A 576,716-nucleotide genomic window follows, 5' to 3' on the forward strand; every position below is an offset into this window, starting at 1 on the left:
TTGCCCATGCCTATGTCCTGAATGGTAATGCCTAGGTTTTCTTCTAGGGTTTTTATGGTTACTCAAAACCATTTTTAATGGCTTAGATTCTTCTCTGTTGCATAGGATTATAGATTGGATCGTAGAAAAATGAGTTCTTCTCAGCCGGTGATACCTGGATTCCTTTTTCAGTTTTTCCAGTAACAGAAGAGTAAAAGAATTGAAGCACCTCTTTTTTTTTTTTTTTTTTTTAACTTTCCTGTAAAGGTTTTTTGGGAAAATATTCTGGGGCAAGGACTGAGTGACTGTGCTATAACCAGTGTACAGATCTATGTATAATAGAAATTTGATGAATAAGTGTGGCTCATTTGCTGCCACTGTATTTTTTGGCAGATGAATGCATGACATCTCTTGGTAAAATGGCCCAGAAGAAACATAGGAAGGAGTTATGAAAAGATAACACCCGTAAGTGTGACTACACATTTTGTGGTCCAGTCATCATTTCTGTAAGTCTGGAATTTTGTCTTTGCATGCTTCTTTAAGGTTGCCTTTTCCACCTTCCATCCTGTTTCCTTAAAAACACCAAATAACAATCTACAAGGCACTGAGTGTAAGAAACTAGAATTACTACTATAAAACCTCTCTATTGGTGGGCCTCTGCTTGGGATTTTTTTCTTCTTCCCCCTTTTGTGATCACATAAAAATACAATCCCAGAAGAGTTAAGGCAGTTCTTTGTTTGGTATCTGGTTTTGCTTTCATAGGTCTTTTATCTCTGTGTGGCTGGGTGCAACTGAAGCTGGTTTTACAAGAAGCTACCAATAAATCTCAGAATGGGAAGAGATGAGTAAACTCTTACTCTGAAGGCAGAGTTTGTATAAGGGAAGAAAGGGAGATCCCTTTTACATTTTATGAGAATGCATTATTTAGCGAGGCTCTATTTGATAGTTCTCCTGATTCCTTATGTGGGAAGGTATGGCTCAGTCCCTAGCTACTTATACTCCTTAGGAAAATGGGTTTGCTCAGTCATTGATTTTTGAGCATTTCACTTTAATTCTGTTATTTTCTTGAATATAGAGGGTAAAACCTTTTGTAAATAATTTGAAGAAGAATGTGGTAGGCAGAATTCTAAGAGGGCCCCAAGATTCTGGACCCTCCTCCATGTACACATCTCCTGCATAATGGATATGATGCAGGACCATGAGTGTAATGGAGTTCACTCCTGTGATTAGGTCATGTTATATGGCACAGTTTCCTTAAGAAAGGGGGATGATCTGGTGGCCTGACTGAATAACCTAAGCCCTTTAAAATCAGAGAGTTTTCTCCAGCTGGTGGCTGACAAGAAAGGCAGAAATTTGACACAGGAGAATTTGACATATTTTTATTGGCCTAAAAATAGAAAGGGCCACGTGGTAAGGAATGTAGATGACCTCTAAGGGCTGAAAGTTGTTCCCAGCTGGCAGAGTTCAGTCCTACAACTGTAAGGAAATGAATTCTGCCAACAGCCAGAGAGCATGGAAAAGGACCCCAAACCCTAGAGGAGAATGCAGCCCCACCTTGATTTCAGTCAGGGAAGATCCTGAGGAGGGAATTCAGCTACACTATATCCAGACTTCTGAGCTATGAAAATTATGAGATAATAAATTTGTGTTTTAAGTCACTAAGTTTGTGGTTATTTGTGACACAGTAATGGAAAACCAATATGAAGCAGGAGAAAGCTTTTGGGAGAAGAAAGCTATGTAAAATCAATATTCTCATGTTTGGTTCTAAAACAAAGTCATTGTGATGGTCAATTTTGTGTGTCAACTTGGCTAGGCTATGGTGCCCAGTCATTTGGTCAAACCCTAGTTTAGATATTGCTATGAAGGTATTTTGTAGATGTCATCAACATCTATAATCAATTCACTTTAAGCAGGGGTGATTACCCTCCATAATGTGGGTGGGCTTCACCAGTGAGTGCTGGTTTTAAGAGCCAAAACTGAAGTTTCCCAGAGAAGAAGGAATTCTGAGAGACTGTAACATCAAAATCCTGCTTGATTTACCAGCATGCCAGCCTGCCCTGTGGATTTTGGAGATGCCAGCCCCCACAATCCTGTGAGCCAATTCCTTAAAACAAATGCTTTCATGGATAGCCTGTTGGTCCAGTTTTTGTGGAGAACCTGGACTGATACAGTTATAAACTCAGTTTCCTTTGGGGACTACACAAATGGATGAAGTGTGTTGGCAGTTGATTTGACACAATAAGGAATAGCACTTGACACTCGGCTACAACATGGTGCCCTCTCAAAGGCAGCAGCTCATAATCTGGGCCACAAATTGTAACCAGCTAGGAATACACACCAGGCACTGCCAGGTCTTTTGATTTTTTTTTAAGTTTTTAAAGCCAGAAATCCAGAATTTTACACAAAATTGCCTGAATTCTAAATGAGGCTATTTATTCAAAAACATATATATTTTTAAAGCATCATGTGTACCACAAGGAAACAATCAGACATGTTCAGAATATGAGCTGTCTTATAAGACACACTGCCCTGGTCTCTTCAATAAGTCAAAGTCATTAAAAAACAAGAACAATAAGAAACAGACCAGGGCTGGAAGACTGTTGTAGATTAGAAAGATTAAAAGAAACTAAGGTGTGAAGTGTTGAAGTGTGATAATGTCTGTAATTTATTTCAGAATTCCTTTCTCTCCCTTACTCTTTCTCTCTCCACAAAAACACACACAGTAAAATGTTAACAATGATTGAATCTAGATACCAGGTACATGTGTGTTTATTGTACTATTTCTTGTATTTTTTTGTATGTTTGAAGCATTTTATAAGTAATTTTTTTCAGCCACTTAGCAGAGTAGACCACACATATATGCGAGAGGATTCTAGTTTACAATTGTTAGCAAGCTTTACCACATTCTGTGTGGTGAAACAAGGGAATTTCTGGAAGAACCAGTCAAGGAGAACAGGAGGCTTGACCGGTAGCACCCTGCGCACTTGGGCTGGGGAGCAGCTTCTGTGGACTCCACACAGAGCTGAGCCTGGGACACCAGGATCGGGTCACCTAGAGGCCTGTGTGACTTCAGCCGCAGGAGGGATGAACCTGTGATGGCAGGAGCAGCAGAGATCTGTTGTCCATGATTCCCGCACTCTGGGGCAGCCTGACTCAGAGACAGTATGCAGGTGGGTGAGCGCCTCCTTCCTTACTCAAAGCCTCAGGCACCTGCCATTCTGTTCTCCGCTAGCAGCCCTGGGTCCTGTCTGAGCCAGGGGTGATAGTATTTGGCCTCAATGAGTGTTCAATGACTGCCAGAAAGAAGAGCTCAGTTCTCCACCAGCCTGACCCCATGGATCCCCAGCAGGCCATCTCACCAGGCAGTGGGACGCAGACTAATTGTGTTTGTCTCCCACTTAGACAACTGTTCAGGCCCATTTTGAAATCATGCATTACATATTTCTAGAGACATTTGTAAGTGCAGCAAATACACTTAAATGTTTTGTTGTTGGCTGGTTAAGAAAGAGAAAAAAAATTAAAAATGAGCATAGGGACCAGGATCTCCACCAATCTTTTTACTGGAGTTGGTCTTCACCTTGAAACCTTCATTGCAGAGGCACTGGTATCCGACAGTGACCTTCATCCCCTTACCTTGGGTCTTTTCTACTGCAAATGTGGTCTCTTGTACCCATCAGTTCTTCTCCAACTCTTTTCCTTCCACACTTCCTCTAGGCTGCTAGCCCTGTGCTTTTACCCGTCCAGAATACCGTTCCACAAAGCTCTTCACATAGAGAGATGTGACACCCATATGGAGGTTTGTTGTTCAAATGAGTGCAAATGTATTCATTTCACAGATGGCTTGGGCTACACTAATATATTAGTATCCTATTGCCACTGTAACAAATTAGTACAAATTTAGCGGCATTAACAAAACATAGATGTATTGTCTTATGGTTCTGGAGGTCAAAAGCCCAAAATCAGTTTCACTGGGCTAACGTCAAGGTGTTGGCAGGGCTGTACTCCCTCTGGAGGCTCCAGGGGAGAATCCATTTCCTTGCTTTCTGGCTTCTAGAGACCACTTGCATTCCTTGGCTCAAAGCCCCTCCCTCCATTTTCTAAGCCAGTAATGTAACACCTTCAAATCTCTCTCTGACTCTCTGCTTCCAGCATCACATCTCTCACTTGGACCCTTTTGCCTCCTTCTTAGAAGGACCCTTCTCATTACATTTGGCCTGCCTAGATAATACAGATAATATTATAATTTACTATCAATTGTAATGTCACCATCTCAAGATCCTCAATCACATCTGCAAAGTCCCTTCTGCCACATAAAGTAATATATTCACAAGTTCCAGCAAGTAGGAACTGAACATTATCTTTGGGGCTGTTTTTCTGCCCAACACAACTAATGTTTGGACTAGATAGTAACTGTAAAATAAGGGTTTTTATTATTTTGCTTGGAATCTATTTTTAAATGGTGACAAGTCCAGCTGATTTTTAAAGCTATAGCCTAAACAATCATTTTCACTCAGCCTCACAATCTTCCTGTCATAGTTGCTTGGTAACCTAAATGTCTTTTGTTTTTGCTTGTTTTAACAGAACTATTCTTTCCAGTTTCTAAGCTATAACCCTCTCCTCTGCTGCCCGTATTATAAACTGAACTGTTTTCCCATATTTTTCTTTTTTACAAATTTTGGGGACAAAATTCATTAAGAATTTAACTACTTGGATGAAATAAGAGTGAGAATTTAAAAAAATAGTTATACGCTGCATAATGATGTTTTGGTCAATGATAGGCTGCATATATGACAGTAGCCCCATAAGTTTATAATACCATATTTTTACTGTACCTTTTCTATGTTTTGATACATAAATACTTACCATGGTGTTGTAATTGCCTATAGTATTCAGTACAGTCACATGCTGAATGGGTTCGTAGCCTAGGAGCAATAGGCTATACCACATAACCTAGGTGTGTGGTAGGCTATATACCCTTTAGGTTTGTGTAAGTACACTCTATAATGTTTGCATAATGACAAAATCATCTAACAATGCATTTCCCAGAATGTATCCCCATTGTTGTTAAGTGATGCATGACTGTATAATTATTGGTGAAAGACCACTGCTTAATAAAATCTATCAAAGTATGTATATTTGCCAATATGTTTTGATGTAGCCATTTTTTATCATGAGTTAAATAATATAGGAGCTTAAATTTTTTCAGTATAATGAAGGATGCAATAATATCCTTACAAAGATAAAAGCTAACTTGATACTTTAACATTTTTCAAATAAATTAGAATTTTATAATTTTCAGCCCAACCTGTAACTTTAGATCAGCTTCAACAAAGTTAAGTGACACATCCATCTTTTTTAAAAAAATTTTATTTTGTAGAGGTGGGGTTCTATTAATGTTGCCCAGGCTGATTTCAAACTCCTGGGCTCAAGTGATCCTCCTGCCTCGGCCTCCCAAAGTGCTGGGATTATAGGCATGAGCCACTGTACCTGGCCATCCATTCTATATGATAAAATATAAATACCTGTTTTAATAAGTAAAAGGGATTATTTGAAGTGAGACATATCCTTTTATAGAGTATCTTACCTATTTTTAGAAGTGAGATGCAAGGTCTTCCATTTACTGTAAATAGTGATGTCCACATGAAAAGTCTGGCTATTTGTACACTGGGGGAGAGAAGGGAAATTCCTACAAGAGTTGCTTTTCCAAAATTGAGTAGTGACATAAAATTATCTTCAGTTTGTAAATTACTGTTGATTACGTTTTTAGTTTAAATATCTCTTTTTCCTTGTCATAAATCACTTTGGTGTTTTCCTTGGAATTTGAATTAATCTAAGCTGAAGTGTTATCGGAACATTTGGCAGAAATTCAGGAAATGGCCCTTGAGCATTTTGGTATGTGTAAATCCAAGAGGGTTATGGTGAGATAGAATATTTGGGGCATGTGGGCAGAATAGTTTAGTGATTTTTCAGCTGTCTTAAAACAGTGTCTGGAATCTTTGCAGAAATTTAAATGTGTCAATTTTAAGCAGATATAATCTTCATATGGCTTGCCTTCTTTTTTATCACTTTCACCCCTACAAATACACCCATACTCCATAGACTGTCGTCTGAAGACAGCAAGGAATGAATGAGATGCTACTTTATTTCTTCCAGAGTACATTGCCAAAGATCATATCATTGGTCTGGCATTTAGGATGGAAAGAGAGTTGTTCCTTAAGAAAATTATGATAAGACCTTAGTCAGTGCACATTTGAGAAAGTATCTACATATCTCAGAGAAGCTATTTTTCCAATTATGTTATTTTGCTAACTAATTATTATATAGACTCAGGGAAGATATGACAAAATAAGGAGGGAGGTGTAACCTCTGCAGAACGGGAATTCAGTCCCTTACCTTTGTCCTGGATCTGAAGTGGTGGTGAAAAACAGTAAGAGCCCATTCAACTAATTGCCAGTACTATTTTTCACTCTCTCATTCATTCAGCTATTCAGATTGGAGAATGGAGATATAAGAGGTCTTGTAAACTATTTGGAAAGAAAAAAGTTAGATCTTTATATTCAGGCTCTATCTAGATGAATAAATGATTTGCAAAAAGATGACAACAAAACTCCAGAAGAATGAGTATTTTTATCATCATGAGATAGGAAAGGCCTTTCTAAGTATAGTGTAAAACCAAGAAATCCTAAAAGACCAACATATTTGACCACATGAAAATTTAAAATATTTACATGACAGAATATACTCTGAACAAAGTTGAACAAGTGAGAAAGATGGGGAAAAATTTGCAACATACATAGCAGATCAAAGGCTTATACAGAAAAAAATAAGGAAAAAGAAAAACTCAAAGAAGAACACTAATTAGCAATAAACCTGCTAATATTAATAATACAAATTAGGCCGGGTGCAGTGGCTCATGCCTGTAATCCCAGCACTTTGGGAGCCCGAGGCTGGCAGATTACTTGAGGTCAGGAGTTTGAGACCAGCCTGGTCAATGTGGTGAAACCCCTATCTACAAAAATACGAAAATTACCTGGGTATGGTGGTTTGCATCTGTAATCCCAGCTTCTTGGGAGGCTGAGGCAGGAGAATCACTTGAACCCAGGAGGCCGAGGTTGCAGTGAGCCGAGATGGCACAGTGGCACTCCAACCTGTGCGACAGAGTAAGACTCCCTCTCAAAAAAAAAAATTAAAATACCAACTCTATATGAATATAGATATGCATTTATGCAGATACACTATTTGGTAAATCAGATTTGACAAAACTAAATAATCTGATAATGTTGAATGGTGTTAGTGAGAATAGGAGACAACGTAAAACCTAATTGAAGGGAGTATAACTTGTTATAACCTTTTCGGAGTGTGATTTCTTAGTGCCGATAAAGGTAATAATGTGCTTTTCTTCTATCCAGCAATTCTACTTCTACCAATAGATGAGAATTTGACAAGGATGCTGCAGAGGAATTCTCACATCAGGCAAGGAGTCCAACCTGCTCATGTTTATTGTCGTGCAGTGCTGAGAATCTCTAAGGCTAGTATGGAGAGTAACGTCTATTTTCTGGTTGCGAGGCAGATCCCTTCTCCTGTAATACTTGGTTTGGTTCTGTACAACTGAAGTGAATTTTTAGTGACAAGCCCATCAACAGTGAACTTGCTCAGAGGCTCACTGTCTACTTTAGTCCTCAGTTGTCAGGATCCCATGTGGATATGGAATAGGATGCAACTTGCAGTGGAAAAATCATGTCTCCAGTATGCTAGGATTGAGGCAGCACCTCTCTGCCTCTGCTGACAGGGGAGAGACTGAAGGAAGCTTAGCAATTCCCAGGGAAGTGATGTTATCTTGTCTGTGTGGTTTGGTTCATGCCAAGATGCCTTTGTATAACTTTATAAATAGCAGGTTGTACTGAATACTAAATGCAATGCGAGCTAGGAGAAGAAAGTACCTGCCTTTAGGTCTACCTTTATTCTATGATAAACAAGGTAATTTACCTTAGGGCTTTGTGTTACTCTCTTAAGGATTAGAATTTTTTGACCAGGCGCTGTGGCTCACACCTGTAATAGTACTTCGGAAGGCTGAGGTGGGAGGATCGCTGAGGCCAGGAGTTCAAGACCAGCCTGGACAACATAATGGGACACCATCTCTACAAAAAAATTAAAAAAAAAAAAATTAGCGGGGCATGATGGCTTGTGCCTGTAGTCCCAGCTACTTGGGAGGCTGAGGTGGAAAGATCACTTGAGCCTGGGAAGTCAAGGATGCAATGAGCTGTGATTACGTCATTGCATTCCAGCCTGGGCAAAAGAGTGAGACCCTGACTCAAAAAAAAAAAAAAAAAGAAGTTTTTAATATTCTTGGTTTACTTAGGAGAGTAGTTTGTTTTGTGTTATATCAAGAAGAAGCCAACATGTAGCTAAGGGTTTTTGAGAAACTTAATAACCATAGTCAATCTCTCTCTCTTTTGCCTTACTTGCTCACTCTCACTCACTCTCTCACCAGTCCAGGTACAGTTGGTAGTTTAAACCAAAGTAATTTACCATAACTACACAATCAGAAGCTTCCTTCCTAGAATTTATGTTTATTTCTGAGTATTAACCTAAAGGAGATGCGAACAGCCATTACCTCCACCATTCATAGACATACGTAGTTTCTTAGCCACCCCTGATCCAGATCTTTTGGATGACTTCAGAGGGTCAAATGTTCCAGGCAAGGAAAGGGGTGGGAGGTGTACTCAGATCGCATTGCTAACCCCATGGGCAGGGTCTGGAATCCTGTTAGTGCAAAGAAGTGTAGAGGCATTTCTGTAACATAGTTGAATACTTAAAACAATGAACCAATGCCAAATAATATTTCAAAATGAGAGAAAGTAATTTTAGATGAGTTATCTTCTCCATTTGAATTTAATTGGCTCAACTAACTTTTTAATCCAGTTCAAATTCTGCTCATTCTTCTGGTTTGAGTCTATCTTTGCTTATCCCTTCTCGCCAGCCCCAATCAGTGTGCCTCCTGGATTTTCTGTATTAGGTCACATCACCCTTTTGGGCAAAAATAAATCTCATACTACTATTATAGTGCTCTCTCTTCTACCACAGAGCCATTATCATTGTGTTTGGATGAGTGATTCCTTCTGTGTTTCTGTAGCTTCTTTCCAGGGCCTCTGCTAAGACATGAGACACCTTTTTGAGAATGAAATAAAACAGGTTCCCCTCAACGACTGTGCAGCCCCAAGCTGGGGACCTAAAACAAACAGTACTTTATATTTTTTTTACCATTCACCTCCTCAGCCAGGTGCCTTGTGCAGTTAACAACCTTTGTAATGGCATGTGGTCTCCCTGCCCCTTCCTACTTCTGCTCTAGAGTATAAGAAAGATAAATGGTTAGGAAGAAGGATGCTGGAAGGAATAATTTATGAAAGTCAAATGCAATATTAGGCTAACTCTGGCCACAGCAGTGACACTGACTGTTTATGCACTCACCCTCTTTTTATGGATTTCTGTAGAATATTAAAATGAGATTCATTTGCTCTCAGAGTTTTGGCAGGTACCCCAAGTTTGAGAACCAAATATTCCAGTATTCCAAAGGGAGGTATTGAATCATCTAGGCAGGATATGCTTAGAGACAGTGACATCTGTGTTGCTGGCATTAGTCCATTGGCCAGGTCCAGGTGACATAATAGAGAGGATCAGAGATGCCAGGGTGGAGAGCATCTTTGGAGAGAGTTGTCAGTGTGTGGGGGCACTGGGGAGGGAGGGGAGGGAATACATCTGCCATTTCAAACCAACTAAGGAGAGCTGGAAGATAAACTCTCAGAGAAGTTGACATGTGTCCCCTGGAGTATGAAGGAAAACATGAGAAGTTTGAAGAGGGGAGACTGTCTCTAGTTTGCTGCTCTGGAGCCATGGAATAGAGAGTTTCATTGGTCATAAGTTGTACTTCCAGGGTTTGGTGGGGCAAAGGCGTTTCCCCTCAGTCAGATGAGAACCCCCGTGGAAGGGACTAGATTGGATCATTTTGTGGTAGACACCGAGAGAAGGTGACCTCAACAGATGGAGATGAACTGTCAGAAACCATGGGGCAGGGTCCAGCTGATCTCTTTGGGAGATTCTTATCTATTGGAAGTCTTTGAAGAATCTATAAAAGTGCTTCAGAAGAGAGAAAATTAGTATTTAAATTCTGCATCCTGAAAGGGCATCTATGCTGAATTATAACACACCAACTGAATAAGGCCTTTCTTTTACCTTTCTTACCTACTGGATTCCAACCATGGAACTGCCAAAAAAACAAAACAAAACAAAACAAAAACAAACCATCAGGTCAGACTGACCGTGGATGAGGTGAAGCAAGCAGGAAAGGAGAAGCAACTTCTCCTACCCTTCCCTCACTGGTGATTTCCTGGTGTGGCAAAGGCCAGAGCTAGAGGAGAGGAGAAACTTAAAATTAAATTTTGGAATGTTGATAATACACAGGGTGCTAAACGTGACTAATGGATTTTTTTGTTGTTGTTATCTGAGAGTAATTGAAAAAGCCGTGAGATGTTCTGGAGCTTTTGTCCAGGAGCAGGAAAGTACAAGTTGAGAAAGGCAGTTCTGTGGCATGGTGGTGGGAAAGAACACTGGCTTTCTGTTTCTACCTTTTCAAGTTTCAGTTTATTTACTGAGTCAGTGCTGTATTAGACATAAAGGGTCCTGTTTGCAGAGAAGCATGTGTATTTTGTGAATCCGGCCCTTCTCACCTTCTCAAGGGTGTCAATCCTGAAGTTGTCTCCTCTTGTGCACTACTGACTTCTCCTTCACTACTGGATCTTTCCTACTAGCATATATTATAAAAATTACTTAGAATCATCTCTCTCAAAAAAAGTGATCCCATGCTCCCTTTAACTATTGCACAGTTCCCTGTTTCCTTTTACTGAAAAATTTCTGGAGGGAGTCATCCAACCTCAAGGTCTGTGTTTCCTCATCATTCATTCTCATCCTCAGCCCACTCCAATGGGCTTTCATCTCTGCCATACCACTGAATGGGCATTTATCAGTAACAGCAGTTCCCTACCCACATCTTCTTTGATTTCTCAGTTGCGCACAGTAGGAATGGTCGGTTCCCCCTTCTTGAGACATGTTCTTCTCTAGGCTTCTGTGCTATGCATTTATCTGGACTCCTCAACTCTACTGGCCATTTCTCATCTGCTAGCTCTTCCTCCTTCATCAGACCCCCATCCTTGGCCTCTTCTTTTCTTGGTCAACATTCTCTTTCTAGGCACTTTTACCCAGTCCAGGGACTTCACTGGACAGTGCAGATGTAAAACATTTCTATCCCTGCAGAAAGTTTGATTGTTCAGTGCTGGTGTAAAAAAAGAAAACAAAATGCCCTATCTATTAAGTGAAGCATACTTGAATCAGAATCAATAAAAATAAAGAAAAATCAGGGACATCTGTGTGTGTGTGTGTATATGTGTGTATGTTTGTGTATATGTGTGTGTATGTATATGTGTATGTCTGTGTGTACGTATGTATGTGCATGTGTCTGTGTATGTGTGTATGTGTGTCCATATGTGTCTGTGTGTGTGTGTGTGTGTGTGTGTTCATTAAGGAAAACACTTCTTTGGTTGTGACAGAAAATTCAGCCCAAATTCTCACAAAAGAAAAGAATGTATTGGCTGATAGATGCTGAAAAATTGAAAGATCCAGGGGAGCTTCAGGCACAACTTAAATGAGGGCTTAGCCAATGTCCCCAGGATTCCTCTCTCTGCTCCGCATCCTCTGAGCAGCTCCACTTTTAGCTCTATTGACTCCTCATATATAAAATATGTAAATATGTTTATATATGTATAAATATATACATTTATGCAATCTCTTTATATATATGTATATATGTGTGTATATATACATATATAAAGAGATTTATTATGAAGAATTGGCTCCCATGATTATGGAAGCTGACAAAAGTCAAGATCTGCAGAGTGAGTCAGAAATCTAAAGACCCAGGAGAGCTGATGGTGCAAGTCCAAAGTCCAAGTCTTGAAGGCCGGAGAACTGATGGTGTAGTTCCAGTCCAAAGGACCCAGGAAGAGCCGCTGTTTCAGTCTGAAGGTACTCAGACAGGAGGAATTCCATCTTACTTGGGAGAGGGTCAACCATTTTGTTCTAGTCAGGACTTCAACTGAAGGTTGAGGCCCACCCACATGAGGGGGACAATCTGCTTTACTCAGCCTACTGATTGAAATGACAATCTCATCCAAAAACATTGTCACAGAAACACTCAGAATAATGTTTGACCATCCCGTGGCCCAGTCAAATTGATATATAAAATTAACCTTCATGGTTTTATTGGACCTCATTGGTCCAAGGTGCTTTTTGACCGCTAAAGCCCAAATATAGGGTCATCTATATATAGATTGTGAATAGAGGTAAGATAGTCCCTATACAGGAGAATTTGAGGACTATTGCCCAAGAAGATAAGTGGAAGCTAGGGGCAATAAACAAGTGTCTACTATAAGCTGCAGATTTGAAAGTTAAAGTGAGAATGGAACCAAAAAAATGTTGAGTGACTGCTATAAACTAGGCACTGTCCTAAGCACTTGATATTACCACTGAGCTAATGGACTTATTGAAAAAGTTTGCTTGTAGCTTTTTCTTCCCCTGTAGATTTACAATGTAAAAATTCACATCCCTTATCCCCAACCCACAATAAGAAAAACTAGGATTGTGTTTCTAAAGGTGTGAACTCTCCTTGCCCCCTTGGGGAGTAAGCTCTTTTTAAAATGTAGTGTTTCTGGTCAAGAAAGCAAATTTGCTAGGAGGTTGTAGGCCACTTTGGAGACAACTCTAAGAACACTTGTCTTCTTTTTTTCCCCCCTTTTAGACTAAATTCCTGATTTACCTAGCCAAAGATTAAAAAACACAGTAAAGTGAAGAGGAAGAGTTTGTGTAAGATTGATATTATTTATTTCTTAAATATGTGTAAAGATTCACCATTGAAGCCCTTGTGAAAAGAGTTTTAATTTCTTTCAATTCCTTTAATAGATATAAACTATTCAACTTCATAGACATAGAACAATTCAATATGTAGATTCAATTTCTTTAATAGATATAGAACTGTTGAGATTTTCTATTTCTTCTTGTGTCCATTTTGGAGTTTATTTTTAAACAATATTTTATCTATTTTATCTCAATTTTTAAAATTAAGTGACACACAATTGTTTATATTTATTAAATGTCTGTAGTGATAATTTTCCTTTTATTCCTGATATTGATAATTTGTGTTTTCTCTCCCTCTTTTTCTTGATCAGCATTAATAAGGACTTATCAATTGTATTACTATTTTCAAAGAACTAACTTTTGGCTTTGTTTGCTTTCCCTATAATATGTTTTTTAACCTATTAATTCTGCTCATTAATATTTTTTCTTCTGTTTTCCTTGGATTAAATTTGTCTGAATTAGGCTTATTGATTTTCAGTCTTTCTTTTTTCTCTCATCTTAAATATTCGTTTGCATTTGGAACTGTAAATTTCCTTTTTGGCATCACTGTTTAATACGTCAGTTTTATTGTTATTTTGCTCATATTTTCTAATTTTATTTGATTTTTTGATCCTTGAGTTATTTAGAAATATGTTGCATAATTTCCAAATATTTGGAGGATTTTCTAATTATCTTTCTCTGATTTATTTATATTTTAATTCTATTGTAGTCAGAGAACATATTACATATAATTTGAATCCTTTGAAAAAAAAGTTAAGACTTCCTCTTAGGCTAACATACAGTGTATTTGGCAATGTCTGCTATTAGCACAATGACATCAACTCTCTTTTGGTTAGTGTCAAGGTGATATATCATTTACCATCTTTTCATTCTCACCCTTTCTGTGTCTCTCTATATATAGTAATTATTGTTTGTAGCATATAGTCAAGTTTTAAAAATTTAATCTAACAATCTTTAGAAAAATGTTATTGTTTGGCTTATTCATATGGAATGGAATTACTGATATAGTTGGGTTTAGGTCCACTATCTTGCTCTTTATTTTTTATCAGTTCATCTGTTCTTTGCTCATTTATTCTTCTTTTCTAGTCTTCTTTTGGATTAATCAAGCATATTTTATTATTTCATTTCTCTACTTACTATATGGTTAGTAATAAATTATGTTATTATTTTATGATTTCTCTGGAAATCATAGTATGCAAATCATAGTATGCAAACCATAGTATGCATTCTTGACATAATACTCTTCCTCTGGCCTTTGTCATATTGTCACATATTTTGTTTATATGTTATAATTTCAACAAGACATTATTATTCTTGTTACATGAAACAATCAATAATATTTTATTTTTACTCACATATTTACACTTTCTGAAGCTCTTTATTTCTTCTTTCAGTTTCATGCCTTTATATGATTGCTTTAAATTTTTTCTTTAATTGATTTTGTGGTGAAGATCTGTTGGTTAAAAATTCATTTTCATTTGGATGAAAATTTCTTTACTTTTCATTCATTTTTGAATGATATTTTAAATAAGCATAAAATTCTAAATTGACAGTCTTTTATTTCAGCACTCTGAGATACTATCCCATTATCTCCTGGCTTTCATAATTTATGTTGAAAAGTCAGCCATTCATTTTATTGTTGCTCCTTTGAAGTTAATGTATTTTTTCCCTCTGGGTACTTTTAAGACTTCTTTTAATTCTTGATTATTAGAAGTTTGACAAAAATATGTCTAACTGTTGTTTTCCTTTTATTTATCTTGCTTAGAATTTGATGAGCTTCTTGAATCTGTTGAGTAATGTCTTATCAACTTTGGAAACATTTTGGCTGTTGTTTCCACAAATACTGCTCCTGCTCCCATTTATTTCTCCTTTTGTTCCGGAACTTTAAATAAATATGGTATACCTTTTAACTATCTCGTATGCTCAGTTTTCTTTTTATACGTTCTTTTCATCTGTGCTTGGATTTGTATATTTTCTATAATCCTGTCTTAAAGTCTAATAATTTTATCTGCTTCTCTGTCCAATCTGCTGTTAAATGCACCTAATATGTTTTTAAACTCAGGTGTTATATTTGTCAGTTAGAGAATGTACATTTGATTCTTTTACAAAGATTTAAATCTTTCTATATTCATTGTCATTGCATCCATTTCCCCCATTTTCTTCTGTTTCATGTAGTATATTAATGAGTTTTTTAATAAAATTCTCATCTGCCAGCTTCAATATTTGGATTATCTGTGGGTCTGCTTCTATTGTTTATCTTTTCTCTTGATTATAATGATCAGTCACATTTTTCTGCTTCTCTGCATGTCTAGTAATTTTTTTATTATAAACAAGACATTATAAATAGAAGCACTGCAGAGGCTCCAGTTGATGCCCTATACTAGAAAGGGCTTCCACATTCCTCTTTGGAAACACTCTTAGGATGAAGGTTTTATCTTTGAGCTGAATAGGGGCTAAGTTGCAGCTTTAGTAAGACTTAGTCCACTTCTGGTTTTTCTCTGTTCCTCAAACATAGCTATTCTGGACTTTTGATTACAGCCTGCAGGAATTCTGTCTTCTCAGTTCTGAAAGGTTGTGGGGAATTTAGTGCTATACGTTAGAGGTTTTGAACTTAGCTCTTTAGCCTTGCACCCCTTGCCCCATTACAGCTTCAAAATCTGGAAGATGTCCTAAACAGAGTGGCTGGCTGTGTGTTTGAATGGCAAGACTTCTTCCTTTAATTAGACTTTTTCCCCTTAGCACCATGAAACTAGAGGAGATTTTATTATGACTTTTTGAAGTCTTTAAACAAATGCCCCAGCCTTCTTTGCATAGCCCCTGAACCCAGAAGATGTCCCGGGGGAAAACCAGCTATGTGTTTAGCACTTACCAAGTTTCTGGTTTCTCCCACCAGCCCCACGTGACTGCCAAAAACCTCTCTGGTTTCTCTTTCCCCAAGTAGATTCCTTCTTTATAAGTCAAGTCAAATTCTCAGTCCATGCCCAGAACTGTAAAATGTCCCCAGGGAAGAAAACAATTGGTGATTTATGTAGCTAGCCTTCATTGCTTCCTCATTTTCTGAGATTCTTAAAAATGTGACTTTCTTAATTTATCTGGCTCTTTATAATTGTTGCAATGGGAATTGTAGTCTGCTACGATCTTACTACATTTTATTCAGGAACAGAAGTCCCCTGATCCTCATGTTTTAAGAGTAAAAGCCCACTAATATGGGTACGACTTCAAAGATTGAAAAGGGCTATGGCCTGCCTTCAGTACTTGGATTCCTGGAGGAGTGAAGTTACATTGGTGGTCCAGACTTGGGCCCTTAATTGCAGAGGCTCTGAAAAAATAAGTCATATGGCTTCAGGAGATATTGCTAGACTTGATGCAGGGAGGAAAGCTGTCAAAATGAATGGGAGGTTTTGAATGAACCATGTACCCTTGCAGTAACAATTATAGTTAGCGGCAATCAAAACTGATAAAATGACTGAGTCCCTCCATTTTCCTAGATATAAATTCAAATATGATTGAAAGATAAGAAAGGTGTCCTTCCATCTTTTTATGGGTGGTGTTTAAATTAAATTAAATTTGATTCTGAAAATTGAATAAATTTTTACTCTATGTTTCAGAATACTTGTTGTACTGTTATTCTTACAGGTATGACCAGGCAACTGAGTATAAAATTGATTCAGAGTATGGTACTTTGAATATGAAGCTTTATGAGTACCTTAAGTTTATTTTGCTTATTTTGTCCTTTTTTTCCTATACACACACACACACACACACACACACACACACACGTGTGTATATACATATAAATGTATATATTAAATATGTATGTGTGTATATATATATTTTGCTCTACTTTCTATTTTCAATCATTGCTAATATAATATGGAGATTTATTAGTTTCATTAAATTATGTTTTTCATTATATATGTATGTATGTGTGTATATGTATATATGTATAGTTTTTCAATATTAATATATGCATTTTGAACCAGAACCACACCTTTTATACCATAACTTTACTAGTTTTTGTTTCTTTGTTTTATCTCATGTTTTAGTCAGTTGAAGAGTATCTTCAAGTCATTTCTTCTAGAAGATATATTAGTAGTTCGTAAGTACTTGAATGCCTGTTGTCTTCATAAATGAAAAATAACCTAGAAATCCTTAGATTACAGAAGTTTGCCCCCAAAACTCTAGAGCCTTGACCACACATTGGAATCTCCTGGGGAGGTTTAAAAGTTACTGATGCCTCAGTTCCATCCCTAGCAATTCTATTTTAAGTTGTCTGAGATGTGGCATGGATATAAAAATTAAAAATGAACAACATCAACAAAAAATGCTCTAAGGCCCTACTGTAGGTCAACTAAATCAGAGTTTCTGGGTGAGGGCGTTGGGGGTCAATATACTCTTTCTGTTTTGTGTGAAAAATTCCCAGGTTTGCCAGCCATACTGTCAGTTTCCTACAGTGTCAATACTGGTTTTTATTGCCATCAATGTGGATTAAAATTTTGCTTTTACATTTTTAGATTCTTTGTAATTATTTCTTTCCTGTCATCTCCTCTTTCTTCTTATCTTAGTTTTTTTCATGCCACCTGATTCTCTTCTTTTAGCTTTTCCTTGCTTTCTCTATGGAGGTGGTCATTTAACATTTTATAAAACAGTTTTCTGAGATTGTCATCTGTATTTTGTAGGAGATAGTTTTGGGGGCTTTGCTTTTCTTCCTTATCTCCAGAATGATGCTCTCCTTTTTTCATGGTGTTTGTTTTTTGTTAGACTTCTGTTTTTATTGCTGCTATTATGGTTTGGGTTTGTATGTGTTTTCTTCTTTTTACTCATCTCAAATAAGGCAAAGCTAATCTCACTGGCTATAATCTCAGGCAATGTGGAGATAGGTGATTAGTTTTCTCAGATCTCTTTCTGTAGTACTGTTATAAACATTCCCATCTCCCACCCAAATTCCAAAAATCTTGAAGGCTTTTTCTTCATGTTGTTTCCTGTCATGAGGAATCATTTTCTACCTCTACTTGCCTGTCCCTGTGATTCTCCAACTGGGTTCATTGGATTCATCAAGTTCATTGGGTTCATACGTATGAAGGCCTTTCTCGAGCATTTGCTCTTACCACATGTTCTTCCCCATCATCCACCCACAGTGCTTTTCTTGTGGGGACCTTTCTTCTCAGGAAGCAACTCACTAAAGCCAGGACACATCTCCCACCTTACTTCCTGTCCAGTTGTTTTCTGGGGTTTTCCACGTTTGCCAGCTGGTGACATGGGCTGAGGAACAATAGCACTTCAGAGAGTGGCATCAGTAGGCTAGGCAGTAGGTGATTTGCCGCTTTGAGGATGCAGGGCTGAGTCTCTGAGTCAGTGGTCTATCAAAGGGGCAGACTTGAAGTCCCTTCCTATCCTCATTCAAATAAATAAAATAAGTTATGGTGAAAACTGGGTAGGCTATTCTCAATCTGTCTGTGCCTTGTTTATAGACAGGGTAAATCTACAAAGCTCCACAGGTGATTCCAAGGCATATAAGGTAGGGAACCACTGTTTTGGTCAGCAATTGCAAAAGTTGCAGGAGGGACTCAGGGGTACCATTTCCAACTGAAATTCAGGCTGAATTTGAGAGGATAACTCCATGTGCAGGTGAGATTACAAGGGAAGCCAAGAAAACAGGTGAACAAGTGTTGCAGTAATCCATGTGTTGGTGTTACCTGGGACAGTGACCCTAGAAGGGAAGGTGAGGACAGACGTGAGAAGCATTACTCAACACTTGGTGACAGGATTTGGATCATGAATAGAAGAAGCAGGAAGAAAGTGGAAGAGCTGGCAACAATGCTAAAGACTCTACTCCCCTCTGCCCACCCTACCCCTCAGTGTTCCTAGGCCAGAATAAAGAAGTACTCATCTGGTCTTTTTAGAAGTGGCATATTAAGGTTGAACAATAACTTAGTTTTATCCATTTACTAACAAGGATTTATTGAATACATACTCTATACTAGACATTTTGCTAGATCCTGGGGACACTTGATTTAAGAGAAAAGTACAGAGTTCTTGCCCTCACAGAGCCTTTAGTCCAGCAGTGAGACAGTGTCAATCAAATAACTCCCACCCATCCCATGAAGACATGTAATAAAGGAAGCCGGGGAAGGTAGGGATGGGTGTCTGGAACATAACATTCCAGGCTGAGGACAAGTGACAAATTACCGGAGGACCACAATTCAGCTTGAGGAGATGGAAGGGCCCCTGTGTGTCAGGAACTCAGTGTGAGATGAGACCAAGTTCAAGAGGGGACTGGGCAGGTGAACAGGACCTTGCAGGGAAGAAGACAGCTTCCGTCGTTCTGTAAATAGTGCAGTACTAAAGCCTGCTTTGCTCATTTCTCCTGTATATCAGTCAGCCTTGTAAGTTGTTGCTGATCTATTCTGCCTAAGTAAGCAAGTAGGATTTTCTTATTGTATGACCTATGAAATTCTAAAATATATGATGAGTAATAAAATAAAAATATTTTCTTTGCATAAAGCTGCTATGAATATTTAATCTGGGTTGGAAGGTCCAAAGTGGCCCAATAAATCTATTTTACAAACTTGAGCGAAGCCATCTGTTACTGTAAATCCAGTAGATTTTTCCAGTGAGGAAATCACTAGAACAGACATCATCTCTGTCTGCAAATGAACAAATGAGTACTTCTGTGCCATCTGTGCCTCGTGAAATCTCAGGATTTACAGACTCTGTCATCTTAGTCACCAAAAAAATTTATTGTAATCTGTGGTCACAACAGTGATTCCTCCTCACCTGTGTGTTTTGTTGCTGTTGTTGTTTTGCAGATTTTTCACCAAGTCTCATCGTAAACTAGATTATGTGGAAGGTGGAAAAAACATTAAAAATCAGAAAAAAATAAATACCAACCCCTCAGGAAGTACATTCCAGTCCTTAATTCCTCCAGTGTAGTTGATAGCTCTGTCAGAATAACTGCAGGCTAATTTTTCCCTTTATTTTTGAAGTGATTTTTTTTCTACTAAATGACTTCTTTTGTCTATTTTTTTTTTTTTTCTTGAGCCTGACTTATTCCCTAGTTTGGGCCTTTATGTAACTTTAGCTCCAGCAGAACTTCATTTTTCAGTCCATACCCTTGCTAGGTATCCCCAAATCCCAGTACCTTTCTCTTATTCTAATCATCTGATCTCCTCTCTCTTTATCTCCACATCCTTATCCTCCTCCTCCTCTCTCTCGCTCTCTCTGTTTCTCTCTCTCTTTCTCTTTCTCTCTGTTTCTCTCCTCCCCCACTTTTCACTCTTCGCACATGCACAGAGGTACCATCTCTATATTTGCAATTGTGGAGCTCTTTGAGTTGCTAATAACAGAAACCAACTCTGACTGGTTGCAAAAAAGAAGGGGGAATTTATTTGAAGGCTACAGAGACATCTCACAGAACCAAAAGTTGAACAATCATGAGAAGTGTCTCTGGAGTCCACTGCTATTACCTGAACTTAATGCCCAGAATTCCTAATCTCCTAATCTCCTTTTTCTCATTCCTGGTTTCAAATTCCTGGGAGAGAGAATCTGACCAACTCAAATCTATTCCTGGATCACCGGTATGAATAGAGGTGCAGGATTGTGTTGTGAGACAAGACTACTTTTGGTCTGCCCGTGTCTAGTGGGCTGTTCCCAGCATTCATAAACTAGGCAGCAATCCAAATGGTTGTGCAATGAAATGTCAATCCACTCCTGGTCATACCATAGATCTACTTAGGTGAACCATAGTAATGACTGCAATTTTCATCTTCCTTATAATATCCACTGCTCTTCAGTGGGATTCACTGTTACTAAGATGATAGTCTTGCCTGGTGCTCCAGCCTGGCTGTTATCACCAGTCCCTCACCATCCTCATCTCATACTGTACAAGTAAACAGTCACACAAGCCCAAATCTGTGTGTGAGAAAAGAGAGAACCGAACTAGTCAGAAAAAAGAGAGCTCAGGGGATAATTACAAATAATTTACAAAGATTTTTCAACTGTAATTGGTCTTGAATCACAGTAAATAGAACGATATACTTAATAATATGAATTGCTATTTATTTATTTATCCATTTAAAACATTTTCTGAGTCCTGACTTTGCGCTGTTTTCTACTCGGGGCCATGGGAACAATGATGAGCAACATTAGGCAAGTCCCTGATCTTGGATCTTCTGGTCTAGCAGGGATGATCAGAAAGAGTCTCATGGAACTGTATGTAACTTACAACTGTTTTAAGTGCTCCAGGGAGAGGTATGAGGGTCTATGAGCACATTTAATGGGAAGTCCGGGGAGTCTTCCCTGAGGAACTGATGCTTGGTCTGAGATGAGAAGCCTGGGAGTGGGGGTGTCAGGGAGGAGAAATCGAGAGGAGCCTTTCAGGCAGAGAGAGCAGGGTGTGCGTGGGCTCTGAGCCCGCAGGAGCCCTGTATATTTGAGGAACTGGGAATCCGGTGTGCAATTAGAAAGTAGAGTTGAGAGGAGCAGGGTGGGAGGCAGAGGACACAGCAGAAAGGGCCAGCCTTTGAGAGCAGGTTACAGTTTTGGCTGAGAAGCCACAGAGAGGCTTTTAAGCTGCAGCATAAGGGGATCGAATGCAAGCTCTGAAATGATCATTCTGGCTGTTGTGTAGAGAATAAATTGAAAGGGATTGAGAGAGGATATAGGCAGAGTAGGAGATACATTGAGTGAAATCTGGAAACAACTATTGTGAAATGTCTGTATATTCATAGAGTTAGCAGAAAGTCAAAATTTTCTGATAATTTTATGGCTGTTTTCATTTTTGAACCTGCCAACCATTATAGTTTGAGATTATGTGAATAAAATAGCAATAACGTCAAGACAGAAATGTTAAGTGACTAAGATCTGCCCCAGATGGTGAAACAATGATGTCAAGCGTAAGTCCAGGATAATTCCTAGGTTTCTGGTTTGAGCTATTGGGTAAATGTTTGTTGTGACTGCCTAGGCTTTCTCCTTTATTTCTCTTCAAGAGTAGGTTAGCCACTGGGAAGCAGCCATCTTGGTTATGCCTTTTCTTCAGCTGGTCAAGTTCCTAACTCAGCCTACAATAATAGATTTCCCTTGTCATCCACCAAATTGGAGACTGCACATTTTTGTGCTTGCATTTTTTTCTAAAGGCCTGTAAATATTATTTTGGGGACTGCAGGAAATACCAAATTTAGGTACTTAAGTCATTATGAAAAATATCCTTTAAAACTCTGGTAGTTTATGACTCACACTAACAGAATTTTATTAAAAACATCTTCAGACATTTCAAAAGTAGCATTTTAAGCATTGGCTATTGCTTATGATGATGGGGGAGTTTGAGGCAATCTGAGTGTTCAGTATCAAGTGGGAAGACTTTGTGGTGGACACAGAAGCTAGAAGGAATAGGTTAGATGTCCACATAGCAACAAGGATGGGTCTTATTAACACAGACCTGTGTTCATTACACAATTATTTCAATGAGGAAGATGGAGTTCAGGTTTGAGTATTTCAGACTCACAGTACAATTTAATTTCTCTATAAGATTTTAATAATTTATTCCTTCCTCCTTTCCTCCCTTCTTCTCTTCAATCATTTAGTTAGTATTTTTTGATTGCCAGGCACTATGCTGAGCTCCAAGGATTCTGTAAAGAATGGCATAGGTGTTGTTACTCCTCTCATGGAGCAGCAGGACAGGCAATAACAGATAATTATATAAATAAATACATAGTTACGCATGATGATGAATTCCTTGAAGGAAAATTACAGTTTGCTAAATTACAGAGAGGTGGACAATGGTAGGCCTCTTTAAGGAAGTGACGGTTGAGCTGAGACTTAAAGAATGGGATTTCCCCAGAAGAAGCAGGAGAAGAATGTGTCACTCAGCAGGAATAGCACAACAGACTTCAAAGGAAAAGGGCCCAGTGTCCATGAGAAACTGAAAGGAAGCTGATATGGGTGCACATATGAGGGAACCGGGCTGGGATGCAAGATTGTGCTGGAGAAACATGCAGAGACGCCCTCTAAGCCTTGTTACTAATCTAAGATGTTAACCAAAAAACAATTGGTATCTGTTGAAGTGTTTTGAGCTGGGGAATAAAATGATTTGACAATATAAGATTATGTCTTCGCCATAAGGAGAAAGGATTGGAATAGGAACAAAAATGGATGCAGGAAAAACCATTAGGAGGTTTCCCAGGAGTTCAGGAGAGAAGCGACTTGGACAAGGTGGATGGTAGTGGAGATGGAGAGAAGTTGGATGGATTTGAGAGATATTCCAGTGATAGAATAAACAGAACTTTGTGTTATATTGGATATGATGGTGAGAGTGGTGGAATCAAGGCTAACTCCTAGATTTCTGGCTTGAACAATTGGGTAAATGTTGGTATCATTTACTGAATGGGACAGGCTGGAGGAAGGCCACATTTTCAAGAAAGGATATAGAGTTCCATTTTGGACATGTTAAGATTCCTGTATAGTTGTGTGCAGTTGGGTCTAGAGCTGAAAGAGCAATCGAGGTTATATAAATAAATGTGGGAGTGATGTATATAAAGAATGGAAAACATATTTAAAGTCATTAGAATACATCAATTAGCTAAGAAGGAGAGTATATAGTGGGAAGAGAAGGGGCCCCAGGGTGGATCCCTGAGGGATCCAGTGTTAGAAAAGGAAAAGCCAGGGCCAGACGTCGTGGCTCATGCCTGTGATCCCAACATTTAGGAGACTGAGGTGGGAGGATTACTTGAGCCAAGGAGTTTGAGGCCAGCTTAGGCAAGATGGCAAGACCCCATCTCTACAAAACAATAAAAAATTAGCCAACCACAGTGGTGCATTCCTGTAGTCCCAGCTACTCGGGAGGCTGAGGCTAGAGGATTGCTTGAGCCCCAGAGGTCAAGGCTGCAGTGAGCAGCCTTGCAAAGTGAGACCCCATCTCTAAAAAAAAGAAAGAAAAGAAAAGAAAAGGAAGAGCCAGGAAAGGACAGCACGAAGGAGAGTCCAGGAGAAAACCTAGAAGTGTGGTGCCATGAAAGTCAAGAGAAAAGAGTATTTTGTGAAGAAAGTGATTGCTGTGTTGAATGGTGCTGGGATATTGAGTAAACTAAGACTGGAGAAGGTTCAATGGAATTGGCAAGATGGAGATCATTAGTGACCTTGAAAAGAAGTTTGGGAGATAGTAGATGTGGGAGAAGTCAGCTTACAGTTGGATTAGTTGTGAATGGGAGACGAAAAGTGGAGGTAGCATATATACACAAGTCTTTCAGCAAATATGACTGTGAAGGAATATAAGGAAATAAGTTAGCATATGGATGGGACTGTATTGGACACCTCTTGTATGTTACTTTAAATCCTGTTGGCTCTGCTCTTAGCCTAGCCACTGCCTTGCTAAGTTCTGAGCTCCTACGGGCTTAACTTGGCCATGCCTTGCTTTAAGCCCTTGCCTCTCACATACTACTCTAGGGCTTCTTTGTTTTGTGGCTAGGAACATCTGAGGGAACCTTTTCAGCATTCATGCTTATGCAACCCAGAAACCAGGGGAGTTGACAACCAAGGGATGACCTTTGACTAGAGGGCAATAAAAGCTGATAGATAAATGCTATCCTCTTTTCTCTCTTTGGTGGACAGTTTCTAAGACCCATTGCATAAGTTTGCTCAGAAGGTCCCATGGGATTGGTGCCTGTAAAGGTGATTTAAAAAAATGTATCTGTGTATTGGCTTCACTTCATTCTTCACTTTGCCCCTTTTTTTCCCACCTTGGGATCACTTCTAGATAAACCACCTGCGTGCATTCAAGTGTTTGACTCATACTAGAGCATGATAGAAAGGATCCAGTAGAAAAGGAAAAGATGGAGACACAAAAGAGGCAAAGGATAACTAATGGAGCAAGACCTTTGGGAAGGTGAGAGTAAATGGGATCCAGAGTCCTGTGGACAGGAGAGCAGATGAAGATGAATTTGGGGCAGGTCTGTTTGTTTGTGGTTTGGGGGTTGTATAGATGAGAGAGTTTCTGTATTAGAATTTAACCGGAGAAGCAATTGAATATGTATCTCCTACTGAATATCTGTATTCTATATATAGAGAGAGATATATTGCAAGGAATTGGCTTGTGTGATTGTGGGAAACCTCCAAAATTCACAGGGCAGGCTGTGAGGAAGAGCAGGCTGTGAGGAAGAGCTGGCTGGAACTCTCAGGCATAAAATGAAATGTCCACAGGCAGAATTTCTTCTTCATCAGAAACACCTCTGTTCTGTTATTGAGGCCTTCCATCTGATGGGATCTGGCCCACCTGAATAATCTAGGATAATCTTCCTTACTACAGGTCAACTGATTATGCATTTTAATCACACCTACTAAATCACACCTTCACAGCAACACCTAGATTAGTGTTTGATTGAATAACTGGGGACTGTAACCTAGTCGAGTTGACACATCAAAAAACAATCACACTATTTTCACCCCTAGAGCTGGAATATCTAATAAAAAATTTTGTAATAATAGAAATGCTTTATATCTGCATTGTCCAGTACAACAGCCACATGTAGCTATTGAACATGGTCAGTGGTTGGTGCAACTGAGGGACTGAAGTTTGGATTTTATTTAATTTAAATTAATTTAAATGTAAATAGCCATGTGTATCTAGTGGCTACCATATTGGGCAGCACAGTTCTAGAGTATAAGGCAGGGTCATCAGTTGAGAATATTATTGCTAGTTAAAAAGAATACGTTGAAAAAAATAAATTGATTTATCAAAACTAATGAAAAAGACCATAATATGTTCTCATTTGTTTTTCAACTTGCACAGCAGGAATCTCAGTCACAGCTAACATCTTTGATGCTGATCCTGCAATTTGCTTGTATCATAGTTTACAAAGATGAACAGTAATCATGAGATTGTGATTCTAGCTGAGCAGGCTATACCACACGTAGGTGTGTATTCCAGCACGAAGCAAGCAATGGTCTGTTTCCCAGAGGCACAGGCCCTCTTCCAGATGGCAGCCCATTATAAACAGCAGTGCATGTACTGCATCACGTACTCCAATTAATAGCCTGCATTACATCTCATCAGCACTATGAAAACACATGTGATAGGAAACTTGTCCTTTCTATGACAAAGAAAAACTCAGTGATTTCTTAAAAATAGAAAACATATGAGGCATGTTCCCTCAACACACTGCAATGAGACTTAAATTAGCAATGACAATAAAACTACTCATAACACTTAGAAGTGTAAAAACATTATTCTAAATAATTCTTGGGTCAAAAGGAACTCAGAACTGAAATTAAGATTTATTTAGGTAAATTGATGGTAAGACTACTATATATTTAAAAGGGGGTACAGACAAAGGCATGTTAAAATAGTTCCCTCAGATGACTTTAAAATACCTTTTTAGAAAACAGGAGAATAAAATAAACATAATTACACATTCAACTCTAGAAGCTAGAAGAAGAGGATCAAAATTAGGCTGGGTGTGGTGGCTCATGCCTGTAATCCCAGCACTTTGGGAGGCTGAGGCAGGCAGATCACTTGAAGTCAGGAGTTCAAGACCAGCCGGGCCAACATAGTGAAACCCTGTCTCAACTAAAAATACAAAAATTAGTCAGGCATGATGGCACATGCCTGTAATCCCAGCTACTTGGGAGGCTGAGGCAGGAGAATCACTTGAACCTGGGAGGTTGAGGTTGCAGTGAGCCGAGATTGTGCTACTGCACTCCAGTCTGGGTGACAGAGCAAGACTCTGTCTCCAAAAAAACAAACAAAAAGATAAAATTAACTCAAAGAAATAGAACATGGTAATAAAGACAGAAAGAAAACTAAAGTGTAGAATTGATAAATAAAAGCTAGAGTAAAAGCTAGTGTTTATCCTTTATAAAATACACATGTCTGGGAATTTGTACATTAAAAAAAGTATAATACATTTTAGGAGTGAGGAAGTATAAATAAGGAAATATAAAAATATTTCTATGATTATACATAAGAGCCAGTATTTATTGAGAGCTTTCTATGTTTTGGGTACTACTGTTAGATGAATGTGTGGTTAAATAAACTATCCATGCAGTAGAACACTGTGCAAACATCAAATGGAAAGAGGTAAATCTACACAAACAACACTGAAAGTTGTCCATGACATATGAGCAAGTGAGACAGGCAGGTTACAAAATTGAATGCACATATGATCTCATTTAAAAAAATATCTATTTGTATTTCTATTAATATCTACATTTTAAAAATCTAGAATAGTCTAGGGATTGGGACTGAGTCAGAGAAGAGAACTTTTTTACTTTATCCATTTCTGCATTGTTTAATCTTTTTTTACAATGTGCATGAATTACTTTTAATAAGTGCATGATATTTCAAAGTAGCTACGACTTGAAATGTTCCCAACACAGAGATGATAAATACTCAAGGGATGGACACCCCCAAAACTCTGATTTGATCCATGTAACAAAATATCACATGTACCCCATAAATATGTAAAATATTATATGTCGGTTTTTTAAAAGGCAAAAAATAAGTACATGGATGATAGTTTTAATGCCACTAAGTATGTTAAACATAGTTATCAGTTTCCAGGAGACTGCTGTTTGGAGAACATTATTTCACTTAGGGAGTGGTCAAAGCAAGGCCACTCTGACAGTTTTGATTCTGTTCCACACACTTCTCACTCATTCTTAAAGAGGACATGCTTTGTCGTGTGCATGGCATATTTTGTGGTGTGCTCTTCAAGCACGGTCATGACTAATGAATCTTGATAATGGTGCATGTCACAAGGAATGGAAACTTGAGGTGAATTTCAGAGTGCTTGAAGGGGTAAAGTTGAGATATGCAAGGACTGCAGGCTCTTGAGGGCTGTATCGGTGAAGTCCCAGTTGATCAAGACCTTTTGGTATCTGTACCAAAAGAGGGACTGAGGCTGTGGCTGTCTTTGTCCAGTAGGGTACAGGCAGTGGAAGAGGCAGCTTCAGAGCTACTCCATTGCAAAGCATCAGCCAGCCTGGCTTGGCACCCAGACCAGTTTTATAACTTAGCATGTTTTTATTTTTCTTTATACTTTCTTCATGTCTGAATATCTCTTGCTTCTGGCACAGCCATTATATTCATACATTTCTATTGAGAATTTTTAAAGGTGTTCTGATAATGACTTGCAATTCTCCCTGGCTGGTAGTGGCAACTTTTGAAGTTACCAGCGAGCTGTTCTTCCAAGGTTGGGAACGAAGTTTGTTGTTTACTTTCTCTCTCACTGACTGACTGATGGACAGAATAATTTTGAGCTTAAGAGGAACCATCAAGATTAAATCATTTAACAAAACTTATTGAGATCCCGTTATGCTCTGGATCTTATTTTCAGTGCTTTAGAGCTTACCTTCTTGGTGGAGAGCTTAATGTCAGTGTGAGCCAGGACTAGCTGGAGAACTTGTTAGCCACAGATTGCTGGGCCCTACTGGAGTTTCTGACTCAGTAGGTCTGAGCTGGGGTGCGAGGGTTTGCATTTCTAACAAATGCTCTAGAGAGCTGTTCTAGAGCAGCACTGTGCAATAGAAATGTAAGGTGTGCCACAAATGCAAACCGTGTATGTAATTTTAAGTTTTCTAGAAACCATACTAAGAAAGTAAGAAGAGGTGAAATCCATTTTAATGGCATGTTATTTGACCTAATACAAAGTATTATTTCAACATGTAGTCAACGTTACAAAAGTTAATGACTTATTTTACACCCTTTTTTGGAGGAGTAAGTCTTTGAAACCTGATATGAATTTTATACTCATAACACCTCTCAGTTGGGACTAGCTAAATTTCAAGTGCTCTATAGCCTCATGTGGCCAGTAGCCACTGTATTGAACAGTGCAGTTCTGGAGTATCATAGAATCTAGTATGTCTTAACCACTTTTCTTCCCCAGCATACCTGAGGGATAGGATATATTTCCAACCATAACAGTGACTCACTAAGAGTACATTTTCTAGAAAATATATAGGCAGTCCAGCCCCTCATTTACTTGTATTAGGGGGCTGACGAAGGCCATGTGTGAAGACAGAGCAGGTATAACATACTTGACTCAGTAAGAATGCTGCATTTTGGGCAGAAGGGTCAATTCCAAGTAAAGCACAATGCTCTGTTCACATTTACCTAACATTGGAATCCTGTGGCTCCATAGGAGATGGGGCTTGGAGGAATAAGCAGAAAGAACTGTTTTACAGTACCTCAAAGACCATTAGAGCATCAACAGCATTCTTTTGAGACCTCCCTGATAGAGTGGACTCTGACTCCTCAGTAAGGAGGAGTTGCAGGTTCATTCTGCAACTTACTCCAGAACACTGTAAACCTTGACGTGGTAGGAGCTCCCTAGCTGTGTCAGGAGCAATGGTGCCCAGCAGATGCTTGGGGGAAGATGGCAGAGCACTGGCAAGACCTGAAAGAAGTGTCCTTATTCAGGGAGTACATGTGAGGCACCCTGGGAACTTCTAGAGACACTTCTACAATGGAACTTAGACAGGGGCTGAAGGTCATATTGATGTGTGGGACAGAGCTGGCAGCACCTGGTTGATTGTTGTTAGAGTGACCTCATTATGGGAATAAGTTCTATAGGGGTTCAGAAGAAGGATTAGGTAGAGATATCAGGAAAGGCTGCATAGAACAGGCTAAGCTTGAGGTAGCCCTAGCGGTTTTAGATGTGCAGAGATGGAGGAATTGGGGTGAGGGAACTTTAGGCAGAGGAAACAGCTGGAGAAGAGACCCAGGTGGATAAGAGGCATTTTGACAGGAACAGTGCATGTCTAAAGAAAACCAGAGCATGCCCAGGCTGCAAAAGATGAATAGAACCATACTGTTCATAATAGAACTTGGCTGTGGAACATTAGGCTTATGACTTGGTTTTTACTCCATAGGAAATGTAAACCCTTAAAAGTTTTTGAGCAGGGCTGTGTTATGAATAGATTGCTGTTGTAGGGGAAATAACTTGGCAGCTGCATGTAGGATAAAATATTTTGAAAAGAGATTACAGCCCAGAAGCAGCCTTGTCCAGAGGGTGGGGTAAGGAACTACCTGGACCTGGAACTAGGGTTGAGGGCAGAGGTAGAGGGAAGAATGGAGTAGAACTGATAGCACTTTACACAGGATGGTGGCAGGGATAGGAATAAAGAAGGGAAAGGGAAAGGTCAAAAGACAGATGTTGAAAAGGTAGTGGTCAGGGAAGCAAGGAAGGAAAGGAGTTGAGAGATTGGGGAGACAGAAGAGAAAAGGGTGAATGAGAGAGGAAAAGAAGAGAGGGAAGGAAGACACAAATGATACCAAAGATTTGAAGCCAGTGGAACTGTTACCTCTTTAGGACAATGCATTGATACTGAAGGTGAATGGCTAAATTCATTCTGACTGTGACCCTTTCCTGGTAGTTACTGGGAGAAGTGTGGGCAGCAGAATGAGTATCCCTCATAGCAGGGGTCCCCAACCCCCAGGCTACGGATTGGTACTTCCGCACGGTACTGGTCTGTGGCCTGTTTTGAGTGGCGAGCAAGTGAGTGAAGCTTCATCTGTATTTACAGCCACTCCCCATTGCTCACATTACTGCCTGAGCTCCACCTCCACCTTCCACCTCCACCTCCACCTTCCACCTCAGCAGCAGCATAAGATTCTCAAAAGAGCGTGAACCCTACTGTAAACTGCACATGTGAGGGATCTAGGTTGTACACTTCTTATGAGAATCTAATGCCTGATCATCTGTCAGTATCTCCTATCACCCCCCAGATAGAACCATCTAGTTGCAGGAAAACAAGCTCAGGGGTTCCACTGATTCTACATTATGGTGAGTTGTATAATTATTTCATTATATATTACAATGTAATAATAATAGAAATAAAGTACACAATAAACGTAATGCGCATGAGTCATCTTGAAACCATCCCCCCACTTCCCTGTCTGTGGAGAAATCATCTTCCATGAAACTGGTCTCTGGTGCCAAAAAGGCTGGAGACTGCTGCTTTATACAACAGTCCTACCATAAGAGAGTAACACATCTCTGTTGCTAGGAGACACATTCCACAGTCTTCTGCTGAGAAGGGGAGAGACAACTAGTTTCTAATCAAGTCAGCTAATATTCAGAAAAGATTTTAAATTTGATCCAAGGCAGATTCTGCCCAAATTTTAGGTTAAGACAGTAGTTCTCTAACTCTCTTCCCAGCCCCCCAGGGCAGTGACTCCACCTTTTCTTGCCAACAGCCGTCCCAGGGGGTCTTTGCAGTGTTGCTCGGGCACCACTGGAACGTGTCAAGGATGCAACTGTGGCAGGAGCTGGGCCATTTGTTTGATGCTGTCAGCCTCACTTAATACCACCATGGGACAGGCAACTGTATCACTCTCAAGTGACAGATTTGAAGCCCAGACTTAGAGAAATGGCTGGAAATGATTGCAAAACCATCTGCAGGACAAAATCCAAGCCCTTACTTCACATTGTTCAACCAAGAAAGAGGAGAAAATGTACCCTGGAGTAAAATTTAGGGGGGGAAACCATTTGTCCTTCATTTTGTCTACAGATCACGTTTTGACTATATTGTAATTTTTTTTTTGGTATGCTTTGTGGAAGGGAGACATTAAGGAGTTTGAAAAACTTATTTAAAACCCTTGTGTTTGGTAAGAAATTTACCCTTTCATTTCCCCTGGAAGAAATCTAACAACTCTGGACTGTTGACAAACATTCCCTTTTGGTGTCCCAACTCTGCCTGAAGTCAAAATGAGGTAATCAAAATTTTCTAAGCAAATATGTAATCACTATAATTTGCATATTATTTGCATAACCAGAGATGCAGGGATTTTCTCTTCCTTCTGTGGGAGAAATCCAATCACAGAACTTTCTTAGATTTCATCTTATATCTAATTTCCTGCCTTAGACATATGAACATATTATAATCTGACTCATCCTCCCTCCCCATCTTCCAGCGTTTTTTAAATAAGTAAATTAAATTACTGTACTCAAACCTTCATCCTGCACAACAGCAGGAAATCCATTCTCTTCCAGACTCTTCCAGAGGACTCTAGAGAAAGTGATTTCCTACTACCTAGTAACAGCTCCTGAAGGCTTCTGCCTCTCTCCAGGCTACGCCCCAAGAATAACTACAGTTCCTCCTTCATTCTCTAAGGCGTTGCTAATATGACCTAAATTATAGTGGTTAATCAGTTTCCTAAAAGATGAGGATGGCAAAGGGAAATTACAAAGCACAAAGTAAAGCCCTCAGATATAAACGTCCTCTTCAGCAATTCCATTTCATTGAGTCCTTTCTTCTTTTCTCCTCATGTTCTAGCTACTGGCTGGGACCCCGTGCCTCACTCAACCCCAGGCATTCTTTGCTTTTCTCCCAAACTCCCAGGTCCCAAATTCTGTGGAGAAAAATGAAAATACATAAGTTGAAGCAAACTAGCAAAAACTTCTCTTCCTCAGAAACCCAATCCGTGACTCTCTGCTTAAGGAAGACCCCATTTTACTTTATTAAGATGACATTTACCTCCTTTTCTAACAACTTTCCCCATTTCAATGTAGCCTAGGCCTTATCTCAGACAGTCAAAAAGGCTTTTAAAGCCTTTCTAACAAAAGAGATGTTTTCCTCTAAAGACTGATCCACCATCCACCTAGCAAACCACAATCTGTAAGTAGATTTTTGTTCCCACAACAATATCATTCTGAAATATTTACTTTTCTGCTGCTTTGTCCTTACTTATATCCAATGGTACAGTTAAAAATAAAAATGTTTTCTGGGATTAAAGAATCTATGAAGAAGACAAGAGCCAACAAGGGAATTCCCTATAAATATTTAGCAAGCCTGAAGATATTCAAACTCTTTAAAACCATGTGAAGAAAAATGGTGTCATAGAAAATCCACATTTGGAGTTCAGGAAGTTGACAGACCTGCATTCAAATCGAAGTCCATCTAACCATTTTATTCTGTGTTATTGGGCAAGTCACTAATTTCTATAGAGCAGGAATAAACATACCTGCCTCACAGATTGTTGTAAAAAATGAGCAAACTTATATAATGCCCTTGGTATCTAGCAGGTGGCTCAATAAATATTTCTTCTCTTCCCACTCCTCAGGCTAGTGAACTGCTATTGTTAGCCCATATAAACTGGTGCTTTAATACTTTAGGGTAACCAAAGGAATAAGAAAATTGTTCATTAGGTGGGTTGGAAGCCACACCCATTGAATCACCTTTTCTTTTGTATTCTTGTCCCCATTAGTATCTCCCCACCCTACGTCTGTCTTTTCTACTCCCCACTCCCTCTCTCCTCACTGTCATTTATTCCTTGCTATAAAATGGGAAACTGGCCATTGGATGGAGCCAAAATGTAACTAGTGCTTGTTCTAATTAATGAATAATATTTTATCTTCCTTCTTTTTCTTCATCCAAATAATAATTTAAAAGTTGTCTTTCTACGAAACAAAGAAAATGAATAAGCAGGCTTCAAGTATATTGATCTCAGTTGATTTGGGGAGGCGGGGATGGAGGTCTGTTGGTTCTTGATAAGAAAGAGATTCCTTGGTTTAAGTCACTTTGTGTCTTCTTTTGATTTATTATTATTTACTATTTATTATTATTACATCCACACATCTTCAGACTGCAGAATGAACAAACAAGCAGAGAAAACCACAAGCATTCTGCAATTATCACCCCAGGTGTCCAAAACCTAGGAGTCATCCTTGATGCCTCTTCTTTCTTCCTATCCCACAGCAGTCCTTCAGCAAGTACTTTTGGGACTCCCTCCAAAATATATTCTGCATCTACCCACTTTCCAGATCTCCACAGTAATCAGAATAGTGTTGCTAGACTTAGCAAATAAAAATACAGGACACCTAGTTAATACTGAATTTTGGATAAACAATGGGTAATGTTTGGTATATAAAATATTATTAAAAATATTTTTTATTCTCCTTATATTATTCATTGTTTATCTGACAAATTTAACTGGACATCCTGTATTTTATCTGGCAAGTCTAAACTAGAATAATCTCTTTAAAAATATAGATCAGGGCTGAGGTGGGATAATCACTTGAGCCCGGGAAGTTGAGGCTGCAGTGAGCCATGATTGTGGCACTGCACTCCAGCCTGGGCAACAGAGCCAGACCCTATCTCAAAAAAATGTATATCAGATCCCATCAATCCACCAATGACTTTCGATTGCCTTCTAAATAAAAGCCAAACTCCCTGCTCTGGCCTTTCAAGTCTTCCATGGACTGACCCTCATCTTCCTGTCTGGCCTGAGCCATACCACTCTCTTTTTCCTTGCCTCCCTCTTCACATTAGCCATCTTTTTGTTTGTAGGCCAGTCAAGTCTGTTGGATGTGCCTTTTTTTCAGCCTGCAATTTTCTTCCCCAGAGCTTTACCTGGCTGGCTGTGTAACCAAACTCAGGTCCAGGCCACTCGTCACTTGAAAGCCAAAAACTTAAGAGAAGAGCTTCGATGAGAGGAAAGTTATCTTTATTCGAGAAGCCAGCAACCTGGGGGAGGCAGTGAACTAGCGTTCAAAGACCACCTCACCGAGTTGCATCTCCAGATAAGGGGTTTTTAAGGGAAATTAGGGGAAATGATGATCAAAACATTCTTGTGAAATGTGCGCTGTCTCAGGCAGGCCGTTCGTCATTGCTTTCCTGGTCAATGTGCTGCAGCTTCTGCAGATCTGTCACCTATTCTGATCAGGCTTGGCAGCCCGTTTCTAGAGTTGTTTGTTGCACACACTTCCTTTTATCTCTGTTGAAGGTCCTGTTTTCCTGAAGCTGTTTTTAGTAAATAATCTATAAATTCAAGCAAAGTAGTAATTATGTTTAAGTGAGCAAGCATTTCTGTAGCATGGAGTCAGTGCTGTTACAGCTTCTTTCTGTCGATCTGGTCTGAGCCCATTTGTCTCCTTAGTGCAGATTGGTCAGCAGAGAAGGTCCCACTAAGGCCCCTCATCCATCTTTGTCACATCACTTTGTTATTTTCTGTATATCACACATCCCGGGCTGAGATTCTCTTGTCTATTGCCTCCTTTACTGAGCTCCATAAGTTCAGGAAATGTGTGGGACCTTTATCTTGTTACAGCCCTTGTATTTTAGAATAGAGTCTGGCATATAGTAGGTCCTCAGTAAGTACTTTTGAATGAAGACTCTAGTTGAGCAAAGAGGTGGCTTTTAACACTGCTTTGTGAATGCACGTCACCAGTTCAACTAGTGTCTCTATCAGAACAGGCAGACACATCAGCCCAGAGGGAATGACAGAAACCACATTATTGCTTGTTGAATTGTATTTCATACTTTTCTGACTCAATTTTCTGTACTGACAGGCTAAAAATAAAATTTACATGATCCACTATTATGTGAAAAACAATTACAAAATGGTATATGTCATATGACCCTTGTAATACTTATAACTATAAATATTTGTTGAATGAATCATGTTTTTCTAAAAATGCCTATATACAAATGTCTGGAAGATGGCCTGGAAAATAAACACACAAATGCAAAAAAGTAGATATTTCTGGGAATGAGATTATAAATAATACTTAAAAATTTTTTCATTTAATTATTTTTACTATGAGCATATAAGCATAATCACTTTTAGAATCAGAAAAATACAGGCCGCCATGCCTGGCTAATTTTTACTTCAATTTTTTAAAGAAAAAGATTTACCCATAAAAACTTTATATTTTAAGTGAAGTGTATCAAAGTATATAAACTGATGGTTCACAGAGAACTACAAATGGCTTTTAAACATATGAAAATAAGCCCATTCTCAGATAAATACAAATTAAAACTACTCTGAAATACTGTTTTCACCCATTAAACAAAAAATCCGAAAGCTCAATAATACAATTTATTGGCAAGGTTTAGAGGAAAATAGCAACTTATATATTGCTGCTGGAAGTATGAAGTGATACAACCTATATAAAGGTCAATTTGGTAATACTTATCAAAATTTCTATCGCATAAACCAGTGGTTGGCAAACTATAGCCTGTGGGCTGCTGTCTGTCCTTGTATAGCCCATGAGGTAAGAATGGCTTGTGCATTTTTAAATGCTTGCAGCAAAAATCGAGAAATGAATACTATTTCATAACACATGAAAATGATATGAAATTCAAATTTTAGCCTCCATAAATAAAGTTTTATTGGAACACAGCCATGCTCATTCATTTACATGTTGTCTGTGGCTGCTTTTGCACTACTGTGGCAGAGTCGAGAGTTGAGACAGGGACCATATGGCCCACAAAACTAAAATATTTACTATCTGGACCTTTACAGAAAACATTTGCCGATCTACTTTTAGCAGAAATTGTTTGACCAGTAACTACACTTTGAGCAATTCGTTTTATGTACTTGGACAGGTGCAAAATGAAATACTCAGCATTATTTATAAAGCATATAATTAAAATAAACAAAATGTCCATTGTAGGAAATTTAATAAATTATGGTATATCCGTACTATGGCATAGTAGTGGCTGTAAAAAAGGATAAAGATGTATTTTAGGTACTGATATAGAAAGATATCCAAGACTTATTGTTATGTGAAAAAACTGCACATATTGTCAAATTCTTCCATGTTGAACAACTTTGGGGTCACCGTTTCCATTGTATTCTATGCACATGGCACCCCTGGAGTTGTGCAACAGCAGCTGCCCTCATAATATGCCATTGCTGTGTAAATAGGAGGGGGAACACGTATTCATATATGCTGATATGTGTATACACAACCTTTCCTGTGTGAATGTTACATGAGATGCTACTAATAAAGCTTGCCTATTGGAGATGTGGGAGCTGGACTAAATAGAGACAGAAGTAGAAGGGAGGCTTTTGACTATATCTCTTTTTAGTAGCATTTTGATATTTCAACCATAGAATGACTGAATGTCGTAACTTTTTTATGGAGACAGTCTCATTCTGTCTCCCAGGCTGGAGTGCGTTGGCATATTCTTGGCTCATTGCAACCTCAGCCTCCTAGGTTCAAGCGATTCTCCTGCCTCAGCCTCCCGAGTAGCTGGGACTACAGGCTCCTGCCACCACGCCTGGCTAATTTTTATATTTTTAGTAGACATGGAGTTTCACCATGTTGCCCAGGTTGGTCTCGAACTCCTGAGCTCAGGCAATCTGCCTGCCTCAGCCTCCCAAAGTTCTAGGATTACAGGTGTGAGCCACTGTGCTTGGCCAAAAATTAAATACTCTTTTAAGGAATGAAAAATATGTATCTAATTCTTAGGAGAGTCTTGCTGTTTATCTTATTCAGCGAAGGCAATTGTCAGCCCACCAGTGCTGTCCTGCCAGCTGCTCCCTCCTCTTTGCAACCTGCATTCTGATTCTCTGCTTTTTCATAAGCAGTTCACTCCCCAACTTCATGCACACCTCTCTACCCTGTCCTTCTCACCATCTGCTATGTGCCCCGTGCTCTGTGAAACTCCTGCTTTGCAGGGACGAGCTCACCTTAACGCTAACCTGTGCTTGTCCCTTACCTGCCTCTCTTGGCCCTATGGCTCTCAGTCTCCCTAAAGGCCCTGGGCCTCCTGCAGAATTTCCAGGCAGTCTTCACCTCCTCTCAGGCCCCCTTTTCTCCTCAGCAGTGAAGGGGGTTGGGCAGGATTGCCTCACCCTGCAGGGCCATTTCTAGGCCATTTCCCAAGACACAGGTGTCTTCCGTTCTCATTCATCTTTTGGATTCCATGTCATCTAGCCATGCCGTCCTCTTCAGATCAGCGATACTATAGCCTTGTGTCTGCTCATGGCCACCTCCACGTCATCATAGTGTTCTTTCTTCTCCCCATGCAGGTTATCCTCCATCACGCCACATCTTTTTCCTTCTCCTCTACAGTGCCCCTTAGGGGGATCTCCCACTTTTGGATTTCATACCTCAGGCTTCTCTCTGTCGGATCACAGCTCTGAGCTGTCTGCTCTCCCCTTTGCTCAAGTCCATTCTCCCCACTCTGATTACCACAGTAACCTGCCCAATGTCTCAATCCCCTCTGTCTGACCTACCACAAAGCCTGCCACACCAACCAGCAGCCCGTGTGGCATGTCTTCACCATCACCCCTCTATGCTGCTCATGGTGGAAGCTACAGAACAAACCTATTCTGGGGTCCTGCTGTCTTATTTCAACCCCTAACATGCTGTTAATTTTTTTTTTTTTTTTTTTGAGACAGGATCTGTGGTATGGTTTGGCTGGGTCCCCACCCAAATCTCACCTTGAAATGTAATCACCCCACATGTCAAGATGAAGGCCAGGTGGAGATAATTGAATCATGGGGGCAGTTTTCCCCATACTGTTCTCGTGGTAGTGAATAAGTCTCAAAATATCTGATGGTTTTATACATGGGAGTTCCCCTGCACAAGTTCTCTTACCTGCTGCCATGTAAGATGTGACTTTCCTCCTGATTCTTCTTCAGCCATGATTGTAAGGCCTCCCCGGTTATGTGGAACTGTGAGTCAATTAAACCTCTTTCCTTTATAAATTACCCAGTCTCAGGTATGTCTTTATTAGCAGCATGAGAACAGACTAATTCAGTCTTGCTCTGTCATCCAGGCTGGAGTGCAGTAGCACAAACATAGCTCACTGCAGCTTCCACCTCCCAGGCTCAAGTGATCCTTCTGCCTCAACGTTCCAAGTAGCGAGGATCATAGGCATGCAACACCATGCCCAGCTATTTTTTAAAAAGTTGTTATAGAGATGGGATCTGGCCACGTCGCCATCACCCAAATAGTCATTTTATCCCTACTTTCTCCTTCAACTCTAATGAAGTGGTTCTCAAACTTTGCCCTTTGGAATCACCTGCGGAGCTTTTAAAAATCCCAATGCACAGGTTGTACCCTTTACCAACTAAATCAGAATGTTCAAGGATGGGAACCAGACATCAGTATTTTGTGAAGCTCTTCAGCAAAGTTTGGAACCACCACTGTAGTGTTTCTGGTTCATGCTTATTCTTAGGGAGGACCTCAGTGTTGAGAATTGAGACCACCTGCATCGGTGAACAGAGCTTACCCCTCAGAACTAAGCACTATGACCATCTCTGTCAACATGACAACTATTCTTTCCAGGAAATTATTGTCTGTAAATCAGTGAGTAACTTCCCTATTTGTTTTTGGCTGGGCAAATAGTTTGCTCACCTGGGAAAACAGCTGTCTTCTCTGGACAATAGATTGTTTATCTTGGCAAACAGTTCGCTTGTCAAACCACTGTTTGCTTATCCAAAACGTGATTTTTCACCTTGCCCTGTCCACCAAGACTAAACAATCATGTCATGAATTTTGTTGATTCCCAATCAGATCCCCATTTAAAATATTCACCTTGAGAAATCCAAATCAAAACCACAATGAGATACCATATCATACCAGTCAGAATGGCAATTATTAAAAAGTCAAGAAACAACAGATGCTGGCGAGGCTGTGGAGACATAGGAACGCTTTTACATTGTTGATGGAAATGCAAATTAGTTCAACTATTGTGGAAGACAGTGTGGTGATTCCTCAAGGATCTAGAACCAGAAATACCATTTGACCCAGCAATCCCATTACTGGGTATATAGCAAAAGGAATATAAATCATTCTGTTATAAAGATACATGCACATACATGTTTATTGCAGCACTATTCACAATAACAAAGACATGGAACCAACCCAAATGCCCATAATGATAGACTGGATAAAGAAAATGTGATACATATACACCGTGGAATACTATACAGCTACAAAAAGGAATGTGATATCATGTCCTTTGCAGAGACATGGATGAGACTGGAAGCCATCATCCTCAGCAAACTAACACAGGAACAGAAAACCAAACACCACATGTTCTCACTCATGAGTGGGAGTTGAACAATGAGAACACATGGACACAGGGAATGGAATAACACATACTGGGACCTGTCAGGGGTGAGTGAGGGGAGGGAGAGCATCAGGACAAGTGGCTAATGCATGTGGGGCTTAAAACCCAGGTGACAGGTTGATAGGTGCAGCAAACCACCATGGCACACGTGTGTAACAAACCAGCCTGTTCTGCACAGGTATTCCAGAACTTAAAGTAAAAAAATAAAAAATAGAAATATTTATAAGACATAGGAAAAAAAAAGATTTGCCTTAAACCACTTGAACCCAGACCCACAAATCCCTGTAAATATCTACCCCTTAGTTTTGCTTGGTTCTAAGGGTTTTCTGTGGTCATTTGGGGAGCTGGCATTTGACAGTGTAACTTCACTGACCTCATTTCACAACTTTAGGCTAGGATTCTGACCTCAGTCATATGAATCCCATCCTTTCCTAAAAATCTGGATCCCCTAGCCACTCTTCCCTTTGAAACATCCTCTCTCTTCTGATTCTTTTTCTCCTATCATCCTGTGTACTGAGATTTGCCCACATTGACATGATCTTCATTTGAACGTGGTGGCTCTTTTCACTACAGGGCAACATTCTTTCCTATCCAAATATTTGAATACATCAGGCACCACCACTGCCTCACCTTCCTGGGCAGCCACATCTCTCCTGGCTTTCTTCTCACTCATCACATGTCTAAACCTTTTCTTGTACATCTTTCTAATGACCTCTTTATTGCCATATTTAATAGACTTTCATCAGAGTTTGATGACTCTATCAGGATGTGGCACTGTTATTTCATCTCTCTCTCGCTTTTTTGTTTTTGTTTTTGTCTTCCATGACATGTCGCTTTTCTAGTGTCACTACCTCACTCTCATTCTCTCACTTTCTCTCTCTCCTTCCTACCTTTTCTCATTCCTCTTCCCTGCCCTACTTACCAATTGTGAGTACCCTCCAATACTGCAGTCTACTCACATACCCTCCTTGAAGGCATTTATTTTCATGGCTTCAACCCACACCTCGAGAACAACACCCACGTCAGTAAATCAAGCACAGGAGATAGCAGACACTTCACAGACAAACACCCCTGGATTCATTTATCACGTAGCTGATGAGGATGAGCACATCGTTTCCAGGGAATGTCTCATAGGACTAGATGGAATTGCCAATGGAATCTGCATCTGGATGTGAGAAGGGTAGGACTACCCAACAGTGGCTCCATAACCTATAGCAGGGCCTGCCCCCGTGATACCTGGTACATTCCCATGACTGCCAATCCATCCCAATACTGCCTGCAGGACACCAACCTCAGATCTTTGGCTGACACTCAACATAACTGGAATAGAGTTTATAAAAAGAAATGGAAAGAAATGGGAAATGCTCTCTTTTTTTTTTTTTTTTTGAGATGGAGTCTTGCTTAGTCACCCAGGTTGGAGCACGGTGGCACAATCTCAGCTCACTGCAACCTCTGCCTCCCAGGTTCAAGCAATTCTCCCTGCCTCAGCCTCCTGAGTAGCTGGGATTACAGGCGCCTACCACCACACCTGGCTAATTTTTGTATTTTTTAGTAGAGACAGGGTTTCACCATGTTGACCAGGCTGGTCTTGAACTCCTGATCTCAAGTGATCCACCCCCCTTGGCCTCCCAAAGTGCTGGGATTACAGGTGTGAGCCACTGCACCTGGCCAAAATGCCCTCTTTTAAATTTTTGTTTTTAATTTTCGTGGGTACGTAGTAGATATATATATATATTTGTGGGATACATTAGATGTTTTGATACAGGCATGCAGTGTGTAAAATCACATCATGGAAAGGAAATGCCCTCTTGAGAAGAGAGAGGGCAACATGAGTGGTCGGGAAACATGAGTGATCTTTTGTTGTAGCAAGGACACAGTGACTTTCTTGCCCTGAGGTAGTCATATCATAGGAACTGAGTTAGAGATGGAAGAAGAATCGTCAGAGGACATGTTCATGAATTACCCCTGAAATAGTTTTGGAGACATTCATAACTGCCCTTGGGCAAGTCATATTGATGTTTCATCCACCCATCCAGTAATCATTGTTTAACAAATATGTTGACAGTAACTTTTTAGCAGGTACTATACTAAATGTTGGTGATACAACATCAATAAATGTGTCCCCTGCCTCCCAAGAGCTTGCACTCTGGCACTCACACAACCACATGCTAGACAAAGCAGAACCTAGAGTTAGACGGACCAGAGAGATAGAATCAGATGGATTTGCTGGCAGAATCGGCATCCGGATGTGAGCAGTGTAGAACTGCCCAACAGTGGATCCATAACCTGGAGTGGAGACTGTTCCATGATACCTGGTACAAAAAGGTATCGTTAGTTATAATAGCATTTAATGTTTCACAAAGTGTTTTCACATTCATTCTCTCATTTAACATTCATAACAGCCTAATAAGGCAGTCACATAAAATGGTGTTGACTCAGTTTTACAGAAGAGGGTATCAAGGCATAAAGAAGTCATGTGCAAAGTCATGTGTCCAGCATATGGCTGAGAACTGAGCAGGAACCCAGGTGACCAGGTGGAATGTTCTGCTTTTTCTATTACCTCAGGCTGACTTCCAACCTCGGGTTCCTCATCCGTATAAGGAAGGTGCTAGGCTGGTGGTTTTTCTTTTCTTTTCTTTTTTTTCCAATAGTTCCTTTAACTATAAAAATCTGACTCTATAACAAGTTCCTTTCTCCAGGGACTGTAGAGGGACAGATAAACCAAAAACTAACAACATTGTTCCCCTGCCTACTGCACAGGATTGTTGTAAAGATTACATTATACAATCCACTAATCCATTGAAAACACTTTGTGATTCTATAAACTAGATGCAATCTTAGGACTCTGTGTGCATTACTTTATTAAAGGCATTTCTCCAGGTTCTCAGTAGTTTTCCAAGTACCTGCCTCCCCCAGGAGACTACAAGGGCAGAATATGTTATACCTCATCATTAACAATCGTATTATCCACATGAATTGTTGAGAAAACAGTGAATAAAATGAGGCTTAGAAAGGGAGGTCACTAGATCCCTGTGCTGTGTTCTTTTTACCTCAATGCACATTTTTGTGTTTCTCAAAGTACCTAGCTCAGTACGTTGGTGGAAATTCATGGTGGAAGTTCAACAACTGTTTATAAGGTGGGGGTGATGGTGGAGGAGAGGGAGAATGAGGAGGCAGGAGGAGGAAGAAAAAAGAGAAAAAAAGAAGGAAAAGCATCAAAATTCATAAAAATGCTTTTATCTCCATAGATGTGAGTGCCAAGACTTCATTTGTCTTGGCATCCTCATATTTTCTCAGTATCCCAAATGAGCATGCCAGTAGAGCAGGTCTGCCATGGGAGAGGGTGCCTAGGAGTTCTCATGACAACATTGTGTTCCAGAAAATCACAGCAGCAGCGGCAGCGACAGCAATAGCTGCCCCCACATTCCTCTGGAAAGGCTGGAGCTTTGCTTTGTGTTGTTTTAGGCTTCCTTCCCCAGGAAGCATTATTGGAAGGAAACACTCCACCCCGACCCTCCCAGCTCCCAGTGCTGGCTTGTGGTCAGTAAAGTAAATGTAATTTGTACCTCTTAAGAAATGTGGGACAAGAGACTGCATGGAGCACTGCCAACGTGACAGTGGAGGTGCGTCAGTGGGCTCGGTGACAGGTGGCAGAGGCCAAGGGTCTGGGGAGTCACTTACAGTCACGGAGGCTTTCTCTCCCAGCCATTGTCCATTGATGGGAATGAGGTAGTGGGCAGCCAAGCCACACAACGGGAGCCTGGAGAAAGAAGTCTAGGGCAATTTGCATATGAATTTCTTTCTTTAAATAGCTACGCAATAAGTCAATATCCCTAGGAAGAATTTGCTTATTGGCTACCTTATTCTTTTTTTTTTTTTTAAGCGAGTCTCTTAAAGACACTTATTTTGGCCTTGCATGCACTTAATCAGGCTTGTCTTATTCTTTTAATTCTGAAATTCTACTGTTCAACAGTTCGGAAGGAACTGGCTTTGAATCTGGAAACAAGAGCAGGCACAAAGACAATGAGATAGATGGTGGGCTTGTTTTGCGGACGTGTGTTAGAGAGAGAGCACCACTCATGCATAGAAGCGAGGTTTGAAAGATTGGACATACAAAGTGGAGTCTAGGCCAGGCATGGTGGCTCACACCTGTAATCCCAGCTACTCTGGAAGCTGAGGCAAAAAGATTGCTTGAACCTGGGAGGCGGAAGTTGTAGTGAGCTGAGATTGCGCCACTGCACTCCAGCCTGGGCAACAGAGCAAGACTCCGTCTCAAGAAGAAAAGAATGATCCCAGCACTTTGGGAGGATGAGCAGGTGGATCATCTGAGGTCAGGAGTTGAAGACCAGCCTGGCCAACATAGTGAAACATCTCTACTAAAAATACAAAAATTAGCTGGGTGTGGTGGTTCGTTCTTGTAATTCCAGCTACTCGGGAGACTGAGACAGGAAAATTGCTTGAACCGGGAGGTGGAGGTTGCAGTGAGCTGAGATCATACCACTGTACTCCAGCCTGGGCAACAGAGTGAGACTCTGTCTAAAAAAAGAAAGAAAGAAAGAAAGAGAGAAAGAGAGAGAAGAAAGAAAGATAAAATAAAGAGGTCTAGCTGGCAGCACCAGGGCCATCAGCCAATAGTGGGATTAGGGATGGCTACTACTGGAAAAAACTGCACACTGGGATTGCCTCTTGTCCAATATATGACATCTGCATTGATTCTAAATCCTCCCTACATGGAATTAGGCAATGGTGTGCTCGTAAGCTTGCTCTTTGAAAAGAAAGAGAGGAAGAAAAAAGATCCTGGTCTGTAATATTAGCCAATATTTCAGTGTAAATATTCTGACTGTGGCCAACTTCCAGCTACCAAGGTTGACCTGCTCAAAAGATTCCTGAATATTTAACAACCAGCTCTCTGGGGCTGGTACCCACAGCTCCAGCATACCACTGGCTAAGATACAGATTGCTACTCACCACTTCCAGCTTTGGCTTTGCCACTATTAGATGTATGCTCCGTAGCAAGCCCTTAATTTCCTCAAACTGCAGTTCTCGCTTGAAAAATGGGAGCTGAGATGATACAGTAACGCTGCTTAGAGTCTCTGCTGAGCCTACACCACTCTTCTCTGAGAACCGCATCCTTCCTGGTGCTCCCTACTGGTGCCATATTCTGCCTGATTTTTCAACTTCATTTTGGAGTTTGGCAGATATCCCAACTGCTTCTAATAAATGCCTTCTACACTCAGGCCAGTCTGAGTGGGATTTTGTAAGTTGCAACCAATAGCGCTCTAAGTAAGGCAGAAATTATTTCCAAGGCCTTTGTGAGTTCTGATATTGCACCAGTTGTTCTCAGAGTGTGGTCTGCCGACCAGCAGCATCAACTTCACCTGAGGACATGTTGGAAATGTCAGTTCTCAGGGAACCACCGTAGACCTATTAAGTCAGAAACTCTAGGGATGGGACCCAGCAACTTGTGTTTTTACAAGCTTTCCAGGTGATTCCCATGTGTACTCAAGCTTGAGAACTGCTGCATCACTGTTCTAAGGATGGTATGAGTTATTTGAGAAAGGCATTTTCAGACTGATCCAATTTTCTTTTCTGATTAATGAAGGCCAAAAGTTAATGTTTTACTGGTAAAAAAAATTGATTTTTATAAATGAAACATATTACTATTACAACTTGAAAGACATCAATTTCGTTTTCTCCTTTTTTCCTATTTTAGTTTCAGTGGACAGAGACTGACATTTCAAAGACTAGCCTAAAAGATTATAAGGAGAAGAAAAGTGTAGAGAATGAAAATACTGCCAATAAATAAGCAGAAGTAAAAAATATGCACCAGATAATTTCAAGATAGTGAAGGCCAGAAAGAAATACAGAACAGGAAGCCCAGATGCTGTGTGGTTTTTGCATTGGAAAAGATTTCACAAAATGTGCCATTAACACATTGAAGTGACTAATCATTTCTGGCATTAGGAAACCATTTAAGAGTCCACTAATGATTGATTTACATAAGTACAGTAAAAAGTGAAACAGGAAACTTTGACTTAACTTCATCCTGACATATACCAAAGCATAGTTTTCACTGTAAGATTTGGAGAGATGTGGCTAGATAGCAATTTTCACTATAAAATAATCTTGAACAGACCATTCGAATGGATAGAGCTTGTTGGTAAGCTGGTTGTTTGAAACTAACACTTTTTTTCCTATGGAAAATCATGCCTTTGGAGAGCAGACTGCAGACTGGACGATGGAATCCTTAATGGAAGTAAACTGGAGGGCTGGTAATTGGTAATCGTGCAGGTGATTGGGAGGAGAGGGGCCCAGGAGAGGAGCTGCACTGGGTAGAGAGGGTAGAGAGAGAGAGAGAGAGAGAGAGAGAGAGTGTGGAGGAAGGGGAATCGGGGAAGGACAGAGTCCTCTAGTGGGAGGAATGCAGTCTGAAAGGGGCTCCCTTTCCAGAAATGTCAACAGTATGGGGTCTGAGGGTAGACGAAGGTTCTGCAGCTGAGTGACTGAGAAAAACAAACTATTTTTCACCATGCTTACACTCACACTTCACTTCTGGCTGCCAAATGTATAGGGGTTATTCTGTGTGGGAATAATTTTCCAGTTCTCTGCAGACACCAGCTGGATTTCCAATTCCAGGCTGCACTGATGAATACAGAGCGCAGACCCCACAAGACTGCCCCTACTCCAGTGCCAGTAGCAAGTCCCAGCTTGTGATCTGTACTCTGAATCAAGGGTTCCCATGACCCCCTTCTCAGGTTCAGTCATTTACTAGAACAGCTCACAGGGCTCAGGGAAACACTTAATGTTTACTGGTTTATTACAAAGGCTACAGATAAACAGTCAGATTAAGAGATACACAGGGTGAGGTCCGGAATGGTGCAGGGCACGGGAACTTCTGTCCCTGTGGAGCTGGAGTGTGTCAGCCTCCCAGCACATGGACGGATTCTTGTTCACAAACCCAGAAGCTCTTTGAGCCCTGTCCTATTGGGTTTTTATGGAGATTTCACTATGTAGGGCATGATTGATTTAAATCATTGGCTGTGGTGATTAACACAACTTTCAGCCCCTCCCTGAAGATGAGAGGCTGGTGCTGAAAGTTCTAACCCTCTAATTACATACTTGTTTCCCCTGGCAGCTAGCCTCCCTCCAAGGCTCTCCAGGAGGCCCCAGCCATTAGTCATCTCACCTTAGAGTACAAAAGATACCCTTCTGAGATTATATTAAGATTATATTATAATATTTCTTATTATAAATCACAATATCTCAATGACCAAATATGTATGTTATTAGTATGTTGGATAAACAAGTTGGGAACTGCCCTACTTGCAAACCGCTGCTGTGCCCACACTCCATTGTGGTATAGACCTCTGAAGCGAGTTTGAATAGCACAGTGGTTATGACTGTTGGCTTTGCTGTCAGATGGATGTTGGTTGGAATCCCAATTCCTCCAGGTACCTGCTGCGAGACTTTGGGCTAGTTACTAAAACATACTGTGTCTCAGTTTCTTCATCTATAAAATGGTGATGATAAGGTAACAATAAAAATTATATATGGCCCGTGCCACCAAATACGTATATAACTGTGCCACCACCACAGAGTTCCTAAACTTTTTAAATTTCCTGAATGATAGAGGTGCTAGGTACATTATTGTTCTAATATTTAGTCTGTGGTCCTGATTCCTGACACAAAGCTTCTAATTCTTTGGAATTTTCTGGGTAATAGGAGCTTCTTTTGTTCAAATAAGGCAACTCTTGCTAGACTCCTAGAAGGGGGCTGGTCATCAGAAAGATTAAGCCATGATTAGAAGGTTGGAATTTTCAGCCCCATTTTCTATCCTCCAGGGAGGAAAGAGGGGATGGAGACTGAGTTACTAATTGGTCATTCCTACATAAAAATCCCTCAACTATGAGTTTCAGGGAGCTTCTGGGTTGGGAAGCATACACAGAAGCTGAGAGCATGGTGCATTTCAATTCCACAAGGACAGAAGCTCCTGCGCCTGGCCCCTTTTGGACCTCACCCTCTGTATTTCTTCATCTGGCTGTTCATCTATATCCTTTATCCTATTTTTTTTTTAACACAATAAACTGGTAATGGTAAGTTAGTGTTCCTCTGTGTTCTGTGACCCTTCCTAGCAAATGATCAAACCTGAGGAGGGTGTTGTGAGAACTCTGATTAATAGCCAGTCCATCAGAAGTACAGGTGACACCTAGGACTTGTGATTGGCATCTGAAATGGGGAACAGTCTTGTGGGATTAAGTCATTAACTGGTGAGGTCTATGCCAACTCTGATTAAAATCAGAATTGAATGGAATTGTAGGACATCCAATTGATGTCCACAGGAGAATTGAATGTGTGGGGAAAAAACCCACATACCTGGTCACAGAAGTGTGTTGAATGTGAACATACAGAAAAAGTTTATTTTTTCTATACAATAAAAATAACAGGGTTTACCTGACAAAGTTGTTTTGAGAATTCAGTGATATATTGCGTGTAAAACACTCATCACACTGAGCATTTAATATATGTTAGATATTGTCATTTGTAATTAATCATTGAGATGCCTTAGATGATTCTCATTCTTTCTGAAAAAGATAGTGATAGATCAGAGTTTAGTTAGAGAGTTCAATTAGCTAACACATGCATGAAGTATAAAGAAGACTTAGTTAATGGTTGTAAGAAATTGCATCTACTTCTTATGTTAACTGCTGGCCCACATCTCTGAATCTTCACAGAAGATCCTACCAATAAAAATTCATATTAGGAGCATGATTTATAGGCACTTTTATTTTTTATTTATTCCTATTATTTATAGGAATTATAAAGAAAATAAACATAGGAAAAACTTCCATAATAACTTATGATGCAGAAAGAGGTATTTATTATTACAGTGCTTATTTCCTTCAATATGACTGCTGTTTGAAGGAAATAGGAATTGAAAACAAACCCTGCTAGTAATATAGGGAAACTGCCTGGATATATTTAGTCAAGGGCCTAGCTCTTCTGACAGCCCCAAATGCTAAAAATATTCACGAGTGCGGTTTTTGCCTTCACTGTGCTGGGTAAATATACATATACACTGCCCTTTAGGGTTTTTGAAATGCTTTGAAGTACTTACAGAGTTACAGCTCTTTGACTCCAACACAGAGTCTTTGTGGTATGGGGGCAAAGCAATCTTGGTTAGCATGTGAAGCTAACCAAGGGATATGCATTTGAAGCACATCCCTGTGTGGAGCCTCTGGCTTCCATCAGAGACTTGGGGACAGGTTCTGTTGGTGCATCCATGTTTACTACAAACAACTTCATCCCTGTAACACACCCTTAAAGTCCAAGTATCTGCAGAGCAAAGGACCAACTTCAAAGGAACATGAATCCTTATACCAGATGGAGTTTGAGAGCTCTCCCATTCATTTCTCTGGGTCTGTCCCGGCTAGTTGTGCATCCTCAGTCACTGCATGAGTTCCCAGGAGGGCCAAGATGGTGGGTTCACACAAGGAGTAATAAATGGAGAAATTCGGGATATGACTGGGAGATTGGGCCAACAGAATTTGCTAATGGAGTGGATGTGACATTTGAGTAAAAGAAAAGATAAAGGATGACTCCAAGATTTTTGACCTGATCAAGCTGAAGTTTTTTCCTAAGGTGGCATACACAGAGTGAGGAGCAAGTTTTGTGAGGGGAAGTGAAGGACTTGGTCTGGCCACTCTTATAGTGTCCTATTGCTGCCTAAAAAACCACCCCAACAGTGAGTGACTTAAAGCTGCAATTTATTATCTTTCATCTTTCTGTAGGTTGACTGGGCTTAGCTGGGTGATTCTGTTTTTCTCTTGCAGTTACAGTGAGACATCTGGGGCTAACTTATATGGCTCTTGTTTCTACTGGCTCTCTGCTGGGAGCTGAGCAAGGGCCATCCACAGCAGTGCCAACATATGTCGCTTGGCCTTCTTACAGAGGAGTGGCTGAGTTCCAAGAGGGAGTGTCCCAAGCAGCTGCATTCCAAGAAAGTCAGGTGGAAGTTCCAAACATTCCTATGACCTAGCCTAACAAGTGCACAAAGCGACTTCTGCTGTGTTTTATTGGTCAAGCAAGTCACTACGGCCAGACCCTATTCAAAGAAAGGGGAGAAAGGCTTCACTGCCTGATGCGAGAAGCAGGGAGGGAAAGAGTTGTTAACAACCATCTTTGGACAACCTCTATCACTGATGTTGTAAATTTGAAATATGTCTTGATATTCAAGTCTGGAACTCAAGGAGAGATTGGGTCTGGGAAATGGGCAGGAAATTTTGTAATTGTGGGACCAGCCCAAACTGAGCCTACTTTGTTGATAACAAAAGTGTCGAGTTACCTTGTGGGTATAACAGAGCCAAAAAACTGCAAGTCATATAACCTGGGCATGTGCCATAGAAAAAGCTTTGACCTCTAACAACACCCAGAACCAATGATTCCTCCCCTCAGAACCAAGAGGACCGGACCATGACCAGAACATGAACACCAGAACGCACCAGAACGCTTTCAGAAGGAGGGGTCCGTTGGCCTGGAAGATCTGGGGCTAAAGTCTGCCTCAACATACCTTACCGTAAATGGCCAAATTTGAAGCCCTCCAATCAGACCAAACCAACATTCCCAAATCCTTTCCCTTGCCCTTCAGGCCGATAAACTTGCCCCAGACCCCAAATCAAGGAGACAGATTTGAATCCAACCCCTGTCTTTTTGCTGGCAGGTTTTGCAATAAAGCCTTTCTTTTCTCAAAAGCCAGTGCCATAGTTATTGGCCTCTGCACTCAGCAACCCCATTTGCTCCACAACGAGTTCCTCCTCAGAAATTTCTGTTTGGAGCATTAGATCTAATGTTCTTAAATTAGAAACAAATTGCCTTCCTGTGTGTGTGTTTTTTTTTAAGTGATCGAGTTGGAATTATGTTATTCTGTTGGATATCTCTGTGGTAGCTGATAAATGAACTACGTATTTTAATCATACATAATATTTATCAATTGCTTAACACAATGCCTCATGTTAAGCAGCTACTATAGACAAGTGCTGATTATTGTTATTAGCTATATATATATGTTTTGTATGTTATTAGGTATATATATGTTTTATATGTTATCAGCTATATATCTATATATATATATATATGTTTTACATTTCCTTATTCATGTTCTTTCTAAACCAGATAGATGTCCCATGCTGGGGCTCCATGATGCACTAACCTGGCTGTACTCACATTGGGTTGATTGTTCTTGAGGTTGTACATCAGTTCAGATGACCTGAATATTAACGTGTGCACCACTTCTCAACCTGGAGCCTTCTGGCATATCCCCGGAGCCCATTAAATCTATAAAAATTTAAAATATGTTTTCCTATTTATAATACTATTAAAGTAATAAAAATACTTTCTAGAATCCCTGCATTAGAGGAGTCTCTGATTACTAGGCTTTTAGTTTAACAAAACGTGACTAGAGTGACCCCATCTTAAAGCTCGTAGCTAGGCACTCACAAAGCACCTATAAAGTGAATGCTTATGGTCTGCAAATAGCCACATTGTAAGCTGACTGCTCTTATAATTGCAGAATATTATGGCCACACAGAACATCTCCCACCAGGCCTACAGAATGTCCAGATGTCCTGAGAGTACAGCCCACTTTTCTTAAATATAATGTTAATGGGCAGGCTTAGGTTGAAGAATTAATGGTCATTGATAGCACCAATAACCCCTACCTTCAGTGAGCACATCTGTACATTCTAAGTTTAATTATAGCTCTATAGTTTCTTATAAATAGAGACACTAACAAAAGACGGCATTTTTTCGTCCTGCTTTCTGAGGATGCGCTACTCAATAACAGAGTAGTTTCTAATAAACTTGCTTCTTTCATTGTGGTCTGAGATTCGCCCTGAATTCTTTTCTGTGCAAGATCCAAGAACCCTCTCCTGGCATCTAGATGGGGACCCCTTTTTCCGGCAACATCTTGACCACCTCCTTTTACTGAAGTCCCCCATACAGTTTTAGAGGGGCATTTGCATTGAACATATGGTCATGTTAATACCAAGGAAACCCACATTCTATTACAATACACATGCTGAGGTTTTGTGGTCATTGCACAGAGAAAGGCAGTGGGAGAATGAATGGCTAGGAACATCTCTACGTGAAGCCGTAGAGACTGCAGAGCTGGCTGGAGGTACAAATTCAGTCAGTGATTTTGTTGTGAAATCCTGTCTTCATATACACAAATTAGCAATGATCAATTAGCAGTAAATGCTATAGTGAAAAACAAAGAATTTTCTTTTGTTAAACAACATTTTTAAATTTCAATATTGTATTTTGGAGTGTGCTAATTGGCCTTTCAAGATAATGGATCTATTGTTTTAAAACTTTGTTTTTTAAAAAGAAAAACAATAATTACAGTAACAATAATGGTTCCAGGGCCCGGTGTGGTGGCTCACACCTGTAATCCCAGCACTTTGGGAGGCTGAGGCAGGAGAATTGCTTGAGCCCAGCAGTTCAAAACCAGCCTGGGCAACAGAGTCAGACTGTCTCTATAAAAAATAAAAAAATTAGCCCAGCGTGGTGGCATGTCCCTGTGGTCCCAGCTACTCAGGAGGCTGAGATGGGAGAATCTCTTGAGCTGAGGAAATAGAGACTTCATTGAGCCCTGATTGTGCCACTGCACCCAGCCTGGGTGAAAGAGAGAGACCCTGTCTCAAAATAATAATAATAATAGTTCCAATGGCCAACATTCGCAACAAGTAAAACTAAATACATCAGTTTATTTTCTACTATTAAACCAAACATCAACAAGTTAGTGGCAGCAAATAACATCAACAAGTTAGTGGCAGCAAATAACATCAACCATTACTCTGAATTAATATTGATAATTTTCATTGTGTTAGTTTTGTAGTTTAGTTTGTATTTAATTCGTACATTAGGTTTACTCTTAGATTTGCATAAGAGCTATGCATATACAGCATTTATACTTCATTTATCTTAAAGAAACATAATTAAAATGATTTGTCCACACTAATGATTTATAATATTTTTCCATTTAAAGGGTTACTTCATTACTCATGTTTAAGAAACAGTGACTTAATGAATAAGCTCCTATAAACCCAAGAAACATTCTCAACATCTGACTAGTAAGAGGGTTTAGAAAACCCACTATAGGGCCCATTTTTTCCTCCCAAAGATGTTGATAGACTTGGAAAATTCTGGATCTAGTTGGTTTTTGTTGTGGTTGTTTTGCTTTGCAGATATTTAAACAGATGTTTAATGGAGGAATTTGCTCATTGCGCTCCAATGAAACCAATCTACTTTCAATTTTAAGAATATGCCAAGCTCTTTCCCATCTCAGCAACTTTGTACTTACTGTGTCCTCTGCCTGGTCTGGAGCACTGATATGGTTTGGCTATATGTCCCCACCCAAATCTCATCTGGAATTGTACTCTCCTAATTCCCACATGTTGTGGAAGGGACCCAGTGGGGGATAATTGAATAATGAGGGTGGTTTCCTCCATACTGTTCTTGTGGTAGTGAATAAATCTCATGAGATCTGATGGTATTATCAGGGCTGTCTGCTTTTATGTCTTCCTCATTCTCTCTTTGCATGCTGCCATCCATGTAAGACGGCACTTGCTCCTCCTTGCCTTCTGCCATGATTGTGAGGCTTCCCCAGCCACGTGGAATTGTAAGTCCAATTAAACCTCTTTCTTTTGTATGTCACCCAGTCTCAGGTATGTCTTTATCAGCAGCGTGAAAACAGACTAATACAAGCACCTTCCTCTGCTTTTTGCATGGCTGATTCTTTTTAATCCCTGGGTCTCTGCTTCAACATCCTTTCTTCACATGCCCTTCGGTAACCACCCCTGTCTAAAGGAGGTGGTTTGTTATTATCCCTCATCACCTTCTTTATTTCCCCCCAGACACTCGCAGGATCTCTTATTCTTTAAAATGTTCATTTTACTGATTCATTGCTTGCTTCCCTCATCAGGCTTTTCCTCATGGTTTGATGAGGGGATGGGGGAGAAATAATGGTTCCTTAAGGCCCTGTTCTACTAGACAGTAGGCCAGATCATCAGCACCTTAGTCAGGATAAGATCTGTTCAAGTTGATATTCAATTAATAGACTCAGTGATCAAAAGAGTGACTTATTTTTACACCTCAGATTTTTCTCCATTCATTTTTAAATTCTGTTGAGTTATATAGTGAATAATTACCATTTTTATTAATTCTAACATGCATATTTCCTCCATCGTTTAGTATCTCTGAAATTGATCTTAACAATTGATATCATGTCCCATTTTATTTGGTGACTTTCCTTTAAAGCAGTGCATAAAACTATGTGCATCTTACACACAGTGTGGATGGCATTTGGGAGTCCACCAAATAAGATAACTCTATTTCTTTAAGACAATTGACTAATATTAATTTGTCCAGTGAAGGAACTTAGAAACACCGTGCTAGGAGTCAGCCACTGTAGTAGCTTTTCTGCAAAAAATGGCCACCAACAAACCCTGTGTACCATGCAGCTCTTTCATCCAGGAAGTGGAGTCTTTCTTCTCTGCATGATTCTAGGTTGATCCTGAGATTTACTTTGGTCAGGTCAGTAGAATGTGGGAGAAGTGACACTGATTTCTGATCCTTGAGAGCATTTCCAGTTCCTTTGGTGAGCCAGCTACCTCAATGTAAATATGACTGCTGAATGATGAGAGACCACAGAGACAGAGTGAGAGCAAGAGTGAAGGGTGGGGTGGAGGAGTAGGGGGAAAGATAGAGAGAGAGAGAAAAGAGAGAGGTCCTTGGAAGAGAAGTGATGGTGCCGCCATCAGCCAGCACCAATGCCTAAGCCCATGAGTGAGGTCATCTTGGATCTTCCAGCCCCAGGCAACACGATGTGGAGCAGAGGTGAACCATCCCCACTGAGCCCTGTCTGAATTCCTGACCTACAGATTCATGAACAATAACATGGTTTTAGTTTTAAGCTACTAAATTTTAGGGTAGTTTGTTACACAGTAATAAATAACTGAGACATCAACAGAGTTAGAATTTAAGTCCTACTAACTGTTCTCTCGGTTTTCTCCAATTTGGAGCAAGCTCTCTCCCTCAAATAAAGAAATAAACTTTAATGATGTGAGCCTCAGAAAGAGTGCCAGTGTTTCTCCCAGATCAGATTTCCTGGCACTAACAAAACAATCATGAAATGCTATAAGACGTCACAGTTCAAAACCAGATTCCACTGGGGGATTATCACTTCCTCAAATCACCTTCCTACTTGCAGTTATTTCTGTTCAATGTGATGGTGCCTCATTGAGTATCTGGGGCTCCTAAAAGATATTTTGCTGCATAACTTAATGTAAAACCGTATAATCACCATGAAAGCACATCTAAAAGTGTCCAATGTTTCTAAATAAGAAATGATTGCCTAGCCATGGCAATTCCGTAAGAGAGCAACCTTTGAATGACAAATGTTGGCTCAAGACCATTGTAAGTAGAATGATCTGGATCTGATAAGTGTCAGAACTACTACGGCACAGGAGTGCCCCCCAAAGCAACACTCTGGAGAAATACTGAAGACATTTCCCCTGAGAGTTGGCACTTAGAATAGCCAGCCTGCTGACCAAGCAGGATATCCTCAGTGTGTGTGGTAGTTTCTCAATCGGAAGTATGAAAATCAGGAACATTGCAAAAGGGAGGGCAAGAGCTCTGAACGATTAATATCCTGTGAAGTGTGAGAGGGACACTTGAGCTTTTTACTTTGCAGTAACAACCTTGGAATGGAAAGCTATTTCGGTAGCCAAGTGTGGAAAGTGAACATTAACCAAATAAAACCATGGGGTCATAAAGCTAGGAATGTGCAGGAATTCATGAGTCTGGTTTTCCTCAGCATATTTGCTCTTTCAGAAGAAATTTTCCTCTATTGCTCCATGAAATATGAGTGTGTGTTTACATTTTAAAATAAACCACATTATATCATGAGGTCCTGTTATTCCTAATCCACAGCTCAATCCATGTATGTAATCCAATAACTATAATAACTTTAACATTTCTTTAAAAGTAAACACAGGACCTTTTCCTCTGTGTTTGCCCAATCTCCTTTATGGGACACTAAAATTGAGAACAGAATATCTTCTTTAGCCTTTGACTGACACATGAGGCCTTCTCTGGAGATAAGCTGGGGTTATAAAACCTTCCATGAGTGAGAGGCCGAATCCATCAGTCATCTCAGAAAACCTCACGGCCAGTTCTACTCCATATGAAATCTGTTGGGGCATCAATCTACTGATGGATGCAATGAAGACATGGCTCAACACTGTTCTTACTGCGATTCAGTGGAGTTTCGTACTCGGCATTGGATGGCTGCATAACATCCAGGAGAGACATAAACATAAGAAGAAAACTTAGAAATGAAATCATTATCAAGAAAAAACAAACCACAAAGGAAAGGTGAGTGTGTATTGGAAAAGTTCAGCCCGACAGATACTGCCCTAGATTCAGTGATTTGCCAGGAGACAGAAAGAAATGTATCCTTTCCTATCAAGTGTTAAAAGCACAATATCATTTTGTCATTGTTGCAAAAACACAATGACACTCAGGAAGAAACCCCTTTCTGAAGCTCCTGGGCTCTTCCCTGGACCCTGTCAGCAGCCCTGGAGGAAACAATGCCAGATATTATAGGCCATGCTTTACAAATTCTCACCTGAAGCTTGGAGATCACTATTAGTTTTTCTTCAAATACATCTAGAAAAAGTAGGTTTCTTTCAAGCAAAGAAAGTAGGGAAATTCACACCAAATCAAAGACCCAGAGTTGAGTTTTTTTGGGGCATGACCCTTCTGTCTTTTTTTTTTTTTTTTTTTGATGGAGTCTTGCTCTGTCTCCCAGGCTGCAGTGCAGTGGCACGATCTCGGCTCACTACAACTTCCATCTCCTGGGTTCAAGCGATTCTCCTGCCTCAGCTTCCTGAGTAGCTGGGATTACAGGCACCTGCCACCACTCCTGGCCAATTTTTTGTATCTTTAGTAGAGATGGGGTTTCACCATGTTGGCCAGGCTGGTCTCAAACTTCGGACCTCGGGTGATCCACCCGCCTCGGCCTCCCAAAGTGCCGGGATTACAGGTGTGAGCCACCGCACCCGGCCAACCTTCTGTCTTGACAGGAATAGGTTAAGGTAGCTTTGGGGGTAGGAGTGAGAGGTGTCCTTTTGATCTCTCAACAGTCCCCAACATTTCCCCTCATAGTACCTGAGTGTTTTCCCTTCTCTTTGTGACACTCCACTGAAGGACCATCAATGAAGCCTACTACTAAAGATGCAAATATCCCTGGAAAAGGAGATGGAGCGACAGGAACACTGATCCTACACCAGGGCTGAGCACAGAGGATAGAGACAAAGCAGGACCCAGGAAATGTGTATTGCAAGTTTGAAGGTTGAGCCTCTATAGAACAGTGATCTTGCTGGAACACTCAGGTGAGGAATGAGAGTCGATAGTGAGGCTGAGAAGGACAGCTGAGATGGGATGGGGAGGGGGTGGGGAATGTCGTCAGGGGAATCATAGACCTGAGTGAGATAGGACAAGCACAGGGAAAAGCAGCAGGCATTCAAGGAGAGGACCTTTATAGGTTGCAAAAGGTGCCCAAGGTTGTTGGAAGGGGAGCTTACAAAGGTGAATGTGGTGAATCTCTACCTGCAGGAGGAGATGAAGGGGTGCTTCTCTGTTCCCAGGGTCTGAGATTAGGCTGGAACCACTGGCCAGAAACTTAGTTTCATGGCAGGCTTCTTCAGCCTTTCTGGCATCTGCAGACTAATCGCACCAAACTCGGTCACCCTATTCATTAGGTAGTACGTCATATCCTGCAAACCACTAGATTATAAACACAATTTGTGGTCTGCTTTCAGGGTGAGACTGTCGCTATCTCAGGTAAGATGTTTAAGGGTCAGTCTTATGGCTACACCTAGAGCTTTGTCAGAGTCAAGCCCTCTGGGTTAGTTTAGGGAGCCACAGTTTGGTACCCAGAGTTGGGCTTGAAACAGTTGAGCAACAAGTCACTTTTCTTTATCTTCCTATGCATTTTCAGCAGTCATCATGATTCATATGACACAGTTCCTCGAAAGACCGAGAAAAAGTCACACAATACTTCCTATTTCCTGTGGTGCAGGGATACATATTTTCTTTCTTTTTGAAAAAGGCTGTCGCTGTGTCTACTAAGCTGGAATGCAGTGGTGCAATTACAGCTCACTTCAGCCTTGACCTCCTGGGCTCAAGGGATCCTCCCACCTCAGCCTCCTGAGTAGCTGGGACTACAGACACATTGCCACCACACTTGACTAATTTATTTACTGTAGAGATGAGGCGGGAGAGGGGTCTCACTATGTTGCCCAGGCTGGCCTCGAACTCCTTGGCTCAAGCAATCTGCCTGTCATGGCCTCCTAAAGTGCTGGGATTACTGGCGTGAGCCACTGTGCTCCAGCCTTCATATTATTTATAACTACAGTACATAGTTAAGAATGTCTGGGACTTCAGAGTTGGAAGCATTAAGAAATATTTCTGTGATTAAATATAGATACTGGGTAATAGTGTCTGTTTCTAATTTATTTTTTAAACTATTTTTTTTCACCGCAAACAAACTAAAAGATAGTGACTTTTAGGCCTGGTGCAGTGGTTCATGCCCGCAATCCCAGCACTTTGGGAGGCTGAGGCAGGCAAATCACTTGAGGCCAGGAGTTCAAGACCAGCCTGGCCAACATGGCAAAACCCTGTCTCTACTCAAAATACAAATATTAGCCAGGTGTGGTGGTGCGTGCCTGTAATCCCAGCTACTCGGATGGCTGACGCACAAGAATCGCTTGAACCCGGGAGGCAGAGGTTGCAGTGAGCCAAAGTCATCCCACTGTACTGACTTCTTAAATGTGGAGGTAGAAAGAGTTAAGACTTTGCATGTATCTACATGACACTAATCCATATCTAAAATTTCATATTATGGATTAAAATTCTGAAATTTGAGTTTCCGTTTAACGGTATAGTTAGAAAGAGAAATCCAATCAGGATATAACAAGATTATAAAACCACTATTAGTCCAACAATTCTCAAAATATGGCCAGGGGACCACTGGGGGGTCCCTAGGTTCTTTCTGAGAGATCGCAAATCCTGCCTTTTCCAACTGTATACCTAAGACTTGACTTTACTGTGTAAGACTGGATTTTCTTTTTATACTTCAGCCAAAGCAACATAAGTAACAGATTGAAGACAGAAGTAGATATGAGATTTTAGCCATCTTCTCTAAGACCAGACATTAAATAAATTTCTAAAAATATAACACAATGCCAATCTTATCATTACATTTTGTGGGGGTTGGGGGAAATATAGTTACTTTTCATGAAAACCATTATTAGTGTTAAAAAATAAAGAGTTTGTTATAGTTATTTTAAATGAATGAACAAATATTACAACCATTTCTTACTTTTAATTTCTAATGTAGTAAATATTAATACATCTAAGTCACACAAACAAAAGCTCTTTAAGGTCCTCATGAAGTAAGTTTTAAGAGGGTAAAGGGGTCCTGATATTGAGATGTTTGAAAACTCCTGTGTGAATCCTGGTTCATTTTCCTCAAGCTAATTCTGTGGACTTTGTACCCATCCAAATCCCATTTCCTTAGCTTGAGTTTGTTACCACCTCCACCCTCTTCATTTTCCCTCCCAATAGTATGCTTATGTGCAAGGGTAATGTAAAAATAGGTAGCACGTTATATGGCATGGATACCCACCAATGCAAGCATTTGCACAACCGTAAGCAAAGATTCTGACTGAAAGCAAAAAGTTCAGTCCCCCTGTCTCTGAGCTTCTAGGTCTTTTCACTTGTAAATTCCATCTGCCTGTGGATATATGAGAATTCCCTCTGTCATCCAAAAGACTGTCCTGCTTACAGGTGAATCCTGGGGGGCTGGACATAGTACCTAGCACATCGGAGGGACTCAGCTGGAATCTGTGCATGAGTCTATATTTCTCTATCCTGAGTGCAAACTCTGCCTCACTCAGTAGTGTCCCTCACACCAGTGTGGAGGAACACAACATAGGGTTGCGTTATGGCGATGAAACTGAGAACAGTCACCAGCCACTTTCATCACCATCATCATCATTGCCCCAAGGAGATGAAGCTTCAAATGGTCTAATATTATGCAATGTCTTAAACACCTGGATGAGATTTGTTTAGGCTTAAGGAATGGGTGAAATGCCTCAGAGATCTATGTTAACCAAACCAGTTAAACCACCCTAACCACCCAGTTAAGACGTAGTTAGCACATTGCTTAGCGTGCACCAGAATGAGCTTGTCACCAGAAATGCATGGAATGTATTGAGATGCCGTATTTTGGTGAAATGAGATTATGAGAACTGGGAAAACCAGATTTAGGGGATTTCCAAAGGCCTGAGGCTAGGCTATGACCACCAGCTCTGCACGCTTGGAACTCTCCCTGAGCGAGCATGTGATTCCTTGGGCACTTATCCCTTCCTTCTTAACGTTATGGAATGAATTGTGCATCCACCCACCCTGAATTCAGATACTGAGGTCCTAGCCCTCAGTACTAAGAATGTGATCTTATTTGGAGGTAGGGTCTTTACAGAGGTAATCAAGTTAAAGTGAGGGGCAGGGAGCTAACCCAATAGGACTGATTTCCTTATTTTAAAATAGGGAAATTTGGACCCAGAGATACATTCAGAGAGAAGATGATGTGAAGGCACAGGAAGGATGCCCTGTGAACATCAGGACCAAGGCCTGCAAACCTAGGAGAGAGGTCTACAACAGGTCCTTCCCTCGCAGCCCTCAGATCAAACTAACCCTGCAAGTACCTTGATTTTGGACTTCCGGCTTCCAGAATTGAGCAAAAATAACTTTCTGTTGAAGCCGTCCAGTCTTGAAGCCACCTAGTCTGTGGTGCTTGGTTACCGCGGCCCTGGCAAACTTGCCTGAGGCTTTCCGAATTACAGCCCCGTTTTGTCACAGGGGAAGAATTCTAAGAAGTTCTTTATTTGGCCAAGTGAGGGATAGAAGAATAATGAGCATTTCCCTCGTCACCGCTCTGACAACTGCCTCAGCCACACACGGCTTAGGAGATTGGCTACTTCCTCCACCTTCAGCTTACAGGGGGCTTCAGTAATAAATGTGTAGAAGTGTTTGGTCTTCTCAATGCTGGGAATCCAGGGAGTATGGCCTGGCATACATGGAAACCAGTCCCCTAAAGACCTCATTGACACAGGCCTCATTTGGGGGTCTCCTTCTCAGGCACTTCCCCCTTGGCTCCTGAGGCCAGAACCTGACCCTGCTGTGTCTCTCTTCCATGCATCTTTTTGCCATCTCTGCTGTCTGGAATCTGCAACAATATGAGGGTGCTCAGGACTTCGATGTTGCTGCTGACCTCAGCATGCCCCAGTCCAAATCTACCGTTTCCCTCCTGGGCCCACATCCGCTTCTGCTCCCCACTTCCCCAATGTCTTCATTCTTTTCATCACATGCTGACCAAAGAGTCATCTTTAGGCACTCTCTGTGTCCCTTCTGCTACATCCACTCTGTTGCCACATCTCCTAAATTCTTCCGTCTGATTTCTTCTCACTCTTTCTTTCCACCCTGGGTCAGTCCATTGGGGCCCCATGTCAGGACACCGGATGACACTGTTTGGACACCTGGAAGGATCGGGTAAAGGATACAGAGAAGTCTAAGGAGGGATAGGGTGAGTCTGAGATGTGCTGTGGTTTAGGCACCAGGTAAAGCTAATTGGGGGGTGGGTGAGGAATGGGGTGAGGGTATCTATTGCATATATTTTATGGTAATAAAAGGAAGTTGAAAGTTCAGTTGCTTGTTTTGGGGAATTAAAAATGATCATGAATGTCAAAATGTGAGCAACTTTGCACAGAATGGCAGTATCAGAGTGTCATGGGTCATCGCAAAAGCCTTCTCCTTGTTGCCTGCATTTCCTTCCTCTAATATTGTACATACTACCACCATATTTAAATATGCAATTCTGGTTAAATGCACCATTTCCTTTATTCATATAGTCAACAAACATTTACTGAGCACACTTCTCATTATTGAAATTTAGTAGAAAATGAGACTGAGTCGATCCGTGTTATTTTCCTACCATTCCCTCCAAGAGCTCCCACTCCAAATCATTCTTTTAGGCTGACTCTTAGTCTTAGTCACCATATATGTGAGTGTGTGTGTGTGTGTGTGTGCATGTGGTGTGAACATATGGCAAATATATAACTAGGGCCCCAGATATAGATTTGTAACTCATTTATTATAATCAAAATGAAGATACTAAAGGGTACAGATGCTCAGTGGTTACTGTGGTGATGAGCACTCTGCGAATAGCCTTATTCCCCTTTGATGGCATTTTCATTCATAGGATGAAATGGAGAAAACGTGAGAACGTTTCCAAAAGTGCAGGAATTATCCCCTCTGTCATGCCATGCATTTGTTTTCATTTTTCAAATTTTAAGCTTGAGAACTTTTAAGCTGGCTTTTAAAGTTTATGCAAGGAGAACAAACTTAGTTGCTTGGTTTGCTGCTCTTCTAATTCCTTAGATTTGTAATATAAAGCAGCATCCCATTTTAATTTTGAAAGGCAAAGAGCTACGCTGTTGCCTCCATCCTTCTCCCAATTCCCCTTGTTTGATACTCCCCAGCACCAGAGATGCAGGCTGTTCCGCTCTCCTCTCATCCAAGTGCAGGGAAACGTTCTCTCAATTTCTCTCTCTCAACTAATAACCATAAGTTTTTGGAGAAGTCAGTCAGTTCAAAATATATGACATTTTAGGCCGGGTGTGGTGGCTCACATCTGTAATCCCAGCACTTTGGGAGGCTGAGGTGGGCAGATCACTTGAGGCCAGGAGTTCAAGACCAGGCTGGCCAAGATAGCAAAACCCTGTCTCTACTAAAAATACAAAAATTAGCCAGACGTGGTGGTGGGTGCCTGTAATCCCAGCTACTCAGGAGACTGAGGCATGAGAGTGGCTTGGAGTTGAGGGGGTGGAGGTTGCAGTGAGCTGAGATCATACCACTGGACTCCAGTCTGGGTGACAGAGTAATATTTTGTCTCAAAAAAAAAAAGATATAAAAAAATTAATCATACAGACCTCATAGAATGGTCAGAGATAAGTTATAAACTGCTGGGTATTTTCTGGATTTAAACTAACTAAGGCAAAAGTTTGGTTTATATTGGGCAAGCATAAAGATGAATATAATCTGTGACTGAGTGCTCGATTCATCACGCTCTGAGTCTCCTTTCCAAGACACCGTCGGCTGCGTAGACTTGGAGAGGGTCCAAGGGAGGAAGTTGGGGGCAAGGCAACCAGTGGGAAATGCCCAGTTTCATTCTAAAGTCTGCTGAAGGGGTACAACTGCTCTGTACTTCTTTGAAAGATTTTGGAGAAATACCTTGCACATGACAATTAGAGAAGTTCTGGTTATAGTAGCAGGAACTTATTTAGATTGTCCCTGGATCATGGGTAAGAGGGCACAAGAAAGAGAAGCCTCTGGTTAAGATATTTAGAAAGATGGGGTAGAATGATGGGCTCCTGGGTAGTTGGCTATTGTCCCATAAATCAGGGCCCCTCATCTTCTGGTCAAGCCCTGCAGCCTGATGGGCAGAGGGGCATGTGTCAGCTGTACTTGACACATGGTTTTAAAGCCAACACTTACTGAATGAGCAGTTAGCAGGTGCCAGGCCTAGAACTGTGAACTTTGCAATCATTGTCTGGTTTAGCCCTCTTAGGATCCAGAGACTCATCTTAGCCTCATTTGATAGAGGAGAACATAGAAACCCAGAAGAGTTAAAAATTGTTCCCAAAGTCACACCTTGGTCTCTCCGTCTCCCAGAGTTTCTTAGGTACCACCCCCACTACTTCAATGCTATTACTAATTTTGTTTTTTTTTTATGTTCCTCCAAAGCTTTCTGTACTGTACAAGATAAATGCAGAAACTTTCTTATGTGCCATTGATTCAAAATTCAACATGCATTTTTAAAGAATTATTAGGGACTAGGTTTGTACTAAACAGAGATGAAGACATACAGCCCCTGCATTGAAATAGCTCATCCTCATTTATTTATTTATTCGTCCATCCAGCAAACTTTTCCTGAGCACTTTCTATATCCCAGGTACTGTACTAGGTGCTGCGAATAAAAATCCAAATCAGACACTGTGTTTAACATTAATATTAATTAACATTAATAGTAATGATAATAGCAATACTACTAATAATAGCTAACACTTACTGAGCACTTACTGTATGCTCTCCACTGTTTTAAGCACTTTGTACTATCAACTCAATCAATCTTCACCACAAGCCTGTGAGCTGGGTACTATTATCATGATCTTGATTTTACAGATGAAGAAACTGAGGCACAGAGAGAGTAAGAGATTTGTGATGGGCCAGGAGTGGTGGCTCATGCCTGTAATCCCAGTACTTTGGGAGATCAAGGCGGGTGGATGGCTTGAGCTCTGGAGCTCAAGACCAGCTGGGGAAACACAGCAAGACCCCTTTTCTATCAAAAACAAAAACGAAAGCAATTTGCTGGGTGTGATGGCATACCTCTAGTCCCAGCTCCTTGGGAAGGTGAGATAGGAGGATACCTGAGCTGGGGGAGGTCAATCCTGCAGTGAGCCGTGATCACACCACTGCACTTCAGTATGGGTGACAGAATGAGACTCTGTCTCAAAAAAAGATTCAAACTGTTTGAATACTGTATGCACACCAGTGTGGGAAGTAGGTGCAACAACGACAAAATGTTTGCAAGGCAGTGAAATTGGAGACAATTGAGGTCAGTCCATGGTCATGAGGGCCAAGGAGAATCAGCGACCAAATATGCCTATCTCCAGGGTTCCGGTAGGGTCTCTTGTCCTCAAAGTGGGCGTGTGGCTCTTGGCAAGCTAGGTTAGGAGAGTTGCCTAAGTGTGATGAGCTGGATATTCAAGCTGGCAGAAATGAATTTCTTATACCCCTTTTCAGCTTCATTTCAAATATATGGGGCTGTTTCTACAACAATTGAACTCATGGACACATGGACGAGATGGCTTTTGTTGTGTTTGAAAAAGGGTCAGCAGCAAAAAGGCCAAGAACATATATTGGTGAAGGACGGTCTCTTAAATAAATGGTGCTGGAAAAACTGATATCCACATGCAGAAGAATGAAACTAGACCCCTGTCTCTCACCATATACACAAATCAAATCAAGTGGATTAAAGACTTAAATTGAAGACCTGAAACTATGAAACTACTAGAAGAAAACATTGGAAAAACTCTCCAAGACGTTGGTCTGGGCACAGATTTCTTGAATAAGACTCAAATGCACAGGCAACTAAAGCAAGAAATGGACAAGTGGATTACAGCAAGCTAAAAACCTTCTGCAAAGCAAGGGAAACAATCAATGGAGTCAAGATATAACCTACAGAACATAAGAAAATATTTGCAAACTATTCAATTGTCAAGGGATTAATAACTAGAATATCTAAGGAACTCAAACAACTCAATAACAACAAAAAATCCAATTTACGAATAGGCAAAAGATCTGAATAGACATATCTCGAAAGAAGACATGTAAATGGCCAAGAAGTATGTGAAAAATCCTTAACATCACTAATCATCAGGGAAATGCAAATCAAAACCACAATGAGATATCATCTTACACCAATTAAAATAGCAGTTATCAAAAAGACAGAAAGTAACAGATGCTGATGAGGATGAAGAGAAAGGGAACCCTTGTATAGTGTTGGTGGGAATGGAAATTAGTACAACCACTATGGAGAACAGTATGGAGGTTTCTCAAAAAACTAAAAACAGAGTTACTATATGATCCAGGAATCCCATTGCTGGGTATATATCCAAAAGAAGGGAAGTCAGTATATCAGAGATATGTGCATTCCCATGTTTATTGCAGCACTGTTCACAATAGCCAAGATATGGAATCAACCCACAAGTTCATCGATGGATGAATAGGCAAAGAAAATGTGGCAAATATATATAATGGAATATTATTCAGCCATAAAAAATGAAATCCTGTCATTGGCAGCAATGTCAGTGGAATTGGAGGACACTGTTAAGTGAAATAAGCCAGGCGCAGTGAGACAAATATCACATTATCGCTTATATTGTGGGAGCAAAAATCTTGATCTTATGGAGGTAGAGAGTAGAATGATGGTTATCAGGGGCTGGGAATGGTAGTGGGGAGGGGAGATAAGGAGAGATTAGTTAATGGGCACAAAAATATAGTTAGATGGAAGGAATAAGACCTGGTGTTTGGTGTCACAATAGGATGACTATAGTTAACAATAATTTATTGTATATTTCAAAATAACGAGAAGAGTGGCATTGGAATGCTCTTAAGACAAGCAAATGATAAATGCTTGGGGTTCTGGATACCTCAGCCATACACTGTATGGTTGTATCAAACTATCACATGTACCTCAGAAATCTGTACAACTATTTTGTATTCATGAAAATAAAAATTAAATTACTTCAAAAAAAAAAAAAAAAAAAAAGGTCGGCAGGATGCTAGTGGCCTCCCCAGGAGGAATCCTGGGATGGTGTTTTCCCTTATTAAGATTTCACAGGGACAGGCACACCCCGAGTGAAAGCCACATCTATGCCTTACTCAGGGTCCAGGTGTCAGTCAGACAAAACAGCAAGGTGTTCGTGTAGTGTTCATTCATTCAGTAAATATTTATCAACTGCCTACTGTGTGCCTAGAAACTGTTCTAGTCCTTTGGGATACACAGTGAACAAAATGGAAAAAAAAAAACACACTTTCTCTCATGGAGTTTACTTCTTGTGAGTGAGACAGGCAATAAATAATAATCATTATAAATAAGTAAATTACCAAGTATGTTAGAAGGTGATAACCTTCTATATAGAGTCATGGGTTCATATAGAAGGCAAGGAATTGAGAGTACAAGCTTGGGGATCTAGGGCTTCCTTACTCTGGGGTCTGATTCCTGGAGGTGACTAGGCAGGGCTCACCGGGCAGGTGATATTTGACCAAAGTCCTGAGGAGGTGGGAATAGCCAGCGCCAAGGTCCTAAGGTCGGGGGAGGTGCCTGGTGTGTCTGGGGAACAGCCAGGTGGCCAGCGTGGCTGGAGCAGTTAGAAGGAGGAGAGGAGTAGGAGATGAGGTCAGAGGGAAAGTGCCTGGTAGTGCCTTCTAGACCATTGTGGAGACTTTGGCTTTTACTTTGAGTGAAATGAGGAGAGCAATAGTAATGGAGGGATTGAGAAAGAGTCTTGTTCTGCATATATTTTGAAGCCAGCAGATGTCCCAATAGATGATAGGCTGGGTATTAGAGGAGGGGTACCAAGGTCAAAGACTACTCCATGGTGTTTGGCTGGAGCACCTGGGAGGATAGGGATGCTGTTCCCTGCATCTGAGACAGAATAAAGGTTCCTGTGGAAACGTTTGGGGGAAGACCCAGCCCTTCACATTAGACCTAGGAAGTTAGGGGAGGCTGTTGGACACGAAGATGGAGAGGACGCGTCGGGACTTGGAAATGTGGGTAGGGGTGCAGAAGAGAGGTCTGGGCAGGGTTCCTCAGAGGCAGGTGCTATGGAAAGCCAAGAGACTGAATGAAGTCACCAAGGGAGGAAGAGAAAGTAGAGGGTGGAGGACTGCACACTGGCCCTTCAGTGTGAAGATGCTGGGAAGGGGCAGCCGTGGAGACTGGGAAGCAGCAGCCACTGCTACAGGAGGAGAGAGCAGGGTGTGAGCAAGTGGAGAACAGGTGTAGACAGGCAGAGAAGAAACAGCTTGGTCTGTCTGCTGCCCACAGTCACAAGCACAGGCATACCCCAGGGGAAAGTTGCCTCTGTGCCTTACTCAGGCCAGATAAAACAGTTTTAAGGAAGAGAAACAGCTTCTTTTTTCCTGCCATGAGGAGAGGGGGAAAAAAAAAAAAAAAGATTGCCTAAGCAATTTGCATAATTGGGCCTTATGAGAAAGACCCCTGTGAGTCCAGTACTGAAGGGAGTTGATTTTAGCCATAGCAATTAGTCATTCTCCCACTTCATGAGCTGTCTGTGCAGGCAGCATTTGTTTAACAAAATAATCACCATCTCCATTTCCTCCGAATCATCCTTGAATCTAAAGATCATTTGAAAAAATGCTAGGCCATGCTATGGTGCACTCCTAGGGGTGTCTTATTTCCATTTTCCTAATTTCAGAGGGAAAAAAATAGGTAGAGCCTTGATGCACAAATTTGAAAATAAAACCAACATTCACCTGTATGCACTGGCCCCTTCCTGTGCACCCTCCAGCCCTGTGGTCCTTAGAGCTGCTTCCTACAATATTCATGACTTAGAACAGCCCATTCTTAAAGCTGGTCCAACATTCTTCCATCGGCCTGTCCACACTCTCTGGTTTGCGCTGGATCCCCAAGGAAATGGGTTTGGCTGCCTCAGGCTGTGGTCTAGGGACAAAGGAAAACCAAAGTCTGAGTTCAGGGTAGATGTTGTCAAGAGACAGGAAACCACTCATGGCTTAATTCCAGGAGCCTGCAAGGTCAGGCAGTGGGTGAGTGCCTGTGAGCAGAGCCTGGAGAGATCTCTGAAGTAGCAGTGCCCTGGGGGTCTGAGCCTTGGAGGTGCTGAGTCTTTGGATGAGAGGGAACTGACAGAAGCTCCGGTCCATTCAGTCATTCAATATTCATTTACCCAATGACTCCCATGGCTCACGTCCTTTGCTTCTTCATGAATTAATAATGTTTATTTTATGATGTCGCAGAAACCAGACATAGCCTAAGCCTGAGAAGTCTGGGGATGGTAGATGGTATAGTGTCGGGGAAACCGCACTCACTGTTGAGTCAGGCTGGCTTGGGTTCAAATCCTGGCCTGGCCAATTTTACCTTAAAGGGTAGCTTAGCCTCTTTGGGTCCCTGTAGTTGCCTCCAAAGGGACCATTATGATGTGTTCCTTGAGCAGCTGTTGTGAAGATCACGATGATACGTGGAAAACACCTGATACAGTGCTTCTCACATAGTAAGGACTCCATATATTGTAATGGTTATCATTTTTTGTTTGTCGTAGCAAGGTGTGGGTGAACTAAGGAGCCTAAATGAGACTTCCCATGCAGAGGCTGAGAAAATGAAGGGTTACTGCTCTAGAAGAGAGGTGGGGAGGGTGCCACAGGCAGGCTACTGTTCGCAGTATTTTGCCTTGGGCAGACATTGATGCCCTGTCCCCACACTCCTTTCACTCCCGCTGGGAGATGGCTTCCAAGGTGTGGCTCCAGGCCAAGGCCAATTACTGGGGTTTGCCTGTGGGCTGTAACCTCTTTACCACAGTCACCCTGAGCAGAAAGCCAAGCGAGTAATTTCGGAGAGCTTGTGTGCTGACACCCTTTTTGATGAGGTGAAAGGATCTGACTCAAAGCTAGCCCTCGACAGTGAAAATTAAGAAGTGTTTCTAAGCCTGAGAGGCAGCTTTGAGCTGTGTCCTCAGTCAGGAACGCATTTGAAAAGAAGTTTGAAAGGCTCTGAACTCTTCTAGATGGTCCTGAATAGACACTCCCCACGGTCCACGTCCCGGGAGGGGATAGACACAGCTATGAGCAGCCTAGCTTGCCGAAGCAGCAGGGCTTCTGTGCCTGTGCACCCCTGTCATGCCTGGAATGTCCCCGGAAGAGGGAACTTGCCCTGCTCAGCTCCCTCCAGGGAAGTTACCTGCTTCTCTGTCTCCTGCCATCACCCGAAGCCCAGCTCTGCCCTGGCTTAGGAGACAGGAAGGGAGCCCAGTTCTCAGCTTCCTTCTCCAACTGCAATTCAGCCTGTCAGAGCTGGCAGTGAGAACCTGAGAAGTGTATTTTCTGCCTCTTCCAAAGGGGAAGCCCATGGTTTTAGTGCTCAGCAGAGATCCCCATAGGCTAAAAAGTCTTAGCACCGATGGTGTTCACCCCCAGGTGCAGGATACTGAAAATAGATAATAACAAACAAGTACTCTACCTGACAGCAAGTGGGTAAGGGGTGACAGCCAGCGGAGCGTTGGTTTCCGATTCCTTCCTAATGTGGTCGCTGCTGGGCAGCTCTGCTGCTTGTTAGACAATCAGGGTTGCTGCCCTGTTAGTGTACGGTGGGGGGTGGGGAGCACAGCCATGGCGTGTATTTGCTGATAACTCAGCCCAACTCAGGTCCTTTTTAAATGACACTTCCTGATGCACAACCTTTTTCCCTGCAACACCTCTCCTTCAAAGACCCAGAAAACAAACACTGAGAATGAAGCCAGCCTGCTGCTTCCTGACCCTGGATGGATCCTTCCATATTCCAGTATCACAGTCACGTCTGCAAACATCCATTCTATTAAAGCAGTATGCAGTTGTAGGTCAGAATACAGAGCAGCAGATGTGTAGAACAAAGAAGTCTAGGGATCTAATATACAATATGAAGACTAAAAGAAAAAAAAAGCAGTATACATTATGTGAGACATACTTAGAAAAGCAGCAAACCCAGGAAAATGAAGTACGAGGCACACTGGTTTCACTTGATCAAATCAGCTTCTGAAGCTGTATTGTGAGGGGGCAGGGAAGGTTGGAACCCTCAAGCATTATTTGGGGGAGTTCACAGGTTTTAAATAATTCCATAAGACTGATAACACTTTAATGAGTCCCTAACCAAGAATGAGATTAGATAAAATTGTTGTGGATTCACTGAATAATCATGGAAAATAGGTAATTTCTATGAAAAAAAGCGAGCATGCTATGGGAGTAGATAAGGTAACGATGGACACAGCGATACTGTGTAAAGGCTCAGGTTTTTTCTTCTAGCATTTTGGACGCCTCACCTACATGTAACTGATAATAATCTGCTTCTTTGTACCAAGAACCACATGCAGCCTCTTCCATACATTAGCTCATTGATTACCAATAACAATCGTACACAGGATGTATTATTTTCCCCTTCTTCAGATGGCAGAACAGGATCAGAGAAGTTTAGAAACTGCCCTCAGTCACCCAGTAGGGAATGGAGCTCAACTGTGAACCCTGGAACTCCTGACTCCGAAATCTGCTCTTTTTGACTGGCTGACCACACAGCTTCCCAATGACAGCAGACAGGAGAGAGAGGAGGGAGGGAGGGAGGGAGGGAGGGAGGGAGAAAGAGAGAGAGAGAGAAAGAAGAAGAAGAAGGAGGAGGAGGAAGAGGAGAAGGAGCAAAAGGAGGAGGAAGAGGAGGAGGAGGGGGAGGAAGAGGAGGAGGAAGGGGAAAAGAGAACAGAAGAGAAGAGGGAAGAAAAACAGAAAGAGAGAACGAGTGCGCTCAAGCTGGAGCCAACAACTCTCCATACCCTTGGGTCTCCCTTCACAGGGCCTCTTCTTTCTCTGGCTCTGTGGTTCTCTATCTTAGGATGCATTCTCACAATCACCTGGAGGGCTGGTCACAGTCCAGATTGCTGAACTCCACCCCTAGATAGAGTTTCTGATCTCTTAAGTCTGGACTGGAGCCTGATAATTCGAATTTCTTAGCTGTTCCCAGATATTGCAGGTCTGGGGACTCCACTGAAGACCACAGCTAAGTATAAACCTGCCTTTCTTGGAGCACAGTACTAGTATTGCAGAGAAGCTATTTTAACATACTCATTCTTATGTATAAATTAACAACAAACAAACAAATACGGTTTTGTTTAACAATGAACCATCAAGCTTTCCTTTGTTGTAAAAGTAGAGATTTCACCTACTGCACAGGTTCAGTAAGCCCCGAGGCGGTGGGGGGCGGGGGGGACTCCACATACCAGCAACCATCTGCAGGAACCACGTTTTTTTCCTATGTGAAATGCCCTCTGAGAGCCAGCAAGTGACTAACATCCAGTCTGTCTCAGAGCTCAACCTATTTGGAGAGTGGGTGTTCACAGCCAGCATGTGCTCAAGTTGGAACTCTCCCATGGATAAACTGTTATTAAAGCACTGCAGCGGCTGCAGGCTGAAGGACGTTTCTCTTCCAGGCCTGGCTGCCAGGATGTGAGGCCCGGGTGGAGGAATGCGGTTAGAATTCCGTGCGGTCAAGAATTCTTCCCTTGAGCCCTGTTAGGCTCTGCTTCTCCGATTTCCACTTTCCCCTCCATTCTTGCCAAAGCTGTTTACATCCTCTAACCAATGCTGTCTAATAGAAATATATTGTGAGCCACATATATAATTTAATATTTTTAGTAGTCACATTAAAAACATGAAAAGAAGCAGATATTTAAGAATATCTTTTATTTAACCTAATATATTTAAAAAATCATTTCAACATGTAATTAGTATAAAAAGCTAGGAATAAAATATTTTACATTATTTTTCCCTTAACGGAATCTGCGGAATCTGGTGTTATTTAACACTGAGAGCACATCTCAGTGCAGAACAGCGATATTTCAAGTGCCCACTAGCCACGTGTGGCTGGCAGCTACCATATGGGAAAGTGTAGCTCTTTTTGCATTTTAACTGCTTTGCGAGTTCGGAACCTAGAAAGAACCACTATGTGAAAGGCAGAGACAGCCAAATATTCATAGCTAAGCACTGGTTTTATGTTTATTAAACATACAGATGCGGGTAGCCACAACAGGGCTGTGCCTCAGAATCAACTGGGACACCTGTTAAGAAGATAACTGCGGCCGGTGTGGTGGCTCATGCCTGTAATCCCAGCACTTTGGGAGGCCAAGTTGGGCAGATGACTTGAGATCAGGAGTTCGAGACCAGCTGGCCAACATGGTGAAACCTCGTCTCTACTAAAAATACAAAAATTAGTTGGGCGGGGTGGCGTGAGCCTGTAATCCCAGCTACTCAGGAGGCTGAAGCAAGAGAATCACTTGAACTTGAGAGGTGGAGGTTACGGTGAGCTGAGATTGCACCACTGCACTCCGGCCTGGGTGACAGGGCGAGACTCTGTCTCAAAAAAAAAAAAAAAAAAAGAAGATAACTACCTGTACCTAATCGTGTATCTACTTAATCAGAATGGGCTATGAGAGAGGGAATCTGCATTTTTAATAAGCACCTCGGGTAATTTTGCCGCATCCAGCCTAGGACTTTCCACAGAAGAACATTTCTGAATCACCAGACAGAGAAGTATGAAATCCCATCCGCGGTGCCAGGCTAGAGGGGAGAGGCCGCACAGCATCCAGCTCCTCTTCCTGTCTGCCATGCAGTCTAGTTTTACTCATACTTGCAACCTGATTTGCATGGCTATGTGTTCTTAACAGAGAAACATTTTGATCATTTGTCAGGTTTAGGTTACCATCCAATTTATAGAATAAATGCAGTTCACTTGGCTTTCCCATCTTGCTTTTGTGATTGAATTTAAAGTTTACGGGCCCCCTGTTTATATAGAGATTTGTATGCCAGTGCTGCCACCTTGTGCTGGAAGAGACTGTTGACACAGGTTGGAATAAACGTGGACTTGCCCTCTGCTGATAAAGAGGTTAGAAACCCAGTGTATCCCCAGGGTTCTACCCCATTTGGGCCTGCACTGATCATAGCCATGGCTGACCCTTTTTTTTTTTTTTTTTTTTTTTTTTTGAGGCAGGGTCTTGCTCTATCACGCAGGCTGGAGTGCAGTAGTGCAATCTCGGCCAACGGCAACCTCCTCCTCCCGGGTTCAAGCGATCCTCCTACTTCAGCCTCCCAAGTGACTGGGATTGTAAGTGTGCGTCACCACACTCAGCTAATTTTTATATTTTTAGTAGAGACAAGGGTTTCACCATGTTGGCCAGGTTGGTCTTGAACTCCTGACCTCAAGAGATGCACTTGTCTTGACCTCCCAAAGTGCTGGGATTACAGGCATGAGCCACTATGCCCAGCCACAGCTGACATTCTAAAGCAGTGGTTCTCCAAATATCTTCCCTGGGGCAGCAGCAACAGCATCCCCGGGCAACTCATAGAAATGCAGATTCTTAAGCTCTGCTCCAGGCCTACTGAAATAGAAATCCTGAGGGCAGGTTCAGGATCTGTGTATTAACAAGTCCTCCAGATGATTCTAATACATGATAAAGTTTGAGAACCACTGCTGCAAACTAAAACAATGACTTTTGCTCTTTTCAGAGGCACAGATGCAATGAACCTCGTGGACAGTTGCCCTAAAACAAAGTAAAAGCACACGACGTGCCCAGACTTTTGTGACCACTTTTGGAGATTTTATAGACTACATGGGGTTGGACCCCTGCTCCCAATCCTGCCTTAATGGAGCTGGAGGGAAGGGGATGGGATGGGGGTAAAGAACAGGACATCCCCACATATATGCCATCAAGACAGCCTGGTTTAAGGCTCTTGGCGGTTACAAGAGCCACTGATAGCGTGTAAAATGGCTTTGTCCAGATTAGAAAAAGGTGCCTTTGAGTAAAGTTACCTTGAAACATCACACTATATCACACTATATCACTAATATAATCTCTAAAAATTATCCTTGTAACACTGAATGGATTATTAATGGAAAATTATTAATTATTTTTCAATGATTCATCTTACTATATATAGTATAGTATAGAAACTACTATAGATGTAAGCTGAAAGCTTAATAATACCATCTAGGTAAAGTAACAAGTATCAGGTGACATAAATTGTAAGATGGAGAGTAAATTTAGCAGTGTTCTAATACAAAGGGGATGGACTTTTTTTTAATATGCTCACCAATCATGATTATCAGTCAACTCCTCTGTGTTTGGAAGCACAAGTAAACTAAAGCACAATAAAAATAATATGATGTTAATGTACCATGCTCTAATCATTTGTAAGTTGAATAACAATCTGAACCTACCCCATCAGAAAGACACTTTACACTTATCTATCATAATATAGTAATTTTGTAAAGCAAGATATCTTATTGCTATCTGTTTAAAAATCATTATAATAAACATACAGACTGCCCACCTTTGGAGACAACAAAGAAGAACATATTTCAAAGCAGCGAAGATGTCTATGATGTGCGTAGCACTCCCTTTGAACAGCACCTTTGTGCAGTGCACAACTGAACAACTGTACTTGGTGGCCCTGGTGCTTTGCAGGCTACAGGTCTGTTGGTTGTGTCCTCATCAGAGATGAGCTTGTTGTTCTAGATTTCCCCTTATCATTAAGCCTAATAGGAAATTCAAATGAAGATAGTGAAATATGCAAATTGAAGATTTTGTAGTTCCTGTGACTCTCCTTGTAGATATATTCTGAGTGTCAGCAAAGTCTCTAGAGACTTAATGGCTTGCAAATAATACGGTATCAGAAAAAGAATCCATTAGTGGAGTGAACGTGTGTGGCAGGGAGATCAAGCTTCCTTTTTATTTTATAAAATATAACTCTGAAGAAAACCTTTCATTAAGCCAAGATAGATCTAAAAGTATTTATTTCTAAGTCTTGAAAGCGCAGTGACAAAGTGAGAAAGTGGTGAGGAAGGGAGTCAAGGGTCCAGTTAGAGCTCAGTGCTGGTATCTATTGTGTGTTTATGTCAGGTCTTCTTTTTCAGGCATCCCAAAACAGTTTCCCAATGCTAGCCTGAATCTGCCTTTGATTGTAGGTGATTTAATCACCATCCCCAGACCCCAGCAGTAGGCTGACCGAACAGGGAACTCACAGAGCCAGGATGCAGGAGAGCTAGGCCAAGCTTCATCCTCCCCTAATGGTTCCCTAGGTACATTCTTCGGGACTTAATATATTTTTTTCTCCTTACATATTATGCAGTAAAAGGCAACTTCTTCCAAAAGAGTAAGCTTTGTCCCTTGTGGGCTGAGGTCCAGCGACACTCACTTTCTGGGCACCATTGCTTCACCTCCAGACCGCTCAACAAGGCCCTTCCAGCAGGGCTGGCGCAGTCCCTGCTGTTTTACTCAGTGCTCTGGGCATTCTTAGATCCTCCAGGGCACTCTAAATATCCCCTGCCTGGTCTTATCAGAGATGCCAATCATCTGCAAAGACCAACTCAAGTTCCGTGATTTTCTCTTCTCTCATCTCTCCTCCTTCCAACTCTTCAGAGTCACCTCTTACACCCTGCTCAGCAGTGTTAGGGGGCTCCTCTGGGGAGGTACATGTCTATCTCATTTTGTTTTCTGAGGGGCAGAAGAAATGACTTAGTTGCATCTTTACCTCTGAGAATCTCAAGGGAACACATCTTCCTCAGACAGCACAGGGCACAAGGACACCTTTCTTTGGATCTCTTTTGTGATGGGCTCAATTGTGTGTCCCCACATTCATATGCTGAAGGCCTAGCCCCCAGTACCTCAGAATGTGACGGTATTTGGAGACAGGGTCTTTACAGAGGTAATTAAGTTAAAATGAGGTCTGGGATGAGCCCCAGTCCACTATGAGTGGTGTCCATATAAGAGGAGATTGGGACACAGACAGACATAGAGAGGGGATGCCATGTGAACATGAAGATGGCCATTGGCAACCCAAGGAGAGAGGCTGCAGAAGAAACAAACTAACCAATACTTCGATTTGAATGTCAGCCTCCAGAATTGTGAGAAAACAAATTTCTATTGCCTAAGCCCTGAGTCTGGGATACTTGGTGGCAGCCTTCGCAAACGAATACACCTTTGTCCCTAGGATGAGCCTTGTTTTGACCTGTGCAGCCAGAGATCACTGCTAATAAGAGGCTCCCATATGTGGAAAAGAAGACATAGCAAAATAGTAATTGTAGACTGTAGGTAGTTAATGCATGGGTGTGTTCTTCAGAGTCCAGTCAGGAGACAGGAACCACACAGCTGCCTGAACTGGGAAAGTTTTATTTTATTTTATTTTTTATTTTTTTATACTTTATTTTTTCTTGAGACAGAGTCTCGCTCTCTTGCCCAGGCTGGAGTGCAATGGCGCGATCTCAGCTCATGGCAACCTCTGCCTCACGGGTTCAAGTGATTCTCCTACCTCAGCCTCCCCAACAGCTGGGATTACAGGGGCCCCCCACCACGCCCAGCTATTTTTTTTTTTTTTTTTTTTTTTTTGGTATTTTTAGTAGAGACGGGGTTTCACTGTGTTGGCCAGGTTGGTCTGGAACTCCTGACCTCAGGTGATCCACCCGCCTTGGCCTCCCAAAGTGCTGGGATTACAGGCGTGAGCCACCACGGCCAGATGGGAAAGTTTAATATAGGGAATGATGACGAGTAACAAGGGACTAGATACTAACAGGTAGAGACTAAAGAACAGCAAATGCAGGGAGCAGCCTCCACCTACAGGGCTGAGACAGAGCACCAGGCAAGGAACAGACTTGGAAGGGAATCTCCATGGTGGGAGGGCAGGTGTGGCCCACTGGATGGTGGAGACGTTTGCCGAAGTGCCGCCGGCCAGTGCTAGTAAGCAGGGAGCTGTGTCCTGGGATGCTGGTGGAACTCAGTGGGAAGCTGCCCACGGGCTGCTGCTGCAAACTGCTGGGTGGACACCACTGGGTGTCCCTCATACTCCTGGCCAACACGTGTCCCAGGAGCAAATCTGGGAGAGCATTGCAGGACTAGGCACAGAAGCCCCTTGCTCCTCCAGTGTCCTCCAACAGCCTCTGTTGACCAAGCTTAGCATCGTGCCACCTGGCAAGGACACATGTTCACAGGGGACAGCTCCAGGATTACCAAATGTTGCCAAAAGGGGTGAATTTGGAGCTGAGAGACAATACATGGATAACTGGCACGAGGGGTGTTTGATGGACACATGCCTGACACAGTCAGCTCTGGCGAATGCTTTTTAAATGTCTCTGAGGAGGGGAAAGGAGGGCTTTATAGGAAGATATGCTGCCACCACATCCTTTTGTCATTTCAGGTTAGACAGTTTCAGCTTCAGATCCAACCATCTTGAGCATTCTCTGGGTTTCTCAGGAGGACTTTAGCCTTTATCACTAGAGTATTTGAAGGGCCCTTGCTGCACAGTGAACAAAGCTTGCCAGAATATTCCCTTGGCCCTCAAGGCCCCTAGGAAGGGTGAGGTCTACTAGGAGTGGAGGGTCAGGGTGGCATGAGATGTAGATGGGATGGGATAGTCCAGTCGACCTTTTCCTGACATGAGGTCCAAGGTTGGAGCTGTCCTAGGCTCCTTGCTCATGACAGATGGACTCATGGTGCCCCAGAGCCCAAGGAGGGTGGGACACAGACTCCCAGACTCCCAGAATGGCAGGGCTGAGAGAGCCCACAGGAGTAAGCACCTTCCTTTACACACACCCAGGGAGGCCAGTGATGGACTAGAGGGACATATGATCTGAAGATTTCCTTGGAGTTTCTCATAATTAATTTAAGGTTCTGATGATGAGTCAAATATTGTTAGGGTTATGAAGAAATCAAAAGAAAAGGAGTGCTTCTGAAAATATCTTTAAATTTTCTCTTCCTGAGCAAAGTCAGTCTGCATCCAGCCTTTCCTGATGGCCCCCCATCCAGCTGATCCAATTCCGATGTTGTCTCCAGCTTCCTAAAAGTGTGACACAGCTTGTGCTAGTGTACAGCCCAGGGGCCACAAGGCACTTTCTCTCACTCCCCCTGGCTTCAAACGAGACTTCTCCTACCATTCCAGTCTTCAGTTCTTTGCCTTCACCACTATGAGACTTTCTAAATGTCCTAGATAATGGCTAAAAGCAGGGGATTTTCCCACTCAATTTGATCCAGTGAACCTAATTCCATGGCTGCGTAGTTGACCGAATAGTTGGCTGTGACCTCTCACTCACTGATATGGTTTGGCTGTTTGTTCCCACCCAAATCCCATCTCGTATTGTAATCCCGATGTGTCAGGGAGGGATCTGGTGGGAGGTGATTGGATCATGGGAGCAGTTCCCCCATGCTGTTCTCATGATAGTGAAGGGAGTTCTCATGAGATCTGATGGTTTATAAGCGGCAGTTTCCCCTGTGCCCGCTCCTCTCTCCTGCCACCTAGCAAAGAAGGTACTTGCTTCTCCTTCTCCTTCTCCTTCTGCCATGATTGTAAATTTCCTAGGCCTCTCCTGCCATGTGGAACTGTGCGTCAGTTAAACCTCCTTTCTTTATATCTTACCCAGTCTCCAGTATGTCTTTATAGCAGCGTGAAAACAGACGAATACACCCACCTTCTAAGCCGATTCTCAATCCACCTCATCTGCCTCTGGCTTGGGAACCTTATCTCCCTCAGAACCCAGAGCTCAGAGGCAGGGGGCCCATCAGCTGGGAGCTTAGCCATGTGGGTTGAGGTCATCTTAACCCATCCTGAGTCTAAGGAAATCTAAGACCTGGGACTGGTAGTGAAGATCAGATGCTCTCAGGAGGTCATCCTGCCTGTCTCGTTTTCCCCCTTCTCTGTGCTTTTCAGAGACATGGGGCTGAGGCTGGGTAGCTCCATCACCCCTCGGACTCAAACTTTGGTTCTCAAATTTTGGTGAACCTAAGAAACACAGTGGGAGCTTTGCAGCAATGCAGATTCCTGCACTTTTGGTGCTGTGATTTCCATGCCACACATCTGGGATGCGGCCTGGGAATGTCTGTTTCAAAACTTATTTGTCTAACAAACATAAACTGAATATGTACTCTATGCCAAGCAATGGTCTAGCCCTAAGCATATATCCAAGAACAAAACAAAAATTCTTCACCCTCATGAAGCTTCCATTCTAGTGTCAGGGAAGGGCAGGTAATAAACAGAATAAGGATATCAGGTTAAAAGGTGAAAAATGTTATGGGAAAAACTGAGCACAGTGATGGGGATTGGGAGCAGGTGCAATTTTCAATGAGGCCGTGAGAGTAGGCCTGACTGAGAAGGTGATCTTGAAACAAGGTCTCAAAGGAGCGGGGAGCAAGCCTCATGGATACCTGGGTAGAGGCTCTGCGGTAGGGAGGGGGATAGCTCATTCTAGGAGCAGCAAGGACACCAGAGTGACTGATTAGAGTGACCCAGGGAAAAGCTGTAGGAGATGTGGCCAGAGAGGAAACACTGGGCCATTTCCAAGTCTGGTGGCCTTGTTGGCACACCGGCATTAACTCTGAATGATTCAGAGCAGCTTTACCTGAGTTTGCCACCCTGAATCCAGTGCATCAGAGTCCTAGGGAGGGATATGTGTGAACCACATGTTTTAGCCTTCCCATGAGTAGCTTAACCCGGTCCCCATCCTGACACAATTTCTATTATGTTCAAGAGAATCACCAAGGCTACTGTGTTGAGGATAAACTATAATGGATCAAGGACGGCAATGAGGGGAACTTTAGGGGGCCATGGCGGTCACTCAGGGAGACAAATGGGAAGACTGGAGTGGTGGTGAAAGGAGATGAGGAAGACTGAGAATCTGCAGGTGGTTCTCCAGGGGATTCCAAGTTGCTGCACCTGTACACTGGCTTAGAGCTTGTGGAAGCAAACTTTTAGGGATGGGTGCTTCTGCCGGCCTTGACTAAGTTTCCCCTGCTGCATCCAGGGTGTCCTGGGGCAGAGTAGGGAGTGTGGGGATGAAGCAGCATATTTAGCCCTAGCAGAACCCAGGAGCTTACCCCATGCCCAGGCCACCCACATGCTTACAGCAGAGTATTGCTGGCAATTCCTGGTCATGCTGGTGCATTTCCTCTTGGAGCCAGAGATGTGGGTTCTCTGATGATTCTCCGAGTCCACGATTTACCCAGCCCAATGGGTACCTCATTAGCACCCATGTTCTTTTTGGGAAAAGGTAAAGTCAGGAACTGATTTAAAGATAACCAGACCCTCTGTTACAGGTTGAATTGGGTCTCCTCCAAATTCCCAATACCTCAGAATGTGACCTTATTTGGAATAGTCTTTGCAGATTTAATTAGTTAAGATGAGGTCACGCTGGAGTAGGGAGGGTCCCTACTCTGATATGACTGATGTCTTCATATAAAGGGGAAATTTGGAGACAGCCATGCACACAGGGAGAACGCCATGCAAAACAGATAGGGCTGATGCATCTACACCAAGGAACACCAAAGATTGCTAGCAAACCATGAGAAGCCAAGACAGAGGATTGGAACAGATATTCCCTCACAGCCCTCAAGGAAACAAACCTGCAGAGACTTTGATCTGAAACCCCTAACCTCTAGAACTGTGGGACCATAAATTTCTATTGGTTAAACCACCTGGTATGTGGTACTTTGTTGCTAGGCAGCCCTAGCAAACTAATACGCTCTCATTATCTGAGACCAGAAACTCCCCGCACCCCCCACCATCTCCCTGTACTGGTTCCAGATCTGCTGGCTCTTGCAGATGGCAGCCTACCCATCTGAATGAGAGCAGGATGTGGTAGAAGGCTCCAGACTCCGCATCGCTGCTTCAGTGAGAAGGCTGTTCTGTGTTACTTAGAATAGGACTGCTGTGCTCTGGTATTTTATCAACAGCATCTTTCAGGACCCTCTGGAGAACTCTGTGCTTACGCCCCCACTTTGATGTTTTTAGAGATGTGTTTAGCCTATCATTCATGCTTGGGTGGTTGGCTTTCTTCTTTCACTATGTACATATGATGAGCTATAAAAGTATGCATTTGGCATGATGAAAGTAATTTGAGGTTTATCCATTTAAAGATATTTCCAGATGGGTCTCTGCAAGGCTGAGGCCACAATTAACTGACAACTGTCCGCTGGCTGTAAAAATATCCAATGCATTCAGAAGTTTTTGAGGGTATTGCTGGTATCCATTCTCACTTCTCTCTCAATAAGAACACTCCCTCTCATCTGTGTATTAGAACTTTGTTCTACGGTAGCAGCTGCTCAGCATCCTTGGGAGGCCTGAAAGGAAGGTTGCAGCCACAGAGCCTTCTGAGACTTGCCAACTGCTCAGCACCCTTTGTGCTTTTGAAGCAGTGTGGCGGGAACATTCTGCAGTGGGGGTTTCTCTAGACCCTGGACCTGATGGGGTAAAATCAAAAGTGATGGTCAGACATGTCCACTAGAGCAGCTAAGGTTAAAAAGACTGGAGATAGCAAGTGATGCAGAGAAACTGGAACTCTTCTACATTACTGGTGGGAATGTAAAAGGGTTAGCCCTTTTGGAAAACAGTCTGGCAGTACCTCATGAAGTTAACCAGACATTTACCACATCCCCCAGCATTCCCACTCCTTAGGTATTTACCAAAGAGAAATAAAAACCTATGTGCACAAAAATGTATAAAATTGTTCATAGCAACTTTATATGTAAAATTCAAAAACTGGAAACAACCCAAATGTCCACCAATTTGTGAATGAATAAACAACTTGTGGTATCTCCATACCCTGGAACAAGGTAGGAAGACACACAACAACGTGGCTGAATTTCAAAACATTATACTAAGTGAATGATGCCAGACTTAAAAAGACTGATTCCATTTGGAAAATTTTCTGGAAAAGGGAAACCTAGTAACAGAAAGCAGCCGATGAGTTGCCTGGGGCTGTGTAGTCACAGGAGATGTGAAGAACAATGAGGTAGGAGGGAACTTTTAGGATGATAGAACTGTTCCATGTTGTTTATGATGGCAGTTAAATGATTCAATACAATTACCAAAATTTCTCAAACTGTACACTTAACCTTGGTAAATTTTATTCTATGTCAATAATCCCATCAACAAAAAAAGAGGGGTGGAGGATAAAGTGTCAGCCGGCAAAAATAGCGACCAAAATCAGGCTATCAAACCAAGACTCCACCACAGTCCAGGGCTTGAATTCCAAGTGGCGGGAACCCAGTCTCTTCCAGCCTCTCCCGCTGCTGAAAGTGGGAATTCAGCCCACACGCCCCGCTTTTGCCAACCCAGCAGTGCAGATGCGCCTTCCTCTGGCCAAAGCTGCTACCTGCAAATGTGCTGGCGGGGGCCTGGCGCTCTGAAGGTGGCTGCCACCTGTGTCACTGCCATTTCCCTGGGGCTGCGGCACTGGGCCTCACCGCCCACTTCTGGGCGGTGTTTTGGGGGGTGGGGTGGAGATTTCCTTCTCCTATGCCCCACCCAGGTGCCTTGCTGAGTGTTGTACCTACGCTCAGGTGCCAAGCACCGCTGCCCATCGCACAGGTACCTCTCCGATGCCCTCTCTCCTCGCCCCGCTGGAGGGCTAGGGACTAAAGTAGGCTGGGGGGCAACCAGAAGCTTCTCAGGGTTTCGCTCGGGCTCTGTTTGCCACCCACCCCCGCCATCACCACCACTACCTTCCTCCCGACACTAGTCTTGCCCGCCCCTAGCCCTTGCAACGTCCTGCAGATGCAGCGCCATCGCCCCTCTCCATCCCCCACTCAGAGGCCAGCACAGTTTATTTTCCTTCCCTTGCCCAGGGAAGGATCAGCCGCTGTTCTGTCCCTTCTCCCAGGCTGGCTTGCGGATTCCCGCCCCCACGGCAGCAGGCGAGTCCGCTCCTTCGCCCCAGCCCCTTTTGCTCGCTTTCTCCCACTTCCCACCGCTGACGCCTCCTCCGGAAACCCCTCGCTATCCCAGGATGAGAAATGGACGGGCTACAGCCGTGCATATTTTCCTGCAGGAAAATACATTTTCCTCACCCCACGGCCACCACGGCACCACCTGGGAAAGGGGCCTGACGGTCGAGATAGTTTGAGGCTGTGCTTGGTCCCAGGCTCCACAAGGGGGGGCATTCGATAGACATATTTGGGCAGTGCCAGATTCAACCACCTCTTTTACGAATTTTGAATTTGAGACATCATTATTTTATTCTTTTAAGGCAAACATAGGCAGGTGGTACACTGAAGCAGTTTAAACGGGTATTCAACATAGGCCAGTCTCACTCCTTGCCCACTGCCCAGAAAAATCATTCTCAACCTCGCATTTCCTTCCAGCCATTTCCCAAGCATGAATAAGTTTGTCTACGTAAGAAAATGAGACCACTCTATCAGTCTTCCCTTTGTTCCTTTAAGATACTGTGTCTTGGGAAATCTTTCTACATCAATACAGAGAGGGTTGCCGCATGCCTTTAGAGCAAAGGCTCTCTAAGTGTGGTGGCCAGGCCAACTACACCAGCATCTCCAGGGAACTTGTTGGAGATGCGCATTCTTAAGCCCCATTCCAGACCAGTTGAATCAGAAACTGGTGTGAGGCTTGTTGGTCCGTGTTTTAACAAGCACCCCATGCTCAGATTTGGGGTGGGGTGAGGAAAAGATTTGCTCCATTTCTTATTTCATTGTTTTGATGTGCCATAATTTATTTAGCTCCTTTTTTTTTCTGTCTTTCTTTTTTTTTTATTTTTTTATTTTTTGAGACAGAGTCTTGCTCTGTCGCCCAGGCTTGAGTGCAGTGGTGCGATCTCAGCTCACTGCACGCTCCGCCTCCCGGGTTCACGCCATCCTCCTGCCTCAGTCTCCAGAGTAGCTGGGACTACAGGCACCGGCTACCATGCCCGGCTAATTTTTTTGTATTTTTAGTAGAGACGGGGTTTCACTGTTTTAGCCAGGAAGGTCTCGATCTCCCGACCTCGTGATCCGCTCACCTCGGCCTCCCAAAGTGCTGGGATTACAGGCATGAGCCACCGCACCCAGCCTATTTAGCTCTTTAAAAAAGAGTTTTGAATTGTGTTTTAAGTAATGAATCTGACAGTCACACTATTTAAAGATTATTTTATTTACATAAACTAATAAAAGGAGAAAGTCAAAATGAAGAACCATTTTTAACTCCAAGAAAAATTTCACAGGTTTCATGTGGACTTGTTTATTATTACAAGACCCATGAGGTCATATTTAGTGATTAAGTGTATTCAGGTTGATGAGCCATTAAATCTCTTATGCAAACACAGTTTTCAAGAGAAAAAATGAGATCCTTTAAAACAGGCATATGTGCAGTTTCCAATAACAAACATACATGTCCTCAAAGTTATAGGTCAACAGTCTATTAGATAATTGTGAAAACAAACCTTTACATATTAGGAAAGCTTTTGGCTCTTTTTAGTAAACTGATTTTGACAGAAAATTAGCTTCATCTGCACAAGGTACAGAAAAAAGTATAGATTTATTTTAATGTTGCGGTAATTGGTTGGTAAATATTCTCTAACTTTTCCCTTTAATCTTTTTAAACAATGGATCATGGCTAACCAGAAGCCCTACTCACTAAAAGCACTTGTATCCACAATTTTTCATTCAAAGCTGTCATAATACCATTGAAACTTGTGGTCCATAGTTTCAAACTGTAATTTTAACCAAGAATGAATCAAAGTATTCTGGCTTACACTTTTCTACTTCGCTCAGTCCTCTAAATAATGGGCATTTAGACTACTTGCAGTTTTTTGCCTAACGAAGTCATTGCTTCAGTGGTCTCTTTCTACACATGTACAATTATTGTGGAGGATAGGTTCTTAGAAGCGAACTATTGTGTCAAAGGTTATGTGCATTTTACATTTTATGAGTATTGCCAAATTTTTAAAAAGAGGTTGTTGCACTTTACATGATATATTTTAATGTATATTTTCCACATCCTTGCTAACATCTTGTGTTTTTTTAATTTTAAAAACTTTAAAATATTTTGCTTAAGTGCAAGGCAAAGGAGAGTGGTTTCCTATTGTCATCATTTCATTTCTTTAATTATGAGCCATATAGGTGTCTTTTCCCATTTATGCTTCTTTCCCAATCTTCTATGGTACAGGAGGTTTGTTTGTTTGTTTTTTACTAATTTGCAAGTGCTCTTTATATGTTAAGTAAATGAGTCCTCTGACATCTGTGTTGCAAATGACTTTTTTCTTAGTTGTTTTATCTTTTCACTTAATTTTTTCATTCAAAAAACTTTAACTTGTGTATAGTCAAAATGGTCAACCTTTGTCTTCATGGCTTCTGGTTTTTGATGATACTTTGAAAACATTTCCTTTCTCTAAGGTATAGAAAAATTCATTCATATTTTCTCCTGGAACTGGGAGGCTATATGACATAGTGATTAAGTGTATGGGCTTTGGAGTTAGGCTGCCTGTGTTTAAATCACACGTGCTGTGTGATCTTGGCTAACTTAACTTCTCTGGACTCAGATGCGTCATTTGTACCTATCATACATGGATATTGCAAGGTAATGCCTGACATAGGGTAAGTGCTCAATTAATGTTATTGTTATTTTTAATCCAGTGCCCCTATGACTTTACTTAAGTTTTTATTCATTAGGAGTTAGTTTTCATGCAAAGAGTAAGCCAGGGATCTAGCAATTGTTTCCCAAATTAAACAGTGAAAAAGAAGAGGCAACATTATTATTATTTGTAGATGTCACTGTACTCCAAATGAAAAAAACTAAAAAACAAAAACTAAAAAAAAATAAGAGATGGTGGCAATGTGGCTTATTACAATAATTAATAAATTTTCTACTACAAAAAGTAGAAAACTAATGGAAGAAGTGTCTTCCCAATGTCATTTGTTGATTAATCTCTTTTCTCACTGATTTGGAATGCCAGCTTTATCAGACACTAAATTCACATTTGTATTTGAGCCTGTTTATTAACTTTATATTTTTTATTGGCTTAACAATTTCTTATTAAACATTGAACCGTTCAATTATTTAGCTTTATAATTCATTTTAATATGTAGTAGGGTTAGTTCTTTGCATTATTCTTTTGTTTCATAATTTCCTGTCTATTATTACATGTATATTTTTCCATATGAACTTAGGATTTTAGTTAAATTATAAACTAATAGGGACGAATTGACATCTTTACATTATTTGTTTCTTATCTAAGAACAAGATATTTTCCTTAGGCCAGTATTCTTTTATACTGCAGAGGAAACAAATTTTTCTTTATTAAAGGTCTGCACATTTCATGTTAGTTTTTGTTCTTGTGGCTGTTGTCTATTGGTTCTTTTCTTTCATTAGTTTTCTGTCTACTTTTTATATGTAGGAAAACGATTAATTATTGTAATTTAGCCACTTTGCTTAATTCTCTTAATTGTTGGTAGTTTCCCAGTTGATTCTTTTGAAGTTCAATGAGATCTACAAATAATAATGCTGCTTCCTCCTTTCCAATGTTTAAACCTTATTTTGTTTCTTTTGTCTAACTGTATTAATAGAGCCTCCAGAATAATGTTAAATCATGGTAGTGATGGGGGCATTCCATATGGGCTTCTGAATTTATATATCTAGGATTTTGCCATTCAATATGGTGCTGGATTTGGTTTGAGAGATTTCTTTAAATTGTGGGCATTCCCTGGTGGCCTTTCAAGTCTCTATTTCCCTTTTCTGTTGCCAATAGTCCCCAAATCTTGCTTTGGGAGTGACTGTCATTTCTTATTCTCAGTCCTGTGGTTCTGGTAAGAGGGGCCCCACTTGTACCTGTGGAGAAATAAGTCTTCCCTAGATTCCTCAGTACTCCTATCTAGAAGCTGTAGCCTCCTGAGACACAGAAATGTGTATAATATAAAGATAGAGAATGTTTGCCTTCTCCTAGCAATGTTTTACTTTTCATATACTGTGAGGATTAGGTCCGTAGCCATTTGTCTGATTACTTGCTCTGATCAAAAGGGATAATAAAACTTTTCTTATCTCCCTAGGAAGGGCAAATGGTTACAGTCCAGACTATTCCCCTAGGTTAGCCACAAAGAGTGGAGTACTAGCTCCCTAGGGATGCGCTGTTGCTTTTGATTTACAATTTTGGCAAAGAAGTCAGTTCCGGAAGAGTTCATTTGGCCCTTCCTGTTATAATAGCCCTTACTCCACAGATCAGGGAACCAGTGTGGACATTCTGCCAGTTGCAAAGTTTATTCTTTCTACACACCCTGAAATTGAGGGTATAATCGCAGTGAGGGTCCATGTTGGACCCAATATAAGAGGGACTTGGGCAAGGACGATTCAGCACTTGATCTGCAGGAGCTCCCATACTGCAAAGTGGTCTCTGAAGACTCATGTAAATTAAGAGACAGTACCTAATAACTCCTGGGAGATTTGTATATTCCCCTGTCCCACATCACAGTTATCAGGGTAAATGGCCACTGTTTGCTCTGGGAAAACTTTGGGAGAAAATTCTTATCATACGCTATGACTACTTTGCAGGGTCTTCATTCTAGGGTTCCAGGTCTGTGAAAGAGGTTATGCATCTCCCTAGGATGACTTGATTTAGACTTCTGCCCATGAATTATTTTTTTTCTCCTATACATGTCAAGCAACCAGCTGCTTAGTAGGCTACCTGCTTATTCCATTTCTAAGGACACCATAATCAGTCATAACCACAAATTCCTGCAGCACCATTCTGTTCTTGAGGCTTAGTGTAGTAATTATGGCCACCATGTTGCTACTGGGGAAGTGGTGCCACCTGGGCTCTACCACACCAGAATTGTGTTATTCTCCTTAAGATCAGGGAACCTATTCCATCCAGAGCTTTCCAAAGAACTCTGTGCAATTGGCCCATCTCCAATATGTTTTTCAAAGCTTTTGTGTGTGGAGATTACTCCAGGATCCTCCAGTGGGGTCAGTTGAATGGGGATGGTTGGGGAGGGGGCTGAGCAGGTTGCACATAATAGATTCATTCTACTGTTCCTATTTCTCTAAGCCTTTGCGGGAGGTTCTGGGAATGCACTCTAGCTGTAGGCTACTGTGGTAGGCAGAATAGGAGCTGATGGAATTAAGACTGCTAATCAGCGGAGTTATCCAGGTGGTTCCAATGTAACAACAAGACTCCTTAAATGAAGAAGCAGGAGGCAGGAGAGCTAGAATCAAAGAGCTGTCATCAGAAGAAAGACTCAACTGGCCATTGCTGACCCTGAAGATGAAGGAAGGGGACTCAAGCCAAGGAATGTGGGCAACGTCTAGATGCTAGAAAAAGTAAGAAAACAGGTATTTCTCTAGAGCCTCCAGAAAGGAATGCAGTCCTGCTGGCACCTTCATTCTAGCTAAGTGAGACCCATTTTGGACTTCTGACCTCCAGAACTGTAAGATAATAAGTATATGTTGTTTTAAGCCATTTAGTTTGTGGTAACTTGTCACAGCGGCAATAGAAAACCAATACAGCCATCGAGCCCAGGTTTCAAATTAAACATCACTCCCAGGTTTTAGAGCCAATGTTAGATCCTGAATCTCAGATGATATGCTCATGAAAATAAATTTAGCCTTATGAAGCCTTATAGTCAGGGCTATGCTGGTGTTTAACAAGCAGCTCTCCAGGGGTAAAAAAAAAGAATAAAGCCCTAGTTTACAGTACTTTCTTTTTTATGTTGTTCATTTTATTTTTAAAATTTTAAAATTTGTATTTTATTTCAATAGGTTTTTGGGGGAACAGGTGGTGTTTGGTTATATGGATAAGTTCTTTAGTGGTAATTTCTGAGATTTTGATGCACCCATCACTTAGGCAGTGTACACTGTACCCAGTGCGTAGTCTTTTATCCCTTGCCACACCCTACCCTTTCCCCTGAGTCCCCAAATTCCAATGTATCATTCTTATGCCTTTCTGTCTCATAGCTTAGCTCCCACTTATGAGTGAGTTACTTCACTTAGAATAATAGTCTCCAATTCCATCCAGGTTGTCTGACTCACAGCATTTTCTGACTTTAGTTGGCAAATGCTCTCACCACCACTCACTTCAAGCTGTAGACATCTAGCTGAACATGAGTTGAGACCAGAGGCACAGTAGCTACCACTGTGTAGTATTTCCACTATATAGATCCAAGAGGTACATAACCTCAAAAATAGAATAGTGAAAGTAGTGATAATAACTAACAGTGAGTTTGGAGTATTTATTACCTTTATTTTCAGTATACCTACTTACAAGTGTATGCGACTTAAGTTTTAATAAGGGCTATTTTTAACAACTATCTTGCAACATTTCTAAATATTTAATAATCGGCTGTCATGAGCCAGTCCAACCATCTCCAGCACACCACTGCTAATATCTCATCCTCTTCTGTTCGTCACCCTGAGAATGCATTCTCATGTGCTCCTGGACCCCTTCCACACAGATGGATGAGGTCAGAGCAGGCCTGGTGTTTTTTATCTGGGCTACATTGGGATCTAATTCTTGTGGAAGGCCCGGTAGTAGAATGAATTCTGAAAAGAACTGGCACCTCCTTATGAGCAGCTGCCTGGTGGGCAGTCATGGAAAAGTTTTATGCGGATGTAGGTAGTTTCCTGGGATGGGAGAGGAGCTGCCTTTGAAGACAAGGCAGATTTCAGAGGAATTTGGGGATTCAGAATTCCCAGCTTCATTCCTGTCTGCTCAGAGTCCCACCCCTTTCTCAACAGCACTTACTTTAGTGTGGTCATTCTCAAAATCTAGACTGTCAGAATCCCCTGGAGGAATTGCTAAAACACGAGTGCAGAACCCCACCCTAAAATTCTGAATCGGTAGACTGAGAACTTGAATTTCTAACAAGTCCCCAGCGGACATTGTCACTGCTGGTGTGACAACTGCTGTTTGAAACTGTCTTAGTTTGAGAAACCCAGTGGGCTTTCTTATTTGCAGCTGCAATTTTGCAACCCTGAGAACCAGGTGTTGGGCTTGGTTCCCAGCCACATCTGCCTGAGGTTACAGAAGGCGCAGGATTCCCTCAGAGCTGCTTTAAAGGCTGCCACCTTTCCAGTGATGTCCTCGGTTAGACATTCATGGCCTTCAATTTCCTTTTTCCCTAAAGCCAGTCTACCTACCACCTTCATAGTTACTATTGCAGTTTGCATTTGAAGCATAACCAACTGCTCTCAAACATAATAGCTTAAGACAATCACTTTATTTGTCCACAGAATTCTGTGGGTCAGCTGGTCACCTTTCCCCTCTTTTTTTCCTTGCTCAGGCCAGGATCAGGGTGGAGAAATAAACTCCACCTCTTTGTGGGAAGATATGCAACATACTGTGCTCATTTTTTTTTTTTTTTGATGTATCACAATCACTATTGTCGCTATAGCAAAGAAGGGCCATAGTCACTTGGTTTCCCTTTTTTTTTTTTTGAGACGCAGTCTCACTTTGTCACCAGGCTGGAGTGCAGTGGCACGATCTCAGCTCACAGCAACCTCCGCCACCGGGGTTCAAGTGATTCTCCTGCCTCAGCCTCCTGAGTAGCTGGGACTACAGGTGCCCGCCACTACACCCAACTAAGTTTTGTATTTTTAGTACAGACAGGGTTTCACCATGTTGGCCAGGATGGTCTTGATCTCCTGACCTTGTGATCTGCCCGCCTCGGCTGCTGGTTTCCCAATATTTTACACTCTGTCTGGACTTTATCCCATGCAGCCACTGCTAAGTCATTTGGTTAGTCCTGATGCTGCTGCGTGCCGTAAGTTACCTGTATTCTGTTTCCCTCAAAAAAGGAGGTTATCTATGATGTCATCAAATATGAGTGCAAAGTAATCTTACAATTGCATTTTGAGGCTGCTTCTTGGACCACCTCATAAACTAATTACTAAATGAGTCTTGACAGGCAAAAGATGGCTTACTCAAAGTGGGTACTTTGAGGGGTGTTTACTAAAGAGACTGTTTGCCAAGGTGTAGGCAGAATTCAAGCAAATCAGTCATGTTTAGTTCAGTATCTTGGAGTTAGCCCTTCCAGGGAGACTGTTACAACCTAAGCCTGGGAGGTCAAGGAGGCAAGGATTTCTGGAATCTCGATAGGGTAGCTGTATGAGGACAGTTTCCTGGCAGTAGCTGAAGCCTGCTGTAGATGATACAGTCAACTCCTGGTAATCCAATAGGACAGAGCCAGAGGGCACTCTCCTCCCATTGGTGCCTCCTCTTAGCCCATCCTAGTTGGTAGCAAAAGGCCATTGATGTGTCCCTTCCAGATCAACCTTCCAAGGCATAGAGCAAGGTGGTTGTAGGGTCACATAGACTGGGCTTATTCTGGGTAGGTCTGGCCGATCTGTCCCTGCCTGGGAAAAGTCATACTCCTTGTGATAACACTGTGCAATGGCCACCCTTTCAAATGTATAGGACACATTCACATGCACGAGCTCACCGAGGGGCATGTCAACTCTGAGGAGGTTGGTGATGGTCCCATTTTATAGACAAGGTGATTGGGTAACTAAGTTGCTGAGATTCTTTGAGCTCTAAAGTCCCACAGCTGGTATGTGGGATTAGAACCCACTTGTGTTCTTCTGGTGTGTCACAGATGTTTCCAGTTGAGGCTACAATGTAAGTAGACTGCAGCCGTAATTAGTGCCATATTAGTGCCCTAGGACAGCCACAGCAAAGTACCGCACACTGTGGCTTAGAACAACAGAAATCTGTCTTCATTCTAGAGGCTGGAAGTGTGGAATCAAGGCATTGGCAGGGTTGGTCCTTTTGAGGGCTGTGAGGGAGAGCCTGTTCCAGGTCTGTCTCCTGGCTTCTAGTGATTGCTGACAATCTTCAGCATTCCTAGATGCAGCCCCAGTCTCTGCCTTCATGGTCACATGCTGTTCACCTGGGTGCCTGTCCGTCTCTGTGTCCAAAATTCTCCTTTTTATAAGGAAAGCAGTCCTGTGGGCTTGGGGCACACGCTGATGACTTCACGTGAACTTGATCATCTGCAAAGACCCTATCTCCCAGTAAGATCGTGGTCACAGGTACTTGGGCTTATGACTTCAACATCTTTTTGGAGGACTGAATTCAACCCATAATGGTGCCCAATTATCAGACATATCAACTATATTTCTTGAGGGTCTTATACCTTTTTCTATTGCTAAGGAGAGTCCATTTAATATAGTACTGTTTAAGTATGGTGCTTTGACCGTATTATGTTCTCTGAAAACTCATGATACATGAATGTTATAACTACTAGTTACATTATTAGCTAGGACAGTGTCTTCCTTATTTGTACCAGGTAAATGAGGAATCCCAAAACAACCAATAGGAGGACAGACCCTGGGTCTTATGTTCTTTTGTGAAATCACGTGTAGGCGATGCTGCCTCTATGGCGAGAACTCGGGTTTCTGGTTTCTCCCTGCCTGGTTTGAATCTGTTCTGAACAGCAGGTGTCGCTGTTGCCTGCTCTGTGACTGTTCATTCCCAATAAAAAGCCTTGGATAGAAGAGAACTTATCCAAGGGTACTGCATCCAGTCTTTGCAACTCCGAGTCATTTTTATGGCTTCTTCAACAATTTGATCTACGTGGGGACTTGTCCGTGGCAAGATGTAAGACCTTCCTGGCTTATTTCTAAGAGGCTTCTCAGCCTCCACCTTCACATGCACTGGCTCAAAGGCTAGAAAACTGAGGGCTACATGACTCGGGGGTAAGGGACAAGGTCTGTGCAGTTCAGGTCTGCAATTGCATATGTCCCCTGACTGCTTCTGCCCTGCTGGGTGCCAGTCAGCAGTGGTTTCCTCTCAAGGGGCTGTTGGAATTATCATCTGTAGTGATGTGGCTCCTATGAAAACATGCAGAACCTACCAAGAACTTTTGTTTCCATCTTCCCTTTTGTTAGGGCTGAGGTGTTTGTTTTAAATTCCCCACTGGGTCTGCATTTCAAAGTTGACTTTTTCACTTTGAAAGAAGGCCACAGTGCAACACAGCATGGGTGAGGATGAGGGTGGGGTCCACTTATTCAAGCCCTCCCGATTCCCACTGTCCCTGGGCACTCAGCCTCGAGGGTGACTAGGTAGGGCAAGAGCACTCGCCTTCTTCTGGCCCACAGAATGACAGATGGGAGGGAGGTATGTTGTTAAAGGTTGTGGCTTAGATGATAATGCCCTTCCTCTTCTCCTTCCCCAAACACAGAATGCAGGGCTCCCGCAGGAAATCTGGGAAGGTATCCTCTGCCACACTGTGGGAAGGATAGGCGGGGCAGGGAAGAAGAGGAAACAGCATGTGCCCAGGCTAGCAGGTCCTGGAGGCCATGTGGATGGGGCAGTTGCTCCTTGGAGGGGGTGGAGTCACGGGCCAGGAGAGAAGGGACTTGGAGGACTGGGACAATAGCCTGGCCACCTGTTTCAGATGTGGTTGGAGGTATGTGCAGCCACAGCGGTTTCTGGGGCGGCATGTGGGGAAGAGTCACTTTTCAGATTCTCAACCTCACAAATGGGTTAGGATGCCAGTCACCCTTTATTATGGTGTGGATGGGGTTTTCTGGGGGCAGTCCTGATTTCAGTTATTCAGAGATACAGATACTAACATAATTTGCTCAGTTTTATATTTTACTTGTATTCTTTTCTGTTTTGGAAAGGCAATATAGTAAATCTATGTGTGGATTTTTTTTTCTTTTTTTTTTTCTTTTTGAGACGGAGTTTTGCTCTTGTTGCCTAGGCTGGAGTGCAGTGGTGCGATCTTGGTTCATCGTAACCTCCGCCTCCCAGGTTCAAGTGATTTCCCCTGCCTCAGCCTCCAGAGTGCCTGGGATTACAGGCATGCACCACCATGCCTGGCTAATTTTATAATTTTAGTAGAGACAGGGTTTCTCCATGTTGGTCAGGCTGGTCTTGAACTCCTGACCTCAGGTGATCCACTCCCCCCCAACCCTCGACGTCCTAAAGTGCTGGAATTACAGGCATGAGCCACTGTACCCGGCATGTGTTTTAATTTCTATGCCTTTGCAAGACATTTTTTTTCAAACAAATACTCATGTAACTGAAACCTTTTATCTAACTATCAAGTCCTGGTTTTTGTCATTAGGGTTAGACCTGTGATCATAGTGACATTTTAGAAAACTCTCCAGTGAATCAGATGTAAATTTCTCAGAGCAGAGATCATGTCCTCATTTTTATGTTTTTATTGTTTAGAAACAGGGTCTTGGTCTGTCACCCAGGCTGGAGTGCAGTGGTGCAATCACAGCTCATTGCAGCCCCAAACGCCTGGGCTCAAGCGATCCTTCTGCCTTGGTCTCCTAAAGTGCTGGGATTTCAGGCATGAGCCACTGCACCTGGCTGTGTCCTCATTTTTATACCCACATGGCTGAGGAAGAAATAATGGTGACTCTGTAAATAAATGGTAATTTCTTGTTACCAAGAAGACTTTTCACCCTTTGTTTCCTTCCTTCCTCTATCTATGTGAAAAGACAAACCAACATTTGTTAGGATGTCTCTTAACATTTATAGTGACAGCTTTGGGGTGGGGAGTACAGCTTTACGGACACCTTCCTGGGGAAAGCACTGAGTGAGCTGAGAAGGCTGAGCCAGGAGTCCGAGAGTGTGGGATGTCGTCATCCCCAGGGCAGGCTGAGTGAAGGCCCTGAAACAGGGTCCACCAGGAAGGGCTAGTGGCCAGTGTGGCTAGAAAGGAAGGGAGGGAGCCCCTGAAGGGCTTGCATGATAGGGAGTGAGGGCAGTTGACATGTGGTTTAGCAGGATGACCCCTTGGCATGGTGAAAGGTGGACAGGAAGGGATGTGGAGATTGCTTGAGGTAGAGGGACAAGCACAGGAGAAGATGAGAACTGGTCAGGACCAGAGGGGCTTCTCTGAAAACAAGTATCACTTCAGGAGGGAAGAATCAAGCTGTACACTGCAGAAAAGTGGGTGGATGAGGCCTGGAGAAGGGAGCATTTAGGAATCCCTCTGAGAGGGTTGGCATAGGAGGAAGATTAAGGCAACAAAGCCAGGCTGGTTCAGAGGGGGTGCAAACGAGGATGAAGTAGAAGCAAAGGCCTCAGGGCCTTGTTTGCAATAAATCTCTTAAACTGTGTTCTGCCTCTGGCTTTGGTCCTTTCATGAAAGGCCAGGAAGGTTTATTTGGCCTTCCAGACACAGAAGTATACCCCACAGTGCCAATGGAATATCTGGTCCTTTCTAGTCAGTTTCCTTCAGTGGCTGTTAGAAATTAGTGTTCTGTGAACACAAGCGACTTTCTCTCTAAACCACCTCTAAGGCACTGCCTCTAAGCCATGACTGTACACTGAAATCACCTGGGGAGCTTCAAAAAGCAATGATGTGTGTCCTAGCCACTGGGATTCTGCTGTAATTGGTCTAAGGTGCAGAATGAGCATTGGGATTTTTATAAGCTCTCCAGGTAATCTTAATGTGCAACCGAGGTTGAGAACCATTGAGTGTGGCAGGCTTACGTATGCCAGGCAGTACACTAATAGCTGTGTATGTGTATTGTCTCATTCAGGCCTCTTAACCAGTGATTCTTAAAGTGGAACCCCCAAACCAGCAGCATCAGCATCCTCTGGAAACCTGTTAGAAATGCAGTTCTTGGGTTCCTTTTGAATCAAACTCTGGGTTGGGCTCAGCAGTCTATTTTAACAAGGGGAAGGCAGAGGCAGACTCATCTCCAGTTGAGAATCACTGACTTGAAGGAATTTCTCATGGTGGAATTCACGCAAACTATGTAGAGAAATATACAGGCATACCTTGGAAATATTGCTAGTTTGTTTCCAGGCTATTGGAATAAAGTGAGTTGCATGATTTTTTTGTTTCCCAGTGCATATAAAAGTTATGTTTAGCTATTTGGGAGGCCAAGGTGAGAGAATCATTTGAAGTCAGGAGTTTGAGGCTGCAGTGAGCTATGATTATGCTACTGTACTCTAGCCTCAGCAACAGAGTGAGAACCTATCTCTAAAAAAAAAAAAAAAGTTGTTCATACTATACTATAGTCTATTAAGTGTACAATAACATCATGTCTAAAAAATGTACTTAATTTAAAATACTTTATTGCTAAAAAAAATGCTGATAATCATCTGAGCCTTCAGTGAGTCATCTTTTTGCTGGTGGAGGTCTTGCTTCAATGTTGATGGTTGCTGACAGATTAGGATGGAGGTTGCTAAAGGCTAGGTGGCTGTGGCAATTTCTTAAAATAAGACAATAATGAAGTTTGCCACATCAATGGGCTCTTCCTTTCAGGAAAGATTTCTCTGTGACATGTGATGCTGTTTGATAGCATTTTACCCACAGTAGAATTTCTTTAAGAATTGGAATCAATCCTCTCAAACCCTGCTGCTGCTTCATCAGCTACGTTTATGCAATATTTTAAATCCTTTGTCATTTTAACCATCTTCACAGCATCTTCTCCAGGAATAGATTTCATCTCAAGAAACTACTTTCTTTGATCATCTATGAAAAGCAACTCCTCACTTGTTCAAGTTTTATCATGAAATTGCAGCAATTCAGTCACAGCTTCAGGCTGTACTCAGAATTCTAGTTCTCTTGCTGTTATTTCTACACATCTGCATTGACTTCTTCCACTGAAGTCTTGAACCCCTCAAAGTCATCCATGAGGACTGGAATCAACTTCTTCCAAACTCCTATGAATGTTGATAATGTTGATTTCTTCCCACAAATCACAAATGTTTTTAATGGCATCTAAAATGGTAAATCCTTCCAGAAGATTCTCAATTTACTTTGCCCAGATCCATTAAGAGGAATCATTACCTATGGCATCTCTGGCCTTATAAAATATTCTTCAAAAAATAAGACTTGAAAGTTGAAATGACTCCTTGATTTATGGGCTGCAGAATGAATATGGTATTAGCAGGTGTGAAAAACAAAACATTTCTCTCCTTGCATCTCCATCTGAGCTCTTGGGTGACCAGGTGCATTGTCAATGAGGGTAATATTTTGAAAGACATCTTTATTATGAGCAGTAGGTCTCAACAGTGGGCTTAAAATGTTCAGTAAACCATGCTGTAAACAGATGTGTTGTTATCCAGGTTTTGTGCCATTTCTAGAACACAGGCTGAGTAGATTTAGCATAATACTGAAGGACCCCAGGATTTTCAGAATGATAAATGTGCATTGGCTTCCACTTACAGTCACCAGCTGCATTAAACCCTAACAAAAGAGTCAGCCTGTCCTTTGTAGCTTTGGAGGCAGGCATGAACTTCTCCTAGATGGCATCTTCCAAGAGGGCTATTTTTGTCTACATTGAAATTCTGCTTAGTGTAGCCACCTGTTTCAATGGTCCTAGCTAGATATTCTGAGTAACTCACTACAGCTTCTTCATCAGTACTTGCTGCTTCACCTTGCACTTCTACGTTATGGAGATGGCATTTTTTGTTAAACCTCATGAACCAACCTGGTAGCTGCCAACTTTTCTGCAGCTTCCTCACCTCTCTCAGCTTTCATAGAACTGAAGAGCCTTAGGGCCTTGCTCTGGATTAGGCTTTGGCTTAAGAGAATGTGGTGGCTAGTTTGATCTAACAAACTTTGAGCGATCTTTGTTACTATTGTAACTGTTTGGGGACACCATGAATCACACCTGTATGAGACAGTGAAATTAATAAATGTGTGTTCTGACTGCTCCACCCACCAGCCATTTCGTATCTCTCTGCCTCTCCTTGGGCCTCCCTATTCCAAGATCCAACACTGAAATTAGGCCAGTTAGTAACCCTACAATGGTCTCTCAGCCTTTAAGTGGAAGACAGAGTTGTGGTGTCCCAAAACAATTACAGTAGTAACATCAAAGATCATTGATGACAGATCACCATCACAGATATAATAATGATAATGACAAATTTTGAAATATTGAATCAGCAAAATGTGACAGGACATGAAGTGAGCACATGTTGTTGGGAAAATGACACTAATAGACTTGCTTGACAGAGGCTTGCCACAAACATCCAATTTGTTAAAAAACAAAACCAAAAACAAAATGCAATATTTGTAGCAGAAAATGAGGAATGCCTGTGTTGGGGACAGAAAGGCCAGCTCAGTGCCTCTTGAGTCATGCCCATAGGCAACTTCCACATGTTTCCTGCTTTTGTAATCTGAGTAAAAATGAATGTGTGCCTGTACCCCTCATCCATATGTGGAATAACGATCTGTTAAACATAGCAAAACAAAACACTGGCGATTTTTTTTTCTTTTCTAAGATGACTTTTTCTCCCAGATGACAGAATGAGTAGGGTTAATTTTGTCCTTTATCCTCAGTGTGAGGTATAGAGTTGGTTGACATTTTTTCCTAGACAGTTTGTTCTGCTTGGAAGAAGGTGACATGGGCCAAAAGCTTCTCTCCCTACCCCTTTTCCATGCTGGTGAAACAAAGACTGTCCTAGAAGCATGGAAAGAAAATGCCCCATCCAGCTCTCAGAAACACCCAGAGCAAACCAAAGTTGGTGGGATGATGCGCTGGCGGCACAGATCTGGCAGTCAATGGACAAGGTGCACCTCATTTTATTTTTGGAAGCCCTACTTACGAATCTATTCCCAGGGACCTGAGACAAGATCCAGGGCTGTCTCCCCAGTTCAAAGCCACTCATAAACTGCTGTTGACTTCTGAAAGGCCTGAGGATTGCTAGCAGGAGTGTGTGTAGGGTGGGGAGAGGTTGTGGATGACAGCATCCACAACTGTCAGAGCTGACCCCAGAGAGGCCTCACTCTGATTGAATATTGGCTGTCTGCTGCTCCCAGCTGCACTCATTCTCTAGAGAATTGCCCTCAGCCAAATGGGATCCATTCACTTCCTTTGCCCATGAACAGCATCTGCCTCCCACTATGTGCCTGGGGGGCAGATTGGCCAGTGACTGAATGGCACAGGAGTACAGAACGCCAGGCTGCTGGCCCCAGTGTGGAACTACTGTGGTGCACTGTACAATGCTGGGATCCTGGGCTCTGGCTGGGAGATCTCCTTAGCTATCCTCTCTGCCTATCCTTCTTCCCAGGGCTACCAGACTTAGCAAACCAACATAACTAAATCCAGTTAAACTTCAGATAGCCAACAAAACTTTTTTGTATAAATATAACCCATAAAATACTTAGGCCATACTTGTGCTAAGAATTATTCATTGGTTATCTAAAACTTAAATTTAATAGGGCATCCTGTATTTTATCTGGCAAATCTATGTGTGCCCCTTCTCCTGAAAGCATACCCCCAGTAAATCATTGGAACACGAAGCCCAGTCCCAAGCTCTGCTTCTGGGAACCCTTTCAGAAAGTGGGAGGTGGTGGGCAGGAAAGGAAGACAGTTCAAGCTACTCAGTCCCCTTTGTTCAAAGCTACTTGGTGAGATGCCTGTACTCAGCTACCCTTGCAAGCAGGACTCTGGGAATCTGAGGACCAGACCCAGACATGGCTCTGCCTGGCCCCTGTGAGGAGCAGTCAGTTTCCAGAGAGAACACAGTGGCCACCCAGTCTCCCCAGAGCAGGATTCCGGCTTTCGTGGGTTTTACTTAATTAGGCATGAATCTTGATGGGAACACGTGCCAACAGACTCTGTTTTACTTACACGATGCTTCCTCCCCACCCTCAAGGATTACAGGAAACTGCTGCTAATGTTACCTCATTGACTTTAGTCCTAAGAGCAATGATTTAGTTTCATTTCCTTGTCTTTCAACACAATCCTCTGGCTTTATGTGACTGTGTTCATCTGGGGAGCACCTGCAATGGCATAGCCCTCTAAGTGCACTGAAATGTAGACCTGTGATATGTCTGGTTTTATAAAGCAGACCGGTACGTGAGTCTTGTGTGTTTTACAAAATAATTCATCACAGGGCACTATTTTCTGCCATTGGATGGTGCTTTTCAAACTCTAATGTGCAAACCAACCTAGGGATCTTGTTAAAATACAGGTTCTGACTCTGTTGGACTATGGTGGGGCCTGATACTCTGCATTTCTGACAGGTCTCAGGTGATGCCAGGCATCAATATCATTCTCTTCTTATAGAGGTAAAACCAGCCTCCAGGCGTCCCTTACAGAAGAGAAACTGGCTCTGGGGTCTGCTTTCTCTTCTGTAAGAAGAGGGCCAGCAAAAGGCCAGGGTCCTCGGGCACCCAGGGGTTAGCTAAAGGCACACAGGTGGTAATGGCAGAGCTTGGATTTGAATACAGGTGGTCTGGCTCCAGAGGTCTGTGCTCTTCACCATTAAATGTAAATGGGGAAGCTAAGGCTGGGTGGGCTGGACAGGTGTATATGTGAATTGACAGGACCTTGGGCCAAGGGACCCACAGAAACCCATAGCGATGGTCACATCACCTGGATTCAAGGTCAGCCACTACTTGCACCAGCTTGAGATATCACCTAAGTTGTTTACATTACTGTGAAACGAGGACATCCAGTGACCCCCTCACAGAGTTTTTGGATGGATCTGTGGCATTCTTCACATTGAGTGCTTAACACTGAGCCTTAGTGAACACCTAAGTGGTAACCATTATTGAACATAACCTCAGAGGCAGTTGTCCTTGTACAAGCAAGGCATGCACTGTGAAAGACTCATTGTGGTCCCATGGACAGAGAGCTAGACCTGGGCCAGGCTTCTGTTTCTTGAGTGTGGGGCTTAAGTGCTTCTGTTCTGGCCCTGCTGCTTCTAGAAGTCTGTGTAGGCATGCTGTAGCTGGCACCTATTAAAGGTAATGGTTTCTAACGGGAGCTAGCATCATACCCTGAAGCCCAAACATAGCAGCAACAATCCCACTGCACCTAAAGGCACGTCAGCCCTGGGAAAACGGAGGGAAACACCATAGCATGATTGGGATAATTGTTTGATATAGACAGTATGCCTGGAAAATTCAGCTTGGAGCCATTTTTCTCAATAGAGTGGATAGCTTAATGCTTTCATTACCTGCATCCTTATGGCAACTTTCCCTGTCTCTGAGCTTTTGCAGACTGAGTCTCCCTGGGGTGAGCTGTAAATTGCCATAAATTTAATCCATCTTGGCAGCAGGGTATTGTCAGTACCCTCCTTGAGCATGTATCCTCACATTCTTGTCGCCTTTGTGGAATAACCACATCTTGACACAAGGCGCTGTCGCTCAGACTGTGACTACAGTCTCGGAATAGTGTTGGTCCTCAGGAAGCAAATCACTTAAAGCTTTCAAAAGAAAGAAAAATGCTGTGTACGTGGGAAGACTTCACTTTTTACCTTTAGCTGGCAATGATACGTACAATTATGACTCTGTTTACGATTCTGTAGGATTTGGAACAGGATAAAGTTTGTTCTTGTTTTGTAAGTGTAAAATAAATTGTTGCTTATAACGGCCAAAAAAGTAGTCATTTAAAATGCTTTTTCTAGATGTCTAGAATAACCTTCCTTTGTAGAACAACACTGTATGACAGAACTTGCTGCAGTGATGGAGATGTCCTCTGTCTGCTCTGTCCAGCAGGGTTGATACTAGCCCAGGGTGGCTCTTGAGCACTTGAAAAGTGGCTTGTGTGGGTGAGGAGAGAATCTTTAAATTTTAATTCTAATCATTTTATAATGTAAGGAGCTGAGGCCAGGAGTTCAAGACTAGCCTGCCCAACATGACAAAATCCCATCTCTACTAAAAATACTGAAATCAGCTGGGTGTGGCGGTGTGTGCCTGTAACCCCAGCTACTCAGGAGTCTGAGGCAGGAGAATCACTTAAATCCAGGAGGTGGAGGCTGCATTGGGCCAAGATCACGCCACTTTACTTAAGCCTGGGTAACAGAGTGGGAGTCTATCTCAAAAAAAAAAAAAAAAAGCCACACATGACTAGTGGCTACTGTCTTGCACAATGCCACTCTAGGGAGAGAGAAGTTGATGCCTCAGAGCCTCAGGAGGCTTACAGTTAGTATGTGGATGATTAGGGGAGTCTGAAGTCAGCAAGTTACACATAAAATACTGGCCAGCCAGCAAGTTGTTTCCCGTACTTGCCTGCTCCATGGGAGGTTACTCTACAAGGATAATAATGTAATGAATAAAATCTGTCTTCTTTTCTACTTACCTAGCAGAAAGAATTAGTTATTAGAGTTCACAGGCTATTAACAAGCTGCAAATTGTAAAATATTATGCAGCATAATGTGATTCTGTTAAGGGCAGGCAGCGAGGATTCTCGAGTGGGCAAATGGACTGCCTCCTTGCAGCGCCGGCAACACGTTTTGCCCCCCCATCCCTATCTCCTTCTTTTGTTTCTTCCATCTACCTCTCCCTCATTCCCCACCCTGGTTTATGATTCAGTCCCACCCAGGAAGCCCCAGGACTTAGTTATTTCTGGGTGGAAATGATAGTAATAATGTAGGATGGATGACTTCATTTCTCCTTGGGTGTGAAGAAATGTCTTTATTTTCTTGAAATCAAATTGCCAAGTGGAGCGGGAGTTTAATCTAGGGTGCTTTGGCAGGCAGCCTCCTAGGTGCCCCACTGAGCCCTTCTCCTCCCAGGCCTGCCTCTCTGAGAGTGCAGCTGGGAGCTGGGTAAGGACCCCGGGCTGCAGGAGCACCTCCACTTGTACAGTGCACCTCTTCCTTCCACAGTTCCCCTCAGTGAGCTGTTTCCTGAAACCAGACAGAGTGAGGTGGTCTGTCCCTGACATAAGGGAACACAGTGGCCTGACCTCCCTCCTTCAAAGAGAAGCATTTCAGAAAACAAGACCAAAAGTAGTCACATTTTAAGTGCTCAATGGATATATGTGGCAGCTGCCACTGGACTAGACAGTGTGGAGAACATCTTCATTACTGCAGTGATGACTCTGTCTAAGCTCCCCCCCAGGTAAGATTTTTATATGTATAAATTAATTTAGTTCTTATAACGCCAGTGAGTTAAGTATTCTCATTTTAGTGAAGAATACAGACCCAGAGAGGCTTAAGTTAACCAAATGCCCAATGGCCAAGTTGAGGTTTTCTCTGATTTTTGATCACGTATTACCTCAGATCTTGAGAGAACTTGAGAGACTACTTATTCCTGTGATAGCGTGTGGCTATCATAGGACTGTGTTAAAGAAAGGTGCAGAAAATCCTGTGAGAACATTACGATTAGAGCAGACAGATACTATTTAATAACTGGAGGAACCGCTTATCTTGGAGCGGTAGGCTGAGGGCGAGAGCTGGAATCTTTGTTTTCTTAGCAACAAGTCTCAGCGCCAGGGAGATGTGGGAATCTCTGCAGTCTGTCCTCATTGCCTTAAGTAACTGAAGATAAACCCCGGACTTCTTAAACAATGGTGGGATTGTTTGCCTCTGCTTTTGAGAAGAGCAGCAGTTATCCAGCAAATGGAAGACTAATTGTGACCAGGCTCAGGTCTCACCAGTTTGGTGCCTCAGCAGGGACCTGTCTGGGCCTGAGTTTTAGCAACTTCCCCTGAGCCCCCACCCCACTCTCAGGCCACCCATCAGCCCCCAGCTCCAGAGCCTTGCTGATTGACACTGGAGAGGGCTCTGGGTTCAGCAGAGCAGCACAGCACCTTGGCGTGGAGTAGGAAGAGTACTGTGTGCTTTTCCCTATGTTTTTTGAGTAACAAGGGAGTCTGAAAAGACAGCTTGCTTCTCCCAAGGTCAGTAGCTCGCTCATGGGAATCACAGGTCTACATAGGAAATGTGCTAAGACAAAGCAGAAAAGAACAAAGGAAGATTAAAAGGAGATAAAGCCTTTTTAAGTTAACTTTTCTCTATTTGCGTGTGACACATTGGATTACACAAGAAGCATTAAGAAAAAAAAAACCTCTTGTTGATGTCCCACAAACTATGTAAACAAAATTTTGCCCACATGTGTGGTTGTCAAAGGGCAAATGCAAGTGAGGATCCATTAAAAAGCCAAAAATCCATTATTTTAATGAATAAAATTCTTAATATTTGCATAGTACTCTTCCATTTGCAGAGTACTTTCAAGCATTATTTTAGTATCAGTCCTAATAGCTAGGTAAGACTATCACTGCTACACAGGCTAAGCAGATTTATGATTTGTGTGACCTTGGACAAGACACTTAACCTTTCTCAGAATCTGTTTCCTCAGTGGTTAGATAATATGTATTTGTCAGGCTAGATGTCACCAAGAGATTAAACTACATCATTCAAGACCATCTGGAGGGGGAAAGAGTTGGGTGGGGGGATTAATGGGAAGCCATCAGGGATCAATAATAAAAGTTTAGATCAAGTTCAGGTCTGGCAAGAGGGATCAAAGAGGAAATCTTGTAGTCAATGTCAAAACAAGTGGCTGAGTGTGGCAGACACACCATAATGTGACCCACTGGGTCACCCCCTTGTGAATCTCCTTCCCTTGAGTACAGGTGGAACCCATGACTTGCGTCTCACCAATGGAAGATGGCAAAGGCTATGCGTGCCCTCCATTAGGTTCTCTTGTATGGGGAAGGTGAGTGACGTCACTTCCTTGATTAGGTTACTTAGCAGAAAGCTGCAGTCTCGCCCTATGTGGCTTTGAAGGAAGTGCCATGTTAGGGAGAGGGCCACATAGCAAGGAACTGAGTGACCTCTAGGGGCTGAGAGTGGACAACAGCTAGCAAAAGGTCAGCACCCTCAAGCACTGAGCCACAAGGAGATGAATTCTCCCAACGTGAGTGATCTCAGAAACGGATTCCTCCTGAGTCAGATTTTCAGATGAGAACCCAGTGCAGCCATGATGTTCGTTGTAGCCTCTGAGAACCTGAAAATAGGGCCCAATTAAGCCATGCTCAGAAACTTGACCCAGATAATAAATGGGCTGCATGGTAGATGTGCCTGATAACAATAACTCCAGCATACCCTGAGAATGACCCTGTACGGCAGATGCACCTGAATGTGTATTTGGAGTTCCAAGCTAAGGAATCCAGAGTGGCCAACCTGGAGATACATTCCTTATCTTTGAGGAACATCTGAACCCTGTCCCCAGCATCCCATGAAATGTGGACTATACAGGGGATTGAGGCCTTTTGTTTTGGGTTAAATGAAAGTCTCAGGTGGAGTCTGTTATGGTGAAGATGTTAAGTGAAAATGCTCCATAAACTGCGTGCCTCTTGCAAGCCATTGTAGTTCTCCTGTCCAGCCCACCACCCCTGGGCTACATGGTTCTTGTCCAGCCTGCTGCCACTGGGCCATCCCTGTGTATAAGTTTCCTGCTAATAGACCCTATGTCTTGTTTGCTGGCTTTGGGTCTCTTCTTTGGCCTCTCAAACATGGTACCATCCCTATTGAGGTTAATAGGGGTCTGGTACAACATGGGTGTTGCTTAAGCCACTAAGTCTGTGGTAATTTGTGACATGGCAAAGAGAAGTAATACACCGGGGTTTGGGGAGACTCTGTCCCACCAACTGCCTGAAATGGGACATGAAGCCCAGCTCAGACCAGTGCAGTGGCTCACACCTGTAGTTCCGGTGCTTTGGGAGGCTGAGTTGGTGTTGTTCCAAACCCCAATTCACCTCAGTGCGGGTGGCACCAGGTTCAAGAGGCCAAATACTTCAAGAGCCAGCAAATGAGACATGGGGTTTTACTGAAGGCTTACATATGGTGGGCAGAGTCCAGTGGTGGTAGGCTGGACAGGAGAACTGCAACTGCTTACGAAAGGCAGACAGTTTCTATGGCATTTTCACTTAGCACCCTTTCCCTAATAACCTCCTCCTGGCAACATTTATTTGATCCAAAATTTGGGGCCTCAAGTCCCTGGATAGCCTGTGTTCCACAGGACTGGCCAGGGACTCAGATGTTCCTCAGACAAGGAATAAATCTCTGGGTTGGTCACTCCCAGATTTCCTAGCACTGAACACACCTTCAGGTACATCTGCCATGCAGGGTCATTCTCAGGGAATGCTCGTTATTGCTCTCAGGTGTGTTTACCATGCAGGTTGGGGGATGGCTTGAAGCCAGGAGTTTGAGACCAGCCTGGGCAACATAGCAAGGCCCCTTCTCTGCAAAAAATTTAAACTAGCCAGGCATGGTGGCATGTACTTGAAATCCAAGCTACTCGGGAGGCTGAGGCAGGAGGATCACTTTGAGTCCAGGAGTTCAAGGTTACAGTGAGCTGTGATCCTCATTGCACTCCAGCCTGGAGAACAGAACGAGACCCTGAACTCAGAACAAAATCCAGCTCAAGGCCCCACATGGACAGCTGCATGCAGCAGGGACACGGCATTGCCTGGTGCAAGAGAGTGTGTGGCGCCTCTAGTCCTGACTCCAGGCGAATATGACTGTATACCATGCTGTCTGAAAGGTAGGAGCTGCTAATGTACTCACCAGCAGGGAGATGCCAGGTGCCCATTAGGAGCAGCCACACACAGGCCAGGATAGGAAGCTACTTCTTAGGGCAGTGACGTTTTTAGGTGGGAATAAAATCAGATGCAGATGAACCCCTGCCTTCAAGCCTGGAGGGACTCAGGGATGCATTACTTTTCTCTCTGGGAGATGAGGATACTATGAGGCATGTTGGTTAATCAGACAGATATCAGGGAGCTGATCTTCCAAATATATCAGCTCATTCAAAGAACATGTGAGTAGCTGTTGAGTAATCAGGAGATGTTTCTCATTTGGATTCAGGAATTCAGATCTATAATGACGAGCTTTCTGTGGGCAAATGTTCACACAGCTACCTGCCTGGGTCTTAGGCTCACCACTGGAATGGGAGCTGTCCACTCACCACTGGCATGGGTGAGCTATCAGGGAGAGGCGATTGGAGCTCTAGCCAAGTTGAGGGATGCTCAGATGCTACCAATCACACAAAGTTCACAGCCATCTGTAGCAAGTCTAGCTTGTTTGAGCTCATGGCTATAGGGACTTGAGCCCTGCTCCAGCATCTCACCAAGACAGAAGCCCATCAACAGCTGCACCCTGTATATGATGACAGTTTTAGCTTGTCTTTGGTAAGTACCAGGGCAGTGCAACATCAGCTGCATAAATATTTCCCTAAAAGAGCTGTCAATAGACCATTTTGAACCCCTGTAGCTGCCCTTGCTGGCCACACAGGAAGCTGACTCTTCCTGGTTTCCCATAGAAGTTACACAGGACTGTACAACTTGGGGGCTTTAGACTCCAAATAAGGCTGTGGTTCTTAAACTCAGATGCAGACTAGAATGTCCTGGCCATATCTCAGATATGTAATATCAGAATCTCTGCAGGTAGGTACCAGGCATCAGTATTTTTTAGCAAACTCCTCAGATGATTCCCAGGGGCAGCCGAGGATGAGAACCACTGAAGTCAGGGTCTTTACTGCTTTATCATCTCTAGCATGTAGGCCTGAAGTTAAATGACCATGGGACATCTATACATATTTGAATGTAAATATATAGGTATTCATATATACAATGAATGATATATGTAGGTATATGATATATTTATTTCTTTCCCTTCAAAGCAACAGACACTGCCAGGCATATAGGTAGAACTGCAACAACAGAATGTGATGGATTTTAGCATCCCATAACTGTTTATATTACCCCTTTGACCTTTAATAATAAAACAAAGTCATGTTTGGTGACCAATAGGTTAATACACTTACCTTCTGCCTTTGGAGTTGATTCTCAACATACAGCCTCGGGGATGGGCACTAGTCAGTCCCAGGCAGGTTTTTGGCAGCGGAACAGGATTTTACTTTCCTGCTGGATCCTGTCTGCCATCACCACCATCACAGCTCTAGACTGCAACTCCTGGTATGACCTAGTCTACAGAGGCACTTGGGAGTCTGTGGAACCTCTAGCCTAGAGTGATGCAGGAACTATTGCCATGGGTCCCAGCCCTAACTTCACAATCATCTATGGAGCAAAAACATACCATCTTAAAACAGAATCCAGTCTTCCAGAACGACCAGTTCATCCTCTCTGGGGTTGGCAACCAGGCAGTAGAATTTTTGAAGAACTCCAGAAAATCTGGCTGTTTTTGAAAAACTCAACGTGTCTCCTAAATAAATGTCTCAGTCATCATTTCAGCACTCAAGACACAGATTCCACCTTGTCTCATTCCACTTACTGGTTTGTATAAGAAGGTCGATGGTAGTAGAAGTGGCATTGGAAGCTGACACATTAAATTGAAATCCTGTGTGCTTTCTCAGACTCCCTTTTCTGTCTTTCTCCCTTATTTGGCATAACCCACCTGAGTCACTTTCTACATCTAGGCTAAGATGAAATGTAACAATTTGGGATATGCTCTCTGGTTTTCTGAGAGATAGACAGGAGCTAGAGGATGTAATCCTTGATCAACTAGAAATGGTATCCTTCCTCTTTCCCTTCCAAGGGCTGGTTTGAGCTGCAGTTTCTTCTCCTTGCAAAACGTCTAAAGAAAATCCCAGTGTTCCTGGTAAGCATGCCTGCTTAATGACTTGCGGTGTCCTGGTCAGTGCGGTAATGCATCACGTTATATTTTTCATCTTTCTTTCCTCAATTCCACCTTTGCTTTCACTCTCACTGCCCTGGGCTTTCACTGTCACTGAAGGGCCCAATCAAAGACAGCAGCACTAGGCATAGGCACTACAGTACACAGAGGGTGCTCTCAGAGCAGTCGTATGAGGTATGCCCCACCATCATCATCTTCTCCATTTTATGAATGAAGAAACTAAAGTTAGGTGGCAGCTGAAGCCACTGTTAGCACACAGCAAGTCAGACGTAAGTCTCCCGCCTCCATAGCCCATGTCTCTTTCCATTCTCCTGCATAGCCTCCCAACTGCCATGACAGGGAAGGAGGCGGAGGATGGGATGTACATGTGTGAAATGTTTCTGCTGGGAGAGGGGTAGGTGCAAAAAGATCTGGACAGGGAAGGAAGACTGCTGTGAAAAGAGGAGACTCCTTTCACCACTAGAACTCTGGCGAATTCATAGGCATGCCACAAGAAAAGTCAGGAAATTCTGGTTTAGAGCAACGTGTGAAAGGACTGTTTATTTTTTATGGTTAGATTCAGTGTTGAATTACTCTGTCAACTTGCTGTAAAACTTCTAAAGACTTAACTCTCAATCTCTGTTCTTATGTCTTCATGGACAGATAACACATCACTTGCCAATCACATTTTTGAGTAGCACTGACCTGCAGGACATCAAAGACTTCAGGCTGATACTTTTGACATTTGCTATTGGCCTAGGAATGACAAGGAGTGTCCAGCCTGCCTTCACCCTTCTGTGGGGCTCTGGGATTAAGGCACCAGTTCAGACTCGGGAGGCTGGTGGCTGCACATGGGAATGTAAGACTCTCATCATATACCTTCCAGATGTGGGGTTTCAACTTACCACATTTGCACAGATGAACTACCGCAAGCTTAGGTGTGCACTTCTCAGGCCTTAAGTTGGCCTAATGTCTGGAAAGAGGGACAATAATTTAGTTTTCTCATTCCAGAAGTTCCAACAATCCCTTGAGCCTCCAAATATAAATAGTTCCAATATGTCATGAATCTATTAAAGGTGTTTCTACCTAGGTGGTATCTCCCTAAGTACCCAGTTTTTGTTAGTAGCGATGATTTTCCTTTTTTGGTGGTTAACCTGTTCTTCCAATAGCCAGAAACACAGCCTTTTAAGGTACTTACCGCAAATGATTTACGTTAGCAATATGAAAACTTTTTTTTTTTTTTTTCTGAGACAGGTTTGCCCAGGCGGGAGTGCACTGGTGCAATCATAGCTCACTGCAGCCCAAAATTCCTAGTTTCAAGCCATTCTCCTGCCTATGCTTCCTGAGTAGCTGGGACTACAAGTATGTAGCACCACATCTGGCTAACTTTTAAAATATTTTGTGGAGACAGTGTCTCGCTATATTGCCCAGGCTGCTTCGAACTCCTGAACTCAAGTAATCCTACCTCAGCCTCCCAAAGCACTGGGATTACAGGTGTGAGCCACTGTACCTGTCCTTGAAAACAATTTCTGTTAATCAAAATTAGCCTTTACCTTGTGAGCTAATTGAAAAGTCAGGAACAGTCTATTTCTCATACAGTATCTAACACCTTAGTGATGTTAAATATCTGGTGTTAGGTGAAAAACAATTCTGCCTTGTGGGAAGATTGAAGAGGTAGGCAGCGCTATGAAACGTCATAATCTGGCAGCATCTTTGGATGGCAGCAGATGGTTTTTACTTGTTTATTCACCAACAGTTTGTACATTCAGGGATCAGAGTCATTTTCCTAAAAAAAAGATGAGGAAATGGGAGACCCTTAACACCAGGCCTTGCAACTCTTGAGTCAGTGAGCTTCCTCTGCATCACTTTCCTCAGAATTCTAGAAGTGTTTTAGATATTTTAACAGCATATGGCACCTCTAGGGAGCTCGTTTTCCCTTGACCACACTTAGAAAGAGTCAGTACAGTGCTGAGGAGTGCAGCCAACCCACTGGGCCCTGAGCTGTGTGGGAGAGGAAGAGCATCGGCTGCACTCTGTAGGAAATGCTGACTTAGAAGTTTGAAGAAGGAAAGGGGGAAAAATAGGCTCTTTAGGTTTCCTGACTCAATTTAAAGATGAAAGCAGGCCAGGGAAATTGTTTATTGGTACAAACTGTGGAAGCCTGACCCTATTCTTATAGGCCCAAATTGGCTCTTGAATACATTTTTTTCTTTTGCTAGAGTAAGGGATTATGAGGGTGAAATGAGGGTTTTATATTTTTTGGGTGATGGTTTATTTTTAGATAATTTTAGTCTCAGTTGCAGAAATAGTACAGAGTTCTCATTTATGCTTCACCCAGTTCCTGCTTATGTTAACATCTTCAATACCCACAGAATGTTCATGAAAACTAAGAAATTAACCTCGCTACAATAGTACTAATTAAACTGCAGACCCTATTTTTTTCACCAGTTTTTCTATTCCAGGATTCAATCCTGCCTCAGTCTCCCAAGTAGCTGGGACTACAGGCATGCACCACCATACCTGGCTAGTTTTTGTATTTTTAGTAGAGATGGGGTTTTATCATGTTGGCTGGTCTGGAACTCCTGACCTCAAGTGATATGCCCACCTCAGCCTCCCAAAGTGCTGGGATTACTGCCGATTACTGTGGTGTTCTAATAGTGGTTTATTTCCCTTGTTCTTTCTACATTTGTCAATAGGAATTCTTCTGAAGGGGAGACTTGTCAATTCTCTCATTTGAATAAAAGTATATCAATGTAAATTTATATCAATATGGACTCATAGATACTCATCTTACTTTTTGTTACAATCTAATCACTTATTTTTGCCCCCTCAAGTCAACTTTGCCCTTTGGGGATGCTTTCAGGTGGCTCCTGTGCTCTTTCGATATGCCTACATCCTTTATATATTTGTTTTATGGCACTTCTTTACTTCCTGCACCACAAGATACTCCAGGCTCATTTTGTATTTTCTCTACCCCAGCCCTAGAATTAACTGGTTTTCCAAGGAGACTTTAATTGGAGAATGGTATTTAGAAACTAAGATATGGACAATAGATGTACTTATTGCTCCTGGAGTGCAATTGCGTCTAGGCTGTCTCAGTGGAGAGTTAGATAATATAGGTACATGTAATAATTTATGTCTATGCACACCTCTTTTATTTCTGTATTTATCTGAATGTGAGTGTGCATATCTTTTTTTTAAACATGAGTCAGCATGATAACTAACTCCAGTCCAGCACTGGAGTTTATTCTAGCCTTTCTCCTTTCCTTATTTGTAACTTCTTTATCCAATAGTGAGAAACTGGCTCTGCAGTATGCACTCATGCATCACTTAATGATAGGAATGTATTCTGAGAAATGTGTTGTTAGATGTTTTTCATTGTGTAAACATTGTAGAGTGTACTTACACTAACCTAGATGGTAGAGCCTATTACACACATAGGCTATCTGCAAGCCTAGTGCTCCTAGCTACAAACCTGTTGAGCATGCTACTGTATTGAATACTGTAGGCAACTGTATCACGGTGGTAAGTATTTGTCTTTCTAAACAGAAATGAAACAGTAAAAATACAGTAAAAGAGTAAAAATGGTATAAGAAACTTTCCATAAATAGAGCTGGCAGGACTGGAAGCTGCTCTGGGTGAGTTAGTGAGCAAGTGGTGAGTGAAAGTGAAAGGCTAGGACACTCTGTACACTAATATAGACTGCATAAAACACTGTAGACTTAGGTTACACTAAACTTATAAAAAACATTCTTCAATAATTAGCCTTAGCTTTCTGTAACTTACCATATAAACTTTTTTGACTGTTTTATAATAACTCTTAGCTTAAAACATGCTGTACAGCTGTATAACATCATTATATCCCTATTTTACAAGCTTTTTTATATATTAAATTCTTTATTCTTTTTTACTTCTTAAACTTTTTTGTTAAAAATGAAGATACAAACATACACATAGGCCTAGGCCTACACAGGGTCTGGATCATCAATATCACTGCTTTCCACCTCTATATCTTGTCCCACTGAAAGGTCTTCAGGAATAATAACACACACGGAGCTGTGATCTCCCATGATAAAAATTCCTTCTTCTGGAATACCTCCTGAAGTACCTACCTGAGGCTGTTTTACAATTAACCTTTTAAAAAAACTGTAAAATAATAATAAAAAGTATAATATAATAAATAAACCAGTAACATGGTTATTAGCAAGTATTATGTACTGTACATAATTGCATGTGCAATGCTTTTGTATGACTGGCAGTGCAATAGGTTTGTTTATACCAGCATCACAACAAACATGTGAATAATGTGTTGCACTATGACATTACAATGGCTATGATGTCACAAGATGAGAATTTTTCAGCTCCATCATAATCTCATGTTACTGCCATCATATATGCAGTCCATTGTTGTCTGAACATCATTATGCAATGCATGACTGTATTTATTTATTCCTCTCTGGTATACAAAAAATTTCCAAATTTCTAACCTAAGCCCCTGTGAGGATACATATTTATCAGCTAGAATATAGTGTTTGTTTGCAGGTCTTTGTCTTTAGCCTCATCGTATCAAATCAAAACACTTCCAAAAGTGTTTTGGTAGGTGATAAATGGTAGGCAGTGTCTTATGGTAGGTGTATATTCAACTTTTTAAAAAGCTGCCAAATGATTTTCCAAAGTGGCTGTACCATTTTGCATTTCCACCAGCAGTATATGAGAATTCCAGTGGCTCTGCATTTTTGTCAGCACTTGGTATTGTCAGATTTTTTGGGAAAACTACCCAGCCTCCTTTCCTCAGTTTCCTAATCTATAAAATGCAGGTAATAATAGTACCTCCCTTATTCATTTATATGAGGGTTAAATGAATTAATATGTGTAAAGCACTCAGAATAGGTTTGTCAGATAAAATACAGGACACCCAGTTAAATTTGAATTTCAGATAAATTTTTTTTAGTATAAATACATCCCAAATATATATGTTGAACATACTTATACTGTATTCTAAAAGATTTATCTGAAATTTGAATTTAGCAAATAAAAATACAGAATGCCCAAGTTAAATTTGAATTTCAAATAAGCAAAAAATATTCTTTAGCAGAAATATGTCCTAAGTATTACATGGGATATCTTCATACTAAATATTTTATTTATCTGATATGTTAGGGGTCCCATTCTGGGGCTCCCTCTACCTCAGCTTAGTCCCAAGAGGATTGGAACTCTTTGCCAAAGGAAGTTCCAAATATCCATGAAGAAGATGTAGAAGGAATTCAAAGGTTCTTGGATGAGTTTGGACTATATCTCTTGGTAGGGTATTTGTATTAGTCCATTTTCACACTGCTGATAAAGACGCACCCGAGACTGGGCAATTTACAAATAAAGAGGTTTAATAGACTCACAGTTCCATGTGGCTGGGGAGGCCTCACAATCACGGCGGAAGGTAAAAGGCATGTCTCACATGGCAGCAGACAAGAGAAGAGTGAGATCCAAGCAAAAGGGGTTTCCCCTTATAAAACCATCAGATCTTGGGAGACTTGACTCAGTACCACAAGAACAGTATGGGGGAAATCGCCCCCATGATTCAATTATCTCCCACTGGGTCCCTCTCACAACACGAGGGAATTATGGGAGCTACAATTTGAGATGAAATTTGGGTGAGGACACAGCCAAACCATATCAGTATTTAAAGTTTATATTGAAGTTGAACACGCATACACACACGTGCACAGATCACAAGAGCACAGATGGATCAGTGTTCACAGTCAGCACCCCCGGAGAGCCAGCCCTTACTAACCCACTGTTCTGACTTGTAAGACAGCAGACTAATTTGGAGCTGGCAGGCTTTTAAGCAGATTTAAGAAACTGATATCTTTCCCCCTGCAGATTACTTGGGAATTTCCTGAGAGTTTCCTCTCAAAATAGCATCCTTGGGGCTTTCTACTAAAAGTGGGTCATTATCCTTTTAAATAAAATTGGCAAAGGGAGACAAGTCTAAACCAAGAAAGGGATCTAATAAATAAGGGGTCTTCTGGCATGCTGGCAGGTGTAAATCAATTGAAACAACCTTTAATTATATTTCCTCTTAAGTCTTTTTCAAAGACCAGATAAAAACAGCAAATTTGTCCACAGCATTTTTCCATGTGCCAGGTGTTCCATTTGTTAACTTCTGTAATACTTACAGCAGCCCTGGGAGGCAGGTGTTGCTAATGTCCCCATTTTCCAGATGAGAAAATCAAGGCACAGAGAGGCAAAGTAACTTGGTCAAGATCTCATGGCCAGCAAGTGCAGGGCTGGGACCTGAACCCAGGCAGTTTGGCTCTGGAGTCTGCTTTTAGCAACTACACTGCACAGCCTTACAGATCTGGTGGGATGCCCTGTCAACTGCTCCTTATTTTAAGATGGAAATGTAGCTCTCAATCATGTTTTGCTTCCCTGGAATACATCTTGTATTACTTTTAACAATTGTTTGGACAAGTTAGTTTTGCCTGTCCTTGTGCAATTGTTTACTAGGGTTTCCAAAGCAAAATGCCAGACTGGGTGGCTTAACAGAAATTTACTTTCTCGTAGTTCTGGAGGCTGGAAGTCCAAGATCAAGGTGCTGGCAGAGTTGGTTTCCTCTGGGGTCCATAATAGAAGAATCTGTTCCAGGCTTGTACACAGCCCCTCTCTTGCTGCCTCATCACATGGTCATACATGTACATATTTCAAAACAACATGTTGTCATGGACACAAAGAAAACAATAGATACTGCGGCCTACTTGAGGGTGGAGGGTGGGAGGAGGGTGAGGATCAAAAAACTACCTATCAAGTACTATGCTCATTACCTGGGTGATGAAATAATCTGTACACCAAACCGCCACGCCACACAACTTATCCATGTAACAAATCTGAACATTTATCCCCTGAACCTAAAATAAAAGTTGGAAAGGTAGAAAAAAAAAACCTGTTGTACACAAGAAATATATACAACTTTTGTCAATTTAAAACTGGAAAAAAGGATATTTTAGCACTGTGGGCCAAAATGTTCAATTATAGGTGTAACCTAGTGAAGGGTAAATGGAGCTGAGAACAATAACTTCAGCATACCCTGAGAATGAGCCTGTATGGCAGACGCACCTGAATGTGTGTTCTGTACTAGGGAATGAACCTGGAGATTCATTCCTTATCAATGATAAGTGTCTGAGCCCTAGGCCTGTCCCGTGGAACATGAGCCATGCGGGAGATCGAGGCTCTGAGTTTTGGTAAATGAAGACTGCCAGGTGGAGACCATTAGGGGGTGAGTGTTGTGGTTTTCCTGCCCAGCCCACCACCACTAGACAGGCCATGTGGTTATCTCATCCAGCCTGTCAGCACTGGACTATTTCTATACATAAGGCAGTTCTCCTGTCCAGCCTGCTGCCACTGGACTCTCTCCCCCATATGCAAGCCCCTAATAAAGCCCCACGTCTCTTTTGCTGGCTCTGGATCTCCTCTTTGGCCTGTTGAACCTGGTGCCTTCCCTATTGAGGTTAATAGGGGTTGGGCGCAACACCTAGAGAACACCTACCGCATGTGCAAGGAAGGTCATGTTCAGATCGTGCATAACAATAACAAAAGAAATTGAAAATGAGTTGTGGTATTAGTAGGATGGAAATCTACACAACAGAAGAATTACCTAGACCTAGATACATATCAGTATGAACAAATCTAAAAGATATAGTGTTGACTGGAAAAAGCACATTGCAGGTAATCTGTGTACTCCAAAAGTGGTTGCATAAATTTACAAGTTTTTAAAAAAGCAAAAAAATCCATACATTAGTCCACCTTTATCTGAGGTTTTTCTTTCTGTGGTTTCACTTACCCAAGGTCAACCATGGTCTGAAAATATTACATGGAAAATTTCAGAAATAAACAATTCATAAGTTTTACATTGGGGGCCATTCTGAGTAGCAGGATGAAATCTCACACCATCCGGCTCTGGACATGAATTCATCCCTTTGTCCAGTGTCTCCATATTGTCAATGCTACCCACCCATTAGTGGCCTCGTAGCCGTCTGGGTGATCAAATTAACTGTCACAGTGCTTGTGTTCAGGTAACCTTTTTATAAACTGAATAATGGCCCCAGGGTGCAAGAGTAGTGATGCTGGCATATTGTTATAATTGTTCTATTGAATTACTAGTTATTATTGTTAATCTCTTATTGTGCCCATATTTAGGCACAATAAGAGATTAACAATAATAACTAGTAATTCAATAGAACAATTATAACATATATTTTTATGTTATATATAATATATAATATATAATATATATTTATATTATATAATATATAATATATGTATTTATATTATATATATAATATATATTATATATAGTGCCTATATATATTATATATATAGTGCCTATATGGATATTTATTATATATATATATAGTGCCTACATGGATATTTATTATTATATATATATATAGTGCCTACATGGATATTTATTATTATATATATATATATAGCCTACATGCATATTTATTATTATATATATATATAGTGCCTACATGGATATTTATTATTATATATATATGTAGTGCCTACATGGATATTTATTATTATATATATATATATATAGTGCCTACATGGATATTTATTATTTTATATATATATATATAGTGCCTACATGGATATTTATTATTTTATATATATATATATAGTGCCTACATGGATATTTATTATTTTATATATATATAGTGCCTACATGGATATTTATTATTTTTTATATATATATATATATAGTGCCTACATGGATATTTATTATTTTATATATATATATATATATATATAGTGCCTACATGGATATTTATTATTTTATATATATATATAGTGCCTACATGGATATTTATTATTTTTTATATATATATATATATATAGTGCCTACATGGATATTTATTATTTTATATATATATATATAGTGCCTACATGGAGATTTATTTCATATATATATATATATATATATATATAGTGCCTACATGGAGATTTATTATTTTATATATATATATATATAGTGCCTACATGGAGATTTATTATTTTATATATATATATATAGTGCCTACATGGAGATTTATTATTTTATATATATATATATATATATATATATATATATAGTGCCTACATGGAGATTTATTATTTTATATATATATATATATATATAGTGCCTACATGGAGATTTATTATTTTATATATATATATATAGTGCCTACATGGAGATTTATTATTTTTATATATATATATATATATATATATATATAGTGCCTACATGGAGATTTATTATTTTTTATATATATATATATATATATATATATATATATATATAGTGCCTACATGGAGATTTATTATTTTTATATATATATATATATATATATATATATAGTGCCTACATGGAGATTTATTATTTTTTATATATATATATATATATATATATAGTGCCTACATGGAGATTTATTATTTTTTATATATATATATATATAGTGCCTACATGGAGATTTATTATTTTATATATATATATATATATATATAGTGCCTACATGGAGATTTATTATTTTATATATATATATATATATATATATATAGTGCCTACATGGAGATTTATTATTTTTTATATATATATATATATATATATATATATATATATATAGTGCCTACATGGAGATTTATTATTTTATTTATATATTTTTTATATATATATATATATATATATATATATATATATAGCACCTACATGGAGATTTATTATTATATATATATATATATAGTGCCTACATGGAGATTTATTATTTTTTATATATATATATATATATATAGTGCCTACATGGAGATTTATTATTTTATATATATATATATATATATAGTGCCTACATGGAGATTTATTATTTTATATATATATATAGTGCCTACATGGAGATTTATTTTTTTATATATATATATAGTGCCTATATGGAGATTTATTATATATATATAGGCACAATAAGAGATTAACAATATAACAATATAATATTAATGATAATATTAACAATAATAACTAGTAATTCAACAGAACAATTATATATTTTTATGTTATATATATTATATTATATATATATAAAAAATATGGGGTTTGGTACTGTCTGTGGTTTCAGGTATCCACTGGGGGTCTTGGAGCATGTTCTGTGAGGATAAGGAAGGGCTACTATATTAGTTTGCTAGGGTTGCCATAGCAAAATACCAGACTGGTGTCTTAACAGAAATTTATTTCCTCCCAGTTCTGGAGGCTGGAGTTTCAAGACCAAAGTGTCAGCAAGTTTCGTTTCTCCCGAAGCCTCTCTCCTAGGCTTGCAAATAGCTGCCTTCCCTGTGTTCTTCCATGGGTTTTTTCTGTGTGTGTGCGTCTCTGATGTGTCTCTGTGTGTCCAAATTTCCTCCTCTTATAAGGACACCAATCAGATTGGATTAGGGCTCACCCTAATGGCCTCATTTTAACTTAACCACCTCTTAAAGGCCCTGTCTCCAAATATGGTCACTTTCCAAGGTACTGGATTTTGGGCTTCAAGGTAAGAATGACGGGGGCAGGCACAAGTCAGCCCTTAACACCTTGTATTGTTTATTGGCCCTAGCTCAGTGTCTAGACTGATGGTATTAAAGAGTCCCCAGCCAGATGTAGGTCTAAGTTAAAAAGTGAGTTAGTAGAACACACCCTCAGTAAACCCGAACAGCTGTCCAGACAGCAGTCAGGGGACAGAGTGGGGGAGAGGTGATGGGTAATGATCTGAGCCTGAGGTCTGCAAATTCACTGGAGAGGGTTTGTAGCTAATGGAGCACTGATTTCTCATTGCAGGTGATAAATCTTCCTAATGGCATTTCGAACACATTGTTCTAAATTTAAATATTTTAATATTAATTTATTCTAATGCCACCTCAAGTGAATAATGAACAACACTATCAGCTGAATTAAAAAGGGAAAAGAAAAATCATAGGCAAATCCTTGCAAATTCTCTAATCCAGGAGTGAAGCTAGGGGAGAGTAAAAACCCATCAAAACTCATTTCTTTTTTAGTTGGTAGTGATACTCAAAATCATAACAAGTATAAGTGATGGCTAAAATTTTAGTATTGTGAGAAAGGCAACAGCTTAGCTGTCCATTTCTTTGGGAGTCTGAGTTTTGGCCATCAGTAGAGCATAGTAATGGTAACTATTACCAAGTGTTTACTACGTGGCTGGTACGTTTCAAGTGCTTTGCACAGATGATCTCACTTAATCCTAACAGTCACGTGGGCAGGTGCTTTTTATCCCCATTTTGTATGTGAGAAAACTGAGGTTCCAACGACTTAACACACAATTTAAGTAAATGTTGGAATAGGTTATATCTGGTTTAGCACCTGGGCTCTGAACCCCAGCCTCTGGCGATGGGAGCTTGTTTGTACCATGAAGAGAATCAAGCTACCGCAGCAGAGCCTGCTTGTGTTCCCAGAGAGACAGTGGGAAATAGAACACGTGGTGTAATCCAGTATTCTGAAACTGCAGAATTCTGAGCATCTCAGAAAAATGACCTGTAACTGCTTTAGGGAAGGTCAGTCAAACGCTGGAGCAGAACTGCCCAGAGAGTTCCGTCAGTAGGCCAGCCACAGTGGCTCACGCCTATAATCCCAGCACTTTGGGAGGCGGAGGCAGGCAGATCACCTGAGGTCAGGAGTTCAAGACCAGCCTGGCCAACATGGTGAAACCCCTCTCTACTAAAAATACAAAAATTAGCTGGGCGTGGTGGTGGGTGCCTGTAATGCCAGCTATCGGGAGGCTGAGGCAGGGAGAATCACTTGAACCTGGGAGGCAGAGGTTGCAGTGAGCCGAGATCATGCCATTGCACACTAGCCTGGGCAGCAGAGTGAGACTCCTTTGCAAAAGAAAAAAAAAAGTTCCCTCAGTGACTGGAAGGAGTGAATGAGAGTACAGAGCACTGCCACCTTGAAACCTCATCGGAAACTGAAACGACCCTCTTCAGAGCTGCAGTCATAGTCTAGTGTTCCTATTTGACAGCCAGAATGAGTGGTAAGCAATTCCTTGAAGTCCATGGATGGTATGAGCAATCCAACACAGCTAGCTGTTCCGTATTGTGGACCTGACACACCCAGGAAAGCGGCAGTTTTTCAAATGTTGGGCCTCCTGTGTCATTTATCAATGTGTTCCCTCTCAGCCCAAGATGCACCCTTTAACATATGCTCTGTGATAAGCAACAAGATTCTTTTAAGTATTTCTCCTTTAAAGTCAGTAATTCAATCAAAAGATATATCTTACTTACTATATACATGTATACACATGCATATATGTATATAATGAGCTGAAAATGTGAAGCTTTTTCAGTAGAGGGCACAGGAGGGTCACTGCAGGAGGAAGTCTGCTGCTGCCTCTGGGGTTGTTCAGGAGTTGGTGTGAGTGTGATGGCTTTAGAGGGAACCTGCCCCAGCCTCAGGCCCTGAGTGTCATCTCTCTGCAAGCTTGCAGCCTTGGTGTAGCAATGCCCTTTCTGCAGTGGTCTCAAATGAAAACCAGAGCCCTCACTGCCTGTGCGCTCTTAAGAGCTCCTGCCCCTGCTGGCCCTGGACTCCCACAGTATGTCCAGGCCACCAGGCCTGATGGCCAGCTCCCCAACTTGCACACTGGAGAGTGCCTTGATTTACCCAGCAACTCCAGATGAGCTCCATGTCAACCTTCTCTGCTGTCTACTAGGCTGAACCTCACCTAAACTAGGGGAACCCTTTCAAATTTGTCTTTCCTTGACTGCTCTCCCTCAGCCCCAGGGAACCATATAAAGACTTCCCTCTCTCCTTTTTTTTTTTTTTTTTGTTTGTTTTGAAACAGGGTCTCACCCTGTTGCCCAGGCTCGAGTTCAGTGGTGCAATCATAGCTCACTGCAGCCTTGACCTCCTAGGCTCAAGTGATCCTCCCATCTCAGCCTTCTCCCAACCCTACCCCATAGCTAGGATTATGGGCATGCGCCACCATGCCCAGCTAATCTTTTTAAAACACTTTTTTTTAGAGACGGGGTTTCACTATGTTTCCTGGGCTGGTTTCAAATTCCTGGGCTCAAGCAGTCCTCCCACCTTGACTTCCCAGAGTGCTAGGATTATAGGTGTGAGACACCACACCCAGCCTTTCCTCATATCTTACAGTCTTATAAATTCCTCCATTTAATGATTGGACCTAAACCGCTACACATTCCACAGGCCACCAACCTGAACCAAATTACGCTATTGTGGTGGGAAATTGGATAATGAAACTAAATGTTACTAGAAATGAACCAAAATGGAAAGAGAATTGCCTGCAATGCTGAATAGGAAAATTCATGCTGTGCTCACTGAGGGTGTGGGGTGCAGTGTTAATGAGAGTCCTGAGGACAGGACCCATAATGGGGGTAAGGATGGAGTCTGGCATAAGTTTATGACACGAGTTTTAAAAAAGGATGTTGGTAGAAGAATCCTGGCAGGATAATGGCCCAACATAATACTGGCAAGTGAGATACAGACTGGCTCACTTTCTTTGTGCCAGGAGGAGAGGATATGGAAACTGTCATAAACAGGGAAAATACAGAAATCATTTACTATATGTGTAACTTTTGCCGTATTTTGTTGTTTTTGTTAAAATGGACATTTTCATAATAAGTGGAAAATTTAGACATCATTACTTAGGTTTTATGGCCGTGGTACCCATCATAATCTGGGGCCTTTTGCCAACATAAGGTTTAGAATCAAGGTACAAAGTAATTCCTTTAAAGTTGACACTGAAAATGTGGAGCTACATTCAAAACACTGCAAGGAAAGCCAGTGACAGCTTCCTTGTCTTTCAGATGACCCTGTCTTTATCTGTTTTGGCCAGATGCAAAATTAAATAAGAAGTTTATAAGGTAAATAGGTAACAGCCCCAAGCTTAAAACCTGAGGCCTATCCTTTGATAGAATCATGAAATTGAATCAAAGCCTGTGCCTATGCTCTAGAGGAGTGACATTTTCTGCACTAACTAAAGTGCAAATAGCTCAGAGGAACCAGCATGGAGTGTGTCAAACAGGAGTCCCCAACCTCCATGGGTCTGACATGCTGAGAGGCACTGCTGTTGGGCAAGGTGAGCCAAAGTCAATTGCTGGAGGTTTTTTCTTCTTTATTATTTTTGTTCTATTTTTGGCTTTATAGGTGATTTTAGGAACAGATTCTCTTTAATCTCAATTTAGTTTGTATAAGATACTTATTTATTATCAAGGAGAGGTGTTGGTGGTTGTAAACTAGGATGTCTCAAAAAAAAAAAAAAAAGTTAGAGTACCACACCCTAGCTTAAAACTTCTTTGTCCACGCATCCCCTCCAGGATAACAGTAGAAACTCCTTAACATGACATGCAATGCCCTCCACAGTCTAGTCCTTGGCTGTCTTTCTGTTTTATCTCCTGCCATTGCAGCTGTGCACTTTACAGCCTAGAAAAGCTAAAGTCCTATAGTCCCCCTCCAAGCTTCTTGGGGCTTCTATGGCCTGGCTTAGGGTGTACCCTTGTCTAAAATGCTTTGCCTCCATCTGGCTACGGCCTACCCAGTGGTGCGCTGTTTAGTGTTTAACAACTGACGCTAGAGGAGAAAAAAGCTTGATATGTAGTTTGCCTCTGAGGTATAAATATTCATACCACTGCTACTTCAAGCTGCAAATCTGGTCACTGAATGCAGAAATGGGAAAAAATGTGTTGAATATCGCAAGCCAGTATAAGTGGCTTCAGGCCACCTTCAACTCCACCTCTCCTTTAAGATTCCACTGAGGCATCAACTCCTCCTTCTCCCTGGTTACAATCTTCTCTGGCTCCGAGCCTCTCCTGGGTGCTCCCGTGGCCTCCTGTGTCCGAGCCTCTACTGGGTGCTCCCGTGGCCCCCTGTGTATTTCTCTGCCATTGCACTTTAGTACACTAACTAAATATGTTTGTTTCTCTCTCTGGTTCTTCCTCATATTCACCTCCATGGGATCACATTTTTTCCTCTGTGATTTTGGCACCCAGCACTGTGCCTGGCACATAGTTGTCACCTGATATGTTTATTGAATGAAGAAGTAGAGCTCCTCATGGTCAAAATGATGTAACTTTTTCTTCTTCAGCTACGTTATATTGTCTGGTGTTCTTAGAAGTAAGCCTAACCCTAACAACTTATTGGAATGGCTCATCTGGACTTACAATAAATTAAGCTGTTGTATGTTTGGCTGGGTGAGTTTGGCTGGGATGGGAAATGGTGGGAGAGCTGGTTTATCCTGTTGGGGTTTTTTGGGGACAAAGGATCCCCAGTGCAGATTTCAGTGCAGAGTAATGCCAATAATTACAATGTATTTTAACCTCCTTGGTTTTCATTTTCTAATACCATGTCATCATGTGGGCAGGTGAGGACCTTGCAGTTGACTTTGCACTTTCTATCTGAACTTCAGGTTTACAAAGTTTAAAACTTTCCCATAAGTTTTCTAGTTCTCTGTGCTTGGCCCAAGCCCTTCCAGCAACTGCCAGTTGCAGTCACATGGAAAGTGTGACTTAGGAAGGCACGCTGGCATTAGCAAGAAAACTCAGATTCAAAAATAACCATTACTTCACATCTTACAGTGCATATCATAGAACTGTAGAATTTTAAAGGTGAGGCTGACTCACTAGTGAAGCCACTTACCTCAGGAACAAATTTCCTAGCGTGCAGTTATGCTTGGTAGGCAGCTGCTCTCCTAGCCTTGGCACTAAAGGCCCTCCATTTCTCAACCTTAACCTTTTAATTACTACAATGGCTTCACCACAGTGTGTGGCACTCTCAGGGTGCAATTGGGCCACAATTGGCTAATTGTAACAATTATAGCAAAAAAGGAATACAGTTGGCTAATTGTGGCATTTTACTTAAGGTAATCACCTTTTCTGCTTCCTAATTCCTAATTTATTTTTTCTACCCCCAATTAAAAATCAGAACTCCTTTTTACAGCTTTTCTGTTTACAGCGAAAGACAATTAAGTCCTCAGTACCAGAAGCCTAAATCTACCCTGAGATCTAATGCTCACTTTGCAGCACCCAGACCTCTAATTGGTGGATCCTCTGGATTTATCCCAGGACATTTAGAGACTCGGCCTTTTGTTAACACAGACGTCAGGGTTAATGTTTGGAAGACACTGTCCAGCTTCACTTTGCCGTAGAGCAGACATTCTCGATGTTTGTTATGCATCAGAACCACCCAGGATACTTAAAAAAATATATATATATATAGCTGCCTATCCCACCCCCATTCTGAATCAGGTGGTCTGCGGTGCAGCCAGGGTGAATCTTACGTGCAGCTGGGCTTGGCGAGTTCCGCTAAGGGGTTCCTAGATTGGCTGCTACCCTCTGCTTTGCTCTCTCTCCTAGCTAGCCATCCCTGTGGCACTACATCCGATTCCTTCTGTTACCTTTTTGGCCTAAACCAGACTCTCTTTTCTTCCTCTTTATCAGTTTTCTTCCCGAAAGGGTTGGCTTGGGGTTCTAATTTCCCTTTTTTCATGGCTCAAGGAGTCAGACATTTCTTTCAGATTCCCATCTTTTCCCTTATCTATCATCAACACCAACATCCATTCAAAATGGGCATAAGTAAAAATTCAGTTTGTGTCTCAATTCACATCTGGAATAGATGATTACTGTGACTAAATTGAGATATTCAAGGAACATTCACTGAGTACATAGGACACACCAGTTCCTGGGCTAGCCTTAGGGTTATAAAGATGAATAAGAATGGTTGGCCCCTGCTTTCAAGGAGCATAATGGTGAAAAGGAAAACAACCAATAATTATAAAGCACCATGACAGGGAAGGAGAGTTGCCACTGGAATGCTTAGAAGCAGCATTATCACACTGTTGGTTTTTAAGCAGGATTTCTTCCTTGGAAATTGAGGAAGACAATCTGATTCTAACAGAAACTGCCATAATCAATCCAAACCATGAATCTTTTCCTCATTTTCAGAAATCTTTGCAGAAATTGAACTGGTGGAGTAAAAGGAGAACAAATATTTTAAATGGATTAGGAAGTTTTTTTTTTTTTTTTTGAAATGGAGTCTCGCTCTGTTGCCCGGGCTGGAGTGCAGTGGCGCAATCTCGGCTCACTGCAAGCTCTGCCTCCCGGGTTCACGCCATTCTCCGGCCTCAGCCTCACGAGTAGCTGGGACTACAGGCGCTCACCACCACGCCCAGCTAATTTTTTGTATTTTTAGTAGAGATGGAGTTTCACTGTGTTAGCCAGGATGGTCTTGATCTCCTGACCTCGTGATCTGCCCTCCTTGGACTCCCGAAGTGCTGGGATTATAGGCGTGAGCCACTGTGCCCGGCCAGGAAGATTCTTGAAATGCTCATTTGCCTTCTTAGGCAAGTGCACAGATGAATTCCAAAAGATTATTTTATTCCAGTTATATAAGCATGTCACCATGACTCGGTGACCATTGATATGTGAGAAATAGCACATTGGAAGACACAATATTTTGATCTTCTGCCTCTGTGAATATATTTGTTAAGGTAGTATAGGCAAACCACATGTTGGGAAAAGTTATTTGCAGTATATGCATCTGATAAAGGACTGAAATTCAGAATATATATAACTACAAATCAATAAGAAAAAGACAATAAAAAACGGGGAGTGGACTTTAACGAGTTTGCTAAAGAGGGTATCGAAATATCTAACAAGCATATGAAAAGCTGCTCAACATCTTTACTCATTAAGGAAAATGCTAAATAAAATCACAATGAAATGCCACTTCATACTCACCAGAATGTCTAAAATTAGAAAAACTGACAATATCAAGTATTAGCAAGCATATGAAGCAACTGGAATTCTATATTATTTGTGAGATTGTAAATTGGTGCAACTCTTTGGAAAACTGGCAAAATCCATTAACGCTAAATTTGTAACAACTCTGACCCAGCAGTTCCTCTTCTATGTGTATACCTGTGCCAGATCCTGATTTATGGTCTCTCAACAATGACTTGACACTTTCTGACTGCTCTGTGAGCCTTTAAAATATTTTTAAGGCTGGGCACGGTGGCTCACGCCTGTAATCCCAGCACTTTGGGAGGCCGAGGGAGGTGGATCACGAAGTGAAGAGATCGAGACCATCCTGGCCAATGTGGTGAAACCCCGTCTCTACTAAAAATACAAAAAGGGTAGCTGGGTGTGGTGGCGAGCGCCTGTAGTCCCAGCTACTCGGGGCTGAGGCAGGAGAATCACTTGAACCCGGGAGGCGGAGGTTGCAGTGAGCTGAGATCGCACCACTGCACTCCAGCCTGGGTGACAGAGCGAGACTCCGTCTCAAAAAAAAAAAAAAAAATATATATATATATATATATATATATGTATATATGTATATAAAATGTTTTCTTTGCCAGTTGGTACTGAAGCTTGGTCAGGTGAGGTTGCTGATGAGACATTGCAGGAGAAGAGTTTTGCTTCCTGGTTCCACTATGCTCACTCCCCTGGCTCCTGCAAGGTGCTCCTCTAGCATCCAGCTCCTGCAGCACCTGCAGCCTTGGCCATGCACAGCTCCTAAAATACACATGGCTTCTCTAGCAACTGCAGCATGTGCAGCCTCTCCAGCAGCCAGCTCCTGTAGCACTTGGGGCTTCTCCAGTTCTCAGCTCCTGCAGTGCATGGCAGCCAGCAGCATTCAGTGGCTTATAGCTTCTCTGGGTTACTCTTTCAGTCAGTTTTGTAGTAACTGTCTCAGGTACAACAACGCCCTCTGAAGAGCTGTCTCTGGCACCCTAGATGATGAATTACCAGAAACTTCCAGAGGGCATATTTCCAGAAGATTCCACCAGTACAGCACTATAGTGACTTCTCTATTATTTGGTGAACAATGGCCATGCACTCTCCAATAAGATCTTTGCAGTAATTGAACTGGCGGAGTAAAAGGAGAACAAATATTTTAAATGGATTAGGCCTGAGGCAGGAGTTGGAGGTGAGTCTTTCTTGAGAGTTCTCTCTTATCCCTAAGGCTGGTAATTGCTCCTTATCTCTGTTCTTCCTGCATTCTTTAGCTTTCTCTTTACTTCTTACTAGCCAATCCCTTGTTATTCCTGTTATAAACATTTGTTATATTAAACTTTTCCTATTCAAGTTATTACATGGTATTGCTCTTCTGATTGGACTGATACAATACCCAAGAAAAATGTATGTGTCCACCAAAAGACATGTCCAAGAATGTTCATAGAAGCTTTATTCATAATAGCCCCAAACTAGAAACTACCCAAACGTCCATCAACAGCAGAATGGATACATTGCTGTATATTCATACAATGGAATACTACTCAGCAATACAAAGGATGGAACTACTTGTTGATAAATCTCATAGACAGTATTAGGTGAAAGAAGCCAGATACAAAAGGGTATATACTGTAAGACTTCATGTATACGAAGAGATACAATTTGAGAAGGGATACAACAACTCTATGTCAATGGACGTCAGAATAGTGGTTACATCTAGGGACAGGGATGTATATTGACTAAGAAGGGATACAAGGGATCTTTTTGGGTTATTTGATGTTATGTTTTGATCAAAGGTTGTTACATAGGTATATACTTATGCAAAAAGGTCATCAGTTTGTGTATTTTATATTATGTCCTAATTTTAGAACTAAAACTTCAGAAAGTAACATAAATTAAAAGTCACAGAAAAGAGCTTCAGGTGCAGAGCTGTGTAGACATGAGCTGCCCTAACAGATTCCCTTGGTCCTTTCCATCTCAACAACATGAATATGGTACTTTACAGCCTCCCTGAGGTCAATGACTGTAAAAAAGGTCTCTGTAGAGTTCAGGGGGACATGCTGAGGGAGGCAATAAGAAACTGAGTGATTTTTCTCATGCACATAGCACAGTTGGTGCTGGAAATGGAAATGCTTCAGCCTTCTACCCTAAGCCAGTGTACTTTCTGCACATCATGTGGCCTTTCAGAAGGCTTCTTTCTAAAGATGGTTGAGATGGGTAATGGAGTGTTTTATAGAATATGGCAGAGAGTTTCATACAAAGAAAGCCAACAGAATGATTTTTGAAATAAAATCCTGTCGCAATTGGTTGGCACTGACACGAATTTTTTAAAATAATGTCTTCCTGACTGCAGTGAGAAAGACTGCAGGGGAGTTGGTGGAAGGGGGAACATGTGCCAATCTGGGGGCTGTATGAAATTGTTTCCCTTCAAAACAGAGCAGAAATATGAGAAATCAAAATAGTTTATCCCCTGTTCCCTGCCTTCCTACTCTTCTTGGGCAGGATTCAAAGGAGAAAAAGCTCAGCAAAAAAGCAATCTCCAGGGACTGGTATTGGGATGAGCAACTGCCAGGAAGACAGATAAATAATTCTCACCTCAGAAATCCTGGTTGTTCTTCCTGAACACGTGAGAAAACGGGCTCCCTATGCATGCATGGAAAAGTCAAGATTTCTCGAGCTTGGGGTAAGATTCTCAGCCCTGGGCATCACTGCAAGGGAGCAATGTAGTTCCTGCTTACTCTGCAGTTTTTACCCGAGACTGAAGGAGTTCGCTCAGGACCCAGCCTATCAATCTATTGATTTGGGGAGAGGAGAGAGTAAAAGTCATTTATCTTTTCTCTGTAATCCTTTAACTGTACTTTTCTCTTGACGTTTGTTCCAGTTGTTAATTTATTGCCTTGCAGCTCCAAACCGTCCTTTTTGTCTTGCTTTATGATCCTGAAGCTAGAATCTGCACATTACCGCATTACCGGTTCTTCTTTGACCAGCGGGTTTGGGTTTGGTGTATGGCGGGTTCGGGGTGGGGGCGGGGGGGGTTGTCTGCCATTAGAGGGCGCTGCAGGGAGCCTGCAAAGCTGAAAGGGAGGGAAGGGGACACTTTGCGTTTCCCACCCAAGTGTGAGCAAATTGGAGTGTGGAGAGTCTCAGGAGCGTTCATTTCAGTGGTGACAGCTCTCAGGGTGCTGTGACAACCACCCTCTGGCAGTCTGTTTCTTCTTTCCTGCAGTAGCCACGCCCTCGCTTCCAGAGTCTTTCCTTACCTTTCCCTCAGTCAAGGGTGGTAACAGCCTTCTGTAATTTCTACCTCAATTATATCTTAAACTTTTCTTTTATGCTTTTTAGAAGTTAATCATCCTTTGTCTGGTTATCAATTCTTTATACTGGATTTCCCCTGTTTAAATTACTAATGAATCTCAATGAAGAAAAGCCTGGGACCCAGTGGCTTCACTGTTGAATTCTACCAAACATTTAAAGAACCACTAATACCAATCCTACTCAAACTAATGCAAAAAATAGAGAAGGAGTGTACTTCTGAACTCATTCTAAGAGGCCAGTATTACTCTGATACTAAAACCAGACAAAGATACATTTTTAAAAAACCACAAAACACTACAGGCCAATACCTATGAATATTGCTGCAAAAATCCTCAACAAAATAATAGCAAACCAAATTCAACAATATATTAGAAAAATCATTTGTCATGACCAAGTGGGATTTATCCCTGGGATGCAAGGATTGTTCGACATACACAAATCAATCAATATTATATATCAACAGAATGAAGGATAAAAACTGTATCATTTCAATTGATGCTGAAAAATTATTTGATAAAATTCAACATCCCTTCACGATAAAAGTCCTCAAAAAACTGGAGATAAAATATACCTCAACATAATAAAAGCCACATGTGATAGACCAACCCCTATATTATATTAAATGGGGAAAACCAAAACCTTTTCTCTAAGATCTGGAACATGACAAGGATGCCCACTTTCATCACTGTTATTCAACATAATACTGGAAGTCCTAGCTAGAGCAATCAGATAAGAGAAAGAAAGGGCATCCAAATTGGAAAGGCAAAAGTCAAACTATCCTTGTTTGCAGATGATGTGATCTTTTATTTGGAAAAACCTAAAGACTTCACAAAAAAACTATTAAAACTGATAAATTCAGTAAAGCTGTAGGATACAAAATCAACATACGAAATGCCAACAAGGAACACTCTGAAAAAGTAATTTTCTTTCTTTCTTTTTTTTTTTTTTTTGAGACAGTGTCTCTGTCGCCCATGCTGGAGTACAGTGACACAATCTCAGCTCACTGCAACCTCTGCCTCGTGGGTTTAAACAATTCTTGTGCCTCAGCCTCCTGAGTAGCTGGGATTACAGGTATGTGCCACCACGCCTGGCTAATTTTTTTGTATTTGTAGTGGAGACAAGGTTTCACCATGTTAGCCAGGCTGGTCTTGAACTCCTGACCTCAGGTGATCTGCCTACCTTGGCCTCCCAAAGAGCTGGGATTGCAAGCATGAGCCACTGTGCCAGGCCCCCATTTTCAGTCGTCACAAAATTAAATATCTAGGAATTAACCAAAGAAGTGAAAGATCTCTATAATGAAAACTGTAAAACACTGATGAAAGAAATTGAGGAGGACACCCCAAAATAGAAAAATAGTCCATGTTCATGGATAGGAATAATCAATATTGTTAAAATGTCCATACTACCCAAAGCAACCTACAGATTTAATTTAATCCCTATCAAAATACCAATGACATTCTTCACAGAAATAGAAATAAACTAAAATTTATATGGAACCACAAAAGACCTATGGCCAAAGCCATGCTAAGCAAAAAGAACAAAACTACAGGAATCACATTACCTAAGTAACCAAAACAGCATGGTACTTGCATAAAAACAGACACATAGTCCAATGAAACAGAATAGAGAACCCAGAAACAAATTCAGACACCTACAGTGAACTTATTTTCAACAAGGGTGCCAAGAACATATACTGGGAAAAAGTCAGTCTCTTCAATAAATGGTGCTAAGAAAACTGGATATCCATATGCAGAAGAATGAAACTAGACCCCTATCTCTCACCATATACAAAACTCAAATCAAAATGGATTAGACACTTAAATCTAAGATCCCAAGTATGAAACTACTACAAAAAAACATTGAAGAACTTCTCCAGGACATTGGTCTGGGCAAAAGTTTCTTGAGTAATACTCCACAAGCACTTGAGTAATACTCCACAAGCACAGGCAACCAAAGCAAAAATGGACAAATAGGATCACATCAAGTTAAAAAGCTTCTGTACTGCAAAGGAAACAACAAAGAGACAACCCACAGAATGGGAGAAAATATTTGCAAGTTACCTTTCTGACAAGGGGTTAATAACCAGAATATAAAAGGAGCTCAAACAACTCTATAGGAAAAAAATCTAATCCAATTTTCAAATGGGCAAAATATCTGAATAGACATTTCTCAAAAGACACACAAATGGCAGACAGGCATATGAAAAGGTGCTCAACATCATTGATCATCAGAGAAATGCAAATCAAAACTACAGTGAGATGTCAGCTCACCCCAGTTAAAATGGCTTATATCCAAAAGACAGGCAATAACAAATGCTGGCAAAGATATGGAGAAAAGCAAACCCTTGTACACTGTTGGTGGGAATGTAAATTAGTACAACCACTATGAAGAACTGTTTGGCGATTCCTCAAAAAACTAAAAACAGAGCTACCATAGGATCCAGCAATCCCACTGCTGAGTATATACCCAAAAGAAAGGAAATTAGTATATCAAAGAGAGATATCTGCACTCTTATGTTTTTTGAAGCACTGTTCACAATAGCCAAGATTTTGGAAGCAACCTATGAGTCCATCAACAGATGAATGGATAAAATGTGGTGCTTACATACAATGGAGTACTATTCAGCCATAGTAAAGGATGAGATCCTGTCATTTCCAACAGCATGAACGTAACTGGAGATCATTATATTAAGTGAAATAACCTAGTCACAGAAAGACAAACATTGCATATTCTCACTTATTTGTGGGATGTGAAAATCAAAACAATAGAACTCATGGAGATAGAGAGAAGGATGGTTACCAGAGGCTGGGAAGGGTAGTGTTTGGGATGGAGATCAGGGGGTGGGGATGGTTAATGGGTACAATAAAAATAGGAAGAATGAATAAGACCTACTATTTGATAATACAACAGGGTGACTATAGTCAATAATAATTTAATCATTTTAAAAAATCTAAAAGAGTGTAATTGGATTGTTTGTAACACAAAGGATAAATGCTTGGGATGGGTACCCTATTCTCCATTATGTGATTATCACACGTTGCATATCTATATCAAAACATCTCGTGTACTCCATGAATACATACACCTACTATATACCCCTAAATGAAAAACTTAAAAAATTAAAAAAATTACAAATGGTACTTCTCTCTTACCTAGTCCCTACCAGATACAATGCTTGATGTGTCTAACTTGCTCTTGCTTGCTTGTTCATGTGTCCCATGGCCCCTCAAGGACCTTCTGTGTTTTTGGCTCGAGGAAAGCAGCCTTCCAGCTGGGATATGCTAGATTGGGTGTATCTCAGAGAATTAATTTCCATATCCCGGACTTCCACATGTACTCTTTCCTAATAAGATTGGCCTGAGAACATGCCTGCAGGGAGATATCATGAGAAACATTCTTCTTTCCCAGCTTGCTTTCTATGTTCAAAAAAAAAGTATACCTCTCCTTATTTTATGCTGCATTGTCTAAAGTTGTCATATTTATGTTGTTCTGAATAATTTCTTCATAATTTTAATGATAAGCCAATCCAGAAGAAAAATTTTAACATCTGAAGTCTTAAGATTATAGAAATTAAAAAAATCAATTTGACTTATATTATTACTACACAGAATTATAATAGAATGATAACATATTTTTAAGCGTGAGGTCCCTTAAAAATGAGGTAGTATTGGGGAAATGAAATGGAAACATGAGTTCAAGGAAAAAAGTTCTATTAAAAGATCATTCATGTATTTTAAAATTTTAGATGATAAATACATCATTGCTATCTATATTCCTTTGGATAATGGAAAAATATAATTGGTATCTATATTCCTTTGGCCATATAGAAATGCATTCATTAACATTTTGTTGTAAAGTGTCAATATTGACTACATGCCATAATTACATCTTTGCGACTATTTTAACACGGGAAGGGAAACTTGAAGTCTCATCTGAAAAAGGTTCAAGAGGATATGTAGTTTTCTAAAATTGTTTTAGAAGATATGAGAGTAAACAATGTTGCCTCACTATGATAAACCATACATGAATGATGACTAGATGAATGAATAAGCAAACCAGCAATTGAAAGCAAGAAATCCCTTCTAGGGTAAATAAAACCAAAATGGGTTGCATGATGTTTATCCAATGCCTTCATGTCTTTGCATCTCAATTGCTCATCTGTAAAAAAGAAATGGTGATAACTGTTTGTGAGCCTTAGATGAGGTCATGCATGTAAATGTGCTTTGCACCTGGCAGGTCCTCAGTAAGTGTTTGCTGAAGTACTAGGTGGCAGTGCAATTTGGGTATATCCATCTCTTCCTGTCCTAAGGGATGCTGGTCACTGTACCAGAAGTAAAACAAATTGGCTTCTATGGCTGCACACCATGACAGGTCTCGATTACATGAAGGGCCTTACTAAACACCCTTCCATCCTAACAGAAGTATGTGGAGCATTTGACCATTGCACGTGGATGAGTTCCCACTTTACTCCCACAAATGTGATTTGTGTCAACTTTACCCTACAAATGATGTGTTTGTGGACATTCCATCTTTAGAATCTATTAAAGTAGTCATTGTCAAGTATTTATTTAGAGTCAGTAGAACTACTATGTATTATATAAAATACAAAACACAGGCAGCATAGCTTCATGCCAAAGTGGTTACTGAATCTACTCTTTTGTAAACGTACAATATTGACTGATCTTCCAACCAACTGAATTACAAGCTGACCAGTACACACACAAGAAGTGATTTCTTTACAATAGTTGATGACAGGCCTCTGTCACCAAACTGTATTGGAAGTTGGCCTGGCATTTAATAAGCAATGGTGACCAATTAAGGAAGTGAAATGCTTGTGCAAAGTGCCTAATATAATAAGGTTTTTGCCCATTACTGAGACATCAGTGATGTCTCAGAAGAGAAAGTGACTCTGGTTACAAAGTGGAACCAGGCTATGCTAAATTAGAGCTGCTTCTATACTAAGGCTACCAGTCATCTTTAACATCAAGAGTGCTCACTGAGCTCTTCAGACATTTACCCTAAAACAAGAGATGAATTTTAAAATGAGCCTTTTGATGCTCTCTGGAGAGCAAACCCTCAAGCTATATTCCTATAAAAATTAAGAATCTCATTCCAGACCCCAATTAAACTAAAAAATGTTGTAGAGAGAGACAGAAAAATCAAGTTTCTACAGTGTGCCAGCCACTGGCTAAGTGTTTTCCCAGATACTGTCTCATTACTGTTCACAGCACTATTGTGGGGTAGGCAGCATTCCTTCCATTTCCACAGATGAAAACACTGAGGTTCAGGGAGGTTCAACTTGGGACCAGGCTTGAGTCGTTTACCTGAAACAAAACCCACATTCTTTCCCCTTCACCTTATTAACTCTAATCTTGGCTCAAAAATTGAGTGCTCAGAAAAATAAGGGTTATAGACGTGAGATTAGCATTCATATTCCAATGGAAGTGTCCATCAGAGTGGTTCTCAATCTTGGCTACACATTGGAATTGCCAGTATTCCAGGGTTTGCACAACTTGCTTGTAAGAAATCTTAGGGCAGTGTTTATCAACCTATAGCAGGCTTCAGAACCACCTGGAGATTTGTTAAAACAGATTTTTGGGCCCCGTCCCCAAAGTTTCCGATTCTGTCTTTCTGGGGTTGGCCTAAGAATCTGTATTTCTAACAAATTTCCTGTGGCTCCAAGTTGGGGATCTCACTTTGTGAACCACTGGCATAGGGCATTGTCTTGCAAAGTGTAGTCCTATCCCAGAGTATCCAGGTTGGAATTAGGGACTCAAATGCAGGTTCTTGGCCCTGGCCCAAATCTATAGGATCAGATCTCAGGGCGTAGGGACCGGGGATCTGTCTCATAAACAAGTGTTCCAGGTGATTCTTCCACTTGCTGAAGCATGAGAACTGTCATCCAATGGGTCTTTGAACTCCTTCGTCTCATATACAGCCCAGCTTTTAAATACTGTCACATTTTGAATGACAACTACACAGCAGAACTGCATTTACAGTTGACCATTAGCTGCTGTTGTGACTTGCTTCTGGTTATTTAAAATGCCCACAAGGGATCTCTTAGCCCATGCTTCATAAATAAAGCTGAAAAAAGAAATATTTATTCATTGATTTTTTTAAAAACTCTCAAGTTGTCAAGTTTCCGACTCATCGGGGGAAAGACTGATTAGTGTGGTTGTTTCATGCTTCCCCACACAAGTGAAATCAGGAGGAGAAAAGCATTCTATAAAAGATCTTATTTCCCTTCCTCTTCGTCTCTCCTGCCTCCTCATTTACCCTCAGCTATTCAGTTTCATCAGCTCTTGTGAGAATATAGCTCTGACTCTGAGTTTAAAGGGGTTGGGCGGCTTGGAGAGCAGTGCCCTCCCTGCTGCTCATGCATCTGGGAAGCTGGATCACCACAGGGACTTCCCCCAAGCTGGAAAAGGTCGACCAAATCCCCATTCAGAAGTGGAGGGCGGGAAGCCAGGCCCAGGCTCGGATGTGCCCTGAAGAGGTGCAGGTGCTTCCCGCTGGCCTCCGCCCCTCAGCTGTGGGCTCCCAAGTGAAGCTGGCTGCCAAGAGGAGTATTTATAGTTGCCTTTGCTGGCCAGTTCCTGCCCGGTTCTCACAAGGCTGCCGGCAGATCCCAGCACGACTAGCTGACAAGACGAGGGGAGGATGGGAGGCCCGAAGGGGCATGGCCCAGCTGTCCTCCCTGAAGAGTTGCAGATGTCAGTCCTCTTGATCTGAAGTTAGAAATACAATGTGGTTTACACAGGAGGAAGACATGAAGGTCATGTGAAGAGACTTCTCGCTGTTCTTCCACGGTTCCAAATCTGCTGTTGGCCCAAGAGAACCCACCACAAAGAGGTCTGTGCTGTCATCTGCAGAGCTGATTTGTAATCACTCTGCTCGTAATAAATGTGGAAAAGTCTAGAAGCTCCCTCAGCCCCTGCTCCCAATGCCAACCCTGCCCAAAGGCCCTTTAAACTGAAACCAGCGTCATTGTCCAAATTCTTCAGGTGAACTTGTCTGCAGAAACAATGGCCCTTTCTCTTTCTCATCCTCTCACTTAGGCCTCTGGGTTAGAGAAGATGACAGATCTAACAGCTCTCTTTGTGCCATGCGGACAGACCCAGAGCTCGCTCTGGTGACAGCAAATAAATGCACACCTTAAGGGGGTGTCCAATTGTTGGCTTAGTGGGTCCCCAAACTCACGAAAAAGAATATTGGGGAGCCCATGAAATACCTGATTGGTTTTTCACAAGGGTAGGCTCCATACAGAGCACAGCTCATCAGCTAAAACCTCCACGGTGAAATCATTAAATCTCCAGGGGAAAACCAACAAAACAGCAAGTGTTCCGGAAAGGGTTTCACTTCCTAACTGGCGGTGAGCCTGAGATCAAAACCTGTTACTCAGTGACAGATGAAATTCCTGCAAGAGGCACAATCCATGCTATTGTTCTGTCTGAGGCCCTTATTTCTCCTGGGGTTGCTGCGAGTGGCCAAGGCAGAGGCTCCCGGGCAGCCAATGGGACATTTTCTCCGTGGGTTTGAGTAGTGTGTCTGCAAAGAGTCCATGGTCCCTGGAATCCCCATGACGGGTATAATTTCAGAAAATTCATTTCTGAAAGCAGAAGGGAATTTATATTTTCTTTTTACTTTTTTTTTAAAAAAACAGGGAAACAGGCAAAAGTAGAAGGACGCATAGTTAGAGGTGATTGAAGTCAGGGTAACGGCTAGAGCCAGGCAGACAAGAATAGTCCTCACCGATCCTGCTCACGCCCTCTCAAGCTGCCTTGGACAGTGCTGTGTGCTTTCCATATGTTATCTCATTTAGTCCTCACAATAGCCCAATGAGAGAGGTACAGGTACCCTCGCTCCTTTGCAGCAGAGGAAACTGAGGCCTAGAGACATTAAGGGTCTTGCTCTTTGTCCTAGGATGAGGATGGCAGATTTGGAATTCAAACCCACTCCCTCTGCAGGGATCCTTTAACTAAAGCCCTGAGCGTGACTCTGTCGAGAGACAGGCCCACTGGCTCTGGGCTTCTTCAAGAACTCATCAGGCTGTGGTGGTCTCTGGCTTCCTTATATCACACAGATGTGGAGAAACCAGGGGAGTGGGACTCAGCAACCCCTGAGGGTCAGTTTATGGGGAGAGCCTCTTGGGCTGGACATCACCTTCAGCTGGACCTCAGCTCCTTCTCTGGCCCAGAGCTTGTTCAATTGGGTGATTTTTGTGGCACTTTATGTAGATCAAAGTCCTGGTGGCTCCAGCCAAGTGGAAGTGTTTTTGCCTGGCTCTTAGGCGATGGGGGCAGGAGGGAGCTGAATGCAGAAAAAGGAGCTGGCATGTGCCAGCTACCATGACAGCCAGCAATGCTGTGCTGTTGTCCTGCCATCCATGTGCAGTTTCCTTTCTCCGATGACTCCTGGTGGGAGGAACTGAATATGTATAGTGTGCAAAGGGCATAGCAGTGGCGGAAGTTATGTTTCTTGTAATTGGAGATCTTTGTGGTCTGGAATGATCATTTTGCGTGTTTTCTCATCAGATAGGATAGATTGCTTTAATGTTCAGCCACACCCAGAGACAGCTTTTCCTTCCTGGACTCCCCATGGTCTTTCGTTTTCCAAGTTGCTTAGATGGGATTTTCACTTACGTCTTCCTTGTTTACTGTTACAGCTCTAAGGTCCAGCACAGTTCTTGGCATACAGTGGGTGCTTAATTAATACCTATTGAAGTGATTGATTAAATGAATTCCTGAATAAGTGAATCAGTTACCAATTAACCTTGGGTCCTTGATTCCAGAACATACCAAAGAACATGATACTAGGATTTTCTCTGGGTCTTTAAAAAGGAATGTCACTTTTCTTCTTCTTGGGAATCATGTCAGTTTGGGTCCTGCAAGAAGCAGATGGTAGAACAGAGTTGTTCCAGGAGATTTATTGTGGTAAACACCTGTGAAAGATGAGGAGGAAGCAGGATTAGGAAAGGAAGATCACTATGCAGATCTGACACTGGCAAACATGGGAAAGACAGGCAGGAGCGAGTGGGAGGGAAGGAAGGAGCCTCAGACTGAAGTACACTGACTGTCCCCAGGGCGTTCTGGAGCCTCTGGAGCCGTCAGCTTTTTTGATTGCCAGGGAAGGGGGTAGGGGTGAGCCAGGTGTGACAATGGTTGTTGCTATTTCTTCTCCAAGTGATGTCTTCTCATCCTGTGTTCCTTCCGTCCAGGGGGCAAATGTGTCTCCATCACTCCTATTTCTTTCTGGGAACACTGCCAAGTCCTCCTCATTGTCATGGCGGCAACCCAGGACACCCTGCCTCTCTCAGCCTTGCCTCCTTTTCTCTTTTTAACCCCTTTCTCAATGTCTCAAACTCAGCAAGCCCAAAGTCACTGCAATGTGTTCTTTCCCCTGAAAATGTTCTAAGATTCCAACTCTGTCAAAGGCATCATCAGGTCCTTTGCCAGATCAGCACCCAGCATTCCTTTACACCCTCCCCGCAGTTCCTCTGCTGACAGCTCAGCCACTCCATCCCCACCTCCAACCCCAGGTATTTGGGAAAGAGCTCTTCAAGACTTGACTCCTGTCCTTGAGGCCCAACTTGCAGGCCAGGCCTGCCGTCAGGGCCTAATAGGACAGGTACACAACATCCTGGTTTTAGCCAAAGAGAGTATCCGTTTTTTAGTGGCTGAGTAAACAGCCCAGATAAGGAGGCCTCTGTTATTAGCTGGGAGAAACACATTTGTTGTCTTGATTTCTTGCATCTGGCAGTTGGTGTGCTGTGTAAAGAATCATGTTTACTTAACGTCAGTCACTTTCCCTTGAAAACTGCTGGTTCCAACTCAGAATCTTTCAGTCCTGGGGTATGAATATGAAGCTGTGTGGTAGGCACTTCCCCTCACTGCAGTCTTTTTACCCATCATTGTTGCAATGAGCACCATTGCCCTCTTCATCACTCATTCATTCATTTGGGTTTTATTGATTCCACAAGTACTTACAGAGAACATTTACCCAGAAAGGGCCATATGGGGAGTGGGTAGGAGCGTAGGAGCATGGACTGTCCAGCCAAATCCCAGGGTGGCCAAATCCCAGCCAAATCCCAGCCAAATCCCATGGTCTAGAATTTGGGACCTGCTGACTAAAGAAAGAAAAGTCAAGCTTTTAAAGAATTAAAGCTAGTTTTATTCAAAAGTCTTACTGAGGCCTGTAGGCCAGGAGCACATCTGTCAGACTGCTCCAAAGCAATATTCAGTTCACAGTTTATATACAGGTGGTGAAGCTGCAGTATGTGCAAATTCACATCAAAGTTGGGGTGTAAGAGTACGTCTGGTTATAGATTACTGAAGCATATTTGGTTATACATTGTAGAAGCATAATCACTAACCCCATCAGACATTATTTTATGTGTAGGAAAAGGCAAGGACTAAGGCCATTTATTTTAAGGAATAGAGTGACTCAGGCAAGAGATGTGGGGGGCCATGTGTTCTATCCTGTTTTGTCTTCAAAGCGTCTTTTGGAGAGTGGTACAGAGTCAGGGGCTTGTGAAATTATGCTGGCAAACAGAAATGAGCAAACTTCGCTTCTTATATTTGCAACTTTGTCTCACAGACTGTAATTGAATTACTTTACCTCTTCCCCATCTCAATTTTCTCATCTGTAAATGGGGGTAATTGGAATGTTCAACACAGAAGTTAATGAGGATTAAAATAGTTCAACAGTGCCTGGCACATGGTAAGGGCAATTGAAGGGATACACAGTCAGGAAATTGAATCCATGCTCTCAAGGAAGTCCAATAGGGTGGGAAAGAATGATGCATAAACAATCTAACACAGGCTGCTGTGAGCTGTGGCCAGGGTAAACCTAGAATTTATCCATCCTGGGACACTTGAGATAGGAAAGGAATACTAAAATATACAAATTATGGAGTTTTTGAAACCAGGAATTGACTAACAAATTAATTCCAGCATAGTGGTAAATTATAGTTACATTAAAAATACAAAAATAAAACTCTTTTTAAAGATAGAAAATAACATTTTCTATTTAGAAAAAAATTTTCATTAAAAATAATTCAATGTCAAATATACTAAATATTAAAATATAAAATTTAAATAAATTTTAATATATAATTTAATATATATTTTAATATTCTTTTTAAAATAGAATATTAAAGCACAATTTTTAAATGAATAATTTTAAATTAAGAAAATATAAGTGGAATAATTATTAGTATATAGTCACATAGTATAATCAGTTTCTTAGTCATATCTACCTGTAATGCAGTATGTCACTAGCATATTTGAAGAATGTTATTTCAGTGTCTTTTTGCTTTTAATTTTTCTATTTTTAAAATTCCTTTTCTAAGCCACATTCTGAAAACAAGCTTTTAATTTTTTAAATAACTGTCTGCCATATTATTTTTGTATTTTATGATTAATAAACTTGAAATTGACCTTTTTTGTGGTCCAAAATATTTTTAGTTGAGAAAATATTCTCTCTACAGATGCTGAATTATTTAGTAAGCTAAGAGCAAATGCGGCTAAATGGGGAGTATTCTCAATTTTAACATTTTCATATTGAATTGTGTTAATATTTCAGCCTGAATAACTTTACAGGGTATGTATTTGGCCCCCATTTATCTTTATTCAACAAATATTTTTAGAAGATACCCCATCAGACATTACAAAATATGGCTTGTTAAATAATTTCTACTTACGATTATTCTTTTGAATGTTTCACCAAAGTTAAATGTTGTAAAATTGCAGGCCTTTTAATTATATTCCATTTCAGTACAGAATAGAAATTGATCCAATTAAAAGTAGAAACTTCATCAAAAGATCCTTCCCACAAGTCAAGGTAGCATATACCTCTGAGCTCCCACAGTTTAATTTGTTAATTTCCCCCCTCGATCTGGTAGAAACAATTTCAAATTGTCCCTAAGTAAGCTTGTTTTAGATAATTGTAATTCATAAAAAGCTCCACAACCTGAAATTTTTGTACTCCATTTATTGAATAATTTATTAAAATATTCCAACTAATTTTCATCAAAATGCAACCAACATTTAAAGAATTATTTCAAAAGGCATAGGCTGATTTGCCAAGTAGTTATTTAAAGGCTCAAATGTTTCTAAAATCAGATTACTGATGAGCAACAGAAAATGTGTACTCCCAAGCTGAAGTTTCTATTGTTATTGTTGATGCATGGGTTTTTTTCATTTGATTGATACTGGTTTTTTTATTGGGGTGTAGAGCGTGGTTGGATACTTCATATAAGCTCTGCCCCAAGAATTTCATACTATAGTTACTTTATATGTAGAAATATTTGTAATTTTTGATGATGATAGTTTCTATTTCCTTTAGTGGAATATCAATCACAGTGGACTGGACACATTTATGAATTATGTGCCCACAATCACTTCCAAGTTCTGGTCTGTTACTTTATGAATTTAGTAAGAACATTATTTTTCCATGAACCTGTGCTCCCTCAAAATTTTGTATTCCTATTATTACTATAAAAACACGTCTTCAATATTGACCTTTTGAACAATATGGAACTTTTGAACTGAATTTATAGCAGCAGTTCCAACAATGTCAGATGTTTTACCTGAGAATAAGCTTCCAAAAGTTTTACTTTGATTTCATGACTTGTGTGAAAAAAAAAAAATCTTCATTGGAACTAGCTGATAATCTGAAGTATCTGAGGATTCTAATATCAAAGGGCTTCATACAGCTATGTGGCAGCTCTTTTGCTAATGTAGCCATCACATGTGCAGGTATCAGTTCACTTTTTGTATGTACAGACTTGGAATAAGAATAGTCAAAATTAATTTAAAGAATTATTGTTTGATCTAGATGAAAAGTCATGCTTCACAGGATGATATGTAAACACGCCTTCTGCAGCTGCACAAGTGAAACTGTTGTTTAGGGGCACGGCCTTCTTAAAACAGTTCTGATGTGTGAGGTAGAAGCTGGTGCTTCTTTAGTAGATTAGGGTCTGGTTTTCACGTGGTTAGTGATATCACCAGGACCCCCCATGTTGGATAGTAAATGTCATCAAACATTTACTATCATTTACAAGTTACATATTGACCAGATTTCTTATTACATGGAAATTCAGTACTTAGTTTTTCATTTAACATGCACTTTTTTTTTGTTTTATTCAGCTGCTGCTGAAAACATTTATTACCGAATAAAAATGTCGCCAAATAATAAAATCGTTGAGATTTTATCCCATTTTATAAATGAAGGAGAGTATTCAGTTTTCTCATCATACACTTATCACAGGGCTTGTAATTCCCACATACTTTACACAGGCACCAAATGTATCATTTCTCTTCATTTTCTAGGCTATACTGACTGGAAGCCTGGTAGCTTTGTGCAACTTTCAGGCCACTAAACTGGCCAAGACACAACTGGTAGGCACACCAAATTTCTGGCAGGAGCAGCCGTGTGGAATCCATCTCCCACCACCTTCCAAGACTAGGAGTTATATATACTTCATTTTATCAGCAGCAAGGCCTTGAAAGGGAAATGTTAGCTCTCACATGTTTCGGCTTCATCTAGAAAAGCTCAATAAAAAAGACAAGTTATTGCTGATCATCTTTCAGATTTAAGCATGCATTAAAGTGAGAACCTTGGTCCCTGCTCATACATCTTACATACTTGCAGACCAGACCATGGTAGAAGCTGGAAGTACAAAGTGGACATCTACCAAACTTACTCCAATTATTTTAATGCAATCTTCACTAACAGTATTATGTAGAAAAATAAAACATGTGGGACAAGTGCTAAAAACTGCATAGGACACCAAGCATATACTGGAAGTATTTCAGGAGAAGCAGTGCGTATGGCCTTGTTGGCCATGAGAGAGCTCAGGATGCTGTTCCTTGGGAAGGGAACCCAACAACAAGGGAAGAAAACGTGGGGGAGTTTCTCGGGACAGGAAATACCTGAGCAGAACCTTAAAAGATGGGTTGGAAATTGTCAGGTAAAGTAAAAAGCTTCTGCACAGCAAAAGAAACAATTGACAAAATGAAAAAGCAACCTATGGAATGGAAGAAAATATTTGCAAATCATATACACTGATAAAGGGTTCATGTCCGATGTATATTAGAGTGTGCCTACAACTCAATAATGAAATAACAAAATCTGATTAAAAAATGGGCAAAGAAAGTGAATAGACATTTTCCCAAAAAGACGTACACTTGACCAATAGATATATGAAAATATGCTCAATAATCACATCGCTAATTATCAGAGTTACGCAAATTAAAACCACAGTGAGATATTACCTCATGCTAGTTAGGATGGGTATTACCAAAAAAGCAAATGAGAAGTGTTGGCAAGGATGTGCAGAAGAGAAAAACCTTTTACACTGTTGATGGAAATGTAAATTAATACAGCCATCATGGAAAACTGCATAGAGGTTCCTCAGGATTTAAAAAGCAGGACTGTCATATGATCCAGCAATTCTACTTCTGGGTACATATCCAAAGGAAATGAAATCAGTATGTCCAAGAGATATCTGCACTTCTTCCATGTTCATTGCTACATTACTTAAAATAGCCAAGACATAAAAGCAACCTAAATGTCCATTGACAGATGAATGTATAACGAAAATATATATACCCACAATGGAATATTATTCAGTCTTAAGAAAGAAGGAAATCCTGCCATATGTGACAACATGGATGAACCTGGAAGACATTATGCTAAGTGAAGTAAGCCAGACACAGAAAGACAACTACTGCATGATACCACTTGTTTGAGGAATCTAAAATAGTCAAACTCATAGAAACAGAGAATAGAATGGTGGTTATTAGGAACTAGGGAGAGGAGGAAATGGAGAGGTACTAGTGGGTATAAAGTTTCAGTTATGCGAGATGAATAGGTTCTAGGGATTTGTACAGCACAGTGCCTATAGTTTATAACGTATACTTTAAAATTTGCTTGTGAATTTAAGTTCTTTATAGATGCTGGATATTAGACCTTTGTCAGCTATACAGTTTGCAAAAATTTTCTCCCATTCTGTAGGTTGTCTGTTCACTGTGTTGATAGTTTCCTTTGCTGTGCAGAAGCTGTTTAATTAGATCCCATTTGTCAATTTTTGCTTTTGTTGCAATTGCTTTTGTTGTCTTCATCATGAAATCTTTGCCCCAGAAATACCATTTGACCCAGAAATCCCATTACTGGGTATAGACCCAAAGGAATATAAATCGTTCTATTATAAAGACACGTGCACCTGTATGTTCATTGCAGCACTGTTCACAATAGTAAAAACACAGGAACAACCTAAATGCTTGTCAATGATAGACTAGATAAAGAAAATGTGGTATGTATACACCATGGAATACTACGCAGTCTTAAAAAGGAATGAGAGCATGTCCTTTACAGGGACATGAATGGAGCTGGAGGCCATTATCCTTAGTAAACTAACACAGGAACAGAAAACCACATGTTCTCACTTGTAAGTGGGGGCTAAATGATGAGAACACATGGACACGAGGAGGGAAAAACAGACACTGGGGCCTATTGGAGGGTGGAGGGTGGGAAGAGGAAGAGGACCAGGAGAAATAATGCATAGTAGGCTTGATACCTGGGTGATGAAATCATCTGCGTAACGAGTTTACCTATATAACAAACCTGCACGTGTGACCCTGAACTTAAAAGTTAAATTTTAAAAAATGGCCAAAGGATAGATTTTTAATGTTCTCATGACACACACACAAAAATAAGAAATGATGATGGGAGAAATCTTTTTGATGTGATGGATGTTTATGGCTCAGATTGTGTTGATGGTTTCGTGGAGGTATACTTATCTCCAAACTCACCAAGTTGTACACATTACGTATGTACAGCTTTTTGTATGTCAATACCTTAATAAAGTTGATTTTTTTTTTTAAAAGTATGAAAAGCAGAAAAAAATGATTTCTCTGTATAAGCCTTTTATTTATCTAATTTAATTCTCACCAAAAAACCCTATGGCTAGATAATATTATTACTCTCATTTTACACAGTAGGAACAAGGCTTAGAGATGTTAAGGAATTTGTCTGAGTTCAGCCACCTAAGGATTGGTGAGGCTAGAATTCAACACAAGTCTGCACCTCCGGAGTCCGGGCATGCCAGGCGGGTCCACCAGACCATGTTCTGCCTACGCAGTGGCTCAGCTTGAGAGATGGCAGGTACATTAGGAAACTGCAAGTCATTCTGGCAGAAGCAGGAGTAGGGTGGAGCTGATAAAGGATGCTGCTGCAGGCAGATGGAGGCCAGGCTAACTTGAATTGAGTCTTATATCACACCTGCTGGTCTCCATGAAGCCCATCCAGGTGAGAGCAACCTACACTCACTTCTCTCCCTACCTCTCTACCCACGGTGCATATCGTGTACAGGTGAGCTTTAGATGTGGCTAAATAAATACAATTGAGTGCTTTACCGAATACTGTCTTGTCTCAGTTTCTCACGATTTTATGTGTATGCATTTGGTCTCTCAAGCAAATTTTAAGATTCTTTAAGGTGGAGACTGATGTTACTATAGACTTCTTAACCACCCCCCCATGGTGCTGAGCCTACAGAAAATGTTCAGAAAAACATTTATTGATGGACGGTTGTCAATAAATTTTGGATTAGATTCTATTTTATTTTCTAAAATCTCAAGTGTTTAAAAATTGGACTTGAGCTTGAACTTGCTTTTATTTTCCTTTTGACACTCACCAGCTTCGTGCTGTCCCTCCAGCTTTGCTCTGTGGTTTGTTTGTGCCTGGTGCTTCTGTTTGAGCTGCTTGACCTTGCGTTATGGTTACACTTCCCACCTCCTTTCCTGCTGCGTCTAACAGGCTCGTTTTCTTCCGGACATTCAAGGTTGAGTAGGTGCAGGTGGGCAGGCAGGTGATTCTTTCTTGAAAGGTTCATTGGCCATTCACATTGGTGTGTTGCTTGATTTTAATCACAATTGATTAACCTTCACTGGTTTCGGTAAATCTGGCCAGATCTATCTGGGACTAGAACTCTGGAACTATGTTAACCACATGTGGCTATTTACATTGACCTGAGTTAAAATTAAATAAAATTTAAAATTCAGTTCCTCGGTCACACTAGTCACATTTCAAGTACTTCTAGCCACATGTGGCTAGTAGCTACTCCACTGGACAGCATAGATTTAGAATCTTTCCACCATTGCAGAATGATTTGGGCTGAGAATATTGAATAAATTAACAAATTCTAGGGCAAAACTGAGTAGTATAAAAATAAAGTTTTGATAAGACTCTTATCTTGACTATTTATTATTTCTTGTAATATTAGCAGAATTCTCAAGGATAAAATTACATTGTAGAACTTATTATATAATCATTTGTTTAAGTATCCATGACTTCTAACAAATCTATGTGCTCTTAGAGCATAAGGAACATTTTATCTTTCCGTCTCTGGACTTGGAGTTGTGTCTGGCATAGAAGGGGCTCAAAAACATTTAAAGAATAAATACATAAGTGCTTAGAAACCTCATTTAACTTTCTTTATTGCAAACTATAGCTATTAGTCTCACATATTATCTTCTGAGATCTACCAATTTTTTTTTTACCTATTCTTACTAGTCTTAATGTATTTTTTGAGAATATGAAAGAAAGGAAACATTCAAGAATTACGTACAAATCTGTTTAAATGAAAATATGAGAAATCCATGGTGAAGACCTAGAAGGAAAAGCCCCCTAGGGGGCCCATGTGGGATCAGCAGAGTCATGAGTCTGGGGGCGATGTGACACTCATTTGACTTTCTTGTGGAGTTGGCAGGAGACAGCATGGAGCATCATGACTTGATGGCCACAGGTGTCCTATCCTTCCCAAGGAAGGCGGTACAGACACGGAAAGCCGGCTTCCTGTCCCCTTCCTGTCCCTGGAGGGGCCCTTTGCCAGAACCCTGGGATGCTTATCTGGGCTCTGCAGATCTTTGGAATGAGGTCATCCAGGAAGTTGAATCCCTTTGATGCAATTATCTCTGCATCCTTGGCCTTTTGTTCTCATGGAGAGTAACCGGTGACCCTTGTGCTTCTTACGTGGTTAGAACAGCTGTTGTGAGGTGGGTGCCAGATGCACATCCCTGGGTGGCTGGACACATCCCTCCCACCTATCAGGATGGGTCCAGTGGATGTAGGTGCCTCCCTGCTCCCGCCATAACACTGTTGTGAACCTGCAAAGGAGATGAGAGGACAAAGGAGAACGTGATCAGTGGTGGATGATCTTACACACATATGTATACATACATGTTCATCGTGACAAAGCCCAGCAGTTTTGTTCTTTAATTCATCTCAGTTGACAACCAGTTATACCAGTTCAAGGACTCATTCTTTCCTGAATCGGTAGTGGTGGATAACTTTTTGGAATAGCACAGTCCTAAATCTGTCTATCCTTTCACATCTTCCAATATACGCTTCCTAATTGTATACGTATACTTTGCGATCTTTCCTGCCAAATAGAAGTTCTCCTATGTGGCAGGGCCAAATATCCACAATTTGGGTCCCCTTTCCTACATAGATCTCCTCTCATTAAAACTGGTTTGGCCTAACCTGTCTTTGTGCTTTTGTGAGCAGGAAAATCCTCTCTCCCTGGGGTTACAATGAGTCATTATGTGGAGGGGGTGGAAGGGCTTGAAATAGTAAGTTGGGGGAAGGTGTCCTGTGGCTGTTGCAGAAGTCTGGTCAAATTACCAGGTTCTCTGTCTTTTGGGGTGCAATGAATGGGAGCTTGTGAAGTTTGCTTTTTGATTTTGGGTTTTTTTTTTTTTTTTGGTAAAATAACTCATTTAGATTCTGTTAGATTCTGGGATTCTCTTTCTTCTCATTCTTCCCCCTGTGTTTTTCTATTTTTCATTTTCCAGTTGATTACTGAAATGTCCTATGAGCAGTCAGGCGGCATTTGCTGGCAGGAATGGCAGAGTTGAAGGGCTGAGCATTTTTCTACCTGAGGTTGAGTTCATGAAGCAACTGGCAGTTCTTTGCTGTCAGGGAGTGATGAGAGCATTTCTCTAACAAGAGACAAGGCTGCTATTGTATATGTGTGTGCTTTAATATTGCTCACCTATGTAATCCATAGTGGATCATGGTACACATTTGCTGTTTTTTTGGCTACCTAATGTCCGTTCTCCTTTCTTCTGGGTAGTAATTTCTCAATTTTCATTCAGGTATTGTACTAGTCAAGGTCTAGGAAGGAAACAGATGGCAAATCACATAGTTTAACGAAGGGGCTCATTACAGAGATATGGGTAGAATGAAGACTGTCCATTTGTTCAGGCTGCTATCACAAAATACCATAAACTGGGTAACCTGTAAACAATGGAATTTATTTTTCCTTAGAGACAGAGTCTCACTCTGTTGCCCAGGCTGGAGTCAGTGGTATGATCTCAGCTCACTGCAACCTCTGCCTCCAGGGCTCAAGCGATCCTCCCACCTTAGCCTCCCAAGTACCTGGGACTACAAGTGTATGCCACCACAGCTGGCTAACCTTTTTATTTATTTATTTATTTATTGTTTTTGTTTTTGTTTTTAGGTATAGGGTCTCTCTATGTTGCCAAGGCTGGTCTCGAACTCATGGCCTCTAACGATCTTCACACCTCAGCCTCCCAAAGCACTGGGATTAGAAGCATGAGCCATCACATCCAGCCCAGAAATTTGTTTCTCACAGTTCTAGAAGCTTGGAAGTTCAAGATCAAGGCACAAGCAGATTTGGTGTCTTGTGAGGATCTACTTCTCGTAGACAGCCATCTTCTCACTCTAACCTTACATGGCAGAAGGGGTGAGGGGTCTCTTTAGAGTCTCTTTTATAAGGACACCAATCCCACTGATGAAAGTTCTACCCCATGATCTAATCATCTCCCAAAGGCTCCCTCTCCCAATACCATCGCCTTGGAGGCAAAGATTTCAATATATGAATTTTGGAGAGACACAAACATTCAGACCATAGCAAGGACCAGCAAGGAATGCTGGAGCAGCTAGGGACTGGCAAGAGGAGGGAGCTGTTACTACCTCTGGGCCAGATGGGGTAAGGGAGGGAATGATGTTACCAGAGCCTGGCAAGAGCTGGAGGTGGAAGGGTGGCCCAAATGGAGTTGCCCTTCTAGAGGAACACAGCCACTGTCAGAACCACAGCAAGGCAAGGAGCCAGCTGGGGAAATAGTTGTCCTGATCCAGTTCTCTCTCCACCCTCTGATCTTTTGTTGGTGTTCCCAAGATCGAATTCAGCTAGAAGCCAGAAATCAAAAATCTGGAGTGATGCATTCTGAAGAGTTAGCCTCTTAGGGCAGAGAGTGGAGCAAAGGTGAAGGTCAAACAGAGCACAGGTATCATGCCTCTTCTACCAGCCTACATGCTCTGGGAGGAGACCTCACTCCACAGGCATAGTCCTAGGTTCTGATTAGCTGATCTTCAATCAACTACTTCATCGCCAGGCCACAGCGCTTGGTTTAGAACACACAACCCAATTCAGACCAATGAATCAAGAGAAACTCTTTCCAGAGACTTTTGGAAAAAAAGATGGTTCACTTCTGAGAGAGCTGTTGGGAGAGAGATTTTTTTTCCCACTTCCTGCTGGACATAATTGAGGAAACAAGCAGTCCCTAAACCTGCTTCCAGCCGTTTTGCAAACATGAAGAGAGTCAGCCTTAGGGTGAAGCAGGCGCCATAGAAGAGAAGAGGAGGAGAAGCTGTATCTTTGGTGTTGTCGTTGGGTCACCAAACTTCCTCTATCACTGTAGTTTTTCGTTACTGTGCCAATACTGTCTTTGTATTATGTAGGTCAATTTGAGTTCGAGTTTCTGTTACTTGTAGCCAAAAACATCTTAAAGCCACTAGGATTGAGCCTGGAACCAGGAAACATTTTCCCATTCATTGCACCCCAGAAGACAGAGAACCATAGGATGAGACCAGCTATCGTTTGATAGGAATAATTGCAATGTCAGTGATAGGGAGACTAAAGCAGGGTCAAGTCCAAAATGCCTGATGGGAGGGAGACGCTGAGAATCATAGAGCCAAGGGTTCCATGTCTGCTGTAGACCAGATTGGGGAAAATGCAGGTCATGAGCAAATGAGGAAGACTCAAGTCATGGTGAGAAATGTGTCTGTCTGACGGGCTTGGAAGGCCTGAGGCAGGTTGGACAGTCAGTTTTGAATGAGGTAATCACATTCTTTAAGCAGCAGGAAACAGCTTTCTTCACGTTCCTTGAGAAAAATGTGGCTGTTGAGGTAAAACCGTGGGGCTGTGTTCTCAGCATTAGCCATCATGACTCTAACGAAAACAAGCCTTTGGACTCAGCCCAAGGTTCCAGTCAGAACCAAGCCAGCTGCAGGGTGGAGCGAAAAAGATGTACTCACTTTGCTGCAAGCATCTGAATAATGTTGAAACCTAGGAGTCCAACAGTCCAAGGTCCAATGATACAAGATTTTCTTTGACAACTTCTTTCTTTGTTAGGGATTTTAATAATTCCTTGCCTCAATCGTGAGATTAAAGATGCACTTGTGGTAGTCCTGGTGGTATCAAGGAAGAGAATGGTAGTTCTATTAGTTCCATTCATCGAGCACTTCATATATGTCTGGTACAATCCAAGCAGTTTATGTGCCCTAATTAATTTCATCTTTACAAAATCCTGTGAGAACATTATTATTTTCCAATAAGCAGGTGAGAGCAGTGAGAAGTCACACAGGTTGAATTTTAAGCAATAGGAAGGGTTTTAGTTATTTGGTCAACCCACTTTATTTTTAAAACTTTCAAATACAATATTCACAAAAAATAACATAAATATGTATGTCTGTATTATAAAGAATGCATGCCCACATATCCACAACCAGTTTAAGAAGTGCTACACACCTGGCACTGTTGAAGATGCTAGTGGGTCAGTTCCCCAATCTAGTCCCTCATGCCCTCTGCCCTCAAGGGTAAATCCTCAAGGTAATTACCTCCATTACCTCAAGGTAAATCCTTGGCTGAATTTTATTTTTATCATTTATTGTTTTTTTTTTTTTTTGTAAGGTTTTACTACAGATATAGATGCCCAACATGTGTCAGGCCTGTTAAGCCCATTGGACACACTACTTATAATCTTAAACAATATGACCATTTAGATTTATAAGTTTTTGAAGTTTATACAGTCTTTTCCATGGAAAACATCCATGGTTTGTTTTCAGCAGTTTCAAAAACTGGCAGTAAACTGTGGTCTAAAAATATTAAATAGAAATTAAAAAAAATAAACAATTCGTAAGTTTTTAATTGTGCACTGTTCTGAGCAGCATGATGAAATCTTGTGTGGGCCTACTCTGTCTGGCTCAGGACGTAAATCATCCCTTGTACGGCACATCCGCACTGTATACATCACCTGGCCATGAGTCATTTGGTAGTCCTCTTGGTGATCAGATCAAAAAGCTATAGTATATATAGGGTTTAGTAATATCCACTCTTCAGGCATCTACTGGGGGGAACCTATTACCTGTGGATAACAGGAGATTACTGTAAATTGTATCATTCTGTATGTATTCTTCTGAAAAAAATGCAACGTGATGTGAGGTTCATTCATGTTGATACAAGTAGCTCTAGTTTATTCATTTTTCACTGAAATGTGATCTCCTTTGATCAGTGTACCACACTTTATTTTTGTTGTTGTAGTTGTTGGACATTTGGATAGAGTTCTTGCTCTTACAAACTTTGTTTCTATGTATACTCCTGTATTTGTCTTTTAGTGCCCACAGGCAAGAGTTTCTCCAGGGTATAAACCTATGAGTGGAGGGCCAGGGTTGTAGGGTATATGCACCTTCAGTGCCCTGGATAATGATGAGTTGTTTACCAAAGTGATTGTGTCCATTTATATTCCCACAAGCAGTGTATATGGTTTTCTGTTACACCACAGTCTTGCTTACCTTTCATACTGTCAGATCAAAAAAGTTTTGGGGGTCAATTCCGTAGGTTCAAACTGATATTTCCCTGATTTGTTAATGAGTTTGAACATCTTACATATGTTCACCAGTTAAGATTTCTTTGTGGTGGAAGGCCTATTCACACCTTTAATTGAGGTAAATTACATTAAAAGATCTTCTAGCATTAAACTCACCTTAGTCATATGTATTTTATTTTATTTATTTTACATATATATTTTTTGAGACGGATTCTCGCTCTGTCACCAGGCTGGAGTGCAGTGGCTCACTGCAACCTCCCACTCCCGAGTTCAAGTGATTCTCCTGCCTCAGCCTCCCGAGTAGCTGGGACTATAGGTGCGTGCTTTATTTTTTAAATATTAGTAGATTTCATTTGCTAATATTGTATTTAGAATTGTTGCATTTGTGTTAATGAATGAAATTGTTATATAATTTTTCTTGTCTCCGTTTGGTATGTTATGTTTATGAAGTTAGTTGGACCGTTCCATCTTTCCTCCTTTCTCTTTCTCTACCTCATCTTCCTCTCCCTCTTCTTGTCCTTTTTCTTCTCTTAAGAGCTTGTATGATGCATGAATGTTTGTAAGAGCTTACTGATGCTTTCTTTGTGAGAAGACAAAATCTACAACCATTGATCGAATTCATTTTAAGGTAATGAGAACAGTCAAGTTTTCTGTCCTCAAATCAGTTTTGGAAAGTTACGCTTTTGGGGAACTTGTCTATTTTATCAAAGCTTATTGGCATAACACTCGTAATTGATAATGGGTTGTGCTCCCTAGACACTCTCTCAGCACCCCCAGGGCAGAAGCACCCATTCCTTCTGATTCCGGGAGTACTGGTGGCTGACAGCTCTCTCAGGATTGCCCTTGGCTGCCGTGCTAAGTTCAGGCTCACTTCTCAGGGCAGATTACATCCAATGTCTGGCCAGTGCATCAGTTTAAAGACCCAGTTCTTGCCTCAATTCTGGACAATTCTGTCAGGCCAGCCCATCCCTACAGAAGCTCCTTGTAGGACTGGCTGAGGTCAGTGTTGCCACTGTTCCCCAGTTCAGCATACAAACCTGAAAGTGTCAGAATTTGCCTCCCTTAGAGCCAGATTTGCAGTAACATGCATGGCTTTCTTTCAAATCATTTGTTTTGTTCTTTGATTTCTATTATTTCTCTACTCGTATCTTTTCTCATTACCTTGGCAGTCTTGCTGGAGGTTTGCTAATTTTACCAGTTTCTTTTCAAAGACTGAACATTAGTTGGATCGAGCCTCTCAAAGGTACATTTATTACTTACTTCATTCCTTTTGTAAACATTTCCTGCCTTCTACTTGCTTACATTAATTTCCATATCTACCTCTAATCTCTTAGGTTGGATGTTTAGTTCATCTGTTTTTCAGTCTTTCTCCTATGCTAACATGAGCCTTTTAAGACTTTAGATTTTCTTTTAATAATTGTATCTCCAACTGTAGCTCCATGATGCTGTCAAAGTGAATATGTCCACGCCTAAACTAGGAACCTCCACCAAATCATCTACCTATTCTTTTCCACCCTTCCCCATCTCAGAGAAACCGGCTGTATTCCAGTTAGCCAGGCCATGATCCTGAGGTCACCTTTGATCCTTTCCTTCTCTTGAAACCCACTTCCAATCAGTCAGGATGTCCTTTTGGCCCTTCCAGTTAGGCCAGGTTGTCATCTCCATGACATCAAGTTGTGTCAGCCATAAATCATTGCCTCTTGCTTGGCCTATTGTCCATAACTGCTGTTCTGTTTCCTCTCCTGCTCCCCTGCAGTCGGTTTTCCACACAGCATTCAGAGTGAGCCTTCTATATGTTAACTCATCCTGCAAGGTCTTTTCATCTCCTTAGAATAAATTCCAGGTCACTGCATGGCCCACTGGGTCCTCTGTGGCCTGGGCCTCTGCTGTGTCTGTGACCCTCTCTTCCTCCTCTTCTTTGGTTCACTCTGCTCCAGCTACCTCTCTATTCCTCAGGCAGGCCTGGTGTAGGGGTTTTTGTACTTGACGTCCCCTCAACACCTGCATGGATCACTTTCTCACTTCCTTCAAGTCTTACTCAGATGTTACATTATTATCCAGCAGTCCTTCCTTCACCAAACCGTATAAAATTTTACCCCTGCCCAGCCAGTCACTTATTAATAGGCTTACCCTTATTAATGTTTCTTTTTAGCATGCATCATTGCCTGATGTATCTTTTTGTTTACTTCTTGTCTGTCTTCCACTGTTGGAATAACCTCTTTCAAGGCAGGGCTTACTTGCTATGTTCACTGCTCTATGTCCAATGTCTAGCTCACAGACTGGCACTAATAGGTGTTCAATAAATACTTGAGGAATGAATGCACGTGTATTGGCTTGAAGTTCCTAATTCTCCGGGGGACTACTTCCCCTTTTACCCAGAGCCACTGCCCCATGTGACAGTTTTGTTCTTGTTTTTGCTGTTATTTACCTTTTCCCTGAAGCTATAGGTAGTTTTTTTGAAGATCTAACTTAACTTATGAAGTTGGGGTGGAGAAAGGGAGTGTCTGCCTTTTGATTTTCTACCCTTCAGGGGCCCAAGGCCTCATCTTCTGTCTTCCTGCTGAGTGAATACCCTCAAATGTTCCCAGGGCTACCTTGCCTTTAACATTTAAAAAAAATACTGAATTCATGCTTTTACTTCATTTTTTTTTTTTGTCCTTTGAGGATTTACTTTACTTTCTTGTGATGTTAACTATACATTTCAATCAATTATTGCTTTGTTTTATGTTTTATGGAAGAATTTCAGATGATCTGGTTTGCCAAACTACTGAATATTAAACTATTCAAACTTTCCATTTTTTATGCAGTGCCCAGGAGACAAAAGGATTGACTTAACCAAAGTCTTACTGTAAATGAAAGTGCTAAGACCAGACCCTAGGATTGCTCACCTCCAGGGCAGTATTTGATGGCCACATTGGGTTGGTGGCTGCCCCACTTCCTTTAGAGAGTCTGATGGTACAGATGTTCCTAGTCTAATAAGTATCTCTAGGCAGAAAGGACAAAAAAGAAGAAAAACAACCATAACAACATAACAGTCTCCAAGGTTCCAAGGAAACTTTTGTAGCCACTAAGGGCTGTAATAGCCATTTGTAAATATGTAATAGGAAGTAGTTCTGGGAATTGTAGCTGATTTCAGCAGGATAGCGTTTGTCAGAATCTGCCCCTTTGCTATTTTTCTAGAAGTCAAATCCGAAAGGCCTGTTTTCTTAAGGATTTCTGCTGGGTCTAAGGCAGGAGGCCATTTCCCTCCAATTCCTGCAGTTCATTTAGGCTGTACCTTGGGTGGTTGTCAGTTGGAATATAAACATTGGTACCTTGATAATTATAGAAGATTTTTAAAAAGTTATTATTGGCTCTGGTGAGATAGTGTAACAGGAAACAGTCTGTACTTTAAGCAAAATGGCTGCCAGTTACAGTGTTCAGAGCACTATGCAAATCAGTTGAAAACTCAGAAGTTCAGTCAATCAATCAGTTTTGCTTCATATGATGCCAACTGACTGTTTTTTTTATGAACCTTATTTGTCTCATTGGATTGACTGACTTTGGGCCCGAATTGACTTAATTGCAGGGTTGCTTTTGATATATGGTAGCAATTGCTCTGTTGGGCTATCATCAAATGCAACAAATATAGGCCATGGATAATACTGATGGCCCCAGTTGGTGGATGGCTTGCTAACTTTGTCTTGCAAAATAACTTACTGCTGCCAATCTAGCAGTTAGTTGTTTTAAAAAGCATATGAACAATACAGAGTACAGCATTCTGTTCCATGTATTAAATTATAATGTATCATACCAAATCATTGTGACACTTCACCCAGGGCAGATTTTTGATAGGTAAGGTTATGATGACCTTAGAGACACAGGCAATGAGCTATTCTGGAATACCCACCTTTTGGTCTTTTGCTTTGAAGAGTTCCATTTTAAAAAGAGCATTAAATTATGTGTTATGACTGTAAAAATATTATTATAATGAATATTTGAAAATCTCACCTACCAAGAGGTGGTGACAGTTAATACTTTAGTCTAGTTCCTTCCAGCATTTTTTCTACATATTTTTTATTAATTGAAATGATCCTATATCCTAATGTGATTTTTTTTTTTTTTTCACTTAACAATTTGTACTCTGGTGATTTTTTTTCTTTACTGAATATGATAACTCAAGTATTTTCCCATATTATTATCAACTCTTCACAAACATTTTTAATGGTAGTCTTTGGTATGAATGTTGAAGAGTTTACTTAAACATTCTCTGATAATGAGACATGTAGTTCCCTATTATTTATTATTATAAATACTCCTCAATTGAACATCTCTGTACATTGTTTTTTCCACATCCTAAATTATTTTCTTAAGCTAGTGGAATTATTTAGCCAAAGGTGGTAGATATTTTTCAGGTATCTGGGACAAATGGCCAAATTTTATTTCTAAAATGATGTCCTCCTTTATATTTAATCCAACAGCATACAAGTAGATTTGTCCCACCATGCCCAGATGAGTATGAAATAATGTTCTTAAAATATATTTCCTATTTTAATTGGTGACAATTATAGCTCTTTAAATTTACATTTTCTGATTATTCTTAGGGTTGAATATATTTTCATTTGTTTATTAGTCATTTTTCAAAGGGGTGGTGAGTTAGTTTGTTCATGCCCTTTGTTATTTACATACTGAGATCTTACTATGTTTTTATTATAGATTTCTATGAAGTCTTTACAAACTAAGTAAATTAACTTTTTGCCTTATGTATGGCAAATGTTATTGTCAATTTATTCTTTGTGTTTTATTGTATTTTGTGTTACAATGTGTAAAATCTCTATCTTTCATCCCTTTGTTATTTTTCACATTAAATGTAAGTTTGGGAACCAGAGATCGATAGCAGGTAGTCAAGGTATTAGTACTTATTTTTAACAGTGTTATTTAGGTATAACTTGCATGCCATAAATTCACTTATTTTATTATTTTTCATCTTTTAGAGATAGGGTCTCACTCTGCTGCCCAGGCTGGAGTGCAGTTGCATGATCACGGCTCAGTGCAGCCTTGACCTCCTGGGCTCAAGTGATCTTCCCACCTCAGTCTCCTATTTAGCTGGGACTACAGGTGCGTGCCACCACACCCAGCTAATTTTTGTATTTTTTGTACAGACAGGGTCTCCCTATGTTTCCCAGGCTGGTCTTGAACTCCTGGACTCAAGCGATTTGCCCGCCTTGGCCTCCGGAAGTCCTGGGATTACAAGTGTGAGACACTGTGCCTGGCCTATTTTAAATATACAATTCAATGATTTTTAACAAACTTGCACAGTTCTGTAAACTCTACCACAATCTAACTTTAAAACATTTTTATCATCCCCTTCCAAAAAAACCTCATGCCCAATTGAGTAACTACTCTGCATTCCTAACCCCAGCCCTAGGCAAACATCAACTTTCTGTCTCTATGGATTTCTCTATTCCTGGACATTTCATATAAATGGAATCACACAATATAGGGTCTTTTTTGACTGAGTCCTTTTACTTAGTACAGTGTTTTTAAGGTTTAGACATGTTGCAGCATGTATCAGTATGCCATTTCTTTTTATTGCTGAATAATAGTCCACTGACGGATGTGCCATGTTTACTCACTCATCCATTGATGGGCATTTGGGTTGTTTGCACCTTTTGATATTATGAATAAGACTACTATGAGCATTCATGTGCAAGATTTTGAGTGGACATATATTTTTATTTCTCTTAAGTAGATACCTAGGAGTGGAATTGCTGGGACATATGGTAAATTTATGCTTAACGTTTTAAGAAACAGCCAATTATCTTCCGAAGTGGCTGCCCCATTTTACACTCTCATCAGCAATGTTCCAGTTTCTCTATATCCTTGCCAGCACTTGTCATTGTCATTGTAATTTTTCACACTGAGCTCCTTCACTTGTCTCTGTTTTGTTTTGTTCTATAATGTAAGGCAAGGATTTAAAATAATTTCCCCTTATCCCATTTGTTTGTGATGTCTTTTTATTGTATCAAATTCATATTTAAATGAAGTTTTTTATGATCTCTTTTCTCCAAATATCTCCGTTCACACCCTTCACTGTAAGGCTTTGTCTTTTTTCTTCTCATCTGAACAAAAATAAGCATTTCCTAGAGATTTTGTCATATGAAATGCTAGGATAAACTAATGTGACTGATTTAAACTGTCAGTGACTGCTTCAAATCTTTTTGAAATAGTGGGATAAAAATCCCCTTTAAAAAATTACACAAATATTTGGGAGGCCGAGGCAGGTGTATCACCTGAGGTCAGGAGTTCAAGACCAGCCTGGCCAACATGGTGAAACCCTGTCTCTACTAAAAATACAAAAAATTAGCCAGGCCTAGGGGTGGGTGCCTGTAATCCCAGCTACTCAGGAGGCTGAGGCAGGAGAACCACTTGAACCTAGGAGGCAGAAGTTGCAATGAGCCAAGATTGCACCATTGCACTCCAGCCTGGGCAATAAGAGTGAAACTCTATCTCAAAAAACAAACAAACAAAACAAAACAAAAAATTATACAAATAAGCAAGTTTATCTTCCAAGGACTCACCTTGCATATTCCAAGGACTCACCTTGCATATTCCAGTGACGTTGTTGCTCAAGCCATTTGGGGAACTATTCTTTTAGAATTGCCCTGCAGAGCCCGCAGCATGGTATTTTGGCTCTCCTTTGTGGTTACAATATTTGTAGCAGGTGGATTTTACTTTTAGAAAGAGCACAAAGTCATGGGCAACTAAACATACTCAGTAAGGTGGCTGATTGAATAGAACCAGAAATGTGGACTCCACAGTAACAGCCACACACATACAGGCACAGGCACAGGCACAGGCACATACATGTGCACACATGCACACACACTAGGTTGGTTTTTCTGCACATTTCCTAGATTAAACCAGAAAACAACTCTAAAATTAGAGCTATCAATATTTTTAAGTGGTAACACAGTTGAATAAGATAATAATCTTTAATGGTAACATCATTAAAGATAAAAACATTCAAATGAGAAATACAAGTTCTACCATATTTGTTGAAAAGTGCATTCAGCTATTTGATAGTGACGTTTAACTTCAAAGAGGTCCTCACCTCGGTTTTAAGCTCCTTACTGAGTACCTAATGGGTTTCTGGTCTCATTGGCACCATGTGTTAAACTGAATGAATAGCAAGGGTATCTATGGTGGGTAGCCGCCTTCTGAATGCTAATGATTCATGTTTCTTAAAAAAAGTTTAGAAAAATCTTTTTACTTTTGATTTGCTGGGCTTCCCTTTGTTATATCTGTATTCAAAAGGGGTGTTGGATTGACAACACCAAAGCTCTCCTTGAGGCCAAAAAGTAAATATACAGAACTGAGCTAGAACATCCATGGAACTGCTTAGCTCTGCCTGCGGGCAACAGGGAGAAACCCCAAAGGGCCTAACTCTACTGCGTTGCAGACAGTATAGATGAAGCAGCTTCCACTGTGAACTCCTTGACATGCTGTGTGGCTTCTGACACCTCCCCACGCCTCAGTTTCCTCAACTGCCAAATGGGCACAGAAGGACAAATATTTGTCTCACAAGGCATGGCAAAGTTGAAACACAATGGTGCTCAGCACAATGTGTAGCACATATTAAGCATTCAAATAATGATGACATTGCCATCATCGTCATCAACCATCATTATCATTGTCTTTATAGCCCTTTCAGCACCCGCCACAGTGCCTATTTCATAAAAGCACAATAAATGTTCTCTCATATTACTGTCATCCTTGTATCCTTTTCATCACTTAGCACAGAGCTTGGCATGCAGCCAGTGTTCAATAGATGAATATGAAGCAAGGGCAAGAATCCACTTTTAACAATGTGCTTGCCAGACATAACTGATATTGGATATTCAGAAAAGTGACATTTAACATTATTTTTCTAATTAATTAAAACCTTTCTATTCTTCTAGTATGTGCTCTAAGAGAGAGGCAGTAGAGTGTGGTTACAAGTACAGATGTGAGAGCCGGACTACCCGGGTGCAAATCCTGGTTCTGCTTCTTGTTTGCTATGGGGTCTGGGATAATTTCCCTATTCTCTCTGTGCCTCAGTTTCTTCATCCATAAGAGAATAGTGCCTTCTTCACAGGGTTGTTTGAAGGATTAGAAAGTTTATACAGGTAAGTGATTAGAATATGCCAGGCAAATACCAAGTGCCATGTAAGTATGTGCCCAGGAAGAGAAGAACTTTAAAAAGGGTTGAGGCACAGCCCTCCTTCTCAGAGAAGCTCTCAAGTCCTCAAGGATCCAGGTATGCCCACAAGCCATGCAAGAGCGTGAAGGAAAAATCAATCCTATGTGAAGAACTGAGAGCGGAAGCCATGACATGCTGGGAAAGGTTTAATAACCAGCTCTCTGGGAGATCAAAGCAGGATTTGCAGCTTCACCAATTGCTGTGGTGTAATTACTCCTGCCACGGCTGACTTCAAGCCACCCCTGTGACTTCCCTGAATGTGAAGCTGAGAAAAGATGCATATGATTGGTTCTTACAGGCTCATATGAGCAGGCTGCGAGATACTACTGGGTGGAAACTTCAACAGTCCAAGGGAGAACACCATGGATTGAGGATATGGGCTGAGTGCTTTATCATCCCCCAGGCTGGAGGACACCACCTGGTTCTAGGGACAAGATAGTAGGCCAGAGGGAGAAGCCACTTTTACACGCTTTCTTTTACTGTGCCTACTGTTTAAAAGATCCTTTTGTTACCCAATTCACAAGTTAAGCCAGTGAGTCACCATCATTGATCAGTCAATCCTTGCCCCTGAGCTTGCCAGTCAACAACTATGAAGACAATTTAAGTTTGTTGTGTTTGAGACAGAGATAGTAATGGGGTGGGACTCTCATTGCCCCACAATGTAGTCTTCTTTAGATATCTCATGGAGAAAGACCATACCGGAATTCTAGACCTAGCTTTGCCCTGACTCCCTGGTGACTTTAGGAAAGCATGTATACTTGCAATTTCTCATGTTTTCCATAATAAAATGGATGCAAATTAATATAGTGATAGTCACTACTTCTATACATCAACTCTTTCCTGCTGTCTGCCTTCCAGGTACATGGTAGGATCAACTACCTGACCTTGTGACAGATCCTGCCAGTAACATGACAGGAAATGAGAACGACGCTTTGGAGCACAGCATTGGATTGCTCGTGCAGAACACCGCCCAGTGCCCTTTCCCTCTGCCACAATGAACAGCCATGCTGCAGGTGACGGCTGCTCTGTCAACATAGATCCAGCAGGGCAGATGAGTGGATCCCCCAGCATACTCATGAGAGAGCATACAAAAAGTCCATATGTGTTGCGCTAATCCACCGAGATTGCGCTGGTTGTTACAGAACCTAACCTAGCCTATCCCGACAGAGGATCAGACATGAGAATCAAATGTGTTTATAGAGTGTTGGATGGAAATATTCTGACAACATTAAAAGACTCTACCCAAGGAAGGAATTCGCATCTCTTAATTATCAAGTAGGAGCAACAATTTGAGAGAATTCATTCTTTGAAAGTTACTTGCAATTTTATTTCTTTGAAATGCAAACCGAACTCTGAGAAACACATCTGATAGCAAGATTTCACAGTGGGTCACATTTGGTTTTCACTTTCCTGGCACGATGCTGGAGAACAGCCAGGTGCAAGCCCTTGGGGTTGTTTCCAGAAGCGTTAGGAGGGGAGATATTTTTCATTCTTGTTTAGAAAAGGGACAGCTACCATATAGCAAGAGCATCACCTTCCCAGCAACAGTAAGAATGGTCATTTCTTGACTGCCTGTTTACCAGGACTTCAAATGCAAAGAAATTTAACCCCTGTAACACCTCACCCCACTATTCTGAGAGCTAAAGTGTGTCAAATGTCATATGGAATGAAAGCATGGCAGCCAAAATTCAAACCAAGTCCGTCGTGGACTCTTAGTTAGGTTTTCCTGGGAGGACACCCTGAGATAATGATTCAAGTGGAGGCAGTTTCTTGAGCAGTGGGAGGTGACTCAGGAAAGGAAGGCAGCCAGGAAAGGATGCATTGTTATATCAGCTGCATTTATCAGCTACATACAACTGTGCTGAAGTCCCAAGCGAAACAGTACAAAACTCACATCCCAGAATTATTCCACTCAAGTGCTGAGGGAACTGGGGTATTTTTATGCCAACATCTGAGAGTCAGTGGTGGAGGGCTGCCCCAGGGTCACAGTGGCTTCCTGGCTTGGGGAACAAAAGCCCTCAGGCTCAGAGCTGTAGTCTCCGGTGACTGGAGGTCATCTTTTATACATGAATGTCTAAGCGATATAGGTGGGGTTATGACAGCATTTGCTCCAGGTTCCAAAGCCTGTGGTGTCTCCGCCACTCCACGCTGCTCAGCTCCCTCAGTCTCTAGTCATGGCAGGCTCCTGGGCACATTTCCCCACCCACCCCTCTAGGGACAGGAAACCTCCCTGTGGCTCCAGAGGGTACATCTGGAGACCATCTGGTGCCCAGCGAGTAGAGGAGCGAGGTCTTGGGTGAGACCACTTTAAATGGAGATGATGGTGTCCACCTCACAAGGTGGATGGGAGAATTAGATGAGGACACATGGCATTCTTAGAACAGTGTCTAGCACATAGCATACAGACAACACACATTAGCTGAGATGGCATTGAGGACAACATGTTGAGCAGGAGAGGATGAAGGAAAGAAGTCTGAAGCGGGGAGGGAGGGAACACCAGGAAGAGAAGGGGAGAGGGGAACAGAGGAGCAGTTGCAGGACACAGAGATAAGGCTTCTGTCGCAATGCGTCCTTCACACTGGCCAATAGCAGCAACAAACCATTGTTCTCTTCCATTTTTTCAAGGCTTGGGAGTGGTATACCTCCTTATCAACTAGAACAGTCTGAGATAGCTTCCTGCAACATCTATAGCTCTCGTTCCTGCTCAAGGGTGCGTTCCTGATGTTGCCACCACTGAAATGAGAGACGAACAAGCTCCGGCTGCAATTCTGTGCTTCAGAACAGCCTAGGTGGGCTTTCTACATGGCAACTTCCATTAACCCTCAGGCCCAGAATTTAATGTTTGCTTATGTGATCTTGCCTGTTTAGAGAGTCCTGAGAGTGTGTGTGTGTATGCATGCATGTATGTTTAACTTGCAGGATGTATATCATTTCAGATATTCTGGAAAATAATTGCTCTTGATTAGGACAAATGGCAGTCACAATTTCCTACTTTCACTGCAAGTTACAGGAGAAAAGCAATGGCTTAAATCACAGCACAGGTGTTTCAGATTAGGCATAAGGAGAAATTTCTCTTTCAGATGGATTTGATAAACCCTGGAATGGATTGCCCAGGGAAATTTTGAAGCCTCTTTCTCTGGAAGCTTTTAAAAATAGAATAGATGCTCATCTGCCTGAGAGAGTTGAAGTGTAATCCTATCCGAAGTATGGCATGATGGATTGGCTGCGGGGTGGCAATGGAAGAGAAAGGAGATTTCCTTTCTACTGAGATCTGCTGATGAGTATTTCATTTCACTTTTCAGGGCATTTCAACATTACCGGTCTTATCTGATTTTAAAAGTCACTAATGTTCATTATTTAAAATTCAAAGAAATAGAGAAAAATATTAAAAAGTAAAAATTAAACAAATCCTATAATCCACAGGAAACAAATAATGACTTGGTTTTGGTGTACATATTTTTTCCAGACTTTTTATGCAGAAATGCAGATAGAGTATCCAAAAATCGTATCAAACATTGCATGCTTTTGTAATTTAGCTTTCATACTTCATGTATTGTATGCTCATTTTCATGTCAACAAATACTGCTTTACATTATTTTGGGTAGCTAAAGAATATCCCACAGTATGCATGTAGCATAATTTATTTAGCCAGTTTTCTATGGTGGAGGTTTGGCTTGCTTTTCCTGTAAATCCTTGTACATATGTCCTTGCAGAGTTGTCCAATTATTTCTTAAGAATAAGTTTCTAGAAGTGAAGTCGTTGTGTTATGGAACGGCTTTTTAAAATTTTGTTACCTATTGCTAGATTCCCCTGCAGAAAGATCCTATCAATTTACATTCCCATCAGTAACATATGAGAGAGTCTGTTTCCCACTTTCTAAATAACACTGGCTACTGTCTGTGTTCACTGGCTACTCTCAATATTCTAACCTACATTTCTTTAAATTCTGGAAAGGCTGAGTTTTGAAGTATTTCAATCATTTGTATTTGTTTTATTACTTGTCTTTTGTGTCCTTTACCCATTTTTTTATTGAGGATTTTGATATATATGTGTTGATGTATACACACACACACACACACACACACACACACACACACACTTTCCAAGCTGTCTTTTAAATGTACTGATTTTGGATATGTTGTACAGAAGTTTGCTATACAGAAGATTATTCTTAGGGCTACATTAGTTATAACTAGAATACAAGGACCTTTTAGAATCTCGACCATAACTGCATCACCTGCTTCTGGGCCAGATGAGGTCTAAGGTAAAGTCATCACACAGTACAGGACAGAGTATGGGTAGCTAGGAAGGATATACAGACACGGCCAGTGCATATTCTATGGAATCAGGCCAGGGTTCCCTGTCATGAACAAAATCAGAGCCACTGCATTTGACAATAGGTCATGAACCAAGTCTTCCACACATGGAGCACATGGTGGTGGGTACAGGCAGAGATTACAGATGGAGAAAATGTAGAGAAAATGGTCCTTCCAGGCTAGTTTCTTGGTTCCCCTCCATCTAAAGGTAGCAGTGTCTTCCCCTTCTTGGTACCCTCTCCTCCCCTCCCCTTCTCCACACAAAGTGCATATCCTAAGAGGCTTTACTAACCAGGGCTGTTGTTGGTTCTTTCTTTTCCCTTTCTCCAGGCTAAGGAGAAGAGGGTCATGAACATTTTTTATACTTGATGACTTAAGGCAAGACCTAACTGCACATAGCAAAGCAGACAGAGGGGAAGGACCAGGGCATTCTTCCAGGGATGGGGATGATTCTAGGTGGAAGGACTCTGAGGCAGGTGTAGGGGAAATAGAACTTTGCATCATGCTTTGGTTACAAAGATGGATAGAACCAGGACTGCATCCCAGTTTTTGTGACCAGTTTCTTTCTGCTCACCCCTCATCACCTTAGCTGTTTAGATTGCAAATGTTGTGAGTTTTTTAAAATAGCAATTATCTTCTTCATTTCACTCAAAGTAAAATCCAGATTCCTTATCTTAGTCCATTTTGTGTTGCTATAGAAGAGTACCTGAGACTGACCATTTTTAAAGAAAAGAGGTTTACTTAGCTCGTGGTTCTACAGGCTAAGAAGTTTAAGGGCATGCCCCTAGCTTCTGGTGAGAGCTTTTGTGCAGCAGCACAACATAGTAGGAGATGGTCAAAGGAGAAGTGGATGCATGTGAAGAGAGGATGATGGCATCCTGGCTTTATAACAACCCAATGTCATGGGAATAAATCCATTTCCTTGGAAACGAATACAGTCTTATGAGAGCAAGTACTAACCACAGCAAGAACAGCACCAAGACATTCATGAAGGATCCACCCCTGTAGCCCAAATACTTCCCATTAGGCCTCACCTCCCAACACGACCTTGGGAATCAAGTTTTCAACATAAGTTTTGGTGGAGACAAACTGTATCTAAACCACAGCAGGCTCCATGCAGTGTTATCTCGACTACCTCTTCTATCCCATTTCTCATCCCTTGCCCTGGATCATTCTATTCCAGTCTTTCCTTGAATGGGCCAAGTGCATGCTTACCCCTAGGCTTTTGCACTTGCTGTACCTCTTGCTATCTAGGAAGTGTGTTTTAGAAAACAGGTTCCAGATGTCAGGGTGTGTTTTAGAAAACAGGTTCCAGATGTCAGGGTCCAGATGTCCTGAGCTGGACCCCAGGACCAAAACAGGGGTGACTGATGGGAAGGAGTGAACCCAACCTCTAGCAGGGAACGCAGCCAAGCAGCTCACCAGGGCAGGGAGTTGGCACAAGGCCCCAGGTGAGGATTCAGTAACTGGGACTGGATTTTGTTAACTCCTCCAAGTGCACCTGTCCACTGCAAGGCTGGCCCCACCCACAAGTGGCATCCTTTCTCTGTTCCCAGCCTCCCTTCTAAGCTCATGCCCCGAGCCCCACTGTGCCAGCCCCCACACCTGCTCCCTTGATCCTTGTTCCTCCATCTCCCTACTCTGTCCCCTTCCTTAACAATATTCACATCCCTTTTCATCCCATACTAACTCTTGTTGACCAGAGAAAATCTCTGTTCCCTTCTAGGTGTGTGGTGGGCTGTGAAGCACCCAAACTCAGCCAAGTCCCCCAGGCAAGTACATCCACTGGGTACGCCCCCACTCTGGGAGCTGGCTGGGCAGGAACACAGTGTGGGAACTTGGCTTCAGAAACAAGACTGAAAGTTAGTTGCTACAGCTGGACTGCAAGATCAGAGCTGGACTGGGAACAAGTGTGAGCTGATGCTGATTTCGAGAGGGCTGGACAAAATATTGGAAATCCCTGCATCTCCTGTATGGTATTATCCCAGAGCACACGACAGTGTTGAATGGAAGGTGGTGGTCAGATGGCTCCAGGTCTGGATGGAGGAATGAAGTGGACAGGGATGCTAGTCATGATATTTACCAGTCCAGCACAGGCACCGACTAATCCAAATCAATGAAACTTGCCCTGGAGCAGGTCTTAGGGGCCCCCTGTTGAACCAGGCATACTCCTTTATACTATAGGGAAGATTGAGGGTAGCCAGAGCAGTTGCAGAGTGCGGTGCCTGGGGGTGCAGCTATTGACTATGTGGCCTGGAAGCATTTCCCTGTGTGAACATCAGGTTCTGCTGTTCTGGTGTCAGCCCGGGCCGAGGAAAGAGAGTCAGACAGGGAGAGCCACAGCAGCTTCGCCCGTGGGTATGCAGGGCTTCTCAGAATGGAGCAGATTTTTCCTAAATGTAAATGACCAATTTCTTTGCGAAGAATATATGGAAAACCAACAAAAAAATCGCAACCTTGCATAAAGCAAAGCCTTCAAGTATCAAATTCCTGTCTAAAATGTTTTAAGTGAATTAAAGATCTTAGGATGAGGTCTTATTTTCTCAATAAAGTCATAATTAGCAAAACCCAAAGAAACATCTGAGCAAGCACATCTGGGAACACCAAGCCCCACCGTAAACATCCACAGGACTGTGGAAGAAGGCCTGAGGGTGTGATGACGTCCAGCACTGACTGGCTCACAGGGCCACTGTGACTTGCCTGGCCCCATGGCCAGGACTGAACATGAAGCATTTCATGGCTCATCCATCCCCAGCAGTTAAATTTGCTGCAGATATGCTAGGCATTATTGGTTGCTGCTGTTTTAGAAGATCCACCAGGCTCAATTTTTCTGGGGTGCTATTCAGCCAGCCTGTGGACATGCTAAGGGATTTCCCCTTAGGAGCCCACTGGTCAGCCAGGGAAGGATTTTTCAGAGAGCTGCAAATTCCCAAGCCCTAAAACTCCCTGGATATGACATGTTCATTTAGGAGATTAGTTTAGGAAAGGAAGATAAGGAGAGAGAGGCTTATGCAGTACCCCATCTGCCAGGCTACCAGAGGCTTCTCCTCCCCCACTTGAAGAAGAAGAGCGCGAGAGATGGAGTTTACACACACTAGTTTTGTTATTTTGGCTAAAAAACTGACCTCTTCATTCATAGTTGATGGGTCTAATTCCTGGCCCATACCAAATTTTTCTATTTATTTAGTCTAGGATGGGACTGAGAGATTGTTTTAAAAGATCCCTAGGTAATTACTGGCTTTGCTCCTCTTAATATTTGATTGTCCTCTGTGTGCCAGGCACTGTGCTGCGCCTAAGGATACAGGGTGATGACGTGATCGGCACTGATGGGATGGAGCAGTCAATTCAATTAAAACGCCGAAGTTAATAGTGTGTGACGGCTCTTTGAATAGGATATTAAAGTAATTACTTGAAAAGGAGAAAATTCAATTAGTCAACCAGGTGTTATATCTACACAAAGCCAGATAATCAGATTGATCTGCTTTTCCTGAATCGACAAATTAATGTTTTTGTACCATATAGAGATAGTCTCCTGCTTTGGAAAGGTTGTTTCGATATAAATTCCTGGGTCCCCACTCCAGACTTCCTGAATCAGAATCTCTGTCCGCCAGATTTTTCCTAAGCAGTGGTTCTCAACCTTGGCTGCACATTAGAACTACCCAGGGGGCTGTTAAGCAGCCCAGGCTGCACCCCAGACCCACTAAATTAGAATCTCTCAAGAGGAATCTAGGCATCAATAATTTAAAAAGCTCCCCAGGAAGTTCCAATGCGCAGCCAGGGTTAAGAATCACTGAGTTAAGTTGCATGGGAGGAGGCAGGCATCGGGATCTTTGAAAAGCTTCCCACAGGTTTTAATGTGCAGAAATTACAGAGCATGCCCTCGGAGCAGTTACCTGTATGAAGGGTATGTGAGCATTCCGTCTGAGTTCTTGGAGCTTTTGCTGTAGTAGTGATTCATGGTGAGGTTTTGCCCAGCAAATAATTTTTAAGGAGAGGCTAGCAGCCCTGTGCCCATTTATGTTTCTAACAACAGTCAGGAAATCCTCACTGACCAAATGCTTAGTTTCTAATATTTGTCTTGGTTGTATGTCATGATTGATAAGGATGAGTGTTAAATGCTCTCCTCCTCCCAGAGTATCCCCAAGTGCATCCTGCCTCTCTTCTCTCTGCCTCTCTCTCTCTCTTCCCTTGCCCTTTCTCTCTCCCTCTCCCTCTCCCTCTCATCTCCGTTCTCTGCCAGAGCTCAGGCCCTCCTGGGCTTCGCCCTCAGGGCCTTGTGTGAGAGAACCTGCTGTTCAAACCAATCAATCCTTATTCACATAAAACTAAGGGAATCATTGTCTACTTTCCCCAGAAAGTACCTGGGTTTTAGGAGGAGCGTTTGGAGAGAATTGTTTTAAACAGACAAGGCAAATCTTACCTCCAGCCCAGTCTTGGTCTAGAATCTATCTTTATACAGCACTACAGGCAACCGCAAAAAACAGAGCACAGTTCTGTAAGAGTTGAAGCCTTCTTGTCATCACTGCCTTAGAACAAAGCGGGATCTCCCCTGTGATCCTAGTCATTGTGGCAAGTCCAAAGGAAGACAACTGGGAGCTGGTAGGACTTCCGGTGGCCTCAAGCTGTATCCACTGGTGGAGACAACCCTGCTCTACCATTAGAAAATAAAGTCAAAAAGCACAGGATTAACAATGGCAGAGCTGAAAATGAGAAAACTATTCTTGTTTATTTTTCCAACTTCTATCCCTGCTTTTGGTAGAATTCCATCTTTCCTAGATAGACCAGACCTTCTGAAGTTAGTGCCCTGGTCATGCTCTGGAAGGGAATATTCTGAGTCTGTGACATTTCTAAGTCAAAAAGGACCTAACACACTCCTCCTCTACTGTAATTATTTTATTCAAGTCAACCTAATTTGACATTGTTTTGTTTTCTTCTTCTTTTTTTTTTTTTAGCTATGTGATTTATACCTTTCCTGGTCATGGATCTCTTTGAGGAATTTGGTGAAATCCCTGGCCCAGTATCCCCCGAATCTACCAAAATATTTAAAAATCTGCTTTCAATTTCAAAAATTCATGACCTTCCATACCCATCCATGGACCTAAATTAAGAATCCATATATAACAACAGCCCACAGAGAAAAGCAGAGATTCCCACTAGACGCCTATACCCCAGGCTATTCTATCGGTGTTAATTGTCCAGAACACTCCTTGTACTTGCCCACCTCCAATTAAAGAGCACTACAGACAACCCCTAAATAGAACAGACTTTGCACAGGAAATGAAACTTTTTAATCTCCACTATCTTAGCATGGAGGAAAAGGACCCATGGTAGACCAGGCATGGTGACAAGTCCCCTGGGTTTGGAATGGCCTTCTCTACCCCCGCCATCACCCATGATCTCTTCTTATTGAAATGCTACTCATACAAGGCCAGCTGAAATGTCACAACTTCCCAGAGAGTCATCCCAACCCTTCTCTGCATTCCTTGCCTTTCCTTCCTCTTGGAATGGGATGGTCCCCATTGTCTAGCCCTCTTTATTGTAAGATTAATACATTATGGGGAGAGGTTGTCTTACCTTTGTATGCTCTGTAGTACAAACTTTATTGCCTGGACTCTAGCGGAAGTCGTTTGTTGTCATTTAATTAATAAACTTAGAAATGAAATGTGATGTCGCCACTCACTGCCTCCATTCTCTTCTAAATCATGAGACATAAGGAAGCATTCCCCATGCAGCAGGAGCTCTGCCCAACAGTTGAATTGTAGAGTTTGCAAGGCTCAGCTGACTGCACTTGGAAATTGCTGGCCAGAAACAGAAAAGAAGCTTGGAATTCTAACTCATTTGTAGGTGGATCATAGATGAGTGTGTCTGGTCACCTTGGCCTAGTGACTATCTAGGAAGGTTATCACTTAATCATGTTTAGGCTGGTCACTTCAGTGGGTGGGTATTGCAGGTCCTGTTGGTGTACCCGGCATGCTAATGAGTGAACTGACATACATAGAACTGGACCACAAATATCGAGAGTCATTTGCCTAAGAAGGCCTTGTTTCTGGAAGGGACTGAATCCTTTGGAAATAGCCACAAGGATTTAGTAGCTGATTTTAAATGAAAGAATACTTAATACATACCATAACTTGCCTGGTAACTTCTTCTAACTCGTCTTGGCCACAACCCCTTGCTCCTTAACCCCATCTGTATATAATTCATCAGTTGAACAAGCAGTACTCATGGGACAGAACCAGAAAGACAATTTTATTTTTGTTTCCCGCTGTCCCTTTGAAACCTGTTCAATGTGGTTGCTTTCCCCCTGTTCCTTTATGAAAATCCAGAACAATACCACAACTTTTCTGGTCACTCTCAGGTAGAAATCTTGTGGTGACTTTGTCACAAGTAGTCTCAATTCAGACATGAATTTCTTCTGCTCCCTCGGTGACCCAGGAAGGAGCAAAGATTGGTGGTTTGTTTCTTTCTGTGTCTGATATTCCTACTCTTCCTCGGGCCAGCTGAATCTTGTGAACCACATTTTCTGGACTTCCAGGATTGAAGCAGAAGGAAGGTTGGAGGACAGATAAGGTCATACATAACTAGTGTTTTCCTAAGATGGCATCACGTTCTCTAGACCTTTCTTTAGTTGCTTTCCTAGGTTCCCCTGGGCCTTTCTGAATACAATCTCCCTGATTTTGATAGTACCTCTCCTTTGGCTGGCCTCTCCTGATTCCCTTCATTGTTTCTCCGCCTGTTATGACACCCCCTAACCTCTTCCTCTGGGACTCCACCTCCTTAGGCAGAATGCATAAGCCAACATTCCTACTAGTTTTCACTTCTGACCCGCAGGACTCATGGGCCTTGGATGGGCTGATAGAAAGTTACTTCCTAGATGTAGTTGTTTACCCTGCTGCCACAGACCGTGTAGGCTTTTTCAGATGTGACCAGATACCAGTCCTCTGGGACCCTGTAGAGAACACAAGTTAATCTTTCTGAGTAGGGATTATCATATGGCAGCTCCATTTGTAGTTTTTTGAGGAAACTCCATACTCTCCTTCATAGTGGCTGTACTAGTTTACATTTCTACCAACAGTATATAAGAGTTCCTTTCTCTGCATCCTTACCAGCATTTGTTATTTTTTGTCTTTTTGATAATAGCCATCCTAACTGGGGCAAGATTATACCTCATTATGATTTTGATTTCCATTTCCCTGATGACTAGTGATGTTCAGTATTTCTTCATAGATTTCTTGGCCATATGTATATCTTCTTTTAAGAAATGTCTGTTCAGATTATTTGCCCATTTTAAAACCAGATTGTTTATTTTTTTTGCTGCTGAGATGTTTGAGTTTCTCATATGTTCTGAATATTAATCCCTTATCAAATCAATAGTTTGCAAATATTTTCTCCCATTCTGTAATTATCTTTTCACTCTGTTGATTGTTTCCTTTGCTGTGCAGAAAAATTTGTTTTATATAATCCTTCCTAATTATAATCCTTATTAATAATCATATACAGTTCATATATAATAGTTATACTCCTTATTGATAATAAATAATTAAAATAATAATGCTTATTTTTGCTTTTGTTGCCTATGCCTTTGAGGTCTTATTAAAGAAAATCTTTTCCCAGACCAATGTTCTGAAGCATTTCCCCTGTGTTTTCTTCTAATAGTTTTATAGTTTCAGATCTTACATTTAGGTCTTTGATCCATTTTGAGTTGGTTTTTGTATAGGATAAGAGGGGGGTCTAGTTTCATTCTTTTGCATACGGATATCCAGTTTTCCCAACACCGTTTATGAAGAGACTGTCCTTTCCCCAGCAAGTATTCCTGGCACTTTTGTCAAAAATCAGTTGCTGTAGATATGCAGATTAATTTCTGGGCTCTCTATTCTGTTCCGTTGGTCTATATGTCTGTTTTTATTGCCAGTACCATGATATTTTGGTTACCACAGCTTTGAAGCCTGGTAGTATCATGATTCCAGCTTTGTTCTTTTTGCTCAGGGTTGCTTTGGCTATTTGGGGTCTTTTGTGGCTCCACACAAATTTTAGGGTTTTTTTTTTGTTTGTTTCTGTGAAGAATGACATTGGTATTTTGATAGGGATTATATTGAATCTATAGATTGCTTTGGGTAGTATGGCCATTTTAACAATAGCAATTCTTTCTATTTATGAGCATGGAATGTCATTCCATTTGCTGGTATTCTTTTTGATTTCTTTCATCAGTATTTTGTAGCTTTCCTTGTAGATGTCTTTCATCTCCTTGGTTAAATTTATTCTGAGGTAATTTTGTATTTTTTACTTATTGTAAATGACATTGCCTCCTTAATTTCATTTTTAGCTACCTTGTTGTTCATGTATAGAAATGCTGCAGATTTTTGAATATTGATTTTTTATCCTGCAATTTTACTGAATTTTTGTATTAGTTCTAATAGTTTTTTGGGGTAGAGTTCCAAAGAAATACTTTTGCAAAAATCCTGTCTTTACTCTTTTTCCTCCTCAAAGTGAGTCCGAGAATACTCTAGCTGTGCTCAACCACCTGTTTGAAAGTCATGTGCCACATAACAATGTTTAGGGCAACAATAGAACATATATAATGGTGGTTCCATAAGATTATAATACCATATTTTTACTGTACCTTTTCTATGTTTAGATATGTCCAGTAGATAAATGCTTACTGTTGTGTTACAGTTGCCTACAGTATTCAGCACAGTAACATGCTGCACAGATTTGTAGCCTAGGAGCAATAGGCTATACTGTCTAGGTTTTTGTAAGTACACCCTATGATATTCACACAATAACAAAATTGCCTACCAATATATTTCTCAGAATGTATCCCCATCATTAAGCAACGCATGACTGTATAACCACTCATTTTGACATCTAGTATCCATAGTATCTTAGTGTCCCAGTTGGTACTTCCAATGGTTCCGTGTTATGGCCTTTCTTCCTCATCCATAGCTGAAGAGACCAGGAGTAAATTCCTAATCTGAGGCCAGCCAATTTGTTGGTTGATCAAAGACCTATAATTTAGGTGTTCCAGCTCAAATAAAAAAGCAGAGATGATCAAATTTTAGTGAGCTAATTTGAACGAAAGTAAAATATTGCCACCAATTTGTGGTAGGAATTTGAGCCAAGGAGTCTCAATGCCTTGGAAAAAGCAAGCCAGAGGAGGAAGCAAGTGAAACCAGTTGAGAGAGACAATGATTAGATCAAAGGCTCACCGATGAGAGAGGTCGTGTGGAGTCTGGGAGGAGGAGGAAGTCCTCTCTGCTCCTGACTAGCCAGGGGTGTTCTTCCTGTGGTTGTGCTGGGCCTGGCCTCAGGACCTTCCATTTCCACGAGCTTGCCTATTGTATCTTCCTATCCCATCCTCTTTATTTGGGCCCACATAAGCAAGCTCCTGTTTCTTGCAACCCAAATGGAATAAATAGAACAGAAGGCAGCTGAAGTTCTGGGTGTCTTGAGTACCAAAACTCTGAACCTTATTTCTTTCGGGTCCTTCCTCTCCCCTCCCTGCAGCAGATGGGTTAAATGCTGTAGCACATCAGCTGCTCTGTCCATGGCTTGAGTAAAAAATGCACACTGTCAGCCCAGCTGTCATGTCAGCATAATGCAGCCTTGGTTTTTCCCTTGGTAGTTTGAATGCCACCTTCCTGGAGCTAGGAAAGGATATTGGCTTACAAGAATCTCACACCCTGTTTTTGTTGTTACCAGATTTGGGAAAACTTTAGAGTATTAAGCAGGTAAGCATCAATTTGAGGCCAAGTGTGGAAGAGTAGTTCTCAACCCTGGCTGCACGCATTAGACTCACCTGACAAGCATAAGAGCCTGTCCATGCTGGGTCCCACCCAAGCCATGTAAATGAGAAACTAGAGGTACAGCGTGGGCTTGGCTCCTTTTCATATCTCTCCAAGATATTTTAATGTGCAGCCAGCGTTGAGGATCACCCTGGGGAAATCCAGGGGAAAAGGAGAGAGTGGTGGAAAAGGAAACTTACATTTACTGAATATCTAGTATGTGCTTGGCAATGTATCTCATAGTAGCTGCTATTCATCGAGTGCTTACTGTATTAGTTAGCTAGGGCTGGTATAACAAAGTATGACAGACTGGATGGCTTAAACAACAGAAATGCATTTCCTCACAATTCTGGAGGCTAGAAGTCCCACCATAAAGTGTGAACAGGATTTGATTTCTTCTGAGGCCTTTCTGCTTGTAGATGGTTATCTTCTCCCTGTCTTCACTGACCTTTCCTCTAGGTCCGTGTTCTAATCCCCTCTTCTTAAAAAACACCAGTCATGGCCAGGCACAGTGGTTCATGCCTGTAATCCCAGCACTTCAGGAGGCCGAGGTGGGTAGATCACCTGAGGTCGGGAGTTCGAGACCAGCCTGACCAACATGGAGAAACCCCATCTCTGTGCATGCCTGTAATCCCAGCTACTCAGGAGGCTGATGCAGGAGAATTGTTTGAACCTGGGAGGTGGAGATTGTGGTGAGCCAAGATCATGCCTTTGCACTTCAGCCTGGGCAACAAGAGCAAGACTCCATCTCAAAAACAAACAAACAAACAAACAAAAAACAAAAAACCACCAGTCATACTGGATTAGGGCCCACCCATATGACCTCATTTAACCTTCGCTGCCTCTTTAAAGGCCCTAACTCTAGACATAGTAACATTCAGAGGTACTGGGGTTTAGGACTTCGACATAAGAATTTAAGGGGGTGTATACTTTCACCCATAACACTTATGAGTAAGGCATTGTTCTCAGAGCTTTCTATCTATTGATTTAGTATTTATAGCAATCATGTAAGACATTGTCTTCATGTTATAAGTGAGGAAACTGAGGCCCAGGGCAATCAAAAAGCTAATGAATAATGGAGCTCAGTTTCAAATCCAGGCAGTGTGACCCCAGAAACCATGTTCTTTACTGCTACATTTTACCACCTCAAAACAACGCCAATTATTAGTGAAGGTGGGCTACGTTATGCTGAGTGGAGGAAGTAACCTGGAAATCCCTTGACGCAATAAAGACTTTCTTATTCATGCTCTCTATTCATTAAGAGACCATAAGGGTGAGGGGAAGTGAATGCTGTGCTCCACAAAGTCACTCAGGGACCCAAGCTAAAAGAGGAGTCCCCATCTTGTAAACTGCACCATCTGAAAAAATGTGGCCTTTTCAGTCCCTTGGACTAGGGGAGAGAGAGATGGGGTAATCACACATGGGCTTTTCACGGCCTCAGCTGGAAGTGAAGCATCATTTCCACTTATCTTTCATTAGCTAGGCTAGTCACCCAGCCCTGCCTGGCTGGGCATGGTTGGGAAATGCAGGGGAGCAATGGAATGCTTACGGGCTTTAATTTCTTTGCTACCCTCCATAAGGTGGCTGTTATTCCTGGTTTAAGAAGCAGTCTCAGAGAGATTAAGACATGTGCCTAAAGAGACACAAAGTTTAGAGTTGGGCCTCACACTCAGGTGGTCTCACTTGAATTCTTCCGCTCTTTCCACCTCGGTGACTGATTCTGAATGCCTAGAGGGGGTATTCTTTGCACCATTTACCATTTATTTATCCTGGAAAGCATCTAGTAAATGCTAACAACACCAAACATAAGGTGACACTAGAAATTTCCAGGTTGTAAATATAGATAATTGTGCTATTTTTATGAGGTGTGCTCATTAAATTATCAGGTGAAGTATCTAATGCAAATCTGGGAATAAAAGACTCTGATTGGTGACTAAAAATAATGATTGATTGTGAGTTGCTAATAATGTAGTTTCAAAAAAAAAAAAAAGCAGTCACAATGTTCATGTAAAAGACTACATTTACACTGTTAATGGCAGCTTTTTGCTGTTTCTGGAGCTCTGCCATCCCAAATCGCTCCAGGTACAGAGTTGACAGGTTGGAGGAAAGTTGTTTTTATTCCTTCCCGCTCTCTGTGATCAGCTATGACTATCGTTGTTTGTTAACCCTTAGTATCAACAAGAGTAAGGAATTCACTAAGCTGAAAACTCCACACTTGCAACTGAAACTTGGCAAGTGATAAAATTTCTCAACTTATCCAATTGCTTTGGGTCCATTGTTTTGATAATTGCATCTTAAAATATTGGGTATTTTCCAAATGGCCGGTGCTATAGTCTCAATGTTTGTGTCCATGCCCCACCTACAGCCCCCCAAATTTATATGTTGAAACCTAATCACCAATTTGATTGTATTAGGAGGTGGGGGCCTTTAGAAAGTGATTAGATTATCAGGACAGACCTATCAAGATTGAGATTAGTGCCATTACTAAAAGACCCCAGAGAGCTAGCATGCCCCTTTTGCTATGTGAGGACAAAGCTAGAGGGCTCCATGTGTGAACCAGAAGGTGGGTGCTCACCAGACATCGAATCTGCCAGTCCCTTGCTTGGACTTTCCAGCCTCCCTCCAGAACTGTGAAAAATAAATTTCTGTTGTTTAGAAGCCACCTAGTCTATGGTATTTTGTTATATCAGCCAGAATAGGCTAAGACAGCCAGCCCTATAGATGGGAAGAAAGAGTGTGACCTGGGTCAGGTAGCCTCTACATATACTGGCCTTGAGGTGGAACTGTTTTGTCCCTAGTCACCAGCAGTAGACACAATGATAGGACCCAGAGGTGCCCCATGCAGTTGTGTTGTACCACCTCTGCCCTATACCTCTGTGAGGTGCTCACTGGCACATTATCGCCCTCATAACTTACATGCCATGTTAGGCATTGTATCTGAATAAATACTGACAAGCCCATCCTAAATCCCCCTCTCTGGGCAGGTGACAGTGCCTGAAGGATACTGCGCTTCCCTCGGAAAGGGGCACAAGGCAAGAGCCCCTAGGACAGCATAATAGGCCAAAAAAAGTCAAACAATGATAAAATAGCCACCCTTAGTTATCTTTGCCATATGCGGGGTACTCTTCTAAGCACTTTTTATATTTACTCATCTAATCCTCCTGACAGTTCTATGGAGTAGATACTACGAGGATCCTTATTTTATAGATAAGGGAGCTTGAGGCACAGAGAGGTTAAGAAACTTGCCTTGATTCTCACAACTAGAAAGTGGCAGAGGCAAGTTCTGGACGTAGGCAGAATGGTTTCAGAGTTCAGGATCTTAACCAGTGAAGAAAATCAAAAGAAGAAAAACAGCTTTGGAGAAAAGAAAACAACGTGATGAACAAGAGGTAATCCATGAATCTCTCTGCCGTGTCCATCTTGTTGCCTTCCATAAGGCCCAGCTTGAGCCTGGGGTTACCTTCCCAGCAAGATCAGACCCAGGTGCTGGTGGTAGTTCCACAAGGATCTGGTCCCAGATGGGGCTGATCATTAAAAACACTTGGAGAATTTCAAAAGGCAGCTATTCAGATCCTGCTCCTCAGCTACTAAACTGGTCTGGACCCCTGGAAATAATATTTTGCATTCAACTCCTTCAGGTGTTCCTAATGGCAAGGCAGGTTTTGGAGTCCTTGCCATAGCAAAATCAAACTGTTCCCAATCAAAGGGTTAGGCCAGAGCAGGCCTGGGGTGAAGGAGTTGGGCCCAAGGCAAATCACCCAGTAATGCTTTTGTGCATGGGAGGTGTCTTAAAAACAAGCATCAAGGCTAGATTTGAAGGGGTAAAAGTAGTCAGGGTTCCAAATGGGGAGTGTGCAGCTGCAAAGTCTGGTGATCTGTCTTCCCCAATCAAAAAGAAATGATTAAAGGTGTTTTTCAAAGGACCCCAGGCCCATTATTTGCCTTAGAAATGGGACTGGGGTCCTTTGAAAAACACCTTTCATCATTTCTGGGTTTCTTTTTTTTATATACAGTTAATACATACCACTGCAGAAAATGTGCATCAGTGAAAAGAAAATAAAACCACTGGCATTTCTACCACCCAGAATTATACTGCTAATAACTTGAGTGCATAGAACCACTTCCTGCCAAGACAAACTTCCTGTCTGTTTTTAGGACAAGCTGGTGGCACAGAGTTTTGTCATCTTCCCATCTGTGGCCTCACTGAGCGAGGCACCAGCTAGGCACCTTGTTCCTTCAGTAGGGTGAGAGTTACCAGAGCTTGAGGCCCAGCGCCTCCCTCCAATGAGCTGAGCTAGGGTCCGCAGGCCTGAGCAGTGGCTGCATTTGGTTTGCAGAAGCTGTGCCACTAGTTGCCACAACTACTGTCGCATAAGCAGCACCACAACCAACTCACAGTCACAGTGTCCAACTTGGGAGCGACTTTAGAGAGCACCTGGTGGTTTTTTTTTTGGTTTTTGGTTTTTGGTTTTTGTTTTTGAGATGGAGTCTCGCTCTGTCGCCAGGCTGGAGTGCAATGGCGTGATCTCGGCTCACTGCAACCTCCGCCTCCTGGGTTCAAGCGATTCTCCTGCCTCAGCCTCCCTAGTAGCTGGGACTACAGGCCCCCGCCACCAGGCCCAGCTAATTTTTGTATTTTTAGTGGAGATGGGGTTTCACCATGTTGGCCAGGATGGTCTCAATCTCTTGACCTTGTGATCTGCCCACCTCAGCCTCCAAAAGTGCTGGGATTACAGGCGTGAGCCGCCATGCCCTCCCTGGTGGTCGCTTTATAAAGACACTAACACTTTGAAAGATGAATGTCAAGCCCGGAGTGTCTGTCTTCCCTGGCTGTGAGTTCTAATATTCTTGAAACATAACTGTGGTTCTGGCAAAGGAATCGGGTGACTCATAAGGAATATGATTAATGAATGGGCTACAGAAAAACAGATGGGCAAAGCTCAGTAGAGCTTGACTTTGTTGTAAATGCTTTGTGACTACTGGCTCACCTGTTTGTATAACCTAACTGTGGCTTGAGAGAAGTCCATCTAATAGGGCCAATAATGGTTGTATTCCTGGGATTTTTGTGACAACACCCCCCACATGCCCCTTCCTCCCTTTCTGTACTATCTCTCCTTGCAATGTGATTGGTTAGGTTTTGTCAAGCCTGAGACTGTAATTCGAAAGTATCTTAATAATAGCTATTTTAATGAATTTACTTTAGAAAGATATTTGTGGTATACTGCAGTGTTTAGGTTTTGTGAGATACAATGTCTCTGTTGCAATTTCTCAACTCTGCTGTCGTCACACAAAAGCAGCCATAGACAATATGTAAATGAACGAGCATGACTGTGTTCCAATAAAACTTTATTTACAAAAATAGGTGGCCGGGCTGCCAAACCCCTACTTTATTAGTAATCACAGCCTATCTGAAAAGTTTTGATTATTTGGTGAGATGTTGGAAGAGAAATCACTGAATCTTTAGAGTGAGTGTCTAGTCAAATCTATTCATCAAAAAGCTTTGTTCTGAAAACTTTATTTTTTCTGCATTTTAATGACTGCCAGAACAATGTTCTTGCCAAACATATGTCAGTGACTCCATGTGAATATATCCATACTGCAGAATTATTTATGCTCAGACTACACAGTTTATAGGTCTCTAAGACATTCAAACAGATGAAGGATGGAATATCAACCACCAATGCTAAAAGTTCAGTCCATTTAAGCAGAAAATGCTCTCAAAGTAGCTAATTCTTTGCAGGAATGTATTATGGTTGTTTTCTGTATCAGTTCGTTGTGAAAATAAACTATCCCCAAACTAAATGCCTTAAAACAATAATCATTTATTTAGCTCATGAGTGTGTGGATAGCCTGGGTGGTTCTTTCAGTCTTGAAGGACTTAGCCTGGGCTAAGGTCTGCAGTCAGCTGGCAAATCAGTCGGCGGCTGGCTGGTCTAGGATGGCCTTACATGTCTGGCGGTTGGGTGGCTGTCAGCTAGGGCAATGGTGGGTGGAAAAGGAGGTACTGAATCTCCTGGCTCTCATTCTCCAGCAAGCTAGCCCAGGATTGTTGACAATGCAGTGCCAGGGTCGAAGACAGGTGTGGCCAATCATGGCCATTACTGTAATCAACCTACCAGAGTTTCTATGGGAACGGGCAGAATAATTGCATTTCAAAGATAGAACTAAAAATCTTATTGGCAACGTCATTCGCATGGTTGAGATGAAAACAAAACCAGCAGGACCGACATATATTTTCACAGCGTGGAAACCTACTCTTATTGTTGAATGAATCTAAACCAGGTCTCAGGTTTTATTTCCATTCACCTCACAGGCCTGTCTGAATTCCAACATTTTTCCTAGTGTGTGCAGTTGTGCTCTGCCTTAGGAAATCTCTGGGTATGAATGTTCAAACTGTCAAGAGAGAAATTGGAATGTTATTCTTTGATTGGCAAGAATTCTTTTAATTTTTAACAGGAGGTTTTATTATGGAGTTCCTCAAAATAGTGAGTTCTTTATTCACCATGTAATTTACTTCATATAAATTTGACATGAAAATTTTCTGGGCACTGCTATCACATGAAAGCTGACATATCCATATTTCTCTCAGGACTCTTCACATATCAATACTCTTAGTTTTGTTATCACCATGTTTATATATATGAAAATGTCAAATATGCAACTATAGCATCTCTTTTTTTTCTTTTTAGGGGGTCAGTTCACATTGGGGTGGGGAGAAAAAGTCGTGGAGAGTCAAGTTCAGCAGCTGTGAATTGTAGCCTCAGTTCAGCCTCTGGATGGCATGGATACTAGAGAGAACAGCAGGCTTGGAGCCAGGAGATCTGGGTTCGGATCTCATCTACAAATATTTTCTTTGTTACAACGCAGCATTTAACTCTTTTTGGCTTTGGTTCATTAGGGCAGATACCTCCAGCATCTATCAGTACATGATTCTATTCTTTGATTGTGTAGCTTCTCTGGGTCTCAGTTTTCTTATCTGTAAAGTGGGGCTAATTGTACCTACCTTGCCAATTTCACTGGATGCTAAGGATCAATTTTAAAATATCAGAAGTGAGTCTATCATAAAGCTTCTAAATATTGAACTTTAGTTATGCATGATGCTCACTTTTATGGCTTTCTTCTAAATATTCTTTTATATCTAATTTTATATTTATAATTTTGATTTTTTTTCTTAAGGCAGGTCTTCAATATTGACATCAAGGATGCCAAAACCTGGATATGCCTCCAGAAATAGTATATGAAGAAGTACTTTATTAGGGCTCTATACCTCAGAACTGGAGATCCAGTTCTTTCATTTAAGGCTTCAGCTCTAAATGCAAATACTTCTGGAATGGGTAGCATGCAAAGTTTTAGTCATGATTTACACTTTAATGTGAGTGAGTGAGAGCTTTTGCTGGGAAGAGATTTTAACAGACAGGGAAAGAGGAGAGAGCATAAAGTGGGAAACTTTAGAATGAGTGGGAGTGAACTCAGAAAGAGAAAGTAGGGTGACATTCAAGGCAAGACTCAGGCAAAGACCAAACAGAAAGGATGCCAGCCATAGTCCTGGAATAGCATCCTGGAAGACTTTAGTTATTAGATCCTAGGGGAGATCCAGAGATACTAGGGGAAGGGTAGGAAAGTCATCCACCAAAATGTTGACGGAGCATTTATCTTTGGGTGGCATGAGTTTTGTGCATCCTCGACCTCTCAGGCTCAAGCAATCCTCCTACCTCAGTAGCTGGGAGGTTACTGAGGCTACAGGCATGTCCCGCCACGTCCAGCTAATTTTTGTATTTTTTGTAAAGATGGAGTTTCACTATGCTTCCCAGGCTGGTCTCAGCTCCTGGGCTCAAGCAATCAACTGCCTGAGTCTCCAAAAGTGCTTGGATTACAAGCGTGAGCCACTGCGCCTGGCCAGCCACAAGTATTTTAATTTTCTTTTTTGTACATACTTTTATTTTCCCCCAGTCATAAGGTTGACATAAATTCCCTGTATCAGAAGTTTATTTTTTAGAGATGGGGTCCTGCTCTGTCATTCAGGCTGGAGTGCTGTGGCATGATCCTGAATTTTTTAAATATTTGAAAAATTACAAAGCAAAGAGTATTAATGGACCAATGCTAGACTGAGTTGCTTAGGGCTTAGTCAGATGAAGGCATTTTCTACTGGTTTTATATTTCAGACAAACTTACCTATTTGAAAGAAGCATTTGCCTTCTTGAAGCTGATTCAAACTAAATAAAATGTTTTAAAGCTACATAAAATTGAGTCTAGTTTTCTTATAGATGCTATTAAGAAACTATTAGGATAGAAACCTTTCCCAGGTCTCATTTAATTTAACCCAATTGAATTCTACAACCATTATTTATTGAGTGCCAGTATGTGGGAGGTCTCAAGACGAGTAAGACTTGATCCCTGCCCTAAAGATGCTTAAAGCCAAGCGAATGAGACAGGTGCAAAGACAAGAGCCATCAATCTGTCTGTGATAAGTGCTCTAGCCCTATTAACTCCAGCCACCTCAATCTAATGGTCTTAACCTCAGAGACACAAAGAATTTTGGACAGCGTTTCAGATGTAAGGCAACTTCTCTCTATCGCTGTTCATTAATCATCACCACCAACACAGACACAGATCAAATTTTAGCTCTCTTTCCATAACCCTGGATTTTAAAATCTTGGTCCCAGTCTCTGGCTCTCCCATAGAGATCTCATCCCAAAGGATGCTGGAATACGCTGGAACATATTGTCTTCTTCAAACCCACTGGCCTTTCCTGCTTTGCTTCTGCCAGGTTTCAGTCTCACAAAATCACATTCCCTCCTAACAAAACAGGAGTGAAATTCAAAACACCTGTATGTGATTTGCCCTCGTTTCTTCTAATTGCCCCCAGCACCTGCTGCCCTACCACTTCTTTCCCCATCTTCTTTTTTTTTTTTTTTTCTTTGAGATGGAGTCTTGCTCTGTCGCCCAGGCTGGAGTGCAGTGGCGCGATCTCGGCTCACTGCAAGCTCCGCCTTCCGGGTTGACGCCATTCTCCTGCCTCAGCCTCCCGAGTAGCTGGGACTACAGGCGCCAGCCACCACGCCCGGCTAATTTTTTTGTATTTTTAGTGGAGACGGGGTTTCACCGTGTTAGCCAGGATGGTCTCGATCTCCTGACCTCGTGATCCGCCTGCCTCGGCCCTTCCCCATCTTTCTAATAAATCCCACACAATAGAGGCACAGAGTGTGAGGAGACTGGAGGAGGGGAGATGAATTCCGGTTGGGATGGGCCATCTGAGGAGGCTTCCTGGAGAAGATGCCATTTAATTTGTGCCTGGGAAGGTGGGTATGATTATTTTCAGAAGGTGAGAATGATACTTTCCGGTAGTGGGATCTCTGTAAGGAAGGGGCCTGAGGTGGATAAAAAGAAGATGAGTTTGAGGATGGTGGATTTGGGTCTGCTCTGGGATAGGAGCACTGGTCTTGGAGGAATGCCGCTGAAGGGAGCGAATTAAAGAGGGAGAGATGATTGGCAGCTCTTCTGCAAATGGTCTTGCATGCAGTCCAAGGAGTTTTAAATTTATGTGTACAAAGGAGATAACCCTAAAATGTGGTTGACGGGGGAGCAGCCATGGAATGATGTGTTGAAAATGAGCACAGAATCCCTCTTTGAAAACCTCTGCACACAGCCTGTATTCTTAGATACTCTCCATAGACCGGCTTGCCTAGAATGAGGCTTTGAAGGCGATGCTCATATAACACAACTTCATAATCAGCCCCCAGAGGCCTGCAAAGGTATATGCTTCCATAGTAAGAGTTATTTCCTCCTCTTCTGCTCTATAAAGAAATACTTATTGAGACTAGGCAGATAGATCGACGGGAGTGCACTAGTAAGCCTGAAGACATCAAAACTTTCCTAGAATCTCTCCGTGTGCAATTTAAACACAGGAACCCAGGAGCCTGCACTAAGCAAAAACATGTTGTGAAAAGTAGATTTTCCATTTTGTTGCGAAAAAGACTAGGTATTTACACTCACCAACCTCTATCACAAGACTAAGTCAGTCAGATTCAGCTCAAAATGAGGCAAAGAGGCAAGTTCCTCTCAGGGAAGAAAAGCATTAAATAAATAATCCCTCCAGAGTCATTCTGAAAATTGCCTTTGCTGATCCATGATGGAAAAAACAAAGAGCATTGGATGAATTCAGCCAAGTAAAAATCCTGGAAAATTATCTGAATTTTAAAAAATTTCAAAGAAGAGCTTAAAAGCATTTATCTGGGTTTTGTGAGTGGGGAAAGAGCTCACACACGTGTGTGTCTTAATGGTGTCTAAGATAGTGCCTCTAACCTAAAGGAGTATCATTTATTGTTCATTTCCTACAGGGAGAGGGAAGTGGAGGGTTAGTGAGGTGTGCATTTTAAAGCACTCTAGGAGCGAAAGAAATCATATAGTCTTTTTCACTGGAAGGAATCTGAGTCCCTTATGTTTGTCATTATTGAAAAAGTTGAAGTATCAAGCCTTGTGGATGGGATTTAATCTTGAATTTGTATGGCTATGTCTTACGCATAGAGCAAGGACATCTGAGATACCTTTGGGGGGCATGTGCCCGGGAGAACAAGCAGAATTCTTACCATTTTACCTTTATGTGTTGTGTGCTCTCTGTTCTTGGAACAAGCCATGAGAGGTTGGAACAAAGAGAATAATTACCTGCTCATTCCCTCCAGGCCCCTGCACTTCTTGCTGCAACGTCTAGCCCGGGTGTGACACAGATCTTGCACCCATTGGCCCAGGGCTTCATGGAATCCAGGCATGGTAGAGACTTTGGGCATCCATCTCCACAGATGGGGCTTAGATGAGGCTGACCTGCCTGCTGCCCTCCTAGAATCCGGCTCTGCAATAGCTACTGCAGGACAGCAAGCAGCTGAGGGCCTGGGAGACAGGTGAAGCAAAGAGGCATACAGAATGGGTCTGATACAGGGAGGAGCTGAAGGTGATTACACTGGATTATTAGAAAGACCTGCACTTCTGGCCAGATTACATAACAATCTTAGGCAGGTCAGAAAACTGTTGACAATGTTTCTTAGTTGATTGGGTTACAGGTGCATCATCCCATTTGGGAATGTACACAGAGACTGTAATCCAAGTGTATGAAGGTAGGCAATTATTTTTAAGAACTTGCTTGATGTCATCTCTTGCTGGAATGTTGCACCATCAATCTGTCTATGTCCGGAGTTCCACCGGAGTCTTGTTTGGCCCAGAAAAAGAGCCCTAATCAGAGCAGGCCCAAGAGACTGTTCCAGCATATGCACTGGACTTTGAGCAATTACTAAGTATCAGGTTGTGTAAGAGAAGAACATGCAAGGAGAAGAGCACACAGAGCCAGCTTTTCAGGTGCTGGAAACTTTGTAGAGTGGGAGGTCGTTTCCAGACTGACTCACATGGAGGAGGGCCCAGGGCTTACATTCAGTATGCCCAACGTCTACTCCTGGAGGGGGCCTCACTCCCAAGTCCTTTCTCAGATGTCACCTTCTCAAGGAGGCCTACCCTGAGTGTTACTGAGTGTCAGGGGTTCAGTCTAGGTCTCAGGCTCACGACACAGAAAGCCAATTGCTGAGTATTGCCAGGGAAGAAGGCTTTATTCAGGCGACCTCAGCTAGAGGGATGGGAGGCAAGCCTCAAATTCATCCTCCATTTCTCTCCTCTGTTGGCTGTATATATCCAGGAAGGAAAACAGGTGAGGCAAGGAAGAGAATTCGGTCAACAGACAGGAGGTGGTCAAGTGAAGGGTCTGAAGTTTCATTGTAACCACGGGTGGGAAAACAAGAATTAGGGAAGGGGAAGGAAGAGGAGCTGGTCAACGAGCAGCAGGTGTGTTTCATGGTACACGTGTAAGTTGCTCAAGCTTCAGTTCTATGGGCATCTAGCTTGTTGGAAAATTGGGCTGATTTCATGAGCACCCTATTTTTAAATGGCCATTCCCCTGATTCCCTTACCCTACTCTATTTTTTCATTTCCATACATGCTTCTTCTAACGTACCATACAATTTGCTTAGTCTTCTGAATGTTATTTATGAACAGTATCTTCCCCCAAGAATGTCAACTCCACTAGGCAGAGATGTTTGCCTGTTCAGTTCACTATTTTGTTCACCAATGTTCAAGTACCCATTGGTAACCAAGTGATAGAATAACCATGGGTACAGCCCTGGGTGCCCTGGGTCCCTGGGTTACGCTAGACTGGGGCTGGGCTGGACCCCTCCTTGAGCAGGCTCCTGGATTGCACCGAGCAATCTCTGTTTTACAGGTCAGACCACTGCTTTCTTTTCCTCATTTTATGAAAGAATATTGATTACTTTTTAGGAGCAGATAGAGGGATCTGCGGCTAAATCTTGTAAAGCTGTTTCTAGGCTGGGAACAGAAACTGTTTCTCATTTCTGTCTTATCTCTGACCACAGCGCCTGGGATTTCGTAGTGCTCAGTTAATGCTGATGGATTGAAATGTAATGTAGTCCCTCCTTTCTCAAACATAGATAGAGACCTATTGCACACTGTTTTTATCACCCAGGATTCAGCTCTATGTGTCTCCAAACACGGTCATGTGCAGGGAAAGGCTGGTTTGGTGGGGGCCTGGGGGCGGGGAGTAATTCTTGTTCCTCGGTATAAGTTTGTGCCACAGCTTCTCCCTCTTCTGTTCCTAAAATTCCTCCCTGACGAGTTGCCCAAATCCTTGCAGATGTCTGCTCTCCTTGCTGTCCTTGCCTGCCATCTCTGAGTCAGCCTGGATTTAATCATGCCCCCTCCTCGCTGATTGGATCCCAGATCAGAAACTCCACAATCAGAAACATTATTTACATTTGTCAGCTCCTTTCTAGGTTACCCAAGATAAGCAAGGGAAGAAAGTAAAAATAGGGCATAAAGGGCTAGAAATGCTTCAACAGACTCAGGTGGTCTTACTGGGCCAAGAGTCAAGTCTTTCTGATTTTCTCTTGATGGTGGGTTCTCTTGATGGTGGGTTCATTTCCGAGTCAGCAGCCTGCACCCAGCAAGGTGAAGCATTGCAGCAGGAATTCTGTACAGTTGCTTTGGTTCTGGAAGGCTAACTGCAAATCTGTCCATCTGCTTTTCCCCCCTTGTCTGGGGGTTCTAGGAAGTGTGCAGAAAGTCGGTGGTCCTGCACAGAATCTCTCTGTGGCTGTGAGGCAAGAACTTGTGCATGGAGAAGAAACCTTTTTTGCCAAACTAGATCCCTCCTCTGCCCCCCAGACAGGGCCACAGCAGGGGTATCTGGCATGAATTTTTATTTTCTCATTGTTATAACCAAGAGAGGGAGGCCATAAAGAGGAACATCATTTCCTTATACTGTAAAGTATCTTACAGCTAGAGAGCCAGATCAGGTGTGGTTGAACCAGAATGGGAGGGCAAGGAAGGGAATCCAGGTCCTTTTAATGGGAAAACATTCTTCCTGGTACCAGGATTCCCTAGCTTTGGGACTCGTCTGCTGTGGCTATCAATGAGTCTACTGCTTATTTGGAAAGTGGATGGCTGTGGGGGTCTGGATCCCTGTATTAGCTCCTAGCAAGTAATCAGGTCCTTTGAGAGAATGAGATGAAGGCAGTGAGGTAAGGGAACAGGGGCCCTGGTCCAAATGGTGTGCCCTCTGCCTTTTCCTTAAGTTTGCCACCTTGTCAGGACATTGTCCATACCTCTGCCATCCTGCTCACTTCCACCTCAACCTGCCACATACACTTTCTCTAACTCCAACACAATAGGGCAGGAAGAGGTCATAGACTCCACCTGGAGTCTCAGCAGGAAGGGAAGTCAGTTCCCCACCCCTCCATCTGAAGCTGCCCCAAGCACTGCTTTTTGTCATGCCCAAATAGAGGTGTGGCAAGGCTGACCCACTGGCAGCATGATGCTTGGAGTCCTCAGAGACTGTCACCACCATTGGGTAGCCCTGCATAGTCATCATTTTCCTCGCGATTTTTCAGCATCATTGGGATGGGGATGGGGGGAATGGATAGGTGGGTATGACCAATTTAATTTTTGCGAGGGCCATGGTTCAATTGAGCATGCCAATGATAAAGGCCAGTGTTATCTTACTGAGAACTAGGACAGGTTAAAAATCAAAAGAAAATAAGAAAACAAATCCTGAATGCTTCTATTGATGTTTGGCTTTCCATTGTGTCTGGAATGGGGATATTTACCCCTATACCAGGTGCTGGATTTTGGCCTGTGATTTGGTCTGATTCATTAGGGTTGAAATTATTATTATTATTATTATTATTATTATTATTATTATTATTATTATTTTGAGATAGAGTCTCACTCTGTCACCCAGGCTGGAGGGCAGTGGCATGATCACAGTTCACTGTAGCCTTGTCCTCCCAGGCTCAAGCAATCCTCCCACCTCAGCCTCCTGAGTAGCTGGGACCACAGGCGCACAACACCATGCTCGGCTCATTAAATTGTATTATTATTATTATTATTTTGTAGAGACAAGGTCTCTCTATGTTGCCTAGGCTGGTCTTAAACTCCTGAGCTCAGGTGATCATCTTACCTCAGCCTCCCAAAGTGCTGAGATTAACAGGCATGAGCCACTGCACCTGGCTTGTAATTAATTTTTTTTTTTTTTTTTTTTTTTTTTTTTTTGAGATGGAGTCTCGTTCTGTCACCCAGGCTGGAGTGCAGTGGTGCCATCTCGGCTCACCGCAACCTCCACCTTCCCAGGTTCATACCGTTCTCCTGCCTCAGCCTCCCGAGTAGCTGGGACTACAGGCACCCACCACCACGCCTGGCTAATTTTTTTGTATTTTTAGTAGAGACGGGGTTTCACCGTGTTAGCCAGGATGGTCTTGATCTCCTGACCTCGTGATCCACCCGCCTCGGCCTCCCAAAGTGCTGGGATTACAAGTGTGAGCCACCACGCCCAGCCGGAATTAATTTTTTAAATGTCTTGTATGATAGCATAAATAGAGACTCTCACCTATGGGCATAATTGTAAGTTACAACTACCTGCTGTGTCTGGAAAGTCAATAAAATCAATACTAACTGAGGCTTTGCTATACGGTAATATTGTTGTCTATGTATTATGATTGTTTCTAAATATTTGTTGCAGCTCCTGTGAACAATATAAGGAGCTCACAATAGGTAGAAATCATGGCTAAATACTTCTCTTCTTTGTTATTGCCCTGCACTGATTTCAATTCTTGGCCAAGAGGCATATTTAATATGTTTTGCTATTTGTTTCCTACAAGTTCTTTATAAAACAACTGGCTTCTCCATGAGTCATGTTTGGCGATATCACCTGTTTGGAAATGTATGTTCACGCACTTCACGTGGAGAATCTTCCTTCCTAGCAAACATTTTAAAAAGAGAAAGCTGATTGAAAATGTAGGTAAGAACTGACCAGTATTTATAGTATGTTTTCTGAAATGGCCAGCCTTACCCCAGGGAGTGCCCTGCATAGCCTGAGAGGGATTAGAGAGAACAAGTCCTGTTTCATTTGTTTGCTTCCCCTTGGATGGCTGTCCCATGACACTTTGAACATTTGGACTGATGTCTGGGAGAAGAAACATTGAAGGATTGAATGAAATGTCAGTTAATTATCTTATGCCATTTATTGACATCTGGCTAGGCTCAGTCTGTCCCCAAGGAACTCTCTACAGGAGAGCATGTTTGATGGGAAATATAGATTGTGTAGTCCTAACAGTCCAACAAAGGTAATCACAGGTCTTGGGGTTGACAACAGAGGATGTCAATCTGAGAATCGACAGAACTGGATAGAATCTTGTTCTTCCTCTATATGCCATGCTCTGTGAGCTTGGGAAAACACATAAAGACTGGGTTCAGGTTCTGTAATTGGAGGATTATCCACAGGCTGAAAATTACACTGGATAGAAGACCTGAGTTCAGACGCTCTGTTAATCAATTATCAGTTCACAGCTCCCTTTAGCCTGCAGTCTTCCATCATAAAATGGTGATAACCATAGGCACTTCCTGAAAACACTTTAAAAACTGTGAGGTGATATTCAAATGTAAACCATTCTTATGACAATGACAGTGTGCCCTATTATGCTACCTTTCTTCCCTACTCTAAATAGTGCAACAAAAGTCTGTCATTTCCTGAGTTATTTGTTTTCATGCTTCTGCTTCCTCTGGCCTGTTAGAGAGCAGATCTTCTGAGAGCCACGGGAAACTGACCACCTCGGCTACGTCTTTTAGGGATAAGAAGCTAAGGGGACACTGATAGTGCTCAGAAGAGTTGAAGGATTTTCCACGCTTAAAAAAATCTAGATTTGTTACCTGCCTAATAACCCGCTCAAGGTAAATCCCAGCAGGGGTAATTAAAGTAAAATCAACAATAACATTTTTCACTGAACTTCCAGAACTGTATGGAATTTGGTGTGATTTTAAAAGAATCTCACTCAGTGATTACATTCATCCATCAAATAATGTCAATTAAATTATTATGTTCCGTTTTTATAGCTTATTCGGGTAAACAAACCATTCCATCCCAGCCTGAATGTTGGCACATTTATGAAATCGAAGCTTCCTCATTTCATCATATCAATTTTGATAAGTGATAATGAGTTTCACCAGTCCTGCCCCAGGATGCATAGGTGTTGCAGTACCAGGTGGCTAAGGTGAGGCAGTGATCTTGACTTGCAAGGGTTGGACAACCCAGAAGGAAGCACAGGTTGGTTATTGCAGGAAGCTCATACCTGTCTTGGTCATCACAGGTTTTTATGTGATTAAGATCAGTTCAAGGACTTGAAGTTCAAGTCCTGGTAAGCCTGGAATGCAGACTCCTAGATTTAGAGCTGGAAGGTACTTAGTCTAAACTCTCCATACTCAAAAGTGCGGTCTGAGGGTGGGCAGCCTCAGCATCACCTGGGAGTTGGTTAGAGATGCAGAATCCCAGGCCCTGCCCCACACTCCTGAGTCAGAGTCTGCAGGTAACAAAGTTTCCAGGAGATGGGAAGGCACATGAAAGTTTTAGATGCACTGGTGTAACCCATTCCTCTGGTTTTACAGATGACCAAACAAAGTCACAGAAGGTCTAAGTGACCTTTTAAGAGCACATAGCAGGTTACTTACTGGCAGAGCAGGAGCCAACCTATCTCATCTGCTGGTACTTACATCTGTGATTTGAGTAGCAGTGAGTTATGGGCCTGGTCCCAAGATCGAAGGTGGGCTCTTCCAGTGAAATGGGCAATAGTGACAATCAAACAATGCTTATTCAAGGAGTCATTTCTCATGCTTGCTTAAACTAAAAATTCTACATTATTTGTAGAAATGGGTGAGTTTTCACCTAAGGACCACAGCTCTTCTGGCAGCAATTTAATCTGATTGTAGGTTGAGTACTTAAATGCCTTGAACACGGAAATTATTGAAAGGACAGCAAAGAGGCCTGCAGCCTGACATCCACTGCATGTGGTAAGAGGGCTCAGTGTTGAGATGGGGTCTACTCAGGGCCTTTCTCTTACTGTTCCCTCTGCCTGGGTTACTGCACCTCTGCATCTTCACTTGGCAACTCCATCTCACCATCCAATCCCTTCTGGGGAGAAGCTCTCCTTGGTCACTCCATCTAAAGTCAACTTTTCTCCCCATCCGATTCCCCTCAGTCACTCTCTATCCCCACTCTCTCATTTTGTTTTATTTATGACAACCGTTAAAGGAATTATTTAGTTGAACAATGTATTGTGTTTTCCCTTTCAAAGCATGTCCATTTGATGAGAGCAGGGATCTTGGCTCGATTGTACACTGCCACATCCATATTGACTAAAACTGTGCTTGACATATGGTAGGTACTCAATAGTTGTTTGCTAAGTGAATAAGTAATTTAGAATAAAGTTTGTTGTGCTCATAGTTAGAATAATCATAAATAAGAGCTAACATTTATTGACTTTTACAGTGTGCTAGACACAGTGCTTCATGATTTAAGCACACTGTTTTATTTAATTATTATTATTTTTTTTGAGACCGAGTCTCACTCTGTTGCCCAGGTTGGAGTGCAGTGGCGTGATCTCAGCTCACTGCAACCTCCGCCTCCTGGGTTCAAGCAATTCCCCTGAGTAGCTGGGATTACAGGTGCGCAATACCACACTCGGCTAATTTTTGTATTTTTAGTAGAGACGGGGTTTCACCACGTTGGCCAGGCTGGTCTCAAACTCCTGACCTCAGGTGATCTGCCTGCCTTGGCCTCCCAAAGTGCTGGGATTGCAGGGGTGAGCCACTGCGCCTGGCCTTGTCTTATCTAATTTTAATGACTTATTAACATTTTTAAAAGCAGGCAGCTTAGAAGTTGTGGCATTCTGTGCCTCTTCTTAAAACTGAGGAGACTCACTGAAACATGGGCTTGACTTTAGGAACATTTCCTAGACGAAAGCACTGGGTGGCCTTCTTCACAAATTTGTCCACACTGGCTGAGCTTCTCTAGAGTCCAAGCTGAACTGGTCAGACCAAGGAGATCGGTACACTCCATACTATGTTTTGCGCCCCATGCCACTTTTCCTTTGAGTACATGAAAAGGGACAACTAGACTTAGAGGGACAGATTGAAATGAAAGATCCTCATGTAATTTCCAGAGTGACAACAGAAAAATATTAACTCTTGCCCATTACCCTTTATACGACCTGTAAAAACCATTTGTAACAGAAAATAACTGTGCACAGAGGAACGTGATGCCAACCAGAGGACAATCCTTGGTATTCTCATTTTTTTCCAAAGAAACAAAGCAAATAGACCAATTTTGACCTCAATCATCAAATACATTTTGTGATGCCTACAGAGAGCAAATTGCCCTCACAGCAGCAACTCAGTGCTTTCGTTCATTTTTTTTTTTTTTTTTTCCAATTTAAAATTTTCCCAAGTGCTCACTCTCCAGCCTACTCTCCATCCTGGTTTCTACCAGCTCCACATACTCATACTCAACAGCTGCAGCCGGGTGACTCAGTAGGACTGGGCCCACCAACCGATCAGGAAGTCAGCCAGCAAGGCACGTCTATAACAAGAAGCAGGAGGATAGGGAAGAACAACTTGAGTGAATGCATTTCATTCCAGAGAAGAGCTTTTTAAAAAGCTGTTTAACATTCAAGGTTCTATTATTATTTTTGGCAGCAAGTTGAGTCCATGTCTCTTTTTTTGGCTACTTTTCTAGTACTTTATGTATCTAAGATTTGCAACCGATTTCAGTAACACTGGGAAACATTTTTCAGTGTAATTATAGGAGTTACTTAAATGCTATTTAAATGTTATTTTGTATACTCATCAGACAATAAGCATAACATTAAAATGACTATATATAATGACCTATAATATAATTTATGCTTCTATATCATAGACATAGAAATTGCCTTAAGCATTAGACTTTGTAGAATTGTATAATTAAAAAAATTAAATTTAATAACAATTACCCATAGATCTCAAATTAATTACCCAATGCAAAAATAGATGGATAAATAAAACTGTAGGTGGTCCCTTCCATCACACAGTCAGTGGTGAGGCCTGGTATCTTTATCTGAATCAACTTTTTATTATGGAACATTCTAAATGTACATAAAATTAAAGATTATGTAACCCCCCACATCATCCAGTTTCAACAATTATCCATGTATTGACCCTGTGGACTGATGGTGAGAGGAGGGAATTATGGCATGGGACTCATAACTGCTGGAAGGCAAAACAATTGTCTCTCTTGGCAGGGGTGATTCTGTAACTGGTTACCCACATTAACCATTTGAAACTGTAGGTAAAGTAGGTAGTTCACAGGCTTAACCCCAACTTCTGCTTTAATACATCTGGCAAAAATATATTCTAATACATAAGTATTCATTATCTACCATGAGCCCATGATTGTCCTAGATATTGTGATGGATATATAGCAGTTGTTAAAGTATTGGAATGGTGAATAGTTTCCATTTTCTGTTCCAGATATAGTCTCCCTATTACCTCACCCTGACCTGCATCCTGGGATGCTGAGCTGCACTACGCCAAAATCCCCTGCCTCTGTAGGGGTGAGCCAAGGGATGGCAGAGAAAGGCCCCCCCTCAGGAAAGATGGAGAATAGAAAGCTAAGCAGAGAGGGTGCTCATATAGGATGTGAGGCAGTGCTACAGGGCACTGGCTATCCATCCAAGGAGTGTTAGTCAATTCAAAAAGCAATAGAATATTCAATATCACTAATCATTAGGGCAATGCAAATCAAATACCACAATGAGACCACTTCACACCCACCAGAATGACTATTATTGAAAAAATAGAAAATAATAGTGTTAGCAAGGAAATGGAGAAACTGGAATTCTTGTGCATGGCTGTGGAAATGTAAAATGGTACAGCCACTGTGGAAAAGAGTATGGCAGGCAGTTCCTCAAAAAAAAATTAAGCATAAAATTACCATATAAGCCAGCCACTTCACTACTGGATACATAACAAAGAGAATTGAAAGCAAGATCTCAAACAGATATTTGTATACCAATGTTCATAGCAGTATTATTCATAATAGCTAAAAGGCACAGCAACCCAAAAGTCCATCAACAAATAAATAGATTAACAAAATATGGTATACACAGACAGTGGAATATTATTCAGCCTTAAAAGGGGATGAAATTCTGACACATGCTACAACTTGGATGAACCTTGAAGACATTATGCTAATGAGATAAGCTGATCACAAAAAGACAAATACTATACAATTCTACTTTTACGAGACACCTAGACATATTACAGAGAGAGAAAGTAGATTATAGGCTACCAGGGGCTTGGGGGAAGAGGGAAATGGAGAGTTGGGGTTTATGCCCTAATTCAGTTAATGCCACTGAACTGTACACCTAAAAATGGTATACATTGTAAATTTTATGTTATGTGTATTTGACCACAGTAACACAAAAAGCAATAGGTAGACTTTGCACCCACAAGCAAAGCCTTGAAAATTTGACTGGAGAAGTAGTGTAACAGCAGTGCACAGGATTAAACTATGCTTCCTGTCCACCCCCTACCACCTACCCAGTAAAAATATTTTCTTTGTTATAAAATTAGTCTTTTTAAAAAATTAGAACCTTTGTGTATGTAAACATAGTTCAAAAAGGAAGGCAACATCCAGGAAGCTGACCAGAGGGTCGTCTTTTCTGCAGGGAGTTAGGACAGCCCCAAAGAGAGGCAGAGAAGAAAGGGCAGGGAATTGCAGGGCTGTGATCAGACTGTCCCCAGATCTTTTCAAGGCGGGGGAGGGGGCAGTCTAATTTTTACCATCCTGGATACGTCTGCATTTAATTGTGAACTATGGGTTATTTATAGAGTTCTAACTATCAATATTAGTCATAACACTGGTTGCCGTAGGCAAAATTTGCACCAAGAAGAAGACTTGATAACCAAATCGCACAAAAAATCTGCAAGTTATCTCTTCAATAACAACCTGCTACAAGGGTGAGGCCTTCAGAATGATATTTTTGAAAGGCACATACCACTTAATATGCCAAAATAGCAGATATTTTCTCCATACCCATGGGATAAATGTCAAGTTAATCTAATAAGAAGTCTGACTCTGAATAATGAAAAGGGAACTAGATCTGAAATTACAAGACCTGAGTTTGAATCCCAGATCCTCAGAAAACTAATATGTAAATATACATTATCATTATTACTATTACAAATCACTTGCACATCTCAGTTATTCTTTATATTTATCATTCCCATGTGGAGAAACTGGAGCTGAGAGAGACTAACTAACAGGAGGAGTAGTTATCAATTGGAAGACCGATATTGAACCAAAGCTACCTTCTCTAACTCCAGAGCTTTTGGGTTCCATCAGAGCTTCAAAAGGCAGGCAATTATATACATACATTTTCTAGGAGACATGATCAGAACATTCTGGTTCCTTGAGTTGTCTTTAGGGCAGGAATGAGAGTGAAGTATTGTGCCAAGACATCAGTCCAACCACACTATTTATTTCTTACTTATATTTCTTGTTTACCTTATAATTTTTAAAGGTTTTCATATGATGACCATTTCAATTCATTGATTCTCATAGAACACTGGGAAGGAGGTAGAATAGATGGATTTAAACCCATTTTACAAATGCTTAAACTGAGATACAGAGAGACCCTGACTTGTCAAAGGTCACACTGTTAATTTGCTTGTGGCTGTACTGAGGCTGTATCCCAAGATCCTTATCTCTGGGCTGCTGATTTTCATGAGCACATACAGGTAGCTCTATAGTGGATTTTAGGTATAATTACAACACTGACCTAGGCCAAGCACTACAAAAAATACAACCAGGCTGGGTGCAGTGGCTCACGCCTGTAATCCTAACACTTTGGGAGGCTGAGGCAGGTGGATCACTTGAGGTTAGGAATTTGAGACCAGCCTGGCCAACATGGTGAAACCTCGTCTCTACTAAAGATACAAAGATTAGCCAGGCATGGTGGTGGCACCTGTAATCCCAGCTACGTGAGAGGTTGAGGCAGGAGAATTGCTTGAACCCTGGAGATGGAAGTTGCAGTGAGCCGAGATCCCACCATTGCACTGCACTCCAGCCTGGGACAGAGCGAGACTCCATCAAAAAAAAAAAAAAAATCTACAAAAAAAAAAAAAAGACCATTGCATGCTCATATTTCACATACACAAGTTGTAGTTGAAAACAACAATTTTTAAGGAAAAGTTTTTGGAGAAAAACTCAAAATTCTGCAAAGTGGGGAAAGACCATAGTTAACTGAATTTAAGAATAGTTCAGACATGCAGATTAAAACCTCACTGCTTTTGCTTCTACAGCCTTTCCTTTGCCAGCCTGCATTACTGTGAGTCAGTTACACTTAAAAGGGAAATCTCTTTTGAAAAGCAAACCCTCCCAAGAGATTAATATCTATTAGGAGTCAACAGCATGTCTTTTAACAGTTGATTCTAACTGCCTCTTTATTCCCACTTCCCAAACACAAATGTCTAATGCACACAGATGAACCTTGTCTTCTAACTTTATTCAATCAACAAATATTCATTGAGCATTTAACACATGCATGCACTACCCTGGTCTCTTGGGATATGTCAGTGAACAAACAGATAAGAATCCCTGTCCTCTAGAAACTTACATTCTAGCAACTTAAACGAAACTTACTATTCAGATATTAATGTCATTAAATATGTTGATTTCTAAGGAAAGTCGAGTCCACTACAGTATTCTGATATGGTGTCGGTTTCTTTTTTTCTTTTTTTTTCTTTTGAGAGGGAGTCTTGCTCTGTCTCCTGGGCTGGAGTGCAGTGGCACAATCTCAGTTCACTGTGACCGCCGCCTCCTGGGTTCAAGCAATTCTCCCACCTCAGCCTCCTGAGTAGCTGGGACTACTCTGGCATGCACCATTATGCCTGGCTAATTTTTGTATTTTTAGCAGAGATGGAGTTTCGCTATGTTGACCAGGCTGGTCTCAACCTCCTGACCTCAAGTGATCCACCTGCCTTGGCCTCCCAAAGTTCTGGGATTACAGGCGAGAGCCACTGCGCTCAGCCTATAGTGCTATAGTGCCAGTTTCTAATTACAGCTTTTCAATGACCACATCTGCTGGCAAATAATCTGAGTAAGGAATATTGAAAGGAAATATTCTTATAAACTCAACATGTGCTTTGAATGCTTCTGACATTTGGGCCTTACCTCAAATGAGACAGCTAGGAGCCTGATAGAAGTTATGGGATAGCATGTCCCATAACTTATGGGAACCCTTAAGCAAGTAATCTTTCTGTAGTGAGGCACTGGGTTAAGATTAAACCAGATTCAGAGAAGTACCTCCTTTATAGCAGCCAACTCCAAAGAAATATTTCTTTCACCTCCTTACTGTAAGCATTATACTAACTATTCATTGCTTGTGAATTTCTGACATATATCTCGTTTTTCTGCACAGAGCTCAGTAATGATAGAGAAACAAATGGTTCCAGGTGAAAATAAGGCAGAATGATGAGGGAGAGGAAGGGATGACAGAAAAGCTTAGTGGCTTGTATCCTAAGAAGTGTCAACAAGTACAAAACTGCATCGTTTCATTGTCTTCCACATTGCTTCCCAATCTAGCCTGATCTTTTTGAAAAGTAATGCAGCCTTGAAACTTTCAAGAGACTATTTACAATTCAAGGGAACCAACAATCTCAAAGTGTTAGGTGATGGGGGAGTAGTATGGCTTATTATTTCCTTTAGAAAATGTCTTAAAGTGCAGATATAAATGAATTCAGTATGTTCATTTTAATAAGCAAATGTGAAAAGTGTTGAGCTTATATATTTATAGCTTTAAGTTCATGAAACTCTGGCTAGTAAATTAGGGTGTTATGTTTTTTTTTAATTAAAATTGTTATTTTGATATAATTGTAGATTCTACGTATTTTTTAATTTACAAATTCAGCATATTCCATGGGTATTTGGCACTTCCCCTTTTGCCCATCATTTATTTATTTATTTTGGGGGGACAGGGTCTCACTTTGTTGCCCAGGCTCAGCCTCCTGAGTAGCTGAGACTACAGGCACAAGGCACCACACCTGGCTAATTTTTTTCATGTATTTTTTGTAGAGATAGGGTTTTGCCATGTTGCCCAGGATGGTCTCAAACTCCTGGGCTCAAATAATCCACCTGAATCGGCCTCCCAAAGTGCTGGGACTACAGGTGTGAGCCTGCCATCATTTAAATTGTAAAAAATTTGCTGTTCATTAGGCCCAGCTATCCTAAGGAGTTATAATATCTTGGTTTTCTTTAAAAAAAAAAAAAGACATTTGACATTTTGTGACTTTAAACGTGGGTGGGAAGATGACAAATAGTTGAGTAAAGATCATTAGGAGCCATCAAAGAGGTTGAGTTAAACTCTGGAATGTGTCTTGGGGATGGGAGCAGGAATGAGGAGGAAGATTTCTTAGTAGAGCAACTGCTGAGCAGAAAGCCCTTTGCTGACTTGCTGAAGTGCTTAAAAAGTGCTTCTATTCTGCTGTATGATTAAAAGGATTGCCCTTGCTCAAGGTAAGGGAAAAAAAGAAGATACCTAATTAGGATGAACAAAATAGGGACCTCCTGTGTGAAAATCTCCATTATTGTAACTGTTTACCCTAAAAATTACATTTTTAAATGAAATTATGCTTCATGCTTTCCTCATTGATGAAGACTTTTCCTGTCATGAAACTTCTTGCTTTAATCTAGATAGGCACTTCAATTTAATTAGTGTACAATCTCTTTAGCTATACAGGAGAAGTATAGCCCTTCCCAGATTACATTTTAGAGAGGTTTGCTTAACCTTTGTTAAATGCAAATTGGGAAGATTATTGTCTGCCTGCAATGCTGAGATGTGTGTGGATAGAAGTTATATTCATAAAGAGATAGAAAGGCAGAGAGTTAGCCTGAGTTATCTTATTCAGACAAGCTTAATTTGTGTGTGTGTGCTTTTTGTTGGGGGGATGGAATTGTTCAGATGAAAAATCAGCGAGCAGTGGAACTACAAGTCCTCCATTCCATGTATAAGTTTGGAAAATTGAGTTTAAGGAGGTATTGAGTGGATGCAAAAAGGGTGAATTATGGATCATCAAGACCCCTTCTTTAATTAGTAGCCTTGCCAAGGGCCTTGGTCTGGACTCCAAGGGACAAATTAGGGGACAATTTTGTCCACAGTGAAGCCTTGTGCTCAGTCCCTTGCCACCTTCCTATGCAGACCCTCAACCCTCTGGGCCAATAAATAAGGTTGCTCCATCACACTCTGAAGTAGATCAGCTCCATTTTAAATTCACTACTGTCCCTTCTCAAGACACTGTCCTACATATAAATCAGTAATGCCCTGACATTTCTGCATGGATGGAGAACAAATAGTACTAATTTGAGTGGTATATTAGGTACGCCACAAAAACTTTCTGGATCTCCTTTAGGAGCCTGACATTAACATAATTAAAATTCAAACATTACTGTAAATGTACATGCAGATCCCTAGTTTTAGTCTACCATTTATTACGTACTCTCATACTGGAAAAGCATCAAATGTCAAAAGACATAGATTTTTTTTTTAACAATATAGAAAAGATGCATGAAAAGCCTAAATCTTCATGAGACCTGAGATTAAAATCTTTGGTCAGGAAATGATTTACGATATTCTGTGGGAATAATAATTGGTTGACGTTGAATACTCTTCCCTTGAGTCTAACACGAAATCATTGATTGAACCCCCTTTATTTGGTAAATTGTAGAGATTCCCTGCTCATCCCACCCAGCAACCCTTGAAAGCTCGCAGAGCCTAAGGGCTGGGAAGGTTTATGAGCCAAACAGTCCCTCCCGATAGAGGCCATGGTGTGGGAATGCAAGAGGGCACTGAAGTCCTGGTAGGTCAATCTAACACCAGGGGCATAGTAGAACTGATTCAGCAGCTGTCCAAGGACAAACATTGTCATGGCTGTCCTTCTTGTCTATTTGGAGATAGGCCCACCTGAATCTCCATCTTCTGAGAAGCCCCAAGCCTTGTGTGCCTTCACTGAGAACCCAATATAGACAATGCATAGTTGGAAATGACTGGCCACAAATTAGATTGTAGAGATATATTGGTGGGGTGGGGTGGTTAGTTGAGAATATGCAGAATGCTTTTCAGAAATATTGCCTCCTAACTAGGCTTGATATCAGGGTTTATCAAGAATTCAGGATCTCTATTGATGGATGTAATTATGATTTATGTATGGCAGGCTCTTTTTTTTTTTTTGAGACAAGGTCTTGCTCTGTTGCCCAGGCTAGAGTGTAGTGGCATGATCTCAGCTCACTGCAACCTCCACCTCCCAGGCTCAAGCCATCCTCCCACCTCAGCCTCCCAAGTAGCTGGGACTACAGGCACTAGCCACCATGCCTGGTTAATTTTTATTTTTTTTCTCTTTGCAGAGGCGAGGGTCTTGCCATGTTGCCAGGCTGGTCTCAAACTCTTGAGCTCAAGCGATCCACCCTCCTCAGCCTCCCAAAGGCATGAGCTACTGTGCCCAGCCAAGCTCTCTTTAAAGCTCTGTATTTTCTCTGGGGGTTTACTGTGTAATGGGTATTATGAATAACTCACACACCAGAGGTCCCACGCCTTCGGAGAGAAGAATCTACTGTCCTTTTCCCCTAAAAGCTTTGAGGTGTAATCTGAAACAATGAATGAGATGCACACAAGCATCACAGATGAATCTTAAAAACACGATGCCAAGCAAAAATAGTTTGCAGTGAAAAAGAATGAACTGAAATGAGATTTACAGTACAATATAATTTATGTACATTAAAAACATGAACATACAACTAACAACCACATTTTATAAGAATACATGCATATCAAGCACTTTAGAGTAACATGCCTAAGCAGGGAAGTGAAGGAAGCTGGAGAGGAAGAGGTCAAATGAAATAAAGCAAAATAAGCAAGCATTGGCCGGGCGCAGGGGCTCACGCCAGTAATCCCAGCACTTTGGGACGCCGAAGCAGGTGGATCATGAGGTCAGGAGATCAAGACCATCCTGGCTAACACAGGATGGTTTAATCCTGTCTCTACTAAAAATACAAAAAATTAGCCAGGTGTAGTGACATGCACCTGTAGTCTCAGCTACATGGGAGGCTGAGGCAGGAGAATCGCTTGAACCTGGGAGGCGGAGGTTGCAGTGAGCCAAGATCACACCACTGTACTCCAGCCTGGGCAACAGAGTGAGACTGTGTCTCAAAAAAAAAAAAGCAAGCATTGGTCCCAATCATATTGCACCATGGACTAAGGAATATAATTTATTGACCTCTGTGCACCCGAAGGTCAAAGGTAAAAGAAGGATAAAAGAAACTTTCTAATTCCTGTGGTAGGAGTGAGGAGGGATCCCTTTGCACAGAGAAGAGTAAATGAACCCAATTAGGTTATGCTTCCTCCTCCATCCTACTCTCTACCAGGCTTCCCAGTGAAGTCTGGTGAGGGAGCCATACCCCATGACAGGGCCAGCAAACTTCTTTTATAGAGGACCACATAGGAAATATTCTAGGCTGTGCAGGCCAGGCTGTCTCTCTAGCAACTACTCAACTCTGCACTGTGGCATAAAAACAGCCAGAGACAATCTGTAAATAAAACTTTATTTAAAAAAAAAAAAAAGCAGGCTGGAGTTGGCCTATGAGCTGGAATTTGCTGACTCTTGGCCTCAAGAGCTGGCTTCCCAGAGCAGAGCCTCTCAGATGGTTCTGTCATTCAAAAAAAAAAAAAAAAAACACACAATATGACATATGAGGACAAATGCAAAGGTACCAGGCTTATTTACATTCAGAGAAAAAGAGCCCAAGGCCCACGGGGACTTCATGGTAAGAGAAACTCAGACACTCGGAGCATTCACTGCTGGGTAAATAACACATGGGCAGAGTTCACATCGTTTTTCATTTGATAAAGTCGAGAGCATGTTTCATAAGCAAATGCAATGCTCAGGACCTTTTCAGAGTTTGTAGTGAGTGGCATGAATTTACATTCCCAGTCTCCCAGTAGAACTGTGGAAAGGGCTCCCTCTCTGCCTTTCTCAGACATCCTGGTTAAGTCTTAGGAGGTTCCTTCCAAGAACCCCCATGCTGGACAGGAGGCTGCCCAGGCAATAACTAAACCTATGCCTGCCACTTATGTTACAGAACTTAAGACAAAAGTATAAAGCCCTCAAGACTGTAATTGCTAGATGAATAGGCCAATCAAGCCCTGTAGATTCAAGTACAATGATCATCAGTGTGATTTTCAGATAACAATAGGAAAAGGTAAGCAAAATCAAGTGCCTGGGCTATTTTTTCCTCTTCCCTGGTCTGTTCACTTCTAGTTGCTAATTATTGTCTCTACAGGTGCCTGCTTCCCATCTTGCTGTCCAGCAAGCGTCTCAGCCTCTCTCTCATTACTGAATCGCTGGCTATTTCCCAGCAGAGGGATAGCTTCCTCTGGCAGGGGAAGGACAGCCTGTACCCAGATTCAGCTGACATCTTAATTCAGTCCCGTAACAATGCCCTTATCTAAGATGATCCATTTGTTCCAAGTTAGATTTCCCAAGGCACCTCTCCCCTGCATTTTACTCAAGTCTATACCGCCACAGCCCCGATGCTCCAGTCTCCTGACAAGAGGCTGTAAGGCAGAAAAGGACCTTTTTAAAGCCTGTATAAATTAGTGTCAGTCATAAAATTTACCCACCAAATTGCCCAGGAGTCCTCAGGTTAAGAGAGAGGTGAGCAGAATCATTAGCTAGGCATGTATGTCTGTTGGGGCCCATCAAGATATCAGCTCCAGGTTCTGTACCTCCTGATCATGACAGGGAGGGAGTTCTTCAAGCTGACTTCGGGAAAAAAAAATTAGCAAAGTCTCCATGGACCTATTATTCCCATGTCTGGTTATAAATCCAGAATATTGAGATATTGAAACTTGCTCACGAATGAAATACATTTTGTTAATTTCCCCCTAAGTCATAGGAAATCGTCCTCGGTAGGGTTAACTTTACCTGATTTGAAAATGCTGAAATGTTAATCTGACTGCATATGTTCCTACAAATAAATGTTACCTCAATAATTCAAAATGATGCTAAAAATGTTCATCTTTGCTCACCCATATGAAGCTTTGGGTACCTGATAATGACTACAACATTTGCATCTTCTACATTTGCTGGGATGAAAGGAATGACTAACATAATTACTGAGTTTCCTCTGTCTTCTCTCTCTCTCTCTTCCTTTCTCTCTCTCTCTCTCGAGGTCAACCATTGCTGTCATTTTCTTAATTCTGCAACTTTGCCTTTTTTTGTAGCAGTTCCCATATCTGGACGCTCCAAGCTAAACCCATATGTACCCTTTTAATCTTTGTAAACATGCATTTCACTGAGAAGGAAAAACAAATGTTCCTCCTCCTTTCCAGGCACAAAGGTGATAGCTCAGGGGAGAAACAGAAAGACGCAGAATTCCTTCCAGTTCTGGTGAACACTCTGGGCATTTTGTTTAAAGGGGTGATCAATTGACCTTTAATTAATAACAATATAAAGGGCTAACATTGAGTGCTTACTATATGTCAGGTACTGTGCCAAGCACTCTGTATTTTATCATCACAACAGCCCAGTGCAAGAGATAATCACTGAATGCCTTTTTTAGGTGAGGAAACAGAGGTATAGATAAGTTAAGGGACTTGCCCAGGACACACAGCTAACAGAAGGAGTGGAAGTTGAAACCTGGCCCCTACTTTCAGCCCATGTACTACAGCAGCAAAAGGAACAGAGGAGGGTACCCTCCACAGTCTGGCCACTTTTGGTTATGTAACTTCTTAAGGGAGACCAGTCCTCATCATCCCATGTAGGATTTATTCAGTGCAAATTTAAAATGCCTGGTAGATTAATCTGGCAGCCAACACCTTATCACCTGCCTCCCCTGATCGTGAAATCAGTCCCCGTCTGTGTATAAACTCAGGTTATTCTTAGCTGAGGAAAATTATGAATATATGTGATTCATGTATGTAACTGTTAAAAGTATTACTGTAATGCCCTTTTCCTATTTTTAATCTTGTCTAAAGTGTTATCACTAGGGGCATTTTGATGTCTGCCACCTAATCTCTTAGAGTTTTATTTGTTCTGATTAAGTGTGCATGTTGCATAAATCCATATTTTAATAAAGACTGGATATGTTTTTGACTTTTTTTTTAAGAGAAATGTTTGTGCCTGGTCTGATAAAAAGATGCCACTCACCTCTTCAACAATGAGATGCTTTTTTGGACTATTTTTCCTGGTGTCTATTGGGAGTAATGATGCATATATGAAATGGCTTGGCTGAGTGGGAGTTGTAGAACTGCTTTTGGAACAGTGCAAAACTAACTCTCCTAAATATGCTCCAAACTGAAAACCTGGGCTCACTGGCATTTTTCTCTAATGGAGGTAATTATCAAAACCCTGGAACAACAACAGTGGTTAAGACCCCACCTCTATTTAGAGCTCTCAAAGATTCAGATGCTGTGCTAAGCAATCTACACATGTGAAGTGGTTCCTGTAGATTTGGTACTCTATTATACCCACTTAACTGATGAGAAAACTGAGGTATAGAGAGGCAAATCATACAGCTAGAGCCAAGATTTAGACAGATTCCATTCAGTTTTCAGTCCTCTGAATCACCATGATGCCCAGTCAAGTGACACAACCTCAGCTGCTACAGGGGCCTGCAGACAATTTAAGTGAGTGAGGTCAGCTGGTGCAAGAAAATGGGGAGTGGTGGGGCTGTAGCAAATGGAGAGAGCCTAACCTAATGAAAGAGAAGCTGCTACTCACATCTGGCAGGCAAGCAGGCCCAGGGCAGCCAGATCTTTTGATTTTCCACAGCAGCCAAAAATCTAGAGTTCAATGAGAAACCTTCCAATTTTTAAATGTTGGCATATAATTTTATAAAATCCTTCTGCATGTCGACAGCACATACTTATAGTTCATGCTGAGCCCATGGGCTGCTGTCTTCCACCTCCACTACACTGGCTCCCACCACACAGAGCCTCAGCTGCAATGTGCTTGTTCTTAAATGTCACTTTCTCCATGGAAGTGCTCCTGGGTTCTGAGCTCTACTTCTTGATTCAGCTTTGTGAGCACATGCTGTTGAAGCCTGGAGGAGTGGGTGAACCCACCCGGGTCAGTGCCCCATACTGTACTTTACATGCTCAAGTGCCAATTGCCTCTTTAAGCTTTCCTATACTCTCCCTGCTGTGACTTAGACCTTCTTTGCCTGAGTTCTCGTGAAGCCATGAACTGCAGTTGGTTGTATTATATCTCCCTCTTACCTAGGACATTTCTGCTTTCTCTCTATTACAGTCTATTGGCCTATTTCTCCCTATTACAGTCTAGAGGCCTATTAGAGTCAGCCTCTTGGAGGCAGATCCAAAGTCTTATATATTACCCCATTTTTCCTGCCTTCCTCCAAGGCTGAGCTCATTTCTTAACAGGTTCACCTTAAATATTTATTGAATTAAACATAAAAATTGCAGTATATGTAAAGCTTGTGTTTCTATTACTGTGAGATAGGAGACAAGTTTAGTTGCTTTAATAAAGACCTAAACATTCAGTTACTTTGCCTCTGCAAAACTCAGTTTTCTCATCTGTTAAATATTAATTATTTAATACCCAAGTAAAAGAATCACTTAATCGATGTAGATTGCTTAGCACAGCACCTGAGCATCAGAGGCACTCAATAGAGGTTAGTTCTTGCTGTTACTGAACTTTCACAAATCACACATGAGATTTAATAGAGTAGAGCCAGGAGTAACTGAACATCAGAGGGTCTTATTACAGATGGTCCTCACATCATGGATTGGGGTCTTCAGGAGCTCATAAAAGGTTTCTTTCAACTTAAGACAACAGCTAGAGTTCTGTATATATTTTTACTGTCAACTCTAATTGTTTATTTGGACCTAGTTAATACACATTTTTCTTTCATCACAGAAATATACATGAATCTAAATATGCATGAATCCAAATCTAAATGCATGAATGAATGTGCTAATTACTCTCTGTTATGGACTGAATTGTATCCCTCCCAAATTTATATATTGAAGTTCTAACCCCCAGTACCTCTGAATGTGACTGTATTTGGAAATGGGGCCTTTAAAGAGGTAATTCAGGTTAAACGAGGTCATATGAGTGGGCCCCAGTCCAATCTGATAGCCGTCTATATAAGAAGAGGAAATTTGGACATACATAGAAACACCAGGGTAAGGGTCATGTGAGGAGATGGTGAGAAGGTGCTCATTGGCAAGCCAAGAAGAGTGGCTTCCAGAGAAATCAAACCTGCTGATACCTTAATCTGTACTTCTAGCATCCAGAACTATGAGAAAATAAATTTCTGTTGCTTAAGTCACCCCATCTGTAATATTTTGCTATATAGGGAAGGAAAAAAAACCCTTTTCTTTCTACCCCTCCAAGCTCTCAGCTATACCCCCATAGCAAAAGACAGAATAACAAGAGAGAAACATTTTATTTACAATATATAAATATTTATGTTTTATGAAAGAGGAACCTTCATAAGGAAATGACCCCGAAAAGCAGTTAGAATTGAATGCTTATATACTGAATTGGACAAAGAGTAGTAAATTATAAAAAGGTGATAAGACAAAGGGGCTTAGAAGAGGGTAGTTAATCACAGGGAAATGGCTAGGAAGATAACAGTTAGTTTAAAAAGGTTTGTTTGTGCCGATTTCTCTCAGTTTAAACTTCCGGTCCTTGAGGATGAGAATGTTACTTTCCTTCTGGTATAGGCAGGACAATTTTCATGTGGGAGTTTTATCTCCTGCTTTCAGGAAGAAAAAGGGGAGGGCCAGAGAGCCCTTCTTGTACACGCTGGTTTTGAAAGTGTCTTTAGCTTAAAATAATCCTTATGCCCAAGGGGCATATTGTGGCGTGGCATATTCTGCTGTCCACAAATGATTACACCTTTCTTCCTTTGGACCTTAGCCTCTTTTCAGTCATGCAAATTCAGAAAATTGGAAGTGGGTATCTGCCAGAAGTAAATGGGAGAAAAATATGCTTTGGAGAAAGAGCGTGTTTCTCCCTGCCTCACCTCTGTCTCCTAGCCTGATACCTAGGGGATTTTCTGAGGAAGACCTGTGTGTAGATCCTGTCAGTGTCCTGTCCATATCCCTTTGGGGCCCATCTCTGTAGCACATCCCAGCCAGACTTTAAACTGCCAGCATCGCATCTCTGCATGTGGAAGGATTTTTTCTGGTGGCTGAAACCTGCTCTACCAGTGCTCAGAGCAGGCTGGATGTGCCAGAGAATTGATGCCCAATGACAGATGGGCGTGGAATATAAACACCTCAGCTCCCCCACCCTCAAATGGGGTAGCTCTGATAACCCTACAATGGCTTCCAGTGTTCTCTAGCAGGCTTAAGCTTCTTTTACCCAAGTTGTAGCTTTCTTAATAATGAAACTTTTATTGGCTTCCCTCTCTAATCATGTTGAAGTCCACTCTTCTATTGGTGTTCTTAGGAGCACCTCCCAAGTAAACTACTAGCTCTGAAATTCTTATTTCAGGGTGTGAAAATGCTGGAGGAACTAGAACTAAGAAACCTGCTTTCTGGCTACCAATATGTGTACACAAAGCTTCCATTTTAAAGATGCTGCTCTTAGCTGGGTGCAGTGGCTCAGGCCTGTAATCCCAGCACTTGGGAGGCCGAGGAGGGTGGATCATTTGAGCTCAGGAGTTCAAGACCAGCCTGGCCAACACGGCAAAACCCCATCTCTACTAAAAATACAAAAAAATAGCACACCAGTGGTCCCAGCAATTTGGGAGGCTGAGGTAGGAGGTTTGCTTGAGCCCAGGGGTCGGGGGGGGCGGGTGGGGTGGTGCGGAGGTTGTAGGGTTATAGTGGTTATAGTGAGCCATGATTGTGCCACTGCATTCCAGCCTAGGTGACAGAGCGAGACCCTGCCTAAAAATAATTTAAAAAATAAAATAAAATAAAAAGAAAGAAAGAAAGAAAAACCATGCAGCTCTTGCTCCTGCTATTTCTAATTTAATGAGTTGATACACTGCACTGTGTTCTTTCTATAGTAAGTAGTCTATCCTCTGGTGAACTCTTGTAGCCTCTACCTGCAGGGAAGGGTGCTCTGACAGTCCTGTTCTTTGCCTTATGTAAATATCTTCGCCTCAAATCCACCATTCTGCATTTTTTTCTTCTATAAACCTGAAAGCCTAATCCCTTCAATGCCTATTGACTTTCATTAGCTCATACTCTTGCATCATATCTATATTTTGGGTAAATGTGTTTGCATCAGTGTTGTATGATTTTAATAGGTTGCCTTGTGGCTGAGCTGTATATTTCTTTATGGAGCTGCCCAATAACTTTTGTGAAGTTTGGTTTGTCCAGAGGTTGATTCTGTCACTGGACTGTGATAGACAACACTTCTTAGGAATGATACAAGCTGTCCTATGTGTGCAGTAAAGCTCTGGCTAAGCATCACTGTCCCTCAACCTGTTCTCCTTTGAGTTTGACATAGTGAATGTCAGAAGGTTTAGGTCTTCTCAGAGACCACTCAGAACAATGCTATGGACACTCCAAGTTAGGTAACTTTCAGCATTCTGGGCTACCTTAACCCTCTGCAAACTATTTACACCCGAGCCCTGGAGTTTTGGAATGAGGACAGCTCTGGGTGAAACCTCCAGAGAAGTGCATTAGTGAAACCTAACCTGACCACGCATTTAACCTCTTCAGAGGTTTTGCCAGGAAGATCACTCATCTTTGCCTCTTCTGGAAAGGTTTTATCACAGAAGCTCTCTGTTGTGTCTTTTGTGAATCTCTTATATTAGTGTGTAAATCCTAAGAAGTATTGCCGGCTTAGGGGATTTACAGGAAAGGTTCAGGGCTCCACCATCTTAGTTTTTAATCAGCAGTTAGCACTGCATGGCCTTCAGCATAGGGATAAAAGCCAGAACCACAATTTAAGGGCTGTGGCGGACTCACTCCGTGTATCTCAGCCAACCTATTTGCCTTCTGCTCATTTACCAGTAAAAAGGAAATAAAAGTGCATGTTACTCTATTATTCTCCCTCTAATAATTCAGAAAAGCTTATGCATTGATTAAAATATTATATGGAGGGAAGATTTCAAATAGGCCCTGGGTAAATCTACTAACCCATGTAAATCCAGCTATTACATTTGAATGGGCTTCCTTTGAAGTAGGCCACTCTGTGAAAAGATGATGGTCTTAATCCTGTCTGTCTTTGAAACATGTTCAGTAGGATAATTTCACCTATCAACCTGTTGGGGTATTAGTTTGGACCTAATGCAAAAGGAGTCAGCAGTGAATGCTGAAGCACAAAATTCCTTGTTCAGTTTTCCAGTTTGTTTTCCAAAATTTAAAAGTGTTTATTTGTTTTTGTTTTATTTTAATGATGTCAAATGAGTTTGTTGAGACGGAGGATTTGATTTGATCTAATTATTCTTGACAAAAGCACTGAACACCAGGACTGCATTGGGCAGCTTGTGGAGAGCTAGTATCACCTTCGCCTGAATCCTTTCTTTCATCTCCTCTGTCCCATATCATCATCTTCTGGGATTTTGCTTCATTAGGTCTCAGCTCTGCCTTTCCTTTCCATTCCTGTTTTCACTATTTTGTAGCCTAGGTTGTTTCACAGCCTGTCACTGTGATACCTCCAAGTTGTCCTGATCTTAGTTCTTAATATTCCAGGCAACTCTGCCTCCTGTTTCCTGATGCTCTATAAATATTGATTATTTGATTACAAGGCATGATCGATGAATATCGATTATTTGATTACAAGGCATGATCGATGATTAAACCAGAAAGGAAAACAAAAGAACATTAAATATTGATATCTTCCATAAGGCAAAATCAGCATCATATTTAATTTGATTCTATAGATATCTAATGTGGACCAACAGTGAGATTTTCAAGCACATAAGGCCCATTTCAGGAAGTTGTCTAAATTGTCCAGGGAAAATAATTAATCTTTTTTTCTTTTTCTTTTCTTTCCTTTTCTCTTTTTTTCTTTTTTTGAGATGGAGTCTCGCTCTGTTGCCCAGGCTGGAGTGCAGCAGCATGATCTTGGCTCACTGCAACCTCCACCTCCCAGGTTCAGGGGGATTTGCCTGCTTCAGCCTCCCGAGTAGCTGGGACTACAGGCGCCTGTCACCATGCCCGGCTAGTTTTTGTATTTTTTTAGTAGAGATGGGGTTGCACCATGCTGGCCAGGTTGGTCTCGAACTCCTGACCTCAGGTGATCCACCTACTTCGGCCTCCCAAAGTGCTGGGATTACAGGCATGAGCCACTGTGCCCTGCCAAGAATTAGTCATTTTTAAAGCAACAATCATAAAGTAGATATTAAGCAAAGCAGTTTCAATTATTTAGAACACTGAGTAGCTATTCAAGGCTATTAATATGCAAACTCAAAGGCAGAAAGGCTAGAAAAGCAACATCTCTGCCCTCTTGTTAGGGACTGACATTTTATGAGGATTACCTGTTGTCATGGCAGAAAATTCATCCAAATGCATACCCATCAGTAACTATAAGGAGCCGTGAATTCTCTAGTAAATGCTCCAGAAGACAGCCACAAAATGCTGCCATCCCATCTGTTTTTCTTCTCATGAAGGATCTGTGCTGCCTTAGAAATACAAATGCAAAATTCAAACAAAAAATAAAGTTGCCTCCTGCAAATGTTTTATTTGGGTATTTTCTCCTCTCCCATTTTACCTCTCACATCTGATCCTGTGCTGATTGTCTCTTCTTCCGGGTATTTTTAAGATTTGAGCATAAACAGATATGTTGGAATTCCATTAGAATTGTCCCTTCCCAAGATGACTGCCTCCAATCCCTCCCAAAATCCCCTTGCCAGAAGATATTGGTTCACCTCACAAACACTGGTGTGGAATGTGACCTTTGTTCATTTTCAGATTTGTGTCTTTTGGTGGTGGTGGGGAATGTCCATTTCTATTAGTTAGATATCCCCTAAAATAAAGAGCAATCCTTTGCATTGTAGTTGAATTCACAATAAACGCCTCGTAGTGTAAACGAGGCAGCTTACATCTGTCTTGTTTTTGGTCTGTCTGTGCATGCTCACATTTAGGAAGTTAGGCTCTGCCCCAATTACTGTAGGTCTTAGAAGATTTCCTTATTAGATTGCTTACTTTGAAAGTCTGATGAAGCCTGTGTCTTTTCGCCAGAAAAGACATATAAGGAGGCTCCCAGCCCCTGTAAAGCCTATGGACTCCAGACTGTAAAGAATGATGAAGATAATCTCTAACACACCTATACTGACTTTGCCAGCTCCATTCTAAGTGCTTGACAGATAATGACCCATTTATTCCCACAATGATTCTGTGAGGCAGCTCCTAAAATCATTCCAATTTTACAAACGAGAGAACTGATTCCAAAGATGTGGCCCATTAAACATCTCATGACTGGTTAAAGGCAGAAGGAGGATTTGAATCCAGCCGGTATGGCTCCAGAGACCACCATACAATAGTGCTGCTCATTTAGAATTAGAAACTATAAGGAAATATGGTAAGAAAGAAGAGAAATAAGATAAAACAATGATGTTTCCAAGTCTTTTCTATGATTTCATGGACCCTTGAATTTATTTCATGTTCTCTTCTAATGCCAACACTATAGAGACCTAAAAATGTATCTTGTCCATATACTCTGAGAAAAACTATTAAAACTTTATAAACAATTAAGTCCTGAGTCTCCTGTTTAAATAAGTACAAAATTCTATTGTTGCCATTATAAAAAGTATTTGAAAGAATGTTTCAATCTACATATTAGAAAAGTGAAACTATCAGTTTTTATCTGGAATCATATAATTACAATTCCATGTAATGCCCACTATGCAGAAAACTATTCTATAAAGTAATATTCAGAAAGGATGACATCAGTCCCCAAGAAGTTTACAGCCAAAGAGGAATCAAAGATAACAAATATGCAGATACCCCAGGGGACTAGCTCTCCCTGAATGGACTGGAGAAATGAGTCAAACTCTGTCAGCCTTAACCATGAAGGTTTTGACATTTCACCTGGAATAAACAGAAACTTTATGACTAACATCTTTTCCCACTTTTCTTTTTTTTCCGAGACAGAGTCTCACTCTATTGCCCAGGCTGGAGTGCAGTGATATGATCTTGGCTCACTGCAGCCTCTGCCTCCCAGGCTCAAGTGATCCTCCCACCTCAGCCTCCTGAGTAGCTGGGACTATAGGTGCATGCCACCACACCTGGCTAATTTTTGTATTTTTAGTAGAGATAGGGTTTCACCATGTTGGCCAGGCTGGTCTCAAACTCCTGACCTCAAGTGATACGCCCACCTAGGCCTCCCAAAGTTCTGGGAGCCACTCACAGGCGTGAGCCACTGTGCCCAGCCAGCTTTTCCCATTTCTGAATGAATGGACATAATAGAGCACCTGAAGATAACAGATTCAGCTCTGTTAATAGCAGTTAGGAATTATTACCCCTTCAAGTGTCTCTTCTTTTAACCCTCCCTCTCTAGGTACCTGGTTGTAGAGACAGAATCAGAAGAGTGTCACATTTAAATTTTTAAAAAGAAAGTTATTCTTTTTAAAGTTATGCTCCTCTTATCAATATTACCTCTTTCAAATAGGTTTATTTATAAATAAAGCATTTACATAAGCCTTAGTGTTTCACTTTATTGGGCTTGATATGAAGCTTAAGAATAGGAAAACAAATTTGGGAGATTGACCAAAACCATTTACAGAGTTTGTGTGCTTGTAAAAATATATGCAAATTTCATATGACTATCCGATAAATGTGTATGTATGTGTGTTTGTATGGAGATAATTTTGATTAAATATTCATTGTGGATTCTTTTTTTCATTTCCACCACTTCTGAACATAAAAGAGGTGAGATTTATTAATAGCCACTGACACTTATGCATATTCTGATGGTTAACAAGGTTAACTATCATAGACATTCATAGGCATCGTTTAGCCTTCAGAACCACCTGAAGGTTGGATTTTATTATCTCTATTTTACAGATAAAGAAACAGGCTCAGAGAGGTGAAGTGTTTGGCTAAAGTCACAGAGCTAATAAATCATAAATGTAAGACTTAATTCAGGGTTTTCAACTCTATGTTCAATGTCTGTTCAACTTCCCTACAACTGTATTTAGAGTATAAAGGATGAAAAAGTTATTCTTTCATTGTTGGCAGTAAACAAGGTGCTTCAAGAATAACCCATCTGAAGATGTGGAGTTTGCCTAGAGTGGGGAATATGTGGCAAAAGAAAGTTGATGAAAATCCTATCTGGACCGTGGTTTATTCATCAGGTTATGTGGCTTCCCTGGGACTCACTGGGAATTAAGTAACTACAGCACCAGCAGTATGGAGACAACACGGTGCCAAAAAGAGCACTGGCTATAGTTTACAAGCCACCTCACTGATTAGAGTCTTCGCACATATTTGGTCTAATCTTCTCAACAACCTGGTTGTGTAGGTATTAGAACAGAAGGTAGAAGCTCAGACCAAGTAACTTGAGGGCTCATACCTAGAAGGTGGAAAGACCTGGTTTTGAACCTAGGCCTATCTGATGCCAGAGCATGGGTGTTCTATTTTACCACCCTAGGTCTGCAGAGTACCCACCTTTGAGGAAGTCACTAGTTCTGTGTCAGGATAAAGGTGATATTAGCTCCATGAATGTAGCTGGGAAGCAGGGAAGGCAGAAAGCTTTTCAGCCTGTTCAGATCTCCCTCCTTTCCTAGTATCAGAGATAATTTTTTTAACCATGCCCTATAATAGCAGTTCTCAAATTTTTTGGTTTCAAGACCCCTCTATCTCTTAAATTATATAGAACCCCAAAGACCTTTTATCTACGTGGGTTACAGCTATATCTATGAATGCTTATCATATTAAAGTTTAAAACTCAGAAATTTCTTCAAAATATTTATATAATAAATGAACTGATTGTATGTTGTTATAAATATGTTTTATGAAAAATAACTGTTTTCCAAGTCAAAACAAAATTTAGTGAGAGGGCTGGCATTGTTTTACATTTTTGCTAATTTCTTTAAATGTCTAGCTTAAGAGAAGCAGCTAGATTCTCGCATCTGGTCCTACATTCTGTCTTTTGCCACATCCAACATCTTTAGCCTCTGGAAAACACCAACGTATCCTTACGAGAGAATGAGAGAAAAGGGGGAAAGTAACATTTTAGTATTATTAGGACCCTTGGGAAACCCCTGAAAGGGTTTTGAGCAAGTCCAGAATCCTCAGATCACTGTCTGAGAATCCCTGCCCTATAGCCACTTCATTATGTACTAGGGCCAGTGAAATTACTGAATCTTTGATTAGAAAAGGACATTACAGGTCATTTAGTCCAATTCTCCATGTGATGAAACAAAATCCCACCAAATCCTGCCTAAGCTCCTCATTTTGCAAGGACAGGGACCACTCCAGGTTTAAAAAGGACTTTAAATGGATAGAAGAACACTTATTATGTTGAGAAGAAATTTTTTCTCTGTAGTTTCCCACTTTGGTCTTAACTCTGCATAGAATGAGTCCAATTCTTTTTCAACATGTTCAAAATATTTGAAAACAACTCCCTTGTCATTCCTTGAGTGCTGTCATTTTCTCTAAGCTAAAGGTTTCTTTATGTTTAAGAACTTGGGACACCTTCTGCTGCTTTCAGTGTACTTCGGCCCAGATTTATATCTTCTGATCAAGATCTTCAAAAGCCAGTCTGAGCTCATATAATGTTGCCAGTACCCTCTAAGACAGGTTTGCTCACAGCTCATTCTGTATTTAGCTTGGATCAATGCTACAAATGCTTAACATTCACAGACAGAGGAGAAGCATATTCTTAAAGGTTTCTAATTTCTGTGTGGGCATGACTTTGAATCCTTGTTTCCTTTTCCACTCTCTTCTCTCCTATTTTCCTGGTCCAGGCCCTGATTTATCCAGGGTATCATTTCATTTGCCCCTTCTCTTTCAATCCTATAAGAAAGGCAATGCTATCTGTGCAGAGCTTTAAAGTGTGCAAACAGTGTTACAAACACCACTTCATTTAATTAGCACAGAAATTCTGCACACAGAATGTACTGATACAAATAGCAAAAGAAAGCACAGAAGAAGCTTCCATGAACTTGATCTTATGGATTACCATTTTAATACTTCATGCCTGGGATCCTGTAACCTGCTTTGCTGGCTGCCCAGCTTTCAGTGTCTCCCTATTCTAAAGCACTTTACATATTGATGCTAAAATCATCTTCCTTCCCTGCTGATCTGAACATGCCACCATCTGGTGTCCATTTATAGCCTCCCATCACCCATGGGATAATGTACTTTCCTACAACCTCAGAGACTCTGCATCTGCTGAGACCTCTGTCTTGCTTTCCTTAACTTAGGATTGCAGTGTTTAGCTAATCATGATTTTGTTCATTCATTTGTTCATCCATCCAGCATTCATTCATGCATGCATTTATTTGCTTATAATCTACTATATGGTAGCCACTGTATTAGATGCTAGAGGAGAATACAAAAAAGAATAATTTCTGCCCTCAAAGGGTTTATGATCTTGCATACGTGAGATGGGCCAATCTGACTTAATTCAAATGCAGAGATAGACTATGATAACACGGGTGGTAAATGTGGAATCATAATTTTAGGTAAACACTGAGGTTTACCAAGGAAGGATTAATCCCAAATGGAAAGAACAGAGAGGGCTTCTAGGAGGAGATACTGTTTGACCTGTGTAAGGATGAGTAGATTTCCACAAGCAAAGAAGGGACATGATTGTCTTGGCTTTCTTGCTGTCTGTTGGTTAAGGTAGTTCTCTTATCGCCCTTTTCTTCTGTCTTCTTGGGCATTCAACCATATAGATTTTTTTTTTTTTTTCAAAAATGTCCTAAGTACTAAAGGGCCTGGTGAATTTGCACAACTGACTTTAAAAAAGAAATTTCCGGGATGGTGATAGTAAACAGCATATGAAATGGCATGAACAGACAGATTTTTTTTCAAGATTATTAGTGAATGAATAGAAGATGAACTTATAGGGAGGAGCCCCCATCTGGCACCCATGCCCATCAGCCACTGTCTCTGGCTGGAGCCACCAATGCAAATAATATAAAGAAGGTTTATCATCCCCAAGGGGGATATTTGCATGATGCGTAGGGCGTGATGTACTACAAAAATAATAGCACAGTGTCACACAGGTTTGTCACGAACAGTCTGATAGCAGATAGTTACATTTATGATTCTTGAAAACGGAAATAAAATGAATAAGGCTTAACATTTTTAGGTTGGAAACATGTTTCTTTATTTTGCTACATTTCTCTCAATTGCATATTCATTCCATAAGATAACATAAAAATAGAGTTAGTATCAAGTACTCAAACCGTTCTGTCTGGCATTCTCAGCAGAGGCAGCACGGGAAGACTTGGGTTTCTCCTGCAAGGATCTGCTTTTTGCTCTCTTAAAATTAAATGAGAGAAGCCATAAGAGTCACTGCCTGAAATTCCATACAAATGGGGATGGAAAGTCACCTGCAGCATGTTCTTCAAGCTTAGCAAGGACAGAGTGTCTCTGCTACTTCTCTATTCCCTGAGCACCCTGATCTAGCTCCACTGTTTACCATCATGATTTTGAACACTGGCATCTCTCTCTCTCCAGTCCTTTCTCTTCAGTTCTAGCTCACCTCCTCTTCTTGCTGGTTGAAGTTTCATCTGGGCACCCTTTAGTTTAGTTGGTATAACTGCTATATATATATATATATATATACATACACACATATATATACATATATTTTTATATATATATATAAAAATATACATTATTTATATATATAAATATATATAAATATATATATATATATATATATATATATATATATATATAAAACTAAACCCTCAAAAACTAGCTTAGCCCTTGGGAAGGTTGTGCTCATATTTAATCCATTATGGTGATTACATTCTGGAGGGTTGGCAGGGTTGAATAGGGAAACAAAATTACATGCAAGTTTTCTGGTTTTGAGAGCTGTTAAACCAGTGCAAAACATCTTCAATGGGGGTAAATTTAAAAATGGGAGATGTTGGGAAGAGATGGATTCCAAAGAGGACTTATCAAAGTCCTAACAGCTGTGGTGTTGGGAGACTCATTAGGCTGATGTGCATTCTATACATTTAAAAGAAGACAGGTAGGCAGGGCATGGAATGACACAAGGGAAAGACCAGCTCACAGATGATTTCCTCGGCATCCTTAGTAATTGTATAGGAACACAAAAATTAAATGAGAGAAGCCATAAGAGTCAGTGCCCCAAATTCCATACAACTGGGGATGGAAAGTCACCTGCAGCATGTTCTTCAAGCTTAGCAAGGGACAGAGTGTCCCTGCTACTCCTCTATCCCCTGAGCACCCTGGTCTAGCTCCACTGTTTACCATTGTGATTTGGAACACATGGCTAGCAGAGAAGGGAAGATGGAGCCGCCATCTTGAACATGTCTAGACCCTAGTTCCTGCTGGCATTCACTCGTGCAAGCTCCCAGCTTGCTTGGCTTTCTCCAGTCCTTTTTTTTCAGTTCTAGCTGAACACTGGCATCTCTCTCTCTCCAGTCCTTTCTCTTTCCAGTCTCTTGCTGGTGGGGATTTCATCTGAGCACCCTTTTGTTGGTATAACTGCTATATAAAACTAAACCCTCAAAACCGGCTTCCCCTACCTCTTTGACTTCTCTAAATCTGGAGCCATTTTAAAAATTTTTATTTTTAAAAATAGGTAATATATTCACATGTTCTAAAAAACAAAAAAAATAAAAAGTGGTACATGAAAAATCTCCCACCTTTCCTTTCCCCATGTGCCCAATTCCAACGACTTGAAAAAGTTTCCAGAGTTTCTTCATGCATGTACAAAAATGGATATAAATTTCCATCCTTTTCATTCACAACGGAGTATGTTCTTCACATTTTTTGAGCCATGTGTCCTGGTCATCTATTGTTATGTAACAAATACCTCTAGACTTAGTGGCTTCAAACACTTTATCATCTCTCACAGTTTGGTGGGTTGATGGGGCTTAGCTAGGTAGTTTTTTCTTGAGCTCCTTACCTACGATTGCAGTCAGACATCACTAGTACAGGAGTCATCTGAAGGCTCAGCTGGACTGTGTCCAAAGTAACTCCCAAATTGGCAGCAATTCATGTTGGTTGTTTACTGGGAGCTCAGCTGCCAGATCACCTCCACAGGGCTTCCATGTGGCTTGGGCTTCTCCCTGCAAGGAGCCTGCGTTCTGAGTAGGCATATCCCAAGACCAAGCAATCCAAGAAAGCAGGAAGTGGAAGCTGCCAGGCCAACCAAGGGCTATTTACAGTACAGGTGAAGTCACCTCTATTTATTCTATTGGCCAGATCATTCACAAATGAAATGGCTACATGGTCTGGGGTATATACCCAGGGTTCATCCTCCTGTGCCAGGAAAATTTAGGACACGAACACACATGAGGGGTTTAGGAGTGGAGGTTTAATAGGCAGGAGAGAAGAGAAAGAAAAACACCTCTCTCTATAGAGAGAAGGGGGGTCTTCCCAGCAGAAAAGACTGGCTGGCGGTGGATGTGCTGGATTTTATAGTTCGGCTTGAGGAGGCAGCATCTGATTTACCTAGGGCTCACAGATTGGTTCGATCAGGTGTGACGTTTACATAGCACGTGGGGAAGACTGGTCGCCCCATGCTAATCTTATTATGCAAATAAATTCTCCCTTTGGCCTGCACCATCTTGTCTGCTCCTCACTGTACACATGGCTAGGAGAAAAGGGAAGATGGAGCCACCATCTTGAATATGTTTAGACCCTAGTTCCTGCTGGCATTCACCTGTGCAAGCTCCCAGCTTGCTTGTCTATATCTGCAGCTCGACTTTACAGGCTGCTCTTTGTTAGAAAATGATTTGGTACTGCTTTTCATTATAAAGGAAAGTCTTTCCAAGGACTCCCGTACTCTTACTATTTGCCTAAGTGATTTCTTCTTAACTCCTGTATCACAAAGTCTGCTCGAATTCAAAGAGATGGAGAAAGAAACTCCATCTCTTTACGGGGGAGTGGCAAGATCACACTGCAGAAGAGCTTGGAAGATAGGAGATGCTGAACTGTCCATCTTTGGACAATACAATCCACAACACTATCTGAAGTATTTTTCTACTGCTCCTATGCCCAAGGAGCCTTCTTTTGTACTGTCTAACATCTAACCCCTCATTTCTGTTTCCATTGCCACAATGAATTCAGGCCCTCATCACTTTGTAGCTAGCTCATTGTCAGAGCTATCTTCCTGTTCTTCAATTTCCCTATCCTGCCAATAGCCCTTAAAATTTGTGTTTTCTCACCATGGGTCTTTACGCACACTTTGACTTTAATGATCTCATTCTCTTAAGTAAAATTCAGCTCTGGTACCCCATCCTGTAGGAAAAATTGCAAGTGGCTGGCAAGTGGTCTCGTTGACTTGTGTGGTTGGCACAAATATGATTTACATTAAAAGAAATTTTTTTGGTCAGGCGCAGTGGCTCACGCCTGTAATCCCAGCACTTTGGGAGGCCAAAGCGGGTGGATCATGAGGTCAGGAGATCGAGACCATCCTGGCCAATATGATGAAACCCCATCTCTACTAAAAATACAAAAATTAGCTGGGTGTGGTGGTGTGTGCCTGTAATCCCAGCTACTCGGGAGGCTGAGGCACGAGAATCGCTTGAACCCAGGAGGCAGAGGGTTGCAGTGAACCAAGATCATGCCACTGCACTTCAGCCTGGTGACAGAACAAGACTCCATCTCAAAAAAAATTTATTATTATTATGGGTAAATCATAGTTGTATATATTTATGGGGTACATGCAATGTTTTGATACAGGCATAGAATATGTAATGAGCAAATCAAGGTAATTGGGCTATCCATCACCTGAAGCATTTATCATTTCTTTGTGTTAGGAACATTCCAATTCCACTCCTTTAGTTATTTAAAAATATACAGTAAATTATTTTTAACTATAGTCACCCTATTGTGCTACCAACAGTAGATCTTATTCATTCTAATGTATTTTTATATGATTTACATTTTTATAAGCTTTCATATGGCAAAATCAGATTTTGTATAGAAATCCAGATTAAGCTGTTTGAAAAACTTAGTTCTTATATATGAAATAATTCAATTATTCAACTCATGTGTTTTAGATACTGAACAAAAGAGAAAAGAAGCCCTGTCCTTATGTCATATACATTTTAGTTGTAGGGAGGCAGACAATAGGCAAAATAAATAAGTAAAATATATAGAATATGGATGGTGGTAAGCTCTGTGGGGCATTGAGAAGGGGATGAAGAAAGGAATGGATAGGCAAGACTGCAATTTAAAATCACATGGTCATGGAAGGCCTCACTGAAATGGTGACATTTGAATTTAAAAACTGAAGACATTGACTGAGAGAAATGTGGATTTCTAGAACTGCACTATCCAACATGGTAGCCACTAGCCATATGCTGCTATCTAAATTTATATGAATTAAAATTAAACAAAGTTAAAAATTCAGTTCCTCAATCACCCTAGCCATGTTTCAAGTGCTCAGCAGTCACATGTGGCTAGTAGCTGCAAAACAGATACAGAAAATGTGCATCATTGTAGAAAGTTCTGTTGGACAGCATTGCAGAGGACTCTCATTCCAGACAGGGCACAGCGAGTGTAAAGGTTGCTTGATTTGAGTTAAACAGTGACGTGGCTCTTCTGTGTACACATCCTACTATTCCCTGTTGTTTGCCTGTTTTTATCCTGAAGCTAAATGGCTTCATTTGTCATTTATCACCTTAACCTAAACCAGTTTTCCAAAGGCCCTTCTTGAACTTTAGATGCTTGGTCTGTCCCATAGAATCTAAGGAATGTTGGCCTTGCATTGAGCAACTGTGTGAACGGGTTTGAAGACCAGGAACCTGGACCAGGAGACGGAACATGTATTCTATTTTGGAGTACAGTAAGTTCATGGTATGATTCAATGTTGTCATCAGGGGTGATAGGGCACAAGCACCCACTAATCTGAGTGTCCTGGAGGGCTTCTAGTGGGCCAGGTGTTCACCCTTTAGTTGTATGTCATGGGGAAGTTGGAGGTATGGGGGTGACTGGCACTCTGGGGCTCAAGACAATGACCAATTACCAACTGGAGCTGCAATATCTTAACACTGTAAAAACGGATAGAGTCTGACATGGTAACATACAAATGCAATTTCAGCCTTGGATAAATGCATGTGATAGGTATTTGGAAACTGTAATGGACTATGGAGTCCTATTATAAAGTCCTTTCTGGTTAACACACACAGCTTAAGGTGACAGGGTTTAAGGCCTTCTGCAGTGCGTTACTAGCATCCATTCTGGTATTTTCTCTTACTTCTTCATTATGTCATCTTTCCCTTCACTAGCATGACATATTTTCAGTGCCCAGTGAGTTCTGTGTGATACCACCTTTGTGTTTTTCTCATGTCTTTCTCTTTTTTTTTTCTTTTTTGAGACAGAGTCTCACTCTGTCCCGCAGTGGCGCAATCTTGGCTCACTGCAAGCTCCGCCTCCCAGGTTCACGCCATTCTCCTGCCTCAGCCTCCCGAGTAGCTGGAACTACAGGTGCCCGCCACCACGCCCGGCTAATTTTTGTATTTTTAGTAGAGACAGGGTTTCACCTTGTTAGCCAGGATGGTCTCGATCTCCTAACCTCGTGATCCACCCACCTCGGCCTCCCAACGTGCTGGGATTACAGGCGTGAGCCACCGCGCCCAGCCTCATGTCTTTCTTCCTTACTTGAAGGACACCTACCCTCCTTCTGCCTGGTTGAATCTTCCCCACTCACCCTTAAGGTGCAGTTTAAACTTCCTTCCTTTCGTGGATTTAGCTTTGCCCATCCCAGGCCAGAAGCATTTCTCTCTCCTGTGGCCTGAAGTGGTCTTACCTACACTTACTTGGCAATTAGCAAGAGTACAAGTGCAATATCTTTGTTTTTCTGGATGTTTATCTACTCCTAGGTTAAATCTTACCTTCCTTAAGGGCGGAGGTCACAGTTCGTTCCTCCTTTTTTGTTACATGGCATGTTTTTATACATATTTGCCAAGCACCTACCATGTGAATGGCTGAGGGCACAATGGTAAACCAACTCTGGACCCTGACCTCCTACGATTCTTGTCACTTTTAAAAAATGTGAATAAGCTTATTCAACTTTTGTAAGTCTTAGACAAAGATGGGGATCCCAGCGCCCCACTGAAGAGAAGTCAAAACCCTGGCTGGCACTTGTTGAAGACAGATTGAGCTGGGATGTGAACATTCACACTCCCTGGAGTTTAAGGCACTGCTGGAATAGTTTCACTCTCAATGATCCACAATTCCTGCCTCCTGGAAGGGTGTAAACAATGATTCACACCACGGCAGGCCTTTACAGTTCACCAAGCACATTCATCACAGCAGCGGGCTTTCAGGGAAGGTCAGGTTCTGACATGCTAACAGAGATTCACCTTCAGGTCACCAGACTTGCAGCTACTCTGCTCAACACCTATCATAACCAACAAAAGTTTTCTCCCTTCGTCCGTTAAGGATGCGTATGCTAAGAAGGGTCGGCGCAAAGCAATTCTGCCTCATGGTGTTTGCCTTGTAGCGTGTCTATTTTGAAGTTCCTTGGCCAAAACGGTTCCTAGGAGTAAAGATTACGATGAGGGGCCAGGCTGTGCAAAACGCGCGGGAGGGCTGACGACTCTCCAGCACACTTGGTTGAAGTCCAAGTCAATCCCTGGCTATTCGAAGAAGTGAAGCAGGACTTTTCAGCCTAAGGGGTAGGGGGACAGGGACAGGACAGAAGAGCGGGTTTGCCGGAGATTCTGGGAATTCTGCACCTGTGGGTGAGCCGGTGCCCAAGGTGCCCTCTTCCTCCCGGGTCCCGAGTGGGAGATCCGAGGTGGACAGGTCCCAGGCAGCTTTCGCAGGCGAAAGGGCGAGGCGGGGCGGGGCGGGGCGGGGCGGGGCCGGCGCACCTGGGCGGGGATGGGAGGAGAGAGGAGGGGAGGGGAGGCGCGCGGGGCTGAGCCTCGCGGGGGCCGCGGCGCGCGCCAATGGGCAGCGGCTGGCAGCGCGCCCCGCGCCCGAGCCGCAGTCGCGCCCTCTCGCTTCCTGGCGAAGGCGCGGACGGCGCGCGGAGGCGAGCGCGGTGGAGAGGAGCCGCCGGCGCCGCAGCGCCGTCAGGGCATGAGGATGGCCGTGGGCTCCGTCAAGATGCAGCCGCCGTGCGAGAGCCCGGCCCTGGCCGCCGCGGCGGCGGTAGTGGCGGCAGACGGCCCCCTGCGCCGCAGCCCCAGCGCCCGGGAGCCCGAGCGTGAGCAGCCGCCGGCGTCGCTGCGGCCGCGGCTGAGGGACCTGCCCGCGCTGCTGCGGAGCGGGCTCACGCTGCGGAGGAAGCGGAGCGCCGCGGGGGGCCGGGTGAGTGGCCCGGCCCTGTCCGAGTGGGCACGGGCGGCGCGCACGTGGAGCCCGCGCCCACTACCCCGGGCCGCTGAGGGGGGCGTCTGGAAGTTGGGGAGGTGGCGGAAGGGACGCCCTTCTGCCGGACTCGGCTGAAGAGGGGCCCGGGACGGCGGGTTTTGAGGTGCCACCCCTTGAGCGACGGCTTCCCCCGCCCCCACACCCCCCCCCCCCGCAAGCTGCACCTGACTTAACCCTAGGGCCCCCGGATTCAGGCTGCGGGACCGGGCATCGGCGGAAGACGAGCTGTTTGCCTCTTCTCGGAGGGGAAGCTGCAGGTGTCCAGCGTCCAACAGCCAGCCAGCCCTGTCCCAACCGCAAGCTTCAGGCCCCACGAGAGGCATCCCTGTTTGCAGGACGCATGCGACGTGTGTGCTTGTTTTGGAGGTCCTGTTGCAAGCTCTGGGCATCGAGACTGGTTTTGGTGGTCTCCACCGCCGAGGGGGAGACCCAGGAGTCGGAAGCTCTTGGGTGAGCTTCCAGTTCCTGGGTTCCGGTGTCTCCAGCACTTAATTCTTCTGGATACCCTCTTGAGCAGGAGGGTGCACGCCCCCAAGGACCTTCAATATTGACTTCCTGATGGTGTGTTCAGATATGATTTCCTGGTGAAGGAGTGTCCCTCATTGAGTTCTAAGTGCATCTAATGACCTCAGCAGGTCAGGCATGTTTTGTATTTTTAAGAGAAGCAGGAAGGTCTGCTGATTGTCTCCTGGGATCTTTAAGAAGCCACCTAGGAGGCCCCGCCAGGGCCTCAGGACACAGAGCTGACTTACTCAGATTTCCCTGCTCACCAGGGTTTGGCGGCACCTTTGGTGGGTTCTACTCATCTTTTAAACATTTATTATTAAGTGGTCTTTAATGAGAAGCTGCATCAATGTGGTTTTTCTTTCTCGTTTGGCTGTAATTTTTAAAATGCAGTCTTGTCTGACTTAAAACAAGACCTTACTAGGAGACTTCTAGCTCTTTCAGAGATGGGTTTGTGTAAACTTGAGAGTGAGGGATAACCACTTGTTTTGATGCACCCTCCTTTGGGTAGGGAAGGGTCTGAACTGATGTAGGTCTTCAGCTTCTCGAGGCTGCATCTCTCTTTTCCTAGGCATTTTCCATCTCAGGTGGAAAATGGTCTATCCCAGGTCCATCTCAGAAGATGTTCTGAGGACTCTCAGTGTGTGATGGGACATTCTTAAAGTCGGTGACCCAGAGAGTTTAGGAATTGTCCACAAGTGACCTTAATGTGTGGCATTTAGGATTGCCTGCAAAGTAAGTGAGGAAATGTGTCCCCAAGATGTGGTGTCGAAATAAACAAGAACTGGAGTTATAGACTTTGCAGGAGTCTAGGGAAAAGTAGGTCAAATTATGTTTCTGTTATCCTTGACGGTTACTTTTTCATGGCACAGAATACTGAAGACATGAGGGCTGCCAGGCAGTCTGCGACAAGAATTGCGGAGGGTTTCTGTATAAATAGATCTATAGTATTTATTTGCGTTCATACTCATGTTTCTTGCTGCCTGGGATGGTGTTGTATGCCTTGTCAATATACCTATTTATTTTTATTTTTTAATTACTCCAAATGTGGTTACCTCAAAGAATGTGTGCTTTATTAACTGTCTTTGATTCTAATACTGTATTATTTCTTTTTGGGACTTTCCAAACATATTTCTTAAGTGCATGGCCAGTTTTTATTGAAGGAAGATTGATTGTCAGTTTTTCCAATGTTGGAAACCTATACTTTTTGACTATTTATTTGACTGTTTTTTTCCCCTTTCTTCTGCCTTGGAAGCACCTTTGTGATTTTGGAATCTTCCCCATCAAAGGAGTAGGAAGGGGGTTGAAAGAAGGAGAAAAACAAGTGAAATATGAACTTGTCTTAGGCAGCTCAGGCTGTCATAACAAAATACCACAGACTGGGTGGTTTAAACAACAGGAATTTATTTTCTCACAGTTCAGGATGCTGGGAAGCCTGAGATCCATGTGTAGGCTGATGAGGTTTCTGGTGAGGGCTCTCTTCCTGTCCTGCAGATGACCACTTTCTCGTATATCCTCTCATGGCCTTCCCTGGGTAAATGCAGAGGAAGAGAGGGCTCCCTCTTCTCATAAGGCCACTAATTCCATCATGAGGGCCCCACCATCATGACCTAGTCTAACCCTAAATAATTCTCAACAGCCTCATCTCCAAATAATGTCACATTCGGGGTTAGGGCTTCAACATAAGAATTTTGTAGGGGTCATACACTTAACAGTCCAAAACACATGGGGTTTGAAAGAAAGAGATACAAGTAGAATATGTATCAGACTGGTTGGTTGGTGACTTGTTAGCATCTGGGATTGTCTGGTTAACCACCTTGGATTGGGCAGTGATGCTAATGCAAACAAATCATGGCTTAGATCTTTTTGTAGACCTTCAGCTTTGTGTCTCATGGGCCATACCTCCAGACTGGAGCTGTGTGACTTCAGGGATAAGTTAACAGAAATCCATTACCACTAGTAAAGACACAGCTTTGTGCATTACATAAGTTGGTTAAGTTTTCATCTCCTATATTGACCAAGATCTGATTTAGGAATATGTGCGGTCCTTATCCATGCTGCCCTGGGCTCCCACAAACCTGGACAATCTGACATCAACTGACATTAACAAAGTTCTTTGTGGGTTGTGTTGCTCAACCCAGATGCATTATAGGCTTTTTTTTTTTTTTTCTTCTGAGACAGGGTTTTGCTCTGTCACCTAGGCTGGAGTGCAGTGGTGTGATCACAGCTCACTGTACCCTTGACCTTCTGGGCTCAAGCGGTCCTCCCACCTCAGCCTCCTGAGGAGCTGGGATACAGGCACACACCACCATGCCTGGCTGATTTTTTTTTCCTATTTCTTTTAGAGACTGGGGGTCTCACTATGTTGTAGGCTATCTGTTACTAGGAAAAAATCCAACTGTCATTTGGTTAATATGCCTGAGTTCCTTGGTTCCTCAGTTCAGTCACTTCTAGTTGTGTTGAATTCAGCATGCATACTGGTTAAGACTCTTTGCACTTCTTTAAGACAAATGAGGGAAAGACTAAGTTGTACATTGTGGGAGGGCCCTAATTACCTCTTAAAAATCAGTAGCAAAGTAATGCACAACCTGAGTTCCTGACAAAACCCTTTAATTTTTTTAATTGTATAACAGAGATTATGAGAGAATGGTATAATGAACACCTATGCTTCAGCAGTTATTAGCATTTTGCCAGTCTTGTTTCATTTATTTTCCCCCTCCATACACTTTTGTAGGGGCTAGTGCATTTTAAAACAAAATACTATACATCATGTTGTCTTACTCACAAATTTTTCAGTTTATGGTCCTGATAAAGGCATTAAAAACAACAGCCAAACTTTGCCTTTTTCACACCTAAAATATTAATAATTTAAAAATATAATTTCCATATTCAAATTTTCTCAAAGTTGTCTTTTTACTTATGATTGTTGGAAACAGGAGCTAAACGAGGTCCACATATTGCATTTAGTTGTTAGGATTTTAAATCTATTTTATTTTGTAACAGCTTCCCCTCCCTTTTTTCATGCCAGTGATTTGCAGAAGAGAGTGGTTCATTTGTGCTGTAGAACATCCTACTGTCTGGACTGATTCCTTGTGGTGATGTTTAGCTTGTTCCTCTATTCTCTGTTTCCTGTGATCTGGCAGTTAGATATAGAGGTTTGATTAGATTCAGGTTCAAAGACAAGTAACCTTCATTGATGGTGCTGTGTAAAATCTATTGCATCACATCATGAGACACATAATGTCTGGATATCTCTCTTTTTTGAGATGGAAAGATTGATTCGTGAGTTTAGGTAGTGTCACTTAGCTGTCTGCCTTCTACTTAATGATTTTAGTATTACAGATCGTTGTAGCCTAGATCCTTTTCATTAGGGGTTGCAAAATGGCAATGATCTAAATCCATCATTCTTCTTGCATTTATTAATTGGAATTTGGTCTATAAAGAACTTTCCCTCATAAATTATTTAGGTCTCCTGAAATTCACAATGTGCAGGATAGACAGGGAAAAGTCCTAATTTTTTCCTTTTATCAACTATCAGAGTAATGATTTGGTGCTTTAACAACCTCCAGTGAGAACCAGTGAGTTTTTCTTTTTTAAGTGTCATTAAGAACTTATGAATCTTAATGTATTTGTTTCTGTCACTTCAGTCAATATCCTTTTTGGTGCTTGGTTTATCTTTGTCTCCTGTATACTTTTTAAATGGCCAGTAAACTCAAATACCTTTCTTACTTTTCTGGCACAAGATATTCTAAGTGTATCTTGGCCATACTCTGCTGCTCCCGACCTGAAACCCTGAAATCAGCCATTTTCCCAAGGAGCACTGATGAATTTTTTTTTTTTTTTTAAACTGACAATCGTTCATTTCCCCATCTTTTACCTCTCTTAGTGGTTGCATTATTTTTCTCTTGGTCTTAAGCCTCCTACCTTACTTTTTTGTTTCTTTTTAAATCTTTCTCAGCAGGTAGTTTCTAAGACTGATATTTTCCCCCTAATGAAATCTTTCTCATCAGGTAGTTTCTAAGACTGATTCCCCCTGATAACAGCTATTCCCTTTTTCTATATGTACTGTCAAAATGCTGGGACTGAGTTATTCTGGGCTTTGGCTGCTGTGATGTTTTCTGCAGCCTCTGCCACTGTCTTCAGCGTCTTGATATCTGTTTCATTTACAGCAGCCAGCATGATTCACCAATTGTGCCAAATTGCTCACCAAAGACCTTCAGTGATTCTCAGCTTTTGGATTGGTCATCAGAAGGGCCTAATTCTCTTTAACCACCCTTCACTTGCCAGGGTTCTTATGGCCTGTGCTCTTCAAAATTGAGAAACTGGGAAGAACAGCTGGTAGCCCTCTGAATGAGGTTCTCTCTTTTTCTTTGCCCAGATGATTCCCTCTCAGAAAGGAACAAAATATCCCTTTCCCTTTGTCCAAGCTAGAGTGCTTTAGCTCTGACTCAATACCCTCCTCTGCTAGAAACTTGACTTTGTTGATTGAGAAATAGAAACCGATCCAAATTATATACCAGTATGGCCAATGTATCACCATTTTAGGCACCTGTTTTACAGGCAAAGCATGTCATTTATTCTTTGTATTTAAATTGAAATCAATGGCTAACATCATAGGACTTAATTATGTACCATGCATATTCTGATATAAACTCCAACTCTCACTACAAGCCTCTGAGTTAGATGCTGCTATTTGCATTCTACAGATGAAGAAACTGAAACACAGGTGTAATTTGCCCAAGGTTACAGAGTGTGTGCCAGAAGGGAGGTTTGCATCTCGGTATCCTGTTTCCGTAGAGCCAAGTCCATGCTCTGAATTAACTTTAGTTTTCCTCAAATGCATTGAGAGGGCAAAGGGTCTATTTACTCTAAACTATGGTAGCCTTATAGTACCTGCTGATATTATCTTACCACTCTGAGAGAGGTAAATAAATGCTATTAATAATGTCAGACTTTTAACTTTTGTTTGAGCACACAGAAGCTTATTATTGACATATTGGGTTTAGGGGAAGTGGGGAGAAGCATTGTGGTTATAGGTGAAAGGTAACTAATATTTACTTAAATTAAAAATAGCTCAAGATCAGCCTGGGCAACAAAGCAAGACCATGTCTCTACAAAAAAAAAAAAACAAAAAACAAAAAACTAAAATACAAAACAAAACAGCATCCATGTGTCATAAGCAAAATCAGCCATGCTCACTTGATCAAGGTCTATCCAAAAACCTTGTGAATTCACCCAGCTTACTTTGTTCTCATCTGCTTATGGCAGCCAGAAGATAAAGGCCATTAAGAGAGGCATGCATCTGCCAGGAAGGGTGAGTCAGATCAGATATGAGGGACACATTCTGAACTTATTTGAGAAATATTGACTTCGCTGCCTCTGCTTGCTGACAAACTACTATCCTGATCCTTGGTGTAAAATTATGTTAGCTATGGCTACAGATAAAATAAAGCTCTGTGGATGCCAACTTCAAAAATATTTATTTGGGAAGAAGGAAAAGAAACTGTAAATCCATTTAATTTCATGTGAATTCTAGCAAAGGAACTCAATGGCAAGTTAATATTTTATTTGCTTATTTCTTCCTTTCCCTCCCAACCCCCACACTTTGGTGACATAATTAGATCCCAGGAAAAGACACAGGCTGTGGCTTCAGAGTGGATTTGAATCCCAGTGCTATCACTTATTATCTTTGCATTAGTTATTCTCTGAGCATTTGAGCCTCAGTTTCTTCCACAAGAAGAATACAAGAATACACAGTGGATCAGGTTTTTCCATGAATAGAGATAATATAAAGTGTTGGGTACATTGGAACTTAAATAGTTATCCCCCTGGCAGGATGCTTACTCTAGGCAAAAGGACTTTCATGGACATATTTATAGAAATCTAGACACAAACATTTTTCTTTCATATGCAATGTTGGATTCTATTTTTTAAAAGCACATGATATCCTAACATATAGTGAGTATTTTAGGTGGTGTCTAAATACTGATACCGTAACAAATAGGCTTCATTTCATACTTGCACTTTCTCTTAAATTGATGTGGCAATAATTGGCAACTTGTGTAGCTAGCAATAGATGGAAAGGTAGGAAATAAGTCATTGTTAGTGACTTTGAGCACTTGTGATTTTTTTGCCTCAATACTGCATAACAATCTTTGTTAGGAGTATAGATAATTCCAGTAATGATACGTGATCTGGAAGTACTTTTTGAGAGATCATAAGATTTTATATGAAGATAAAACAGTTGAAATCAATGACTTAATTTGTTGTGGCAAATCATTATTATGATAAATCATTCATTAATGGGTATGGACGAGGGAAAATCCACAGATGCCACTGTGGTAGGTCTTCTTCAGATTGAAACCTCCATAGTCCCCTGAAGGGAAGAGGTATTTTCACCTCTGAGGAAATTACAATCCAGAGAGGTTAAAAGCTTTCCCATGGCTAACCATCTAGGAAATAGCAGAGAAAGAATGGAGCCCAGAACTACCTGATTTCAAAGACTGTAGCCTGTCTGCAATATCGTGTCTGAAACTTTGAAAGGATAACAACATACGGTATATTGAAACAATGGATGCAGGAAACATTTCAAATCTTAGTGTAAAGCACAGCTCATTCTCTTTCCACTCTCTTCAGTAATGGCTTCCGGGATCAGTCATTTATTTATTTTTATTGATACATATTTTCAGGGTACATGTGATAATTTGATACATTAATATAATCAAGGGTAATTGGGATATTGATCATCTTAAATATTTTTCTTTTCTTTACACTAGTAACATTTAAATTATTCTCTTGAAGCTACTTTGAAATGAAATGCACAATCAATTAATGTTAAATTATAGTCATCCAGTCATCCTATTTTTTTTTTTTTTTTTGGATGGAGTCTCACTCTTATCGCCCAGGTTGGAATGTATTGGTGGGATCTCAGCTCACTGCAACCTCTACCTCTTGGGTTCAAGTGGTTCTCCTGCCTCAGCCTCCTGAGTAGCTGGTATTACAGGCATCCACTACCATGCCTGGCTAATTTTTGTATTTTTAGTAAAGATGGGGTTTCACCATGTTGGCCAGGCTGGTCTTGAACTGCTGACCTCAAGTGATCTGCCTGCCTCAGCCTCCCAAAGTGCTGGGATTACAGGTGTGAGCCACTGCTCCTGGCCCCTACTGATCTGTGGAACATTGGGTCTTATTACTTTTTTTTTTTTTTTGAGACAAAGTCTTGCTCTTTCACCCCGCCTGGAGTACGATGGCACCATTTTGGCTCATGCAATGTCCACCTCTGGGTTCAAGCGATTCTTGTGCCTCAGCCTCCCTCCCAAGTAGCTGGGATTAGAGGCATGTGCCACCACACCTGGCTAATTTTTGTATTTTTAGTAGAGATGGGGTTTTGTCATGTTGGCCAGGCTGGTCTCGAACTCCTGGCCTCACGTGATCCGCATGCCTCGCCCTCCAAAAGTGTTGGGATTACAGGCGTGAACCACCGTACCCAATCCATCACTTATATCTAAGTGTATATTTGTACCTGTTAATCAAACTGTCTTCATCCCCTCCTCTCCACTACCCTTCCTGGCCTCTGGTAACCACCAATGTACCCTCTATCTTCATGAGAAGGGATCAGTCTTTACTCACAAGCTTTGGCCATGGCTTGAGCAGAGTAGCTGTCAGTCATCTTCCAGCAATACCAGCCATTGGACAAGAAACATGAAGGTTTGGGATGACTCATCCTAGAAGTCATTGTTTTCTCAGCTTCATAGTACACATCTACTTGGAGATTTATAAGGCATGCAAGCTCCTTTTCTGGCCTGTATGGAAAACTGGAAGAGGTAGAATGAGTTCCTTGTAACCCAGGATTTATGTTTCTGATGGTAACATGCTTGATATTTAAGCAACTTGAGATTAGGAAGTTGGAAGTACACATACCTGTCAAAGTAACTGAACCTATTTACAATAGAATAAAATCATTGAGAATACACAGTATCTTTTAATGAAATTAAATTTTGGTATATTTACCTTTTAATGCAGTATGATTTACCTGCATGGAATTACTCTTAATTGTTTTTGTTTTGGATGGGGGGATTCCAGGCCTTTTTAAGAATCAAAAGATATCACAGCAAAAGAAATGCACATTCAGACATAATTTTGCATCTCATTTCAGAGGGCTTGTGGATGTTCTGAAGCCTGTGCCACAAGACCCCTGGTTAGAAAGTGCTTCTCTAACTTGCCTTCCAGAAAGCAGCATCATGGTTTTACAATTATTTTACCTTTTCTCTCCTTTTCCTCTAAAAATTTGATATAAGTACTCATTCAGTTGCTAGTAAATTTTTTTTTAATCAAAATATTTTACTGGTGTTGAATTGGAAATCATTCACCTCCAAATATAGCAAATGCTTCGGTAAGCCCTGGTAGGTGGTGGTGCTGAAAATGATAATAACTATTAATACTTAACAAATTCTAATATAACATTTATCATGTCAGGTTGTTTGAAGTACTTTAAGAACAGTAACTCATTTAGACCTGGTAACAACAATCTTATGTCACAGATGGTCTCATGGTCTTCTTTTCCCAAAGAGAAAAATGAGGCACAGGTTGAGTTGCCTAAGATCACCCAATAAGAGAAGGAGCCAAATTTGAACCCAAGAAGGCTGACTCCATATTATACAGTATAACACTTCTTCTGCATCCTCTCTCTAAATAAGATCATTAATGTATGTCCTTGATTAGAGTCTCTTTTTTTTCATTTTGACACTCTCTAAATTGAGATGTATCTTATGGTTGCTGTGATCATTTGAAGAACTACTTACTGTTTTGCTCCCTATAAAGCTATTATTAAATTGATGGTATATCTTAAAATTGTTGGTGTCCTTGAATAAAGGAACTATGGTAAGCCATGTTTTTTATTTTAAAAATATAGCTACATAGTTTATAGAAATATCATAGTAAATCACAGCTGTAACATGGGGTGTACAAACAATCCCAATTTATGAAGTGTGAAAAATGTAAATTAAGATTATATTAACAATCTATATGAACACTGATATTGCTTAGGTAATGATTTAAATGTCAGAAGAGAATAAATTTAAGTTTTTTCCTACAAAAAGCATTAATAGCCTTAGAGTAATGTTGAAGGTGGAAGAAACCAAAATTGTAAGTGGGGGGGGTTGTTAAAATATATATGTGTGTGTGTCTGTGTGTGTATATACATAATTATCAGTTTTCTTACAGCTTTTTTTAGGAAAGCAAAATTTAAAAGTTAAACTTTCCATATAAATTTCCTAAAACTGAGAACGATGAATACAACTAAATGACATTAGATATAGACATGCCTTTGAGTCACCGTAATTTGTATAGTGAGTTGGCAGATCTTACCTTCTGTGACTCAGTTAATCTGTTTTGTATTCATCTGCTTTGTTCATGGGACATTAACTTCTTGCTTATAAAATCCTTTTCATTTTGTACTGTTTATATTATCTGTAGAGAAAATATCATTCAGGATTTCTAACAAGGCAAAACAAATCTTTACTGAAGTTACAATTCTGAAAACCAGGGTTTTTGCATTCTAGTTGGTTGTCTTCCTGTATTTTTTTCCAACTGGTCTAGCAACTTAAACTTAGTCCATTGGTGGTTTTGTTGTTCAGTTGAATTTGGCCTTGTCAAATCATTTACCTGCAGCTGTTATGAGGTGTACAGGCAAATACTTGTGATTGCCTAACACTTAGGACTTTGGTGCTGACGGTAAATTTATTTTATCTCTCGTTACTGTTGAGGGAAGTGAACAGCTTATTGCTTCTGCTTGCTTTGACACTCTAAATGTTGACTGTAATGAACAAACACTGCAAATGGTTGACTCATTATATTGTACTGTGAATTTGTACATAGGAATGAAATCTTTGCAAAAAAAAATTTTTTACGTTGAGAAGAGGATATAATAATAACTTTTGGAGATTAGGGAAAGTATGATGCCTGTTTCAATCTATTAAAATGCAATTTGGCTGTGGGTGTAAGAGAACATTTTTTAAAATGAGTTTACCACTTAAGAGCTGTATGACCTGGAGTAAATCAAATAACCTCTGTGAGTCTCTGTCTCTAAAATGGAATACCAGTATTCTATCATGGGAACCAATGGTGGGATAGGGAATCAGGTTTTATTTCTTGTTCCTTGTCTGGCCAAGGTCCAAGCAGTGTTCTGTGTTGAGATGACAACTCAACCAGTAGGACACTTTGGGCCAAATCTTAGACAAATGGAAAGGTGGGTCTTTAATATTAACCACATCTCTTTAGTTGGAGAGGGAGAAGTTAATGCATTAGCAGAGGGAGCATTTGAAAATGGGAAAGGGATCTAATTAAATCAAGAATCTGTCATATCAAAAGAGTAAAAAGAACACATCTATAAATCTGTTTCTAGAAGATTAAATGGTTTGTTTGGCCATAAACAGAATTCTGGGAGAGGTGTCAGAAGAGTACTTAGCGGCAGCAACCCTATGTGTCTGTCAGAGATCTTACCAGGTGGTTTTCTCTTCTTTTGGATACTGTTTAAGCATTCAAATTTCCCACTGCTCTTGGCACATAACTCTCTTAAAAAAAAAAAAAAAAAAAAAAAAAAGCTGCCTAGACATATTCTAATCTACCTTGAGTATCTCAAATGAAGCTAGATCTTAAAAAAGCCCATCTGTAGTTGTGTGTTCACTCTGTTGTGATTTATATAATGCTTTACCTTCACAAAGCACTTTCATATACATTGTTATTTTACTATTTTCATAACTGGAATAAAGTCTTTTTTTTTATAGACTCAAAAGTTACTGAGCTTTTCTATATGCTGCGGCCTCACTGTCTGAATCACAGGCAGTGCCCACCTAGTTATGTAGAGGATGCTCAGTAAGCCTGAGCTGCTGCTGTTGTCATTGCTCTCATCATCATCAGTGCCTGAAATTGCAGATCTGAGCGATTCCAGAGTTAGTCTCTCTGAAGAGCTGAAAGAGATCTTACTGGTTATATTGGTAGAAATTAAGTAAGGAAACTGAGGCTCCACAATTGGTATCCTGCTGAAGGTCATCATGAGGAAGTTAAGAGTCAGGAGCCCCTTAGGCTGAGCGTCTCAGTCCAGGGTCTCTGAGAGGTTAGCCTCAGGCTGCAGTGAAGGGTGGGGCTAAAGCAGAACTTCTCAAACTGAAGCCTGCATCAGAATCCTTGGAGGGCTTGTTAAAACACATATTCCAGGGCCTCAGCCTTAGAACCAAAGTTCAACAGCTCATGGACAGGGCCCAACCATCTGCATTTTTATCAAGTTTTAGGGTATGCTGTTGCTGCATCCACAGACCACACTTCGTAACACTGGACTAGAAGGCCTCAAAAGTTTTGTGACTGTCATCATCAGAACATTGCTTAGGTCAGGAGTCTGCCTGGCTATTTACCACCTCCATGATGAAGGCCAGACCCAAATAGAGGACTCTGACTATAAGAACTTTATTGAATGAATAATTTTGGAAACTCCCCCTTGGTGGTTTCTACAGAGTAACTGGCAGTTTAAAAAAAGAAAAAAGAGGGGAGGATTTGGAGCATCATCGCCCATGGCAGCTATGCTGGCTATTCTGTTTGTCCATCCTGAGTCCTCTCTGCCCTTCCCTGTTCTGGTCTGCACCGTGGAGGCTGCCTTTGTGGACGTTCATCACCAGGACTCTGTTGCCCTCTGGCCTAGGTTTGGGTTCAGTCAGTGGTAGGTCAGGAGGAGCAAGAGGCCAGGAGTATCTATTCTTCCTGCTTGCTCTCTTTTTCTCTGTGGTGCTTATAGTGTCTGTGACCACCTATAATGGCAGTTGCCCCTGGGCAGTCCCTCCTCAATCGTGTCACCTCTCTCCAGCCTCCAGTACAGCTGTGTCTCCCCTTGGCTGCCAGGCCTCAGACTGTTTCAAGGCTTGTCATGACTGGTCCCTTTGTGCTGTAGCATCTCCTTGGGCCTCTGAACCTTGCCCACACGTCTTTGATAGGCTCTTTTCTAGAGGACCCTTGATGGATGGAGGAGCCCAGGTAAGAGCCATGCTGGGAAATGTGACAGTGTGAGGTGTAGCCATGGTGAGAAGAAACTCGTGAACAGAATGGGCACTGGCAAGTATGATGGCAAGGCAGAGGCCCAATCCCTCTTTGGGTGGAGGATAGAGGTAGAGGCAAGGGAAGGCCTGGCCTTGAAAGTGACGCTGGGCTTCACCGTAGAGGGTCCTGAGGGGTCCCTGGACCTCTGGTTAGAAGCTAGGACTACTTGAATGTGAATCAAGGGCCATTTCTGTGCATAAACCTGGGTGGCTAGAGTTTGGAATCGGAGAAGCTGTTATATGAGGAGTTGGCATTCCTTCTCTGCAGTTGCCTAGCAATGTTTTTTCTGCCCCTGCTTTTTTTTTCCGCAGACACCCTCAGCATCGTCAGCTTATACACAGGAATTATAAAACCTTTATGTGGGACTTTGATCTTGCTAAATTTTCTCACCGTGTATTGAACGTGTTCTGAAATGCCTGCCAAAACTACGTTCATGAAGTAACAAATAGTCCAATAGGATAATTACACCTTTGGTTCCTTTGCCCATAGGTTCCAGCAATGGGCGTGTTGGTGAGATAAAACACATTTTTCATGGTTTGGGGGGTCAACCAGATCATCTTCTACAGTAACCTCACCATGAAGCAGGACTACCACACATACTAATACCAATTCTGTGTGTTTATTAGTTCTTTTATATTGAAATGTCATGCTAGGTTGAAACTATTTCGGAGCTTTTATAAATAATATTGGGGTGGTAAAGATTGGGTATCAACATCTGAATACCTTGTCTTAATAAATATATAAAGAGAAAACAAGCCCCCAATCTCAAATTTTCTGTTGTTACAATTCTTTAGGTGTAAGAAAAATTCTCTATGAGGAAAAATCAACCCTGGAATTTTTTTCCCTCTCTTTCTGGGTAATTGGATAGATACCTACCCATATCTCATCTTGAATTACCATGTGTTGTAGGAGGAACCCAGTGGGAGGTAACCGAATCATGGGGGCAGATCTTTCCTGTGCTGTTCTTGTGATAGTGAATAAATTTTATGAGATCTGATGGTTTTAAAAAGGGGAGTTTCCCTGCAGAAGCTCTTTTCCCTTGTCTGCCACCATGTGAGACGTGCATTTTACCTTCCTCCATGATTGTGAGGCCTCTCCAGCCATGCGGACTGTAAGTCCATTAAACCTCTTTCTTTTGTAAATTGCCCAGTCCAAGGTATGTCTTTATCAGCAGCATGAAAACGGACTAATACAGTAAATTGATACCAGTAGAGTGGGGTACTACTGAAAAGATACCTGAAAATGTGGAAGCGACTTTGGAACTGGGTAACAGGCAGATGTTGGAACAGTTTGCAGGGCTCAGAAGAAGACAGGAAAATTTGGGAAAGTTTGGAACTTCCTAGAGACTTGTTGAATGATTTTGCCCAAGATATTTGTAGTGATGTGGACAGTAAAGTCCAGGCTGAGGTGGTCTCAGATGGAGACGAGCAATATGTTGGGAACTGGAGCAAAGGTGACTCTTGTTATGTTTTAGTAAAGAACTGGTGGCATTTTGCCCCTGTCCTAGAGATTTGTGGAACTTTGAACTTGAGAGAGATGATTTAGGATATCTGGCAGAAGAAATTTCTAAGCAGCAAAGCATTCAAGAGGTGACTTGGGTGGTGTTAAAGGCATTCAGTTTTATAAGTGAAGCAGAGCATAAACGTTTGGAAAATTTGCAGCCTGACAATGTGATAGAAAAGAAAATCCCATTTTCTGAGGAGAAATTCAAGCCAGCTACAGAAATTTGCATAAGTAATGCGGAGCCTAATGTTAATCACCAAGACAATGGGAAAAATATCTCCAGGGTTTTTCTGTTGTTAAACAGAAAAAGGTCCAAGGTGTCAGAGACCTTTACTGCAGCCCCTCCCATCACAAGCTCAGAGGCCTAGGAAGAAAACGTGGTTTGGTGGGCAGGGCCCAGGGTCCATGTGCTGTGTGCAGCCTAAGGAACTTGGTGCCCTGTGTCCCAGCTGCTCCAGCCATGGCTGAAAGGGGCCAACACAGAGCTCAGGCTTTGGCTTCAGAGGGTGGAAGCGCCAAGCCTTGGCAGCTTCCATGTTGTGTTGAGTCTGTGAGTGCACAGAAGTCAAGAATTGGGGTTTGAGAACCTCTGCCTAGATTTTAGAAGATGTATGGAAATGCCTGGATGCCCAGGCAGAGGTTTGCTGCAGGAGCAGGGACCTCATGGAGAACCTCTGCTAGGGCATTGTGGAAGGGGAATGTGGGGTGGGAGCCCCTAAACAGAGTCCCTACTGGGGGACAGCTCTCTACCACCTGGTGGAGCTGTGAGAAGAAGGCCACTGTCTTCCAGACCCCAGAATGGTAGATCCACTAACAGCTTACACTGTGCCCCTGGAAAAGCCATAGACATTCAACACCAGCCCATGAAAGCAGCCTGGAGGGGAATATACCCTGCAAAGCCACAGGGGTGGAGCTGCCCAAGGCTGTGGGAGCCCTTGTCTTGCATCAGCATGACCTGGATATGAGACATGGATTCAAAAGAGATCATTTTGGACCTTTAAGATTTGACAGCCCTGCTGGATTTTGGACTTATGTGGGGCCTGTAGCCCCTTTGTTTTGGCCAATTCTCCCATTTGGAATGGCTGTATTTACTCAATGCCTGCACCCCTATTGTATTTAGGAAGTAACTAACTTGCTTTTGATTTTACAGGCTCACAGGCAGAAGGGATTTTCCTTGTCTCAGATGAGACTTTGGACTGTGGACTTTTGAGTTAATGCTGAAATGAGCTAATGTTTTGGGGGACTGTTGGGAAGGAAAGATTGGTTTTGAAATGTGAGGACATGAGATTTGGGAGGGGCCAGGTGGAATTATATGGTTTGGCTGTGTCCCCACCCAAATCTCATCTTGAATTCTCACGTGTTGTGGGAGGAACCCAGTGGGAGGTAATTGAATCATAGGGCAGGTCTTTCCTGTGCTGTTCTCATGATAGTGAATAAGTCTCATGAGATCTGATGGTTTTAAAAAGGGGAGTTTCCCTGCACAAGTTCTTTTCTCTTGTCTGCTGCCATGTGAGATGTGCCTTTCACCTTCTGCCATGATTGTGAGGCCTCCCCAGCCACATGGAACAAGTCCATTAAACCTATTTCTTTTGTAAATTGCCCAGTCCTGGGTATGTCTTTATCAGCAGTGTGAAAACAGAGTAATACACTGGGTTTTCTTATATTTATATGTCAGAAAACGTGGATGTGTGAGGGAGTCAAGGGATGACCTCATGCAGCTGAGGCCATCATGATAAGTCACCTCGTGTTACTCAGTGTGGCACAAGTTCAAGTGTATGAATCCTTTGGTTTTGCTCCATTTTCTCTTCTTTCTGGTCATTTCTCCAATAAAGCTTGATTGCTGGGTACCTGGAGAAGACAAGCAAATGGAAGCCCAGAGGACAGGAGTCCAAATCTGCCAGGAAGGAGGTAGAGCGTTCCTAGTTGAAGGCTTCCAGGAAGTGGCCATGCCTGTGCATCACCTCTTAGTGGGAACAGACCAGAGGGAAGAGGAGAGGGGTTCTAGTGCAGAATACCCTGGTAAGAGAATCCAAGCCCTGGTCAGGGAACAAGGAGGAGCTCAGTGTGGAGGAGGGGCTGTGGGGGCTGGGGGACCCAGACATGCAGGAATCCCTTTTCCAGCCTCAGACCCTGGGGCAAGGATGGTTCCCGCAAATCCATCTTGTTTTCACCTCCATTGTAGAGTGAATGTTCTCCCTATCCCCCTAGCTGGGAAAGGAGTTTTTCCTGTTCAGAGACTCAGGTCCACTTTCTGTGCTTACCATCTCCTTCTCTGGTTTGGCCTTCAGAAGTCTCTGATCGGCCTTCTTCCTGGTTTGTGAAGATTCATTTCCTTACTTCCCCTTGGATGAGCTATCCATCTTCACTTTGGGTTAGGTTTCCTTTGGCTTTGTGGTCCCTGTTGTCTTGTTCTCCTCTCCCGAGCTTTTTTCCTGGAGGCTTCTCTGGTGGGCTGTTTTCCCAGTCTCTCTTCTCTGAATCAGCTCAGCCGCTTGTTTGCTGTCATTGTTTCCCAGCACAGCACTCCTGTTTCTTCATCCTGGCACCAAACCATCAGTTTGCCTGGCCCCAGCTGAGGGCTCCATTTGGAATGGGAGAGGGTGCTTGATGCCCTTTTCAGGAGTTTGGATGATTGAAGCACACCTCTGCATGTTAAAACCGTCAGAGAAGCCCTCACCCCACCCAATCTATTAATTTTTTTTAGAATATTTAAGTTCTCACATTCCCCACTTCCCATAAGAAGAAAAGGGGAACTGTTGCAAAGGCTTGAGTAACCATCCACCTGGTCTGCTTTAGGGGGTGGAGAGTTACAAATGTGTTGATTGCTGATTAGCATAATATTTCCAAAACTACCTGCTTTAAATAGTGACCTCTGCCTTGGTCAAAGGATACATATGAGAAGGTATTGCTCAGGTGAGAAGTGAAATTGTGAAAGTCAAAACCAGTTTCATTTCGTAATGATTGTAATAAATGTAGAAGCTTCTATTTAAACAATTATAATAGCTTTGGGAATATAAGGCTAAACACAAGACAAAGGAAAGTGGATTAATGATTTTAGTTGTTGTGTGTACTGCAGGCAGCACCTGTCCCTCACATCCCAGACTGCCGTTTGATGCAGTCACCCTCTTTTGCATTTCCTGGTATCTTTTCTTCCTTCTAAAATCTGTATCATGCACTTACTCTCTGATGTGTCCATCAGGATAGTCTAGCTTTTGCTGCAATAACAAAACCCCAACAAAAACTTTGTAGTTTAACACAACACTTTATTTCTTTCTTACTAAAACATTTTGCATCCGGGCGCTCTCCAGGGGAGCTGTCTTCTATGTGGCAATGTTACTGGCCGTGAATCTGTACAGGTCTTCAGCAACCTCAGTTCTTGCCTCCTCAGAAGAAAGAATTCAACTGAGAGGCATAAGGCAGAGTGAGAGACCGAAGCAAGTTTTAGAGCAGGAGTGAAGGTTTATTGAACAGTTGCATCCTTTCTCCGCTGATTCTTCCTCTGGGGTGGAGTGTCTGCAGTTGCTTGCTAGCAGTTTGGAGGGGCCGCATGCACGCAGTGTTTACTGAAGTTATATGCATGCTCACTTGAGGCGTTCTTCCCTTACCAGTCGAGTGTTCCTGTAAGGTCATACACCATTTAAACTCCATCATTTTGCCTCTTAGTGCGCATGCTTGAGCCCACTCATCCACCTCCTGAAATCTTATCTGGAAGCTGCTGATCACCAGCTTCAGGTTTTTTCTATGAATTTGGAGACTGCCTTTCCCTGGTGCTGGCTCTGATCAATTATTATTTTAGAGAGACAGTTAACAAACGCCTGACCCTCACCTGATGGTCTTCTGACATTCCTGGTGGTGGGGGTGCCTCTTCTGCCCTGCTCATGTCTGACTAGCTACCAGCTATAACAGCAGCTCTGTGTGTATGTTTCCCTGTCACCATCTTCCTCCACAATGAATGCAGCATGTGAAGAAATAATGGAGAATTGCACATGGGCTTTTAAGTACTCTGGCCAAGGTGACTTTTGCTTGTATTTCATTGGTCAAAGCATGTTACATGGTCTTAGTCATTTAAGGGACCAACAAAGTGTCATCCTCCCAGGAGTCTTGAAGGATAAAAGAAGCACAAATGTTAGGAATGTCTACCTTAGCCATTAGACGTTGACAATACACAAATGACTAAAGGAATTATCCCAGTCCTTAGCTACTCAAGGTCCAGTGGGGAAGGTAAACATGTTGATTGTATTATGGTTTAGTTTTATAAAATTTTACAAATTTCAAAATGCATAGTATAACTACAATGTTAGAACATAAAATAACAGAAAATACTTTGGGGAGTGCAAAGGTATAGAATCTACCTCTCTGAGTTTGGAATGAGAGCAAAACTTCAGTGTGGAGGTGATTTAAGAGCTGGGAGTTGTCTACCCACCAGATTTAGAGCTACATTACCTTGGTAAGGTTGGTGTCTGACTTATTTTATGTGCTGCATAACAGGTAAACTAATAATTTGGGTTGCAACTCTAAGAAATAGGCTTACCTGCTCTTTGAGACCTCAAGGAAGAAATTAAAGCAATCTGTCAGCAGTAGAATAGATCCGCTAGTTCAAATGAAATGCAGCAGGTAAGTATCCTTCTAATGAAGACTTGCTAAAAATACTTTTACTGAGCAATTATGCTACTGACAGTTCTTTGATCTCAAAAAATTAAACTTGCTGCTACAGTATGAAAAGAACAAAGCCAAGTGTAAAATAACAATCAGGGTTAGTTATTAGGCAACAGAGGTTGCATATAGGTACTTTGATTTGCCCAGAGATTTCTGACATATTTTACATTAGATATAAATGTGAGTGGTGTGTTGACATTGCAAACAATGTGCTTTATAAACAAAAGACAGTCTCTTCTTCAGATCTAAGAGCCACGGTATTGTCCTCTTACACTGCTGTACTCCCCACTGGCTTTGCCCATCACACTGGACATGGTCCCACTGAAAGCACCTTTGTAAAAATTGTAACAGAAAATTATGACAGTGAAAGAGATCTGACCTAACCAACTCTATCTTGCCTTTAACAGACTGCCTTTGGTCATTCCTGGCCGTGGGCCAAGCTAACTTTGGGAGAATTTAGTTTATAGTTTAAATGATAATAGCTCTTCCCCAAACTAAACTGCCTTTATAAAACTAATAAAAGGCCACAAGTTTAGGATTATGAGGGGGTCCTGAATTCTGCTAAGATGTAGGTATAGTTAACCAATTATCAGCCATTTTGGAGGTCACAAGATTTGCAACTTCCTCAGTTATTCCTGTAAATAACATTACTATTGTAGAACCTAAGATTGGCCTTTTAAGATGTCTTTTAAAACTTTTGCATTTCTAATGACCTGATGGCCCCACTTGGACCCACAACACTTGACAACTGGTCCTGTTATCCCCAGCCAGAAGCGGAGTCAGCACTAGAGGACTGTTTTCCACACCTCTATGATTGCGATTACATCCCCAACCAAACCAGCAGCACCCATACCCTAGCCCCTGCCCAACAAACTGTCTTTGAAAAAGTCTAGCCTTTAAGTTTTCAGGGAGGCTGGTTTGAGTAATAACAAAATTCTAGTCTCCCATTTAGCCAGCTTGATGTGTATTATACTCTTTCTGTATTGCAGTTCCCCTGTCTTGACAATTTGGCTCTATCTGGGCAGCAGGCAAGATGAACACGTTGGGCAGTGACACCACCTCAGGGCCTGTGCACTTGTTTTCTCGGTCTGAAGCCCTTTCTCAAGATATCCATTCACCTCTCTGCTCAAAGGCTATTTTCTCTGTGAGCCTGTTGTAGGATTCTTTCCTTAGCTCAGCTAAAGATGGGGGTCCTTGTCACACAGCCACGAAAAATTAGGCTCACAGACAATTTGAAAGGTGAGGGGGGCAGGGTTTATTGGGTAAAAAGAGAAACAGGAATCCTCTGCAAAGCCTGAGTTCTGCTTGTGCACTTCCCACCTGGCAGATTGAATCCCAGGTTCCACCCAGGAAGAGGAGAAGCCAGGCTCCTCCCCGCTGCAGATGGCACAAACTTCTGTGGCTCCATCCCAGTGTACACTCCTCTCAGTGCACAGGCTGGTTGGAGTTTCTCTGGGGACCCCTTCCCAGCTGGCTGTCTGAAGACCCCTTGGCCACTGTACTTAAAATTGTAACATCAACCTCCTCTCCATGCCCTGTTCCTCTACCACTGTCTAGCATACATAATTGATAATTAACTTCTTTATTTTGCTTAAGTTCAGTCTTCTCCCAGTAGGGTATAGCCTGTTTCTGTACCACCAGAATAAAGGACTCTTCTTCATAATTAAGTAAATTTAATTTTATGAAATTAAATTTCATTGCCCTTATTCGTATTGTGCCTCACATGAGCATTTTGGAACTACTTCATGTAGTAGATACATGGTTTGGGGCAGAATAAAGGTGAGACTATATGTGGACATGATGTAACAGATGTAAGGTGGCAGTCACCGTCAGTTGACAAAAGCATTTCTTTAGAAAGATTGGTCTCTTTGTGAAGAGTGTGCAGAGTGGGGAAAGGAGAGGTTGAGGCAGGGAAGTCACTTAGGGATTGTTGCCCAGGTGATAGGGCTTGAGGGCCTGATCTAAGATGGAGGCATTGGGAATAAGAAGTCTGGGCGTTGGGAAGGAAGGGATCCTAGGATTCAGTAATTTGCTTTCTGTTTGAACAAAAAACTAAAAGTCATCAAGAACACCAAATAGGTTTCTGGTGTTGAGAGGACTAGAAGTCTGTCAGAAATATGACCAAAGGTTGTCTTTTCTGTACAGAAAGTCTCTTAGATTCCCGATATTCTTATTTAAGAAATTATAAGTATGGTTGTTTGCATGTTTGTATGAAAAGTTGTTTCTGTTGTACAAGTTACCTTATGTGACAGAGAAGGAAAGGAGTTGCTTTTTAAATGACTAAATGGTGGTATTTGCCTCCAGGACAGCTTTGGAAGTTTCGTTTTTGTTTTTGTTTTTGTTTTTTTTCTTGTTTCTTGTTTTGGTTCAGGGAAGGAGAACTAGATGGCAGTCTGACCATTCTGTGTATCCTCCCACCCTAGAGTTGATAAGGCTTTGTGGCCTCCCGGAAAATGGAAGTAGATGCCCCATCCACCCCACCTTGTCCCCAGGCTGCATCTGCCCAGTGCCAGGTCTCCACCTTCATTGCCCAGTCAGCATGGTGCCAGTTGTCCTCAAGCCCAGCCTTGGGGTAGGTGTGGGAAGATGAGGTAGAAGATAGCTCTTGTGGGAAGAGAGGGAACTGACTGGATATAAAGGAGAGAGTTTACTCCCTTTATCTACCTCTGCTTTTCCCATTTCTTAAATTTCTATGTGTGTGAAGTCCAGGGAATTGTGGCTTAAAGATACTCACAGCTGTTTGTCAGAGTAGACTCTGGTAGAAAACCATGAACTTGTGTAGCTGATCACATGAAATTCACTTGCCTCATTGAAACTGAGAATGAACACCACTATTTCTTGCTTTCGTAAATTTTGCAAGTGCTCTTGATTGTAAGGTAAGGATTTGGCTCGTTTATAAACATGCATGCCCCTGCCTATCCCCACCCATTGCCTCTTCTCAGTGTTCCTCACGTAATTGACTTGCTATTGGGGCAGGATACAGTGGAGGCTTTTGTGTTCACATAATACTCTTCTTTGTAACTGGATTTGGGACTGAATCAGTCAGGGGTCTTAATTGCAAACAAGAGACCAACTCTGAAATTACTGGAAGGATGTTGAGATGCAGGTTGGCTTGCAGAATAACTGGACGGCTGGAGAGGTAGGCTTCAAATGGAGCAGGAACCAAGAGCATTCTTCAGAGAAGGATAGGAAGAATGTAGAGATTACGAATGTAAAAGCTGGATCCAGCTAGCCAGAGTTTCCCTGACCCTCACCCACTGAATGACTGTGGGCAAGTGACTTAACCTCTCTGTGTTTCCAAAGATAGTTATGAATAATAAATGCATTAATATTTATAAAAAGGGCTTAGAACAGTGAGTGGAAAATAATAAGCAGTACATCAGTGGTTGGTAAATACATATTGCTAAGTGATCTTATATGTATACATACGTATGTTAGCAGTGCTGCTAAATAAATGCCAGGCTGCTGTCCAGGATGCAGGTGTTCCTTCTATGCCACAATCTCTTCTTTGCTTGCCTTAGCTTTTCCCTTATCAGAAATTGCCAATCTTTGTTTAAGGACTTTGTTTCAGTTCTTCATGGTTCTCTCAGAAACATTGATTCTGGAACATGATTAACAACAGAGGATACATAAAGACCTCATTGTCTACATTTTGGGCTTTAGTTTTACACTGCTGCCCTTAGGAATAGTGTATTCATTTTTTTTCTGCCACCTTGTGTGTGTGTGTTATTAATACTATGTTTTCATGATCATTTTTAACACTTCTCTTTCTCTTTCCTCCTATTGTTTTGTTGAATGAGAAGAAGCCAAGATGGAAACTCTTGTGGTAGACAAACCCATCTGTCAGGTCCACGACTAACCCAAATGTCATGCTTAGGGTCAGGCTCGGGCCCATGCTGAGGTCCGTGGGGTGTGGGTGGATTGGTGATACCTGAAAGAACACTCGGAGCGCTGTAGGCAGGTGAAATGTGGTTTTATTCAGCAGCTCTCTCATTAGCAGCTCTCTTAACACTGTCCGCTCTGTCTCGGCTGCTTGAGCCAGCCGCTCCCATGCACAACTGCGCAGCTGACTCTCCTTTGCCTTCAGGGTCAGTAGTTTAACCTTTTCTTGGGGCACAAGCATGAGCCATGTCAAGCCATGCCGTGCCCTGGCTCCCCTCTGTCCATCTGCAAGACAGACAGCTCTGGTTCTCTCTCTGTTTCTCTGGGTGCCAGCACAAGAGCACCTATACAGTGCCAGCAGGGCAGTTATACCTTTTCCAAACAATAGTGGCTCCAAGCCAAATATGAGCTTACACAAACAGGTTATATAACAAGTGGAGGTGTGTGCCTGTGCACCAATCCCACCAAGTCATGCAGGCCTGGATGTGTGCCTCAGCCTATTCCTTGACCAAAGCACATTCATATACCTTACACCATCCTACCCCATGAAGGTTTTTAGAGGTCCCCCTCCTTTTAAAAACTGCAGCATTAATATTTAGAAATAAAAAAGAATGGGAGATTCCTGTAATAAATACTCTTTTCATTCTTTAAGTTTGGCTCAAAGAAAACTACAGCTGTCCATTCTTTTGTTGAAATAATCTTTCCCTTCAGGTAAGATTGTTAAGACTGTTGGTTATCCTGGCAAACCTAGATCAGAGTCTGTTTGTAGGGAAGCTTTACTTAAAAAAACATTAATGACTAAGTATATCCCATGCACTGAATATGCTGTTTTGGGTCCCAAGGTTGGTTAGTGTTGCCCTCTCTTTCTTTTTCACCTCCTCCCCCCGACCCCCCACTATATCTGGGTATATAGTCATGCAGTTCAACCTGATTTTAAATATGTAAATACTTAAATATTTATCTACTGAAGATCTGAAGACTCAAAGTAACTTTTAAAAAGTTTTTTTATGACAGTTTAACATGAGAATTATAGAATCACTACAGTGAAATGTTAGCGTTTAATGTGAATATATATCTGTATCACATAATGAGCTCAGAGTTGATCTCACTTGGTAGGCAGAGTAACAGATGATTAAAAGCATTTTATTTTGGCTATGTACCTACATACATATGTTTGTGTGACCTGGGTAACCATATAAAATATACTCCTTACAGTGGGTTGCAGTAAAAAAAAAGTTTGAAAGCCAGTGATTTACGAAAACAGCCACAGGTTCTTCCAATTGTGTGTCTGTGTACCCTGTAGTGGGTTGCTCCCTCAGGCGTAAAACGGCGTAAGAAAGCCAGAGAGAAGGTGGCTAAAGATTTAATGTGCCACCTGACGGTTAATAGGACTGTGATTGTGAGAAGTGTTTGCTGTCCAGCTTGAGATACATAGGACTTACTTAGGTGAGGACTATGTGAAAGAAATTGCCTCCCATGTGTCATGGAATTAATTTATAACTGGAAAGCTTTCAAAAACAAGTTTCCTGTGTGTGTCAAATCTCATCCATAATAAGAAATGGGAACCAGTTGTTGAAAACCGCTCGTTAGCATGGAATCTTTACTACAGAAATGTGGGTGAGAGTGGAGGGAGAAAGTGCTTTTCACAGAAAGAAGAACATCCTGTTCTCTGTAGGTGGAACACTCCTCATTTTACCTTTGTATTTAGGGCTTTATTTATATGATAACTTTTTTACTGCATTTAAGTACATATAAAAAAATAAAACATGGGGATACAATTGTGCTAATTAACTCCTGGAGCTTCATTTGCTCATGATTACCTTTCTAACATTGCCATTGAAAACCTTACTGAAATGAAGAAGGTTTGACAGGGCATTAAATCTCCCCAGGGCATGGAGGCACAGCAATTTACAGGCAAAGTTCGAGTGCCCTGGCAGAGAACCTTCAACCAGGAGGCTTTAGTTTTGTTTTTAGTTAGCTTTGGAGATTATCATTTGCAAGTAAATTTGTAATTTCAGAATCTGTCAAATATAGTTAAAACTTTTTTGCTTTTAATTGTCATAAAATACACATAAAATTTTTCATCATAACCGTTTTTCAGTGTACAGCTAAGTATTGTTAAGTACATTCATGTTGTGCAACCAATCTCCAGAATCATGTGGTTTTCAAGCTGGAAGGATATAATGTTTTTACCCTAGAATTTTAACATTACTTTAATGTTCTAAGTTTTTCTATTACTTTCAACAAGTTTCCTCTAAGTCATGATTCTTGGATTATGTAATAGAAATAGAAGGAAATCCCTGGTAACCTGCTCACTGCTGTCCCTGTTCTGAATGTACTCCTTCTTTCTTGAATGTTCTTGGTCAACTCGGTACCTCCTGTAACTTTTTCTTTTTTTTTTTTTTTTTTGAGATGAAGTCTCGCTCTGTCACCCAGGCTGGAGTGCAGTGGTGCGATCTCCACTCACTACAAGCTCCGCCTCCCGGGTTCACGCTCTTCTCCTGCCTCAGCATCCTGAGTAGCTGGGACTACGGGTGCCCACCACCATGCATGGCTAATTTTTTGTATTTTGAGTAGAGACAGGGTTTCACCATGTTAGCCAGGATGGTCTCGATCTCCTGACCTCGTGATCCGCCTGCCTCAGCCTCCCAAAGTGCTGGGATTACAGGCGTGACCCACCGTGCTTGGCCCACCTCCTGTAACTTTTTAAAGGGGTGTTGACCTTTTATTTCAAGGACACGCATAATATCAGACTTAAGAGGGTATAGAAAGATCGAGCTTCTGTGGGCCTTCCACCTTGGAGAGGGGCATATCTTAGAAAAAAGAAATAGGATTCAATCATTCCATTTTATGTTCCATCTACAACTTTTAAAATAGTTTCAGTCCAGCTTAGGAACTGCTTTAAAAACAACTATGTTGGTGATTTAATCTTACCCTCAATGGAAGATCTGTGTGGAAAAGTAGTTAATTGAATCTGTATTTCAGGGTTCTTTAAAACCCCGTTTCCTCCCACGGGTTGCTATCTGTGTCGCAGTTTGCATGCTGAAGCCTGAGTACTGACATTCTCTGGTGTCGAACTGGAGAGTTGGCACTCGGGACTCAGGAAGGAATGTGGTGGACAGTGGAGGGCTGTGGGGCAGGGATCAAAGCTGAAATCCTTGCTTATGGAGCTCTAATGAAGCTAGCGTCCTATATGTGAGGATCATGATTTCAATTTAAAAATTGATATGTGGTTTACATACCCCAGAGTGAGTAGCTAATGCAATACCTGTATTCTGGGTCAGAGAGGGAGTTTGGATTTTACTAAAAATGACATTGACCATGTGCCTTCAGATCAGGTATTAAATGTAGCTGTTGTCTTATAACCCATTGCACATATCACACTCCTGTTTCGGAAGCTGATATAGAACCTGGTTGCGTATGGACATAATTAAATCTAAACATGGGGAACTCCTGAGTTACTGATATTTGACTTTGCAGTATTTACTTTCTGAATTGTTTTCTTCAGATGTTGTTAGATTTGATTATTCAGAGGTTAATGGCAAGAGAAAGTGATCCTAAGCACTTTAGCAAATGGGCCACAAGACACTCCGAACAGTGATGTTCTTAGAACAGGAACTTGGGCAGAGCCTAGTTTGTATCCTTTACCTACAAAGGGCCATTTAGAAATGGAAGGGCTGCCTCATCTCTTCTTGCTTTGCTGTTTGAAATTTCCCTACCATAGGTTATCACTGTCTTCTGTCTGCCTTTACACTTGCAGAGGGCTCCTTCCCTTACATCCATGGTCTCCTCTGTGCTTATGTCTCTTCAGGATGGGCAGAAAGCCAAATGGACTTCACTGGGCAGAAAGGGAGCATTAATGCCAACATCCTTCCCAGCAGACCCCAGCCTTGTCCCGCTTTCTCAGCTCTTTACCTAGAGGTTTAACTCACTTTCCCCCATCCATAACTGCACTTACATGAGAGCTAACTTACCTGTGGATTTCTTCCTGTCTGTAGACTTGTTCTTAATCCTTTATGTGTCGAGTCATAATTTTTATCTGTGAACTTTGTCTTTCCTTTATAGGGTTGGAGGTGACAGGGCTGTGAGAGTGGAAATGTTATCTTGCTTTATAGCTTTTTTATATATTGTTTTATAGCTGTCTTGTAGACAGACCGGGGGGAGCCAGGACACAGCTCTGTTTGCTTGTGCCCAGAGGGAAAGAGTGAAGTTGCTGACCCTGAAGAGAGAGCCGGCCATGCAGCTGTGTGTGGGAGCTGCAGGAGCAGTTAGCAGAGACAGAGACAGTCTAAGACAGCTGCTGAATAAAACTATCTTTTACCTGCCTATGGCCCCCCGAGTGTTCTTTCACCTGTCTGCCACTCATCCACCCATTGCCTTTGGACCTCAGCATGGGCTGGATCCTGACCCTGGACCTGATAATATCCAACATCAAAAATGTGGAAGTTTGGGAAGAGGGAAAAACAACAATCTAGCTATGACACAGAACCCATTCTGTTAGCATTTTGGTGTATTCCATTCTGTTTGTTTATTGGGTATTGTTGATCTTATACTGTCTCTTTACTTTTACTTATTTTTATTTTTCTCTTTTCATCAAAATATTTCCATGTGTTAAGGCTCTTTAAAACATCTGAAATGGCTGCATAATGTTTCATCATGTATCTGGACTAGACTGCGGGAAGGGAGGAGGAACCAGAGTGAGGGGAATCCTTTTAAGTAGTAAACATACCCTAGCAACAGGTGCCTTCCTCTGTAATTCATATATATTTTGTTGACTGATTCCCTAGTTATCTACTTTTGGAGTGGAGGACACTTCATTAACTTTAGGTCTTTCATCTAGAAACAGATTATCAATCAGTATAAACACAGTTTTAAAAGGGGCCTCTTTGAAAAAAATTAGGGCTGTGATTTACTCTAGCTTAGCTGAATAAAAGAGAAGAAATTAAGTTTGCTACCTTATTTCATGCAGATTGAAAGCAGAAAGAGTGCAGTTGTTGGTGTTTAAAATGAAGTTTGATTAAAATTAAAAATTGAGAGCGTTCTAAAAATAGAACCCCTTATGAAGTACCTCTTACAGTAATTATGCTTAAACAGGAGAGGTAAACACAAATAACTTTAAGTTGCTCTTGGAGCTTACAGAGCAGAATACATGTAAATTGGAACCTGAATATGACTTTCCCCCTATATAGTGAAAAAAGTTAGAGAGGAGGCAAAAATACATCCAGTAAGTTTGAGGCAATCAGGTTGCTTCAGTCTGAAGATCAGGTGACTCTTTTGTTGGCCTTTTTGCCCTGTTGTTCATCTTGGCTGTACAGCATCCTGCTTTTGGGGTCAGGGCTTGTGTCTGCTTGACCTCCCCCACCAAAAAGTAAGAGGCAACATCACATCTGATAAGTCATTGGTGGGAGGCCAGTAGAGAAGACTGTGGGAGCAGTGTTTTGGAATTGTCAAGTGGAGATTACACATTGGGATAGCTTTTTAATTTACTGTTTTCTGTTAACACCAGTAAATGTGCTTTGAGTTGGTAACAGATGTTTAGATAAATAATGTATATATGTAGGTATGTATGTAGGTATAGTATACGTTTAGTGTCAATTACAGGATTTCCATTTGTCACTGTCCAGGTAAAATGTTTGTATATATAAAAATTGACTGTACTTAGGGTTCTAAACAGTGGTGATGGCAGGTTGTTACACTGGCAGAAGCCCTTAGAAATTCTGTACCTATTTGGGAAAGGACTCTGGTCCCAAGAAGCTAATAACAGTTGAATAGTTCCAGTTTAGCTCTTCCAGACTCCCAGGTGTGGGAAATGGGACCTAACCCTCAGGGCTCAAGCCGGTGAATGAAATAGCCCATGTCCAAAAGATGCTTGATGGGAAATGCCTGGGAATTTTCCAGGAGGAGGATTTTCTTTCTCACACATCCTATTTTCCCTTCTGACCAGGAGGAACCTTGGGTAAGAGGATTCTCTCTTGGTATGTAGAGAATTCTATTAGGGTCCCACTGGCCTTGCTTTGTGACAGGCACTCTGCCACATCCTAGGGATGTGGGTGAAAAATATATAATCCTGTCCCTTGAAAAGCTTACAGTCTAGTAGGGGAGACCCACATTCATGTATGTAGTAATACTAAAATTTCCAAATTTCCTGAGTGCTCAACAATAACAATAGGTAACATTCACCAAGCACTTGTTACATAGCAGGTGTTGTTCTAAGCTCTTTATATAATTTTACATTAGTGGTTGATCCTTTGGGAACTTGTTATAATTGGAGACTCTGAGGCTTCACCCCAGACCTATTGAACCAAAATCCATGGGTTGGAGCCCAGCAATCTTTTAAATAAGCTCTCCAGGTGTCTCTGATGTCTGATGCATGCTGAAGTTTGGGAATCACAATTTTAAGTCATTTAGTTTTTACAACAACCTTAAAAGCAGATTTTATTTCACTCATTTAAAGAGGTAGAAACAGAGGGACAAAGAAGTTAAATAACTTGTCCAAGGACACAACTTTTTAGTGGTGCTGATGAGCTTTGAATCCAAGCAAGGTGAACCCAGAGCTCCACTCTTGCCAGTGACGCAAGGCTGCTTCCCGGGAGGAGAGGATGCAGTGCACAGAGGAAGGAACTGGAAACTCTGGAAGGTGAAGAGCGTTAAGGAAGGTATTAAAAGGGCTAGATTTTTTTCCTTTATAAACATTTAATGATAATTAACTACACAGAATGCATCATGTTGGACACTGTGGACCATTTATAAGTATGAGCACAATATAGATCCTATCTTTAAGATTCGTGTAATGAATCAGGGGAAATTCAAATGAAAATAAGAATCTGGAATCCAAAATACTTTAGAAACACATAAATTCTAACAGGAGATTTGAACATATGAATGCACTTTTACAATCTATATGAAAATTTAAACGTGAGTAGAAAGGCATTCTAGGCGGAGAGAGTATTATGTGCAAGATTCAGATATTTGAAACAACACTTTATACTTAAGGATTTACTAGTACTTCTGTATATTTGACCTTTAGCATCAGTTTTCTGGAGTCAAGCGTTGTCTAGATTATTTATAGATTGAAAATTCCCAATTTAAAAGGAGTTAGTGAAACTAATTGCTCCTTTTTCATTTGCTTTTTTAACCGCTTTATTAAGGTATGATTGACATACAAAAAGCTATACATATGTAATGTATACAACTTGAGTTTGGAAATAAACTTTGCCACGAACCTATCCATTACCTGCAAAAGTTTCCTGTCATCGCCTTTAATATTTTTTTTGTGGTAAGAACACTTAACATAAGATCTACTCTCTCAGCAGACTTTTTAAGTGTCCGATACAGTGTTGTTAACCATAGGTGCTTTGCTTTATAGTGTATCTGGGATTTACTCATCTTGTATAATTAGAACTTTGTACCCTTTACTAGTACTTCTACTTTTTGTTTTAATCTTAGGTCAAAACAACTTTTAGCTACCACTTCTTGCTTTTATGTAACCTAAGTAGAGGTGGAATTGTGCCTTAAATAGTTTGGGAGGAAATAGTCTTAAATTGCAATGGGAGATAATTTTGATTCAAAATTAAGAGTTCTTACTAATAACTGGTTAAGCACTAGAATATATTGCCTGGGAGATTATACAGCTCTTCCTGTTCTTTAAAGTTTGATAATCCAGACCAGGATTGGCCAGCCTTTTCTGTAAAGGTCCAGATAGTGAATACTTTTGGCTTTGCTGGCCACTATGTAACTCTGCTGTTGTAGCAGTAAAGCAGCCAGAGTTGATATGTAAACACACAGTGTTCCAATAAAACTTTATTTGTGAAACAGGTGGCAACAGGGTTTGGTCTGTGGACTCCTTATCTCCATCCCCACTGTCTCACATCATTTAGAGGAAGGCCTGGTGGCCCCCGGAGGTCCATTCTGCTGCTACATTTCTGAAGCTCTTCATATATCCTAGTTGAGTAATTGAAAAATAAAAAGTGGAACAAGTATCCTGAATTCTTCCTTTCATCAGAAGACCCTACACTATCACCTTTATTGTTCTACAGCTTTCAAAAATCTATGTAAAAATTGAAAAGACACATTTAAGACAGTAGTTTATGTCCAGATGCCAAAGAAGAGAAGAAAGGTGGCTACTCCAAGGTTTATTTCTTTCACTCATTTCTGACTTGTGAGTAATGTGGGAATTGAAAAGAGAACATTTTTCCTGTTGACGACCCCACACAAACAATTTCCATGTTTTTCACTACAAAGGAATAATTGGTATTCAAGTGGATCATTAAGTTTTCAAATAAGCTCATAAGTTATTCAGTATATAAAATTTAGCCAGGTGCAGTGACTCATATAATCCCAGTACTTTGGAAGCCTGTGGTGTGAGGATTGCTTGATCTCAGGAGTTTGAGACTAGCCTGGGCAACATAGTGAGACCTCGTCTCTACTAAAAATAAAAAATTAGCCAGGCATGGTGGTGTGCACCTGTAGTCCCAGCTACTTGTGGGTCTGAGGTGGAAGGATCGCTTGAGTCTGGGAAATAAAGGCTGCAGTGAGCCATGATTGTGCCACTGCACTCCAGCCTGGGAGACAGAGCAAGACCCTGTCTTTAAAAAATTATATATATATAATTTATAGAGTCATATCTACTCCCTCTCTGTATACTCAGCTAGCTCTGTATGCACACTCTGCACTCTCTATGCATGACCACTTTAAGGCAGGGATGGAAATGAGGGAAAAGGATAGGTGGTGATTGGAGTGGGGCAGTGGTGGCAATGGGTTTCATAGCTTTTGAGGTGGTGATATCATGCTTTACCACTGGGCAGGTTATCAGACAGTGTGACATTGGAAATAAATCACTATTGGCCGGTCAGCGGTTAGCTCCTACTCCACACTGATGGTCCTAGATCTGTAGAAGGCATGACTCCCTCTGGTGGGTTAGGTTGGTTGAAAGAGATGGCATATACCTGCAAATGGGGCCAGGAGGCACTATATTTCAGTGGCAAATATGGAAAGTTCTAGAATGTTTGGGGGAAGAGATTAATCATGGGAGGCTCAGGGCTTGGTTGGGCTTCGTGCAGCATTTGTGTGGATTGACTGTAGGGCAGAATGTAGAAATACAGGAAAGTGCACAGAGCAGAAATCATGGCAAGGGCTCAGGCATGGAGGGGGAATGCATGTGGTTTGTCTCATAAAAAGGAGACAACCTGCCTGGCTGAAGCAGAGTGTCTGTAGAGAAGTGCAGCAGGAACTTTGTAGACAGGTAAGGAAGGTGTGGACCACTAGGTTAAAGACTTGGAACACTGTGAGCACTCAGGGAGAGTAAACTTACAAATATATATTTGTTGTATTAAAAATAAGGTGACATGTAGGGAGGTGTTTTCGGGAGATTAATTCGTGCGAAGATGCCAGAGACCTGAGTGGGCAGGAAAGCCATGAGGGTCATTCTGTTGTGCAGCCCAAGGAAGTTATGGAGGGGCGGTGCAGCTTTCAGAAAAGAAATAAATGTTGTATTTTGAGATAATATTTGAATAATTTTTGAGACCACATTTGTGGGGAGGAAGAAGGTCATTATTCTTTTTTTAAAGAACCTTTTTATTTTGAAGTAATTTTAGACTTAAAAGTTGCAAAACTAGTACAAAGGGAGTTCACTTATAAGCATCACTCAGCTTTTCCAAATGTTAACATTTCTACGTAACCACAGCACAATTGTCAAAACCAGCACTGATCCACACGATTAACTAAAATATAGACCTCATTCACATTTGCCACGTGTCCTGCTAAGTTCCTTATTCTAGTCCAGGATCACATAATGCCTTTAATTGTCTGGCTCCTTTGGTCTCCTCCCATCTGGGATAGCTCCTTAGTTTTTATTGGTCCCTGTTAACCTTGACAATTTTAGCAAAGTACAGGCCAGTTACTTTGAAGAATGCCCCGCAATTTGAGTTTGTCTGATGTTTCATCATTATATTCAGGTATGCATTTTGACAAAAATAGCATAAAAGTGCCTTTCTCTGTTCATTATATCAGGAGGCAGATGATGTCAACATGTCTCATGATAGGCGATAATTTTTATCATTTGTTTAAAGTGGTGTGAGCTAAACTCCACTGTAAAGTTGTTATTTTTTCCTGTGTACTTACTAAGTATTTCGGCGGGAGATGCTTTGATACTTATGCAAACATCCTATGTCTCATCATAGGTTTGTCCACTAATGTTAGCATCTGTTGATGATTTTTGCCTGCAACATTTATTACTATGGTGTTTGCGTAGTGGTGGTTTTCTGTTTTCTTCTTTTTACTGCATTTAGTAATTAAAATAATCCCATGAGGAAGGGCTGTCCTTTCTTCCTGATCCTCATTTATTTATTTATTCAATTGCTTGTATCACTATGGACTCATGGTTATTCATTTTATGAATTATAATTCAGTAATTCATTTATTTGCTGCTCAAATCATCCTAGATTTGGCCAGTGGGAGCTTCTTCACGTTGGTTGCTGTAGGGAGGGTCCATCTTGGAGTCCAGGTATGACTGGATGAGTTCTTGTTAATAAAACTAGGAAATTCAGTGACAAGTGGAGACAAGTAAGCTCGCTAATTAAACCATTTTTCCTAAATCTTTAGTTACTTAATTCTCAAATTTTAAAGGTTTCTCTGTGATTGCATTAACCAGGGAGGCCCATCTTGGTAGGCAAAACTATTCTCTTGTTTGTAAACACAGCCCAAAAGAAATTTTCCCAAGAACTAAATAAAACCAAATTGATGAAGCTTTGGGGTTTGTTTCTGTTGTATCTGTTGTGTATATTTTCCCAGAAGCTATTGGTTCTTGCTGATTTATCTCCCTAGCAGTGAAAGGTTTGTGAAATGTTTATAAGTACTCCTTGAACCCACTTTCATTTTCTACTTAGCTTTTAAGTAGGGAAACATGTTTCTACTAGAATAGAGCCCTTTAACAATGGGAAGTCAAAATTAAGTGTAGTGCCATGGATGCCATTAAAAGGGTAGATTCTTTCCTAAGGTATGTAGGTACTATGCTACTGTGCAGACATGAAGATACTTCAGCTTAGGGCTATGTCTAGGTGTGGAAAACACATACCACATGAGCAGGTGCAGGACGGGATTTGCTGAAACAGTGGCTTTTTGTTCTACATAAGCCACTTGGAGGTTCAGCCACGGATCCCCTTGCTGTTGGTAAATGACAGTACCTCTTCTTCATTCAGCAAGGCATGTGCAGGAGGCGATGTCTGAGCAGTGCTCCAAGCCCCATAGCTGAAGTGGATGAGGAGAGGTTCAATTTGCCATTCCCAATCACTTATTTTTACAGTTCTCCTGAAACCTGGCTGCACCTTAGAACCACCTGGGAAATCTGAGGAAAGACTGCCCAGGTCTCCTCGTAGAGATTCTAATTCAGTATGTTTGGGGTGAGTCCTTAGTACCTGTTTTGTTTTTCTTCAGCTTCCCAGATGGTTCTATTTACATCCAGGGTTGAGAACTGCTGGGTCTAGCAGATACTATTTGTGACTTCTTACTGCGGTTAGATGCACTTATTTGTCACATTACTCTTAAATTATCACATTCTATGTTAAGAGACATGTATGGGACAATAACTGCAGCTAGGTTGCAAACTTGGGCAGATTTCTTAACCTCTTTAAGTCTAGTTTTGTCATCTACAAAACAGGATTAATTATAGTACTTACCTCATAGTTTTTCAAGTATTAAGTAATGTGATGCATGCAAAATATTCAATATAGGCTGGGTGCGGTAGCTCATGCCTGTAATCCCAGCACTTTGGGAGGCTGAGGCGGGCGGATTGCTTGAGCCCAGGAGTTTGAGACCAACTTGGGCAATAGGGCGAAATCCTGTCTCTCCAAAAAAAAACGAAAATCAGCTGGACATGGTGGTGGTGTGTGCCTGTAGTCCCAGCTACTCAGGGGGCTGAGGTGGGAGGATCAATTGAGCCTGGGAGGTTGAGGCTGCAGTGAGCTGGGCTTGTGCTACTGCACTCCAGCCTGGATGACACGGTGAGAACCTGTCTCAAAAAAAAAAAAAAAAAAAGAAGAAAGAAAAAAGAAAAAGAAAAAACCCCAAAAACTTGGTGTAGTCTCTGGCACACAGCAGAAACTCAGTTACTATTACTTAATAACATGCAGCATGTTCTCATAGAGTGATGTGAGCCACCGCACCGGACCCATTATCCCCAACTTTGATGACTGGATAATTCTCAAGCCTATATTGTGGCTGGGATTCGGTCCTTATAATCTTGACCAAGCTTTGGTTGAGATGTAAGTTTATTTGGGGGCTGAAGAAGGGCCCACAGGTTCTTCTCGTGTTAAAAATCCACTGGGCAGCTTAATAGATCATAGCCTTTATTATTTTATTGTATAATCACTTTACATATGTGCCTGCTAGTTATACGGCTTTTTATCTTCCTGGGTTTGTAAGAAATTCAAGTGTATTTATCCCATCGTTTCATCTTCATATTCTGCCTGGTCACCCAGAATAGGAAAAGGGATGGTGGCTGGAGTTGGCAGAAAGTTGTGTCATGAACTTAATTCTTGCATTATCAATAAATTTGGTAGTTCTTGTTGGTTCATGTTAGTAAAAGGGCAGGTAGTGCTTCTGTAGTGACTGAAGTGATTCAGTCTTTTTCCTTTATTTCTCTCACCCCTTAGTAGCCTAAGTACTTTAACTGAGTCTAAGGAGAGTATTAAGGCATCTCCTTTAAAAACTGATGAAAACTGTGCCTATCTCTTTTAAGGACTAATGAAAAATATGCCTTAAGTCTATTACACTGTTCAGCAAGGTATTTTTAGCAACTCTGGAATGAGTTCCATGCCTGCTTCAGACTCAGCTTCATGAACTATTACACTTTAATTTTAATATATACCTGACTTAAAAAATGTAATATATGGTTGCTAACCAATTATTTCTGGAGTTATGCTATTGTTTTTTTCTGGAAGTCCATTTATTAATATTAAAGGATTGCAATTTCCTAGTTTACATTTAAAATATGAGGTTTGCCTGTAGTTAGGGAAACATTTTCCATGATTCATTAAAATGGAAAGGAGAAATACATTTGACTTAAAAATCTATTTTGATTTATGTTATTAGTATTTTCATCTCTCTGGGATATATATGTCTTTCATGAAAGAATCATTGCATCCAACTTAAGTAATTCTAGGAAATTTAAAATACACAGGATAAAGGAATCATCACTTTGGGCATTATATTTATGAGAGATTATGGTGGGAGCCATTTAAGAGAGGATACCCTGCATCGAGTGACCGGCCATCTAAGATTGCAGAGAAAATTGATAAGGAGATTAGGATCAAGAAAAAGAATTCATGGGCTTAATAGGTTCTTTAGATCCTATGCCTTCTGGCAAATGGGTTTTCTAAATTAGGGATGGTATCTTGTCCATGTGTGTGTTTCTGGAAGTTCCCACAGTGCCGGGTGCTCAGCTGAGTAAGTGCTTCAAAAATGAAATGAATGGAAGTGAGTTGCCACAGGAGTGATGAGATGAAGCCCTGGGATGCTGAGAGGAAAAGTAAAACCAAGGGATTCCAAGATGGGATGAAAACAGCTGAGTGATTGTGTATCAGGGAAAGAATGTTAAAATGGAAAGAGGGAGGTGCATTTTCAAGGGTGCTTTTGCGGTACTCTTGCTGATAAATGCTGGGAGGGCAGTTCTTGAGTGATTTACAGCAGCAGTAAGATGGCCCATGGTGTTTCTCTGATAAAATTAAGTAACAGTCCTTTCCCAGTACCTGCTAAAAATGAGGTAATGGATGGAATATTCCCCATGTTCTTTTTCCCTTAAGCTTTTGGCCCTTGCTATTTTGGGTCAGTACTGAAAACTAACATAAAGTGGTCTCTGCGGAAGTACAGTTATGATCGTCGTTTTAAGTTTAGGGAGTCAGTGCTTGACTGAGTTCCACAAAGCTCTCTGGCTCCCCATGCTCAGCTAACAAGTTTGAGAACAGCTGTCCTAGAGTGTTAATGAAACAAGGCTCTCCTAGGACCAGTGAAGAGAGGGTTTCAAGGGAGTTCCCGACAGCCAACCTAGGAATTGTGTCCTGTAAAAGACAGTTATTATGTTGAGCTTGTTGAGTTCCTGGGGCCAGCAGCTTATCTAACGCTGCTATCTATTCAGTACAGAAGAACCCCATTGCTTTATTTACTCACCTTACCTACCTTTTGAAGCAAGCCATCCATGGGGGAGGTTTCTGTTAAGTGGAATTGTGTGAGTGTAACACGAGTGTGTAGACAGCCAGATTCCGGTTGGCAGTGGCCAGGAAGGCAAGTGGCTTGTTTTCTTTTGTGAAAATGCCCCTGCCCAGGTTTTTTTTTTAGAGCTTGTTTCTGCTTAAAAGCTTTTTCTTTAACTAGATTATATAAACTATTTGCTTTTCTTAGCTGATTCAGGCAATTAGATGAGTAATAAAGACTGTCATTTCTGGTCTGCCATAGTGATTTTAAAAGTCTACCTGTTTGGAGAAAAAAATAAATTATGATGATTCATCTTCATATAATCTGGTGCATTTAAAACTTTTAAATTGTTCAGTATATCAATAAGGGACTATATTACATAGGCTCATGGTACATGAGGCCTAGGAGGGGCTGATTGGTAGTACATTTGGACAAGACCAGAAGGCTGGGAATTAAAAATGGGCTCTCTACCTTATAAAATTTATTTTCTTTGAATCAAGCTACACATCTTTAACTGGGTATCAATTGGCATTTCTGGATAAAGAGTTGATACATTTTATTTTAGTTTAAGTAGGAGTAATGTGAGGGCCATGTGGCCTGGGGAAGGGGCAGAATGGGAATTCTCTTTTTAGACTAAAGTTTAGTAGAAGGTTCAGATGCTGGAAAGTGATGACTGGTAGGGTATGTTTTGTACATTTAGCAAATTATTCTAAGACATGGAGGCGGCAGGCTGAAAACTATAGGATCTCAAAAGATAGCAAGACTTAGAATAGAGATGGAAAGAGCTTTTAAACATAGGTTAGAAGTTCAATAAATGTTAGTTTCTCTGTCCTTTTTTTAATACTGCAATAGGAAATGATAATAGTTCTGTATTGTGCTTAAGCATATGTGGGTGATGGTGCTGTTTCCTGGATCATTAGGCAGGAAAAATTAGCTCCTACAATTCAAATCATTCAGCAAATACTTATTAAGTTCATACAGTTATATAAATATCTAAATAAATGAATAGAAAAAATAAACATCTTTATGCACAATTGTGTGCTAGATGCCATGAAAGCAAAGCAGTATAAGCTGCCAGCCCTCCCTCAAGGAGCTTATGGATTCCTTGGGGCAAATGCACACACAGAAAAACAGTCAACAATGCTGAGCACCCAGGTGCTGCACCTGAATAGTAGCAAAAACAGAGCTCTAAAGAGAAACATACCCCAGCAGGAGGAACTTCATGCAGGAGCCGACTCCACAAAACTGGACTTCGAGTCTGGTGGGATTCTGGGAAGCATTGAGGAAGATGGAAGGCTTTTAACATGAAGACTGAGGTGACTAAAGGCAGGGTTATGAGTGGCAAGTTCTTCTGACAAGTAGGTCTTGCTAAACTGAAGAAGCTTTGCTGGGAGTTGGAAAGAGAATACTGGAAATCTGTTGGAGGCAGACTGTGGTGAGCCAAGGGGGCATGGATTAACTCAGATAAGCAATAAGGGATCCTCTGTAAGTCAAAGGGGTGATTTAGGGAGATTTGCTCAGTTGTGGTTTGAAGGATGGCCTGAAGGGGATGTGACTAGAGAGCAGGAAAATCCACTGGGAAGCTGAAGCAGACAGTTGAGGGTATAGGGATGAAGGCCTGAGTTAGGGTGAGGAAAAGGAAAGGAGAAATGGAATCCAAAACACACCAAGAATAAAGTGACTGATCCAAGAAAATCCCAGTCTTTTTATTGTACTTCTCTTGGGAGCCACTGAAGTGGAATATCCTGTCCTGTTGTTACGAATGTTGACCAGATATTTACATTGAGTGAAAATAAGGATGCTAAGCCCATAGGGACCATGATTTGAGATTTAAGCTCATTTTTTTTTTTTTTTTTTTTTCATAGCAGGGGCCTGCCCCGGCCACTGTTGCTTATGTTTTCCTTTTTTGGTACAAAGTTTATTTGGTTCTAACTATTTTTTTTTTGTTGTTTAAAATAGACTCTATCAAGAAGAATATCTAATCCATACCTTGAACATACGCCTTCCCAGGTATGATTCTTTTCTCTTTTACTGCATTTTCTGAAATAGTGATTGACAAATTCTGATGTACAATTCTCAAGTTACAGTTCTTCCCTTTGCTCCTGACCGCATAGAGTTTTGCAGGGATGCTGCAGTGATCACATTATCTTCACCACCTGGGATGACACAGCAAAAGTGTTTGAGATGCTCTGATCATTGTCATGATTCAAGATGTTCACGAACTAGGGAAAAAAATTATTTTCCCATCTTCCAGGTTCTTTACATGAATGAATCAATGTGGCAGAGCATGTATATAATATAAATATGATATAAATATATCTATTGTTAAAAACACCGTATTTTACAAATAGCGTATATTTTACACTGAGTTTTGTATAAAAGGAGATTTACTTCCTCATTATTTATCATTGTGTTGCGGTAAAGAATCAGTCAATAAAGAGTTGCATTTTTTGGCTGGGCGTGGTGGCTCACGCCTGTAATCCCTGCACTTTGGGAGGCTGAGGCGGACGGATCACGAGGTCAGGAGATTGAAACCATCCTGGCCAACACGGTGAAACCCCGTCTCTACGAAACATACAAAAAATTAGCCGGGCGTGGTGGCGGATGCCAGTAGTTCCAGCTACTTGGGAAGCCGAGGCAGGAGAATGGCGTGAACCCGGGAAGCGGAGCTTGTAGTGAGCTGAGATCGCACCACTGCACACCAGCCTGGGCAACAGAGCAAGGCTCCATCTCAAAAAAAAAAAAAAGAAAAAAAAAGTTTGCATTTTTTAGGCTAACAGGTGACTGTGAGCTTTGTGAGGGCTGGGACCTTCTCTACCTTCTCCACCACTGTATCCCCACCATCAGGAACAGATCTGACACTTGACAGTTGCTCATTATGTACTTTTTGAATGACTGAGTGAATGAACATTGTATGCTTTCAGGACTAGTCAAGTGTCAGCTTACTCACACCGCTTCCTCGGTAATACTTTCTGTCATCTGGCTTGTTCAAGCTTTGTTTTGTTTTGTTTTGTTTTTTTTAATAGTTTTAACATGTTAAAAAATAATTTGCTTCCCTTCCTACTTCCTTATCAGTTTGTGTTTAGGAGATGATATTAGGAAAATTAAAGAAATATAAGGATGGGGTTGATGTTCCCGGTCAAATCATAATCATTATATTATCAATTTGTTTGCCTTGAGAGAAGATGTCAAATATTTCGGCCAGGTGCAGTTGCTTACACCTGTAATTCCAGCTCTTTGGAAGGTTGAGGTGGGCAGATTGTGTGAACCCAGGAGTTCAAGACCAGCCTGAGCAGCACAGGGAGACCTGTCTCTACAAAAAAAAAAAAAAACAAAAAAAACACAAATATTAGCTGGGCTTGATGGTGTATGCTTGTAGTTCCAGCTACTTGGGAGGCTGAGGTGGGAGGATCGATTGAGCCTGAGAAGCCTAGGCTGCAGTGAGCCATGATCTTGTCACTGAACTCCAGCTTGGGTGACAGAGCAAGACCCTGTCTCAAAAAAAAAAAAAAAAAAAAAAATATATATATATATATATATATATATGTCTATGTATATATATACATGTGTATATGTATATATGTATATATGTGTATGTGTGTGTGTGTGTGTGTGTGTGTATATAGTAGGTACATAAAAAGTTTACCAAGAAAAAAGTAAAACTATGTAGGCGTGTACCCCGAATATATATTAATTTTCATAAACGTTATGAAGACAGCTTATTTTCATTTAGCCCCCTTTGCTTGTGAAACAGCATTGTGCTTTGGAAGAAGGTGCTGGTTATGGAGAAGGTGGTAGTATTATAAAGTAGGACCTAGCCCCCTCTAGATCTAAGAACTACCCTTCTTCATCCTCCAAGAACCAGAGACTCATATGGAGGAATTAGAATATTTAAAAAAATAAGTTAAATGAAATTTTTATCTGATAGTTGGAGTTGTGAAGTAGATGAAACCGGATGCTTGGAATTGACTATGAACTCTGCAGTTGAATGAAGCTTAAGAGTAAAGCAGCCTGCTGTCAAATTGTGTCATGGTTCGAGATCTTCACTAGAGAGGGAAGAAAATTGTTTTTCCATCTTCCAAGACCTGTGTATGTTTGCATTATCAATATGCAGACTTAATACATAATATAAATTCTTCAATTTGCTGTATTGATATAAATATTGTATTTAAAAAATAGTGGATGTTTTACACTGAAAACTTTGTGTAAAAGAAAATTATTTATAACTGTAGTTAAATAAAGCAGGTTAGCATTTGGAGAATAGTTACAGCTTAGTAGTATAAGTGGACCAGTAGCTAAAATAAAGTAAGATAGTTGTAGGTTTATAGCTATATTGGCTAAAATATGTCTCAACCTTATGGACTTGGTTATGATTTTATATACAAATATATGAATATATATAAATATATATATATAGAGTATGCTATTGGTAGCTCACAAATTGTCACATTATTGTTCTATATTTACAGTGACTGTTGGTCTTTTCCATTTAGATTTATGGAGAGAATTCTTCTTGTGCAGGAAGAGCATTGAGGAATATTATTATCGTTCAAGCAGCTGACCTGATAAAGGACAGAGTAAACCTCAAGGGGTTTTACAGGTAACACAGTTTTCTAACACCTTGTCAGAAATTCTCTTTGAGGAAAAAAAAACCACCCTGTGTTAAAATTGTAACCTTGATCAAAGAGAGGTGGACAATATCAGTAGTAGGAGGGTTTGTTTGTTCTATTGGGGAAACTGGTGGTGACTTTTCATTAAACTTAATCATGCATTTGTTTACAGTTTGACTCCTGTTCTGAAGTTAGGGTATGGAATTTCCAGCCCCAAGTGTGGATGGGCTCCTGAGAGAGTCTCTGCTCTGCTTCCTCTGAGATGTGATATTTTGCAGCGGGTGAGGGGGTGGTGCTACATTAGGGTCTTTAATAAATATAGATCCCCTCTTTAGGGACCTTATTGAGGCCCTGAAAGGATGCCTTGGGCAGAGACATGCTCTAACTCGCCAGGTGAGAGTGGGCCTCCTCCTTGAGTGCATAAGAAGCAGGGAGAGACAGGTTGGCATAGGGATGGCAGGTGTCTACCTTGACAGAAGTATGAGAGTAAACAGGTAGGTAAATGGCCAGTTTTAAAGTACAGCTGGACCAAGGGCATGGTCACTTAGAAAACTTGATGTGCATGTTTTCATTTTATGGAACAATTTAAAGAAAAAACCAAAAGTAAATTATTAGCTTTTTGTTTTGCCAGATAAAGATATTAAGCCACACCAAATGATACCAAAACTATGAAAGAAAACAAAAAGAAAAACCACTACCATTTGTTATCACTATTCTATTTCAAAGAAATGACATGTAATACCCATCAAGAGTGAGAAGAGGACTCAGGATTCATGACACCCAAAAAGCAGGAAGTTCTCAGAATAAAGGATGTTCCTTTATGTTAAATAAACTTACCTTTATGATAAACTCATTATAATATTTCTGTTTTTTCTGTTTGCTGGAGATGGAAAAAATTTTATCATGGCTTGGGTTTTTGGGATAGTAATTCCCAGACTATCAGAGTGAGACCACCGACCCACTTTGTACTGAGGCTTAATTTTTGTGTAGTAAAATGTGCAAATCTTAAATGTACAGCTTGAACTTTTATTTATTACACACCTGTGTAATCATTATCCATTTAGCCACTATCCAGATATAGTGGATTTTCATACCTCAGAAAGTTCCTTCATGCTTCTCTTCAGTCAGTAACCATTCCCTGCAACCATTTTTTTAACATCACAAAATTGGCAGAATCTATATTCTTCTGAGCCATTAATTGAGCAAATCCAAAGTGTGGTGAGAAACCCCAGTGAATTAACACTTTAATTAAGCACATTTAATCAATCACATTAGCATTTACATAGGTTTTGAAAAATATGCCATAGCTAGACATGCCTATTCTGTTTACAAACAATGCTTTTGTGTATATGGACTCATGGAGCTCTTTAAAAATCTCCAAGATCTACTGTTTTCCTCCCATTATGGATTCGTAGCCCAAGGTCTGAGAACCATGAGGTTAGAGCCCAGACCAAGTAGACAGGACAGGGAGTAAAAGGGCTGTGGTGGTTGGACTACTTCACATAGAAACTCACTTTAAAAAATAGATGATGGCATCACCTTTAGAAACATCTGACTTCTCCTTTTTTAAAAAACTAAATTTATATGTGTAAGTCTTTGAGTATAGTCGTGAGCAAGCTCACAGTATTCATTTTATTTACATGAGGCCATGTGTAACATTGATCATTATTCTCATTTTTTCCCCCTTGATTGGATCTCCGTGGATAGAGATTGAAAAAGGATTGGAAGATGAACATTAATCGGGTTCATGGAAAAAAAAAGCCATCTATCCAAATTAGAACAGATTTAGGATTTAACGGGAATAGAATGGGGAGAGAGCATGTGTTTTCCTGTGATCTGGCCAGGACCACCATTCTTTTCTAATCTAAGGACTCATTAATATTCTGGGTTTAAACATGAAGTGCTTATGTGATTACCTAGGGATGAATCATTTTCATTTGTCTGGTAGTAAATTGAGGTAAAGTATTGCCCACATACCATGTGAGAACTCACTTTCAAAACTTTGAAATGCTTTCTATTCACTTTGTACTGTAGGAAGAATCACACTGGTTTCTGAGACGTCATTTCTTTTGCACGAATACGTCACTAAATACCATCACCCGATTTATTTTAAAGATTAGTGTCACATTACTATGAATTAATTGCTAAAGATCTAACTAGAGACAGGAGGATGCTAAGATAAATCAAATTTTCAACTCTGGAGATTGGGTAAATTCATGTTTTGTTAAGCAGTCACATGGGCTTTGAGCTGATCACCTCCATATCACAATGTTCCTACCTAGTATTGAAACTGGAGTCAGATCTGCATGTACTTGGAGCAGTTTCTGGATTGAGTACAAGACTGAAAATACACTGTGGGTAGGAACTGCTGTCTGTGTTTAGATTGTTCTGTTCCAACCATCTCTCTTTTCTTCCTCACTGCTCTCCCCTAAGTCCTGTGGATTTAGGTATTTTAACCAGATTGTAGCAGACATGGGGACAAGGCATTAAATGCAGAGACAACGCCACCTCATTTTGTATGCTTTGGTGATATTAATGATAGTGTTTACTTTTACTCCTAATGTTTGCCCTGGGGTAGGTGGATCCTTATAAGTGATTTAAAACATAACGATAAAGTCAGTGGGGGAAATAGAAAGGGATCATGTGCAATAGAAACGGTAGTTTGCTCTGAGAGTGGGGCTCAGTTTTTAATTAATATTGTCACGACAGTACTGTGTTCTAGCATATTGAGTCAGAGCCCTGCCTCCCCAAAACAGAGTGAGCCCTTCCCAATGAGAAGGGAGATCTGGGGGATTGGGGCTTTGTGGTCACCAGCATCACCTGAGAGCCTGTTAGGAATGTGGAATCTGGCCAGGCATGGTAGCTCATGCCTGTAATCCCAGCACTTTGGGAGGCCGAGGCTGGTGGATCACCTGAGGCCAGGAGTTTGAGACCAACCTGGCCAACATGATGAAACCCCAGCTCTACTAAAAATATAAGAATTAGCTGGGCGTGGTGGCAGATGCCTGTAATCCTAGCTACTTGGGGGGCTGAGGCAGGAGAATCGCTTGAACCTGGGAGGCAGAGTTTGCAGTGAGCGGAGATCGCACTATTGCACTCCAGCCTGGGCGACATGAGTGAAACTCAGTCTCAAAAAAAAAAAAGGAATGCGGAATCTGAGGTCCCACCCAGTCTTACCGCATCAGAATCTATACTTTAAGAAGATCACCCAGTGTTTTGAGAAGCCCTGTTCTAAGAAGCTTCTTCCTTATCACCTGTGAACAAACAAGCAGCTGTATCCATCTAGCCACCTTTGCAGTTTGACAGTTTAGTTTGTTTAGTAAATGCTTTATTGTGTGCTTTCATAGTCCAGGTGATGTCAGACACTCGGAGCAGGCTAAGGAGCTGCATTGTTTTGAGAATATGAATTAAGATGATACAGTATTTAATCCATGAGATAAAAGTGCTTTCAAAGCCCTGAGATGCTGGCTAATTGGCAGAGGTGTTGAGGAATTAATTAGTTAATTAACACTTTGAACCTTTAACATGAAAGATATCCTATAGAATTAGAAGTTAAGTCTTGACTGTTTGGTCTAATTGCCTGTTTTGTTGCCATCTGTTTTCTCATTTTCTCTACAAAAAGAAATCCATATATTTGACTGTTAATCTTTATGCTGTCTTATGCTAACCTGCAAGTGAACATGTCTAGAATTGGCTTAATTGCCTTAGAGTATCTTTCAAATAGTGACACTTTACCAAATATATTCTAGCTTTTGATGAAAAGCTAGGATGTTTGATCAAATATCTCAGCAGAAAAGTTTACTACTTTATTTTTCTTCACCCCAGAAAATGTAGCATCCATGGCAGTTCATATTGTTGGTTATGGTGTGATGCTAGGGTATTTGTAACTATGCCAATCACAAGAGACAGCAAAATAGGCAATATTTTTCTACTTTAGAAATACAAATAAATGTTGGCATCTCTTGGTCCTTCAGTACTGCATATAAAGATAGTCATTATATGATACATTATTTTAGAAAAACATTTTGGCCAGGTGCTTGGCTCATACCTGTAATCTCCGGAGTTTGGGCAGCTGAGGCAGGTGGATCACTTGAGCTCAGGAGTTCGAGACCAGTCTGGGCAACATGGCAAAACTCAGTCTCTACAAAAAACAAAAATTAGCCAGTGGTGAGCACCTGTACTCCCAGCTACTCAGGAGGCTTAGGTGGGAGGATCTCTCAAGTCTAGGAGGCAGAGGTTGCAGTAAGCCGAGTTTGCACCACAGCACTCCACCCTGGGCGATAGAGTATGACCCTGTCTCAAAAAAAATTTTTTTTCATGATCTTTTCTCATAAGGGAGAGTGAAATTTGATGAAATTTCTGCAAATGACAAAACACTTCAGAAGTTTTTCTTTTTGTTTTCCCCCTGAGGCTCATATGTATTTGAAAAGTAGGCGTGATGATACCGCCTGTAATACCCAGGTTATGACATTTTTTTGAATATAGTTGTGTGTTTTAAGACAGATTACAAAGATAATTTTTCATGTGTGGTTAGTGGAATCCAACACATCTGGGTTTATGGTTATGTGACCTTGGCTGCTTAACTAGTTACACTGATTATATTAAAAAGATTGACAATCAAATTTATTGTTCTTGGAGTAAATTTTAGGGTTCAATCTTTGTTTGAAGAGTAGCAAACAAAACTCTATACCACTGACTATGGTCCCAATTTTGTCTAATCTTGGAATTATTTTGTTCTCAAAAGGACTAGATAAAAATCTATAAATAGTTGAACCAAAGTTTATCACCACCAACTTGAGGTATGTAGCTTACCAAGGTAAAAGCATTATCTCTATATAAAAGGCTGCTAAATTTATTCCTTCATTTTTCAAACAAATATATTTTGAGAACTTACTGTGTATTGTGGGCTGTTCTAATTGTTGGGAATTAATAGTGAGTTATATAAAGTCCCTGCTCTCCTGAAAATTATTCTCTAGTGGGAGAAGCAGATATTGTTCATTTGTAAAGATATATACTTACTAAATGTTAGGTGATTTGATGAAAAAGTAGAAGACAATTTGACTCTTGTTTCCCTAAGGAAGTGATATTTGAGCTTTAATCTGAAAGATGAATAAGAGGTATATGCCATTTATTCTTGGGTTGCTTGTTTAAAAAAAGCAAGCATATGAAAGGAAAGGTATTATATATCTTTTTTTTTGGCAAACGGATGTCAGCAATATCTTACTGTGAATGGCTTTGCTTTTGTTCAGGAGGAGCTGCGTTGGGTCAGAACTGGTAGACTGGCTTCTAGAACACTGTCCTTTCGTCCAGTGCAGATCTATGGCCATAGGAGTCTGGCAACTCCTACTGGACATGGGAATTATGTTATCAGGTTAGTATTACGTCTTGAAGGCACAGCATCATTATTTTATTAAGCTATCAGACGAAAATACACTTGATTTTCTAGAGGATGTTACAGTCTGGATGGAAATTATTTTTGAAGATAAATATTTGTATTCTCTCTTATTTTCTAAGTGACAGGTCATCTTTTGATTCACTTATTTCTCTTACAATTCTTGTAAAAATTATTAGATACTTGCTGATTCATAGACTAATATTACCTGTAGGAGTCCTTCCTCTACTTCCTTTCTTCTGAACTCAATATGCTGCTTACAAACTTTTTTCAAAATCGGTGACATCTTTAGTTGCTCAAAGTGTGTGATTTATCTTGTACTTAGGATAATCATCAGAAGCTGATTTTATGAGTGGGATGTTATGCCATTTTAATTGACTAAGTAATCATGAACACTTTGATATATGACCTATGAAAATCAGCTGTTTAGACTGAACAGAAAGTAGATGTTAACTGGCAACTAAAATAGATGTCAGATATCTCTTTTCTTAGTTGAGCCCAGAGAACTGAAGGATTAGAAACCGAGCAATCTGGATTATTTATTTAGCCCAGTCTCTCAGCTGCTAGTTGGTCACTGAAAAGCCCTTTTTTCCTATGGGTAATAAATATCAAGGGCATACCCCTGGTCCTGTTGTGAAAGAATGGTACAGATATGGACGTGGGTGTAATCTCAGATAGTCAATAGTACCTAGAACCTAATACTCTTATTTATAAAATGAGTTAACTACCTTTGAGGAATGGAGGTATTATTAGGATACTTGATAGTTTCAGGCTTTTGGTTAGCAAAGTATTTTGTACTAATACCTTTTGGAAAAATCTCTAGCTCTTGATTCCTTTAAAACAGGGTTTCCCCACCTTGGTAGTATTGACATTTGGGTTAGATAATTCTTTATTGTGAAGGGCTGTCCTGTACATTGTAGAGTTTTTTTTATTTAACAGCATCCCTTTTTTTCTACCCTCCAATACTAATAGCACTCTGCTCCCCAAATGTAACAACCAAAAATGTCTAGACATCACCAAATGTCTCCTGGGGGAGGCACAGTCACCCTAAGTTGAGAACCATTGATCTAAAAGTTGCCATTGTGTTGTATTTCTGTATTACTAAATTAATTAAATATACTAATTTGCTTTGGGACACTAAAAAAGATTTCTCCCCATCCTCTTTGAATTGTTATTGATTTTATCTGCACCTGTCTCCAAAGCAGAAAAAATATAAATACATGTGAATATGCTGGCCAAAGCTTCTAGTAGTAAAAATAGACTAGTCAGTAAGTCCTTTCCAATTCAATGGGATTATAAACATGAATGAGCTTAGAATGTATAATTATAGTCTTAACCCTGATTGCTCCCAATTATTAGGGCTTTCAGTTTATCATATGAGTTATTACTCTCTGAGTAACATCCTTTAAAAAATTGATCTGTACATTTTTTTGTTTCAAACAGTGGACCAGCATCTATACTTTCAAGATACTTATGTTTTCTACCAGTTTTCCTCTGATGAATGTAGCTACTTGTACTGTGAATTTGAAAGAGAAGAAGAATGGCAAAATGGTGTCAAGCTTTTACTGCAACTTGTGCCTCTCATTCCTGCTAGAGGTGGCATCTGTGAACTGTAAGTAGATGCTCTCTTGTGCCATTGTATTCTTACACTTAGACAACATTTACCATGTCTAGGGACTATATTCTGCTCTTTAAGATCACTGTCTCATTTAAGAGGGAGTTACTATCCCCATTTTTCAGATGCACATTTAGAAAGATAAAATAAATTGCAGAAAATTAAATCCAGCTAATAAATAACTGGTATTCAAATCCCAGAAGCCCATGCCTCACCATCTGTACCATGTGGTTTCTAAATTATCATCGTTATAGGAGTAGAAGATCTAAATTAAGAAAAAACATATGATTGGGCTTAAGTTGGAATAAAATAGTAACTCCCATCCTATTCGCTATCCAAGTCGTGACTTTCCTAAGAGCTCAACAGAATGTTTCTGAAAATAATCTAGAAGCAACATTTGGCAAATTAAAACACGTGAATCATCACATGAAGATACTGAATCACTATATGATTAAAATGAATTAAAATTAATTAGGGAAGGCTTGGGAACAGGACTTGAGTCATGATATGGTTCTGACATGACTTTGTTTATCTATGGTGATAGCTTATTTTAGAATTAGGAGTTATGGATTAAAATTTCAGTTAAAAACTTTTACATATGCAGAACACTTCAGTGTCCAGAATGCTTTCCCATATTGTTGACTCTTTTCACTTCTATGATATTAGTGGGCCAAGCAGTATGGTCTTTATGTCATAGATAAGAAAGTAGGTTCAGAGAGAAATACCTGTATAACCATAACAAGGGTAACTCTTATTAGTTAAAAAAATGACAATTGACTGTTGAGAAGGAGGTGGAGCAAGATTAGGGAATTGAAGTCTCCACCAGTTGTCTCCCAGGCAACGACCCTAATTTAACAACTATCTACACAGAAAAAACACCTTCATAAGAACCAAAAATCAGGTGAGCACTCATAATACCTGGTTATAGTTCCATATTGCTGAAAGGAGCACTGAAGAAATAGAAAAAAGAGTACTGAATCACTGATACCACCTCACCCCCACCATTTACACCAGTGTGTGCAATAGACACAAATAAAATTAAATACCTAGGAACTAACCAAAGAAATGAAAGATCTCTATAATGAAAATTGTAAACACTGATGAAAGAAATTCAAGAGGACACCACAAATGGAAAAAATATTTCATGTTCATGGATTAGAATAATCAACATTGTTAAAATATCCATATTACCCAAAGCAATCTACAGATTCAATGCAATCCCAACCAAAATACCAATGACATTCTTCCCAGAAATAGAAAAAACAATCCTAAAATTTATATGAAACCACAAAAGATCCAGAATAGTCAAGGCTACCCTAAGCAAAAACAACCAAACTGGAGGAATCACATTACCTGACTTCAAATTATGCTACAGAGCTATAGTAACCCAAACAGCATGGTAATTGCATGAAAACAGACACATAGACCAATGGAACAGAATGGAGAACCCAGAAACAAACCCACACACCTACAGTGAACTCGTTTTCAACAAGGTGCCAAGACATGCACCGAGGAAGACACAGTCTCTTTAATAAATGGTGCTGGGAAAACTGGCTATCCGTATGCAGAAGAATGAAACTAGACCCCTATCTCTCACCATATAAAAAATCTAATCAAAATGGTTTAAAGACTTTTAGAGCTCAAACTATGAAACTACAAGATTGGGGAAAATTTTCAGGAAATTGATCTGGGTAAAAATTTCTTAAGCAATACTCCACAAGCACAGGCAACTAATGCAAAAATGGACAAATGAGATCACATTAAGTTGAAAATCTTCCTGCACAGCAAGGATACAATGAACAAAGTGAAGAGACAACCCACAGAATGGGAGAAAATATTTATAAGCTACGCATCTGGCAAGGGATTAATAACCAGAATATATAAGGAACTCAACTCTATAGGAAAAAATCTAATGATTCAATTCAAAAATGGGCAAAAGATCTGAATAGACATTTCTCAAAAAGAGACATACAAATGACAAAACAGGTTTATGAAAAGGTGTTCAACACCACTGATCATCAGAGAAATGCAAATCAAAACTACAGTGAGATATCATTTCACCCCAGTTAAAATGGCTTATATTCAAAAGACAGTGGCTTATGTTCAAAAGACAGCAATTACAAAAGCTGGGGAGGATGCAGAGAAAAGGGAACCCTTGTACACTGTTGGTGGGGATGTAAATTAGTACAACCATTATGGAGAACAGTTTGAAATTTCTCTAAAAAGTAAAAATTGAGCAACCATAGTATCCAGTAATCCCACTGCTGAGTGTATAACCAAAAGAAAGGTTATATATCAAAAAGATACCTGCACTCCTATGTTTTTTGCATCACTGTCCACAATAGCTGAGATTTGGAAGCAACCTCAGTGTCTATCAACAGATGAATGGATAAAGAAAACGTGGTACATATACACAATGGAATACTATTCAGCCATAAAAAAGAATGAGAGATAGTCATTTGTAACGACATGGATGGAACTGGAGGGCATTATGTTGAATGACATAAGCCAGGCACAGAAAGACAAACATTGCATGTTCTTATCTGTGGGGTCTAAAAATGAAAGCAATTGAACTCATGAACACAGTAGAAGGATGGTTACGGGAGGCTAGGAAGGGTAATTGGGGATTAGTGGGGAGGTGTGGATGGTTAATGGGTACCAAAAAAAAGTTAGAAAGAATGAATAAGGCCCGCTCTTTGATAGCACAACGGGGTAACTATACCAATAATAACCTAATTGTACATTTTAAAATAGCTTAAAGAGTGCAATTGGATTTTCTGTAACTCAAAGGATAAATGTTTGAGAGGATAGGTACCCCATTCTCTATTTCACACTGCATGCCTGTATCGAAACATCTCATGTACCCCATAAATATATATACCTACTCTGTACCCAGAAAAATAAAAAAAGAGAAAAAATAAATAAAATCTCCTGTTAAATGACAATACTGAATAGTTAATATGGACTGTTTTTAGGAGAATAAGCTTCAGAATATTAATGAGACTGTGCTAATAGAAAGGTTGATTGCAGAGAATGAATTTTAGGTCAGGCACTGTGCTAAATGCTTTATATTCATTATTCTACTTTCAGAAGAATGTTATAAGACAGGTACTATTATTATCTCTATTAAATAAGAGAGGAAATTAGGTACAGAGATCGGGTAACCCGTCCAAGGTCACACAAGGATTAAGTGGAGTTTTAGTGTTTGAATCTGTGTGTGTCTGGCTTTAATGACTGTGCTTTTAATACCTGATATTATGTGTCCTTCCCCAGAAGTTATGGGGATCATTCTAGGACCTCTTCCTATAAAATTATAAACAGAAGCTATAAAAGTGTTAGACTTAGCTCTGGTGAAATGATTATGGATTTCCCGTCACTGCTGTCTATAAAGGGCTTTGCAATAGAAAAAGAATTCAGATATCATTCGATTGGTCTGACTCTAGGAAATGTCCTGTATTGTGATATGCTCTTAATATAGGTCAGAGCGTTCTGAGAAAAGTCAAGGAGCAGTTCAATGAACCTTAACAAGCTTCCTAAAAAGGAGTGGCATGATTTTAAACCAGAGATGGCTGTGGGTAGCTGTGACTGTTTGGGACCGGCGTTCTTCAGCAGCTCCTTTCAGCCTTTCCTGTCCTGCACACAAGATGGAGGTGTGCATAATCCCATGTGCGTGCCCAGATTCACCGGGGCATAGGACTGTGGAAATAAACTTGCAAGCTGTCCTCGTGTTTTAACTCCACCTCCTTCTCCGCCACTTGGAAAACAAATTGGAATGCCAGTGAAATGACCTTGTTATAGAGAAACCTTGGGTCTACTCTAATTTCTAAAAATGACAATTTTTAAAATTTGCATCCTAATAGTAACTCCAGATTACTTGCAGTCTTTTGTCGTACTGGTCACTATAAACACAAATCTTAGGCTCTGGAGTTGAGAATTGCTATATAGCATGCCATGTTTATCAGCAAGTTTTTTCTGTTGGTGTGAATGTGTGCATTTGGGAGTAGTAACTGACTCATACAGCAAAATTGTCATTGGGGAACCTATGGACCTGTCTGTTCTAAAGTACTAAATATATGAAGATAAAATTATTAAACCATTGCAGGTCTCTTCTAGAGAGAGACAGTATATACCTTTTTCTTTTTTTCAATACTACAATCATAAGCCAACTTTTATGTTATGGTAGAATGTTTTCGGCCTAAATTTGGAGATCTAAGCTTTAGCTTATCTAGACTTGGAATCTACTGTGATCAGAGAAAAGATGTCCGTGGACATTGTCCTCATTCAGTTGCACTGTCCCAATACTTTCTATGGTTGCACATGCATGATCCTATCCCATTCTTTTCACCCCAGCCCACACCTCTTTACTTCCTCATGCCAGTGTGATACTCTTGCTCTTTCCTCTGCTCTTCTTGCCTTTTTCCAGTCAAATTCTACCTAACGCTGAAGGGGAAGCCCCAGTCCTGCCTTGACCACAAAACTTCCATGATGTCTCTAGTCCATGTTGCTACTGCTTTCAGTAACTTACTGCTCTTGCATTTTGTATTTAAAAAAATTCCATGCTTCCATGTCATTCTTAGTTCTATGATGCTTTGTTTCTATCCATTTTATTCAAGTGCCCTGTTGATTCTTACATTGTCCATTCATTTGCTGAAAACCCAATTTTGTGTTCCTTTTAATAACCTTTTTGACGTTTAAAGGCTGCTGATACCTACCTGTGTGAACCTATCTACATTAGGCCTCTCTAATTTGCTGTCTTCTAAGTGTCTTCAAAATAATGCAAGGAAACCATTTAATGTCTCTACGTAAACACAATTTTTTTCCATACAAATGCATTTCTAAAAATAGTAAAGGGGATTTTTCTCATTTAAAAAAGAATCTTTAAAGCAGGAGGGGAAATGAAGCTGTTGCAAGGTTTCTAAGCTAGTTTGAAGAAACAGAATTTTATACAAAATAACTTTTATACCTAAACTGAATAGATAATTAGAAAAAAAAAAGTGACTGAATCAGTTGTCAAGGGCACTATCTCTGGGGGAAAAAAGAACAGTTATGGTATCTCCTTCCAACAGACAGCCAAATCAAGTTATCCAGAATGTACTGTTTCTAGCTCTTTTATTTTAAGCAGAGAGTCGGGGAAGAATCGGTGAAGAATGATGAAATAACAGCGTAGGAAAAGGCAGTCTAATAATTCCCTTGGGACTGGTAAGATGCTTCTAACACTACCTTGTTTGGGCCTTTAGGCTGTGAGGGAACTTGACTATTTCAATTCAGCTGTGGTTATAGCAGCTCCCAGCTTGCCAGGGGTGGGAGTGGATAGGGCTTTGAATAGACAGTCTGTGAAGCTTGAATGCATAAAACTGTATCCTACCACTTACACAATAGTTAACATTTATGCTGTGATTAAGACATAGAGGACTGCTAAAATTTAACTCATATTACACTCAAATATGGAAAGAAAATGTAGCTTCTTTGTTTTTCTCTAAGTGATCTGATGTTTGTCTACATGAACCGCCATCCTGCAGAATGGCCAAAAAAAAGGGGGTGGGGGTGGGGGGAAGAAGCACCCTTTAGTAAAGTTATTCTAATATAGGAATTTAAAAAGTCTCTAGTTAACTTTTTAGTGTCTTTTAGTAAAAGAGCCGAGTCTCTGTATTTCTCCCTGTTTCTCAAGGTAGCCTCTGGGTACATGGCGAGTGGTCTGGGCGCCTTGACCTTGGCAGAGGAGGACAGGGGAGTCTCTCCTGTCAGAGTAGGCATTTTTTCGTCCTCACTGGTCTTGCGAGTGGATGGGCAGCCAGCTCCTTTGTGCCACTGAGATATAATTGTTCTTGGCATTCTCTTGGCGTCTGCTGTTGGAGCATGAGGCTGGTGTAAGTTGGGTGTCAGCTTCATTAATGCCTGGTGGTCCTGCCTGGCTGATTGGCTTTCCTAGATGTCTGTTGGCATTGCTGATACTCCTAAGGTCTGGCTGTGGCTCCCATATACACCCTGTTCAGCCACACGCCTTCTGCTGAAACAGCCCCCTCTCTGTCCTGACTGGCTAATATTACTATGATAAAAAGATTTTACCAAATATGCTGCCTGTCGCCACTTGGCTGACACTTCTGAAAAGTCCACAGATTTAGCTTCATACATATTTGTATCCAAAAGGGATTACAAGATCATGGAATTTGCTTCTCTTAATGTTTAGGTGAGGAAGAGGAACAGGGAGCAGAGGGTCTGGGAAAAGACAACCACTTGTCACCAGCACTCTGCGGAGTGACTTACTCACCAGGCATCTACTGATCTTAAGCTTCCGTGTTTGGCCTTGTGAGGGATATGACGATATGTCAATAATGTAAGGCCTTCAGCAACTAACAGGGGCTGAGCTCAGTTCATACAGATAACAAGCTGGGAAGTCGTGTGCCACAAGTGATACTTGGGAGCTTATCACGAAGATTCTGAAGCTGTGGGAAAAAAAAACAAATTATTTCCTGAGAAATGAAAATATTTCGTACAGTTAATTTCTAAATTCATAAAAAAATCTGTAATTACTGTGTGGAATATTCAGCACTTCCCAACTATTGAAAATGAGTTTTTGTTATAGGTTATTCCTGTCTTTTGTGTTTTCTACATTTTCATTATCTTATTACATTTAACAATAGAACTGAAATGCATATTTTCAGCCTATCTACTCTTAATTTTTTTTTTTTTTTTTTTTTGAGACTGAGTCTCACTCCGTCACCCAGGCTGGAGTGCAGTGGCACGATCTTGGCTCACTGCAAGCTCCACCTCCTGGGTTCACGCCATTCTCCTGCCTCAGCCTCTCAAGTAGCTGGGACTACAGGCGCCTACCACCACGCCCAGCTAATTTTTTGTATTTTTAGTAGAGATGGGGTTTCACTGTGTTAGCCAGGATGGTCTTGATCTCCTGACCTTGTGATCCACCCGCCTTGGCCTCCCAAAGTGCGGGGATTACAGGCGTGAGCCACCGTGCCCGGCCCTACTCTTAATTTTTTTGCTGCAAACCTTGACTTTTTGGCCTCTTGTTTATGAGACGTTAACTATGGCAAGATAATAACGAATTCCACTGAAGAGTCTTACGAAGAATAATCTATTGATGGAGCTACAGGTTCAGGCCAAGATGGAGCAAGTCTACTACAGCCTATCTCTTGTATTGATTACAGCTGAAACCTCTAGATAAAATACAAACAATAACTACCCGAGGTCTCTCAAAAGTAAACAAAAGCAGGCAGATTATGGAACGAAGTGAAACTTTGGAGAAGTGACCTACACAGGTGTGAGTTTTCCCTTTTTGTTTCTTTTATTTCCCAGCATTGCCTCAAAGGCAGGCCTCAGATGTAGACAGGGAGATCAGTGGTGGCACAGTTGTCAAAATCTACAGTAGAAACCCCATCTTTCTGGCAAGAAGAATCAGGAAAATGGGTCCCTGTAGTTTTGAAGAGTGTGATGGGGTGGGGTGGATGGAGAAATCCTTGTCTTGATTCTCCTTTTTTCTTATAGGTTTGTCCCAGGTTCAAAGCTCTGTGGTGGTAGCAGTGCAGGCAAATAATAGGCAAGGAGTGTTTGGTTTTGGTCAGAACTGGGCAGAGGAGCCCCAGCTAGTCTGACAGTGTAGGGGAATCCAGGAGAGGGGAAACCTAGGGAAGGGATTCATTAATTTTGTGTATGAACTACACAAATGTGAGTTTCCTGAGCTGGACATCTGTGGGACAGACCCAAGGTACCACAGAAGAGGCATTGAAAACTGAACTGCAGCTGGAATCATTGAGGCTGTATAGCATTATGTTCAAAATGGCCAGGATATAATACAGAATTACTTGACACAAAATAATCAGGAAAATATGACCATTTGTCAAAGAAAAAGCAATTAATGTTAACCCTGAGATGACTCAGATATTGAAATTATTAAAGACTTGATAACAGCTATTTTAACTATGCCCTATTAGGTAAACACATTTCCAATGAATAGAGGGATAGAAGTTGTTAGTCAAGAAATAGAAAATAAAAAATAAAAAAAGAACCAAATGTAGTTTTAGAACTGAAAAACATACTTGAAATTAAAAATTTGTTGAATTGGCTCAATAGCAAGATAGAGGTGACCTGAAGATAGATCATTATAAATTATCCAGTGTGCAGGACAAGAAAAAAAAAAACATTGAAAAATATGAATAGTCTCAGGGACTTGGTGGACACTGTAGTAAAGTCTAACACATGTTGGCATCCCAGGAGGAGAGGTCAAAGAGATTGGTGCAGAAAAAAACTTTTAAATAATGACCAAAAGCTTCCCAAATTGAGTGAGAGACAAATCTATAGATTCAAGAGGTCCAGTGAACCCCAAACAGGAGCACTCAGAGAAACACACTCCTAGATACTTAAAACCAACTAAGAAACAAATAATGAAAATATCTTGGAGGCAGCTAGAGTAAAATGACATATTACCTACAGGAGGAGTAATGATTCCAATAATTAGAGGTTTTATGTTAGAAACCATGGAGGCCAGAAGACAGTGGAAGAAAGTCTTTAAGGTGTGGGGGGGGTGGGGGTGGGGAGGAATAACTCTCAATCCTCTACAATGAAAATAGTTTTTAAAAATGGAGGTGAAATAGACATTCTCAGATGAAGGAAAACTAACAGGATTTTTTGCTAGCTGACCTTTTCTAAAAGAAATCTAAAGGAAAAATTTCAGGTTGAATAGAAACAATATCAGAGGGAAAGTTGGAAATTCAGGAATAAAGGAAAAGCTACATAAGTGGTAGATATTTAGATAAAAATCAAAAGCATTTTTATTTTTATTTCTTTAAAATATATATGACTATTGAAAGGAAACATTTGGTGGGCTTTTCAGTGTATGTAGATGTAATACACATTATGATTATAACAAAAAATAATTGGGGAAGGATAAAGAGGCATATACAATAATATATTTAAAGGTAAAATGATATTTGTAAAATCTCCTACTATTTGGAAATCATCATACTTTGAAGTAACTCATGGGTGAAAGAGGAAGTCCCAAAGGAAATAAGGAATATTTAGTATAGAATGTATATTAAAACATAATGTGCTCAAAATTATGGGATGCAGCTAAAGCAATACTTAGAGGAAAATCGATAGCTTTTAATCCTTATATTAGGAAAGAATAAATGTCTTAGATCAATGATCAGGGCTTCCACCTCAGAAAGCTAGCCAAAGAAAAACAAACTACAAAGAACGAATTAATAAAGATAACAAAAATCGATGTAAGTGAAAAGAAATTAGAAAAAAAACTAATGAAACTAAGTTGGTTCTCTGAAAAAAAAAAAAAGTACGAAATCTCTCACCAGTGTTGAAGAAAACAAAAAGACAAATTGCCAATATCAGGAAAAAAGAAGGAATATCACTGCAGACTTACATTTGAAAGCTAACAAATGAATATTATGAACAACTATATGATTATTAATTTGAAAACTTAGGTGGAATGGACAAATTCTTCGAAAGACATTAACTACCTATGGTCCTTCAACAAGAATCTGAATAGAATTATGTATACTAAAGTAATTGAATTTGTAATTGATGCCCTTCAAACAAGGAAACAATGGGTTTATATAAGTTTACTGGCAGATTTAACTAAACATTTAAAAAATAAGTTAATGTCATTTCTCCCATCCAAGTAGGAACCAGGCCCAATCCTGCTTAGCCTCTAAGATAGCACAAGATCGGGCACCTTCAGAGTTGTATGACCATAGACAAATTATGTCATTTCTATACAGTCTGTTTCAGAAAATTAAAGAGGAGTAACTGTTTCACATTCATTTTATGAGGCCAGCACTGTCATGACAAATTTCAGAGAAAGAAAACAATAAGGCCAGGTGCGGTGGCTCATGTCTGTAATCCCTACACTTTGGGAGTCTGAGGCGGGCGGATCACATGAGGACAAGTTTGAGACCAGCCTGATCAATATGGAGAAACCCCATCTCTACTAAAATACAAAAAAATTAGCCAGGCATGGTGGTGCATGCCTGTAATCCCAGCTACTCGGGAGGCTGAAGCAGGAGAATCGCTTGAACTGGGGTGGCGGAGGTTGCAGTGAGCCGAGATCAAGCCATTGCACTCCAGCCTGGGCAACAAGAGTGAAACTCCGTCTCAAAAAAAAAAAAAAAACAAAAAAAACAGAACAAAACAATATGACTCATTAGTATAGACACAATCTTCCTCACATATAAAAATTATAAATACATTATGAAAAAGGGGAGTTTACCCTAGGAATACAAGGATGGCTCAACACTCAAAAATCATTGAATATAATTCACCATATTCACAAATTATATGATAAATTTTATAGATGCAGAGAAAGAATTAGAGAAAATTTACCCCTTCAAGATAAAAATTCTCAGAAAAATAGAAATGTAAGAGAACTTCCTCAATCTGATAAGACTTTATACAAAACCGATAGCTTGCATCATACTTAATGGTAAGAGACTAAATGCTTTCCTACTAAGATCAGAACAAGGCTAATATATCTTCTCTTAGTACACCTCTTCCACTCAGGCCAGTGCAAGCAGTCAAGAAAAAGAGATAAAAGGCATATATTTGGAGGAAAACATAAAGCCATCTCTCTTTGCAGATGACAAAGATATATACATAGAAAAATCACAGGATCAATACTTCCTCTCTCTTCAGCCATCACTGGCCATGGCCATCTAGCGTCTTGTTCTGTCAGATTTTAAAGGTAGATGGAAGAGGTGGTTCGTTAAGGAGTCTAAGGATGATCAGTCTCATTTTATATTCATGGCCTTTAATCTTGAGTGGGTCTTCAATGCTGTGGGGTGGTCCTGTTCATTTCTTGGTATATTCAGTCTCCTAGAAAACTGTATCACAATTGTTCCCCTCTTACCTCTTTGTCCTTGCTTTTTATTTCATTGAAAGGAACATTTTAAAAACTATCTTTCTCATGTTTTATTTACCAAATCTGTCAACCTGCCTGCATCTATATTGGCGGACTCTATCTTTGCTTCTGATAAAAATGGATGCATGGTCCACATTCTTATTCAAGGTCAGTTTCCTCACATTGTGCACTGATCCCATCTCTGCACCCCTACTCAAGGATCTCATTTCTGAAATCTCATTTTTTTCCTGCTTCAATCAGCTTTTTCCTCTACTGGATTGTTCTTTTCAGCATGTGTTGATATTTCCCTATATCTCCCTCTAGCTGCTGCACAATGTCTCTGTTCCCTTTTACAGCAAAACTCTTCAAAAGATATATTTATGGTTACTTTCTCTACCTTTTCTGTTCTTTTCTGAATCTGCTCCATTCAGGCTTTCAATAGTACCACTCCACTGAAGGCAACCTTGTCAAGGTTACAGAAGTCTTCCATGTTGCCAAATGCCAAAATGTTGATTTTTCAGTCCTCATCTTACTTGACATGACAGCAGCATTTGGCACAATTGATCACGTCCTGGAAGCAGTTTTTCCAGTTGACCCCTGGGATAACATCTCTTGGCCCTTCTGTCTCACTAGCTGCTGCTTTTAAGGCTCCTTTGTTAATTCTTCCTTTTCCTGATTGTATTAACTGTGTTTCAGTGCTTTGACATCTGGGGCCTTGCTGACCCTGGAGAGACTGCCTAACCCAGGAATAGTCCGTTCCTAGAGATAGTAGAGAACTTACTTGCTAGCTTTGCTGGGAGCACACCTTTCATAGGTAAGCCAGCCATTCCAGAGCTCATAACATAACCACTTTTTTTATTGGGCTTTCACCTTCTGGGCTACTTTTCACCTGCCCTAATCACCCCAGCTCCAGGTACCAAACAGTTAGGGGCAGTCCCTATGCTTTTGGTCCTGCTGAAGTTAATCAAACAATCTATCCTCAGCCTGTTTACCCTGCCTTACCTGTTCTATTCTGGGGAAACCACAATAAAGGTTATTTCCCACATTTTCCCCCATGTTCTCTGCCTCCTGACTGACACTGGTGCCTCCCTGTGTGGCCCCTCCTTGTGTGTCATCCCCCTTCCTCTTGGGAACTGTGAGTAAAAAACTGTCTTTTTAATGCCAGTCATCTCTTGAGCTGTTTGCCTCAGATTATTCAGACTGGCTGTCCCTAAACAATGAAACCTACATTTTGAAGCAGTGACCTTTAAACACAGTAGAGGTCAGTCTTGGACTTCTCTTATTTTTTCTGCTCTCACTTTGGATGTGCCCTCACTCAGTCATGTACTTAATATCGTCTCACAGTGATGGTTTCCAAAATTCAGGTCCCTGTCTCCTCTTACCACCCTATACAAAATAGCACCTCCACCACCCCCTCACTTCTGCCTCATTTGTTCTCCTTATCCTGCCTGGTTTTTTCTTACTACCTGACATTTATTAGCAACATGAGACATCCCTTGGCCTCCTTAGTTTCTGAAATGGTGATGGATTCACACTCTCTGGCCAGAGAGCTTAAGTTCAAGTCTGCTATTCCGATGTCTGAAGCCCACCCTTTGTATTCCTAACTTAACTTTTCCTAATTAGATCCTCATGACACTTGGAGAGGAGGAAATACCGTGTGGGTAAACAAACTTTTTTTTTTTTTTTTTTTAGTGTTTTTCAAAAAATTTTTGTGATGGAACTTGGCGTAAGATTTGTATTGGCATCGTAAGTGAACAAAATTTCCACTTATTACTTTAAACTGTTTTTGTAAAAAGTGTTATGAAGTCAGCTAGTCCTAGTCTTTGTGATTACTCATTACCTCCTCTCCCAAGGAAACACTAAGTCCTTCAAAATTTCCATTGTTTATAGACAAGGCTTATTCCAGGTGTGGGAACAGATTGCTTATTTTTATCAGAGTACATTTATATTTAAGAGTAGTACAGGAATTTTGCAAAAATTGGACATCTAGGCCTGATTATATTAGCATTTGAAATTGAGCCATCTAATTAAATATTAAACATTAATACTAAAATCCTCAAAATCAAATGTGAAAAATCTAATTTTATTCAGTTTAAATTAATATATAACTATACACTGTGGACTCTTAATGAAACCTTTCCCATTCATAATTCCCGTTTAGTACATTTTTTCTATAAGCATAACTAGTAGCCAGATGCTATGAAAAATTATCTTCTCTTGAGAAGGTGAACAGTGTTTGTATTCATGATATCAAAGATCTCAAGAAAAATCTAATTCTCATTCTTCCACCATCCTACTTCTTTTTTCATAGGAATTTGCCTTGTTAAGCAAAACATACTTGTCTAGAATATAGACATCATGGGTAGGGGAAATGGGGAGATGTTGATCAAAGCATACAAACTTGCATTTATTAAATTGAGCAAGTTATGGAGGTCTAATGTACAGCATGAGTGGTGATGGGTGTTAATAAATTTGATTGTACTAATCACAGTGTATTCACAGATAATCATGTGGCACACCTTGAATAGATATCTTTGTTAATATATTTGATTGTGCTAATCACAGTGTATTCACAGATAATCATGTGGCACACCTTGAATAGATATCTTTGTTAATTACATATTTTTAAGTATAAAAAGATTTTGGCTTTATGCTAAGTGAGATGGGAAGTCATTCAAGGATTTTGAGTAGAGGGACATGAACTAACTTACATTTTAGCAAGACTACGCTGGCTCCTGGGTCCAGGTGAAAGATGTTGTGGCTGGGACCACAGTGGCAGTGATGGAGGCGGTAAGAAGTGGTCAGGTGAGAGGTATGTCTTGAAGAGCCAATAGGATTTCAGGGTGGATACAAGGCAGAGTATGAGAGGAAGAGGTTCAAGGATGACTTCCAATTGGAAGGATGGAGTTGCCGTCAATTAAGGTGAGGAGGACTATAGGAAGGGCAGGGCTTTTTGTTATTTTCCTTTTGGGTAGGAGTGGGCATAATGATAATGCATCCAGTTTGATGGTTAGAGGGATGAGGGTGGAGGACCATAGGTTTTTGTCATCTCTGCATCCTCACAGTGACACCCTTAGATATTGCAGACCTCTTGAACTTACAGAGACATCTGCCTAGAGCACCAAGACTCAGCACTCTCCCCTGGAGAGTTACCAGGTCTGGCTTGGGGTATTGGTAAGCAGAGACCTTGAAAGGTAACCCAGGGAATTCCTAAAGGAGAGCATCTGTTGGCATAAACCCTCAGGGAGGGATCTTCCTTCCAGGGGTCACTCTGTTTCTCTTCTCTTTCTGTCTTATGTCACTTGTCACTGTCATTACCTGCTGATTCCAGTAAGAGTTTCTTTATTTTCTTTCTCTAATCACTGACAAACTAGACCCACAGCTTCTCTCTCTCTGTCATTCACGAGCAGCACAGCCCCCTTTAGTAATAATGGAAAACATGCAAATATTATACTTGCTTTTCCTCTGCTGCATCTGTTTCCTTATTTATTTTGATTGCATAAGTGAGAACTTTGTCTTTCCTGGGTTGCACTGAAAAGTATTTACACACATTAAAACAGAATGTGTTTAAATTTTGTAAAAGATACATTTGCTGGAGAAAAGAGAGTCTGGTATTTTTGGGCGACTTAGTCTAGAGCTGAGGAGGAGGTTTAAGGTAAAAAGTGACCGTAGTGGTGAAAGAAAGGAGAGTGGCCGAGTATTGCCTTCTCTCTTCTTTCCCCCTTTTCAGGCTCTCCCGCTGTTGCCTGTTGCTACCAGTCCTGCCTTCGTGACCTTCCTTTATACCAGGTGAGGGACAGGTGCGTGCTGGTGCAGCGGGGCATGGGGCATGTTAGCAGGGAAGGAAGAGCATTTCCGAATTCTAGAGCTCTCAGTGGGCATTGAGGAAAATCCCTGAAGGTTTGGAGTCTGGAGAAGAGCAGGACCAGATCTGGGTTTCAGAAAGGTGATCCTGGTATCTTTAGGCATCTGGGTACAAGAAGAGAAGCCAGAGACAAGCTTGTTAGAAGGTGGTTAAAATAATTTGTTAAAGCGAAGTTGAGAGCCTAGACTGTTGAAGAGGCTTGGCAGGGAAGGAAGGGAAGTGAGAGGATCTGGTGACTTCCCAAAGGCCGGAGTGAGGAGGGAAGGGATGGCTCTAGGGTGAACAGGACCTGTGATTCCAAGGGGAGAGCTGAGGGCAGGAGGTAAGAGAGGAGTTCAGTGTGAGTTAGGTTGAGTTAGCCTGTAAGGTACCCATGTGGGTGAAAATAAAGTTCCTGGAATTGCCACATAGAGCCACTTTGAAGGCAGATGGAAAAACAAGGCAAGCTCAGGGGAGAGCCAGAAGCTAGAGAGATACTTGGGAGTTCTGGGCTTAAATCTTGGTGATTGAGGTGATAACAGTGGGATATGGGCTGTGGGACAGCTCTTGGGAGATCATCACTCTGTCCCTCTTACACATATTTCCTTAAGAAATGTTTTTGCTAAGGCATGGTTTGTGCTGGAAGATCAATGAAAGACAGTTTTGCTTCCAAACGGGGACTAAATTATTTGTCACTAAAACAGCAGCAGCTCAACCGTTAGTTACCAGTCTCGTATACAAGAGCTTCTCTTGGAATTTTGAGTTCCTTTCAGCAGCTTGTTGAAAACAGATTCATGAGAGAATCTGCTAGTGCAAAATACCTCATGCCCATTAACTAATACTTCGGGTATCTGTTGGGGTCTGAGAAACATGAAAAGGCACGACAAGCCCATGTGTCACTACAGACACAGACAAAGCAACAGAAGCCCTTGTTTGGTTCTCTTGCCTCTAGTGCCTTTGGTTCTTAATTTCCTGTCTGTTCAGTCGCCTCAGCTTAATCATATAAATCTGGTTTGGTGGTTGAGATTATAAAGCGTTTCCAGTCTCTTCTCATTATAACCACAGAAGCCTTGTGAATGGAGAATCTTAATAATAAAGCTTATTCAAAATACTCATCATCCAGGTAACCCTATTTAAAAAAGATCCCAAGTTATAATGCTCAGTTCCCACAGTTTTTATTCGGCAGATTGTTAGCAAGCATCTCAAACACTTTGCTGCATGAGCGCTTAAGTTATTTGACAACATCGGCACTGCTTCATACCTCTATCTTGCAATTTTTGTAAAGGCAGTGGTTTGTAATGCATTGCTGTGATTTGAAGGGTGGGACTTTCTTTCTGGAAAAGGGTTTAATAACATTTACAGAAACAAGAGGGCAATGCCAGAATTGATCCAACTGGCTTTTCCCTTCTTAAAGAGCTGCTTCTCAGCTGTCCCGTGAGCTGGGAGAAGCCCTCCTGCCCCATAAGGCTGGCGTTCCAGCTGACACACTGTAGTTACTGAGATTGAAATCAATCACTGGACTGTGATGCTGATAATGCTGCTCTGCAGGGCAGTTACCTCCAATACCCCCTCCGCCCCCCGCCCACAGCATACATTGAAAGGGATTGCTGTGGAAATAGATCTTGGAGACAATTTTACATATTCAATTGCATTAGTCAATTTTATTCTTTGACCAAACTAGGAAAAAATGTAGTTTGTAAGATTGTTCTTAAGAAGTAGATAATTTTGTCTGTTAGAATATACATTTGGTGAAGCCTTTTTTCATGAATTAAGTTAAAAAGATCATTTTCCCCAAACAAACAAACAAACAAACAAACTGATCTTACATTGTTACACATCTCATTAGTTATTTAACATGTGCATAATATTCTTAGCTTCTTAGTTGGGCGGTAATCTCTTGAGAAAGCAAATACAGAGCTATACAAAACTTCTGCGTTTTTGTATTCCTCATAATTCCCATAGTGGTATTAGGCCTATAATAATACCATTTTATAGTAAGTTTGTTTTGACTAAAACTCAATTTTCGTGGAAAGTTCACATTTCATATTTTCAAAATCTAGATTTCATTTAGATTTAGAGGAAATTTCAGCACTTAACCACCTTTTATTTGCATCTACCTTCTGTGTAAGCCCATGTATTTTACAACCGGCATGTCAGGGTTATTCTGCTATATCATGGGGTGAGTAATACCCCATCCTCAGGATTCAACTGGTGCATTGTAAACAGGTTCTTGCTAATTGATTTTGTGAGAACATTTGGCCTGCAAGAGGATTATGTTCCTATGGCGTTATTGTCACAATCTTTGTTATTTTCATGAGTACTTTTGCTAATATAATAACAATGACATTATTTGCCCTTTATTCCTCCTAACTTGGTAGATAAATTTGAGCAACTAAAACTGAAAAGTAATTTGTTCTTTTTTTTTTTTTTCAAAGGTCTCATCAGAAAATTGAAGACTCCGAAGAAAGCAGTGATGAAATTCTCGTGCGTCTAACATCTGCGGTAAGACCATGCAATTTTCCTGCCTAGGGGTGCAGAAATAATGAAGCTGGGGTCCTAGAAGGGAAGTTGTTTGGGTGATGGTATAGAGATTTTCCCTGTGGCTGCTCATCATTGTGGGAGGTAATGAGGCAAGGCAGAGGGAGACGGTGGCTTTGACTTTCTATATGTGGCTGGAGCCTCCCTTCACGAGATCATAGATATTTCTGGTGGAAAGTTCCTGCAACCTTTGTGGAGGTGGAGGTGTAGTATCTGATTTTTTAAATACAGTATGAGTTAACCTAGGAAAGTTGTGACCTGCTGCACAAAGGAGAAAAGACTCTTTCATTAGGGAAAAAAAAGAACTACTTCAGCCAAAAAAGGCCAGTTTGCTAGTTTTTAATGTACCATATTGCAACATTTTCATTGTGGTTTTTAAAGCTATTGATTAGACTTTGTTATAGCCTTGTTGGTTGAAGGAAAGTTCATGGCTTTCTTCATAGGAAAAGCTGACTGTGGTCACTAATCCTTGAGTTTCAGTTTTTGACAGGCTCTAGCAATCCTATGTCACCAAACCTGTACCTATTGACTTGGCTATTTGGAAACTTTTCTAGCCTTCCCCAAAAATTATTTAGTTCTGCTTTAACTCCATTATTAAAATGGTAATTGCTGAAAATCATGGTTGATTGGGTTATGTGTAAGGATGAAACTGGTCTGTGCAGAGTTTTATACACTAGGTCTTGTCAACTGGGCACAGCTTGAAGATTGAAAGTGTCTTTCCTACTCTTCTGGAATGCAGCTTAGAAAAGTAATTTTTTATTAAATATGTGTGTTCATTTGTTCTCACACTGCTTTAAAGAACTACCTGAGACTGGGTAATTTATCAAGGAAAGAGGTTTAATTGACTTACAGTTCCACATGGCTGGGGAGGCCTCAGGAAACTTACAATCATGGTGGAAGGGGAACCAGGTATGTCTTGTATGGCAGCAGGAGAGAGAGTGAGAGTGTCTAGGAGGAAGTGTCACACACTTATAAAACCATCAGATCTTGTGAGAACTCACTCACTATCATGAGAACAGCATGGGAAACTGCCCCCATAATACAATCACTTCCCCCAAGGTCTCTCCCTAAACACCTGGGGATTACAATCCAAGATGAGATTTGGGTGGGACTCAAAGCCTAACGATATCAATATGATAATCAATGGTGTAAAAAACATGAAATGAAATCTTGACAGCATATTATGAAAACATATTTAGAACTTTTTGGTTTAAAATATTGACCAAAAAGGAGTGCCTGTGGTGTGCAGAATTATAATTAGCCATCTGTTTAAAAAGCATTCACTATGGGCCAGAAACTGTGTTAAACGTTGTGTGTTTGTGTGTACACACACATACATACACATTCTGCTAAGCTGTACCGTACAACAGCGCTATGAAATAGGTGGTATTATGTCTATTTTATAGATATGAAAGCTTACAGAGTATGAGTAGCTTGCCTAAAGTCACCCAGCAAGAAAGAACAAAACAAGAGTCAGAACTCAGAATTTTTATCTCCAATATTCTCCTAACTACTATGCCTCATTTAAAAATATATAATAAATAATGTAATATAGTTATTGGGATAGTTTCAGAAGTGATAAAGACACGTATGATTTGGTTCCTATAGCCACACCAAGAAGATAAGACAGATATATTCAGAAAGCTAATATATAAAGGAGTTGGAAATTGTGCACAAAGAAAGGTGGTGAATAAAGAAAGGTGGTGAATAAGTAAAATCATAAATTCAAGGACCATAACAGAAAGCTTCACTGCAGACACTGGACTTGAACCACCATTGAAAACAGTCAGGATTTGGAGATGATAATTAGGAGGATGTGTATTCTAGCTGTGGAATTTATTGTGGGCAAGCATAGGAATGAGAAAGTACAATGGAAAAATCTAAGTAGACCCACCAAGTTAGAGAAGAAGGTCTTAGTTAAGAAAAATGAAAGATTTTTTTTGAACAACAGATTAATGCCATGAAATAGATGTTCAAGAGTGAAGATAAGTTGAAGATAGGGAGATTGGTTAGAGGCTGATGAAAACCTAGTTTATGGTGGTTTTTGTGGGAACCAAAAGAAAGATGACTTCAAAAAGGAACACAAAGAAATTGATTTTTTTAAGATCGAGACATCCTGGCTAACACGGTGAAACCCCGTCTCTACTAAAAATACAAAAAATTAACCAGGCGTGGTGGCAGGCACCTGTAGTCCCAGCTACTCGGGAGGCTGAGGCAGCAGAATGGTGTGAATCCAGGAGGCGGAGCTTGCAGTGAGCTGAGATAGCGCCACTGCAGTCTGGCCTGGGTGAAAGAGCGAGACTCCATCTCAAAAAAAAAAAAAAAAATTGATTAAAAAAAAATCATTATGAGTGGGTAAAGGTGGAGGAGTGAGATAACTGAAGTTCTGAACTTGCATGACTGGGGGCATGATGATATTCTTAGGAAGTTGAGTAAATTATGCAGTAAGGTAGGTGATTTTGGGGGATATGTTGCATTTGAGGAGATAAGAACATAGAAATATGCAGGAAACACCTGGAGACAAGAGTCTGAAGCTCAGAGAGCTTCTGGAAGCCAGTCACAGAGAAGTTGCAGATTGAAGACCTGAGTAGAAGATAGAGTCTGGGGAACAGCCATAGGCAGAGGGCAGTAGGGAGATGAGAGGACAGTGAGAGGAAATGGAAATAACTGAATGGTTTATACCATGAAGGTCACATTCAAAAGACCCTCTGAAAAGGAATGGGTGGACAGCAAAGTGTTCACTGTGGATTTAGTTGACATAATCTTGCTGGAAAAATCCCCAGGCTAAAAGACTGAAGAAAATGAGGTAAGATGCTGGAGTGGTATTTAGAAATGAAAATAAACAGCAGAGAGGAAAATTTCATCTCTTCAATTGATGGGCAATCGGCCTGCAATATTGAAAATATCCTGTACTAAGATTAAGGGCCTTGATTCTTATTTCTTCCAACAATGTGACCTTGGCCAAGATGAGTGGTTGGACTAGATAGTTGCTAAGTTCCTTCAAGTTCTAAAATTCCATTGTTCATTCTAGAAGCATTTGTTAATGGACAGTGGGACTCAGTCTACCTCTTCATAACATAGTTGTTCCTGTTGACAATGGCATGTAAACTTTGTTACCTAGGTGATAGTGTGTGCAGAAAGATATTTACATACATCACTGAAGGAACAGTTCTCATCTACTGTGACCCCTAATCATGATAAAGGAAAGCAGAAGTGATGTCTGTAATGTAGAGTTGCCACTGTACTCTTTGAGAGTCTGTGTTTTGGGGGTATTGGAATGGGACAGTGGTTTCCAGCAGTACAGTCAACTGTGCCCTCTTGTATATTCACCATTTTTATTCAAATGTGGGATTTTTGCTTGTGACTATCTTAGAAAATTTCTCATTTCTTTAACCCCAGTAGTTTATTTCCTGGTTCCCTCTTAGGTTCATCAGGAGGAAAAATCCTGTCATCTAAAAATATATTATCTGAAATTTTACTCTGGAAGAGGATACACATGAATTTTCATATTGAAGGAACATGAGAAGATGGTGCATGTGTAGAAATAAGAATGTCTTTATAATTCAGTCAAATGTATGGCTGTTAAATGTACATAAACATGAGCAATTAAAATGTTCCAGCCATGTTTCTAGTGGTCTTCAGGAAAGAGCCATCTTTCCAAGTGTCAGACATACAGAAACCTAAACAGTGAAACTCTGTAAGAAGTTTTCAGTTTAAGGAAAAAGGACATGGCTATAATGGACCCTTTCCATTACATAAAGTCTACAAAAACACTGTAGGAATTATCTGGAAGCAGTGTGATTTTCCGCATTCTAACTTACCACCTTAGCCTCCTTTCTAATATCTTCTGGTGCTACACATTTTGTTAACTTGAAAACCTCTTTTCATCGACTGCAAGTCTATGTTGCTGTGATAAAGCTGGCAGGCCAAGAAGGGCCTTTGAATGACACAGCTCATCAGTTTCCACCCTTGAAGTTCTGAGCATTGTTTTATTTTTAAACATGAATTCTTCCAGTGTTTGTGACAAATAGAGTACTCAGAATTGATCAGACAAATTTAAAATATTCATATTACAACCCAGGGGTCTGCTTGCTCAAACCTAAAGTAAATATGGGAAAATTTTTATGGTGAATTCTGTATTACTTTCAAAGCCGCAGTTCTTAAGGATGTAAATTTAGGAAATCAGCTAAACTTTGAAGCATTTAAAAGATCTGAGAAGTACTTGGGAAGCGTCCAAAGACAGGAAATAGAAACATGAACATTCTTAAATAGGAGATAAAAATGTATTCTAGACTTCCATCTCATATTTACTTAAAATCAACAACCAGAACAAAACCTATTAGGTTGTTTCTGTTTTTTAAGGCTAAGTTTTTATGTTGGAAATTGTAGAAATAGAAAATACAAACATCTCATCTGGGTTTGAATGAAATTTGTGATTTTTGTTCATAGTCTAATTGTCAAACACCTGAGGTGATGTGAGTTAGGCTAAGTTGTGCATTGTTTATATTAGATGCCTATTTGGTAAAATGGGTATGTGGGAGGTCCTTATAAAGGGACAGGGAGCATGTGATGTGTCCTCTATGCTGCTAGATTCAATGAAGTCAGCCATCACATGGATGGGGAAAGAGAAGAGGGTCTGAGTGTCTGGAATAAAACATTAACCTGGTGGTGGTGGTGGGGAATTTATGGCTGTCTCTTAAGAGATAAATTAAATTTACAAATTGGGCGTTCAGAATTTAGGAGGAGAGATCCATGGGGTTGAGAAAAACACTTGATACTCTTGGATCATGTAACTGGGCACTCTTACACCCTTGTGTTCCATGTCAGCTCACCCAGTTTATAACTTTTATCCATTTAGATGTTTCTATTTGTATGGTTCTTCTCTATCTTCTCGCTCATTTTCTTTGGTTCTTCCAACTTTCTTGTGGGATCTCTGCCTTGGATGCATTTAGTGGTGTTTTTTAAATTCCTTTTCATAAGGGCTTCAGGTATAAGTCATCCCTCCTCTGAGAAATACCACTGGACTAAAATCTTACTTGCCAGTCAAGTCCTGTCTCTTCTTTCACCTGAAACTTCAGTCATTTTCTTCGAAGGGTGTATCTTTCACAGTACTCTATCTATAGCCTTTCTTCGTCCAGAGAGATTATAAAATGACAAGGATTCCTTTAGTTTGTCCTTCTTGGTGACTCTACAATTTGGATTTGATATATTGGAGAAATTCCTCTTTGAACAAGAATTGTTATTTTGGACAGGAATTTGTTATTCAGTAGCTGAATAACATTGACAATTTCTTTGATTGGAAACTTTTAAATTGATACTGGTTCAGTAATAGCATGAGGTTTGGGTTTTGATGAATCTTTAAAAAGAGAAGTTTAGAGACTTAAGAGATTGTGTGCCAAGTTAGCAAGGTCTGGGAGTAATCTTAGTTGAATGAAAGTTGGGGGGATTTGTCATGTTGAATACAGATGGTCCTGACCATGATGGTCCGATGTAACGATTTTTCAACTTTGTGATGCTATAAAAATGAGACGCATTTGGTAGAAACTGTACTTCAAATTTTGAATTTTGATTTTTTCCAAGGCTAGCGATATATGATAGGATACCCTCTTGAGATGCTGGGCAGCAGCCGTGAGCCATGGCTCCGGGTCAGCCTCATGGTCACCAGGATAAACGACTGGTACTCCACAGTGCTCTGTGTTGCCAAATGAGTTAGCCCAGCTATATGCTGATGTGAGCATTCTGAGCACATTTAAGGCAGGCTAGGCTAAACTAAGATGTTTGGTAGCTTAGGTGTATTAAACAAATTTTTGACTTACAATCGTTTTAATTTATGATGGGTTTATTGGGATGTAACCCCATCATAAGTCAAGGATCATCTGTATGTGATAAGCACAATTGAGTGATGAATTTCTATCACATTTAGAAATATGTTTTTCTAAAAATGCAAAAAAATGGGTTTCTACTCACCCTTTTTCCTGGCTATCTGCCTTTTTCTTCCTGGAGAATGCAGAAATGGAGTGTAGGTAATCCCTTCCCTTAGACTATCGCAGCCTGATCAGACATGGCTGTTCAAAGAATAAAAGTTACACCCCCAGTGAACGACAAGCCTTCTTTTTGGCTGCCACAGGATCATGAACATCTTGTTACCTTATATTTCTTATTTGTAGGGAACATAAAATTCCTACTTGGAATCCTTAGGCTGGCTCCAGTCCTTCCAGTGGCTTAAGAGCTACTATATGATTTGGGGAAGGGCCAGGCAGATTGCGTTTTGAGGGAAAGTGTCAAGTGAGACCAGAGAAGACGGATCTAGTTCCAAGGAGCATTAAGGAAATACCAGTGGAATTGTAGCATATTCTGGTAGCAACTTTTTTCTGTGGTTTATGCGGAGCCATAGGACTTGATACTACCTTCTCTCCTTGTGTTTCAATCTGTCCTCATCCAATGGGCCTTGGGCTATGGACTGTCAGTCTCTAGGACCAAGTGGAATGCTGGTTAAAGCTCCTTCTGTTTCCTTCAGTAGGATCTCAGAGTAACACGTCACAAACCTATACCTGTCAATACCTGAATAGATTGCTGAACAGTGTATTTCTATTGCTTGTCAATAAAAAATTCTTATATGTTCTGTCTATTACATATCTTCGTCCTGGTAATAGATCCCCAAATACCATAATATACAGGTTTGCACATGCACACACACACACACACACACACATACAACTTTTTAAAATTAATTATTCAGCCATCATCTCTAATTCCAAAGAAACTATCAAAATCTACCCAGATTGTGTGGTAACTTAATTTTTAACTCTAGCCCTGAGAGTTTGGTTTTGGTAAGCAGCATGATACATACTGGATTGCCTATTGAAATGAAGCAATGCAGGGCAGGGGGAAATTTATCTTCATGTGTTCAGAAAGGTGTAAGTGTACCCAACTCATTTAAGGGTAAAATGTCTCAATGAATCTCTTAGGAATAGGGAAAGAGGATTGAGAGGATTGTGCGTGTTTGCATACATGTATGTTATGATATTTGAATATCTGTTTCTGAGATGAAAATCACTTTGATATGCAATACTCATGGAAAATATAGGCTTTTTATTGACAAGAAATAGAAATATACCATTCGACTCTCAATTTGGATATTGAGAGTCATGGGTTTGTGAAGTGTTAATGTGAAATCTTCTCTGAAAGAAGCCAATGGAGCTTTAAAAGGATGATCCATGAATGTTTCATATTTGGCTTCTTCTTTGTGCATTTCTTTAAAATAGAACTTCTTATAGATGCTTTATATGAAATGTAAGTTTTGCATACTTCAGTCAGTGTTATAGCTTTGTATGGTATGCCCATATATAGAGGAGAACCAGGAGGCATATAAAACAGTGAAAATTACTTGAATTTTTTGGTGGTGATGGAATAAGACAAATTTTAAATTAGTTTCTGTTATTTTATATTGTTGTAAAAATTATAATATAATGACATTTTATGTGGATACTGGGTGGAAATAGTGTGAATTCATTTCCTATGTTTGTAAATGTCAAATGAGAAGTCTGACAGTGAGATAACCGTACTGTGGATTATGCTTTGCAGTTTCCTTTTTATTTAGTTGACATTTGTATTATTTAACTTGAATATAAAGACTTTATCATTTTTTTAAATGCAGATTAGAAAAGTGCCTATAATGAAATGACCCAGAAATAAATTATTATTACTTGCTAGGTTATTTTTCGTGTGTGTGTGTGTGTATTTGTTTTTACAGAATAATTTTTTTTTGCAGAAAAACTCTAAATATTTTATTTTGTGTTCTATACTTTTTATTTAATATGTTCTGGGAGCTAAAAGCACTGGCCACAACATATTTAGTGATTCTATAGTATCCCATTACACAGATTTAAAATCATTTTCTTCTATTTTGAACATTGTGATTTTATTTTCACTCTTTTGCTGTTATGAACAGCTCAGAGATGAACTTCTTTGTGGGGAAAACTTTGAAGAGACTTGTTTGCAGTTGTTAACGCATTATCCTGCATTAATGCATTAGACCAAGTGAGAAATGGGTAAGAGGCTAAGAATGGCTAATATTTGTCGAGTTCTTACCTTGCATAGGCATTTTGATACTGTTTGTCATACGCTGTCACATTTCAGTCTCACATGACAGGGTGTATTACCATTGCATTGGAAAGATGAAGCATTTGAGACAGACATTATTAATTATTTAATTAAGAGTCTATATTAAAAATAATATCTATGTGGGTTGAAAGCACAGTTTTCCACATTATCATCACTTAAAACATTTTATATTTACTGAATAAATTTTAACAAGTTGGGCAGGGAATGTGATTGTGGAATTCTCTCCTAATTTGAAGGATTTTATGAAATGATGCCCACGGAATTATATTAAATAGCATTTTAATTTTTAACCTATTAGAAATTATAAAATAGTGGTAAACATGGCTAAATGATTTAGCAGTTTAGAAGTTTATTCAGACTGGTTATCAGGTTTTGTGATTCCATTGTGTGAATTCAGAGGAAAAAAAATACAGCTTGGTCCACGTCTGCAAGGAGCTTACCATATAGAGGTGAATAGCTATAAAGGTTCTCTGTGGTGAATACAAAGTACTGTGAAGGTCAAAGTAAAAAGTCATTGTGCTCAGTTAGGGTTTTAAAATAGGTCCCCTGGAGAGGGGGGAATGGCTTGAATGATATGTTGAATATAAAGGATAGTATGAATGAATAGAAAATATTAATAGCAATCTGATTAGAAAGAATAGCATGAATGAAAAAGCCGAGATGGGATATGTTTGAGGAATGGCCATCATTTCTGTTCAGCAGAAGTCTATGATGCATAGAAGGCAGTAATAAAGAATCCGTGTATCCAGTGGGCAGAGTGAAGTGTCTACTAAGGTCTAGAATTGCAGAGGGAGAGGCTAAGATTTTATGTGGTAGGCAGAAATAGCCAGTGAGGCTCTTGAGAGGATTGGAATGTGCTATAAGAAGCTTTATGTAGTAACATCTTTGTCGGATGCGTTAGAATATCGAAAGAGAATGAGGTTCGTAAGTTAACCCAGGAAACCCTGTTGGCTATCTTGGTTTCATTGAACTCATCTCAGTTCAGCTGAACAGATATCCACATTGTATCTCCTCACCACAGGTTCTGCAGTGTACCTCAGTAATTAAAATGAGGAATTATTACAGTTAATTGGAATTCTTCAGTTTGAGAACATCGTGGTTGGTTTATTTGGAACAAGGCTAGAAGGGAAGACAGCTTTAGATATTATCTTCTTCACCAGGTGCAGTGTGGATCACACTTGTAATCCCAGCACTTTGGGTGGCTGAGGCAGGCAGATTACTTGAGCCCAGGAATTTGAGAGCAGCCTGGGCAACAAAGTGAGAACCTGTCTCTACAAAAAATACAGAAATTAGTCCGATGAGGTGGCGTGCACCTGTGGTCCCAGCTACTCAGGAGGCTGAGGTGGGAGGATGGCTTGAGCTCGGAAAGCAGAGGTAGCAGTAAGCTGAGCTCGTACCACTGCTCTCTAACCTGAGTGACAGAGCCAGACCATGCCTCAAAAGAAAAAGAAAGAAATCATCTTCTCTAATTCCCTTGTATTACGGATAAGAATAGGAAGACCCAAGGCAATTAAAAGAATTGCTCAGAGACCCCAGAACCCTATTTGTGTTTAGAGAGCAAGAGAGAAGAAGGGGTCTGTCAGGTAAAAATGTAGACTATAATTTTATTCATGTTTTTCACATTTGCTCTCTCTCCCAATCCTAAGCCAAAAGAGGAAGTTATGGAACCACTCTTAAAGTCAGAAGTTTATGTTCAGGCAATATTCTTTTCTTCTTCTTCACTAAATTTTGAATTTCACGCTGCCTAAGATTACCCCAGCATTGGACATGAGCAGGCACTGCTTCCTCACCTAGATTGTTTAAATGAAATTTAGTTAGGCTGACATTCTAGATGTCAGAGATTAAACCCATACTGCAGCATCAGCTCAGGATGTAAGAGAAACATTCCCAGACACAAAACAAGGAAAAGGGGATAAAGTTAAGAGGGAAAAAAGAAATAAATGGCTTTTGTACCTACATGTTTCCAGTCTCATTATAAAACCAAGTAGATACATATCAATGATTCATTAAATGAACTAGTCTCAACAAGATAAGAGCAGGAAAAAATTTACCCTTTTTTTCCAGTTTCCTCGAATAAGTTCTGACTGGTTCATTCCCACTCCCGGGTGAATCTTTGTGCAGATCCATAGCTTTTTTCAGCTTTCTCAGAGCAGTCTCCATTTCTTCAGATATTTAAAAATCCATTTGAGTCCAGTATCAGAGCTTCAATCTTCCATCCACTTCAAAGCATCTCCTTTCCCCCAACCTGAGCCTGGGAAAAGGGCCAGGGTTGGTTTTGTTGACATTTCCCATCATATTTTTCTGTTTTTTCTCTTCCCTGCCTCCTCCTCTGCTACACTGTGCTGCTTCTGGCTCAGCCAGGGTTTGAGAGGCTAGGGAGAAGAGATGCCATGTCAAGAAAGGTCTTTCTTGACTGCTACAGTTACAATTTGGCCTCAGGGTTCTCTGTGTGAGAGTTGTAGAAATCTCTTTTATTTCCTGTATGAGGCCATTGTGTGGATTGGTGGATATTCCTGTGTCTAAAGAGTCCGGATTATAATTCCATGGCCCTGTCATTTCCTCTTCTTCTGAAACTTTAGGACTGTCCCTCCAGCCTCTGGCTTCCTTCTCACAGTTTTATTCTATTGGGGTCACCCTACCTTTTCAGGAGACCTGTTTCCAAAATGACCTATACCCAACCCTCTACTGGCACATAGGAAGCACGAGGGCATTATTGTCCTGTCAAACCCTGGAAATGGAGGCCATCCCAACACAGCACAGCTTTTCTCTCTTCCTCTGCCTCTATATGCCCCATTTGCCAGCCCTCTTGGACTTTTACAGATGAGAGCAGTCCCTAAACTTTAGGAACAAATGCCAGCCAATTCAAGTGATTAAGACCCCTGTCATTTGACTTGAAGTCTGTACGTATGTATAATATTTATCCTTGTAGCACTCCAGCAACTCCCTTTAAATAAATGGTCTTTGTTGATCCCTACTGAATAATCTTCAAGTCTCCCTCATAATTCCTTAAAGTGGGTGAAGGGATGAGGGTTGCCAACATGGTTTTACAGAATTTTGCTGCTTCAGGACTAATGGAATCTGTGGGGGGTGCACCTAGCTCTATCTTTCGGAGGTCTGAGCACTTTTCACCAATTGTTCTTGACTTTGGGTTTCAGTGAAAATGCTAAGACCACAGGACAAATCTCATTTAATATCCTCTTGCCTATAATACTAATATGAAACTATGCATAAGAATATATTATGTCTTAGTAGATAACAGAGCAAGTTTTCAAACTTAATAGATCCTATGCCAATCATGAAAAATTAAAGCACCGTTTTAATTTAATTTGAATTTGGATTAGAAGAAATATCAAGGAATAAAGTTCAACTTTTTAAAAAGCATCTACAGGTAGGAAAGTTCTTTAAGTAGATTAACAATTAATCTACTTAAAACTGTGTATTGAGAGTGAGGACAAACACATGTGGGGTTCTGAGAATTGAATGGGCAAAAGACAGATTTAAAAATAGATACTAAAACCTTCCAAAAAACTATTACTGGGCTCTTCTAGTTGTATAACAAAAATTTCCTCTTTAAAACAAAAGAGCCTATGGATTCAGTGGAATATTAGTAGCAGGTTTCAGTGGTTTGTAAAGAGGTTTGAATAGGCTATGTAGCTGGGTAAGGAATTATAAACACATATATGAGATCTGTGTGCATATATGAACTTAATTCATTCTAGATTATCTTCATAAAAGTTACAGAACTTCTTCAAGAGCTTATTTATGCAGGTTACTACAGGTCAGATACAAAAGGCATTATGCATATAAATTAAGCCAGTGAATACATGGAAAATAGTTGGAATGGTGCCCAGGTACATAATAAGTTCTATGGAAGTGTGTGTTTTGTTGTTTTATTATTTTATATTCTGTACTCTGTGTAGAGGATTAAGGCATCTAGTATAGAACTGAAGTAGGTGACCTTTTTATTATTTCTGGCCTGCAATTCTGTGATACCAATACTTTTCCTAAAACCAACATTATTGGCATGAACCATCTATTGACAATAGATAAAATAATATGGTAAATAAATCAATTTTTTTGGCTCATAGCTAACAATTAGTATCATGTTACATGCAGTGAGTGAATTTAGGATTAGCTCTTTGGACACTGGGACTGGAGATGATTTTTCCTCATCTACTTTTGTTCATTTTCTGAATTTCAAAAATAAACCTACATTACTATAAATTACCCAACAAAAACCACAAAAAAAGTGATTTTGTTTAAAAATTAACATAAGTGTAAATTATAGATTTTCCAGATAACACACATTGTGTGGTGGTGATGAGATGTGAAAAATCAGAAAAGTTATGGACGTCTTGATAATTAAAGTTAGCTCCATGCAGAAACTGGAATGCAGGCTTTGTCTAGATAAGGGAAAGAAAAGAACATTCTAGATAGATTGTAAGACTTGAGAGACATCTCAAGGGGTGAAAATGGAAGCAAATAAATGAGTTAATTTGAGATGAATTTGGGGCACTGGTTGGGACTTTGGGGTACAACAGGAGAAAGGTGTAAAGAGAAAGAGAGTTTGGTGTAATCTAGTGAAGATTTTATAGCAAGTAAATCATGTTCCGGAGCTAGGCTGTATTAGCAAGTGACTTTAAGGCCCTAACGAGGTGTTGAGGGATAGTTTTTCAGGATATGTGTCATTCTGTAAGGGGTAAAATGGTCCCCCAAACATGAATACCCCACTTGGTATCTGCACATATTACATTACAGGGCAAAAGGTGCTTTACAGATATAATTAGGGCTACAGACCTAGATTGTCTGTGTGGACTCTGTCTAATCATATGAGCTTTTAAAATAAAGGAGAGAACTTGCTTTTGTGGGAGTCAAAGTGATATGGCAGAAGTCAAGGTGAAAGAAATTCTAAGCCTAAGAAGGGGTCATCATGTCATTGCTGGTGGCTCTGAGATGTAGGAGCCCATGTGCAAAAACCAGAAAGAGGGCCCTAGGAGCTATGGGCAGCTTCTGGGTGATAACCAGCAAGGAAACAGGTACCTCAGCCCTACAGACATAAGAACTGGATTCTGTCAATGACCTGCATGAGCATGGAAGAACCTGCTCCCCCTAGAACTTCCAGTTAGGAGTGCAGCCCAGCAGGTACTTTGCTTTGGGCCTTACAAGAGGCCTTGTGAGAAGCAGAGAACCCAGTTGAGCCACGCTGTACCTGGACTTTTGACCTATACAAATATGAAATAATAAGCGGATATTAAGCAGTAAAATGGGTGATAATTTGCTATGGAAGAGATACTAAACTAATGCACATTTCTTGTTGAATACAAGAATTTGAATTTGGATTTGAATTTGAATTTGAACCCATAATCTCCTGATTCATAATACAGCAGTTCTCTTTTGAACGTCAGAAGCTGCCAGGGCACAGCTCCTTAAGTTGATTGATACCTCTGACATTTCAAAGTGAATTTTGATGTGCTGCTGGATTCGGTTTGCCAGTATTTTATTGAGGATTTTTGCATCAATGTTCATCAAGGATATTGGTCTAAAATTCTCTTTTTTGGTTGTGTCTCTGCCCGGCTTTGGTATCAGGATGATGCTGGCCTCATAAAATGAGTTAGGGAGGATTCCCTCTTTTTCTATTGATTGGAATAGTTTCAGAAGGAATGGTACCAGTTCCTCCTTGTACCTCTGGTAGAATTCGGCTGTGAATCCATCTGGTCCTGGACTCTTTTTGGTTGGTAAGCTATTGATTATTGCCGCAATTTCAGATCCTGTTATTGGTCTATTCAGAGATTCAACTTCTTCCTGGTTTAGTCTTGGGAGAGTGTATGTGTTGAGGAATTTATCCATTTCTTCTAGATTTTCTAGTTTATTTGCGTAGAGGTGTTTGTAGTATTCTCTGATGGTAGTTTGGATTTCTGTGGGATCGGTGGTGATATCCCCTTTATCATTTTTTATTGTGTCTATTTGATTCTTCTCTCTTTTTTTCTTTATTAGTCTTGCTAGCGGTCTATCAATTTTGTTGATCCTTTCAAAAAACCAGCTCCTGGATTCATTAATTTTTTGAAGGGTTTTTTGTGTCTCTATTTCCTTCAGTTCTGCTCTGATTTTAGTTATTTCTTGCCTTCTGCTAGCTTTTGAATGTGTTTGCTCTTGCTTTTCTAGTTCTTTTAATTGTGATGTTAGGGTGTCAATTTTGGATCTTTCCTGCTTTCTCTTGTGGGCATTTAGTGCTATAAATTTCCCTCTACACACTGCTTTGAATGTGTCCCAGAGATTCTGGTACGTTGTGTCTTTGTTCTCGTTGGTTTTAAAGAACATCTTTATTTCTGCCTTCATTTCGTTATGTACCCAGTAGTCATTCAGGAGCAGGTTGTTCAGTTTCCATGTAGTTGAGCGGTTTTGAGTGAGTTTCTTAATCCTGAGTTCTAGTTTGATTGCACTGTGGTGTGAGAGACAGTTTGTTATAATTTCTGTTCTTTTACATTTGCTGAGGAGAGCTTTACTTCCAAGTATGTGGTCAATTTTGGAATAGGTGTGGTGTGGTGCTGAAAAAAATGTATATTCTGTTGATTTGGGGCGGAGAGTTCTGTAGATGTCTATTAGGTCTGCTTGGTGCAGAGCTGAGTTCAATTCCTGGGTATCCTTGTTAACTTTCTGTCTCGTTGATCTGTCTAATGTTGACAGTGGGGTGTTAAAGTCTCCTATTATTATCGTGTAGGAGTCTAAGTCTCTTTGTAGGTCACTCAGGACTTGCTTTATGAATCTGGGTGCTCCTGTATTGGGTGCATATATATTTAGGATAGTTAGCTCTTCTTGTTGAATTGATCCCTTTACCATTAGGTAATGGCCTTCTAACCTGAAGTCTGTCCTTCATACATTTATAAAGGCTTCAGAATTCTATAGAAATCTAAAAGTTCATTTTTAAAGTGAAGTCTGAAAGTAAAGTCTGAAAAAGCACTTTAAGCACTGTTTACACATTTTCGCTGAAATGCTTCAGCCTCTTTTATTCTAGTTGCAATGGGACTGGGCTAGGTAGGTGACATATAATAAATGGAGGAAATACTGATTGTGAAAGAGTTTATAATTTAGGTGGAAGAAGGGGCTTAAACATATGCAATATTAAATCAGTTAAAGACTGGATATGTCCTTTCTTCTGTCATTCAGCTCAACTATGTTCTAATAATGTGATGAGGATGATAATACCTAACACTCAAATAGCACTTACTCTGTGTCAGATCAATCAGTCCCGATGATTTATACATGTTAATTCGTCTAAATCTCACAACAATCCTATGAGGTAAAGGACTGTGACTCCACCCCACCATCAGGAAACTACAGCTTCTCTCAAGGTTGGCATAAAATAATTAGAGATTTCCTACTCTTGTTTTAGATTTTTGGATCTCGGGTTCTGAATCTTGTTCTTCTAGGAGGCTTCACTTGTTAACAGTTTTTATGTGTAGAATTTCTAGCTGGAAACAGTCTTTACCAATCTGAGTTTATCCCAATATCAGTCTTTGTAATGTAACATCCCTACACGGTTCTACAGGAATCTGTCCCTACAAATAAGAGATTGCTACCATAGAAGATCCCTAGAATATCTGGGACTTGACTGTTGATGTAGTTACAGAATTGCTACAGTTTATAATCTTACCTCCAAAGGGCATGATGATTGAGAAAAGATATGTATGGAATGGTGTGTAACGTAGAATAAAAGACATAGTAAGGCATGAGTTTAAAAATTATATTATGGCTTTGGAGATGCTTTGTTAAATAAACTGTATCATGAAAATCCACTTGAGAATCATTTATGAGCTTTTTGTAGATTGAATAATACACTGGGTCTACCAGAAAACACCAAAAAAAGTAACTTGAGACATAAAAATTAAAATTTTAATGATGTAAACATAATGTTTTATTTCATTATTACAACAAAAATTAAAATGTCTAACATAGACTTATTTCCTTAAAATACATTTTATATACAAATTTTTATTTATCAGGAAATTCAGGTAGATCAGCAGTTAGGGCTTCAGAGAAATTACCAATCAGAGGTTGTAAGAGCAGCTTTGAAAACTGAAGACACAGATACACCTGCTCTTTTGAAAAGATGTTGGTGTCGTTAGCTTGCTCTTCTGAGTTCTTGTAAACATCTATAGTTTCTCCTGTTGTTTGTACCATGAAATTCATGAGATTTCCATGACAAGAAATGGTTTCCAACAGTTATTTTTTATCTATTCGTTCAGATTTGTACCACCTCTATTTCTGTCAGGTGGATTAGATGGCCATAACATCACCAACTGTTCAACTGCAGGCTAACAGATGTCACCAACTCCCATGTGACATGAACAACCCCCGTGGTCTCCAAAGAGAACATGCTTGTTCTCTTTTGGTAGTGGGGTGATTAGGAAATGAGACATTCTTAAAACAAATCTTTAGAACAATCCTTAGGGCACTTCTGATATACACCTTCCCTTGTAAAACATCTCCTGTAGAATGTCACAAATTCAATAGACCATTTCCACTGTGGACAGTTCTGGGTATTTGAAAGTTCTTACACTGAGCTAAAACATGTCCTTTTGCAGCTTCTCTCCATTGGTCTGAATTTCAGCCTCAGACTTTGAAACACTTGAAGTTAATGATCATGTTCCCCCTACACCTTCTCAGTAACAACTGTAAACATTTTACTTGTGTTCTTGATCACAAACATATGTACCAGGAATGGTGCCAGGAGTCAGTTTCATAATGATGAATAAAGAAGTCCATTTCAGTGGGCTTATAAACTAGTTTTGGAGCCCTCCAGCTAAAGAGGAGATTTCATTAGAGTGTGATAAGTGCTATAATTGAAACAAGTATAGAGTGCTATTGGAGAATAAACAGGACTTCACACAGGAGAGGTGAGTGGCACTCAGGAGAAGATGGTACCTAAGTTGGGATCTGAAGGGTAAGTAAGTGACAGCCATACAAGGTGGGGAGGTGGGGAGGCATTCCGGACAGAATACGTGAAAAGGCCTGGGGCAAAGAGAGAGCATAGTCCATCCAGGGAATAGCAAATGCCATATTTTAATAAGCTTTGAGCATGGATTTTGGAAGGAGGAATGGAGATAGAGATGATACTGAAGACCCGATCAGAAGAACACTATATATGCAGTATCAGACATTGGACTCTGTCATAGTGTCATGCAGAAATTTTGAAGAGTTTTTTGGGAAAAGATATAATATTATAAAATTTATATTTTAGGATGATTTAGTCTGACTGCAGAGTAGAGGATGATGTGGGATGGAGAGAGAAAAATTAGAGACAGAGGCCTGAGTAGGAGACAGTGATGGGCTGAGCTAAATCAGGGATACCTTACTTCCTGGCTTGGGACTATGCTGTCTGATGGTGTCATTCATGGAGCAGATTTGTGGAGTGCAGCGGAATTGGTAAAAAAGTGACTTCAGTCTAGCTTCAGTGGCTCACTCCTGTAATCCCAGTACTTTAGGAGGTTGAGGCAGGAGGATTGCTTGAGCTCAGGAATTTAAGACCAGCCTGGGCAACATAACAAGATGTCATCTCTAAAAATAATTTAAAAATTAGCCAGGCATGGTGGTGTGTGCCTGTCCTCTCAGGTACTCGGGGGGCTGAGGCAGGAGAATTGCTTGAGCCCTGGTCATGGAGGCTGCAGTGAGCCATGATTGGACCACTACACTCCAGCCTGGGTGACAGAGTGAGACCCAGTCTCAAAAAAAGAAAAAGTGAATTCATCTTTGGAAATGTTGAGTTTGAGCCACCAAGTGGGACTTTCAGGTCCAGAAGGTAGATGGCTGTGGGGATCTAGGGCCCAGGAAATATGGGCTGGAAATGCAAACATAATTGAAGTAGTGTGAGTGAATGGAAAGAGAAGAAGGTCAAGAGGGTTGAGGATAAATCACTAAGGGACATCAAAGTCTTTATAAAAGGCAGAAGAAGGGGAGCCTTTGGAGAAGAGAAGCAGTAGCCAGAGAGGAAGGAGAAAACCTGGAGCATGGGATGCCATGGAATCCCAGTGGTTAAGAAAAAGGGAGTGAGTGATAGTCAAGTTGTGCAGAGACGACAAGGTAAATGAGGATGGCTGTGTTCGTCAAGTAGAACTACAGGGAGGTGACTATCTCCTGGTCATTCTCCTGTGGATACTATCTACTCCTCATGGACCTTAACAAAACCAAATACAATCCAGATGTTGATCTTTCTGGAGTCCATTTTTTTGTGTGACCTGAATGTCATACCTCTAGTAATATTCCTAAAAACACTGTTATCCATTCTAAGTAATCCAGCTCCCATTAACTCAAAGTATGCTTGTACTCAACTATCAGATCTTTTTAATGTGAACCTCTATCACATTAGGTGTATGTGTAGCAGACTTAACAGACGTTTAAAATCGTAGAAGACTTTATTCTAGTTCATTTTGTTAGTTTCAGATCACTTCTACATATATTAGTCTTTAAATGGCCAGCTATTATCTCAGTTACAATAAAGTTAATATGCATATTTGTTTGCATTAAACAAGTCTATTTAAGTGATTTAAAAATACCCCTAAGTGCCTTGAAACAGATGAGTAAGGATAGATACATTTTATCATCACAGCATGCTTAACAAACCCCTCTTTGATGTGATGACAGCAGTTATTGGGGAAATAACTATCTGTTAAATAAACTATTTGGTGGAGAACAGTAGTTTCTTGGCTGGGCATGGTGGCTCACGCCTGCAATCCCAGCACTTTGGGAAGCTGAGGTGGGCAGATCACTTGAGGTCAGGGGTTCAAGATCAGCCTGGACAACATGGTGAAACCCCATCTGTACAAAAACATACAAACAAATTAGCTGGGCATGGTGGCAGGCGCCTGTAGTCCCAGCTACTCAGGAGGCTGAGGTGGGAGGATTGCTTGACCCCAGAAGGCAGAGGTTGCAGTGAGCTGAGATCATACCACTGCACTCCAGCCTGGGCAACAAAGCGAAACCTTGTCTCAAAAAAATAAGAAAATAAAAAATAAAAGTGCAGTTATTAAGAAGCATATTTATTTATTTTTTCTAGAATTCCTAAAGTCCATACTAGCTTAACATTATATAATGGCTTAAAAGTTATATGTTTTTTGGGAATAAAACATGGAAGGATATTAGATTATGTTTCTTCTTACATTTAGTTTAGGAAATTGAGAAAAATGGGCTCTGTATTTTAAAAACATTTCCATCATGGCATCAAAATTTAAATGTTTCTAAGATTAATAGATTTACTAAAAGCCTTTAGGGAATTTGTGAATTGGCAATTCTATTAAAAATTAATTTGTGAGGACAACCCTTTGGTAACTAAGACCTTTGCCAATATTGCTCTGTCCTCTCAAAATGACGTTCCTTGATTTATTTTTTCTTTTCTTTTCTTTTTTTTTGAGACGGAGTCTTGCTCTGTTGCCCAGGCTGGAGTGCAATGGCGTGATCTCGGCTCACTGCAGCCTCCGCCTCCCGGGTTCAAGTGATTCTCCTGCCTAGGCCTCCCGAGTAGCTGAGATTACAGGTGCGCACACCATACTCGGCTAATTTTTTTGTATTTTTAGTAGACACGGAGTTTCCTCATGTTGGTCAGGCTGGTCTCGAACTCCTGACCATCATGATCTGCCCACCTCCCAAAGTGCTGGGCTTACAGGCATGAGCCACCGCGCCCGGCCCGACTTTCCTTGACTTTATGATTGAGCTTCATACCTTGCTTTCAAGGGCTTCCTCTTCCAGGAAACCTGCTCATGTCTTCTCAGTTAACCTCTCCCATGGAGAAACTCTCTGTCACTCAGAGTTTGCTTGAGTCTTAGCTTTGATGCAAAACAGGTCTGGGAGCCTTTGGATTTTAAGACCGAAGGCACTATTAAAGTGCCAGAGGAAAAAGAAGACAGAATGCTGGACATAAGACTGACTCTGATTCTCACTGAATGTCAAGGCTGTTTTGTGAACAGCCATGTTGGTTATCCAAGATAGAAAGCCAAAACATTTCGACATGTTTCTGACTGGTTTCTGATGGGTAACTAGGGGAGAGGGAAAAATTTGGGATATGTTTTATCAGTCCTTTAATCATCCTCTATTTAGACATTTACAAGGCCAAATATAACTGTCAGCTGCAAGTATTTTGAATTGCATAGTTGTTTTATATTGAGTAAACTATATTTTAAATTAAACTTGAAGGTTCTTAAAAAGCCTCATTGCAATTTTCTTTGTACTTGAATAAATCTTGTCTGTCGAACTGCTACTATAGTAAGTGAATCTTATTTGATTGGATTATAGCATAATTTTATATCTAAATACAGTGAAGGCCACGTTCCTTTACAAATGAATTAAATTAGAGGAGGACAAAGTACAGACTAAAAATTTTCAGTTGAAATGAAGGTTGATATATGGGGCCTTGGAGAAAGTAAGATACTCGTTGAATAGAGCGGTGATTTCTCACCCTGGATGCAATAGAATCACCTAGGAAGCTTGGAAACAACAATGCACACTGATGCCTGGTTCTCTCCCGAGATTCTGATTTAGTTGGGGCCCGAATATCAGTATTTTTTTTAAACCTCTCCAAATGATTCTAATATGCAGTCAAGTTTGAGAACTGCTGAACTAGATGAAAACTCAAGCTATTTAAAGAAAGCATTTCCCAGTAAGCAGACAAAAAGTAGTGACCAAATAACAATTGGAAAAGAAGAAACATGAGAGAAAGATGAGGGAGGGAAACTTTAATGTAAAACTGGTAGAGGTTTACAGTCCATTATTCACAGTCCTACATCAGAAAAACTCTGAAAAACAAAAGTTCTTCATAACTAACTTGGTGGCAAAATCCAACCCAAACGGAATGTATTTGGTGGCAAAACTAGGCTTTTTCTAGTCTTCCTTTATCCCATTTGGTTTGAATAGTAATGCATTTCATAGAAGAAATATTAATGTATCTGACTACAAGTTGCTGCCCCAGACCTCACTGAAGATACCTTTCTGAAATGTGTAAAATTTTGAATTCTGAAATACATTTAGTCCCAGGGGGTTCCGAAAAGGAGTTAAGGATTATAGTAGGGAAGGGTTATGATAGGAAAAGCCAAGCTAATGATTTACTGTTTCTGTCAGAGTAAGAACAATGCATTTTTTTCTAATGACCTAGGCAGTGGTTTTGTATCCTCAGTGGATAAAAACCATGGCCAGTATCAGAACATGGTTCTACTACATTTGGTACATTTCTCAAGCCTAACCCAACAGTGGCTCTATTTCGGGCATGGTGAGAGGAACTCAGGTTAGCCAACAACACAGTTAGATTACAGTAGAAAAATCATCATTGTCCTATAAAAGACTCTTCAGCATAACAAATGACTCCAGAATCTACAGATTTGAAACAACGTGTATTTATTATGTTAGTACCGGGTCTGTCTCACAGACCCTGGCGGATGGATGAAATGAGTACTCAGACACAGGTAAGCAGTGTGAGAGCACCTAGGTGACTGCCTGGCTCTAGTGGCCAGAGAGCAGCCCTGAGAAGCTGGAGCTGCTTGCTTTTATTCAGTGCAGGCGCAGTGCCGAAAACCTGGAGCCAACACTACCTGTAGGTAATTAACATTCATTGTTCCCCTTTCAGGGAACGTTAGGTGTACATAGATGATCAAAGGTCAGTTCCTGGTCAACATAAGTAAGCAAGCTTGTTTAAGATAAATTCCCCCACTCTTTTGTACCTACTCCTTGCCCTCTGCCTCAGTTTTATAGAACAGCTGCCTTCACCTGTTCTCCCCCGGGGCTCTGCAGAACCTTCCGACCTTTCAGAAGGTTTGTGTCCTTTCCCTATAGTTTTTCCCACCAATCTGACCGATCCCCCACATGTTAGGAGTTGGGAAGCACCTTAGCTAGGTAGTTCCTGCTCAGGGTGTCTCAGGAGGTTGTGGTCAGAATGTCAACCAGAGCCTCAGTTATTTGAAGGCTCAACTGGCACTGGAGCATGACATTTCTTTTCCAGTGCCAACAGGTCCCTTATTAGCACACAAAGAAAAGTGTAGTCCCTGTTTATGTAATTGCTCAGAGTTTTAGTTTTCAGTTCAGTTTCATATAAACCTAACAATTATTTGCAAAGGCCAGCTTTGAATCCTTCTGACATGTTCTGAAGATTTCTGCTGGGAGTAGCTTATGACAGGGGAATGCCTTCTCTGAATTTTCATTGTCCTCCCTCGGGAAGTTTTTTCTCTCCCCTGAGTTCCTTCTGTGTTTGTATAAATAGGGTTGTCTCTTTAACCACTTCTTGTGGGCTAATGAGTGAGTGTCAATTGCCCAGGATAATGTGAAGAAAAGGCAAACAGGTTCCTGCCTCAGTGGAGTTTCCAGCCAAAATATAGGCATTAGTCACACAACTTTAAATGATTAATTGATTGCTAGGTCATTTAAAAAAAACAAAAAAGAACTGTGAAGATGCTGTAGCAGCATAAAAGGGATCTTACCCAGTGTGTGCTCTGCTTGATCAGCACTTTCCCCTTTGTGTCTTGTAGGAAGACTAACCTATCTTTGGGTTTCTTTTTTTTTTTTTGTCAAAACCTTTTTCCCTCCCAGTGCAGAAACACGGAAGGTATTGTACATCCTACTTTGCATAAAATACACGTATCCTCCCATGGCAGAGGTTCAGTTGATGTAGTGTAGTACAGTACAGTAATCTCATTTATTTTATGTAAAAAAGCAGCCTAGGTTCTAAGTTGAACTGTGAAGTTCTTCGTGCCTTTCTCACTGCCTGTCTCTCACCCTCCCAAGTGCCCCGGAAATGCTCCATTTTTTGCTTGCTCATCTCATTCCTTTCTTTCTCTGTCAATTCTTTGAAAAGCTGTGGTGTTATACAATGGTGGGAATATAATCCTTTCCTTTTCTGAGCTGTTTCTATTTTGGGCATCATTTTCTAATTGGAAAAGGAAAAACTGAGAATCCCATAAAGGGAATTCAGGAAAATTAAAAGCGGAAGCTGGAGATGACCGGTTTTGATCCTTTGTGAGCAAATTAAGTGATCCACCTCATGCATGATTTTCCATCTCCGCCTTCTCCGTGTGTGTGTGTGCCATAGTGGGGTTTTCCCTTGGAGGTCATAGAATTTAGAAACCATTGACAAGACCCTTGTGAATGTTTATAATTTGCCTCTTTGTCCCAACTCCAAATATTTGTGACACTGTGAATGAAGAAAATCCTAAAAAGAACTGGTAATACTACAATAAACCTTACAAATGACTTAAAATGTGTAAAATATGCAGTAATTGATATTTTTACTTTGATGCTTTTTAAATTTATTTGAGTATGCATACCAGTACTTACGAAGGTTTTCTTGTGGTCATTCATCACTTCTGTCTGCCTCAGTACTCTTCCCGCTAAGTTCTTTAACTGTAAACTTTCCAACTGTGAGCATTTTCAGAGCTCAAACTCCTAAGGTTGGAGAGGGACTGATTGTCTTCTCACTGCTGTGTAATTTTCCTGAGAGAATCTTACGGTGTCAAAGAATCAGCTAAATCAAGACTATGCATTTTTGAATGGCTTTCACCTAACCCATCAAGGAAAGTGCGGCAATAAAGACAGTACATGGGACAAGCTGCCTTCTGCAGGAGTGATGATGCCCTGGCCGTTGAGAAAGCCAGTCCTAGGTGGAGTCTCAGGGTCTAGCATATTGCTACATTTGCCTTCCAGTAAATGTATGTAGATTACGTTAATTTGAATAGCAAATCTGCAATTTAACCTTGAACTCCCTTTAAAGTGTCATTACTGCAATATATTCTGCTGCCTGATACCCCCACCCCCCGAAAAAAAACCCCACCATCACCAGTTCCAAACACCTGAACACACAAACTTCTGAGTTTAAGAGATTGTGTCCTGAAGGGGAGAGAGCTTCCTCATTATGGAATTTTTATTGATACCTTCATGTTATCTTTGAAAGTGACTGTGCTTATCATTTTTGTCACTGTTTCGTGTTCTGCTTTGAAAATGTTTTCAAGGAAGGATTTAAGTGTTCAAAGTGGGAAGGATGAGAGTGAGATTAAGTGCTAAAAACTTTGGACAAGTAAGTAGGGTTTAAGACATTTAGGATTTTAAAGGTCATCTAGTATATTCCCATTTCACCTGCCCTGTGCATTGATGATGCTTCTTTTATGTGGCATATTATCCAAAATGGTTGCTGGAAACTTGTCAGACTTGCAGTGAACATTCATTATATTTGAGCAGAGGTCCAATTAAACCAGGATTACCTACATCAACTTTACTAGAATTTCTGTATAAACTAGCATCTTTGAGGGATAAATAATATTTAATCTTTATTATGGTATCATGTATATTTTAATAATTCATAATTGCATTATATCTGAATATTATATAGTTTTTTTAATGTACTTCCCATCATCACAGGGTAAATACCAGTGTTTTACAATGTATACATTCTGGCAATTGTCTGACTTTTAAAAAAGTAATTCAATATGATTCTTCTAAAAGTTTCTATGCAGAGGTTTTTCCATGTACTAAAAACAAGCAAAAATCAAAAAAGTGCTGGCAGCAAACTTAGGTTTAATTGCAACAGCTCTGAATTTGGGTTGGATATCTAAGAACAAAGTACTGCTTTTGATGGCTACATTTTTCTTCTTCTAATTTGATTTTCCCCCCTAATATTTTATTAGGTGCAGAGAGAGCTAGCAGCTGTTATTGCTTTGAAAGCAAGGAAGTCTGGTAAGTCGTCTTTTATGGGGCTGGAGGAAGATTCTAATTCTTTGGGGGTATTTCACATATCATCTGGTAGTGTGCAGTTGAGTGTATCTCAGGAAGTTGTGGTGTAGAATGCAAAGAATTATACCATTTGTTTTTAAAAATCATTTGTTCTGCCATCAGAATAGTACAGGATGTTATATGTAGTTCTTTAAGATAAAATGTCACTGCTTTGCTCTAATCTATTTTTGATTTCAAGAAAAAATGAAATTTAAAGTTAAAAATATGTTTGAAGTCCATTGCAACCATATAAGGATCTAGGTACATGACAAAGTAAGCCGATCACCTTGGAATTATGTATCTTGATGACAAAGGACAATGGGTACTATAGAGGTGGTCTTTTTTTATAAGGCTTTAAAAAAATCTCAAAGTAGTTTCTTCTAAAAATAATTGAATTGCTTAATGAGATTTCAAAGCAAACATTATTTCTAGGATTGATTGATAGGTCTGATTCCTCATACCTATAGGATATAATCTGTGGAAGTAACATGTGGAAAGGAAAAGGGGGCTTTCAAATACATTTTAAAGGAGAAAATAATCTGCTAGAATTCAATATGAAATGGAGACTCACTGAAGTAGAAAAATGCTTGCTTAGATGGGAGGAATGTCAGTAGGAGGCATCCTTTGCTGCGAGAGGAGGTCAATGCTGAATGGAATGAAAATCAGAAGGGAGGTACTTCTTGGATGATGTTAAACTAGAATAAGACGTTTCAGGTGGAAAGACTATGACAAAATCAAAGTGATGACCAAACTTGAAGAAATAAAAGGGAATGGAAATGTCTCAGGAACACAAACTGTACATTTTATATTTTTCTTTTTCCAGTTAGAAACCCTAAGAATTTGATTTTTTCTCAGTTACTATTTGAACCAAAAGACCTTAGTGTGAATTAGCTTATTACATTCATATTACTTTCTTTGTTGGTTTGGCAGATGTTGAGGACATAGAGACTGGAAGCTATAAAGGTAGTGGGGAGGAGGATGCAAGGAATAGCAATCTTGGGTATTGAACAGAGGGCGGCATGAATAAGGCTCCCCAGTGAACAGCATTATATTTGCAGAGGTGGAGGCCAATGTAGAGAAAGGACATCAATAAAGATTGCAGGAGGGAAATGCAAATCAAAATCACATTGAGATTTCTCCTCATCCCAGCTAGAATGGCTGTTATCAAAAACACAAAAAATAATAGATGCTGGCAAGAATGTGGAAAAAGGGAAACTCTCATACACTGTCGGTGGGAATGTATGACACTATGGGAAATAGAAATAGTACAGCCACTATGGGAAATAGTATGTAGGTTCTTCAAAAATGTAAAAATAGAACTACCATAGGATTCAGCAGTCCCATGGAAATCAGTGTATCAAAGAGATATCTGCACTCCCATATTTATTGCAGTGCTATTCACAATAGGCAAGATGTGGAATCAACTTAAGTATGTATCAACAGATAAATGGATAAAGAAAATTTGGCACATATACACAATGAAATATTATTCAGCCATGAAAAAGAATAAAGCCTGTCATTTGTAGCATCATGGACAAGCCTGGAGGACATTATGTTAAGTGAAATAAGCTAGGCACAGAAAGAAAAATACTGCATGTTTTCACTCATATGTGGCAGCGAGAAAAGTTGATCTCATTGAGATACAAAATAGAATGATGGTTGCTAGGCTGGCAAGGGTAGGAGGGATGAAGAGTTGGTTAATGGGTACAAAAATACAGTTAGAGGAGTAAATTGTCTACTGTTCAATAGCACAGTATTGTGGCTATAGTTATCAATAATCTATTGTATATTGCAAAATAGCTAGAAAAGAAGATTTGAAATGTTCTCAATACAAACGACATATGTTTGAGGTGATGGATATCCCAACTACCCTGATTTGATTATTACACAATATTTGCATGTATTAAAATATTGTGTACCATACAAATATGTACAATCATTATTTATCAAAAAAGTAACTCTAAAAAAAAGATTGTAGGAGGGAGGGCCTAGAAATAAATCGTGCTGGAGCTGATCTTGATTCTTGTCACGATAAAGAGACAAATGTACAGTCCGTACAAGTCGGGATGACAGTGTCTTGAAGGATAGAATTTGATTTTTTAAAATTTCAGAATAAAGTAGAGAAGTAATAAAAAAGTTATAGCATGTCATTGCCAGAGAAAGAGCAAGTAAATACAGATAGAGAGGCTGGAGAAGGGGTGGCTGATTTACACGAAGTGGGATTGGAAAGCCTCTGATTTAGAGATTTTTGAGCCAAGACCTGAAGCTGGTGAGGGAGTGAGTCCTGTGGCTATCCACAGAGTATTTGGGTGGACACATTGTGCCAGATGGGTTTGAGAGACTGCAAGGAGGCAAGTGAATGAGGCTGAGAGAGGTAGCTTTGCAATGTCAGATGAAGTTTCAACTTTCTGGAGGTGGAGGGAGGGAGATGAAGATGAGCAAGCAAGAACCATACATGTTAGATTGCATAATGTCAAAGACTGGTATGAAGTCAATTTTATTATGTTGTGATGTCACTGTATGAGATTAGCATGTCTGTTTTCCTTACTTGTTTGATCAATGGAGTTTGGAATGTGAATACAATTTTGGCAACTTCTCAGGGACAGAGTAAAGTGATCTCATACACTTATACTAATGATGGGGACATAAATTCATAGTTTTTCAGGAAAGCAGTTGTTCAGTATATTCCAGTAACTCTATAATCCAATAGGTTCATATGACTGGAGGTCTGGCTGTAGGACATAATCAGACATGCATGTGAAGATTAAGATAGAAGAATATTTGTTGCATTTTTTTTAACAGAAAGTAGAAACAATCCTTAATTCCTTATGATAAGGAAATGATAAAATTGATAGATCAGTGCATTGGAATATTAAACAGCTTTTAAAATGATGTTTGGAAGAATTAATATAGTAATTTTTTCAGTGAAAAAAGTTGTATACAGTAGCATGTATTCTCTTTTTCATGATGAAAATAGCTTTATTTTTTCTTGCTATCATAGTAGAGCATGTTCATTGAAAAGAACTTTTATAATACATGAATGTATGAAGAAGAAATTTGAAAGTTATGTATCATCTCACCAATATAACCACTAATACTCTTATTTTATTTCCAAACATTTTTTAATTTTTAACTTTAATTTTAATTCTTTGTATTTTGGCTATTTCCAATTCTTTTTTCTTTTTTCTTTTTCTTTTTTTGTTTTTTGTTTTTTTAAGATGGAGTCTCGCTTTGTCACCCAGAATGGAGTGCAGTGGCGCAATTTCGGCTCACTGCAACCTCCGCCTCCCAGGTTCAAACAATTCTCCTGCTTCAGCCTCCCTAGTAGCTGGGAATACAGGCATGTACCGCCACACCCGGCTAATTTTTGTATTTTTAATAGAGACGGGGTTTCGCCATGTTGGCCAGGTTGGTTTTGAACTCCTGACCTCAGGTGATCCACCCGCCTCTGTCTCCCAAACTGCTGGGATTATAGGCGTAAGCCACCGTACCCAGCCACCAAATTTTTAAAATTAATATGCAGATATTATATATTATGTATTAATATGCTGCTGATTTAGTAAAAGGATCATCTTATATATGCTCTTTTGAGATAACTGTAGATTTGCACACAATTGTAATAAATAATACAGACAGATCCAGAGTATCTTTTATGCAAGTTCCCCCAATGATAACATTTTGCAAAACTACAGTACAGTATCACAACCAGAACGTTAACATTTTCATCAACACAGCGATCCCTCATGTTGCTCCTTTATAGCTACACTGACTTTCCACTACCTCTTTTCTCTTCTTAATTCCTGGCAATCACTAATCTGTTCTCTATTTCTGTCATTTCAAAAATATTATATAAATAGAATCAGACAGTATGTAACCTATTGAAATGGGCTCTTTTCACATGGCATGATTTTCTGAAGCTTCATTCAGGTTGTTGGATATATCAGTAGCTTTTTCCTTGTTTTTGTTTGTTTGTTTGTTTTGAGACAGGGTCTCACTCTGTCACCCAGGCTGCAGTGCAGTGGCACGATACTGGCTCACTACAGCCTTGACCAAGGAAATCTAAAGCAGTCTTCCCACCTCAGTCTCCTGAGTGGCTGGGACTACAAATGCACACCACTACACCCAGCTAATTTTGTTTATTTTTTATAGAGACAAGGTCTCACTACGTTGCTCAGGCTGAGTGCTCTCTTTTTTATTGCTGAATAGTGTTCCGTGGCATGAATGTACCGTAATACTTTTAACCATTCACCAATTGAAGGATATCTGGGTTGTTTCCAGTTCTTTGGCTATTTTGAATGAAGCTACTACAAACATTCCTATTTAGGGTTTTTTGTATATGTGAGCCTATCTTCATTTCTCTAAATACTCAGGAGTACAATTGCTGTGTTCTGTGTTTATATGTTTAGTTTTTTGAGAAACAGCTAAACTATCTTTCACAGTAGCTGTGCCATTTTTACATTCTCACTAGCCATGTATAAGTGCTCCAAATTCTCTCAGATTCCCTGCATCCTTGCCAGCATTTGGTATCATTATTATTATTTTTTTTAATTTTAGTCATTCTGATAGGTGTGTAGTGATATCTCGTTGTCGTTTTTATTTGCATTTCCCTGATGGCTAATAACGTTGATCTTCTCAAGTGCTTATTTGCCATCTGAATGTTGTTTTTGGTGAATTGTTTGTTGATGCCTTTTGCCCATTTTTTAATTGAATTGCTTGTTTTTTTGTTTTTTATTGTTGCGTTTTGAGAGTTCTTTATGTATTCTAGGTAGTAGTCCTTTGTTGATAAGGACTGGTTGGCAAATATTTTCTTCTAGTCTGTAGCTTGTCTTTTTCATCCTCTCAACAGAGTCTTTCACAGATCAAAGGGTTTTAATTTTGAAAAAGTCCAATTTATTAATTTTTAATGAGTCTTTTAATGCTTTGGGGTTAAATCAAAGAACTATTTACCTAGCTCTAGAGTCCAAATATTTTCTATGCCTTTTCTTCCCCTAAAAGTTTTAGTTTTATGTTTTACATTTAAGTCCATGATCACTTTTGAGTTAGTTTTGATATAAGGTATGAGACTTAGGTCAAGTTTCTCTTTTTTTTTAGCCTATGAATGTTCAGTCACCTCAGCACCATTTGTTGGAAAGACCATCTTTCCTCCAGTTGCTTTTGCACCTTTGTCAAAAGTCATGTGGGCATATTTGTATGGGAGTATTTCTGAGTTCTTTGTTCTGTTCCATTGAACAGATTCCATTGGTATCCATCAATACTACAATATTGATTACCGTAGCTATATGTAAAATCCATTTTTATAGGATTAATATTATTGTTATTATTTTTGAGACAGGGTCTCACTCTGTTGCCTAGGCTGGAGTGTAGTGGCGCAATCACAGCTCACAGCTCACTGCAGCTCTGACCTCCCAGGCTCAAGCAGTCTTCCTACTTCAGCTTCCTGAGTAGCTGGGGCTACATGCAGGCATGTGCCACCACATCTGCCTAATTTTTTTAATTTTTTTATTTTTGGTAGAGAGGGGTTTTGCTATGTTGTTCAGGCTGGTCTTAAACTCCTGAGCTCAAGGTGCGTGATGATCCTCTCACCTTGGCTTCCTGCACCCAGCCTAAATTTTAAATAAGTAATATAGTTTTACATCATTTTTATTAATTGTATATACTAGCAGTTTAATTCTCGGTTGTACATTTAGGTTTTTAGTTTTTTTTTTCCATTGTAAATAATAATAGAAGAACCTGAATGTACATTTTTGTACATATCTCTTTGTGCCCTTTTCCAATTATTCCCTTATAACAAATTACTAAATGTGGAATAGCTAGGTGTGGACAGCGTTAAGGTTTTATTTTTCACATTTAGGACTTTAAGTCCTCTAAAATTAATTTTATGTGTATGGTGTGATGTGGAAATCAAAATGTTTTCCTTATGTTAAGCCAGTTACCCTATTAGCATTCATTGAATTCTTTGCTCACTGATCTATAATGCTTACTCCATTATATATGAAGTTTATATATACGCTGTGCTTGGATTTATTTCTGGTCTCTGTGTTCCACTGATCTATTTACCTTTCCTTGTGCCTACACTATCCTGTTTTAATTACCAATGCTTTATAATAAGACTTCAGGGGAGAGTGGGGCATTGGGCGGGTAAGGCAAGTCTCTTCTTACTTTTCTTGTTCTCTTCAAAGTTTTAATTTGTCAAGTTCCATGAAAGTCTCTATAGGGATTTTTTTAATGTGTATTTACTTTATAGATTATTATATAAATCTGATATTTTTGAGATAATGTGTTTCTATCAATGAATATAGGGTATCTTTCCCTGTACAAGTCTTCGACATTTTTGTTGGATGTATTTTTAGGTACCTTGTAGTTTTGATTACTATTGTAAATGAACTATTTTTGGTAATATCTTTTTTTTTTTTTACTGGTCCTAATCTCTGCATTGTGTGATGGTTCCTCAGTCTTTTTCTTTAATGAAATTTCTCTTTTTTTTTTGATAGACTTAATTTTTTAGAGCAGTTTTAGGTTCATAGCAAAATTGAATGCAAAGTGCAGAGAGTTGCTTTATACCTCCTGCCCCACACATGTACAGTCTCTCCACTATCAGCATCCTACTCTGGTTTGGAATGTTATGTTTTTTACAATAACGGAACCTCCATTGACATGTGGTTATCACCCAAAGTCCATAGTTTAGGGCTCACTCTTGATGTTGTACATTCTATGGGTTTGGAGAAATGTATAATGACATGTATCCACCATTATAGTGTCATACAGAGTAGTTTTACTGCCCTAAAAAATTCTATGTGCTCCACTTATTCAACTCCATGTTCCTCTAACCCACTACAACCATTAATTTTTTTTTTTTTTTTTGAGACGGAGTTTTTGCTTTTGTTGCCCAGGTTGAAGTGAGTGCAGTGGCACGATCTCCACTCACTGCAACCTCTGCCTTCCGATTTCAAGCAATTCTCCTGCCTCAGCCTCCCAAGTAGCTGGGATTACAGGCACCTGCCACCACACCCGGGTAATTTTTGTATTTTTGGTAGACGGGCTTTCACCATGTTGGGCCAGGCGTGGTAGCTCACGCCTGTAATCCTAGCGCTTTGGGAGGCCAAGGTGGGTGGATCACGAGGTCAGGAGTTTGAGACAACCATTAATCTTTTTACTCTCTCCGTAGTTGTTGTCTTTTCCATAATGTCATATGGTTGGAATCGTACCATACGTAGCCTTTTCAGACTGGCTTCTTTCACTTAGTAATATGCATGCAGAGTCTTTTCATGGTTTCAGAGCTCCTTGGTTTTTAGTGCTGCATAATATTCCATTGTCTGGATGAACCAGTTTATCCATTTACTTACTGAAAGACATCTTGGTTGTTTTCAAGTTTTGGCAATTATGAATAAAGCTTTGGATATGCAGATTTTTGTGTGAATGTAAATTTTCATCTCTTTTGGGTAAGTACCAAGGAGTTTGATTGCTAGATCGTGTGTTAAGAGTATGTTAAATTTTATTAGAAACTACCAAGTTGTCTTCCAAAGTGGCTATACTGTTTTGCATTCTTACCAGCATAATTGAGAGGTCCTCTTGCTCCACATCCTCACCAGCATTTGATGTAGTCAGTGTTCTAGATTTTGGCCATTCTAATAGGCCATTTTAATAGATGTGTAGTGATATCTTGTTGTTTTCATTCACAGTTCCCTAATGACATATGATGTTGAGCATCTTTTCATGTGCTTATTGTATGTCTTCTTCATTGAGGTATGCGTTCAGGTCTTTTGCTCATTTTTTAATTGGTATGTTTATTTTCTTATTGTTGAGTTTGAGTTCTTTGTATATTTTGGATAACAGTTCTTTATCAGATATGTCTTTTGTAAAATATTTTCTCTCCGTAGCTTGCCTTTTTATTTTCTTTAGTGTCTTTGCAAAACAGAAATGTTTTTATTTTAATGAAGTCTAGCTTATCAATTTTTTCTTGCATGAGTCATGCCTTCGATGTTATATTTACAAAGTCATCACCAAATCTAAGGTCATCTAGATTTTCTCCTGTGTTATAGTCTAGGAGTTTTATAATTTCACATTTTACATGTAGGTCTGGGGCCCATTTTGAGTTCATTTTCAAGGGAGTAATGTCTGTGTCTAGGTTCTATTTTTATTTTATTTTATCTTTTGCATGTGGATATCCAGTTGTTTCTGAACCACTTGTTGAAAAGACAGTCTTTTCCCCATTATATTGCCTTTGCTCCTTGTCAAAGATCAATTGACTATATTTGGATCTATTTCTGGGCTCTCTATTCTGTTCCATTGATCTATTTGTCTATTCTTTTTTTTTTTTTTTTTTTTTTGAGATGGAGTTTCACTCTTGTTGCCCAGGCTGGAGTGCAACGGCGCGATCTTGGCTCACCACAACCTCCGCCTCCCCAGTTCAAGTGATTCTCCTGCCTCAGCCTCCTGAGTAGCTAGGATTGCAGGCATGCAGGTGCCACCATGCCCGGCTAATTTTGTATTTTTAGTAGAGACAGGGTTTCTCCATGTTGGTCAGGCTGGTCTCGAACTCCCAACCTCAGGTGATTTGCCTGCCTTGGCCTCCCAAAGTGCTGGAATTACAGGCGTGAGCCACCGCATCTGACCTATTTGTCTGTTCTTTCAACGATACCACACTGTCTTGATTGCTGTACCTTTACGTTAAGTATTGAAATTGGGTAGTGTCTGCCTTCCAACTTTGTTCTTCACTTTCAATCTTGTGTTGACTATTCTCAGTTTTTTCTCTCTCCATAAAAACTTCATAATCAGTTTATCTGTATCGACATCTATTATCTCTTCTAGTTGGCTCTTTTTTTGTTGTATGAGAATTTTCGATTTTGTGTCCCTTAAAATTGTTTAACTCCAATGAGTTCTAATAGCTTCCTTAAAAATTATCTTGGATTTTCCACATGGACAAATTCATCATCTGTCAATGATGACTGTTTTGTCTATGTTTACCAATGCGTATAATTCCTTTTTCCCCATATTATAATATTTCATTAGAGCCTTGCAGTATAAGTTTGAATAATATCAGTGATAGTTGTCATTCTTATTTTGCCCCTGACTTTAATTAAATATAATGTTTTCTGATTAGAAGAGCAATATAAATGAAGAAGATTTTATTAGGAAAAAACAGAGACATTTCTTTCTTACAACCCCTCCCCACCCTGAACTACAATAAATTTGGGAAACAATCTAGGGGTAAAAATAACCAACAAGATATATATTACTGTATTCAAAGAATTCAAATATGGAAATATTAGAGATACCTGACTGATTCACTGTGCATTCTCAATGCTTGAGTTGGCATTGAGTGTGGATGTAAAGGAACAATGGCAAGGTACAAAAGAGCCTAAGTCATAGGTGTTGTATTCATTCGTTCCTTTATCAAACTCTAGCTGGGCACAAACTATATGCTGAATGCATATAGTAAGTCACAGGATACAATAGTGAGCAAGGACAAGTATGGCCCCTGCTGTTTTAAAATCATAGCATATGTTTCATAAATAGAATGCATTAATGAGTCAGTGACTGTCAGAGAAAGGTAAACTTATTATTGTGATTTTAGGAGGTGATCAAACGCGGAACCATTAAACATGGCCTTAATTAAGTAGAGTTCCAGCTGCAGAATGGTGTCTTCTATGTATGCTTCTTATTTTTAAAACTATTTTGAATATTTTTTAAAGGAGAAGAAAAATAAGCTAATATACATCAAATAAAAAAGTATTTAAAATGATAGCTGGCACATCTGGAGCTTGACAGAAGGAATTGATTACTATCTTATGTCTTATAGTAAAACTGTTAATTAGGGCTCAGGTGGTCCTGCCAGATTTATGTCTAACAGCAAGAGGTTATTAAAATGAGCAGTAATGTAAAAAATTTTTGTTTCAGCCCACTGTACAAACAGAAATAAAAGTAACTGCCAATCAATGTAGGTTTTATAAATAATTAAAGGCTGTAGCTTAGTAAAAAATCTATTTGTTGTAATTTTCTAAAAGGCCATTAGGATGTGCCTTTGAACAGTTTTCTACCCTAAGAGCGAACCTTAGTGGATGTGAATAGCATTTTAAGGCTTCATAAGATTTGCAGAAATTTGCACAGATATCCTTGCACTTCTTTCTCGTTGTTGGATTGCTTATTCTCCTGCTAATGTTGGCTCATTAGTGTCTTGGGAGATGTGTTACTTCTCTTTTCCAGGGAATCCAAAGCACTTTTAGCTCTCATTATCTTTAGATCATATGAAATTTGTGCCATGGTGGGCTTCTATTTCTGGAAAGCCAGAAATCTCATAGTAAATCTCCTTCGCAGTGTTTAAATTTCTCTCTCTGTCCTTAGCCCGTAGCTAGTTAAGTGTTTAAAACTGAAGTATCTGGGATTTTAAAGTTTGAAAAGGAAAGAAAGGGCTCCAGGCTCTGTTTTATTTTTGCCATTACATGTCTTTGCGACCTTAGCTTTGTGATTTCAATTTGTATCTTGCAGGGGCTGGTGTGAAATCTGGTAACCTCAGTGATTCCTTCCAGCTCTAATATTTAAAAATCCTGTTCTACAATGTTTTCACTTTTTACATTCATTCACCTCAGTCACAACCTTGGGACTATTTTATTCAGGATTATTTTAGATGCATGTGACAGAAAAACTAACTGAAAACCAAAAAGGGAATTTTTTGCCTCAAGGACTTTGTAGAGTTTAACAGTCTCAGCGAGGGATTGTCCTGATAGCCCCAAAAGAAGCTTTGCTAAGCGATCTTGTTGGAAGGATGAAGTGCCCACCTCTGGAGCAGCAGGAGAATGGCAGGGGGAGGTAGACAGGTCAAGTCAACCCCGCACAAGCAAAATACATGGCTCTACAAAGAACACCAGCAGAGGGGAGAATGGCTGCTGGGCAGGCAAGAGTAATGTGATCACCCCAGAAGGAATTGTTTGCACTGTCTCAATCACAAGATTTAGAGAGGAGGTGCCACCCTGAGACTCACACAGGCTAGAAAGTCTGCAGGCAGAATGCAAACTCAGGTTTTCCAACACCTGGTCTCTGGCATTTCCAGCCACACTCCCACTCTTGGTTAGTAATTTTCAAGATAATGAGAGTAAATATGTAACTTGTGAAAAGGCATTCTTATTCTGCTTTTGTTCCTGGAAATCGAAAGGAATGAATTGAAAACTCATAAACTCTTCAAGTTGTGAGTAATAGCATTTTTTCCCTCTTTCTAGGATAAACCAGCCAGGAATTCAGGTTAAAGTGTTCTTCATGTACCAAAATATTTTACTAAGATATTACAATATATATGATATATCAAAGTGTATAAAATGGTTTAGGCTATTGTGTTTTTGGTTTTGGTTCTGGTTTTGTTTTGAGACAGTCTCATTCTGTCACCCAGGCTGGGGTACAGTGGTGTGATCATGGCTCACTGCAATCTTTACCTCCCAGAGTCAGGTGATCCTCCCACCTCAGCCTCCCGAGTCACTGGGACTACAGTCATGTGCCACCATGCCCAGATAATTTTTAATTTTTTTTTTTGGTAGAAATGGGGTCTTGCTATGTTGCCCAGGCTGGTCTCAAGCTCCTGGGCTCAAGCAGTCCTCCCGCCTCGATCTCTCAAAGTGCTGGGATTACAGATGTGAGCCATGGTGCCCAGCTAGCTTATTGTGTTTAGCTTTTTAAAACATTATTATTTTTAAGAGGCTAGAACGGATAAGAGAGAAGCCAATGTTTTACGTTAAATTGTTTTTTCTAAGATCATATAGGATACATCTTTGATTCCTATGTTCAAAGAATGTATCCTATATGACCTTAGAATCCTACATTCAAGCTTAAATAGGCATTTGGGGTGGGCATATGGTTTCAACAACCTGGTAACTCTTATTTGCCATGACAGTGAACTCCAGGTAAAACATTCAAGTAGGAAACCCCAGGATCTGGTAATCAAGGTGGACCTGTTAGACTCGGGGTCCCCAATCCCTGGGCCATGGACTGGTGCCTGTCGGTGGCATATTAGGAACTGGGCTGCACAGTAGGAGGTGAGTGGCAGCAAGCAAGCATTACCCTCTGAGTTCCACCACCTGTCAGATCAGTGGCAGCATTCAGTTTTCACAGGAGCGTGACCCCTGTTGTGAACTGTACATGCAAGGGATCTAGGTTGCATGCTCCTTATGATAATCTAGTGCCTGATGATCTGAGGTGGAACAATTTTATCCCAAAACCATCCCATCTCCCCCTTCCTCTCCAAGTCCATGGAAAAATTGTCTTCCATGAAACTGGTCCCTGGTGCCAGAAAGGTTGAGGACTGCTCTATGAGACAATCTGAAGGGTTTGATTTTTTTTTTTTTTTTTTTTGAGACGGAGTTTTGCTCTTGTCACCCAGGCTGGAGTGCAATGGCACGATCTCAGCTCACTGCAACCTCCGCCTCCTGAGTTCAAGCGATTCTCCTGCCTTAGCCTCCCAAGTAGCTGGGATTACAGGCATGTGTCACCACACCTGGCTAATTTTTTTTTTCAGTAGAGACTGGGTTTCTCCACATTGGTCAGGCTGGTCTCAAACACCCCACCTCAGGTGATCCGCCTGCCTCGTCCTCCTAAAGTGCTGGGATTACAGGTGTGAGCCACCACGCCTGGCCTTTTTTTTTTTTTTCCTTTTAATTACTCTTTGTCTAAAGTCCCAGCTTTCCAGATCTACTGTGAGTAACAATCACATCACCAGTAACACGATTTTGGAAGACTTAGAGGTTTTAAGCCCCCTTTTCAAGTATATGTATGTAATATTGGGAGCAGTCACATGTTAGCAGGACTCACCATGTGAGGCATTTGTGAGGTTTGAAACTGGACACCAGTGAAAAGGCATATTCTCCTTTGGAGCAGAATATTCCAAAGACAAGATATTCATGTTGCTTTGTCACAAGAAATGAAATTGATGATAGAATATTTTTAACAGTATAAATAAGGCTTTCCCTTTTCCATGTGTAGAAGAAAAAAATAACCTTTATACCTGTGGAATAGCTTCTGCTTTTGTGGTCTTATAAATTTTTACTTTTTATTTTTAGTTGACAGGTTCTTCTTTTAACGTAGCACCATATTAGACTTTACCTTGATCCTTTGGTAAATACATAGCTAATATTTAGGAGAATGCGTGACAAATGGGATTTTAGAATGGATGTTAGTAATAAAATTAAGGGCCAGCAAAGACAGGCTGACTTGTTTAGTATAATTATTGCCATCTCAGATTTCCTTTACCTTTCTGATAATATGTGTTTAATTTTTTTTGGAAGAAATTTAAGTTATCTTAAAAAGTTATAGAGATATTATTTTGAATGATCTCCTTTTGATCTTCTTTCCATCTAACTGCTGAGTGTTCTAATACAGAGTGTTTACGCTAAAAAATGCTACATTATAAGAGGAGTCTGTTGGCTGTATTTAAGTAATTAAAAGTTTATGCTTATTTTTTGGTGATATTTTCAACCAAGTACATTTCCCAAGACTTTCACAGCCTCTCAAAGGATGGACCAGGATCCTCTCAGAATTGATTTTTCCAGATGGTTTGTTTCTGTTCTTTTCTTTTCTTTTGCCACATCCTCGATACTGTGTCCGGCAGCGCCCATCACTATCATTTGTGGTCAGCACAGGCCAACACCGATTGTCTGATAACCCCACTGAATGTGTTGTTTAGCATTTGTCAGCCAAGAGGAAAGAAGTGTCATGTGTTTTCCCCTAAAATAATCAACACAACATTCTTGTCTTCCTAATTGGTTGATGATTCCTAGCATGTTTTCCCCAAAAGAGAGAGCTTTGCCTAACACCATGCTGATTGTTGAAGTTTGTAAAATCTGTCTCCTTCTCCAGTGCTATAATAACTCCTTGTTCTAACATTTTCAGAGATAGTTCTTCTGTCCCTGCTTGCTGACAAATTTTGTATATTCACATCCTGTCTCCACCGGTGCATGTTCCTGTTGATCAGTGATCAATTCAATGTTTGATGGGTTGTATCTTTCTTTTTTTTTTTTTAAGTGAGGTAAAACCATCATAAGAATCTTAAAACAGTAATTCTTAATGCATTATAAAGTTAAAGCATATTTGAAAATGTAAAATTCTTACAATCAAGAAAGTAATAGCACTGGTAAAGCCCAGGAATAATTGAAAATGCATTCAGCAGATGCTTTGTAAATTTTTTCTAACTCTCCCACTGGGATACAAAGAAAATTGCCTTTAAAAAAAGTCCCATGACACTATCTTTTGTAATTAGAGCTATTAAGTCGAAATGATAAATAACCATTCAGTGGCATACTATAAAAGAAAATAGCCCTTTTCACAGATTTCTCCTGATGAGCAGGAGATCTGAGAGTAGTGAGTATAAGAAGTTAGATTCCTTTAACCCTGAGAATTGTTTAGAATTAAGAAAATCAGAAAGCAAGGGAAGATGATTTTCTTTTTAATCCTTCAATATGGTCATGTCCATTAAGATAGTAAACGAAACAGATTTGCCAAGGAGGTGAATAATTATAACTATAGCAGCGCATACTCCAGAATCCAAGGTTTTTGAGGTCTTGGTTTTCAGAAATACGTGGGGCACTTCAGTCAAGCTGTGTAACACTTAGTAGACAAAGCTAATTGCATTGCTGTAAGTGGAAGCTTGTTCCTATTGTAGGGAATTTGATCCTGGGAAGAAGAACTGAACGCTGATGGTGCCAGTAAGGTGATGTTGCCCAGAGCAAGTTACTGTCTGGTCTTGAGTGGTCCAGGACAATGATTTTAAGCTCTTCAGAGTCCTACTTCTTCTTGCTCATGTTTTATACACATTGCTAAGCCTGGAGAAACAGTTTCCTGAGACATTGAGCAGAGAGGTGGGTGTAAGGCGGGGAAGAGGCATTAAAGAGAGAATCAAGTTTTCTAGTTGAGAGGTAAGAAGCAGCTTCCAGCATTGCAGCTCCTGGGAACATGTTTTTTTTGTGAGGAAACTAGATGAGCATAATGAGTGTACCCTGTGCATAAATCCAATATTAGTTCTGTACCCAAGGTCAAATGAAAGTTAATGACCATTTACACACCAGAGATCTGAAACCCACATTTTATTTCCTACTCATAATGACAAAAGGGGAGAGCAATTTATATTTAAATTGATTTAAATTTCAAAGCATAAACACAGAGGTCTCCCTGGCACCTCCACTTTTTTTTTTTGTCAATGAAACTTCCTGGCAGGGCTCAACTTTCATGAAAATGAAATCCCATCCCGTATCATTTTCCCAATGTGGACAGGTTTTTGTTTTTTGTGGAACTACTTCATTCTCACCCTGCTTGGTTAGTGACACCAAATCAGAAGTCAGCAGTGCAATCAGGGCCACTTTATTTAATGATTTAGGTTTTGCATTTGTTGAGCTAATTAGCTGATTGTGGCAACTAATGGCTGTCCTTAATACACTGTTGACTGGGCAGCTACTCCCCTGAAGCCTGCCAGCTCCTTTGTCCTTGGTTCCCTGGTGAGTGGAAGCTGCTTCCCAGATGAATCTGTGATACATGCCACCCAGCATTCTGAGGCAGGGCCCAAGAGGCCATTATGCTAATTACCAGGTGCCCTAAACGGGACATGCATCCACTTATAACCCTGTATCTGAAAAATTCTGTGTATTTGAGTAAATAAAGGTTTGCATTGGAGGGTGCATGAGTGGTTGCTGGGGGGGTGGCATTGTCTATGATTTATTTTTAGAATTTACAATTCTGTGACTGCTTCTCTGTAAGGTACAACATTTTTATATTATATTTTGCTTTCGCAATCTGTAGATGTTTTAAAATATTAAATATTAAAATATTGGAGGAAATATTGGGAGATGATCACATAATTAAATGGAAAACTTTAATGGCTAAAATCATGTCTCTTATATACTAAAATATTCCTTAAGAAGAAAAATCCTTGCCACATGCTGTTCTTATAGAGTTATGAAATTCTGTGGAAAACATGGGCTTCTACCAAAATTTAGCAGTTCTGGGGGCGTGGGCAGGAAATTGGACTCCTACACTGGATGTGTTCCCCCTGATTAATCACTGTCTTTTTTCAGCCTCAGTTTCCATTCTTTTATAAAATGCATTGGTAGGCTTGGTCGATGACTAGAGTACCATGCTGGAGGTCATGTCCTAAGTACCAAGTACTAGGAAGCTCCCCTTCTCTCAATTATACATTGCTGTCTATTCCACAAGAATATGAGAATAATAATTACTAATCATTTATTTTCCTTCCTAAACTTTTTTCATTTTATCGACTTTTTTCCTAGTAAAAATCTACTGAAAGCCTTCTTTTTTCCCCCTGGGGACATTTTCTTCTGTCATTTGTATTGACAAGTAAGAGCTATCAAGGGAAATCTTTGTCCTGGCCATATGACCCAGCTAGTGTCCATCATTCGTCACATTAAAAGTCTAATTGGATAAACAGACATGCAAATGGAACTGTTCTCAGTAAAACTGGAAATGATATGAACATGGTATGTGAATAAAAGTAAATAATATTCCATAGTAAGTGATGCAAAGTGCGTAATTTGCTACAGCTGAATTCCACCAGGATAAGTGATGCTTATGACAAAAGTGAAATTTATATACTATTCTTTTCACTCATGTAATAAAAAATACTTAACACTTGAGAGTTTCTAAATCAGACATTGTCTTTGTAAGCAGATAAGCAAGCCCTGGTTCTAGCTATTTGCATTTTTCAGATAGGTTATAAAAATACTGTATTTTAAATACTGTCATATAGTGATTAAGATTTGTCTTGGGGATAAGATTAGTGATAGACATTTTCACCCTGGAGTCAATGAAGGCACGTATTGTACAATTTCAGCTTAAGTGGTACATTTTATTGTGAAGTGTTTTTGTTTGGAGATAAGGAAACATAGATAGATAGATACTTTATAAAATAATCCTAGGTCCCTTTCTGATAGCCGCATCAAAGTCCCCCCTTGACTAAATAAAATTTTGTTTTTCTAATACAGTGGTTGTCAAATTTAATTTGCATAGCAGTTACCTGCAGCACTTTTTAATAGTGCTAATTCCTGGGCTCTACCTCATGGGGCTTTATTTAAGTATAGACTGAGGCCCTGACATCTAAATTTTAACCAGCCGTTAGCCCTCAGTGATTTAGATGCCAGACTTTGACAATCACATTCAAAAGTTTGTATGACCCGCAGAGTTAGGGAATGAGCTGGTGTTTTATAAAGGGTGTTTGGTGGTCTAAGAAACCAATCACAATAGAATAAAACAAACGTTATAGTTCTGCGACTAACTTATTTATTGGAGAATTGCCTAACTTTTAGTGTTTCTCTACGAGTAAAAGCTTTATAAAAGGAGAATTATTACCAAGCTTTGTTTGGTGGACAGTCAGGAATAAGCAAATATTCTAACTAAAGTTTCTATACTAAACTTGTCAAGGCTTTTCTTTTTTTTGAGCGGATTTGCACTAGTTTAAAGGATAAGATGGGGTGCAGTGGCTCATGCCTATAATCCCAGCACTTTGGGAAGCCGAGGTGGAGAGATCACTTGAGGTCTGGGGTTTGAGACCAGCCTGGCCAACATAATGAAGCCCCACCTCTACCAAAAAAAAAATACAAAAATTAGCCAAGTATGGTGGTGCATGCCTGTAGCTACTCAGGAGGCTGAGGTGGGAGAATTGCTTGAAACCTGGGATGCTGGGGTTGCAGTGAGCCAAGATCGCACCGCTGCACTTCAGCCTGGGTGACAGAGTGAGATTCCATCTTAAAAAACAAAACAAAACAAAACAAAAAAGGGTAAATAACTTTAAGCCTGGCTCCAATTAAGTGTATCTGAACTAAGCCATATCCTTGTAAACGGTGTGCAGGTCCCAAGGGCTTGTCTGGTTCTCCTTTTGCCAAGAAGTAGCTAACTTTCATTTAATAAAAATGAAGCATTTGCTTTAAGACTTATTACAATCAATTCAGGAAGTTTACACCTTATCCTGTTATTGTTTTCTGGTAGAAGAATGACTGTGAGAAATTTCAGTTGAGGTTGTCTTTGTAGGCTTAGGAATAGATGGTAGTATTTAGAAATGTTGCCGATTTTCTTCCACCCTGGCTACAATAGGGAGCAAAGCATGACCAATACAATTTGCCATCTTCTTTTATAGGTTCTAGTCTTCTTCACTTTGATTTTTAGTATTGTTTTAGCATGTTTAAAAGGCTCATTTCCTACCTCCTAGTTCTGGAGGTAGAGCTAAGTACGAGTTCTTCCCCTCTGTGTGAGAGGCCTTACAGAGCAGACACACATTTATCACTTATGCCTAAGAAAGCAAGCTTCCCTGCCCTGCTGGGGATTAGTGAGGAAGATTAAGGAAATAAGAGATTATCAATAATCTCTGGCTGGGAATACTTCTTGCTGACAGTGGAGGAGTTGGGGGCATTGTCCCAGCAGCCTGTGGTCCTCAGGGAAGTGGTGTGTCCATCTGGTCTGGTTAGTAGGGAAGGGGCAGATTCCATCACTGGGCCTCACAAGTATTGGAGCAACACACCCAGTCTGGAAGTTTGGACACTGGGCACCTCACATCTCTAGTTCTCAGCTTCATCACTGAAACTAACCCAAGACTTAGAATTCAAGCTTAGCATTGGCACCTAAATCCAAGTTAGTTGAAGTTGATATGTTTTGTTTATAACAGGCCTCCATGAGTCAACTAATTTCATGGTTAGCCTTGTAACCAAATGGACAGTGTCATCAAAAGATCACATTTATTGGAATGATCCGGGCCCCTCTAAGGGAATTTTTCTAGGGCCTACTCTAGCACAGGGTTTTTGTTTTTTGTTTCTTTTTACTTTGATGATTTTAAAAAATAATTTCAACTTTAATTTTAGATTCAAAGGGTACACGTGCAGGTTTTTTACCTAGGTATATTGCGTGATGCTAAGGTTTGGGGTATGCATGATCCCGTTACCCAGGTACTGAGCATGGTACCCAATAGTTTTTCGGCCCTTGCCCTCCCTCTTTCCCTCATCCAGTAGTCTACAGTGTCTATTGTTGCCATCTTTTTGTCCGTAAGTACCCATTGTTTAGCTCCCACTTATAAGTAAGAACGTGCAGTATTTGGTTTTCCGTTCCTGCGTTAATTCACATAGTATAATGGCCTCCAGCTGCAACCATATTGCTACAAAGGACATTATTTCATTATTTTTATGGCTGCATAGTATTTCATGGTATATATGTACCACATTTTCTTTATCCAGTCCACCATTAATGGGTCTCTGGGTTGGTTTTATGTATATTAGTGCATTTTCATACTGCTATGAAGAAATACCCTAGACAGGGTAATTTATAAAGAAAAAGAGGTTTAATGGACTCACAGTTCCACATGAATGGAGAGGCCTCACAATCATGGCAGAAGGTGAAGGAGAAGCAAATGCATGTCCTAGATGGCAGCAGGCAAGAGAGTGTGTGTGAACTGCCCTTTATAAAACCATCAGATCTCTTGAGATTTATTTACTATCACAAAGAGCAGCACATGAAAAACCCACCCCCATGATTTAATTACCTCCTACTGGGTCCCTCCCATGACACGTGGGGATTATAGGAGCTACAATTCAAGATGAGATTTGGGCGGGGATGCAGCAAAACCACATCACCATGTCTTTGCTACTGTGAATACTGCTGCAGTAAACATATGAGTGCATGTGTCTTTTTGGCAGAACGATTTATTTTCTTTTGGAAATATACCTAGTAATGGGATTGCTGGGTCAAGTGGTAGTTCTATTTTAAGTTCTTTGAGAAGTCTTCAAACTGCTTTCCACAGTGGCTGAACTAATTTATATTCTCACCAACAGTGTACAAGCATTCCCTTTTCTCTGCAGTCTTGCCAGCGTCTGTTGTCTTTTGACTTTTTAATAATAGCCATTCTGAGTGGTGTCAGATGATAACTCATTGGAGTTTTGATTTACATTTCTTGGATGATTAGTGATGTTGAGCATTTCTTCATATGTTTATTGGCTGCTTGTGTGTCTTCTTTTGAAAAGTGTCTGTTCACGTATTTTCCCATTTTTTAATGGGGTTGTTTTGTTTTTCTTGTTCAATTGTTTAAGTTCCTTATAGATTCTGTATATTAGACCTTTGTCAGATGCACTGTTTGCAGATATTTTCCCCCATGTTGTAGTTTGTCTCTTTACTCTGTTGATAATTTATTTTACTGTCCAGAAACTCTTTAGTTTAATTAGGTCCCACTTGTCAGTTTTTGTTTTTGCTGCAATTGCTTTTGAAGGCCTAGTAATAATTTTTTTTGCCAAGGCTAATGTCCACAATGGTGCTTCCTAGGTTTTCTTCTAGTATTCTTATATTTTGAGGTCTTACATTTAAATATTTAATCAATCTTGAGTTGGTTTTTATAAATGGTAAAAGGTAGGGGTAGGTTTCATTCTTCTGTATATTGTCTAGGCAGTTATCCCAGCACCATTTATTTAATAGGGAGTCCTTTCCCCATTGCTTATTTTTGTTGATTTTGTCAGAGATCAAATGGGTGTGGGTGTGCAGCTTTATTTCTAGGTTATCTATTCTGTTCCGTTGGTCTTCGTGTCTATTTTTGTAACAGTAACATGCTGTTTTGGTAACTGTAGCCTTATAATATAGTTTGAAGTCAGTGAATATGATGCCTCTGGCTTTGTTCCTTTTACTTAGGATTGCTTTGGCTATTTGGGCTCTTTTTTTTATTCCATATGAATTTTAGAATAGTTTTTTTCTAGTTCTGTGAAAAATGACAATGATAGCTTGATAGGAATGGCACTGCATCTGTAGATTGCTTTGGGCAGTATGGCCATTTTAACGATATTCATTCTTCCAATCCATGTTTTTCCGTTTTTTTGTGTGTGTCATCTATGATTTCTTTCAGCAGTGTTTTGTAGTTGTCCTTGTAGATACCTTTCACCTCTCTAGTTAGATGTATTCCTAGGTATTTTGTTTTTTGTGTGGCTGTTGTAAATTTGATTGCATTCTTGATTTGGCTCTCTTCCTGAACATTATTGGTGTATAGAAATGCTACTGATTTATGTACATCAATTTTGTATCCTGAAACTCTACTGAAGCCACTTATCAGTCCCAGGAGCCTTTGAGATTTTCTAGGTATAGAATCGTATCAGTGAAGAGAGAGAGTTTTCCTAATTGGATGCCTTTTATTTCTTTCTCTTTCCTGATTGCTTGGCATGGACTACCAGTACTATTTTGAATAAGGGTGTGTTATGTTGATATTTTAAGAAGAAAAGCCAAATAGTTGAAGTAGCCTATGGTTTTGTCAGTTTATGTGGAAATTCAAAATACATGTACTTTTATTTATTTGAGAGGAAATATGGCTTAGTGCCTTCAACATGGACTTGAAAAATATACAAAATGGGCAGTCTTTAAATGGTGCTGGGAAACTGGATATCCTCAAGCAGAAGAATGAAATTGGACCCCCTATCTCACACCATATACAAAAACAAATGAAAAATAGATTAAAGACTTAAATGTGTGAATTTACACTGTACACTTCTAGAAGAAAACATAGGGGGAAATCTGTATAACATTGATCTAGGCAATGATTTTTATGGAAATGACCCCAAAAGCACAAGCAATAAAAGCAAAAAAAGACAAATGAGATTACATCAAAGATTACATCAAACTAAGAAGCTTCTGCACAAGAAAGGAAATAATTAACCGAATGAAGAGACAACACACAGAGTGGTAAAAATTATTTATAAACCACACATTTGATAAGGTGTTAATAGCCAACATATATAAAGAATTGAAACAACATGATAGGAAGAAAATCTGATTTTAAAATAGCCAAAGAACTTAGACATTTGTCAAAGGCATACAAATAGCCAACAGGTTTCTGCAAAAAGTGGTCAATATTACTATTCATGAGAGAAATGCAAATTAAAATCACAGTCAGCTGTCACCTGCTACTTGTTAGAATGGCTGTTAGCAAAAAGATGAAAGATAAGTATTGATGAGGATATGAAGAAAAGATAACCTTTGTACTTTGCTGGTGGAAATGTAAATTAGTACAGCCATACGACAATATGGAGTTCCCTCAAAAAACTAGAAATATAATTACCATATGACCTAGCAATCCTACTTCAGGTATCTATCCAAAAGAATTGAAATTAGTATGTTGAAGAGATATCTGCACTCTCATGTTAATTTTATCAGTGGTCCCCTACCATTTTGGCACCAGGGACCTGTTTCATGGAAGACAGCTTTTCTATGGACTTGGGTAGGGGAATGGTTTCAGGATGATTCAAGCACATTATTTATTGTGCACTTTATTATTATTACATTGTAATATATAATGAAATAATTATACAACTCACCATAATGTAGAATCAGTGGGAGACCTGAGCTTGTTTTCCTGCAACTAGACAGTTCCATCTGGGGGTGATGGGAGACAGTGACAAATCATTGGGCATTAGATTTTCACAAGGAGCACGCAACCTTGATCACATGTGCAGTTCACAATAGGGTTCACGCTCCTGTGAGAATCTAATGCCACTACTGATCTGACAGGAGTTGGAGCTCAGGTGGTAATGTTCACTCACCCATCGCTGACCTCCTACTGTGTGGCCTGGTTCTTAACAGGCCATGGATCAGCACCAGTCCGTGGCGTGGGGGTTGAAGACCCCTGCATTACAGTATTCACAATAGCTGAGATATGGAATCAACGGAAGTGTCCATCAACAGATGAATGAATAAAATATGGTATGTGTATATATATACACACACACACACATATGTGTATATATGTGTGTATATATATACACACACACACACACGTGTATATATGTGTGTATATATATACACACACACGTGTATATATGTATATATACACACACACGTGTATATATGTATATATACACACACACGTGTATATATGTATATATACACACACACGTGTATATATGTGTATATACACACACGTGTATATATGTGTATATACACACACGTGTATATATGTGTATATACGCACACACGTGTATATATGTGTATATACACACACGTGTATATATGTGTATATATACACACACACGTGTATATGTGTGTATATATATGTATATATATACACACACACAATAGAATACTATTCAGTCTTGAAAAAGAAGGAAATAATGTCATTTGCAACAACATGGATAAACTTGGAGGACATTTCGTTAAGTGAAATATGCCAGGCACAGAAAGAGAAATACTACATGATCTCACTTACATGTGGGAATCTTAGAAAGTGGAACTTACGGAAGTAGAGAGTAGAAAGGTGGTAACCACAGGCTTGGCGGGTAGCAGTGGGAGAGGACTAGGGAGATGGTGACCAAAGGGTACAAAATTTCAGTTAGATAAGAGGACTAACTTTTCCATATTGATTGCACAGCACAATGACTATAGTTAATAATAATGTAGTATCTCTTTCAAAATTACTAAAAGAATAGATTCTCAGTGTTTTCACTGTAAAAAAATGGTAAGTATGGAAGGTGATGTATATATTAGTTTGATATGATCACTTGACAATGTAAACATAGTCATTCTAAAATCATTCCACAATGTATGCATATATCAAAGCATCCTATTGTATCCCATAAATATATACAATTCTTATTTGTCAATTAAAAATTAAAACTTAAGAAATAGATTGGGCTGATAACTGATGCTGTATCAAAACTTTTTTTTTGGCCGAGCACAGTGGCTCATGCCTGTAATCCTAGCACTTTGGGAGGCCGAGACAGGTGGATCACCTGAGGTCAGGAGTTCAAGACCAGCCTAGCCAACATGGTGAAACCCCGTCTCTATTAAAATACAAAAATTAGCTGGGCATGATGGTGGGTTCCTGTAATCCCAGCTACTTGGGGGGCTGATTTGGGAGAATCACTTGAATGCGGGAGACAGTTGTTGCAGTGAGCTGAGATCTCACCACTGTACTCCAGCCTGGGCGGCTGAGTGAGACTCTGTCTCAAGAACAAAACAAAAACAAACAAACTAAAAAAACTTTTTTATCCCCAAATATATTTTGGCTTAGTTTCATTATTTGACAATCTTATGAGATTGCTTTCTTTTGTGAGCCGTAAGTACTTACATTGATATTCAAAAATGGTAGTATAGAGGCTTTCAGAATTATTAACTGCACTTAAATGTAGAGGGGAAATGCTGTGTTCTTTATTTTTGGCAGTGGCTCTGTCGTCCTTACAAGTTGCTACCCACTGTCACTGAGCAATATTTTAGTTGTTTCTGATTTGAACTCTTTTCTTTTCTTTCTTTCTTTTTTTTTGAGACGGAGTTTCACTCTTGTTGCCTAGGCTGGAGTGCAATGGCGTGATCTTGGCTCACTGCAATCTCTGCCTCCCGGATTCAAGTGATTCTCCTGCCTCAGCCTCCCAAATAGCGACCATGCCCCGGCCAGTTTTGTATTTTTAGTAGAGATGGGGTTTCTCCATGTTGGTCAGGCTGGTCTCGAACTCCTGACCTCAGATGATCCGCCCGCCTCGGCCTCCCAAAGCGCTAGGATTACAGGCGTGAGCCACCGCGTCTGGCAATTTGAACTCTTTTCATAATGAAAAGTCTGTTTAAGATGTAGCTGCCTCCTGGGGCTGGTTTCAGTCCCCGCTTTTGGATCACTCATTCCCTGGCATGCAGGGATTGTTGGAGCCACATGGGCCATGCCAGTCACTCTGCCCTAGTGAATTCGAAGTGGTGATCAGTGGCCCTTCTCAGCTGGGTCAGGGTCTCTAGGCCTTTCTGGCTGCCCCACCCCATATTGCCAGAACTTAAACCCTATGGCTTCCCTGCCACATGCTCCATCTGGACCTTTGCCTTTTATAAGGGGAGGCTCCATAGCAAGTCCCTATCCCCAGGGCATGTGGAAACTGCTAAGTGCTAGGAACCTTCCCATCCTGGGAAAGAAGAGCTACTCAGGAAAAATAGCTGCTGACTTGCTGTGACTCTGCTAACTTCCAGAGGTGCTGGGGGCAGACTTTGGGGCAGTCTTCTCTGTGTGCCAAGACTGATCTGTGTGCAAACCAGCACCCCTGCCCACAGTTTACCCTCGGCCATCTCTCTGGCCTCACCCTCTCAGACCTAGCCCAGCCATGGGAGATCAAGCCCATAGCTTTTTACCTGCCCTTTCTGTTGCCTTGTCACCCTTCTTCCCACAGTCTACTTGATGCAATATGGGGACAGCCTTGAGCTTTTCCAACCTGTCACTTCCTGACTTCCTCCTTTAGGGGAGGAGCCTGCAACTTAGCATCACAGGAGAGAAGGTCAAGATCTGGGACTTAAAGAGTTGGTTCATGATATGCAAAGAAAGGTAACAGAATCTCTACAGATTCTGCTATTTCAAGTCTTTTGTCTTGCCACAAAGTTCTGCTTTGGGTGTTGGAATATAAATATTAATGACTTTGTTTTTACATTCCTTATCTTCTACTCTACCCCAGTGGTAGGTGGGTCTGACTAGGAAAACCATCCCATCCACAGATAACAATGCAAAAAAGCATATCACCATGTTTTGTATAATAATATAAAGTCACTACCATTGATTAAGTAGTTTAAATCCATCCCTCCTTCCACACATCCATCCCATAGGTTTTTATCATCTCCCATTTACAAGCAATGAAATTGAAACTTGGTGAGTTGATGTAATTTCACAAACAGTTGTATAAGAAGTATTGTAGGAATAATGCTTTATTTTCCCCCAATGTATAATAAAAGGAAGTTCCTTTAAATTCTAGCAGGACAGGTTTTGATGAGGGTTAAGGCAAATTTTCCAGTCTTATTTCCTGGGCTTCTCTTGGACTGCCCCTGCCACCTCTATTTATTTAGTGGCTCATTTGGTGTCACTGCTTGTATTTGCAAACACAAGGACACCTGGGGAATTCTTGGTGGCTCCACTGTATGTTTTAAAATTCCACTGTAATGTCACTGGGAAGATTTAGCAGTAAAATTACTGACAATTCAGAAACAAAAAAAAACTTAATGAGCATAATATAAGTGGCAAAAAGTTGCAATAAATGTTTTTAAAATGTAGATGTCTGCCATAAACTTTAGTTAACAAGAATGTCCTTTAGACCTGACCTGTTGAGTTTTCTGGTTTACAATCCCCATGGCAGGATCAAGTAGCTGTGAAAAGCAAATCAAAAGACTCAGGTTCAGTCCTGGCTTAGCCACTTGGCATGACTTAGTGACTTCTAGAGGCTCATTTTCTTATTCTGGACAATGGAGCTAATGGCACGTACTTCTGGGGCTTGTTGGAGGGGCTAAATGAGATGGCCTAAAGCACACAGAGTTTTGTACTGACACATAGGTAGGCTCAGAGTCGTTTTTCTTTTGCTGGCTGAAATAAATCTTTTACAATTTAATTTCTGAGAGAAATTGTGTAGAGTATTGGAGTACACTAGGATCTTTTTAAATGAATGAACATTTTGCAATATCTGGGAATCATTGCTGCTCAATATTTTACTGTGTGATGATAGCAGATTGACCTGAATCTGTATTGTCACCAGAACACAACCTTGAAAGGCACAAAAAAAAGTAAAGCCGGCTAGTCGTGGTGGCTCACTCCTGTAATCCCAGCACTTTGAGAGGCTGAGGCAGGCGGATCACTTGAGGTCAGGAGTCCGAGACCAGCCTGGCCAACATGGTGAAACCCTGTCTCTACTAAAAATACAAAACATTAGCCGAGCGTGGTGGTGGGCACCTCTAATCCCAGCTACTTGGGAGGCTGAGGCAGGAGAATTGCTTGAACCCGGAAGGTGGAGGTTACAGTGAGCCGAGATGGCGCAACTGCATGCCAGCCTGTGTGACAGAGCAAGATTCTGTCTCAAAAAACAAACAACCGAAAAAAGTAAAGCCTTTCTGCCTCCCAAGAAAAATATTGAAAAAAAAAAAAACAACACCCAAACCTATTGCTAAGGTTAACTTGATTTTTGTTCATCAAGGTTTTATTTTAGTTGGATAATGCACAAGCCACCTTTGCATTAAAAGAAAACGTTTTTTGTTTTTTGTTTTTTGTTTTTGAGATGGAGTCTTGCTCTGATGCCCAGGCTGGAGTGCAGTGGCGTGATTTTGGCTCACTGCAACCTCTGCCTCCCAGGTTCAAGTGATTCTCCTGCCTCAGCCTCCTGAGTAGCTGGGATTATAGGCATTCACCACCACTCCTGGCTAATTTTTTGTATTTTTAGTAGAGACAGGGTTTTGCCATGTTGGGCAGGCTGGTCTCGAACTCTTGACCTCAGGTGATCCGCCTACCTCACCCTCCCAAAGTGCTGGGATTACAAGCATGAGCCACCACACCCGGCCAAAGAAAAACTTTTTTCCAGTACATTTCCTTATAAGAATAGCAATGAAACGGGCTACTGGTATCAATTACTGATTACGTCTGTATTACCCCAAGCCAGTGGGATAAGTATTTATACTCTAATTAAAGGAACCGATATGAGATACCTTCTGCTCTAATGATATTATCATTGTTTTCTGTTGAATAACTTTTCCATTGAATGGACGTATGTTAAATCTTAATCAAAAGAAAACATTGTAAAAACCTATTAGGAAGTAGAAGAGAAGCTTGGAGAGTCTTAGCTATTAAAAAAAAAGATGTAAGAGTTGAAATGGAGTGGGGCAGAGATAAATCATGCAATCAGTAAGGCAGCAGGGAGGGTGGAGCGAGGCCACCCAGAACTCTCTCAGTGGCTTGAGTTGCCCCTGGTCAAGTGTGCTGAGCATGGAGCATCTGATGGGGGAGATGGGAGCTTTTCAGCCACCTCTGCTTTCAGTCTCCCCACAGTAGATTTATTGTGCTGTCTGAGTGCTGTGGCTTTCCTGAACATACAGCACGCCTATATTCAAATGTTAATAAAAATAATACATTTCTTTCATGTAGCAAACATTTATTATCTTTTTCTATAGAACCGTGGGCTGGAAGGCATAGGGAGGATTTGGGGGGAAGGCAATGGGTAGGAACACTTAAAATTGTGTAAGTCATTACGGCCTTAATGACAGAGCTGCCAGTGACCACTCCTGCCTCCACTCTCCCAGCACAGGCCCACCTGGGCACATCTCCGTAGCAGGACCCTGGGAACTGAAAGGCAGCCAGCTTCCATTCCAATCCCAGCGCCATCCCTCACTGACATCAAACATCACTTCTTTAAACATCAGATTCCTTAGTTCTTAGTAGGAAATCTAAGTCAGTTCATGCTTACACTGTTTGAAGTAAAGCTCCTGCTTTTGTTTGTTTGTTTTCAGCCTCATTTCTGTTCAATTTATTTTAGGCTGTTTAATCTTTAAAACATATTGGTATAGATAGTGTCAGACCTAAGTGTACTTAACTGTCTCCTTTACTCACTTCCTGTATAATTCTGGGCAAACTATGTGACATCTCTCAGCCTCAGTTTTTCCATCTGTAAAGTGAGTATAATCTTGGAATCTGATTAAGGAGAGGACCAACCACACACCTGCCTTACAACATCACTGGTATAATGGCTATATGCTCCCATTTAACTCAGATTTTTTAAATGAAGAATCATATAACTGTCAAATGTAAATGGATTCTGCTTTGGCCAAGGAAGTTGGTCTTATCTACTGAAAAGTTATAAATACTCCTTGTTGAGCTTGTGTAATGACTGAGGAATTCTTTTTCAGTGAGCATAATGTCATCACTCAAGGCCCAATAAGGCAACGCCACCAACCTATAGACTAGTTGGCTTTGGTTGGTGAGTAGTGACAGTTCTGAAACCAGATCGTGCATGGGGTGTTGCTGGGTCTGGGCAATGTGATTTCATCCATGTACATGCTTTACCTCTCTCCTTAGTGTGTTGGAAAAATTATGAGTGTCAGAAAATAAACACAACTACAATTTGTCAATTTACAATTTACAAAATAACTTTTAAAGTATCAGAAAAATTCCTAATTGAGATAATTCAAGAAAAGTGAATTGCTAAATTCCAAGAAATGCTATTCACCTTTTATTAATAGAAATTTGATTTTTCACTAGCCCTACTAAGTAAATGCTGAACAGATATTTAACAAATGTTGGCACAAAGAGGCATCAAATTATTGCCCTCAATGGCCACATGGCTCAGTGCAGTCTTGCCAGGACGTCTACCAGAGGTTTTCTAACATTTTCCTGCTCCCATGTCAGATCCCAGGGGTTTCTTCAGTTGACGTTTGTTTATGCCAGCTCTCCACCTTGACTGCATTTCTCCCCTTTTCTCATCCACCTACCAGAATCCACATTTTCCTGGATGTCTTCCATGATGTTAACCCCCTCCCCACAAACTGCATTGACATTTTGTTCTATTTATATCTGTCTTATAATTATTACTGTTCTGAATTGACTACCTTTGTTCAGTTCAGTAGACCGTTACTTAGTACCTCTGTGTTCTAGAAATTATTCCAGGTGCTGGTATTACTGAAACATGAGGGGTTTAATCTAGGTCCTGCTGCTCACCACACAGAAAGCCAATCTCTGAGACGAGGATTATTGCCAAGGTAGAAGGCTTTAATTAGGTGCTGCAGCCGAGGAGATGGGAGCTCAGTCTCAAATCCATTTCCCTGACCAACTAAAACTAGGGGCTAATGTAGCAGGGAAGAAGTGTAACAGGTATAAGAAAGCAGGAACTAGGGAGGGGAAAGGAAGCAATCAGGATGAATGAAGGGTCTGGCCTGTCATGTCTGGATGCAGTGATCTGGTGAGTTTCAATTCTTTTGATTTTTTTTTTTTTTTTTTGAGAAGCCTAAAGGTTGTTTCCTGAGGAAAGAACTCAGATAAAACAAATATAAGTCTCAAGCTTTAAGACCAGAAGGGTCAATCTCTATGTTTATCCAAAAAAAAAAAAAAAAACTATCTATGGGACTACTGGGTCAGTTTCACCGGGAATATGAAAATATACACTCTGTCCTCTCGAAGAACACATAATGTAAGTTAGCAAAGACAGATATTTGTGTTGCTGGCGAAAAGATATCAAGTGTACAGAAAAAGAGCTTTGTTTGGCTAGGAGGAAGCACTCTTCATTTTGTCAGGGGCCGTAGATGCAGAGAATGAGGACTCAGAGGACTCTTCATTAAGGAGCTGGTGTTTGGGCTGGGGAGCCCGGTGGACAAGAGTAATTTCACCTGGTGAAGGCAGGGACAAAGGCATTCCAGGTTAGAGACAAAGAAATGTACAAAGGAAGAGATGCACCTGGGGAGAGGGTCCAAGACCTAATGGCCTGGCCTTTGAGGCCAGGTTGAGGGCTTCCACCTGAACATTGGCCAGTGCTCAATAGAGTGGGGATCACAGGTATCAGAGCTTTCAAACCTGCACATCCCTGAGCTAAGTCCCATGGCATCAGAGACACTGGGGATGGGGCTGTGGAGCCTGAATTGGTATTTATCTCCCTGTGTGACTCTCATGTGCTGTAAGCAGGCATAGGCAGGATAGGGGGATGGCTAGATCAGACTTCCATTCTGGGGATGGAACTCCAGCAATTGTGTGGAGAATGGATGGAGAGAGAGGCCATGCCGTAGCAGCCTACATGAGATGTGACCATGGCAGAGAGGATGACAGGTGGAATCATTCCAGAGGTAGAAGTGACAGGATTTAGGGTGAGATTGAGGTGAAGGCTTAGGGGAAGGAGGACCATGAAGGTGCCTGAGATTTGCAGCTTCAGTACTTGGTGGTGATCTAAACTGAAATACCCCAGGAGCAGGAAGATGCTTGTGATTTCAGACCTTCGTGTCCTCACGCCATATGAAATCAATTACCCTTTCTTGAGGTGCAGATTGTGCCACTACACCTATCACAGCAGTTTATATGTAGCAGACATGTTACCATATGTGAAATGAAAATATTCAACTTGTGACTGGAAATGTGGGCCTGGAACTCAGAGAAGTGGGCAGAAATGGAGACAGATTTGAGAATAAACTGTATTGCAGTGAAAGTTGAAACCCTAGTAACAGATAAGATCACCAAGGAAAGAGGCAAAGAGAGAAAAGAGAGCCTGGGGAAAGCTTGCAGTTTTAGAAGATTTGAGGATGATAAGGACACAGAAAAGAGAGTTTTAAGTCAACAGTCTCAAGTTCAGCTGAACAGATTGGGGTTGAGAAAAAATGCTGGAGCAGAGATGTAGTGGTCATTGGTCCACCTTCAAAGAGAAGTTCAATGGCACTGGATGAGCCAGGTTATAATACCATATGGAGTGGCTTGATGGTGAACGCTGACCCCTACTTTTCTAATTTTAACGCTAAAAAAATACAGTGATGAGGCAGAAAGGTTACAATTACCATTTTTCTTCCTTTTTAAAGAATGGAAGAGATTTGAGTATTTGGAAGCATTTATGATTATATATTGATAACAAAAATGAGTATAGTGTCTAAGCATTTCTCACTGCAGGCTTGTTTCTGTCCCATCTCCCAGGGCTGAATGTGGTTGGAGTATTGTTGAAGGGCCTCCAAAAGTAAATATTGTGACCCCACTCCAGGATGGTACAAAAAATAGCTGATTATTTAGATAATGAAGAACTGGGCTCTGCCTCCTGTGGCCTGGAAACACTATGGTGTTTTCCTAACATTTTTATGTCCACAACCCACAGAACATGTAAAAGATTCCGACCTAGTACACCTCTCATCCATACTTGTGAAAAATACTTTACTAGTTGCAATACATTTTGACCTTTATTTTTCTATTCTTCCTATGATATTCTGTTCTATTTCATTAAGAGGGAAAAGAAACCCTAGTCAGGATCCATGTGAATGGATTTGCTGATGTGCAGTTTGACCAGCCCTGTTCTGTTCCATCGTTGACTGTAGCAGTGATGAACTGTTACCAACACATACATTTTATGTGTAAGGCCTAAGGCAGATTACTTCACCTCACTAGTCTCAGTTTCCTCATCTATAAAATGGGGGTGTTTTTATCTGCCCGGCATTTCAGGTTGAACATCAGATGAGACCCTTAATGAAAGAGTTTTCTCTCTGTAAAAATGCTACACAGGTGAAAGATTATATTATTGCCAAAACTTTAGTTCTTGTCAGAGTACCCAATAAGTTATTTTTCTTAACTATTTGCTGATGTCTCACATTGAGGCTTGAAATGCTCAGTTTCTATCTGTAGTCATCTTTGGGGTTGGTTTGTAAGATTTTTTTAAAGAAATGGGTTGGTTGATTTTTAAATAATAGTCCTGATGAGAGTCAGCACATGACAGTCATTGTGTGTTTAATGTTTTCTTGTTAGTGGGGCTCTTTACAAAGTTGATCAGCAGAAATTAAATAAGCATCATTTAGAAAGGACATCAGTCCCCTTTGTGTTTAAGTATTATTATTATAATAGAGTTACTGACAGAGTTTTTTGTTGTTGTTGTTTGTTTGTATTTTAGCACCCATCCTAGTAAGTCCTGGGGAGAGAAAACCTGTTTTGTCCCCAAAGCAACAAGAAAGCACTATCAAGTTAAGCCCCACAATCCTAGGAGGCTTTCAACAGTCATTCACCTTGAATCCCTCTTGGCTAATTTACAAATAGATACATTTAAACTAGATACCCTTAATGAATCAGTGTTAATTAATCCACATACATGCTTAGTTCTCCTGTGGGCACTAATGCTCACCACTCAAAGTATATGCTTTAGATCTTGCACTTGTATCTTTTGTTATGGTAAGTTATTTTCAAAGGCCATTACTTGCTTTTAGACTCTGTGTTGAGAGATAAGGAGATGGTTTGTGTTGGCAGAGAGTGAAGCTGCTAGCCTCCCTCGGTTCCAGAAGCTGTCATTCCTGTGTACGTGTTTCGCTGGAGGGAACTGTCCCAGAATCAATATTTGCATAGGAAATTTTCCCCAACCAACTCTTATTCTGACCAGATAAAAGAAAAATTGAACTCAAAAATCTAAATAACTCCTTCCTCCTTTTCCCACCACATGAGCCACACCACTAGAAGGCATAAAGAGAAAAATTGTGTTTTTATTTATTTTTTGACATTAATCTATGCATTAAGGGTCAACAGAGTTCTCCCTTTTAGGGGACCATATATATTTTATGCATGCAGCTTCATAGGATAATCATAAATCCTTGTTTAGGATAAACGCTTTTGCTCCCAAGATGCATTCTTGGAATTATAATTTTTCATATTTCCAAGAAAATAATGTTATTTATGCTGTCTTCTCTGTCATTAGGGGGTTGAGGTTGAGTCCAGCAGAACTTTGAGAGTTTGTCCATTATGCAGATTTAGCTTACGGAGTTAGCTTTGCCAAGTCCCTTAACTTGCTTGTGTTTCTAATTCTCAGCCTGTTAGTTCTGGCGTAATGCTAGGCAGCCGATTTTGAGGTCTTTAAAGATGTGACAATAAACATAGCTTATTGTTGGGGATAAGCTAGAAATAAATACAGGACCGACACTTTATCCTAGGTTTGCTTTTGTGTTCATCTATTCCTCCTTTAGTTCTATTTCTATGTATTAAGAATTATTCCTAAAGCTTAAAAAGTAGTGTGAGGCCAGGTGAGGTGGCTCACACCTGTAATTTCAGCATTTTTGGGAGGCCGAGACGGGAGGATCACTTGAGCCCAGGAAATCCAGGATGCAGTGAGGCATGATCGTGCAACTGTACTCCAGCCTGGGTGACAGAGGGAGAACCTGCCTCAAAAAAAATGTGTTAACTCTCAATCTGAAATTATTATTTAGTGTCCTGCATGTTCTATGTTCTAGTATAATAAGGTAAGAAAAAGAAATGCCTACACCCTAGAGCATTGTTGTTTTAAAACCAAAAACATGAATTCAGTAGGCTAAAATATTCTGAAATTTAATTTTCTTCATTTTCATTGAAATTAGCACTTTAAAGAGCAAAAATTCAAATAAAGCACAAATGAAGTGCTAAAGTATGGTTGCTCTTTATGTGAAGTTGTTTCGCATTAGTATATGATCAGCTTGCCCTCCAAGAAAATTACTCTGCATTCCAGGATGAGGAGAGGCTTCTTCTGTTATTTCAATTGGTTAAGTGGAGTTCCTTGCTTCTATAGCCCATTGCATTTTTAAGTGGAATTTAGGATGTTATTCTATGTTTTATTTTTCCATTTATAGTCTTGCCTCTAGTTTTTCAGAGAAAACAAGAATGTTTTTCTTTGTTCTTAAGTTTCCTCCTAGCTGGGCAACAGTAGCAACAGGGAACCCCCTTTGAACAGGCATGAACGGAACTTTTCTCTGAAAAATAGAAGAAAAGCTTCTACCCTCTTCACCTCTTCCTACCTTGCCTTTAGGTGCTCAGCTGGTCAGAGTTATCCTAGTTATCCAAAGAGTGAACAGAAGAATTTCTCTCTTTTCTTCTTTCATAAATAGTTAGAAAAGAAGTAGCTTATTATGTAAGTAGGCACAGTCAAGCAGTGCCGTTTTGATCACTTGGGGATACATTGTTCATGCCAGTTAGCATTTGCAGAGCCCTCCTGTATGCACAGCATTATAGGTAGGCTCCATGGTGGGCGCCACACAGCAGGCATGAATAGCATACAAAAGCAAAAAGTACATGAAATGATATTTTTAAAAATACAGAGCAGAGAGCACAATATTTAAAAGTACACAGGCCGAGCGTGGTGGCTCACACCTTGTAATCCCAGCACTTTGGGAGGCCAAGGCGGGCAAATCACTTGAGGTCAGGAGTTTGAGACCAGCCTGGCCAACATGGTGAAACCCTGTCTCTATTAAAAATACAAAACTTAGTTGGGCATGGTAGTGCACGCCTGTAATCCCAGCTACTCGGGAGGCTAAGTGAGGCAGGAGGATCGCTTGAACCCGGGAGGTGGAGGTTGCAGTGAGCCAAGATTGTGCCACTGCACTCCAGCCTGGGCAAAAAGAGTGAAGACTTCATCTCAAAAAAAAAAAAAAAAAAAAAAAGTACACAGAATAATGCAAACTGAGTCAATAAGTGCAGTGGGTGACCTCACTGTCAGCTAGGCTGGTATGCTTTGGCCTACTTCTGATGAAGAGGGCAAAAAGGATAAATGGCATGATGGATACAAGAAATAACTATTTAGGAGTCATCCTTGATTGCTTCTCCTTCATCTCCTCTTTTTTCTCTCTCCATATTCAATTCATTGGCAAGTTGTGTCCATTTTGTCTAAAAAAATACAGCTGCAGTGTTCCATGTTTCTCCTGCTCATTGCCACTTCCCTGATCTGAGTCATTGTCATCTGCAGGCAACATTACAGCAACAGTCACCTAACTGGTCTCCCTGTTTCTGCTCTTGTTTCTCTCAAGTCTGCTCTCCCAAAGAAGCAAAAAAGAACTTTTGAAAGTATACATCAAATCATGGACTTCCCAATTTAAAATTATTTTGTGGTTCCCCATGTTCTTAGGCTTAGATTTGAAATTATCGTGGTCTCTGCTCTCTCCAGGCTTGTTGAATGTCACATCTCCTGCTATGGACATAATAGCTGCTCCATAAATATTTGTTAAAACAGAAGAACAAGTTATCTAAAGAGAAAAGTAATCCAGTCATTATGTGTGGATCCCAGTTATGTAAAATACATTTTGGTGTTGAATGTCAGTGTGAAATTGGACATTTGGAGGAAGCTAGAGAGTTCAGAGAAGCCCTTCAGTGATGAGCAGGAGAAGTTCAGATGCCATGATAAGCAATACATAAGCCAAAGTCTGGCACTTGTTGTTTTTATATGTTCTGAGACTGATTATTTTAGCATTGTTCCCAAGCTGGATTGGATTAGTGAGAGGCTGGAGTCAGGGGCTTTGTGTAAGAGGTAGTACCCATGAAGAAAGGGTGATAAGGGCTTGGATAGGGAGATGCTGGGAAGGGAGAGATGGATTCAAGGCTCCACGGTATGGAATTTTGTGGTAATAACGCACTGAGCAACCCAGATATAAATACTGTGCTTCCTTTATTATATGACATTTAAACTGCCAGCCAGAAAGCCACATTAAAAATACATATATGGCTGTTCTCACATGAACTGAATAGAAGTCTTCATCTTATACCCCAACTGCCCTTTTGGTAAAGCGCAATGCTGATATGATGACGTCTGGATGGGTTTAGGTGAAGAACAGAATTAAGATTGAATTTTCTCTCTGCCATTGATTTAATACATGAGATAATATGCAGGAGAAGTACCCAGTGCTATTAGCTAACTTCACATTTGATTAACAAAAAATAATGCCAATGTTTACATTTTGTGAATCTATCTAACATTCTTCCTGCTAAATTGCGATCTGAAAGAAAATTATCTGAAGCATTTTTTGTATGATGATACATTTTTTTAATGGTGTTCTTTTTTTTAAGCAATTGAACAAGATGAAGAAAACAATGACAAACATGTAGCTGTAACAGAAGCCGAAAGTGTTCCAGATTCTCAGGTATGATCAATTCTGTGACAGCCCCTCATCATACCCTTCTGTGTTGAGGGTGGTGAGACAGTGCAGGTGTTAAAAAATGATATAGGTTTTACCTTTTATGTTTTGTAAATAGCCATGTTACTGGGAATAAAGTGCTCATTTTTGATATAAAGGTATCTCACACAAAGGGTCCTAAATTGGTAATTATATTTATAATTTGATTCATGGGAGAGGGTGAGATAGACACACTTTACTTCCCAGAGGAAGCAAGGGAAATGAGTGAAGGGCAGACGTTCCCCTGAAGAAGGCAGTGGAGAATGGGCCAGCTGACAGCACCAGCCTGCTAGAGGTTCTGTGCTACCTCCCAGTAGCTAAATCATGGCATGAATATGCTTTAGGTAGCATACCTCCAAATACTATTGCACCATAAAAACTTTGGACACCCTAGTGCTGCCAGCTGTTAACTTTATATAACAGTGGAGCATTTTAAAATTCTGACTTAGCCTAGTTGACTCATCTCACTTCACCTTCAAGGTTACAAATCTGTTGATTCTGGTCAGAAGAATCACATTAACTTTTTCAATAAAGATTGCATGGACAGTAATGTTTTAATAAGGTCACATTGTTTTGCTGTGGTAATATTAAACATGCAGCAGTCCTCAAGTTCATATTAAAATTATACTGCAGGCTTCCAAGCAAACCTGTGCAGGGATTCCCCAGCTCAGTGTATTTACCACTTTCTTCAAGATTTCTTAAATCCTTAAATTACTAGTGGGACAAGGTTTTCTAAATTTAAAATACTGTTATTCTTTATTTGTTCTGAACTTATTCTATGGGTAAATGTCTGTTTGAATGCAATTTTATTTCTCAAAAGGATACACAGACCTTACTGTTCAGGATTTTGTGATTTTTATTCAGCAATGATTATATAACTGTATATCTATAGGACATACAGAGGGATGAAATCATGAAACTAGTAGATTGATAATTAGATCAGGAACAGATTCTACTTAGGTTTGAAAGTTGAATTAAGTTCACTGGGCAGCATGGCATCATTATGAGTGTTATGGGCCTAAGCTGGTTAGGAAGGAAGGCAGTTGTCACCTCCTTTGGTGTGTCTAAGAAAGCTTGATCTGTTACCATAGTGGAAAAACCAGTTTTACTGGTTTAATTCTACAGGCCCATCTATATAAATTCTCTGGATAGAATAAGTAGTTCAAGTCATGCAAGATAAGTTTAAAGAAAACTTAGAATTTTGCCATCAGATACATAGGCAGAATTAGAAATAAAAATGTATGCTCATTGGTATGTATGTATGTGTGTAATTTATATGTACAATTTATTTGATTGATGTATATACATATAATGGCTTGAGCACCTATTTGCCAGGCTTCACAGTATTTCAAATTACTTCAATCTTCATTCCAGAGTGTATTTTAAGCAAGTTAAGTGGATTCTTATTCCTTCTTCCCCATGCATGATGAAATATGTTACCGTGGGGAATGTGCCTCTAGGCTGATGAAAACTTTGGGTCTATAAAGGGTTAAGATGGTCACTAAGCCCAGAGAGACTTGGCCTTGTTGTACACAGGCTTCCCATCTACCAGAGATCTCTCATATGTTGGCTGCTTTTTTCTTACTCTCACTAAAAATACCTTTTTTGCTTAAGAAACTCCCTGTTTCAATGCTGTCACATGTGGGTGGAGTGAAGAGAGCATTTAGAGTTGGGTTTACATCCCAGCCCTTCTTCCTTAAGGGATATTCCTTAGTGGCTATAAACCTGGAAGATCCTGTAGGGCGCCTAAGTCTTTGTCCCCATGGTGTCCCCACTATGCTAGGCAGTACCTAGCTAGCATGCATGGTTTTCATCTCTGCGAAATGGAGCTATTATAAGCTTGTCCTGAGGTTGAAATGAAGCAACATAAAACACTCCCGGCAATCCTGACACATAGGAGAGTTTCAGTAAATGTTGGGCAGCATAAGGTAAAGACTAGGGGCACTGCCTCTGGGGCCACACTGCCTGGATTCTTTTCCTGACTGGCACAGTAACCTTGGGCGAGTAACGGGCGGGGTGGCTCACACCTGTAATCCCAGCACTTTGGGAGCCAAGGCAGGTGGATCGTGAAGTCAGGAGTTTGAGACCAGCCTGGACAACATGGTGAAACCCTGTCTCTACTAAAAAAAAAAAAAAAAAAAAAAATTAGCTGGGCATGGTAGCGGGCACCTGTAATCCCAGCTACTTGGGAGACTGAAGCAGGAGAATCATTTGAACCCGGGAGGCGGAGGTTTCAGTGAGCCAAAATCCTGCCATTGCACTCCAGCCTGGGTGACAGGGCGAGACTCCATCTCAAAAAAGAAAACAAAGCAAAACAAAAAACCTTTGGGTGAGTTAACTCTCTTGTGCTCCTACCCTCCTTTTCTGTAATAATACTGGGAGCAGTATTATTGTATATAACACTTAGGCAGCACTTCATATATATTAGACACTCTAAGGTTCTTTGTTTTTATTAATGTATTTAAACATCACAGCAAACCCTCCAGGATAGATAGTTTAATTACTACCACTTTATAGATGTGCCGGTAAGGGACGGGGCCAGGTCTGAAACCAGGGCAGTCTGGTTCTGATGTCCTTGCTTTAAACAGCATGCAAACTGCCTTTCTGACCTCTGTAAAATGGAAATAATTGTTAGATTGTTCCGAAGATTAAAGGACTACATGTGAAGCAATTAGAACAGCGCCTGACACACAGTAAGCACCCAGCAAAGTCAGCCTCTGTCAGTTATTGTCACTCTGACCATCTATCTCATTGCTTTTTGGTTGGAATATTTAAAGTATCTAACTGGGCCGAGTTGCAGCATTACTCTCTGCCAGATGGTATCTTTGCAGACACAAAATATTCTAGTCCCTTCACTCTATTACAGGATAAAAGGATTTAAGAATCTTTGTCAAAATGTACTGAAAATTTGCCTGGTTCTAGCTTTTAAGAATTCTAATGAGATCTTTAATTAGTTATTAATTGACTGATTGATTGATTGCGACAGGGTCTTACTCTGTCACCCAGGCTGGAGTGCAGTGGCACAATCATGGCTCGCTGCAGCCTCAACCTCCTGGGCTCAAGTGATCCTCCCATCTCAGCCTCTTGAGTAGCTGGGACAACAGGTGCACACCACCACATCCAGCTAATTTTTTGTATTTTTTGTAGAGACATGGTTTTGCTATGTTGCCCAGGCTGACCTCAAACTCCTGGGCTCAAGCAGTCTGCCCACCTCAGCCTCCCCAGGTACCGAGATTACAGGCGTGAGCCACCACACTTGGCCTTGAGTAATTTATAATGTGTTGAACTTTGGAAATTCTTGCTTTGATTCCATTAGCCATTGGCCACTGGATTTAGTGACTATTTTCATTGTCTCCTATCCTGCATTTGAATCATTCTATTATTAAGTGATAATAATTATTTATTATACAAATTAACTGCTAAATATTTGGTAACTAATTTATCAGTAGTCAGACTATAACTTTTAAAAATATGCATTCTAAAGAAAGCTCTTATTTAATACTGTCAAAGAAAATTGATTATCCTGTTAAATCTTTTATGTTTGATATTATTCGAGTTTGCTTATTCTCTTTTTTAACTTTTTAATTTTTTTTTTTTACTTTGCTACCCTGCTTACCAGTGTGGTCAAGAATGTATACAAGTCTGAGCTATAATTTCTCTTAGGTCAAAACAAGAGAAAATATTGGTGGCCCCCCTACTTTAGTCTGAACGTTAAAGGAATCAAGCATGTGAAATGAATGAACCCCTTACTTTTTCAATTATATAAATTTATAATACTATATGTTATGTAAATTTTTAATGCTATATTTTGATTTTAATCAGAAGGGATAATTTTCTAAATACAAAAGATTAAGAAAGTACTTGAGGGAAATAACAGCATAAATTTCATGTAAGTGTGGTTTCTGCCTTATTCCTAGCTCTCAGCATGCTCTGGCAGGATGCAGCATTACACAGTATTTCTTTTTTTTTTTTTTTTTCTGTTTTTTTTTTTTTAATTTTGTCCTTTTTATTATTATTATTATACTTTAAGTTTTAGGGTACATGTGCATAATGTGCAGGTTAGTTACATATGTATACATGTGCCATGCTGGTGTGCTGCACCCATTAACTCGTCATTTAGCATTAGGTATATCTCCTAAAGTTATCCCTCCCCCCTCCCCCAACCCCACAACAGTCCCCAGAGCATGATGTTCCCCTTCCTGTGTGCATGTGTTCTCATTGTTCAATTCCCACCTATGAGTGAGAATATGCGGTGTTTGGTTTTTTATTCTTGCGATAGTTTACTGAGAATGATGATTTCCAATTTCATCCATGTCCCTACAAAGGACATGAACTCATCATTTTTTATGGCTGCATAGTATTCCATGGTGTATATGTGCCACATTTTCTTAATCCAGTCTATCATTGTTGGACATTTGGGTTGGTTCCAAGTCTTTGCTATTGTGAATAGTGTATTTCTATAGGATGGGTCTGTCCATCCTATACAAAGGTGATGTTTTAACACAAGGAATTCCACAAAGGAGTAGAACCAGAGAAACTAAATGTCCATTGCCCTGCCTGGACAGTGAGGGGCTAGGAATTATGAAATGATTTCTAAAGCTCCCTGATGCCCCAGCATGGTTTTCAAGGCCCATACCGGTGACTCCCTAGGGATTCCTCACCTGCCTTGACTATCACGCTTTCCATTAGATACATTTCTCACTGTGGATGCTTCATGGTTCTTTTCCCAGTTCTCAAGGGGGCATATTCTTCTATCCCTAACAGGGAGAGCTTTTTCATAGTCTAACTTTTTTCTCTGAAGAAATTTGAGAAAATGAGTATTTGTTGCCCTAAAATTATTATTATTTTTTGACTATGAACTGTTTTCTGAATTTTCCTGGAAAAAAATTCTTAATATTTTCTGTTTTCAAAATAAGGTGCATACAGTAGAATAATTTATCATCTAAGCTCATCAGTGTTTTATTCTGTCATTTATATTTCTGTTTAAAATAGCAAAAAAATTATATGAACTTCTAGGCTTAATTTTTAATGAAATTAAGATATTACATAGTAATCAATAAGAATTTATCTGAATATCCTGAATTTGAACTGAATAGCATTCTGTTATTGAAAAAGTGCTTTCATGAAAGGTGGATTCTTTCTTTCTGGTTTCCCTGACCTTGATAAGCAATTTTTGCAGGATGTTTTACCTAGGTGTTTTAGAAAAAGTGGTTGTTAAAGTTAAGATAATGCAAAGAATGTTTTAATACAAAGAATTGTGTTTTGTCCCAGTAAGATGCTCATTTATCATCCATGTGGCCTTTCCCACAGGAATCTTGTCCACGCTTCATTCTACCATTGAGGGGATGGACCCAACATTTTTATGACTCCATTTATAAAGGAAACAGGCTTTTCCTTTACATTCATAACATTTCTCTCCTCAAAGGCTGAAAATCCTATGAATAACTTTAATTATACATTATGGAGACTTTTTTTCAAAACAGACCTTGAAATAAAGCTCCTAAATAACTCTTCTGACAGTTATACATTAATCTTTTATTTTTTTTTCTGGCTTAGCAGTGTTAGGTAAATGTTTATAATTAATTTTACACAGAGAAATTAAATAGACCAGGGATGTGAAAGTCTAGATCAAGGACTGTTAGTTATCTTGCTTCTCCTGCCATAACAAAGCTCCCACAATATATTAATAAATTCATGGGTTTCTTGAATTAAATCACTAAATTATGGAGCTCTGAAAGGGACCCTGAGGAACATCTAGTTTGGCATGATGCTTCTGCATAGCACTGCCTTATAAATCATCTGGGATATATGGGTTTAAAGTCTCCCAGTGAATGAAGAAGCATTCATAACCTCCTTGAAAATCTTTTTTGATAGTTGTTATGTAAGGAATGCTATAGAATTGATTACCTTGTGAAAATGCATCTAGAAGTTATTTGGAAACCAGAAAATCAAAACAGCAATATTCTCTCTTTAATTATAAGATGTGGAATTAAAGAAATAAGTTAGTCTGAAGCCCACTTTAAAAAGTAAGAGCATTTTGCCTTTAAAATACATATTTGCTTCGTGGGCCCAAGTATCTGGTTGTAATGAAAATGTTTCCTCCTGAAAGGAAAGTTCATTTTATTTACATATTTATTTATTATTATTTTTAGAGAGAAACAGAGTCTCACTCTTTTTGCCCAGGCTGGAGTGCATTGGTGATCATAGCTCACTGCAGCCTCTAACTCCTGGGTTCAAGCAATCCTCCTGCTTTGGCCTCCCAAAACACAGGGATTATAAGCATGTGCCACTGCACTTGGCTGAGAGAAAAGTTTATATTTAGGATTCTAATAATATGTGAAAAATGTTTAGAGTTCCTTGAAAAATCATGTTCACACAGAAATCCAAAAAATAGTGAAGACCTCTTATATTTCCTCTATTTAATTTCGGCCTTTTATTGGTGATGCTAATCAGCTGATTAAAAAAAAAAAACCAAAACACTATACTTGGGACCTACAGATAGAAGGACAGACTGTCTCCAAATCGAGTCTGTGGGAGCTTAGCTGAGTTGCTTTGGAGCTAGTGCTGGTGAAAGGAGGGAACAGGCTCCCCGTGGTGACGAGTTAGTTATAGCTATCCAGTACTCTCATCTGTGTCCCACCACTTCCTGGGCCTCCATTCCCCACGTGCTGTCTTTTGTATGGGAGGGCCATATTGGGGAGCAGAGGAAGATCGGGGCTAAATCCATCACACCACTGATTAAACCACAGAACAGCTTTCCAGATTGGCATTTTGGAGGGTCATTAGCATCCTCCCTCCACCGCCAGGACAGTATATTAAACACTGTGCAGATGACGTGGAAGGAGAGAGAAGAAATCCTCACTGGTTGACATACGCTGGTTGACGTACATGAATTTTCTGGATAACAGAAACGTATTTAAGTGTCAAAGCATTTAAGTAATGTTTAAGTAATGTTTATTTGTAAGTAGAAATTGCCCCAGTTTCCCTGCATTCATAGTTATTTTATAACACCATTGAAACTTTTTTACCCTTCTTAGTGTAGATTAAAAGAGCATCTTAATGATAAGCCCATATATTTACCATTGTCTCAGATTATGGACTGCATTAAAATCCTGACAAACAGAAATATGCCCTAAGGAGGATGGCTAGGAGCATAAAAGGATCTAAAAATAAAATCAAGTGGGCCTTTAGTAGTGCTTGGCAATCTTTATTCTACTTCCCTTGCCCAGTTTCCCCTTCTCTTAGGCCATGAGTTGACAAACCACAGCCTACTGTTTGTTTTTATAAATAAAATGTCATTGGAATGTAGCTGTGTTCATTCATTTACGTTTTATCTCTTGCAGAATTGGGCAGTTGCAACAGAGACCCCATGACCTACAAAGCCTAGAATATTTATTGTTTGGCCCTTTACAAAATAATTTGCCAGTGCTTGTAACCTAAGTGACTATTAACATGCCTTCTTTTCTTATGCCTCCAGCAGCATCTCCCCACAATTTCTTATTTTCAGATCATAACTCGCTTCTTATTTTTCTGGGAAATAGAAGCCTTCAGAAAGGAATTTCTGCATGTCCCTACCACCAAATATGCCAATGTACCTGCATATTTACCCCTGTATTTCACTGTCTCTCCTGTTTCACTGGATGAAATATTTAGATTCATATTTCTTCCTGAGAGTAGATCTTTATCTTCTTTCCTACTCAAGAACATTACTCTTGAAAATGCCCCCATCTCCCTCCTTCATCATCAAATTTTGCTGTCTACTGGAATTCTAATAAATGTAAACATCCTGGAATAGCCCTCATGTTAAAGCAAATAAGCAAGCGAAACTCTTCAAGGACACTCTTCAGCTAGTGCCTCATTTCTTGTTACAAACCTCTTTGGAAGAATTGTGTCCTATTTACTGTTGAACTCATGTTAATAAAGCTTTTGTCCCTATCAGTTCAAACAGAAATTGCTCCACTCAAAGTTACCAATTACTTTTGTCAAATTCAGTGTCAGTTATTTTGAGCCCATCTTGTTTGACATTTTAGCAACATTTGATAGAGTTTTTCACTCCTTCCTCCTTGAAGCAACTTCACTACTCTCCAGATTCTCTTCTTGGAGCCACTCCTCCTCAGAGTCCTTTTCTGATTGATTACTCCTCATCTTCCCAGTATCGAAACACTAGACTCAATTCCTGGATTTACACCATTCCATTGGTAAAACCAGAGGAATACCATCTGTATTCTGATGACTCTGGAATTCATATCTTCAGTCTGGACTTCCCCTGAACCTCCAGACTTCCAACCCAGCAACTCCACTTGGGTGTCAATAGCCATTTTCCTTCCCAGACCAACCCCTGCCTCCCCCATGACAACTCCATCCTTCCAGTTACTGAGACCAAATATTTTGGAGACTCCCAAACAGCAAAATCTGCTGGCTCTACCTTTGAAGTATATCCAGTGGTTAGAACCACATGTACCGTCTTCACCACTAGCACAAGTTCCAAGCCATGTCTTATGTGAAAACCAGGCTCATAACTGGTCTTCTAGCATCAACTACTTCCCCCAGTCCAACCCAGGACATACAATGATCCTGCTAAAATGTCAATCATATTTTGCTAATTCTCTGTTCAAAACCTTCCAAAGGATTTCTGTCTTATTCAGAAAAAGAATCCAAACTCCTTATACAGCCTATAAGGAAATTGTGTATTGGGCTTCTGCATTACCTCTCAACCAGTGCCACCAGTCTACTCCCTACAGCTCTTTTCTAGCCCTGCTGCTCTCTCTGCCTATCCTTGAGCATGCCAAACACACTTGAGCATTAGAGCCCTTGTACTTGCTGTTCCTCTGCCCGAAACACACTTCCTTCTGGATATCCACATCACCTCTTCCTCATTTCCTTTAGGTCACAATTCAGATGTCATTTTACTAGAAAACCCTTCCTTGACATTTTTATCTTAATAATGCCTTCAATTATTTATCTGTCCCCTTACCCTGCTTCATTGTTTTTTCTGTCATATATTACCACTCAATATTTCCTATTGGTATGTTACATTATGAATGTATGCTCCATGATGTAAGGAACTTTGTTTTTGTTTTTGTTTTGAGACAGACTCTCGCTCTGTCGTCCAGTGCAGTGGCGTGATCTCAGCTCACTGCAACCTCCACCTCCGGGTTCAAGTAATTCTCCTGCCTCAGCCCTCTGAGTAGCTGGGATTACAGGTGCACACCACCACGCCCGGCTAATTTTTTGTATTTTTAGTAGAGACGGGGTTTCACCATGTTGGCCAGGCTGGTCTCAAACTCCTGACCTCAGGTGATCCACCCTCCTCAGCCTCCCAAAGTGCTGGGATCGTAGGTGTGAGCCACCACACCCGGCTAGAACGTTATTTGTTTTTTATGTTCACTACTGTATTCTCAGAACTTATAGTAGGTTCTTGCTCAAATAAATCCTTTACTCTGTTGAGTGAATGAATGAATAAAATAATTTAGGGAACTAGGGATATTGTATTAGTCTGCTCTCATGCTGCTAATAAAGACATACCTGAGATTGGGTAATTTATAAAGGAAAGAGGTTTAATTGACTCACAGTTCAGCATGGCTGGGAGGCCTTACAATCATGGCAAAAGGCGAAGGAAGAGCAAAGGCATGTCTTACATGGTGGCAGGCAAGAGAGCTTGTGCAGGGGAGCTCCCCTTTATAAAACCATCAGATCTCATGAGACTTATTCAATACTACGAGAACAGCACCGGAAAATCCTGCCCCTATGATTAAATTACCTCTATCTGGTTCCTCCCACAACATGTGGGGATTATGGGAACTACAATTTGAGATGAGATTTGGGTGGGGACACTGCCAAACCGTATCAGATGTATATCTGGAGAATATTAAAATGAGAATATAATAAATGTTTGTATTTAAATATTTGAAAGATTGTCACATTGGATAAAGAATAGGCCGAGTTTCCATTGCTTTAAAAGGCAAAACTAGTCCTCACAGATTGAAGTTAAATGGTTTCAGTTTTGTCTAGTGTGATAAGAATAAGGGACTTTCCAACAATCCTGGCTGTCCAACAGAGTACATACTGTCTTAAGATAAACTTAGGTCCCTGTCCAAGGAAACTTTAGAAAGGAACTGAAAAGCCACTTGTGAGGGATGTTATAAAAATCTCTGACTTTCGTGGAGGAATTCCACTTGCTGTCCTCTAGGAGTCTGCGATGTGGGCCACGTCAGAAATTTTTTGTTTATTTCCTTCCTAGTTGGACAAACTGTTACATAAAGAGATACCGTGCCCCTGGGAATAAAGATTTAGTCATTGCTTTGCGTGGATAGTTCTATTTCTCTGCTGTCCACTCAACAACATGGGTATCTTTAGCACAAACCGTTAAGATCATGAAGTTTGGATTCTTTGCTGGCCCCTTTGCTGTATTTGGTCATGTTATGGAGTATATTAAAATCCTGTAGGTTATGTTGAGGAAAACGGATTCCATAGTTTTGACTACTCCTGCCAAGTATAACTTTGGATTTCTTTATTAGATCATGTCTTGGTATGTCAGTATGAACCATTTTGGAAAGAATTTGAGCAGAAACACTTCATAATTAGTGTGTTAGAATGAACTTTTTTTTTTTTTTCCTATTTCAAAGTCTTAGATTCACCTTCCTCCTCCTATTATTATTTAGGCACTTTGACCTAATGTAAAATATGATGCTTTATGGATCATTTCCAAACCCCAATGAATGAAATTTCGAGCTTTCTTTTTCCAGTGTCTTATTTTTAGCAAAATATTTCACCATCTTTTATGCACTATTAGTGGTATTTTACTAATGCCCCATAGTAACTTTCCAACTGTGAAAAAAATTATCTTGTGATCTTCTTGTTAAGGGTTTATTTATATACAGAATAATTTGTTGTGGAGCTAAAGAATTGGGGTGTTGTATATTGTTATTTTTAGGGCTCTGTATCACTTCACCCTTTCACCAGTGTGGTTCCTGGCTAACTTTCCCATGAGTTTTTAACCTCTTGCTAGGCTCTGCTTATGTAACAGGAAACAGGCTGTCAGGAACAAACAAACAGGAGCCTATCAGGCGCACACTTAGTAGCAAATGATTTAGTTTGCTCTGTCCTTCACCCTCTTAAAGTAGAGTGATACGCAGACTCAACTTTAAGTCTTTTGGCATGGTGCTCTTAGATTATAATAATGTAACTTCAATTTTTGAAAAGCAAAATATTTTACCAAGACCATGATTTAATCCAGGCAGTGGAAAAGATGAGCTTATTATAAGGTGAACTTTGCGGTGGTGTCATGTCCTGGGACTGTGGTTTTAAGTATATCTTCGCTTTTTCTCCAACTCTTAAGGCAGGGGTGATGTGCAAGCTTCAGGAAAGAGATGAAATCGGACGAATTGAACTAGTCCAGAAGCTGGCAAAAGAAAACTATCAGTTTTTGCAGACGGACAAAAAAGAACAGGAGAAGTCTGAACACGTAAGCCTTTTGCCTCTTGGGGATGCAGGTTTGAAGGGGTGGAAAATGTTTTTCCCTGATTGCATGTTTGAACGAAAGACTATTTTAAATTCTTTAGGTTTTGGGGTTTTTTTCCCCCCAAGAGCATCCTCCTTAGTAAAAATGACAGCTGCTCCTAGCTCTAAGCAAGTGGCTTATGACACTGGATTTATAAGAGACTCTTCTCAAAAGTAAATTATGTAGAAATATGAGAATACATTTAAGCAAATATGAATCCTTATCTATTTATGATCCTGCTTGGGTGGCTTTCAAGTTTGATTTTGGAAGTTTTGCCGTATCATATAGTTTGTAGAACATGAATTTTGAAAAAACATTTCAACATATTTTTATGTTTAGTACAGAGGTGGATCTAGTTGCCAAATGAATGTGTCCTAAGTCACTAGAAATAGATAAAAACACAAAAAGAGATTATAGATGCTCTCACCAAGTGGGAGGGTCAGAGGGGAGTTTTCCCAGTATCTTATGAAGGCTTGTGTTCTAACAAGAGTTATATTGTTTGAATATAGTTAAAGCTGGAGGAAAGGGACGTTCCGCTTGGTCCTCCTGAAAGCAGTTATTCAGATTGAGCCTTAGAACTGAGAATGCTGCCGTCATGCTGGGAAGACAATGGGACCACTTTCTTGTGCCACACATTGTTATCTGTTGACTTGGTTGTTGTTGGTTATAAGACTTCACTCTCAGTGCTGCACTATCCAGGATTGCTCATGAAGGGGAACATTCCTCTGTGCTTATACATGTGTCTTTCTCTGACTTTAATTTTTCCTTGAGATTTTGTTTTCAACCCTTTCCAAGGGGGAAAACATTGCTTCATGCTTTTTCTGCTCCAAGTCTATTAATACAAATGGCAGGGTTTTACTGAGAAGGAGAGGAGTTAAGATGCTCAAGGCTGGCTGGCTGCTTAGTTTAATAACATAGCACTTCTCTAACAGTGAGACATCGAATTGTAACAGTTGGTGTCTCAAGAAAGAGAATAATTAGGCAGTTTCAAAGCCTTGTGATTGAACTGTTTCAGAGGTGACTATTGCCTAAGTGTGGATGTAGGTCTCAGGCAACCTTCACTTTGCTTGGAACTATTGAAAACTTTAGCACCTTGTTCAAGTTGTTAAAAGCACCCTGAAGTTTGACTAAATCATAGACTGACTCCTAACCTCTGCTCTGTCCTTAGGATATTTGAGTATCCTAGTGTGCAGCTTAAATTTTTCAAAAAATTTCGTTTTGATTCATTTTAATTAGATGAGCAACAGTTTTCATATGCCATATTTTATTGATTTCAAGATGCACATTTCCCCCACAATAGTCTTAACAATTGATGATATGAAAACATGTCATAGTTTAATTGTGAGCATTTTTCTTTCCTTATGGTTCTTAAAATTAATGCTGTATCTTACAACTGATTGCAAATTAGGTGCAGTAAACCAGTAACAACTTCAGGTATGGTAAGATCTTTCAAAAATCAAACAGTAGAACAGTAGGGTACCACTTCACCAAAGTTAGAGATCATAAGCTTTAGGCTTATGATTAAGGCTTATGACAAAACAACTTTGCACTTATTAAAAAGATACCTGTGTGTTGTCTTTGTTGTATATTTAGTTCAGTCCAGAATATTATAAGTAGTCACAGCCAATAAGATTATAATACTCTTCACATCTGTAACTATAGAAATCTACACTTCCTGTGTCCTTGTGTTCTCATTGGGTGAGGGGAGGGGGGAGGGATAGCATTAGGAGATATACCTCATGTTAAATGACGAGTTAATGGGTGCAGCACACCAACATGGCACATGTATATATGTAACAAACCTGCACGTTGTGCACATGTACCCTAAAACTTAAAGTATAATAAAAAAAAAAGAAATCTATACTTGGGGCTGATAATTGTAAAGGCTTTTAACATGAGGCAGAAATTTAGTGATTGAAGATTTGCAGCTTTGCTCTGGTTTTCTGCTCTGTCACCTTTAAACCTTCATTTCACTTGTAAAACAGAACACTAACATTTTTTACTTCTTGCGTGACTGTCATATGATGGGTGCATTAACAGCTCTGAAACGTTTTTGTTTCTGAGAGGAAAGATGGTGTGTAAATAAACATTGGAATTATGACTTTTTCTATGTAGACTTTCCTGTGAAGCTTAAAATAAGGAAAGAAATATTAGGGATCTTTCTTTCTAGTGATAAATATAAACAAAGCCATTCTGTCATCTCCCTTCTGCAGGATGACACCCAGTGGAATCTCTCAACTCTCAAGGCTGATATTGATGTGGTCCTCCACTAAATGAATTATTTGGTACTAGATGATTACACTTTTTGCAGTAATTTATTAGGAATAAAAACCACCTGCTAATTCACTTCAATCTTTTATGTCTTGGGCATTTGATGTGCCTATACCTTTGCTTACCCCTTGAGTTCACAGTGTTCATGAAGGTGGTGCAGCGTTTTCACTTTTCCTGTCCTCGCTTTCTTTACAATAGCAGTCATCTGCTCTTCATAGAAACTCAGTTCCGACACACAGCATGGACAGAGGAAACTGCAGTTTACTTAACGTAAACCTAGGTCTGCAGTTTCCTCTTCTTGTAATAACAATAATGACCAAACCCTGAAGTTACATACAGATTTCCTTTCTTTTATGATTTTAAAATGCTTCATCAACCTCATCCACCATTCCTGGGCCAAAGCTAGTTAAGTAGATAGTGATAAAATTTGAGTTAGAATCCAAGTTGCCTATTGAGTCATTCTTTTGACTAACCTTCATTACTTTTCCAGTTCTAGAATGCCACATAGATGCCAAAGAGAGCTAATTTCTAGCACTACTGCATAGGCAAAGACATAAATTTGATAGAATAAAGCCTTTGTTGCTGGTACATCTTGTTACAAATTGAAGGGGATTACAGCTTTCTCAGTAGGCATTTCTAATATTTTCTTAACTGCTAAATGCTATGATTATAAATTCATGCCATTAGAGAAATGCTTCACTCTATGCTTTTGCCAAGGTGTTTCTGAAATTTAAAAAGTTAAATGTATAATTATCGCAAGCTTCTCAGGAAGCACTCCATTTTTCTATTTTCTGTTAACTAGCTGTAGGCACAATTAGCAAGCACTCATGCCTATGTGTTGAAAATTATTATGGGAGGACTTTCAGAAGGGGAAAGAAATGGGCTGTGTCTTCTAAACATTATGATAGTAGAGTTAACATTGAGTTGTTGGTTCTTTAAAGGAATTATCTCTCATGTAGGCATTGTATTTCCTAGCCTTAATTCTGTGACTGTGCCGATAGAGCAAGGGACATGTGTTATCAGATGGGGACCTTTGAGCTTGACCCTGAAGAATGACTAATGGTCATAGAAGAAGGCAGGGGACAGCATTTCAGGCAGAGGGACCCACGGGAAGACACATGACTGCAGTCCTGGTGGTTCCTAGGGAATGGAGAGGGGTGGGCTGGGAGTCAGCCTAAAATTCCATTATGAAAGACTGGTAAGCTAAAAAAGTTTACCAGCTACCCTAAGGAGCTTAAACTTGCCTTTTGGCAAAGGAAAGCCATCAAAGAAGGGAAGTGGCATAATCAGATGTGGCCTTTGTAAGATCTCTCTGGTATTGCTTTAGAGGAAGAATTGAGTGAAGAAGAGGGAAATGTTGGAAAGAACCTTTAAAAAGCTACCGTAGTGAGTCAAGTGAGATGTGCCAGCCTGAACTGGGGCAATGACCATAAGAACTGAGGAGGGAGTAAATGTGGAAAGTCATTTACCCAGTAAAATTGACAGAATTCGGTGACTAGTAATGGGGATGTGCATGCTATTTTATATTAGGCAATTTTTAAGGATTCTTTGGTATAGTGGCAGACATAAGAATGTTCTGTTTCTTACCACCTTTGCCAAAAAGCTGCATAAGCCATTTCCCTTGCTTTGTTTGCCTGCAGTTTGCTTCAGGTCGCTGAGATGTTAGTATTTATCTCACTGACAGATTGTTAGGTGGGGTTCCGGCAAACACTATGGGGACTACACAAACTTTTCTTTCCAGAACCCTTTGAAAATACCTTAAACAGAGAGAATCTCTGGTAGCTCCCAAATAAACTGACATATTTGGCCAGAGCTTTGGCATTTGCTGCAATATGTGTGCCTTCCTCAGAATTAACTGGGATTTTAGCGTTGCTCTCCTGATCTCTGTAGTCTGAGTTGGTGTTACTATACTTCTATTCTAGAATACTCTCTGTAGTCTGAGTTGGTGTTACTATACTTCTATTCTAGAATACTCTCTGTCATCCATTCATTTGCTAACTTTTGTTTAAGCTGATGTCATAGAGGAGCCAGACTAACTATGGTGGCTCCCAACTATGGTGGCTCCTGCCCTCAAGAAGTATAGTCTAGTGTGGAGAAAAGATATCAACACAAATAACTGAGATACAGGGAAGCAGTGAAAAGAATCCCAAGAGAGATACATAGGAGTTTGAAGAAGAATTTACATCTCAGAAAGCAGGATTCTTTCATAGGGCAGAAGGACAGTTTGACCTGGACCTTAAATTAGGTTTTGGGTTGGATTTAAAGAATCCACATTGAAGAAGAGTATTCCTCGTAGGAAGAATAGCATTAGAAAATGCACGGAGATACCGAAATATTAGACGTTTTTTGGAACTCTGAAACGATTTCATGTTGCCAGAATACCAAGAGTTGGGGGTGTGGGAGGGGAGGCGGGAGAAGGAAGATTTCATGAGAAATGAGATTGGGACCAGACTGTGGAGGATTTTGAGGGCTAAGAAGTTTTACTTCATTCTAGAAATAATGAGGACCGACTGAGCATTTGCTTGTCTGCAGTTTGCTTCAGGTAGCTGAAATGTTAGTATTTATCTCACTGACAGATTGTTGGGTGGGGTTCTAACTTTTCTTAAGGAAGACGGTTGAGGCAGGGCCTTCGTGAGATAAATTATATTATTTCAGTCTGACTGAATAGTGACTGAATAGTGAGGGAGCTGAAGAGTGATTAAGCAGACTTGGGTCCAGAGTGAATTCAAGTCTGATTGCCTCTGGAGGGTGTCTCCTTCAGGCTTCATCACTGGAGTGAGGACTGATAGGTGGCCCAGAAGCCAAGGTAACCGGAACCACAGCAGTCCTTCGAAAGAGGACATGCACTCAGAGGGCAGCCCTGGAGGACAGAGACAGAAAGAATATGTAGGGAGGGATGGGGGTTGGGGGGCGGGGATGCAGAAAAAGAAAAGGTGCTTGCCCAGTCGTAACTTAGATTTGAAAAGCTTATAAACTTTTCATATTTTATTTTCAGTAAAATAGTTACATCAAAGTATATGTCTAGATGGATGTGGGTCCTATTTTCAGGAATGTAGCTGCACTATTTACCAGAAAACTGAACCTGCATTTTTCCTGAAATGTAGTTTATGCTTTGTAGTGTATTAAATTGTAGACTAGAAATACCAACAATAGCTCCTAACCTGACTTCCTGACTTCCAACTGTAGAAATGAGCAGTATCTGTAAAATGTATGTGAAAACTTTGTTCAGCAATACTTTCCCTAGGGATCCTGTCTGTATCCCTCCCTTGCCCCACCCCATTTTCTTCTGTTCCTTTGTTAAGTCTGGGGACCCACCCTACTTCCTTCCCCTTTTCTAATTCACTCATGAAATATGGATGGGTGGGAAGGGGATTTTGCACACTCTGAAACTGCATCTTGGCACAGTCTGCTGCCAGGGTAGGGTCTCTATCACTGAGCCTCAACCGGAATTTCCTTTTCCCTGTTTCCTGCAGCCTCATCCTGGAATTCTGCCTACGTCAAAGGGTTCCTTGTTTAAGGATTACGAGGGGAGAAGTGGTTTGGAGTATTCTGGCTACTGTCACACTTATTTACATATTAAAAGTTGGTCTCTACCTTTTCCCAAATTTGATTTTGTCTCTTTTTTTAAGCAGTTAAATATAAGGTGAAAATCCTCTTTTTACTCTTTTTACTCTGTATGAAATACTAAAAGGAAAAGAGGTTTTATCATTGTTTTCAAACTTATAATTGTACATCTAGGTGAGTAGTTTCGAGCAATCCCAGCATTATTTGAAGTTTATCAGTAATTTAGTTTAACCAAGAAACTACTTATTAAAGAGAAATAGAACTTTCTAACATTACTGTAATAGAATTGAAAGTCACAACTAGGGTATAATAGGCAATTCATAATACATTAAGTTGCCCGATTATAAACTGAGAAATCACCTCATTGAAACCAGGTTATTTTTCTTAATAACAAAATCCTGACTTTGTGTTGGATTGGTATTAAAGTATCTTTTCATTGGAATTAGGCTTCCTGGAGTGAGTTATTATAGTCCATTTTTAATAGGGAATAATATGGCCACAGAGTAACAAAAAAGTAGAAGTAGCTAGTTCTTGCCTCCAAGAAGTTTACAGTCTAGCTGGGGAAAGAATTTATACATGGAAAACAGTTAACCATTCAAGACAGCATTTAATGAAGTGTCTAAATAAGACATTTAGAGGGAAGTAAAATCTGGCAAACACATTTCACAACTGCGGCAAACCATGCTCTTCTCATTTACTTAGAAACAAGGTTTACAAGTTTGGTTCACTGTGTGTGCTCTTTAAATTCTAGCTTTTCCTCCAGAAAAATAGCAGTTAACTGCCAGTGAAAGTCAGTGGTGTGCTCCTGCTGTCTGGTGGAACCATCTGCTCATTAGCTGTATTTTTAGGTTTTCACAAGAAGCCCACTGCAAGTCCTAACATTTTTAAAAAATTAGTTTGAGCAGTTTTGAAGAGAGAGGAATTTGTCATTATGCTATTTTTTGACGGTGCTCAAGTTTATTTTAAAAGGCTCAATCAAGAACATTGATATTGGCTCAGTTTGTTTGATTTATCAAACTCATGTTATCAAAGGGTCCTTTTAGTCTCTGCTGTACAAATGCTGCTCCTAGCTTTATTAGGTTCTTATTCTTGTAAAATTAAAATAGCCATATCATCTGCAATATGGTTGAAAAATCATTAAAGTGAAGTATTGAAAAACAGGTTATTTGCCACTGTTGTTTTGCCCTCACCCTCCTCCCCCAGTGGTATATCTCACTCCAGACCCCAGGTGATCTTATATTCTTTTCTTCTCTACCCCCATCAAGGCCTGATCTGCATTAATATAACAGTCTTACTACCATGTAGACTGGTGTCTGATCAGGCAACAATAGAAACTTTTGCCAGGCTAGTGTTATTTGGGTTTATAATGAATGTTTTAAGACAAAAAGTTTAGGGAAAGGATGCACAGACAGATGGAGAGTTGTTCATGATAACTGTGTACTGCCAAGGTTTGGAAAAATAAAAAGAAGAGATATCAAGAAGTAAAGAGACATAGGCAGCAATTTACAGTGTGGCTTGGTTCCCGAAGGACTGCCCTGATACGTCTCTGACCTCATGAACTGATGCTCTGCGAGAAACTCAGAGACTGAATTCAGTTTACCACCTATGTGGTCAGCATCCAAGTGCTGTGGAAGCATTTAACAGGGACCTTGGCTAGTCTAGGGAGTCATGCACATTTCCCTGAGAGAGAGAAAGAGACAGAATCTGAAGGGTCAGGAGAGCTATGAAAAGTGAGGAGGGATGGGTATTCCAGGCAGAGGAAAGAACACATGTGAGGCCAGGTGCGGTGGCTCACGCCTGTAATCCCAGCACTTTGGGAGGCCGAGGCGGGTGGATCACGAGGTCAAGAGATTAAGACCATCCTGGCTAACACGCTGAAACTCCGTCTCTACTAAAAATACAAAAAATTAGCCGGGCGTGGTGGCGGGTGCCTGTAGTCCCAGCTACTCGGGAGGCTGAGGTAGGAGAATGGCGTGAATCCGGGAGGCGGTGCTTGTGGTGAGCCGAGATTGTGCCACTGCATTCCAGCCTGGGCAACAGTGCGAGACTCTGTCTAAAAAAAACAACAACAACAACAAAAACACATGTGATAACACGAGGGGCCTGATGTGGAGAAGAGGGCAGCTTTAGAAACAGAACCAACCAGCTGGAGCCTAAGTGTGGACTGTGGATGGGAGAGGTAGGTGCAGGTGAAGAAGGTGCAGGAGCTGGAGGATGCAGGACCTGTGGGTTTATCCAAACATTGTGTGCTAAGAGCAATAGCAAGCTTTTGTGTAGAATTTAAGCAAGAGGGAAAAATGATTAGATTTAATTTTTTAACATTCCTCCGTTGCAGTGTGGGAACAGATTTGAAGGAGGAGAATGGGTCACACTCACTCCTTCAAAGCTTCCTGGTCCCACTTTCCTCACAGTCCTCTCTGTCAATTTCACATTAAGTAGTAACCAGCATACATGCAAAGGATTTGCTGTGGGCAGCTCAAGTCAGAGGACTTCAGTTCCAGTGAAGACAGAATGTCCAGTGATAGTTCACTTCTAATTTGTTACCTTTTCCTTAAAATATACTGTTATATCACCATTTTTCTTTAACAAGTTGGCTTGGAGTCAGTCCTGTTTTTGTAGAAATGAATTTTGTGCATGCATATAATGTGAATATCTTTTGTTAATAAACACCATGCAGGCAGATATGTTCGCTTTAAATACAACTTACTGTGCTGTATATTTGCCTCATATTGATTCAGCCAAAGTTTGGTGATTTCTGAGTCATTCATATACTTTGGTTGCTAAAGATGAGGAAAATAAATTTATAAAAGATCTCCATGTAGGGTGCAAAGAACCTTTTTTTCCTTTTGCAGTGGGAAGTGGGTGGAAAGGAAAAATTCCATCTGGCATCCAGCAGTCCTAAATGTTGTTTTAAGATAGCAAAAATAGAAGATTGCTGAAAATATCATAACAGAACATAACAGACTGTGGGCAAGTGTACAGTACATTTTTTCTAATAAATCATGTTAATATGCATATTTTACTTAAAACATGACCAAGTTCTTGTTTGCTGTTACATAAAAATTTGTCTTTATTTTTTGTATTAAAATTATCTGCTCTCTTTTTGAAGCAAAAAGGATGATTGTTTTGGTCTGAAGAGATCAATATTGCAGTACTTAGGTTTAACTGGAATAGGTTTTTGAATTTTGCAGTTTTCCCCTCTTTTTCCAGCATTTCCCTCCTACATTTAAAAAAAATGGAGAAATAAGATATGGCATGTATGTTCATTTATTGCACATTTGTACATAAGTAAGTGAACAAGCCTCAACCATTTTAACAAATCCTTGTAAATGTCCTCTTTGTTCAGGTTCCAGGAATGACTGGGCACGACTGAGGCAAAGTGAGTCAGAGTAAAGGATTAGGGGCACCTCAAGATCCAAGAAACACATAATAGGAGAGAATAATGGTGATAATGAGACAATTAAGATGTCAGAAAGTGGCTTGGAGGTATGGATTCACAAGAAGGCTCAAAAAACTTAATGAGTCATAAAGCATATCTGGGTGACCTCAGAGGTGGGAGTCGGGGTGGAATGTGTCAAGGTAAAATTTTTGCCCTCCACCATCAAAGAGAGGAGAGAGTGGTACTTCATACAGATAGTTCTTAAAACCTTTCGTGATCTTGCCTTGGCTAGGATTTATAGAAGTAGAACAAGCTTTATGTTGACACCCCTGTGAATAAAGAATTCTAACATTCCCTAAATGGCACAATGCATAATAAAATCCCAAAGTGAGTTTTATGGTTGATGGATGCTATCACTTTCTCCCTGCTCAGTCAACTTATTGTTATTACAAATTGGGGGTTTGTGATGATGCATTATTTTTCACCATCAATCTGAGTAGTCTGGAGTTTTCCTCTGAGAGTCATAGGCATTAGAAAGAACTTTAGATATCATGTGTCTTGATGGCTTGGGGAAGGAAAACTTTATTTCTAAAACTGGCACCTGCTAAATAGGATTATAAGCAGTTTCCTCTAAAAAGGGGAAAATATATTCTATGACCATTAGTTCTTTTGGAAGTGCATTAGTCACAAGAAAATGTTAAAACATTTCCATTGATAATATCTTCTAGTAAAAGTAGATACCTTTTAGCCTCTGTAATCAGAAGCAATTTTGTTAATAGTTTGTTGACAAAAAGTGTAGTTCTTTAGTTTGTTAGAGAACTTCTTAATTCAGGCTTTGTGCTTTTTTTTTATCTCTTTGTGTTTCTGAAGTTAGATTTTGTGGGGCCCTAAAGTGAGGCTGGGCTGATTGACGTGACCCTTGCCCTAAGACAACACTTCTTTAGAACTACTCCTCCCCTACCTATTAGCAGTTAGCCCATCAAAAATTAGTGACTCATGAAAGTGGGCACAAACAATTTGGCCAGCAAAAAATAAATGGGATCATTCAGTTCTTCTCATTAAACACCCATCTGGAAGCACATGTCTAAAAATTATCTCAGTATTAAAACAACACTCTAAAACACTCTAAAAATGGTGGGGGGGAAGGATAATTGAAGCTACAGACATAATACTGTCCTCTCTAATAATATGTGTGGGTGGAGTTTTAAAAGATATGTAAGTAAAAACTGTAGGATATGAAATGGAGAGATGAGAGCACACACGGCCCAAGTTGGTATTGATTTACACCTACAGGTTTGTGATTAAAGGATAAGCCAAGAAAGGGATAAAAGGAAGATCTTGAGCCTGGACAAGGCAGACTTCTTCCTATTCCTTAAAATCTGAGAAAAGAAACTTTGGAACAAAAGAGAGAGCCAATTTTATTCTGATTGTCTTTAAGGAATATACTTGAATGCCAGATGTTTGTGCACAGAAGCCTTTCATGACTTGTTGAACTATTAAATGTCATTTCCATTATAATTTGGCAATCACATCTGACCTTTATCTCAATTGTCAGTAGATCCCATTTCCATCCCAAGTCAGTAAATCTAAGTTCCTCTCCTTTAGTATTACTCATAATCTTGGCACATAGAGGAGATGTGCACAGACCTGACAAAATTCACCACACCCTGGGAAGAACCTTATTAATAATGATCAGAGTGGCTGTAGGTACCTTCAGCATCTGCAGCTGCACCAATAATGGTGCCCCACCCTTTGTGGTGTGTGATTTTTGCATCTTAGCTCTGACTTCTACTTTACATTCCATATCTGGCTAGTCCAGTTCTTCCCTAGAATCTTTGGAGAAGAACGTAGCAAAAGACTGTCTTGGTCTCATTTTGGTCCAAACCCAAGTTTTTAGATTGCTTCAATCCAGACTAGAGAAGCAAAAAATGGTGACTTTTCCTTCTGAGTGACTGATGATAGTAGGCCGCAGACATCTTAGTCTAGGAGACCCTATAAAGAAAGAAGAGTTGGGCAGTACAGGCCTGTGGAAGACCCAGTGAAGGGAATTATTCCTTAGCTGAGTGTGATGAGCCAGGGACACAGGGATTTTGGTCACACTGGTTATTGCACTGAGGTCTTCAGACAGAGGCCAGCATCCCTTATGATCATTCCTAATGGTCTGTGCTGAGCTGATCAGACAGTTTCTCCACCATTAGCAGCTTAATTCAGATTCCTTCATCTGAACTCACAGAGATGATTAGAAAGAGTTACACTAGTGAAGATAGAAGACAACCAAATAGCTATTTAGCTTGTTGCCACCAGTGTAGTCATTCAGTGACAATACATAAAGTTAACTTTGTTGATGGCCTAAATAATTTTAATGTCAGTACAACCTTTTTTTTAGAAGTAGAGCAAAATTTTAAAATATCTGGCTAAGATTAATTTATTCTTACCTTCATTCACTGAGAAAAGCATTTGTTGAGCACCTATGAACAAGACATCACATGAAGTAGAACAGAGACAGAAATGAGCAAGGTGTGATGTGAGCCCCAAAGATACCAGCATTTAATGAGACAGAAGCATGTGAAATGAGACAGAAGCATGTGAAAACCCAGACAGGAAAACCCAGTAAAGAAGAAGTGCAAAAACACACAAAAGAGAGGGCCAGGAAAGGCTTCCAGATGGGAGGAAAGAGTGCACTTTGAATAAGGTATTTGTTTCCAGAAAATTGTTTTCTCACATTCCTGTAAGGCATTTGCTAAATTAAGCATCATCTTTTTTACTTCCTGGGTTATGGCCAGGTCAGGACACAAATAATAAATGACAAAGATTATAAATCTCAAATCTAAAGGAGGTTGCATATTGGAGTTTACAATTCATTCCGTTCCCTATTTTCTAGCTACAAAATATACTTGTCAAAAAAAATTTAGTATATTATACATAGTCCTTGGCCTGTTTCACTGATTGAATTTGTTTTTGAAAACAGGCTTCATCTGGAAGAGGTTTACAGGTGTTTAACAGTCCAGAGTAAAGTAGCAGGCAACTTGCAGGAATTTATAGCACGTTTCTGTTAAAGAATTTTTGTTGTTTAAAGTTGTTCTACTACTGTAAAAGTAATATATGCCCTTCATAGAGAATTTAGAAATAATAGAAAGCTACAAGGAAGAAAATGAAAATTTAATGATAAACCACTATTTCCTCCCCCCACCCCCTGGCTGTCCCCAGTCTTTGTATTCTGAGGCTTTCCTCATATTTTCATAACATGCTTTACTTAGCTACCCTTCCCTGGGGGAATTTTGCTATTATAAACTATAATGCACAACTCTCCAAAAATCTTTACCTAAGTTTATATTCTTAAGGATAAATTCCTAGCAGCAGAATTACTACTTATAAATATAAACTGCATTACTATCTTTTATGTTTTTACCCAACCACTTTCCATAAAGCTTGTGCTAGTTTTTACTTAAATCAGCAATATATGAAATTACTTGTTTTGTAATCCCTTCATCCTAGCTTTCACCTTCATTGAGTGGTACAGTTTTGAGTAGGAGAAACTATGTATCTTTGTCAGGTCGATGGTGGGCAAGGGAGAAGGAGGAAAATACTATCTTGTTCAAATGTACATCTCTAGTGAAGTTGAACATTTGCAACTTATCTCAACCTATTTCTCTTTCTTCTGTAAGTAATTTATTTTTCTCCTCATTTTTCTCACTGAAATTTTCTTATTGATTTGGACAAGTTGTTTACATATGAAGGATATAAAATTTTGTCATATTTGTTGCATATTGTTTTCCTGTTTGTTTTCTACTTAGTTTCCTAATTAGTTATTTTTATACACATGAGTGAAACTGGTTTTTATTTTTAAAATTGTCTTTAAAATGAGAAATCCCTTCCTCATTCAGTAAAATTTTATTTTATTTTTTCTATTCCTTTTGGAGTTGCACTTTTCACTCAGATCTTTTTTTTTTTTTTTTTTTCTTGTAACATGGGTCTCACTCTGTTGCCCAGGCTGGAGTGTGATGAAAAAATCACAACTCACTGCAGCCACAATCCTCCCACCTCAGCCTCCAGAGTAGCTGAGACTACAGGCATGCACTACCACGCCCAGCTAATTTTTTGGCATTTTTGTAGAGACAAGGCCTCACTATGTTGCCCAGGCTGGTCTTCAACTCCTTAGCTCTAGAAATCCTCCCAACTCACCCTCCTAAAGTGCTGGGACTATAAGCATTAACCACTGAGATTGGCTTCACTTGGAATTTTTAATATAGCTGTGATTTATTTTTGTAATGTAAGATTTCTTGATCAACTATCACATGCATAATTTTTCTTCAGTTAATTTACTATTTTATTACTAGCATCAAAGACGTTCATTTTATTTCTGGAAGAATTGAAATTCTGTGATGAACAAACTACCTCCCAAGTTAATATGTTGAGTGCTGATTTAGTAAATCACTTTACCTCTCTGAGCTTCAGTCTTCTCATCTAATACATTAGGATATTAGAGGTCTAAGATTTCTTCTAGCTCTAAAATTCCTTTCTAACTTGAAGACAGCCTTCCCCCCCAAATTCTGCAATATCCATGCTTTTGAGTGTTGAACTCTTTCTGGGAAAATGTCACCATTTTATAAAGGATACCAATTGATTACTCAGGAAGTTCTGAGTAGCTCTTTTTTCACTCTGATAGAATATGTCTATCAATGCCAAGAATCATTCTGTTCTTTTTTGTTCTAAAAATATTCCAGTGGATAGAACTTCTAAAAATTTACCCTGTGAAATGGTGTTGATACAGGACAGATGGCTGATCTAGCATATCCAGCTAGAAGTGTCTGTTATCAGGACACTAAAATGATATTTCAAGTCAAGTCATTAAATATTTGGAATTGTTTTTCTGAGATCAGAATGTCCTGAGGAGGATCAAAATCTGGAATTCCCAAATCTCTGCAATGAAGGAAATGCTAACTCTTACTGCCCTGAACCCTTAGAAATACCAAGAAAGTAACCTAGTTCTTGATGTTGGCTAGGTTCATTAGCTGCTACCCACAGCCTAGCTCCAAATTACTGTTTTTAAAACATGCAGATTTTTGTCTCTTACATGTCTATCTGTCACGTGAAGAATTTACTCTTTGAGAGCATGCGTATGTTTTATTTGAACTTTTATCCCCAGTGTTTAGCACTAGGCTTTCAGTCAGTGTTTGTGGAACTGGAGCTGATAGAGAAGGAAATTGTGGGTGGTTTGAAATGTTTCCCACAGTCAAGTACTTCAAATCACATCTGTAAAAATCCCAAGTTGTACCAGCTTCAGGATTCCAGTTCATTGGATATTTAAAGTCTTAAATTAGAAGTTTTCTACCTTAGAGAATTAACCTGGAAATGATAAGCAGAAAAGGCAGGAAGGTTTATCACCGGTAGTCACTTTGTAATACAGAAAAGTCTTTGGAAGAATCCATCCCTGGTAAAGAGTGGATGCAGACGTTCAGACTTTAATGGATCACAGGTTGTGGAGCAAAGATCTTACCTGGGCAGGTTTGTATGTGAGGATTTTGACCTCCTTTGGCACTCCAGGTGCACATTAATATTCACGAAAACAGAATTTGTTTTTCATATGTGTTATCACTTTAATACTAATTCCTCACTTAAATACTAATTCCTTTTTTGTTCCCTCAGTCTGTCCTCCTCTTCTCTCCACACCTATTCCCTCCCTTAGAAAAAAAGGCAGGAGAGATCTACCACTATGCAAGCAAATTCATCTTTGTCTTATTTTAACCTTCTCTCTTCCTTTTTACCTTCTGGTTTTTTGTTTAATTTTTTGCTTGCCTCTCAAATCATTTTAGCAATATTTCATTACATCTTACATTCTCTTAACCTATTTTTAATACCAACTTCCTGTTACTGTTCCATGCACCAAGAGTGACACTTTGTCTACCTTTATCCCAACCTTGTTTCAAACTGTGAAATGAAGTTTCTGAGATGGCTACAGCAGAGACTAAAGGCGTGCCTCCCAAAAAACACCAAGGAATGTACAAAACATGAAAAAACAAGAGTGTTTACTTAAGATGCTTTGTATCTCCTCACTCCCATTCCATGTGATCTGGCAGCTGCTACAGTAGCTAGAAATTTTTCATTCCATAACTTGCATAAATACTGAAACTCCCCTTTTGATTGCTGCTTTGCCCTCACAGAAGTTCCACAGGCATGTGCGCACACACACACACACAAGCATTTCCTCATGTACACACATGCAGATGCACATTGACACACACACACAGGAAATTTGGGAAGAGTGATAGAGTTCTTTGACTTGCAGCCTTTCAATTTTTTAGAGTTTATTTCCTTTTTAAGTTTGAAGAATACTTCTGCTGGGTCTGCTCAGAGGTAAGAACTAGCTTTTTCAAATAATTTCAGTTTATGAATTAGTTCTTCACTGAGTCAGGAGGTATCAAACACAACTAAGTTTCAGATCCTATGGGAGGAATTTGAGAGGAGAAGTCAAAGCCATAGGAACCAGTCAGGGCTAGCTATTTTATGCTGCTCTGAAAAGTCATGTTATCCTCTTGTTATTCAGTTGTAAAGGCTTCTGTAAAACTGCTGCCGTGGATTATTCAAACCCCACAGGACAAATATATCTGCAACCAGAATGTAGAAACTTTAATCATAATTTAGTGTAGGTTTCTGTCCTACCTTTGGGCTGCTAGTGAAAAGCAGTGATTCTGGTCACTGACAATTTTTTTCCCTTTCTTCTACATTTCAGGAAATGCTTAAGGATCTAATTTAGATTTCTGCATCCTCATTTCTTCTGACGTAATCTCAAATAGGCCTCTATCAGGTCATGTGTGCACACTGTACCATGCCTCAGTTGCCCGTTGACCTGGGCTGCTTGGTTTCAGGGAACTGAGGCACTGCTGAGGAGCCCTGGTCCACAGCATGCAGGTGGTAAGTGGCTCAGAAAATCTCAGTGGTTTCCTAGTTTGGCTGACCCTTCGCCTATTCCCTCGGGGCTTCTAACCAGGGCGAGTGGATGTACCTCCGAGTCTCTGCAGAAGGAAATAACCACCATATCTGGAACGGAGGAGCAGCAGAAAGCAGTTCCAGCTGGCTCACTTCAGGTGACCATGGCTGGCATCACACCTTGTTTGTCATTGCTGTGTTTTCTCTTGTGTATACTCCAGTCATGCCAACAATGAAGGATGCAACTGTGCCTTTGCAGATCATCAGTAACCCTGACCAAAGACCAAGAGCCCATAGAGCATTAGCTATCTCTTGATATTCTGTGTTTAAAAATGTAAGAGTCAGAGAGACAACTGAACTTCCTTGTCTCCCTTCTTTTAGTTTTTGGTCGCCAGAGGTGTACACTTCTTGGCGAGTGAGATTTGCGGGGAGGTGAGTACCAGAAAGAAACAGCCCCACACGCCCATGAAAATGATCAATTTCATCATCCTTAGTCCTCCTCTGGCAGAGGGGCTTGGAACCTCCTTTTCTGCAGGTTCCATGAGCTCTGTAGTTAACTCCTGTGATGCCCTCTGCCTCTCAGTAGCACGTACAGCACCATAGGCAGCAGTTTGCATTGCAGTGGAAAAAATTTTATGTTATTTGTGTGTGTTTTTAAAATTTGGATGATATTTATATACACATACACATAAACAAAATCATAGCAAGACCCTGATACAAATTCAATTTTGTAATACTTCAGTGTTAGTATACTTGGATGGCATACAGTTACAATATAGTTTGTATATTTTTCTGCCCTCTATTTACTGAGGGCTTTCTCTGTGTCCAGTATTCATTTGGGTCTATAAGGTAGGGATTATCCCTTTTCACAGGCAAGAAAGCTGATGCTTGGAGAGATAGACCACCCAGCTAGAAAGTGGCAACTCTAGGATTTGAACCAGGTCTGTCTTTGCTTTGGTGGATATCAGTTTAATTTGATTTAGGCTGTAAGTTCTTTGAAGGGCTGCCATCATCTGAGTTTAAGTTTTATGCTATTAAGAATTGGTTATTACCCATGAAATAGACAGAAATGGACGATATCCCTGGCTTGCGGCTTGGTGGAAGGGTTCTTGGTAAGATGTGTACATTGTTAAACAAATTAGATTTATCTAGTCATTGGTGATTGAACTATAGTTGGGGTGGCAGGGGACTGTGCTGGGCCTTTATCGTCTTTTTTAGTGCCTAAAAGTCCCGGAAGATGCATAATACCCTTATTTTTTTAGATGATGCTTTGGAATTTGGGGAGTGTATTTTTATTCTCCCAGCAAAACAGCTATTGGATGGCTGCCAGGATTTGGCTCTAGATAAGGCAAGCCCTGTAACCCATGTCCTCTCAGTATAGGTTGAGGCCTTGTCTGCAGCTGTGAACTCAGCCATTCTTTGAGGACAGGCCTCTTCCTGGGTGAGAACTGGCTCCAAAGACCCTGGAGTCAGAATCAAGCTCCATTTCTGCTGCCAGAGTGCTATGCCCATTACTCAGACTTAGCCTAGGTCTGACTTTAGAGCTTTGGTTCCTAGCTACAGTGGACTAGATTTTGTCCTTTCGTTTTGCAGACTTCAGGCTTGAATTTCCCTTTTCTACCCAAGCCTACCCCTTGGACTTAGTTCCTCTGAGACTGAACCTCTGCCTCTTTGCCTTTGCTGACCTCTCTGTCCTTGACCTTGAGCCATTCTGATTTACAGTATCTGTCCACTTATCCATCATTTGCCAGGCCATGCATTCATTTAACAGACCTTGTTCTGGATGTAAAACCAAACCAAACCAGCCACTGTTCTCATGCAGCTGTCATCAGAGTGGAACTGACCCTGCCATTTCTCCTCCTTCTTCTACCCTCCATCCCACTCCCAAACCTGGTCATCAGCCAAGAACTTTTATATTGGAACTAGAAGCCTGCCGGAAAATATTTAATAAAATTTAAGCTTTTATGATAAACAGTAACACCTGTGTGATTGACTAGCCACTCTCAAAGGTCACATGGGAAGTGTAGAGTGTGAAGCAAGCTGTAGAAGCTAAATTACAGTAAACTGATGTAGGCACTAGACAAGAAAGACTGTTAAGACCATAAAGCATGTAGAAATTGGATTCGGTCAAGTAGGAGAATGCTAACACACCCTACCCTAAAGCTTTTAGATTTTTGAGTTGTTCTCTGGACAGCAAGAAGATGAAATACATGACCAATATGGTGTAGTCTAAGTTAATGAAAACTTAACACAAGCGTCTCTGGAAACTGTGAAATGTGAAGCATGCTGGGCTGTCTCTATTTGCATCCCTTTCTCCATTCTCACGTCTGCCCTGTGCTGGGACAGCGAGTCCTCACCACACATTGTGGAATGCATCACCCTGGATTTCTTGTCCTCCTGCTTTGAATGGGATGCAGCCAGTGGGAAGCATCGGCAAGAGATCAGAGGGTGGAAGGAGAGAAAGGTCATGATATTCCTCCTACCTCTGTCTGGCTTCCTTCTGTAGTTCTGGCAGTGACTGCAGCTCCTCCTTGGTAGCTTCTCATTTATGCCTCCAGCTCCCAAAGTGATCCAGTACTTACTTTTCACCTCCCCTTACCCCTTCCAGCCCAGGGCTAGTTAAGATCTCCCTCTTTTCTAGTCCTGGTTATCTCTCACCATTTTTGCTTAGTTTCATCAAACCTACCTGCACAGCTGTAAATAGCCCCTTCATTAAACACTTTCAAAACCCTTGCTGAGTGTGCATTTTCCTGCCAGTATCCAGAATGATCTGTCAAGCTAATATAGCATGTTGAAATATATTCATAATAAAAAGACATTGACTTTATATTTCAAGATGCTACAGTCTATCCCATCTTTTCTGCCCTATTGTGCAGTAGGTCACTAGCTGAAGTTGGCCCTGGGATCAAATTCCTAGGCTTGCTCTGGTTTTAGGGTTATTAGACAAGTTGTTTTGTATGATGATATTTTTAGAGGCAATGAGATTTAATACATACAGTTTTTCTCTAGTAGCCAGAAGCTTTCTGTTTAATCATGCGTATTGGTTTTCTGTTGGAGTTTGGTCAAGTTCCGTAATAAATATATGTTTATTTTCATAGCTATAAAAGTCAGACTTTACCTAGATTTTATAAATGATGATGAATCCTATTAATCTTGTTTAGGCTTTCATTAGAGTTATTAATCTTAATATGTGTGGGATTAAAAAAAGGAAAGAACTAATTATCGTTATCTAAATACTCTCCTTCTGCCAGAGTATCCTGTACAAAGACATATTTGTTAGGCTAGCTCCTTTGTGGTCGGGTGAGTCTAAGTGGCTCACCTTGACATACATCTGCTAACTTAATCTCTCTCTTAATCATTTTTTGACCTTTTTTAAAAACATCTGTTTACTTTTTTTTTCATGAGAAAAAGAATCATGAGATACATTGTCAGCAAATTATCTAAGGGTTGTTCTCAAATAAAATTCTTTTTGGCTAGAGGAGATTTTTTTTCAGATAAGTATTATAATTCTGCGGTACCCACATTTATAGAACAGAAACAGATGTGGGCATTGATGGCTTGGTCAGCTAGGCTTTATGTGAATTTCCATAGTACAAGATGGGAAGAGATACCAAACTGCTAAATCATGTGCCTTCTTCCTATTTAGGAGAGCCAACACTTTGGGCTTCTGTGAGAAAAGTGGAATCAAGATTATTAGTTTTGTAGAATCTTTGTGTTGGAAAGGGTGCAGAGCATAGCCCTGACTCTTGATCCAGAATCGTCTTCATTTGTTCTGTGATATTGTTGATACACTCCGCTTCAGCTTGAGAGAGAGCTGAGTCCATCTCTGCTGTTAGCACTGCTTTAAATTGGTCCCCAGTCAGCCACTTTTATCTCGTCACCCACTAGTGGAAAGTCGCCTTTCTAGAATGTCATAAGTAATTCCAGGGCTTCCTCTCCCACAGGGTAGAGTGGCTTAGAAAGTGCAAATAATCTGCTATTTATCCTCCTGAACTCTTCTTTCTCGGACCTTCCAGCTACCTGAACTGTACCTCTCAGGACATATTTCTCAGAGCCCTCTGTGGCTCCCTGGGGCAGATTCAGGTGTCCCCTGGCCAACAAATTCTGTGTCCACAGACTCATCTCTGCTCAGTTCTTTCTTTTTTTTTTTTTTTTTTTTCAATTTTAAGGTAAAACTTACATAACATAAAATTAGCCATTTTAAAGTCTATATAATTCATGTCTACCCAGTTCTTGAGCCCATCAGGCCTGAGGCAGCTTATATACCGGGAGCCCCATCTCCACCAGCCTTAACCTGCATGTCTCTGTGTCCCAAGTTGCATAGACAGAGGTGCCCACAAATACAGCCTTCCTCTAAAGCTGGTCCCTGCCGTGTTTAGCTCTGTTCCTGCCTTAGTCACTGATTTGGGTCTGGTCGGCACTTCATTTTCCCCTTGCTGGGTCTCGAGCGCTGCCTGATCTGAGCTGGTTGAGCTGTGGTCACACCACTGCATTCAGCTCCTGCCAACTTTCTTCCTCTCTTAGAATGAAAGTCCTTGTATGGCTTTCCCAAACCAGACAGGCCATCCAGAACTAAAAACCGGCTATGCTAGAACTTTTGACTCTCACTTTGGCCTAGACCTCCCTGTTGCCCGATGCACCAACAGATTGCCCTGCACTGGCAGTCAGCATGAGGGAAAGTGACATCTCCTTTGATAGTTGTCATCTATAATATAGAGCATTGGCCATCTTAGGGGACATCTGTGGTTCTGATTAAGGGTACTGGTGTCAACCCTGTCTGGGTTCAATCTCAGCTTCGCCATCTGTCTGCTCTGTGATCTTTCTTATTTAATCTCTGGGCTCCTGTCTCCATTTGTAAAATGGGAATTTTCATAGCATTAGTTTCATAGGATGATTATAGTGATTAGGTAAGGTAGTGGATCTTCAGCCCTTAGCTTTGCCTGCTGTATGGTAAGCCCTCAGTAAGTGTTAGTTGTCATAGGTTTATCTGCCTGGTTGTGGCTGATTCCTCCCCAGTTGCCCGTTCCTGGTGGTTCTGTTTGTTGCATATGGCAGTGTTGTCTCCTTAGTTCTTGAGTTGTCGTTACCTCTACCATTATGGAATAAAATTATATTAGGTATTAATGGTCCAGTAACTAATAATTGCATGAAGTTTTTTACACTTCACAAAATACTTATATTATCTTAAGTAGTGGCCAAGTCTCGGTGCTGTCTCATGTGAGCTACTCTCATGCTAAGACCCTGAATTAGAGCAGTCTTCTGATCTGACGTATGTGTAACTCCTTAGAGCCTAGCTTTGACATTGTCCAACGTAACAAGCATGCCAGCTGTTCTTCTCGGGTTAGCCCAGTCCGTTTGAGTGCCTCAGCTAAACTGATGGTCAGGATGCAAAGCAGGGCAGGCCAGTGCCCTGTGGAGTTTGATGACCAGCAGCAGAATTTGATGATCCCTCCTTAGGAAGAGCGCCTCTCAGCAAAATGTCCCTTCTCTCTGGGCTGTATCACAGTTCACCAATTGAAATGTATTCTTAGAGATTTAAGGTGTTCTCTGGGAGACTGAGGTAGGCAGATTGCTTGAGCTCAGAAGTTCAAGACCAGCCTAGGCAACATGGTGAAACCCTGTCTCTACAAAATAAAATTAAAAATTAGTTGGGCCTCATAGTGTGTGCCTGTAGTCCCAGGTACTCAGGAGGCTGAGATGGGAGGATCGCTTGAGCCCAAGAGGCAGAGGTGGCAGTGAGTTGAGATTGTGCTCCTGTACTCCAGCCTGGGTGACAGAGTGAGAATGTCCTCCCACCCCACCCCCCACCCCCAAAAAAAAAAGAAAAAAGAGATTTAATATGTTGCTCTCTAAACCTCCACTTTAAAATGCAAATGCATTCATTCATCCTTTGTTTATAAACGTATTCAGTAAATGTTCATTGAGTGTCTGTGAAATGTCAAGACCTGGCTAACTATTGGGAATTGAAAATCAAAGAAGATAGGGTACTTGCCTACAAGTGAGCTTGGGCAAGGCGGGGACAGAAAGTGCATCAGTAAGTGCTCCTGAGAGTGCTGAATTAGAAGGATACAATGTGGTGCTGTGAAGTCACACAGAAGGGCCAACGAGATCAAACTGAAGACCAAGGGGCTTCCTGGAGGAGGTGATTCTTGAAGTGAACTTTGTGGGATAAATAAGAGTTAGGCCAAGAAAGTTGTGAGATGAAAAGAGGTATAACAAGCCATTGGCTACAAATGCCTTCCTATCAGTTAACATCTTCAGTTAATGTGTTCATAGACCTAAGGGCAAACAGCATTGGAACTCGTGCTACTTGTATGACTTCTTGAGTGTCGTAGTGTCAAGCTAGATGATTCTCCGCGTTTGCCATCTGAAAGGTTCTCTGGTACTGCCTGTTTCAGACAGGTTTGATTTTGGAGGAATGGGTCTCTTCAAGCTGACATCTTTCCTTTATAATGAAATTTCCAAGATGTAGTCTTTTCTCCTCCTTGTTCACTCACAGTTTAACACACTTATCTTCCCCACTCCTGACCTAAAGTGACCTCATCATCACTTTTTCTTAGACTTACCATCTTTGTAAATGTTACAGTGTCAGGCAGGCTTTCTCCTGGGGTCTCCTGACACAGCGCTCTCCTGGCTCTCCTCCTGGCTCATCTTGGTAGTGGTCTTCATGGTCTCTCTGTAAGTAGGTTCCCCCATGTCTCGAATATTCTCCCACTTTACTTCTTCCCCTTACTGTGTTTTTAGCTCCTTTAATCCCCAATATTCATAGTTCTGCCTCTTTGCTGCTCCTCCTTAACAATCTCATCCATTACCGAAGCTTAAATAATTCATAAATTTGTCTGTACCCTTGACCTTTGTCCAGAGGCCTAGTTCTTTATTTCTAACTGCTTGCTAAACGTCTGTGGCAGGCAGGCTGTCTTAGTACGAAACATCAGCGTTTTAAATCAGAAGCATCGGTCTCACCAAAGCCTCTCCTTCATACACGTTCTCCCCTATTTAATGGTATTTCCGTTCTCTCAGTCACCCATAGTTATCTTTGATTGTCAGATCCCATGGATTCTACTTTTGCATTGTCTCTTGCATTTGGCCACATCTGAGGGTGCTGACCCAGTTATACTTATGTTGTCATGGAGCCTATTAACTTGTCAGTTAAGAGCAGGGTACTTGCCTCACTCATTTTCACTTGCCGCTTGGTGTCCAGAACAGTGCCTTATGCAAAGGAAGCAAGCCCTCACTATTTGTTGAATGAATGTCAATTAAGTGTTTTAATACTTTACCTGCATTTCATGAACTATTTGTCATTGAATATATTTTCTGTTATTAGTTCTCTTAATACTTTTAATCTTAACCAATCAAGCACAAGAATAAAACTTCATACCTAGAAGCTCAACTATGGTACTTCTGTTCCTTCTCAGGATGAGAAATTAGTTAAGCATGCATGGGTCAGGAAACATTAATTTACCTTTCCTTCTTGAGAGCCAGATGTAATTCGTAGGATTATTACATTTTTATGGCAATTTTAGATAACATATTTCCCTTTGTATATTAATTTTTCTGCTTTTTCTCTTCTTTATTTTTAATAGGTCTTCAAAATGGAAAACTATCACAATGACATAGATGCTATTGATAGTACATCAGTATGATTCAGCTCTTCCCCTGCCTGGCAGAGTGTGGCTGCTGTGTGCACAGCCATGTAATATATATTAGTTACACAGGCATTAGAGAAGCCCTTCCCATCCATATGTATGTGCATGGCCTGTGGAAGTTAATAATGCCATATATCACATGCACATAGAATGTAAAACGTACTTCAGAATGACAGCAAGCTCATATAAAATGAGTATTGGCGCATGATTAAAGGAAACCAGGGAAAGATTTTTATCCTTTCAGAGAACAGAATTATTTGTTTGTTCTGTGTGTCTCAGCATCTCAGACCCTCATTCTGCCTTTTTCTTTTTTTCATTTTTTGGGGATTTTTTTTGGTCAATATATGCACTTCTCTCCAGCCACCTTATTTCACTTCAGCCACATAGATAACAAAGGAACCCCTTTGGAGAAATGAAAGATAGCAATTACACATTGGTATTCATGTTACGGGAGTCCCACTGTCGTCCTCAGGGAGTTTAACAATGAATATCCAGCATTAATTGCCACAGTAACTGCACGCGTCTGACCTTGCTGAAATGTAATACATCGGTTTTACATAGTGAAATTATTTACCACTAAAAGATTAAAAAAGAATGATCATAAAATTATATTGCTGTTTAGAATGACAAATATTTTTTTGTTTTTAAGAAAATCCTGGAGGACTTAAATTATTAGCTTATTGCATTTTCTTAGGAATCAGAATACCAGGAGGTAAAGTCACAATTTTTATCAGTGATTTGGCTGGCAGTTAGGGCAAGATTAGTGCCTTGCTATTCTTGTGAAAGGTGAATCAAATACATTGACATCCCTGATTAGCCTGTAGAACCAATTAATAAGGCACAATGGATATTTTTTTCTCTGTTGGGGTTGGGGATATCCTCTTCATGTTTGTACCTGACCGTAGGTAGGTAGGATTTTCTGTAAGTAGGGGAACCGTGCTAGGAGCCCTAAGCACATAGTGCTTTTTTTAAAGAGGTGACATCATCTTTAAGGTGAAACCTACTTACTGTCAACTTTTATTCCTTTAATCTTTTGCTCAAATCCTCAGAAATAGGGAAGCTAGATTTTCTGACATGCATCTTATAGTTCCTTTCTCCCGGGCTACCTTACGCTTACTGGGTATTGCACATCAGGAGAATTTCACACTAAACACTCTGAAAGTGTTCATGGCTCCGAGTTGGAGGCCACCCTGCTGGGTCAGCAGCAAGCTGTCCTCTGTGACAGAGCCACGTCAGCGGGCCACACTCACTCTGGGCTGTGGAAGCTGTGTGTGCAGAAATGAATGATGGTTCAGCCATCTCTCCTTTTTAAAAAGGGACTGAGGTGAAGAAAGTCTGTGCAGTCATCCATGACATCCGAATTTCAGCCTAGATGAGATTCTAACTAGAGATCCATTTTTGCTTATATTCTGGCAAAACAAGTACGTGATAAATTTGAAGGCCATCTCAAGTCTGAAAAAAATTGAATTGAATGATGGAGTGGGTAGTTTTTTTTTCTTGCCCGCCTTTTAAACTAAGGGTGTAAAGTAAATGAATATATGTATTGATTACAACTACTGAATAGGGCTTACTCATTGTCTTAATGTTTAAATAATGTATATTTTGTATGATTCAACTTTAATAGAGTGTTTAATAAACATCTACCAGGTAAAAGATAATATAGTATACATGCAATTAGTATGTTGTGCTTTTTGAAACTTTGAACTTTGTAGTCCCTAAATTGTTTAGGTAGTTTTAAAAATAAACTCTGAATTCCACCTCCACTTTGTTTTCTATTTCCTTTAAAGTATTTATGTCTGTCTAATGTTTTAAGTTTTCGTAGCACTTGAGCCTGGATACTTTAATATTAGAGGGAGATTTTTGACCAGACTCCTAATTTATTCTGAATCTTTAAAGAGATGATACTGTAAAGCAACTCTAGAAAATACAGCTTTAGTTAGCTCCATTTTCCCCCCACTTTTAATTTTCTCTCTCTTTTTCCTTCTCTCATCCATCATCCCTGTCCACAATTAAAGCAAGATGATGAAGTGACGACTGTTCAGGTTAAAGAGCAAGACCAGAGTGTCCTGGTGCTGAAGAAAGTGCAGTGCTGTGGCCCAGCCCCCACAGCTGGGAGTGCGGAGAGCCATTGGAGGTGAGAGTTTCCCTGCAGCCACAGAGGCACGCGCTCCCGTTTCCTTTTCCCTGCCTGCCTTCCCTTCCCTTGCTCCATCTCACTCGCTCTCTGCCTCCTCTACCCTCCCTCCCTCTCTTTTCTCTCCGCCTCTCCAGCGTTCTAGCTGACTGCAGAGCTCTTAGCAGCCAGATGGACTCAGTTCCCAGTGAAAGGACAGGGATGGCAAGATCTTTTAGCATTTAGGGGATGCCTTTGTTAGTAACTGTTCACAATGGGCAGCTCCCGGCTGAGGGTCTTTGACCCTCATTTGGAGAGGAAAGATTCTGCCGCGGCGCTCTCAGACCGAGAGCTGCCCTTGCCTACCTTCGATGTGCCTTATTTCAAATACATCGATGAGGAGGATGAGGACGATGAATGGAGCAGCCGCTCTCAGTCTTCCACCGAGGATGACTCAGTGGACTCTCTGCTTTCTGACAGATATGTGGTGGTGTCCGGGACCCCGGAGAAAATTTTGGAGCACCTTTTGAATGACTTGCACCTGGAAGAAGTCCAGGACAAAGAAACAGGTAAGGCTCTGAGTAGCTCATGCTTCCAGACTCACAGCAGCTGATGCCCTTGTCAGTACCCTCAGGGGCAAGGTTCCCACTGTTAGCTGAAACCGGGGTAGGGAGAAATAGCATATGCTTTGTGCGACTCGTCCCTTGCCTTGTGCTGATTTGTTTAAATCCAGTAAATGGACACATGTAGATCCCAAGCAGCTCCCTGGGAAGTAGCTGTACAAAGAAAATGATATGAAGGCAGCTGTTCTTGTTTCTTTGGCAGTTTTTCCTAAATCTCACCTAAAGGCAGTTGGCAAGAGACCAACATTCAATAGCCCATGTTCAATGGAAAGAAATACGAGGGGGAGGAGGGTTAGCAGGCGTTCACCTGCCATGTAAGCAGTGCTGAGCTGGGGGGAGCAGCCTCCGTGCTGAAATGTCAACAATTAATGCAACTACTCAGCAGCTACATGCTTAGTGGCAACTTCTGCCTTTTTCCAAGTGGTTTACAAACTGCCTGGTCAGAACAAGCCCCGAGGTGCAGACTATGATACTCACAGCTTTTCAGAGCAGAAATTGTAATGCACTAAAGCCTTATTGGTCAGACGTCTTGTATTTTAAATTTAATCTGAGAGTAAAACACTCATTTTGCTTTTTCACCCATGCACTTTTGGAAACACTACTATTCCACTTACAAAATGACTTATCTGTAACTTCCTTTATCTCAGAAGGGAGAGTACTTGCTTCTCTTAACCAGAATTTGTAATTTGTTCCATGCTGGAGCAGTTATTCCAATGAATAGGCCTCTGACTGTAGCCTGCATTTTGCAACTTGATCCCTTTACTAAAATGCACTTTTTGCTCCTACCATAGCACCTGTGAGACCCACAGTTTCCTTAGGGTTTTACCGTGCAAGAAGGATTGTGAAATGACAGCTTAGGTGGGAACAAGAATTTCATTGTGTCCCTGGAGTTTTGTCTGAACATAGGTGATGTCTGGGTCTATATTGCATTCTAAAGGACAATAAGAGAAACAAGGATGTGTGAAATACATAAGTGGGCAAAAAAACAGTATCAAAATGACCTAATCATGTATACTACAGTAAAGTTATTGTGTAATTTTAAAATTCCGATAGATACCTTATTTTGCATATGTTTGAAGACAAAATCAGTAGTTGTCATTTATATGCACTAAACAAACAGCTAAAAGAAAAACATATTCTCTTGGCATTTGCTAGGTTGATTTTGTATGTCTATAGATTAATATTTTGTGCATTTGAGCACTATTCCCATGTTCTGCTTCATCAAATATAATCATCATGGAAGGTGGGTCTAATTTTCAGTCTACTGATTACCAGACTGCTTTACACAGGTGTTTTGAACTAGAATACAGACAAATTATCTGTCACGGAAAAGACACTTTAGTAGAGGTTTGGAAAGATTGAATACTTCCTTCTTCTTAATAACACTACAGTTCTGTAGTGCACGACTTTGTGTCTGGGTCACATTAGTAAGCAGGGAAATTATTATAACCTGCCCAGGCCTAGCTTGATTTCATTTTCTTTTTAATTGTCATTAGTTTGTGTTCTCTTTACTTTTGAGAAAATGGCTCAGGTGCTCACAGGTTCCCACTACTTAACACTGAAAATGACAAATCACTCTTATTATTGTTGCTAATGTCAGATTTTGCCTGCTATTGGGAAATATAGTGGTTTGCATCCTGTCTAGTGACTTATTCTTTCTTCTTAGTTATACCAACCCCTGGGATCACATGTGTCACTTCTGCCATGTACTCACAAAGCCAAGCGGACCAGGACTTCATGGCTTGACTCTCCTAGCACCAACCTAAGTGGGGAAGAAGGGGTTGGTTGGGGTCACCTCACCTAATTCCTGCTCATTTCCTTAGAGTTTGGGGGAAGGACACAAATGAAACTTTAGAGTTTTGCAGAGACATCTGAGTGGCAAAAATGGTAACAACTTTCACCAAAGATTTTATGAAAATGGAAAAGTCAACTTTGGAGAAAATGATTAACGTGTATATAAAAGAGATGCCTAAGTGGAAGTCAGTGTAGCTCTTCCAAACTTCAAGAATGGCACTTGGAGAAAACACAACAGAAAATCCACCATGTGGTTTCTGTTAATAAGATTATAAGAAATATAATAAATATAAAATAAATGTCATGTGCAAATTGAAGAAAAGGAGATATTAATAGCTCGAATACTAAGCAAATCAGATATTTAAAGTAACAGGACCCCTTGTCGCTGACAAAGGAGAATTCTAGTTCTTTATCTCGGTCAGGTAAGCAACCCTCATTATCAAAGGCCCGGGTGTGCAGGAGCTGAAGAGAGTTGCATAAACCATATGGAGGACAGATGGAGGAAAATGAGAAGGGGCTGCAATCAAAGTACACAGCAGCATTTTTATGTTCTTGAGCGCCCCTTTTAGGGAGATGGAGCCATCTGGGGCCACGTGCAGCCATATGGTGGCCCTCCACACGGCCCAATAGCAGTGAGGAGGAGAGGGTCCATGGGAGAAAAGGAATGGTCCTGGAGGCTGGGATGAGCCTGTTCTGGATTCTTACATTTTTGGACCCACCAGAGGCTGGGGAAGATAACTGAACAAGAGATGTGAGTAATTTCTCATCCCTTTCCCACAAAAGTCACTAATTTGTGAAAATGTAGGTGCAGGACCCAATAGAGGAGGCCCTCTGTGCTCTCATAGGACAAGTGGAAGTGATTACTGATTGATGTTAACATACAAATAGATAAAGTTTACTCCATTGAATATAGCCAGGAGGAGAATGCCAGGGCTATTAAGATAAGGCATTTCTGTTGTTACTGGACTCAAGAATAGAATAGGAAACAACTAAATTCATATAGTATTCTATCAGCAAATCAAGCTTTTTAAAGGAAAAATAATTCTAGAGATGCTTAAAAGCAACTTACTAATGATTTTCTTAAATGAGTTGACTCGCACACACCTACTATGTATACTATTTTCATAATCCCTCAAGTACATATCTTTCCTCCTTTGTAGTGAAAGGCACAAGAAGTCATCCAGTATGATATCTATGGAATGAAAGAATGCATAAGTGAATGAGTGAATTTCTTTCTTTCTTTTTTTTTCTTTTTTTTTGAGACGGAGTCTCTGTCTGTCACCCAGGCTGGAGTATGATCTTGGCTCACTGCAACCTCTGACTCTCGGGTTCAAGTGATTCTCCTCTCTCAGCCTCCAGAGTAGCTGGGATTACAAGGGCCCACCACCACGCCTGGCTAATTTTCGTATTTTTGGTAGGGACAGAGTTTCACCATGTTGGTCAGGCTGGTCTCGAACTCCTGACCTCGTGATCCGCCTGCCTCGGCCTCCCAAAGTGCTGGGATTACAGGCGTGAGCCGCCGTGCCTAGCCGAGTGAATTTCCTAAACTCTTAAAGAGAAGATCAATGGGAAGTGCAGATAAGGAACAAGCAAACCAACCAGGCATTTGGGTCTTTATTTGCAGCCAGTTTTGAAATGTTCATTCATCTGTGACAAGCTCCCTTTTTGTTTACTAAGTTAGGAATAACACTCCCTGAGAGCAAGCAGCAATGAAATTCATTGTCATCTAAAATTTTCAACATTTCTTCTTTTGTCTGATAGTTCTTCATTGTTTAAAGTAGGAAAACTATTAATCTGGTAACTGGATATTTGTGAACCTGGACAGTGATTGAAGCTGTTTTCAAAGATTTCCTTTTTTTTTCCAAGGTTCAGGTTTTGACTTGAAATATTTTGAAATGTTAGAGGAAAATCAAGTTGTTTCTGGAGCTTTATCTTTTCCCAGAAATGGGGCAAACATCATTGGGCATGAGATTTACATGAGAGAATTACAAGGAAGGTAAGAAAGAAAAAAAACAAGGAGCTGTGAGTTAGGGGAGTTGAAGGGATGGGGTAGCAGGTTTGGGCCCAGCCAGTCCTGTTCTGTTGTGGTCCTGCTGGTGACTGTAGCTAGTTAACCCTTTCTCCCTAGAGAGGATAAAGTGTGTTTTGCTTACAGATACTTCTGTAGTGAATGATGATTTCTGTTTCAAAGCAGGGGGAAAACTGTGGATTATATGGAGAAACCCCTTCTTACTGATTTTTCTTTCTGAATCTGTGTTATGACAGGTCTACTTTAGGGAAAACATAGGAAATATGTTATTTCCCATTTCCTTATTCATCTTTTTGAAGAAAATGTACTTATGATTACAAGTTTCCAAGAAAAAAAAAGCCAACAGAGAATAGAATAGTAGGAATAGGTAAAGCCTACCAGCTGATTCTCATTAGGCCTGACCTGATTTCTTTTAGGTATGGCTGCTTTTTTTTTTTTTTTTAAATTTCATGAGGTTATCATTCAGTATATTCTGTTAACATGCCTCTGTGTGGAAATGTCTACACAGCCTGCCTTGATTCTTTCAGAGATACCTCAGTGTTGGGGGGTTGGCGTTTAGCAGCACATAGTAGGTTGAGCCTGTGATTGAAAAAGTGAGTTCATTACTGTTCTAAAGAGGAAACAACCTTTGTGAAAGTGCCTGTTTTATATTATAGGAGTGTCTCACTCAACTGATAGAGTCCAGAAGCTCTTGATGGTCAACCTAGTGACTTTTTTTTTTTTTTTTTTTGAGACGGAGTCTCACTCTCTCACCAGGCTGGAGTGCAGTGGTGCGATCTTGGCTCACTGCAACCTCCACCTCCCAAGTTCAAGCGACTCTCCTGCCTTAGCCTCCCAAGTAGCTGGGACTACGGATGCGCACCACCACACCCAGCTAATTTTTGTATTTTCAGTAGAGACAGGGTTTCACCATGTTGGCCAGGATGGTCTCAATCTCTCGACCTCATGATCCACCCGCCTCGGCCTCTCAAAGTGCTGGGATTACAGATGTGAACCACTGCGCCCGGCTGTGATGTTTTTTAAGCATTGCACTGATAAAACATTAAATAAAGTGAGGGCAGGCACCTCATTTTCTATTAACTTTTTAATCTTGTCTCCTGCCAACACCAAGCTCATGATAGTCCCTTGATATTATGTAATTTTCATGGAGGAAAATTAAGAATATCTTTCTTCTTCCCCTTGGAAAGATAGAAGACAACGTAAGTGAACTTCTTCCTTGCTTACCTTGCCTTTTAGCATTCCTGGAATGATCCTGGGTGCCTCTCTTCCAGGCTTTTTCTCCCAGGTTGCCAGACCATAATAACCCTGAAGCAGCATGGCTTTTGCTGTACTAAAAATGTTTGAGGGTAGGTAAATATTTAGATGGCGGTAAGTCTTTTCATGATTTTGTACCATTGATACGCACATGGCATTATCTTGCATTTATGTCTTTTTATTTCTGTAAGGTCATGTAATAAACAGACCAGTGTAGCTTATCTGTAGCTGCACATTAGCAGCACCTGGGATGCTTTTTAACAAAACAGCAATGTCCAGAGATCCTAATTCAGTTGGGCTGAGTTGGGGCCTAGGCCTTAAGGCCTTTAAAAGTTCCCCAGGTGATGCAATCCACAGCCAAGTTGAAAGACACTGAAATAGAACATTGTCTCACTTCCATGTTTTGAAAGACCAATTCCAGGTTTCTATTGGTTATAAATATACAGAGAGTTAGGAACAACGTTCCCCCTTTCCGACCCCTCTGACAGGACTGTATATCCAGCCTCATGTCCGCTGGCCCCTGTCCTGGAGTTCTGCAGCCTGAGAAGTTCATAACTGACAAACCTACACTGCCAGTCCTTCCATTAAAGTGGTTTTGGATAAAAGGACACCATCAGAGGGAACAGAGGTACTGGACACACAAAATGTTTGGTTTCTCATCTCTTGGAATGAGAAGGTGTGACTATAGTGAAAAGCCATTTGGATTTTTGTGTGGGTTCTGTCACACGACACAAATTCCTGGATGGTCCTTAGGTTTCACAGCCAAGAATGCTTCTGAGAGAAATAATGTTTTAAGAAAGGAGAAAATGCATATAGCAGAGTAGAAGGGTTACTAAAATGAGATTCTGAAGTCTTGAGTACCGAATCTGGGCTCCATTAAAAAAACAGCCCGAGACTTTGAGCAAGTAATAAATGAAATGATCTCTGAAGTATCTTTCATCACTAAAACCCTTTGATTCAAAGGGATCTATATTTTCTTTCCTTGCAAAATATGTTACAGAACCATAGAATTATAGGTGGGAGGGAGACCTGAGAATTGGTGTAGATGACCTCCAAAGTCATTTTATGCTGAAAACACCATCACATAGCCCTTGCACGAGGGCTTAGGAAATTTGGTCTAACTTCTTATTACTGCTACATTTCTTCAGCCTCGTAGAGCTGTTAGAATGTTAACGGGGTATTAAGCTTAGAATCCAAGGCTCAATGGCCATACCTGGTGATGATTTAAGTGTGTTTTTATATAACTTTGTCCAATGGGAAACTTTTTAAGTTCCTTTGAGAAATTATGCCATAACATTTCTAAAGAATAGCTTTGATTTATCACCCTACTACTAAATTCCATTTGCAGAATTTTATTACCAAGCCATTTTGGGATATTCAGAAATAATGTTGCAGGAGAAAAGCAGCAGTTTTCCCTCAGTGATGAAATATACTACATCGTATCTCTTCTACTAGCCATCTCCCAGCAATTCCTTAACTTTTAGCTTTATACGCTGCTTCTGTAAAAAATGTAACTGTGCATTTTTAGTTATTGAGTTTCTGAATACCTTAGAAAAATTTAGTTCCTTTATTTAATTCCTTTAAATATCTTTGACCTCTACTTGCATAGGCACTGTTCTAAATGCCAGGGATACAAAATAGACAAACTCCTTACCCTCCTGAAGGCTTATATTCTATTGGAGAGAATCAGACAATAAACAAAATAAGTAGGAAAATATTGTATATTAGATGATGGGTTGCTAAATAAGCAATATCATTATAGGCACTAATTTGGGATAACTATACCCATGTTTTAAAAAATAAAAAAGCTGGAGGATATTTTAATGTATTTAAAGTATTTTAAGAATTAATGTGAAACTTCTGGTCAAATGCAACGAAGTTCAGAATCAAAAGAAATACACTTAATTGAAATTTTGAAAATAACATAAAAGAAATTTGAAGTATGCATAGGTATCCCCAGTTGGTAAATCACTATTGTTAGAACCCATAGAATCTGCATTTGTGGAAATGTTTGATAAGGATATCAGCCTTTTACCATCTTAAACTGTGAAAATCGCTTTATCCAAGGCAAATAACTGGACTGGGCTGCTACTTAGTCTTTTTCAGCTTTATGAAACTGTCACTTCAAAATCTTAGATTAAGCACTTTGGGAGGCCAAGGTAGGCAGATGACTTGAGGTCAGGAGTTCGAGACCAGCCTGGCCAACATGGTAAAACTCCGCCTCTATTAAAAATACAAAAATTAGCCAGAAGTGGTGGCACTGAGGCATGAGAATTGCTTGAATGCTGGAGGGGGAGGTTTCAGTGAGCTGAGATCGCACCACTGCAGTACAGCTTGGGCGACAGAGTAAGACTCTGTCTCAAAAAAAAAAAAATTAGATTAATTTGTTTGCATACATGCTAATAAAAAAAAAATCAGTGAGAGACTGAATTCATTAGCACAAACTCCAGCTGCCCTGGGTGTGCCTCAGATGCAGATGAAGAGTACCACTGTTTGGTAAGGGCTTGTTTTTCCAGATAAAGCAAAGACTTGAAACAGCTGTCCACAGTGACAGTACAAATCCCCAAAATGGTGTCAAGAGAGAAAAAGTGCTCAAGTTAGAATATGATTTCTGTTCTACTTTATAATGTGTGTGCTGTGGTTTTTGTTTTGGTTTGGTTTGGATTTTGGTAGTTCCTTGAGCTTCTCTCCTAATTACTGGTATGGAGAATATAATGTACGGTATTTGTTGACCATAATTGAAGCATTGGAAGGCTTTATAAATTAGTGTTGACAAAGTGATGAGATAATTAGAATTGTGTAGAAATTTTCTCAGTTGTTTCACTTATAAAAGCAGAGGCTTTAGGCCACATGACATTTGAGGACCCTTCTAGCTATGAGAACCAGGTTCGAAGATTACTCCAGACACCAGTTTATTTATTCAAACCTTGTCCCCTTAGATGGATCCTTTTGCAAGATAATTATCCCCATTTAATGGACATAGAAGCCAAGGTAGAAGTTAATTCAGTTGCTTAGTGATTGAGCCACCATTTGAATTGGGAAATGAGCCCAAATATATTCCGAGTTTTATCCCAAAGATTATTTTTGCTAGAGACTGGAATCATGGATGAAAGGCATAATTGAAGTAAAAATCTACATTCAACTCAAGCTATAAGCCCCAAATCAGGTGCTTCAGTACCCACTTAAGAGCGTTCTAATCTCCAGCACAAAGACCTGCTTCTTGGATTCCAGCTGTGAGCAGAATGGCCACTGGATGGGCTAACTGCTTCAAAAAGGTTGAGAGAGAGAGAGAGGAGAGACAAAGAGAGAGAGGTCCTAGTTCCAGCTGACACTGTATCAGTCTACTCACATGAGAAGTGATTAAAAATTAAATTTTGACTGTGGATTTCATTTGAGGTGCTCCTCTTCTGGGTTAATCTATTCTCACCACCTTTGAACATGCAATATTATGTATGATAACAAGGGAATTGATGCTTTTACACTGCCAGTAGATTGTGGGTTAATTAATACCCTTGTTGTTAATGAAGCAAGGTGAAGTGAAGTGAGACCCAGCTGAAGCATAAGATCATTAACATACACTGATTAATCATGGAAATGTGGAAGTTTTCATTACAACACAACCAATGGGCAAAGGAAGATATATAATGGATAAGGATATATTTAATAGGAGTATAGCATACCTTTCAGGGAAACAATCTCGATTTAGAATGAGAATGGATCATTGGAATGCATTTTTTAATTGCATCATTTTCATGTTTATACCACATTTGAGCTGTAGTTTATTATCTGAATTTTAATTTTGCAAACAATTTCAGCATGAAAGGTTATGCAAATGTTACACTTTTCCAAATAAAAAAGTATTCAGAAAAATGTAGAGTAGTTTATTCAATGATTACCTAATATTTCTAGTGAACTATGTGGAGAGATGAATACTTTCATTAAACTTTTAATTTTATGATTTGCTTTCATCCTCCACCCTTGTTTATTCTGTGTCCACTGTTAGAATTTACTATGATAAATGCATAGGAATGTATATGTATGTTTATTTATAAAGTAGAAAATAAGACATTGGGTAACTAAACTTGTAATACTTAATTAAAGGGAAACTACAGTTGGCTTCGCAATTGTGGCTTTTGCCACAAAAGGTTGACCATTTTACAGTAGACTTTGTAAACGGAAAGTTCAAGTGTAAGTCTAGAGCATGCCAGAAACAAACCAAAGTATTATAGGGTTCTAGGAAATTAATTTCAAGAGGATCCGAAGATAGGAAATGGAAAAAGGAGTACATGAGGGGGAAAGAATGACCTTAGAAATTAGATCCTTAGCTTCCAGACTATAAGAATTATGGAAAACTTGGGCATCTTAGCAGTTTATGGACTTTCTTTAAATACTTTGAAGGAAAATGTCAACCACTTTCTGACAGGTTAGAGTGGAGGTTTTGTCCTAGAGGCTGAAGGTGAGCTATCTGGAGGTTCCTGCACACGGTGTTCTATCTAAATGACATATGCATGTGACTGCTTATTTCCTCGAAGTCAGTTTCAGTGCTGACCTCAACCCCTGAACCCCGGTTTTCCTGTGTAAACTGCAGCCAGCATGGAAGATGGAGAAGTCAGTGGACTTTCCACTTTATTCATATTTGCATATGTTGTTTTCTTTTTATCCTTTATTTACATTTATTTGCTTCACCTGAAATACTTTACCTCAAATGCCCAGCTTGATACTCATCTTTTTAGCTAGACTTCCATAGAGAACTTTGGTTCTTTCTTTGTAGTTAAGTAAATTTCTAATTTTCTAGAACAACTGGAGGATAAATTATTACAAGTAATAAAATATTCTGCTCTACTGAGAGTTGCCATAAGTATGTACACGAATTGTCAAGTTTCAGAGAATCAAATATCTAAAATTACAATCTGTTTTCAAATATAAAATCTTTTTTTTTTTTTTTTGTGATGGAGTGTTACTCAGGCTGGAGTGCAGTGGCACCGTCTCGACTCACTGCAACCTCCCCCTCCCGGGTTCAAGAGATTCTCCTACCTCAGCCTCTCGAGTAGCTGGGACTACAGGTGTGTGCCACCATGCCCAATTTTTGTATTTTTACTAGAGACAGGGGTTCACTATGTTGGCCAGACTGGTCTTGAGCTCCTGACCTCAGGTGATCCACCCTCCTCGTCCTCCCAAAATGCTGGGATTATAGGCGTGAGCCACTGCTCCTGGCCTCAAATATAAAATCTAATGGCAAACTATGAGGACCTAATAATAGCCCTTGCTTTCACTGTTATATGGATAAGATATTGGCTTACATCTATATAATCTCTTTGACATAGGATGAAGGCTGCATTTGAAACATAAATCCTCAATATAACTTGTTTTTTCTCATAAAAATAAATTTGAGACAGATAATACCTTGTTTAATATTCTCTTGATATCCTGTCTCCCTAATAGGGTGTACCCTTTAAGGAAGAAGGCTACATATATTACTTTTCTATTTCTTTGGGAAAATAATTTCTACAGCATCATTTCCCAGTTCAGTTAGTGCTAACTGGGGTTTTATTTCTTTTGAAAGGAAATTTCTGTTCTAAAACCTTTAAAAATGTGTAAATTGCCATATTTTCTCAGTAAGTTTTGTGTCTATTGGCATATTTAATATTGCGCTTTAGTAGAAACGCATGTGGTTTTGTTAGTGTCTGGCTGTATTTCCAGGAACTTGTTTAAATGTGTGATTTAAGTGGGGCATTTCTGGAGCAGCAAATTGAAGGGAACAAGAGATACTGAAATTCATGAAGACAAGATATTGTGTCAGTTGTGGGTTTGACAACCTAGTAATTTTAGCAAAATGATAGTTTCACTCTAACATCGGCAGCTGAAATTACTTGAAACTGTGTTTAAGACAATGTCAATGGTTGAAAAACCTCTGTCTCCTTCTTTCTCTTTCTGTGTTTCTCTCTCTCAGAGATCCTGTGTCATCTCCCCAGACGGTTGTTGGATTTAGAGAGATAATCAGATGTCCTTGTCTGAATTTTAAAATGTTTATGACATCTTCCTCAAGTAAAATTTAGCATTCTATCAGAAAATGGGGGAACAAAGTGTTTTTTTGTGTAAGAGTGTGTACTTCAGATAGTCGTATAAAGTGTGAGGAAGGAGTATTAGTGGATAGCAATTTGTTGATTACAATCACTGCATGTTAATCTCTCACAGCATGTTTCAATCAATTATTGCTTCATTGAAAGGGTGTAATGTCATAGAATTGCTCTGACAAGCCCATGTCTAAAAGAGATATTCTTTGTGTGGGAGAATGTTTGCTTTTAACCTACCTATAATTGAGCTTCTCTTCATTTTTCCTATCAGCCTTTTGGCACTATAACCTTCCCCTCCCATTTCCCATTATCCTCATTTTCTGCCTCAGGCTTTCTTACTCTACAATTGAAACCTTTTCTTTCATTCAGTTTGCAGCTTTTTTGCCTTGTACTTAAGGCTGCTACTTGGCTGGCAGTCCTTCCCTTGAATCTCGAAAATAAATATGAAATTACAGTTGTTAAATACGGGTGACAGAAACGTGGGAAACTAAACAACAACAACCAAAATCCCAGAACATCTTGTCATAATCTAAATAGTGACAGAAAATAATTTTCAGAACAATTCTGTAGCCTTTTCTGCTTCAGACTTGGACTTGGCGTTCTTGTCTGGCATTTAGGATATTTGGTGAATCTTCTGACTCTGAAATATTTTAATCCTTTAAATGAGCTTCATTTAGTGGGAACATGAAAAGTACAATTTAAAATTCTCCATTGCATACCTGGCTGGATATTGCTACCTAAATTCTCAGTCTAAAAACGAATATGGTTTTAGATGAATGGGTATATGTAAGCTTCTGCTATTTTTTTCTTATTATATCCCTTTCAATATTCTTCACCTGTTATGAAGAAGAATTTATGTAGTACTGACAGCAAGTGAACATTTTCCCCCTAAGTTTTCTTTGAGTCTTGCTTGATATCACATATTTTCTTTTGTGTAGCAGTTTACAGATTTTAAATCTACTGTCATGTCGTATGTTTTGTTAAGAAAAAAAGAGACAGCAGAGTGATCTTTTCATCCTAATTTTGGTTCTAATTCTCAGAGTTGGATATATAAAATGTGACCTTTGATGTCTTGGTTCAGTTTAATCTGTATTTGAAGGCATTGCAAGCCATTTTCATTTACCGATGGCTTCTGTAGAACAATTTTAGTTAACCCAAGTTCTGCCAATGCTGATTGGCATAGTGTGCATATCTCAGAATTATTATGACAATTTGCACTGTTTGATAGTCTCCCAGGGAGGGTGTTTGTTCTTCCAAACAAACCAACAAACAAACATCCAAGGCAATGTGTATTCGTCAGCACATTCTAGAAATCTACATAGTGAAATCAGGATGAATTAACAATACTTAACACTCCTTGAATGTACCTTTCCTACTTTTGATAATTGAGAAAATTGAGAACCAGATCATATTGCAGATCATGTACTTGAGCTTCTGAAAATTTTCAGTGTATATGTGTTATTTGTGAGTAGGCATGGCTGCATGTAACAGAAAAGCTCTAATGATGATTTAAACATGGTATACATGTATTTCTCTGTCATGTGAAAATAAGTATGGAGAAATACAGTCAGCAGCTGGTAAGGCCACTCTGATGTCAGTCAGTCCTGAGATTCCTTATTTGAACTTGATTTCCTGGGCCCTGATGGACACTAGCATAACTGTCCAGGCAGCAGGATGAAGAAAGTCATGAAGAGCACACTTGTCCATCACACACGGCTTCTGCTTTTACCTCGTGGACCAAAACTTAGTCTTGTGGCCACATCTAGCTGCAAGTGAAGCTGGCAAATATATTGTATATTGTTTTGTTGTGACTTTAAAATATCAGGGGAGCAACATGCCCAGGAAAAAAAAAATCAAACTTTGATTCCCAAAAAAGGGGCAAATGGCATGTAATTTTGTAAATAGAAGCTTACGTTAAGTTTGTTTTGATACTGTAGACCCAATGCCATAATTATATATTTGTTTCTTCAAAGAAATATGGACACACTATGATTTAATGCATTGTATAATTGTCACGGGAAAGGGGTCCTGATTCAGACCCCAAGAGAGGGTCTTTGTATCTCACGCAAGAAGTAATTCAAGGCGAATCCATAGAGTAAAGTAAAAGCAAGTTTATTAGAGAAGTACAGAAACAAAAGAATGGCTACTCCATAGGCAGAGCAGCAGCTTGAGCTGCTGGACTAAAGATACTTATAGTTATTTCTTGATTATATGATAAACAAGGGGTGGGTTATTCATGAGTTTTTCTGGGACTCAAGGTTCCTCCCCTTTTTAGAACATACATGGTAACTTTCTGATTGTTGCCATGGCATTTGTAAATTGTCATAGTGCTGGTGGGAGTGTCTTTTAGTATGCGATTGTATTACAATTAGCATATGATGAGCAGTGAGAACGACTAGAGGTCACTTTTGTCACTACCTTGGTTTTGGTGGGATTTGGCTGGCTTCTTTACCACATGTTGTTTTATCAGCAAGATCTTTGTGACCTGTACCTTGTGCAGACCTACTATCTCACCCTGTGGTTTAGGATGCCTTAACCTTCTGGGAATGCAGCCCAGTAGGTATCAGCCTTATTTTACCCAGCCCCTGTTCAAGATGGAGTCACTCTGGCTCAAATGCCTCTGACATAGTCATTTTTTTAAAAAGCCTGTGAAGTGGTTTGGATTATCTCTTATATCCTCCTCAACAAGTGAATATTTAGAATAATCTTATATATGCTTAGCATGCAAGGTTTAGTTAGCTATAAGTACTTTTCTCATGTCTGATTTAAGCTGTTGATTTAGTGTTTGAGAATTATACATCATTCACTCTAAATTCTTGTCACTGTTAGAAACATTTTTCATATAAGAAATGAAACATGAACTAAGAAATATTCCATATATTATGGCTTGGAAGAAATATTATTTAAACAATGGCACAAATTAAATTTGTGCTTATAAGAGTAGATTTTACTATCTAATTGTATATAATATTCTATTATTGTGACATAATAAGAAATACATACTTGGTCTCTGCCACTGGTATGGAGCTCTTAAAACCATGGAATTTCGTGAGTGATAGAGGTGATAGGAGCATCTTTTGTTTTAGTATTTGGTTTTAATCACTTATTCTTAACACAAGAGTTTCTAAGACCTTTGGAATCTCTAGAGTGATAGGAAAATTTTTTTGTATGCTAATATGATGACTGGTGACTGGGGTCCCTAGATAGCTTCAGGATGGGAGCTGGTTGCCAGAAAGACAAGGTATGACTATAGGGATAGAACTTTTGGTCCCAACCCTCAACCTCTGGGGAGGGGAGGGAGATGGAGATTGACTTAATCACCAGTGGTCCATGATTTAATCAATCATGCCTACCTAATGAAGTTTCTATAAAAACTCTAAAAAATGAAATTCAGAGAGCTTCCAGGTAGGTGAACACATCCATGTGCCATGAAGATAGTGATCCCAAACCCCACGGAAACAGAGGCTTCTGTGCTCAGGACCTTTTTAGACCTCATGCTGTGTAACTACTCACCTGACTGTTCATCTTCATCTCCTTTATAATAAAACAGTAAGTATAAGTAAATGTTTCCCTGAGTTTAGTGAGCCCTTAACAGGTACTTGTCAGACCACAGAGGGTGGTTGTGAGAACCCTGATATACAGCCCACTGGTCAGAAGTACAGGTGACAACCTGAGACTTGTGATTGGCATCTGAAGTGAGATGCAGTCTTGTAGGATTGAGCCCCTAGTCTGTGAGGTCTGTGCTATCTCCAGGTAGTGGCAGAATTGAATTATAGGAAACTCAGTTGATGTGTTGAGAGTAGAAAAATGGTTTTTTCAGTATGATCTTTCATATAGAGAATTTATCTAGAAAGGAGGGAAGAATTTTATGATTTGGCCTTTTGTAAACAATTTTTTTAGTTTTTGCCTTTACATTTCGATTTTAAAAAATATAAATATGTATAATTGGCCAATCTTAAAAGCATTAGGAATTTGTGGACCATTTCAATCCTTCCATGTGATTGTCAGTTCTACCTTTTGAAAAGCAAATTGGCTGATCTCGTATCTATTTGCTATGGCCAGGTATCCACTAGAAAATAAAAAACAAAATAAAGTTTGAGTAGGAATAAAGGAACTCCAGCATCCTAGCACTTAGAAAACAACTTTATAGGGGCATCTTTGGTGATTTAAGACCAATAAAAGACCACCTTCTTGTGTCTATGACTCTACTCCTGCTTCCAAACCTGGAGATTCCGTTACTTTCCTGCATTTTCTTTTCCCATAAACCGGATGGGTTATTTGGGTCCACACTCTCGGGAGAGCATAGTGTCATGAAACAACCAGGGCTGGGACTTAGGCCCTTCAGACATCATCTTGCTGAGGACCCTTGGGTGGTTATTCACTTTATTCATCTCAGCCTCAGTGCTGTCACCTCAAAAAAGATAATGTGCAACCTACCTTCTAGGGTGGACATGAGGGGCGCAGGTCATGTAGGTAAAGCCCTTAGTGTTAACAGGTGTGGAATGTTGGGTGGTGATTTGGTGATTATCATTAGCACTGGCACACAGTTTGTGGTCAATAAAGGGTGGCTGTTGTGAGTATATTTAACTAGCGAGGCCGCTATCATTTTCCTCACTTACTTTTTCTCCTTGCCCATTGAAGCCACTCTGGCTTCCTGGTGCATGGCCACATAGATATGGTTCAAAACAAATTTGGGGCTCCTTAGAAAATAAAGACAAAATAAAATTTGAGTAGGAATAAAGGAACTTCAGCATCCTAGCACTTACATGGAAAACAACTTGATAGGAACATCTTAGGTGACTCAAGGCCAATGACATGTGCTGGGTAGGGGTTGGGGTGTGGAGGACTGCCCAGACATTCACAGGAGTGTGATATTCATCAGCCTGGGGTGTAGAGGATGCCTTATGTGGTCATTTAATTATCTCACCAATCAGATTCCCAAGCTCTGTGGACAACTTTCCATTCTCCATGGCAGAGGGTACAGTGGTCATCCCTTAGTCACAGAAGTTCAGTAAATGGTTGCTGACCAAACCTTTCTCTGTGACCCAAAAACATGAGTCTTCCTTTCACCTGTGTGAGAAAGAAAGCAGCTGTGTGTTATTGAAAAGAACACTAATAACAGCTCTGGAACCAGAACACAGAGGCATGTCTGCTGTCAGCCACTGGTTGATATATTTGTCCTAGCAGTATTTTTAAATACAGGCAATACATTAAAGTAAATTTTCTTGTGTTGAAAATTGTTGGTAAATGTAAGATCCTGTGCCAGATTATTTCGAAAGAGCCTCAATTGGCCAGGTGCAGTGGCTCACGCGTGTAATCCCAGCACTGGGAGGCCGAGGTGGGTGGATCATTTGAGGTCAGGAATTTGAGACCAGCCTGACTGACTTGGTAAAACCCCACCTCTGCTAAAAATAGAAAAAAATTAGCCGGGCATGGTGGTGGGCTCCTGTAGTCCCAGCTATTCAGGAGGCTGAGACAGGAGAATTGCCTGAACCCAATAAGTGGAAGCTGCGGTGAGCAGAGATCGCACCACTGCACTCCGTCCAGCCTGGGCGACAGAGCAAGACTCTATCTCAAAAATAAACAAACAAAAAGCCTTAATTGTGCTTACTTATGTTTAATTTAAATTAGTTTTGTAGAATATCTTCTTATCTTTAATATAATCTAGCTATCCTGCTAATCCTTAGTCTTAACAGAGGCAGTTGACTATTCATTGCTAAACTTGGAAGAAAATAAGTCTGTCTAGAATTCCTAGAATTTCTGTTAACCAGCTGATATGGTTTGGCTGTGTCCCCACCCATATCTCATCTTGAATTGTAGCTCCTATAATTCCTGCATGTCATGGGAGGGACCTGGTAGGAGGGAATTGAATCGTGGGGCAAGTCTTTCCCCTGCAGTTCTCATGATAGTGAATAAGTCTCATGAAATCTGATGGTTTTATAAAGGGGAGTTCCCCTGCACACGCTCTTTTGCCTGCCACCATGTAAGACATGCCTTTGTTCTTCTTTCGTCCCCAACTGTGATTGTGAGGCCTCCCGAGCCATGTGGAACTGTGAGTCCTTTAAACGTCTTTCCTTTACAGATTACCCAGTCTCTGGTACATCTTTATTAGCAGCATGAGAACGTACTAATACATAAAAAAAAGTAAATAAAATGTTATTTTTCTGAAATTTAATGCTAATATTAACATTCGGAATGATGATGTATTTCAGGTTTTGAAAAAAGTTGATAATACAGAACCTTTTGGTGCTTGACAGGTAAAAACATTACATGTGTCCTAAGTTGATTCAGTTGTTAGAATGACTATTAATTTGCTTATAATAACCATGTCTCAGGCTTCTAATTTAGGATATTATGTTTAAATTAATTTTCTTTTTTTCCTGAAAGTTAAGAACGTTTAATGGACAAACACTAAGGAACACAGCTTGTATGTTTAGAACACGTGTGTGATGTTAATCAGACAACCATGCAGCAACTCTGAGAGGTCCGAGTTGGACCGAGTGAATCTTAGAGCCAGATATTAATTTTTGTTGGTAGATGCTGGCAGATTGGTGCTGAAGGCTTCATGCCCATGACAATTCCCACATTCTAATCTATACAGTTAAATAAATGATAATTGTATTGATTATTGAGAAATTTTTCATCCCAGCTCCTTGTGAGAGCAACTGCTCTTTCTAAACAATGAGCTCTACAACTTTAAGAGGAGTCTTTGGGGAAAAAAAGAAAAAACAGTGTGATATATGGTGTGAGCACTGATTATCAGAATATCCTTCGTTCCTTTTAACTAGAGTATGCCCCCACCATTCACCAAGGGGCATCTCTCTAAGGTCATCAAACCAGGGACTGTCCACATAACAAATCCAGTGCTCTTTGAGTCCTGAGCCCGATAAAGCCTCTTCAAGCAGCATTTAACACTCTCATTTCCAATCCTTTTTTTTCTTGTTGGTTATTACGTTTGTGTCCCGTTTGTTTACAGAAAGGAGGCTATTGACTGTACATTCGTTTCTCTTTATTCTGTTTCTCTCCTCCTTCTCTTTCCCCTTCCTTAACTCATCTTTCCCTTACCATCGCCCAAACATGAATATTCCACTCCCTTAGACTGCTGCTTATTTTTCTGAGAAATCATGTTGGCCATAGCCATCCTCTTTAGGTACTGGCTCCCACAATCATAACTGTAACCCTCTTTGGCAAGCTCTGGTCTTTGATATTTTTTCCTAATAGCTTTCCTTAGAGTAACCTGGGGAACCCAAGCTCAGCAAGTTTAAAAGCAAACTCACCTCCCTCCCCTTATCCTTCCCTTATCCAGTCTGACTTCCCTGATGAAGCAAGCTTAACTCATATCTCTCTTGTCACTTCTGGTCTTGAAAATCTCCCTTCACTTCCCTTTTCCTGTGGAATAAGCCCCAGGCTCCTTAGTTTAGCATTCAAAGATCCTTCTGGAATTGCCTCCAACCTATTTCTCTAGCTTTACTTTTCAATTATACTATGTGATCTCTTCTATTACTACTACACAACTGTGCTGTAGACCAAGACTTACCAACTTGCATGTCCACAGGCAGTAAAAGTGAGTGAGTGAAGACTGCCAGAGCAGAAGGGTGATGAACTGGAGAGTGCCTCCTGCATAAAGCAGGCAAGTTGGCTCTAAACATGGTTGCCATAGGAGATGTGGCCCTGGTGTTGCCAGATCTTCTGACTTTTAAATTTTGTCAACTCACAGAAAGCATCTCTAGGGACTAAACAAGACCTACAAGTCACAAAATCACAGGTTTGTGACTCAGCCACAGACCCACCCACATCCATTGCTTTGCTCACATTTACTTCTTTTCCTCCTCCAATTCTTCTTGGAAATTCATAGTTCTCAAGTTTTTGTTGGCGGATTGGTAGCACTTGGAGAATTGGAACAAGGTTGAAATAATTTTATTTTATAAAAATAAATAATAGGTAGTATTTATCTAGAGTGCCTAGGGTATACCAGGCTCTCTGCTAGTTGCTTCAGATATACTGTCTTATTTAATCCTCACTATAACTCTGCTAGGTATAGATATGATAGCCATTTTACAGGTGACTTAACTAAGGCCTGGAGAGATTAAGGACTATGCGTTAGGCTACCCTGTTAGATTTCCAGCTCTCTGTTTCCATAGTATTCTTTATACTGTTTTCTGAGCTTCCCAGCATACTTGGCAGATACATGCATATGCCATGAATGGGCTGTAATTGTACCTAGACACTGAGAGCAGCTGATTGGGGATGTAACAACAAGAGCTATGAGGCCGCTCACCGCTCTTAGTCCCAGGGTGACCTGCACCCTTTCTCTGAGTGCCGCAGCCTGGAGAAGGTAGACAAGCCCCCCTGTTTATTACTCTATGCTCCTCCTAGTAACATTTTTAAAAGGCAGTGTATAGAATTAAGCATAGCTAAGAATGGAATACCTGTTGTATTCAAATCATTCTTTCTTGAAGAAGGAATGATAGGATTCTAAAACTGAATTTTACAAGTTAAAATAAAAACAGATTTGATTATTTGAAGAGTGTCCCCAAGCTCTGTCTGTAGTAAGTTCCTGTCATTTAAAGGGGTGACTTTTAAGATTTGATATTCAAACAGCATTAAATAAATAAGCACTTTTTTTCTGCCACAAATACCTAAAAATAAAGCTAGATCTCAAGATTTGGTTGTGTTAGAATGGCTAAAGAAAACGCTAGGGTGAGCCTGTAAGAATTGGCAGGGATTAAGTGAATTTAAGAGCTGTAGTAAAAAGCTGTGTTTGAGGTCATTAATATCACTTTCAGAAATATAAGATACACAGGGAAAGAAGCATTGCTTTTAATGGCATAGCACTTTAATCTATTATTCCAACCTGAACATGAAAAAAATTTTATTTGTGCTTAATCAAATTACATGGTACATTTTGGCACTGCTTCTCAAAAAATAATGGCAAGTTGTAACATTCCAGGACCAGAAATGGGCCCTTTCATGTTCAAAGCTTTTCTTGGCTTCTTGAAATAAAGGTTAAGTAGAATATATTTTAGAGTGCCTTAAATTCCATTACATCTGAAGTAGAAATACAGGTGAAACAAAACTGCTAATAGTACTTCAGGGAATATGAGTTAATACAGAAATGTTGAATATTCACATTACCATGCTTGGATTAAATGGCTACTATAGGCAGTTGCCTGTCAAAATTTCTTTTAATTTGCTTTCTTGGTAATTCACTTTAACAGATGAGTGGTTTCATTATCTCAGTGCATTTTGCTTATGAGTGTTGAAAAAATAACCAAGGTAGATTTATATAATTTTTCCTACATAACGCTATACTTCTAGTGATTTTTAGACTTCAGGGTCTTGTTTTTGTTTTTTGTTTTTATGTTACAAAGAAAGCATTAAGCTTAGACCTTTTGGTAACATATGGATCAATTTTTAAAATTTGATTACATTTATATATAACAGAACTCCATGAAAATTGTCTGTACCAAACCTCTTACTATTCCACCTTGACACAACTCTAGCATGCTCTAGGGATACTTGTGTTTTGCAGAAATAAAATGGGAATTTTTAGAGCTTCATATACTTAAAATGAGACAGAGAAAAATGTTTTAATTGGTACATACAAGAGAAATACATTCAAATAAAATTAAATCAAAATAGATAATTGTTTTTATATGACCTAAAAATTAAAATAGGCCAAGCACGGTGGCTCATGCCTGCAATCCCAGAAATTTGGGAGCCCGAGGCAGGCAGATCACCTGAGGTCAGGAGTTCGAGACCAACCTGGCCAACATGGTGAAACCCCAGTCTCTACTAAAAATACAAAAATTAACCGGGCGTGGTGGTGTGTGCCTGTACTCCCAGTTGTTCCAGAGGCTGAGGCAGGAGAATAGCTTGAACCCAGGAGGCAGAGATTGCAGTGAGCTGAGATCATGCCACTGTACTCCAGCCTGGGTACCAGAGTGAGACTCCATCTCAAAAAAAAACCCCAAAAATTAAAATAGTAGCAGATGATAGGGAAAAGTCTTATATGACATCAGTATAGCTAATTACATGCATGGATTTCAGAACCATTTCTATATATATTTTATTTCAAGTTTTATAATAGTTAAAACTATAGAAGTATTTACCTTCCAATTTCAATGATTATCAAGATGTTACTTTTTTACTTGCAAGGATGTTTCTTGTATTCAAAAAGCCACTACAAAAGTATTATTTTATTTTAGAGTGGGGAGGATAGTCCCAAAAATTTATTGATAAGCCAATAATTTAGGATTAGGTTTAGAAATTTACTTAGTGCATAGAATATCAAAGAAAATGGCTGGCACCGTGGCTCACTCCCAGCACTTTGGGAGGCTGAGGCGGGCAGATCACCTGAGGTCAGAAGTTTGAGACCAGCCTGGCCAGCATGGTGAAACCCCCATCTCTACTACAAATACAAAAATTAGCCGGGCGTGGTAGTGCACACCTGTAGTCCCAACTATTCAGGAGGCTGAGGCCGGAGAATCACTTGAACCTGGGAAGTGGAGGGTGCAGTGAGCTGAGATCGTGCCACTGTACTCCAGCCTAGGCAACAAGAGCAAAACTCCATCTCAAAAAAAAAAGAAAGGATATCAAAGAAAAAGTTTTTGTATATTAATGTATGCATATTAATATGCTTAGGTATTCACAAAGTTAGAAATCAAAATGAATACTTTTTTATTCAGAATGTTAATATATATGGCAACTATGAATTTGTTTAAATGAAAGATACTTTTATGTATACAAACATGCTTTTCTGCCTGTTGTCTTAAATTATTATTAAGTACTATGTAGTGTAATAGATAATTATAGTGTTTTAATTTGGATGCCAGTGGATTTGTAAGTCTTTCTAAATGGCTATTGTCGGCTAATAGTCTTCAGGGGATCATTCATATAACCATCATGGTTCTAAAAATATCTCTAAATACCAGTGGGACAGCCTCTTTTTTGGAAGCATGGCTGTTATAAATTGCACTTTTATTTGAAGTGCATCATTTTGATTATAGTATTTTCATTCATACCACTCAATTACTTTCAGAATCTGTACAGCAGAAAAAAAAAAAACATGAATGCTGGAAAAGAATAAAGGAAAGTGCTTTGTATAGAAAAATTTAGAGCAATATAGTAGTTAAATAGAGAGATATTTGAGTTAGGAGTATTGGGAATCTGTTCTATTCATTAGAATTTTTAACTATTTTCTTTATTAGGACTTCAACTGGAGCTGTTTTTATATAGCCTCATTGTTTTTATTTTAATTAATATTTCTATGACAGATAATTAGGTAAATGCTGTTGAATTTTAAATATATTAGCTTAGGAGAAAATAAGCATTTCTGGGTCAAAGCCCTTAACAAAATATTGTCATATGTGAGCTGATTAATTGAATTGAATGCCAAATGGGTTTGCCACCATCCAGCCAGACTCTGGTAGTCAGTTCATTATCTAAGGTTGTTCTAGAATGGAATGACTGGTTATGTCAAACTTAATGGTTTAATGGTGTTCTTTTTAATCTCAGCTACTAATGAAGTAAATCTTGATTAGAGAATAGTTCTAACCTCATTAAATGCAGCTAAGTGTAAGAACATCCCAAAGTGTCTGAACCTCTCTGTCACATCCAGCATTTTAAATGCCAACTCCCTCTCAGTGCTGTCACCCAGTGGTTTCTGCACACTGGCGGCTCCTATCTACAAGAGCCATTGAAAACCCTAAACTAGATTCAAAGCTACTCTGTTGGCCAGGCTCAGTGGCTCACACCTGTAATCCCAGCACTTTGGGAGGCCAATGCCGGCAGATCACCTGAGGCCAGGAGTTTGAGACCAGCCCAGCCAATATGGTGAAACCCCATCTCTACTCAAACTACAAAAATTAGCTGGACATGGTGGTGCATGCCAGTAGTCCCAGCTACTTGGGAGGCTGAGGCACAAGAATCACTTGAACCTGGGAAGCAAAGTTTGCACTCCAGCCTGGGTGACAGTCTCAAAACAAAACAAAACAAAACAAAAAAACAAAAAAAAACCCTACTCTGTTGTCCTTGCTGCTTGTGTCTAACATTGAGTGCAAAAAAGAATCAGCGTAATTTTTTTTTTTTTTTTGAGACAGAGTCTCTCTGTGTCGCCCAGGCTAAAGTGCAGTGGCATAATCTTGGCTCACTTGCAACCTCTGCCACCTGGGTTCAAGCCATCCTCCTACCCTACCTCAGCCTCCTGAGTATCTGGGAAGATTCAGCTTTTTTTTTTTTGACACAGAGTCTCGCTCTGTTGCGCAGGCTAGAGGTCAGTGACATGATCTTGGCTCACTGCAACTTCCACCACCTGAGTTCAAGCCATCCTCCCACCTCAGGCCTCCTGAGTAGCTGGGATTATAGGTGTGCGCCACCACACCCAGCTTTTTTTTTTTTTTTTTTTTTAACAGTAGAGATGGAGTTTTGCGATGTTGGCCAGGCTGGTCTCTAGCTCCTGGCTTCAAGCAATCTACTCACCTCGGCCTCTCAAAGTGCTGGGATTACAGGCATGAGCCACCACACCTGGCCAGATTCAGCTTAATTTCTAATCAGACCTGAAAGGTTGAGGATTTCCATCAATCACATTTAACACAGAGAAATGTTGTAATTTGTAAACATTACTCTTCAACAGGCCCAGAGGGATAGTTTTCAAATTGTATTTCCAAAATATCCTTGGTTTCCAGCTAATATACAAGTGATTGATTTTAATTGAAACTATTTTTAAAAACTGTAATGAAAGGCACACATTATATATTCCAAGTTTCTCATTAGGATGACCAGTGATTAACTTGAGCTGCCAGGTTAACTTGTTTGGAGACAAGTAAAGTAAACCTTCCCATGCCCTGTTCATATATTTGAAACTTCCATAAACAGAGACTTTAGTAGGGGGCCCCTGGCTCTTCTGTGTACACAGGCTGTGCATGTCCATTCATGTGACATTGTCGGATCAGGCACGCCACCACAGCTTTTTTGTGCTAGGTCTAATTTATGCCCAGCAAGGCCCAGGTATATCTGTTTAGGAATTTGCTTTTGCCATAGAGTAATAGTAAGTTAGACTAGTGATTGCTAACATATTGCAGTGTGATACAACAATGTAAGTTTAGACTTTTAAAAACATGTTTTAAATCAAGTAAGAAAATTTTTCATATTTATTATTTTGACAGGGAATACCATGAACTTATAAATAAAATATCTTTCAGATAAATTCCATTAATACTCTTCATTAACACCCTTGGTTCATTTTAATTACAGGCATCTTGAAATTAAAAAGCAAACTTTTGAAAAAACTACCATTTGCAACCACTTACCTATGTGGATTAGGATTTCCTTGTTATTCTGCAACCAAGCAGAAATAAGTTATGCCCTGCAGCTAATATAGAACTGTAGATGTCATCCACAACCTCGTATATCAGAGTTTTGTGTTCATAAATATAACCTTGTTTTTCTGATTAACTTTTAAAGTAAATATTACTGGTTATTCCTAAAAATTCTGGAGATTTTCTTTCATCCAGCCTTCAATGTAGAGCTATAGGGCTCTATACTGGGCAGTTATTTTTACTTACACATCATCATTATAAGGTGTAGATCTTGGAGACCATAAGCACTATTGAGTGTATGTCTTAGTCAGCTCAAGCTGCTATAACAAAATACCATAGCCTGGGAAGCTTAAACAACAGACATTTATTTCTCACAGCCTAGAGGCTGGGGAGTCCAAGATCAAGGTGCTAGCAGATTCAGTGTCTGGTGAGGACCTGCTTCCTGGTTCATAGACCACAGTCTCCTCGATCCTTGTGTGGTAGAGAGAGGAAAGGAGCTTCTTCAGGACTCTTATAAAGATAGCAATGCCATTCATGAGGGCTCCACCCTCATGGCCTTATACAATCCTAATTACCTCTCAAATACCCTCACTAATACATCATACTAGGGGTAAAGTTTCAACATATAAAGTGGCAGAGGTGGGGGTGTTGCAGAGGACATAAGCATTCAGTCCATAACAACAGTACACAAGCTAATTACTCTAATAATTTATTACTGTTTTATATAACTAAAAATGTGATGTCTGGAATGTAAAAGATGAAAATTAAATCATATTGTAAAATGAATTTTAAGTTAAGGAGACTAGATAAAGACTATTGTGGCAAAATCACCACTTTACATTTTGCATATAATCTTTTGTACGATATTAGAAATTACATTGAAGGTCAGAGTTTGCCTCTTTAGCAATTCCATATTGTATACAAACTGAACTCTTCCAAGAACACTCAAAGCACAAAGATGATAACAATGTAACCTGGTTTGGTTGGTAGAAAAAAGAAATTAGGAAGAAGTATGTTGTAATACATTGTACCTGCTCTCCAATTTTAACTGGACTCAGTTCTGTCTCTCTTCAAGACTAAGAAAATCACTCATCACTTTCCCAGCTTCTTAAAGATGCGTTTAAGAGATAAAGGTGAATGGCCTTAGAACCTGATACATGTCTTCTGGGTTATATTATTCATTGTTCTTGCCCTAGACTTAAGTAAATGGCTTTGGAAAAAACCTTAATTTATTAACACATGAAGGCTTTATTCCCTGTAGGACTTGAGTGTACACCTCAGAAGTCTTGTAAAATTTATTTTTTTAAAGCACATCATTTATGCATTTGTTTTCTGTATCATCTTTACCCACAAATATAAATGAGGTTTCAGGAAAACAAGATGATAACAAAATTGTATGTTTAGAGAGCTCTGCAACAAAAATATCTTATTGCTTGAGGCATTTGATATAAGGAGTTTTTCATATCTTAATTTTAATAAATAATGTCTTTCCTGGCTAAAATTCTCCTATTCTAATCCCTCCCACGGCTATCAATATTTATCGTATTTCTGCCATGCGCATGGCTCTGGGGCCCAGATAAGCAGCTGCTCTTCTTATCCACCTCTTTGCTTACCTTGTATTTGTTTTTTTTTTTCTTTGCAGAGACCCTCCTGGATGACTTCCTTCTCACGTACACTGTCTTCATGACAACTGATGACTTGTGCCAGGCTCTGTTAAGGCAATATCCTTCATTATCTTCAGGCTGCTGTGTCCGCTTCCTCTCAGACAGATGTCCCACATTAGGAATTAACTGCCTTCCTTAATTTATTCAACCCCATAGTAGAGTGTGGATATGTTAAATATTAATGTAATGATATCCAAGGTAGAATATGAAATGAGACAGACAGGGGAAACTGGAAATGTGAACGGCTGTTTTCACATCCTATGTTGTGGCTATATTATACTGTTTATATTACGTTCGCTTCACATCTGTGCCTCATGATTGCTTAGAAATCTGGAGGCAAAATTGGCCTGCTGGGTAAACCCCAGAGTCAAGAGATTGTGTGGAATGGCAAGATCATGGAATAAATGGACTTAAAGGAGAATCAGTTAAGTGTCAGACCACTTGTGAAGGAAAATGCACATATGTGATATCATGTTCCTGGCAAGTGTCTCAGGGGAGACAGGCCATTCCCCCACATGGGAGGTTGAACCTAACCCCTGGAATCAACTGTCATCTTTTCACAGCTTTGTCGCTGCATGCTCTCTTAGAATGATGGATGTGATTAGAAGGTTAATGACCAGTTAAGGAAGCCTTATAATTTTATATACTAACTAGAAGAGATGCAACATAGGATCATTGAAAGACCACAAAACAAATCCATGTAAACTTACTGAAAGTCTCCAAATAGTCTTCTTGCTTCACAGTATTTAATGTATTCAAATGCATTTAAGTGTTTAAATAGGCTGTTGCTGTACTGTTTTTATTAAATGAAACTGAAGATTCCACTCTAAACCACATGAAAATTTTAAGGAAAATGGATTGCTTTTGTATATATTAAAGTTCTATTAAGACCTAATGATGGCTGGATGTGGTGGCTCACACCTGTAATTCCAGCACTTTGGGAGGCCAAGGTGGGAGGATTGCTTGGGTCCAGGAGTTCAAGAGCAGCCTGGGCAACATTGTGAGACCCCATCTCTAAAATATATATATGAGATATATATATATATATTTGGTATATAGATAGATAGATATTTGCTATATATATATATAGGTATACCAAAACTAGCTGGGCATGATGGCATGTGCCTGTGGTCCCAGCTACATGGGATGCTGAGGGAGGGGGATTACTTAAGCCCAGGTGGTTGAAGCTGCAGTGAGCCGAGACCGCGCCACTGCTCTCCAGTTTAGATGACAGAGGGACACTGCCTTCAAAAACAAACAAAAGACCTAATGATAATGCTTATTTAATATCCTTTCTCTGTTAAATAATTGTTATATGTCTCCCAACTTTACAGCATTTTCCCACCTAAAAGAATACTTTAAAGTTTCATGAAGGACATAAAGTAACATCTCTCTTAAAAAAATATATAACTGGAAATGATGATTACTTTTAATGCTTTACTATAGCCTATGACCAAACAAAGCTATAATAGATATTTTGACACTTTTTAGAACCAGTTCATAAAATTGATCTTGAAACGTTATTTAGTTTTGAATTTGGAAAGTTTCAGTAATATGTGCAGATTTCCTTCACAGCTTTGAAGTGGAGTGTTGCGAAGACATTTAGCAATAGCGATAAGATATTGAACATCTTTCTTCAAAAGTGTTTTGGAAAAATATCTGTGAGCTAATTTCATTTACATTTTAATGCTAACATATTTCTAAAACAATTACCACCCATTAAGTAATATAAAATATACTTATAACAAATGAGATGCCTTTCAACTACATTCTTTAACTATGATCCTAATATTATTTGTGATTGTCATTTAATAATTTAATGTCCTATAGGATGTCCCTAAACAATCTCTAGAACTTAACTTGGATATATATGTTTTGAGTCTTTGACTAAGACATTATATACAAAAATTTAGTTCAGATTTTTATGAGCCTTTTTACCAATAATCAAAACCCATGAACTCTAAAACATTTTAAGCCAGAAGTCTTTCTTTATGATTGTTTCTGTATATTTGCACTCTGCCTTTTATGAAATAATACCACAAACACAAAGGGAATCTATATTTAACGTGAGATATTTTTATGCACATCTTAGTGAAGATGTGTTACATATTCCACTACAACCAACTTCTTAGAAGTGGTCTAAATTATTTGTTTTTTTCCAGTGGTTTTAAAACATTATTTATAGATTAAAGCTATTTGTGCTGGTTTTAGATATTTTAGATAAGTATTTTTATTGTAATAGTATTTAATAGCATCATAAAGAGCATTAAATTCATAGCTCTGAGCCAGCTAATATTCTGTGCATTGCATAGAAGTTATAACTCTCACCACATGCCTTCCCACTATTTCCATGAGCAGCTAAATTTATAAATCAGTGTAATCTAGCATAGACAAAATGTAAAAGAATGTCTGTATCCTAATATTGGAAATCAGATTAATACAAATGCAAATTTAACCGGTAAATATATTTTAAATATATATCTTGCAGGGAGGAAAACAAGGTAAAGCAGATAACTATGAATGGAAAATGGTTAAGTGTTGCTTCTTGAAATTATTTTATTCTGCTAGTCCATAATTGTAGAACATATATATGCAGCTTGACTACAAAGTTCATATCTTCATTTACATATGATGACCTAAAAAATTGCATTTCTTAATTTTCTTGATTTCTTTTCTTTATATTAGTGAAGGTATTATATTCACAGGAAAAGAAGAGAAGAACATTTGTTTAAGGGGAAATAATGTAAGATAAATCTTTGAGACAGGTCTTGCTCTGTTGCCTAGGCTGGAGTAGAGTGGCTCGATCATGGCTCACTGCAGCCTCAACCTCCCAGGCTCAAGTGACCCTCCTGTCTCTGCCCCCCAACTAGCTGGCTATACAGATGTGCATCACCATACCCAGTTAATTTTTTTCTTTGTAGAGATGAGGTCTCACTTTCTTTCCTGGGCTGGCCTTAAACTCCTGGGCTCAAGCAGTCCTCCTGCCTCAGCCTCCCAAAGTGCTGGGATTATAGTCTTCAGCCACCATGGTTGGCCTAGATAAATTGTTATTATATTTTGCCTTTCAAGAGAAAAACTAAAAGAAGTAGAAACAGATTTTTTTTGTGTTTGCCTGAGTTTATTTCACAGGTGGAAATCAAAGATGGTCTTAATGTATTTTTGCAGGATGGGGAGACATTGACTAAATTATATTTTAAAATATTAGCAAAGCCTGAAATAAAGTTTATTCCAATTTTGCAATTGTATATCAGTGTTAGAGAATATATAATCCTGTCCAACAACCCTAAAGTGTTTGATGTCATAGCATTCCCTATTCCTAGTCATCTTTTTAATGTGTCCAAGACACTCAGAACTTACCATTTTGGAGACAACAAGAATAGATTGGTTTAGAATATGCCAAGCTGCTGTTGCATTCCTAGTCATTTAAACACTTTGCCTTTGAGGTTGTTATTTTTATGTAATTTTAACAGCATAGTTTACATACGGTCATCGTGTATAAATTAGGAAATGCTAATAAGTACAATAAAAATAATTCATGTGCTCTAAAATCTCATTACCTTGAGAAGCCACTGTTAACTATTCAGTATATATCCCTCCAGATAGTGACATTAATCATATAAATAAACATTGTTAACAGAAGTAGATCGTCCTAACATATTCTTTTCTTACTTGCTTTTCTACTCAAAGATACATTGTGCATATTCTCTGTCAGTAAATGTACTGCTGGGCCATCATTTTTCTGGCTGCTGAATAGTCCATTAAATGCATATATAATAACTTAGTCGACTATTCTCAGTTGCTGAGGCATTTAGGTTATTTCTTTTTTTTATTTTAAATGAAATAATTTTCATTTTATTTTAAAATGAAAGTTAGCAGTCCCTTTTACCTCTGTGTTCACACATGTACCCAATGTTTTCTTCAAGTAAGTTCCTAGGAGTGGGCATTTGAATTATGTTACAAATTGTGTTGCAGAAATCTATACTCATTTGGAACTACTTTAGAATCACCTGGTTTTACAGAATGTGAATTTCTGAGGACTAGACAGCATCTGGCCTCATTCTGACCTAAAATGTATTGAAATAGTATTCACCTGTGTAGTGAGGCTAGCTCTCTTCTTGGAGTCACTGTTGAAATTAATGGGCCACCTAGTAGCTCATTGGGCTGGCATTAACTGCATGTTGCCTATGAAACCATGTCAGCAGCTGTCAGTGAAATGGTCCAACCCCTCACTTCCTGGCTGCCCACCGAGTATACTTCAGTCATTTTCCTCAGTTTACTTTTGCTCTTTTCATTGCACACCTTTTGCTCTCCCTACGCATATTCTATTCTTCCTGCATGTTTGTACGCTTGTATGCCTTCACATATTTTGTAAAAATAAGAGTAAATGGATGTCTTCATATTTTAAATTTTTCAACAATATAATTTTTTCTTAACCATTTGCACCTATTCTGCTAAGAAGTATCAAGGCAAAGAGGAAAACTCAGATGTTCCTTGTAGGAAACGTAAAGTCTTGCATCTTGTTTCCCAGTGGATTGCTCTGTACAAAGATTGGTTACATGAAGATGAACATTCAAAAATGTTTTTAAAGGTAATCCAACATTTCCAGATATTCTTTGATGCCAAATAACTGATTTTATTTTTAGTTATGCATTTTAAAAATCTCATTTGTAGGTAACAGTCATTCAGCTTTCTTGGTGATAGTCAAGTTGTGATTCAGAGAATATATGTTTATTTTGACTTCTGAAGCTTGATATTCTCTATCTAAAAGTCATGGAAATTTTGATTGCTAATGAAATAATTAAGGAAGGTAAACCAAAACATTCAAAATTTGATATAGCTTAATATGTTGATATTCATTATAAGTTTAAAGTAACCAGTTCTCTATATATAATATTTGCATAAAACATTATTTATCATTTAAAAACTATATTGACAATATATGTTTTATGAAACATTTGTCAGACGTGGTATACTTTGAGAATTTTAAGCAATAATTTGTAAAATATATATAATCTAGTTTTACATTTAGAGTGAGACAAACTGATTTATTTTTTTCTAATTAACAGGCTTCAATATCTTTTCAACACAGATGATTATCTGGAGAGATGATTAGTAAGACAGTTGGACTCCTTTGGCCACCAAAATCATGTTAAGTCTGCAGGTTAGGACAGAGAAGGAATACAATGGAATTCTAGCAAGGAAGAGTTCTAGTTCAGAGTAGGCAACTGCCTAAATAGACTCAGCCTTTCATGAAGGAAACCACTTTGAATTCAACATTCAGTTGTCATTTAGGCATCCAGTTAAAAACGAGTCTAACCAACTCTTTAAACTCATGTTGTTTTCAAAGCAACTGCTTAATTTAATTCAATTGACTTTTTTTTCCCAAATGATTATGTGGAATTGTGTGTGTGTGTGCGTGCGTGCGTGTGCGTGTGCGTGTGTGTGTGCGTGTGTGTGTGTGTGTGTGTGTGTGTTGAGACAGGGTCTTCCTCTGCTACCCAGGCTGCAGTGCAGTGATGCGGTCATAGTTCACTGCAACCTCAAATTCTTGAGCTTGAGAGATCCTTGCACCTCAGCCTCCTGACTATCTGGGACTAAAGGCATGCACTACCACACTCAGCTAATTTTTTCTTTTTAGTAGAGATGGAGTCTTGCTTTGTTGCCCAGGCTGGTCTCGTACTCAGCTCAAGCAATCCACCCTACTCAGCCTCCCAAAGTGTTGGGATTACAGCCTGAGCCACCACACCCAACCTATATTATTACTATTATTATTTTTTTTTTTTTTTTTTGAGACGGAGTCTCACTCTGTCACCTAGGCTGGAGTGCAGCGGCGCGATCTCGGCTCACTGCAAGCTCCGCCTCCTGGGTTCACGCCATTCTCCTGCCTCAGCCTCCCGAGTAGCTGGGGATTACAGGTGCCCGCTACCACGCGTGGCTAATTTTTTTTTTTTTTTTTTTGTATTTTTAGTAGACACGGGGTTTCACTGTGTTAGACATGATGGTCTTGATCTCCTGAACTCATGATCTGCCTGCCTCGGCCTCCCAAAGTGTTGGGATTGCAGGCGTGAGCCACCACACCCGGCCTATTATTTTTTAAGATATAGAATGGGCTGGAAATCTCTAGTAGCCAGCCAGCTAGGGATCTCTAGAATTCTCTTTCCAGAATTTCCACCTATGGCCCTGAAAGCGGATAGAAAGCCATGGCAGTTGAGAGAGGAGCTATGAGTTATGATCCCACTCTGGATCTCATTGGCACCTGGTGAAACCCGTACATTGTCCTGAATCCCTCCTTATTTCCTGTGTTAGGATAGCCATGGTATGAGTCTTAATCCCAACAAAATGGGCATTCAGCCACTGAGCTGTCATTTGTCTTTTTTCTCCAGACCATATATAGGAATGTACTGGATGATGTTTATGAATATCCAATACTTGAAAAAGAATTGAAAGAATTTCAAAAGATACTTGGAATGCACCGTCGTCAGTAAGTATTTCATTTTCCTAATTATAGTTAATGAAAGAAAACAGCAGCAAATATGATAGAATTTGGAATGCCTTACACATAAAAGTTGATTTTGAACATTTTGACTCAGATTCATCTTGATGCCTTAGCTTTTCTAGTAGTAAATTGTGTGTTTTGTTCTTATAACTCAAAATGAAAGAACACAGAATTCAGCTGATTGACTATTGTTTTAACCCTGTTCTATATAGTAAAAATAACCTGGGCCATAACAACCCGGTGCATAAAAACAATTAGTAAATTATTACTTAATTTTAAAAGTCTGTTTAACTTGTCATTTTGGGGCTTGTAACTATCTCTATGGAATAGGGAGGAAAAGTTTTATAAATAGGTCCCAGGGAGTTGTGGAACATTTTATTTTATTTTATTTTTTGAGACATAGTCTCACTCTGCTGCTCAGGCTGGAATGCAGCAGCGCAATCTCGGCTCACTGCAACCTCCACCTCCTGGGTTCGAGTGATTTTTGTGCCTCAGCCTCCTAAGTAGCTGGGATTACAGACGTGCACCACCACACCTGGCTACTTTTTGTATTTTTAGTAGAGATGGGATTTAGCTGTGTTGGCCAAGCTGGTCTTGAACTCCCAACCTCAGGTGATTCGCCCACCTCAGCCTCCCAAAATGCTGGGATTACAGGTGTGAGTCACCACACCCGGCCTGTGGAGCATTTTAAAAGCTCAATTTTATGGGTTCCCTGAGGTTTCTTTATCAATTTAGAAAGACTTTAAAAAGCCATTTACTCAATGACTCTTGGCAGGTCTAAGTGTCCCCTAGGTATCTGTCATTAATCTTTCAGATTGGCAACACCCAACTTTACTATTAGTGATATTACCGTTAAGTCCCCTTACTAATTTTGGTAAAAGAAAACATCAAGTCATTCAGTTTTCAGATTTAGCCACAGAGTTCATCTAAAAGGAAAAATTGTTATCTGATTTACAGTGTAGTTTATATTTCATAAACATAAAACACATATATTGTCAAGTTGTGAAAAGCTTCTGTTAAGATTTCAACAGTCACAAATTGCACCTCTCATAGAAAATGTTAATTCAAGCCTTTCAGATTACTAATTTGTGATTTAAAGCTTGACTTAATTTTAGTAAAGGGAGACCTCATTGCAAATTAATCTGAGGTAGCAAACCATGTATATAGACCTGAATCATCAAAATCTTACATTGAGAGATTTAAAAGTAAAGTGCGAGTTAGCACTGTACCTTAGAGATGAATGTTGTAAATGTTGGTGGTCTTCTTTTGTTACAGTCTACATTATGTTTCCATAGCCTAAGACTTATATGAAAATATGAACTAATAAATGAAATCAAAAAAAGAAAAAAGGACAACCTTGTCCTCAAAATAATTCCCCATATGGAAATTGCTCTGTGCTGTGAGGCAGACCTGTTACAGCTGGGAAACTTTAATTCATGGTTTAATACATGTAAACACATTTCATCAAATACATTAATGGAAATTTAATACATTCCATTTTAAAAACCTACACAAAAATGGTAAATAATAAAGTAAAATAAGAAAATTATATTAAGAAATGATTCTTGGTAGGCACAGTGACTCACACCTGTAATCCCAGCACTTTGGGAGTCAGAGGTGGGAGAATCACTTGTGTCCAAGAGTTTAGGAGTTTAAGGCCACCCTGGGCAACATAGTGAGACCCCGCCTCTTCAAAAAATAGAAACTTAGCTGGGCATGGTGGCACATGCCTGTAGTTCCAGCTACTTGGGAGGCTGAGGCAGGAGGATCACTTGAGCCCTGGAGGTCAAGGCTGCAGTGAACAGTGATCACGCCACTGCACTCTAGCCTGTGTGAGAGAGTGAGACTCTGTCTCAAAAAAAAAAAAAAAAATGATTCTTGTCTATTTTGATAAGATTATGAAATAGCTTTAGATTCTAGAGTAAGATTCAAGCCCTAAATGTAAAACTCATGACTTTTTTTTCTCTAGCCCCAGTACACAAATAGAGGAGAAAGTGTTTCTTTCTGAGAGCAAGATCGATACCTTTAATTTATAGTTCACCTAATGATGTATGAAATTGGCCCCAGTACTGGCTCCTTCATAAGTGCAGGTGGCCTTCAGAGGGCACTTGAAGGTGGGCATCTGCGGAGATGATTGGAGATGGGCAGAGTGTTCCCAGTTCCACCACACAGAGACACATCCTGGAGAAGACATGCCTTAGCTGAATGACTTAGCTATCTAAATAGCAATAATTTCACCTAAAATCTGTCACTATCACTGTATGAGAAAACTTATTTATATGGACTGAATATTGCAATTTTTAAAAATCCTTATTTCTGTGGACTGAGTTCCCATGGACTGAGCAGATCCAGTTCCTCTCTCACTTCTGAGCTTCACTTTCTATGGGTAGAAGGCAAAGTATATCTGTTGAATCATAACTTCTTTACTTCCTGGCTTATTTCAAATTCAGAGCCCAATGTCAAATGTGTTGTACATAGTGAATTAATGAATACTGTGTTTTATTTTTTTAAAGAGCAAAATCCTCTGCCTAGTGCTGGAAAATTAGTCTTCCATAATAATAACTGCATTATTCTGGGTTTGGGACAAAGACTGACTTCTTGCCATTTTTCCTTTCAGCACTGTAGATGAATATTCACCACAAAAAAAGGTAAGCAGATGCTTCTATACCTAAAATTAGGTGATCCGGTTTGGAGACCTTGTCTTGCCTCCCTTGGCGTGTTTCATAATTAAAATGAATACTGCCTCGAGCAGAACACGACAAGGTGGGGCGCCTGGGGCTGCAGCTTCCCTGCGCTTTCCTGCTTTGCTTTAGTTATCCCTGTGCTGGTGCAGATCCGATTTTAGCTGTGTACCCTTGGCTTTTTGACATTCTGCTGATTTTGTGGTGCATTTTAGAGTCTTGGGACTCCCTGCTATCCCTGGAGTGATATAAATTTGAATTTTAAAATGTTTATGTCAAAAAACAAAATGCAGGTAGGAGGAATCTTGACTCTAAGAGGAAAGAAGTCTTGTAAAGAAAATATTTGCACTTTTAATACAACCAAAAGAGAAGGTAGTAAGTGGGAATGTGTTCTCAGTCCAATTTGATGAGGGGGAAATATGGACTGAGATGTCAGGCACAAGTTTGGGAGACACAGCTATATCAGGTGGATAATCATAATGAACAGTATGCCTGTGTCCCTTAGGAAAATCATTGTACTACAGCAGAGACATTGAAACCATCTCAAAGTTGCTTCTGTGAAAAATGTAATAGCAGAGGATCGGATTGTGATAACTTATACCTTATAGGTTAATGTTGGAATGGGGAAATGATGTTTATCTCAGGAGACTCTATGGATGTTTGTAATAGCCAGATGTGAAAAATCATGCTGCAGGGAATAAATATAGGGGATTTTGGCCTGCTGCTGGCCTTAGCCCAGGCCCATCAGATTGCTCAGAATCTCCACCACCCCTTGCATTAGTTGAGGCGACTCCCAGTTTATTTCTCCAAGATTGGATGGGTGGATTTCATATTAAAAAAAAAAATTGGCTAGCTCTTTTGGAGCATGTTGTAAACAGCTATGATTTTCCAAAGGGCAGGAATGCATTCATTCATTGTTCTCTTTCTCCCATCTCACAGAATAAAGCCCTTTTCCACCAATTCAGTCTTAAGGAGAACTGGCTCCAGCATAGAGGGACTGTGACTGAAACGGAGGAAAGTGAGTATGGTTTGAAGTGAGGGTTTGGGGGTGGGTAGCAGTTAGCCACCATTTTTCTCCTACATTGGCATATCAGCTTGACTAACCTTCATTTCCAGCCGTCACCCCTCAGATAAGCATGTTAGCATCAAATAGCATGGTTTTTCTTTTCTTTCTTTGAGCATTATGGTTTTCTTAGATCACTTAATACTGTACCAAGCACCAAGGATACTTACAATTTGGGAAGCAAGGAAAGGAGACAATGCCTAGAGCCTCCTTGCATTCTTGAGAGGAGGTAAAAATGAACAGGAAACTCAGCCTTTTCCTCCTAGAACCATCTCCTCCCTGCCTTCATCAGCCCATTGCCTATGACTAACTGGAAGGATCACCAAAGTCAATGTACAGATTTGGGCTGAGTCAGTCCATGACTCAGTCCACAAGAAGAAACTCTTATGGAGAGAAGGCTGTACGGTAGAAGCTCCTTGCAAGGCCAGGCTGTGTGGGCAGTGCTGCCCATCTACTGTGTCCTCAGTCACTGCTTATTTGCTTGAAATAAGAAATATTAACAGTGGTTTTCTCCTTTTAGATAAAGGTTGAGTCAAGTGCAGAGCTGGAAAACACAGCAAATTAAAATTTTAATGCAATTGTGACTCACAGACTCTCTCTTTTGACTCATCTTTCTTCATATGCTGAAATTCTGAGTGTGATCATTTAATATTTGCTCAATTACTGGAACTTGAAAAGAAGTCACAAGGATGCTTATTACATTAGATAGTGTTTGCATATAATGCTGCTGATAGATGGTTCTGTTGGCTCATATTAAGTGTCATCCATACCAAGTGAAAGAGAAAATAAAATTATCTAACTTCCTAATTCATTCGTTGCTGACCTTCCTTGCCCATTTGTCTTAAAGTTTGATCGTATAGTTTTCCAAGCTGAGCTGCAAAGAGGCAAAGTATTCAAGGCCCCCAGCCTCTTTTTGTTTATCAGTTTATTTAGCAAGATGTAAACTTACCCTGCATATAGTGGTTTATAGACCAGATTTTGCCTTGCTTAAAAATTCCATCTTCCTATGGAAGGAGGAAAGCCTTTTTCTCTCTCACTAGTCTATTGGCAAAACACAAAACAACTATTTGTTACATGCTGTTGTTTTAGTGACGTACCCAACCAAACCAAATATGTCAAGTGTCTCCTGGTGGTGTGTTTACTTTGAGGTTCTATACATATAAACTCATAGTTAGACTCTTGCTTCATTTGTATTTCTATGAAAACATTCCTGGGTTTATTTTTGTGGTGCCATTTAAACTGCATATAAAATTTCTCCAGAAGCTTCACTCTCAATTTTTTTGCAACACCAAAGAGTAGAATATCTAGGTGTATTATTGTCCTTCTGTCTATTTGAAAGAAGCTAGTGCATTTTATACATTTATAGTAGCTGATATAAGAGGCAATGTGTCAGTTACTTCCATTGCTATTAAAACAGCTTCTGCTATTAATATCATAAAGAAAACATTTTTCAGGACCCATTCACCCTGATAGTGATAATGTCCTAGTAATAATTGTTAGCACCACAGACAATAAAAAGGAAATTAAAAAGGCTAGAAATGTGACCTCCATTTGGAAACTAAATTCATCACTACCTTGATGGGAGAAATGGAGTCATTCTTAAATGAGTGAGAAAGCTGAACTCAAAAACCAAGGCAGATAACAGATTTTTAGATAAGCTTATGAGAATTCTAATAGCAAAATACGGTGTTCTTGATTGAGCCACTGAGATTGTCCTGAAATGGAGTGTAAAGGAAAAATTTATGAATTGGACATTTTAATATGCAGCTTTGGGAGATCTCAGCAACTGTCAAAGAAGGGATTTAAAAATACAGTCTGTGTACCACAGATTCCACTGTATTATGGTCAGATGGTTTCTACAATGAGTACACACTTGTGTGACTCGGGTCTCTACATAATGAAAAGATTAAATACTACTTGTGCTTGTTAGCTGGCTTTATAACGTCTGAGTTTCATGTGTTTGCAAGCACACATTTATAGACATATACCCTCAGGTGCTCATGTACATATATAAAAAATCTAACTCTATATGTGTTATACTGAAGAGAATAGCAAGGTGGGTGGATTTAGAAAAGTTGATCAAGGTGCCTTGATTTGGAAAAGTCTATACCTCGTGACCACTGTTCTCTGTTTCCAAACAATTCTTTTCACTTGTGCAGTTTTCTGCCATGTGTATATAACAGAGCACTCCTATGTCAGTGTGAAGGCAAAAGTTTCCAGTATAGCCCAAGAGATCCTAAAAGTCGTGGCAGAAAAGATCCAGTATGCAGAAGAGGATCTGGCTCTGGTGGCCATCACATTCTCTGGGGGTAAGTTGTTTTCTACCCTTGAATATTAATCTTTCACTGATCTCCTTCAAAAGGAGGGAGTTGGCATTTTTGTAGAGTAAAAGTGCAGCTCCTCCCTTCTGGGCCCGCAGCTGGATGACCACAGTAACAATAAGAAGCTGCCTACCAGAAGTGTTTCCATGACAACAGTTGGGTACTGTGGGATACTGAATTTCCTCCCCAAGAACTGAATAGAGAGGCATGCCAGTGTTTTGAAATACATTATAAAGCTTTTCATATTTTGTACTCTAGATAAGCCTTCTATTTTCCTATTTAAATTAACCTGGGAAATTGCTAAAGAGTGAAATTACTTTGGGGGGGAGAAAAAAGGAAAGATGGCCTTGAACCAGTCCTATTGCGGGCTGACAATTTAATAGTTAAAGACTCCCTATTGAAAGACAAACTGTACAATAAGCTGAAAGCTCACACGGCAATATTCCTTTAGGTGGACGTGGGGAGTGAGGCCTGGTTACAGCTTCTCCTTCTGTTGGGCCTTATTTATCCTCAGAGAATGGTTTATTGTCTGTTTTGAATAAGATCACACAGATTACAAGCTGACACTATTGATCTATGCGGCTTGAACAGACCCCTTCGTTTTCACTGGAGCCTGTGAGATCTCAATGTTGCTGGCCTCCTTTTTTGGTTTGCAATCTTTATTTAATATCTCCTTAACCCTGAGAAAAAAGTACAAAGAAAGTGACTTAGCATCAGTAGTTGAAAAATGTGAGCACTGTGTGGGCTAATTAACCAGAGATGCGGGCAGGGGAGGGAAGCAGATTAACCGCATTCCTGTTTACCCTTTGTTATATTCTGCAGTTGGGAGATGAATATCAGAATATACTTGAGGGTAAAGTATCTTGTTCCTATGGCTTTGTTGCTCACAGGCAGGTAAAATGGTCCTACAAGCTAGTTGATTACATATGCAAATGAAGCCCTTCTCCCTGGGCCTAATACATAAGAATCCCTGCCCCTCTCCCAGGGCTCTAATTGTATGTCTTAGCAAAACGTGTTCTAGAAAAAAGAATTTGAGAAACATATGGGCTAAATGAATTTTAATCAGAGAGTGGTTCGATTTTTAATAATATATTTCAAATAGGTATGATAAATGTATGTTATGTTTAATTTTCAAGTGACCAAAAATATAAAAGGATTTTAAACAGTATTAAGCTTTATCAATACTGCTTAATTAAGCAGTATTAAGCTTAAGCATCCGCCTCTCAAGGTAGTACCACTACAGAGAGTGATCCTGGGGTCCCCATTCAGACAGAAGGTGCCAGAGAAGGAAGAGCTGAATGAACCCTGCAGCAAAACTGAGACCTGTCTCCTTTGGGAGCTGACTGAGAGTCAACCCAGGGCCTCATCAGGATGGGCAATAGCGTTGTAATGTGTATAGACCCATTGCTAATCATCCCTAGAAATATCAGCATATCTCTTGAATTATCCCACAGATTTGGCAGTGTGCCATTATTTTCCATCCTCTACTTTTTTCTGTAGAGAACCTTTCTGCCTGCATCTTTTTATCGCCCAAACAATAATGTTTTAACAAAGAAAACAAACTCAAGAGCTTAATGCATTCCTTGTTCTAGTTACATAATTTTTAATAAATTATATTTTAGTCCTACTTCAAAAAGAAATGGTGAGTTTTTTCTTTGTTTTTGTCAAAAAAAAAGTTTTAAGATATCAGAGATGTTAGAGGTTTTATGGATTTTTCTAAAAGGAACAATAGTGTCATTCTCATAGCTTTAGTAGGTCTTTAGCTGTTTTTTACCCAGGGTAGTTATACATATGTAGTAACAATAAACTACCCAGTTATTCAGAAGTTAAAATTCTATCAGTTTTAATCTTTCATAGTATAGTGACAAACCTGAAAATAAGGGGAAAAATGTTTCTCAGCAAATGGAAAAATGCTATCAGAAAGCCATGACATTTTATTCTATAAAGTGTGAATGGCTCTCGTAAATTCAGATTTAAGGTATACATAGGCACAGAAAGGGCTGCAAGAAGTTATAGCTGAACAAAGAAGGAGCAGATGGAACCCAGGAGATGGAACTTCAGAACCCAGCTGTGTGAGACCATCCGCTATACATGTCACCAGCCCAACATTATAGTACTGTGGATCTTTATAATGCTGGGCCATAAAGAATATATTAGATTATTATTTGTGTACTCTGCATTAAACAGAAATGTTCAAAACAACACTTTGCATTTGGGCCAATTATCTAGAAAAGGCATATGGAATATTGCATTTCCCAATCATGCTGCATAACTGAACAGCTACCTTAGGAGAAGTTGATTGTGTCACAGTGAAATAAACTTTAATATGACTTTAGTCTACTCCCATATGCATTTTGTAGTTAGGAGGAGGGCATTTTCTAGGAAGAAAGCTATTATGTTATAAGACGGCTCCAATTGTGGTAGAAAATGGTCAAAGGATAGGAACAATTTGCAACAAGAGAAATAAGATAGAGAAGGAATATATGAAAAATATTCAACCTACTAGTTAAGAAACACAAAGTAAACAGAGAATCTACTTTTTGTTTTAGCAAAATAGTAAACTTACCAAAAGTAATGATCAGACTGGGTGCAGTGGCTCCCGCCTGTAATCCCAGCACTCTGGGAGGCCAAGGCAGGCGGATCACTTGAGGTCAGGAGTCTAAGATCAGCCTAGACAACATGGTGAAACTCCATCTGTACTAAAAATACAAAATTAGCCAGGCGTGGTAGCAGGCACCTGTAATCTCAGCTACTCGGGAGGCTGAGGTGGGAGAATCACTTGAACCCAGGAGGCAGAGGTTGTGGTGAGCCAAGATTGCACTAGTGCACTCCAGCCTGGGTGACAGAGTGCAACTCTGTCTCAAAAAAAAAAAAGTAATGATCAGTGTTGGTCAGTGTGCAAGTTTTATACCTATTTTTTAGGAAAATATATTGTCTTTCTTTTTTAAAAAATAAAAATCAGAAAACAATTTGGTAGTTTATATCAAAAACTTTAAAAATATTCTTTCCCTTTGACCTAGTAATTCTAATACTGGGAGTCTGTCTTAAGAAAATCATTTATAAGCAGACAAAGATTTAAACATAAGGATATTGACTTCAGCAATATATATTATGACTGCTATAATAATAGATCCCATTTACCAAACCCCAGTTATGTGCCAGGCCCCATTCCAGTACTTAGCATACATCATGCCATCTAATTTATATGACCAAAAAAATTAACCATTAAATGTTCAACAGTAGAGGAAAGATTAAATGATGGTATAATGAACTATTATATAACCAATTAAACATGACATATGTAAATAATTTTGGTAAGTGGATAAAGTGCTTATAAGAATATCAGAATATAAAACTATGGAATAATTGCAAATGTATATGTGTATCCACAATAGTTATAAATGCATATGTATAAATCATTGCAAATCAATGCAATTATTTATGTGTGTATATATACACATGGTTATATAAAAATCAGAACAAAAATAGACCTAAATGTAACCAGTGTTAACATGGTATTGTTATCTTAGATGAGTAAATTTTACTTTTTCTCTTAAACTGTTCTGTGTTCCAAACAACGACTAAATGTTATAGGAAACAACTGCAAGAGGACTCCACTTTCTGGCCACTGAGCAGTGAGAGCTGTTTGTGATGCCACTGGTATCATTGTATAGAGTGTGCAGAACTTAATTAATCCACTTTAAGTTCTATTTACTTTTAAGTATTTTTCTTTGGCAAGTTTCACTTTTTAAGTGTACTGTGTAGGCCTACTGCTGCTACTGTTGTATTTCTGATTATTCCTTTTTTTTTTTTTTTTTTTGCAAATAAAGAAAAGCATGAACTTCAGCCGAATGACTTAGTCATCTCCAAATCCCTCGAGGCATCTGGTCGAATATATGTCTACCGGAAAGACCTGGCGGACACTTTGGTAAGGACCTTCAGCCTTGTATTTGAAACAAACAGGCCAGGTGAGGTGGCTCATACCTGTAATCTGAGCACTTTGGGAGGCCAAGGCAGGAAGATGGCTTGAGCTTAGAAGTTTGAGACCAGCTTAGAAGTTTGCGACCCTGTCTCTACAAAAAATTTAAGAATTAACTGGGCATAGTAGTACACACCTGTTGTCCCTAGGTGTGTGCTGAGGTGGGAGGATCTCTTGAGCCCAGGAGGTCGAGGCTGCAGTGAGTTGTGATCTCATCATTGCACTCCAGCCTGGGTGATAGGGTAGGACCTTGTCTCAAAAAAAAAGGAACACACATACCCCATAAATGTCAGATCAAAGCATAGGTTTTATGTGTTTATAATGAATGTTAAAAAAAATTAAATTATTTCTTCCCTTATCCAATGATACGATTCCCAAGTAACAGTACTTTTACAAATCAAAAAGGGGTTGAGCAATTCAATTCAATCCAATCCAACTTGAGGAATTCTAAACCCTGCCTAAGTGAAACCCTTTCTAAGACCCTGAAATAAGGGATTTGAGACAGGTGACTCCTTCTCCCATCGAATTTTAATTTCATTTCTTCTTTTTTGGTGAGTATATGAAGATGAGGCTGAGAAATGCATCCTAGGTGGATTTAAGGAGAAAGAGACCTTTGTTTCAGTACGTTTGGTACACTTCATTCCATTCCCTTGAATAAAAGCATGGATGACCTGCCTTCTCTGTGTAGAATGGGGTCATGGTGATGGGGCATCAGCTGCCACTGAAGATAAAGAGTCTGGAGAAATGTAGAACCCACACTTTAAGTTACTTTCAGTCCAAAATTTAAGAACACATATGCCTAAGTGGGTGATTTCATTGCTGCTGTGGTTCCTAAAGACCTCAGTCCTGGGATTGGCTTCTGAATAGCAGGACCAGGCTTCAGATCTGTCATCTAGAAAAAGTGGGCTCTAGCAGATTGCGATTGTGTCTGGAACTCAGAGTCCCCATCTCTTCCTGGAGCCATCGCTGGAGCGGGTCTTTCTTGCTGGCTCCTGTTGTATGTATAATTGAGAAATCTGCATACCACGTGGGTTAACCCAAACTACTGATAATAGTTTTATGTCCAGATATATGTCTACTGGAAAGACATTTTATGTAATGTTGTCTGCAGGATATTAAGCTATCATAATAATGTTCATCACTTATTACCAGATCTGTATGTGCTGAGTAATTTACATACGGCATCTCATTTAACACTTCCAGTAACCCTACGAGAGAGGCTGAGTAACCACTCGAGTGCTTGGATTTTTAAATGCAATTATGTGTTTGACTCTGAAGCCCCTGCACATTCCTTCCATTTGTGCATGGCTGACTTGGACCTTTCCTGTGCTGTCCTTCAGCAGGCCACAGTCCTGTGTAATTCCGTCAGTGAAACATAACCAACTGGGTGCTGCACAGCATTTTTGAGTGAATAATGACATTGATTTTACTGCTCCCCATGAAGGAGGACGATCTGACATGTAGCTACTGTGGGGCTTGTTGCGGTAGAGGAAACCCCCACTCTGAATATCCTCCATGCCTCCTCTGCCACCCATACGTGGCCTTCTCAGGTAGCTCCCTCCTGTGCATCCCCACGGCTCAATCTACCACTGTCCAGGGCCACCTTCAGAAAAGAAGGCAGGCCCGGGCAATGCCTTGATGGAATAAATAGGTGCTGTGAAATATGTTCCTAGAGAAGCCAGACTCCATCCTACCCTCAAAAGCTTCCCCTGCCAACTCTTGACACCACCTAAAATTGTCCTACTGGAATCATAGATTTATATATTTCATCACCAAAAGATGTCAGTTAAAATCTAGCATTGTAAGGGAAGAATAACACATGAAAACACCAGTACCTACTATCACTTTCAGATAGATTAATCTTAGAAAACACGAATTAGAGCACTGAAGGAATGAGATAGAAAAATTTAATGTTCCTTGGCAAGGGCAATGGACAACCTTGAATAAATAGGTTATTCAACCTTGAATAACTAGAGTTAATAACTCGAGTTGGGTAAGAGACCCAATTAGGGAGAAAATAGGGACAAAAAGCCAAGTAGAAATATCCTGACACCTCCAAATTATTAAGCAGGTATGTGTGTTACTTCCTCACTCCGGGTCTTTCTTTGAAAGTCGGCAGTAGAGTCTGTCTGGTCTTAGCCTAGCCAGATCAATCCCTGAGAAACCTCAGCTTTTCCTCCACCTCAACACCTCTAAATTTGTTAGCTGGTTCGTTTGGTCATTGCTTTCCGAGCACCACACTGTGCCCTACACTGGGGATACAGAGACAAAGTGAACCTTGACCTGCTGCTGAGAGGACTGAGTCTGTGGGAAAGCTCTGTGAAGATCTTCAGTCATTAGGTTTTTTAAAAAAATAGGAAACCTTTTCATCAATGTAAAACTTCTAAAATGCAAATAATTTATTTTTCAGTTTAGAAATATGGATTAATATTTGGCACCTGGAATATTCCCTTTATCCTACTATGTCATTTATTTTTGCAAGGTTCCTTCTGTTTGTTTTAAAGTTATTATTCAAATCTAACGCTTCAAATGGGAGAATTTATATTTTCATTAGAAAACATCAACTATTTTGGAAAGATGCCAAATAATCTTTTTAATAACTTTGGTGGTGAAATAGATTGAGAGTTGTGATGGCATCTAATACTTTTATGCCATATCTTAAGGAAATACTGTTACCAGCCTCATAGTTGTTAGGCCCTATTTACATAGGGAAAGCAGTTGATACTTAAAATAATAATCTACCATGGGATATAAATGAAATAATTTCTATTTTTTATTTCATGTTAAAATTTTTTTACTTTCTGTGGGCACTTTAATAAAATGTGTAAATGTGTGTCTGGGATGAGACTTGCTAAACATATTTCCTGTAAACGCCATGTCTGTCTTTATTGAAGTGCACCATGACATTTCTTTTGTTTGTTTTTATACTAACCCTGCCGGCACATTAATTCTTACCAGAAGCCAAAGTGATTTCGGGGCTTTCGCTTTCATTATGCTGTCTGCCAGGGCAGTGTTTTATAATCAGATTTGTGCGTGCGTGTGTGCGTGTGGGGGCAGGGGAGAGAGATGGGGGAGGAGCGGGCGAACTCACTGAAGTATCATTGATCACATTCCACTGTTCTCAAGACCATTTCCTAAATTGGCTGTAACTCACTGAAGGTGAACAGACCAGGGAAAATATTAAGTGCACTCAGAAAAGATTACTTTGCTAATCTGAGTTTCTAGTGCCTTTCTACAGCTGGCCAATGCAGTGCAAAACATTTGGGAATTACTGAGGATCTTTTTGCTTCTGTTGGTTTAGAACCCATTTGCAGAAAATGAGGAATCACAGCAAAGGTCGATGAGGATTTTGGGAATGAACACTTGGGATCTTGCTCTGGAATTAATGAATTTTGATTGGAGTCTATTCAATTCAATTCACGAGGTAAGTGAGGAGTGAAAAGATAAAGTACAAATGCTGTTTTAACTGTGACTTCTTTGTGAAGAATATCAATGCATGCAGTGATGAAATTATGCTAGAATAACGTGGTCCAAAAGATATTTGGGGACTTGAAATATATTGAAAGACTGACTCAATTCTAAAAAAATCAGAATATGTGAGCATGCTTTTATTTGCCCCTAGTGTGAGCATATGCTTGTGTAATGTATAAATATGCTGTATTTCATGCATATAAATATATATATGTATTTGGAGATGAGGCTGTAATGGGGTTGATGAACCATTTTATCTTCGATATTGATAGGTTTATTTTTTCCATGAAGTTTATGATAGTTGTACAAGAATCATATTCATATTTATGTATGTACACACATATTCATCTTTTTACTTAAGAACATTCTACAAATTTAGACTGCATTGTAAGACTTCAAGTAATTTTTTGAAAATTTTGGATATATTTCAAGTTTTTAGGTCCATCAATTTTTCACTTGAGGACAGATTATAACATTTTTAAAAGAATAGATTGGGAAATAGCAAAATGCTACTGACGATTCATGAGTACATTTGTCCAGAGGAAACCCTCACAGGAATCAAGAGATGAAAAATGTTAGAGCCCTCTGCAACCATATGTTGCATTTGCTTCGTCATGTAGTGAAATTTTTCATTCTGAAGTGGCCTTTCCTTCTGAAGAAGGAACCTCATGCCCAATTTAGAGACCCAAATGTCCTCATATTTTCTCATTAAACAGATTTCAATATTATGATCAGAATGTGAGCAAGTAGTGAATTCCTTCAGGCTAAATGACTTGTGTCTTTGAAAGTGTTAGTAGACTGGGATATATCCCTGCTTATGCAGTGGAAGAATGTAGATTACCTCTGTAAAACACACACACACACACACACACACATGCACACAAACACATTTAAAAACAAACCTCTTCTATTGCTTTGCATATGATCCATCTATATAAATAGTTACTGGTCTTGTTTGCTTTCGTAAATTATTAGACCTTGCCCTAATCTCATTCTCTTTCCATTTATGGTTTGACAATGTTTTATATCAGTGGTTTTTAAAGAGCAGATACTCAGACCAGCATCATCAGCGGGACTTGGGCACTTGTTAGAAATGCAGATTTCTGGCCCTTCCACACCCCCACAGGATCAGAAGTTCTAGGGGTGGGATCCGGCAATCTGTGCTTCAGCAGTCCTCCAGGTGATCCTGATTCACACTAAAATTTGAGGACCACTGTCTTAGAGAACAGACCTGTGAGGGTCTGATGTGCACCTTAACAAATACTAGTAGTACTAGCGTTCATTTTCACTTGAATTTTTCAACGTGACAAGTTTGGGAAATTTGGGGATTCCTTTTATCCTATGATTTAAACTTCAGGATATCTTAGATTTGTATATAAAGATGTCTTCCTTACATTCTGAAAAATCACTTATATAAGGATTCTAGGTGAACATTATTGAATGAGGCACCTCTAAAACTAACTCATTTTGAATTTAATGTATTACTATTCACCATATTCTCTGTTAGCATATTAATAATATGGGAGGGACTACCTGAAGTAGCTCTTAAAATCTGACCGAGCTTTGTATCAACCATACTTTGCTATAAATAAACCCTGGCATGAATACATTTTCTTTCAGCAAGAGCTGATCTACTTCACATTCAGCAGACAGGGAAGTGGGGAACACACTGCAAACCTCAGCCTTCTACTCCAGAGATGCAATGAGGTCCAGCTTTGGGTGGCCACGGAGATTCTGCTCTGCAGCCAGCTGGGCAAGCGAGTGCAGCTGGTGAAAAAATTCATCAAAATTGCGGCTCAGTAAGTTTCTAGTGTGAGAAGTGCCATTCCTCTAGTCTTCTTGAGAGAGTACATTGTTTTTCTTTCTTTTTTTCTTATGTGATAAGGGTTGGGATATAAGCGTATAATATGGAGTTAAATGACCAAATGGCTGAAAAGGTCCATTTTTGAATATTTATGTCTTTGCATTTCAAGTATTTATACCTTAAAGTAAATGTCAAAATATCAGACAGAAGCACTATGCTCTCTGCCTCAGCACTAATAAGCAGGCAGTACACATATCCTTCATCCTGCAGCTGAACTACAGTGTGCCTGGGTGAGCTACAGGAGGCAAGAAAAAAGGGGATGATGATTTGCAGAAGTGGCAATCAGGACCTGCTCATTGCTCCTTGAGGCCCACAGTATGAACTTTTGCGAACTCGTTCATTAGAAGGCCCTGCACTGGCTGGCCCCACCCCCTGAGCCTCATCCCTGGGTGCACCCCATGCCCTAGCCACTCTAAATGTCTGTCTCTCCCATGAGCACCATCTTCCAACCCTGAACACTTGTTGGCTTTGCCAAGAATGGCCACTTGCACCCAGCAAAATTGCTGCCATTCTTCAAGACCTCAGTCAAATATTACTTCCTTCCTGAAGTTACCCCTGATTTTCAAATGCAGGGGTACTACTTCTGCTACTGCCTCTACTTCCCCTCTGCACAGATATGCTTTTTACCTTCTGAAAACTTATTATATTTATTAAATTTATCTGTTTATATAGGATTTCTTCACTAGGCTGTGTTCGCTTTCAAAGAACAGGGGCTTATTTCTTATCAATCATTATACCTGGGTGCGTGGTACAGAACTTGGTAAATAGCAATGACTCAGTTAATGTTGAATGAAATTTTAGTAACTTGCTAGGAGCGTCTCTTAAAATACCAGATTCATATCAAGGGTCTGTTCTTTGGACAGCTCCCCAGCAGAAGCAGGGAGCATGAATCAAAATCTTCCCCAGCTCCTTTTACTTCCTGGGCTTCCAGTTTTATTTCTCCTTTGTCTTCCAAAGTAGTTTTTATATCAAACAGTTTTCAAGTACATGTCAGTGCAGCATATTCAGAAACTATATATTGATCACTTATATCTACAGATGTGTACAAGGTAGTGTGGGGAAATCAGACTGAGTCTACACACAGTTCCTGCCTTTGTGAGGCTTGCAGTGTGTCAGTGGGTAATTCTATATCTCAGCTGGCTCCTGTGCAAAATAGAATGGGAGAATGCCCTAGAAGAAGATCTAAGTCTGTTGAGGCTTTAGAGGAGCGAGAGCTCATACCCCAAGGGTGTGGGAAGCAGGATCAGGAAAACATTGGTGAAGGAAGTTGCCTTTGAATCTATTTGAATTCTGGGTGGGATGTGACAGGTAGGAATTCAAAAGACTACACTCTCTGTGGGAGGCCAACTCAGTGGAGACAGTGAAGCAGAGCCTGTGGTTAGAGACAGTAACCTCTTCTGATTTAGAGTGGAGGGGGATTTGTAAGAAAGTTGTGGGAGAATGATCTGCAAAGACAGAGGGGACCACACTGTAAAATATCTTGAATTTCAGATTGAAGGGTTTGAACTGAATTGAGAAGGGAGAAGGGATTTTTTGAAAGTTTTTGGGTGGGAGACATGATCAGAGTTATCTTTCAGGAAGGTTGGTCTGAAACTAGTACATTGAACTATAGCAAAGAGACCCCAAGAGTAGGATAATTTTTCTTAGGCAAGAAGAGACCATGGAGATTCCTGACCTGGTATTTGGTGTGACTGGGCATGGAAGGATAGATAACAAGATATGCCTAAATCTTATTGATTGCTTTTATGGTGAATGCTTTTTTAAAAAAAATTGGCCATTGTGTTCCAAAATGACTTGTAAAATTCCTAAAGGTGAGGCTCTTTTGGGTAAAAAGCTTTCTTATAAATGCTAATTATGTGGATAAGTGGGAAATTAATGTTCCAAGGAGTAAGATGACACCACCCAGCTCAGTTCCCACTATAAGATTATATCTATCCTCAGGGAAATGAAATATATTCACATCTTCTCCATATGGCCCCATGCTCTTGAATGCTTTATGGTAGTGGTCTCTATCCCTAACCCGTGGAATAGAATGCCAACAGAAACATAAAGTTAAATTCCCTGTAATCATGCTAGTAGGAATAACCAAGGGAAAATAGGAATTTCCACAATCATGAAGCGTTTTTCCTGCCTGAGGCATCCTATTTGCATATTCATGTTTCCCCTCCTCCTCACCATCCCCATCCCCCACCTCTGTGAATTGAGTGGATTTTATTTCCTCACACAAAGACAAAAGGAGTGTTTGCTGAACTGGAATGTTTAGTGTCAGACAGTCTGTTCTTATCATGGAATGAATGACCCTCCTTAACAGAGGATTCCAGCCTGGAATGGCATCTAATATTTGCACTGTATCAATTTGTCTTCTCCAGAAAGTATGTCTGTATGAATTCCTTTTTTTTCTTAACAGATTTAGATGTTAGTTATATGTGTGTTTTTATGGGTTTTTTTCCTTAAAATATGACTAAAAGAGAAAGCTATATGGACCAGGAAAATTGTTCATGAGGAGCTAAAAGATAAAAAGATGGGAATTCTAAGATTTCACATAGATAAATTAAGCTCAATAAAAAGTAGAATAATAGACATCTTTATAATGAATAATGATAAAACCATTTCTCCAGAAGTTCTTGTTTTCTACTTCAGCAAATGCTGTTTAAAAGGTTTGTTGTGTACTAGGAACCTGGGTGATGGGCAGAATATAAAAATGATTAGACATATGCTGTAGCCTTAAGGAACCTACTATCTAGCAGAGATTGCATAAGCAGTGGGGCCTCCATCATATCCTAAGGTGAAGGGACCCAGGGGTAAGAGAGACTTCCAACTGGAGCTTCCAGCAGGGGGATGGAGCAGTTCTCACTGACCACAAGAGCCTCTGCAGAGGAGGCTGGTATTTCAAAACATCAACTGAGGAGAGGGCACTAACTCAAGTCTGTTCTAGCTGGTGGGAACGTTCAGGGTTGTGAAGAGTCAGAAAAAGTAAAATGAGGCAAGTGAACAGCAGGAGGAAGGGCAGTCACCATGTGAAAGCAGTGATTCTCAAATGCAGGTAGGTTTCCCAGTCACAGACTGGGAGGTATCTTATTATAGTTTATTCATGGAATATACCAAGCAGGGTCTACCCAGGAGAAAGTTGGCAAAAAACCACGTAAGGGGTCACTTGGATGAAGGTACAGGGCCTCACAATTACCAAGGAACTGATGGCAGAGCCAAAAGCTGGACAGGAGGACCATGAGAGGGACAGACCATGCCCAGTGGAGGCTCAGCAGCAAGCTGCCTGCGAGATGTGTGTCCACCCCAGATACCTTCGGCATGAGGTGTGGAGGCAACACGGCCTTTCTAGGTTCCACTGTTCTGGGGATGGAACTTCTAGAATGCCCCCAGGCCTGAGCCTTCCTTGCTTGGAGCCATGTGCAGCTGGACTCAGGCAGTACCTAACCTGTGAGGCCGGCTCTGGGCAGGCCAGTGTAGGCAGGGCCTGCCAGAGCACAGCTGCTGTGGGTCTCCCTACTTACTCCACAGCTCAGCTTATTCTCCTGATTCTGAACTAGGTGATCTCATACACTATGTATGCAACTGGGAATCGGTATAGCTTTAGGGGACAGCGGTTTGTAATATGTATCGAGAACCTTTAATGTCTTCACAGCTTTTGACCAATCATGGAATGACTGGAAGTCCAACGTAATGGGAAAAAAATCACAAATACAGTAAAAAGTTGTATATACAAGAAATTTATTCCAGCATTCTGTGTAACAGGGAAAATTGAAAATCATTGTCCACAATAGAGGAATAAATTATGTACTATGCTCTTTTGATAAAATATTACATAGCTGTTAATGATAGTAAATAATCCATAGTATATAATATAACATGGTATTTAACTGAAGAAGCAGGCAAGATCTGCACTATTCCCAGATTCCATGTGAGACATTGGTGGAGAGGTCAGAAGGGATGGCATCTGAGGGAAGCTAAACAAACATCACAAGTCCCCTGATACACACTCTGCTTACTGCTAAGTACTTCATATTTTTTCATAGTAAACGATCAAGGGAGGGTAATTTTTTTTTATTATTTTAAAGCCCTATCTCAGAGAGGTTGTTTTCTAATGCTCTCCAGATAAAGGAGTGCCTGGAATTCACAGGCTATTCTGGCTGCCCTGAAATCCCGAGCTCCCGCTGCCACTCCAAGCCCTTTTAGCTGGCTTTGGAAATTAGTGGAATATTGACCAGTTAAGTCTCTGGGCATGATTGATGTTATGCAGAGTGGATAGCCTCATGAAGTGAATGGAGCTCAACATGATCTTATTTTGCATTTCATTTCCTTGTTTAACTGAGAAATGTGGAACAGTATTCCCATTAATATATGCCATATTTAAAATATATACATATTATAGTAGCTGTTTTGTTGGTAGCAAAGAAAATGTGCCTAAATATAATGGGAGGGGGAGCTTAGACCTGTGAGGTGAGAAGGGCTTGTCTGTCAAAAAATGAAAAAACGTGTTTTGATGAAGGAGTCGGGACTAGTGAACTGTTAAAAGGAGAGTGGGGCATATATAAAGAAACATGAATTTAAAAGAGTGCTCAGCTGAAATTGTAAATGCACACAACATAGGTAAAAAAGGAGGAATCTTGTGAAATATGAGGAGGGTGTCAAGAGTACAGATCTTTTCCTTTAGGTAAGGGTGAGCTGAGGTGTTTGGCATCATTTCTTTGGCATTAGAGACAGCTGAAGGGCAGTAAGAGGTACGTAGGCTGTAGAGCAGAATTCTTGAGCTCTGTGGCCTAGGAGAGTCTTTTCAGCTTTATCTTTTGTGATTATCTGGGGAAAGAATGTTTCCTCAAAGTGTCCTCTACTCTCTTTTATTTTATAGCTGCAAAGCCCAGAGAAACCTGAATTCTTTCTTTGCCATTGTGATGGGTCTCAACACTGCTTCTGTCAGTCGACTGTCGCAGACCTGGGAGGTGAGCCTTGGAGTCCCATGGTGAGGGGCACATAAAATGGAAATAAAGTAACTTACATGGATTAAATGAGATAAGTACTACTAAACTAAAAATGTTTGAAAGTCATATGTCAAGGTGGTAGGGATCTTTTTGATCAAATGGTCTTTAAACGGTTGTATAATGTGTCTGAACTAGATAAAAATGGTAACGTGCTCCCCAGCTAGAATTAGTCTTCCCCTCTGTCCTGCCTGATAGTGCAGTTCTCGTTCCAGGCTGGTCCCCGCAGTCTCCCTGCATGATGATGTGTGCTCAGAAGTGCGTTTGCTGTGATGCTAATGAGTTTAAGCTTCAAGGCCTCTCACTTGCAGGGCCCCTGGCAATGTGTTCACGTGGATGATGTGTATTTTTGTAAAATTTGTGAAAGCAAAGTAATTTTATATTCTTTTTCTTAAAGAGGATCCACAAAACGTTCTAAAGTTTCAGACCTCCCACATCCTGGCTCTGCATGCTGAAGGCTGTTTGGGTTCTGAGATGCAGAGGCCCACTCAAGTTCGCACAAGGTCTGACGTGTGGACTGTGACATTCATGTGGGAAGACCTGAAACTGGGGATACCCCTAAACTTAGCCAGACACAGACGCAGGACTCTGCCTCACTCATGGTCCCCTCACCATCCTTCCTTGGGCTTTTGTTTCCTTTGCTCTCCTTTCCTTCCTGACTGGCTACCTCCCTATGTACCATTTCTCCCCTCATCATTGCTCTTTAAGCATCATGCCTCTCCCTCTAGCCTGCGTGTGGCTCACTGTGGTCTCCTCAGCCTCCCTCACAGTCCTCTCAGATTTAGTTCCTACCACTGACTGTGCCATTCTCTTCATGGTTCCCAACTCAAACTCCTACAAGAGAAAAGCTGATAGGCCAGCTGTCTTTTTCTCGGAATAGGTCTCTGGGCAACCTGTGTATTCGCTTTCTTTCAGTCAGGGGTCATACCCTGAAAGAATGCACTGTGCTGACCCAAGGGTCAGAGTCAGTCCCCCTTAAAGGGACCCAAAAGAAAAAAAATGAAAGCCCCGCCTGCTCTGCTTAAGCAAACAAGACCTTCACACACAAAGCAAGATGAAAGACATGGGTGACAGATGCCACGATTCATTAGAGTAGGAGGAAAACAAATGGCTGGCAAGGGTCAGTGGGGAGTGAATTTGAATTAAACCTTGAATGAAACTGATTTGGAAAAATTGAGAGGAGAAATAACTCAATTAGATTCAACCAGCTTATGTTTAATCTGTGCATTGACTGCCTGCTACGTGCAGAACACTGCATCAGTGCCATGGCAGACAGGAGATGGCTACATGAGAACTGAGCATGCCTGTGATGACAGAAGTCTTGGACCAGGGCAGAGCAAGTGGAGGGACTCATTCTGCCTCTGGGTAGCTGAGAAAACTCGAATGAGAAGCCTCAAGCTGCAGGGCCTTCGAGGTCCTGCAGTTACTGGAGTTACTGGAGTGTGGGGATGGGCATCTCAGGCAGAGGTGACCACAGGATCTCCAGGTCTGGTGACTGGATGAATGGAAAGTGATCACACTTCCCAAATAGATAATACAGGAAAAGAAATAGATCAGAGGTCAGCAAACTGCTTTAGTAAAGGGCCAGCGAGGAAAAATGTTTAGGTTGTGCAGGCCACATGGTCTCTGTTGCAGCTGCTCAACTCTGCCATTGGAGTGAAAGAGCAGCTGTAGTATGTGCCTGAATGAAGGGGCATGGCAGCAATCCAATAAAACTTGACCTCCTAAAAGTAGCTCATGGCTAGATTTGTTCCATGGCTGATCTCTGATCACTTAGTTCGACTTCGGACATGTTGGATTTGAGGTGCCACTGGGACATTTGTGAGGGATGTCCCACAGACTAAGGTGGGCAGCTTAGAAAAAGATTGGAATCAGTTGCAAATATCTCCATTTTGTGTCTTCTCATTTAATTTGTCCTCTGTTCATTGGGGGGTGTGTGTGTGCGTGCATGTGTGTGTGTGTGTGTGTGTGTGTGTGTGTGTAGTTTCCAAACAGATTAAACTACCCATTTCCTGAGATAAACTGAGTCCAGATTCAAAATTATCACATTGAAAAAAATCTATCTCTAAATAATGTAAAAGTCTAATTATTGTAGGAGTTGCCTCATTGTTTTGATTCCTTTTAGAAACAAAAAATCCCAGAAATATCTTCTTATACTTTGTTGTTGGTGTTAATAGCTGGCATTTGTTAAGTACCAGCCAAGGACCATGTACTTTTCATGAGTGGTCTCTACATCCTCAGCTGAAGAAACAGATCCGAGAGCTTGCTGACTCACACCAAACCACATAGCTAGAAAGGGCAGTCAGAGTTCAAACTCAGGCTGCCTTTAAATATGTGCTGTTTACCACAAAAGATTACTAAGTCAATATTGAAAGGCACCCAATTTTTTACTTAGCCATGTTAAAAGCAGGCTGGAACATTCCAGGCCCTTCTTCCTTAGGCCTGAATTTTTATTTGGGAGGATGGCCTGTTTCCATCCCCTGTCACTTTGCATGGTACCTGTTATGGCTGAGCTCTTCAGTTCATTGATTCCACTCATTAAAGTGCAGGCTTCGTCACTTAAGGTCTTCCTGGCCCTTCGCTATTTAGCCCAATGCTGTGAAATAAAATTACATCATCTATGCTAAAAATGTCAGCCAACATAATTATTTCCCACTCAGGAAGACTATTAAGAAGATGAGAGCATTTGTCAAAGGTAGGATATGGAACTGAAGTCTAAGTTTTTATTAAATGACCGACCAGTATGTGGAATATCTAACCAACTAGATTCCTGAATCATGTGGCTGTTATTTTAAGCTGTTTTAAGCAGCATTCCTAAGGAAGATCACATTAAAGGGATGATGAAAATTGTATAATGAGAAGCCATCAGGATAGAACAGATGATAGAGGTATTTATGTTCAGAAGTGTGACACAGATAAACAACGTAATGAAAACTCCCTTCGATGCCTCTGAAAATAACCAACTTCTGTGACCTTCTGTTTTTTGTTTGTGTTTGTTTTTTAGAAAATCCCTGGGAAGTTTAAGAAACTTTTCTCTGAACTTGAAAGTTTAACAGTAAGTAGTTGAGCCAAAGGGGACTTATTCTTTAAAATAATTGCTAGGGTCTAGTTTCTTTCTACATTATAGTGGTTGGTATTTGTACTCTACCGTGTCAGGTAGCCTAGACTAGTTTACTTGTATATGAAACTGTAGCTTTGCTTCTTATGGAGGGAAGCAAGTTGACAGTTAATGCTTCTTCCTCTCCTTCTAAAAAGGTAGTGAAAATAATCCTTTTAGTGTGATTTTTTTAGAAGGCAGACTTTTAAGTATAGTCCATTTCAAAGCCTGCAAAATTAATCAGTATAAATTTAGCATGCAATTAGTGTCTCATGCATTATTCTTTTTCCCTTTTCTCCTTTTTATGATTTCTTAGATTGAAATTTTTAAAAATTATAGTTTCTTTTTAGAATACAATAAAACAGTATCCTCTTGTTTTTTCTGCATTGTCTGTGCGTTACAAGGACAGATTTTCTTGGTGGTGTATCTAACAAGAGACTTTGGGTTAACTCATGATATAAATTATGCAGAAGAAACTGTACTTAAAGGATCTCTTTGAGGAAAATAATAGGACAATCAAAAGATGTCTCTCATGTGCGGTCATTTCCCTTTATTGTAAACCAATAACTTGAGTTTCATTCATTGCTTAGATTTCCTGCCCTAATTTAGTGAGTTTATTCTCCTAGGAAACCTTTATCTACTTTGTTCTTAGGAGGAATCTCTCTATATCTAAGTCATGTTCAAATTGTGTAGCAAAAGTGGATTTAGAATTGTTTCTATAGCACATTGATTTTTCTTTCTCTTTGTAATCTGCTTGGTTCGGCAGGATCCTTCCCTAAATCACAAAGCCTACAGAGATGCATTCAAAAAGATGAAGCCACCAAAAATCCCTTTCATGCCCTTATTGCTTAAAGGTAATGATTTTCTATCTCTTATGCCATGTAATTTCATCTTTCAGAAATTTATTACTCTAACTATTGAGGGCAAAAAAGGGACTCTCATTTTGTCTCTTTACAGTTATTTTGACATTCAGACCTAATTGTGTTTCCTTGTGATTGTTTTTCAAATAGCCGATTATTTTTGAGATACCTAGAATACGTAATTGTGTTTGAGCAGACACCAAAGCATTTTCACTTGACTCACAAAACTTGGCACTGGAAACATTTGTGTTTTTATTTTACTTTACTTCTAAGCCCTGTATTATTTTCTTTGAGCCAACAATCCACCAAATTCAACCAAGAATAAGGCTGGCATAAAGAACCCAAATGGTGATCAATCATGTTCTATTTTTGCAACCTAAACTTAAGAGACGCAGCCCACAATTTGCTGTTGTATGAGAAGTACCTTTGGTCAATACAAGCAATATAGCTTTTGAAAAGTGTTGTTGGAGAAGTGTACTTCCTTGCTTCAGGAGTGGAATTGAGTTGGGAAAGTATTTGATAGCTGCAAGTTACTCCACTGACTACTCGCCACTAAGCACCAAATAATTCATCATGAAACATGTTAGTTAAATTTATTGATGAGATCTCAGTGATCTCTCTTTCAAACCGAGGGGATTAATAAAAGGAAACTCTTTTTAATCTGGTGTATACCCCTGACATTCAGTGTAAATCTTTACCTGTATGCTTCCAGGGAAAGGGGGTTTGGGCATTATCATTGGCCATATTTTGATTCCTTCAAGGGGTTTTGTAGGAATACTCTTTCATCCAGCCTCTTCTCTTCAGAGGCTTGTAACTTCTGCTGAGCCAGGCCCCGATAGCTGGACCCATACACGTGATTCTGGAAATGAGCTGTGTGGGAACTGAATTGCTGGTTGGCCTGGCCATCCTCATTCCCCACTTCCTTCCATTGCCACCACCCCCCACGCCCCTCGAATACCCAATAAAGCTGGCATTTCCTCTTCAGCTTCTCTCAAGAACAGCCAGAGCTTGGAAAATTATTGTGAGTTGCTGTACATCATGCAGCTACTCACTGAGTCTTCCTTCATCAAATATGAAGCAGGAATCTCTGTGAAACAAGAATATAATATTAGGACAATGGAGATAGATATGCATAGATGCTTCATCCAAGCCGAAAATATTCTGTTAAATACAAATGTGTGAAATAAAGAGACACTGTGGTGCCCAAATAATAATTTAAAAGTTTATTTGACTCTTCATATTTATTTGCTTTTAAGAGAAGGTCTGTGCTTTTTATTTGTGGAATAAAATATCTTCAATTAGAGGGTGGGAGGTGGCAGGTGGGAAGTAACACTTGGGATCATTTAGACACAAATAAAGACAATAGAAAGCAGGACCGAGGTAGGAAGGAATTGATTGTAGGAAGAAAAAATTTTGAAACAACACATACTTTTAAGGTAATGAGAAATTAGTTGACAATATTTCTTTAACTTAATTAGATATGAACAGAGCCTTCTGCCATATATTAGTGGTTTCCCCCCAAAATATTTAGTGCAGTCAAGTGTCTCACATTTTAGCTCAGATGCAATTTTCTGCTCTGCTGAGTTTATCGAGACCTCTGTTGGCAGCAAGACAAATTTCCCTTTTTCTACTGAAAACACATTTACTCATTTCAAAAGAATAAGAAATAAACATTTGTTATTTTCTTATTAGAAGCTTCCTTGAATTTAAATAAGCACTTAGTTTTCCTTTGTCTTAATTTTTTGTCATTATAAAAACATATAGTATTAGTACTTCATTGTACTTAAAGTTACTGTTTTTGTCTGAAATAATTTCCAAGGAAAATGTGATGAAAATATAAAACATGTATATTATGCCTAAGATGAGACATTTTGGCAAAAATATACAACATTAATTCTTAGGCTTTTTTAATCACATAATTTAAAGTTTCAATGAACTATTTTAGAACAACCAACTTAGTTTTTAATGAAAGCTCTTTGTCTCCCCCTCTCTTGTGCCTCCTACTTTGAGTAGCTTTTAATTAGAAAAATGGGACCAAATTGAACTCCTTGGTGTTTAGGAAGGATTAGGACCCCCATATTGCGTTTTTTGAAAGTCAGTTCCCAGTAAGCCTGCAGATTATCAATTAAGTGGATTACCCGAGGATCCTTCCAGCCCTCAATCTTCCTCTTTCTTATTTGAATTTCTTGCCTTTTGATGTACTTTCCCCTTACTGTGGTGTGGAATCTTGGTCAGAAAGGGATGAATGGGAAACACTAAGTGCTGGGGAGAAGACCCAGCTGAGCTAAGGATCTAAGGAGTCGTAGATCATGTGCTGTTTTTGGAGACGGAGTGAATCATCTAGTTGTTTGAGGATAAACTGGGGTTCCTGTGGTGGGTTTCATGTATGTGTCTTAGAGTGGAGTTTATTGTTGCAGATTTGTGTGGGGCTCTGAAGGGAAGGAATTTTGGGACTCTTGGATGTTTCTTCCTCCTCTTCCACTTGCCATCTCTTCAAAGTCATTTCATTGAGCAGTTCTATTTCAGGAGATGTTTGGGGTGTGTTCAGGTGTCTCCAGGTGAAAGAGGTCTGGCAGTTGCTCATTTCTCATACCCCAAAACTACTTCTTGTCCCATGACTTAAATTCTGACATCTTAGTTTTTTTCAGCCCAACCTCTCATTTGTTTCTCTCTCATACCTTCCGTGTCATGCACCTGCCATTCAACTGCATCGAAACCTGTAGCCAGTTGAACTCTTCCCTTTCTCCCGGGCTGCAGCACCTTCCAGCCTGTCTCCCCTCTCACCTGGCCAGCACCCTTGGCACCTTCCCTGCCTTATGCTTAGACAGTACCAGCCTGACAGGCCCTGGCCCCTCAGTAGAGCCGCCACACACTCTACTGAGAGCTAAGAGTGAGAGGGACTACCTAGGAAGAGGAGAGATTGACAGCAGGAGGGACTGCCTGAAGGGAGTGAGGAGGGAAGCACTTTCAGTGTTGCAGGGGCAGCTCATGTGTTATAAATTGAGCAGGTTGACTGCACCTGATAGCAAGAAAAGCCAAGTCCTTTCCACTTGAGGTGCCTGGAAAGGCACAGTGGTGAGGGGGAGTCAGCCTCCCTTTGTTTGAATCCTGGCTCTGACACATATAGCTGTGAGCATGGGTTAGCCATAGACGTCCTTGAGGCCTTAGTTTCTTCACAGGCTTACCTCCTAGAATTTACCTTATGAGTTAATGCAGCTAAAGCTCTTTAGAGCCATGTCTAACACTGTTAATAAATGTAAGATGTCATTATTGCCACTGCCCTCCTCATCATCCCTAGGAAGAGGGGTGAGGGGCAGGTGAGGGATAAACCTGTAATGCAGGGGAAATGGACTAAGCCACTCTGAGAAGCTGTTTGAAATCTGGAATTCTTGGAGAGTTAGTAGAGGCCAGACCTTCAGGTGGTGTTTAATGTAGACAGAGTGTGCACAGGTTTGCATTTGCTACACAGAAAAGGTAAAACCTGTGTTGACTTCTCTTTTCTAAATACCGTGTCACGGAATGAAAGCTTGTAATTATTTTCTGAAAGCAAAATTTCAAAAGATAATAAAATAACCAGAGAGTTTGTCAGGAGACTGTGTAATTAGTTGTGAATCATTTTCCTACTAGGACATCAGTTTACAAGCAAAAAAAAAAAAAAAAAAATAGGAAAAGGAAAAGAAGCTTATGAAAACATTTCAGTCCACACTGGAAGCTGTGTATAACACCTTGAGGAGAGGGTTGCATCAGTGTGTGCTGGAACTGTGTAACTAGTGTCACCTCCTGGTGATAGTAAAAGCTTTGTGGCCCAGAGTTTTGGTGGCAGGTTTTAGGAGCACCTATGTCATAATTACCCTGTAGGCACCAGCAGAATAAAAGTCCTGATTAAAAGCAAATACGTTCATTTTGTATTTATAGGAGTTTTTAAGACAGTCTTTTCCCCTCTTTTCTATCAGGTTATTTTTACAAGATTTTTGAAGGCTGTTTTTATTTGGTTGGTTCTCCATGTCTGTAATATAACATGATTATTTGCACATGCTTTAAATTTTAGTGTATTTCTTTTTGTGATACTTGTCTGTGAGGATTCCCTGATACTCAGTCATCCACCCTCTGATCCGATTATGGCTAAGTCATCCACTCTCAGAGCTTCAGTTGCTACTTTATTTAATGTAACTAATTTCCAAATCTATATGTCTTGAGGAGGCACTCTTTTGTTTACTGCAGCCAACAGGAGATATTTAATGAATATCCTCACTCATTTAAATGCAGTGAGCCTCAAACCAAATTTAACTTTCTCTTCCTCTGAAAATGCACTTTCATTGTACTTTCCTCCTTTTATTTTCGTCAGTGATGCTTGCTTTCTACTAGTCGAATGGGGCCAGACATCTTGATATTTTCAAGCCTGCCTCTTTCCTCACTTATTTCTGGTACACAATCAGACATCAACTTTGGGAACCAAAAATTTAAATTTAAACATCTAAATCTATATCTTAACTAGTAGTTTTAAGTAAAGCAGGTCCCATACACTTTGCCAGGGATTTGTAAAAAGCAAACACATACTTAATAAAATCCTGTTGTTTCTGGGTATTCAGTCCTTTTCTGCTCAGTCTTCTGACTTAAACACATAATGGAATAATTAAGTTATAGACTAACTTTAGTTTATATTAAGCAGATTGAAGTCAAACACTTCATTATGAGTGCAAAATATATACTTTCAGTAAGGTTACACTGTTTTTCCACACACACATATACACACACATAAATTATGCATTTTTACATCAAATAACACATAAATCCAATTTCAAATTGCCTCTCCAAGTGCATGGAATGATCCATAATGTTTAGGAAAAATGAATAAGTTGCATTGTACCTAGACCTCTTCAGCCCTGACTCATGATCCATTCCTAATGATACATACATCTTTTTGTTTTTAATTTTCAGATGTAACATTTATTCATGAAGGAAATAAAACTTTTTTGGATAATCTTGTCAATTTTGAAAAGCTGGTACGTAAATTTCATTACCTCTCCCTTTTTTACAGTAACAGAAATGTATGCTTTTCTTTCCTGCTCTAGGAAACAAATAGTTTTAGTACTTTTCTCCATTGGATGCATGGCGAATTCAAGGAGCTTATTTGCTTCATTCAAGGAGCTTATTTGCTGCATGTTGTACGCTGCCAATAAAATGTATTCCAATTAACAAGTATGTTAGCAAGGTTTTTGTGAACCAAATATGAAAATCTGCTTTTTGTTTTTAAAAATGGAATATGATAAGATGAAGAATTGAGGGTATATTATTGAACCACAGCTAAAACTGTAAGGCTGCTGTCAGGAGGAATCCACACTCAGGATATTATGTTTTACTGCTTTACAGGCATCTCTCAGTGTCTCAGCCTGCGTGCTTTCAAGGCACAGAGGGAGAAAGTTCCTCTTCTGGGGATACATGTTTGTCTCTCAGGACTGCAAGCTTTAATGTGAGGCTGGAATTTGCAGGGTCTTGTGTGAAGGGAAGGGCCACTCCTTTATCAGCCTATGGACAAAGGGTGCCACCCCTGAGCACCATGGCCAGAGCGGCTCAGGCAAAGTACCCTCCCTCCTCACAAGCAAGAGGTTCCCAGGGCAGTCCTCTCTAAATGTTTCTGAACCACTGCTTCCTGAATGATTTCCAGGGCATTCCTAGGTGCTTTGTAAGACAGTGGGCCCCTCCAAGCCTTTCTGACTTGCCCTTGAGCAAAGGAGGGGTTACCCATAAGAACTGAGCAACTGTAAAATAGAAGTACTCCAAAGAGACCCACTTGCCTGCAAGAGGAATGGATTTATCTGACAGATGAACTTTAGTGTCATAGAGTAAACTGTCCTTCGTGGTTAAAGACGATACCAGTAACCCTGCTCCACAGATCCTGACCTTTGAGTGACCTTTTCAGTAATGGTGATGGATTTGTGTGAACTCTTGCAGAAACTGACCCTGGTTCCCTGTGAGGCTGAGTCAGGCACTTGAGAGGAGGTTAAGTGAGGCAGGGACCACAGACCATGATCAAAGAACAGTAGGAACTGATGAGTCCCGCTGAGGCTTGGCACCTGACCTTTGCCTCAGAAGTACATTGCTCTGCTCACCCAGCCAACTCCCCACATGTAGGGTGAGGCAGCTCGGGAACAGTGTAGTCGGCTCTTATACAACCCCCAAAACCCAAGCATCTGGAATATAGAATACAGTCTTAGAATATCTTGCTTTATCTCCATTTTAACCACACCGAAGACCATCACTTCACAGCTAGTGCTTTTCTAAGTGGCTATGTCAATACATTTTCAAGTCTGTCTCTGCAGTAAGTGTTTTGGAATCAGAGCTCAGTTATTTTAGATGCTACAGTCAAACCAACAGAGCCAGAAATGGATAAAGTGTTATTTTTTTGTACGTGTTTTGTGTTGCTGTGTGATATTCTGAAGATCACAGGGCACTTACTAGCAATGAAAGGCTGCAGGCACTAGAATTCTTGCCTCTAAGCAGGTTAATCCCTGGCGTTTGGGATTAGTGAAACAGTTGCGGGAATATGAAGCCTTTGGTCAATATTTACTTCGCTTCCTGGCCAACACATCTCCCTAAGAACAACACATGAGCTTTGTGGAGCATCTGTGAAGATGTGGGATGAGGTGTGTCATGCCAAGTGGAATTCCCTGGAAAGGCCTAGTAATCCTTTCCCCTGACTAGTCCAAGGGGCCGTGAGAGAACAACTAAACTCTTTATCAGCTGGCTGTTGCCTGTTGTTAAGGGCAGACATGAGGTTGACCTCCCTAAAGTGAACCAGTGAATTTGTTAAGTTCATTATGTCATTTCCCCCTCAGATAGTGCCACCAAAGTGACAAGATAATAAAAAAAAAACCTGAACAAGTCCGTAAAGTCACAAATGGGAACAAGCTGTGGAAAGCTTGTTCCCACCTTCCTTCTGACCCGCTCTCTCCAGTAATCCAGCAGAAGCCTCTTAACGCCAGCTCTCAAATATGCCAAGACTGCCAACTAACCATAGGGCTGGAAATGAAGGAAGTCTAAATGATATGACTTCTATTAGGGTCAATCATCATACCCTTAATTCTTTGAGAAAGTTTAAGGGAGTAGCATGGCATAAATAATATTTTAAATTCCTAAAGAGAAATTTTATTTTATAAAAGAATGAAGAAATGGGTGCAGTTCAGCATGCACACAGCAGGCACATAGCGCACACACAAGCCTGTCAGGCAGGCATGGGCTCTTCATTTCCTCAGAGGGCAGGCTCCGCACATGGGACTAGTGAGCTCCTGGTCCACAGCACGCCCCATGCTGACCCCTCCTTACACAGAGTAGACAGGATAAAACTGTGTCCAGGACAAAAAGCAGTTTTATGTCATATATAGCCCTGTGTTACACTTGGATGCTGGAGAATGAGACTGACCTTTCTAGGAGAAACACTATTTTCAAGGAATATTTCTTAGCAAAGGGCTGGGTTTCTCTAAAGGTAAAACAGGATCATCTTTCACAATAATGAACCAGTAGAACCTAAGTGAATTAACTTGTGAAAAGTCAATTCCTCATGATGGACCATTAACTTAAGCCAGCTAACAGATAATTCAGTGTATTATCTTTATCTGGCTGATGCAGGCCAGTACACTGAGTCAGACCCCATGAAAATCCAGAAGCCCTCATCAGGTCTAATGAGATTTCTGTTCTTTATGCTACATTCCTTGCTGCCTCAGCGACTGGAAATGTTTTCATCTCAAACTGTTTCATAAAAAGAAACAAATGATTTCTTTTTTCTCTTTATCCCTCGATGTTAAGAGCATCATCTTTTACCCTGTCTACCCCCTCCCCCTTTAGAAAGCCTAAAGATGAAGACCAGAACTCAGGTTTCAATGCCACACCCAGTACCGAGCCTTACATCAGTCTGAGCCTCGCACAAGCTACGCAAATGGCATATGATAGAAATCAATGTGACGCCAGAGCTTAAAATGAGAAAACTGACCTGGGAAAAGTGGTAAAATTTGGGGAAGGAAACTGAACAATACATGCACAGACATGAGTCAGGTCTCATTTCCTTTACAAATGCAGCTTGAGCTACTGCAATAATCACTGTCCTATTCAATTTTCCACTATCAAATAGAAGTGCATTAGAAATATGGTTATGACAACAATTCAATCAGTAGGTCATATTCAAATAATATTTGTGTATTCTGAATTTTAAGTAAGAACATATTTTAGTGTTTAATATTCTTTCAGCAATAATTCATTGAGGGTTTGGTGTATATGGTGATCCTATGCTCAATGTGTATAGTCGGGACATGAAAGATGTTGACCCAAATTGGAGGCCCAGATAATGAATGATATTAATTCTTGAATAATAGGATGATGTTTGTATTGTGATATGAAACACAGTAGAGAGCTACTGTTGATTCTCAGGAGAACTAGAACATGAAAACAATAGTATTTAGAGATTATTCTGGCAATTAAGTCAGCTAGCATAGCATTTTGGAAGAGAACATACTGCATTCTAGTTCCTCCTGTGGCATATACGTATATGCTTCCAAAATGCTACTTCCTTCAACATGAAAAACTAAAAGTGGTAGAGACAGCTAGAAGACTCTTGTAAGTACACAAGTATAAGATGATGGGATCTTGTCCAAAGCAGCTGTACATTTAAGAAGACTTTTACCGGCCAGGCGGGGTGGCTGACGCCTGTAATCCCAGCCCTTTGGGAGGCCAAGGTGGGTGGATCCTGAGGTCAGGAGTTGAAGACCAGCCTGACCAACATGGTGAAACCCCGTCTTTACTAAAAATATAAAAATTAGCTGGGTGTGGTGGTGTGCCTCTGTAATCCCAGCTACTCAGGAGGCTGGGGCAGGAGAATCACTTGAACCTAGGGAGTAGAGGGTGCAGTGAGCTGAGATCGCGCCATTGCACTTCAGCCTGGGTGACAGAGTAAGACTCCATCTCAAAAAAAAAAAAAAAAAAAGAAGAAGACTTTTGCCTGGAAATCAGTGAGGACTTCAAGGAAAGAAATTAAATTAGAATATTGAAGACTGTACGTGAATATAAACTATGAACAGAAAACGGTCTCTAAAGATATTGATGTTGGCCGGCCTCAGTGGCTCACACCTATAATCTCAGCATTCTGGGAGGCCAATTTGGTTGGATTACCTGAGGTCAGGAGTTCGAGACCAGCCTAGCCAACATGGGGAAACCCCGTCTCTACTAAAAATACAAAAATTAGCCAAAATTAGCCAATATTAGCCGGGTGTGATGGCATATGCCAGTAATCCCAGCTACTCAGGAGGCTGAGGCAGGAGAATTGCTTGAACCCGTGAGGCAGAGGTTGCAGTGAGCTAAGATCACACCACTGCACTCCAGCCTGGGTGACAGAGCAAGACTCCGTCTCAAAAAACAAAAAAAAATGATGTTAATGTTTTAGAAAATGTTCATCTTTTGTAAGTATCTCATTTCCAGTTACAATTTAAGATACTTGAACCTTTGAATCTACAAAAATTCCTACCTCCATTCAGCCCATATGTGTAAGTCAATGTGTCTGACATAGTAGGCTCTGCACATGCAAAGCCCTCTGGTGGTACTTGGTCTAGAGAAGGAGAAAAGTTCAACAGCAATGACAATGACACAAAGCCAATAGGTGCTGTACGAAGAGCAGTGGGAATGTTGAGATTGGAACCTCTAAGTCCAGGAGGGACATCTCAGAAAGGCTTCATGGAGAGGAGGTGACACATACCCTGAAGTGAAACACATGTGCAAATGTGAACAGGGTGATTGGGGCTGGGAGTGCTGCACTTCTCTACAATGTATTTTCTCATGGCTCAGTAAGAAGCTGTGCAATTCAGATTGGGTGCTACTGTTTTTTTGTTTGTTTGTTTTTGAGACGGAGTCTCACTCTGTCACCCAGGCTGGAGTGTAGTGGTGTGATCTCGGCTCACTGCACCTCCGCCTCCCAGGTTCAAGCAATTCTCCTGTCTCAGCCTCCCGAGTAGCTGGGATTACAAGCACCTGCTACCACCCCTGGCTAATTTTTTTGTATTTTTAGTAGAGATGGGGTTTCGCCATATTGGCCAGGCTGGTCTCAAACTCCTGACCTCAAGTGATTCGCCCACCTCAGCCTCCCAAAGTGCTGGGATTACAGGTAAGAGCCACCTCACCCATTCTGGTGCTACTGTTTTTGCAGACAAGGACTAAATATTCTTTGATAATCCAAACTCCATAGAATCAAAGCTACGTCCAGCTCCAAATACAGTTCTTCTGTTTACAGCCAAGAGTGCTAGATTATCCTTCCATCATAGCAGGCACTGCTTCTTCAGTAACACCTTCAGCGACCCTTCCATTGATGTGTTTCCTGTTCTACTTTACAGCATATGATCGCAGACACTGTCCGAACCCTGAGACACTGCAGGACTAACCAGTTTGGTGAGTAATTGAAGTCAGGTGTGGAATGTAAATTGACTCTACGTTGATACCAACTGTGGTCACAAGTATTGGGTGGTAATCAATTTAAACAGATTGAAAAGTATCATATGTATATACATATGCATATTGTATATACATAGTAGATTGTCTCTTTGTTTCCTCACTGCATGTTTGGGATGCAGAGGAAGACAAGATATGGCAGATTATTATCCCCTCATGGCAGCAAGTTTATGCTGTGAAGAGTGACTTTACACACTCAGAAACCTCCTCCCCGCAACTCCTGCTGACTCCTGTCCCCACAGTGTCTTGCTTTGCTTGCCCATTGGCTCAAAATCACTGGTGAGTTTAGCAGGGGTGACCTTGTCCCTAACCTCTTTGCGTGGAGCCTTCCTGGAATAGGACTATAGCTTGTAAAAGTGCCTAAAGCAGCCTTCCAGAATCTTTTCTCCTCTCCAACAAAAACTTCCTGTCTGGAGCTGCCTTTCAGCTGCAGAAGTGTGGTTCTGAGCACTTTTGTAGAATCCCCACTGAGACTAATGTATGTAGGAATATTTGTTCCATTTCAAATCTCAGTCATAATTTATACTATGTTTAAATGGTGTTAGAACATTGCAGGAAGGAAGGAAATCAACTTTATTGAGTTGAAGGAGCTTTCACATGGGCAGTGGAATCCTGACATCAGTCCTAGCAAATGGGGATTATTAACCCTGTAGGTGTAGAACAAAAAGCAGAGACTCAGAGAGATTCACTTATTTAGCCATTATTCAGACTGAGTCTGCCTTACCTCCTTGCCCTCTCCTTTACCCTCTACAGATCCTATGGATACAAAGGGTAATAAAAAATAGAAAATAGAGTTCAATAATTATAAATTAATCAAAGGCAACCACTCAGTTCAACTTCATTTTTTAAGTAAGACATGCCCATTGTAAAACAATTTTTTCAACAATATAGAAGTATATATAAAGTAGAAAATCAGAGTCCTACTTCTCAAGAAAAGTACTACTAACAATTGAGTACACCTGCTTAAGAATTCTTTTCTGTTCAGTGCTGGTCTAGGCTGGCAATATTGTCCCCCAACAAAGTAAGTGAGGAACTGGACTTCTGTGTGGATTATGTTTTCTCTTTGAAAAGGAGACTTATAAATACAGGACCTAATTTTCTAAATATTCACATCAATTAGTACCACTTTAATATACCTATGTAATTCTTCATCAAGCATACAAGTGCAATGCAGTTACAATAAAAATAGTAATCATAACATCATCACAGAGATTCACTGAAATGTACAAGCATAATGCTGATGAGTACAGCTTCATACTGCTTTTATCCTCCTTTGCTTCCCAAGTGTTTACTGGGGATTCAGCTAATTCTAAGATATCAGTCTCACTTAACCAAGGAAATCAAGTTTATATATGCTCCAAGTATAGACAGGAAGGTGATAGTTATACTAGCTTGTGTGGCCTTGAACCTGCCTTGAACCTCCCACTCATCAGAGAGCAACCCTCTGTGTACTAAGCAAAGGAGAAATTTAAGTAACTATCAAGCCAGTTTATGTTCTAATATTTATATACAGTATCTTTAAAAATTGGTTTGGGAACTGAATTATCCGAGTTCATTTTAACAGTTTATATGAGCATAGTAAACCAATGTCAGCATTTGGGATAAAATATGAAAATGTTAGTCAAGTCACTTATGCATTATAAAGTGTCATGCAAATGTCAGTTGCCATGGTTAGAACCATTTATTGTGCCATCTTTTTAAGGCTTGAAAATTAACATAAAATTACCTTTGTAGCATCATGTTATCCAAACCAATGTTTAACTTTCTCAGCGTCTTCCAGAGAAGGCATTCTGGAATAAAACAGCTTTTTGTTACTTTCAAACAGGTGGGATGGTATAAACTTTAACTCCTAGTGTGTTTACTTGCTAAAACCAGGAAGCCTTGTTTCTATTAACCCTAAGAATTATAAGCCACCCATGTCATACAGGTCTTAAATTATTTCCTCATAAAATGCATCTGTTATAGAGGAGAAAAAAGGGGATTTCACCAAGAGAAAAAAATGCTATAAGAAAATGCTCAGCCTCCTGCATTTCCCTTCCCTCTGCTCAAACTGAGATCCAGCAGCTCACCCTGCCTGTCCCATGCATAATCTACAAAGCAACAGGATATGATGTCTTCGCCACTCACCTTTCCATTGTTTTACTGTAGTGCAGTTTGGCCAGTGTTCCCCAGCCTCAAATGGTTTGCTTGTGTGTGTGTGTGTTTGACTATGGTGCATGGGTTTGCCCTTGGTTCATGCTGCTTCATCCTGATTCCTTATCAGCACGGACGCTAGCAGGGTGTGGATGTGTTCACAGTGCACTAAAGCCTCCTTTGGCCCCTCGATTCCTTGACTGCCCTAGATATGTGAGTGGAAAAGCCCCTTGTCTTATCCTTCTCTGGATAGACTTTAGTTATACACATACTTTCTGAAGCTATTTCATATGTTAACCACATCTTAGAGTCTGTTCTGTTGTATCTGTTCATTCAATTGCTCCATTAAATTTTTTTTCCCAAAAAATGAGAATACCGAAGAATTGTACAAAATCTAAACAACAAAAAAAGAGTGATTGCATTCATATGCTAAATACATTATCAGCGATTTTCAACGCTTTCTAGACTGAGATATAGGAGCCAGTGCTGGCCATTTAAACAGGTAACTGCCATAAAAGCCTACCTAGAAGGACTCAGGAACCATCTGGCCTGGGTCCGAATCCTGGCTGTGACACTTAACTTGCTGCGTGACTGTGCTCAGTTTCCCCATCTGTGGAATGAGATAATAACGTAATTTCTAAATAATATACAATGTTAGGTAATAAATGCTATAAATATCCTGCCGGTCTGATTGCCTGACCTGAGGAATCCATTCTGAGCTGAAAAAGCATTTCTACTGTAGGACAAGGACACCTCTTATGGGATTCTGACTAATGAGAACCCACCTGGTACATTTTCTCAGCCTTAGTGTGGGGTTTTGTTGGTATGTAGATACAGCATTACTGCTCTCCTGAGATTGTCTTTTTTTCCCCCTCTAAACAACAGGTGACCTGTCTCCAAAAGATCATCAAGAGTTAAAGTCCTATGTTAATCACCTGTATGTCATTGACAGCCAGCAGGCTCTGTTTGAGCTCTCACACAGGATCGAGCCTCGGGTGTGAGCCCCACTGCCTCACCTCCCCTGTATCTGCAGCACTTTGAGCTATGGGAATGTCTATGCCAAGCACGTTGCTTTCCTGTGAGAAAAGAAGTTGCTGAGTTTTATCAGTATAACCCAAGACATTCACAGGAAAGCCAGCCAAAGCGTGTTCAGGAAGTGACGTCAGCCACCAGAGAGGGGGAGAGGTTTCTCCATGCTACTCTCGGGACAAGAAGGCAGAAGGAGAGTCAGAAGCATTCTTGAGATGGAGAAGCCTGGTTTCTTATGATCACATTGTTGATCCAGTCCAGTTTTCAATATGAGATGTGCCAGCATCAAGACAAGACAACGTCTTGACATGCAATGACCAAATATTTCATTAAGAGCGTGCATGAAACAGGAAGGAGTTTTTACTTTGCATAGTCTTAGATTACTGTCCATAAGCTGTCAAAGAAGTCATTCTTTTGAACACCTGATGACAGAGACAGCATCTCTAGATCTCCAGGGAGGAGAGGTTTCTGTTGATACAACTTATGATGTCACCAAAAGCCACTTGTGTCTAGGGAGTTAGTGAAGACTGCAGCTAGCGTCCATGCTGTGATGGGCAGATGAACAATGTCAAGGTGTGCATCACTTTGCACCACAATCAACTATTGACACATGCTTGCAGGTGAAATTAGTTTCTGTACAACTGATTTGCAGCTATAGGCAAGGTAGATGAAGTTGCTTTGCCAATAAGGAAAAATAGTAATCTTTAAGAAATTGACTCATTGTTTAATTTCTGGGGATTTTCTTTATACTTGTAAGCAGGCTCTTATCTTTTATTGGACATAATATGATTTTGAAAAAGCACAGTGCCTGACACATTGTAAACACTCACTAACTGCTTACTGAGGTGACAGAGTCACAAAAGTCTGCATTCTTGTGCCTGATGATGCATTTTGCGTACCTCATACAGGCTCCTTGCCCACACTATGGAATGACAGCAGCCAGTGCAGGGAGGTTAAGTGACATTTAATGAGTGAAGCACTTCGCACTCTCTAGGTAATAAGATAGTGGTAATTACCAGTGTTTTGGCAAATGAAAAATGCCCTGAAATAGCCAAATGTCTGATTAATGTTGGTGACTTAGAAGTCCTATAGTCCAACTACCAGCCAAAGCAGGGAGCCTTTCTATAATTTGCCTTTTTTTTTTTTTTTCCAAAATCTGAGTCTTGTAAAATCTTTTCTTATTATTCCCATTTTTACCAGTTGAGGCTCCTGTAGCAAATAAGACCTCTTGATATTTTCAAGGACTGGTTAGAGGATTTCTTTCAACCTTCACATGAACAAAACAGCCTATGGGTCAAAATAATGAAATCCACCCCTGCCTGCTAGATACTTGTCACCTTGCTAAAATGCAAGGGCCTGGTCCATTCATTTTCCAAATGCAGGAGTCTTGGTGCACTTCTCACTCTTCCTGCCTGTTCATCTCTTTCATGCCCACACAGACCTGTTTCCTTTTTGTCTCATCAACACCTCATTCATCCTCATTACTGAGGCGTGTCCAATGCTTTTTAACATCTTTATAGCAGTGCTATTTCCTGGGCTCAGGAACCACACTGAGCTTGAGATACTGCTGGAAGGAACCATGTGGAGAGAAGGTTTGAGAGAACTTTGAGAGAGACTTAGTTTGGCCCAGCATGTAAAACTTCAGTCCTGAACATTTACAGGGTTTTATAGAAGGGCATACTCCAGGGCTGGTCCATTCAGAGAAATGCTGCATGCTGCCATCATGGAATGTGGCCCACAGGAGGACACCAGAGCCGTGAGAACCGGAGAGCAGACTTCCCTCATGGCTGGGCTGAGCAAACCCTCCACAGCCCTCCTCACGCAGTTACTAACGATAGCATGGGCTTACAGCACAAGAGCATGTTCTCACCTTTTTCCTATGCCCTGGACTAAGGTTTGGCCAATGTAATCATATAAGGCCATCCTGACATTGTTTCTGTGTTTCAAAATTCAAATTTTTATTTACATTAGAACTACATTGCTCCTAGCAGAACATTACCTTTAGAGGACTAATTTTCCGTGGAGAACTATTTTAGCATATTGCATGTTGCTTAGACCCCAAGTCAGATATGCACACGGAGCCAGATGAAGCTACACAAATGTTGTGTTTAAATGCATTTTGTACAGTGACTTCAGAGTATCTCACATGACATGGGTAGAAACTGGCTGGGGAGAAAATGATGCTTGTTCACCTCTTCCTCCAGCCATGGTTAAGTGGTCCTAGGGGTAGCAGAGGGAAGGGAGGATTTTGTGCAGTCGAGATTTGCTTTTCCATCCTTGTCTTCTGAATGTCTAAAATCTCTGCATCTTTCTGAAGTTTAACAACTGTCTCCAGAGGTTTGCCAGGCAGCAGCTCTCAGAAGTTTCCAAAGCTTTGCAGAATTTTAGATCTGGAATTAAAAATTCAAGCCTGAATTGGGAGAACCAGATTTTACTCAACAGAAAGCTCTTTCTAAGGAATCTGAGCTGTTCACTGGTGGACAGTGGTGGGGCTTGAGTGCTCCTTGTTAATAGGATGGGCCATGCACCCCCTCTGGATATTCACCAAGGCCTCTTCAGAATAGAGTTTGTTCTGGCTAGAAGTGTGGTCTCGAAGATGGCTAAGCTCTTTGCCAGCTCTTATTTGGAGTTTTATTATTGCATAAAGTCTTCGCTCACTCTGCAAATCTTACGTAATCTGCCACCTTTGGCACCAGGTGGTGCGGGGGCACTTCTAAGTGGGCCCTTTTTGTTACAGCACAACTCTCAGACAGTCCTATGGGTCTTTGGATTCGTCAGCGTTCCAGCAAACTAGCCCTGCTTAGAAGTTAGCACAAGACAGCAGAATGCAGGACCCCGTAGGCAAAATCACAACCTTGCCATTAAAAAAAAATTTTTTTACATACACATTTGCAGGTGTTCCCTAGAGTGTGGTGTTTTGAATTTGCTCTTTGTCATCTGTATAATTGCCAAATGATTATAGTGATACACATGACCTGCTTTCACTTTTTTCTAGTTTCCTTAATTATGTTTAGAATAAATTCATTTCCCTAGACCGAGAACCACAAACAGGTAGTGTGGAGCATACACCGAATTTAGAAGCATGTGGATAAGGTCAGTGCTCACACTGCCTAGTCCACAGGGAGAGGATGCTGCATGAATATATACTCGCCTCTGAGTGGAGGAGAAATCGCGGCATGAAAGAGAGAGTACCAGTGATGACTTCTTATCCCTGGGGCTGGGCTTTCACTGCTACCCATATCCCAGCCCTGCAAGTCTGTTCTAGCCAGGACAGACACCGCAGATCCAGAACTGAATGTTCCTAAATGGCGCAGCCAATCCAGGCTTCTCAGAAACTGGGCAAAAACATTAAAATGGGGACGATCAGGTCTTCTGCAGTGGTCCAACACAAGATTTCTTTTAAATGTTTCAAAAACATGTCCTTAAAATTTCAGCCTGCTTCTTAGTGAGTGGGCCAGTTCTGCTTAAAACTGGTGGGGAGGGGGAAGTTTTTAAAAATTGCCAAAAAGTTAGATGAAAATGTATTACTGTATAAAGCAAAGCTGTATATACTAAACATTTTTTAGCAGAGTAATATTTATTTGCATAGTCTATTTATTGTATTCGTATTACACTGTTATTAAATACTGGGATGAAATCAGTGACCTGAAGCAAGAAATCTTGCCTTTTAATGTATCATTAATTAGGGCTGCTGTGATATTGTCAGCTTGCATTAACAATTAGAAGATAGAGAACCCGCCATCAGGGTGTCTACCTAACTTCTCAGGGACTACACTTGGTAGTTTTCCACCATTTAAAGAACTGGTAAATATGAAACATTTGTTGAGTTACCAGAATTGCCATTAACAGTGTTTTCTTTCCCATATTCCATGCTTTCTGCCTCTGTGTATATATATAATATATATATATATATGACTGTGCTGTGTATTTATCGAAGCTAGTAAGCAATAATTTATATGTAAAAATGGCCAAGCAATATAAGGTTAAAACATAAGTAACCCTTACCTTATCTTGTATTTTCAATTGTTTTTTTAAAACTGCTTTTCCAAATATGAGACTATGTTAAAGACACTATTCATGCCTCTTAGTTTCTTGCTTTCTCTGTGATGTGTGTGGATTAAATAGCTCTGTTCTGGCAGCATATGATGCTCAGGGGGTTGGAACTCAGAAGTCATTTGCTCACTGAAAGAGCTACAAGTAGGTGAAGAGGTTCTCAGGCAGCCCATAGAAGCCTAAATCACTTATCCTGCCATTGGGTTATTGCAGAACCTAAACACCCTATTTTGGGAATTTCATCAGTGTTCTCAGAGCCTGAAATTTGGGGAATCTGGCAACGATTGTCATTGCCTCACCCCACTTGAGCAGGACCAGGAACTGTCCCTCACCAGCCCAGATACTGAGTGCAGCTACCAGCCCAGTGGTGATACCCGGGGCCCAGGATAGAGGTCCTGAGAGCGGAAGAGCCATGAGTGGATGGTACAGCACAGGGATAATAAGGATGCTCTGGAGCAGTGGGATGCCAGGCGGTATATACACTAGCACAGACTGCATGAGTGTTCAGCATCTTCTCTCTGTATAAACAGGAAATTTGTACATCTTGCCCATCAAGGTCAAGTTTGGCCTTTGGCATGTGTCCGTCTCCCCCTTGCAGGGGGATTATAAACCTCACCTTGTTGAACCCAGGAGTGGCCGTGTCTTGCTCTGTCCAGTGAAAAATGGGGAGACATGTCTGTGGAAGCTTTATGAGGTAGCCTGCATCTGCCATGTCTGCTGTGCTGTGAGACCTGCACTGCTCCAGATGAAGGCACCCCTATCAGCCTGGGTCCTGGATCATAGGAAACATGGAGCAGAGCCCTGGCTTGTGAACGACGTATAACTTGAGTGAGAAATCAGACATCATCACTAGAAGTCCCTGAGGTCTGGTAGTGGTTTCTTACTCAGCAGAATGTAGCCTCAGCTGACTAATACAGTCTCTCAGGACAGTCTTTTCTTGACAAATCGCCCTTTGCCTCCATCCACTTGTGGGCAGCAGTATATTGGCTCAGCACAGTACCTCGTGGATGAAGCACCTGTTGTCACACATCCGTGCAAAGGGCTTGGCTTTTTATGAGAAATGGGAAAGAAGACCTGAAGATAATTTTCTTGGGTTTTAATCACCAGGAAGTGGCACTTCCGTGAAACAAGGGGAAATGGGAAGAGAAAACACAAGGGGATTGTCTCTAAGGCAGCCACTGGAAGCAGAGAGCAGCCACTGGAAGCAGAGAGAAGTCCTGATCCCTAAATCACTTCATCTGTAGGGGCTGACCCCACGGGGTCCTCCTGGAACCTGGAGAACGCAGGAGATGAAGGGAGAATGGGAAGCCCTAGGCTCCAGCTTGGGAAGGGAATAGGAAGGAAAGGGAAATACCCATTGCTAAGGACGCGATGAGATTTTCTTCAACTTCGAGTGGGATAGCTGGTACTGGGAAGATGCACAGGGCTCCCGTGAACTCAGAAGCCTGTTCTTGTTAGCAAAACTCAAAATGAATTAGCAAAACTCAAAAATGAAACTTCTGGTCCTGGCCCTGGTGCACTAGCAACAGAATCCTACTCAAGGCATGAGGTTGCATATGAGGTTTTTTGTCTGAGGTCTTCTGAATACCCCATGAGCCTTTGCTCTTCATTCACTACTTTCAACAAATGAGATTCCTAAAGCGTTAGACTTGCTGACGTTCTTTACTGAAGTACTACTGTTACCGAAGGCAGCAGGAATTTCTCTTGCCTAAACAGAGCCATAGCAGTTCCCCTTCCCAGCACCTAAGCAGCAGGGCTGACTTACTAGGCAGAAAGTGGCGTCCTGAGGACTGAGCTAGTGCAGGGCTCCTGGGGAACGCGCTCAGATCCCTGATCCAGCCAGACTCAGAGCTGGGTCCAGTCGCATTTCTTTATTTTGTTTCTCTTGCCCAGGAGAAACTCGGCCTGTGTTTGGCCCCACTGTGGCTTCTAATCATCCATCCTTATCCTAGGGATGGGGGTCTTCCAAGTGTTGGGAATTCAGACAGTACCCTATGGTTAGCTTTATGGGCATTTTTGCCACAAGGTCATGTCACTGCTCACCGCGGCAGTCCCATAGTAAACTCTGTAGCCACCTTCTGAGTCCACTGTTCTCCCTCCAGCCTGGAGTTTAGGAACTTCCAAATTCTCCTCATGTGACACTTGTGCACCAGGGTAAACCAAGCCCCCCCTGTCTAGCCATATCATGTCACCATTATTTTCTGCTACAGCCACACCATGTAGAAGATCTCAACAGGTCTGGAAATCTTCCCCTAAAAGAACAAGCTCCCCTGTTGGGGATTCACCCCATTATATCTGGGTGGTTCCTATATTCCCAGGTTTCCAACCTGGAAATGGGTGGGTAGAAATGCCAAGCTCTCCTGGTTGGACTTTTCCTCTCCCTGGAAGACCCTGAACAGCAGTCCCAGCTTCAGAGGCTGGCTTACCTGAAATGCCACCATGGGAAGTAATAGTGTACCCTCCTCTCTGGAAGGCCCCTCTTACTCACAGACATCTGGAAGTTCCCAAGTTGTGTGAAAGTTCCCAACTTAAGTGAAAATCACTTCCTGAGAAAATCCCTCTACTGGTCACCTTGTTCTTGGAGTCCCGACCAAAAAACAAAACAACAACATCAACAAATGGCAAAGACATTGAAGTCTCAAAAGCAATTAAAGCAGTTAGCCCACCTGGAAGCCTTGAGACAGCGGCAAGAGCTGCTGCCCAAGTTCTTCAAGTTCTTTTTTTTTTTTTTTTTTTTTGAGATAGGGTCTCACTCTGTCACTTAGGCTGGAGTGCAGTGACATGATCACAGCTCATGCCTCACTGCAGCCTCAACCTCCCCAGGCTCAGGTGATCTTCCCACCTCAGCCCCCTAAGTAGCTGGGACTACAGGTGTGTACCACCATGCGTGGCTAATTTTTGTATTTTTTGTAGAGATGGGGTCTTGCCATGTTGCCCAGGCTGGTCACAAACTCCTGGGCTCAAGCAATCCTCCCGCCTCAGCCTCCCAAAGTGCTGGGATTACAGGCTTGAGCCACTCACTGTGCCCTGCCCTTCCCAAGTTCTACAGCAACAACAGGGCTGTGGTGTCTCAACTCTCACGTCCCTTTCAAGGTGGGAAATCTTGAGGCCAGACTGAGAAGGATGCATATATACCTTTGTGTAAGTGTGTGTGTGTGTGTGTTTGTGTGTGTGTGTGTGTGTGTGTGTGTGTGTCTTGGCCCTAACTAGAGGAGCCCAGGCCACCAGAATTGCCTTCAGGACAACGAGCTCTTCCCCATCAGAGATGTGCAAACAGACCCGAAATCAACCAGCAGAGATGGTTGCAAGGGCAATCCAGTAATCACTGAGAGCCGTCTCAGGAGACTTTTAAGACCCTTTCAGCTCATGGCGGTTAGGAAAGCTGGTGTAGACCTGTAGTTGCCAGAACTAATTAGTTTTTTGGTGTGTTTTTTTTTAAGTGACTTGACTAATGTAGGAAATAAGAACTGTTCATGCTTCTTTGTATTCAGTTGACCTGGGCTGGGCCTCAGAAGCTGGAAGGGAAAAGGCCGGGGGAGGATGCCGGAAAGGAACACCTCACCCCTTCCCTGTCCTGTGCCCACTGCTGACTCCACAGTCCTACCAGGGATGAATGCCTGCAATAAACAAACAGAAAAGCCCCTGGAATCAATGCATCAGGGCATGCTGCCAAGTGCCAAGCTGGCTACTGCTTCCTTAATGGGAGGGACTTGGTCTGCCTGGCTCCTCACTGTACTCCTGGCCTCCAGCTGTCCAGCCCCATCCTGCCTCATCTCCCAGCCTCCCTACCGGGCCCCAGCACTCAGGTCTGGCCTGTCCCTTTTCTGCCCACTCAACACAGTGTGCCCAGAACTCCTTCTTTACCTACCAAATAAGGATTGGTGCACTCTGAAGCCCTCCTGGATGACCCATCTGACATCGAGCCCCCGCCCCCATCTCTTATCTGAATTCCTGCAGCCGATTGCACCTGCTACTCTTTCAGGAACCACCTTCCATTATCAAGAGCTGGGAGAACTGGCGAAAGTTTCTACCTTGCTCTTGACTGCGGTTTCTGAATCTCATAAAATGCTCCCTACCTCACAAGGTTGTGTGAAAAGTAAAATGAGAAAGTGCATATTAAGTGCTAAATACACTGCCTGGTACATAGTTCACATGCAATTAATGATACTTTTTGTTAGTGTGTGTGTGTGTGTGTGTGTGTTTAAAAACAAGTTCTCACTGTCACCCAGAGTGGAGTTCAGCAGCATGATCTTAGCTCACTGCAGCCTTGAACTCATGGACTCAAGAGATCTTCCAGCTTCAGCCTCCTGAGTAGCTAGGACTACAGGTGAGCACCACCACACTGGGCTTATATGTATGTATGTGTGTGTGTGTGTGTGTGTGTGTGTATATATATATATAATTTTTTTTAAGAGATGAGATCTCGCAATGTTGCTCTGGATGGTCTCAAACTCCTGTGCTCAAGCGATCCTCCAGTCTCAGACTCCTAAAGTGCTGGGATTACAGGCGTAAGCCACCACACCCGGCCTGTTATTATTATTAATACAGGATGCATGCCAGAAGATGTGTACCCACATTTTTCCTCAATCATTGAATATACATGGCTGTGGGTAAGTCATTTGACTTCTCTTATCCTCATTCCCCTTCTTGTCAAACAAGATAATAGAACGTCTCTATCACAGGGCAGTTGTGAGAATGAAATGGACAATGCATGTGCGAGTTCTTTGTTCATGCTAAAGTGAAATACGAATATGAGAGATTTCCTTTTGGAATCCCCTCATGCCTTGCACGATGCCAGGACAAAGCAATGGCTCCTTAAGTATTGGCTGATTTATCTGAATGAAGGTATCTTCCTATAGCTTGCCAAGTTGGCATAATACTCCTGTTAGTATTCATGTTATTATTATTCCTGTGTTAGGAAGCAAAAATGCTGACTAGACCTTGGGCCACAACTTCTCTGAGGACTGGGCAAAGCGCTCTTGCTAGATGCCACCCCATTCCTTTCCCTGCTGCCCCTCTGCAGGGACTCCAGGCCAGGAATCCCTGAATAGCAGCTCCCCTTCCAAACCTTGAGCTGCCGGTTTGCCACATGGAAGTGTCATCATTTCTGACAAGCGCCTGAAAACAGCAGGCTGTTCACTGTGCTCTGTGACATGCTCTGTGCTTGGGGGAAATCTCTGCTTTCATTTAGAACTCAGTCTGCAAGCTAAAGGGCAGAGCCTGCACTCTGAGGCCTGGGTTGAGATGAAGTCCCCTTTGTAAAAGCAGGAGAGGCCAAAAAAGGGATGGTTCACCCTGGGCCCCATGTTACACTTGCATGGTGTTTTTCTTCCTTAAATCAACCAATAGCTGACCCCCCTCCCAACTCTCTCTACCTGGTAATATTAGCTCATTAACATTAGTCTACAGCGGCCCTCATCAGCTCCATCTTCTATCCTATGTACTGATCATCTACTGTGTGCCAGGTACTATTCTAGGTGATGGAAAAACAACTATGAACAAAGACCCCCCGACTTTTTTTTTTTTTTTTTGAGTCAGAGTCTCACTCTGTTGCTCAGGCTGGAGTGCAATGGTGCCATCTTAGCTCACTGTGACCTCCACCTCCTGAGTTCAAGCAATTCTCCTGCCTCAGCCCCCCGAGCAGCCGGAACTACAGGCACCTGCCACCGTGCTCGGCTAATTTTTGTATTTTTAGTAGAGACGGAGTTTCACCATATTGGCCAGACTGGTCTCTTGGCCAGGCTGGTCTCAAACTCCTGACCTCGTGATCTGCCCACCTCGGCCTCCCAAAGTGCTGGGATTACAAGCGTGAGCCACCGCGCCTGGCAAAGACCTCTTCTTCATGGAGCTTTGATCCAAGGAAAAAGAAAGATAGGCCATAAACAAAACAGGTAAGTAACATGTAGCAGCACATTAGATGGTAATAAGGTTCTCAAGAGCAAAAAAGCTAAGGCAGGGAAGGGCGTTAGGGAGTGCCAGTCTCCCTAACTGGGTGGGATTTTAAGTAGGGTAACTAGGGAAGGTATTTATTTTGAGTTTAACTGTGTCCCCCTAGAATTTAATATTTAAAGTCCTAATCTCTAATACCTCAGAATATTACCTTTTTTGAGATAGGGTCTTCACAGAGGTAATCAACTGAAAATGAGGTTTTAGGGTGAGCCTGAATCCAATGTGACTGGTGTTCTCCTAACAGGGAAATTTGGAGACAGACACAGGCAGGGAGAACACCCATGTGAGCATGAAGGTGGCCACTCATGCTGGGGGCGGGGGATGGAGGGGAGTACCTGGAGCAGACCTTTCCTTCACAGCCTTCAAAAGCAACAGACGCTGCCAGCACCTTGATCTCAGACTTTCAGCCTCCAAAACTGTGAAGCAATACATTTCTGTTGTTTGAGCCACCCAGCCTGTGGTATTTTGTTACAGTATCCCCGAGAAACTCATGTAGCTTTGCTGGGAAGACCTGAAGGAAGTGAGGGACCCAGCCATGCAAATCCCTGGGGAAAAAGCATTCCGCGCAGAGGGAACATCAAGTACAAAGGTGTCGAGGGTGCCCCTTGGAGTTCAACAACCAACGAGGATCCTGGTGCAGCTGGAGCCAGTCAGGAAAGGAAGAGAAGCAGAGGAGGTCAGAGATAACTGGGGCCAGATCATGTGGAGACTTGATGTTTACCTTAAGTCAGATGAGAAACCACCGGAAGATTTTAAGCAGAGAAGGACATGACCACTCTGGCTACTGAATTTCGGACCAAATAGGGGCAAAGGTGGAAGTAGGGAAATCAGTGAGCTTATTGCAATAATACAAGCAAATACAATGGTGACTTCCACCAGGTGGTGGCATGGGGTGATATGACATAGAGTAATTCTGGATATATTTAGGAAGATACATCTGATATCATTTGCTGATAAATTAGATATGGAGAAAGAGAACAGTTAAGAGTTGACCGCAAGATTTTTGGTTTGACCAGCTGAAACCATGGAATTGCAACCAATTGGAATGAAAAAGATCTTGGAGATGGCAGGTTTGAAGGAGAATAGCAGGAACTCAGTTCTGGACATATTTGGTTTGAGATGTCCATTAGATGGACATGGATTGGAACTAACAATAGTCTCTTTGTACCAAGTCTGACTTGTACGCTTGATTTAGGGGCCCTTCTACATCATCCACATCTGGGATTTCACCAGAGTCAAAGCCATTCTATGAGCTGGGGTGTTGTGCTGGATGAATACTTGCTAAATAATGATGCTTCAAACCTCCAGGTCCAAGCTCCAAGCATTGTCAGCACAGCCATGTGGAGCAACTTTGATGCATAGAACCACTTCAAGTCCAACCAAATAGACACCACCCACTTGGGCAACAAGCCATCTCAGGGGGCAACCACCTCATGGGGCTCTCGACACTCTTCCTCTAGCAACCATACTTTCAACTTTGACTTCACAGTTTGTTTAGTGCTGCCTTCTCATTTAGGCTTTCCTTCCCAGAAGAAATGTAGAAATATGAATCACACTTCTGTCGTTAGAGATTCCAGAGGCTTCAGTTAGCCAAGCTGAAATAAAATCTGTCTAAAAGACATGTAGTAATAGGCCTTTGAAACAAGCTTTGAGGTGGCCCCAGACATTCGATTCCAATTTCACATTGCATAGCCAGAAACAAACTTGTACCTCAATGGGAAAGAACTTTTCAGACAGTCCATTATTTTTTTATGTTACCTTCTTTTGTCATCAAAAAATGACCTGGATCTCTTCTCTCCTCCTCACTTAAGTAACTTTTCTTCTGTCCTGGGTCATGCCCCCAGGAATTTTTATCTACAAAGTGCTCAGCCTGGCGCACAATGCACATTTGCTGCTTAATAAATATTTGTTGACTGAGATGCCTGCTGCTGTCATGACCAAAATGTGAGACATTAGCGACATCTGCTGGGGATACGGTGATGCTGTGCAGAATTTAAGTTGGAAATGCATGTTCTTGAAGGGCTGAGTTAAATCAAATGCCACAATGGGGCACTGTTGGAAGCTTGTGTCTACAGTGATGAGGCCATGGCTTTGCAGCTCTTCCTTACCAGGACGTGGTCCAGTGGGTTATTGTTCTCCTACAATATAATGCAGCCTTGTTTTTTTTAAATACAGAAATCAAGAAGATGGAAAAGGAGCTGAACTGGGGAAAGCTGAGGTTTGCACAGGTCTGTTGGCTCCTAAGAAAATGAAGAAAGTGAGGGCAGGGAAAGGATGGAGAAGCAGGTCTCCAGTCTTCCCCCATTCCGACCCCTGGCCCTCAGGAGAAAATGCAAGTGCCCAAAAGCGACTTTCCAGCCACTGCCCTTCCCCAGCCTCACCTGTGGCTTCTGCTCCCTGTCCCTGCCCCACGCCCCAGGGGACACATTCCTCAGCTCCACTCCAGCCCAGCTAAAACATTCAGGCACTCACCTCCAAGCCTTTGAGCTTATTTGTTCAACAGCCAAGTATCAAGTGGGGACTTGGGAACACTAGGAGGCGCTGTGCTAAACACGGGTATACATTCCAGAGCCAGTCCAGGGAGTGTGGTTCCGGAACGGGTGGAGCTTCTGGTGTAGTGGATGTGGACCTTCTGGCCTGGATCTCCTCTCTGCTTCTCACGTAAGTAACTCTTCTTCATGCCCCAGGTCTCAGCACCCCCAGAAAACCTGCACTGGCCCCTCTAGCCTACACCAGATTACCCCCAACCAAGCACCCTCCTAACACCTGGCTTTACCCCTTTCTAACCAAGTCAGAGCCTCTGGACTAGTTGGCCTCCTCCTCACCTCCCAATACACTAGATGTCCCCTCAAGCACCGGCTGCCTTCTTTACATTTATGTTATCAGTGTTCATCACAAAACCAGAACAAGGTAGGTACTTCTGTGGTCCTGGAAGAGCTATGGTAACTGTCATAGACCCAGGAAAGATGCCATTTACTACCCAGAGGTGCTGCAGTGAGTGACAAGAGACTCAGCAGCATTGTCACATCACAGAGCAAACCCTGCCTGCTGGGCTTCCAGACCATGTGAAGGTGGAGATAACCAACGACCTGCTTGATTGAGTGTGGAGCCCATGGGGCTGGTAGGGGTGCCAAGGCTTCAGATCTCTTCCAGTGTTCTGGGGTCTGCCTGTCCCAGGAACTGGCAGCAATTCCAACGCATTCCTGAGCACTTATTGCTAAGGTGAATCCAAGTTCACGTTCCCAGAACAGGTTCCGAGCCAACCATGCCAGAGGTCTGCACCACCTGCACTTGGTCTAGGAGGCCTGGGACCACCATCAGCCCATTCTTCCTTGAGGCTCTGGAACAGCGTGGGTCATTAGCTGAGCTGTGCTCAGAAGCAACACTCTTGCTGATGAGGGCTGCCGAGAGTCCCATCCTCTGCTCACCTGTCAATCAATCAGGCCTCTTCACTGCCACCCTGACCGTCCTGCCAGGGCTGATCACTTTGGCTGCCCACAGAACCCATGAGGACTGACAATTTCCCAGATTCTCACAATGACTGAGCAGCCCTGCTTCCCTGGACCTTTATAAGCATCTGGAACATGCCCAGGTGTGCCAGGTGTGGCCTCCATGGCCTGCCAGAGGAGGGGGCAGGGGGAGTGCAAAGACTGAATCAGACAAAGACTAAGCTTTGTTTCTGCCCCTTCTCCACCCTTTTTTCCCATGCAAGAGTCTCAAAGGCAGATCCAGAAGGAAAAGTCAGCAACATTCCACCAGTTCCTTTTCTTGGCCCCAATGTGTGCCCTGGGGCCCTTTTGTTCTTTGGCCTGGGTAGAGTGTGTGGCCACACGCTGCTGAAAAGGTCAGGGTCAAGATGCTGGGAGCTGCCAGTGGTGCTAGAGGAACCCATGTTTTCCATTGCGGATCAAAATACCCATTTGCCTGCGGCTGAGCTTCCCCTCCGAATCCAATAGGTCAATAAGGACCAAAGACAAAGCACAAACAGGGCCTGGAAGCCAAGAGATGTCGATAAAAATGGAGATAAATAGGCATTTCAGTGCGGGCAGGCCGTGGGTGTGGGGCATTGTCCTTTCTCTGGCTGGCAGTGCCTGGCCACTTTGTCTCCAAACAGTGCTTCCATTTTAGAGATGCCAGATTGGTTTGGACCCAAAGCTTGACTGTTGCGGGGTGGGCTGAGGTGGGAGTGGGGAGGATTCACACAGAAAAAAAAAAAAAAAAAAAAAAAGGCATCCTCCTGGGTGCCAAATGTGGCAGTTCCTCCATTTCTTTCCTGTACAAAGCCCTCCCAATGTGGAAAACACTACTTTTTGACCGTGTTACTCTTCTTTCCTTTTAAGAAAATAAGTTCCCAATCTTTGGGTTTTTTAAACAGTGCAAATGCTGGCGTTTCAGAGCTGCTTTAGTGTCTTCAGCTAGATGTTGAAAAGAGCCCAGTCTTCTCTCATTATTTCCTCTGCCCCTCAGTTTATTTCATGTAGAGCTCTAATTGAAAGATCCCAGCCGGGTGCAGTGGCTCATGCCTGTAATCCCAGCACTTTTGGAGGCCGAGGCGGGTGGATCACGAGGTCAGGAGATCGAGACCATCCTGGCTAACACGGTGAAACCCCATCTCTACTAAAAATACAAAAAATTAGCCGGGCGTGGTGGCAGACGCCTGTAGTCCCAGCTGCTTGGGAGGCTGAGGCAGGAGAATGGCGTGAACCGGAGAGGCGGAGCTTGTAGTGAGCCGAGATCGCACCACTGCACTCCCGCCTGGGCGACTGAGCGAGACTCCATCTCCAAAAAAAAGAAAAAAAGGAAAGAAAGATCCCTGGAGTATGAGTCAGGAAACACAGGTTCTGCTCCCACTCTACCATCTTTCTGGCACTGTGACCTTGGGCAAGTCATCATCTCTGAGTTGGATTTTCTAACATTTCTAACATGCAGAATCACAGGATGGGAGGAGGCATGGCTTAGTTAGTTCACGGGGTCGCTATGTAATGTTTTGTTATGTATTGGTGACCTCATTCATGCATTCATCAGATATGCCAAGGATCACAGCAGGCATGAAGATACAAAGTGAAATGAGACCAGTCCCTGCCCGCGAACAGGCAGCATGGCAACATGATGGACAGAGCACAGATTTTCTGAGGGATACAGCCAGGTCCTACCCCTAATTAGCTTCATGAGCTCAGCTAAGTTTTTATAACTTCTCTGAGCCTTGACTTTCTCATCTGCATGATGGATTATTTTGTAGATTGACCACTCGTCCTGGTTTGCCTGAGACTGAAGGGTTTCCTGGGACACAGAACTTCCAGTGCTAAAACCTAGAAAATCCCAGGCATATCAAGATGAGTTGGTCACTTAGAGGACAGATGAATTGAAATGACATATAGAAATGGACTCACAGTGTGTCCTGCATCTAGTAGCTGCTTTATAAATGTAGTCACACACAAACGTGCTCCTCACAACATGGTAAAGGAAAAATAAAATGAAACAAATAGGTGAGTGCAAAATAATTGCAGTTTTTGGATTGTTGGAATTTGCTGTTTAATACTGGAATACATTCTTAAATAAATGTGGTTATGTTATACATCATTTTAATGGGCATTTCTCGCTTTATGTTTGCTAATGATTTATCACTTGCTGTTTATTTTATGTGTATTTTAGACTATAGAAATGATGTTAGACATAAAGCAAATTCAAGTGATTTTCTTATTCGAGTTCAAAATGGGTCGTAAAATAGCAGAGACAACTCGTAACATCAACAACGCATTTGGCCCAGGAACTGCTAACGAACGTACAGTGCAGTGGCAGTTCAAGGAGACAAGGAGCGTAGTGGTGGGCCATTGGAAGTTGACAATGACAAACTAAGAGCAATCATCGAAGCTGATCCTCTTACAACCACACAAGAAGTTGCTGAAGAACTCAACATCAGCATTTGACGCATATTGGAAAGGTGACAAAGCCCGATAAGTGGGTGCCTCATGAGCTGATCGAAAATCAAGAAAATCATCATTTTGAAGTGTCTTCTCTTATTCAATGCAACGGCAAACCATTTCTCAATTGGATTGCCACGTGCGACAAAAAGTGGCTTTTATACAACAATTGGTGATGACCAGCTCAGTGACTGGACCCACAAGAAGTTTCAAAGCACTTCCCAAAGCCAAACCTGCACCAAAAAACATCCTGGTCACTGTTTGGTGGTCTACGGCCGGTCTGATCCACTGCAGCTTTCTGAATCCCAGCGAAACCATTACATCTGAAAAGTATGCTCAACAAACTGATGAGATGCACTGAAAACTGCAATGCCTGCAGCCAGCATTGGTCAACAGAAAGGGCCCAATTATTCTTCATGACAATGCACAACCAAAGCTTCAAAAGTTGAACAAACTGGGCTACAAAGTTTTGCCTCATCTGCCACATTCACCGGACTTCTCGCCAACTGACTACCACTTCTTCAAGCATCTCGATAACTTTTTGCAGGGAAAATGCTTCCCCAACCAGCAGGATGCAGAAAATGCATTTCAAGAGTTCGTCAAATCCCAAAGCATGGATTTTTACACTACAGGAATAAACAAACTTATTAATCATTGGCAAAAATGTGTTGATTGCAATGGTTCCTGTTTTGATTAATGAAGATGTGTTTGAGGCTAGTTCTAATTATTTAAAATTCACCGTCTAAAACTGCAATGACTTTTGCGCCAACCTACGCTAAGGCAGCTAAGGCAGCACACAGGAGAGAGGAACTCTGAGAGGATCCTAGGGAGCTGGATGGTGAAGGAGGAGTTGGAGTTGATTAGGTGAGGAATGATGATTGGGGAGGTGCATTCTGTGTATGGAATGTTCATAAATGCGTGAAAGCTTAAGAGCTTACAGCCTGGGGTGTCCTGTGTGGCTAGAACTAAGCAGGTAAGATCTCAAAGGTAAATCTGATTCATATCAGAGAGGCCTATTGTAATTCTAATGAATTTGGACATAATTCTTAAGGTCTCCAAACACTTTTGATGATACATCCTTTTGGTGAAGAAAAAAACAAAGGTACCCGTACCTTTCCCAATATAATACATGTTATATTTATGAATAATGTACATGTATTGTGTAAATAAATAAAGCATACAAAAAAATAAGTGTTTAAAGGATCAAATTAAAGGTAAATACAAACAAGAGTTCTGTTTTTCTTCTACGCTCCCAAGAGGACACACACCTTACCTGCTTCCTCGAGGACACACACCCTACCTCAGAAACAGCCACTTTAGGCAGCAAAGAGTCGCAGAGAGTTTTAAAGCAAAAAACTGACATGAGCAGATTTGATTTTTAGAAGATTGCCTTGGATATATATGTAGAAGACAAGGCTGGAAACAAAACGCCCAACAGGAAGCTATTGTAAAAGTCCAGGAGAAACGTACCAGTGGCCTGAATGAAGGTGGCCACAGTGGATTTACAGAGAAGGTGACAGATTGGAGAGACATTTAGGAAGTAGAATCAAAAGGACATGTGGGGCTGGGCACAGTGGCTCACGACTATAATCCCAACACTCTGGGAGACCAAGATGGGTGGATCACTTGAGCTCAGGAGTTGGAGACCAGCCTGGGCAACATGACAAAGCCACTTCTCTTAAAAAAAAAAAAAAAAAATTAGCTAATTAGCTGGGTGTGGTGGCGCATGCCTGTAGTCCCAGCTACTTGGGAGGCTAGGGTGGGAGGATCACCTGAGCCTGGGAGGCAGAGGTTGAAGTGAGCCAAGATCACACTTCACTCCAGCCTGGGCAACAGAAAGAGACCTGGTCTCAAAAAACAAAAACAAACAAACAAACAAAGGACATGTGACTGAAAAGGGACCTATTGAGTTAAATAAATACATGAATGCATACAATTGAAAGATGTCCACAAAGGGAGACACGCCTAGACCTGACATGAAATTCACTGACACTTTTGATCCACATCCCACGTATGATACAGAAAAACAACCAGGCCAGGTCCCCATTATTACTTTCCTGAGTACTTTGGCTCCTTGAGCCCCTGCCTCTATACACACACACACACACTTTTTAAAAGTATATGTATGAAAGTAGGGCCGGGCACAGTGGCTCACGCCTGTAATCCCAGCACTTTGGGAGGCTGAGGCGGGCGGATCACAAGGTCAGGAGATCGAGACCATCCTGGCTAACATAGTGAAACCCCGTCTCTACTAAAAACCCAAAAAATTAGCCGGGCATGGTGGCAGGCGCCTGTAGTCCCAGCTACTCAGGAGGCTGAGGCAGGAGAATGGCGTGAACCCGGGAGGCGGAGCTTGCAGTGAGCCGAGGTCGCGCCACTGCACTCCAGCCTGGGCGACAGAGCGAGACTCCGTCTCAAAAAAAAAAAAAAGAAAGAAAGTATATTTAATGATTGCATCAGTAGAAAGGTGAATATAATCCAGGAGTATTATATTCACTTTTTTTCTTCTGATTTTAAAATAAATGAAAACACTTTTGTGGGTCCCCAAGATTATCATGCCTTCAGGGCCTGAAAGAGACACACCAGTCTCTTTTCTTATTGAGGATTCAGCGCCATCTGGTGGTTCTCATCTGGCAAGGGTGCCCAGCCACTTCTGCTCTGCAGAAAAAGGTTCATCTGCAAAATTTTCATTCAGAGAATACAGACCAAGCCCAACCGCTCTGATTACTGCTTGACTCAGATCCAAACTGCCCGACACTGGGCTTTGAAGCTGTCTGATTGGCAGGAGCTAAAGTGAGACTTTAAGAAGACAACGAGTGCCCAGTGGTGACCACAAATCAGCTGAGGAAAGCCAACAGCCCAACTTTTTCATCAGATTGTTAGTGCTGTAGTTTTCCTCATTTTTGTACTTGAGGCAACACATCGAAGAGAATTTAAAAAGAAGACAAGTTTAACAAAGCATCTTTTTAAAATACTAAAACAAATCACAGTTTATCAATATTCATTAATCATTTCCTGCTCTCGTCTTGCCTGTACTTCATTCTATACCTGCAGATGTCACCCACGTGGGTCCATCCTCCAAGAAGCTGGAGGCTTGCCCGTGTGTCCTGTAGTACAGGATGTGGGGGTATGTGGGCCACTGCCACTGGGGTAATGTTCCCTGCGTCCCAAAACTGGGATTCGAGAGCTCTTCCTTTGAAGTCATGAATTTATAAAAGGTGTTTAATAATCGTTGCTACCATACATATTGTTATGTATGAATTGTGTCCTCCAAAATCCATATGTTGAGGTCCTAACCCGCAGCACCTCAGAATGTGATCTTATTTGGAAACAAGGCCTTTGCAGATGTAATTAGTGAAGTAAAGGTGAGGTCATCCTGGAGCTGAGTAGGGTTCCTAATCCAATATTACCGGTGTTCTTTTAAGAAGGGAAAATTTGGCCGGGCGCAGTGGCTCACACCTGTAATCCTAGCACTTTGGGAGGCTGATGCAGGCAGATCACGAGGTCAGGAGATCGAGACCATCCTGGCTAACATGGTGAAACCCCGTCTCTACTAAAAATACAAAACATTATCCAGGCATGGTGGCGGGCGCCTATAATCCCAGCTACTCAGGAGGCTGAGGCAGGAGAACGGCGTGAACCCGGGAGGTGGAGCTTGTAGTGAGCTGAGATCGCGCCACTGCACTCCAGCCTGGGCGACAGAGCAAGACTCCGTCTCAAAAAAAAAAAAGGAAGGGAAAATTCGAAGAGAGATGCATAGAGGGATGATGCTGTGAAGACGCAGGGAGAAGACCACCATCCACAGGCCAAGGAGAGTGGCCCAGAACAAACCCTTCACTCAGAGCTCTCAGAAGGAGCCAGGCCTCTGACACCTTCATCTCACACTTTTAGCCTCCAGAGTTGTGAGATGATACATTTCTGTAGTTTGAGCCACCTAGTTTGTGGCAGTTTGTGACAGCAGCCCTGGAAAATGAACTGAGATTTGTGGTGGTTTGCTGGCAATCTTTGGCGCTTCTTGGCATGTAGAAGCATCACCCTGTGCATGCTGCAGTGGGTCCACTATTAGCCCAGAAAACCCCCCAGAAGACTGCTCTGGAGGAGGACCTGAAGAACACACCTTTCAGCAAAGCGATGAAGAATGCACTGGTGTTGGGACCATCCTCCACAGCCAAGGGATGATGATAAAATAGAACATCACAAAACTGAATTCACGGACAACAGTGAGGCCAACAGGTGCCCCAAACAATGGAGAAGGTGGTTGTGGTCAATCGTCACAAAAGCTAGGTGGTTACTAATACAGTGACAGCAGAGTCTGAACATTAATAGAGACGGGTGACAGGACACAGTAACCCTAGGGACAGAATGAATGGACAGCTATCAAAGGTACTGACCAACATGTACAATCAAACAAAATCGAAGATGGCTAAGGGCAGTCATCCCAGTGAAAAGGTCCTCATCCTTTACCCAGTTGCTAGACCCGAACAAGTTTTCAAAGTCAGATCCCACCAACTGACAGAGAGGTTGAGTTCCCAGGATGAAGACCCTGTGACAACAAGTCAAGCGCACATGATAACAATTCCACAGTCTTCCTCAAAGAGATTTACTGCCATTTACTCAGGTAAACATGCACTGGGGGCAGGGGAAAACCCAAACATATCAAGGACTGGTAGATGCAGGGTCCAAATTTGGCACTGAGAGGCAAAGCTCCAGAGCTTCATCCTCAGCCCCAAGTTAGAGGTGGGATATGGAGGGCAGGAAACCAATGGACTCCTGGGCCAGGGCTGGCTCACAGTAGATCCACTGGGTCTGTGGGCCCACCGGGTAGCCATTTTCCTCATTGTTGACTATGTGATTGGAATCGCTATCCTTTATTTTATTTATTTTTTTAACTTTAATTTCCGGGATACAAGTGCAGAATGTGTAGGTTTGTTACATAGGTATATGTGTGTCATGGTGGTTTGATGCACCTATCAACCCATCATCTAGGTTTTAAGCCCCTCACGTATTAGCTGTTTGCCCTAATGCTCTCCCTTCTCTCACCTCCCACCCCCTGACTGGCCCCAGTGTGTGTTGTTCCCCTCCTTGTGTCCGTGTGTTCTCATTGTTCAACTCCCACTTATGAGTGAGAACATGTGGTGTTTGGTTTTCTGTTCCTGTGTTAGTTTGCTGAGGATGATGGATTCCAGCTTCATCTATGTCCCTGCAAAGGACATGATCTCATTTCTTTTTATGGATGCACAGTGGAATCACCATTCTTAATAATGAGCAAAAGCCCCACGTTCGTGCTTTGGCCTCTGTGATAAGAGTTATTGCACTGGGGAGAACCAATGGAAACATATAAAACTATACCCCACCCTGGCCAAGATAGCAAATTAAAGACAATTTCACATCCTGGGGGAAATAGTAGAAATTATAGCCACTCTTAAAAATTTGAAAGGTGCAGTTTTTACCTAATTTACCAGTTCTGGTCCCTACAACAAACAAACAAATCCTATGATAACAGTGGGATGCCACAAACTCAACTAAATAGTAGCCCCAGTTGCAGGGACTGGACCAGATATGGCACCTTTGCTAGGAAGACTCAGGTCCACCACATCAGAAAAATATTAAAGGCCCATTGGTCTGGGATTTCTACAACTTCTTCTCCAAAATAAAGAATGAATTATTGCATGTTGAGCCTCTAATCACTAGAAAGAACCCTGGTTGGAGCCTTGGAGTTCTGGAGATGCCAGCTTCCATAACTATGGTTACTGTTCCAAACTATGTCATGGAGAACACAAACAGCTGCCAGCTTGGAGGGAGGTTCAAAGCAGGAAGGAACTCTGCCAGAGATTCCAGCTTCTGCGGTGCAAATAGCTCTGTTGTTGGGACTGCAGCACCCATCAGAGCCTATGATTTCCGTGGTAGGAAAATATGCTGTGTGGTGTTAATGGTGAGCTCCAATGGGAGAACCAAACTTAGATCCCCAAGGTTCTGGAGTATGGCCATGACATTTTCAGCAGAGAACTAAATGCTCTTTAATAAACAGCTCCTGGTGTGCTACTGAGGCTTGGTTGAGAAGGGGCACACAGGATGCCCTGTTAACATGACCAGAGCAAGCCATTATGAGCTGGGTTCTGTCCAACCCGCCAAGCATAATGTAGGGTGAAGCCCGCAGGAATTCATCCTGAGGTGGAAGGAGATACCCATGCAATGATGCATGAACAGGTTGAGTACCCAAACAAGCCAAAAGAGCAGGTAGCCCAACTCTCACGTCCCCCACCACTTCACCTCACCATCTCTCCCTCTGACCAGCTGGCAGAAGAGGAAAACGTCCAAGCTGTTTTTACAAATGGGCCAGGTCGGTATGTGAGAGCAAGCTGAAAATGGACAGCAACAGCATCACAGCCCCATTCACGGGTGGCCTTGAAGGACAGTGGTGATGAAAAATCCTCCTTGTGGGAAACACTTTAAGAAGTGCACTTGTTTTTCCACTTTATGTGGAAAGAAGACGGGCCCAAAATAAGAGTATCATTGCATTCATGGCAATGACAAATGGCTGACTGGTCAGGGGCCTGGAAGGAGAAAGGTTGAAACAATGGAGACAGCAAGATAGAAGGATATGGGTAGACACGTGGAACTTGGCACAAAGTGTGACTATCTTTATATTACACATTCATACCCACCAGAGAGAAGCCATTAAAGATGAGACACTAAACAACAAAAGGGGTCCTTGGGAAGTTTTTGTTTATATTACACATTCACATACAGAGAAAATGACAGCCAGCCTCTGTCTTGGCATCCCTGGGCAAGTGCTGCAGATTCATGAATGGAGGAGCTGTTGTAGCATACAGAAGCTGTGCATAAGCCCAACAGTGTGCCCTCCCACCCACCCAGGCTGAACTCTGCCACCTCTCAACACCCAACCTGCCTAGATGAGAAACCAGTGTTCAGTCCCCATTATGGCACCACCCTTTGAGAAGACCAACCAGCCATGTGGTGGCAAGTTATATTAAACCCTTAGCACCCTGTGGGGACAGAGATTCAACTTGACAGAATATACATACTGCAGGTATGGATTTGTGTTTTCTGCCCACAGGGCCTCAGACAGCACTATTATCAGACGACTTTGCAGCAAAGGAGGTGGGCACATTATCAGAAGATCCATGTGTCATAGCGCAAACCACATTATTCCTCAGCTGCCCGCTGACAAGGCAATGGAATGGCTTAAGTTCCAGCTCAGAGGTGACACCATGTGAAGATGAGGTGCCTTCCTCTGGGGCCCAGGGCACATTCTAAACAAGGGTGTTTGTGTGGTGCTGCATCCCCCTTAGGTGGAATACGTGGACCCAAGGGCCAGAAGCAGTGGACCCTGTTACCACCATCCCATCCCATGACCCACTTGGGGAATTTATGCCCTTATCCTACCACTCTGGGCTCTGTGGTTTTAGAGACTAAGGAGATGACTCCATCCCACTTGTCTCTCATTTATAAAGAAGGTAATCTTTATGCAGCTCAAATATAGCCAGGGCCACCCTGCCCCACTCTGCAGACTGGGGAAGAAAGCTCAAGCCCACTCTGAGATCTTTGCTAATTCCCAGGGTGCCTGCGATCTCACACCCATTCCCTCTAGTTCCAGTTAAATAGTTTCTAGCTCTCGTTAACTAGTTTCTCCTGAGGGTCATTGTTAAGAAGACGAGAAGGCTCTGGGTGTATTTAAGAAAGGCTACTTTTCCCCCTTCCCCTGTCAGAAGTGCTGGGGGATTTTCTCTAATCTTCACTGTGAGAACCTGGTTTGGCTCCCCGAGGAAACACTCACAGGAAGTATAGGACACTACCTGGAGTTGTAACTCTCAAAGTTGTTCCCAGCCGCAATTTGTCAATTACACATTACGTTTCCTGGTCTCCAGGAGGTTTCTGCTTCTGAGCGTCTCTTCTGGTAAGTTGAGATTCTCTGAATCTACCTGTTTGTCTAATTTTGGAGGGCAGCAGCTTGTCCTGTTGCCCCAGTCCTGTGGTGGACCTATGAAGAGTTGATTTTCAGTTTGGTCAGCTTTTTTTCTTACTGCAGGGATGGGAGAGATCACTTCCAAGCTTCTTTATATGCCAAATGGGAACTGAAAGTCCACTAATAGAATTTTTAAATTTTCCCTACAGTTTATTATATGGGAAGTAGTATAGTTCTGGAAAAGAGCTTTGGAGACCTGGATTGTGATGTTACCTGTCCCACCTCTCCTGACTAGATCTCGTAAAGCCTTGCTGGTCCATGAACTGGCAGCATCCTCCATGCTCAGGAGCTTGTTAGAAAAACAGCATCTCGGGTGTCCTACCCCAGACCTACTGAATTAGAATCCACATTAAAACAAGACCCCAGATCACTCAGGGGCTTATTAAAGTTTTAAAGCTATGATAGAAAGTTACTTCCAAGCTTTGAGCATTAGTTTACTACCTCAGTTCCCAAACTGTGCACTGAGGCAGCTGGTGTATTTTGAGATATTTTAAATGTTTAAGGGAAACACAGCAATATCTGCCAACACAATGTGAACTGAACTATCTCCCTACTAGCCTGAGATAGCTCCGTGTCCTGCCTCTGCCCAGTTAGCACAGTTTAGGGATCCTTTTGGTCCCACATGTGCTGATTCTCGTTTATACTGTGTCTAGTCACATGCTGGTTCCACCCTCTTAACTCCCACCAGAAATAATAATTAAATGAATAATAATAACAAACTAGTAACACACAAGTCATTTGGTGAGTAGCAGACAGATTCATATTGTGATGTGCTCGACTTCACTGAGGCATCTCAAATGGTAAGGCACCAAAAGACACTTGTTTTCAGTGACTCCTCCTACTGGGCTGGGTGAAGGCATCGGGCCGGCTCTTCCCACAGCTCAGGCTGACTTACTTTCCAGCTACTTTCACTGTAACAGCCTGATTTTGATTATAAAAATTTCTTAATTTTTTATTGATACATAATGTGTATATTTCTGAAGTATATGTGACAATTTAACACATTCATATAATTTGTAAAGATCAAAGCAGTGTAATTGGGATATCCATCACCTTAAATATTTTTGAAACTTCACTGTTACATTCAGTATCCCCCCTTTCAAGGAAGGGCAGGGTCCCACGATCTGGGCCTGTGAAACCAAGAGGGGTGGGGCTGTTGTGTTCTCCCCACCCTTTCTTTCCTCGGAGCTCATCTGGTGGGAAGAAGAGACAGGCTGCAGTTCAGGGGGTCCCCAAGACCACCGTCAACTTCCGTGATTCTCTCGAAGGATTCACAGAACTCAGAAGGGTTGCTATACTTGCAGTTACAATTCGTTACAATGGAGGAACACAGACTAAACTCAGCAGAGGAAATGCTACTGCTCCGATGAGTGGAGGAACACCAGGGTTCTTCTTCTCAAGTCGAATTGGATAAAACAACACGGATGCAGTGGTTTTAAGGCGTGGAGAGTTTAATAGGCAAGAAAGAAGGAAGAAAGAAGAAAACAGCTCCCCTGTACAGAGACGGGGGATCCAAACAAAGAGAAAACCCCCTGTGTGGCAGAAAAGTGGTTGCTTATATGGGGAGGCTGCAGGAGGCGGTGCCTGATTTCCATAGGGCTTAGGGGATTGGTTTGACCAGGCATGTCATTTACGTAGCCCACGAAAAAATTGTCCGTCCCACCCTAGCCTTTTAATGTGCAAATACAGGGCGCCATGATGTTCTACATACCTGGGGATATGTGGGGGCGGCCATGTTTCCAGGCACATGTCAGGGCAAGCAAGGGCAAGAGGACCACCGTGGGAATCGCCATGTTTGGGTGGACCCAGTTTCTAATGGCCAGCATTTGCATATCAAAGGTTGCCTGCCCGGCTCTAAGAACCAGGGCTTTTCTGCTAGACAAGAAATGTTTCTGGAGCTGCTTTAAAAGAAACAAAAACTTCCTAAGGACCCCTTTTCCTCTCTATCTGCCTAAAATAATCTCTTAATAACTCCTATAATAGGAAGAGGTGTGCAGAGCAGAGTCCATGAGAGACCAGGCGTGAGCTTCTGGTTGTCCTTTCCCAGTGGACTCATGGAGCAGCACTTCCTTCTAGGAATGACATGCGGCAACGTGCACAGAGCATTACTAACCAGGGCAGCTGACCCAAGCCTTGGCATCCATGGTTTTTGTTGGGGGCCAGTCATGTAGGCATGGCTGACAGCCCACATGGCTGACTTCAGTGTCCAGCTGTTAGAGGTTAAGCTGATACTACCTGGCCCAAGACTCCCAGATAAACAAAGACACTCTTATCAGGTAGAATATTTCTAAGACACAGAGGTTAACTCCCAGGAGTTTAGCAAGGGACACACCTTTCCCTTAGACTAGGTTAATCCTTTACTGCCCACGGGCCTATCTTGATGCAACTGCTCATGGCAAGAGTTGGTCACCCTGCTAGGCTAGCTCATTGTCAACACAGATTCCATATCAATGCCAGTAGCCTTAATGAGCCTGGAGAATCTGGGTACTTTGTTCTCTATAGTGCCCTGTACCTATTGTTATCCCCGTACCATTTTGTAACCTCTGGGGTCAAGAATGAATCTCAATCAGTATTTCTGTATCATCCTGTTACTATAGCAACAGACACAACTTAATATTACATTCAGGACATCCCTGTTTCAAAAAAAAAAAAAGAAAAACCCTTGGCATTTGTCTATAATGCAGGCTCCAGCTTTTCACCCAATGCCTCTGCTGTCTCCCCTCTTGGGAGCAAAACCAAATTCTTCCAATTTCAGTTTCTTCTGTCCCTTCCACCAAAGTTTAGCTCCAGGTGAAACTCTGCATATCCAAGTCCATTTAAGAATTTGGCAGAAGCAAAAAGCCTTTCATTCTCCCAGGATCCACTCTCCTAGAAGGCATTTTTGATTATAGATGGCAATTTTTTAAATGTTACAATTACTGCCACATTATTAGTCATCAGTCGTGGATGATTCCCTTTTTTAACTGAACCCTCTGCTGCTTCCAACCTGCTACAAGAACTATGGTGCCTACATTCTGGTGGTTGACAGGAACACTTAGCGAGACCAAAGCACTGCTGAATTTTTACTGAATCATCTCATGTTCTTATTGGCATGGGAGTGTGTCAGCGGTGTTGAGGTAACTCTTCTTAGCAAGGAAGTAACCTGATTTGTTTTATGCCCTACTGAATAGCTTTGACTTGCCTTAAATAAATACCTTATGAGGACTGTGACATTCAATTGAATTGCTTTCATGGATGAAATTCAATTTCATGCATACTGAGTTTCCTCCTAAAAAGAACTGAGTGTATGTGCTTTGCATGGTGATATGGTTTGGCTCTGTGTCCCCACCCAAATCTTATCTCGCACTGTAATCCCCACATGTCGGGGGAGGGGCCTGGTGGGAGGTGATTGAATCATGGGGGCAGACATCCCCCTTGCTGTTCTCATGACAGTGAGTGAGTTCTCACAAGATCTGGTTGCTTTAAAAGTGTTGCACTTCCCACTTCGATCACCTTCTCTCTCTCCTGCTCTGCCATGGTAAGACGTTCTTGCTCACCTTCACCTATGATTGTAAGTTTCTTGAGGCTCCCTAGTCATGTTTCCTGTTAAGCCTGTGACACTGTAAATTAATTAAATCTCTCTTCTTCATATATTACCCAGTCTCAGGTAGTTTTTTAGAGCAGTGTGAAAATGGACTAATACTCATGAACATCACTGCCTTGTGGAAATGGAACACCACAGGTGCACTGTAGGGAAGGGGCTTTGTCTCCTGCTGGCCAGGCAGTGGGTCTGCTCTCTAGGCCAAGGCATGCGTCTGGTGTGAAAGCACAAGGGCCACCATGGCTCGTTAAGCGTGAAGTGGCCCTAGGGACACTGCTGATTTGAAGGGAAGCAGAGTTGGTGGAGTAAGACTGGCTGCTCAAACCTCATCCTTTCCAGAGCTTAGTTCCTGGGCAGGATCTTAAGCAGATGAAGTACAGCTGTGAGCAACCACGGAGTTACATGTGCTGACGAGACTTCATCCTGGCATGCAGGGTGGCTTTGTGGCTGTGTGACCAGTGCAGTCACACGGGGCCCTGTGCTCAGAATGACCTGTGTGTGGGGTATAATGCTTTGTGACTTCCGTATCGAAACTTTTAATAATTTTAGCTTTGAATTTGTTTCGTAACAGACATTTATGCGACCATGGAGTATGTGCTGAGGGCTTGAAGGCTCAGCTCAAGTGCAGTCCTTCCTGCCACTGCCTTCCCTGTCTCCCCTGGATGAGCTCTCAGCTTCCTGTGTCCCATGCCCTGGCTCTCCAAGCCCCACATGGCTTTCTCTTCCTTACCCTCCTACTTTGTGAATGCTGCTCCCCGCCATTCCCGGCAGTGCCTGGACCTGGACAAGGCAGGGGGTTGGGCTGGACACATGTACTTCATGGTACTGGGGGCCAGGGCATGGGTGCACCCCCACTCTGGGCTTCCAGCACCACAGCACAACTGGAAGGGACTTGGCAAGAATGAGCCTTTTATTCACCCCCTATCCAGTTATCTAGGGCATCCCAATGTGGAAGCTGCAATACCCTTGGGAGTCACCCATCCACAATGGCTTAGGGCAGCTGGCCCCTGGGAAGGGGAAATGCCTGACTCTACTTCTCTGTCCCAAGCTATAACATGCTGCATTGGTCCAGTAACTGACAAGAAAACAGAGGAACCCAGCAGCCAGGGGACACATACACCAATTCTCCTAGGGGCCTGTGAGAGTCCTCACTCACTTCTCCACTATCCCCCACGTCCAAGGATCTGCAACATTAAAAATACAAAATTTTAAAACACAACACAGACACATATATATAAATATATATTTATAGTATTTATTTTAATAATATAATTTTAAATTCACTGGACCTTGAAAATTATGTAGCCAGTTTTGCTGGCATGAAAGCAGTCATTTTTGTAGGTCATAGTTGTAACTACTTAAAAATTTTTAACAGTGTTTCTCTAGCTCCTGCCTGGATTTTGTTGATAGTCAGTATAATGGGCCAAATAATTACCCTAATTCCTGGAACCCATGAATATGTTTTGTCACATGGCAAAGGAGATTTTGCAGATAAAATTAAGGTAATAGACCTTAGGACAGGGAGAGCATCTGGGACTATCCAGGTGGACGCAATGCAATCACATGGGCCCTTAAAAGTGGAAGAGTGAGAAGAGAGTTAGAGATGTGGTAGGGAAGGGAAATCCAGAGGAAATTCAAAGTCGACCATTGTTGCTGGCTTTGAAGATGGAAGAAGGGAGCCATGAGCCAAGGAATGTGGGCAGCCTCTAGAATGAGAACAATCTTCAGCCTCTATCAGCAAGAAAGGGGGACCCTATGGAACATACAACCTCATACAGCCAAATGGAACTCAGTTCTGCCAACAACCTGCATGCTCTTGCAGGTAGACTCTCCCCCAGAGTTCCAGAAAGGAATGAAACCCTGTTTCCAGTGCGATTGCAGCCTTGAGAGACTCAGGCAGAGAAATCAGCTGAGCCCACTAAACATCAGACATACACACTGTGATACAAATCTGTGTTGTTTAAAATTTCTAGATTTGTGGTCATCAGTTACAGTAACAATTAGAAAACTAATACGATTGATTGATCCAGTGGCAACAAGAATCTGGCAAGGTCACACCAAGAGAGAAATGAGAGAGAAACCTCCAGAGGCAGGCCCCAGAGGTTAGGCTCTGGTTAAATAGTTTCTCCTGAGGGGCATTGTTAAGAAGACCAGAAGGCTCTGGGTGTATTTAAGAAAGGCTACTTTTCCCCTTCCCCTGTCAGAAGGGCTGGGGGATTTTCTCTAATCTTCATTGTGAGAACCTGGTTTGGCTCGTTGAGGAAACACTCACGGAAGTGTAGGAGGTGAGTTGTAACTCCCAAAATTGTTCCCAGTCGCAATTTGTCAATTACACATTACGTTTCCTGGTCTCCAGGAGGTTTCTGCTTCTGAGCGTCTCTTCCGGTAAGTTGAGATTCTCTGAATCTACCTGTTTGTCTAATTTTGGAGGGCAGCAGCTTGTCCTGTTGCCCCAGTCCTGTGGTGGACCTATGAAGAGTTGATTTTCAGTTTGGTCAGCTTTTTTTCTTACTGCAGGGATGGGAGAGATCACTTCCAAGCTTCTTTATATGCCAAATGGGAACTGAAAATCCACTAATAGAATTTTTAAATTTTCCCTACAGTTTATTATATGGGAAGTAGTATAGTTCTGGAAAAGAGCTTTGGAGACCTGGATTGTGATGTTACCTGTCCCACCTCTCCTGACTAGATCTCGTAAAGCCTTGCTGGTCCATGAACTGGCAGCATCCTCCATGCTCAGGAGCTTGTTAGAAAAACAGCATCTCGGGTGTCCTACCCCAGACCTACTGAATTAGAATCCACATTAAAACAAGACCCCAGATCACTCAGGGGCTTATTAAAGTTTTAAAACTATGATAGAAAGTTACTTCCAAGCTTTGAGCATTAGTTTACTACCTCAGTTCCCAAACTGTGCACTGAGGTGCCTGGGGACACCCTGAGGAACCCACAGGGGCATTTTGAGATACTTTAAATGTTTAAGGTAAACACATCTGTCCAACACAATGTGAACTGAAGTATATCACTACTAGCTTGAGATAGTTAAGTTACATCTGAAATTGCTGCATTCTTTTTGATGATGTTGTCAGAGGCGTTTGCACCACAGCAACTCCATTTTGAATGAGGGCTAGGAAAATGAGGCTGGGACTTACTGGGTTGCATTCTCAGAAGGTTAGGCATTCCTAGCCTCTAGACGTTTATGGTGAAGGTGCGTCCGGAATTGGTGGGTTCTTGGTCTCGCTGACTTCAAGAACAAAACCACCCTCGCGGTGAGTGTTACAGTTCTTAAAGATGGTGTGTCCAGAGTTTGTTCCTTCAGATGTGTCTGCAGTTTTTTCCTTCTGGTGGGTTCGTGGTCTTGTTGACTTCAGGCGTGAAGCTGCAGACCTTTGCAGTGAGTGTCACAGCTCTTAAAGGCGGCATGTCTGGAGTTGTTTGTTCCTTCCGGTGGGTTCACAGTCTCGCTGGCCTCAGAAGTGAAGCTGCAGACCTTCGTGGTGAGTGTTACAGCTCATAAAGGCAGCGTGGACCCAAAGAGTGAGCAGCAGCAAGATTTATTGCAAAGAGTGAAAGAACAAAGCTTCCACAGCATGGGAGGGGACCCAAGCTGGTTGCCACTGCTGGCTGGGGCAGCCAGCTTTTATTCCCTTATCTGACCCTACCTACATCCTGCTGATTGGTCCATTTTACAGAGAGCTGATTGGTCCATTTTGACAGGGTGCTGCTTGGTGCCTTTACAATCCCTGAGCTAGACACAGAGTGCTGATTGGTGCATTCACAATCCTTTAGCTAGACTTTTGAGTTCTCCAAGTCCCCACTAGATTAGCTAGACACAGAGCACTGATTGGTGCACTTACAAACCTTGAGCTAGACACAGGGTGCTGATTGGTGCATTTACAAACCTTGAGCTAGACACAGAGTGCTGATTGGTGCATTTACAGTCTTCCAGCTAGACATAAAAGTTCTCCAAGTCCCCACCCAACTCAGAAGCCCAGCTGGCTTCGCCTAGTGGATCCTGCACCACTGCCACGGGCAGAGCTGCCTGCTACTGCCATGCCACACGCCTGCACTCCTCAGCCCTTGGGTGTTCGATAGGACCGAGTGCCAAGGAGCAGGGGGCAGTGCCCGTCGGGGAGGCTCGAGCTGCGTGGGAGCCCATGGGGGCAGGGGTGAGGGGGCACTCAGGCATGGCAGGCTGCAGGTCCCGAGCCCTGCCCCACAGGGAGGCGGCTGAGGCCTGGCAAGAATTCGAGTGCAGCGCGGATGGGCCAGCAGTGCTGGGGGACCCTGCGCACCCTCCTTAGCTGCTGGCCCAGGTGCTAATCCCCTCACTGCCCAGGGCCAGTGGTGCCGGCCGACTGCTCTGAGTGCGGGCCCACTGAGCCCACAACTGATCCCAGAGAAGCTGGCGGGAGCCCCGGGGAGAGTTTTCTTTGTGAAGGGCAGGGTGCCCTGGAATGAGTTTGCTGAGCCTTTGCCCACCCTGAAGTTGCGCTGGCCCGAAAGCAGCCCCTGTTCCTGCCCACGCCTCTCCCTCCACACCTCCCTGCAAGCAGAGGGAGCTGGCTCCGGCCTCAGCCTCCCAGAGAGGGGCTCCCGCGGCGCAGCGGTGGGCTGAAGGGCTCCTCAAGCACAGCCAGAGTGGACACCAAGGCCGAGGAGGCGCGGAGAGCAAGCGAGGGCTGCTAGCACGTTGTCACCTCTCAAAGGGAACAAATTAATAATGTTTACTAAAGAGACCCAGGCTTGGGAGTGTCCAGATACCCTGATATCTGGACAATAAAGGCATTCCTAATTTTGCTTTAAAGATAATAATATTGATTCTTGCAAAATATAGTAATTAAGAAAATTAATCCTTTATCACAAACCCTTGTAACAGAGCACATCTCCCCATATATACAGGTATTGTACCTAGGGTCGACATGTTCCTTCTAACTTTCAGGAATGCCCTACTCTGTCTATGGAGTAGCTGTACTTTCACCACTTTACTTTCTTAATGAACTTGCTTTTACTTTGCACTGCAGACTCGCCCTGAATTCTTTCTTGCGTGAGATCCAAGAACCCTCTCTTGGAGTCTGGATTGGGACCCCTGTCCTGTAACAATGTCATATCAATGAGAAGCTAGTATTTTAATTGTAATAAAATATTAGTGCTGTGCGAAAATCAATATGGAACAACAAACGAAGTGCCAGTGTCCTATCTGATTCCAAAATCTGAGAAGCTATGCAGGGACCAATAGGGGCCAAGTTGTTAGGATATCAATATCTATTAAATAGTTTGAATCTGGTTACATAATACATAGAATGGTTAGGTTTTCCTTTTGGCCTAGGAATGCTGACACTAAGAGCACCGTGAACTAAGAAAGTCTAGAAACCTCTGGTTTAACATTTAGCTAATTACTTCCCTCTCACTTGATTTTTGAATGGATTAAATGAGATAAGGTGTGGTCAGTTCCTGTCCATTGACTGTTAGTTCACTTCATATAGCTGTTATTCGATCTATTTTTTCTGTTGCACTTCATCTGCATTCTTTAAAGACTTGTACAGAACCATCATACCAAGCTCAAGGAACCCTGCAGATACAATCACAGCACCATAATCACTTTCCTTACCTGCGCATCCCTCCCTGCTGTTTACAAACCATTTCACATACACAAGCTCCTTGGATTTTCACAACCTCACGAGGAAAGCCATGAAAGGTATTATTAAATTCATTTTAAATAAGAAAACTCCAAACACTGAATTTCAGAGAGGTTGCATAATTGCACAAGGTCACACAGTAGAGTCTTTCTGCTCCTCTAAGACTAATGCCTTTTATTTCCTTTACTGCCTGGGGAGAAAGGAAGATATTTGAGAGCTGAGTGGGGCTGGAAATTTTAATCTAAACTGTGCTGCTGGTTGGAGGGCTAGCTTCCTGCTGGAGCCCACAGCCTCACACTTTAGAAACAGGTCAGCTGGCCTGAGAGTCACACTTGTGATGCCATGGTATGATGGGAGCCCAGTTGACTTCCCCAGATTGCCAAGAAATTGCACAGGTCCTACCTAGGGCAGCAGCAGAAGTCAGCCCTGCCTCCTGGGATGAGTTCACTTGGCACTGAGCAGCTGCTGCAGCAAAACAATCCCACAGATGACCTCTACCTCCTCCACAAATTGAAAATAGTACAGTCTTTATAATGGAAAAGAGCTTCTGACACTGTGTAATATCCCACTCTCCTGATCAACCTGGTTTGCCACCCACCTTGGGAAACTACAAAATAGGCTTTCTGTCCCCTTACTGCCTGCATGGTGTATGCTGGAGTTGGGAAGAAATAAGTGGATTCCTGATTGCGCAGGTAGCATGCACAGAAGGGCGTTTTGGGACAATCCAGCCCCTTGCCTCTCTCTGGAGGACAAGTAGAGGTGAAGGAAGTTACTTGCTTGCAGGGGTTGGGTTTCTGTTCCAAGGTGGCAGTGTCTAACTGGCAGCCAGATGACTATGCTGTGAGGGTTGAGGGAAGGGAACTTTCTATTCTGCTTCATTTATTTCCATTTCAGGTGATTTAATGAACCTTAAACACACACATTCACGAAGGCAGTTTTGAAGGTCTGAGGAGATCAGGAGCCTGGTAATGGATTCTGGTCCCTGTGACAGGGATGCTTATGACCAGGAAGGACTGAGACAATTCATGGAAGGCAACTGAGGCCTCTGCAGAGGGCTTTAGAGAGGAGGAAAGCTACATCAGAGCTGAACACGCCATTGCCTCTGGATCCCTCATTTGGTTCTTGTCCAGATCAGGGCGACCTGAAATGATGACCATCTGTCCACTGTTTCTTAGCCTCCAGCCAGGGCCAAGCAGGCCTGGCGTGCACCAATGCTACTGCTCGGACTGTCTGAGTCTACTGGGTGCAATGTCCTGCTTTGGTCCTTTTCCTACTTCTCAGATTTCATCCCTACTTAAAGAGGCAGTGTACAGGATCACTGTTTTTTTGTTTTTTTTCTTTTTTTAATAAAAATCTAATATTTACTGAGAAATCTCTAGTAGAGATTGCTTACATTGTGCTGTGTGCTTTTAGATATAGAATCTCACACAGTCCTCCCAAATGCCTCCATATTAGTTTGCTATGACTGCCAAACCCAGCAACCTGGATGGCATAAAAAACAGAAATTTGTTGTCCCCCAGTTCTGGCAACCAGAAGTTTGAAATCAAGGTGAGAGCAGAATTGTGCCCCATCTGAAAACACTAGGAAACATTTGGTTCCAGATCTCTCTCCTAGTTTCTGGTAGTTCCCTGGCTTCTTGAAGCACAGCTCCAGTCTTCACATGGTATTATTTCAGTGTACATGTCTGTCTCCACGTTTCCCTTTATTATGAAGACACTAGTCACATTGGACAGGACCTACCCTATTCCAGTATGACCTCATTTTAACTAATAACATCTGCAATAACCCTATCTACAAAAAAGGTCACATTTTAAGGTACTAAGAATTAGGACCTCAATATGTGAATTTTGTTCAACCAAATAACAACCCCTCCAACTAACAAATAAAGAAATTGAAGCATAGGGAAGTCAAATAACCTGCACAGAGTCACAAGGCTAGCAATATGGTTTGCCTGTCTCCACATCGAAATCTTATCTTGAATTGTAGTTCCCATAATCCCCTCATGTTTAGGGAGGGACCCAGTGGGAGGTAATTGAATCATGGCGGAGGTTCTCCCCATGCTATTTTCATGATAGTGAGTGAGTTCTCATGAGATCTGATGGGTTTATAGGGGGCCTTTCCCTCCTTCACTCTGTACTTTTTCTTCCTGCTGTTAACTGAAGGATGCCTTTGCTTCCCCATCCGCCATGATTGTGAGTTTCCTGAGGCCTCCCCAGCACTGCAGAACCATGAGTCTATTAAACCTTTTTCCTTTATAAATTACACAGTCTTACATATGTCCTTATAGCAGCATCACAGCAGACTAATACATTAAATTGGTACCACAGAGAGTGGGGTGCTCCTATAAGGATACCCGAAAATGTGGAAGCAACTTTGGAACTGGGTAACAGGAAGAGGTTGAAACAATTTGGAGGGATCAGAAGAAGACAGGAAAATGTGGGGAAATTTGGAACTTCCTAAAGACCTGTTGAATGACTTTGACCAAAATGCTGATTGTGATACAGAAAATGAAGTCCAGGCTGAGGTGGTCTCAGATGGAAATGAGGAACTTGTTGGGAGCTGCAATAAGAGTGATTCTTGCTATGTTTTAGCAAAGTGACTGGCAGCATTTTGCCCCTGCCCTAGAGATCTGTGGAACTTCAAACTTGAGAGAGATGATTTAGGGTATCTGGTGGAAGAAATTTCTAAGCAGCAAAGCATTCATGAGGAAGCAGAGCATAGAGGTTTGGAAAGTTTGCAGCCTAAACATGGAATAGAAGAGAAAAACCCATTTTCTGGGGAGAAATTCAAGCCTGCTGCAGAAATTTGCATAAGTAATGAGGAGCCAAATTTTAACCTCCGAAACAATGGGGAAAGGTCTCCACAGTATATCAAAAACCTTCATGGCAGTCCCTCCCATCACAGGTCCAGAGGCCTAGGAGGGAAAAATCGTTTCCTGGGCTGGGTCCAGGGACCCCTGCTGTGTGCAACCTAGGGACTTGGTGCCCTACATCCCAGCCACTTCAGCTGTGGCTAAAAGGGGCCAGAGTACAGCTCAGGCTGTGGCTTCAGAGGGTGCAAGCCCCAAGCCTTGGCAGCTTCCACGTGGTGTTGAGCATGCAGGTACACAGAAGTCAAGAATTGCGGTTTTTAAACCTCTGCCTAGATTTCAGAGGATGTATGGAAATGCCAGGATGTTCAGGCACAAGTTTGCTGCAGTGGTGGAGCCCTCATGGAGAACCTCTGCTAGGGCAGTGAGGAAGGGAAATGTGGGGTCAGAGCCTCCACACAGAGTCCTTACTAGGGCACTGTCTAGTGGAGCTGTGAGAAGACCACCACCATCATCCAGACTCCAGAATGGTAGAGCCACCAACAGCTTGCACCATGTACCTGGAAAAGCCACAGATACTGAGCACCAGTCTGTGAGAACAGCCAGGAGGAGGGGGCGATACCCTGTAAAGCCACACAGGTGGAGCTGCCCAAGGCTGTGGGAACCCACCTTTTTCATCAGTGTGACCTGGATGTGAGACATGGAGTCAAAGGAGATCATTTTGGAACTTTAAGGTTTAATGACTGCCCTATTGGATTTCAGATTTGCATGGTGTCTGTAGCCCCTTTGTTTTGGCCAATTTCTCTCATTTGGTATGGGTATAATTACCCAGTGCCTGTACCCCCATTGTATCTAGGAAGTAACTAACTTGCTTTTGATTTTAAGGCTCATAGGAGGAAGAAACTTACCTTGTCTCAGATGAGACTTTGGACTTGGACTTTTAGGTTAATTCTGGAAGGAGCTAAGACTTTGGGGTACTGTTGGAAAGGCATGATTGTGTTTTAAAATGTGAGGACATGTGATTTGGGAGGGGCCAGGGGTGGAATGATATGGTTTGGCTTTGTCCCCACTCAAATCTCATCTTGAATTGTAGTTCCTGTAATCCCCATGTGTTGTGGGAGGGATGCAGTGAGAGGTAATCGAATCATCAGGGTGGTTTCTCCTATGCTGTTCTTGTGATAGTAAGTGAGTTCTCACGAGATCTGGTGGTTTTATAAGGACCATCCCTTATAAGGGATTTCCCCCTTTGTTCAGCACTTCTCTTTCATGCCACATGTGAAGAAGGATGTGTTTGCTTCCCCATCCACCGTGATTATAAGCTTCCTGAGGCCTCCCCAGCCCTGCAGAATCATGAGACAATTAAACCTCTTTCTCTTATAAATTAGTCAGTCTTGGATATGTCCTTATAGCAGCGCAGGAACAGACTAATACAGCTAGTGAGTGACCAGGCTGGAATTTGAACCCAGGGCTATATGATTCCAGAGGCCTGTTACCGGTTTTCAAACTTTGGCACCCAAGGTCACCTGCAGGGCTTATTAAACACAGATTGCTGGACCCCACTCCCAGAGTTTCTGGTGCAGCAGGTCTGGGTGGGGCCAGAGCATCTGCCTTTCTAGCAAGTTCCAGGTGCTGCTGCTGGTGCAACACCAGACTTTGAAAGCAGTTTTCCCAGCAGCTCTTGGACTTTCATGGCCATAAAAATCACCTGGGAACTTTTGTTTGTTCATTTGAGCAGATCTTCTGGCCCATTCCAGATCTGGATTTGGTAAATCCAAAGCAGGGCCCAGGGATCTGCATTGCAAACCAGCAAACCCAGTGATTCTCAGAGGATCGGTGGCCACCCTTTGAGAAAGAATGTAGTTCCCGCTTACCTGAAGACCCATGAGGTGCTCAGCTTTGATGGCACATTGGAACCACCCGGGAAAATTTCAGAAATTTGAAGCTGAACTGATGTCTGGGATTCACCCTGAAAGATTCTAATTTCCAGTAGTGTGGGGAGGGGGTGACCTGAGCCACTGGGTTTAAAGAAAATCTCATCAGGGTGACTCTAACATGTAGACAAATTTGAGAACCACCAGCACTGCTCAAAGTAATAAGCTACCAGAGGCTGGTGACCATGTGCAAAATTCTGCAGCACTTAGGTAGCAGAGCCTGGGGGCCCCAGGAGTTCTAGTTCTTCGCCAGCACTCTATCAGAAAGGGTCCCCCTCATGACTAAGACCTTTTCCAGCCCCAAAACCTGTACATTTTCCCAGGCAGCTCACCAAAATTAGCATACACTCATTCATTCACTTATTCATTTATTCATGGACAAAATGGCCCTGTGGAGGCCGGATGAGCTGTAAGGGCACTGGGCCAGGTTGCCTGAATCTGACCCCAGCTTCGGCACTTGCTGGTAATGTGACACCGTGCACGTTCGTTACGGGGTGCCTGGCTTTCCGTATTGGAAAACCTTACCTCCTAGGCTTGTTGTGAGGAATAAGTAACTGCAGATGGAGATCTTATAACATAGTAAGCTCTAAATTAGTGTGTTTTATAATCAATCATTGAAGAAATCTCTATCCAGCAGCTACCATGTGTCAGGCACGTGGTACAACGGAATAAAACACAAGGTCCCTTATCTAATTGAGCTCACAATCAGGAGCGGAAAGTGAAAATATATCATGTGAGGGTAATAAGTTACTGCGTTTCTCTCTCTGAACCCCTCAAATGCCCAGGGGCACGCTAAGTGAGGGCAGCTGGACATCCTGTCCTGTGGGGTATCGCGGATGAGGGGTGTCGGTGAGGGAAGTGTGGGGGGTCAGGACGCCCATTCACCAGCTCGCTGCTTTGCTACCCGTCGCCTTCAAGCTGTCAGGTTAAACCTTTCTAAGAAGGCTCCCTTGATCTGTCTCTCTCTCTTCCTCTTCCCCTTTGCTCCTTCCTTCTCTACCTCCCGCAACTGCTCCCGGGGATATGTCCCACTGTCGCTAGTGTTGCAGTTTCTCCTGCAGGATTTCCGTTTGGGGGTGGGGTGGGGTGCACCGGGGCGGGGCGTAGAAGCACACATCATGGGGCGGCAGCGGTGGCAGGAGCTCCGTCCGTAGGGCCTGTCTGACAGGGAGAATGGAGCAGATTGAAGGTCGCATCTTTTCTCTTCGAACTCTGAAGGCATCTCCCAGCCGGCACTGGGGGGCGCTGGCCGCTTGATTTCCTAAAAGACAGCCAGTCCCCCTGCGAGACCTCGCTGGCCATTCCCGCAGCGTCCCCTCTGGCAGCGCACGGTGGTCACGGAGGGAGTGGGGAGCCACCTCTCCCCATTTCCCGGCCCCAGGCCACTTCCCCCGCCGCGCCTGGAGCTCCGGGTTGCAGTGCAGCGCGGTTCCGCGGGGCCTCGGCAGGTGTCACTGTGGTCTGGAGAGTGAGCGTCTGCGAGCCCCCGGGAGGCTGGGCGTCGCCTGACGCGGTGTTGGGGGACAGGAGTGCTGAGGAGCAAACCGAGGCTTAAGCAACCGCGGTTCCCAGACAGAGACTGTTCCTGTTGCGATGGAGGCAGGGGGCCTTTTGGCGAAGCAGGGAGAGACCTGGATTTGACTCTTCCCGGTCCGGTGGGATCCCAGGTGCCGCTGCTCCCTCTACCTACTTGGAGCAGGCAGGTGGATGGTTCTCGAAAGGCAGTGTGATCCTAAGGACGCAGATCCCGCGTCTCCACCCTAGAGTTTCTGATTAGGAACTAGTGGGTTGAGGCCCAGAAATTTGCAGCTTTAGCGCCTCTGCTGTCACAATGGGTGCAGTTCCTGCTTCGAAAAACACAAAATAAGAAAATCAATCAGATTAAGTCAATTTGCTGGAGGTTTTCCCAAACATCTGTGTTCTAGTTCAAAATATGTTTCACTGGGTAATTAGGAAATTACATTCGTAATTTTACCTCTAAAGGGCAGAAAGTGGCCATTCTCTCTCCTGATCCTATGGCACACTCCCCCTCATCTCGGCAGGGCCTGCTGTCCACTCACTCAGGCCTCCACTCAAATGTCATTTCCCAATAATCTCTGATCACACTACCCAAGAAAAGCGCTCCCTCTCCATCAATTCCCACCACCTTACTTTGCTATTAAATATTATTGTTATGTATAACACTCATCAATATTTTGTCACCCGTTGTCCTTTTAAGTTCTTCCCTCTAATAAAGACTTTTTGGTCACATTTAGGTTTTCTAAAAAATGAAAATAATCACTTCTAATAACGAAACAATGTCAGTGTGGCAATTGAAAGGCAAGTCCTATAGTCAAAATTTCAGTGTTGACTTTAAATTGAGGCATGTCTTCCTCGCCTTGATCTTGAGTCTTGGGGGTGGGGTTTAGACAGGGAAGGGGTCCCGGTAGCTTCTCCCCTTCTGTCCTTGACCCTGTCCTCCTCCTTTCCCTTCTTGCTTTCCCAGGTTTCTGACTTTTCCAGAAGGCAGCCCCGGGTGGGAGCACTGGTGACAAAGCTGGAAAGTTCTGCCACTTCAGTGGTGACCCCATACCACGTGCTGGTTGTGGTTACCTACAAGAAGTCCCATAACAAAAAAGTATTATGGCGGTGCAAAAGTAATTGCTGTTTTGGCCCTTAAAAGTAATGGGCAAATCGCAACTACTTTTGCATCAACGTAATACTAAAGATCTGCCACATGCAGCAAGTGCCAGTGTTGGGTCACGGGAGTATATACTAACCCCTGTGTAGTCCTTTCACGGGGAGTGTGAACTCTCAGGGGGAAAGGCTTGGGAAACTGAGTCCTTCCTTACCTCCCTCAGCCCCTAGAAATGTAGTCATCCTCCAGCCAAGAACACTCCAGTTACTCCTGGCTATCCTCCCAGACAGGACCCAAGGTGACCCTACAAAAATTCTTCCTCTCCTGTGTTCCCTCCCCACTCTGGTTCACAGAAAATATTCATGGAATCTTGTCCAGGCTGGGTTTGCAGACCAGTCCCCGAGTCACCCATCCCTTGGATTTATCACTGTGGGCCAGTGCGTTGTGTCCCCTAAGCACAGGACATCCAGAGTAAGCCCTTAGAGTAATCTTACTGAAGCTTCTTTAAGTGTCTGGGCTTTCCCTGGTGGGAGGTAGAGGAGGTAGGAGCCACAGCACGGTTGCAGCTTCTTCTGAAGAAATCTGCCTACTCTCAACTTCAGAACCATTTCATACTGTGGATACGTATATTAGGCAGTAATCAGGATAAATTATGTTTTAATATGTTGTTTTTTAAAAAAACAATCCACATTAATGCAAAAAACCATTATAAGCAAAATATCAAAATTATAAATAAAGACAATAGCAGTACTCAGGGTTTTAGAGGCACACAAGCAAGTAGGCTTTCTTTCCTCTCCTTTTTCCACGACTCCTTCCCACTTGGGATGTATTTTCTACTGTCTCGGAGCCTTGGCCAAAACTTCCATATAAAGACCATGAGGGCAGGGACTTTGCCCTGAAAATTGCTAAATCTTCAGTGTTGGCATTTGGCAAATATCTGTGAATGAATATATGAGTTGTGGTTTTTGATTCTTGGATGTTCTTTTATTAGGGAATTTACAGTGGAAAATAGCTGTGGGAAAAAAAGCTTGGCGATGCTACATTTCACTTCTACATGTTGACTTTACCTTTATGACATAGCTTTATTTATTTTTTAACATTTATTTTAGGTTTGAGAGTAATGTGAAGGTTCATTATATAGGTAAACTCATGTCATGGGGGTTTGTCATACAGGTTATCTCATCACCCTGGTATTAAGCCATAGTTATTAACAACTTAAGCCAACAGGTATTTTTTTCTGCTCGTTTTCCTCTTCCCACCCTCTACCCTCAAGTAGACCCCAGTGTCTGTTGTTCCCTTGAGTTCATGAGTTCTCATCCTTCAGCTCCCACTTATAGGTGAGAACATGTGGTATTTGGTTTTCTGTTCCTGCATTAGTTTGCTAAGGTTGATAGCCACCAACTCCATCCATATTCCCACAGAAGACATGATCTCATTCTTTTTTATGGCTGCATAGTATTCCATGGTATATGTGTACCACATTTTCTTTATCTAGTCTATCATTGTTGGGCGATTAGGTTGATTCCATGTGTTTGTTATTGTGAATGGTGCTGCAATGAACACTGTGCATGTGTCTTTATGGTAGGATGATTTATATTCCTCTGGGTATATACCCAATAATGGGATTTCTGGGTCGAATGGTAGTTCTGCTTTTAGCTCTTTGAGGAATCACCATATTGCTTTCCACAATGGCTGAACTAATTTACACTCCCACCAACAGTGTATAAGTGTTCCCCCTTCTCCGGAACCTCACCAGCTTCTGTTTTTTTTATTTTATTTTTAATAATAGCCATTCTGACTAGTGTGAGATGCTATCTCATTGTGGTTTTGATTTGCATTTCTCTAATGCCCAGTAATATTGAGCTTTTCTCATATGCTTTTTGGCTGCATGTGTGTCTTTTGAAAAGTGCCTGTTCATGTATGACACAGATTTAAAATATAGGTGTGGCTTGCACCTATAAACTCAGCTACTGCAGAGGCTGAGGCAGGAGGATAACTTGAGGCCAGACTTTTGAGACCAGCCTGGACAACATAGCAAGACACTATCCTAAAAATAAAACAAATTAGCTGGGTGCAGTGGCATGCACCTGTAGTCCCAGCTACTTGGGAGGCTGAGGAAGGAGGATGTTTTTTTCCAAATGTGTTTTTGTTGTAGGTGGCGTTTGGTTTTCTTTGTCATTTTATAGAATTAAACAGTTGTAGAAGAGTCGTAATCATATGCTAGACCACTGTCTATTTTAGGTTTTGTTCCTGGCTATTTATTTTACCTTTTATTATTTAAAATTCAACTTATAGTAGGATTAAAAATATTTGGCAACCAAATCTCTATTTCTGTGCATCAGTACAATAAGGTAAGTATAAAGTCACATGGTGCAATAAAATTTCTCTTCTTAAAAGGTGAAAACTTTCCTTTCTTGGTGTGTTTATTAATCTCTTATAATACAGTTGCATTATAAATCACTCCTTAAAATACTGATATCTTATACACCTTAGCTGTTCTATAACTGTAACTTATTTACATTGAGCTCCATTGCTTCCGGAGTTGGTTCCTTCCAGTGGGTTCTTGGTCTCGCTGACTTAAAGAATGAAGCTGCGGACCTTTGCGGTGAGTGTCACAGCTCTTAAAGGTGGTGTGGACCCAAAGAGTGAGCAGCAGCAAGATTTATTGTGAAGAGCGAAAGAACAAAGTTTCCACAGCGTGGAAGGGGACCCCTGCTGGCTGGGGTGGCGAGGTTTTAGGCCCTTATTTGTCCCCGCCCACATCCTGCTGATTGGTCCATTTTTACAGAGAACTGATTTTTGCCTTTGACAAACCTCTAGCTAGCTACAGAGTGCTGATTGGCGTGTTTTACAATCCTAGCTACAGAGTGCTGATTGGTGCATTTTATAATCCTCTTGTAAGACAGAAAAGTTCTCCAAGTCCCCATTCGACCCAGGAAGTCCAGCTGGCTTCACCTCTCACCATCTTAAAGTATCAGATTTAAAGATTTTACATTTGGATTAGATTTAGAAATTACTAGAACTTCGAATAATTTGGAACTTATTCATAATTAACTCACAAAAATTAACACCAACATTTTCCCTGTACACCATTCACCCTCATAGACATACAAAATTTAATAGATATTTTCAGTGTTTCCAAATCAGAGGCATCCTGGAAGCAGATTTCTAGATCATAAAATTACAAAACTGGAATTCAAAGGGATCTCAAAGTTCCAGAGGAACTTCTCAAGAATATAAAATCTCTTCTCCTAAGCCTGTTGGTTTGTCCTACAGTATTTCAGTCTCATAAAGTTCAGAGAATAACCTGGGCAGAGCTATTTTCAGCAGAAAAAAAAGATTGAGTAATTAAATAGCACAATACAGTGCTACAGTTGCCTGGAAGATATTTAAGAATGTTCTCCATGAAGCCTTGGCTCCAGGCGTAGAGATATGGATGTCTTCAGCTCAAATTCCAAGCAAGAGGTTAATCCTTCAGTCAGTATGTTTTTGGGGCTCTTCTTTCTACTTTCTAGGTGAAAACATGCAAAGAGTACAGTTACTGAAGGGAGGAAACACACTCATCTGAGCAAAGGGGTGTGCATCTCCCTCCTTCCCACCACAGCCCCATGTTGTCATGGGTCACTGGGTAAGGATTCATCGTGAGTTAGCCCACGTGTCTGAACCTGCTGTGGAAGTGTTTTCACTGGTTTCTTAGTGTGACAACACCAGAGACACATCAGAACCCATTACGAAAGTCATGTCAAATAAAAATGAACTCCAAAGCTGAGGCTGATGTACCTTTCCACCCACTGAACAACAAAAAAGAACTCTCACTTCTCCTACCAACTGGTTCAATAAATTTGACAAAGAAAGAATGATGTTTTGGGGTGAGATGGAAGAGAAGAGAAGTTGCTGTTTTTGTTTTTGTTGTTGTTGTTGTTTGTTTTGTTTTGAAGGAAATTGTTTGCCAAGGATCAGATGGTGGTTATGGCAACATTGTGGGTGATGTTGGGGAAGGGCTTCCAAAGAGGCTCAGAGCAAAGCTGGAATTGCCGGAAGTCTGAACCATGGCTGATTCCCAGCTGCTCAGGTCTGCCTCATCAATGCCCTGGTCTAACAAGCTCCCCTCTCCCCCACGGCCATCTCACGTACCTCTCATAGTCCATGGGCCTGAATTATTACTCAATAGCCACATCTGTACAAACAGCTACTGTATAAAAGTTATGATTTTTGCCTACACAAATATGTGGACTCAACAAAATTTAGTTTTCTCTACAAAATAAGATTTCTGCCATTCTTAAAGCTTTTTTCCGTTTCTAAAAAAAAACCCAAGTTAAATGTTTTCACAGCATAAGTAGATTTATACTGAAGCAAATAAATAATAAAGCTTAAGGTTCAGAGGTATGCATTTGTACAGCTTCTTCCAAGAACTGTTTTTGTAAAATTCGAAAAAATAAGATATTTTAACTGTAGTCAGTTAAGACCACTGTCTTTTCTGCTTTAACTTTCCCTTTAATGACTTCTTATATCTGGTGGCATTGGAGTAGCCAAAGTCATTTTTGGGACCCAGTTAAGGGAAAGTTGAATGACAGATACATTTTGTTTGGGTTTTATGAGATTGTATTTATTTTGTTCCCAATTATTTCATGTAGGAAGAGCTTAGGCTGAGTTATATTGACTGTCCCAGTGTGGGAAGGGTTTTTATTCATAAAAACCCTGCGGTCCACATCCACGGTGTTTCTTCTCCTGGGAGTGTGAGCCAAAGGTGCCCCAAACCAAAATATGCAAGCAATGAAGGAGAAATAAGGTTTAAAATGTACGAAGTCAGAAGCTAGTCTGCATGAAATGTGTAGTCATCAGAAATGTAATATTTAAGTAGCAGATTTAGTGCTCATTGACGCTGGGTCAAAGCAGTCCTATCTTGTCAGGAAATAAAAATTTGAAAAAATTCATAATGAGCCTCCACAACAATGATATCTATGACAAACTGATTCTTAAGTGTTTTCGATTTACAGTATTTAAAATTAATCACTCCCTAAAATCATAAACTCACATTAGAAAAAAACAATAGAGGTTTTCCTAAATTTGATGTCAATCTGAAAACTTTACATGACATTAAGGATATTGACACAGAAATTATCATATAAAAAGTGTGCAGGCAAAATGTAGACAAAAATAATGTTGGGCTGGTCAATTACTATGTTTGTATATACAGTAATATATTTATTAATATTTTAATAATTATATACAAATTATGTGATGCCATGTTTCTGGATGTTGTGACATTTGTGATATTTGTCAACTTTTAAAAATTTATGACTAGGTGTGGTGGCTCACGCCTGTAATCCCAGTACTTTGGGAGGCTGAGGTGGGAGGATCACTTGAGGTCAGGAGATCGAGACCAGCCTGACCAACGTGGTGAAACCCCATCTGTACTAAAAATACAAAATTAACCAGACGTGGTGGTGCATGCCAGTAATCCCAGCTACTTGGGAGGCTGAGGCAGGAGAATCGCTTGAATCTGGGTGGTGGAAGTTGCAGTGAGTCAAGATTGTACCATTGCATTCCAACCTGGGCAACAAGAGCGAAACTCCGTCTCAAAAAACAACAAAAAAAAATTGTCCTTGGTTATGATCTCATTTCTCATTCTAAATCATCACTTTTATAAACCCACCCCCCACCTATGTATTAAGATTCCACTGTCTGTCCAGGTTGGACAAAAACAGGTAAGCAACTCCTCCTACAGGAACCTTTCTTAGCAAGCCTAAGATAGGCGGCAACACCATCCTACTAGCTAATCAGAATGGGAAAGAAAAAATAGATCAAAAGAAGGAGAAACTAGAGAGAAAAGGAAAAAGTACAGAAACTCAAGCTAAACAGGTGAAAGAGGGCCAGGAGAAAGATGAAGACCCAATAATAGCTACTAACTAGAGGGAGACATATAAAGCAAAATATTAGGAAAATGTAGAGTAAAACAGACTAAACATTTTAGAGGGTTTTCTAACTCTCTGCCAGGCCTTTCGCAGATGGTAACTGAACCATTTGTTTAAATTAAGTCTTGCCTAAATTATAAGGAGCTGAGCTAATTTTCAATGTCAAGAATTCTTGGAATAGAGCCACAGGAGGTGGGAAAATGTACAGTAATGTGGAGGGGTTGGGGGAGAAGCGAAACATTTGTCAGCTGAGGGTTTCTGGGATCCTTCACTCATGTTTAAAACAATGGCCACCCTCCAGAAGCCAGCCACTTCATCATTATTATAGTGTTGAAGCCTAGTTGCATGAAATATTCGGTGTCTTGAATGGAAAACTTCTTTTTAAAAAATCACCTGAAATAAATGTCAGGGAGGAAAAGTGAAGGCTCGGGTAGCAGCCTCGTAGGTGGCTTTCTCTTCTCACTTCCTTGTTTTATAGATTTTATAAAGTTCTTTGAATTAGAAATAATTTTTAAAACAAATAGGCAACCTATAAGGTTAAAAATTGAGATAAAATTGACATGATTTTTCTTAAAGTGTCCTAAACAGCCATGTAGAAATAAGAATTTCCTGGCCTTACAAAATAGATTCCTAAATTTCTATGTTGATGGCACAGGATTTGAGATGAGCTATTAAAAGAGAGTGAAGAAAACACCCTGGAAATGGGCAGAAACCACAGGGGCTACTTCTGAACATCCATGAAAGAGAAGCACCTGCTGGATAAGGACAAATGATCAGATTTCACCCTCTTTAAACTGTCTGTTCCTTTGCCCCTGAAAACAGCTCTTGGGGCTGTCCCCACACCCTTCCCAGCATCCCCAGCTCATCTGAGTCCTTGGTCAGATGGCTTCCTTCACACCCTCCTGCCCCAGCTGTGTCTTTCAAAAACACTTAGCTGCTGCAGCCAAGCTGTTTTTTTTTTTTTTTTTTTAACTTTCAGTTTTTATTGAGAGGTAAATTAGGAGTTGGGAACAATCCCAACTTAACTTTCCTAAATACTGTCACTAAGTGGCCACGGGTAATTGCTTGAAAGCTGCAGCCGCCAGATGACAGGTCTGCACTGAACAACCCGGGGTGGTCGGCAAACCTCAAAAGGGTCAGCCATTAGGCGCCACTCCACTGCCACACCAAACCTCCTGGATCTGTGAAATTTGGATCAGAACTACCTGAACAGCTTCTCTATCGGCTTTTCTGGGCTAAAGGGACAAGAATTGTAATTGTTGAAAGCTAATGATGATGATGATGTCTAACAGAAAAGCACCTGCCCATGTACACATCAGGTTGGATCAAGTGCTGGGGACTGTTCACCTAGTGCCAACGACTTTTAGAGTATCTCAGTGCCATAGGCAGGGGCATTTCAGCTCTTTAAATTCCTGCAGGGCATACGAAGGTAGTGTGACATATTGAAAGGAAACTGAACCCAGTTTCAGGTCTGCCTCTATTGCCTACCTGCAAGCAGTGCAAAGGTCAGGAAGTCACTCCATCTCTGGGAGCCTCACTATACCCATCTGTAAAAGTGGGGGAAGACATAGCAACATATGCACTTCAAAGGGTAAAGACATCAAAGTCAATAATGTTAACAGAGGATTTTGAGATTTCTATATAAATTTAAGTAGAACATATTACACAAATGAAAGGTTCTCTATTATTAATGCCTGGAGTTACGGTCTTGATCTCCAGACCCTGCTGAAGCAGCCATATCTGCTCTTGCCAAAGGCATTTCAGCAGGTCAGGAGCTATGCTGTGGAATTCCTTGGATCAATGAGATTCCTTCAGTTAAAGTAAGAGTCAGTACTATTATTTGCAAAGTCCTTTAAGACTTTGAAAGAACTTTGGAGGTCTCTGATTTGCCACAAGTTTGGCCTGAATCTCAACCAGCCTCAAACGCAAGCATCATAATTGATAAGCATGTGTTGATAATGCATGAGTGATGGAATGAATGAACATACATGAATGGACAGAAAATCTTAGCCAGCCTGCAGGGTTGGCTGTCAGCCCTCTTAGTTTTTACTCCATAATTATAATGAAGTAAATGACAGGAGAGCATCACTAACCTATGGAAGTGTCATCATTTCCTACTCTCAGGACAGATTTTCCTTGTTTAATTGTTTGTTCCTATTAGATTGTTATTAAGCCTAATTGTAGTTTTCTGTTAAGTTCTATCTTGCTTACCTGACTTTAAACCTTCCAAGCAAATGGGCATCTGTTTCCTCATTCTTACTTGGATCAGTTGCTGGAGACTGTTCGCTTAGTGCCAATGACTTTTAGAGTATCGCAGTGCCATAGGCAGGGGCATTTCAGCTCCTTAAATTCCTGCAGGGAATATAAAGGCAGTGTGGCATATTGAAAGGAAATTGAACCCAGTTTCAGGTCTGCCTCTATTGCCTACCTGCAAACCGTGCAAAGGAAGTTGCTCCATCTCTGGGAGCCTCAATATACCCATCTCTAAAAGGGAGAAGATATAGCAATGTATGCACTTCAAAGGGTAGTTAAATACATCAAAGTCAATAATGCTGAACATTCCTTCATGGGGTGAAATAAGAAAGTAATTGCCAGCAATAGGGAAACAGACCACAAAGCTCTCAGGCGGGGAAAACTGAGGAATTAGAAAACAAGGAGACCTTGTTTATTTTTGTATTTATTTGTCTTTTTGAATTGTAAAAGTAATACATGTTACATAAAATCTGTAGGAAAAGTAAAGTAAAAGAGACAGAAATCACTGTTAACATATGGGCACTTCCCTTCCAGTTTTTTTTTCCCCCACAATGCCTTTGTCATCGCTCAAGTTAGTTGTTTATTCATTTAGTAAATAATTTTGTTGTGGCACCTATGTAACAGGCACCATGCTGGGCGGGCACTTATATGGAAGACACTGGTGAACAGGACAGTTTGACCCAATGTTGTATTACTTTCTTTTTTTCTTTTTTCTTTTTTTTGAGATGGAGTCTTGCTCTGTTGCCCAGGCTGGAGTGCAGTGGCGCGATCTCGGCTCACTGCAAGCTCTGCCTCCCGGGTTCATGCCATTCTCCTGCCTCAGCCTCCCAAGTAGCTGGGACTACAGGTGCCCGCCACCACACCTGGCTAATTTTTTGTATTTTCAGTAGAGATGGGGTTTCATGTGTTAGCCAGGATGGTCTCGATCTCCTGACCTCGTGATCTGCCCACCTCAGCCTCCCAAAGTGCTGGGATTATAGGGATGAGCCACTGTGCCCGGCCTGTATTACTTTCTTCAGGGCTTCTCCCAGAGTATCATGAGCTCTGTCTGCAAAGTTTTGCTCAATTGTCTTCCTATGTGGATTGTTTACTAAGAATCGCATCCCTCTCTGAGGCACATGAAAGTCTCTGTTCATTTGTTCCTTATGATAAAGCTATAATCATCTTAATACATCCAGTCCATGATGGATAAGACCCCTGAATTCTGACAGTTTACCATTGCCTTGGCCTAGCTGGCTCATCTTTTTCTGTGGAAGAGACAGAGAGACAGAGACAGGGAGGGAAGGAGGGAGGGAAAAGGCATTGTTTTTATCCTTGCTCACACAACATGGAATTGTTCTCTACAGTATTCCCTCAGTCCTAGTCTCAGAATTTTATAGGCTTTCCTATTAGAATATTCCTGCAAATGGTGAATCAAAGAAGAGAATGAAAGAGAAGTATTTTCTCCCTAAATTATTCATGTCTAAGAGTATGGGTACAGATCAGACTGCAACACCATTAAAAATGACTCTCCCTAGGATGTAGCAAATACCTCCACCCCCAGTCAAAAGTCAATTAACTTCCCACTGACTTAAGTGGCCTCCCCAGCCACAGAAATGGCTCTACTTCATTTTCCTTTGTATCCAGGCCTCCCTCCAGCCCTTGAATGAAATGGTCTAAACATTTGTACACAATCAAGCTCTGAGTACAGTGTTCACAGCAGGGAGGGCTGAACAGAGGAGAGGCACGAGACGCACAACGACCATCTCAATGCCAGGAATCCATCCTGGGAAATATCTGAAAGTTCCCCAGTTTTTTAGAAAATAAGTCCCCTTTTGCAGTACAAAGGCACCTTTTGAGATCAGATTTTCAAAAAGTTATATTCAGTCTTTTCATATTACAGATGTCAATGGACACATGTATTGAGATGAAAATTTCCAGTATGTGGATGATTTGCTGCTCAAATTTTAAAGAGATTTATTGTCTTCTGTCACTCATTTTAGTTCAGGATAGCAATTTAGTAATGCTTATAAGACAAGTTTAAAAAAAAAAAAAAAGTCTTACTCCCTGAGAAGCAGTTACTGGAAATTAAAAATATACATATACATATATATAGATATAGATATAGTTGACCCTTGAACAATGCAGAGGTTAGGGTTGCCCACCTACACACAATTTAAAATCCATGTATAACTTTTGACTCCCTGAAAACTGATAGCCTACTATTGACTGAAAGCCTTACCAATAACATAAACAGTCAACCCATGTTGTGTATGTTATACATATTGTAGATTGTATTCTTAAAATAAGCTAGAGAAAAAGTTAAGAATATCATAAGGAAGATAAAATGTCATTACTATTTATTAAGTGGATTGTCATAAAAGTCTTCATTGTCATCTTCATGTTGAGTAGGTTGAGGAAGAGGAAGAAAAAAAGAAGGGATTGGTCTTGCTGTCTCAAGCATGGGAGAGGCAGACAAAAATCTACATATAAGTGGACCCTCATGGTTCAAACCCCTGTTATTTAAAGATCAACTATATGTGTATATACACATTATAGATAGGTAGATAGATAGATACATAGATAGATAGACACATATATATATACTATATATATATACACACACATACATATACTATGTGTAAAAGTATACAATTATACATATGTGTAATATATGTAATATATACGTAGCACATATTACACACATGCATAATTGTATACTTTTTTCTTTTTGATAAAATATAATAGATTCTTGATATTTCAAGTTTTTAATGAAAAATCTCCTAAGGCAATGGAATGGCTCCCTGTGCAAGTCCATGGGCCATCTACATCAGATTCACCTGGGAAGATTTTTTTCTTTAATGAAGAGTCAGGGTTTTTCATTTCTAGAGACTGACTTAGGGAGGTCTGGAATCTGTATTTTAAACATCAGCTCATTTTCATGCCCAGCTTGATTTGAGAACCACGATTTAATGAAATATATTTACCCAATCATGAAAAAAAAAAGCAATACCATATGTCAGACTTTAGTTTTTTAAAATAATAGTGACAATGGCTACCACTGAGTTACTGTTATGTTCCCGGCCCTGTGCTAGGCATTTCCATTATATTATATTGAATTAAATGCTTGTTGAGAACCTATTATTGCTTTGATTTGAGCTCATCCGACCTAAGTCAAGCGTTTTTCTCTGGCTTTAGGAGAATGGTTTTTAAATTAGAGCATATCTGAACAGTCTATTAAAGTGTGCCTTGCTCTCTTTACTTTGGGTTTCTTTTGGTAAGGTGCACAAAGAAGAGTTGTGATAGACTGAAAGACTCTCAAATATGTAGCCAATAAATAACATTGAAAATGATAGAAAGTACATTGTTAAGACACAAAAGAGTGGAGTACAGTTTTGATAGGTGAGCTGATAGTCTATCTTTAGTAGTATTATAGATTCCTTCTGTGATGCTGATAGCAAGCCTAGTAGACAAATGCCTTACTGGACAGATATAGAAATATATTTAGCTAGACCAATCCCTTCTCTTTTCCTATAGAGATCTATAAATTTATATATTAAAATATATTTTTCCTTGTTCATTTCATTAATGTAACTATGTAACTGTGCTGATTTTGGTGGTTAGAACTGTTATTATTTTTATATCTAAGGTAGAGTCATTTGCAAGTTGGTTTATTCTTAATTATAAGCTATATTCCAAAGACCAATTTCAGGGCATGGTCTTTACCTTTTTGAGAATAACCCAGTTTGCTAAAGGTGACATTAGCTGTTACTGGAAGTAGAATTAGAATATAAGTCCATCCTTACACTGTCTCAATCACCTTGTTGGAACCAATGTGATTTTTTGGTCTAAGACATGAATGCTACCCTCCATCCTGACTGTCATGTCAAAGCATTTGAGAATAGATAGAAAAAACTGCCATACCCAGTTTGCCCTTTCAACCCCAATAATGCAGTATAGAAACTATTTACTTTTAAAAGGTTTAGCAAGCTTTGGTTTTTAGAATGTCTGATCTCAGCACCTTTGGATTGTAAAAGAATGGATTTTCAGTCTGTGTGACTCTAAAGACTCTTAACATCCCCCATATGGTCTGCGTTGTTTTGAGTACATCTTCTATGAATGTTGCTCAAAGGGAGAACATCCAAATTCATGGGTCCTGGGCAATTTCTCGCCGGTGAAATAGAGAACTGGGATCTATTCAAAAGCTTCAAAGGTTTTCAGCCATTATAATCATGGCTAAATGTTAAGCATGAGGAAATCAGAACGATCTTCCTCTGAACAATCTTCCTCTTATCTATTCAGACAGCTAAACTAATGGTCACAAAGTTCTTTTCTGATAATGAAGAAGTACTGTCTCTTGGACAGTGGGTAGTAATTCACTCAACAAACACTGATGGCGTGGCTACTATGTGCCAGCAACTGGTCTAGACACTTGGGCCATGTCAAGGAATAAAAAGACAAAGATCTTTTTTTTTTTTTTTTTTTTTTCAGACGGCATATAAGCTCCACCTCCTGGGTTCACGCCATTCTCCTGCCTCAGACTCCCGAGTAGCTGAGACTACAGGTGCCTGCCACCACGCCCCACTAATTTTTTGTATATTTAGTAGAGATGGGGTTTCACCATGTTAGCCAGGAAGGTCTCGGTCTCCTGACCTCATGATCCGCCTGCCTCAGCCTCCCAAAGTGCTGGGATTACAGGCGTGAGCCGCCGTGCCCAGCCGACAAAGATCCTTTGTCTCTAGAGCTTTTATACTAAAAGCTTTTATGTATTAAACCCTATCGCATTCTTGGCTATTTGGAAATATCAATGGAATATAAATATTCCATTGGTCTATAAGTTGCAAACCAGTAACCAGAATTGTTAGTATAAACTTTCTTCCCTTGCCTCAAAGAACTCAGATACATTGAATGTATTCAGAGCTATATGTGAAATGTTTTGTTGTTCATGGGATGTCAACTCCTAAGAGTTGAAATCACTTTGTACTCACTTTGCCTAACAAAGAGTATTCAAAGAAACCAGTGGTTAGTAATAGCTAAGGAGATTCTAAAACTGACTCTATCATTCCTTTCTCTTACACTAAAAAACTCAATTTTTTTATTTTTTGTTTTTTTGTTGGCAAAACTGTATGTGGTGTGATTACTATTGCACTGTCTGACTCCCACACTCATGTTATTCTTCTAAAATGGAAAGCTCCTCGGCCGGGCGCGGTGGCTCACGCCTGTAATCCCAGCACTCTGGGAGGCCGAGGCAGGTGGATCACGAGGTCAGGAGATCGAGACTATCCTGGCTAACACAGTGAAACCCTGTCTCTACTAAAAATACAAAAAAATTAGCCGGGCGTGGTGGCGGGCACCTGTAGTCCCAGCTACTCGGAAGGCTGGGCAGGAGAATGGTGTGAACCCGGGAGGAGGAGCTTGCAGTGAGCGGAGTTTGCGCCACTGCACTCCAGAGCCTAGGTGACAGAGCGAGACTTCGTCTCAAAATAAATAAATAAATAAATAAACAAATAAATAAATAAATAAAATGGAAAGCTCCTCTCCCACCCCATCCACCCCCATAAATCCCCCCTAAATTCAACCTATCCTCCCCTCAAAGTTCTCACCTCATCCATGATAACAACCCATTCTATGCTAACCCTTGTTCATTTCCCCTTCTCTGAATCCATCACACATTTAGAGTAGTCAATGATAGTCATCCATTTATTTATTCAATATTTATTGATTGGCTACCCTGATCTGCTCCAGACACTCCAGTTAGATTTAATCATATATTGTCTTGTGGGGTTTAACGATAATTGTGATATGTTCATCTTGTCTTTTCAACAAAATGTGCATTTTCCAATATGACAAACCATGTCTGAGGCCACCGTTAGCCACACAGTGCTCTGTGTGAGTTGGAAAAGGAGCCTCTTCTGTGTGTGTGCTATGGAGAGGGAGCTCCCAGCCCCTGCTTACCCCTCCCCTGTGCACCCTCTGTCTGCACTGGAACACCGAAACAACCGTATGAGAGAGCCCAAGCATTGAACACTGCCGCAGCTAAGGGAAGGCACCTCAAAGCTTGACAACTAACTCATTTTGTCTAAGATGTAGATAGTCCTCAATTATCATTAATAACAGAATGAATCTTCCTAGCTTTGGATTAGCTAGGCTCTCAATTTCAATTCCTATATTACAAATCCGATGTAAGGACACAGTATCGAGTCTTTGTTAAGCACTCAGTTTTTGTTGGGGTGATAATAAAATTTTCCTTCCAAACCTGGACACTTGTGAGAGGAGGTGAACACCAAGACACCAAGAATTAACGGGGACTGTCACAGGCAAACTGGGATGTATGTATCCTAATGTCTACAGTAGTAAAATAAGGAGTACCTCTCGCTGCCCACTGTTTAAGAAGGTATCAGCTCTAGTCTCTGACAGTACAGGGCAAAGGAGGACAACCTGCCTCCTACGTTAGGACAGGATAGGAGATCATCAAGGACTGTAGCCAAGTGTTCATTCAGTTTTAGAGTCGAGTGGGCTGTGATGAGTCTAACATGTAGTCCTAAATAGTCATCGTGCTCTCTACTACCCTGGCCCTTTTGGGTAAGTACTAGGACTTTCTGCCCCAGTAAGAGGCTGCCCACCCACCCCTTGCAAATCCTCCCTTGTGATCCCATTTTCAGTCCTGATCACTACAATCCACCATGGTCATTTTAACAGCTCAACACCCACAGAGGTGTGGTGATATAACTCTCCAGAGAAAGAACCTCAGAGCAAAAGTCCTCTTCAGCCAATGAAGCAGCCCTTGGTACTCACCTGATAAATACTAATTGGATATCTGACTGTGAGAGAAAAACCCAGCTTCTTTCCATCCCATACTGGAGGTGGAAAGGGACTGGAACTACAGAGATCCTGTGATTTCTCTCTCCAAGGCAAAGGAAGAAGCTCCACCTTAAGATGTCATGAAAGAAGCTTGGAAGAAAGTCAGGATTATCTCTTTCTTAGGAGCTTCTTTGATCTCAAGATCAAGAGATTTTCACTCAATTCCAGCTTCCTTCTAAGAAATTTTCACTCTCTAAGTCTTTCAAACATGGAGGATGTCTTTCAGGAACTTTGAATCTATTTAAGGACATGCCAAAGTATTTCTGACCCAGAACCTTTTTAGACTAAGAAACTCACATGCAATACACATACACAAGGTCCTCTATATTTATGCCTATATGTGTATCTCCTCTCTATAAAAATAGACAAACACCTTTTATCTTGATAGAGAAAGCACATTCTATTCATAGGAAAATGGTTGGGTCAGGCTTTCTGGGCTTTTTGTTGTGCGCCACAGGGTGCCTAATAGCACTGCAGGGGCAGGCATCCAGTGTCACGCCAACCACCTACAGCATGCGTGGTGCCAGAGGCAGCAATGAGAGCACTAATTAGAGGGTGTCAGGAAACAGGAGAGAAGGAAGGGACACACACACACACACAAAAGCATGAAACTTTCCATAAAGATGGAAAGTAAAGGGGGGTGGGGTTCTCCTTTTTATTTTTGGTGGGAATTCTCTGCTTTTGGACTGTGCTTCCTTCAAAAGAGTACTTTCTCATTTTACAGTTTACAGCAGAGCTGTATTTGTAGAAATTGCTGGATGATCTTTTGAACGTTGGCTACCTGCTTAAAATAAACATTGTTTCAATCTGCTTTTATCTACATGTGCATCACGATGACACCTTCTACTCTATAGCAGTCATTGCTGACAGAACATATATTCAAGAGTCTTCATGAAGATCCCCTGGTGTTGTAAAATTTGTCCTATGGTCTAGCACTGACTGTCTTCCTAGGGACCATTTGTAGCTTTGTGTTTTCATAGACATTACATTTTTATTTAAGTGGTCCAAACCCCCTCACCCTGGATGGTTATGTTGATGGACAAAGTAGATACTACCTGTTATAAAGGTATCATTACTAATGCTACTAATAAATTGCAATGACTTCCAGCATCTAAAGATTTGGATGGTTCCAGTTATACACTTGACATTATTTTCCTGGATCTGATATTGCCTATTTTCCCCTACCAACAGTTGTCGTCTTTTCTAGTTGAGCCTTTTACAACCCTATTTGAATATAAAAATCATTTAGGAATGTTAAAAAAAAATACCAGTGCGTAAGTCTCACTCTAGACCAGTGAAATCAGAGCCTGTGGAGGGGATGTCAGAGAATTGGTTTCTTTACGAGTTATCCAGATAATTCTAGTATTCAGTGGAGGCCGAGAACCACTAGCTGTCCTCATCACATCTGTGAGTGGCCTGCTTGGCCCCACTGTCTCCTCCTTTGCACAAAATGCCACCCACTGCTTAATCAGCCTCTTTATGATTCTTAATCAGATCACCAGGGCCAGGACAAGGGGGACCTGAATGAGACAAAATTTAATGAGACACTCACTCTCTTGCCTCATCCTAGTCCTGGCCTGCAAACCAACTGACCTTCACAGAACCTTGCACTTTTTTGTCCTTGAACTAAAAGCATTTACCTCCTAATTTATCTCCCGCCATCTCCATCGAAACCTGCCTTATTTCCTCTACCTGATTTGACAGTCCTGTGCAGCAAATGTCACTTTAAGGAAAAAGACTTTTTTTTTTTAATTGCCTTTGGAGCCAGCACCAAACTATAACTAAAAACATTGTTTTCTTTTTGTTCTTTAATTTCATTTTAGGTTCAGGGGCACATGCACAGGTTTGTTATAAAGGTAAACTGGTGTCATGGGGGTTTGTTGTACAGATTATTTTGTCACCCAGTACTAAGCCTGCTACCCAATAGTTATTTTCTCTGATCCTCTCCCTCCTCCCACCCTCACTCCCAAGTAGGCCCCAGTGTGTGTCATTCCCCTCTAGGTGTCCATGTGCTCCTACTTATAAGTGAGAACATTCTGTACTTGGTTTTCTGTTTCTGTGTTAGTTTGCTAAGGATAATGGCCTTCAGCTCCATCCATGTTCCCAAAAAGGACATGATCTCATTATTATTTATGGCTGCATAGTATTTCATGGTGTATACATACCACATTTTCTTTATCCAATCTGCCATTGATGGGCATTTAGCTTGATTCCATGTCATTGATATTGTGAATAGTATTGCAATGAAAACATGTGTGCATGTGTCTTTACAATAGAATATACCCAGTAATGGGATTTCTGGGTCATATGTTAGTTTTGCTTTTAGCTCTTTGAGGAATCATCACTTACAGTTCCACGATGGTTGAACTAATTTACACTCCTACCAATGGTGTATAAGCATTCCTTTTTCTCTGCAACCTCGCTAGCATCTCTTATGTTTTTGACTTTTTAATCATAGCCATTCTGACTGATGTGAGATGGTATCTCATTGTGGTTTTGGTTTGCATTTCTCTAATGATAATGATATTGAGCTTTTTTCATATGCCTGTTGGCCGCATGTGTATCTTCTTCTGAAAAGTGTCTGTTCATGTCCTTTGCCCACTTTTTAATGGGGTTGTTTGGTTTTCTGGTGCTAATTTGTTTAAGTTCCATATAGACGCTGGATATTATTATAGAACCTTGGTCAAATGCACAGTTTGCAAATATTTCTCCCATTCTATAGGCTGTCTGTTAACTTTGTTGATAGTTTCTTTTGCTGTATAGCAGCTCTTAAGTTGAACTAAATTCCGTTTGTCAACTTTTGCTTTTGTCGAGATTGCTTTTGGCATCTTCTTCATGAAATCTTTGCCAGTTCCTATGTCCAGAATAGTCCTGCCTCAGTTGTATTCCAGGGTTTTTATAGTTTTGGATTTTACATTTAAGTCTTTAATCCATCTTGAGTTTATTTTTATATATGGTGTAAGGAAGGGCTCCAGTTTCAATCTCTTGCCTATGGCTAGCCAGTTCTCCCAACAACATTTATTGAACAGGGAATCCTTTTCCCATTGCTTCTTTTTATCAGTTTTGTCAAAAAGCAGATGGTTGTAGGTGTGTAGCCTTATATCTGGGCTCTCTATTCTGTCTGTTTGTCTATGTGTCTGTTTTTGTACCAGTACGATGCTGTTTTGGTTACTGTAGCCTTGTAGTATAGTTTGAAGTTAGGTGCTTCCAGCTTTGTTGTTTTTGCTTAGGATTGCCTTGGCTATTCAGACTCTTTCTTGGTTCCGTATGAATTTTAAAATAGTTTTTTCTAATTCTGTGAAGAATGCCACTGGTAGTTTGATAGGAAAAGCATTAAGTCTGTAAATTGCTTTGGGTAGTAAGGCCATTTTAATGATATTGAGTCTTCCTATCCGTGAGCATGGAATGTTTTTTCCATTTGTTTGTGTCATCTTTGATTTCTTTGAGTAGTGTTTTGTAATTCTCATTGTAGCAATCTTTTACCTCCCTGATTAGCTGTATTCACAGGTATTTTGTTCTTTTTGTGGCAACTATGAATGAGAATATGTTCCTGATTTGGCTCTCCACTTGCCTGTTGTTGGTATATAGAAATGCTAGTGATTTTTGTGCATTGATTTTTGTATCCTGAAACTTTGCTGAAGTTGTTTTCCAGCTGAAGTAGCTTTTGGGCCAAGACTGGGGTTTTCTAGATATAGAATCATGTTGTCTGCAAACAGGGATAGTTTAACTGCTTCTCTTCCTATGTGAATACCTTTCATTTCTTTCTCTTGCCTAATTGCTCTGGCCAGGACTTCCAACACTATGTTGAAAAGGAGTGGTGAGAGAAGGTATCCTTGTCTTGTGCCAGTTTTCAAGGGGAATGCTTCCAGATTTTGCCTATTCAGTATGATGTTGGCTGTGGGTTTGCCACAGATGGCTCTTATTATTTTGAGGTATGGTCCTTCAGTACCTAGTTTATTGAGAGTTCTTAACACGAGGGGATGTTGGATTTTATTGAAAGCTTTTACTGCGTCTATTGAGATAATCATATGGTTTTTGTCTTTAATTCTGTTTATGTGATTAATCACATTTATTGATTTGTGTGTATTGAACCAAACTTGCATCCCAGGGATAAAGCCTATTTGATCATAGTGGGTTAGGTTTTTGATGTGCTGCTGGATTCGGTTTGCAGGTATTTTGCTGAGGACTTTTGCATCAATGTTCAAGGATATTGGCCTGAAGTTTTCTTTTTTTGTTGTCTCTCCCAGGTTTGGTATCAGGATGATGTTGACCTTACAAAATGAGTTGGGGAGGAGTACCTCCTCCTCGATTTTTTGGAATGGTTTCAGCAGGAATGGTACTAGCTCTTCTTTGTACAACTGATAGAATTTAGCTGTGAATCCGTCTGGTCTTAGGCTTTTTTTGGTTGGTAGGCTATTACTGCCTCAATCTCAGAGCTCATTATTGGTCTATTCAGGGGTTCAATTTCTACCTGGTTCAGTCTTGGGAGGGTATATTTGTCCAGGAATTTACCCATTGTTTTCTTGGAAAAACATTGTTTTCTTCTCATTAGAGGTAAAAATTATTTTTTGCCAAAGTATTTTATCATGAGTAATTTGCTTTACTTTTTCCAAATACAAATTCTTCCTCAGAAGACCAAATCCCAAAACTATTGTTCTATTTCTGAGAAAATGTCTGATGGAATTCCAAGGGCTTTTGTACCATATATCATACATTGACACCCCAAAACACCTTCTACGGGTAGAGTTGTTTTACTTCCATGATGATTAAATGATATAATTTACTTTGGATGGCTGTTACAGACCCTGGATATTGTAACAGATGTCAGTTTTCTTTCCTTTAGACCCTCATTTCCAATTGCTTACTGCCTTCCCCTCCACACAGAGGCCCCACCCCTACCTCAGACGAACATGTCTGAAACTCACCTCATTAGCCTTCCCTCCAGACCTCCCGCTTCTAAATCCTCCTCTCTCCCATTCCCTATCCTGGTGACTCACTCTTTTTTCTACCCCACTACACCAGACCAGAATTCTAGAAGACATTCTGTTATGCATCCAACCAATCCAACTCCAACACCTGCTAATGCTACCCTCTCAACATTCTTCTGAGCTGTTTTCATAAGTAATACCACCCATTTCCTGAACCTACCATGTTCTCTCATGCCCCTTTGCAAATGTTACGTTCTTGCCCAGTGAGTTCTTTCAATGCTTGTCAGACAAGTGCATAGTCTTTCTGACCTAGTTAATGGCCACCTCCCATGGGAAACCGTCTTTGAACCCTCTAGTCAATAATCTCTCCAGTTCTGAGTCCCCATTGCCCCAAGTGGATGCCTCCAGTAGAGCTTTTATCATATTTACTGTAATTGTCTGTGATATGACTCTCTCTTCTCCCTGAAACCCTGGATTCCTTGGAGACAAGAGCCACTTTTCATTTATCTCTGTAGCCCCAGTCTTTAGCCCAGTTAATGACAGCTAACAAATTTACAGTGGATGTTTCTTAAGTTGGAGAATAGTTTAGTGGCGGTAAAGAGTAAGTACCCTTTAACAGTGAGTTAAACTACCTGAAATCAAACACTTCAGGACCACTATTTGCTAGTTGCATGAATCTAGGCAAGTTACTAAATTTAACTCTCTCTGCTATAGTTTTTTTAACCTATAAATTGATATAATAATAGAACCTACCTCATGGGATTATTGTGAACATTAAATGAGCTAATAACTTTAAAGCACTTTCCAATCCTGAGATTTAAGAACTCTATAAAAATACTCCCTCTCTCCCCATCCCCAGCAAATGTACTTATGTAGTTATGGACTATGAGAGCCTTTTTGAGATCACTTGCAGCACCTAACCCCATGTGGTGCTTAAGATCAACTATTTCATAGGATAGTTGTGAGGATGAATGTAATACTACATCTAAAGAACTTAGAACAGTGCCTGATACATTACATAGTAAGTGCTCAATAAACAACAGCTATTCTTATTATCATTATTGCCACTTCCCTCCCTAATTCCTTCAATAGCTCTCCAATGTTAACTTAATTAAGTCCAAATTCTGCAGCCCAAGAATATGACTGATATACCTGCTTCTCATTTATAACCAGCATTTACTACTTTCACAAATGCTGTTCCCTTGACCCAGTATTCTTTTCCAATCCCACTCAGTTTTTCACTTGTTAGAATCCAGTCATCCTTTAAGGCATGTCTCAGATATTAACTTCTTAATAAAACTTGTTTTTTGAAGTTTGAAATTATGTATAAACTTCTTGTCCTGAATGCCCTGTGAACTTCCTTTGTCTGTACTATTATTATTTTTTACTACTACTTTTATTGAGCACATAGTATGTACCAGGACCCTGATATGCACAAAATACACACATCATATCATTTAACTGAAGTAAGTAGGATGTTGTATTAGCCCATTTTCACACTGCTGTAAAGAATTACCTGAGACTGGCTAATTTATAAAGGAAAGAGGTTTAATTGACTTGTAGTTCTGCATGGCTGGGGAGGCCTCAGGAAACTTACAGTCATGGCAGAAGATGAAGAGGAAGCAAGGCATATCTTACATGCTGGCAGGAGAGAGAGAGAGAGAGAGAGCAAGCAGGGAACTGCCAAACACTTTTAAACCATCAGATCTCACGAGAACCCACTCATTATCATGAGAACAGCATAGGGGAAACTGCCCCCATGATCCAGTCACCTCCTACCCAGGTCCCTCCCTTGACACACGGGGATTATAATTCAAGATGAGATTTGGGTGGGGACACAGAGCCAAACCATATCAGAAGTTTATGCGGAAAAGTATTCAGGCAGAGTTGGAAAGGAGGTGCAGTGGTTGGGGTATGGCTGTGTTTCTGCCTGTGTCTGGCCTTGGGTTTATCCAGCTTTATGGAAAGCATATTCTTTGCTGGTTAGCAGAATAGGACCATTTGTTTCTGTCTTAAGTGACAGGGATTGTGCTTTTTTAATCTTACACCTCTAGTATAAAAATAAGATATTTTACAACTTTTTTTCAAATCTGTATCTTAGTTAATAAATATGAATTTTATTTAATCTTAACATTAGAAAGAACATAGTATGTTTTCTCTTTGATGATCCAGATGTCTCCTCTGTCAATAGGAAGATACACTATCAATGCTTTACATAACACCAAAGTACAAAAAGAGGTTTTTCTCTTGATGTGAGAAATCAGCTATGATATCCATTGCATTTGTTTTTATTTTAATACAGTCCTGTTCAGTACAAAGCATGCTGCCTTTTCCAGCAATGAATCATTTGCATTTATACACTCAAAGCATAATGTTGAGCCTGCTGATTTTTAGACCCCACTAGTGGACTAATTTGGGAATCAGAGCATCTCCATAAATTGTCTGAGGAGTTTGACTCCGCTACCTGCCAAAAATGGAGAATATATTATCCTTGGAATAATTTTTAATATACATTAGCTCATGTGGAATATTAAGCATGTGGATATGTAGTGCATTGATAGAACTTTTGTGGACAGCCTGGTGTGTTGATATCCACTCTGACATTTAGTCAGCACTGCTGTGTGCTCTCCTGAAATCAAGGAGCTTCCTTACTCTCTGGGTCTAGTTGGGTTTGTCCAGTGGGAAGCACCAATAAGAGAATGGAGGGAGAGTGGAAAGTAATTGAAGTATTTAGTCCCTGGCCCCTCCCTGGCACAGTGCCTTGGTCATGGCTCCCATCAGGCTACCTTTTCCACACAGCTCCCTCTGGCAGTAAACCTCTTCTCCCCTTGCTGGTTGAAGCCAAGGGGTGGTAACAGTTCTAGGGTCACTAGTCTTGTGGTGTCCTTTACTTTGATGATATCTTTGTAAACAGTCCCTGTATGAAACTTCTTCAAATTTCCAAATTTGGGTCTGCTACCTGCTCCCCAGATACTGGCTGAGAAACCACCATTATCATATCTCTATCTCTTAAAGTAACTTAGTGTCCAAGTTCAGGCAGGCAATAAAAAGACATACAGGTGCAGCCAGGAGGTCTTTCTAAATCTAAAATAAGTTCTAACTTGAGGTCTTACCAAAGCTCTCGAGGAAAGGCCCTGAATGAGGGAGGAATTTCTCATATGGTTTTCATATAAGACCACTCATACATATCACTGTTCCTTCTTAGAATCGGATCTAGAGCAAAAATGCCAGTGAATTCCAGAGATGACTTGTCAACTTAAATCCATGTTTACTTGCCAGGCTGGAAATTCATTGCAGCAGGCTTTGAACAGAAAATATTTGTCTTAAGTAAAAACTTGGAAGCTAGCAATGCATGATTCACAAATGGAAAGTGTCATTTTTTTAAATTGGGGAAGATGGCTGTAAAGTGGAAGATTCTGTTATATCCTTAATTATGTGGCTGGTTCTTCATAAACTCTTAGTCTAATCTGCATAGATACAAAAATTACACAGCAATCTGGAAGCTTTAAAAAAAGAAAGAACGAGAGAAAAGAAAAAAATGGCAGTAATTAAATGACAAAACTATATTCAAATAAAATTAAGGGGTTGACTTAAAGCCATGGGGGGCATCTCCCTTTGTTTCCTTCTCTGTAGCGTTTAAAGGAGAATGAAACAAAAAGAGCATTCTGGAAGTGTCTAAGCACTGACTTGTAGCCCTAGCCTGAGGAGAGGTTCGTTGGCCCAAAGTGCCCTCTGAGTCCAGCACACAGTTTTACTACTTTGGCTTCATCGTTGTGCTTCATGTCAAAGCCCCAAAGAAGAGGACCAAAATCCAGAAAGAAGGAAGGATCTTGAGTTTAGTTGTTAGGTTTATCTGTCATATCAAGGGCTTAAAGGATCCATTCTTGAGTAAAATGGAAGTTATTATAATATTAATGAAAAAAGAGGAGTATTTTAGATACAAAGAAAAGCACCCATATGCCCAACTATATTTAATATATATATGAACATTTTGCTTCATTTTTTAAAGGAATACAATAGTTTTGGATATAGTCGAAGTCCCTAGAGTATTCCTTCCTCTTCCCGTTCCTCATACTCTCTCCAGAGTCACTACAATACGGAATCTGATGCTCACCTTTTCTATCATTTAATGCTCTGACTACAAAGGTATATATTTAGAAATAGTATGCATAGTCATCATTTTTTTTACTTTTAAGTCTAGATAAATTGTGTTATACTGCATTGGGTTTTCCAGAATTATCCATGTTGATACATTGTAACTTTTAGATCACTCATTTTAGGTGCTGGGTACTATTCCATTATATGAGTATACACCATGGTTTATTTCTCCATTTACTACTGACAAATATTTAGAATGTATCTATTTTTTTCAATGGTTTGATGAACATCTTGGTAAACATCTTCTTATATACACTTGCAAAAGATTCTCTAGGATTCTTACTTTGGAAAAAAATGTTGGGCCGTGTGTCATGTACACTAGCAATGTCCCTGCACATTGATATATTGTCTCCAAAGGGGTTGAACAATTTGCATTCTTACCAGAAGGCTCTGAGAGTATTCATTCCCCCATCAGCCTTGTTTATATTTTATATGATCAAACTTTAAGGTTTTGCTAATCCAATGGTGGTTTTATTTGCATTTCCCTGAGTGCTCGTGAGGCTGAGTTTCTTCTCAAGGGTTTATTGGCTGTTCAGGTTTTCTCTTTTTCAATGATCCTTTCATGGAGATTATTGCTCCTTTTTCTTTTGTATTGTTTGTCTTTCATAACTGATTTGTATGGCTTCTTTATGCTGGGTTCTTATCTTTTGTCAGTTATTAACATAATTTGTCTCAGGGAAATTCCAGGTTCTGTCTACTAAGCAGCAAATATTGCAGATGCCTGTTGCAATTGACACATTATTCCAGGGTTGACTCTAGGTTTTGTCAAAAGGAAGAAGCAAGCCTGTTATGATATATATTCTCAGATGAATATGATAGCAGAGCAAGTCACCATCCTTTGTGGATTTAGGACCTGAGTTATTAGGGAGAAAGATCCTGGGAACACACCCAAAGCAGGGAATTAAGGATCTGTTGGAGAATAAGTCAAAGCTCATACGAGAGAGGCCAGCCTGGAAATTTACAGAAGGACAGGAGTGAAGGGTTTCCAAGAAAATGTGTTAAAAGACGGGTTAGTGGTAAGTGCTCTGTGGTGGATAGGATGACTCTAATGGTCTCTGTGACCTAGAGGAAGAGGCATCCCAATTCCCCACTGTCAGTCCAGTGTCACAGCATGCCGAGGTGGGTGGGCAGCAGGGAGAAAAACCAAAAGGGATTTGAGAAGGAAAAGCTTGCAGTTAGCTGGTATTCCTCACTGTCAGAGCCACTGATAACTTTGCAGTGATTAGTCAGTGATTTTGCCAGTGAGGATGGCCAAAACCCAACCAGGCTGTCTCCATTGCAATGTAATATCCATGGTGGCGCCAGAGCTCAGATCTGTCACCAAATTGTAATTTAACTTCGGACAGTCAAGCTCTATTTTATGCTGACTCCAACCTAGAACTAGCAAATAACAAAACTAGATGGTTTGCATTTTACCTCCTTGGTCTTCCCTTCCTCCCTGCCTAGTAGAGGTTGTGTAACTGACAAAATGACCCTCACTGAGGTGGAGGCAGGTACAAGCACATCCTTGGCATGAATGGCTGGACACAGAGTAAGAGGATTGATGGTAACATAGTAGCCAAACTGACCCTATCTTCTGCTCTGGAGTATAGCAACCTGTGTGATATTCAAGAAGGTAAGCAAAGGCTGATATGGTTTGGCTGTGTCCCCACCCAAATCTCATCTTGAATTGTAGTTCCCATAATCCCCACATGTCATGGGAGGGACCCAGTGGGAGGTAATTGAATCATGGGGGCAGTTTCCCCCATGCTGTTCTCATGATCGTGAGTGAGTTTTCGCAACATCTGATGGTTTTATAAGGGGCTTCCCCCCTTTTGCTTGGCACTTCTTCCTGCTGCCACGTAAAGAAGGACATATTTGCTTCCCCTTCCACCATGATTGTAGGTTTCCTGAGGCCTCCCCGGCCATGCTGAACTGTGAGTCAATTAAACTTTTTTCCTTTGTAAATTACCCAGTCTCAGGTATGCCTTTATTAGCAGCTGAGAATAGACTAATACAAGGCTGAAAAGCAATAAAACTTAGAAATCCCCCCAATCGAACATCTCTTTGGTTTCTAACTATTTCAGGTCCAAATAAATAAAACTAATTGAAAAACTTGTTTCACTTGGGTGGTGAAACACTGTCTCATAAATCACCAAGTGAGGAAACTGAATCAACCCCAGCACCTTGGGCACAATTAGCTGTATTAGAGAAGAAATTAAGAAGCACTCCTACCTTACTGCTTAAGCTAAGCACAGCCTTTCCCTGTAAAGCCAGACATCAATCTTTGTTGCTGTTTTTTGTTGTCTTCTTGCTAGCACGTGTGAGAGTTGGTGTTCTCACCTGAATGTAGACTGCAGAGCAATGAAATATAATGTATAGCAGACATAGTAAGGCTTGCTGTAAGCATACAGATAAGTATTCCAATAAATAAACAAACTAGTCCTGCAGTGTTGATTAATTCCAAGCCTAATTTCCTTTTGTTTTGTTTCATTCACCAAAGTCTACATCCTCTAAATCTACCTTCATGATCCATCAGAACCAATTCTACATGTCCTCAAAGCAGATTTGGAAAACAAGCAAAAGCAGATCAGAAACTCCTAGATTTCTTTTTGGCAGTTATCAGTGGTTATTACCACAGAGTCATGCAATGTTGTCAGAGACTTTAAAAAATAATAATAAGGGGCCGGGCGCAGTGGTTCACGCTTGTAATCCCAGCACTTTGGGAGGCCGAGGCGGGCGAATCACGAGGTCAGGAAATCGAGAACATCCTGGCTAATACAGGGAAACCTCGTCTCTACTAAAAATACAAAAAAATTAGCCGGGTGTGGTGGCGGGCACCTGTAGTCCCAGCTACTCAGGAGGCTGAGGCAGGAGAATGGTGTGAACCCAGGAGGTGGAGTTTGCAGTGAACTGAGATCACGCCACTGCACTCCAGCCTGGGTGACAGGGCAAGACTCCTTCTCAAAATAATAATAGTAATAAGAAGAAGAAGAAGAAGAAGGAAGAATCAAATCAGTCTGGTGTCACAGATGGCCAGGGAGTGAATTAACATGTTAGAGGATGTCCCTTGCCTTTTCCAGAATTTAGGAATATCAGACAAACAAAATCTTGAGTTAACATAAAATTTCAAACAAAGTCTAGCCCACCTTTAACATTCATCTTTACAATTCTGTTAAAAGGTTTTTAAAACAAGAGTAGGTTATTGGGTTTCCAGTCATAAATGACAATCATCATTCATAAATATCTTTTCTAAGTTTATCATCTGGTTGTGAAGTCTCTGGAATTTCTCCTTCGTTGCAATTTTAAGGAAATTTACTTTTGAACAGTGCTATCCTCCAAATTAAGTGATAGCCCATTGAAAATTCTCTATATCCATTTAATTAGGAACCCAACTTTCTGTTTCCAATTTATTTGTGCTTCTAAGCTTAAAGAAAGTTTTTTGTTTTGTTTTGTTTTTTTTTTTGAGATAGAGTTTCGCTCTGTTGCCCAGGCTGGAGTGCAATGGCGTGATAATCGGCTCACTGCAACCTCCACCTCCAAGGTTCAAGCTATTTTCCTGCCTCAGCCTCCCGAGCAGCTGGGACTACAGCGTGCACCACCACACCCAGCTAATTTTTGTATTTTTTGTGGAGACAGGGTTTTACCATGTTGGTGAGGCTGGTCTCGAACTCCTGACCTCAGGTGATCCACCCACCTCAGCCTCCCAAAGTGCTGGGATTACAGGCAGGAGCCACCGCGCCCAGCCAAAAAGGTGTACTTTAAAATTAAATTTCATCTAAAATTCCCTAATCTTGTTTCCAGTCAAATCTCTATATCCTTTTTATCTGTGTACCTAGAAAATATTTCTCCTCAAAAAAGTGATTTTACCTCTTTCTCCACAGTCGTATGAGGACCCTTATCCTCTTTGATAAACTACTGAAGATGTGAAGGAGGCTGAGGAACATCTCATTACTGTATGGGAGAAAAAAGTGGGACCTGTTGGTCAGGTAGCGTAGGAAGTCTCCTTCCCATGTTCCTCTTTCCTGGCGTGGCCCTCCAGCCAGGCTGCATGTTAGATTCTCCTGGGAACTCTGAAAGATGAAGAATGCTTAAGACCCACCTTACACTAATTAAATCAAGATCTCAAAGCGATGTCCCCAGATCATCAGCAGCAGCAGCATCACCTGGGAATTTGATAGAAATGCACGTTCTCACCCCCCATCCCCTAAGACCTGCTGAATCAGAAACTCCAAGGCTGGGCCCAGTAACCTATGTTTTAATCAGCACTTCCAGTGATTCTGGTCACATTCCAGCGTGAGAGGAAATTCCCTTGAAGTTGATATTTTATAAGTTCCCTAGACGACTCTGATGTGAAACCTAGGTTGAGAACATTTAGGGTTTTCTTCTCTTCCTATTTATTTGCTTCTGTTTGATTTCAGTGAAGAAAAGACCAACTGCCTATTTCATTTACAGTTATTTAGCTTAAACAGCTGTAGCTGAGAGAGTTCTGGCTTTCTATACTATGGGTCTAAAAATCTCAGCCTAAAATGTGCCTGGGAGAGTCTATCTCCGGGACCTGCCCTTTGGACAGAAATGAAACCTCATCCCAGAGTACTAAGAAGTACTCTTGAAGAAATGAAGAAACATTATTTTAATTATTAGAATACTAGTCATCTTTTTTATATTCGTAATGTTCAAAATCTCAAGACTTTTCAGGTTTGTTTTGTTTTCAGGGGATCTGAGTGACTTTCTGATTGCTAGTCACTTAATAAAATCTCAGGCCTGATATCACTGAACTTGGTTTGATTGATAGAAATCCTCACAGCTTTAAATAGGAAGAGTCCACGAAACCATTTCCTCCTCTTTTTTTTTTTTTTGGAGACGGAGTCTCTCTCTGTCGCCCAGGCTGGAGTGCAGTGGTACGATCTCGGCTCACTGCAAGCTCCGCCTCCCGGGGTCACACCATTCTCCTGCCTCAGCCTCCCGTTCTCCTGCCTCAGCCTCCCGTTCTCCTGCCTCAGCCTCCCGAGTAGCTGGGACTACAGGCGCCTGCCACTACGCCCGGCTAATTTTTTTTGTATTTTTAGTAGAGATGGGGTTTCACCGTGTTAGCCAGGATGGTCTCGATTTCCTGACCTCGTGATCCGCCCCTCTTGGCCTCCCAAAGTGCTGGGATTACAGGCGTGAGCCACCATGCCCGGCCCCATTTCCTCCTGTTAACTGCAGTTTCTCAAAATGTTCATCTTCTGCCTCCTCCTTCTTCCTTTTTTCCATTAACTCTCACCATACTCCATTCTTCTCCTTTTATTAGCAAGTTTTCTGCTTCTCTGTAAGATAATCGCTCTTACTAGAGCCACAATCTTCTTTCCAAAATCCTTGGGACCAGATGTTTTTTCAATTCATACCTATTTTCCATTTCTAAGGAATAATGCATTGTTCATACTGTATATACAGAGGTCTGGAGAAAAGGTAGAGATATTCAGATGAAGTGGAATAGAGGCTATGCATAGCCTTATGATGGGTAAGGTTAGGTTTGCCATCAAATCACTTGAGAAACATTTGCAGGCTTTCAGAGCTTTTTGCGTTTCAGCATTCTGAATATGAGATTGTGGATGGTGTTCTATCCTTGAACCCAAGGGTAAGCCAGCACCAGCAGCATTGAAAAGTCACAGAATCCTGTAACGAGCTTAACATCTTGATGGTGTTAAATTTAGATTGTTGACATTTAAAGGGAAGAACTTGTGAATACGTAGCTTTGAGTGCTTAGCGCCTAGACGGTGTGATGAAGGCAGCCTGGCTTAAAACATGATTTTCTATATGATGACAGTCTGGGATGGTCATGTTACTCCTTAAGATGGACTACTAAATAATCACGCTGCATCTCTCACCTATTTTTATCTACAATACAGTCCAGGTGGCTCAAGTTATAAACATTCTTTAAAAACATAAAGGAATGAATATGTTTACAATACTACAGTCTGGAGGACTTTTCAAACATAATGAAACCCCCAAAAGTCATAAAGTTAAGAGCTGTTAAATTGCACAAACATCAAACATTTCTTTAGAGCAAACATTACTATGGAAGTGTCAAAGTGTCAACAAGTATTTGCAAGATATACTGGATAAACATCTTGGATAAACATGCCTTAAAGAGTGATTTTATAAATCAAAAAGGAAAAGACCACCAGCCTAACTGAAAAATGGGCAAATAAGCAAGCCACAGACAAAAAGAATTACAAATTTCTTTGAAACATGAAGAGATTCTCCAACTTATTTTTAGTTTAATAAGATTAAATGTGAAAAACAACCCCCTGTCAAATTGCTAAGGATTAAGCCATTTGGTAATTCTGTTTTTAGAAATTCACCCTACAATTATACACACATAAATGAATGAAGAGGTACCTACAAGGATTTTCACTGCAGTGTTATTTTCAATAGATTAAGAATTAGAAACAACCTAATTGTCCTTCAGTAGAAAGATTGATTGAATAAAATGCATCCACATGCCAAAATATTCTGTTGATGTTAAAACAAATGAAATTAATTTGCTTGTGCTGACACGAAAAGGTGTCCACTGTGTCTTGATCAGTGAAGAAAACCAGTTGCAGAACAAGATATGGAGAATGATTACACCTCTGTGTAGGCTGGTATCAACATAGAAAATGAGATAATGCACACCACACTTAGAACAGTGGTTACCCCTAGTGAAAGTAAGCATAGAGGGAGGGAGTGTTTTATACAATTTGATATACAATTTGATTTATTTATAATAAGCATGTATTAATTCAATAATATATTTTGGAAAACTTTAAAAATCTGTGCACCCTTCCTGCAAGTCAAAGACAGCTTTGAGTCAGTCTTATTTTGGTAGACTTATAGTGGGGCATAGGTGGAGGTATGGTTGAAGGGATCGTCTTTCATCATTTTGTAGGAACTTCTAATTTGCAGTGGATGCCTTACTGTCCATTTGCAAGAATGCCTTATATCAGCATTTGTTGAGAATCTTAGCTATTTCGAGACAATCCCCAATGGGATCTCAGACTAAAGATATTAGCCTCATACTAAAGGAACTTCATGGCATTCAAATTTTCTTGACTGATGAACATTCTTCCTTTCACTCCTTATAAATACATTGACTGTTAACCAGTGTGTCAGGGGCCAGAAAGGTGCTATGGACACTAATGTAGTCAGCAAGTGTCCAGGAAGGTCCAAGTGCAAGCCCAGCCCTGGGTGATGCCAGAGCCCGGGCCCACAGACATCCTGCTTTGTTGCCTTTTGTAGCTGTGCAGTATATATGTATCATGTGGGTTCCAGTCAAGCCGGACTGTTCAGGTTCACTTCTGGAAGCTTTTACCAGCTGCCTAAGAGGACATGATGAGTAAGTCTGAAGCTGAAATCAGGATGACCAGAGACAGGAAAAATTGGTGCCAAATGTGAGACCCTGTTTCGTTTTGTTCTTTTTTTTTTTTTTTTTTTTAGATGGAATTTTGCTCTTGTGGCCCAGGCTGGAGTGCAATGGCACAATCTCGGCTCACTACAACCTCCGCCTCCCGGGTTCAAGCGAGTCTCCTGCCTCAGCATCTGAGTAGCTGGGATTACAGGCATGTGCCACCACGCCTGGCTAATTTTTGTATTTTTAGTAGAGACGTGGTTTCACCATGTTGGTCAGGCTGGTCTTGAACTCCTGACCTCAGGTGATCCACCCGCCTCAGCCTCCCAAAGTGCTGGGATTACAGGCGTGAGCCACCGTGCCTGGCCTAGTTTTGTTCTTGACGGTGTGGAAAGAAAAGAGCTGATGCGGCCCTCATAGTTCCAAGCTGTCCTCCCACAACCCCACGTCATTGCTACAAAAGGCTCAGAACATACTTTCAACCAAAAGCAGTTCATCTCCCTATCAGCCAGGACCTCAGGCAAAAGAGAAACAGTGGGGTTGATGTGAGTGAAACCTGCTGGAGACCTCAGTCCCCAGAAAGCAGCCCCTCTCCGTATCCCAGCCAGCTTAGCCTGAGATCAGCTAGCCAGAGGCCTGAAGGCAAAAGTTTGGGACTACAAAGAACTTGACATCACCCTCTCTCATTTTACCTTTTTTTATTGTTTTTCAAGCTAATCTAATGCATTTTAAGCTTTAGCACGCAAGTGGGATTTCTATTAGCAGCCAAGTCTGCACTGTTCACAAAATAATTAAAGAACCAAAAGGGGATCCACTGTGAAAATAAAAGCCATGAAGCTTTTTATCACTGTGATTTGCATCACTAACTTCCTAGCAGTCCATCTGATTTACAATGACGTCTTCATGACTCCAAATTTAGAGCATTTATTTGGGAACTTTCCTTCAGTCTCTTAACAGCTACCTCCTGACAGGCACATTGAAATGTATGCTGTATGTTTTGGGTTTGCTAATCCAACAGTCATTTCTGAGATCCATGCAAATGAAAAACATACCAATAAGACACGAAACCCTTAATTACTCTAATGTATGTACCAAGGCTCTCCTCCCAGCTCCTCTCTCCCTTCCTCCCTCCACCCCAACCTTTCTTAACTCCTCCGGGCACAATCCACTAGCTGAAGCATCCAGCCCACCGCAGCTCACTTAAAACGGCTGCAGGAAATTTGTTTTACAAGGCTGGTTTTAACTGAACTACCTGCTGTGCACCACATTGCTACTGTTTGTGAAATGAATGATGGGAAAGGCAAGTCTGTGATTTCATTTGTTCAGACCGATTACTCACACGTTGCACACGGTATCATTTGCTTGTCACTTAATGACTGACCAGCCTGCCTGAATCATTAGTGCTGCAGTGCAGTGAAAAGAAGACCTCACGGCATAATGAGGAGCTGAAGGAAGTGGAGTGCTGTTTTACCTAAAAGAAATGGTGCGCAGAAATCCAGCACAGCTGCAGGTGTTCCGATGACAATGTGGGAAGCAGTTAGCTTCCAATTTAGCAGAAAATTAAGAGCGAAAAAACTGTTATTTGTGAGAGAAGATACTCATGGCAAGCAATCATCCTCGCTCTGCATCCACAAGATGAGCATTCAGCTGTCTTTGTCGTGACTTAAAACAATTGGTATCTTGGGCTGCATTCAACACCAGATTGGTGCTTATTATCTGCAGTTTATTCTTTCTTGGAATATTTTGTTCCCCCCCTCCTCTATTTTATGGTTAATTTGCTTGCTTGAATGTAAAGCCATTTAAGCTGAAAAATCTGGATTGTGGCTGATCATTGTGCCAGGGCTCTGAGCTGTATGATACAAGATAATTGGCAATTTTCAAATTCATAATCTATTTTGTTTCACTCTCTTCCCCCTCCCTCTTCGTCCCTTCTGCTAGTTTTTCTACCCCGTTCTTTGGCATAGTCTTCGAAACTGGCCACAGAGGGAAGGTGAGAGCATGCAAATTCCTCCAGTCGAGACCCCAAACTCCCACGATGTCTCTTTGGGGAAATGGCAAAGCTCTGTGATGTGAATCCACATACCTCCAGGGAAGGCAGTCACAAAACACACACACACACACACACACACACACGTTTTCCCATGGAAAGATTTCATTCCATTTGGAACCAACGCTCAAAGTCATGTCAGTAGGATAATAAAAAGATTTTTACTTTATTTGAGGTTTTGGTTTGAGGCAGGCAAGAAAAACCTGAGATTCTATAAACCAACTGAAATGTTCCCATTTGGTTGTGGTCCAGTGGATAGCTCAAACATAGCACATTATATTCCTATTACCCCTTGCTATGCTAATCAGGGTGATGATAAAGATGCCCATATCCATGCTGACCAATACCATTTTCTACTTAAAACAAGTCTAGCCCATTTACTCCTAATAGTGTGATCTCTTCGTGTTTTATTCTTTTCTGTTTTTCTGATAGGTTATCAGAGTTCACGCATTTCAGTCAAGTAATTTGGGACCTGCCACGTTTCTCTCAGATATCTTTGGAGATGAAGTAGCGCACTCCTGTTGTTCTACCTGAACCTGAACGCAGAATGATGGTAGTACTCTATGTACAATTTCTCAGTGGAATTTGCAGGGGTGATAGCAATATGTTAAGCAGACCAGAGAGTTGTCAACAGCGATCCTGTTGCCTCAGCTCAACAGAATAGGCAGAGATTCTCTCTGATTAAGAGGGTTCAATTTTCAATGAAATTTTCTATTCTTGCAAATGGCCAGGCCTCATTTCCTTGAAAGCAGGAAAGTAATGTCCTGGTTCACTTTTCTTCGGCTTATTGATTCTAACGTATTTATTTTTCCATTCTGTCACTCTATTATGTCTATGGACACAGCTGCTAATAACATCAGTTAAAACTGTAAAACATCATGTTTCCCATTTTTGCAATAATTTTCCACTTGAATTGTATTTTTCATGTACATTTGGGTAAATTCACAGAAAGAAAACACAAAAGAGAAAGAATAGAAAGCACAAGTATGGTGACCAATCATAGGCAAAACAAGCAACAAATTAGCAGACGGAGGAGAAAAACGAGCAGAGGGGGATAGAAGGGTTTCCACCTGCAGATCCTATTTTATGTTCTGTTTTTATCTTTCATGACTGTGTCTTTTATGTTACTCCCCAACTCAGACACTCAAATTCCCTTTCACCGTAGCCGTATTTATTTTTCAAAATACTGGCAGGCCGAAATTTCCAACTGATGCGCTGCTTTCTGTGGTATAACTTGGATTTCCAAGTACTCCCCATCCCATGTGGGTTTCATTTTACTACTTCCTCACGCGGATATTCTGCTGTCACCAGCTGGCCTGAGAAAACACTCAGGCACACTCTATGTTTGTGTCCACTAATAGTCACTCCGTCTTCGGTTCTGCCAATTTGGTGCATAATATTTTCATTTTCTCTATATTCATTTCCAATACTGCTGTCAGGTTCCAGCGTCTCCTTCATTAAGCTTCTCCTCTGGTTTCATAGCAATCAGCAATGAAGGATCTTTTGTGAGGCTGAGGGAGAATTGATCTTGTTCTCCCACCACACTTGTGGAGCTGCCAGAGCAGGAGGATTTACTGCGTGTCACGCACATTGCCTGGAGGATGCTCTGTGTCCCCATTTGTCACACGGCTCCCATTGCTCACCAGGCGTGTGGGCTTGTAAACTTATTTCTGAAAACGTGAAAGGATTATCCTCGCTCATAAAATGCAAAATTTGCTTAACTGCCTTAGAAGATTTAAGGCTGTTCCACTTGTTTTTAAAGAAAGGCTTATTTGAATTACAAAGTATGACTGCTGTTGTGGTCGGAGAGAGGGAGGGGATGGCTACAGGCTGGCCAGAAAGACTCACTGTCAATGGTGCATAAAGGAAGCAATCATGTTGACTTCCATGCTCTTCTACACTGTGAAACAAAGTCCTGGCGCAAGGCATCTATTTCTTTAAGGGTTCCTGGTCCAATCTGCCTAATTATCCTAACGGGCAAAAATGCCAATGCAGAAGAGCATTGATAAATAATTAAACTCCAGTTGGCTATTTAACTTTTATTTAGCTCCTAAGGAATGGTAGGTTTGCAATAGCAGATACAAAGGCCTAGACCAAGGGTAGCATCTCCATATTTGGTAAGTCTAGTAACATCCTAAATATGCACATGAAAGCCTTTGTGTTTTTTATCATTTACAGAATCCCATAGTTATTTTTATACCCAATCCAGACATAAACCGACTCCTACAAACTGAGTTGTATGTGACATTTATAACGGAATCCAGATATGACTATACTTTTGTAAAAACATCAATAAACAACACCACCACCAACAAAAAAAACCTTTGTTCCCTTGTTAAATCTAGATCCTGCAGAGAAAACACCATCTAGGACTAGCAATAAAATAAAATCACCTGTGAGAGGGGGCAGCTGTATCTCTTGACAATCCTTCCCCAAGGCCAACCTAGAAAGCCAGTCTTACCCTATCCATTGCTCTCTGCAGATCCCTTGGCAATGATGACTATGTCTTACTGGATTTTGTATCCCCCACACCCATATTGGTGATTGGTACATGTCAGTGCTTAGTAGATGGGTATCTGGGTAAATGGATGAGGTGTGTAGTTTTGTGGCCATTTATTTCTTCTTCATTCTCAATGAATAATTTCAACTCAGATCTGTTCATTCAAAGCAATTCATAAATTTACAAATTTATAAATGGATGTGATATTTCTGGTGGAGAGAAAACTTCTTGAGGAAGCCTCAAAATGTGAAGTTAAAGGAGATTTATAAAAGAGAATATCAAAGAGAATGTTCAAATGTAACCAACCCCATGGAATGGATGAAATAAATGATAGATACAGAGATAGAAGAAAGAAATAAGGGCTGTTATGCAACCAGCTGAGCCAAATGCCCATCTTCTTCAGAGGTGAGTAACAGGAGACTGATTTTAGCACCTGCAGAAAGGGGCATTTCATGAGCAGCCTTCACCATACTTGTGAGTCAGGAAAAGTTTGCTACTCTTTTTCTGTCACCCCACTTCTTGTCCTCACTCCCAGGTAACTATGCTACATTACTCTGTCACAGAGGGAACTGTGGTACGCTTCACCAATTCTTACTAAGGCAGGACAACAGAAAGAAGTTCTGTTGTGACTCCCTGCAGAAATTAAACAGGGTATACAAGGAAAGTCTCTGGGGATATAGAAACACACAAGTGTTCTACCTAAATATAATTGAGCACCTCCTCTTAGCCCCACATTGGCTGTATTTGACAATGGAATTTTTTCCCCTTCACATCCTCCATTTTTCCATTTTGGTGCCATTGGCTTCACTGTTTTTGTTTTCTTCTGCCGGCTCCTTTGAGTGGCTCTCTCCCGACTATGAAATAGGCCTCAGCCTCCCATTTGGAGATCAGGTGCTCTCTCTCAGGTCCTCCCTGGGCTGGTTCCCTGTGGGTGTCACCATCGGGCTCTATGCGCCGCCTGTCTGTGCCTTCCCATTTATGGCAATGGCAGTACCCTTATCCTGGCCCCCAACGCTGCACTTAGGACACCACTCTGACTCCTCTGTCTTTTTGCCTATCATCTACTCAGTCCGGCCAAGGGATATCAAGAGTTCATTCTAAAGCTCTTTTCCATTTTTCTCATTTTCACTGTTACTACCTCAATCTAGGCCTTCATAGCTTTGGGGCTGAATTATTGTATTAGCTTAAATTTTATTTTTCTCATTACCACCCCTCACAAACACACGCCCACACCTTCACCTTCTCATGCATCTCACATGCAGTTGCTAGATTACTACTACAAAAATACCATTTCTATTAGGCTTATCTCCTTTAAAAAAAAACCTTTGATTTTTTTTTAATTCACAAATAAACATTATATATATTCATGTGTACAACATGAAGTTTTCATATATGTATACATTGTGGAAAGATTTAAGCAAATTAACATATTCATTACCTCACATACTTATCCTATTTTTTGTAGTGAGAACATTTAAAATTTACTCTCCTAGCAATTTTCAAGTGTACAATGCATTGTTATTAACTATAGTCACCATGTTGTACAATGATCCCCTGGACTGATCTCTATCTTAAGAGCTAAAAATTGTCTCTTTTTTGGGGGAACAGCATAGATTTTATGTAATTTTTAAAAATACTATATCTTAATATAAGTCTAAATGTGACAATTTTTTTGTACCTTATTACCAGGAGTATTACTCTCTACAGTTTGGAATGCGACTAAAATGCCCCAGGACAACTACCTGTATTCAAAAATCTCTCTTTAGTTTCATGGATCTCCAAACTCTGATTCCACTTCATTAAAAGATGCCTTTGACCACAATTAACTCCTTCTGCATCTTTGATATTTCTCCTCAAAGATAAAAGGTTTTCTTTTATCCTTAGAGATGGTTTTAAACAGAAAGAAGGGGAATATAGATATACTCCGAGGGTATGATGTTACATAAACACCTATATGCATTCCTTTTCACTTAGGACAAGCTTACCCTGACACCCAGCAGATTCTTTCCGAATTCTGTCCCTCACCCTGTGCCTTACAGAGCCTACATTTATTGAAAATTTGCTTTGCATATATTATTTAATACTATATTTAAGATTATATTTGAATTGTCCTCACTTATCCAAGGACAATTGGATATCCAAGGGCACTGGATATCTTTCAGTAGACGGACTATGGATATTTTTTGCTTTAATTATTTTAAAGCACATCTGGACAAAACAAGTTTTAAACTATAACTTTTTTCATAATTTTGCATGGACGAGAGGTGCTAGGGAAGAAGTAGGGCAGGGGTCCCCAACTCCTGGGCCACAGACCAGTACCAGTCCCTGGCCTGTGAGGAACCTGGCCACACAACAAGAGAAGAGTGATGGGTGAGCAAGCATTACCGCCTGAGCTCCGCCTCCTGTCAGATCAACAATGGCATTAGATTCTCACAGGAGAGTGAACCCTATTGTGAACTGCACATGTGAGCATCTAGGCTGTGTGGCCCTTATGAGAATCTAATGCCTGATGATCTAAGGTGGAACAGTTTTATTCTCAAGCCATCCCCACCACTCCCCCATCCGTGAAAAAATTGTCTTCCATAAAACTGGTCGCTAGTGTCAAAAAGGTTGGGGACCGCTGAAGCAGAGGACTTCTTTGTTCAGCTAAAATCTTTGTAGCTATGCAGAGGTAGGTTGCTATGCAGAGGTAGGTTGGGACTTGCATTTGTGAGAAGGGACAAGAAAGCTGAGCAGCTGTACATGAGAAGAGAAGACTTCAGAGCTCTAGAGGCCAATCTGAGGGGAAGGTGATAAGGAGGGAAGTGGAAGGGGCGGGAGGAGTCAGGCAGCCAGACTAAGATGCAGAGTGTTGTGTGGAATGAGTTAGCCAGTGAGAAATCCCTGTCTGGGCAGACAAAGGCAAATAAAAGGACTTCAACTACAGGAATGACAGAACACCCTACAGGTCCATCAGAGGGATCAATATATTTGAGTATATTCATACAATGGAAGACTTGGTAGAAGAGAAAATAAATGAATTAGAACTACATAAACTAGTATGACTCTCATAAGCATAATAGTGAATCAAACATTTTCCAAAGCAGATGTAATAAGATGCAATTGACATGAAATTTAAACACATCAAAACAACATATCATAAAAATATCAGTAAGTTCATGAGAATAATAAATTCCAAATTCAGGATAGTAGTTACCTCTAAAAGGGAGGTGAGAGTATAACTGATAGAGGAGTATGCAAGGGACTTCAACTCTATCAATAAGCATCACTTTCTAAGCTGAGGAGTGGACACATGGTGTTCATTTTACTTTTTTAACCTTGTGTATTAGTCAGGGTTGTCTAGAGGTACAGAACTAATAGGATATATTTATATACATAGGTGAGTTTATTAAGGAGTATTGACTCACATGATCACCAGGTGAGGTCCCACAGTAGGCCATCTGCAAGCTGAGGAGCAAGGAAGCCAGAGTCCCAAAACCTCAAAAGTAGAGAAGCTGACAGTGCAGCCTTCAGTCTGTGGTGGAAGCTCCAAGAGTCCCAAAGCTGTAGAACTTGGAAAGATGTAGGCCAGAAGACTAAACCAATCTAGTCTTTCCACGTTCTTCTGCCTGCTTTTATTCTGGTCCTGCTGGCAGCCCATTAGACTGTGCCCACCCAGATTAAGGGTGGGTCTTCCTCTCCCAGTCCACTGACTCAAATGTCAATCTCCTCTGGCAACACCCTCACAGACACACCCAGGGACAATACTTTGCATCCTTCAATCCAGTCAAGTTGACACTCGATATTAACCATCACACCTTGTTTGTATATCTCTTAAATACCTCATAATACGCTTTTTAGAATAAATTTTATTTTTCGTAAGTTTCAGATTCATTGAAAAATTACAAAGATAATATGGAGAATTCCCATATACCCCAAAGACACCCACTTTTCTCTATTACTAATATCCTAATATGGCACACTTCTTATAATTAATGAACCAATATTGAGCCATTATTATAAACTAAGGTCCATACTGTATTCAGATTTCCTTAGTTTTAACTTAACATCCTTTTTCTATTCCAAGATCCCACTCAGTATACCATGTTACATTTAGCCATCATGTCTCCTTAAGCTCCTTTTGGCTGTGACTGTTTATCAGACTTTCCCTGTTTTTTTTTTTCTTTGAGATGAAGTCTTGCTCTGTCGCCAAGCTGGAGTGCAGTGCCACGATCTGCAAGCTCCGCCTCCCGGGTTCACGCCATTCTCCTGCCTCAGCCTCCTGAGTAGCTGGGACTAAAGGCGTGTGCCACTATGTCCAGCTAATTTTTGTATTTTTAGTAGAGACGGGGTTTCACCATATTGGCCAGGATGGTCTCAATCTTTTGACCTCATGATCTGCCCACTTTGGTCTCCCAAAGTGCTGGGATTACAGGCAGAGCCACTGCGCCTGGCCAACTTTCCCTGTTTTTGATGATCCTGATAGTTTTGAGAGTACTGGTAGGTATTTTGCAGAATGTGCCTCTTTTGCAATTTGTCTAATGTATGTTTTATGATTGGACTGGGGTTATGGGTTTGGGAAGGAAGACCACAGATAAAGTGCCATTCTTGTCACATCATATCAAATGCATATGTTGACATGCTGTCAACATAACTTATCACTATTGATGTTGACCTTGATCACCTGGCTGAGACAGTGTTTTTTTAAGTTTTTCCCCTACAAGTTTACTTATTTTATTTTTATTTTTTTGAGACAGAGTCTTGCTCTGTCGCCCAGGCTGGTGTGCAGTGGTGCGATCTCGGCTCACTGCAAGCTCCGCCTCCCGGGTTCACACCATTCTCCTGCTTCAGCCTCCCGGGTAGCTGGGACTACAGGCGCCCACCACCATGCCCAGCTGATTTTTTGTATTTTTAGTAGAGACGGGGTTTCACCATGTTAGCCAGGATGGTCTCGATCTCCTGACCTCATGATCCGCCCACTTCGGCCTCCCAAAGTGCTGAGATTACAGGTGTGAACCACCGTGCCCAGCCAAGTTTACTTTTTTAGCCTCTTTCTATAAAGGGGTAAAAAAAAACTTCTTTCTTTTGTTTTACAGCAAAACAAAAGCCCCACCTTATCCACGGGGGATACTTCCAAGCCCCCCAGTGATCACCTGAAACCTCATACACTACGGAACCTGATTGCCATCGATTGAAACACATTTCTCTTCATGTCTTCCACTCACAAATTTAATGCCTTTTTCATTATAGCTAAGCAGTTTTTAAAATCATTCACTATGACTATAACTTTTGTAGTTTGAAGACAGCAAAATTAGCATGAATTTCTTTTTTCTTCTTCACAATTTCACAGATAGAAGATTCATTTTTACCAGATAATTTAGCAACCTGAACATATGGTTTTTTTCTTTGTTAGGTTGAGAACTTTCACATTTTCATTTAAAAGAAGCACTTTATGGCCCCTCTTGGGCATAGATGAATTGCTGGCATCACCACTGTTGTGCTTCAGGCCATGATTATATAAAATAAAGGCTATTAAAACACAAGCATGCTGCGATACTGCAACAGCCTAACTGATAACTGAGATGGCTGCTAAGTGAGTACTAGGCCGGTAGCTTTTGGAGCATGGATACTCTGGACAAAGGGATGACTCACGTCCCAGGCAGGATGGCAGAAGATTTCATCACATCATTCAGAATGGTGTGCAATTTAAACCTTATGAATTGCTTATTTCTGAAAGTTTCCATTTAATGTTTTCAAATCACAGTTGACCGCAGGTAGCTGAAACCTCAGATTCAACACCACGAATAAGAGGGGACTATTGTAATCACTTCCTCACTTTTTGGCACATGAGATGCTCCGGATTCACCTACGTCCTAGAATCAACCATTTCACCAAGGAACCCTGGTTGCTTTTACTGACAAATGGGACTAGACACCAAGATTTGGATGTTAGATGTGCTTATTGCTATTGGGGTGTTGTTGCTTCTATGCTCTCTCCACAGACAAAACAAGGAAATTATATATGTGTCTATATGTATGCATACTAACCCATACATATATACATTTCTATGTATAACCATCTCTATTAAGCTAAATAAGAGTTCATGTTTATATCTCCAACTCTAATCATTACCATATGGGTCGTTCTGGTCTTTTCCCCTTGCTTATCTGTAAATTTTCACTCCAACAGTGAGAAACTTGGCTCCCACAATAATACACTTAAGTCAGTCTAAAATTTGGAAAAAGAGAAAAAGCTGTATATAAATGAGGAGTATGCTAATAGTTTTTCTGTTACAGAAAGTGAATTCTGCCTATCTTGTGTACACTGAGAAGTGAAAATACAGCAACTGAGTTGTAATAAAAGTGTTCATAGCCCAGAAACAGAATATATGTGTACATTCTACATTAATATACAAACTACACACACATAATTTTAATATAGGACAGTAAAACTGAAACATACATATATATGTAACATATTTACAAAAGAAGAAATTCATAAAACAAGGAAGCCTAAACATTTACAAATCAAGTTTTATAAAATATTCAAATTCAAAGTAATATAATATTATTTTTCTCCTAAATCATTGTGTGTGTGTGTGTGTATGTGTGTGGCACTACTGGTGAGTAAATGGTGAGCTAGGCATTCTATTAATACATAACTGACAATGATCTAAAATTGTAATTACTTTCCCAGAAAGAAATCTGAGAATAAGAATAAAAAATCTTAAATATATTCTTAGCTTTGGGCTCAATAATTTCTTTTTTCAAAGCCTATTCTAGGAGTTAATACTCAGAAAAGTAGACAAATATTTTTGTTCCAAAATATTTATCACAGGATTACTTAAGACAGCAAAAGATAGAAATGACTACATTAGCAACTAGAAAACAATTAACTAATTTATGGCATCTTCATAGAAAAATATTGAAGTCATTGAAAATAATGTATATAAAGTATTTTGAATAATATGAGGAAAGGATAACATAAAATCAGTTAAGTGAAAAAATTTGGAAACTAAAATTGTTTTATAGTATGATCTCACCTATATTAAAAATTATATAGCACAATTTTATAATATCTAGCAAAAACTTTTAAATGTGCATGTCCTTAAACACTTCTTAATCCAAGAATTCATCCTATAGATATACTGACTTAAGTGTCAAATACATATGTGCAAATACACATCCCAATATTGTGATAGAAGATTGGCAACAACTTAAATGTTCACAAAATAGGACTGGTTAAATAAATTATAATGCATCAAGACAATGAATAGCATGCATTTAGGCAGTGCTGTATGATTATATGCTATCTTGAAGATATAGCATTTAATGAAGAAAGTTGCAGGATAGTATTTTTATTTTCTTAAAAGATAATATATTCACATAATTTTTTATACTTACAGGATAGCTCTGGATGCACAAGAAACTAGTAACAGTAGCTGCCTCTGTGGGATGGGGAACATGGTAACTAGAGGATTGGAGGTGGGAGGAAGAATTTTCACTTTTTTAGGTCTTGCATGTTTTGAATATGTTACTAAGTGCATTCATTGTCTTTTGAAATTAAATCAATATTTTAATTTCAAAGAAAAGTACAAGAATACATAGTAAATTCGTTTCAGTTAAGTAATAAGTGGTTTGCTATGTGTTGCAGTCTTTTAAAAGCTGCAACAGTCTTTAAAAGGCTCCCAATCTCTTCCTAACATTCAAGTCAAGGCTTCATACAAGGGCTTTCTGGGAGTAGGGCTTTTGTTTTTCGGTTTTTGGGTTTTGAGGTTTTTTTGGCAATCAAAGAAAGCAGTTGAATTTCACATTTTGTTTGAAGCCAATTAGGAAAAGAACAGCAGTTCTGAGACAGTAAAATCATCCTCAAAATCAACTAAAGCCACAGAAGAAGCAGCTCAGAAAACCAAGGGTAACTCTAAATATATATTATGGTTATAATATAACCATAAAAATGTAAATATAAATGTAAAAATTGATATACATTTTATACACTTATATAAATACATAATTCCCCAGAATTGCAGACATTATGGGGAAGTCATCAGAATTCATAGAGGACATGAAAATAGATGGAAGGGTGGCTGAGCCTGTTTTATCTAGATGTTAAGGAGAAGTGTGACTCCATCTGGCAAGGAAATCTACATTTCTACGTGAAAACTGTGACACTTTCATTGACAGTTTCTCAACGAAAACTGAGCAGAGAAAAACGACCAGCAGAAAATATTAATTACCAACCAATCTTAAGAAAAATCAAACAATAAATTCAGCTGGGTTGAAAAGGTCTTTTAAAATTCCAGGCAATGTTTAAGACTAACTCACTCATTAGAATTATTCAATGCTTTTTTTTTTTAGCAGGTGGGAAAGTTCCTTTCATGGATGAATACGTGGATCATATGAATGCACAATTCTAACAGAGGTGTCACAAAATCTTATATACCCATTCGACTGCCAAGTAAAATATTTACGTCTATGTTATTTAAAAAAAAAAAACTGGATGTAGGCCAGGTGTGGTGGCCCATGCCTGTAATCCCAGCACTTTGGAAGGCCGAAGCGGGCGAATCACGACGTCAGGAGTTCGAGCCCACCCTGGCCAATATGGTGAAACTCCGTCTGTACTAAAAATACAAACATTAGCCAGGTGTGGTGGCTGGCACCTGTAGTCCCAGCTACTCGGGAGGCTGAGGCAGAAGCATCTCTTGAACCCAGGAGACAGAGGTTGCAATGAGCCGAGATCGTGCCACTGCACTCCAGCCAGCCTGGGTGACAAAGCAAGACTCCATCTCAACAAAAAAAGGACGTATATCCCAACAAAAGATTTATCATGAATAGGCTCCTAGAAGATAACAAAAGAAATTTAATGCACGACCATTAAGTTTTGATAGGTTGTCAATTCTTCCTAGCAAATATCAGTAATAGAAGCTAGAAAAAATCATCAATTGCTTATGAGTGGTTACTTTTTTAAAAGTTGTGATTTCAAGAAAACGTATTCCAGTCGCTAACACTTTGCAATGGGACCTAAAGCACACAAAAATAATAAATAACCATTTGCTTTTGGAATTTCCATCAAGGGGATAGGAGACTTGTGAACATTGCAACAGTCTTCTTTTCTCTTCAGTGGAGCCACTAACAGTTGTTATAATGGTTAGAACATTATGATTCAATATAAGGCATCATGCTTGGTAATGTCATGCAGGTATTAGTCTATTTGCAGACGGTGTTTTATTACAGCGCTCTTAGAGTAATAAACAATGCTCTGTGTTATTTGTAGGATTTTGAAACTGTCAGAAGCTCTTATATTTGTCACCACTGCAGAGAAAAGGCAAAAGGCAGCCTGTTGTTTCCAATGAGTTCACAATGTATTAGAGAACAGGGGGCTTGCTTGAGGCAGAAAAAAATAAAAGTAAGTTCATTTGCAGTTCAGTTATGTCTGAACTGATTAACGGTAAGTATAATTTGTGAACTATTACTGTTTCCTACCACAGGCAGGTTTTATGATTTTCCATAATTATCTGAAACATATTTTACAAACTTTTGACAGCAATAAAAATATAAAGGTCTACAATTTAAGTGGCTCAAGACAAGTTCTGTAGAAATTTGACAAGTTTCTTGCCAACACAGAGAAGGAATTTACAACATAATAACTCAAAAAAAAAAAAAAACAAAAACAAAGTGATCTTAGATCCATGGAGATTAGTTTACAGTCTTTCTTTAATTAGAAGTTGAATTCCTTCTTAAATGGAGATTTGTATTTCTGATTTTGTATTATCCTTACTAAAAGAGGGGATTTATATAATTTTTAACACACTGTCAAATTTACTGTTAAAAATTTAGATGCTTAAAATTTTTTCTATCCAGTGGCTGCAAATCTCAGATTATAAAGTCAATGATAACAACTCAGAATTTGTAGCAATGCATTTAGTTAACAGCCTTCTTTTTTTATCTCTAGTTATGAAAATATGTAATTGTGGAAATCACTACAAGTAATGTGTCCCCTTCAATCTCCAGTTGGGTCACAGGCTTTTTACACAAAATTATTTTATTGAATCAAAAAGCCTTATTATATTGAACAAATCTCTGAATATCATTAACTAGAAATATAGTTATATTGCCTTTGATTTTATTTATCTTTTAAACAACTGCATCATGTTTGTATTGCTGCCTAGCAACCAACCCCAAAACTTCATAGCTTGAAATTCCCTTCATTTGAGGTGATTTATTAATTCCCCTGATTCTGTAGGTTGCCTGGCAAGTTATCCTGCAGGGTTCATCTGAGCTCACCCATTCAGCTGCATTTACCTGGTGAGCCAACTTGGGCTAAGCTTAGCTATGACAGGATGGAGGGCCATTCTCTCCATGGCTGACAATCACCTGGACATGTCAGCTGGGACCCTTCCATTCTCCTTCAGGTTGGACTGGACTTCTTCATAGAAGAGTAGAAGAGTTCCAGAGCTTCTGCCTCAAAAGAAGAAGCTGCAAGGCCATTTGAAACCTATACTCCTCAAATTGGAGAATGTCACTTCTACCACATTCTTGGTCAAACCAAGTCACAAGCTAACACAGATTCAAGAAGTGGAGAAATAGATTCTATCTCTTTATAGGGGTAGCTACAAAAATATTCTGGCCATGTTTTCCAATCTACCTTGCCCATATAATTAGAGATACCAAAATTCAGTCCCCACTGATAGCTATGCAGATTATGTCTTTTCTCAAGACATTTTACTACCATCTTCTAGAAAACTGTAATAACTACATAGATCTAGGAGGATTACTAATTAGAATGATATCTCCTGCAGTCATGCAGAGCACACATACATAATTGTAAATGGTTGTTCTGCTTAATTTCATACTGATTACTATATTAAAGGCAAGAAGGGGCTGGGCTTAGTGGATACTGCCTGTAATCCCAACATTTTAGGAGGCTGAGGCAGGAGGAAGTCTTCATAGTTAGACTTCAACTTTACAAAAAATATTAATATTTAAAAATAGCTGGATATGGTGGTGTACATCTGTGGTCCCAGCTACTCAGGAGGCTGAGGTGGGAGGATTTCTTGAACCCAGGAAGTGGAGGCTGCAGTGAGCCATGATCACACCACTGCACTCCAGCCTGGGCAACAGAGCGAGACCCTGTCTCAAGCAAACAAACAAACAAAAAGGTAATAAGGCTGGAATATCAGTAGGTACTTAGAGATGATAATGAAATAAAGGGGTATTGGAAACCAGAAATCTAGGCTCAAATATTTATGATGATAGTAGACTGTAATAGTCAAGAGGTTAGACTGCAGAATCAGATGGTTTGAAATGAAATTCTGGCTCCTTGTTCATAAGCTGTGTGATCTTAGGCAAAGTACTTACTTCCCTGTGCTTCAGTTTCCTCATTTGTAAAATGGGGATAATTATGCCACTTCTCACATCGACTTGTGGTAAGGATTGATTGATATAAAGCACTTGAAAAGTGTCTGGCATCTAGTAAGTGGTGAATAAGTATTCATCGTCATCATTGGTAAAAGAAGGAGTCCATCAAATTGGGTACACGATTAGAAAGGAGAAGAAAGATTTTTTTCCTAAGTGAAATTATTCTGAGAACCAAAACAATAATCATATTAGATCAGATCCCATCTTCCAATGCAAGCTGAATGTTTGGGACAAATAGAAGAAAATTTAAGAAGATGATAACTTACAACATTTCTGAAATAGAATTTTAACCAGACATTTATCTAGAAAACTTCAAAATCTGGAAAAACGTGTTACTTCATCCAATAGGAATGTCACAATGCTAACAAGGATAGAACTAAACGATGAAAAGCAGAAATTGTCCAAGGACTTTTGTTGGGTATTTTATTAAAATACCTGAAGTCTGTAAGGAGCCTCTGGGTAATTTCTTAGAAACTGGGGAATTCAGGCCAAGTACAGGGGCACACATTTGTAATCCCAGCACTTTGGAAGGCCAAAGTAGGAGGATTGCTTGAGCTTACGAGTTCGAGGTTACGGTGAGCTATGATCTTGCCACTGCACTCTAGCCTGGGTGACAGAGTGAGACCTTGCCTTCTAAAGAAAAAAAAAAAAGAAATTTAGTAATTCACACGAATATCAGTGAGTTTCCATAGGAAATGTATCTATGTGTCTAATACATATTTGTATATTACAAGATGAACATCCCAAATTCAAGTTTGAAATGCTCCAAAATCCAAACCTTTTTGAGCACCAACATGATGTTCAAAAGAAATGCTTATTGGAGCATTTTGAATTTCAAATTTGTGGCTTTGGTATGTTCAGCCAGTAAGTATAATGCAAATATTCCAAAATTTGAAAAAATCCAAAGTCCTAAAAATTCCAAAATCTGAAACACTTCTGGTCCCAAGCATTTCTGATAGGGAATACTCAACCTGTAGACGTTAGTAACCTTCTAAGTCCCCAGAGTTCTGTTCCATGAACACAGGTGTGTGTGTGTGTGTGTGTGTGTGTGTGTGTGTGTGGTGGAGGGTCAAGGTAGTGAGGTGTTTACACTTGGGAGAGTCCAGGAATCCATGTTCCTAATAAGCATCCTAAGAGATTCTTACCATTAATCAGGATTGTGATACACTGCTCCCACTGAAATCTGGTCAATGGGCCAGCAGCATCAGCATCACATGGGATCTTATTAACATGCAGAGGGCTGGCCTGGTGGCTCATACTTGTAATCACTTCTGGAGGCCAAGGTAGGCGGACTGCTTGAGGTTAGGTGTTTGAGACCAGCCTGGCCAACATGGTGAAACCCCATCTCTACTAAAAATACAAAAAATTAGCCAAGTGTGGTGGCAGACACCTGTAATCTCAGCTACTCGGGAGGCTGAGGCAGGAGAATCACTTGAACTGGGAGGTGGAGGTTGCAGTGAGCCAAGATCGCACCACTGCACTCCAGCCTAGGCGACAGAGAAAAACTCTGGCTCAAATAAATAAATAAAATGCAGGATCTCAGGCCCCATTCCAGACCTTGGAATCTGCATTTTAATAAGATCATATGATTCCTATGCACATTAAAGTTTGAAAATAACCAGATGACAACCTTTGGTCACAGTTGCATTGTGGTTCCATTTTCCAAATCATTTTCAAACATTGCCAAGTTGGCATTTAAATTACTAGCTATGTAATTACTAGTAGTGTTCTCTTAAATAACGCCATTTCAATAAATTCTACAAGAAGATAAACCAAAGGTTCGTTTTTGTCACACCTGGTGTTTATGTCTCAAGGTATTAAGTCTTGAAATAAAGGCTTTAAAATAACAATTGTATATGTAGAATAACAGAATCATTTTACTAATTCAAAAGAGATAATAATAACCACAACAACAATAGCTACCATTTGACAGTGTCTTTGTCTGACAATAGGCTCTATTATGTGTTGCTGTGGCTTACATATGTTATCTTACAGAATCTTCAAACTTCTCATTATAAAACCACAACATTATTTTATCATTATATGGTAATAATTTAGATTCTTTTGCTTAAGGTCCAGGTAAAATCTCTTGTAGCTATGCTTTTTTCCTTCTACCTTTTAAGAAACATTAAAAACTTCACTACTTTGAAGCCAATTCCCCTTTAATTAAATTGCTCAGTTGTGAATCACTTCACTAGTAAATAGAGTAAGCCAGTGGGTAAGGCATAGTGCAAACTCTTTTTGTGACTTTTGCCCATTCATTCATTCATTCATTCATTCATTCATTCATCTAACAAATAGTTATTGAGCTCAACATGTTTTGGGCTTTATACTCATACAAGAGATACAGAGGAAAACAAAATACAATCTGTCTTTAAGAAACATAAATCTAATAGAAAAGATAGATGAGGCCAGGTGCAGTGGCTCACGCCTGTAATCCCAACACTTTGGGAGGCTGAGGCAGGAAGATGCTTTGAGCCCAGGAGTTTGCAACCAGCCTTGGCAACACAGCGAGAACCTGTCTCTACAAAAAAAAAAAAAAAAAAAATTAGGTTTGCCAGCCATGTTGGTATGCACCTGTAGCCCTAGCTGCTCAAGAGGCTGAGGTGGGAGGACCAGTTGAACCCAGGAGTTCAGGGCTGCAGTGAGCTATAGTCGTGTCACTGTACTCCAGCCGGGGTGACAGATTAAGACCCTGTCTCTAAATGATAGATAGATAGATAGATAGATAACCAGCAATCATAACTAGATTCAATACATAGTTTTAATAGCATTTTAAGGGATGCATAGGAGAGGCTCAGCGACCACTTACACAGAATTAATGGCCTGTGAGTTGTCATAATAGACAAGGGGACTTGATGAGGAAAGGTGCTACATACAGACAGTGGAAACATGATGAGGAAAGGTGCTACATACAGACAGTGGAAACAACAAGCAAAGGAGTGAAATCGCCTGATGTGTTTGGGGGAACGTTCTAGTTCACTATGGTTGTGGAGTGAACTAGGTGCATGTGTTTAGACATCTGGTTTGAAATGTTGGCAGAGGCTACATTGAGAATGTCAGGCTAAAGAGTTTGAATGAATATTGTGCTGATGGCAATAGGGATCCTTTGAAAGATTTATTCAGGGGAGTGAGATCATCAGAAGTACAGTTTGGAAAGATCACACTGGCAGACATGTGGAAGATAGAATTGAGACAGTGGAGACAGCATTGAAAAATAAATGTATAGGCCAAAGCAGTGGGCATAGGGAAAAGAAGACAAATTAGAAGTGTAAAGTGCAAATGGACATGGCTTGATGTCCAGTTGAATATAAGGGATGCTGAAGACAGCAGCCTCCTGGATGCTGCTTGGCTTTCTGGCATGGATCCTAGGTGGATGATGGTGTCAGTCACTTCAGTGGAGAACACCTTAGGACAAACAAGTTTGGGGCAAGAGAATAAGACATGCCATTTGGAGCAGGTTGAGTTTGAGTAAGTTTGTACATTATCCATTGGAAGTGTGCAGTGCATGGCTAGTCTGGGGCCCAGAGGAAAGGCCTCAAATTATTTATGAAGTGTCTATCATAATGGACCATTTATGGAGTGACTGACCATAAGTCGTCATTATTCTCTTATATGACCATGTTAGCTGTCGCATGCTGGGAAGGGATTTTCTTCCCTCTGCATGACATTTTTCTTCTTAAGCAATGCTGTACAATGGAAGTTCTCTTTGTTGACCTCCATTTGGACAATATATAGAACTAAGCAAGATTCTGCATTCCCTCTTGTAAATCATAAACACTAACCTCACTGAACACTCCCAGGTAGTAGGTTTCTCTCAAATATAACCTCATACATCCCCTCACACCAGTTGAGTTGAATACTTACCAGGAGTTAACTTGATTGGTTCCCAGACCTATTTCATACCAGTGTAGTTGCTACTGTAATTACATCATTTAAATAAATATTATATAGAACCATGAAATATGAATGTGAAAGTAAAGATGTGGTTTCTATGAAGACAATAAAAATAAGTTTGCTAAAAAAATTGCTGTCAAATGAGTGGGTAAGACAAGTATGATAGATCAGGGAAAATCATCAGAGCTTGGAAGAACTCATGTATTCAGATTGCTTTGCATACGTATTAATTTCTCACTCCACTTTGAGGAAAAAAAGCTGGAAACTGTGCAAAAGGATTGTGGCTATAGTTAATGTAAGAAAGATGTTGAGAGATTCTAACCAGAGGACCCATTTTCAAAAAGTCTTGACTCTCCATAGTAAAGTTAAATTGTCAATGTCCATTTGTAATTTTACACTGAAATAAAACGTATAAACTAAGAACCTTTTAAAAAATATTTTTCTACTTTAAATGACTTTTTTGATTAAGTAACCAATATTGGTCCTGATCTCTCAGTTAAGAGAGTTTCTATGATCTGTGATAAATGTGTCAAATGTTGTCTATAGCTTGAACTTTTGAAGAAACAAAGTGACCACAAACAGCCTAATTCTGAAGCCCTCATAAAGCACAGGAGATGGGATCCTCTGATTGTAGCTCTGACTTTAGTTTGTGTTTGGCCGCAAACAAGTTTTCCTCCTCTCTACACCAGTTGTTCTCTTGGAAAATGGTCATTTTAAGGCAACTGAACTACATTTGAAAAAAAAAAAAAAGGCCGGGTGCAGTGGCTCATGCCTGTAATCCCAGCACTTTTGGAGGCCAAGGCAGGTGGAACACCAGGTCAGGAGATTGAGACAATCCTGGCCAACATGGTGAAAACCTATCTCTACTAAAAATACAAAAATTAGCTGGACGTGTTGGTGTGCACTTGTAATCCCAGTTACTTGGGAGGCTGAGGCAGGAGAATCACCTGAAACTGAGAGCTGACAGCATGGTGGCAGCCCTCACAGCCCTCTCTCACTCTTGGCGCCTCCTTTGCCTGGGCTCCCACTTTGGCGGCACTTGAGGAGCCCTTCAGCCCGCCGCTGCACTGTGGGAGCCCCTCTCTGGGTTGGCCAAGGCTGGAGCCGGCTCCCTCAGCTTGCAGGGAGGTGTGGAGGGAGAGGCGCGGGCAGAACCCCGGCTGCGCGCGGTGCTTGCTGGCCAGCGCGAGTTCCGGGTGGGTGTGGGCTAGGCGGGCCCGCACTGGGAGTGGCCAGCCTGCCCCGCTGGCGCCTGGCACTGAGGGGCTTAGCACCTGGGCCAGCAGCTGCTGTGCTCAATTTCTCCCTGGGCCTTAGCTGCCTTCCCGCGGGGCAGGGCTCGGGACCTGCAGCCCGCCATGCCTGAGCCTCCCCCCGTTCCGTGGGCTCCTGTGCGGCCCGAGCCTCCCTGACGAGCCGCCCCCTGCTCCAGGGTGCCCAGTCCCATCGACCACCCAAGGGCTGAGAAGTGCGGGCACACGGCGCGGGACTGGCAGGCAGCTCCACCTGCGGCCCTGGTGCGGGATCCACTGGGTGAAGCTAGCTGGGCTCCTGAGTCCGGTGGGGACTTGGAGAACCTTTATGTCTAGCTAAGGGATTGTAAATACACCAGTTGGCACTCTGTATCTAGCTCAAGGTTTGTAAACACACCAATCAGCACCCTGTGTCTAGCTCAGGGTTTGTGCATGCACCAATCGACACTCTGTATCTAGCTACTCCAGTGGGGACTTGGAGAACCTTTGTGTCCACACTCTGTGTCTAGCTAATCTAGTGGGGATGTGGAGAACCTTTGTGTCTAGCTCAGGGATTGTAAACGCACCAATCAGCACCCTGTCCAAACAGACCACTGGGGTCTCTGTAAAATGGACCAAGCAGCAGGATGTGGGTGGGGCCAGATAAGAGAATAAAAGCAGGCTGCCCGAGTCAGCAGTGGCAACCCGCTCGGGTCCCCTTCCACACTGTGGGAGCTTTGTTCTTTCACTCTTTGCAATAAATCTTGCTGCTGCTCACTCTTTGGGTCCACACTGCCTTTATGAGCTGTAACACTCACCGTGAAGGTCTGCAGCTTCACTCTCAAAGCCAGCGAGACCGAACCCACCGGGAGGAACGAAGAACTCCAGACGCACCTCCTTAGGAGCTGTAACACTCACCGCGAAGGTCCGCAGCTTCACTCCTGAGCCCGCGAGACCACGAACCCCACCAGAAGGAAGAAACTCCGAACACATCCGAACATCGGAAGGAAAAAACTCCGGACACGCCGCCTTTAAGAACTGTAACACTCACCGCGAGGGTGCGCGGCTTCATTCTTGGTCAGTGAGACCAAGAACCCACCAATTCCGGACACAAAACTGAGAGGCGGAGGTTGCAGTGAGCCGAGATTGCGCCACTGCACTCCAGCCTAGCGACAGAGCGAGACTCTGTCTCAAAAAAAAAAAAAAAAAAAAGGAAAAACACACACACAGAGTGAGAGTTTTGCTTTACAAAACACAGCAACAAATTTTACAATCTCTTGCTCCAACACAACTGAAAGGGATGATGTCAGTCAGTATCATTTAGGACTTTCTGTTGCCATGTAGATGTTGGGCATCTAGGGATCCTCTAAAACATGTTCCTGCTATCTTATTTACTTTGGCTTTTTAAAAAATGTATAGGCCAGGCGCAGTGGCTCACACCTGTTATCTCAGCACTTTGCGAGGCCGAGGCGGACGGATCACTTAAGGTCAGGAGTCCGAGACCAGCCTGACCAATGGTGAAACTCTGTCTCTACCAAGAAATAAAAAAAATTAGCCAGGTGTGGCAGTGTATAGCTGTAATCCTAGCTACTCAGGACTCGGGAGGCTGAGGGAGGAGAATCACTTGAACCCAGGAGGCAGATGTTGCAGTGAGCCAACATCTGCACTCCAGCCTGGGCGAGAGAGTGAGACCCCTTCTCAAAAATAAATTAAATAAATAAAAGTGTGTGTGTGTGTGTGTGTGCATATATACACATAAATAAACAAATATATAGCTATTTGTTCAAGTGAAAGCAATTAAAGCCGCCAGTAAATGTTTCCTGAGTTTCATGCATCATGCCACATTACACCAGCCTGCAGTGAGGGGACTAATGGGCTTAAGTGACACCCCAATGGGTAATCCCTTAGCTACATTTGGAAAAACATGGGAAAAATACCGAACGTATTTTTGCAACCGAACGTATTTTGCAACCGAACGTATCTGAAAAGCAAGCCTCCCTAGAAGCAGTATCCTTAACGATTTAAGAAAATCAGCAAAGAAAATATTCTCTTTCTTTTCTTGTTCTTTTGCTTAAAAAAACCTTTATGAAGTTCACGTAGCACAAAACGATTTAAGCACAAACTGGTAGCTCGTGGATCCAGTTTTGCTTACATTGCTCTGTAGGATCGACTGATTTTACGTTTAAAAATTGGGAGATTTCATACAAGACTCTGAATCAGGATTTGGAGCTTTTTCACGAAATCAGAAAGGCTGACAAGAATCAGCTAGATTCAGCCATTGTGGCAGAGTATAGAATATTCCCCAAACAGGTGCCTGTATGCTGCCTGTTTGCTATAAACGTTTAAGTTTGTTAACTCCTAAATTTTAGAAAGTAACAATATAAAATCAGCGACTGATATAAAACTCTGGCCCAAACTTCACATTCATTCAGTTATGCTCCTTCAATTATTTTCAGTTTACCTCTATCAATAATTGGTGTCTATCTGTATTTAGCCATATATCAAATTCTGTCTTTTCTAATTAATACTATCCATTGCTGTCTATATTCATCTGTATAGCTGCTACATTGCTGCTGTGTCCAGAATTGGTGGGTTCTCGGTCTCACTGACCAAGAATGAAGCCGCGCACCCTCGCGGTGAGTGTTACAGTTCTTAAAGGCGGCGTGTCCGGAGTTTTTTCCTTCCGATGTTCGGATGTGTTCGGAGTTTCTTCCTTCTGGTGGAGTTCGTGGTCTCGCGGGCTCAGGAGTAAAGCTGCGGACCTTCGCAGTGAGTGTTACAGCTCCTAAGGAGGCGCGTCTGGAGTTCTTCGTTCCTCCCGGTGGGTTCGGTCTCGCTGGCTTTAGGAGTGAAGCTGCAGACCTTCACGGTGAGTGTTACAGCTCATAAAGGCAGTGTGGACCCAAAGAGTGAGCAGCAGCAAGATTTATTGCAAAGAGTGAAAGAACAAAGCTCCCACAGTGTGGAAGGGGACCCGAGCGGGTTGCCACTGCTGGCGCGGGCAGCCTGCTTTTATTCTCTTATCTGGCCCCACCCACATCCTGCTGCTTGGTCCATTTTACAGAGACCCCAGTGGTCTGTTTGGACAGGGTGCTGATTGGTGCGTTTACAATCCCTGAGCTAGACACAAAGGTTCTCCACATCCCCACTAGATTAGCTAGACACAGAGTGTGGACACAAAGGTTCTCCAAGTCCCCACCGGAGTAGCTAGATACAGTGTCGATTGGTGCATTCACAAACCCTGAGCTAGACACAGGGTGCTGATTGGTGTGTTTACAAACCTTGAGCTAGATACAGAGTGCCAACTGGTGTATTTACAATCCCTTAGCTAGACATAAAGGTTCTCCAAGTCCCCACCGGACTCAGGAGCCCAGCTAGCTTCACCCAGTGGATCCCGCACCAGGGCCGCAGGTGGAGCTGCCTGCCAGTCCCGCGCCGTGTGCCCGCACTCCTCAGCCCTTGGGTGGTCGATGGGACTGGGCACCCTGGAGCAGGGGGCGGCTCGTCAGGGAGGCTCGGGCCGCACAGGAGCCCACGGAACGGGGGGAGGCTCAGGCATGGCGGGCTGCAGGTCCCGAGCCCTGCCCCGCGGGAAGGCAGCTAAGGCCCAGGGAGAAATTGAGCACAGCAGCTGCTGGCCCAGGTGCTAAGCCCCTCAGTGCCAGGCGCCAGCGGGGCAGGCTGGCCACTCCCATTGCGGGCCCGCCTAGCCCACACCCACCCGGAACTCGTGCTGGCCCGCAAGCACCGCGCGCAGCCCCGGTTCCGCCCGCCCCTCTCCCTCCACACCTCCCTGCAAGCTGAGGGAGCCGGCTCCAGCCTTGGCCAACCCAGAGAGGGGCTCCCACAGTGCAGCGGCGGGCTGAAGGGCTCCTCAAGTGACGCCAAAGTGGGAGCCCAGGTAGAGGAGGCCCCGAGAGCGAGCGAGGGCTATGAGGACTGCCAGCACGCTGTCACCTCTCACTACCTGCCTCTAATATGTCTTGAGGGCTTTTCTCCCCTCTTTAAATAAGAGTCTTATTCTCTATATATGGTTTTGGAGGCTGGAGTTCTTTATCAGGCATCAACAAACTTTTGCTGTAAAAGGCAAGATAGTAAATATTTCTGGTTTTGTTTGTGACAGTTTCTATCCAACTGCTCAAATCTGCCATAGCCCAAGAGAGGCCACAGACAATGTCTTAGTCGGATTAGGCTGCCGTAACAAAACACCATAGACTGGGTGGTTTAAACAACAGAAATTTATTTTCTCACAGTTCTGGAGGCTGTAACTCCGAGATCAAAGTGCCAGCAGGGTCAGGTTCTGGTAAGGGTCCTCTTCCTGGCTTGCAGACTGTCCCCTTCCTGCTTAGCGCTCTCATGGCCTTTCCTCAATGCACACATAGAGAGGCCCCTATCTCTTCCTTCTCCTGTAAGGCCACCAATCCTATCAAATTAAGACCCCACCCTCAGGAACTCATATAACCTTAATACTTCCTGAAAGTTCTGTCTCCAAATACAGTCACACTGGGAGTTAAGGCTTCAACATATGCATTTTGAGGGACACAATTCAGTCCATAGCAGATAGTCGGTGAGTGAATGAGCATGACAATATTCCAATAAGACATTATTTCCAAAAGCAGGCAGCAGACTGGATTTGGTCTGTGTGCTGCACTTTACCAGCCCCTGTTCGAAATCATTTCTTGATTTATTTTGAAAGTATATTTTTAGGTTAAGTTTTTTCTTTCCATCTCTTCTTGCTGTTGAAATCAGTCTCTCCCTAGTAAGCTAAATGGAATGTGGTTTTTGAATTGCAAAGATAGCTCAGCATGTGCAATGTGTATTGTTTAGCCTTGGAGAAAAACCGAAGAGGCCAAGATGTGGGGCTGCTCATTAACCTAACTGGCTTAACTGTCCCATTCAGGTAAGTTGCATATGAGGTGCTGAAGGACCTAGGCTTATCTAAAATGAACCTGAAGGTCACATCAAAATCATTGACATCCAGATCCCTACAGCACTGGCGGCCATGACCACAGTTTAACAGAAATTGTTCTTGCCTTACAAGCTTGGTCTTTAAAAAAATGATGTTGGTACACTTAAAATGAAAACTGGCCAAGAAATTAGCTGTACAAAATAACAAAACAAACCTTAGTTTAATATCCCAAAACGGAATCTTTTAATCTGATAGGATTGTTGCTTGGGAAAAAAAAAATGATTTCATTTCCCAAAAACCCAGAGCACTTCACAAATTTCAGGACTTGCTTGGTAGATGAGTTGAGAATATATGTTTTAACCCTTGGCAGCAATGTTGCAGCCTTGACAAGGAGGGAAGGAAACGGATCCATCTCATTCCATGGCTGGGAGCCATGTTTCCTTCCCAGTGAAATGCCCCACAGCCTGATGCTGAGTGGAGCACCCCCAGCCTCATCCTCTCCTTGTTTACATTCTACCCACACGACCTTTGGCAGTCAGCATCAACAGTGTCAAAGTAATATTCTCTGTTGTTTTCATGGAAGGGATGTGTTGACATGAACTCCCTAGCTGTGAACGTAAACACGATGCTGACAGCAGTGAGGCAGATGGGTTAGCAGGTACCTCTGCTTACCAGGGGCAGATGTTTAACCTTGACATGAATAGCAATTAAGCAGAACCTCAGAAACCAGAGCCTCCCCAGGAGCCAATTAATAATTTGGTGGGGGAAATGCCATATGCAAGTTTCCCCCACAAACCACTCCAGAGTGGGCTTTCACCCTCCACTCAGTGGATTGAGCAGGGGAGTCATTTGTAACAAAGCCCTGTGGTATGGGTGTGAACAACTTGTAATTAGGCAAATTAAATGAGTGTTGCATGTACATCAATTAATCCCTGGTATGAGATATTCAGTGATTGGTACTACCTGTGTTGTATGTCGAAGGCTTAATCTTGACAGCAGCCTTTACCCACCTCCCCTCCCTCCTGTCGCTTCTTCACCCGCTCCCAACAGAAGCCTCACCCTCACTTAATTTTCCTTGAGTTGCTTCTTCCCAGTTTACTTTTACTTTGTAACAACTAAGTATCAATGCACACACTCCAAGCAGTCTTCTAAAAAGAAAAAAGCATCCCGTCCCCCACTTCAAGTGATGTTTATAAAATGCACGGATCTAGCATATATTGCACTTTCTGGGCACAACAATGATAACATCCATTTCCCCTCCCACTGAGGCAAACAAAATAAAATAAGCCTTCTGTGAAAGGATGGCAGGCACAAGTTGGGGACTTCCCCACAGAGTAAATTGTTTGGGGAAGGCACATGATTCAACATAATTGTCCCAAGTTAGGTCCCCCTACTGTGGATTTATGTGGGACTGAGTCATCCCACTAAGAAAAGAGCCTTAGAGGAAATGTAGTTAAATAATCGGCCTCACAGTTCTCACTGCTTAGACAGACTGTGCGGCGTTAAACCCCCTCAATGCTGTAGTCGTGCCCCTGTAGGGCCGTCTAAATTTGCACGCTAAAATTTTATGGAAGGAAAAACAAAATAATGTCTCTATTGTATAGGGCCTCGACAGGAAAAGAATATATAAAAGCAAAGTTTAGACCTCCACTGTAATTTAGTCCTAATGCTTCCTTCATCTTGGACTGAAGGTCCCTGATGCTAAACCCTCATTCGCCATCATTGTTTAGTTTTCTACAGAAGGTGTTATCTATTTTTTGTCCTGGTAGAACTGACCATTCAAGAGGTAAGGGATTTCCAAGTAAAAAGGCCAACTGAAATGGAGCAATGGTGAGCTGGTGGGCTCTGGCAGGCCAGGTGTATCTATACTGGTAAATCAGCACTCCCTGAAGGGGAGGAGGGTCCAAGGCCAAGAGGAAGCAGCTGGGAGTGGGATGAGTGCCCAGTGGGCACACGGCATAGGACACCTCAGCTCTGGAGGCTGAAGCTTGGGTTGACTCTTTGGGCCTATATGATTTGGGGCAAAGTATTGTATGGACCATGAGCAAAAGGACCCAAGGACATTCTGTTGAGCACTCATAGAAGAACCGATGCTCCTCCCCAAATCAAAGCCCCAGATTCAGCAAAATACTCAGATTCAATTTGGGAATGTTTTTTATAGCTAACTGTTTTTCATTTATATTTATTATATATAATATATAGTTCATATATATTTATTATATATTCATTTATATTTATAATATATTTATCATTTGTATATTATATATTTCATCTATATTTATAATATATATTTCATTTATAATTAATATATATTATACTTACAATAAATTATATATTTATATAATAAACTATTTATATTTATAAAATAAAATTGATTTTATTATACAGCTGGCTGGCTGGGTAGATGAGTATTTATTGAAATTTTTTCCACCCCCCTGTCATGCATCCCATCTGCAGCACTGACTTTGTTCCGTCATTCTACACTAGACACTGTTGTCTCCATGCAAACGTAAGCTCTTCAAAAGTAGACCCTGGGCCTTTTTTCTCTTTTCCACCACTTCCCCCAGTTGCACTGTTGGGCAGTGCTGAGCACAGCATGGCATGGGTGCTCAGAATACATCCTCAAGTATATATTCAATAGATCCAATATCCTCAAATTGAACCTAGCAAAGGAAAATAAAACCCTTAAGAATTTCATGAGTCGGGAGCCAGGGAATTGCCTTAGAAAGCACTGAAAAGGAACAAAAAAAAAAAAAAAGAAAGAAAAAAGAATTTCAAGAGTCAAGGGACTAGAGGCACATTCATAGATATTGGGATGAAGCTCCAGCTGCTGGGTGTACCCCACCTGGCTTCTGCCAGCATCACCAGCACTTCCTCTGACTACTCCCCACCCCTCCTCTCTGCTCCAATCATATCTGTTTTTCAGTTTTTCAGAAAACACCAAGTTCTTTCCTGATGCTATGCCTTTTCTTTCCTGTTATCCCTTTATTCTTGTCACACCAGCTGATGAGCAACTTCCAGTTGTTCTTTCTGTCTCAGCTTAAAACTCCCCTCCTTTGGTAACCTCCATCACCCTTTCAGAGAGAATTTAGATTCTGTTTTACAAACTCCCATATCAGCCTACTCTCCTCCTTTGTAATTCTCATCCCATAAGTAATGTTCAATAGCCATCCTTACGATAGGCTTTGGGTTTGAGGAGAGGAAAGGGACTGGGGTTGTCATGCCCATTATTTAATTCCCAAGCATCTAACATAGTAGACATATGTGTTGAAGGCATGGGTAGATGGATGTGTAGATGGATGGAAGGATGAGTGAATGAGAGGATGAATTGGTACATGGGTAGGTGGACAGATGGACAGATGAGTGAATAGATGAGCAGATGGATGGGTGAATGGATGGTTGGATGAATGGATAGATTTTTCTTTCCTTCCCTGACTTTTAGGGTTAGAAACCGAGGCCTCTGCTGTGGGCTGGGCTCTCTGGGGCTGAGCTGAGAAGGGACTAGGGTTATGGAGGCCAGCCACAGCAGGAGGTAAATCAAAGAGCAGAACCAAAGATGTTAATCAGAGGTAGGGGCCAAAGGAAAAACCAGAAGACTATCTGAAGAGAAGACCCAGGGGAAGACAGACAGGTATGTTGTGGGGATGAGAGGCTGCAGCCAGTTTCCCCAAGGCAAGAAGAAAAAAGAAGCCTGGAAACTGTCATCAGAGGGGCTATAGTTTGTGTAAGCCTTGTTAAATGGCGTTTTCCTGGTAGGTCGGCACTCCCTGAAGGGGAGGAGGGTCCAAGGCACGGAGGAAGCAGCTGGGGGTAGAATGGGTGCCCAGTGGGCACATGGTATAGAATGCCTCAGCCCTGGAGGCTAGAGCTTCTTCTGATGGTTTCCCAGCTTCTAATGATGAGGAAGGAGCTGTTGACCATGCTGAACTGTTTAAAACAAGCATAAAAACTTGGGAAAAGGGTCATCATTTCCAATATTTTCTCCCAGAAGTTTAACACAGGGATATGCTTTGTTGTTCCACATTTCTGATTTCCTCAAGTCAGTAGCCCAATGATGAAATATAAATCTCAAATGGGTCATGCCTAGCTCAGTGGTTCTCAAACGTAGCTGGAGATTAGAATCACTGGAGAGTTTCTGAAAAATATTAATGCCCAGGTCCTGCCCACAGAGATTCCAATATATTACATTGCAAAGTTATTCTCAGTGAGTGATTCTAACGTGAAGCCAGAATCGAGAAGCCCCTTGCTACTCAAGAGTGCTGTGATCATGCTACTCACAGTGTGGTCTATGAACCAGTAGCATTGGCATCACACAGGAGCTCACCAGAAATGCAGAATCTGGCCGGGTGCGGTGGCTTGCGCCTGTAATCCCAGCACTTTGGGAAGCCAAGGCGGGCAGATCACCAGAGCTCAGGAGTTCAAGACCAGCCTGGCCAGCATGGCAAAACCCCGTCTCTACTAAAAATACAAAAATTAGCCAGGCATGGTGGCGTGTGCCTGTAATCCCAGCTACTTGGGAGGCTGAGGCAGGAGAATCGCTTGAACCCAGGAAGCAGAGGTTGCAGTGAGCCAAAATCACGCCACTGCACTCCAGCCTGGGTGACAGAGCAAGACTTTGTCAAAAAAAAACAAAAACAAAAACAGAAATGCAGAATCTCAGATCTCACCTACTCTATTGGAATTTGCATTTCAGCAAGATCCCTGGGAGATTCACATGCACATTAAAGCTTGAAAAACACAGCTCTAGTTAACCCAGACATTATGAGAATCCAAAGAACATTCACCAAGGACTGGACCAAGAGACATGGGCGCCTGTGTGAGTTTGCTAGGGCTGCTGTCACAAAGCACCACACCCTGAGTGCCTTAAAAAACAGGAATTTATTTTCTCACAGTTCCGCAGGCTAGAAGTCTGAGGTCACGGTGTTGGCAGGGTTGATTCCTTCTGAGAGCTGTGAGGGAAGGATCTGTCCCAGGCCCTTTTCCTTGGCCTGTAGGTGGCCATCTTCATGCTCACATATGTCCTCACTGTATGAGTGTCTGTGTCTAAATTGTGCCTTTTTAGAAGGACACCAGTCAGATTCAATTAGAGGCCCACGCTACTCCAGTATGGCTCATCCAACAACTTAACTAATTCCATTTGCAATAAACTGAGTTCCAAATAAGATCACATTCTCTTGGGGTTTAAGATTTCTACATATGAATTTTGAGGGGACAAAATTCAGCCTATAACAATTGCCCAAGATTTTCCACACAGTTTAATCTAAAAAAACTGTTCTAAGAATAAAGACAAAATAAGGAATTTGAAGTTCTCCTTCCACAGGATGAAGTGGGCATCCCGCTTCCATTCCTAGTCTCTTTATTTGCTTTCATTCCCAGCACAAAAGAATTGCAAAATGCTATCTTTCCTTAGCAGAGACTTGAGTAAATCAGCAGCCAAATCTAAATTTCTACCTTGTCCAGATGAAATCCAGGGGCACTCCTGAAAAGATATGGCTGCCACCTTTTGACTTCATCATTTAGAAAATTATCTTCCCAAATGTCCTTTAAAATACCCAGGCAGCTTTAGTCCACTAAAGGATCAGCAACATTTCAAATGAAAAATAGCAAGCAATTTTACCTGGTGTGGCCAAATAGATGGTTGGCAACAAATTCAAATTTTGTAAAACATGACTTGACAGAAAGTCGCTTTCTCTCCATACTCATAGGTCTCCCAGACTTTGAAGGAGATGGGCAGATGAGGTTCCAGTGTGCCAAAGTAACAATCTCTTCCCTCCTGGTGGTCTCCTAGGGTGGACTTTGAAAATAAAATAATGATAATGTGTGAGACTTTTAATCATAGGGAGAGGTTTTGTACTGTTAAACCGGGGTTTCTCAACCTCAGACTATTGACATTTGAGGCCAGATAACCCTTTTTTGTAGAGACTGTCCCATGCTTTGTGGGTTTAGCAGCATCCCTGGCCTCTACCCACAAATGCCAGTAGCATGTCACACCCTTATTGGGGGTGACAACCAAAAATATCTCCAGTCATTGCCAAATGCCCCTTGAAAACTGAGCAGCTCTAACCCAAAAAACCCTGTCTTAATTATCCTAATATAGTATATTGTTCTTATTTTTCAGTTCATGTAACAGTCCTGCTTTGATTAAAATAAGATTTACATAGATGATAGGGCTCAACTTTCTCTTCTTCCTTGTAGCAACCACCACTGTTCTGAACTTTAGAGAGATGATAAGAAATAAACGACAATGTGATCAATAATTTTAAAACTGCTGACATAAGAACATCTTAAATTTGCCAAAATGCACCATAGTCTAATAATACTGTTTCTTAAGATGCAGCCAAAAAGCATCCTTAAGCCCAAGTGAATCTCATAGGAAAAACAAAGTCAAGTCAACAGTTTCTTAAGTTTCTTAATTTAATGGGTTCTAAAATCTATCTAAATACAACAGAGAGATTTGGGAGGCTGAGGTGGGTGGATCACTTGAGGTCAGGAGTTTGAGAACAGCCTGGTCAACATGGTGAAATCCTTTCTCTAATGATAATACAAAATTAGCCGGGTGTGGTGCTGGGCGCCTGTAATCTCAGCTACTCCCAGTGGAGGCTGAGGCAGGAGAATTGCTTCAACCTGGGAAGTGGAGGTTGCAGTGAGCCGAGATCCGACCACTGCACTCCAGCATGGGCGAGAGAGACTCCATCAATCAATCAACCAATCAATACAACAGTGAGAAAGTTAAAAAACTGCATTAAAAGCATATTTTTGGCTGGGCGTGGTGCCTCACACCTGTAATTTCAGCACTTTGGGAGGCCGAGGCCAGTGGATCACCTGAGGTCAGGAGTTCAAGACCAGCCTGGCCAACATGGTGAAACCCCGTCTCTACTAAAAATACAAAATTTAGCCGGGCGTTGTAGCACGCACCTGTAATCCCAGCTACTTGGGAGCTAAGGCAGGACAATTGCTTGAATCCAGCAAGTGGAGGTTACAGTGAACTGAGATCGTGCCGCTGCACTCCAGCCTGGGTAACAGAGTAATACTTTGTCTCAAAAAAAAACAAAAAACAAAAACAAACAAAAAAAAACCTAGCATATTTTGGGATTCTTTGGGTCAGAGTGAACCAGCAGTCATTAGACCAAGTAAGTAATAAAACAGGACCAGCTCTTGTTAAGCATGGAAAGCAAAAATGATGGCTTTAATCAAAATTTCATTTAAAAAACAGTTAGTTAAAAGTCTATAGCTTTGCTCTCTCAGAATTTTCTTAAAACAAAATTTCACACTAAATTATGCGTTATCACAAATGATGGAACATTTTTCTGCAGTTAAAAAATACATGTAAATGCATATGTGTGTGGGTACACAGATGGTCCTCAACTTATGATGGAGTTACATCCAGTAAACCCACCATAAAGTTGATAAATCACAAGTCAAACCATTGTAAGCCAAGGGTGTGTGTGTGTGTGTGTGTGTGTGTGTGCGTGTGTGATATCTTTCTCTGTTTCAGTTTTATGTTGCCTCAAATCCCGTGGAATGTTATGTTATAAAAAGGAATGTGCAATAATATCTCTCTATATGGATAGATACTTTTTTCTTGTTTTAACTTTTAGTTTAAGTTCAGGGGTACATGTGCAGGTTTGTTACATAGGTTTGTTACATTATCCAGGTATTAAGTCTAGTACCCATTAGTTATTTTTCCTGATCGTCTCCCTCCTCCCACTCTCCACCCTCTGAAAGGCCCCAGTGTGTGTTGTTCCCCCTATGTGTCCGTGTGTTCTCATCATTTAGCTCCCACGTATAAGTTAGAACATGTGGTATTTGGTTTTCCGTTCCTGCGTTAGTTGACTGAGGATAAGGGCCTCCAGCTCCATCCGTGTCCCTGCAAAGGACATGATCTCATTCTTGTTTATGGCTGCATAATATTCCATCGTGTATATGTACTACATTTTCTTTATCCAGTCTATCAGTGGTGGACATTTAGGTTGTTTCCATGTCTTTGCTATTGCAAATAGTACTGCAATGAATGTATGTGTGCATATGTCTTTATAATAGAATGATTTGGCCAGGCGTGGTGGCTCACCCCTGCAATCCCAGCACTTTGGGAGGCCGAGGCGGGCGGATCACAAGATCAGGAGATTGAGACCATTCTGGCTAACATGGTAAAACCCCGTCTCTACTAAAAATACAAAAAATTAGCCGGGCATGGTGGCAGGCGCCTGTAGTCTCAGCTACTCAGGAGGCAGAGGCAGGAGAATGGCGTGAACCCAGGAGGCAGAGCTTGCAGTGAGCCGAGATGGTGCCACTGCACTCCAGCCTTGGTGACAGAGCAAGACTGTCTCAAAAAATAAATAAATAATTAAATAAAGAATGATTTATAGTCCTCTGGGTATATACCGAGTAACGGGATTGCTGGGTCAAATGGAAGTTCTGTCTTTAGGACTCTGAGGACTCACCACACTGTCTTCCACAATTGAACGAATTTACACTCCCACCAACAGTGTATAAGCGTTCGTTTACAACCTCACATTTTTTTTTTTACTTTTTAATAATAGTCATTCTGACTGGTGTGAGATGCTATCTCATTTGGTTTTGGTTTGCATTTCTCTAATGATCAGTGATGTGAGCTTTTCTCATATGCTTGTTGGCCACATGTATGTCTTCTTTTGAAAAGTGTCTGTTTATGTCTTTTTCCCACTTTTTAATGGGGTCTTTTTTTCCTTCTTGTAAATTTGTCTAAGTTCCTTATGAATGCTGGATATTATACCTTTGGCAGATGCGTGGTTTGCAAAAAATTTTCTCCCATTCTGTAGGTTGTCTGTTTACTCCGTTGACAGTTTCCTTTGCTGTGAGGAAGCTCTTTAGTTTAACAGACAGTGTATCTTCCACATGTGTTGCACATAGCAGGTGCTTAATAAATGGCTTCAGAAGAACAAAAGGAAGAGGTTTAATTTCCCAGCTGGCAGGACTAAGGATCAGATTCAGAAATTAAATCAATTTTAAGAAAATACAGCATGTGATATTCTTGTGCATGTGAATCTGTGGACTGAGATTCATGCTAGTTATGTACATTTATGCTGCAAGATGTAACAAAACCAGCGTGTTAGCATTTGCCATCTGGGAGCCTGTCACCTACAGACTACTTAATGCTATGGGGTTGCAGAGATAAAGTGCTCCAGGAAAGACCAGACCCTACTTACTGTCTACTGTAAATAGACACAAGCTGTTTTGTGTAGCCTTCATCATCAATGCCCACCCAGCAACATGGATGAATGAACCCCTACAGGAGATTGTGTTCTAGGCATTACAGTCAGAGATGATGAAGACACAACTCCTGCCCTTGGGGAGCTCATAGTCTCAAAGGGGAGATGGATTTAAATAAGAAATATTCAGCGACTGCATAAAGAAGTAAATAATAAATTGTTGGCAAGGACCAAGGGGAGGTCAGAGATGTTTTGCATGAGAGATGACTTTTTATTGAATCTAGCAAGATGTGTTTGTGTTCATCTGGGTGGAATGATGAAGGGGAAGGGAAAATATCACGCATAAGAAAGAATGCACGCAAAGACAGAGGATCATAAAATCAAGCTCAGGAAACAATGATGAGAAGTTCAGGGTTGCGTAGGGCTCTGGCAAGGCAAGACGTCATACACAGGAAAGGATCAGATAATAAAGGCCTTCTATCCCCATGAAGAAATGTGGATTATATTCTGAAGGCAGCAGGAAGCCACTAAAGGAGAGGAGAAAAGTAATAAAACCCTCATATTGATTTTAGAAGATGAGGCAACAAAGAATCCATGGTCAAGAGTAGCTCTCAGAGACAGTGAGAACTTTCATTTCCATGAAAATGATGGGAGCACAATTATAGCAATTTTAGACCTAGGACATACAGCACTAAGTGTACTTTCAAATCAATAAGAGTCCAGGTCAGGAAGAAGAAAGAAGGAGTGCCCCAGGCTGGTGTCTTCCAGCTCTTGACCTTAGGTCTTAACTGGCAACTGGGCAGCCCTGGGGTCCAGGGACAGCTTGTAACGAGAGTGGAGTGCAGAGCAGAAGAACATTGTAGAAGACAACGACGAGGTGATTTATAGCTGCAGTGAGTGCCCTTCTTCTGGAATGCTCTAACACACGGGAGAGGGCCCGTGGTCAGCCTGTGCTGTGCCCCAGGCCACCACTGACCAATGGAGAGGTGGACACCTCACTGCAGCTGAGCCTGGAATATGGGCATCATCTAAGACTCTTGCAGGCAAGGGGGTTGGAGCCGAATCTCATCAACGTCAGGGCTCCACAGAGCAAGTCTACGTGCTTTATCATGTGACATCCTGGGAGAAGGCCCTGTTCTGACCCCAGGATTCTTCATTCATTCTTTCCGTAGATACTGAGAGCTTCTCAAATATCTTTCCAATAAATCTCTACCTTTTTGAAGGAAAGTGGGGGGAGCAGAGTTGTTTTCAGCTACCTTGTGAAAAGAACCCAAAACCAAAAAAAAAAAAAAAAACCCACTTAACTAGTATAGAGGATTTATATGTTGCAAATGCTTTAATTGTTTTAAATCGTGGCCCCCTCTACATTCAGAGCCATGTTTCCAGATAGACCTCTCATGCTGGGAGTGGACAGTGCCTTATGTGGCAACAGCCCTGGTACCTTGACAATCCCAGCCCAGTGCTTGGTGAACCAGGACACCCAGGTGAGAGATGTGACACAGTCTTTTAGGTCTCCCTCTTTCACAGTCACTGGGATCCCCAGTCCTGCAGAAAAAGCTGTGGTCACAGAGCTAATGCTGGTACAAAGCCCTGTTCAATGAGGCAGAACGAACCCAGCTGTCAGCAGGATGGCACGGTCTCTCTTAGCTCTTTTCCTTCTTTAAAGCTTCCGCTAAGATTTCCAGGAAACGTCAAGTTGCTTTTCTGCCCAGTCTCCCTGTTACTAATACTTGAGCACAAAGAGACGAAACACTTGGAGCAGGACAGACTAGAAGTAGGAGAAAATCCGAAGTGAATTACAAAGTAGATGGGCTTTTCTTTTTATGTGTGGCCTTAACACTGTTTATAAAATTTCATGACATGGAAAAAGCTGGGAGGTTGGGGATACCCATAGCCTCTCCACTAGTAATTTGTTTCAGTTAGGTAGAATCGTATTCAGATTCCGAATTTCAGATGAATTCTTGTTTAATATGTATTTCTATTATATATAGAACCTAATTAAAATGCTTAATGTTAATGTATCTTAACGTATATTTCTATAATGTGTAGAACTACTTAATTTAGCATAATTATCAAAATGAACCATATCAAACCTTACAAGGAAATTGCAACCTGTTATAAAATAAGAGGGCCCGTATTATAGCAGAGCCCTCACCCTGTGAGATACCCTGTTAGAAAAGCCAGATAGTGCAAATAAATCCTCACTCCCCAATTTGATGCTGCTTTGGTGATTTGATTAATTATTGTGAAGTGAAACAGCTAACAAAGAAGGATAAATAAAAATAACTTCTTGTATCCAAAAAAGGGTGTAAATTTTAACTCCAATGCATGACAGCAAATGTAAGCAAGAATTATAAACAATGGAGCCTGCTGAATGAATTAATATGCATCAGCCTCTGTTGCTAGAAATAGGCCCCTGTATTGTACTGGTAAACTGTAGTTCCACTCAACCACAAATCTGGCTTTTCTTCTCTACTCTCCTGGGAATTCAGAAACTGTCTTCTTATTAACAACAATGAGGAAACACCACAGCCGAGAGGATCCTGAAAGTGTCTTGTCTGTGAGCTTTACCCTTTTTCCTAGACCTTACTATTTTTATAAAGCATTTCTGGGTTTGGTTTGGCTTCCATTTATCTTAATTCTTTAATATGGATTAGATAACTCTGCCGATATTCAAGTCCCACTACAAATTCCTGCTGGTCCATTTCCACTAGACTCTCACTGATCTACCTTCTGATTCATTGTTTTTTTTTTGTTGTTGTTGTTTTTCTTTTTCTTTCTTTCCTTTTTTTTTGGAGATGGAGTTTCGTTCTTGTTGCCCAGGCTGGAGTGCAATGGCGCAATCTTGGCTCACTTGCAACCTCTGCCTCCCAGTTGGTTTCAGGCGATTCTCCTGCCTCAGCATCCAAGTAGCTGGGATTACAGGCATGTGCCACCACGCCTGGCTACTTTTTGTATTTTTAGTAGAGACGGGGTTTCACCATGTTGGCCAGGCTGGTCTCGAACTCCTGACCTCAGGTAATCCGCCCACCTTGGCCTCCCAACGTGCTGGGATTACAGGCGTGAGCCACTGCACCCAGGCCTGATTCATTGTTGAAAGTCAAATCCCAACCCCAAAAGTTACTGTAAATATCTTACTTTTCTACAAGCCCCCAGCACAAGCTGGTTTCTAAGCACCTACTTTATCGAGCTTAAGACAAGAGGCAAACACTGACCCAGCGACTACTAGGCACATAATGGTTGTACATGGAGCAAGAGACCACCCTGACAATGTGTATCACATCCATCAGCACACTGTCTTCCCTTCATGCTCCATCCTCAATCCTATACTTTCCTGTTTCCTGAGTAACCTTCCTCCCACATATTTGCTTCTTCCACAGCTTCTTCAACTGCTCTTTCCTAACTGCTTCCTTTCTGCTTCTCAACATGTTGCAAAAAAAATCTTTTTTTTTTTTTAACCAAAACAACCACAAAAGCCAACCAACCAACTGACTAAATAAACCAAAAGACATCATAACCTTACCCTTAGGACTCTGAATTCCTGGAAACCTGGGCAGATCCAGTCCATCACAAAATAGGCCTACCCTCCTAGTGGTGAGATATGTATACAGTCAGGTCCAGAGGAGGCCGTACACTTTTCTTGACTGAAACTTTCAGCCCAGAAAACCCCACTTTCCATGAGTGTCCAAGAATCCCCTTGCCCTGAGTCTCCATTATCCCTTTACCTCCCATGTGGGTGCAGCAAACATTCCCTTTCTTGCACTTCTTAGATCCATGCAGCAACCCCCATTTGTCCTAGGTTGTCAAATTCTTCCATTAGAACACCTTCAATACCAACAGCCCTCCCACTGCTCATCACATAGCTTTGATGTGTGTCCTTGCCCGAAAGCCCCATCCTACACAGCTGGATGCTAGGGAGGGATAATAGGAGGGGGGTGGGTTCACCTGATACAACTGTCCCTTCTGGCCAATACTACCCTTTGCCCCTGCCTTCCTGGGGCCATGCTCCAGGGCCCTTCTGAGTGTATAGTTTCCTTGGCTTCCCTTTTGTCTGACTCCCTGGGCACCCCTTCCAGATATGCTCCTGGGCTCTTAGTCATCCCTTCTTCCTCACCCCCTAAACATTTCCAGTGCTTGTGACTTTAAAAATTCTCCTTTCTTCTCCCCATAAAAACTTCCATTCCCATTTCCTTGGAGAGGCTGATCTCAGCTACATGTTTGACTTAAAAGGAGATTCTGTGTGCTTTATGGCACAGAAATGGCTGAGCTGCAAATTCTAACTATTCATATTTAATAGCTTCTGCCTGGTCTGCTAGGTTCAGAGTGCTTATGGGCTGTGACTTCACCCAGACTCAAACCAGCTTGTCGGGGAATCATCAGATTCAGTCACCTCTCCAAAAGAACAAGGTGCCAACATTTTTCTTTGGCATTGTGTTTAGTGGGCATCTGGTCTTAGCATTGCTAAGTACCCAATTTCACCAAGCCAGTCATGCGTTCCCACATCATCCGCTAAAGCCGGAAGTGAAGCAGGAGAATGCTATGTTATAGTATGCACGTGTGTGGGTGTGTAGGAAGACACACACACACACACACACGCAGAGAGCTACTGTGGGAAATTAACTCCGTTTGGGAGTCTTATTGCAACATGGAGGAAATACAGCAAGGTCACATTAAGGTTTTTAAAAATACATGATATGTTTTCATTCTTTCCTACTATAACTGCAAAGCGCAAAAGCTACAGTTCTCTATTTTAATTTACTGACTATGCTGTCCTTAAATCTCCATTCACTTTTTATTCTTGGCACCGACCCTACTTTTGTGAGTGCACTTGTGACCAGCTCATGCTCAGGTGGTAGATACACCATAAACTTGTGGCAACAGAGGCCTTGTCATCTTGTGGTCATCATCAACATGATTTGGGAGTGCCATGGTGGGACACGATTGAAGAGCTTCAGTACCAGGCGGTGTGAGGTGAGGGTATCATCCTAAAGGGGCTATAACCACATGAAATGATAACTAAAATCTTGTAATAGTATAGAAGTGACATGGTAAATAGGCGCAAAACCATGAACAAGTACATATGGATCAGAGCAGAGAGACAGAGAGGCAGAAAGGACTTCAGGGTTGAGTATGAAGGTATTAAACCTGGTGGGTTATTAACACATCTAAATAAATAAGCTGTTGATCGTGAGAACACTTGGACACAGGGTGGGGAACATCACACACCAGGGCCTGTCGTGGGGAGGGGGGAGGGGGGAGGGATAGCATTAGGAGAAATACCTAATGTAAATGACGAGTTAATGGTTGCAGCAAACCAACATGGCACATGTATACATATGTAACAAACCTGCATCTTGTGCACATGTACCCTAGAACTTAAAGTATAATTTTTTTTAAAAAATGGAAAGATTGGTCTCAGAAGAGAAATAAAAATAAAATATACAAATTTTTTTAAAAAAGAAATAAGCTGTTGATCAAAAAGGAGAGAGGTCAACAAAGAGGACACAACCCAGGAAGAGTTTGAAGACAATGTCTGGCAGGGTCCATTGGAGCACTGCCCAAGACAGAATCCAGTGTGATTGCCCATCTAGTGCAAGGATGGAAGAGCGGGCCAGCAGAGACACGCCATTATGTACTCAGAGCTTCTGATTCTTTGCTTACCAAGCAACCTTCTGCTAATTTGGCCCCCCATGCTGCTTATAATATAACATGGAACAATTGTACTTGTAACAACCCTTCCATCCAGTCTCTTTGGAAGTAATATTTTTTATAATAACTTTTATTGCATTCTTATTTTATACATCAGTCTCTTGTAAGCTTTTTAACGTGAGTCAGCCTCCCTAACAGTGATCAATTCTGGGATTTTGTAAAGGTCAGAGCCCTCTGAACTTCCACAGCTGATGGCCAAACTTTATACCCAGAGCAGAGATTGCTCTTTCTTAAAATGTATTTCCCCTTCTTCTGTTACTAACTGTACTTCTAGATTTTAGCTGGATACACGGCCCCAAATAATAAAAACCATATTTCCAAGCTTCACTGCTCCATGTGGGCATATGACTAGCTTCTGGCAGAAGACATACAAGTGGAAGTGATGTGTACAACAGCCAGGTCTTGTCCTTAAAAGGAAATAATGTGCCCATGTCCTCTCCTTGTCCTTTTTCTCTTTCTTGCTTGCTGGAATTTTGACAGGTAGACTCAGATGAGATGAAAATGTCCTAAAGGATGGTGTATCCAGGAATCCAGTTCTCTAACACCACAGAGTCACCAAATCATCCTTGAACTTCTTACTCTCAATAACTACATAAGAAATAACTAACTTCTTTGCTGTTTAAGCTATTACTATTTAGTTGAGTAATCGTTACAGCAACAGAAACTGTATGACCTAATAGTGTACCATTAGCAGTTGATCTCCTAGAGGGCTACTGTTAAAGTTCCCCCAGGCCGGCTGGGTGTGGTGGCTCACGCCTGCAATCCCAGAACTTTGGGAGCTGAGGCAAGCGGATCACCTGAGGTCAGGAGTTCAAGACCAGCCTGGCCAACATGGTGAAATCCACTTTCAACTAAAAATACACAAAAATTAGCTGGGCGTGGTGGCAGGCACCTGTAATCCCAGCTACTCAGGAGGCTGAGGTAGGAGAATCGCTTGAACTTGGGAGGCGGAGGTTGCAGTGAGCTGAGATCATGCCACTGCACTCCAACCTGGGCAGAAAGAGTGAAACTCCATCTCAAAAAAACAAAAAAAAGTTCCCAGGCCACACTGTTCCACTCATCACGTTGGGAGCTTTCCCACTGGAAATGTCTAGCTAATGCAGTAATAATCAAACAAGCAGAAAATAAAATGGTGAAAATGGAAACCAAAGTGCTAAGGGGAAATATGCACAGGGACAGATTGAAAGGGAAAAACAGCAGCAGCCACCGTTATCCAACACTTGTTACACGTCAGGCATGTTAAAGGATTAGCGTAGCATTAATCCTCACAATAACCAGATGCAGTAGATATTATTTCTGCATCTATAAATAAGCCAATGAAGGAACAGGCAGTTTAAAAAACTGCCCAATGTAACACAGCTAGAAAGTGGCAACGTTAGGACTCAAATCTAATTCTGTTTGAATCCAACACATGAAACTGGCCAAGTCAAGTCCCATGAGTGAGTCAAGTTGACAAAGCAGCAATTCTCATACCTTCAACATCAGCATCCTGGCTGCAAGGGGACAAGACTCAGAAACAGTCGATATTATATACTTCAGAAAGATTTTTAAATATACTCATTCAATCTCTAAATATATATGTACAGGAAGAGGAGGAATTATTCAAGACAGCAACTATAAATTTTCATCTGATTATTAACCTGTAGCATAAATAGCCACCATTTCAATTTAGAACTTTCTATGGAATAACATAGGAATCTGGGCAAACTTGCTCGATGCCTGTTGTTCAATTGTGTCATTAAATCTCACTGTAAGCATCACATTGATCAGCTCTCATGTTTTTAACAAAAAAGATTGTAAATGTTTTTAACCAAATTTGTAAAAATATATTTATTGTTAACCAAATGTTTTTATTTAGTGATTAACTGGAAAAGACTCCTGTATTTAAAATGCTTTAATTTTTAAAAATAACTTGTTTTTTTTCTTGAGACGGAGTCTCACTCTGTCGCCCAGGCTGGAGTGCAGAGGCTCTACCTCGGCTCACTGCAAGCTCTGCCTTCCGGGTTCACGCCATTCTCCTGCCTCAGCCTCCCAAGTAGCTGGGACTACAGGCGCCCGCCACCACGCCTGGCTAATTTTTTGTATTTTTAGTAGACAGGGGGTTTCACCATGTTAGCCAGGATGGTCTCAATCACCTGACCTCGTGATCCGCCCGCCTTGGCCTCCCAAAGTGCTGGGATTACAGGTGTGAGCCACGGCTCCCAGCCTAAAATAACTTTTTAAAAAGCTGTTAAATTAGAATCCTATTTGTTCACCAGTTGATTCTCAGAATCGATATTAAAATTGAGAGCTCATCATGCCAGGCAGCCTGTTGCCTCTGGGGGCACATGGAGGAATCCAGAATGGGCTAGCCCCAGAGCAGCCTATTGGAATAGGAGGCAGTCATTCCTATTGTAACTGAGTACCCCCATTTTTCTAACAAAAAGAGAATGAGTTAATATTTTTAAATTTTTTCTCTTCTTTTCTTTTTTATCCATTTCCTTCTGTTCCCCACTTCCTACTTAGTCCTTTAGAAATGCAATTATAACCTTTTACCTCCCCTTCACCAAACACTCCCTACAAGGCAAGTTGAGGTAAGTATGAGCTTAGAAGCTCCAGAGTGGAACTCTTTTCCACCAGGAGACTGCCTCGAAGGACAACAGTCAATCCGCAGCCCAAAGTCTGCCCACCACGAAGTCTTCCATCTGCAGAGTTTCAGCCACCTTTACAACCTAGTTCTGCCCACACAGGTGCTAACTTGACTGCCCAGTAGATAAGGCACCAAAGCGAGTACTCGGATCCCCACCTGTTCGCTTCCTCCGTTGGGTGCTATTCATGCTAGGCCCCCTTTTAAAAGCGCCCGCATTCCTATTCCAGAAGCCACGCAGTACCCTTAAGGCAAGAAGACTGTACTGCTTCTCCTAAGCTAGCTTTGGAATAAAAGGTCACTTTCTTTATACAAGACTTTGCTCTTGTTAATTGCACTCTGCAAGTGGTAAGTGAATGAACCTGCAGTTTGGTTATGTTATTGATGAAGAGTCACAGTCAAACCTAACAGGTGGAATCACAAAGGTAAAAAGCCTTTGAGCATGCGAGAAAGAGCAAGCGCCATATGGGAGTGGTTCTTTGGCCTTTCTCCAAGAGGCGAGGTTTTCAGAGCAGCCCCATCTTCTCTCCCATTCTTACTCTCCACTCTCCTCTGCTCCATACCCCTGACACCTTTGGAGAGACAGTGACTGTGACTATGTGTCAAGTTGATAGTTCCTTGTCAACACATTATAAAATGTGTTTACACATTATAAAATATTTGTGTCAGGAAACTTAAAGTTGAAATATAGATGAGCTGGTCAATATTTTTCTTCTGAACAATTGCCCCATCATTGTTGCAGGAGAGGTGAAGTTCTGTTTCCTAAGAAAAATCTGTAGAGCTAAATTACCTTGGTAGCTTTTAGAAAATGTAATGTGCTTGTCTGGGTGTGGTGGCTCATGCCTGTGAGAGGTGACAGCATGCTGGCAGTCCTCAGAGCCCTCGCTTGCTCTCGGCACCTCCTCTGCCTGGGCTCCCACTTTGGCAGCACTTGAGGAGCCCTTCAGCCCACCGCTGCACTGTGGGAGCCCCTTTCTGGGCTGGCCAAGGCCAGAGCCGGCTCCCTCAGCTTGTAGGGAGGTATGGAGGGAGAGGTGCGAGTGGGAACCGGGGCTGTGCGCGGCGCTTGCGGGACAGCTGGAGTTCCGGGTGGGCGTGGGCTTGGCGGGCCCCACTCTCGGAGCAGCTGGCCGGCTCTGCCGGCCCGGGCAATGAGGGGCTTAGCACCCGGGCCAGTGGCTTCGGAGGGTGTACTGGGTCCCCCAGCAGTGCCAGCCCACCCGCGCTGCTCTCGATTTCTCGCCGGGCCTTAGCTGCCTTCCCGAGGGGCAGGCTTCGGGACTGCAGCCCGCCATGCCTGAGCCTTCGCCTGCCTCCGTGGGTTCCTGTGCA

General features: G+C 40.9%; 1 protein-coding gene, 1 long non-coding RNA gene and 1 pseudogene across 5 annotated transcripts; all 3 read left to right on the forward strand.

Annotated features, from left to right (window-relative positions):
- The first annotated feature begins 274 nt into the window (after positions 1–274).
- Positions 275–161,739, forward strand: LOC129060366 (uncharacterized). Of its 2 annotated transcripts, XR_008526990.2 has the most exons (5): positions 56,625–57,194; positions 60,415–61,450; positions 148,878–149,123; positions 152,498–152,584; positions 161,348–161,739. It is a non-coding gene; the product is annotated as an uncharacterized LOC129060366 (long non-coding RNA). The 2 variants fall into 2 exon arrangements; XR_008526991.1 differs by lacking the exons at positions 56,625–57,194; positions 60,415–61,450 and adding an exon at positions 275–444.
- Positions 161,740–224,079: 62,340 nt separating this feature from the next.
- On the forward strand, positions 224,080–464,026 carry RAPGEF5 (Rap guanine nucleotide exchange factor 5). Of its 3 annotated transcripts, XM_024250329.2 has the most exons (26): positions 224,080–224,404; positions 263,240–263,290; positions 265,774–265,880; positions 271,140–271,261; positions 272,726–272,894; positions 290,038–290,104; positions 314,914–314,962; positions 351,219–351,292; positions 362,664–362,789; positions 388,628–388,746; positions 389,206–389,294; positions 415,461–415,539; positions 419,926–420,070; positions 421,866–421,963; positions 424,596–424,626; positions 425,599–425,677; positions 427,882–428,031; positions 431,874–431,971; positions 435,324–435,446; positions 437,114–437,292; positions 442,222–442,312; positions 445,353–445,403; positions 446,212–446,299; positions 451,244–451,308; positions 456,676–456,730; positions 459,809–464,026. In XM_024250329.2, exons 1-26 carry the CDS (start codon positions 224,174–224,176, stop codon positions 459,922–459,924), a joined length of 2,652 nt encoding a protein of 883 aa, XP_024106097.2. In that variant the 5' UTR covers positions 224,080–224,173; the 3' UTR covers positions 459,925–464,026. The 3 variants fall into 3 exon arrangements, with proteins under 3 accessions (XP_024106097.2, XP_063582124.1, XP_054415374.1); XM_063726054.1 differs by lacking the exons at positions 224,080–224,404; positions 263,240–263,290; positions 265,774–265,880; ... (4 more) ...; positions 351,219–351,292; positions 362,664–362,789 and adding an exon at positions 387,890–388,033; XM_054559399.1 differs by lacking the exons at positions 224,080–224,404; positions 263,240–263,290; positions 265,774–265,880; ... (8 more) ...; positions 456,676–456,730; positions 459,809–464,026 and adding an exon at positions 447,291–447,964 and having other exon boundaries at positions 388,755–389,294.
- An 11,589-nt stretch (positions 464,027–475,615) lies between these two features.
- LOC129060260 (histone-lysine N-methyltransferase SETMAR-like) lies at positions 475,616–476,998 on the forward strand (annotated as a pseudogene).
- Positions 476,999–576,716: the final 99,718 nt, after the last annotated feature.

This window comes from Pongo abelii, chromosome 6, assembly GCF_028885655.2.
Source record: "Pongo abelii isolate AG06213 chromosome 6, NHGRI_mPonAbe1-v2.0_pri, whole genome shotgun sequence".
Taxonomy (NCBI): Eukaryota; Metazoa; Chordata; class Mammalia; order Primates; family Hominidae; genus Pongo; species Pongo abelii.

Bases quoted from the DNA above. Each gene is read 5' to 3' on its own strand.
- RAPGEF5 (XM_024250329.2), top strand. From the start codon at position 224,174: ATGAGGATGGCCGTGGGCTCCGTCAAGATGCAGCCGCCGTGCGAGAGC. The intron at 314,963-351,218 runs GTAAGTCGTCTT...CTTTTTTTTAAG, and splicing joins TTTGAAAGCAAGGAAGTCTG to CAATTGAACAAGATGAAGAA. The intron at 435,447-437,113 runs GTAAGTGAGGAG...ATTTTCTTTCAG, and splicing joins TATTCAATTCAATTCACGAG to CAAGAGCTGATCTACTTCAC.